Genomic DNA, 576,716 nt, shown 5'->3' with positions numbered 1-576,716 from the left:
TTCAACAAAACAGTTTTGAAACTGGTAAACAGAAGGTAAACGGACGTTGACTGCTCCAATCACAGAGGAGTTTGTGAAACAGGGGCGTCACTAGGCCCTTTTTAGGGGGGCTTCAGCCCCTAAACTTCTGCCCAGACCCCTTAAAAAATATTTGATTAATACATTTTTGATCGCTTCAGTCCCCTTTAAAAAAACTCATTTGAAACGGCGGCAAGCTGCGTCAAGTTTCGGCTCCTCCCCTTATCTGAGTCTGCTTGGATTTAGCGCATTTTTCAATCTTCTGTGGCGCCGAGCAGAGCGAACATCAGAGAGTACAAGGTGTGTCGTGAGTGCATTTATTGATAGATTGCTATGATATTACATCTGCATTGGTGCAGTTCTTTGTCATAAATGCATTGCAGTTTACATAATGTAATGTTACTGGAGCATTGGGAGCACACAGGACGGCTCGGTTTCTCATCCAATACCAATACGTTTCGCTGCGTTCACCTTCAGCCCTTGTGTGATAGTTGTTTTCTATTCCTACAAAAATGAAGTGATTAACACCCATGAAAACATGCTTTAGATTCAGAAAACAATCATGATTTATTTTGATTTACTTTTTAAAATTACAGACATATTATTATGTATTTTGACATTACATTTTGCAGCCGTGCACAGAAATGATTAAAGACACACATTGTCTGAAAGCACTAGATGGCCCAGAGAGAGAATGTGGAGTTATTTTGTTTTGTATTATTAAATATAGTTTTGTATTAAGTAATAATGAATCAGGAGGAGTGTCATTAGAGTAAACGTAGAGTAAAGGGATTTTTGATTTTCTTGATTTATACTATTTATACTAGATTTGTACTGATTTATAGAAGTGGCAAATTGATAATTCATGTTGTTATTTTTAATAAATAGAAATGAATAAAGAACAGATTAATCATATTGCCAATAGACAATTACATTAATACATGGTTTGTCTATATTCTTAATGAATATTAGCTGGTTAGTTAAAATACTTAAAATGACATCAATTTTCATGGGGTGACTTTATGAATATCCAACCGTATTGTTGATTATAAAGGCTAAAAAGCTAAAAAACTAAAATAATTTATATTTCATTGTAGATGGATATACAACATTTTTTCTTGTCGTGCGGGAGTAGGTCTGCAAATGAGCAACAGTCAGGTGAGAATAGAACGTAGACAGCCTCTCACACACACAATACCACTGTGTTCCCAAGATTCATTTCAGTCATTGAACCCTGACATTGTTTTAATTTGTCTGCCAATTTCCCTGTACATTTTATAAGAAAAAGCAGTGGTATCGTCAAAGGAAGAAATTCCTATCTGAGGTTTGTATGTGAGCATAGAAATGCAAACAGTAAAATGTTGTGTTTATACTGGAAACATGCGTGTGTTTGAACAGTGAATGAATCAGGAGGTCTTCATTGTAAAAAAATAAATAAATCAACATTCCCTATTTTCTAGTTGTCACATCCAATAATTATTTTTATTATTACAGTGTTGTATATGGCTCAATCAGTACTCCTACTCCCATATATGAAATACAGGGAATACAATGGAATAGTGGATTGCAGTAAGGTTAGTAGCATACCACCCTACCCTAATAGTCAAATAATATTTTTTTAATCATACCCTTATTGGGGGCTGAGCCCCCCTAAAATCTAAATCCTAGAATCGCCCCTGTTGTGAAATATGCCTGCACTAACATTGAAGCTCAAAGATATACACCATTCTAAAAGCCATTAAGTACTGGGACTAGATGAAGAAGCATCAAGTCCCAGGTAGCTGAGTCTGGGCAAAGTAAATATGCAAAGATTTAAGCAATACAAAATTTCCAGACCATTTAAGCTGTGTATCCTGCCGTTCACAGGCGATATAGGCAATGTTCTGTCCCCCACAGTGCTTAGAAGAGCTTTCCACTTATCTGTCGTACATTCACTGCAGTTTTACAGGATTGTATCTGCTCTAACTTCTGTCCTCTCACTGAAAGTGATTTGTGTCTAGGTAACTTATTCCACACTGCTCCATGTGATATACTTTCTTACCTCAAGGCTTCTTCTCCCACACAAACAGAGAAGTTGCTTAAGGAGGAATTTCAATATTGGTAAGATTGACTGAATGCGTGGTGACAATCTGATTTGCATGGATGTAACTTTTCTATGGAACATTAGTCTGTAAGTTAAGTACTGAATATAAAATTGTCTCACATACTTTTCATTGAGATGACATTTAAAACATTCAACTAAAATCAGTGAGGGTGTAAGCTGGCATTCAACGGAGACTTTAGTTAACATCATCTGGGCTCTGTCATGGTTGTGCCTGACACTTCTGAGACCCTCAACATGCCTTCAATGATATGCAAATATGACATATTGAGTTTATGCCTTCATTTTCTCTCATTTTTCTGGTGCGCTGTTTTGTGTTTATTTTGTATTATTAAAATGTTATTGGATTGTCCGCCGGTTCCCGCCTCCTTCTTCCCGATGATTACAAAGGTTGAATTGAAGGAGGGACGCGCTGCTGAAGATCCCTCGCCGCTGTGGTGAATCCGCGGTGCCACAGAGCAGGCGAGGAGGATGCCGTCATGGACGCTCGAGGCGGTGGGCTGGAGCGAGTTGCCGGGGACGGGCGTGAGGGAGCGGAGGAGTCGGCGCCGTTCGCCAGGGGGCCGGAGCCTGCTGCCTCCGTGAAGGAATCCGGAGGAGCAGGGAACGGGGGACTCCTGCCGGCTGTCCAAAACCGGAGGAGCCGTCGCCGTCGCCGTCCACCGGGCGGCGGAGGAGTGTCGTGCCGTCCGCCGAGGGCCGTCCAGTGCCACCGCCAGGCACCGCGGAGGAGATCGCCCATTTGGTGGAGGGCCGAGCAGCAGTGCGTCTGGGAACCGGAATTTTTTTTTTTTTTCCTCTCTCCCCTCTCTCATCTCTGTCGCTCCTCCTTCCATCTCCGTTTCTCTCGCCTCGTCTGTCCTACCCCCAGGTTCTTGCAGGTCCCCGTGAGCGGTCCCCCCCAGAGGGGGGGGGGGGGGAGTAGAGCGCAGTCTCGTGGGTACCCCCCGGCCTGTGAGGGGCGATGGGGTATGTGGCGAGTGGGGCGGGGCCGAGGGATGTGGGAACACGAGTGAGGCCGGTGGAGTGATTGGGAAATCCGCTACACCTGCGACCCACCACCGGTCTTGAGTCCCACAGAGGAGATGTAAGGATATAAAACTGGAGCGACGACAGTGAAGGACGAGAGAGGACCAGGCCTGGGCTTTTAGTTGTGTTTTGGTTTTTATTTGAGCGCACCAGTCGTCCGTGAGGGTTGAATTGAAGAGTTGAATTCAGGTTGAATTCATTACAGAATATTAATAAAGTAATAATTAATTTAAGAAATATTACATGAAAAAACAATAACTGAATAACTAAAATAAGCTTAAGCATTAAATGTATACTAACTAAACAGATATACAGGTATGTAAAACTGAAATAAAAATCAGAAGAATCAATTGAGTAAATTATTTGCTCACTCTCATATGGTCACGTTTTTTTTTCTAATGATTCTGTGTTTTTTAAATAATTTGAATATCACTGACTCACTCATTTAAACCTCTTAATGACCTGTTAAGTCCTCTATTTGAGTATATAATCTGCATAAGGAGAATAGTGAAACAGTGATAGTCTGAAAAAGTTTGAATTTCAGTCAAAGTGCTTTGAAGTGATTGTTTTACTTAGTCTGGCCAAAGCAATAATACAATACATATACAGAACAACAACAATTTTACAGTATACACTATAAAACATTCAAATTAATGTAAAAAATCACTAGGGGGGAGAAAACAGATCCTACTGTATGCATGGGAGCTTTTTAGATAAGAACATGAAATGTTGCTGACATGCTTTTTTTTGTGTGTTTATTTTTTAACCAGTCTGATGGGGGAAAAATGAGATGATGTTGTGTGGAAAGGCCTAATTACTGGCTGGACTCACATGCCTTCAATTTTAACCCTACAGCGAGGGTAAGAACAAATGTATGTGCTTATGCATCTGCTGTGAACCTTAACAGAGCGTTCTGGTGTAAAACTTTTGTCGTCAGTGCTTTTTTAGTTAAAACACTGGTACATGTGGATCACAAGGTTAGATCTGTACCATAGAAGAGAGAATTTAGGGATATCTCATTGCTCCCTGTATGTATTGCTTTAGTGGCCTTTGGAAAATCTATTAATGCAAAAGTGCTCCAAGGTTGAAGTGATATGGACCTATGGTCAGTACGCTTACCTTTTCTTATTCTTCTGTTTCTAAGGCAGGGTCACAAAACAAGGATGCACTGCTCCATATGCAACACATTGACTTTTGTTATCTATCTATCTATCTATCTATCTATCTATCTATCTATCTATCTATCTATCTATCTATCTATCTATCTATCTATCTATCTATCTATCTATCTATAATAAACATCTATTCTCTTTTGTGCTGCATACAGTTGTTCACCTGTGCCCTCATTTTCATACAGACTTTAACGCTTTGTCTTTTCCATTTCCTGTTCTCATCTTGACAATGTTGCCCTGGTGCTCTTCTTTGACTCCACCCTTGGCAGCAGACACATACAGATAATGAGAAAAAGAAGAGGTCTTGACATCCCTCCAGGATGATACCTGCCTCAATATTGTCTTCTCTTTAATGATACTGTAGGGTAGGTTTTCACCCTCAGGGTGGAAATAAAGAGTCAGCTAATGCATTATGTAACAGTCTCACAAAGCTGTGAATATATATACGACGAGAGATTAACTTGGATTCATTGAACTGGATTATGGTGGTATGTGATATCAATATATATATTTAAAAACCTTTCATCTCGAAGACAAACATCTTCTAGATTACTCATAGCTATTAGCTCAAAGTTGTACTTGCAATTTGAGTTTTTTTCCCCCTGTGGAATCATTGTGACCTTGAGAAAAAACACGCACATACACAAGCACAACACACCCGCACACATAATTATGAATTTTTTAATTAAGGTCTTTTCTAATTAGCATAAACTAGTGAGTTGAACGTGAATCAACTAGATGCAAAAACCTAATCAAGGAAAACAATCTTTGCACTGATTTAAGCGACACTCTTCAAAAACCAATTTCAAAATAGGGGAGCACATTAACTTTACCTTTAACTCTGTAGATTACTTCATCCTTTCCTACAGTTTTGGTGAACAATGAAAATCATCAAACTTCAAATTACATATTGCAGTTCAGTTTGCCATTTAAATGTCTGACATGGTTCTTGAAGGTAGAAAATTTGCTCAGTTATTACTGGCTGTGACTTTTTAAAATTGTCACCAGTGTTTTTTTAACTCAGTGGCTTGTTCCGGCATAATAAGTAAAATGTATATTCTCAGTTTGGCTGCATCTCTTTTCCTTTCATTATCTCTGTTTTTGACTTCCATACTCCACATTTATGGTTATTTCTTGAACTATGAACACTTTTGTCCCTGCTGGACCAAAATGGCCAACAATGTACATACACCCTGTTATTATTATTAGTGTATATATATATATATATATATATATATATATATATATATATATATATATATATATATGTATATGTATGTATGTATGCATGAATATATACTTTTTTTTTTCAACATCATGATATCTCAAATTAACTATTGTGTTTGTTGTAGCATTCTGTATAGTGGATATTACAGTGATTGTAAAAAACATTGGACTAAAGTGTCCGACTCTGATAAAACAAAAGGGTGTAAAATAACAGAATTTATGAGTAAATGTCCTTTGAAAAATAAATTGAAGACAATAATCAAGGCACAATAAATTATTTAAAGACAATCTAATGCGACCTTCATATAACACAAAAACTAAATGTTAAGTTTTATTAAACCATTGACAGGAACAAAGTGGTTTAATATCTTAAGCTGGAGCAAAATTCTCATTTCATTTGTTTTTTTCTTTCACTCTGACATCGTTCTGTTTCTTTTGTTTTATGTTTTGCAATCATGTAAAACCAAGAGGGTTCCCAGAGGACTTTAAGTGCAATTAAAGTTAATGGGTTTGGTTAGTCCACCACTTTAAATGAAGCGATGAGAAATTGCCCTTTTGTCCCTATATCTGCCACCAACCAATAACACCACAATTTGGCATCCCTCCAGCAAACAGCTATGCTTTACTATTCTATTAGCATATACTTAAAAAAAATTATAATAAATAAATAAATAAAGATATCCTGAGTAATTCTAATAATTACAAGGTCAAACTGAACTCCTGAAACAAAGCCTCCTTTCAAAATGCTTTTGTTCTCTAATGTCTAGCATAAATGCAATTTTCTTTTTTTTTTTTAAACCACTGAACATTTTTTCTTCTTCACACCATTAATGTCCTAGATGTGTGGGTAATTTTTGTGTTTAAGGGCAAGTTTTTCTAAGCTTGTGCCAGCACAAACCATCGTTTGGCATTAAAATAGTACTAGTAAATAGTAATAGTAGGATTTAATAAAGATTCACAGTGAAGAATTAGCGCTGAAAAGGCATGGACACAGTTATGTGCCTGACCTTATTGAATATGCATTTGTAGGAGTTTCCCTTTCAGAGGAGAGTAATAAAATAAATCATGCAACGTGGTTAACTAATGTTTGCGCTCATCGAATTACATAAAGGCATGTCCAAATCCAAAGTTAGCTTCACTTCTTGTCTCATGAGATACCTTCATCTGATCGATTTCTGAAAGCAACATAGATATATCCTTAACTGCCTTTGATTTCCCAGAATCCTTTGCGTTCCATTACGTGATGGTTGAGCTAAAAAAAAAATGCATTTGGTGGTCAGTTTGTGTGTTAATTATTGCTGTCAAATGATTAAACGCATCCACAATAAAAGTTTTTGTTTACATTGCTCTCTTTACATTGTGCTCTCTTTGCCCCGTTTAGTAAATCTGGCCCTAAATGCTCTAGCAAGAGTTTCTGCAGACACTGTCATTTTTAATAGCGGTTGTCAGAACTATGTGGGGGAGCTGGCCTCTTACAATCAATCGGCATTCTGTGCTTTTACAGTTCCTTGTGAAATTATAGAGGTGAAGTGTGTTATTTCTGTGCCACTAGCGCACTTCAGATTTGATGTGAACACTTAGCACAAGCGTACAGCCAAACTTGTAGCCTTTCAGATTATACCATCTATATGATAGCATGTGCAAAACACACGGTCACCACATGCTCAACAGAAAGTTTTATCCTTGTCCAGTGTCTGGACTATGGCTGCTTTTCAATATTCAAATTGGTGTGTCCTTGTTTCCTTACTCTTCCAGCCTGTGACTTGGAAACCAATCAGTTAGTCATCTTGACGGACATCTCAATTCATTGATTGCACCACAAGGAGACGAGGAACAAGGAATGAGGAAGTTTAGAGAGGGGCTATTGTGAGTTTGCACATGTGTATTCTCCTCCCCCTCACATCTGTCACAATTCTAATTTGTTTTACCTTTGCAGTTTAAATAAACCAAACATCTCCAATATTTCAACAGGGCATCTTGCTTTTAATAATATTCATGATGAATTCCTTTGCCAAACTTGAAAAACATAAGGGAAGATCTCTTGAGCACAACTGATAATGCTTGAAACATCAAGAATATTGTTTCAGGAATAAAGTTTATATGGAATTCTTTTTTTCACAGTTTGTCTCCCAAATATGACTTTTTCCTACAAATTATTATTGTTTTATTCACAATTATTCATTTGTTTGTTTGTTTACTTATTAATTCCATGATATCATTGATAAGTATGTTTGTTTGTTTATTAATTTATTTAGGGAAATCAATGTTTCATATTGAAGCTGTGCTTCCTGTGTCATTGATTAATGGAGCAAAGACTCAAATTCATTAGAGAATAATCTCTAAGTACAATTTTGGGTTCCACCCAGATGCCATAATCAACAGGGAGAAGCATTAGCACTAAAAATACAAATCAAGCCTAAAACATTGGAAAAATATATAAATATTTATTAAACTTTGGGCTTTCAATCAGTGCATGTCCTCTAAAAAGATTGATGGTTGCTGATTGGAGAGAATGACAGTGCACGAAATTTAAATAGTACTCAAGATGACAAAGATTTGAGTATTGTAGTTATCAATAGAACCTAAACTTGACAATTAGCTTTAGAGCAAACAGAGAGCGCCACTGTGGGAATTGGATCACCTTGTTGACAGTGCATAGAGGGTTTCTCTAACTGTACACACTAATGTCTGTGTTGCTTTTGCCTGCCAGTTCCACCATAACAACATCCCGGTGGAGCTTAACTGCTCTTGGCTGGAGCCTTACTAATTCAATGCCATAAATGCAAGTTTGGCACATTGACAAACAGGTTGTTAGTGGACTGAAAGGTCCAGAGTAGGTGACGTGTGCCATTATGTGGGAAAGCCATTGATTGGTGTGTATGTAATATTGGCCCACAAGTTAAATGAGCTCAGAGACCTGCACCCTGAACATCTTAGCAAGTAAAAGGTGTTAGTTTGCAAAAGCTGTGCAACCGAGCTTGGATGAACTTGAGTAGAGTTGGAACACAAATCTATTTCATGCTCTGTTTGAAAATTATATATTGTATATTCTTTTGCATCACAAAGCACTATTCAATAAGTAGAATAGGCCTTTTCAGAGTGCACTGACTGTGGAAGTGCTGTAATATTTGAGATATTCAGGATCATCTGAACCTATTGAATCTTTTAAGAGTCATAAACATGATTTATACCTTAATCTGGAAGGCTTTTCTCTTTTTCACTGTCCTTTCATCAGCAGCAAACAATATCAATTTCAAATTTGCTGTATTCTAAAACCCAACTGATGTAATAAAGGACAGTATTTAACCCTGCAAATGACTTTCAGAGTCATTTTTATATATAACACTTGATATATATATAATAAACATATATATATATATATATATATATATATATATATATATATATAAACAGTTCAACATCAAATTAAAGTAAAATCAACAAAGTTTTTTACAAATAGCAGTAAAAAATATTACACCATTATCGTGATTATCGTTATTTGTTTTTACAGTGTACAAATCAAAGACTATAGAATACCTATGAGCTCAACTGCTACTTCTGATCAAGGTTTAGAGAAGGTTTTGTGTTTCGTGTCTTTATTTTAAAATTCTGTTTCTCATGTTCTTGTTTTGTCTCTCCTCTTTGATTGTCTCTTCTCCTTCTCTTGATTGTAGCCAGGTGTTTTGTGTTTGTTAATTGCACCATGTTTATATGTAACCTTCTTGGGTGGCATGTTTGGCTCTTGATCATTGTAGGTTTTAACACAGAGTTCTATGGGTTACTGGTTTCTCTGAGTTTGTTAGGATTCTTAAGTTTTGGTTAGAGGTTGTATTTGGATTCTGACCACCGTTGTTGCATAAGCATGGGACAGTTTAAATGGTATTCATTAACTTTATTTTAACGGGTATTTGTTTATGCTGATTTTGATCAGACCAGCGTGTCTGTGGCCGTGAGAATCATTTAATAAGAAAGAAGAATCTAGATTGGCTGAAAAAAAAAAAAAAAAGTCTTAATGATCAAGAGTACGAGTCTTCAACATTATATAGAAAAATTCTGATATCTAAATTTAAGGATATTGTATATATATATATATATATATATATAAGGATCTTTGGATTGGAGTGCTAATGACACAATTATGAAGTCAAAATCACATACAGTTTATGTAAATTTAGAAATTGAAGAGATATGTTCCAGAAGCACTTACAAATAAACAGATGCAGAAACCTTCACCTGCTGGATTCTTGAGGGGAAATTGTTATTATTATTATATTTTTAAAGCAATAATCTGCTTATAGGATGTGAAAGCATCATTGATAAACAATCAATTATTTAGCAAACTAGTTATATTTATAAGCTTGGTGACATACGCTAAACTCCTGCATTATCAGAAAATAAGAAAATTCCACCCTAAGCACTGCATTAAAAGTGTGCTAAGATTTGTTATCATTCATAAGCCATATGGTGCTCCCTGTGCTTTCTGTGCTTCAGCTTTCATTATATTATCCCTATAGCTTCAGCTTTACTGGCACAAATATGGAGTTAAAAATGCTGAATCTTATATTTCTGATTCTTCGAAAGTCATGTCCGTTTGTCTAAAATTCACCTGTGCTTACTCTGGATATTCATGTAACTAAATTAATTTGCAGTGCATTCTGGGATCTAGTTTGCAAACTAATCGTTCTTCCAAACTGATTCTTTTTAGTGAACTGGTTAAACCAGTTATTGAATTGAATTATATATATTATTGAAGAGTTTGTAACATAACCGAAATGCATCAAAAACATAACAGAAACAATATTATATATGGAAAATTAAAGCAAAATATATGTTGTTGCCTCATTTTAAAACTTTACAACTCGTTATAGGACTTTAGCAGCTGTGAATGTGTCAGTTCAGTAAAGAGGAGCGTGAAGGGTCGAAGTCTCTGTTGCACAAAGGGAAATCAGGGCTGAATTCTTTGACTTATGAATTGTGGATACAGCAACTTTTTGAAAGGTCACTTCATCATATATTTTCTAGCTTATTTATGACAAGATTTTAAGTCATAATTATACAACTTTTTTATCATTTGTTCAGCACCTTGGGGACATTATGCAGACAATGAAAAAACAACAACAACAAAAACCATTATCATTCATAAATTAGGTTTTGCTATAGAGAAGCCATCAGCCTCATGATGACGTTTGTGCTGAACACTGGGACAAAACAGACTCTGATATGTTTAACATACTCAGAGGTATTCATCTGTGTTTGGGACAACCTACCTCTACCATTTACTCACAAAATGTTTTTGCATATCACTCAATTTAGGCCAACACCTTTAGTTAGATACCAACATTTGCTCTCATATCAAAGATTTATTATAAATATTGACAACAAACCTTTGTGTCTGGAGTTTGCAGATTCTCCCTGTACCTGTAGTTTCCCCCTGAAAATCCAAAGACATGCAGCATAGGTGAATTGAATGTTATAATTTGCCCATATATGTGAAAGTGTGTGTCTGTGTCTACTGTATGTGTGAGCCCTGTGCAGCACAGGGTGTCCCAAGCCCGAGATGCTGGGAGAGAAAATAGATGGATGGACTGACAAACCTAGCATTCACCTTTCAGAATGAATTGAGACTACAGGATGGTTACAAATTGATTTGCTCCATCTGTTGAAAAATAATTTTTATTCAGTTAAAGAAATATCCTTATTCTATATACACTGAACAAAAAAAAGGAAAACCAGTCAGTATCACGCAGTGCAACACACCTCCTTCGCATAGAGTTGATCAGGTCATTGACTGTGGCCTGTGTAATGTTGGTCCACTCCTCTTCAATGGCTGTGTGAAGTTGCTGGCTATTGGCAAGAACTGGAAAACACTGTCGTATACGTCGATCCAGAGCATCCCAAACATGCTCAATGAGTGTCATGTCTGGTGAGTATGCTGGCCATGCAGGAACTGGGATATTTTCAGTTTCCAGGAATTGTGTACAGACCCTTGTATTAGCCGTGCAGCCGTGCATTATCATACTGCAACATGAGGTGATGGTAGTGGATGAATGGCACAACAATGACCCTCAGGATCTCCTCACGGTATCTCTGTGCATTCAAAATGCCATCAATAAAATGCAAATGTGTTCATTGTCCATAACATATGGCTGCCCATACCATAACCCCTCCGCCACCATGGGCCACTCAATCCACAACGTTGACATCAGCAAACTACTCACCCACACAACTCCATACACGCTGTCTGCCATCTGCCCTGTACTGACAACCACGATTCATCCATTAAGAAAACACCTCTCCAAAGTGACAGATGCCATTGAATGTGAGCATTTGCCCACTCAAGTCGGTTACGATGATGAACTGCAGTCAGGTCGAGACCCAGATGAGGACGATGAGCATGCAGATGAGCTTCCCTGAGACGGTTTCTGACAAATTCTTTGGTTATGCAAACCGATTGTTGCAGCAGCTGTCTGGGTGGCTGGTCTCAGACAATCTTGGAGGTGAAGATGCTGGATGTAGAGTTCCTGGGCTGGTGTGGTAACACGTGGTCTGCGGTTGTGAGGCTGGTTGGATGTAGTGCCAAATTCTCTGAAATGCATTTGGAGACGGCTTATGGTAGAGAAATGAACATTCAGTTCACGGCCACAACTGTGGTGGACATTCCTGCAGTCAGCATGCCAATTGCACGCTCCCTCAAACCTTGCGACATCTGTGGCATTGTGCTGTGTGATAAAACTGCACATTTTAGAGTGGCCCTTTATTTATGGCCAGCCTAAGGCACACCTGTGTAATAATCATGCTGTCTAATCAGCATCTTGATATGCCACTCCCGTGAGGTGGATGAATTATCTTGCAAAGGAGAAGTGCTCACTAACACAGATTTAGACAGATTTGTGAACAATATTTGAGAGAAATAGGCCTTTTGTGTAGATAGAAAAAGTCTTACATCTTTGAGTTCATGAAAAATGGGGGCAAAAACAAAAGTGTTGTGTTTATAATTTTGTTCAGTATATGTATTAAATGCATTAATGTAAGTTATTAATTATTATGTGGAGGTGTGAAGAAGGACACGAGGGTGCAGGATGCAGGTAAGTTCCCCAAAGGGTGGATTTGAATATTTCACTATAGAAACAGACCCTAAGAAAAAGCGCCAAGCTGTTTCTTTCTTCTTCTTTTGTTCATTAGTTGTTTACATGCTTAGTGCATATCGCCACCTAACTGATGGCTGCACAATATTTTAAATTTTTTCCATTTAATCTTTAATCATTGAGAATGTGATTTATATTGTTTGTTTTATGCCAATTATATATTAAGTCATATCAGAAATGTATTTTGATTTAGAATTTAGACATTATAGAAAATGCCGCTCTATTTGTGAGATAATATAACATGCAATAAATAAAATAAATAAATATAAGTTAAACATTACCTTGTCATAGTGTTTTATAATTTATACAGATAGCTCTTATATATGCCAATAAAATAGATAATCATATTAGAATAATATATTACCTTATTTATTACTTATATTAGCGCTCCCTCATTAACATATCAATATATATATATATATATATATATATATATATATATATATATATATATATATATATATATATATATATATATATATATATATATATATATATATATATATATATATATATATTGAGGTTATCCGCTTACATACTCTTAAACATACCTGGGTATGTCACATAACCTGCTTTCTGGAATACCCCCCAGATCCTGCGTAATGATGTATAATATTTATGATGAACTCTGAATGGACTGATTTTCTAAATGGAAATCCTGCTGTTTTCAGATCTAATGGCAAGTTATGTTGTGTTACACATTTTGTCTCGTGTCAAAGATCAGTGATGTATTTTGATATTGAAACTGTCATTGAACTTTCAAATGAAATCATGCTTTGAATACCACTGTGTGTGTGCTATTTACTGTATTTTTACTTCATGTTGGTCTTTTGTGTGACCCATGCTGTCATTAAAGGATTTCTTTCTTATTATTACTGCCCTCATCTCTGATTCCCTAGAGGCTGTTGAGTGGACTGTGTGATCCCTTTCAAATGATGCTCCGTTCACTGGCTTCATCACAGATCGCCATGCATATGAGGCCATGAGCTGTAAGTCATCATGCTCCTAAATGTTAGCGCCATGGCAACCAAGAATGAAGGAGTTGAGAAATGGCTTTCATGTCTGTTTATGTCATGCTTCCCTTGCCCTCTTGTCTTCATGCTATTGGTTTCTCTTGTTCATTGTCATGTTTTCATTGGTTATTGCCTTGTCATGTGATTATCAGTTCTGCTTGTTCATTGGTTGCTCTAGTCATGTGTCTTGTTCCCCATTGGTTTGTCTTTTATCATGTGACCCTCATTGTTTGATATAAGTACCCATGTCTTTGCCATTGTCTCTTGTCATGTATTAATGTTGTAACCTGCTGTCGGTGAGTCTAGTCTGTTCATGCTATGTCAAGTCTGTTCTAGTCAAGTCTGTTTTTGTCAAGTCAAGTCTTTGTTTATTTTTGGATTATGTTTGGATTGTACCTTGTAAATAAACTGTACTTGGGTTCATCTATGCTCTCCTTCAGTGGACTCATTACATAAAATTTAAATTATTGCTTGATACAAAGCTGAAATTTCAGGATACTTACTCCAATCTTCACTTATATATATATAAATCTCACTTATATATAGATAGGTGTGTGTGTGTGTATCAGTGATGCGCGGGTCAATGTATAAACAACCCGCACCCGACCGACGTTTTCAACTAACCCACCCGCAACTCGGACCGCAAAAAAAGAAAATATTGTACCCGACCTGCTTCCTGACCCGCATTTTTTAAAAGTAGTAAATGCTCATTGTAGCGTCATTGGGCCATAGGCGTAGGAACTAACTAAATAAATAAATAAAAAATATATATATTCCGATCAGAGCTCGTGAGCTGAGAGGGCATTTCTGAATATTCCCCTCCATCACTCATTCCGTGGGGTCGCTCACTCAACCCAGAATGGCCTGCTGGTTCGAAAATATGTGGAATAAGGACTGCCTCCGACTAATTTTTTTTCTAGTTGACTAGTAGTTGTTCATTTAAGCCATTCGTGGCCAAATCACCCCTTTATGTTAATTTAATTACTTAAATAGGCTATAGCCTACAGGATAATAAGCGTTATGACCACACGCATAAAGCTTGCCACAAAGAACTGGTTAAAGTAATGATTATGAATGGGTCTAAATTAGCAAGGAGACATTTAATTGTTTAGTAATAAACTGGTGTTTTCTGTGTCGCTGCAAAGATGAAGTTGACGATGTGGACTCGCCATGAACGCCAGAGAGAAAATAAATTTTATAAAACAAAACTTAATGAAGTCGTCAAAATCATGTTTTACCAAAAACAGCGCCATTGCTCCCCAGTCTTCACCTTTTCTCTTGCCGCCTCCATCTCTACCTGCAGACTGAGCTCATGCTTCATCTTCGCGCCAGTTATTCAGCCAATAAAGTGTAGGCCTATGTAGTTCTACTACTGGGTATTTTCATGTATATTATGGGGGTTATTTCATATATATGATTATTATACGTGCAGCAGCATGTTGTATATATATATCGGCAGTAGCAAGTCTCAGTATGTGAACTGCTTAACAGATCTTTTCAACCAAGTCCTGTATCATGTACATTACCATGCTAAACTAGGTATGTCAATTCAAATGTATGTTTAAGTTAACGATCAATTAATTGATTAATCGTAAAAAAAATAAAAATAAAAATAAAACTTTCTCACCCGAATTAAAGGGGTTTTAGTCTGAATAAATTGCTAGTAGCAGGATTGTAAAATGAATAGGTGTGCTTATGATCATTTGATAAAATGAAGAGAACATGCCATTTGAGATCATTTTAATAAGTTGATTGTTTACTATTCCGTCACGGAGACCGCTGAGCGTGCCTCTTTAAATGGTTTCGTGGTGCTCGTTGTTATATTTTAAAACACAGTTGCGATGTTTTCAACTAACATTATGGCATTAAAAATAAAATGTTCCCATAAAATGTACCTGTGACATGTCTTACTTTTAGTCATTATTTTATTTGGGTAGCACACATATTCTGAATGTCTTTGGCAGAATTCAAATGAGCCCTTTGAATCTAGATTAACCTAGGTTAATTCCAAGATTACAGTGAGATTAATCTAGATTTAAAAAAAAATATCTGTGCCCACCATTAATATATACAGTACAGACCAAAAGTTTGGACACACCTTCTCATTCAAATTGTTTTCTTTATTTTCATGACTATGAAAATTGTAGATTCACACTGAAGGCATCAAAACTATGAATTAACACATATGGAATTATATATGGAATTATATACATAACAAAAAAGTGTGAAACAACTGAAAATGTCATATTCTAGGTTCTTCAAAGTAGCCACCTTTTGCTTTGATTACTGCTTTGCACACTCTTGGCATTCTCTTGATGAGCTTCAAGAGGTAGTCACCTGAAATGGTCTTCCAACAGTCTTGAAGGAGTTCCCAGAGAGATGCTTAGCACTTGGAGGCCCTTTTGCCTTCTGTCTGCGGTCCAGCTCACCCCTAAACCATCTCGATTGGGTTCAGGTCCGGTGACTGTGGAGGCCAGGTCATCTGGCGCAGCACCCCATCACTCTCCTTCTTGGTCAAATAGCCCTTGATGCCTTCAGTGTTACTCTACAATTTTCATAGTCATGAAAATAAAGAAAACTCTTTGAATGAGAAGGTGTGTCCAAACTTTTGGTCTGTACTGTATATATATACAGTATATATATATATATATATATATATATATATATATATATATATATACACACACACACATATATATAAAACATTAGAAACCATTGAGGGTGAGTAAATTAACAGCATATTCTCACTTTTGGTTAAACTATCCCTTTAAACTCCTGGGGTCGACGGTGGCGCCATTGACACCACTTGCAGATTTAATGATAACAGCGAAAATAGATTAAAATGCTCCATCTTATTTGATCATACGTGTAAGAGTAATATATCATTTAAATCTGTAAAGGGTCTACTTTTATTTATGTACACTCACAATGTTAACAAAACATGCTGTCAATAGCTTTCTCATTCTCGGCGCATATATGTTTGAAGCGCATCATTAAAATGAACTGAAACTCAGTGAACATTTGAGACACATACATGAAACATATATCTATAGAAAGCTTGCCATGTCTACTTTTCATTTCGAAAACAAATATTATATGATAAAGAAATCAGTATGAAACCAACGCAATGTCAAGTATTGCCAACTGCCAACATTATCTCTAATTAGATCACGCCCACAAGCTGAGCGCGCTCCACATCACAGCAAACAAAGCAGAGAGACTTTTCCTCAAGTTAATCTTGGCTACTGTTCGCTTCTTGAAGGAGACATGCTGAAAGGGGTATAAATAAATATGAATGAGACAGAATTTAGGCACTGAGAGGAACAAGCTTTGGATTTTCCTCAGAAGAACACGGCGGCTTAATATCCAGTGGAGGATATCATTTACATCAGCAAGTCTTTTTTTTTTAAATCTTTATTAGTCTACTTGCATTAGTTGTTATTATGTTACTGTGACATAACTTGTATATATTTTATTAGTTAGACTTTTTCCAAACCATGATTCCTGACTAAATGTATAATCAAGTGAAACATTATGAAGATTCATTCAGTGCATCTAATGTCTTACGATGCCAGGATGTTTTTATTATTATTATTTATTTTTTTTATGTTCTATAAAATAGACAGCAACGATATAAAAGTAATACAAATTATAATGTTAACAATGTTAGAGTAAGAATGTTTAGAATAAACTTTACTATAGGCTCTGTTCGCGAAGATTTTCATAACATGCATAACAATTATAATTTATTTTCCAAGATATAAAGTTTTTGTATTGTATAATAGGCCTACTTAGCATGCTTGTGTTTGTGAATACAACTAAGCTTCTGTTCGTGAATATCTGCTCTAATGTAAATGTTTTGAATGTGCTATAAGAGTGTAAGCTGTAAATAAGTGCACCATCTACAGACATATACGTGCACCCTTTCTAATCAGTGATGCAATTTATTATCAGTTATGCATGATGTGGTAACTGCTAATGTTGCAAGTCTCAGCTTTGGAGACCTGACAGCCAGCTCCTTGTATATTTCCTGACAAACATTCAATATTCAGCATTCACAAACAGTTGTTTTTCTTCAAAAGAAAACAAATAAAGCCTCTGTACTACTTTACATTGTTTGTCTCTTCCTTTCATCCGTTCTAGCAAGTGTCCTTTGCATTTAGTCTATTGTTAACATTCAAAAATTCCTCATTCATGCTCTTTCACACACAAACACAGTTAAATCAAGTATTAAGCACATACAGTATGTGCAAACTTCAGCCCTGTTTCACAGTTTAAAACATTTGTGACACTTATTTCACATTCAGTTTCCCATAAATGTGACATTGGACCACAAATCCAGTCTTAAATCGCTAGGGTATGTTTGTATTGATAGCCAAAAAACAAATTGTATGGGTCAAAATGATATTTAGTAATCTTTCTACCATAAATATTTTAAAACTTAATTTCTGGTTAGTAATGTGCTTTGCTAAGGACTTAATTTGGATAACTTTAAAGGCGATTTTCTCAGTATTTAGATGTTTTTTTTTTTTTTTTTGGAACCCTCAGATGCCAGGTTTTCCGATAGTTGTATCTCGGCCAAATATTGTCATATCCTTACAAACCATACATCAATGTAAAGCTTATTTATAAATCTCAATTTTGAAAAACTGACACTTAAGACAAGTTTTGTGGTCCAGGGTCACAAATGAAAATATAAAGCATTGATAGCTTTACGGGCTGCCATTACCCGCCTCTCTGCATGAGCTGATCATGTGAGCAGTAAGCGGGCCAAATAAGAGTCCAGAATGAGCCTTAATTGAGCATTTAACTTAACCGATTCAGTGTAAATTAATAAACATTTACCCCAGATCTACTAAATTACAGCATGTTAAACTCAAATAACAGAATTCTTAACAGAAGTGTATACAGCAATTTCACCATGACACAGCCTTCACAACGCATTAAAGGGATAGTCACCCAAAAATCTAAATTATGTCATTAATAACTCACCCTCATGTCGTTCAAAACCCCTGAGACCTCCGTTTATCTTCGGAACACAGTTTAAGATATTTTAGATTTGGTCCGAGAGCTCTCAGTCCCTCCATTGAAGCTGTGTGTACGGTCTACTGTCCATGTCCAGAAAGGTAAGAAAAACATCATCAAAGTAGTCCATGTGACATCAGAGGGTCAGTTAGAATTTTTTGAAGCATCGAAAATACATTTTGGTCCAAAAATAGCAAAAACGACGACTTTATTCAGCATTGTCTTCTCTTCCGTGTCTGTTGTGAGAGAGTTCAAAACAAAGCAGTTTGTCATATCCAGTTCGCGAACGAATCATTCGATGTAACCGAATCTTCTTGAACCAGTTCACCAAATCGAAGTGAATTGTTTTAAACAGTTTGCGTCTCCAATACGCATTCATCCACAAATGACTTAAGCTGTTAACTTTTTTAATGTGGCTGACACTCCCTCTGAGTTAAAACAAACCAATATCCCGGAGTAATTCATGTACTCACAGTACACTGACTGAACTGCTGTGAAGAGAGAACTGAAGATGAACACCGAGCCGAAGATAAACAGAGGTTTCACGGGTTTGGAACGACATGAGGGTGAGTTATTAATGACATAATTTAGATTTTTGGGTGAACTATCCCTTTAAGTGAATAAAGTGTGTGATTTTCATGACACACATGATTTACATCACACATGGATCTAACTATACATTGCAATTAAGCAGATGTTACCAAATTCAAACAATTTCCACAAAATGGTCATATTATTTATCTGTGAATAAAGGAAACAAATAAAATAGACGTGAATACAATCTCTTCTTCTTTTTCTCTGGAATTTTTGGCGTATTCCACACCATAGGCACATAACACCAACAACTGTTTCTATTCATACATGGGTGATAGTCCCATCTCTATTTATTTTATATTTATTTATTTATTTTATTGTTAATGTTATTTTGGGTTCACCCAAGCTGTCTCTTCTCTGCCAGCTCTTCTGTATGCGGCTACTCTTCAAATTATGCACGCTACACTCACACGCGCATTGGATTTCTTTAAGGGGAAGCATCAGGACAATACCGTATATAGATGTTTGTGTTTCTATGAGTTCTTAGTCACATGTAATACAATTAAACGTATTCAAACATTATGAAATGTCATTGTGACTAGTAGGGGGGGGGGGGTGGGGGGTGGGGTGGGGGGGGGGGGGGGGGGGGGGGCGAGAGATGTGGGAACAGGAGCGAGGCCGGTGGAGTGATTGGAAATGAGCGGCACCTGCTCAACCCACCGGTCTCGAGTCCCACGGAGGAGATGGAGGGATATAAAACCGGAGCGACGACAGTCATATTTATTATCTTTTCCTTGCTGTAATATTATGAATTTCAGCTATATTCGTGTATTTTTATATCCTCCTGAGACCCCCCCTTCTTCACCCCCCCCCAAAAAAAAGCTTTGTGAATTTAGTTTTTTCTTCATGTCATTACATTGTTTAGAGGATAATATAAAAAAATAAATAAAAAAATAACAATTTTGAAAAATTATATTTTATTCTATGTCCTCTGCAGAGGACAATAGGACTCCAAAAATAAATAGTAATCAATAGTATATTGATGAATAGTAATCAAAAAGGCAAAAAAATATTTTTTTTAAATCACCAATCATTTTTTAGTTTTCAGTATTTTTTATAACTTTAAGGATGATTTTCAACTATGTTTCAAAATTTATTACAAAATATTTGATATAACATTTTGTTTTATGCAATATGTGTAAAAATGTCCATAAACTGGTTTTCCCATTAATTCACATATTAATGTGTTGCTGTTGGGACAGCATTTTGAAAAAAAAAAAGAATTCTCATAATGGGAGTAAAAATTCGGACAGTGTGTCCCTCTTTCCTCCCAGGTTTCGGCACCAATGTAACAATGTACTGTTCCTAGTCATGGGAAGAAGGAGGCGGAAACCAGCGAACATTTCAATAAAATGTTAATAACAAAATAAACAAAAAAGAGAATAAACAGACAAACATAACCAAAACACAAAATAAAATCCAGGGCTAGTCCTCTCTCATCTTGCACTGCTGTCACTCCTCCTTTTATCCTTCCGGTGCTCCTCTGTGGGACTACAGACCGGTGAGTGGCGCAGGTGTCGCTCATTATGACTTTCACTCCACCGGCCTCGCTCTGTTCTCACGGCTCTTGGCCCCACCCCACTCGTCACAAGAACATTCTAGAGCAGGGGTAGGCAACTTTGGTCCTGGAGGGCCACTGTCCTGCAGAGTTTAGCTCCAACCCTAATTAAACACACCTGAACAAGGCAATCAGTGTTTTCGGGATTACTAGATAGATACAGGCAGGTGAGTTTTTATGAGGGCTGAAGCTAAACTCTGCAGGATAGTGGCCCTCTAGGACCGTAGTTGCCTATCCCTGTTCTAGAGTTTGATATGGATCTGATCTTTTCATCTACGCTCATTCACAATTTTACAATTAAACTTTGAGTTTAATTAAAGTTTGTCTATGATAGACAGTTGATGTCATTTAACTGTGGAATTTGTCATGAAAAGCTACATTATTCATGATGCTGTCCAGAATCAGAGAGCTGCAGCCAGCACATCACACCAAAAAAGCTCTGGAGAAATATACTGTAATCATGTCGATCTCTTTCTACACTCTCAAAATACTTATTATAAATATTTGTAATTGTATATAAACAAAATTTGCAGTAATCTTAAATATATTGTTTCTATTGATACAATTAAATACTTTAACTATGTAGTTTTATATTTCACCTTCTTTGTTATTTGCAATGCTTTATTGGATAGTATTTATTTCCCATATTAAAGCTATTAAATACACAGTATTATACCTTTTTACTTCAAATAAAGTTTATAATATTATAATTTACCTGGCTGGTTCATGGCTTATTATGGTTCATAATGCTTTATCAAAGATGTTTTAAAATCCCTATGGGAAAAATGTATGGAAAAGTGGAAAGGCACTAATGCACTCTATAAACACATTTAATGCAGATACTTGTTCCATGTACTTACATTGTTTTAAAATACACACCAGCGGATTCTCATACTGTACATCATCAGTCTGCTGTTCTTTGCAATGTAAACAAAATGGCGTGTTAACCGGCAACCTGTGTTGGTTATTGGTCATGTACGAAGCAGCACATGATGCAGCCTGGTGGGCTCCTCGTAAATTTCTAAACAGCACCATATTTCATTATTAAGAACTCCACACTCATAAAACTCTAAACATATTTCATTATTAAGAACTCCACAGTCATAAAACTGTAAACATGCTCGCCAGCGCTGCCAGCGCTCTATGGCAGCTGATCACGCTGACCTCAGAAATCTGACCTCAGATCATGACGTGCACAGATGCAAAACCAGACAGAAAAGATCCAGTTTGTCCCTGAAGGTTTTGGTGTGTGCTTACATACTGGTAGGGGAGTAAATTTGTGTATAAGCTTTTGCAGTTGGTAGCCGTTTTCTCTGATGCCGCTGGCATGACCATCCGCTTCCCGTTAAATTCTGTATACAATATGTTATGATGATCTATTTCAATCAGCATTTAGATTAGAGATTAAGCATCGGGGGAGGGATTTGTGTGGAGGAAGGAGGGGTGATTTGAACACACTAAATCACCAGATTTGCAAAACAGAGCGACAAATTAAAATCCCAACAGATGCAAGGCTTAAATCATGTAGATTGCCTGAGTTTCCTTGGTCTTTTTGTTTAACATCAGAGTCCAAAACACTGCTGTAGCTTGATTGCCTTAATTAGCCATTCCATTTATCTATTCTGCTTTTTAATTAAAAGTTTGATTATTTGATTACTTATTAGCATACTTCATATGTCAGTTTTGTTTTGTTTTTATACATAGTATACAAACATGTTTATGATGATGTTAGTATAGGTGACATCTTCAAATCTTCCATTACCGTGTCCAACAAGTATGTCAGATTGCATTTGTCACATTCATCCACTTTATATTTCCTTAAATTATGTATAAACACTACATTTGATCCAAATATCTCAAAGCAGCTGACTTTATCAGCACTCCATTTTTATCCCGGTTTACTTGCAGGTAACTAGTATTATTATGACTATATTCTTGTAAAAAAAAAATTTCATAATGTTCTAGTGATATAAATATTCAAAATGTATCTTCCATTTACAAACATATGAATATTTACAAGTGAAATATTTGGTTGTTGCCACTAATTTGCCACAGAATAAATAATAAACAAAAACAAACAAAAAATGTTATTTACAGCCTGTTAAATGTCCCATAAAATCTGGTTTTGCTTTTTTTTTTTTTTTTAAGGAAAAGCAAAGAACAAATGTGCAACAGTTAATGATGTACTGCATGTTTGCATGGAAAACAATGTCAAAATAGCAAATAAATGTTAAATAAAAGTTGCAGTTTGGTAATTTTTACTAATCCAAATACATAAACTGCACATTATGTTTAGGCAACATTTTCCTAGGACATTTTCAAAAGGCTGCACCAATTATAACCAAAATACACCATTATGAATATGAAAACATTTTGTGCTTGTGAGAATGTTTCATTCAAAGACTTCTTCAGGCATTTTATGGACAAAAAAAATAATAATGTCAGACAGACGGTTTATGTTAATATCATTCAGCTTTAATGTTGTATTTCACTAAGCCTCATGCTGAAGATTCAAAAGTAACTGGTTCACTTCCAAGTGGAAAGTCGCATCAGGTTATTACAGCAGTCTACAAACTAAACACTCACAGGGTAAAGTGCGCAGACGTGGTCCACTATCCTTCGGGAGCTGCCTTTGCAGTCAATAAAGAGTTCACCTCCAATTACAGATTCTCCACAAGCCTGGTAAGATTTAAGATACTTGAGACTGAGAGAAGAAAAGAGCAAAATGGGATTCTGAAGGAGGAAACCAGAGGGAGAAGAGACTGTACTCTCTGCTAATGAATGACGCACATGTCTCTTAGTGTCAGACTCTCTTGACTGCCTCTCTCTTGAAGAATCAGCATGTCTGGTCCAGCAGAGAAATGAAAGGCTGAGGGGAATGTCATGTCCATGGGCGAACTCATCTGTCACTTGGCATTGCTGATGGAGTTTCTCGCATGCTTCAGCTTCTCTCGTATTGTTGCACAGATGCGTATATGTTCATGACGCAACTGAAAGAGGTCGCAGGTGAATCTAATCGAATGAACTGAGACTCAGTGTGTTTTTAATCAGTGCACTAAGCAGCGTTTTAGGGCCAAGTGAGCAGATATGGCCCTGACATTATTAGTTTTTGGTGCTCTGAGAGCTGATGTTATGGCAGTGAGCACGGACTGCTTACTCTGGCCAAAATGAATGGAATTCTTTATGACGTTGAATGGAAATGAACAAATGCTCTTCATAATAAAGATATGATTAATAAGTAATTGCACGGAGAGACATCATGTCTCCATAGAGCTGTCTTCGTACCTGCTCAAGACTTTAATAATAGATGTTTCCTGTACCTCTTTACTTTTTCGAAACGGCCATGCAATCAGCATTTTTCCCCCACATTTTTCCTCTCAATCAGTGTCTGGCAGCACAGCTTAAGATATTCTGTTTTTAGAATACTATAGGATTCTGACATTCATTCAGATGACTTCATCTGTCATTTAATGCGTTTCACAGCACAGCCTCAACACATTCATTTGATCAAATTAACGTTAACCTGAACTTTGGCTCTTGAGCAGTTTTAGAGAACTGTGAAGGGAAAATGAAAATAAGTGTGTGTTCATGTATGCATGATTTATGAGGGCCAAATCTGTATTGTTGTTAAACCAGGCTTTACTGGTATAACAACATAAATCTGTTTTAAGAGGACATTTTCTGAATCCTGATAATTAAAATAGCTTTACAAATATACTAAACTATGTTTTATCAAAAATGTAAAAATGCAGAAAGTTTTTGTGAGGGATAGGTTTAGTTTAGGGGGATAGAATAGTTTGTTATGCCTATGGAGGGCCCCCTAAAACTTAAAGTGTGTGGGTGCCCGAGTCAGGTTTTTCCTGCATTGTTGGAACCAAATGTCCTCCCAAGAATAATAAAACCTGAAATTACCCACACTGTGGGGAACAATCAACAGTTCCCACAAGGAATACAGCTTTATAAACATACTAGACATTTAAAAAAATGTGTGAAATTTCTGTGAGGGTTAGGTTTAAGGGTAGAGAATAGAGAATAATTTTAGCTTTGTCTGAACAAAGGCCTCACCATGATAGAAAAACAAATGTGTATGTAAGAAACATAATGAAAGTCACAAACCAGTCAGAATAGAAGCTGGCAAATTACCTACATGGCATGCTTGAAATGATTTGCAGAATGTATTAAATTCTATAATTTCCAAAGACCCCATTCGTGTTGTACTAAATACCCTGTTCTATTTTATTAATGCCAATCACTACTAGTGTTTTGTGGAATTAAAGACTGCTCTTCTCTTATTTTAAATATTTTTTAAACGTTATTTTATTGATGTTGTTGTTGTTTATCTGCTTTCATTCACTGACCTCTACTGGCAAACCTATGCAGTGCAAGTATCCGCATTGAGCCAACAGTGTTTGCACATTCTGAGCCAGATCTATCTATCAGCTAATTTAGTTTATCATCTAACTTTAAACGTTAATTTTTCAATAAATGAATAAGGGCCAATTTACTAAATGGCACCCATTCGGTGAGATGTCCCTTATTCATTTGTTTATTGATTTCAATAAGTTAAATATGTATTACTAAATTCAGTGTTAAAAAAGCTAAAAAAAAAGTATATATATATATATATATATATATATATATATATATATATATATATATATATATATATAGTCTCCATAGAGTCTCTATAGAGTCTTTGTCATCAGTCACCAACAGTATACTCCATGTCCCAGAATCCTCCCCAGCTCAAACCTGTTTTCATCTACAGTCAACACAGTCATCATCACCAACATTTACAAGATCACAATCCCTCACCTCTTGTCACCTCCTGGTTCACTCCACAGTCTCTGTCAATAGAAACCCTTGTTGGACTCTATGTCTCCAAACGCGTGTTATTGACAGACCACAAGACAAAAATAAATAAATAAATAAATAAATAAAGAATAGATGACATTATAAAAAATAACCCCATTCAAATGTATGGAAATCCTTGGTTCTGAATACTGTGTATTTATTTATTTTTTTAAGGTGACTCAAACCTCAAGCTTATCAGTTTTCTATGATGCAATTTATTAAAACAATGGGATAAACGATGAACCAAACTTAATTTTAAAAACAGTGGTTTAATTTTATTTATTTTAAAGGGGACCTATTATACCCCTTTTTACAAAATACATTTTTTTTTTTCAAAATTACAAAATAAATGTATGTGAAGTTTTAGTTTAAAATACCCCAAGGATCATATTTTATAGCTTGTACTTTATAAATTGGCACTTTTAGGGAGCCAAAAGACACCGTTTTTGTCTTTGTCCCTTTAATAAAGATGCTCCAATAGCAGGGTAGTGCATCCTGACAAGCGCAATACAGCCATCAGGATGCACTACCATCTTAAACAATGAAGTCCAAGTCATGATTAATGTTGGGAATAATGTCAACAGCTTGTTAAGAGGCCAGTTTAATGCCTCATCTGAAGGATGCTCCTGTTTAAAAAGGGCGGTTTAAAGCTTCATCAAAATATATCTTCTTTTTGCAGTCTGAAATCTGCATCATTATAACAGGACTTTTGCACCATTACATGTCAGGAAATGAGCGCCACCTGCTGGCTGGAATAAAATTAAATGCAGCAGCAGCTAAACTTTTTTCGAAGAGTAGACCATACTCTGGCCTGCTTAGCTTTAGTGAAAAACCAGACTTGGGCAACTTCATTCAACCGAGCTCTGTGCCTTGATAAAGATGTGCTAGTAGAGGGGTAGCGCATCCTGACAAGCTCAATACGGCCATCAGTATTAGGGTAACCAGACGTCCCGTTTTCCGGGGACAGTCCTGGTTTTTGGTGTCCTGTCCTTGACTGAACTTGTCCCCGGAAATGTCTCCGTTTTACAGCATGTTCAAAACAACACACAAATACACTGGAAAAGCCTGACCAATTTTGCCAGCTGGCTATCGTATGATTGCAATTATTTTCACCAGCAGAGGGCGCTGCGATCCGATTACTTGGTCGCACGCCTCTACTGTAGCCGTGAAAAACTTGGACGTGAGCAGAACGCTATTATCATCAGTTATCAAAATAGACATATACATATTAAAACAAAGTAATACTGTTTGTCAAGTCACCTTTATTTATGTAGCCCTTTAAACAAAACAGATTGTGTCAAAGCAACTGAACAACATAACAGTGTGTCAATAATGCAAAATGACAGTTAAAGGCAGTTCATCATTGAATTCAGTTATGTCATCATCCAGCTCGGTTCAGTTTAAATAGTATCTGTGCATCATGTGCAATAAAGTCAACGATATCGCTGTAAATAAAGTGTTCCCAACTAAGCAAGCCAGAGGCGACAGCGGAAAGGAACCAAAACTCCTTCAGTGCCAGAATAGAGAAAAAACCTTGGGAGAAACCAGGCTCAGTCGGGGGGCCAGCTCTCCTCTGACCAGACGAAACCAGTAGTTCAATACCAGGCTGCAGCAAAGTCAGATTGTGAAGGAGAATCATCTGTTTCTTGTGGTCTTATCCCGGTGGTTGTCTGAGTCAAGGTCTTTACAGGGGATCTGTATCTGTGGCTCATCTAGTTGTCCTGGTCTCCTCTGTCTTTCAGGGATGTAGAGGTCCTCTCTAGGTACTTATCCACCATCTGGTCTGGATACATACTGGAACTGGTGGCTATGGTTACCTTGGAATAAGAGAGAAACAGAGTAATATTAGCGTAGATGCCATTCTTCTAATGATGTAGTAAGTACATCAGGTGTTATGGGAAGTGTTCCCAGTTCTGGTTTACCTAATTAATGCAGCCTAAAAGTCCTTTAAAGGATTTGCATATTACAACCCGAATTCCGGAAAAGTTGGGACGTTTTTTAAATTTTAATAAAATGAAAACTAAAAGACTTTCAAATCACATGAGCCAATATTTTATTCACAATAGAACATAGATAACGTAGCAAATGTTTAAACTGAGAAATTTTACACTTTTATCCACTTAATTAGCTCATTTAAAATTTAATGCCTGCTACAGGTCTCAAAAAAGTTGGCACGGGGGCAACAAATGGCTAAAAAAGCAAGCATTTTTGAAAATATTCAGCTGGGAGAACATCTAGTTAATTGATATCAGGTCTGTAACATGATTAGCTATAAAAGCTTTGTCTTAGAGAAGCAGAGTCTCTCAGAAGTAAAGATGGGCAGAGGCTCTCCAATCTGTGAAAGACTGCGTAAAAAAATTGTGGAAAACTTTAAAAACAATGTTCCTCAACGTCAAATTGCAAAGGCTTTGCAAATCTCATCATCTACAGTGCATAACATCATCAAAAGATTCAGAGAAACTGGAGAAATCTCTGTGCGTAAGGGACAAGGCCGGAGACCTTTATTGGATGCCCGTGGTCTTCGGGCTCTCAGATGACACTGCATCACTCATCGGCATGATTGTGTCAATGACATTACTAAATGGGCCCAGGAATACTTTCAGAAACCACTGTCGGTAAACACAATCCGCCGTGCCATCAGCAGATGCCAACTAAAGCTCTATCATGCAAAAAGGAGCCATATGTGAACATGGTCCAGAAGCGCCGTCGTGTCCTGTGGGCCAAGGCTCATTTAAAATGGACTATTTCAAAGTGGAATAGTGTTTTATGGTCAGACGAGTCCAAATTTGACATTCTTGTTGGAAATCACGGATGCGGTGTCCTCCGGGCTAAAAAGGAGGGAGACCTTCCAGCATGTTATCAGCGTTCAGTTCAAAAGCCAGCATCTCTGATGGTATGGGGGTGCATAAGTGCATACGGTATGGGCAGCTTGCATGTTTTGGAAGGCTCTGTGAATGCTGAAAGGTATATAAAGGTTTTAGAGCAACATATGCTTCCCTCCAAACAACGTCTATTTCAGGGAAGGCCTTGTTTATTTCAGCAGGACAATGCAAAACCACATACTGCAGCTATAACAACAGCATGGCTTCGTCGTAGAAGAGTCCGGGTGCTAACCTGGCCTGCCTGCAGTCCAGATCTTTCACCTATAGAGAACATTTGGCGCATCATTAAACGAAAAATACGTCAAAGACGACCACAAACTCTTCAGCAGCTGGAAATCTATATAAGGCAAGAATGGGACCAAATTCCAACAGCAAAACTCCAGCAACTCATAGCCTCAATGCCCAGACGTCTTCAAACTGTTTTGAAAAGAAAAGGAGATGCTACACCATGGTAAGCATGCCCCGTCCCAACTATTTTGAGACCTGTAGCAGAAATCAAAATTGAAATGAGCTCATTTTGTGCATAAAATTGTAAACTTTCTCAGTTTAAACATTTGCTATGTTATCTATGTTCTATTGTGAATAAAATATTGGCTCATGTGATTTGAAAGTCTTTTAGTTTTCATTTTATTAAAATTTAAAAAACGTCCCAACTTTTCCGGAATTCGGGTTGTAGAAGCATATTAGTGTGTTATGTGTAAGCCACGTTAAAGAGATGGGACTTTAATCTAAGCCCCTTTCACACTGCACGTTGGACCCGGAACATTGCCAGAACATTGCCTGGTCACCTTCTGTGTGAAAGCAAAAACGTCCTGGGATTGATTCCGGGATTGATCCCGGGTCGGGGACCTAGTAACATTGCCGGGTTCAGTCCCGAAATGAGCGGTGTGTGAACAAAAGCCAGAACTTATGCCGTGTCATAGCGATGACGCACATTATCGAGCGACTATTTTACCAGGTGTTTTGAAGGCAGATCAGCGTTTACGATGAAACAAATATGTGCAAACTGTAATGAAGCAGAGATCAGTTATCTCCTCACTATCTGCGCTGACACTGAGATCATTCGCCAGCTTAAGTGAAAGTTAATGTGCCTAGCATTTTTGACTCGTACATTACACGTCACGATCCTGATGTCATTACGGGACCTTTACGGGTTGTGTGTGAATGCACAATTGCGGGAACTATTGCCGGAACACATTACCCGTGTATTTTCCGGAATCGCAGTGTGAAAGGGGCTCTAGATTTAAACTGCAAGAGTGTGTCTGCCTTCCGAACAATGTTAGGTAGGTTATTCCAGAGTTTAGGCACTAAACAGGAAAAGGATCTGCCACCCGCAGTGTTATTTATCAAATTGCCAGAGTTTTGAGAACGCAGTGGATGTGGAGGACTATAATGTAACAAGAGCTTGTTCAAATACTGAGGTGCTAAACCATTCTGGGCTTAAGTAATAAGCAGGATTTTAAAATCTATACAATGTTTGTGTGCAGTGTATAACAAGACATGTAGGTTGCGGGATTGTTTTGCATACAATAGGCCTATTAAACATTCCTGAAACTTCGCTATGTAACAACGAAGCAGATTAGAATCCATTTGCTGAAGTTTATTAATAGAAGATTCGATAGACTGAAAGGTTAGACCAGGCAGAGAGTCAATACCACAATATCAGTGCAATCTTTCAACACACCCAAGGGAGATCCAAAAGGCAGAGACAAGTAAGCAGGCAAAAGGTCCAAACACAATCATCAGTCCAAATCAGGCTATCAGTCCAAAGGGGCAATTCAACAATCGTAAAACAAGAACTCAGGCAGAATCATACACAGATCAGGCAGGCAGAATGACAATGGAAACGCTTGGTAAGGCAGGTAAACTGGCAATGATTTGCAATGAGCAAACACACATGCTGTGTTCGAAATTCCATATTATTATACTACTCTTACTATTTCTGCAGTATCCAGTATGTATGCTGTGCATGGTGTGCAAATTTTCTGTATCCATCAAATATCCGGATGACCTACTATATTTACCAGAATCTGCTAAATATAGATCAAGTACACTGAAATCAGTACAGAAGCTGTGTTCGGAATGGCATTCTACAACAAAACTCCTACTATATTGCAGTTTTCTGCATGTATACTGTGAATAGTATGTGAATGTTTTGTGTGCATGGAATGCCCAGATTACCTGCTACATTTGCTGAATTTTGATGTATGCATCCGAAGACACTGCATAGGATACTGTTTCCCAGAACGCAACACGCTCCATGTAATGTCTCATCAGGAGTTAACTGGAGACAGGGAATGGTAATTATAAAACACTTTTATACATACATGTTACTGTAAACTACAAACTATTGCAAGGATATATAAAAACAATAATCGCAAGTAGGACATAAATTTATTTACTCTACAGTACGTTTCCGATCGAATCAAATTACGTCACCTTTATCTCTGTAGTGCTTCATACAGTACAGATTATTTCAAAGACATTGAATAATAAAAATATTGAAGTAATATAATATATAAATAACAATTTGATGTCAGAAACTATTTACATTAACTCTGCCCACCAATGCCTGGCTGCGATAAACAGCACTGCAAAAGATGCCCATGTGTTTCTAATATCAGTAGCACAGTGGGTAAAATACGTGTGATAAATGATTTTAACACTATCGACCCCAGATCGAGGCCACCCTTTACCAAGCTTGCTCTAGGCTACTCCTTTTCCCATCACATGTCAGATCAGAAAGGCATTGATTTTCAATAAAAATAAAGAAAACATTTGAAAATTTGAAATGAAACATCTCATTAATAATACAGTTATTAGGTGGTTAGCAGAACAGGTGTAGGGAGGTTTTTGTACCATTAACAATAACTGTAATTAACAATCCTTTGTAAAAAGAATGGTTAGTACATTTATTTGTGAGGTACTGAACTGAAGTTTGTGAGCTGAATTAATGTTTTGACATGTGACAACACTTTAGCACACTACTCTGAAACGTGTTGCTTATTGTATACTTTTTCACACTCTATTCTTCAAAAAATAGTAGGAAGTATACACTGTGTACTTGGCAGTAAGCAAGTTTGCCCTTTCGAACACAGCCACAGTCTCTTGTTAAATACTAATCAAACAGGAAATGAAAGTGGAGCAGAGGGAGCGGTACACTTTCAGTACTCAGGCGAGGGCTCCCTCTGCTGGTGCGCTGTTACAACTCAGAAGTTTGTGATATGAATAATATAAAAAAAAAACTATTAACTAATCAATTACACTTGCATAATTATATTTGCAGAAAGCAGATACTTTGTAGTCAATATGAGCCTAAAATGCAAAACATTAACCCTTATTAGGGCCAGGAAAAAAAAATTCCAGAAGCATATGTTTATAAACATAAATTTGAAAAGTTGTAGGCATATACACACAGTTGTGAAATGTTAAATACAGTTAGAAAATAACATAGTTGTTGTTTTATTTATCATCATATTTATTGTTTTATTTTAATGTGTTTTTAGTTTTGTTATAATACTGTAGCCTACAGTTTTGAGATGTTTTGAGCAATTTTACTTGATTACTGTACTTTAGTATTATTTTTGTGGTATTTGTACTTTATTCGTGTAAAATGTAAGCTGATTATTTGTACTTTTACTTGATTACATTTCTGAAGAAAAAATATATAATTTTTACTGCTTACAATTTTATTTCAACTTAAGAAGTAGGCTACTCATTAATTTATTATTATTATTATTACTATTATTATTATTATTATTATTATTATTATGCGTTTTTATTTTATCTCATGCACATTAAATATGGTAAACAGAAACTCAAAAGTGCTTTTGATATGCAAGAACCAATGAGATTTATTTTAACGCATCAAGTACACACATTTAAGCTTCAGTTACTTTAACCTTAACCTAGTTAATATTCTGGCATCAAAAGTTTGCTATCAAAATGAGGAAGCATTTATATATATTTGTTAGCTAGTATATTGGCTGAATGCAAAAAATGGCTGAGTAGAAATACTATCAGAGATGAGAATTTAAATACAATTCATGTTTTGATAGGGATGACAGCTTTTTTTAATTTAATGTTACAAATTTAAATGTGCAGTTACGTTAAATTAATTATAAATCATGTTTAGTGATGGTATTACCCAGGGAGTGGACTTTTTACACCCCTTGCTATTTGTAATATTTACTATTAACAATGTTTCAGTTCAATTGTATCAAAAAAAAAAAAAAAACTGAGTAAGTTTATAATAATAATAATAATAATAAATAATAATAATAATAAAGACATATTGTCCTTGTTTTTAAATTCGTAGATAATCACTATTGAGATTTCAGTGATATTTGGAACACTTTGTCAGTATGCGCTACCATCTAAGTCAATCATCCATAAATCGCCTGCAGATAGTCCAAAATGCTGCTGCTAGAGTTAGGGGGCCCCCGGTGAAGGTTGTACCAATGGGCCCTGTTTGAAATTGTTTAATTTGTATGTTAATAAATAAAAATACATTTTTGTTAATTTTTGCTATTTACACAATGTTTAAGTTTTTTCAAGTTTGTCCAGGTAGAGAAACCGAATAATTTGTCAAATATAATTTGTAAAATAGCACTGGATAGTCTTCAGTGTTACAATAAAATATACAATCAAATCAAAATTTATTCAGACACCTTCAAAATTTCTTACATTATTACAGTTTATTTGCTATCACTTGTAAAATGGTTGTACAATATGACAAGAACTTAGACTTAAACTGTGTCAGAACAAATTCATCTTGATAATGTCATAACTTTAATAGAAATGGATTACAATCAACCAAAACTACGGACAACTGTTAATATGACAATATTTACACAACTATCAATACTTTGTTGACCAATTACCAATGCTTAATTTGTTCAGACTATGGTGCGAAAAGGTTGCATTAGCAATTCAGAAAAAAAAACACACCCACACACATAAGCAATACATGCTGCTTTATAGGGTGCTGAATAATTTAATAATTTTAGGTCTCAATTATATATATATATATAATTCACTGTATGCACCGAACACAGCGCGCGAGTAGCTATTCAGCTTTCTGTTCAGCTTTTCCGCGTCTTGTGTATGGATGCTTTAATGTTTAAATCGACAAGTGGTTAGGCTTAAAAACACTTGAAAAAGATAAGCTTTCGTGACGATGCGCAGCAGTGATCTTACTTTCTGATCTACTGACACTTCACCAACCTACAAGAGCTCTTAGGTCTGCGAACTTAGACCTCTTAGTGGTTCCAAGATCAAAACTTAAAAATAGAGGAGCATTTTCTATTGCTGCTCCAAGACTGTGGAACAATCTCCCACCTATATATATATATATATATATATATATATATATATATATATATATATATAACGTATACATGTTTCTGTGGTTATAAGTTTAAGAGTATGATTATTTATTATATACAAAAGAACACAATATTAAATCTACCTCATTTACAGTATAATGGACTATATCATATCTTGACATTGTTTATTTAAGATCTGCACAGGATCTTACTACAGTGAGTGTTTAGATGTTGAGTGTTATTAGAGTGTTTCCTGTGGAGCTAATGTTAATTAATTGATGTGAGTTTAAAACCCCAACTGAAAAAAAATGCAATGTTTAATAATAATATGTTGATATACAGTACTTGCAAAGACCCTTATAGTCAGTTTATCTGTTGGTTGACCATCAAAATAAAGTGTTAGCATACATTACATTCAACAGCTGTCTAAAGGGTCCCATCAAAATAATCAAACTAATATTACGATAAAAATAGTTCCAAGCAAATGTGTCATATTACACATTCATCTGATCTGATATCTGATCTTATGGCTTTTTGAGATAATAATAATAATAATAATTATTATTATTTTTATTATTATTATTATTATTATTATTATTATTTATAAATGGTCTTTGACCGCTTTAAGTAAAGTAGCATAAGAGAAAAGGCAAGATATGAGACTTATAATACATTTTAACTATGAGAAATATAATCAATTGTAAAAATGGATGCAACATGTTCATTGTGTTAAAATCATCATACTCTTAAAAGCTATTATTATTATTATTATTATATATTAAAACTGTTCTTATGAATATTCATGAGATGATACAACATTTTATAAGGTTTTTATAATGCATTATGCATTCATTATAATACCTTAAGAATACTCTTATAATGTAATATAAATAAGGACTTCATAGAAATTGTTACTTAATATAATTTGTATTTTTATCTTCCTGCTATTTTCTGCTCTTATTGTATAGCTTTATTTGTCTTATTTTAAAATTATGTATCTCATTGTTCTATTATTTATTCTTATTTTTCTCTTGTCTTTGTCAAGCACTTATTTACCAAGAGAAATTCCTCGTACATGTACAGGTCCTTCTCAAAAAATTAGCATATTGTGATAAAGTTCATTATTTTCCATAATGTAATGATAAAAATTAAACTTTCATATATTTTAAATTCATTGCACACCAACTGAAATATTTCAGGTCTTTTATTGTTTTAATACTGATGATTTTGGCATACAGCTCATGAGAACCCAAAATTCCTATCTAAAAAAAATAGCATATTTCATCCGACCAATAAAAGAAAAGTGTTTTTAATACAAAAAAAGTCAACCTTCAAATAATTATGTTCAGTTATGCACTCAATACTTGGTCGGGAATCCTTTTGCAGAAATGACTGCTTCAATGCGGCGTGGCATGGAGGCAATCAGCCTGTGGCACTGCTGAGGTGTTATGGAGGCCCAGGATGCTTCGATAGCGGCCTTAAGCTCATCCAGAGTGTTGGGTCTTGCGTCTCTCAACTTTCTCTTCACAATATCCCACATATTCTCTATGGGGTTCAGGTCAGGAGAGTTGGCAGGCCAATTGAGCACAGTAATACCATGGTCAGTAAACCATTTACCAGTGGTTTTGGCACTGTGAGCAGGTGCCAGGTCGTGCTGAAAAATGAAATCTTCATCTCCATAAAGCTTTTCAAAAGATGGAAGCATGAAGTGCTCCAAAATCTCCTGATAGCTAGCTGCATTGACCCTGCCCTTGATAAAACACAGTGGACCAACACCATCAGCTGACATGGCACCCCAAACCATCACTGACTGTGGGTACTTGACACTGGACTTCAGGCATTTTGGCATTTCCTTCTCCCCAGTCTTCCTCCAGACTCTGGCACCTTGATTGCTGAATGACATGCAAAATTTGCTTTCATCCGAAAAGAGTACTTTGGACCACTGAGCAACAGTCCAGTGCTGCTTCTCTGTAGCCCAAAGTGGCTTGACCTGGGGAATGCGGCACCTGTAGCCCATTTCCTGCACACGCCTGTGCACGGTGGCTCTGGATGTTTCTACTCCAGACTCAGTCCACTGCTTCCGCAGGTCCCCCAAGGTCTGGAATCGGTCCTTCTCCACAATCTTCCTCAGGGTCCGGTCACCTCTTCTCGTTGTGCAGCGTTTTTTGCCACACTTTTTCCTTCCCACAGACTTCCCACTGAGGTGCCTTGATACAGCACTCTGGGAACAGCCTATTCGTTCAGAAATTTCTTTCTGTGTCTTACCCTCTCGCTTGAGGGTGTCAATGATGGCCTTCTGGACAGCAGTCAGGTCGGCAGTCTTACCCATGATTGCGGTTTTGAGTAATGAACCAGGCTGGGTGTTTTTAAAACCTCAGGAATCTTTTGCAGGTGTTTAGAGTTAATTAGTTGATTCAGATGATTAGGTTCATAGCTCGTTTAGAGACCTTTTCATGATATGCTAATTTTTTGAGACAGGAATTTTGGGTTTTCATGAGCTGTATGCCAAAATCATCATTATTAAAACAATAAAAGACCTGAAATATTTCAGTTGGTTTGCAATGAATCTAAAATATATGAAAGTTTAATTTGTATCATTACATTATGGAAAATAATGAACTTTATCACAATATGCAAATTTTTTGAGAAGGACCTGTACTGTCCGACTTTGACCATTTTTGGATTTTCTGTTCCTTTCCTCTGTGTTTCATTATTAGGTCATTAGGTTCCAGCAGTGTGTTATTAATTATCTTGTTTAGTCCTTCTATTTAAGCCCTGTGTTTCCCTGTCTCTAGTGTCAGCTGTTAAACAACTTCTGTCTTCTGTGAGTTCCTGTGTTTTCCCCCATTGTGATTATATTAAAATTCCATGTTGAAGAACTCTCCAGCATCTCCTGTGTCTCCTTGCTCCATGTGTAATGTGACACATACACTACTTTGCAATAAACGGGATTCTGATTCTGAGAGAAGGCCAAAATGTAGAGAAAAATATGCATTTTCATATTTATCTAAATTAATATGAATATAGCTTAATGTTTACATTAATAAATCAGAGTACACTACTCACTTCTGTTTCTGTTACTCAGTTACTATATTACATAGGGTATATAAGTAATATAACTGAAAGTAATACGATTGAGATTTTAAGATAAATATAGCAAATACTGTATATAATACAGCCACATGATAATGCTAATATTATGAGTATACTCAGAAATTATATTGATTTGCCATAGTTTTTTTTTTTAATAAGTAACATCAAAGAAATAATTTTGATAACAGTACTGTATGTTAATATTGACGCTCCCAGTCATCATTACAAAATCATCAAATATACAGAAAAGAAAACAAGAACACATGCTTTAGGTAATTTCATTGCCTTCAGAAGATTCAGAGGTTGCAATATCTAGTTGAAAATGTGTCTTGTGAAATTTTCCCAAATTTTCAGAGGGGGGAATGTGTTAGATTAACAGGACTGAGTGAAAATCAACCTGGGGACATGACAAAAAAAGTTATATTTCAGCACAAATATAATAGGTTTATTTTGAAATAGCCTAAATGTATTTAAAGCACAGATGGGATATGGGGGTACACAAAAATGCAAAATAAAAATTATTTCTGGAGGATTGTAAACATTATATTTCATGTTAAAATGTAGCCTTAGAGACTGGTAACACCGACCAAATGCAATTTTTCAGTGTTTATTATTATTATTTTTCATTAATGTTGTTATTATTATTATACATTTTTATATTTTTAAATAATATAGTTTATTTGCAGTTAGATAAATGTGCAGGACACTTTGTTAAATAATAAAAGAGTTAATTTACATGCATATTTGTACATATAATGTCCTGTGGACAGAAATGGCACCCATTCGGTGGAATGGACCATAAATAAAACGTGAAAGCTCAGTCTCGTCACTGAATCTGAGTCGAAGCACTAGGTGGTGCTGCCAGTGAAAACACCCAATACAGTGATTGTGCAGCAACTGCCAAGCCAGCAGATGGAGCTGCAGGCTGACCATTTGAAGCGTTGGACACTGCCAGAAAGGATAAATCCTCCTGTATTTTAGCATCATTTGTCCCCTATTAGTAAAATCTGTATATATAAGTTTTAATGGTTTGTCAGACTAAAACAAAAATGAAAGTAGGAATTAAAATCAAATATAAAAATTCAAAAACCTATTCACATATTGTAATTGTGGTGCTTAGAAAAAATAATGCTATGGTAGAAATATTTGTTCCTGTATCATTGCTATCATTCATTAATCCAGTCCAAACGTGTTATTTAATATTTTGTGCATTATAATAACTATTAGATATACATTTTGGCTGATATTTCCTATATATCCTACCTATATTGTTATTAATATCATCATCATCATGATCATCATTTGACCAGTTCTTTATAAATGTCACATCAACAGTAGGTGGAGCTCAATGACTATATGATTTCAGTTCCTGTCATTTATCAGAAAAACCTAAAATGAGATCTATCTATAGAGTGTCTATGATTTTTTGGATCAGTGTTGCAATATTTAGTCAAATTCTTCTCAGGAGTGTCTCTCACTCTCGGCAGCCTGCAGCTGCAAATTGAGTATAGCTGCAGTGATAAAATATTCAAATCATTGCAAATGATTTGGCAGAGACTGTGTTAATGGGGGAAGACAAAAAGAGTCTGCTGATTCCTCTTTTAGATGAAGAACCAATGAACATAGGGGAGTATGTGATGGAGACAGTAGGATCAAGCATTATCCTCTGAGATCAGAGCCAATCTGTGAATAAAGGTTACTGCACCACCACAGCTCACAAACCACTCAAGGTACAGAGCCATACACATGTATGAATATTCAGGATCATGCATGTTTCACAATACAGTGCCAGTTTACCTTGGAACATTGTCATTTCAAAATATCAAAACATATTTATATGTATATTACTATATAATTGTAACATTACATATTTGTAATTACAAATATCCTATATGCCAGTTTTGCAGCATTTAAAGAGGTTACAGCAGCAAATTTTAATAAAGATATGCTGATTTAGCTTTAGATCAACAGCTGTTGGTCACTTCAAGCCACAAAAATCACGGTCAGTCTCCCCCACTCACTTGCAGCTCTGTCAATTACTGCCTCACCAGGACAACCATGACTCATCTCGGCCAATGAGGAGGCTGCTTTCTTAACACACCCACCAAGATCACAGCTGGCACACAAATGCAAGGTCGGCATAAGGATGATGAACTGTGATTGGACACTTGGCTAATGCAATTGCATCAATCAGTTGCCACTAGGGTGTTGTGAGGTTGGGTCATATATCAGCATATTATAATATACAGATGTAGTTGTTCAAATCTCTTTTACTGCTGCAATAATGCAGCCAATAATTGTTTAAACACATTGGACTGGTCATAACACAACTGTAGACATAAATGATTCATGTTTGCAAGTGTAACAAACACAGAGAGAAGAAAATGGATGTGCCAAAAAATGCATCACTTAAAATGTTAAATTCCTCAACATGCTCAGGCAAACAACCCCAGGATCATTTTCATAGCAGGTGAATTTATACACACTTGGTCTGTTACTCTGTCATTTCAAATTATACTTCAAATTACGTTCATGTGGACTGATGTTACTCAGAGCATTATGGAAAACAGCACACAGGTCTGTCCGTATGAGTTTGTGTATGTGATGGAAAGAGTGATATAGAATGTGCAGTGAAGACTGACAGCTGGCAAACACGCTCTCCTCAGTTCCACAACTCAGTTACAGCAGACAGTTCAGTCCACACAGCACATTTTCACTGTGAAATAATGGTTTGATATATATATATATATATATATATATATATATATATATATATATATATATATATATTTACTTTGATTAAACTTACAGAAAAACAGTAATATTGTAAAATATTTGTACTATTTACAATTATTCTCCTGTTTTAATATAATTTAAAATGTAATTAATAAATAAATGAAATATATATTGCACAAAGGTGAGCTAAAAATGTCTAAAAATTGTCTTATCCATTAAGCTTTACTGAAACGAAATTTAAAATTCAGAAAATTAATGATGGTCCAGACAGAAATCCTAGCTCAAGAGGAACAGATGCGTTTGTCCAAAGCAGTGGAACATGCATCACAAGGTTACATGGGCAGAGTTATGGAGACTGGAGCCCTACTGCATCTCCTACCTGCTTTGCTCTGAGTATGAAACCCTTCTTTCACAGTCTCATCTGCACACATGGGGGTTGAGAGACGACCCATACTGCAAGCTCTGTGGTAAAAAAGGGGGCACCTGAATACATATTGTTGATACATAAAAAGTTTTTTGTATTAGTTGAAAATGGTGTCATGTAAAGCACATCAAACCTGCTCAGTGTTACATGATTATGTATTTTCTTTCAACAGGGCAATCAACTGGCATATGGTGACAAATATAAACATACAGGAGAAGAAGAACTGGACTGTTGCCCAGTGGTCCAAAGTCCTCTTTTCAGATGAGAGCAAGTTTTGTATTTCATTTGGAAACCAAGTTCCTAGAGTCTGGAGGAAGGGTGGAGAAGCTCATAGCCCAAGCTGCTTGAAGTCTAGTGTTACGTTTCCACAGTCTGTGTTGATTTGGGGTGCAATGTCATCTGCTAGTGTTCGTCCATTGTATTTTTTTATTTTTATTTTTTTGAAAACTAAAGTCACTGCACCTGTTTACCAAGACATTTTGGAGCACTTCATGCTTCCTTCTGCTGACCAGCTTTTTGAAGTGCTGATGCTGATTTCATTTCCCAGCAGGATTTGGCACCTGCCCACACTGCCAAAAAGCACCAAAATTTGGTTTATAAATTATAAATTTATTTTAAACAAAGCAGTTATCATTTGTGGTAGCGCTTTATAACATCAGTACATGAATAATCATGTGCTAATACCTAAATAAAATATTACCTGTATATGAACTAATGATGTTAAGTGTTATGAATTGTATGGAAAACTTGCCTCAAAATGTTCATCATTGCATTGATTACTGTAGAAAACATACTAACATATAGTCAAGGTGGTTGTTATACGTACATGAATTCATATGACACATGACATATTTGTGGTTGGTGCTTGATTTTGACATTCCTTAACCAATCATCAGTTCATATTAAAGTAATATTTATTTTAAGTATTAGTAAATTATTATTTATGGACTGTTATTGTAAAGTGTCACCTTGTTTGTGTGCCATTATATCTACTGTCTTTGCATGTATGTGCAGGTGCAAAAGCATTTGTGTGTGTGTGTTTATTGCTTTGTTTGTGTACATTTATTCTAAGTGACTTAATTAGGCGCATAGTAAAGGCAGTCTTGACACGCATGTGTGTTTATCTTGATTGCAATGTGGGGGACATCTGCAACTGCTCTGTGGTGTGGTGATTAAAAGCACAATATAGTACATGTAGTGGTCACACTGCCTCGCTGGGCATGGACTAATGAATTGCACCCCATTGAGCGCCATCCTATTACAGAGCTCTAATGTAACGCAAGCTTTGGGGCTAATGGGCATCTTTGAGATGTGATCATTGTGTTATGTTACACTGCAGTCACTGTGCTGTCAAACAGCTCTGACTGTTTACACCAGCCCACTCATCTGTCTGGCTATATTACCCTGGACACAAGTCCATCTGAGCATCCAGCCGATGAGTCCACAACCTGCCTCCAGTCACCATCACCACTTTCCTCTGAGAGAGCGTGCCTGCACTTGTGTGTTTTCTGCAGCGTTTGGTATCTTCTGGTATTCTGGCTAATTGCTGATGTCTCTCTGGTTTTTACTCTGTTGACCATTCATGCACAAGAAAAGATGTGTACTAACTAACCACAGGCTCAAGGATTGGCTGGTTAGCATGGTCCAGTTAGCTCCTGCTAGTAGATGTCATTTATACACCAATTTATGGCCAATTCAAAAATAGCTGTGCATTTTACTAGTGCTCAATTTTATTTATTTATTTATTTATTTTTGTTACATAGATCTTAAAAGCTTGATCGTTGACATTACATCAACAGTATATTTAAGATAGGATGTCTAGTATTTTATGTATAATATTTCCACTTTTTTATAATTAGACACAGGCAGGGGTGCTGCACAAGATCCCGATCCCAATGCATAGGCAGTCCAAATGGGCCCCCCTCCCCTTGAAAATATATATTCCAGACTTTTCAAGGGCCCTCTCTTCCTTTGGGGCCCTGGTAATCAGTACTGGTTTTACCCCCAGTCCAGCGCCCCTGGACACAGGACTTTTAGCATTTTAGTGGTAAATGGCATTACAGTGGTTCACCTCTTATTTAAAGGGTTGGACTTTTTCAGTAAATATCAGGTCATTCACTTCACCTTCTGTGCCCATTCGTTATGGTGTTCCTCAGGGTTCTATTCATGTTCCTTTATTGTTTTCACTCTACATGATTCCCCTAGGCTCCATTCTTTAGAAATATAATAATTAACTATAATTGCTACACAAATGACCTCCAACTTTACCTTTTTTTGCAACTAAACACTGACAAAACTGAGGTGCTTCTGCTAGGCCCCACTAAACTTAATACTTCTCTTACAAGAAGGTCAGATTGCCTAAGTGATAACTTAACCATGTTAACATAACAACACCATATAATAAAATCTAGGGGTCCATTATGATCCATTACTACAATCTGACAAGCAAAGAGTAGCTTCTTTCCCCTCAGATCTGTTACATTTTCTCTCTCGAAAAGATCTCGAAATTGTCATCCATGCAATAATCTCTTCCAGACTGGACTATTATAACTTGTATGTTGACCTTCCTCAAAGCACTCTATCTCGGCTTCAGATGGTTCAAAATTTGGCAGCAAGATGACAGGAACAAAAAAGAGGGAGCATATTATTCCTGTTCTTGCTTCATTACACTGGCTCCCTATCAAATTCAAAGTTGATTTTAAGATCCTTCTTTTTGTATACAAGGCATTGCAAAAGTCAGCCCCAGATTATATATGTGATCTTATCCAGCCATATACAACTTATGGGTTATTAAAATTTTGTAACCAGCTTCTTTTATCTGTCCCTCGCTCTCACTGTAAATCCAAAGGTGATGGAGCTTTCACTGTTGCTGCCCCTAAACTCTGGAACAGTTTACCCCTTACTGTCAAGGCTTCTCCATCGCTCAGTGTTTTTAAATCAAACTTAAAGATTTATTTTTACACCCTTGCATTCGAGTGATGCTGTGTACGATACTTTTGATGCATGATTTTTGGTATATATATATATATATATATATATGCAAGCTGCATCTCAATAAATAAGAATGTTGTGGAAAAGTTAATTTATTTCAGTAATTCAACTTAAATTGTGAAACTTGTGTATTAAATTAATTTAAATTTACACAGACTGAAGTAGTTTAAGTCTTTTGTTTCTTCTAATTGTGATGATTTTGGCTCACATTTAACAAAAACCCACCAATTCCCCATCTCAACAAATTAGAATACTTCATAAGACATCCTTAAAATAATTCAAAACAATTTTTTGTGATTTGTTGGCCTTCTAGAAAGCATGTTCATTTACTGTACATGTACTCAATAATTGGTAGGGGCTCCTTTTACTTTAATTACTGCCTCAATTCTGTGTAGCACTGCTGAGGTGGTATGGAAGCCCAGGTTTCTTTGACAGTGGCCTTCAACTCATCTGCATTTTTTGGTCTCTTGTTTCTCATTTTCCTCTTGAAAAATACCCCGTAGATTCTCTATGGGGTTCAGGTCTGGTGAGTTTGCTTGCCAGTCAAATACACCAACACCATGGTTATTAAATCAACTTTTGGTGCTTTTGGCAGTGTGGGCAGGTGCCAAATCCTGCTGGAAAATGAAATCAGCATCTTCAAAAAGCTGGTCAGCAGAAGGAAGCATGAAGTTCTCCAAAATTTCTTGGTAAATGGGTGCAGTGACTTTGGTTTTCAAAAAAACACAATGGACCAACACCAGCAGATGACATTGCACCCCAAATCATCACAGACTGTGGAAACTTAACACTGGACTTAAAGCAACTTGGGCTATGAGCTTCTCCACCCTTCTCCACCCAGACTCTAGGACCTTGGTTTCCAAATGAAATACAAAACTTGCTCTCATCTGAAAAGAGGACTTTGGACCACTGGGCAACACACTTCTTCTCCTTAGACCAGGTAAGATGCCTCTGATGTAGTCTGTGTTTCAGGAGTGGCTTAACAAGAGGAATATGACAACTGTAGCCAAATTCCTTGACACACCTGTATTCCTTGACCCCAGCTTCAGTCCATTCCTTGTGAAGTTTACTCAAATTCTTGAATCAATTTTGCTTGACAATCCTCATAAGGCTGCGGTTCTCTCGGTTGGTTGTGCATCTTTTTCTTCCACACTTTTTCCTTCCACTCAACTTTCTGTTAACATGCTTGGATACAGCACTCTCTGAACAGGGTGTCAATGATTGTCTTCTGGTCAACTGTCAGATCAGAAGTCTTCCCCATGATTGTGTAGCCTCGTGAACCAAACTGAGAGACCATTTTGAAGGCTCAGGAAACCTTTGTAGGTGTTTTGAGTTGATTAGCTGACTGGCATGTTAACATATTCTAATTTGTTGAGATAGTGAATTGGTGGGTTTTTGTTAAATCTGAGCCAAAATTTGAACCAAAGACTTAAACTACTTCAGTCTGTGTGCACTGAATTTATTTAATACACAATTTTCACAATTTGAGTTGAATTACTGAAATAAATTAACTTTTCCACGACATTCGAATTCATTGAGATGCACCTTTACATATATATATTTTTTGATTTTATTATATTTATTTATTTTTCCCCCATTTTTATTTTGATCTCTGTTGCTTCTTAAGTAACCTTTCATTGTAAAGCAATGTGGATCATTGATGGTTGTGTTAAAGTTGTGCTCTATAAATAAATTGACTTGACTATTCATACTACATTAAAATAATATTTCCATAAAATATTAGTTTTTGCATAATTTCACACAATTTCATCTTGATTTAAAATATTAATAAGTAATTTTGAAGTGAATTTACCAATTATATGCCCTAAATTATATATATATATAAAAAATAATAATAATAATAATAAAAATAAAAATAAGTGAAAATTCTGCAACAAATTAGGTATAGTTCTAAAAAATATAAAAAATTATTTTCACTGAATAAATACATTTAATAAATAATAAAATGTATTTCAAATAAATGTATTTAAGCCTTTATTTACATTTATGGGTTTTGATAGTTTATAAGGTTATAAGGTTATACAATTTAGTCACTTTAAAAGTTAGTAGTAAAAAATAAATGATGAAGACTGATTAAATCTGTTAGTTTTAATAAAAGTCAACCCCTGGGACATTTATGTGTCTGAAATTTAAGAAACAACCAAATATATCTGTTATATCTAAGTGGCCCATAGTCAATACATTACTGTCCAGTTATTTGCCACTATTTAGTGTTTCTTAATTACCAGTGGATGCTGGTATTTGTAATTAAAGGGTGTTTATTTATTATAATTCTAAAACATCAACAACAAAAATTTTATTGGATGAAAATCTATAACAGAGAGAGAGTAAACGGGAGTATAAGTGATCTAACGTTTAATTAATGAGAGGAAACCATATTTCTTTTCAGACTCGGCTGGTGAATTTTCCTGTTTTTCACGTCAATCATCACTACTAATCTGAGCACAAAGCAGGGGGCTTAATTAGCTGAACTTGATAATTGGACATATCTCTGACAGAGAGGGTTGCCCTGTGTGGGTCTTTGACTGTCTTGTGTAGTCTGTGTGTATGTGTGGGTGCCCTCTGTGGGCCCTGCCAGGGATAAATTAGGTGGAAATTGCTTTATGTCTTTAGTGGCAATTAGAGCTCCTCCTGTGAAGTGAAAGCAGACATTAACTAATAAAGGAAACATTTCCCTTGCAAATGAGCATCTCACTTTTTCTCCTCTTCAAGCCAATCAATAACTTTTCACATATCTAAATGTCATATTAATAGCATCAGAGTCTTTTTTTAGGTGGGTTGGGTTGATGATCAGCAATGAATGTACTTAATTAGAAAAATGTAAATTAAATCTTAAATTAAGTAAATAAATTAAATGTAAATTAAATTAAAATCAGAACTGTTCTTCTTTTGATACTAATGTATAAATACATACATACTGTACATACAGACTGTACATTATCCAAAAACACCATGGTAATGTCTAGTACAAAAGCAATATATATATTTATGTGTGTCTGTGTGTGTGTGTGTGTGTGTGTGTGTCGCAGTAACAGCCATGTTCTGTGCTCTGCAGGCGCTGATGAAACCAGTGTTCCTGAGGGTGATGAGATGGAATCATGGCTATCTGAGTGAGATGATTTGACCACAGTGTAATCACTGCTCTCTTCCCTGTGCTGCTGTGATTCTCCAGGGCTTCTCATGCATTACAGATGACGAAGCAGAGCAGCCTCTCGACAGCTGCAGTCCTTTTGGTTCCTGAACTGATCACATTCATTATCTCCCATAAGCCTGTTTACAAAAGATGCGATTGTGTCATGGTTCTTACTTTGTCATTCTGGTTGCACAAGCATATGAATGTTATAAATCGTCTCAGGTTATGCATATAACCATGGTTCCTTCAGGGAACAAGACGCTGCGCCGGAGGACGCTTTGGGAACGCCCTTCAGCGTGACCGGCTCTGAACCACGATTGTAATCAGAGTAATGGTTGGGCGAGACATCATAGGCGGGTGACATCAGAGACCAGGAAACTTCAAAAAGCACATGCGGTGAAGCTGACATTTAGCCTCTATGAATGAAGCAAGCGCTGGCAGGGATGCGGGAAGTATGGCCCAGAGACTCAGCGTCTCGTTCCCTCGAGGAACCATGGTTACATGTGTACCCTGAGACGTTCCTCTTTAGGAACTCAAGCTGCGTCGAAGGACGCTTTGGGAATGAGAATGCCCACGCCACCAGATTTTCAAATCTCTGCCTAGTAAGGAAGAGCACAACTAAAGCAAGAGAAGGAGCCAGGAACCAGAAAAGTAATCGGGGACATCCTGCACAATGGGCAAACTTCAGAAGGGGTGAGTCTTGACCCCCAAGAGAGGGAAGATCAGAGGACTTGATCTCAGCAACCTCGGTTGAGAGACCGGACGCTATGAGCTTCCAAGCTCCCTGCGGGTGCGCACCCTCCACCTGTGAGAGGAGATCTCTCCTGACGGGAACCTCCCATGGAGTGCTGTCAAAGAGAGAAATCAGGTCAGGGAACCATACTCTGCCTGGCCAGAACTCTTTCTTTTTCTTTTCAGAACTCCCGGGAGCAGAGCAATCAGGGGAAAGGTGTACAGACGAAGCCTGGCAGGGCAACCTGGTCTCACAGGATTCTGTGAAATGTCTACGGGCCCTTAACTCAAAATCCGTGAAGCCATCACGGAATTGCCCCAAATTCCGTGACGCGGCCACGGATATAACTCCAACGCAAGTCAATGACACTGACCTTCCGTGGTCAACACACGGATACCCGTTTCAATGATGGAGTACAGAACTCGCTCAACTGACGTGCTTTCTCATTTGGAAACGCAACATTTGAAGTATTTGTTTCTTTTCCAACATCATATGCCATAAAGATGTTAACCTCTCTGTTATTGTAGCTATTGCATAGTTCTGTCATCATAAAAATTCAGTTTGTTTCAGTTAGCCTAACCAAAGTCCCTTGATAGCACCACAGACCTCAACAACCTGACCTCACTCATTGGATGTTGTAATGTTGCTGGCTTGATTAGAAACTTAAAAGCTTCATGTCGACTGTGTTGCAATGGCATGTAATTAACTTGACATTTTGTCTTGTCCTGTCATCATAGAATCCAGTTTGACGCCGTTTTAAACACATATTGATTGCTTGGCTATAGTCAGAACTAAAAATCTGGGTTGTGCATGGTTCGTTATTTGGTCACGTAATTTAATCTATTTATTCATGGCAGGGACATGTTTATTTCGTTATTTTCGTGATTGCAGCACGTTTTTTAAACTAATGCATTTCAATTGGATGCATCTTTCATGCATCAGCACGATACTTTCTGATTAATTTATTAAATTTTTTTTCCACAGGACAACAGAAGAAACTCACTGAAACTTAAAAAAAAATCTGAGCTTAATTTACTGTAACAAAACTGAGCAACATACAGTACTGTATTGCTGGTGACAAAAACATATTAAAACTTGTTTTGCTGTAAAATGCTCAATGGTTCTTTTTTTTATTTTTTTTATTGATTTTTTTTTTTTTTAGGCCTAGATTTTTTTTTAATTACATAATTCAATATCAAGTCCTTTACACATAACTGTAACACATTTTCACATTTAGAAACAATATAGTTTAAATAAAAAGAACCAATAAATAAATAAATAAATAAATAAACTAGCAGAGATAGGCCTATAGATCTTTTTTTTTTTACTTTAGACTCTAAAGTTAAAAGTTTTTATTAAGGTTATTGTAAAGGCTGCTTAAAAATGCGATAGCCTATACTGTCGTTGATGAGCCGCTGATCGCTGTCAGATTCTGTGATATGAATGTCCGCGTTGGATTGTGGCTAATGGGCTTAGAATGAGCCCCGCTCGGCCAGTGTTCTGGTTTACTGTAATATTTCACCAGTAATAAGACCGAATGAGACGAATGAGAATCAGATGAGCGCCTTATGTTTACTCTCTGTATTATATCGGTCATCCGAGGCTTTCTTTGAGTTTCATTGTGTTTAACTGAATGAACACAGCTGCTAACTGGGCTGATTAAACTCTATCTGTCACATGACGTGCCATAGACCTGGGATCCGTTTTATATTCATTTCAGGTTCAAAGATGGAAGTTGTATTTGTAGTAAAATCATGGTAACCATGACACCTACAATAGTAGGTAAAACCCAGTAAACAAGACATTTACCATGTTTTTTTACCACAGTAACGGTAGTTTTACTATGGTATAGTAATAGCACAATAATCACCAAAATAACTATAGTTGTACCACTGTAATGGTAGTGTTTTAATGTGCTTTTATATGACATATTTCACAGTAATCACATTTACTGTACCATGCTTGTAATACCTTTTTAATGTAAATAAAAAAAAAATCCCATCTTGCAGTTCATTCATATTAGTTTATATCTTAAATATTTTGCTCACAGATCACTATTAACATTCTGTATATAATTCTGTTTTATTTTCTTTCCCCTTGTATTTATTTTTTAGCTGAAAAGACGTAAAGGAAGCAGTCACCCTAGTCGTTTTTGTGGAGAGGTATTCCTTCAGAAATGGAGAAGACAGAAAGCTGCAGAGGCAGGTTGGTCTCTGATAGTTTGTCCCTTTTATCAAACATTCCTGCTGTTATCATTTGCACAGCATTTTTTGTTTCTTAAACTGTTGTACGGTCCAAATACCCACACTTGCCATCTTTGCACATTTCCTTTATTTGGCCCAAGTGAGCATGAAGATCACAAGTGTGTATCGATCTTAACATGACAAAGTTCGTTTCAACTTTGCATTTTAAAATAAACTTCTAAATGTCTTTTCAATAGTCCTTATTAAAGATGGCAATTTAATTTGTGGTGCTTCTAATTAAGTGATAAAAAGCAGTTGCAAATGATGTACGAAATAAATATACTTTTCTGTGCACCAAGAAAACATGCAACACTTTGTTTTACTACTAAATTATTCTCAATATCTAATTATTATTATTAATATTTCACATACATTGGAAAGGTTTGCGTGACCTCTTGTGAGATCTCTGTGAAAAGTCTCACGATTAATTTCAAAACATGATGCATGATGGGATACACTAAACGTTCTATAGAGCTCCGTAGCAGTATTGGAGAGGTTTAGTGTGTGTTAAGGATGCTGCGCTTTGGCATTATTAAGACCGGGGACAGTCTTGTGCATGCACTGTCACGTACACAAGCTCTCAAGTGACTAAGACCTCAAGTGTGGGTATTTGGAAAGGGGAAAAGTCTTTAAAATGATCCCTAAATACAGTCGCACAGCGTTCATTGGCTTCTCATTAAATTACTTCAAATAAGCCCCATCAGTTCATGTTCCCACTATACGTGATCTCCATGAGTACAAATTGCTATTAATGACTTGCTTTTAATAATGGATGCATTTAACATTTAATTATACAGCATCTTTGCAGAGGATGCTTTCATGGTAAAAAAAAAAAAAAAAAAACACAGTAATGTTGCATGTAATGAAATTATATTTCCTTCCATTCTGTCTTACAGGATCGCTTGCAGACAACACTCTAGTTCTCCATCATGCACAAGGACTCACCTCTTTAACTCTTTATCCCCCCCCCCCCCCATCAGTGACTTTAGACTTTGCAGTGGTTTGATTTTTGCAGAAGAGGTAACTTTGTTTTAATTAAGCTTATAATGAATACATTGTGACCTTCCAGCAACCCATATACTGTACTGTATACAGAACCAGTGATGACAACAATAGTTAAAAATAGTATTTTCATATTGATAAAGCATTGTGTTCTCTTTTTCAAGCTTCATACAGTAAACTTTACTTCTGGTGCTCTTATCATAAAAAAAGCATCAGTTCTCTTTAGGAGTTTTAGTAAAGGACATATTCATGCACAGCCATCCCCTAGTTCCAGTCATGAAATGAATGATGTTATTGTTAAAGTTATATTTCTGCATTTTTATGTAGCAGGTGTTTGTTTTCCTGAACACTTTATCTTTCTTCCATTGTTCGGACAATCAGTGTTTATTTGATGCTGTGCTGATTGAGTTTTATAGATGATATTGCACACTTGACAAGCATGTCTTCATGATGTTATTTTGTGAGTTTGAAAGATTTACATCGTGTTGTATCACTTTTTGGTCAATAGAATTTTTAAAGAAAATGTATCTTTTTCCAGTGTTCTCTGAAAGACATATACTGTATTTATACTGTTTTGTTTTTTAATAAAAGTATTCGCATACTTAAAATAGTTAACGTTTACAACATAACTGCCTTTTTATTCTTAATAGTTTTATTCTTCAAAACCGAGCTTGGTGACAGTGCAGTAATATGCGCACTTTGTCTTTAAATGAGTTTGACATATCAATAAATACTGGAAAATTCTTACAAAATTATGTACTTTCATTATGCTTTATTTATGCTTTATAAGATGCAACTGTGCATTTCACATCACATGTGTAGTTGTACATACACATGTGCACATCAATATTGCCTAATTTTTGTCAAGCTGAATAACAATAATTTCTGTATTTGCATTATTGTTGGAAGAAGGTGTAGACGTTAATAAAACACTATCTAATAGGTGGCAAATTTAATTTACTGTTAACCAATCTATCCCTTTAGCCGAAAAACAGAAGACAGCACTCATGAATGACCATAAATGGTTAAGGAAGTGTGAAGACGCTGCTCAGCTTTGATGTCATTGGCTGTGAATGTCCCTTGTCACCGCAGGACTGTCTGTGGTTGTACTGTCTTTTAACCCATATTAAACAGGGCATCATGTTACAAAAGTATGTTTTGCTGCTATTATCACATTAGTAAATATATTAAGTCAACAATGAAGTGTTTCTATGTTGAGAAAAATCACCTTTTTAATGAGATCCTAACCCTAAGAATAACTTCAATGAACTACAAAAAACAGCGCCTAGTTTTCCCTTTCCATAGATAGAACGACGGAGGCTTATGGGTTTTAATTATATAGTTTTAAACGTTTTATTAACGAAATTAAATAATATATTTAATGGTAAACTGGACATATAAATATGTACACTGTGTAAACCACTATGATATATTTGAGAGGCATGATGAAATTTAGTATTTTAGAGTAAGCAATATTTAAAATGCCTTTATGCCACCTTTCCATTTATTTCTGAAAACTGTACCCAACATTATTTTATCAGCATAGCATAAGTAGTAATCCATCTGATTTTCACTTTGATACGTTAATTGGACTCTGATTTACAGCCATTTGAAATGTACAGTTTTTGGATCTTCCAGAGGGTGCTACTGGGCCCCTGGGGGTAGAAGGGCAGTAAAACCTACATGTATGTATTCTCCTTATTGAGTTATCCCTCAAGTTTGTAACAATAAAGCCCATGGCAACATCTTGTAATGCAAAATAATTAAACTTGTAACTCCCTTTCTTTCACAAAACAATTGGCATTTGTTACTAAATATAAACAATAATAACTTTCTGGTTTATTGATGTCCCAGATGTCATTCATCTGATCAAACATTTTTTATGTCTTAAGTAAAAAAGAATCCCGATAATTAATAATATGTAGTAGCCTACCTAGTAAAATGATGTGTTTACCAAGATTCTTCAGAACACAATATTCACCATATTCATTTTATTGAAGCATAGACTATAAAGATGATAAAGTAGCATCAAGACAAATAAGATTCAAAGAAAATAATTATTTATCATCAAAAATACATTAACCTCATATATTAATCAGTTCACACAGATGAGTGATGAAATGTCCTTAAAAGTCACACAATCCCATCCAGTCAACTGTGATACATATAAGACATTTGATACTGTTTCAGAAAATAATAATTCCTTATCATCACATCTAAACTGGTTTCATCTCCCCATCATGATCTTCTTCTCTCGTTTCTGGAAACAGTTTGTGGTTGATATCCAGCACTGATGTGGTGTAGCTTTTTCTCAGCCAGAGGATCTCTCTGTCCTAACATCCCATTTTCAGACAGTTCCCAGACCTGGTCAAAGTAAAACAAAAAACACAAACAATCCAGATGAAGTTGTTTAATGGACAGAGAGCTCAACTTATGTTCTGTGTGATTTTAGCAGGGTGAGCAACTATGACCCTTGTAGTACTGCACACTTACCATTCTTCAAGCTGTTTTGAGACCTTTTGAGAAGCTTTTTCTCTGAAAACAATTTACCACATCCTCTTCTTTCACTCCTTTCAAGAGCATCACTTGGACAAAACCCCTCATTTGGCTGATGAGATCATCTATACAAAGTAAAATTGTTAAAATACTGCAATAAACAATTTCATTATGCAAGAATTAAGAAAAAATTACATAGGCAAAAAGTCTTGCTCATGAGACTCCATTAGCATGTGTAGTTCTCAGAGAATTGATCTAATGTTGTAGTAAATGTGTTTTCTTCCTCTAGAACATTTCTCCAAAGTTCCTGACTTCTCTCACAAATGTGTTTTAGTCTGTGCAGTGTAAGGCCTGGCTTCAAACCAATCAACTATCAATTCACAATTTATAACACAACATTTACAAAACAATGAAATAATGTCAATTGGTGTTTATATCAATTAAACCACTTTTATGACACTTGTATGCTTTAAAAAAAAACAGGTGGTGTTTTTTAAAAACTTAAGATTAAAAATGTTCCAGTCACACTTTGCTAACATGCTATAATTATAATAGCTGTATGAAATAAAATAAAATAAATATAAAAACATTAGAAAGAATAATCACGGCTGACATGACCAGTCCTGTGAAAGATCATCATAAAGTGCTGTAACACATAACACAGCATTGCTTCAACACACACAAACCAGTGGACTTCTGTTCGTTTGAGCACAAGATGGCCATCTTCATTCCTTATCCTGAGCAAATCATTTCCTTGGTCTTCCTTCTCTTCTGTGAAACTGTCACGTACGGTGATACAGGAAACGAGGAGAGATCCAAGTGCAGGTATGAGACTTTATTAAAGGGCAAATCCAAAGGGTAAACAGTCCAGGCAGGGTCAAAACCAGAGAATCCAAACATAAACAAGAACAGACAAGAACACACAGCAAGGGCAAGACTACGGATTAACATGAACATTAGACAAGGACTCCGTGACACAGACGCAGACAGACCGGGTATAAATACACAGAAGGATGATGAGGGAACTGGAGACAGGTGGGGAACAATCAATTAACTCAAACAAGGAGGAAGGTGACCAAATGAGGGACCAGGAAGTGATAAGGTGACAGACACCGTGGGAAAGGAGGACACCTAGTGGAAACCCAGGGAACACAACCCAGACACTGTGACAGTACCCCCCCTCTACGGAGCGGCTCCCAGACGCTCCACGACAGACACAAAACAGAGACCAGGAGGGAGGCGGACAGGTGGAGGCTCAGGGGGAGGGACGGAGGGCCAGAAAAGAAAAACATGGGGAACAGGCATCAGAATGTAAACGCAAAACAGGGAGACCAGGAGGGAGGAGGACCGGAGGAGGTTCAGGGGGAGGGACGGAGGGCCAGACTAACAGAGGGGAACAGGGACCAGAGTGAACACACAACACAAAAAACAAACCACAACATGAAGCCCTCCCAGGGCAGAGCAGAAGACCACCATGTCCGTGTGGTGGAGACTGGAGTTCCCCAGGGCGGAGCAGAAGACCACCACAACCGTGAGGTCAGAGCGGAAGCACCCCAGGGCGGAGCAGAAGACCACCACGTCCTCGTGGTCGATGCCAGAGTCCCCCAGGGCGGAGCGGACGACCACCACAACCGTGTGGTCCGGGCGGAAGCCCCCCAGGGCGAAGCGGAAAACCACCACGTCCTTGTGGTCGAGGCCGGAGTCCCCCAGGGTGGAGCAGAAGACCACCACCACCGTGTGGTCAGGGCAGAAGGCCCCCAGGACGGGGCAGAAGACCACCACACCCCTGTGGTCAAGGCAGAAGCCCTCCAGGACGGAGCAGAAGCCCACCACTTCCGTGCGGCCGGATCAACGGGAGGACGAGACTCTGGTAATTCCATGGTGTCTCTACTGGACTCCAGAAGATCGGTGCTGACCTGGCTCTGCTCATGAAGATTATTGGTGACTTGCATCTGTTCATGAAGGTCCCCGGCGACTTGACTCAGTCCTTGAAGATCACCCGCGACTTGACTCAGTCCTTGAAAATCACCAGTGACCTGACCCGACTCTGAAAGGTCCACGATGACTAGCCTTGTCTCTGGGAAGTCCATGGTACCTAGCCCTGGCTCTGGAAGGTCAGCGGTGACTGGCCCTGCTCTGGAGGATCAGCGGTGACTGGCCCTGACTCTGGAGGGTCATCGGTGACTGGCCCTGACTCTGGAGGGTCATCGGTGACTGGCCCTGACTCTGGAGGGTCATCGGTGACTGGCCCTAACTCTGGAAGGTCATCGGTGACTGGCCCTGACTCTGGAGGGTCATCGGTGACTGGCCCTGACTCTGGAGGGTCATCGGTGACTAGCCCTGACTCTGGAGGGTCCCCGAACACCTGACTCGACTCTGGAAAGTCCACGTGCACCTGCCTCGACTCTGGAAGGTCAACCTCAACCGGAACCTGACTCAACTCTGGAGGGTCAATAGGAACCTGACTCGACTCTGGAGGGTCAATAGGAACCTGACTCGACTCTGGAGAGTTCACTGGAACCTGACTCGACTCTGGAGAGTTCACTGGAACCTGACTCGACCCTGGAAAGTCAACCGGAATCTGACTGGACTCCGGAGGGTCAACTGGAACCTGACTCGACTCTGGAGGGTCAATAGGAACCTGACTCGACTCCGGAGGGTCAGCTATGACTGTCATCCTGTGTAGCGGCGCTGGGCAAGCAGCCATCTTGGGCCATGACTCTGGACAGGCGGCCATTTTGTGCTACGGTGCTGTGCTGGTGACCATCTTGTGCTGTGGCGCTGGACCGGTGGCCAATTTGGGCATTGGCACTGGGTTAGCAGCCATCTTTGTGCTGTGGCGCTGGGCTGACAGCCATCTTGTGCTGTGGCGCTGGACTGGCGGCCATCTTGGGCCATGACTCTGGACGGGCGGCCATCTTGGACCGTGGCTCTGGACCAGTGGCCATCTTGGGCATTGGCGCTGGGTTAGCAGCCATCTTGTGCTGTGGTACTGGGCTGGCGACCACCTGCTGTTGTGGCGCTGGGCTGGCGGCCATCTTGGGTTGTGGCGCTGGACCGGTGGCCATCTTGGGCAGTGGCGCTGGACCGGTGGCCATCTGGGGCAGTGGCGCTGGACCGGCGGCCATCCTGGGCTGTGGCTCTGAGCTGGCGGCCATCTTGTCTCGTGCCGCTGGGCTGGCGGCCATCTTATACAACGGCGCTGGGCTGGAGGTCATCCTGGGCAATGGTGCTGAGCTGACGACCACCCCGCCGGAAGAGACAGGAGTGGCTGGGGCATCCCACGGAAGCCGATGCTGCAAGTAGCACACAAATTCCCAGAACTCGAATGCGTCTAACTGAGCCATCTCTTCCTGAGGAACCGGGTCATCCAGCCCGCTGTTAAAGTAATCCTTTAAGGCCGCATCATTATATCCCATGCCCTCAGCCAAGGACCAGAACACCTGTGCCATGGCACCGACCTCATTGCCCTCTTGGCGGAGAGCGGTCAACTTCAAATATTTCGCTCTCCGCTCCATCATCCGGGCTGGGGAACGGGAAACATCAACTGACATACCGCTGGATCTCGTGTTGACGGAGTCCTTCTGTTACGTACGGTGATACAGGAAACGAGGAGAGATCCAAGTGCAGGTATGAGACTTTATTAAAGGGCAAATCCAAAGGGTAAACAGTCCAGGCAGGGTCAAAACCAGAGAATCCAAACATAAACAAGAACAGACAAGAACACACAGCAAGGGCAAGACTACGGATTAACATGAACATTAGACAAGGACTCCATGACACAGACGCAGACAGACCGGGTATAAATACACAGAAGGATGATGAGGGAACTGGAGACTGGTGGGGAACAATCAATTAACTCAAACAAGGAGGAAGGTGACCAAATGAGGGAACAGGAAGTGATAAGGTGACAGACACCGTGGGAAAGGAGGACACCTAGTGGAAACCCAGGGAACACAACCCAGACACTGTGACAGAAACAAGATAATCTCTACTTACTCTGTGTGCAATTAATATTGCTCATTAAACATATAATTAAGTTAATTTAAAATAAGATTCAGACCAGAGCATTTGATGAGTAAATGTTGATTCAAAAATATTTTAACAAATGTACCTGGGAAGAGATGATCATGGCAAGATTCACTGAGACTCAGTAATAGCTCTTTTAGTTTTTAGGAAGGTGTGTGAGGGTTGGCTCACCAAAAACTTCTGAAAAAGAATTATTTGCATTATCTGCAAATAATCATGTAACACAAAATGAAAGGAAATATTATTTCATTACATGCAACTTATACATTACTATATACTTTAACTAATACATTACTTATACATTATTTTTTTGACCATGAAAGCATCCTCTGCAAAGATGCTGTATAATTAAATGTTAAATGCATCCATTATTAAAAGCAAGTCATTAATAGCAATATGTACTCATGGAGATCACGTATAGTGGGAACATGAACTGATGGGGCTTATTTGAAGTAATTTAATGAGAAGCCAATGAACAATATAAACTTTCTGACTGTGTGGGGCAACTGATTTTCCAATATTGTGATAGTGTCAGATGAGATTGTCCAGGGGCTTGTACAATATCATACAAGTGTTAAATTGATTTACTGAATTAAAAAGACGACTGTATTTAGGGATCATTTTAAAGACTTTTCCCCTTTCCAAATACCCACACTTGAGGTCTTAGTCACTTGAGAGCTTGTGTACGTGACAGTGCATGCACAAGACTGTCCCCGGTCTTAATAATGCCAAAGCGCAGCGTCCTTAACACACACTAAACCTCTCCAATACTGCTCCGGAGCGCTATACAACGCTTAGTGCATCTTTAATAAGGACTATTGAAAAGACATTTAGAAGTTTATTTTAAAATGCAAAGTTGAAACGAACTTTGTCATGTTAAGATCGACACACACTTGTGATCTTCATGCTCACTTGGGCCAAATAAAGGAAATGTGCAAAGATGGCAAGTGTGGGTATTTGGACCGTACAACAGTTTAAGAAACAACAAATGCTGTGCAAATGATAACAGCAGGAATATTTGATAAAAGGGACAAACTATCACAGACCAACCTGCCTCTGCAGCTTTCTGTCTTCTCCATTTCTGAAGGAATACCTCTCCACAAAAACGACTAGGGTGACTGCTTCCTTTACGCCTTTTCAGCTAAAAAATAAATACAAGGGGAAAGAAAATAAAACAGAATTATATACAGAATGTTAAGAGTGATCTGTGAGCAAAATATTTAAGATATAAACTAATATGAATAAACTGCAAGATGGGAAAAAACAGGCATTAAAAGAGCATATTTACTAATACTCACCCAACCTGCGGCTCTTGTAAACTGATGGCAAGTATTGCGATGTGTACTCAATGAGACTTCTTGAACGTGATTTGACCATGCTTCAGTTTTTGACGCTTTGGGAGTGAGAATGGGTTGACGCACAGCGCGTGATGCGCGTGGTGGGAGTGGCGGCACAGGATATTAATTATATATTATTATTATTTAGGTCTTTTTAGGTTATTATTTCGAAGCTGTGTTGATTTGCTGTTTATTAATATTTTAGAACTATATCTATCAACATTTATTTAGATGTTATCATTGTATTCATTCATTTCTTTATTTTAATTATATTATTTCGGTCTTATTACCGGTGAAATGTTACAGTAAGCCAGAACACGGGCCGAGCGGGGCTCATTCTAAGCCCATTAGCCACAATCCAACGCGGACATTCATATCACAGAATCTGACAGCGATCAGCGGCTCATCAACGACAGTATAGGCTATCGCATTTTTAAGCAGCCTTTACAATAACCTTAATAAAAACTTTTAACTTTAGAGTCTAAAGTAAAAAAAAATAAAAAATAAAAATGATCTATAGGCCTATCTCTGCTAGTTTATTTATTTATTTATTTTTTTGGTTCTTTTTATTTAAACTATATTGTTTCTAAATGTGAAAATGTGTTACAGTTATGTGTCAAGGACTTGATATTGAATTATGTAATTAAAAAAAAAATGTATGGCCTATAAATAAATAAAAAATCAATAAAAAAAGTAAAAAAAGAACCATTGCGCATTTTACAACAGAAAAAGTTTGAATATGTGTTTTTGTCACCAGCAATACAGTATGTTGCTCAGTTTTTGTTACAGTAAGTTAAGCTCTGATTTTTTTTAAGTTTCAGTGAGTTTCTTCTGTTGTCCTGTGGAAAGAAAAATTAATAAATTAATCAGAAAGTATCGTGCTGATGCATGAAAGATGCATCCAATTGAAATGCATTAGTTTAAAAAACGTGCTGCAATCACGAAAATAACGAAATAAACGTGTCCCTGCCACGAATAAATAGATTAAATTACGTGACCAAATCACGAACCATGCACAACCCAGATTTTAGTTCTGACTATAGCCAAGCAATCAATATGTGTTTAAAACGGCGTCAAACTGGATTCTATGATGACAGGACAAGACAAAATGTCAAGTTAATTACATGCCATTGCAACACATGTCGACATAAAGCTTTTACGTTTCTAATCAAGCCAGCAACATTACAACATCCAATGAGTGAGGTCAGGTTGTTGAGGTCTGTGGTGCTATCAAGGGACTTTGGTTAGGCTAACTGAAACAAACTGAATTTTTATGATGACAGGACTATGCAATAGCTACAATAACAGAGAGGTTAACGTATTTATGGCATATGATGTTGGAAAAGAAACAAATACTTCAAATGTTGCGTTTCCAAATGAGAAAGCACGTCAGGTGAGTGAGTTCTGTACTCCGTCATTGAAACGGGTATCCGTGTGTGGATCACGGAAGGTCAGTGTCATTGACTTGCGTTGGAGTTATGTCCGTGGCCGCGTCACGGAATTTGGGGCAATTCTGTGATGGCTTCACGGATTTTGAGTTAAGGGCCCGTGGACATTTCACGGAATCCTGTGAGACCAGGTTGGGCAGGTTGGCCATTCATGACTGCACCCCAAACGGTGAGGGAATCCCGCGTGATTGGAAACAAAATCACTATTAATCATGGGTTTGGGACGGGACAGGGAAAAATGTCACAGGTAGTGGTTGGGAACGGGAATCATAATAACACTTTCATCCCCAACTTATAATATAATAATTCTATAATTATTTGATCCCCTACCTTTTAAATAAATAAACTATAAACTATTGCCCTGTCTCTTTATGCTCTCCTCCTATTTGCTTTGGTGTGGCTGGTTAAGTGAATGACCTACGCGTGACTGACAGATCGTTAAAGACTGGTCTATGTGGTAATACAGTAGCCAACATCAGGCAGGACATCCAAAAGCCCACCTATTATTCATATACCTCAAATATATGTTTTCATCTAAAAGATGTATGTAGATGTATGTAGTAACAAGTTTACATGGCTGCTCAATCTAATGTTAACCTACAGAGATGTGCAGTATTGAAGTGTGAGTGGAAACTGAACAGCAGTATGCTCACAGCAGGACAGATGGAGGCACCGGTGCTGTCACTTGCTCTTAAAATACTCCGTAATTTTTAGTCATACAAATAAAAGTAATACATCTTTCAAATCCGTTTACGTTTCTTTGTGTGCCCTCAGACTAACAACGAAACGTTGTGCTTCTGTATCTGTAAAATAAATAAAGCAAACAAGTGGCGGTTTCTGCCGTCCTGGTCATGTGAATTTGAGCGAGAAACTTCAAAACTCTGTGTATGAAAAATAAATCTATAGAGAGTGAAATATCTACGTTCAAATGAAAAAACAAAAACAAATAGAAAACGTGAGTGTTAGCATGGGTGATTTACATTATATGTAATGTGTGTGCAATGCACAATGTGATGCACAAAAGATTTCAGTTCAATAAAATAAAAAAATAAAAATACATTATGATTATTTATTTCTTTTTCTAACTAAAGTGGGCATGCTGTGATCTGGAAGGTTTTTTATTTTATTTTATTATTATTATTTTTTACTGTAACTGACAGATTCCGGCCAAAAACAAATACAACACGGGAGTGGGAGGGAACGGGAGTCATTCTTCCGGGATTGAAACGGGACTGGATTTTCCCCCAGTTTTTTTGTGGGATTGGGACGGGATGGGAGAGATTTAAAAATCCACTCCCGTGTCACCCTCTAATGCTTAGCTTCATCGTGGTCGAATCTCACCCACACCATGCCCAGATAAGTAGAAGGGGTGGCACGGTTCAACTTTTTTATGGTTCAGTTTGTTTCACAGTTTTAGAATCACGTTTTTTGGTACAGTTTGGTATGTGCTACGTTTATGGAAAAACTACTTTCTAAAAAAAAAAAGAAAAAAAAAATAGATTCTATCCAACTACAAGCAACAGCACAAATAAATACAACAGAGTAAAGATACAAAAACTAAACAGTGATTTTCAGGGTTTTTTTAGGTACTGTAGGTCTAGCATTAGTTTTTAGGTACAGAAATTAAATAAAGTAATCAAATGTAAAACAGCATTGAATACTGGACTGTATAAATTAAAGAGTATTCTTTATTAGAGTTACAAAAGCTTTTTAATCATGAGCAGTAAGCGGTTTCTTTGTTGTTTCTTTGTTGTTCTTTGTTGTTTGTAAAAACTGTCACTTTAAGAGAATGCACTGATCCAGTGCACTGAAACAGTAGGCCTACATTCAGGCGGCTATGTCTGCTATAGGATACTTACCTTTTGACATAATTTTTGTCAGAGTTTGTCCATTTAAACACAATACTTCAAAGGGAACTTTATATTTGCACATGATCTGAGGCGCGGGTTTGCACGCTTTGGATGAGCACACGCGCAAGCTCGCATCCTCTTGGTCTTAACTGGCAAAGCTTAAATGCGTTTAGTTTAAAACGTGTGCGGTTCAGGTCTCATCTGTGTGCGCGCGCTATCAGCACCTGGGTGATGATGGAATAAATGACTGCTCATATTCCAGCATACTGCATTCGCATTGATCAAGAGTGCATGGTTTGTCCAGTGTGTTTTTTTATTATTATTATATATTTTTTTTTTTCCATCGCTGTTGTTGTAATGTCTGGGAAGCCAGAATGCGCATCCATCAACAGAAACACATATTAACTGAATCCTGTTTGTTTTACGTGTTATTTATAGCAAACCATATTAGGCCTACAGGTGCTTTGTCAGATTTAAGTTGAACGGCAGCCCCAGCGCGTGCCAAACCATGTGTGGTGAACCGCACGGTTCGTTTTTTTTTTTCCGCGACCCTTGCCACCCCTAATAAGTGGTTCTCTGTACTGGAGAAAGCACACTTTTCTTGGCATTAAGTCTTAACCCTCTGAGGTCTAAGGGACTTTTTTCAGTTGCTTATAAACATATACATGGCTAAAGTCTGAAGACACTGTATTCAGTACAAGCTGGGGTAAAATAATATGTAAATATCATGTATGTACATGATTGTGTTTTTGAGAAAAAAACGTTTAAGTGTGGTTAGTGAAAAACAAAACAATTAAAGTCACTGAAATCAGGCCATAAAACACATACAGAAGATTTGTTCACAAGACTGTCAAGGAGCATGTAGCCTAAAAGTTTTGCTTCAAAATGATGTGAAAATCATCTTGTTTACTCACTCACAGAAAACAATAGATTGATTTAAATTTTCGAAGACACTTTTGGTTTCGAAAGGGCATATGGGAGTAGGCGTGATTGACCATGAATATTATTGTGATTTACACTTGAAGACAAAGGCCCACATAATGAGCTGCGTAATGAGCCTTTCAGTCATGTGTGTGACTGAGAAGGAAGCGTTGTAAGAAAGAATGTGAGGACAAAATAAATGTACATATTTTTATGTTAGTATTTTATTTAGAATATATTTAATTATCCCACAAAATAACTTGAGATGCACTTGCAAGTGCAGTTAAACAGATTATTAAGAACAATCAAAGCTGACTTTCAAAGCTGAATTTTTAGCTTCATTACTCCAAACACACGATCCTTCAGAAATTCTTCTAATATTCTGATTTTCTCCAAAAAAAAAAAAAAAACATATATTGTTATTTTTATTATTATTATTACTGTTGAAAAGAGCTGAGAATATATTTTTCTATTTTATTTAGATAAATTAATAGAAAAAGGCATGGTTTGTAACATTTATCGTATAAATCGTTTTTATTTATCATCACGTGTGTGCTAAAAAGTTTTAATTTCTATATATACTGACTCCAAGCTTTTGAATGGTATAGTGTATATTGTTACACTTGGAGTAAGACTGGAGTAATGATGCTGAAAATTTAGTCTTGATCACAGGAATAAATTATATTGTAAAATATATTAAAAAATAAGTAAATAAATAGTTAAAATAGTAGAAATATTTCACAATATTACTTCTTTAGCAAACTGGTATTGACTGGTATTGGGTCATGTTGAAATTTATAAAGCAACATCACATAACTAGCATTTCCAACGTGTATATTGTTTATGTGCTCTCAAATAAACTAAATGATAAACTAGATTATTAACATTATTTTGATGGTCACTGATACAAGTAATACAGTAAAACATTTAGATAATGTGAATGAAACAGGGAGTTCTCCCTGCTTTGCCTCAAATTGCTTTGGTCCACTGCCTGCTCCCATTTTCATCTCACCTCACCACCGACATACACACAATCTTGTTCATTAGATTAGATTATCGCGGGTGCGCATTTAGATTTTCCCGCGTTCACTATGATTTAATATAGTCAATCTAATATAACATCACAATAAGAGTGCAGTTGTTCTCCAGATATTAGCATAACAAATGTGATTTAGATTTGTATAAAAATTTAATAAACAATAAGTTAATATTAAGTGCATTTTAGGCACCATATTGCCTGTTTTAGCTCTATTTCACCAACGAAAAAAGTTGAAAACTAATCTACAGCAGTAACAGCACTGATTTTGAGAAACACAATGAGGAGGTGTTTCCTAACTGAATGAATCCACTTTTTGAACAAATCAGTCATTGACGTAATAAATAAATATTTTTGTTTTCTCCCCTCTCTTTAACTTCTATACCAATCTCACTATACAGTTGTGTGAGGATGTAGCCTATGTCTAAGAGTGTGTATGCCTTCATTTTGCTAGGCATGGCAAATGTTTTTATATATGCATGTTTTAATTATAACTGTGAAACAACAACATTGCTATTAAATGTGCTATACAAATAAATAAAAGTTGAAGTTAAGTTCAAATTCCATTGTATTTTGGTGGCTTGATTTTGTAAACAACTTCAAAAACATTGCAAAAAAATAAAATGTTTTGCAGAATGTTTTGGTCAATTTAGTCAGCTTTTTCATTGAACCAGAAAGAAACTTTGAGAAGAAGGATAATGGAACGGTCTCCATGCAATAGTAAGGCTTTCCTCTCTGTACACATATCCTTAAGTACAATCCTGCCTGTTTTATTGGTGTCCCCTTCAAAACTTGCTCGTGAGAAATGTTATGTTTTTTGTCCCCCCCAACATTTAGATGAGATTTTCGCCCCTGTTGTGAGAAAGGAGGGGCACTGGATGAGCCAGGGCTGGCAGTGTGTGATGGGGCACACCTGACGGAAATGGAGCCTCATCACCGTTGCGGTTTAAAAGCCCAACGCGCCTCTCCTCGAGAGACCGGTCTCTACCCCGTGCATGCACACTGGTGTCCTCGTTGGTCCAGGAATGGTGCATTGAGGGATTCCCGCACCACCAGAGACGTGAGCTGCCGGACCCGCGATCTGGATGAGAACCACACCCTTTTACATGGCCGACGGGCAGGGATGCCAGGCCGTCCATCCCCTGTAAGCGCTGCGGCCGCTAGAAGAAGCCGCCACCCCTCACGCCCTGGACTGGAGAGGGGAGCATTTGTAGCCGCTGGACTCCGCCCCTTACCTGGACCCTTCTTTCATGAACACTGCCCGACCCACACGAACCCCGCAGCACAACCAAGACACCAGATCCCCTTTTTGTTTTAGACACTCTCCCCCTTTGGCAACTTTTATTCCCTCTTTTGGTTTTATTTTCTGTTAATATTTTCTCTCTCACACACCCTGACGCCATGCCCACTGTGTCTGTCTTTTGCTCCTCCCGCCACACTGGTGAAGAATGCGAGCAAGTGGAGCTTAGACAGCACAGTTGGGAAACACCTGATGACGTCACTCCCTCTCGCTCGCAAAAGTTGGCGCAAACCCGGACTGAGACGGAGGAACGACGGAGACGGCCTCCCAGCCACAAAAGGGGTAAGTGACTTCTCTTTTATTGTCATTTTACCCTGTGGTTGGTTGAGGCTGTCGACTAAAACCTGGTTTCTCTGTCCCTGTTCTGGTGCGGTGCGAGAGGGAGGACTGCCCGGAAAGGAATCCCCGCCCCGCCCACTCCGACCGTTTGGAGCCTGGTTAAGTAAGGTAGCACTCCCGTGTGGGAGGCGCCCTGATGACGGGGATGTCGCTTGGGGGGAGGGGGGTGTGACGAGTCAGCTGCCTCCTCCCTGATTATCATTGGCACCCTGTCCTAAATCCCCACCCTTCACCAGGCTCCCGACAGGAGTGGGTGTGTGAGAGAGGAGGGGCGCTGGATGAGCCAGGGCTGGTGGCGTGTGATGGGGCACACCTGATGGAAATGGAGCCTCATCACCGCTGCTGTTTAAAAGCCCAACACACCTCTCCTCAGGAGACCGGTCTCTTCCCCGTGCATGCACACTAGTGTCCTCGTTGGTCCAGGAAGGGTGCGTCGAGGGATTCCCGCACCACCAGAGATGTGAGGTGCCAGATCTGTGTTCTGGACGAGAACCGCAACTGTTTACACAGCCGTCGGGCCGAGCTTTCCAATATGCGCGCCACTGGGTGGCGTCTGTACTTCCCGGTCAGAGAGCACCTGTCCATCAAAAGCTCACTATCCAATCAGAGTAGATCACTGTTAAACCCGCCCCCACGAGAGGTTTGTGTCAAAACACCAAACGAAAAACTGGGAAACGTAAGCGAAATCTGTGGCAATGAATTTAGAATCCATGATTAGCGAAAAAGAAACTTTGAAAAACATTAACAAAGAATGAAGCATATTTGAAGAGCATGTTAAATTTGTGCGACTGAGTTCATTTTTTTCGTTTTCATAGTGTTTTTCTTCTTTTGTAATGGCATATTTTTGATAGTTTCTGAAAAAGTTACATTCAGTTTTAAAAAAATTGCATTCATTATTATTGAAATAAATGTAATTCCATATGAACCCAGCTCTTTCATGTGAGCGAGAACGACACCTCGATGCCGAACCGCCATCTTTTCTAATTGAGCTGATATCAACCAACAATGAGTGTTGAAAATGTGGGGTAAGAGTGCAAGGCCAGGGGAAGAACCGGTATTGGTAGGCTTTTGCCCCCAAAGGCAATCCTCAGGAATTTCCTATGGTGAGGAACGGTGAAGTACCGGCTGTAGGACCTGGACTCTGCAATGCGAGGAGGGTTATTTTATAAGCACTGTTTTTCTTAGAAGTCTCTGAAAATTGGAGCTGGAAACAACTGAATGAAACATTCATACACAGGGCCGTCGCAAGTGGGGTGAAAGGTGGTGATGATTATACAGGTCCTTCTCAAAAAATTTGCATATTGTGATAAAGTTAATTATTCTCCATAATGTAATGATAAAAATTAAACTTTCATATATTTTAGGTTCATTGCACACCAACTGAAATATTTCAGGTCTTTTATTGTTTTAATACTGATGATTTTGGCATACAGCTCATGAAAACCCAAAATTCCTATCTCAAAAAATTAGCATATTTCATCCGACCAATAAAAGAAAAATGTTTTTAATACAAAAAAAAGTCAACCTTCAAATAATTATGTTCAGTTATGCACTCAATACTTGGTCGGGAATCCTTTTGCAGAAATGACTGCTTCAATGCGGCGTGGCATGGAGGCAATCAGCCTGTGGCACTGCTGAGGTGTTATGGAGGCCCAGGATGCTTCGATAGCGGCCTTAAGCTCATCCAGAGTCTTGGGTCTTGCGTCTCTCAACTTTCTCTTCACAATATCCCACAGATTCTCTATGGGGTTCAGGTCAGGAGAGTTGGCAGGCCAATTGAGCACAGTAATACCATGGTCAGTAAACCATTTACCAGTGGTTTTGGCACTGTGAGCAGGTGCCAGGTCGTGCTGAAAAACGAAATCTTCATCTCCATAAAGCTTTTCAGCAGATGGAAGCATTGAGGGGCTCCAAAATCTCCTGATAACTAGCTGCATTGACCCTGCCCTTGATAAAACACAGTGGACAAACACCAGCAGCTGACATGGCACCCCAAACCATCACTGACTGTGGGTACTTGACACTGGACTTCAGGCATTTTGGCATTTCCTTCTCCCCAGTCTTCCTCCAGACTCTGGTACCTTGATTTCCGAATGACATGCAAAATTTGCTTTCATCCGAAAAAAGTACTTTGGACCACTGAGCAACAGTCCAGTGCTGCTTCTCTGTAGCCCAAAGTGGCTTGACCTGGGGAATGCAGCACCTTTAGCCCATTTCCTGCACATGCCTGTGCACGGTGGCTCTGGATGTTTCTACTCCAGACTCAGTCCACTGCTTCCACAGGTCCCCCAAGGTCAGGAATCGGTCCTTCTCCACAATCTTCCTCAGGGTCCGGTAACCTCTTCTCGTTGTGCAGCGTTTTTTGCCACACTTTTTCCTTCCCACAGACTTCCCACTGAGGTGCCTTGATACAGCACTCTGGGAACAGCCTATTCGTTCAGAAATTTCTTTCTGTGTCTTACCCTCTCGCTTGAGGGTGTCAATGATGGCCTTCTGGGCAGCAGTCAGGTCGGCAGTCTTACCCATGATTGCGGTTTTGAGTAATGAACCAGGCTGGGAGTTTTTAAAAGCCTCAGGAATCTTTTGCAGGTGTTTAGAGTTAATTAGTTGATTCAGATGATTAGGTTAATAGCTCGTTTAGAGAACCTTTTCATGATATGCTAATTTTTTTAGATTTTTTTGGGAATTTTGGGTTTTCATGAGCTGTATGCCAAAATCATCAGTATTAAAACAATAAAAGACCTGAAATATTTCAGTTGGTGTGCAATGAATCAAAAATATATGAAAGTTTAATTTTTATCATTACATTATGGAAAATAATGAACTTTATCACAATATGCTAATTTTTTGAGAAGGACCTGTAGGGGCCCACGGATAAGTGGGGGCCCCCGGCAATCTCAAACGTCTGGCTAAAGCTAGCCTAAAAGGACGATCAGGACAGTTGACAGGCCACTGCTGCGTGTCCTCACGAAAGCTTATCATTTTCATATGTTTTTAAGCCTGGCCACTTTCCAATTTAAACATTCAAAAGAGTTTAAATCATTCAAACACAAGACGCGGAAAAGCTGAACTGGTTACTCGTGTGCTGTGTTCGGTGCGCACGGATCTCACAGTCTCAGAGCCGCATCTCACAGACAGCGACATTGAACCGATCTCTCCTTTGTGAATTTCTCCTTTGTGAAAAAATCGGATGTTTATTATATTGGATGCATTCATTGTCTCTTAAAGTGACTGCACCTTATTTTGCTAATGGCTGCTGTAATGTTAATCCAAGAAAATTAAGTTAAGAAAATCACTCACTGCTCTTGACTGAATTACTCCGTAGTTTTAACAAGAATGAGTGCACAGTCAAACCAAAATTTATTCAGACACCATATATTCTAAAAAAAAAAAAAAAGTTTTATTAGTAGGTGCAGGACACTATAATTAATTTAGGTAAGTGAGTATAGCAAAATAAAGCGAACTGTGACATATTATATCCAAAGAAAACTTCATACAGTGGACAACTAGTGAAAATGGTAGAGAAAAAAATGGGACCAAAAATTATTCAGACACTATGACCTCATGTTTTGCTTATGTGTTTTTTTTTCTTTAATTGCTAATGCAACCTTTTCACACCACAGACTGAACAAAATTAAGCATTGCTTGGTAATTGTTCAACAAAGTATTGATAGTTGTGTAAATATTGCCGTACTAACAGTTGTCTGAAGTTTGGTTTGATTGTTATCCATTACATATCTTTCTATCAAAGTTATCTGATATTATCAAGATGAATTTTTTCTGACAGTTCAACTCTGATTTCTTATCATATTTTATTACCATTTTATAAACTAGAGCAAATAAACTGTGATAATTAAGAAATGTTGAAGGTGTCTGAATACATTTTGGTGTGACAGTTAATTTAATTTTTACAGTGAAGACTATACAGTGCTATTTTATATTTAATGCTTTTAAATTTATGCTTTTACTATCCAAATCCATTAAAGGATTTTTAGGCTGCATTAATTAGGTAAGCCGGAACCGGGAACACTTCCCATAACACCTGATGTACTTGCGACATCATTAGAAGAATGGCATCTACGCTAATATTAGTCTGTTTCTCTCTTATTCCGAGGTCACCGTAGCCACCAGATCCAGTCTGTATCCAGATCAGAGGGTCACTGCAGTCACCCGGATCCAGTACGCATCCAGACCAGATGGTGGATCAGCACCTAGAAAGGACCTCTACATCCCTGAAAGACAGCGGAGACAAGGACAACTAGAGCCCCAGATACAGATCCCCTGTAAAGACCTTGTCTCAGATGACCACCAGGATAAGACCACAGGAAACAGATGATTCTTCTGCACAATCTGACTTTGCTGCAGCCTGGAATTGAACTACTGGTTTTCGTCTGGTCAGAGGAGAACTGGCCCCCCGACTGAGCCTGGTTTCTCGCGAGGTTTTTTTCTCCATTCTGTCACAGATGGAGTTTTGGTCCCTTGCCGTTGTCGCCTCTGGCTTGCTTAGTTGGGGTCACTTCATCTACAGCGATATCATTGACTTTATTGCAAATAAATGCACAGACACTATTTAAACTGAACAGAGATGACATCACTGAAGTCAATGATGAACTGCCTTTAACTATCATTTTGCATTATTGACACACTGTTTTCCTAATGAATGTTGTTCAGTTGCTTTGACGCAATGTATTTGGTTTAAAGCGCCATATAAATAAAGGTGACTTGACTTGACTTAATTATTTGTTTTCTGTACCTGGACACCTACAAACATGTAACAACTTAAACATTGTGCAATTAGCACAAATAAATAAATAGAATGAACATATAAATTAAACAATTTCAAACAGGGCCCACTGGTACAACCTGCAATATATTTTTGATATATTTGTATAGCGGTTTTTACAATATATGTTGTTCCAGTGCATTTTTAATAAAGAACAATGCTTGATTATTGTAAGGATGGGTGCATTATTGGTTTTATTGCCTCTGTGGTTGCGGCAGTGGAGAAATACAGAAAGAGCTCCTGCGGGAGCGGGGACTGCTGCGGCAGTGGGGAAACATGGAAGAGCTCATGCAGTAGCGGGCACGGGCACTGCTGTGGCAGTGTGGGAATGATTGGTTTTATTGCCTCTGTAGCAACAGTAATATGTGACCCTGGACCACAAAACCAGTCTTAAGTTGCTGGGGTATATTTTTAGCAATAGCCCAAAAAAAAAACATTGTATGAGTCAAAACTATAGATTTTTCTTTTTTGCCAAAAATCATTAGGATATTAAGTAAAGATCAAGTTCCATGAAGATATTTAGTAAATTTCCTACCATACATATATCAAAACTTATGAATTATGAATTGCTTAGAATTCATTTGGACAACTTCAAAGGTGATTTTCTCAGTATTTAGATTTTTTTGCACCCTCAGATTCCAGAGTTTCAAATAGTTGTAACTCGGTCAAATATGGTCAGATCCTAATAAAACATACATCAACTGAAACTTATTTATTTAAAAAAAAAGACACTTAAGACTGGTTTTGTGATCCAGGGTGGAAGTGTTTCACGCGTTCACACTTACATATAATAAACTGAGTAAAGGTTATGCATATTATTTTGCGTGCTTTCCAGGGAGAAGGGTCCGAGCTCGGTTTTTAACCCTGACCCAGAGCACTCCCCCTGAGTGCTCCTCCCAATACTGGAATAGGAACGGGCTGAATGTGAGGAGTCAGGGTGGTGGAGGGATGCTAAAAGACTAGAGATAATGGAGTTAAGGCTGCTTTGATTATTTAAAAGGGTTCTATCCTGTGCTTGTTGGATAGATGGTGTAATTACTGATGATGGACTGGCCGTGATGGCTGATAAAGGTCTGGCCGTGTTAATTACCTGTGCGTCTTCCTCTCAAGGTTTTTAGCCCAGACCCAGAGCGCTCCCCCAAAGATGCAATTAGTATGGGACAGCAGCCAGGGAGAAGCCTTGATAACCCCTCAAAATGTGCAAAGCTAAAGATTGATGGGTTGATATTAGGTAAGGCTCCTGTGGGAGTGGGAACTGCTGCAGCAAGTGGGGAAATATAGAAAAGGCTCCTGAGGGAGCAGGGTGCTTCTGGGCCAGTGTTGAAATTAGGTAACTCTCCTGGCTTCAGGGGCTGAAAAAGAAGGGGGAATGAGAAGGGTAATGGTGGGTGTTGGGGCCTGTGCCATTAGCGGAAGTAAGCTCATGCTAAAAATAGATGGAGGGGGTGCGGAACATGGGTAGGAGAGAGGGTTGGGAGTGGGGTTTTAAGGAAAAGGCTGTGGATGGGTCTGAGGCAGGGTTGTGCTTGGGATGGCTCCGGAAGAGAACACTGAAAAAAAAGGGGGGGGGGGGGGGGGGAATGGCAGGTGAAAGGGCCTGCGCCATTAGCGGAAGTAAGCTCATGCTAAAAATAGATGGAGGGGATGCAGAACATGGGTAGGAGAGAGGGTTGGGAGTGGGGTTTTAAGGAAAAGGCTGTGGATGGGTCTGAACCACTACCGGAGGTAGCCTCACGTTAGCTTCTGCTATGGGAGCTGGGAGCCACTAAAAAGGAAACGGTTTAGAAGTAGCAGCGGGAAAGACTGAGTTGTGTTGCAAGCAGAGGCAGCCTTATAGGCTTGCTTCAGCTGCTGTAGCTGTAGGCCACAGGAAGGGAGTAGTGTTTGTGACATCCTGAAGAACCTATGTAGCTTGTACCGCTAGCGAAAGCAGTCTTAAGCTAGAGGTTACATGTAACAAAAGGTTACATGTCACAGGAGGGAAGACTAAGACGTGAGAGACAGTGTTGCAAGCAGAAGCAGCTTCACGCTTGCTTCAACTGCTGTAGCAGTTGGCCACAAGGGTTTGTGATATTCAGAGGAAAATGCTTGCGAACCTGTGTAGCCTACATTGGTAGTGGAGGCAGGCTCACACTAGTGTCTGCTACAGGAGCTGAGAGCCGTTGAAAAGGAAAAGAGATTAGAAGTAACAGGAGGGAAAACCGAGATGTGAGGGCCTGTGTTGCAAGGAGAAGCAGCTTCATGCTTGCTTCAGCTGCTGTAGCGCAGGGAGGTGGGAGGGTTATTGACTTTTGGTGGAGCAGGCTGGAATTCCTGGGTAGCCCACAGTGTTGCCAACTTAGCCGTTTTGTTGCTAGATTTGGAAATCCCTCAGGCCTTGTCCACAATTATATGTTTTGTTTGAAACGCATCTTTCTGTCCGTTTTGGCCTTCCAACCAAAACTGAGCTTTTTGAAAATGCTGTCCAAAGCAGATAAATTTGATGCTAAATTAAATGCTTTTTTCACATTGTAGTGTGGGCTGTGATAACGGAGGCTTTGAAAATGATGCATGCTTAGTCATGTGACACATATTGTACCAATAGACATCTATGATTTTACCTATAATGTTAACTGTGCAGATACGTGCTATTAATTTCCATGCTGTTGCTAAGATATTTACTTGCACACTCTTCATAATACAGTCCTAAAAGACGACAGAAAATTATTCACAATTGCTGTCCTTTTATTTGAAAAGAGAATGTGGCTTCTGCGGAAGCCGGCACTGCTGTAACAGTGGGAAGTGAAGATACGGGCTCCTGCGGTAGCGGGGCGGATATTAGCTGGTAGAGACTTGGAGAGGTGCTGGTTGCACTTGTTTGATAATAATAATTGTGTCTTTATAATACAACTTAGTTGTTTAGTTTGTACCTGTAATTGTTAATAATGTAATTACATAGTTGAACTTATTCCTCAAAAATCTTTTTTAATCTGTGTATCTGAGTAAAATGTGTAATTTAAAATACAGAAAACAAATGTCAGTGAAATTCAGTAAATCTAAGTAATTTCCTCGTGCAATCTACACAGTTATGCATCATGGTTACGGAATGACATCAACATCCTTTCATGTCACAACGTAGTTTAAAACTCTTTAGCAACAAATGACATGCCTTTTAGCAACTTAACCTAAACTTAACCCCCATTTATCATTTTCATTATGTTTTTCTTCATTTGCAATGGCATATTTTTGATAGTTTCTGAAAAAGTTATGTTCAGTTTTATAAAGTTTCATTCATTATTATTGAAACAAATGTAATTCCATACAAAATTTGTTAATAAAAAATTGCTAAAAGAGACAATATCAGAGATGTATAAAGTACTAGAGACCCAGACTTGAGTAAAAGTACAAGTGCTCTATCAAAAAAATGACTTGAGTAGAAGTTGAAGTGCTCTTTAAGCACCACACTTAAGTAGAAGTACTAAAGTATTCAACATTTTTTGTACTTAAGTATTGCAAGTAGTCTATTAGAAAATTTACTACTCAAGTACTGAAAGTAAAAGTAAAAGTATTGTGTTATGTAGTTATTAAAGAAAGTAGTCAAAAGTTTGAACATATTGTTTTTACTATTTCAAATGATTAACCTAAAGGACAATCACAATTCCTTTGACTGTAACTTTTTGTAAACAAAAAACAGATTAAAGGGTTAGTTCTCCCAATATGCTAAATTATGTCATTAATAACTTACCATCATGTTGTTTCAAACCCCTTAAGACCTCCATTTATTTTTGGAACACAGTTTAAGATATTTTAGATTTAGTCTGAGAGCTCTCAGTCCCTCCATTGAAACTGTGTGTACGGTATACTGTCCATGTCCAGAAAGGTAAGAAAAACATTATCAAAGTAGTCCATGTGACATCAGAGAGTCAGTTCGAATTTTTTGAAGCATTGAAAATAAATTTTGGTCCAAAAATAGCAAAAACTACGACTTTATTCAGCATTGTCTTCTCTTCCGTGTCTGTTGTACGACAGTTCAAAACAAAGCAGTTTGTGATATCCGGTTCGCGAACGAATCATTCGATGTAACCGGATCCTTTTGAAACAGTTCACCAAATCGAACTGAATCGTTTTAAACCGTTCGCGTCTCCAATAAGCATTAATCCACAAATGATTTATGCTGTTAACTTGTTTAATGTGGCTGACACTCCCTCTGAGTTCAAACAAACCAATATCCAGTAATTCATTTACTCAAACAGTACACTGACTAAAGAAAGAACTGAAGATGAACACGAGCCGAGCCAGATAATGAACAACAGACTGACTCGTTCACGAGTCAAGAACACTGATCTATATATATAACCAGTGTTGGGGAGTAACTAGTTACATGTAACGGCGTTACGTAATTTAATTACAAAATTATTGTAACTGTAATTAGTTACAGTTACTACGAAAAAATGAGTAATTAAATTACAGTTACTTATGAAATTTTTTATGATTACAAAGGGGATTACATTTGAATATTTACACACATCCACATACAGATTTAACTGATTTCTTTCCAAAATTGCACTGACTATTCTGAGACATACCGCCCTGATAATTTCCGGGATGCGGAAATACAGTCTGGTTCGTAGAATCCAGTCATAAAAACAAAATGCCTAACGCGGACAGAATATGCCACATTTTGGATGACTAAATCAAAAGTAGGTCAGTACACTTGAATCAAAACATGACATGGACTAGTGTCTGTGAATATTAAGCCCCAAAAATGCAATAGCCAATATGACTTGCACATTCTGCGTGTCTGTGGAAATCAGGCGCGGACTGGACACCGGGAGAACCGGGACAATTCCCGGTGGCCTGGAAGCCGATTTAGCCCCACTATTTAATATCATTATTGTATAATTGCCTGCCGAATGTACTAAAGCGATCATTTGCAAATCCGCAATTTGATAATTCAATCTCTAATAAGTCATGAAGTGTTAGTCATGACTCGCGCGCTCTCCGCGCCTCCGCCAAACGGTTTGGATCAGACTCAGAGTAATCAATGCGAGAGAGAGAGAGAGAGAGAGAGAGAGAGAGAGAGAGAGAGAGAATAGAGTGGACTACTGGAGCAGAGAAGCAGAACTCCTGTTCAGGATTTCAGGTCAGTTTCATCTGTAAAGATGCTTTTTTGTCTTTGTTTTTTTATTTATTTAATCAAGCAGCAGCACGTTGCTCATCAGTCATCACTCAAAATACTATATAAAGGACATCATTATTATCTGTTGTAATGTTACAGTAGGAATTTATCTGAAAAAAAATACGATTTTTTTTATAGGTTTAGGGGAAGCAATGACAGACAACAACACAACCCTTACGAAAATTTTAATTTTAATATTTAACTATAAATCCAGAGAAAATGGTTACTATTGTTTAAATGTGGTAACCAAAAATGTAAAATTATTTTACAAATGTATTTATTGAAAAATAAATACAAATCCATTTGCAAAAAAAAACAAAAAAAAACAAAACAAGGTTATCTTACTTTTATATAGGCTAATAAAAGCATGGTTAATTTTTGTAAGGGAAAAACATGACTCGTGTACACAGTATTAGGATTTTTCTATAAAGATATTGTAGTATTGTAGAGTATTGTATTGTAAAGTATAGTTTTGTTCAATCTTGAGTATTAAGGTCACGAGAGAGATGGATAACAGGGCAAAATAAAGAGACTGAAGAGAAAAATGGAAGTGAAGGTGCAGTTCAGGAGAGAAATTTTAATTATTTTGCATGTCCCCAAATTAAAGATTTAAACCTTTTTTATGTCAGGTCCATACAAAAAAATTTTTTGTATGAGTTTGAATTTTCCAGTCTGAAATTTTTTCCCAGTCCGCCCCTCCTGTAAATTAATGGCAAAGACATGGTTTCATTTACTACACATAGGCCTACTGAAGCTTGCGGTGTTTTCGACCTCTGCCATCTCAATATAGGAGTACACGAGCACATAAACATAATTTCTAGAACTGCTTTGTGTCACTTAATGTGCATTTTACTTATTTTGAGAAAACTATCATCATATACAAAGAGACAGCAGTTTAAAGAAAACACCAATGTTTCAGGAGTTTATTACACAGAATATGTCACGTGCTTATTAGATAACTGTATTTAAGTTGATGTATATGCTTTTATTTATTATTCTTTAATTTTCACAAATTTAGAAAAGTAATCAAAAAGTACTCAAAAGTAATTAGTTACATTCCTTTAATAAAGTAATTGAAAAAGTTACACTACTATTACATTTTAAACAGGGTAACTTGTAATCTGTAACCTATTACATTTCCAAAGTAACCTTCCCAACACTGTATATAACTTATATTATAGATCAGTGGTCAAGAACCGTTTCTGTCAGACGTGTCCGATTCGAGAACCGAGGAGCTGATGATACTGCGCATGTGTGATTCAGCGTGAAAGCAAACCGACACACAGAGTGTCTGAACCGAACTGATTCTATTGGTGATTGATTCTGAACTGATTCTGTGCAAGTGTTATGAGCGCGGGTAAACCGAAGGCTTTTAGTCAACGCCAATGACGCCATTACGTCGAGCGCAAAAGAACCGGTGAACCGTTTTCTTCAACTGGTTTATTGAATCGAACTGTCAGAAAGAACTACTGGTGAATCGAAAACCGATGCAACCGGTTCTTGACTCGTGAACGAGTCATTATCTGGCTCGGCTCGGTGTTCATCTCTCTCTTCACAGCAGTTCAGTCAGCACGCGCAGTCTTCTTAATCGCTTGATTCGCTCAATGATGTGCCAGCTTCATCAAACCTGCCATCTACAGTTCTGTTTGTAATGGAATGATTCGTAACATTTTTATAATTGTAACGAGTAACGATGCAGCACATAAAAGAATATTGGAGTAAAAGTATTAAACAATATGTACTGAAGTAAAAGTGGAAGTAGGAGAAAAAAATAATACTCTAGTAAAGTACAGATACCGCCTTTTAGTACTTAAGTACAGTAGTGAAGTAGTTCTACTTCGTTACTATACATCTCTGCATTTAGTAATAATAACAAACAACCAAATAATATAGCTGATTAATTTACTGACTGTTTGCAGTTGTCATTGTATCAACAGTGTATTAATATGGACTATGCATCATACAGTATGTGTGTATTTATCCTCCTTTTACAATGGCATCATCCAATCAGAGTCCCAACAATAAGGTTTATAATCAATTGTATCGAATATAATGATGGTGATCATGTTTGTGTGTGTGTTGTGTATATATTTATGAAAAGCACAAAGAAGGCTCCTCTTTACTGACTTGGCCCTTCTCCTGGATTTACAGAGTGAACTTCACAGTGAGGCTCCTTTACACGCTATGGATTACAGGGGAAAGCATATGTTAAAAGCAGCTTTGTGCGTTGTTTTATTGTATTAGTACAGTAGATTTGGTCAGAGTTAATGGATGCCCTAGAAGCAAGCTCTGGGAAAAGAAGGTGCCAGCTTGAAAATTTACCATTCTTGTGAAGGAAGGTTTCTTTCAATTGCTAAGTTTATATTTAGTAAAAATAAATGGATGAATGGATCAACACATAAGCAAATCAGACAGCAGATGTTTGCAAATGCCTCCAAACCAGCAGTGGGTTCTGATGAGCTGCAGATACAGTGTGCATTTAATAAATGCATGTTAAACTTCTACACAATTATTATTTTATGACAGTAGAAGGGCAAATGCAATGATAATAATGTTCACTAGTTTAGCCTAAAACTACTGAATAAATTAAGTTTAAATTAAGTTTGCTGTTTGATCTAACTCTAAAACTGTTATTTATTAACTCAATGATACTTTTACACTTTTAAACATGACAGCATCAATCATGATTGGACAAGCAAAAATCTCTAAAATCTTGTTCAGTTTAGTATTTTCGGTAGGGTGAATGGCTTGTAGTGCACAGTGTAGGTAATAAGGAGCAATTCAGACAGTGTAAATACACATTTGTTTGGTGCGAACGAGGTCTGGTTTCACATTGTTACACGCGAACCGCGACAGTACATGTAGTCTAATATGGAATTTGATCATGATCATGATTGTTTGAATTAAAGTTTCTTATTGAATCTAGGGTAATCTATTATACTGTGGCTTTACTGAGCTCAATGGCTCTGGCCCATGCATATATAAACAAAGGGCTATTGCCTATTTTATAAAGTCAGGGAACCTTTAAAGTCGGCATGAAACGGAAGTTGCAATTGTCCTTTTTCCTTGTTGTGATGTATATCCGAGTGAAACGGAAAATAAAATGTAGGGTGGGGCTTGACTTCGTCCTTTGGTAATCTATTGGATCATCGGAAGTTGGGCGTTGCTGACAAATGGATGCAGATTTGAATGCCTCGCGCACCGAAGCAAATTTCCCATTATTCCACCTTTTTCAAAGTGCAAGAATTGAAGCCAGCAGGCACACAGACTGGGTTTGTTTAAGAATATGGAAAAGGACTTGAGGAGGAGCGCAACCAAAAATGCACCTAACCACCATACTGCCAGTTGCTAATTGCTGCAATCTGTGTGCGCACAATCTGTGTTTGCTCAAAACATTTTTTGCCAATTTAAGAAAAAAACATTTTCAAAAAGTATTTGATTTTAATTTTACACTTTTTTTGACAACTTTACAACTATTTTGAATTTTGATATAGGCTAGTTTTGAAATATAAGAATGCCTATTATGGAGATTTAAAATAATAATTTAAAAGAATATACTTACATTTTAGGACATTTAATTAAATTAAATAAAAAAGTTATCTGGAAGTTATTTGCATTTTTTGATTTTTGCTAAATGCCCTTAGCTGAACTTTAGTATTTTTTAAAACCCACTTTAGTAGTAGTATGTTTTTATATGTAATTTCCTAAATATCATAAACTGAAATATATTTACATGTAGGCCTATTTTTAATGATGAATAATAGTGATGAAGTTCTATTTAGTACATTTAAAATATATTAACTTTATATGGACTATCACATTTAAAATAAAAATCAAGTACTTTACATGTGCTTAAGTTTCTTAGTCAACACATTAAAATAAATGTACTTCTTGATAATACATTACGGCTTAAAATGTACTGTACTGAATGTATTGAAGTTTATATATATATGTGGAGGCGGAGGCGTGGTTTGGCGAAGTCTGCAGCGGGAGAGAGAATTGGGAGACGAACGGTGAGTGAGTGGGCTGGACGGAAATAATCAACACCTGTCTCTTGTTTCAGTAATTGGCATGGAGAGAGTATTTAACGCCAGGAGAAACAGGAGTAGGTGAGAGAGAGATGGTCTGCTGACGACTGCCGGAGCCAGATGACGTGAGCCCGGAAAACGAAACCAAAGTCTATGTTACAGCGTTTTTCTTTATTTAATGAATAAAATTCGTCAGCAGACAAGCCGACCCCTCGTCTTCTTCCTTTCCACCCCCTGAACCTTTATACACGGGTGCCGAAACCCGAGAAGGAAGAAGGACCGTTGCCACCATGCAAAGCCCGTCCTCCACACCGCAGATGGACATCATCGCCTCCCTCGCGGTCCTGCACCGCAAACAACACCAGGCCCTGCTGGACTTGAGGAGCGACCAGGAAAGGCGGTTCCAGGCCATCGTCCAGGCCCAGCAGGAGGGCCGCGAGAGGTTCCGGAGCTGGATAAATCGGGAGGTTTGTGCCGAGGCCACCGGGCTGCCCGCAACCCCCATGCATCTGCCTATGCACAAGATGGGGCCCCAGGACGATCCGGAAGCGTTCCTCGAGCTGTTCCAGAAGTCGGCGGAGGCATGCGGGTGGCCCCGCGAACAGTGGCCGGAACGCCTCATTCCCCTGCTCTCGGGCGAAGCCCAGGTGGCCGCGCAAAAGCTCCCGGTGGGAAACCTCCTGATCTTCGATGACTTGAAGAGGGCCATCATCCAGCGGGTCGGCTGGTCGCCCTGCAGGTTCCAGAGCTTGATGACCGCTGGAGGCGACAGCGCTTCTGTTTCTCCGCTCTCTCCACGCCAATCATTCAGCCCACTCCCCGTCGCTGGGGCAAGGGGAAGGTCTGGGCTGGCCTATTGGCATTGCGGGGACCCAGACCATTTTGTGGACAGGTGTCCAATGATGGACTTGGGGACAATGATCCGGGTCCCGGACGCCCCGCAGGTCACCCCCGGTCAGGCCGACGAATACCAAATACCTGTGAGTATCAAGGGGGGTATTTATCCGGCCTTGGTGGATTCAGGATGTAACCAAACCTCGATCCATCAAAGCCTGATTGAACCGGGGGCATTGGATACAAGCCGCGTGGTTAAGGTGCGGTGTGTGCACGGGGATATAAGGGAATACCCGCTAATGCCCGTCGTTATCCAATTTCTTGTCCTGAATGCCAGTTGGTAAACCCACCGGCCACTCCAAAAGCGCCATTGCGCCCTCTTCCGTTAATGCAGGTCCCCTTCGAGAGAATTGGTATGGACCTCATCGCGCCATTAGAGCGATCTGCACGGGGACATCGTTTTGCATTAGTCATAGGCGATTATGCAACACGATATCCTGAAGGAGTGGTGCGGACGCCCTGTTTCGTTTAATCTCCCGTGTGGGGGTTCCAAGAAAAATCCTCACCGATAAAGGCACAGCGTTTATGTCACGTACGTTACGAGAACTTTATGAATTGTTGGGCATTAAATCGATTCGGACCAGCGTCTATCACCCACAGACCGATGGCCTGGTCAAACGCTTTAATCGCATGCTTAAATCAATGGTTCGTAAGTTCGTCCGGGAAGACACCAGTAATTGGGATAAGTGGTTAGAGCCCTTGTTGTTCGCCGTGCGAGAGGTCCCGCAAGCCTCCATGGGGTTTTCCCCCTTCGAGCTTCTCTACGGACGACAGCCCCGCGGGGGGGTTGGATGTCCTGAGAGAAACTTGGGAGGAGGGACCGTCTCAAAGCAAAAATGAAATTCAGTATGTCCTGGACTTGAGAATAAAACTCCACACTTTGGGGCCGCTATCAAGGGAGAATTTGTTACAAGCCCAGGACAAACAGAGCTGGCTATACAACAGGGGCACTAAGCTACGCAAATTTGCACCGGGAGAGAAAGTACTTGTATTGCTCCCAACGTCAAGCTCCAAATTAATGTCAAAGTGGCAGGGGCCGTTTGAGGTCGCACGACAAGTCGGAGAGCTCGATTATGAGGTTATATGGTCAGATAGGAACGGGGCACGTCAGATATACCACCTCAATCTCCTTAAAAAATGGAAGGAGGTGAAGCCAGTGATGTTGCGACGGTGATTAGTGGAGAAGATGATCTTGGGCCAGAGGCGAGTGTCAAAACGCAATCCCTCTCCCTGGCCCCTGGGGGAGATCACCTCTCGCCGTCCCAGCTCACTGACGTCACAAGATTGCAGGCTGAATTTGCCGACGTGTTTTCGCCCCTACCCGGCCGTACAAACCTAATTCAGCACCATATCGAGACGGAGCTGGGCGTGGTAGTTCGCAGCCGGCCGTATCGCTTGCCTGAGCATAAAAAAAGGTAGTTCAGGCTGAATTGGGTGCAATGCTTGAAATGGGGGTAATGGAAGAGTCCAACAGTAACTGGGCGAGCCCGATAGTTTTGGTTCCAAAGCCGGACGGCTCGGTCTGTTTCTGTGTGGACTACCGCAAAGTGTATGCTGTGTCGAAATTCGACACGAAATTCGACGCGTATCCAATGCTGCGGGTTGACGAGTTAGTGGATCGGCTAGGCACGGCTCGCTTTTATTCGACGTTGGACCTAACGAAGGGTTATTGGCAGATCCCCTTGTCTCCATTATCCAAAGAAAAGACAGCTTTTACAACGCTGTTTGGTTTACACCAATTTGTTACCCTTCCATTCGGGTTGTTCGGGGCTCCGGCCACCTTCCAGCGGCTCATGGACAAAATCCTGCGACCCCATGCTGCCTATGCCGCTGCTGATTTGGACGACATCATTATATTTAGTAATGATTGGCCGCAGCATATGCAGCATTTGAGTGCGGTCTTGAAGTCGCTGAGAGGGGCTGAACTCATGGCCAACCCAAAGAAGTGTGCGGTTGGGCGTGTGGAAGTAAGGTATCTGGGCTTCCACTTGGGGCATGGACAGGTGCGACCCCAAATTGATAAGACAGCCGCGGTTGCGACCTGTCCGCGTCCTAAGACCAAAAAGGAGGTGAGACAGTTCTTGGGGCTGGCGGGATATTATAGACGGTTTGTGCCTAATTATTCGGACCTCACCAGCCCCTTGACTGATCTTACTAAAAAGGAGGCACCTGATACAGTCCAGTGGACGGAGCCGTGCCAGCAGGCCTTTACCCAAGTGAAGGCTGCCTTATGTGGCGGGCCGTTGTTACACGCTCCTAATTTTTCTCTCCCTTTTCTGTTGCAGACGGACGCGTTGGACAGGGGGCTGGGTGCAGTCCTGTCTCAGGAGATCGAAGGAGAGGAATGGCCGGTGCTGTACATTAGTCGCAAGTTCTCTAAGAGAGAGACTAAGTACAGCACCATCGAAAAAGAGTGCCTTGCCATCAGGTGAGCCGTCCTCACCCTCCGCTACTATCTCCTGGGACGGGAGTTCACCCTCTGTTCGGACCACGCCCCCCTGCAATGGCTCCACCGCATGAAGGATACCAACGCGCGTATCACTCGGTGGTATCTGGCTCTACAGCCTTTTAAGGGGGGGGGGGGGGCTTGCAGGCCGGATGGAACCACCAACCTTCCGGTTTGTAGACAACCTACATGTACCACTGAGCCACTGACATGGCGTGGAGAGAGTATGTAATGCCAGGTGAAACAGGAGTAGGTGAGAGAGAGATGGTCTGCTGACGACTGCCGGAGCCCGGAAAACGAAACTAAAGTCTATGTTACAGAATTTTTCTTTATCTAATGAATAAAATTCGGCAGCAGACAAGCCGACCCCTCATCCTCTTCCTTTCCACCCCCTGAACCTTTCTACAATATATATATATATATATATATATATATATATATATATATATATATATATATTATGGCAAGCCGTTCAGGAAATAATTATATTTATAAAATGAAGTCTGAATATATATAGAATGAAAGTCTGAATATATAGAATGAAAATCTGAATATATAGAATGAAAGTCTATATAATAGAATGAAAGTCTGAATATATAGAATGAAAGTCTGAATATGTAGAATGAAAGTCTGAATATATAGAATGAAAATATAAAATGAAAGTCTGAATATATAGAAAGAAAGTCTGAATATATAGAATGAAAGTCTGAATATATGGAATGAAAGTCTGAATATATAGAATAAAAGTCTATATAATAGAATGAAAGTCTGTATATATAGAATGAAAGTCTGAATATGTAGAATGAAAGTCTGAATACGTAGAATGAAAGTCTGAATATGTACAAAGACTGAATATATAGAGTGAAATTCTGAATATATAGAGTGAAATTCTGAATATATAGAGTGAAATTCTGAATATATAGAGTGAATGTCTGAATATATATAAAATTAATGTCTAAATATGGAATGAAAGTCTGAATATATAGAATGAAAGTCTGAATATATAGAGTGAAATTCTGAATATAAAGAGTGAAATTCTGAATATATAAAATGATTGTCTGAATAAATGGAATGAACGTCTGAATATTTATAAAATGATTGTCTGAATAAATGGAATGAACATCTGAATATATATAAAATGAATGTCTAAATATATAGAATGAAAGTCTGAATATATAGAATGAAAGTCTAAATGTATGTGAACGTGTGAATATGTGAAAAGAAAGTGTACATTTAATAATTCTCACTGAAGAATATGTAGCTTGTTTTAGCCTTTTGAATTGTGATTCATTTAAAAATGTCATTCACTGAAATTTTCCAATATTTTCGTGAGCTACAAGACTTTTGCAACAGTGGGTCATACTCCAAACAACATAAAAAATTTGGAGTCTACATCACGTCATCTCGAGGATCATATTTCCATTCTTGCACCATTCTTAGCGGTTATGGGCAGTCATGTTCAACAAAATGTTGATGAAAGAACATTATGCATCATTCTCGAAGGAATTTATGAATCTCTTAGGGAAATGTTGGCTGAAATAGTCCTCCAGGTAGAAGCTGATACACAACTGCATGGTAGAAGTGCACTTTCTGCATCACAGAGAGGAAGGCGAGTGGGTGAGTGAAAATTTATTGTCTACTGCTGAGTGACTATTCTAATACAAAATTGTACTGTAAACAAGGCCTATTGACATTAAACCCTGACCATGACAATCCTGTATAAAAGGAATATGTACCTGTAGGTTGTGCTGGGTGCATTGGTTTGGGTGGGACTATGGGATGCCCCAGTGGTGTTGCTAGCAAAGAAGCATGGTGTGTGTCCAGTGCCACTGAAAGTGGGACCAATCGAAAAGCTGTGGGTGTAGCCACTAGAGATGGCAGATGTTTCACTAGACAAGGTAGGAGTCTCATCAATAGTAATGGCAGCAGCAACAGAAGACATGGTGAAGTTGTCAGCTGAGATGGGTGGTGCATTGGTGCAAATATCTTTAGTGTCAATACACCAAATAACTTAATCTCCACCAGAGATGGAAGGGGTATTGCTGGAGAGACAATGGACTTCAACAGTGGAGATGGCTGAAACAACTTCTTTGGAAATGTCAGGCACACTACCAATGACTGTTTAAACAAGGAAAAATAGTTGGTTATTTTTTTATTAGGATTTCACTTATATGAGAGTGTAAGCAACAGAACACATTTATATCTTCAACATTACATTATGTAGTAGATTTAAAATATATATATATAAAAGAATATGGATAAAAATAAAAGTATTTACCACATTTGTCAGGATCCGATGTTTCTTTGAAATTATTCTTGTTTGTGTTGCTACTGTCTTCATCAGAACATGACTGTCAATTGAAGCAAATAAATACATTTATAATAATAATTTTAGTAAATGTATGCTTCCAATACACTGCTAACAACAAAACAATTAATTTGTTTTAATTGTCACAACATACTAGTACCAAAGTAAAATACAGTATTGCCATTTTCACCTGTAATATACAGTACTGTGCAAAAGTCAAATATAGTACTTTCATTCCCCCCAAAAAATATGTATTTAATCTTAATTTTTTGCTTTTGTGAGTCTATAGGGAACATAATTTTATATAGGAAGTATTGTTTACATTTCTTTTGACATTAATTGTAATAATCTATTGTGATTTATGTATGCACAAGGAGTCTAACAACATCCGTTGCACCACAAAGAGATGTGATCTCACATCATCGAGTCCATGTGCGATTGGAGAAAAAGAAGAAACCAGAAGACTAAATCCAGAACTGTGGCAACATCTCCAATATGCTGGAAGAAAGATCTAACAAAAATGCTTTAAATTTTGGATGCTTGCAAAAATAATGAAAAGATGAAATTTAACAATTAACTACTATTAACTAAATCATATTAAAGTTTGTGTTTCAACAGCTTTTGTCCTTGGTACACTTGCAAGTAGTTTTGCAGATGAGTTTCTTCAAGCATCTTCAAGGTGTTGTCACAGTTCTCTTACGAGAGCTCTCTCGTACTGCGTCTTAGCTAAGACGCTACGGGAAAAGTCTCTTTTCACGAAATACTGAAGCAAAAAATTATCCTTAATTTTGTATTTTTGTAAAGCGCATTTGCAGCAGTACACAGCCATAGGCGAGACGGCTCGTTCGCTCATTGGCTTGTTCTGCGGCAACTGCACAGCCTATCGAGCGCAGGCTGATGCAACATCAGACCAATAAGGGCGATTCGCGCCCTTCTTGCCACTTCCCGCCGAAACGGGTGTGGCCCAACCTATAAAAGGAGCTCGAAAAGGCTGACTCACCTGATTTTTCATCTCTTCAGCGAAGCTCACGCATCGCTGGATCACGGAGGAAGCAAGCGCCGTCTGAGAAGCATATCAGCGGGACGAGCCATTCTGAAGCTGCTGGCCTCGCCGCCTTCCACTGCCATTCCTGCTGCGCTGTCCGGCGCCTATATCCTTTATATCCTTTGTATCCTTATATACCCTGTGTGTGTTCGCCCTGCGACGCACACTCACAAAAGAGCTGCGTCTTTTTAAAGATGCCCTCGTGCGGCTCGTGCAGAGCCCCGCTCAGCGAAGGAGATTGTAACGTCATCTGCGTCTCCTGTCTGGGTGAGAGTCTGAATATATAGAATCTCTCGCTGACGGCTCGCGCTCGCTGACGGCGGCTGCCCTCATTGCGAGCTACTGCCTATGGTGACTCTGAGGACTCGCCTGGCATCCTTCTCGAAGCCTGCATCATCCGCTGCGCCGCAGCGCCGTAAGAAGCGCCGCTCGTAGCGCCGCTCGCAGCGCCTACCGGAACCGCCTCCAGCTCGGCCGAGCTCGCCGGTTCCCTCCGCTTCGCCGGCCTCCCCTACATCGCTTCCCGATGTTCAGCGTCCGCTGTCTGCCGACGCGTCATCTGTGGAAGTGGATCTCAGGCCCGCGTCGGAGGAAGAGGACACGTGCTCTCTGCTTGCTTCGGGCAGTGAGGGTTGGGCGAGCTCCGTGGATCTCGCACCCTCTGCTCAGAGGCCCAGCAGACGGGGGGATATCGATAAGGAGCTGATGCGAGTGCTCGCGCTGGCCGCGGCGAGCCTCGGCCTCGAGTGGTCTGCACCAGCGCCCCCTTCACGTTCCCGGCTGGATGGTAGCTATCTCCCGGATGAGCGTTCTTCTTCAAGCTCAAAGCACGCCCCCTTTCTTCCTGAGCTTCACGAGGAAGTGGCGAAAGCTTGGAACACTCCATTTTCGGCGAGAATCCGTTCATCGGTTTCGCCAGCATTCTCCGCACTGGACGGTGCTAAAAACAGAGGCTACCTGTCACTTCCGCCGGTGGAACAGGCTATAGATGCGCACCTTTGCCCACCCTCTGCTGGACGGCGGACTAAGGCGGTGTTGCCATCCAAAGCCTGCCGCATGACGTCATCGCTGCTCGCACGGATCTTCTCTGCTGCTGGGCAGGCTGCGTCTGCGCTACACACCATGGCCATGCTGCAGATTTTCCAGGGCGATCTCCTCCGCAAGCTGGATGAGATGGGACCTGAAGCGATCTGTCTCGCGGATCTGAGGAGTGCTTCGGATCTCTCCCTCCGTGCTACTAAGTCCGCTGCACAGGCCATGGGACGGGTTATGGCTTCCGCTACGGTGGCTGAGAGGCATTTGTGGCTGACGCTTTCTGACATCAAGGAATCTGAGCGCGCTGCGTTCCTCGACGCGCCGCTGACTCCTGCTGGCCTCTTCGGATCATCTGTCAACGAGTTTGTGGAGGGATTCGGCGAGGCCCAGAAAGCTTCGCAGGCGTTCAAGCACTTCTTGCCGAAGCGCTCCGGTTCTGCAGCTAGCCGCTCTAGGCCGGCCCCACAGAGCTCTCAGTCACGCCCACCGCCTCCAACTGCGTCATCGCGACAGCGTCAGCAACGCAGCTCGGGACCCCGTTCTCGCTCTTCAAGCCGTCGCCCCGCGCCGCGGGAGCCGCGGCAGAGGATGGCTGTGAAGCCAGAAGCCCCGAAAACATCCTAGCACTGCTGGGAAAGCGCCGGTGTTCGAGTTCCACTGCGGCCGAGCTCTCACCAAAGCGCACCGCTGTTGCAGTTCCAAGAGTTGTGACTGCCTCAGTGTCTTCTGCAATGCGCAAGCCTGCACGAGTGCCCGCTTGCCTGCACACAAAAGCCGTTATCACGGCTACCCAGATGTTGCACGAAAAGAGTGTTTTTTCTGGTGTTCCGGCCACGGCCGATGGTGCTATAAATGTAAGGACGATGACCACTCCTCAGTGCCCATCTCCACATGTAAGCACAGCCCTGCACACAGGGCCTGCGCCCATAAAAGCGACTCAAGTCGATCGCGCACACTGCATAGTAAGCGTGCCCACCCCTCAGTGCCCACAATTACTATGTCTCACGCGTCATGTGGTTTCTGTAAAAACGAAACCCGTGCACGCTCGTCCGGCCATGGCCGATGGTGCTGTAAATGCAGTGACGATGCCCACTCCTCAGTGCCCATCTCCACATGTAAGCACAGCCCTGCACACAGGGCTCGCGCACATAAGATCGACACAGATCGGTCGAACGCGCCGCATAGTAAGCGTGCCCACCCCTCAGTGCCCACAATTACTATGTCACACGCGTCATGTGGTTTCTGTAAAAACGAAACCCGTGCACGCTCGTCCGGCCACGACCGATGGTGCTATAAATGCAGTGACGATGCCCACTCCTCAGTGCCCATCTCCATATGTAAGCACAGCCCTGCACACAGGGCTCAAGCTCAAAGCGAGGGGGGGCTGTACAGCAGATACTTTCTGGTGCCCAAGAGAGACGGGGGTCTCAGGCCCATACTGGACCTAAGACAGCTGAACAAGGCATTGATGAAACACAGTTTCAAAATGCTTATGACCAGGAAGCTCCTCGCGCAGATTCGCAGAGGGGACTGGTTCATGTCAATAGATCTGAAGGACGCGTATTTTCAAATACAGATAGCTTCAAACCACAGGCGATATTTGAGATTCGCCTTCGAGGGCCAGGCATACCAGTTTACAGTCCTGCCGTTCGGCTTGTCCGTGGCTCCTTGTACGTTTACGAGGTGCATGGATGCAGCGCTCGCTCCTCTCAGACTCAGAGGCATGCGAGTGCTGAATTATTTGGATGACTGGCCGGTTCTGGCCCGATCACGAGTGGAGCTCGTGGACCACAGGTCCGTTTTACTCGATCATCTCGAGAAGCTCGGCCTCAGTGTCAATTGGGCGAAGAGTTCGCTGAACCCCAGTCAGACGATTCTGTTTCTGGGTATAGTTCTGAACTCTTGTTCCATGACGGCGCAGCTGTCACCACAGCGCGTGATGGGCATTCAGCGCGCAACGAGTTCTTTCCACTGCGGCGCGACCGTGTCGCTCAAACACTATCAGAAGATGCTGGGCCTCATGGCCTCAGCATCTCCGGCTCTGCAGCTGGGCCTGCTCCGCATGCGCCCCCTGCAGTTCTGGCTGAAGGCGCGGGTGCCACGCAGAGCGTGGGCGTCTGGCCGGCTGCATCTCAAGGTCAATCAGAGCTGTGTCACAGCTCTGGCACCTTGGACAGCGAACGGCTGGTACCGATCAGGTGTAAGCCTGGAGACTTCCGCGAATGTGAAGATGGTGTCGACGGACGCCCCCACTTCGGGATGGGGAGCACTGCTCGAGGGCAGACCGTCCTTTGGCCAATGGTCAGAACGGGAAAAGCTCCATCATATCAACTGTCTGGAAATGCTGGCAGTGGAGAACGCGCTGATGCGCTTTTGTCCCCAAATCAAGGATCACCACGTCTTAGTCCGTTCGGACAAGATGTCTGTGGTGTCCTACATAAATCGCCAGGGCGGTCTCGGGTCCCGAAACCTGTACAGGCTAGCGGAACGACTCCTGGTTTGGGCTCAGCGCAACGTGCGTTCGCTGAGGGCAGTGCATGTGCCTGGGCTACAGAATCTGGGTCCAGACAGGCTGTCCAGAGGCAGTGTTCCTACGGGCGAATGGTCTCTACACCCGCAAACAGTCCGGCTGTTGTGGGAGAGATTTGGCAGGGCGGAGGTGGACCTCTTCGCGTCCCACGAAAACGCTCACTGCCCCGCATTCTTTTCCAAGAACGAAAGCGCGCTGTCACAGGAATGGCCGTGCTGCCCGCTTTATGCTTTCCCTCCCGTCTCCCTCCTTCCGCAGGTGATAGAACAGGTGAGAGAAACGAGATGTTCAATACTGCTTGTAGCACCTCTTTGGAAGAACCAACCATGGTTCCCAGATTTGATACGGTTAGCAGATGTCGCCCCGTGGCCGGTACCGTCGAGGAGGGACCTCCTCTCGCAGGCCAGGGGCTCGATTTGGCACCCTCAACCGGAGTTGTGGTCCCTCCATGTGTGGGCGCTCAACGGTTACCCGCTGATCTCGCAGTGGGAGTGCTAAATACCATCACTCAGGCTAGAGCTCCGTCGACACTACGTCTGTATGCCTCGAAGTGGTCGGTGTTCTCCAGCTGGTGCACAGCTTGAGGATATTCACCCCTTAGTTGTGAGGTGACGGAGGTTCTCTCCTTCCTACAGGAGCTGTTGGATAAGGGCAGAGCCCCATCCACTCTCAAAGTTTATGTGGCGGCCATCGCAGCGTTTTCTGAAACAGCGCTCGGTCAGTTAATAGGAAGGAATGATTTGGTCATCCGGTTCCTCAGAGGAGCTAGGAGGCTGAATCCTCCCAGACCTCCTTCAGTCCCTATGTGGGACCTCGCGGCGGTTTTGGAGGCCATGAAGGGTCCCCCTTTTGAGCCTATCCAATCGGTTAGCCTTCAGCATCGGTCGTTCAAGACAGTATTTTTGTTGGCTTTCGCTTCGGTGAAGCGTGTGGGTGATTTGCACGCACTCTCGGTGAGCCAGTCGTGCTTGGAGTTTGGGCCTAATGACTCAAGGGTCATACTCAAACCTGCCGAAACCCCTCAACACGCCATTCGGGCTCAGGTTATTGCCCTGTCTGCCCTGCCGGTGTCAGGAGAGGATAGAGACTCGAGTCTTCTTTGCCCTGTCAGGGTTTTAAGAGCTTAAGTGTCTCGCTCTGCTGCCTTTCGGCAGACGGAGCAGCTGTTTGTCTCGTTCGGTGGACGTTCCAAGGGAATGGCTGTTTCGAGGCAGACTCTATCCAGATGGATAGTTGACGCCATAGCGTTAGCTTACGCTTCCAGGAGCCTTCAGTGCCCGTTGGGCATCAGAGCACACTCCACAAGAGGCGTCGCCTCGTAGTGGGCGTGGTCTACTGGGGTCTCCTTGCAGGATATATGTATGGCGGCAGGTTGGGCCTCGCCGTCTACATTTATCAGGTTCTATAACCTGGAGGTTCCCGCCTTGCAAGCAAGGCTGCTGTCGGTATAGTTGAATCAGGGCCCTGAGGGGAATTCTGAGTTCATGAGCGCTATGCGCTGCCGACTGTTATATGGGCAGTATTGCGTAAGACCTGCATTGCCACATTGGTCAGGCCTTGCCTCGGCTGTGTGATGTCATATTGCCGCATCTACGGATGCTGCTAGATAAGGGACGGAGGGCTTTCCCCCTTTCTGTCCTGAACTCTCTGTGAGTCCCTCAGGTGACTGTGCACTGTAAATCCTGGGCGTTGCTTCAGGTTTATTGGTGTGTGATCCGGTACGACGCGGTACGAGAGAGCTCTCGTAAGAGAACGTACTCGGTTACTAAACGTAACCTCGGTTCTCTCTAGAAGAGCGAACGAGTACTGCGTTCTCTGCCGTGCGCACGATTCACTCTGGTTCGCTTCCGCGATGAAATAAATCAGGTGAGTCAGCCTTTTCGAGCTCCTTTTATAGGTTGGGCCACACCCGTTTCGGCGGGAAGTGGCAAGAAGGCTTATTGGTCTGATGTTGCATCAGCCTGCGCTCGATAGGCTGTGCAGTTGCCGCAGAACAAGCCAATGAGCGAACGAGCCGTCTCGCCTATGGCTGTGTACTGCTGCAAATGCGCTTTACAAAAATACAAAATTAAGGATAATTTTTTGCTTCAGTATTTCGTGAAAAGAGACTTTTCCCGTAGCGTCTTCCGGATTTAGTCTGTCTCAGTTCATTCATGTAATCACAGATGCACTTGATGATGGTGAGTTCAGATCTCTGTGTGGTGCAGACCAACTGCTGTCCTTGTGCAAACAAAAATCTAATTTGATTACTACACAATGTCAAAAGAAATGTTTTGAAATATGAATTGATGTTTCATATATACACACCACAGTAAAAAATATTAATAACTGGCTTATAGCAATTTTTGGAGGCTGAAAATACTAAAAATAAAATACTGAAAATACTTCTTAGTGCCTAAGAATTTTGACAATACTGTAATTTAAAATAATAATTAAAAAAATCTTCTGCACTACTTACAGATTCTTTCTCTTCACTTAAAATGACCTTGTCAGGCCTGACATAAATGGACTTCTGATGAAAAAGTTTTTTCAGAAGGTCTCCACCTAAAGTCTGTTTAGGAGTCAGGGATGGCTCCACTAATTTGTTGTGGCACGACTTCAAGATTTGTAATCTGACAAAATAAAAAGCACACTGTATATGAAACTTATTTTGAAGCTAGAAAACCACACAGCAGTGCATTGAAAGGTATGGTTTCAATACACCATTTGTCTACACATACAAATTTTTATACTGTCAGTATATCAGTTGGTCAGTTAAAAGAATTAGATATTTACAACCATAATGTATTGGCAAAATCCAATATTTTGTTAATTTTGTTACATAACACAACAAGGGATATTTATCAAAGCACAAACACTCCAAATTAACTTATCATATTACTAGTATTACTGCAAAAATATAAAATAAGTTATAAATGTGATTAAACACAGATAACATTTACCTGCATCCCTCCACAACTGGCTGGAAGGCTGATGTTATAGTCTGCATAACTTTGTCGGCGTCCCAGTCACACCCAAATTCTAAGGCAGATTTTTTATATGTCCATTTTCAAAAAGCCAAGCTTTCTTTGCATGCCTTGGCAAATGTGTAGATGTATGGTCTGGCAGGAGAATAACTTCTTTGGTGAAAGACTGAGCCACCGAACGTAAACTGCCTAGTGCCTGAAACCTTAACATTAAAGAAAATCAACATATTCAATTCAATTAAATATGTAGGCCTATGTACTTTATATTAAGTTATCTTTTCTGTTTATAAATTGGAAGCTGTGTTAAATTAATTTATTATAAAATGTAGTTGATATTAAGAAATCTATAAGAATTTTTTTTCTCTAGTTTATAGACAACATTTGTGCACAACCATATGTCATTACTACAACAGTGCAAAAACCCAAAACTACCAATTCCAAAGATTAACTACTTAAGCCTCATTAATGTATTTTAAATTTAAAAATGTACAATTGTCTACATTGACAAAAACACTTATCACCCACAATTAGTTTTGTTCTTACCTCTTATGTCTAGGGCCTTTTCGAGTGAACGGGCGAAGATTGTAGATAGCTGTGGGTGGTCCCTGTGAGGTAGAAGGCATGTTTCTTTCTGTAATGTTTGCTTGATAAGCAGGAACTTCCTGGGCTGTGAAGTTCACCGCATTCGCTCTTCCGTGGTGAAATAGCGAATAAATTTCTTCATCAGTAGAACGATGTTGAGTACGGATGCCAGTATTTTGGCCCGTACACGCATTCGACCAGGCTGTTAATTAGATGATTGTTACTTAAAATTGCTGCTACTAAATTTCGTGCGGAGTAGCTCATTGCTCAAAATGTGTAAAATAGTAGATGAATAACACAAGATGGCGCTGATAACATCAGATTTTCAGAAATTTGTTTTATATATTCAGACTTCCATTCTATATATTCAGACTTTCATTCTATATATTCAAACATTTGTTTTATATATTCAGACTTTCATTCTATATATTCAGACTTTCATTCCATATATTCAAACATTTGTTTTATATATTCAGACTTTCATTCCATATATTCAAACATTTGTTTTATATATTCAGACTTTCATTCTATATGTTCAGCTTTTCATTCTATATATTCAGACTTTCATTCTATATATTCAGATTTTCATTCTATATATTCAGCTTTTCATTCTATATATTCAGCTTTTCATTCTATATATTCAGACTTCATATTATAAATATAATTATTTCCTGAACGGCTTGCCATAGTATATGTGTATATTCGCAAAGTATTTGAAATTCAACAGCTGATTACATTAGGAGTGACCTTGTTTTGTCACGATATGCCACTTCCATTATAGCAGTGGTTTGACACAACCCTGTTTGGGTCGATCTTGACGTGTTTGACACGCCACTGGTTATTTTTATGTGCCACTTTTTCGATCTTGCCAGTGCTTGAAAATACTTGACAAAAAAACACTAGCATTAGCTCTGTGGAAATAGCAGCTCTGCAGAAAGCACTTTATTATTGCTTTCAACCCTGCTGCACTGTTACAAACAGGTAACTAGTACCAAACAGCACCAATGCAAATAGAGGCGGTGAAACTCTGAGAGAGTTTGTCAATCACTTTGTACTCATACTGGATCCAGTGTAAATTAGCGATGATAACGGTGCTCTGGCAGCTGCTGAAGTGCTAGTGGGGATGAAAAACAGCTCTGGCTGGAGGTCCAATTTCCTCATGTAAGGATATACCATCTGGATTGACCTTCTTCAACCTGGATTTATCGATCTTGTTTTTAGTATCACCCTCGGATCACGCACCTTGACAGGGCAGCTGCCTGTGGCGATGTGATGTGTGTGTGTGTGTGTGTGTGTGTGTGCGCGTGCAGCATTTGAAATCAGTGAAGGAATGGCTGTCCAGGCATGATGCTTATAAGTTGAAGGGTTTGGATGAAGTTAGTAAGAGGCATTGAGTGACACAACCTTTATCTGCTTCAAACTAGCTATCTCAACAAAACTGGCATGTCTTTTAGCATCAGACCATTTTTTTTCTATGGTTATTGTGAAAAACTACAAGTCCAAAAATCCTTCTAGGCACCTAGGGTTGAATTATCCTTCGTTTCTCACTGTTTCAGGTCTTCTTACACTTTCTTTTGTCTAGCTCATTCTTTGTCCCGTGACACGTCTTCTCTTCAGTCTCACTTTAATTTCCTTCACCCTTCCCTTTTTACCCCTCTATTGTTACTCTTTACATTTTGACCGTACGCTGACTGATGAATGCCAAGGTTTCTGCCATTCTGACAACTTGCTAGATTTCAGCCAGTAAAGGCATGGCCCTCCAGCCATTCCTTAAATCAAAGCCCAGCATCTGAATCCAAGTTCATAATGTTAGATCATCCTCTTCTGTTGATTTACGTTCTGTGGCTGTACACTGACATTCTAGAGCCCCTCACTATTTCTCTCCATTACTCTCTCTTCTCCCTTCTCCAGGCGACAGTCAAGTCAGAGATTTAAAAGGATGCAGTCAGTAGCTATGTTTCCAGCCAAAGATACAAATTCAACTTATGCGCAAAACTGGAATATCGCATAAAACATTTGCTAATAAAACACATCCATCCAACGAGTCAAAGAGAACAAAATAGTCACTTCCTGATGAACTGGCACTAAATATCTTTAAGAAAACTAGGAGAAGCCACTGAATATAATAATTTTCATATGTAATAATTTACTTGCGCTTCAGAGAGAGCAGATGTAACACATAAATGTGGTCATTGCTTTTAGAGGTGGATGCTGCTGTTTGGGAATGGCCGTGGGAACGGAGCGAGGTCCCACGCAGGAGCTCCGGAAGGATAAAAGGAGGAGTGACAATAGTGCAAGACTAGAGAGGACCATACCTAGATTGTATTTTGTGTTTTGTGTGCTGCAGTCATCTGCGAGGGGCTGCCACTTTACTTTCATTTTGTATTTGTTTATTTTATTAAAGTCTTTAAATGTTCGCCGATTCCTGCCTCCTTCTTCCCAAACTACAAACTTTGTTACATTGGTGCAACAACCCTGGAGGAAGGAGGAACACGCTGCCAGAGATCCCCCACCGCTGTGGTGAATCCGTGGTGCCATTGAGTATGGCGGAGCAGTCTGCCGTCATGGATGCTTGAGGCGGTGGGCTGAAGGCGGTGGCCCTGGTATGTGGAGGGACGGCTGCCGATCATGAGGGAGCAGAGGAGTCACTGCCGTTTGCCTGAGGCCAGAGCATTCATCCATCTACTCATTATCCAAACAAGCTTATCCTATAGGGCTGTGGACATTGGCAGGAAAAAAAAAAAACACTTTTTGAATGGTATATGTATTGACACTTGGAATATTGTTAACTTGACCTTTAAAAACCAGACAAGGGTCATGTGATAATTTCCCACAACCCACAAGGGTCATTTTGTCTCTTCAGCTGTCAACATCTAACCATTCCAAATCCACACCGGAAACTTGCATCTTGCAATCAATTGATTGCAACTTGCAATCAATCTGTCCTCATTTCAGCTCTTTTTACAATCCCTGATCCAACATCTCCCCTCTCTCTTTTTTCTAAACTTACCCACAATGCTTTGCAAAACACTCTATTCTCATTCTCACCTATTATTGACACTCTCGCTCCCGCTGCCTATCTTTACTCGTCTCCTCTAAATACCTTTCTCACACCACTTTTCTTTTTCACTTGGCAACCTGTCTTCTTCTTTTTTGCTTTTTGGCATTCCCAGATTTATTTATTTATTTATTTCCTCAGCAGTAGGAGTGCTGTTTATCTCTTTTGACATTAAGTTCTCCAAGCTTTACTCTGTCCAGGCTAAGTACCCAAAACACAGGAGAAAGGTAGAGAGGGACTGAGACACGTCATGTGTATAGAGAGAGGGATGAGGCTGTATCCTGTACCAGTGTTATTGTGGTGGTGGAATGAAATATAGCTTATCTGGTCTGAAGATCAAAGCCCAGTGCAGCGATGGCTGCAAACATACATGCTCGATCCCATGACCGATTCCTGTGTTCACAGCAAGAAAATGCTGTTTGATCAGCAATTAAATATTGATGTCTCACAATTTAATGGAACAGCTCATTCTTTGTTGTCCTTTTTTGGGATGTCCTCGCCATTGAGTTTATGGTTTTTTTCCAAAACCTAGTGAGCTGTCTGTTGTCTACATGGGCAGCTGGCTTATTGTAACCTCATAAGTGGAAAATTTTGAGCACTCTACAGCCATCTCCTTATGTCATACAAATTCTGCTTCTACACAGAGCACATGGGAGGCTTAACTCCCATTTGATTTCACTGGAGTTTTTCATTAGCATATTGCTAAATAGTGATGCTTAAAGCACACTTGCACACTAACAAAAAGATCAATGACAGATTTTAAGCATAAGGATTAAAGGTTGGCAGGACTAGTGTATTTTTCATAAATGTCTGATTCAGACATATTTATTGGGGCATATTTTATATGTTATAGATGTATAAAGTTTATGGGTTTTTATATTTTTGTCCAAATTAATGGTTTGATATTTATACATTTTATAAATGCATTACCTAATATATTTTCATAAATAGTTTTGTTAATAATAATAATAATAACAAAAATTCCTTGAAAAAACACCACCACCAGTGTGCAGCATCCACCTTGATGATGGGACAGCCATATTGCGCCAGAATGCCCACCACACACAAGCTTATTGAGAGGAGACAGAGTGATGAAGCCAATAAGTGTATTTGGATGGTTAGGAGGCCGTGGTGGTCAGAGGCCAATGGGCAAATTTGGTTACATCCCTACTCTTTTTCGGGGAACATACTGGGATTTTTTATGACCACAGAGAGTCAGGACCTCTGTTTAATGTCTCATCTGAAAGACTGTGCTTTTTGTCAGTATAGTGTCCCCATCACTATACTGGGGCGCTAGACTCCACACAGACCACAGGGTGAGGCCCGCTGCTGGTCTCACTAGCACCTCTTCCAGCGAGTAGTATGAAGCTGCAGACTCGGAGCCTGCTGCATTCTACAGTCCCGCAGCCAGAGTCCCACATTCTCAGACCCCTTGAAACCTGATCTCACAGCAATTCGTACATATTTAGGAGGTGGCTAATTCGTACGACCACACTCGTACAAATTCATACAATTTTGGCCAAATCGTACGTATTTTACGAGTTGCACAATTCGTATGAATTTGTACGAATGACCTACACCTAACCCCGCCCCTAAACCTAACCGACACAGGGGTTTAGACAAATCGACCAATTCGTACGTTTTTTTCGAGGTAAATTTTTTTTTATCTTTTTTTTTTTTAATATATTTATTATATTTATTTAATACACTCAGAAAAGTATATAATATAGAGCCCAGTGTACTGCATTAACATGGAGGAATTTTAGCTTTTTAACTTAATATATTGGCTCAAAATTCCTAATACCTTTTCCAATTTTTTTTTCTTTCTTAAAGTTATATTGTCCAAAGGGTGTTTCAAAACTAAAGATTTATTTTCTTGTTCATTAATGTACAGTTTGTGATGTTGATATATGAATGTTTAAGCAAAATATATTTTCAATCAGATTTTTTTTTGTATCAGTTTTACCTGATATAGTATGAGAATTAATTATATTTGCAGAATAACTGTGTATCAATCAATTTTAATAAAAAATTGGGTTTGTTTGGGTTGCAAGAGCTCTAATACACACTCACTCAAGTTTCTGTAGTTAAAGTAAAAAGCAGCTGCACAGTGAGCAGTTGACAATTGTGCCATTTGACCATACAGCATGTCACATTGAACCAACCCCCCAAGCCCACACACACAGTACCTGAGAGATTGTAACAGCTACGCTTCAATGATTAGTACTTTCTTTAAATTACTGTCTTCCCTATATGTAATTATGGTCATATTAATTGGAAAATTAGCAGTGATGTGCAAGGCATTGTGAGTATTGACAGGGCCAGCTGCATTTGTTACAGTGAGAGGGAATAATGGGCTGTTAGGAGTGAAGATTGTTGGTCACTCTGAAGTCTGTGGAGTGAAGAGATGACTGGTGCCTTTTCGGACAGGAGGTACTCTGGCCCTCTTCCAACTGAGACACAGAGACCTTACATGGACTCCCACTTACTTTTCATACTCGACAATACATTTTAATTGGATGAGGGGAGAATCCAAACATGGTCTGGCATTCCAAGCAGGACTTGAATGCAATCCCAGTTCTTCAAAGGAAGTGTGTGCATGTGTGTGTGTGTTTATATATCCATTTTTTAACAAAACTCCAAAAAACCATAGTTCTCTTACGAGAGCTCTCTCGTACTGCGTCTTAGCTAAGACGCTACGGGAAAAGTCTCTTTTCACGAAATACTGAAGCAAAAAATTATCCTTAATTTTGTATTTTTGTAAAGCGCATTTGCAGCAGTACACAGCCATAGGCGAGACGGCTCGTTCGCTCATTGGCTTGTTCTGCGGCAACTGCACAGCCTATCGAGCGCGGGCTGATGCAACATCAGACCAATAAGGGCGCTTCGCGCCCTTCTTGCCACTTCCCGCCGAAACGGGTGTGGCCCAACCTATAAAAGGAGCTCGAAAAGGCTGACTCACCTGATTTTTCATCTCTTCAGCGAAGCTCACGCATCGCTGGATCACGGAGGAAGCAAGCGCCGTCTGAGAAAGCACATCAGCAGGACGAGCCATTCTGAAGCTGCTGGCATCGCCGCCTTCCATTGCCGTTCCTGCTGCGCTATCCGGCGCCTATATCCTTTCAATCCTGTTATATACAAGCTGTTCTTTATGTGTGTGTGTGTGTTCGCCCTGCGACACACACTCGTAAAAGAGCTCGCGTCTTTTTTAAGATGCCTTCCTGCGGCTCGTCAGAGCCCCACTCAGCGAGGGAGACCGGTACGTCATCTGTGTCTCCTGCCTGGGTGAAGATCATGCAGCGCTCGCTCGCTGACGGCGGATGCCCCCACTGCGAGCTGTTGCCATGGTGACTCTGAGGACTCGCCTGGCCTTTTTCTCTGAGCCTGCATTCTCCGCTGTGCTGAGGCGCCGTAAAAGCATCGCTTCCAGCGGATTCCGGAACCGTCTTCAGCTCAACCGAGCTCGCCGGTTCGCCCTGCTTCACCGGCCCCCCCCTGCATCGCTTCCCGGTGGGCAGCGCCCGCTGTTTGCCGGCGCGTCGTCCGAGGAAGTCGATCTCAGGGCCGCGTCGGGGGAAGAGGACACTGGCTTCGGGCAGTGATGGCTGGGCGAGCTCCGAGGATCTCGCGCCTTCTGCTCAGAAGCCCAGCAGACGAGCTGACATCGAGAAGGAGCCGGGGCGAATGCTCGTGTTGGCCGCGATGTGTCTCGGCCGCGAGTGGTTTGCACCAGCGCCCCCCCTCTCGTTCCCGGCTGGATGGTATTTCCCTTTCGGATGAGCGTACTTCTCAAAGCCCGCCTCATTTCTTCCTGAGCTTCACGAAGAGGTGGCGAAGGCTTGGAACGCTCCATATTCAGCACGAACTCGTTCGTCTGTCTCACTAGCATTCTCCACACTGATGATGCTAAAAACAGGAACTACCACTCACTTCCGCCGGTGGAACAGGCGATAGCGACGCACCTTTGTCCGCCCTCTGCTGGACGGCGGCAAAAGCGGTGTTGCCATCTAAAGCCTCCTGTGTGACGCTGCGTCGGCACTACTAACGATGGCTGCTTCATCGAAGCGCAGGTGTACGAGTTCCGCTGTGGCCGAGCTCTCACCCAAGCGCGCCGCTGTTTCAGTTCCAGGAATTGTGACTGTCTCAGCGTTTTCTGCAATGCGCAAGCCTGCACAGTTGCCCGCTTGCCTGCACACAAAAGCCGTTATCACAACAGCTTCAGCAACGCAGCTCGAGACCCCCGTTCTCGCTCTACTGGCCGTCGCCCCGCGCCGCGGGGACCGCGGCAGAGGATTACGGTGAGGCCGGGAGCCCCGAAGCCATCCTGGGAAAGCCATCTACGCATGCTGCATGACGCTGCGTCGGCACTACACACGATGGCTGCTTCATCGAAGCGCCGGTGTACGAGTTCCGCTGCGGCCGGGCTGTCACCGAAGCGCGCCGCTGTTTCAGTTTCCAGAGATTGTGACTGTTTCAGCGTTGTTTGCAATGCGCAAGCCTGTACGGTTGCCCGCTTGCCTGCACACGAAAACCGTTATCACGGCTACCCAGATATTTCCCGAAAAAGGTGTAATTTCTGGTGTCCCGGCCACGGCCGATGGTGCTATAAATGTAGTGACGATGCCCACTGCTCAGTGCCCATCTCCGCATATAAGCACAGCCCTTCACACAGGGCTCGCGCCTATAAAAGCGACTCAAGTCGATCACGCGCACTACATAGTAGACGTGCCCACTCCTCAGTGCCCACAATCACTATGTCACACGCGTCATGTGGTTTCTGTAAAAACGAAACCCGTGCACGTTCGTCCGGCCACGGCCGATGGTGCTATAAATGTAGTGACGATGCCCACTCCTCAGTGCCCATCTCCACATGTAAGCATAGCCCTGCACACAGGGCCTGCGCCCATAATGTCGACTCAAGTCGGTCGCGCACACTGCATAGTAAACGTGCCCACCCCTCAGTGCCCACAATTACTATGTCACACACGTCATGTGGTTTCTGTAAAAACGAAACCCGTGCATGCTCGTCCGGCCACGGCCGATGGTGCTATAAATGCAGTGACGATGCCCACTACCCAGTGCCCATCTCCACATGTAAGCACAGCCCTGCACACAGGGCTAGCGCACATAAGATCGACACAGATCGGTCGAGCGCGCCGCATAGTAAACGTGCCCACTTCCCAGTGCCCACATACACTATGTCACATACGGCGCGGGGCTTCTGTAAAAATGAGACCCGTGCACGTACATTCTGCACAGGCAGACAGCGAGTTGAAAGTGGTAAAAGTGCACACATGCAGCCCACGGTTACTCGCAGATATATCGAGTCCCACGGGACCCGCTCAGCCTCCCTCCAGTCGGTTAAGCGCCGGAACGGGGTCGAGGAAGAGCGATCTGCCCGCTGTGATCAGCGCGCTCCCCGCCTCAGATGCGCAGCACACTCGAGCGCCGCCGTTGCCCAGTCAACAGAGCGCGTTTCGCATCCAGCCCTTAGCCATTCATGCAGATGCATGGTCAGTGCTTCCAGGGGTTTCGGATTGGGTGCTAGGCATTATAAAGAGAGGCTACTCGCTACAGTTTTCTCGACGCCCACCGTGCTTTTCAGCGCGCGTCGAAACTACGGTCAAAACAGAAGTAGAACATACTTCGGGCCGAAATATCAAAACTGTTGAGCAAAGGGGCTGTAGAGCCTGTGTCTCAAAGCGAGGGGGGGCTGTACAGCAGATACTTTCTGGTGCCCAAGAGAGACGGGGGTCTCCGGCCCATACTGGATCTAAGACAGCTGAACAGGCATTGATGAAACACAGTTTCAAAATGTTCACGACCAGGAAGCTCCTCGCGCAGATTCGCAGAGGGGACTGGTTCATGTCAATAGATCTGAAGGACGCGTATTTTCAAATACAGATAGCGTCAAACCACAGGCGATATTTGAGATTCGCCTTCGAGGGCCAGGCATACCAGTTTGCAGTCCTGCCATTCGGCTTGTCCGTAGCTCCTCGTACGCTTACGAGGTGCATGGATGCAGCGCTCGCTCCTCTTAGACTCAGAGGCACACGAGTGCTGAATTATTTGGACGACTGGCTGGTTCTGGCCCGATCATGAGCGGAGCTCATGGACCACAGAGCCGTTTTACTCGATCACCTCGAGAAGCTCGGCCTCAGTGTCAATTGGGTGAAGAGTTCGCTGAACCCCAGTCAGACGATCCTGTTTCTGGGTATAGTTCTGAACTCGTGTTCCATGACGGCGCGGCTGTCACCACAGCGCGCGATGGGCATTCAGCGTGCAGCGAGTTCTTTCCGCTGTGGCGCGACTGTGTCGCTCAAACACTGTCAAAAGATGCTGGGTTTCATGGCCTCAGCATCTCCGGTTCTGCGGCTGGGCCTGCTCCGCATGCGCCCCCTGCAGTTCTGGCTGAAGGCTCGAGTGCCGCGCAGAGCGTGGGCGTCTGGCCGGCTGCATTTCAAGGTCGATCAGAGCTGTGTTGCGGCTCTAGCACCTTGGACAGCGAACGGCTGGTACCGATCAGGTGTAAGCCTGGGGACTTCCCCGAGTGTGAAAATGGTGTCGACGGACGCCTCCACTTCGGGATGGGGAGCGCTGCTCGAAGGCAGACCGTCCTTTGGCCTATGGTCAGAACGGGAAAAGCTCCATCATATCAACTGCCTGGAAATGCTGGCAGTGGAGAATGCGCTGACGCGCTTTTGTCCCCATATCAAGGATCACCACGTCGTAGTCCGTTCGGACAACATGTCCGTGGTGTCCTACATAAATCGCCAGGGCGGTCTCGGGTCCCAAAACCTGTACAGGCTGACGGAACGCCTCCTGATTTGGGCTCAACGCAACGTGCGCTCGCTGAGAGCGGTGCATGTGCCTGGACTGCAGAATCTGGGTCCAGACAGGCTGTCCAGAGGCAATGTCCCTACGGGAGAATGGTCTCTACACCCGCAAACAGTTCGGCTGTTGTGGGAGAGATTTGGCATGGCGGAGGTGGACCTCTTTGCGTCCCACGGAAACGCTCACTGCCCCACATTCTTTTCCAAGAACGAAAGCGCGCTGTCACGGAAATGGCCGTGCTGCCCGCTTTATGCGTTCCCTCCCGTCTCCCTCCTTCCGCAGGTGATAGAACGGGTGAGAGAAACGAGATGTTCAATACTGCTTGTGGCACCTCTTTGGAAGAACCATCCATGGTTCCCAGATTTGATGCAATTAGCAGATGTCGCCCCATGGCCGGTACCGTTGAGGAGAGATCTCCTCTCGCAGGCCAGGGGCTCGATTTGGCACCCTCGACCGGAGTTGTGGTCCCTCCATGTATGGGCACTCAACGGTTACCCGCTGATCTCGCAGGGGGAGTGCTAAATACCATCACTCAGGCTAGAGCTCCGTCGACACGACGTCTGTATGCCTCGAAGTGGTCGGTGTTCTCCAGCTGGTGCACAGCTCGAGGTTATTCACCCCTTAGTTGTGAGGTGACGGAGGTCCTCTCCTTCCTACAGGAGCTGTTGGATAAGGGCAGAGCCCCATCCACGCTCAAAGTTTATGTGGCGGCCATCGCGGCGTTTTCTGAAACGGCGTCCGGTCAGTCAATAGGAAGGAACGATTTAGTCATCCGGTTCCTCAGAGGAGCTAGGAGGCTGAATCCTCCCAGACATCCGTCAGTCCCTATGTGGGACCTCGCGGCGGTTTTGGAGGCCTTGAAGGGTCCCCCTTTTGAGCCTATCCAATCGGTTAGCCTTCAGCATCTGTCGTTCAAGACAGTATTCTTGTTGGCTCTCGCTTCTGTGAAGCGTGTGGGTGATTTGCACGCGCTCTCGGTGAGCCAGTCGTGCTTGGAGTTTGGGCCCAATGACTCAAGGGTCATACTCAAACCTAGGCACGGTTATGTGCCGAAATCCCTCAACACACCGTTTCGGGCTCAGGTTATTGCCCTGTCTGCCCTGCCGGTGTCAGGGGAGGATGGAGACTCGAGTCTTCTTTGCCCTGTCAGGGTTTTAAGAGCTTATGTGTCTCGCTCTGCTGCCTCTCGGCAGACGGAGCAGCTATTTGTCTCGTTCGGTGGACGTTCCAAAGGAATGGCTGTTTCGAGACAGACTCTATCCAGATGGATAGTTGACGCCATAGCGTTAGCTTACGCTTCCAGGGGCCTTCAGTGCCCGTTGGGCGTCAGAGCACACTCCACAAGAGGCGTCGCCTCGTCGTGGGCGTGGTCTACTGGGATCTCCTTGCAGGATATATGTATGGCGGCGGGTTGGGCCTCGCCGTCTACATTTATCAGGTTCTATAACCTGGAGGTTCCCGCCTTGCAAGCAAGGCTGCTGTCGGTATAGAAGAATCAGGGCCCTGAGGGGAATTCTGAATTCATGAGCGCTAGGCGCTGCCGACTGTTATATGGGCAGTATTGCGTAAGACCCGCATTGCCACATTGGTCAGGCCTTGCCTCGGCTGTGTGATGTCATATTGCCGCATCTACGGATGCTGCTAGATATGGGACGGAGGGTTTTTCCCCCTTTTTTCTGTCCCGGACTCTCTGTGAGTCCCTCAGGTGACTGTGCACTGTAAATCCTGGGCGTTGCTTCAGGTTTATCGGTGTGTGATCCCTGCGCGCACGGCGTTTTACATCGGGTTCCCGTAGCGTCTTAGCTAAGACGCAGTACGAGAGAGCTCTCGTAAGAGAACGTACTCGGTTACTAAACGTAACCTCGGTTCTCTCTAGAAGAGCGAACGAGTACTGCGTTCTCTGCCGTGCGTACGATTCACTCTGGTTCGCTTCGGCGATGAAATAAATCAGGTGAGTCAGCCTTTTCGAGCTCCTTTTATAGGTTGGGCCACACCCGTTTCGGCGGGAAGTGGCAAGAAGGGCGCGAAGCGCCCTTATTGGTCTGATGTTGCATCAGCCCGCGCTCGATAGGCTGTGCAGTTGCCGCAGAACAAGCCAATGAGCGAACGAGCCGTCTCGCCTATGGCTGTGTACTGCTGCAAATGCGCTTTACAAAAATACAAAATTAAGGATAATTTTTTGCTTCAGTATTTCGTGAAAAGAGACTTTTCCCGTAGCGTCTTAGCTAAGACGCAGTACTCGTTCGCTCTTCTAGAGAGAACCGAGGTTACGTTTAGTAACCGAGTACGTTTTGTGGCAGTCTCAATTACTCATTTCAATCAGTTTTTATGTTGAATTTTAGCTAATAATGTTGTGCATTTTATGCATATACAACATCATGGAATCCATTTAATCTGTTAAAGTTTCACCAGATGGATTGATAAAGTGTTCCACAATTTTAGATGATCTACGTCATTGCAGAATGATTGCTCCATTCTCTGTGACCCAGAGCCACGCACATGTATTGGGCATGACTTATACAAATAAGAAAATTAGACAAATGTGGTACTCATTAACAGAATTCATGGACCCAATTCATATTAAGTGGCCTTAACTACTATGTACTTACATTTTAATTAATAATTTAGTACAATGTACTTATTGTGTACATACATGTTTAGTGTCACTTAAAGTGTCACTGATCCTATTAATAGTGTACACATTGACTTCATTTCAGGTTTTATGGTGCTCTGAACTGATTCGGTTCAGAAAGACACTTAATATATTCACATATAGTTTCAAGCACTACCTCATTAAAACATAATAACAGAATATGAGCCTCCATTGGTTAATCTGACAGTGATGAAAAAAAGTAAAGTAGGATTTTGCACTTCACAAAAAAAATCACATCCTTCTAGAAACTTGGCAAGTGCAAAATGTATTCACTCTTGCACAGTCTATGATCCTCTCTGGGTGGCACGCATTCGCGATTCCACATCTCCAGTGGAGGAGACAGGGTGAGCAAGGGATCTGGGCTAGGATCCAGGCCTCTTGAACGGGAATCTGAAACACACTCTCAGTCCCAGAACCCCTGGAGCTCCAGCCTTCTGCTGTTTATGCAAGAGCTTCTACTGGCTCCAACAGGGAACTGCTCCTTCCATCTGGCCAGGAACCAGAGACCTGACCCACCGCTAAGACTCCCCATGGCACCAGAGGATGATGCAGAGAGAAAATCAGGAGAGAAGGTGTGAGAAATGACAGAGCAATCATATCATGAGATGTAAGGAGTGAATGGATCATTAATTCAAGTCAACCTCCACAATTACAAGCACAGATATGGTGATCAGGTACATGAGAAAATCTTTCAGAGTTTTATTTGGTGATAAATTAAACATTTCTGCACATTGAGATTCCCTTTACGTTTGCACAAGCTTGTGTTTTTGCACTGAATGGTTTTGATTCACTAAGAAACAATAATTTGTTCAGAAATTGGACTATATATATTGCACTGTGTTGGTTTGATTCACTTATAAGAACGCAAACATATAGTCAAACATATAGTCAACAGTTTGTTTAGGTTTTTGATTGCCTAAAAAGTGGATACCAACACATTAGAGTTGTTTATTTGGGAATTGGACTTTACAGTTTGCGCTGTGTGATTTTGATTCACTAGAAGGAAAAAAAATACTACCAAGTAACTGCAGAACTGTACTACTGTAACGGGGCTGACGAGTTGTGAGATGTGTGGATCAATGTGCAAGCTTTTATTACACAGAGACGTGGTCGTAACAGGCATGGGTCAAACACTGGCAAACAGGTTTATAGAGGGCAATACAAAGAATATTCCTAGGGCAAGCGTGGGTCTTCAATGAGTGAACAATATCCAGAGGGTTAAGCAAGATGGATAATCCAGTATCCAGAGCAAAAGGGTCAAAATGCGGCAAGGCAAGAAAAAGACTAAACTATGAAAACTAGAAACAGAGAAAAGACTATGAAAACTACAAACATAGACAAGACTATGAAAACAAGGAACTGAAACAAGACTATGAAAACCAGAAACTAACACGGAAAGGCAGAAAGTATAAACTATGAAAACTAGAAACGGAAAGGCGTGCATATCGCCACTATCGCTAGGGGAGGGATGTGTGCAGAACAATACTCGGCAGTGTGTTAAAGGAAGTCTAATGCTTATAAAGCGTATCTGTTTTATTGTGATTTGTGTGTGTAATTGGTCTCAGGTGCATGTGTGATTGTTATCAGCTGACTGTGATTGGTGCAATGGAACAAGGGAAATGTAGTCCAGGGTGCACTGTGTAGAGTGAGAGTCTGTGTTGTGGATAATGACCTGTGGTGGTGAATTAACGGAAGTTCAGTGACCGGATCATGACAACTACTCTGTGGTCGTTGTATGCTTTACTTCTAAATACATTTGCATCTCTAAACACATCATTATTTAAGCTCTAAACAAAAAATAAGACATCAGTCTTTTTCACATATTTCCTAAGCTACATTGACTTCAAACTCTTTTTTGTGTTTTTTATAGTCTATTGCACATCAAAGTTGTTGGATGAACTCTTGCCAGAGGGCAGGTTTAATGCATTAGGAGAAAAGCATGATAGAATAATAAAACAGTCCATTGACATAGAATATCCTGCAAAATCATTAACACACACTGACAGTTCTCAGATACTAAGGTTACTGGAGATCAGAAGGCTGTAGATTCTCCACTCAGACCTAGGTAAATAACTATTTCAGACCTCCTCTGGGAACAACGGAGAGCTGTCAGCAGCAGCGTGGGCTCCCTGTTTGAAACCAGTCAGGGAGAAGAGGGTCCTGATTGGATTGTGGGAATCTAGGCCAAATCGTCAAGCTGCATCAGCGAGACAGACACCTGGTGCATTCAAGTGATGAGGAAGGCCACAAGAGGGGAGGAAATGCTTGAGGTTGAGAGTAATCTCTTCTTCTTCAGCCTTCATCGCTGTCCCCTCTTCTCATCAATCACAGCATCCTAAAGCCACACAACAGCCAACAGGGGATCCTCAGAGCCTAAAGTTGATTGCATGAGGTCGTAGGTATCCTGGCATGTGTGCATTGTGCTTCAGGGAGGCCACGAAATGCATTTGTTAAGTCTGTCAAAAAGACACATGCACCTACGCATACACAAATGTCCCTTGAAAATGTGTCCACACTTTAATCACTTTAAATACTTAAGAGATGAAGCCACTAATATTATGTGATTCACACAAATGGCTTCAAATCATCTATACACACTAAATTGGCATGACATATCGAGAGCTATTTGTGCTTGATCATTCATAACATCACTCAAAAATGTATACATTATAGACTTGTCAAGATCAGCGTGGCTTTTGACAATTTCTAAGCTATTAACACTAGAAATTATGCCCAGAGATTGTCAGGTAAATAAAGACCGTCCTGTACAACTGAATCATTCAGATTATCATGGTATCAAAAGCTTTTAAACATCAGAGACAAATCACCAACTTTTTTTTTTTGTTTGTTTTTTTTTCTCTTCAGAACATATATGGCAGTCCATATGTGGAATATTCTGTGTACTAAGGAATCAAAATTAAAGTATGAGTAACAAAATCATGTTGTGACAGGTGCATTTCCTCTGAGAGATGGAGACTGAGTCATCTCAAAGTGATGCAATGACATGTCTGCCCTGTGTGTCAAATAAAATAAAATAAAATAAAATAAAATAAAATAAAATAAAATAAAATAAAATAAAATAAAATAAAATAAAATGAATGAATAAATAAATAAATAAATAAATAAATAAATAAACTTGGATACATGGGTCTTAATGAATAGGTATGCCTTTTAAAAGCAAATAAATAAATACATTAATTAATTAAAAATTACAAATACAAAGTTCAGCTTTGCGTTAAGATTTCTTGAGAAAATGTAGTATGAATGTTGTAGTTTTTATTATTTTTTATATAGGCTACTGACTGTCATACTTTTTTATCTCTAAACAGAGAATTTTATTTCTCTATTTGTTTTTATTTTACACATTTTCTCACACAAAATGTGTGTGATAAAATATAATCAGCAAACTTTTTTAGCCTTTAAAGTTAAACAATAGCATTTGACTAAATATTATGTTATTTTATTCAATTATTGTAGTAAATATAGTAATATGTTTTGTATTGCTTCCAATAATAATAATAATTAAATAAATAAATAAATAAATAAAAAGAACAGGTGTCTGTATGGGGATCAGTGTGTCTCTTTGAACCTAAAAAAATGAATCTGAGAATCACATAAAATGTCAGAACGTACAGGTTCACTAAAATGAATGTGTGAAAGAGGACATTTTAGGCAAGTGGTTTTAATAATTGTGTATTTTCTCTTGTGTATAAAGTCAGATGTGAAGCATGAGAAAAAAAAATAATAAAAAAAACATTGATGTAGCAATGAGTTATGCTTAGTCGCTATTTGTTGTGAATTCTGAATGTTACTAGAAAAACTGCGCAGTTTTGGAAACAACCAAGCTACTTATGCTAGCGTCGCCAACACTATTCCATGTTTCTCATGATTGTAGGAACTTGTTCAGAGAAATTGATTCTGAAGAAATTGAACCTACTGAACTGACAAAAGACTAGATCTGTCTGTTTTATAGGTATATAGGATATTCATGCAGTTGTTTAGTCATGTCTGACAGATAGACTAATATTTGAACTTCTGAACAGAATTTGAATTTGAAAGGTTTATACTGACCCTCCCAATAATGCTGACATTTAACTGTTTATGGATGACTGTATGAGTGTATCTGAGGCCTCTGAAAACACACCACCACCATCCTACTCTATGTCCTTTCATGTTCCATCTCTGCTGCTGTAGATCAAGGTTGAGCTCATCTGGAGGTCGGCTCCATATCAAAGGCTCCGTGATCTAGTTACAGCATGCCCCGTCCACAACCAACAGGCCTGGGGTGAAAGCCAGTGTGGAGTAGGTGCCTCTCAGTCAAACATAAATCTGCAGTCACTGAAAATGATTCCTTGATCAAGTAAATAATGCTAAAAAAAAAAAGACCAAACATTTTTTTTTTTTTTTTTTGTAGCTTATAGTACTACAGTACTGCATTAATATTCAATATAGGCTCAAACAACATGCCTATACATGCAATTATTTTCAATCAGAAATCCACAAATTGTCTTCCTTTTCACACAAATTATGATTACATGGGTGGTTTATCAATTAATAAAGACTTAATTTCATGCAGTTCGTTGACATTTACATGACATATTTGCATATGTATATGGTTTTCTCGTGATCTTGAGATATATATATATATATATATATATATATATATATATATATATATATATATATATATATATATATATATATATAAATATATATATATAATTTTTTTTTTTTACAAAATATTTATTTTCTCATGATCACAACATAATTTGCAGTGTACAAAAAAAAAATTAAAAAAAAAACAATAATGATAACTTTCAAGGTCTGTTTCCATTTGGAAAGGTTACTGATAAGAATTAAATAATAGAAATATTTTAAATATTTTTTATATATATTTAGAGTTCATTGTACTAATGCGTTGTGAAAATACTGTTTAAGAAATAATAAAACAAATATTTTGTTTTGTCAAGATCAAGAGAAAGAAAAAACAAATAGCAATGCATGGCTTCTTAGGTCTTCTACACTCACTGCTCATTTGACTTTGAATGTTTTGCGATGTGTGCAAGAAGAAACATAAAAATCTGCCAAAAGTATAAAAATTACTTATTAAGATTTTGCACAATGTTGTCACAGGCATGTGTTTTTTTCCAATGTGCCTGATGGCACATTTTATTATCACTGTATAGTTTTATTTATTTATTTGTTTGTTTGTTTGTTTGTTTCCCACAGGGGAATCAGTGTGCGCAGTAGTTTAATGCATGTTTTAGTTAAACAGGTAAAACTCAATATTCATATTGTTCACTACCACTATCCCTTTAAAAGAAAATACTTAATATGGTTGTGTTGTTGTTGTTGTGTCTGCTTCTTAAAGTGTTTCTTGAGTTTTATTTATTTGTTTATTTATTTGACTAATAAGCATTCATGTTATAAGTGTTCATGTGATGTTGACTTCAACAGTTCAAGACCACAAGCACTTTGTTGTCCAGAATGAGGTGCATAATAAACAACAAGTCTCAGTAGACAGTTTTTCTGTCACTAAATCCAATTAAGTAATTTTTATACTTGTGGCAGATTTTACATCATGTTAACTTGTCTTCTTAAGTAAGTTATAGCCACTTGAACAATTTTTTAAAGTTCAACTTTTTCAGTGTAAGCCACTCATTCTAGAAAAGTATCTTGTATGGCAGGCATACTGTAAATGCACTGCATGAGTTGATACAAACATTATGGCTCTTCCCCTCCATCAGGCGTCTCAGCTTTACTCAGCTGCGTGTTTGCAAATCACTAATTCTCCTGGTGGGTCTGACTCATGTTTGTCGGAAAAGGCGAAAACTCCAGACTGCAGTGAGAAGCTCAGATGGGGGTCACGTGAACACGGGCACTTTCCCGCCATCACCTCACTGCCAGAAAGCAGCGGGTGGCTAATTAAAGAGATGCCTCTTTGGCTTTGGCACACCCCACACACATATGTTGTTGATTGGCCACCTTTCAGGTGTCGTGGGGTGTGAGTACGTGTGTGTTGATATTCATATGTAGTATGTTTATAACAGGGCGGGGAAGTGGAAGCAGAAATGGGCATGTGGGCAGTCGAGCTGGCTGGAGGCATATGTTCAAATTCACAAAGAGGAGGGAGGGGCTTGTGGGTGTGATTGACAGCGACATGACCCTGAGATGGAGATGGACAGAACCAATTGACATTAAATGCAGGGATAATACCTGGTCTAACAAGATAGACTTGGCATTGAAAAGAAAATGGATTTTCTTTTCAGAAAAATAAATATAGCTATAGGCAAATAAGGAGGAGAATAACAACATGCAGTACACAGTAAAACAGTTTGCACCACAAGCCAGCATGCTCATAATTAAGATAATACATTAAAATAATATAATAAGACACACCAACTTTCAATATCAAGCAGCAAAACAAATTGTTTTGTTTAGCTAAGAATAGCTGGACGGAGTGGACACAGATGAGATCAGAAGCCAGACCCATAGAATTTACAAATGGCCCATTTTTACGACAAGAAAATGGTGTATAGCAAATAATAATAATGTTCATCATTTATTTTCCTTACACCAGACTTTATTTTCAAAAAAGCCTTTCAATATTTTTTTTCAAAGTAAAAACTCTCTCTCTATTTTAGCAACTATCTAAAGAAGTTATTTTCAAATTATTTTCATTTATTTGTCAAAGTATTTCTTTTAATTATTTTTATTTTTATTTTTTTAAAAGGAAAGATAAAAGACTATGCAAATTTCCAAGGTTTACTTTCCAAGAATTGCATTTGTTTAATTATTTTCTTTCTTCATTAAAATATCAAGGCATTTCTGTCAACCTGACATTTTTGTCTTTATGGAAACATCAAAACATAATAATACCCCAATATCAGAAGTGAGTATCAATTGAGTAATCACAACCTTGTTCTTAATAGAAAAGTTTTATTCAAGCCACTGAATTGCATTGTTTAAATATTTTTTTATTTATTATTTCAGTTAAATAAGTGCTATGTCATTGATCTGAAATGCAGAGCTGCCTGAAAATTAAGGTCCCTGGCCATTACATTTAGTTGTCTAATGTTAGTCTATTCAAACATGTTTACAAAATTCTCTCTGACTCACTCACTCTGTGTACATCTGAAAGGAACTCAGCAGGTGCATAGCTTCTCTGTGAGAATTTTATGAACTGCAACCCAGGGTCAGGATGGTGTGCTCATGTACTTGTGATTTAGTTATTGAAAGCTGTGATGTGAGACACAGGGGAAGTTGTGTGATGATGCTGTGAGGGTGTGTTTGAAAGCTGTGAGGATGGCAGGTCAAAAGTCACACCTCAGATATTTCCCGCAGATCTCTAGAAGTAAATAGCTGAGCTTGAGCTTTCACAAGCTCTATTGGAATGCTCACTGTCTCCACCGACAAATTACTGCAGCACAGTTCACTGCACAGTTCATTTTGAGGCTCTGCCACCAGGAGGGCTGGCTAATGATCAGATGAACGTTGTTTTGTTGAGGCGTATACCTTTATGATTCTGCCACTGCACATTCAAAAGACTTTACATGTACTGTATGTACATTTCAAAAGTTTTAAATTAATGCTTTTATTCATCAGGGATGCATTCAATTGATCTAAAGTGACAGTAAAGACATACTTTTTTATATAAATTAAAACTGAACTAATAATTGAAATTGTTTAAAATGGTAATATTTCATAATGTTTCTGTTGTTACTGTGTTTTTGATTAAATGAATAGCCCTTGGCAAGCATAATCAACTTTTTTTCTAAAGTAAACAAACAAAACATATACATGCATACATGAATAAATAACCCGCAGTTTCATGTTTCAACCATGGTTGTCAGTAGAGAGCTCAGAATTCTGTATTGTACCTTCAAGTAGTATTTGTAAGTAAAATACTCCACATTTCAGAAGTAGCAGGGATAATTGGTGGGGGAAATGTTTAATGAATACAATTTTACAATGTAGCAAACTTTCACTGGTCTTACTGGGGTTTGGTTAGAAATTTAACCTGGATGTGTTTCATGAGAATCACCAATAAAGCAGATTTTTTATTTTATTTTTTTTTGTACCAATCGGAAGGTGCGTGTTTCATTTTAACCTTAAGCAATTAAATTAGTGATCTTAAACATTGAAGAATGTTATATACATGCATTTGTGTGTGTGTGTGTGTGTGTGTGTGTGTGTGTGTGTGTGTGTGTGTGTGTGTGTGTGTGTGTGTGTTTAAATGCATGTGACTCCACACCAATAATCATTATCTAAAAAACTGACAACTGAACCTGAAAACTGTTTCTGCCTAAAGAAACTGAGCATTTGTAAAGATTAACCTGATAGCTCACCTTGCATGTGGTTATTAACACATGGCTATGCCTGCATAGGAAAACTTCTGTCACAAAGCTGTAAAAAGGTCCTTTCAAATTGTTGTAGAGCAGGGAGGCTTGCTGTACATTCTGCATCATGGCAACACAAGCAACTTGTGCATGTGGCTTCAGACATTTCCCACAGGTAACTTGTCTCACCATGAACTCCAGTGCCATTTCTACACATAGGTGAGCAAGGTGGTCACATTTGGAAAGCTCATCAATGCCATTAGATCAATGGGCTCTCTCAATGCTTTGTCAAGTTATTTATTTATTTTATTGTTATGGCCATGAAATAAAGCTCAAAGGACAATTTAAATTATTGGTACAGTAAATAAAGTGCACAAAATCATTATTTTTTTTAGGCAGTATTTTTGGCAGTTGATAAATCATGTTGCGAGATTCGTCCAAAAGGTGTGTTTTTGCACGATTGTTACAGGATCAGTGTGTCATGTAATATTCCCATTTAAAGTAACAGCCAATAAAAAAAAAATAATATTGGTATATTAACATTTGGTAATTCATGAGAACAATACGTACATTATTAATTAAAATGCTTTGTTGAGTTTAATGCATCCTTACGGAGATGTTGAAATGCTGAATCAGTTAATTCACAACTTAATGGGAACAGCATCACTCACATAGAGGGCAGAGCTTCACATTATTTAAAGGGGAAGTTCACTTGTTAATGAGTAGAAAAGCATTAAGGAGCTGCATTGATTAATTTTATGCCATTGATCAGGCTTTTATATGTAGTTTGGGGTAACAAAGGGTTTTATAGGTTTGACTGAAATAATAATACAATAACTGACACTTTAAATCAATGTTTCACGCAACAACAACAAAACAATTGAACAAAAAACAGATAAATACAAAAAGTAGCCATTGATAATATTTTTTCACACATCGCTTGGCACTGGTCACCCGGGGGTCAATGAAACCCTCTCGTTGCTGAAGGAACGCTTCTGGTTGCCCAACATGGCCCTGGAAGTGTCAGGAGGTACGTGAATGGATGTACAAGCTGCGCCATATCCAAAAGCCCTCGCCATCTTCCATCAGGCAAGCTCCATCCTCTGCCCGTTCCCAATCGCCCGTGGTCACACCTAGGGGTGGACTTCATAACCGATATTCCTCCGCTTCCTCTGTACCTTCTGTCACGACCACCAGAAACTCCTGGAACCAGTTCCTTGGGTGGGCCGAGTACGCACAAAACTCCCTTCGTCAACCTACCACCGGACTCACTCCATTCCAGTGCGTACTCGGCTACCAACCACCTCTATTCCCCTGGTCAGTTGAACCCTCTGATGTCCCCGCTATCGACTACTGGTTCCGGGAGAGCGAGAGGGTCTGGGACGCGGCACACCACCAACTCCAGTGGGCTTTACGCAGACGTAGAATGACAGGCAACCTTAGCCGATCAGAGGCCCCAACGTACCAACCCGGTCAGAAGGTCTGGCTGTCCACCCGGGACATCCGCCTGCGTCTGCCCTGCCGCAAGCTAAGTCCCAGATTCATTGGCCCATTCACCATCATCCAGCAGATCAATCCGGTCACGTACAAACTCCAGTTATCCCCTGAATACCGGATTCACCCCACATTCCATGTGTCTCTCCTTAAACCTCACCATCCTTCTGTCTCTCCCTCCACAGAACCTGGGAAGCCCCACCTCCACTCCTCCTAGACGATGGTGCAGCCTATGCAGTGAGTGACATCCTGGAATCCCGGCGGCGTGGTGGACAACTGGAATATCTAGTGGACTTGGAAGGATACATTCCAGAGGAACGTTCCTGGGTCCCACACAATGACACCTTCCACTCCAATCATCCTGACTGACCAGCTCCCAGGGGAAGAGGACGTCCACCACATCGTCGGGGTCCTCGGCCCTCAGGAGGGGAGGGAGGGGGGTACTGTTACAAACACGCCAGGTTCCACCTCCACGCAATCACTACGCAAGCCCTCACCGGAATACTAAGCACATCCACCTGATCCTCATCACCACCCAATCACCTCAGCACCATAAAAACCACAAACACACACACACTCAATCGATGTCTAACTCTAAGGACTAACTCTTCTTCTACTTACCTCTCTCCAGCGATTCTCTGAAGATCCAGATCCCCAGTGTGCGTGTGTGTGGTTCACCTTCCTCCTCTGACGTCTTCACCCAGCCTGCACGGATCCATCCCTCACTCCACCCTACACTACCTGCTCCTCTGCTTGTGTCTGTTCAATAAACCAATCTGTCTGTTACTCCTCAGCCTCCCGAGTGATCCGTAACACCTTTTGTATTCAACAGAAAAAAAAGTCATACAGATCTGAAATGCCATGGATGTAAGTAAATTAAATTTTAGGGTTAACTAAATGAGACATGTTTTGGATAAACCCGCAAAGAAGGTGAAACCAATATCTGTATTATAAGCAGTCAAAGTCAGCATCCCTGTCCTGTCCCTATCCATGCTATTTTGCATTAATTTATCAACTCTGTGATCTGCTCATTCATTAAACACGGGCCTTGGGGGCGGTGCAAGGACCTTGAGACTCACAATGCATTTAATTACAGAACCTCTATGATACCCGGCTCCTTAATTGATTCAGGCTTCCTTTGTGCACTTCTCAACGGTGAGAGACACAAACATGATAAACGAAAGCCATGTGAACAAAACAAGATTCAGTCTCTGCTAGATCTGTACACATGTTGTTGTGTAATATCTCATCTTTTTTTTATTTTGCAGTACAGCGTGTAACAATACATTATCACAGGCTTCTCAGCCATTGCTTTCTCCATTAAAGGGACAGTGTACCGAAAAATAAATTCATAATTTACTTAAAATGTAAAAGATGCATCTTTATTTTCATTAATTGCATGGATCACATACCTGTAATATATGCACAGTGCTGAAAAAGACATTCCAGAATCAGAATAAGTTATATAAGTAAATAAAAATTTTGTCAAAATTCTGTCATTCCAAACTCTTTGGAACACAAATTAAAGTATATATTTTTGTGAAATCAGATACATTTTTAATGAATGAGCTTTATGATCCTGCATAGACTGCATAGATGCAACTAAAATGTTCAAGGTCCAGAAAGTTAGTAAGGACATTGTTAAAATAATCCATGTGACATCCGTGGTTCAGTCTTAATTTTATGAAGCTACTAAAATAATTTTTGTGCTCAAAGAGAACAAAAAATAATTCAGAAATAAAATAAAACTCAATAATTTATTATTTTCCGTGTCAGTCTTCTATTCGCATCACAACAGGACCATGATGCATGCATGTGGTGCTGCTGATGCAGGGGCCGCTATTCTGACATAGAGCCCAGATGCGCTGTTCCTTGTTTACAAGCAAAGGAATGCAGTTGGTTTAAGTTTTCTTAGGAAATGGTACTACTCAGAAAATGCTTTTGAAGAAATTATTTCAATGTGTTATTCTCTAACAAAATATCCAAGGAAGCTGAATAGCATTAAAACACCAACCAGCCATCTCACTCTCATTCATTTAATTCATTCCTCAACTGAAAATCCATGTAAACAATACTGTGACATTTTAAAACATCAAGTATTCTTGGGCTTTCATGTACCACATTTGATGTGGTCTATGTATGTGTGTTGATCAGTGTTTATATGTAAATAAAAGCCTGAATTAAATTAAATATTAAATTATACATCATATAAAGCGACTGTGTCTCTTCAGAAGATCTGAATTAAACCACTTGTCTTCCTTGAATAATGGCTTTTTGTACTAAGTGTCAATGTTTGGACTTTTGAGTGGAGAGCCAAAAATCTCTCAGTTTTCATAAAATATATCTTAATTTATGTGTTGAAGATTAAGAATAGTCTTATGCGTTTGGGTAAATGATGACACAATTTTGACAGAAACTATGGTTCCTTTTCAGGAACTCGAGCTGCGTCAAGTGCTTTGGGGAACGTCCCTGACGAGACAGACTCTGAATATCGTGTGCAATCTGTCCAACGGAAGGGCGTGACGTCACTGGCGGAGTGACGTAGCGACCAGGAAGCTATAAAAGCACGTGCCATGCAGCTGGCTTCAGCTTCGCATCTGTCAGCAAGCGCTCTGTGTGTGCATGTCAAAAGTCTGTCCCGTTGGTCCTATTTATTGTTGTCTGTCTCTTAGCCATTAAAAGATTGCTAAAACAGCTCAGTATGCCTAAAGTAAAAGCAAAGACCAAACATATTAAGGGCGATTCCAAGCCACGTTATAGATTGTGTGTTCCTCCCTGCCCTCGCTACATTACGAGTGGGGATACACACAGTTTATGCGTGGCTTGCTTGGGATCGATTCGATCCCGGAGGGCTCTCTTCGAGGAGGGAGCCTTCACCAGCTTTCCCCGCAGTGCTGGCCCCGGTTCTGCACGGTTCAGCTGCTGCACTCGTGGGGTTCGCAGGTGGATCTGTCAGAGGGAATGGAGATGGGCTAGTCCTTATCTCCTTCCTCATCTGCCAGATCCGGCGCCCAAACCCTGGGTTCGGAAGCACGCTCGTCGGTTTCTTCCCCCCAGGGTGAGGGATCAGCTTTGGCCAGGGAATCAACCTTATTCGACCCGCCTCTTTGGCCCCGATTCACTATATTATGGCAACGTGATGGGGCTGGGAGAGCGGGGTTATAAAGCGATGCCACGGGTCGAACAGACGCTTGCGGGCTATCTGTCGGCATCGTCTCTCCGACATTGCCCACCAAGCCTCTTAGAGTTACATCATCGCTGGTGGGCAAAGGTTATGTGGCAGCAGGTCAGGCTGGGGCTTGCCTTCACACCATGGCGGTCCTACAAGCTTATCAGGCCGACCTGCTGGGAGATATCGATGAGGGAGAGGGGATCAAGTCTGAAGATATTGAAGAGCTTAGAAAGACCACTGATCTCTCCCTCCGTGCCACTAAAGAGACCGCTCGCGCAATTGGGCGGTCTATGGCAGCCTTAGTGGCCGCGGAGAGGCATTTATGGCTGACCCTGTCAGAAATCAAAGAGAGAGACAGGGTCTGTCTCCTGGACGCCCCGCTTAAGCCTTCTGGCCTGTTTGGCGACACAGTCAATACTGTCGTCGACAGGATCCAGGAGGCACGGAAACAGGCGGCGGCATTCCAGAATTTCCTCCCTCGTCGCTCTCGTGGTGCATCTGGGCGGGAGATGACCATGCCACATACCGGCTCCTCATACAGGGAAGCGCAAAGACAGAGTGTCGCCGCTCGTGCTCCCCCACGACGGGACCGAGGGCCTCAGCGACGCTCTGAGTCGGGGACTTCCAAAGCTAAGCCTGATTTAAGAACTGTTATCGAGGCCCGGAAGTCCTCGACAAAAAGATCCTGACGGCAGTGGCTCAAGGATCCTGAGGGTAGCCCCTACGGGGGTAGAGCGCGGTCCACCTCATTATACGGTGCCCGCCTCACCTCAGTGTCCCCAGGAGGTCGGTCTGCCAACCCTGCCAGAGTTTCAGGGCGCAGCGGCCTCCAGCGAGTGCTGCTCCCAGTTATTTCCGCCCGCGACCGTAGCAGAGCTGGGATGCTCGCCGCCCCTTCGGGGGCCTCTTACACCAGAGGTCAGTTTCCAGAGACTGATTCCCTTAGTAGATTATTTAGCAGCATGGAAACTACTGCCAAATGTATCTCAGTGGGTCCTGTGTACAATAAAAAAAAAGGCTACTGCATTCAGTTCGGTCATCCACCGCCGAAATTCAACGGGGTTACACCGACAGTGGTCGGCACCCGGCAGGCTCTGGTTATGGAACAAGAAAGTAAATACCCTATTAAGGAAGGAGGCCATCGAGGTGGTCCCTCCTCTAGACAGGGAATCCGGGTTTTACAGCCGGTATTTCATAGTTCCAAAGAAGGATGGGGGGTTGCGTCCGATCTTAGACTTACGTCACCTGAACCCGCTCAGTTATGCCACTGAAGTTCAAAATGCTCACTGTCAAGCAGGTTGTAGCTCAAATCAGATCCTAGGACTGGTTTGTCACGACAGATCTCAAAAACGCATACTTCCACATATCCATCCTTCCACAACACAGGAAGTTTCTGAGGTTCACTTTCGGGGGCAAAGCTTATCAATATCGAGTACTTCCCTTTGGCCTCGCACTCTCACCCTGCACGTTCACGAAATGTGTAGATGCGGCTCTGGTATCCCTCCGTATGCAAGGCATCCACATTCTAAATTATATCGACGATTGGTTGGTTCTTGCTCAATCAGAGCAGATGGCGGTTCGACATCGAGATGTCGTTCTCACACATATGGGGGGCTGGGTTTGAGACTAAACGCCAAGAAGAGTGTACTTTCTCCAGTTCAGAGAACCACCTATCTAGGCGTAGTGGGGAACTCGACCACGATGCAGGCACGTCTGTCTCCTGCTCGGATCGAGTGGATCCTCACATCAGTCGAGAGAGTCAAAGAGGGCCAGTCACTCACTGTCAATTCAAGTTAAGTCAAGTCACTTTTATTTATATAGCGCTTTAAATAAAATAAATTGCGTCAAAGCAACTGAACAAGAGATACCGATCAGGACAGACCTACTCTCACAGGCGCAGGGCACGATAATTCACCCTGGCCTGGAGCTGTGGCAACTGTGGGTGTGGCCCCTGAGGGGGCACAGCTCATAGAATCCGGTCTCTCAACTGAGGTTGTTGAGACCCTCCTCCAATCCAGAGCTCCCTCTACGAGGAAACTGTACGCCCTGAAGCGGAAACTCTTCACTTCATGGTGCAGAGACCGCCAGCTTGAACCTGTTATCTGCCCAGTTGGTACAGTTCTGGAGTTTCAAAAAGCTAGGCTCTCTGCAGGATTAACCCACTCCACCTTAAAGGTGTACGTGGTGGCCATAGCTGCTTACCATGTCCTTTTCAATGATCAGTCAGTGGGTAGACACCCCCTAGTTACACGTTTCCTCCACGGTGCGCTGAGGCTGAGACCTCCAGTACGATCCCGTGTTCTCCCCTGGGATTTGGTTGTGGTTTTAGAGGCTCTTTGTAAAGCTCCATTCGAGCCAATACAAGATATCTCAGATAGACATCTGACACTTAAAACTGCCCTGTTACTGGCAATCACCTCACTAAAGAGAGTTGGAGATCTTCAGGCCCTTTCGGTGGCCCCTACTTATCTAGACTTTGCCCCTGGGATGGCCAAAGCATTCTTGTACCCTCGAGCGGGTTATGTTCCGAAGGTTCCCTCTGTTACACCACAACCTATCGTACTGCAGGCCTTCTGTCCTCCTCCCTTTCGGGAGCCAGACCAGGAAAAGCTAAATTGTATGTGTCCAGTGCGAGCACTGGGCGCATACGTCCACAGAGCTGCCCTGTGGGAAAATCCGACCAATTACTTGTTTGCCACGGTCCTCCTAAAAAGGGTTCTCCTGCCGCCAAGCAGACCTTCGAGGCTATCAATAGTCGAGGCTATCAACGTCTCCTATGAGTCCTCTGGTCTTCCCCTTCCATTGGGAGCCAAGGCTCACTCTACTCGGGGTATGGGGGCCTCTAAGGCCTTCTCAGCAGGTGTGTCCCTCTTAGACATCTGCAACGCTGCGGGGTGGTCCACTCCCTCTACATTTGTCAGATTTTATGACCTTGACATGCGAGCCACTCCGGGCTCTTCTGTTCTCTCGCATTAGCTGTGCTCTTTGGATACACACTAGGCAGGGATTTGGAAGTCTGGCAGCGTGGGCACATCGTTCCCCAAAGCGCTTGACGCAGCTCGAGTTCCTGAAAAGGAACGTCTCAAGTTTACGAATGTAACCCTGGTTCCTTGAAGGAACGAGACACTGCATCGCAGAGCCATACTCACCGTACCCCTGCCGGCGCTTGCTTCCCTACTTGAAGCTGAAGCCAGCTGCACGGCACGTGCTTTTATAGCTTCCTGGTCACTACGTCACCCCGCCCGTGATGTCACGCCCCTCCGTTGGACAGATTGCACACGATATTCAGAGTCGGTCTCGTTAGGGACGGTCCCCAAAGCACTTGACACAGCGTCTCGTTCCTTCAAGGAACCAGGGTTACATTCGTAACCTTGAGACGTTTTAAGAGAATTTCATTTTTGGTAAGCTATCCCTTTAAGGAAAACAGATCAATGCCTTTGCTGTGGTCTAGTAAGTTGTTAGAGATGCTTGGCCATATTTCATTCTCTTTGGGCAGGAATCAAGCTCTTGGCAGAGACTGCCTGCAGGTGAAGTCATCTCTTTCGCTTAATATCTCTGACTACCATTTATTCCACTACAAATGTCCCAAACACACAGTCCACAGGACTACAGGATCATTGGTTCTGTTTGACAAATGATAAAACTACTGTATATGTACCCTTAGGGTGTTCTGTCAGGTCTTATAGGTTACTCTGTTGCTATGACGATGGGAGGCGAACCTGAGGTCATCTGAAAAAAATAATAACAATAATGCAGCAAATGAATAGTTGCTTGAAAGAGGGGTGTTTCTTGGGATCATTACATTGATTTCCTATATTAAAGTTTGACAGGGAACGAGTAACTGGTGACAGATGGGTAAGGGGGAATGGCCCTCCCCCTTCCCAGCACGTCACCGTGTGGGATCCAGCAGTGAACCAGCCGGCTCTCTAGAGTATGTTTGTTTGAAGGGGGCTCATTGAGCTGTTATGTCATTAGATTTTACTGCCCACTGGACAGATAACATTGCCATAACTTATTGATTGGCTGACAGCAAGACCAAACCCTTGGTGTAATGATAAGTCCATAAACACCATCATAATGAAGATGAGCTCTACAGGTGCTACTCATCGTCTTGATTTTAATGCAGACACTGTGCTCAATTTTCACCCCGGTTCATCTCGCAATTCATAATTTAGATCTCTTAATGAGTGTACTGAAAGTTTTGTGCGAGAACACTGAAAATATTCTAGAAGACGAACAGGCAAATTTTCCACAGAATAGATGAGATTCTAGCCTTAGGGAGACACTAAAAATTTGGAAAACAAGGGACCACTAACTTGTGTTTTTATTTTATTTTTTGTCACAAGTGATGTATAATTAAAATATATTTACAGCAGAGATGTTCCTTCAAGGAAATGTCTATGTGTTCCTGTAGGCTGGGCCTTTTCATTCCTTTTCTGTCCATGAAATATTACGATGGGAGAGGTTGAGTTCTGTTCAGATCCGCAGCAGATGATCAGTCTTGGCACTGTTAATCCTCATTATTTCCATGTGAATCTTTGATTTCCTCTTGCTCTGCCATCTGATTTTCTCTAATGAGTGATAAGCACTTCCTCTAAAATCTTTAACCCGGGAAGGGTTCATCAGTAATATAATCTAGCCATTATGAGAGCTGTGATGACAATAGCAAGTGCAACAACATCCAAACAAATCTTTTTGTGTCTTCCCTAACTGCATTTATGTTCAATGGAGTACAATGGACCGAAAGGCTTCCAGGGGCTGTTTTTTTTTTCTCTCGATAAAAAAAACTAAATAGCAACAAAACCACCACAGCACTTTGCTCAACACATGTGCAGTGTGAAACTGATGTGAACCATGAGAATATCTAATAATTAAAATGTTGCAGATTGTAACTAATAAGAAATTAACGTATATCTTATATAATAACAGATATTTTCAAGATGCAGAGAGAGAGAGAGAGAGAGAGAGTATATTATATTTGCGTATTGCGGTTAATTGTTAAGCTAACGCAAGTCTAAAAATGTCTTTCTAAGAAAAGTTATTGCTGACAGAAAAGTCTGGAAAGCATCTGGTTAGAAAAATGTGATGTATAGGACCTTCTATTGACTCTACTGTATGTCAGTTGCCTCACAGCCTAATTTTTACTGATAGAAAGGCAAAACATGGTGTCTCCAGGCTAAAGTCTGTAACCCCGGGGGCTTTTGCCTCAGGCTTTGGGGTATTTTAACCTCATAGCTCTGTTATATTTACATTTATATATATATATATATATATATATATATATATATATATATATATATATATATATATATATAAAATCAAACTCCTTCTGACATTTTATTTTTCATTAATGTATGCTCCTCATTTAATAAAATATTTTATAGATGAAATCTGTTTTCAGGTATAATCTTGTGCTGTCCTTAGCGCAGTTATCCAAATGACAAATGATGCCCATATAAATAAAAAAATTTATATAAATAAATAAAAACACTTGACATTTCTGTGACATGTAAATCTATAATAAAGTGATAAATAATGATAACCTTATGGTAACCATAGAAACAGTACAGTACACTGCTGGAACATTTTAGAATCATCATTTTATAGAATGCTGACAAAACATTAATGCTTATCATGTATCACTTTATTTATTACACATTGATTTAGAATATTGGGGCATTAAGTTATTAAGGGGACATGCTCCAAAATTTGAACTCTTTTGCTTTATAAATATTAATTTATGTTAAATAATAATATGAGTTAATATTCTACTATATTTGTTAACTATATTAATAATACCAATGCAATCAAATAAACATTTTATTTTGGTATCAGGAAGTTTTGTCTATGGGGTGCAATTTTAAGGAAAGGACTACATACTTGGTAGGCTACTCCAAGCAATAGAATCTAACAGTGTTTTGGTGAGTTAAAGTGTGTAAATGGGGAAAAACACTTATTTACATGACAGCTTCTGCTCTTTCCTCACGTTCAGCACCCAAATACAGGCAGAAAAGTGGAAGCCAAGCGCGTGGTGATTGTGCAATGCGTGCACACTTTGTTTGCTTTCAAATGCAATCAAACCGGGCCATGCCGCACAATGTTGGACTGTTAGAGGACAAATATACAGTATCTGTCTCTCTCTCAGTCTCTCTTTCTCTCCCTCTCTCTCGTACACACACAGACACACTCTCTCCTCACGTTTCCGCGCTTGCTTTCCAACGTGCTGCTTTGACGCCCAGTTGTCTCTCCTGTGCCCGGCTCCTTACACACAGTTACACGCTGCATACTAATAAACTTCAGCCTGAACTGGATGAACGAGACATACAAATGTCGTTTCATCTCGTTTACGCAACATATTGTGGTGTCCTTTTCCTCCCGTCTTTGCGCATTTAAAGGACATTACGCACCGCCAAAACGCAGTTATTTAACGCCATTGCGTCTTTAAACGTCCACACTGCGTATTTTATTCTGCTCGGAGCTTGTAATACGGATTGCTTTTGACGGAAACGTGACTGGAACCTGAAGATGAGTGGACTATGAATGTGGACAAGAGGAAGGACAAGGGGGTGGACGGCTTTGAATTCTAAACACGTACTGGGAAATGTGCATTTATTATGGGTGATCTCTCATATTGACACGTCCAGTGAGTGTGTGAGTGCGTGTGCGCGCGCACGCGGATATCCATCTCCTGTAGTCTGTAGATCTGTGTTACTGCGCTAGGATGGAGATGACGCAAATGACCCAGCTCCCCAAAAAGTGTTTCAAGACGAACATGGCGGCAACTTAACACAGGACCCAAGATGATGATGATGAACAGCAGAAAAGATCGAAGGCAGTCCGCCCAGATAGGGAAAGAGCAGCTCGTTCAGCATCTCGCCTTCCCTTGAGGAGATACGGGAACAGAGGAGGCATGTTGTCACACAGAAAGCGCTTTTTCTCCGGCGAGCCATGCCAATAACGGAGATATGACCGCGCGTGGCTTCATCTAGCCCAGAGAGTCGGATACAGCTGCCGGGAGCGCTGTTGAACGGGAAGAAAACATTTCAAATCAATGCATTTTGTGGCAGAGGAGCCGTCACGGTGGAGTCGGCCAGTGCTGCTCTTTCCTGAAATATGACCAGGGGTGCTTGGACGTGTCGGCAGCAAGATGAAAGCTTAAAAATCTGCTTCGCACCCCGAGAGGACGAAAAGCCATTATTTACCGATTCGGAAAGGGCCCAGAGATGGCGACTGTCCTTAGCCTCTCTTTTGTTTATCACCGTTTTGCTCTCTGATCATCTGTGGTTCTGCGCCGAGGCGAAACTGACGAGGACGCGAGACAAACGGCTGGAGCACACGAACCATATACTTTCATCCAGCCATCAGAGAGAGCAGAGTCTTATTTTTATAGGCAATTCTACCAAACCTCTGTGGAGACTTGAAACTTGTCATCCTGACAGCTTCTCCAAAAACTGCTTGACTTTTGACGAGGCGGAAGCCGTATGCTCGGGCCTCTCCGAGTGGAACCTGAGCGATTTCTATCTTTCTTTTTGTAACTCCTACTCGCTTTTGGATTTGTTTCACGGGTTTACGAGTCCGGACAATTTGACATGTAGTCTGGACATGGCTAATGCGTCGGGATGCAGCCAGTGCGTCCAGGCTTACCAACGCTTCGACCGACGAGCTCAGGGGAAATACCGAGAGTTTGAGCTTTTGGTTCAGAAATATGAAACGGATGTATATTCGATGCGGACGTGTATGGAAGAGTGCACGGTAGGCGTACGCTGCCTTTCCTATGGTGTTGGTTTGTTTGTTGACGGCTTCTAACAGAAGCTCGTCAGGTATGCTGTCACATTTCTTTCACGTTAAGCATATGAAAAAAAGCTCTTACATGTGTACGGTCCGCTGTTTTGTCATCTGCGCGCGAGAACGTGCGCGGATACACTGTGCGCGCGCACTTGTGGATTAACTGGAGGCAGAGGCGCTGCACAAGATCCCGGGCCCTTGCCTGGATCTTGTTTTTAGGACTAGGCAGTCCTAATGCCCCCCCCCCCCTGAAAATATATATTCCAGACTTTTCAAGGGCCCTCTCTTCCTTTGGGGCCCTGGTAATCAGTACTGGTTTTACCCCCAGTCCGGCGCCCCTGACTGGAGGTGGATTTTTTTGGGCACCTTCAATGCACAAGTTTGGGGTAAATGGAAAGGAGCTTATTTGAACCTCCAGCAATATGTCTTTACCGTGGGGTGTGTTCAGATGATTCCTAAATATTATTCAAATCCACTAAAGCCTACCTATTCATGACACAAATGAGAATTGATGGGCAAGCTACACAAAAAGGCAGCTCGAAGAAAACATCTCAACTAAACTCAAAGCTCCCAGTTTAGCTAGATGTTTCAGCATTTTTATAAATATGCAAAATAAAAAAGTCAGATATTATTTGGTTAATTAATATATATAAAATCATCAGTTTGGTATACTATATTGCTAGTTATTGTGAGTGTGCACAAGTGACAGCACTAGCTGAAACAGGCAAATGTGGGAATACGTTGGTCAAGTATCAAATGGTAGTTCTGTGGTATCTTATATATAGTGACATCACTATATATAATGATAGCTTTATTCATTTGCTGTGAAGTGTCATGTAAATACAATGGTACTTAAAATAATAACATGGTGAATGTCCATGGTAATGTAGTGGTTCTTTTTGGTACCGTGCAGTTTAAAGTGTTTTGTGTGATGTTCTCTGCTAACTCAGAGTAGAATTGGGAATTGGTTTTAGGCACCTTTCAGATAGCAATGCAAAAAGACCTGCTTAAAGCAGCAAACCTTCTTAGGTTTGTTTAAGATGTTTTTATCCACAGGGACTCCTTTCAAAGATGGCAATTACCTCAGTGTGGAAGGATGAATCTGAGGGCATGTCCTCTTATTTGAAACAGTCTGAGATTTATGGTCCTAGGTGTCCTGCGATCTAGGAGGAGATAGGAAATCACAAAGATTGTGTGTGAGAGCGAGTGAGAGAGAGGTGGCGCAGTGCTTTATGGAATTTCAATAACGTTAATAGTGCAGCAGTGATTTTTCTGCGTAATCCCCGGAAGGCTATTCTGTTCCAGTCATTGTTCAGGTTTTTTCTCTATTCCTCTTCAGTCATGGTGATGAATCATGTTGCTGTTGCACATGCATGAAATAGGACTGTTGCTTTTAGTCTGTACCTTAACAGAGCATTAGACTACTGAGCAGCATATGAAACATGTGAACAGCATATGAAACATGCCATTCCCAAACAATAACATTTTTATATAGTTCACATAGTTCATATTTCTTGTGATGTGCGATGAGAAAACAAGGGCAAAATGTCCTGCCAAACGGACAGCAGGACACTTTGTAACATACATTACCCACTACTGTACAGGGTTTCAGTGGGTGTGCAGCAGATTGTTGCCTCTCTTTCGTTTTGTTTGTTTGTTTGTTTTCTCTCTGTCTCTCTTGCTTCCTATATGCATTTGTTTATCTTCAGGTTTACATTTGAGAGTGATTTGGTACCTGTCCATGGTGCTGAAACAAGCACAAAATACATACTGGTACTAGTATTTCCAGAATAAGACACACTGACAATGCAGAACAAAAACAATCCGTATTTCTGCTCATTTTCTCCCTATCAACAGTCTTAAATATATAATTAAAGCTGTATTCAGTTCTAGGTGTTGCAAAGTTCTATAACATTTTATTAACATTTTTTTTAAAAGTGATGTGACATACAGCCAGGTATGGTGACCCATACTCAGAATTAATTTGTCCTCCTCCTTTTCATCATCTAATCAGTGAGTGGAATGCAGACTAGAAAGTGTTGGAAGTATCACGCAGTCATAATGAAATAAAAAACTGAATTTGGGGGAGTTGGCAGCCTTTTAACATAATCTAAATTGCAAATCTATTCTTATGTTCGTGTGACCTTTGCACAAGCACTGCTCTTTGTGTTTGAATTGTGGAACATCAGTTTAATGACCCCTGTGCTTCATGAAGTGAAATTATATTTCGGGGGAAACAATCATGTCTCTCTTTGTCTCTTTTTTTCTCTTTTTAAAAACATCTTTCCCTCATCTTCTCCCTCTCCCTGTGTGTTTGCTCGCCTCCTCACCTTTGTGGCCTGCACATTGTTGCACACAAGTGGAGAGATAATGACATTTTTGGCGAGATGCTGCCCTCTTGACAGCACGACAGTGAGACTTTGTAAGGGCACTTTATTCACTGTCTAAGCCATGGTGACTGCAGAGGGAGCAGAATCCGGCCCTCTGCATCCTCTTCCCCGGAGCATTAAATATGTATGGGACTAAAGAGCCATGGACCTGCCGGATCTCTGTTTGAAAGGAAAATTAATGAGACGGAAAGACAGCGATTTCCACCGTGCTGCCCCGTGTTCACATCCGGGAACAGGCACTTTTGGCGCTGAATATCAGTGGTGATTAACATACAGAGGGCGGGTTCGCATCTTGTAGAGATCCATCATAGAAACATGAAGAGATCTTGAAGGTGAAGTGTGTCATTTCTGTGGTGCTTGCAACACTGAATGGAATGGTGAAATTGTGATTGTTTTCAAGCTGGTTTTCTGAACACTCTCCCGTCACCCACCACAATTATATAGTCCCACTTCAAATTGCAATTTTGCTTTGTGAGGCTGGTTGTGAAGATGAAATGAACGTAGTAAGGTTTTGACTGATGAGCTGTTTACATTTCAGGGGATTCAAACTACTTACAGTTGACTCTATTTATTATAGTGGGATATTAAAAGTCACTGAAAAAAAAAGGAGTTGGATTTACTTTGAAGCCGTTTTCACTTAGAAATTGCTGTAGTAAATTCACAAATAATAGCAAAGAAGAGGCAAGTAACACCTGCAATTAAATGTGAAATATTGAAGCAGAAAGGTAGTAAAATTTTATTTTCTTGTTAATTTTGCTTGTGTATGTAAACAGTAGCAATTTTTTTTTACCATTTATTTAAATTAAAACATATATTTCATTAACTGATATAATGTTAATGACAACCACCATAAAACCCTTCATAACTAATAAAAAAGAAGAAGAAACATAATTATTGACATAACAAAAAAATTAAATAACAAAAAATAAAATCTTAAAGGGAATTCTGGAAACTTGGTATTGCTTAGTATAAAAACCGGTAACATTTATCTACATATAAATTTGAATCTTTACACATTAATAAGATTACCCAGAGCATGTGAGTTTTGCATTCGTGTGGTTATACCCTTTTTCCTGCTAGATGCGAGATACATTTTATGAAAATGTGATGAAACATATTGATGAATCATGATTCGGGTCCTTTTTCATTGCAAATACATGGAACCAAGTCTTCAGATTGTCTGTTTTTATGTTTCACAGAAGAACAAAAGCTCTGGAAGGAAATAAGAAAAAAAAAGAGAAAAATAGAAAAACTATTTTCTCTTTTGGATTAACTATTCCAAACATGAGCAATTCATCCACAATCCACATGAGAAATCTCCTCTCCACTGTACAGGCACATTCAAGCATTATTACTATTATGGAAATGTTTCTTAACCTCACCTACCCATACACCAACTCGCCCACCCACACTAGATGAACCCGAAGTAGAGAAAGAAACTGGCAAGTGTGACTGTTTACTCTCCTCAGGTAGAGAATAATCCACCTGCATCTAGGCACGGAAGCCTAGCACATGGCCATAAACAACAGTAACCAGACCTTTCATTTAGCCCTGCCACTGCCAGAGCAGCAGGTACCTCTTTAATCCTTTCCAACTAGAACGGTCTCCAAATCGTTGAAATCAATGCTTCCTGCTCGAGTCCTCTTTAACCTTTCCTGGAAGGGCAGATGGTGAAAGGAGGGCTGGCGGGTGAGGCCTCTTTGGCTTAGAGGCTCATATGCCACTCCATGTCCCTGGAGTTGGCTTATCGTCCTCAGCCCTGGGGCCTTTTTGACATGGCACAGAGGCTCAGCGGAAAGCCAGAGGACAAAGCCAAGGATCACGACCCTATTCTACTGCCATTGCATGGGCCAGAGATGCGCTCGTGGCCTGTAGGGCACTCGTGTGATCATTGTTTTCCCATGTCTGGAACACTTGTAAAACCACAAGCAATTACTGTCAGCTCTGTGCACACATGGGCGTATTTACCAATGTGAATTCCCATTTAGAGACGAGACAGATATGAAATTGAAGATAAATGAAGTTGGATGTGGGAAGTGTCTTTCTCTGTTGGAGCGAATGGTCATAAAGCGAAGGCATTCGTTCTTGTTTCATAATGAGGAGCTCAATGAGGAAACAAGTTCAAATGTGTGTGAACTGCGGAGATATTAAACCAGTGGTTCTCAACCTTTTTGACTCCAAGGCCCCTCATTGTCCGAGACAATAATCAAAGGCCTGAATCTAGACTGTGATATTGGTACTTCTGGTGTAATGACAAAACTGCTGGTGGTCAAACCAGCGTGAAATTGTTTAAATAATGAAATAAACTCATTATAAACAATTAATTAAATTCCAAAATCCTTCGCTTAAAGAATAATTAATTTGTGTTTTTCAGCTGTGTATCATTTGTGATGTTAAGAAGTTTTTCTTTTAAATAGTTTTTATTCACAGTTAGCAATTTATGTTCACTATAGAAATGACTTCTTAAAATTTTATTAGCTGCCATGACTTTTCCAGGTCTAGAAATCACACTTTTAAAATTCCGTATCTAGGTTTTACAAGACAACAAGAAGCCTGGTTCTAAAATCATAATGATAGATTTAAGAGAATAAATTAAAGAGGTGGTTGATTGTGATTTCACTGAAGTTAGTTAGTGTGTAATATTGCTGTTTGAGCATAAAAAATATCTGCAAAGTTACAACAATATAACTTTGCAGGTATTGTTTATGCTCAAACAGCAATATTAAACACTAACTAGCTTCAGACAAAGATACTGTCTTTTAAAGTTATGGCAGTTTAATGCCTGCCTACAATGAGTTACTTCCCAGATCGGGGACATCACAAACCCTGAAATTTACATAAAGCCTACCCCAGGAAACAAGCAGCTAAGGGGGATTTACTACTTTAGAGAAGAGGAAGAGTTGTTGCCATGCCCTCAAATCTAGGGGTGTAGGAAAAAAAATCTATTCATATATGAATCGCGATTCTGTCTTCTAACAATTCTAATGGATTCACAAGTTTAAAAATCAATGTTCTAAAGCATTGGTTCTTAATCCTGTTCCTAGCATCCCCTGCTCTGCACACGCTCTGTTCTGCATCTCTCTCTCTCGTCAATTCGTCAATGAACTGTATTCCAGCTGTACACTTTGTGTATAGAAAGACAGATATTTTTCACATAGTTACAGGAAGTTTTAAAAATGTGCAATACTTGCTGGAGCACTGAAGATAGCAATGTGCTGAAACGTTTGCTGGTGTCCATTCTGTCTTTAACCCACATGCACTTTGCACTTTGCATTTGAAAAATAAAATATTTTTTTGTAGACTTCCAGTCTTGAGTGGATCAGTGTGCGGCTAGCCACTCCTCTTGTTCATTCCAATGCCATTGGCTCTACGCACCTGTAGTACAAGAACTTTTTTTATGTTTGGAGTGCTACATATTTTTTCTAGTTTTACATGATTTTTTTGTATGCTGCCCTTCCAATTGAAGATGTCGTCATTTGCTGAAATCAATTTAATCACAGACTCCAAGGCTACCACCTTCACCTACAACCCTGAAGATTTTGAGAATATCCTTTTTCCTAGAGCTGAAACCAATGTTTTGCATTCAGAGACAATTCAAAAATCTATGAAACATAACAAGTACCTTTTGGAGAAAGAGATCCGGTACACCTTACATGGTTCAACTTTAAGTGAATACTGGAGAGCAAGCAGAATTCCCAGAGGTCTCAGAATACAAAAGGCACCCACTATTGGTGGTGGAGATTCTGAGTTCTGCAAGAAATGGTGTGAGATCATGAACAAGGTTTCACTGGATCTCACTCTTCTTGTTGTTGAGTTCACACAGAGGGAACTAAAGAAGGTGAGAGAAGAAATTGAAGAAACCAAAGCCTCAATTATAGCATCTCACAGTGAAGTTAAATTTAACCAACAATTGGAATTACTGGACACTTCCTTGGTGGAACAAGGTATACAACAGAAGAAGATCCGTAAACTTCGCAGAGACACTTTAGATTATAAAGAAAGTAGAGTTTATCCCTGGCTTAATCGCAACAGCACGTTTTCAAGATCCCCAAGGAGGGTACGGTTTGAAGATGAGACTCGGCATACTTCTGCATCCAGTGGTGATAGTGAAGTGGATTTCTTAGACCATGCCAGCGAGACAGAAAAGCATCTAAGATCGCCACACAAATACCCACTTCGCAGAAGACCACCACCACCCATCTTGGGAGACGTGGGAGTAAGAGGAGTCACTCAACAACATTTCAAGATTGAAATGTTGGTACAAAAATGACAAAGCTGATCAATTGAATGTGTACAATCACAATGGTCGAGAGAAATTCAAGCCTAAAAGTACTTTTTGTCCACCTGTGTCTAATCCATCTATTGAAACTTATTTTAGGCTAGTGGAAAGGGATGTGACTAATTTATTAACAGACATCATTTAGGAACCATAAGTCAAATTTGACACATTCTGAAAAAGAAGCTCTTGATGAACTGTGTAGGAATAAAGACATTGTCATCAAACCTGCTGATAAAGGAGGTGGTTTGGTGATTATGCCTCGAGCACTCTACAATAATGAGGCTCTTCGTCAACTCAATAATACAAATTATTACCGAGTTTTGCCATCAGATCCTACGACTCGGTTTCAAGGTGAGGTCGAGAAATTTGTTCAGGAAGCACATGCTCATCAATTAATTTCTGATAAAGAGAAGCAATATCTGCTGAATCATTCTCCGACTAGACCTGTCTTTTACATCTTACCTAAGGTACATAAGAGTTTGGTCAATCCACCGGGACGACCTATAGTAGCAGGAAACAATAGTCTTACTGAACCTCTTTCAAATTTTGTTGATTCTGTTTTGAGACCTTTAGTCATTTCCCTTCCAAATTATTTGAGAGACACTGCTGATTTCCTGCAATGTCTAGCAACTCTGCAAAATCTTTGTTGTGATGCTATATTAGCAACCATGGATGTGACCTCGTTGTATACTAACATCCCATATCATGAGGGCCTACTGGCTTTAGAACATTTTCTCGATTTGCGCATTGATGATGAGGGTCTACCGACTAAATTTATCACTGAAATGGATGAAATGGTACTTACTAAAAACTATTTCCTATTTGAAAATCAATATTATTTGCAGGTTGAGGGCACCGCCATGGGGGCCACTATGGCTCCTGACTATGCCAATTTATATTTGGGTTTTCTAGAGGAACAATATGTTTTCAACAATACTTGCTGGCCGACACTTTTTACTGTTACAAAAATGCTACCATTCTGAACATACGTTCTGAAATGTCCTGTAAGAGCTGTGCTTGCACAGGTTGTGCTCGACCCTCTTCACTAATATTCTCTGGGTCTCTTTGGTCTCAGATTGATAAGCCATATTGACAATGTCATTGTTTACAATACAACTAGAGCATATGCCACTAAGCGTGAGAGGCGTGATATTTCACGATTGCACCAGGAAGTTTAGCCAATCACAACACACTGGGCCAGTTAACCAATATAAGCCTATTTATTGCGTATTTCTGAGGAAGGGGCTTCATAAATCATCAGAGCGTTCATAGGAGAAGGGACAGAGCAGTGTAGAATAAAGGTAAACTGTGTGTAATATAATGCATTTTTTAGCTTAGAACAAAAGCAGTCAACCACCCTTTTAAAAAAGAAAAAGATGTCAGTGTATGTGTAGATTTATAGCTATTTTAGCTTTTTTACAAGCTGGTTTTGTCTTCTTTAATGATTCTAAGCCATTTTGCAGCCCCCTTTGAGGCCTCCTGTTTCAGAACTGCTGCTTTAAGCACACTCTAACCTTACATTTGGGTTTACGGAAGAATAAGCTGGTGTGTTTTTTTCTTCTTCTTTTTTTCAATATACGGTATTGACTGTTATTTAGAGTGTATAGATTTTGTGTGATTTTTAGTGGTTGGCTCAGCACTGTCACTGTAATGAATGAATCCATTGTACATTACTGCCAAAAAATCAACGCTCAACATTAAGGATGGCACGCTGGCCCAGGACCAGTGTGAGAGTTTCAGACTGATTGACAGAACTTGACCTATTGGGTCAGATCTTACAGTGATCATGTGAATTAAATTTAAACATTTGGTTTTCTGTGTCATTTGGATTGTTGTCAGAACTGACTTGTGATAGTCAATCGCTATTTTTCAGGAAAGATGTTCATGAATTTTATTGCTGTATAATATTTAGCTGCAAATATTATTTATAAAGAAAACACCAAATATGATTTACAAATTATATTCTTATATAATATATATATTTTTTAATTAAACAATAAATACGTAATAAAAATGGTGCATTTATAGTGAGACATATTACATTTATAAATGCAAATGTAATTTTTAATTTCATAATAACAAATTTATGTTTGAGCCAGTGAAAATGTTAGCAGGGCATTTGAAGAAATCTGAACTGCTGGCAAGGCAAGAAAATCCTCACTGTCGTGCCAATTTGACAAATATTCAATAAATGGTACAGTCTTGTTATATTTCAGCAGCACTCCTTTATTTGTTTTCTAAACTGAAGGAAGTCACATGTATGAGCTGTGATTGGCTGGCTATGATGTAACACTGCAACAGAACACATCAATACAGCACACAGAGGCACACACGTCTTGCCCCACACACATTAAAGCAAACAAGCAGTAATTGTGTATCTTTGGAGTGCTGTTTCCTGCAGGTCCAGGCCTGGCCCTTTCTTCCGGTCTAATTCAATTTGTGACCTCCTGATTCTTTCTGCTGTATTTGATGTTAAAGGAGGGGACCGTCTCTCTCTGTGCACTTACGTGCCTCATCCACTGCTAGAGCCGAAGTCTTGTGTTACACTCTCTCTAGGAGAGGGGATTTAGTGTCCGATATTCACTCTCTATACACACGTACCAAAGGAATCTTTCTTTCCCCATCTATCCTTTACTGTCCATCTCACTTCCTCTGTCGCAGATCTGTATGTCGGATTGGCTCAGTATTTCTATTACAAGCTGTGTCCACACAGGCCCAGACAGACTCCCTGAGCTCCCTCAGGACTGCCTCTAGAACATGGCAGTTAAGACAAGCCTTTCTTCCTTCTGTCTTCCCAAGTCTCTCTTCTTCTCCTGAGTGGAGGATGGCCACATGCTCTGCCAGAGATCTGTTTTACCGAACTAATCCTTCCTGCAGGCTACATTCTGTTAGAGGACATGTACAAAACCTCTGAAATCAAGAAATCTGCACTCTTAAATACCATACAGTTCGTTCAGGTTGTGAATTACAATGTTAAGGTTATTTATAAGCAATGCAGTCTTGTAAGGGAAACATCACTGTAGAATTGTAGATATTATCACTTCTTTCTTTCTTTCTTTCTTTCTTTTTTTGAAAGAAGGAAAGAAGTTGATCCATCTTATCAACCCAGTCTATCCTGTTAGCTCATTGACAACCATTCAAAATTAGCCATGTACTTTGGCAAATTTCATCACAGATATTCAATTTAGAGTAGGTGTTTTACCAGTTTCCAACTGGAATGCTTTTAAAAACATGAAATGCAAAAACCCAATAATTTTTCACCGATCCAGCTTTAAAATATGTGACAGAGGTGTGAACTTTAGTGGCTAAAGTGTCTTTCTAGCATTTGGGGAGTCTTCTAATTGTCTGATGAATCTGTAATCGCAGGCACAAGACTGCAGGATGGTCCATAGGGACTGAGGTGGCTGTTTAGCTGGAGGTGCTGTGTAGGTAATTAAGATGAGTATGTGCTGGTTATTATAAATTAGAATAAAACAGAGCAACTCATTAAGACTCACTCCTGGGAGAACTATGAGCAAAAGGAACAGTATTTATTTATGTGACCCTGACAGGAAGACTTCAGTCAGATCTGACTAACAAATGTCACGGCAGTCCTGTATTGAGCCGAGTCAACCAGAGACCTCAAACACTCTTGAGGTCAGAGCCAATGATGAGGTCACCTTGCTTTCTCTCCCTCTTCATCGTTTCCTGTTGCATCTCTGAAGCTGATGTCTAATTTAATTAGTGTGTTGTTGGCAGTGTTGGGAAGGTTACTTTGGAAATGTAATAGGTTACAGATTACAAGTTACCCTGTTTAAAATGTAATAGAAGTGTAACTTTTTCAATTACTTTATTAAAGTAATGTAACTAATTACTTTTGAGTACTTTTTGATTACTTTTCTAAATTTGTGAAAATTAAAGAATAATAAATAAAAGCATATACATCAACTTAAATACAGTTATCTAATAAGCATGTGACATATTCTGTGTAATAAACTCCTGAAACATTGGTGTTTTTTTTAAACTGCTGTCTTTTTGTATATGATGATAGTTTTCTCAAAATAAGTAAAAAGCACATTAAGTGACACAAAGCAGTTCTAGAAATTATGTGCTCGTGTACTCCTATATTGAGATGGCAGAGGTTGAAAACACTGCAAGCTTCAGTAGGCCTATGTGTAGTAAATGAAACCATGTCTTTGCCATTAATTTACAGGAGGGGCGGACTGGGAAAAAAATTCAGACTGGAAAATTCAAACTCATACAAACAAATTCATGGACAAAACTATTTTTTGTATGGACCTGACATAAAAAAGGTTTAAATCTTTAATTTGGGGACATGCTAAATAATTAAAAGTTCTCTCCTGAACTGCACCTTCACTTCCATTTTTCTCTTCAGTCTCTTTATTTTGCCCTGTTATCCATCTCTTTCATGACTTTAATACTCAAGATTGAACAAAACTATACTTTACAATACAATACTCTACAATACTACAATATCTTTATAGAAAAATCCTAATACTGTACATGAGTCATGTTTTTCCCTTACAAAAATTAACCTTGCTTTTATTAGCCTATATAAAAGTAAAATAACCTTGTTTTGTTTTTGTTTTTTTGCAAATGGATTTGTATTTATTTTTAAATAAATACATTTGTAAAATAATTTTAAATTTTTGGTTACCACATTTAAACAATAGTAACCATTTTCTCTTGATTTATAGTTAAATATTAAAATGTAAATTTTCGTAAGGGTTGTGTTGTTGTCTGTCGTAGCTCCCCCTAAACCTATTTAAAAAAAATCGGATTTTTTTTCAGATAAATTCCTACTGTAACATTACAACTGATAATAATGATGTCCCTTATATAGTATTTTGAGTGATGACTGATGAGCAACGTGCTGCTGCTTGATTAAATAAATAAAAAAACAAAGACAAAAAAGCATCTTTACAGATTAAACTGACCTGAAACCCTGAACAGGAGTTCTGCTTCTCTGCTCCAGTAGTCCACTCTATTCTCTCTCTCTCTCTCTCTCTCTCTCTCTCTCTCTCTCTCTCTCTCGCATTGATTACTCTGAGTCTGATCCAAACCGTTTTGCGGAGGCGCGGAGAGCGCGCGAGTCATGACTAACACTCAATGACTTATTAGAGATTTAATTAACAAATGGCGGAATCGCAAATGATCGCTTTAGTACATTCGGCAGGCAATTATACAATAATGATATTAAATAGTGGGGCAAAATCGGATGGCAGTCCAGCGGGAATTGTCCCGGTTCTCCGCGGTGTCCAGTCCGCGCCTGATTTCCACACAGACACGCAGAATGTGCAAGTCCTATAGGCTATTGCATTTTTGGGGCTTAATATTCACAGACACTAGTTCATGTCATGTTTTGATTCAAGTGTACTGACCTACTTTTGATTTAGTCATCCAAAATGTGGGATATTCCGTCCGCGTTAGGCATTTCGTTTTTATGACTGGATTCTACGAACCAGACTGTATTTCCGCATCCCGGAAATTATTAGGGCGGTATGTCTCAGAATAGTCAGCGCAATTTGGGAAAGAAATCAGTTAAATCTGTATGTGGATGTGTGTAAATATTCAAATGTAATCCCCTTTGTAATCGTTAAAAATTTCACAAGTAACTGTAATTTAATTACTCATTTTTTCGTAGTAACCGTAACTAATTACAGTTACAATAATTTTGTAATTAAATTACGTAACGGTGTTACATGTAACTAGTTACTCCCCAACACTGGTTGTTGGTTTTTGGTTGTGCAAACAGCAGAACGGAAGGGAAACTTGATGTCACATGAAATGGTAGTGTTTATCCCACTCGAGAAATCACATGAGAAGTCACAATGTGATTGTGTTTTCCCTGCATGTGTGGGGGATTATGGCTTCCAGGAAGAGCTGTGCTGACTTTATGAGAAGCTTATTGATGAAGTCTCTCATTTCTTCTCTTCTATGATATGATTTCTTATTATTGCTGAGCTTTGCCTCCGATCCGTTTGATGGACATAGGAGTATCTTGCAACCAAACAATGTTTGTGCCATGCTTCATGACTTTACATTTTAGGTAAAAAGCAATGAAATGACTCTTGATCTTTTTATGCCTTGACAAAAATAAATTGATAAATACAAAAGAAGTTCATACTAATAAAGACTTCCTTTTCATTGGGGAAAAAAATGTGTTAAAACTGAACCGTAACAAAAAACAGCTTGTTTCAGAACTTCTTGACAGCAGACAGATGCCAGAAGTTTATTTATGAAAGCCTACTGGTGATGCAGAGTTGCAGTAGGTGCGATTCTTGCAGTTCAAGGATGTAGCAAGTTGATTTTATATATATATATATATATATATATATATATATATATATATATATATATATATATATATACATATATGAATGCAAATTTATATTCTTGACTGATGCTTGACTGAAGATGACTGTCAGTGCATGAGGCCACACCTTCTTATGAATAATATATGTGTTGAAATCTAGTGGTGCATTTGCATGATATTTCCGAAACCTTTTCAATATTTCAATAGTCATGGCAATAACAGTGCTGAATATATTGCTGAAACAAATACTAACCCCTAACCTTAACCTTATCGTAACATATGTTGATAAATAAAAGATTACTGTTTTTCCATATTGAAATTGTTGCCTTGGTTACCTGTGCATCTTAGAATTGATTTCAAAATTCTTCTCTATGTTTTTAAATTTATAAATAATCTGGCACCAAGCTATCTATCTGATCAACTTTATCCATACAATGGTACACGAAATCTAAGGTCTGCTGATCAAAGACTTCTCTCTGTCCCCAGATCACAGTTAAAGCATAGAGGGGAGCCTTTGCGGTTGCTGGCCCTGAGCTGTGGAGCAGCCTTTTAGCCTATATCAAATTGGCACAGTCTTTAAAGATTTTTAAATCATCTCTTATAAAGCCTTTTTTTTTCATTTGGCTTTTAATTTATTGTGAGTTTATGTTCTGAATTTGTGGGTTGCCGTGTGTTCTATGTCTTTGTTTGTTCAGCACTTTGCTTGCTGTTTTTAAATGTGCTATATAAATAAAACAAACTTGAATCTTATGTGTATTTTGCAGAGTATTTGAGACGTATAAACCAATATTTTGTGTGCTATGTATTTTTTATGGTTATTAGTGTTGCAACATTAACTTAGCAACATGCTAATGTCAAACTTTTATTAAATTAATTGCGAGTCAAGCTGTTTTGAGTATTACCATGGAGTACAGCTTTTATAAAGTTTGAGTATTGTAACATTAGCTTAGCAACATGTTATTGCCAAACTCAACTGAAATCAATTTTGATTTAAGCCATTGGGAGTATTTTCATTTAGTGTGCTATGTATTTTTATGTTTATTAGTGTCGCAATGTGCTAACACCAAACTCTGAAATCAGTTGTGAGTCAAGCTGTTGTGAGTGTTTTCCTGGAGTGAGGCTTTTATAAACCAATATTTTTGCGTACTAAGTATTTTTAAGTTTGATTATTGTAGCATTAGCTTAGCAACATGCTACTGGCAAAACCAATATTATGTGTGTTCTGTATTTTTGTTTATTAGAGTGTTGCAACATTAGCTTAGCAACATGCTAATATCGAACTTGGTTGAATTCAATTCTGAGTCAAGTATTTTCATAGGGTGAAGCTCATATAAACCAATGTTTGTTTGCTTCCAGAACATTTTAAATCAATCACCTATGACATTACATTTCAGTTAGGATGCTTAGAAGGGAGCTGCTTATGTAAGTTTTCACTAGGTTTTGGAACGGAGCCACTGAGCCCTTTTTTCACACAATCATGCCTTTATGTGTCCCCGCACATAATGTTGTGTGGATTGAATATGAGCGCTGACTTCTGATGTACAGCAAATACAGCTGCCATTTTTGCATGCAATTACCCATAATGCAGGTTGCTGACTGGATCATAAGCCCACAGCTGCTGCTTTATACCGTTGTGTTGGCGTGCAGCATTTACATACATTCGCCTTTCTGCTTACATAAAATGGCCTCATTACTGTCTGTCTTCAGTGCCGGTTCTGTTCTGCTGTTGCCTCCTGTTGACATAACGAGTAATCATGTCATTTCCTGTTGACGACTCCTCGCACGTGTCATTGGGTGCCAGTCTTTTCTCTGCAGCTCTCCTCTCCCCGTCTGAGGGCTGGAGACGGTGCTTTATCTTCCCAACATACTCTTCTCATTTGCGGCTGAATCTGCCGCTGGGCCGGCAAGTCAAATGTATTACAGAGCAGAATGAGATTAAGGAAAACAGCGTGACAGTGTGACCAGCCATTATGACTGTTTCAATACTAAATGCCTCTTTCTCCGAAGCCACTGCAGTGAGCTGGAGCGCACAGTTCCTGCCTTTATTGATGTCTACGCTGACGATGTGTAACGCGCACTTAATTTCTCACTGCCAAAAATGTCTATTTCATTAAATCGCCCTTATCCTCCCTCTCCAGTCGTAATCTGCGGTTTGTTTGCATGGGTGCCTGGGTGTCGGATTATCTTCAATTATTTCTTCTTTGCATAGAATATCATTTTGTTTCTAAAATGAATATCCACTCAAAATAATTTCCATAATGTTGTTCCAAACCTGTATGTAGTGGTTTGGTTTGTATGTGTATTTGAGTGAATGTGTTTGTTTCAGCTGTTTTTGGTGTGTGTGTGTGTGTGTGTGTGTGTGTGCTCTTGTAGTGCAAATCTATGATCAACAATGACCATGAGGGAGCAGGATCTCAGTGGATCCGCAGTATCTACAGACTGCTCCAGATAGCTGCTGTTGTGCTGTCATTAAAGACACTATCACCTGTGGGGTGCAGGCGGGAATCAGGAGACGCCTTATGGAATACTGTTCCTAATGTAAACCCAGCCTTTATTATCCCACAGATACCCACAGATCACTATCACTGTCAGAGAAAATAGAGTCAGCCACAAGAAGACCGAAGGGAACTAAGGAAGAAATGGGAAAGCTCATTGATAGCCAATACCCAGCTAGTGGGGAACATTCTCACAACTTCCACTAATGTTTTTTAAAAGTTATATAAATGTCAGGACAAAACATTCTTAAAGTAATGTGCGTGGGACATTCTTATAAAAGTTATAAGAACATTCCATAAATATTTCTTACAGAATGTTTTGTTTGTTTTCATAACCTTGAGGCAACGTTCTGAGATCAACATTATCAAGCTGTTCTCATGATGGATTTTTTTTTACTTTTGAAGGTTCTAAGAAATGTTTGTAACCTTTAAATAAACTGAAAACTTAAAATATTAAAAATAAATGTTCATTTACATTATATTTTGGGTGAACAAAGGCTAGTAAAGGACTGTGAGAAATGTTTTTTTAACCTTTATATAATGTTATAACCATGACAAGAGCACTGTAAAATTTCAGCATTTTAATAACATTTCAAAAAAAAAAAATATTCCCAAAATTTCACCTAAATGTGTTGCCTGTAGCTGCTAATGAGATGTCTGTATGGAATCGAACTGTTAGCACAAATTAATTAGTCTTGAGGTGAACCGTTAATTTCTAAAACAAATTTGTATTTTTTTGTCTTTGTCTGTAAATGTCTTCGTTTAATCAGAATATCCTTAAACTGTCAGTCGGTTGCGAGTTAGATATGGTGAGGGGATTGGCTAAAATCAAAGCCCTCTTTTTTGTCATTCAGTAGTTTCACATTTTGTTGCACATCCTCTCTATAAATCATCTGTCTAAATGTTATGCCCATGATGTTATGTGAGTGACAAATGTTTTGAGGGCTTTTAAAGTGTGAAATGGAGTGATATTTCCCCATCTGCTGTCTTTCACGTCACATTTCTGAAGTTGCTAGTGAAATGCCCATGAGCAAAGACGGCAACATGCAGTATACTGTATAATAGTAAATGTGCTGTTGGTACAGTGATAGTGGTACTTTTATATACTGTACCATGGAATGCTTAATATATTCATGCACCATTTTATTTTATTTGCAGCAGGAATATGGAAATATATGAAGATTGTTGTAATGACTCAAGTTGCAAAAGTGGCAATAGAGTACGCAGATATATATATATGCTGTCAAAGGATTAATCGCATCCAAAATAAAAGTTTTTGTTTACATAATATGTGTACGATATTTAAATACACATACATGCTTGTATTTAAGAAACGTTATATATATATATTAAATATATTTATATATACAAATTTTAATATACTGTATGTAAATATTTTCAAAGTAGCCTATATATCGTATGTGTGTGTATTTGTGTATAAATAATAAATATATACAGTAGACACGCATATGTAAACAAAAACTTTTATTTTGGATGTGATTAATCGTGATTAATCATTTGACAGCACTAATATATATATTAATATATTAATATATTAATATATTAATTTTCTTTTTATAAAATAAATTATTTATACACTAATGAAGGATTAAACTGATCAAATGTGATAAAGATTTCATTTCAAATAGACTAAATGCCATTTCTTTAACTTTCTATTGAAAAGCCATATTACAGTTTCAACAAAAATATTGAGCAGCACAACTGTTTTTAACAATGAAAATAATAAGAAATGTGTCTTTAGCAACAGGTCAGCACATTAGAATAATTTCTGAAGGATCATAAAAATTCCCAGCCCTACTTCAAAATACCCCATGGTATTAGCCTACCAGTAAACATGGCAAAACTATAGCACCTATTTATTTATTATTATTATTTTTAATGTATCCTTTCTAGCAGGAATAGTTTTTGATGTCATTGTGCAGTTTTGGTCATTACAGTACTCCATCCATCATTGCAAGACATGTCCTGTTACCCTTGCCCAGCTGCCCATGAAGAGCACACAGGCGGACCATGTGTCCCAGCATACACATGCTGTAAAGTGGTCAACAGTGAGTTTGAGTGCTGGTCTCTGTCACCCTCATGTCCCAGAGGGAACGCAACATGGTGCTAATGGAAGAGAGCTGTCTCAACAAACCCCCTAGCCTTGTTTTTCTCCATTCCTACCTCTTTTCCTTCCCTCTCTCTTTACAGTAGGGTATGAGAGAGTGTGAAGCATTCAGTAATGATAATTGGCCCAGATTCCCAGCTGGTTTTAGTGGCATTAAATATGAATAGCAGGCTCATGTAGACTTGTTTAGACGAGAGGAGTTACGAGCAGAGAAGCGTTTTTTCATGAAGCATCATCAGTGTGAATAAGAGCAGGCTAATGAAACAGGTCTAAATCAGTGATCACTGGAGTGCTGTTACACACACACATGTGGCTGATTGTAATCAGCCCACATCAACCAGGTGACAGAAAAAAAAATCCTTGTCATGTCGCCTGCGTGTGGGCCAAAAAGTTGCACTTAAACACACTGCAAGAACTATAGCAATTGGCCAACATACATTCTGCACCTGTGTGAGAGAAAATAACTCTCCATACTACTAGAAGGTGGCAGTAGCCTATATATTATTCATCATTCAAAAATGGAAAACAAAGAAGCTAGGACTGCTTATATACAAACTGCAAACAAAGCAAAACAATGAAAATCAATTAGTTGTTTGCTCTCTTTCTTCCCTTGCGTTTTCCATTCCCTGCAGTAGTTGAACAGCCAATCAGAGTGATCTTTTTCACCGACAGCCTCCGCCACCAATTCAACATGTTCAATCAGATGAAAAAGCCACTGAAAGAGATCAAACCGATACTAAACTCTAGGACGACAGGCACCTAATGACAGCCCAGCATTGGTTTATAGCCGACCGTTGGCTTGGTGTGTGACAGTTTTACAGTTAAAAGAGCCTGCATATTAATTAGACCAGGATCAAAAAATATGTTTTTAGCATGATTTGTACATGAGAAGTACAGTTTGTTACTACTGTTTTTAGACTTTATTCCTTTATTTATACACTTTTTTACAAACATTAACCCATTTAAATAGGTTGGAGCTGAATTACCTGACTTGCCTTGCAGGATACTTTGCCATGGTATAGTTTTTGGTACTGTAGCAAAATGTCTTTTTCATAAAAAGTACATAAATTTACTAAACCCATCACTATTTACCTGTCGCAGTTAACGTTGGATTAATATGACCAGCAAAATCCAGGAGATTTTAGTTAAAAAGAGTGCTTGTGTACATTTGCTGTTGTTCATGGCAGTAATTATTCATCCAATTGATGGATAGAGTGTTATAATCTAGTCTTTTTAGCACAGTGATGGATTGCAGCTGTAGAGTGCCTTTAAAGTATGGAATACTATAGTAAGCTGATGTGACTTCCACAGTCTAACACTCACAGCAAGATAGGGAACTGTGGATATTTTTGCGACAGCATTCGCACTGTTACCTCATTTGCATAATTCTCTTAGTAAATCAGGCTCTAAAGTAACACAGACAGCATATAAAAATAAACGATACGACAGTGAGCGCAAATCATTCTTGGTGAATCCTCCCAGAGAGAGACCAGCACCATTCAGACTGGATCCATCTGTTGTATGAGGACTGTGTCTGCTCAAACTAGGGCGAAACACTGCGAGAGCTCAGCTAACATATTTAAGCCTTTTTGAGGAGCACCAATCCAAACCACGACCTGTTTGCATGCAGCGTCTCTAATCCTGCCTGTATTTCTGGTTGTGAGGTTATGAAAAGCCTTCCTGCTTGTTCTTTCAGTAAAAGTCGAGTAACAGGATCTGCTTGTACATGTGGGGTGCAGCTTGTTTCTTTGTGGAGTCCAGGAAAAAATGGGTCTCTGGTACAGTGTAAATGCATATGTGTGTGTCTGAATGCAGAGCAAATGAATATATATTAAATAACTACACTTGCTGTGTTGTCTTAGGCTTGCATGGTAAGTTGGCATGTCAAAAGTGCCAAAATGCAAGAAAAAAATACAACGGAGCTACTAAATTTTTGGGCAAGTAGTATGTAGGGGTAGACAGTATGACCAAAATATTAAATCACATTATGAGGTATATGTCAATTTTTTTTTTACACATTGTTCAGGAAATTAAATGGGGAAAAAAGTTTATTTAATATTTATTTAATATGTTAAATTACATTTATAATACAATACTATAGTTGGTAGCCTTGTGGGAAGTCCTCATACAGCGCGGTTGTGCCAAGTTTGAATGCCGACTTGAGGACCATTCCTGATCCTGCCACAGTCTCTCTCCCACTTCGCTTCATTTCAGTTCTGATCTGCCCTGTCATAGTAAAGGCAAAAAAAAATATTTTTTTTTAAATTTTCTAATTATTTTTTGAAAGAAAATTAAGACTCTAATTCAGCAAAGATGCATACTGATCAAACGTGACAGTAAAGATATTGATAATGTTACAACGTACCTCTTTTTTCAACAAATGTTGTTATTTGGAACATTCTGTGTATCAAGGAATCCTAGAGGAAAATATATCACAGTTTTAACAAACAACTACAACAACAACAAAAAATCTAAATATTCTAAAAAGTTAAACCACTGTTATAAAAGGATAAATTCAGATTTAAAATGTAAAGCTGTTAAATAAGTTATTCCTTACTTTGACTGGTTTTGAACACGCCCTGCTCTGAACTTTCTGCATTTTACTTTCTTCATCAATCTCTTTAGTAAATAATGTAAAGCAATCCTCCTACTTATACGGTAGCAACAATGTATTCACTGAGGTAAAAACAGTATAGCAAAATATGTACCGGTTAACATATTCTATCTTTATATGAGACACATTGATGGTTTCAACCAATAAACAAAACAAAATATACTTTTAATAATGTGTTTATTGCATCATGTGTACCTAACAACTCTATTTTGACCAACTGCAAAAGATTTGAAGGTGATTTAGCAGTAGCCATGGAACCCAAAGGTGATCCAAACGCAACCTAGTCTATAATGTACAACACTACAGACATAAAATGTGCAAAATAATCTTCTTTTTAGTGCACTTAAGATAGCCCTGTTTTGCCTATGTACCGCAGCCCCTAATGAATCCAGCAGAACAGACTAAACAGCCAATGAGACACTTGGAATGCTGCAGTCAGCTTTAGAAATAGAGCTTCTGGCAGGCAGCTCGTGTCAATGAAGTGAGGTGGTCGGGCTCAGAGCAGGTACTACTGCAAGCGGACGCCCACATCCCTGGCGGAGGATAGAGAGAGAGAGAGAGAGCTGCTGCTTCTGCTGGAGGCTTTCGCTTTGCCACAATCTCACAGAAGAAGTAGTGCCAAACACATGACCTCTCCACTCTGCTTGAGACTGCATATGTGTGTTTGCATGTCAAAGAGACACCGAGAGCATCATTTAAAGAAAAAGTGAGCCACAGAACCGAGAGAAAGAGAGAAAAAAGGGAATATACCACCAATGCTCTGCAGACAGCGACATATATCTCTGTGGAATGGAGAGAAAAATCATTAGAGGGCAAACCCTCTCCACCTGTCCCATGATGCTTCCTCCATCCATCACCTCAGGCCACAAGTGGCCCTCCATAACCTCTATCTCTCCATCTCTATCTGCTCATCTCTCTTAGCCACAAATCGGCACCCTCCATCCTGTCAGGGACTCTTCCCTTCCTCGGTTTCATTTGCTCTGCAGTAATGTTATTACGGCCCACCTCAATTCAATTTAATGCAATTTAAATGGAAAGCTTTTCAAAAAATGCTGAAATTGGCATTGATAGCCATGTGTTTTGCCATAAGTAAACAATGCTTGTCCCTTAGGCATGTGATCACAGCTTGTGAAAATGCATTTGTTGTTCTTGTAAAACGCTTGTAAAACGTTCTTGTAAAACGTCTTCTCGTCATCTGCGTGTTTGGTTGTTCTGCTTCAGTCAAACCCAGTTGACTCATGCATTATTGACCCGCAATTTGAATTTTCTAGCAATAGTTGTGTATCCTTCAAACTAACTGTAACATTTTTTTTTTTTTACTATTCTACAATTAATTTATTAACACACACATACACACACACACACACACACACACACACACATATATATATATATATATATATATATATATATATATATATATATATAATTATCAATAATAATATTGGGAATCTAATCTAATTTAGTCTTCAGTTTCACATTATTCTATACAAATCATCATGCTGATTTGCTGAGGTGTAATTCTTAGGGGTTTCTGCTCGAGAGAGAATGTGAAGGTAAGATATGGTAAAGCAGTGGTGACCCCTCGCACTTGTTCTCTCTGTTTCTTCGCCTCTCAGTCTTTAATCCTCCCCCCTTTCCTGTCCTTTTCATACTCTACCTCTGAAAGGATTTGGAGATTTGCTCCTTTAACTATCCAGCCCTGCTAAACATTGTGTCCCTGCGGACTCTTTTGTCAGGAGATACGTAGACCTGCTCGGAGACACCTGACCATCATTCTTTTCCTGCTGCCAGAGCAGAGAGATGGGTTCAAGAGAGGATACTGGCAGAGGACGGAGGAGAGAAATGAAGGTAGAATGAAAATTTAGGGAGGTAATTTTAAGCTGCCTCATCCCGCACTGCCCTCAGGGAAACGCCTGGGTCTGGCACAATTGGGCTGCAGAAGAAGAATGGGCCAAATTTTAATAAAAGGGCAGGAACAGGGCAGTGTTTGAATAACTAAGAGTGTCAGTGAAAAGATATTTAAGACCAAAGATCTTCAATAATGCTTCAGTTCTATTCCAAAACCTTGTGAGCTGCCTACTTAGACAGCACTGGAGGTAGGCAGTTACAAATGGTAAGAAGCATAATTATGCCTTTGTTTTTGCCATATTATGGGGCAGCTTTGCAAGTATCCTTCACAGAAAAGGCAATCCAAAGAGCTACTGCAACAGTCTCAGTTAAATAAACAATATGGCTTTATTTAAGATGGTGAATAAAGCCAGTGATGTACAGTAATATCAAATAGTATAAATAAAAAAATATATATTTATTTTCTTTTTCTTCAAAATTCAAAATTTTTTGGTGTGACCTATATAGCCCATTTTGGATTTTTACGCTTATTTGAGTGTTATGGTGCATTAATGCCATGTCGTAATTACCATAATTACTACATGGCAACCTGCACATTTTCAGAGCTAGACACATCCTTGGACTCCTTGGAATTATGCATGTCTATAGCAACATTATTAACGACAAAATGAATCCATTGCATAATAAATAGACAATTCTCATAACAGTCATTATGTGGATGCCTTAAAAGGATAGTCCACCCAAATTTCTGTCAATTCACCCCCATTTCATTCCAAATCTATAAGATTTTAGTTAATCTTTAAAGATATTTTCAATGAAACCTGACAGGCCTTTGTCCCACCATTGCAAGTCCAAGTAACCTAAAGATCCAAAAAGTTTGTAATGGCACCATAAAATAAATCCATATGAATCAAGTGGTTTAATCCAATTCTTGTGAATAAATATGATTGCTTGTATAGAACAAAATTAATTTAGGCTTTTATAAACACACAAACATAGAGCACATCACATGGTAATCTCAGAATTTTGTGTGTGAATTTAACTTGTGCTTTATTGGCTCCATGCACTGTTGATCATTGTTTAGATGTCAATAAAAGCATAAACTAAACCAATCATTATATAAAGCAAACTTATTTCTTCACAAAAATTGGATTGAAATGCTTGATTACAAACCATACCTTTACCTGAGTATGGTTTTATAAACCTGTAATATTTTTATTTTTATTATGATTTATATTTTAGAGCTGTTGTAACGGATTTCATGGGTAATTGCATACAAATGTTGTTCACCTGTTCACCATTTTGAGTGTTTCCACCTGATGTTGTAGTGATCTAGTGGTACAAGTCAGAGCTTAATAAGTTTAAATGACAAATTCTACAAGGATATGAGCACTTTTTACAAGTCAAAACCTTATAAGTATGGTAATACTGACACATCTCGAACCCACCTTTACATAAATAGCTTAGCAGAATGCTAATGCTAAACACTAATGAATTTTGGCATTTGGAGTTTTGGATATTTGTACAATGACCCTAAATGTCAACTTATAAGGTTTAATTTCCATTTGGATGCTACACTAGAAAGTTGTAGCCTATGTAGACAGTAAATAGCACAGAGATTTGATATCTGTGGATGTGGTCTACATTTGGAGTGTTTTTGCATTAATTATACTGTATGACCTTAAGACGTGTTTACCACAATGGAAAATGTAAGGGAAGTTTTGTTTATGGCAAAATTCCAAGAACTGAATACCACTGTTTATCCAGCGGAGTAAAGAGAAGAAAAAGGAGGTTGATACAGAAGTGTTTGAGTGAGAGGAAAATGGAGTGGGTGTCAGGGTCACCTTCTGTGCCGAGGACATCAGGTCCAACAGATTCATCAGCAGATTTTCACCCTCTCTGTCTCTCTCTGTCTTACCAAGAATACAAAAATGAAGTTTTAATTTAATGCTGTAGTGCTGTATATCGTAAAGCTAGTGACTATCCCCATATATGTTTCAAGGTCACAAAATCATGCTATCTCCCAAGGTACCTAAAAGAATGGAAGCAAATCTGTATCCTTCATTGAAAATTCTTTATTCGGCCTTGGGTTTTTCCCATTTGTTGTTTCTAGGCCATGAACCCAACCAATCAACTCTCATATAATTCACAAAATGAATTATAAAAGCAATGGGGTTTTCATTGTGTGACCCTTACCAAAGCTGCTGGCTTGAAATCAGAGCATCTCAGATCACCTAGGAGCCCACCAACCCCGTAAGACATTGTTATTTGGTCATATAGAGGTTCTGAAGTTGGGTGACCAAAATTCTATTTCAGTACAACTTTTATTGACAGCTGAAGTCAATATATTGTTGTTTTTATGTTGTAATAATAAGTGACCAAAATTCAAGAGTCTTCCAAACATCTCATGCGAACATCATATTGATGTAAAACACAAGATATGGTAACCAAACCCAATGTTAAGCTATTACACATTGATATTTTGTTCATTTAAAGTTGTGCTATTAAGTATCCTAAATTCAATATCTGATTCTGCTGGCTTCAATCCAAGAATGGATTTTCACCGCAAAGAACAAATTTAATTGTCCAATGATCTGGTGCCCACTGGGCAGTTTTTTTAATGGAATATTTTCCATGTAGACTTCAGCTTGAAAAATCCAAAGAATTTTATGAATCTGCAAGAATACTTTTTGTGCACAAAGAAAATAAAAATAATTACTTTATTTAACAATTCTTCTCCCCCGCATGCACTGTGGTACTCTCAATAATGGCGGTAGACGGCAACACGTAAATTGTTGAATAAAGTGCTATTTGTTTTTTCTTTCTTGTGCACAAAAAGTATTATTGTAGCTTTATTCTCCTTTACAGTGTGCTCCCAGTGGAAGAAAACAAATATTAATAAATAATGTGTTTTTGTTGTCGTTGTTCTATAAATGCAAAAAGAGTTAGCCTATAGAAAACTAATAAGCTTTTTTTCCTTTTTGAATGAAAACAATAGAAATCTGTGCTATGTCCTCATTTAGATGCTAAATAAACATGTGTGTGTTCTGTTGTGTATGAACTCCTATGAGTAATCAACATATTAAACAGTCTCTTCTGAGGCAGTGGTGCCTGTTATTAAAACAGCAGAGGACTGCCAATGTCAGAATTGTTATGTGTGTGCTTGTGCACTTGTGGATTCAAATATGTTGTGCTTTGTGTCATTATGTATAAATAATTCTATATAAATATTCACATTTGTACTGTGTGTATTCATGTGAACCTCTTGCCAACAGGTGTGTGAGAGTGTGTATCTGTTGACAGTGGTTGAGTAGGAGTCCAGGGCTGCCGGAGGGGATCAGTCTGTTCTCCAGATGAGGACTGACAGTCAAAGAAAATGAAGAGAGGCAGGCCGTTCACCTAGACATTACCCTCCGCTGCCCAGGGCTATGAGTGAGTGGGAGTGAGGGTGTGTGTGTGTGTGTGTGTGTATGGTTGTAAGTGTCAAGTTTATTGTTTATTGTTTGTTGAAGTTCCCATTAGCTGTTGCCTAGTGACCACTATTCGGCTGCCCCTTGCATCTGCATGAGAAGTGTCTTTAGGGATCTCTCAATTCATCTGTGTGTGTGAGTGTTTGGCATGTTGCAGAATAATACAATGGTCTGTGAAATGCTGGAGGTGTATGCTACATTTTGGAAGTTGGTTACAGCAGCAAAATAGTAATTAAGAGTGTGTTTTCTAGTTGTAGTTTGGTTCTCTTTGTTCTTTTGGGCTGCATACTGTATATTTGGCTTGGTGTTTACACTCAAATTCTAATATTGAACATAGGATATGGTCTAAACGTGCCTGGACATCTTTTTTTGACATATTTAGCTTTTAGAGCTTATAAAATGTGTAAAGGAGTCAAGACAGTGGCAGGAATTTCTCAGTTGAGCACAAAGAGCTGTTGTAAGTAGACGGTGGTTCTGACGCCTCTACCAAACTGAAATGGGCAACATACGGTAGCTCCTGTGGCGAGAAGAACCTGGTATGCTTTTGCATTTTGTCCTTTTATGGTCACATCTTGTACATCACATCCTGTTTTTAGTTCATTTAGATGTCTTTAATCTGTGTTGCATTCATATATCAGTCAAACAGCAACAGAGTTTATTTGGAAGTGGACTGCATTCTAAAAATGGAGCATTCAAGTGCTCTAAAGTTATACAGTAGATTTGTGTAAATTATTTAAGGGATAGTTCACTCAAAAATGAAAATTCTCCCTTAGAAAATACTCGCCTTCTTTTCGTTCCAAACTCTTCGGAATGCAAATAAGGATGTTTTTGATGAAAATGTATCAAGAAACATTCAGAGAAGTCATTGACTAAAAAGTATAAGGCTTCATTCAGTGAAACACACATTGCTGTGTGAGGCCGTTTAAATAATAAAAAAGAGCTAAAATAATCAACCACCATTTTATTATTGCTTTTGATAATAACATAATATGTACTGTTACTGGCAAGTGAAAAATGTGTCATTGAAATCTAGAGCACCTCAAGTTTTCATTTTGTGCAGTGTAAAATGTAGATGTTTTACTACATTGGTTTTCCTTTATTCCTTCAATCCAGGCAAAGATGGAAGAAAGAATGAGAAAGAGAGAGAGAGATTGGGGGGGGGAGGGGGGGGTCGTTACTATAGTAACAGACCCCTGGCATGTGGCAACATTTCTGTCCATTGTCCTCTTCTCTTCGACTCTCTCTTTGAAGGATCCTCTCATTGTCATCATTATGTGTAAGTGAGTGTGTGAGGGTTTCTGGGTTTATGTGATTGTGTAACCCTCAAAGCTACTCCTCCTGGTGATCTAGTGGTTTGCTCCTTCTGCACGCACATGAGCGTGGGCTGTGCACATACGTGTATGCATGTCTATATGCTTAGCATATGTTTGATCAGGGCATGCGTGCTATCCCCCTCTCTCAGCCATCTGGTTTGCTGCCAAATTTAGAGGAGAGAGGGAGTACTGCATCATAAAACTAGCTAAGGAGGAATGAAAAGTGGCCATGACAGCGTCATAGACATTACTAATGAGTGTGGTGCAATCAAAATGAATTAAAGAGGGACTTCATGTTGTAACTTTACGTTTGTAACTATCAAATGACAGTTTTCATAAATCAGTTGATGTTGAAGGTGTTGGTATGTCCTGTAAAGGAATAGTTCACCCAAAAATGAAAATAAGACCACCGTTCATCTTCGGAATACAAATTATAAAAAAATAAGATATTTTTGATTTATTTTAATTTGTGTTGCATAGATGAACGAAGGCTTTACGGGTTTGGAATGACATGTTGGTGAGTAATTAATGACAGAATTTTAATTTTTAGGTGAACTAACCCTTTAAGGTATAGCTCAATATATTATTCTGGAAAAATATACATTACAGTCAATGAAATAAAAACTCATTGCATTTGTTTTATTTATATAATGGCCATTACACTAGAAAAAAAGCTAACAAAAGCCAGTTTGTGTGGTGAGCACTAAAAATGCACTAATATATAAATTCTGAATGATAACAGAAGATATTTTAGTATCATTTAAAGAATCATATAGTTTTTAATAATATTTTAAATCTATTTTTATTTTACTATTTTCATTAAAATTTCAGTAAATTTTTTATAATTAGATATTTTTGTCGTTTTTCAACTTTCTATTTGCAATATAATTTGAGGGCCCTATTATACAGCCGGCGCAATGCGGCGCAAGGACTGCATGTTAAATTAATCCAATAAATAATGCATGTTAAAAAAATCCAGTGTTAATTATACTTTAATACGTTAGCAGTCTTGTGGCATGAAGTCACATGTATTTAACATTTTTGTTTGTTTTTAAAAGGAACTATTACGTGAAAATTACTATATTGCGCATTTTAACATCAACTTAATCCACTGGGCAAAGTTACGTCCACTGGACGTCTTTTTATGTCTTTGCAGACGTTGAAAAGATGTCCACTGAGGAGTCAGAATGTTTTTATGACGTCTTTTTTAAAATGATTTTTATGTCTTCTGTACGTCCGATATAGACGTTCACAGATCCTCCTCACAAGATTCTGTGACTTTATTTCTGTCAGACATCTAGAGAAGCTGTTATTGAGAATTAACAGAGGTTTAAATGTTGATACTTGATTCATTTGAAGTCACCATTGTGGTGGAAAGTGTTTGGTTTGGTTGGGATCTTGGTCCAGTTACTTCTTGTGTTAGCTTGTCTCTTGCTGCTGCTGTAACGGTGTATTTTAAAATGCTGTTTTTGTGGCGAAGAAAGACAAATTTAAATGAGCACAGTTGTTATCAGCTCTTTGTTGGTGACTCGCTACAGTTTTTTCGACGCCCTCCGCGCTTTTCAGCGCGCGTTGAAACTACGGTCAAAACAGAAGTAGCACACATACTTCGGGCCGAAATATCAAAACTGTTGAGCAAAGGGACTGTAGAGCCTGTGTCTCAAGCTCAAAGTGAGGGGGGGCTGTACAGCAGATACTTTCTGGTGCCCAAAAGAGACGGGGGTCTCAGGCCCATACTGGATCTAAGACAGCTGAACAAGGCATTGATGAAACGCAGTTTCAAAATGCTTACGACCAGGAAACTCCTCGCGCAGATTCGCAGAGGGGACTGGTTCATGTCAATAGATCTGAGGGACGCGTATTTTCAAATACAGATAGTGTCAAACCACAGGCGATATTTGAGATTCGCCTTCGAGGGCCAGGCATACCAGTTTACAGTCCTCTGTGGCTCCTCGTACGTTTACGAGGCGCATGGATGCAGCGCTCGCTCCTCTCAGACTCAGAGGCATGATTATTTGGACGACTGACTGGTTCTGGCCCGATCACGAGCGGAGCTCGTGGACCACAGGGCCGTTTTACTCGATCACCTCGAGAAGCTCGGCCTCAGTGTCAATTGGGCGAAGAGTTCGCTGAACCCCAGTCAGACGATTCTGTTACTGGGTATAGTTCTGAACTCGTGTTCCATGACGGCGCGGCTGTCACCACAGCGCGTGATGGGCATTCAGCGCGCAGCGAGTTCTTTCCGCTGCGGCGCGACCGTGTCGCTCAAACACTGTCAGAAGATGCTGGGCCTCATGGCCTCAGCATCTCCGGCTCTGCAGCTGGGCCTGCTCCGCATGCGCCCCCTGCAGTTCTGGCTGAAGACGCGGGTGCCACGCAGAGCGTGGGCATCTGGCCGGCTGCATCTCAAGGTCAATCAGAGCTGTGTCACAGCTCTGGCACCTTGGACAGCGAACGGCTGGTACCGATCAGGTGTAAGCCTGGGGACTTCCCCGAATGTGAAGATGGTGTCGACGGACGCCTCCACTTCGGGATGGGGAGCGCTGCTCGAGGGCAGACCGTCCTTTGGCCTATGGTCAGAACGGGAATAGCTCCATCATATCAACTGTCTGGAAATGCTGGCAGTGGAGAACGCGCTGATGCGCTTTTGTCCCCAAATCAAGGATCACCACGTCTTAGTCCGTTCGGGCAACATGTCTGTGTTGTCCTACATAAATCGCCAGGGCGGTCTCGGGTCCTGAAACCTGTACAGGCTAGCGGAATGCCTCCTGGTTTGGGCTCAGCGCGACGTGCGTTCGCTGAGGTTAGTGCATGTGCCTGGGCTACAGAATCTGGGTCCAGACAGGCTGTCCAGAGGCAATGTTCCTGCGGGCGAATGGTCTCTACACCCGCAAACAGTCCGGCTGTTGTGGGAGAGATTTGGCAGGGCGGAGGTGGACCTCTTCGCATCCCACGAAAACGCTCACTGCCCTGCGTTCTTTTCCAAGAACGAAAGCGCGCTGTCACGGGAATGGCCGTGCTGCCTGCTTTATGCTTTCCCTCCCGTCTCCCTCCTTCCGCAGGTGATAGAACGGGTGAGAGAAACGAGATGTTCAATACTGCTTGGAGCATCTCTTTGGAAGAACCAACCATGGTTCCCAGATTTGATGCAGTTAGCAGATGTCGCCCCGTGGCCAGTACCGTTGAGGAGGGACCTCCTCTCGCAGGCCAGGGGCTCGATTTGGCACCCTCAACCAGAGTAGTGGTCCCTCCATGTGTGGGCGCTCAACGGTTACCCGCTGATCTCGCAGTGGGAGTGCTGAATACCATCACTCAGACTAGAGCTCCGTCGACACGACGTCTGTATGCCTCGAAGTGGTCGGTGCTCTCCAGCTGGTGCACAGCTCGAGGATATTCACCCCTTAGTTGTGAGGTGACGGAGGTTCTCTCCTTCCTACAGGAGCTGTTGGATAAGGGCAGTGCCCCATCCACGCTCAAAGTTTATGTGGCGGCCATCGCAGCGTTTTCTGAAACAGCGCTCGGTCAGTCTATAGGAAGGAATGATTTGGTCATCCGGTTCCTCAGAGGAGCTAGGAGGCTGAATCCTCCCAGACCTCCATCAGGAGAGGATAGAGACTTGAGTCTTCTTTGCCTTGTCAGGGTTTTAAGAGCTTATGTGTCTCGCTCTGCTGCCTTTCGGCAGACGGAGCAGCTGTTTGTCTCGTTCGGTGGACGTTCCAAGGGAATGGCTGTTTCGAGACAGATTCTATCCAGATGGATAGTTGACGCCATAGCGTTAGCTTACGCTTCCAGGGGCCTTCAGTGCCCGTTGGGCGTCAGAGCACACTCCACAAGAGGCGTCGCCTCGTCGTGGGCGTGGTCTACTGGGATCTCCTTGCAGGATATATGTATGGCGGCAGGTTGGGCCTCGCCGTCTACATTTATCAGGTTCTATAACCTGGAGGTTCCCGCCTTGCAAGCAAGGCTGCTGTCGGTATAGTTGAATCAGGGCCCTGAGGGGAATTCTGAGTTCATGAGCGCTATGCGCTGCCGACTGTTATATGGGCAGTATTGCGTAAGACCCGCATTGCCACATTGGTCAGGCTTTGCCTCGGCTGTGTGATGTCATATTGCCGCATCAACGGATGCTGCTAGATATGGGACGGAGGGCTTTCCCCCTTTTCTGTCCTGGACTCTCTGTGAGTCCCCCAGGTGACTGTGCACTGTAAATCCTGGGCGTTGCTTCAGGTTTATTGGTATGTGATCCCTGCGCGCACGGCGTTTTGCATTGGGTTCCCGTAGCGTCTTAGCTAAGACGAAGTACGAGAGAGCTCTCGTAAGAGAACGTACTCGGTTACTAAACGTAACCTCGGTTCTCTCTAGAAGAGCGAACGAGTACTGCGTTCTCTGCCGTGCGCACGATTCACTCTGGTTCGCTTCGGCGATTAAATAAATCAGGTGAGTCAGCCTTTTCGAGCTCCTTTTATAGGTTGGGCCACACCTGTTTCGGCGGGAAGTGGCAAGAAGGGCACGAAGCGCCCTTATTGGTCTGATGTTGCATCAGCCCGCGCTCGATAGGCTGTGCAGTTGCGGCAGAACAAGCCAATGAGCGAACGAGCCGTCCCGCCTATGGCTGTGTACTGCTGCAAATGCGCTTTACAAAAATACAAAATTAAGATTCATTTTTTGCTTCAGTATTTCGTGAAAAGAGACTTTTCCTGTAGCGTCTTAGCTAAGACGCAGTACTCGTTCGCTCTTCTAGAGAGAACCGAGGTTACGTTTAGTAACCGAGTACGTTTTCTAAAAGTAAGTACATTATTTTATCTACAAGGTTTCTATTCATAAAAATAAATCCATAGTCACAACATCTAAGCATCTTATTTTGCTATAATTTGTCACCATTACAAGCCAGATGTGTAGTGTACGCTTGATCGCAACTATCTCTGCTACAATAAGAGTGTTTTATAACAGACAGTTACAGCAGCAAGAGAGAACCTAACACAAGAATTGTCTGGACCAAGATCCCAACTAAACCAAACAATTTCCACCACAATGGTGACTTCAAATGAATCAAGTATCCACATTTAAACCTCGGTTAATTCTCAATAAGAGCTTCTCTAGATGTCTGACAGAAATAAAGTCACAGAACCTTGTAAGGAGGATCTGTGAACGTCTATATCGGACGTACAGTAGACATAAAAAACATTTGAAAAAAAGACATAAAAACATTCTGTCTCCTCAGTGGACGTCTTTTCAACGTCTGCAAAGACATAAAAAGACGTCCAATGGACGTAACTTTGCCCAGTGGGTTAGGTTAATGTTAAAATATGCAATATAGTAATTTTCACGTAATAGTTCCTTTAAAAACAAACAAAAATGTTAAATACATGTGACTTCATGCCACAAGACTGCTAACGTATGAAGGTATAATTAGCACTGGATTTATTTAACATGCATTATGTACCATGTGTTGAGTTCAGTCTAAAATGCAGAGTAAAGAAGTTAATATACAAGACTTGCTATGTCCTTGTGCTTTGGACACAAACTTTCAATAATAAAAAAAGTTATTTGACCCGTCTTATGGAATTATTTATTTTTTGAATACTATTTGAATAATATAAAAAAAATGTGTATCTCTGAGCAAGACACTTAACCTCTAGTTGCTCCAGAGGCTTGCGACCCTCTGACATATATAGCAATTGTAAGTCGCTTTGGATAAAAGCGTCAGATAAATGTAAATGTAGATAATAGGCCTTGTGTTCAATAAACAAAAAAATTTTGTTCTGATATTTTTTAGGTTAACATGACTATTTTGTTGTGACAACTTGTGATATTAAGTTATTATTTTAAGTTGGTTGGACTTTAGTCCCCGTTTGTTAAGTTTACTCAAAAAAGCGCTTGCGATAAGTTGCCTTTTTTTTTAAGTTGACGCAATTTTTTTTTTTTTTTTTTACAGTGTAATGACACATCATTTCAATATTTTCATGTCTGGGATAAAAATGGGATTAAACGGGTAAAAAATGAAAAAATGTTAGAAAACTGATGAATAATAAATACATTAAAAATGAAACACTAAAATATATTTTTTTAAATGTTGCATGTGAATATAGGCATCACAACTGAGATTTGCTAAGTATTACATTTAACAGTGTTATTAAATTATTAATATACAAAAATGTGAGCATTATATGATAGTAGGAAAAGTTATTGCACCAGCTTTTATGCCAAGCACTGCTGGTTATCATACGGCTTTAATTATTCCTATTAACACTTTGATATATTGCTTACTTGAATGTTTTGTTTGTTTGTTTGTTTTGTTTTGTTTTGTTTTTGTTTTTTTGTTTGTTTTTTTACGTGACAAGAATCTCTGAGTTGGAAATTAAATTAGTGCCATACCTGTTGAAAAAAACAGCATATGCTGGTAAAGTATGTTTTGAAGAATGGCAGCTGGTTTGAGCTGGTTTAAAATGGTCTTTAATTTGTCATGAGTTGGTTTAATCTGCTCCTTTGCTGGTTATGAGCTGGTTTAAGTTGGTCATTTGCAGCTTTTAGGCTGGTCCTAAGCAACTAGCTCCTCTCAGGACTACCTCATAACCAGCAAATGTCTTTTTTGTTTTTGTTTTTGTTTTGTTTTTTTAACAGGGATTACAGTGACTAAAATGTATTCCAAATGTGTTAATATACAAATTTGTGTATTGTTGCATCACGTCCTATTTAGAAGTCATTGGTAATAAAGGTGCCAAGATCATTTTAGCAAAGAAATTCAGAATTCTTTACTAACAGATGAAAATGACTCATTTTTAGGATTGGTTTGTAGTTGTTCTTCTGTAATGATTGATCTTGTGCTGCTGAAGGCTGAATCTCAGAGCGTTCATGCTGTGAAGGGGTTGAGGGTCAGTACTTTAATCCTACTTCCATCATGATAGCCTACATCTCAATTTTACATGATTCATTCTTGTTTTAAAAAGACAATGAGGTGTCCTTTTTATATAAAAATGGATTTCTCAACACTGTTAAGTAAAGGTTGGCAGTATGACCAAGATCTTATATCATAGTATGAGTAATTATATTGATATGTATAGTTTAATGTGATATATATTTATTTTCGCAAAGATGAAAGGTACGGTTGACAGTTTGTACCATCGGACACAACGGTTTTATATGCGTATGTCATTTTTTGTGTTGCTGTAAGAGTGAACATAGTCTGTGTGTTTGAGAGTTTGGTACAAGCCAGAAGGGAAAAGACGGGGACAGGATGGTGTTAAAACTGATTTATGAGCTATGTCACTGGTGCCCTTGCAGAAAGTGATCTTTTGATGGCTGCTCTGCATGAGTCGATGAGACGTCTCTTTGGAGAGTGTTTCCCTCTCTCTGGGAGGGCTGCAGCTGAGGTCCTAGGATCAGTGTCAGTGTGTGTATCAGGACAGGACTACAAGGCTTTGAGGCACAGAACAGGGTCAGAAGGTCACAGACTGCAGAACAAAGAGAGCCAGGATGGGACCATGACAGCTTTAGATGTTGAAAGTTTCTTATTTTCTATATCTACTGCAGTGGAGGGTACAACTTCAAGTGAACTTCCTCTAAAGGTCATGGATAGGCACATGCTGGATTAAGTAAGGAATAATTGACTCTGCTTCACGTCGTGGCCACATCACCACCTCGGGTGTGTATTATTTTTCTAATAATCCAATGGCCCAGAGTCAACTATTCCTCTTATACTACATTTACCACACCTAAAGACATTGATCAGATGATAGACCTAGCCTATATTTCAAGGCATTTGTCCGGTTTTTTGTATTTAAAACACCATTGTAAGTAGAATTAATTTCTTTCACATCTCATCCAATGCCTCCATTGCTAATTCCAAAATGTCATTTAATGGAGGCTTGAGCCATTGATAGCAGATAAATGCCACTAATAACTAAGTTATTAGAGAGCGAGAGAGCAAGAGAGAGAGAGAGAGAGAGAGAGAGAAAGAGAGAATTTCCTCTCTGAGTCTGTACATCTATCAACAGTGTTCAGCAGCAGGGTTAGTTCACCCAAAAAATTCTGTCATTAATTACTCACCCTCATGTCGTCCCAAACCCGTAAGACCTTCGTTCATCTTCAGAACACAAATTAAGATATTTTTGATGCAATCCGAGAGTTTTCTGACCCTCCATAGACAGCAAGGATATTACTACAATCATCGCACAGAAACGTAGCAAGGACATCAATAAAATAGTCCATGTGACATTAGGGGTTCAACCGTAATTCTACGAAGCTACGAGAATACTTTTTTGTGTGCAAAGAAAACAATAACAACATAATTTTTTCAACAATTCTTCTCCCCAAGTAACCATCTTCTGCCATTTTGGAGAGTATTCCAGAACGTAATTAAAGTAATCGGCACTGTTTAAGTTCAGCATGCGCATGCGGTCTACTGAACGTAAACAACGCTGATTACGTTCAGTGAAAGTGCACTCATGCTGACCATAAAAAATGCTGATTAAATTTTTATTTTATTTTTTATGTACAGTGCCATTGTTACCTCGAGTGTGAAAAATTTTATGTTGCTTTTAAGTTGCTATTTTACTGATATAATCGTCAGAGTAGTATTATTATGTTTCCATGTGTGTGTCTGTAAAGCCCCTTTCACACTGCGATTCCGGAAAATACACGGGTAAAGTGTTCCGGCAATTGTTCCCGGGTCGCTAGATTTTGCACTTTCACACTGCCAGTGATTACTCGGGATATGTGCGTGCTTTCACACACAACCTGTAAAGGTCCTGTAATGACACGTGACATCAGGGCGTGACGTGTAATGTATGAGTCGAAAACGTTAGGCACGTTATACTTTCACTAAAGCAAGCGAACGATCTCAGCATCAGCTCAGAAAGTGAGGAACTAACTGATCTCTGCTTCATTACAGTTTGCACATATTTTATTGTCGCGAACTTTGATCTTCCTTCAAAACAGCCGGTAAAAGAGTCGCGCGATAACGTGCGTCATCACTTGACACGGCTTTAGATCTGGCTTTTGTTCACACAGCGCTCGTCCCGGGATTGAACCCGGCAATGTTACTAGGTCCCCGACCCAAGTTCAATGCCGGAATCAATCTCGGGACGTGTTTGCTTTCACACAGAAGGCGACTCAGCAATGTCCGAACCCAAGTTCGATTTAATTATCGATTAGGTGAGTCATTGCATAGTGTACCATCACTGAAATCATGTTTCTGTGAGTGAGTGAGTGAGTGAGTGAGTGAGTGAGTGAGTGAGTGAGTGAGTGAGTGAGTGTGTGTGCGTGAATGTAAGGTGATCAAGACACTGACAGTTACAGAATATAAATAAATTACAATGATTTCCATACAGTAATGTGACACTGAAAATTGGAGTAATGATGCTCACAATTCAGATTTGCCATCACAGGAATAAATTACATTTTAAAATATATTTAAATAGAAAACAGTTATTTTAGATTGTATAAATATTGCACAATTTTAATGAATTTGTAATTTTTTTTCATCAAATAAATACAGCCTTGGTGAGCATAAGAAAATTCTTATCTTGTTATGTTTGATAAGAGTATCTGATATTTTCAGCAACAGTGCAGCATTGTTATTATCATTATTATAAGCATTTTGTCAATTAATATAATAACTGCAAATTCAGCCCTGTTTTCAAATGTTTGGAATGATTCTGTTATTAACTTAAAATCATAATTAAAACCCAAAATTAAAAATTCTGTAATTAATTACTCTGACCTCACATGAACTATTTTAATGATGTCCTTACTGCCTTTCTGGGCCTTGAATGTGGTAGTTGCATTGCTGTCTATGCAGGGTCAGAAAGCTCTCAGATTTAATCGAAAATACCTAATTTTGTGTTCTGAAGATGAACAAAGGACTTACAGATTTGGAATGACATGAGGGTTGTCATTTTTTTGTGCAGTGTTCCTTTAAGCTACAGCTCTAGTTAATAATGTTTATGCCAAGGAAAAAGCAGAAGATGCAACAGTCTAATTGTTGCTGTGTCCTTCCTCTGGGGATGGTGGACAGGCATGTGCTGTAGGTGGCACAGCGCTTTCTCCTCTTGGAACAAATTGCACTGTACCGACAGTTCTGGTTCACAGTGACTCTCTGTTGGGACGGCAGACACAGATTGCAACCATGACAAGGCACCTGGGTCACGCCAGACTTCATCCAGTTTCAGAGGACAAAGCTTTGTTTTTCTAACTTGCACTTTATAGTCTGTTGCTTCCTGCTGTCATATCTGTAGGTTTTTGTAAATGGTGAAACTAATTTATGCTCTGCTCTGTTTGATTTACTAACCTGATTACTGCGTCTACTTTAAGACAGATCATTAAAGCTAACTGTGGCGTTGATTCTGGAGCCCTACAGGGAGGCTCTTGGTGCTTGTGCCATCATGTAAAGCTTCAAAGGCCAGAGAAATGCATACAACTAATAACATCTAAGAAATCTAGTTGCTAGAAATCTGTTGACTTCATTAGACACTGGGAAAGCGACAGGGTGGAAAAAAAGAGAGACATGCTATATGCGGAATAATGGAATGCTACACTTATCATTTACTGTATATAAAATGTGTAGTATATAATGTGTATACTGTGCACAGTATGCATGGAATATCTGAATGACCTACTATATTTTCCAGTGTGTGTGAGCACATTGCATACAATTATCCTACAATGCAATGTTCTTGAATTGACCTTCCATTTCCAGTGCAATGTCTGACCAGGAAGTAATTATAGCCACGGTTTTAAAAGGTGAAGTATGCAATTTCTTCAACGCAGGCATCACCAAAACAAAAATAATGACTTCTTTAAAATAGGTTTTTCAACAGCGGCCATTGGTTGGATAAACAAATAGCACACAAAAAAAAAAAACAACAAAGGGAGAAAGTATTTAAACAAGAAAATATTACAAATTACCTCTTCATTATTATTATTATTTTTTAATAATAATAATACCTAGCGAGGACTAAATTACTTTAAAGTAATAATAAAGATGTGTATGATGTTTGAATTTCAATTTCAAATAAATGCTTTTGCTTTGTGTTTTTTGAATATAAGAAGTATAGCAAGCCATTCCAAACATAGCCATATAATTCCTCCCTTATTAATGACATTTTTCTGCACTTTTCTGTACATTTTCTTATTTTACCTTTGGAGTGGAGGAAAGAGGGGCAGGTGGGAAAGGAGATGTTTTCTGGGCAATCAGCAGCTCGGGACAGATGGTGGTGGTGATTCATTCGGCGGGATTCTGAAGACACATTGGAGTAGGGCACGGCTTGATATTCTACTGTTTGATGCAATGCGATGTGATTTATATGAAGCGATTACTGTCTGTGGCAGTCCCAACTGGTTAACAACATCTGCAGTTGTGGCACTGTGAAGTGCCGTTCTGCTGAAAGTCAGGTTGTGTGGAGTTTCTGATATCATGTGGAATGCAGCAGCATATTTTTCAAGGAGACTGATGTCTTCAAAGATGTGCAGAACCCTCCCCCTCCCAGACCCCACCCCCACTGCGTACACGCTCATGCTCAGAAGAAAGCTGAACAAACATGCCACCTTTGACTAGGGTTTCTGCAGTAAACCATGTGTGATATTTGATTTGTTGGTGTTGATGTTTTTTTTTTTTTAATCTGATAAGGTTGAACAGTCCACATGTTCCGTCCTTCAGAACAGCTGAGGATGTGCACGTAACTCGTGTGTAACATGCGTAGGTGATTCTAGAGCTTATTTGGAGGGACTTAAAGCCAAGTCTTTCATCTCGGCCCCCCTAGAAATTAGCGATTAACTCTCAGCGATTAGCTGCCAGCACAAAAATCAGTGATGGCCTCAGCCCTCTTAAATCTGTGATGATGTAATCCCTCTTAACTTTGCAGTTTGATATTTTAGGTTTATTAAGATTTCTTCTTCCCTTTTCCAGTCAAAAATGTTCGTACATTAAGTAATCTGTTTGTTTGTTTTTTTGTTTTGTTTTTTATATACCATAATACAGTACAAATTCTTCAACCAGCAGAAATTCTGCTTTACCATTTTTTACACAATGAAATATGTTTTGACTTGTGTGTCACAGCTACAGTGGGTTGTTTGTGGTTGCCAAAATATGTCTCAACATGTCAGAGGTGTGTGTATATATCAGCTATTTTATAACATTTTCAAATGTGATTCATCCAGACCATATTGATAATTTTTACTGCTGCGATGTAAACTCAAAAGTTACATAAAGTATGTGAAGATGCTATTAGCATTGAAGCCAGATTAATATTTAATTTGTTGAGGATAACTGAAAAAAAAAATAATATATATATATATATATATATATATATATATATATATATATATATATATATATATATATATATATATATATATTATTATTAAAATGAGGAAAAAATATTTTAAGTATTTGGAATACACTGTTTGTTTATTTTTGTATAACATTTTCAGCCAAAAAATTTAATTATGTTGTTACGCTGTTAAAGTTAGTAAATTACCATGTGTTATATGATTCTTACTACACACACAAAAGATGTGAGGACACTGAAATTAAAGCACCAAAAAAAAAAAAAAAAAAAAAAAAAAAATGTACTTACAACATAGTACAATGTGTCGACCAGTTCAGTCCTAATGACGTCCGGATTGTGCCTGATGAAGAACTAACTGCTGCAAACATTTTGCTTGGCTGGAATACATTTTCTGAATTTTTAATTTTAGTGGGCAGACCTCTACCTTTTGTGTGTTGTATTTTGTCCATCAACATGGGTCTATTCTTCTACTTGCCTCATTAATATAAAGGAAGTAGTGGTGCACTTGTGACTCAAGGGATCCAGCTTTGTGGACTCTGACTTCTCCAAAGTTGGCATTTGTGGTCAAAGCGAAGGCGAGACTGGCACTGTTCTCTAAACATTCGTCATTAGAAAGAGTTGCTTTCGGAGGACAGAGTTCTAAAGCTGTCCGTCAGAAAACGCTGACTTTCCAAACTTCCAAAGGAATTTTTTCAGACAGCAGCCTTTATACAGTACTTGAACCGCCCGCAGCTACAGCAACTCTTTAATTTCTCATAATAAAGTCCTCAACAGTGCAGAGCTAACAGCAGCCTAGCCAAGCTGAACATCTCCCACAGGATCACCAGATGTCTTCTGTGCACACACACACACACACACATGCTAGATGTGCTGATAGGAAGTCACATTGCTGGGATGATGCTAATGAGTGAATTCCTTTCTGCTTGGCAACCATGTTTGTGCTCTGAGTGAGGGGTCACCTTCCTAATGAGAACAACAACCACACAAAAACCACAACAAAACATATAAAAACACTATAAAGCCTATAAACATACTTTAGTTTTCATCAATCCACAACCAATCCTTTAAAGATGAATTATACAGTTTCTGTGCTACTATCACCCAGCAGAATAACAAAACTAATGCATGTTTTAAAACAGCCTTTGCAAACACGTTTACGATTATTCTTATCGTAAAAATATCAGACTATTTTATTAGGATGTGAAAGTAAAAAGGCTTAAAGGTGATTTATGTCATTATTATTGCTGACAAATGATTAATCATGATTAATTGCGTCCGAAATAAACATTTTTGTTTACTTAATATATTAAATTAAATTAAATTCAAGTTTATTTGTATAGTGCTTTTTACGATACAAATCATTGCAAAGCAACTTTACAGAAAATTTAGTACAAATACTATATTTAGTAGTAGCTTATCAGTGGTGACTATGAGTTTATGTGCATATGACAGAAAGTTTCAGAAGACGTAGTCAACCAGACGATGAACACTATCAACAGCAATTATTATATGATGCAATCACACTTGTAGCAATATTTGTGTGTATACTGTGTATATTTATGATGTATATATAAATACACACACGTATATATATAAAAAATACATTTATGTCATAAATATTTATATATATTATAAAGTATATGAATATAAATATATACATGTCAATGTTTTCAAAATATATACTATACAGTATATGTGTATTTATATATACATAAATATACACAGTACACATATATTCTATAAACAAAAACTTTTATTTTAAATGTGATTAATCATGATTAATCATTTAATATCAGTAATTTTTGGACTGTACTAAAGCATAAAAACACCATAATACAGCTGCAGATATTCAGCCAACATGCAAAGCTCGAATACTTGCTTCTCAGAAATCCAGTGCTACAGCCAGTTATTCTACTCTTAAAATGTGCTTTCCATGTCAGAATGTCTTTTTTTGTTTGTTTTGTTCCGTGTTTTTCTGTTCACTTACAATTTACCCAATAACATTTCAGCAGCCTGGGTTGCCAGTTTGCAGAAAACACATCAGACTGCAACCATGGAAGCCAATAAACAAAATGAGTCAAAAATTGCAGATTCTACCCGACCTAAAAAGCCTTGGCATCCATCTAAAAACCTCTGTAACCACAAAATTCAGATAAATCAACTCAACAGTTTACAGATTAAAGACTGCCAAGTAAATTACACTGTCAAGGTCAGTACTTTTCTGGACCTTGACAGTTTAATTTACTTGGCAGTCTATGGGACAGTCATTATGTAATTCGCTTTGGAATATAAGCCACAGCATGTATTAGACAATAACATCACAACTTATGTTCCAGGAAACACGTACTGTATGTTCTCCAGCTTTTTCAGTCTTTGTTACTCCCTTGAGAGATGCATGGAGGGTGTGAATGTGTGGTACATTGATCACAAGGACTTAGATCACAGTGAGTTACTGCACACTTCGTTTGCACAGACCCCCAGAGGTCAGTGTTTAAAACGTTGACCATCACTCTTCATGTGTTGAGGCACAGTAACCTTGAATGTGTGTTTGCTGTTAACGTGTTTCAAAACCAGGTCTGACCACATTAATCTGGAATGATCAGGTGGTAGCTGGTTTATTGCTGGACCAAGATGATGTACCAGCTTGCATTAGCAAATGACTAGCTCAGATCAGTAAGAAAATAGCTACCAGTAAAGAATTTTTATTTTTATTTATTTTTATTTTTTTTAAAGCAGGAGACTTACCTGGGATAAACTCAGAGGTGTTTTACAAGATAATAATACATTAAATATAAACCAATCCCCACACATTATTAATTAAAACTCACAGTTAAGACATGTACAATGTTACACAAGATTTCTATTTCAAATAAATACTTTTCTTTTGAACTTTTTATCAGAGAATCCTAAAAAAAAAAAAAATCATGTATCAGACTGAACAGAAATGTTAAGTAAACACTGATAATACTAGGAAATGTTTTTGAGCACCAGGTTAGCATATTAGAATAATTTCTGAAGGATCATGTGACGCACATAAATGCAGCCTTTGGTGAGCAAAACATTAACACTTTTCACTATTAACTAGTTGCTTATTAACATGGCTATTAGTAACATACGTACTGGCTGTTTATTAGCTTATAAAGCATAGATTCTGCATGACCATATTCTACATCCCTAAACAAACCCAATAACTAAACTTAATAACTACTTAACTATAAATAAGCAGCAAATTATAAGCATTTAAGGCAAAAGCTTAATAATTAATAGTTTGTTCATAGTGAGATTTGGATCTTAAAATAAAGTGTGACCAAAACTTATTTCAAAAACATTTAAAAGGTTGCATATGCATTGTTATTTCCAAGTAATTCAGTGTAAGAAAAAGTATTATAAATAATTACAAAATAAATTAAAAAAATCAATGATCAAGTGAATAACATACAACTGACTACAGCAGATCATGAATCATAACAAAGTCTCACATATTATATGCAAATACAGTATAATTAACATGTATCACCTGATTAAAAACAAGAACATTTTATAAAAGAGAAATTTGTAAAAGAGCTGTACTTTTAGTAAAGGTACATGCTACAGTAAGTTTTTTTTTTCTTTTTTTCTGTTAGGTAAGGAAGTGCTGAGTTAAGGTTCTGAATCCCAGGTCTTTAATAATTCACTGGTGCGTTGCCTGGTGTTAAGCACTGTTAATGACTCTAATCTTCACCCTGTGGATGCTGTAATTGCCTGTTACAGCCGGGCCAATATGTGTCCAGCACGGCAGATAGCCCCTACATCCACTGCCTCATTTCAAAAAGCACTGATGGGGAAATTATTTCTCTTCTTCTTATGTACCTGTAGATGTCAGTGAATTGGCAGGTTATATATGAACTACATTAGCCTCCATTCATCATTATGCAGTTTACATTATTCAGGCTATTCTATTGCATTTTTTATCTCTGCCTAATAATGACATTTCTGGCCAGTGGTTGACCAGTATGGGTTTTTCAGTGTCTTATCTGAATATCTAGACAACGGAGTGGCAGATACCTAATGCTAATAATCGCATAATAACTGTTATTGCATGGTTTATTTGGAGTAGCTGTTTCTGCAAAAACTATTATTTTATGGCCAATAATAGTGGCATGCTAATTGCATCAAGCAAATAGTGCTGGAGTCTAATTCTATAAATGCTATAAGTGCTGGAGTCAGCAAATTCTATAAATGAGCCTCATTTACAGCGAATGGGGTGTGTTTGCCAAAAATTAATGACACTTATTTAATTTAAATTCACATATGCCTGCAAATACTGCATAATAAGTTTCTGTAATTGTTTATAAATGGCCACACCCACTCTTTGGTTTAAAAAATAAGACGAATAATACTTGATGACGTTCACTTTATTTGAGATTTGTGTTTAAAAATGTACTAGTATCTAAACTGAATTCATTACAGCTTTACTAAAGGTGCGTTCACTTCATATCATAATTACCATAATTACAATATACCAACTTGTTAAAAGCATTCAACTCCTTGTAGAATTACAATTTGTGTAATGAGAGCTTTCTGAGAGCTACGACTTTTAACCCCAGATTGGTTAGGTGCTATGTTTAGGCATTGATAGTGCAATAGATCCAAGTCCGAGTCCAAGGGTGTGAACAACTCCAAGTAAAACTTTAAGTGTTGTCATCTAGAAATGACAATAATTATGATATGGCGTGAATGCAGCATAAAATCTCCTAGTGGCATTCTCAGTGCTGTCAAAACAAAAGTCACAACACTGTAAAAATTCCCACTTCCACTTATTGATTAAACAGAATTTTCTTTTTCACCGGTGTCAGTATTTAAAAAAGGTTACATTTAGATCTTGTTGATAACTATTTGTTAGTACTCTTTGTTAGTTACAACTTGCATGAATTTTCGTGTGAGGCTGGTTAATCTAGTCAAGAATCCACCAGTGTCCATTTCACCACATGCCAGACTTTTAACAGGGATGTAATTCCTTCAGTGGCTAAAGAACAAGATTCTAAAACACAAATTAGTTTGTTTGCATTTTAGCACATTGACTTGAAAGGTTATGGCAGACATCACAGGCTTGATGAAGTTTACAGATCAGGTCCGCTGGGTGAATTCAGATGAGAGAGTGACGCTGGCTGCTGACTTCCAATTCTGCTTCGAGGTGATAGTGCGTCAGAAGCTGTCAGCAAGGCTTCTTGCATGAGAGTTATTTATAAAATGCTGATAATGACTGTTATAACAGCTTCAGGTGTGCCCGAGCAAGAGCATCTCGTTTTGTGTAAATGAAAATGACGTTTTTACCTCCCCTTCTTCTGCATAGAGATCTTTCTGTACTGCTCGACAGTTTATTTGTTGTTCCTTTCCTATTCTTCCAAGCTGCTGTCAGCTTACTGCTCTAGGTTGTGTAACTTCTTACAGGCCGGCTGTCTCTCTCTTCCTTTCAGTCTCCTATGGGACTAAGTGTCCAGCGGTGGTGCTTTGAATTGTTTGTGCCATGGGTGACGGACAGAGCTCCACGGGACTTCCCCTGTTTACTGTCTGACAGTGGGGAGTCCCGCAGTCTGCTTTTGTCTGGCCCTCCTCCCACCCCTCCTCTGCCCTCCAGCTCCATACAGCGCCCCCGTTGGCCAGCCCGGGCACTGACAGGCACAAATATAGCAGCAGAAGAGATGAACGCGGCGTGAGTCCCCCCACCCTTCCAGCACCTGCAGCTCAGAGTTATTGACAAGCACTGCAAAGGCCTGTCAATCAGCCTCCAGCACCAGGGGATTGAGTGGCTGAGAAAGACTGTCATTTAACCAACTGCTCTGGGCATGCACCCTTTCATTTTGTGTGCATCCATGCGTGTGTGTTCAGTGATATTTCCATACAGCACTTTTCAAATGGCAGGATGGCTGACTAGTTGTTCAACCATATACTTTTTTGTTTTTAGCAATGTTTTAAAAAGTAGATTTAAAAGGACAGTTCCTGCAAAAATAAACATTGTATCATCATTTGAGGGAAGTCGTGGCCTAATGGTTAGAGAGTCGGACTCGCAATCGAAGGGTTATGAGTTCGAGTCTCGGGCCGGCAGGAATTGTAGGTGGGGGGAGTGCATGTACAGTTCTCTCTCCACCTTCAATACCACGACTTAGGTGCCCTTGAGCAAGGCATCGAACCCCCAACTGTTCCCTGGGCGCCGCAACATAAATAGCTGCCCACTGCTCCGGGTGTGTGTTCACAGTGTGTGTGTGTTCACTGCTCTGTGCGTGTGCACTTTGGATGGGTTAAATGCAGAGCACAAATTCTGAGTATGGGTCACCATACTTGGCTGAATGTCACTTCACACATTTGCTCATCCTAATGTTGTTGCGAACCTACAGTATATGACTGCCTTTCTTCTGATTACAAAACAACAATATTGAACCCCATTGACTTTCATTGTATGAAAAAAAAAACACTTTCGAGACATATCTCAAAATATCTTATTTTGTGTTCTACAGAAGAAACAATGTCAAGCAATTTTGGACAACACAGAAAAAAAAAAAAAAAACGTGAATATACATACAGTTCACTCTTAAACTGAAATGAACACAAGTGCCAGTTAAACACTAGATGTATTCATCTTCATACAAATTATGATTACAGGAGTGGATTATTTGCACAGTTTCTTGCATGATACTATGTGGTAAAAATGTTTTGAGGTATTAACAGTGCATGATTTGTAGACTAATACAGTTTCATGTTTGAGTCATATCATCTCAACGTGTATTAGTGAGTCACCAAAATGTTGTCAACCAAAAATATTTAGCTGAAACAGCCCAAAAATTATTTTTCAGTTGAAGTGATATCCATTTTGTGCACAACAAGTAAACATGTCGGCGGTGTGGATGTACCTCACTGAAACAAAAATGTTTCTAGAATAAGCAATATGTACAATTTGTATGGTTGAAATATTAAAAAGCATTGGTGAAGAACTTCAATGCCTTGTTTATGACTTGTAAACACAACACCCTGAACAGCATAAACATTTTTTTTATCTAATTACCCAAATTGAATTAATTACCCAAACTTCTGATTTTGGTGTTTCAGTAAAATGTCTGTGTAACTAATGTGTGTGGCTTTTCTGATGTATTAAATTTACATGGTAGCTCACCTGGTACATTTCAGTACAGAACGGACTGGTGTCTTACCTTAGATTATGTTTGTTTTTGAAGGAAATGTACCCCCCGAAACTGGGCATCCGACCACCCCTTTAAGAGTTTCTTTTGTTCACAATATTGGTTAGGTTAAGGGTTTAGTGAACTTATTTAGTGAACAATATGTAATTGTTTACAGAATTTTCATTTTGGAGTGAACTTTAAAAAGAGCTTTATCTTGTCACAGAGGGTTTTAGCTTGTGCAGAATCCGTCAGCCGCTCAAACCATCTCAGATATGTTAAGTCTTTAAATTCATCTGTTTTAAAGCACCACTGCTGCAGCCATTAAAGCTCTTCTTTCATAACAAATTCGCCTCATTCAACACTAAATTTCAAGATAATTACTGAGGCAACCGAGGAACAAATCGTCTGCTGTGAGCAATGTTCCCATTATTATATAATCCACAGGCCTCTGGTTTTTTTTTTAGAACTATATAGTTTTGTGCAGTGAAGGTTTACGGATATTTAGCATATTTATTTGCTGAATATATTTGCCCTCTTCTTGCATTGATTCTGGGCTTTTTTATTTTTTTTGTTGGATATGACTGTTGATATGAACACATACAGACAAATGTCCTTTGGCTATTCTGTTCATCGTGGTTTTTTTTAGGCATGGTCGCATTTTTAGGATAGGGTATTAAGTCAAAAATGTAACTGTTTTTTAAAAGTGTGCAGCTGTGTTTGAACACCAGAATGTGTTGTGAATATGAAATTGAATGTTTGATTTTGACCTTATGGGCTCTAATTATTCAGAGCATCCTTAAGTATGACTAATCGACTGGACAATCCAACAATCAATCCAAAAAAAAAAATGTAGTCTTGCACATTTCTACTTTTCATACACAACTGTGCGAATGTAACTCTAGCACTCTCCCCCTCCATCATTCTCATTAGATATTGGGCATTGGTTGAATTTTTTCATCACTCCGTCACAGCCCTGTGGGGAACTGATTGGATCAGTGTCGATTCAGCATCATTTGCCTGCTAAATTGAACGTTGAGAACCCAGCTTGATAATTTGGCAGAAATAGTGGCATGATGAACTTGGCTGTTTCATTGGGCCTCTCATTGTGATGTCACACAGTGAATACATGTTTAATCAAGTGATAATTAATGATCAGGCTTGGTTAATGTGGCAGCCTGGAAACACTGATGCTGATTCAGATGTGTTCCAGGAGCGAGGCTTTGTAAAGGGCCAGGGTGGCACTGGTCGATCCAGAATGATGATTGGTCTTCCCAGTCAAATTTGCACCAATTACAGTGTATGATGAATATTTATGCTTTAATGCCACTGTGTAGCAGCTGCACTACTGTGTGTGTGTGTCGCATTTACATCAGTGAAATATCAGAACTGAACCTGCTCATTACCGGGACAGCACTATATCAGTGTGTGTCATGACCTGTGGGATACAATTATATTAACCACGGAAGAGTGAAGTCATTCACATTTTGAGGAAAATGGGTGAGCAAGAACATCAGACAGTCATTGTTATTTTTGCATTATGACTTTCTCATCTACATACTTATAAACAGACATATTCGGCTTTCTGAGGACATGTGGATATGTGTGTGGCCATAGACAGGATGTTCGTAGATGTGTAGAAGAAGGACAAGGTGGAGATAAAGGACATAATATATGGCATAAAGGACAGACCAACCTCTGAGGCTCTACCATTAAGAAAGCATAACAGTCAATTTGGATCATGTGACTTGCCATCATGTTATTGCCTTGAAGTCACTGAATTGCTTTCTTAGTTTTATGACAGTCAGAAGGTATGTGGAAATATGGAAAGATGTCAGAATGCTCAATTTGTGTTACAATAAGGAAGAAAAGATGATCACAATGCCATAGCGACTTTAAACAGTGTTTTTTTTTTTTTAAAGTTAAACACTGTTAGAGAATGTAAAAGGTACCTTAAAAAAAAAAAAAAAAAAAAAATAAATTGAGGAAATGAGCATGGGCAAATAAATCGGAATATACTAATAAATGGGGAAAAAGCAGATATTGTGCACCCTTAATTATGATTCTGCAAATATGTGTCATACTGTGTGTCTTAAACAGCATGCATTCAAAAAAGTCTAAATGAGGTGATCTTATAGCTCAAACAATAGAACAACTCCAAGGCTATGGGTTTGATTCAGGGAAAGCATGACCTAATTAATTTCATGCCTTAAACGCAATGTTGTTTTGGATAAAAGTGTCTGCCAGACGCATAAACTTAAATGTCCTTGTAAATCAAATGTTTTATTCTTTCCAGCCCATCTCTGTGAAATCTACATAGTCCAAAATCCTGCTCCGCATAACTGTATATTAAACCTCAGATATGTTAAAATGTGCAATTCTGCAGCACCTAATTTCAGGTTACGACACGGTGCAAGAGGTAAGCAGGAACATAAGGTACAAAAAAGGTCTTTGTGAACGTTTAGGCTTCGATCTGTTCTAAATATTCCCAGCCATATGCAGCCTTTACTTAGAACAATGCCAGATGAGCATTTAATATTTCATAAGCTAATTAAAGCTCAGACTTCAGGGCACTGGAGAACATGTGAGTATGTGCGCTATATTAGAGATACGGTCCAGTGTCTCCAAGCATTCCCTGTTAGATGTCCTCATGGGTTTATGCCAATGAAATTCAGCCCTCAAGGAATCATGAAAATACCAAAGGATTATTTCAGTCCTTCTCTAGAGAGAGCGTGTGTATACGTAGATGTGTCAAGGGTTATTCCGGTCTGTCTCCAAAGGGCGTTCAGAGAGGAAAAAGAGAGATAGAAGCAGACAGACAGAGAGGGAGAGCGAGCGAGAGCATATGTCAGGTGGAGTGCAATCACTGCGGTATTATCATATGAAAGACCTCCCGTCTCTGTACGTGGATTGAGCTTCAGCGGGGTTGTATTAGGTAACTAGGCTTTTATAATCCCCCTGACATATTTTCATGCAGATCTGATGGGCATGAGTACCTGCGGATTGTGTGGCAGTTGTGGGTGCCATGTTTTTCACCGGCCGCTGAGACCTGACGGGAACCCCTGATACATGCTGGGGAGATATTCATAAAGCTGCCTGTAGAAGGAGCGTGTAAATATCACCGTGAATGTAGGGCCCCCCCACAGGGAGGAGAGCTATGAACTCAAAGCTGATTGCCAGGTAATCATAGATTTGCACACAATATATTTATATTCACTCGGATGTAAACAAGGCAGGTCATGACTCAGTGTTAGATTTAACTTGCAGCTGTTTGCCAGCAGGAAGATGTGTAACTACAGAAGCTTCTCGCTGAGTTGTTTGGGAGTAAAAATGTATGTTGTCCATAAATAATTTCATCCTTGCCTATTTCACAGCTTCCTCTGATCCACAGCAGAAATGATGCAGAGGTTTGTGAATCTACTGAAAATGATTCTATTTATTTTCTAATTTAACATATTTTTTATTTGCAAATTCTATTATCTGCGTAACAAATGCATTTAATTTCCTCTTCTTCTTTTTTAAACTTCAAAGGTACTGCAATCTATAGTACAAATGTATACCTATCTGCATTAAAACTGTTTAAGGGAGCAAGGGTTTTTATCCTTTGATAATATCTGATCTAAATGCTTTTGCTTCAAACAAAAAATTAGGATTTTTGAGTAAATTAATGAAACAATTCATTAGTTTCAGACTTGAACCAGTGAATTTACACTTAATGTTTTAAAATCATACTAAATTAAGCAAAGAAGTAACTGAAAGCATAGGACAGGGATTAAAAAAAGGGATTATAATCTGTTGATAGACTTTAATATTCACAATGGATTGATTCTTCATAATAAATGAGACTTTCCAACATTATGTATAAAACTGAGGACACTAAAAATAAATCAATATTTATAAGACCACATAAGAGGAAAAGAACCTTTAAGGATGAACTGATTCACCATAATACAATTCAAGTTGACTTCTATAGCCCTTTTCAATGTATGTATTGTTTCAAATGAATCAGACTTTTCGGTGCTTACAGTGCTAAGGACCAATGATGATTAACTGATTCACTAAATTGAATCAGTATTTATAAGACTACATCATAATTCAGAATATATAATGCAACCTAAAAGAGAGGACCATTTGTAATGAACCAATTCACTATAATGAAGCAGAATTACCAGCACTTGTATGAGCGTGTGGGCCATTTAGGATATACTGATTCACTACAAGCAATCATACAACATCACATATGAGATAGAGGATCATTTTGGATGTCCAAAATCAGCAGAATGAATCAGACTTTGCAATGCTAGACATGAGAGAAATTTCTGTGTGCAACTTGTAACGTTCACTACAGTCTATGAGACACATTGTCTGTTGGCTCAAATACACACTCTCAGACAAAAGCACTCTCTATGGTCGCCTTTGTGTTTTATGGTGCAGTTTAATTGTAATAAAGTAATAAAGCTCTTGTGAGGCAAGGAACATGAGGGATCAAGAAAAGAAATGCCTGAGATTCCCGAAGGGAGGAAGACTCCCAGAAAGGAAAACACACACAAACCATGTCCAGAGGACTGGGTGTGCAAATTAATTAGACGTCTTGCAGATAAACACAGTCCCAGTGGCTCTTTGGCCTCTTTTATTAATTACTTTTTATGCCGATTCCAGAAGTCTGAATCTCTTTCTCTCTCGCACTGATAAGGAACAAAGAGAGATGAAAGGAGCAGTGAACGTGCAGAGCAGGTGTTCACCATGTGACTCAAACATGCCTCACGTGCAGTAAACAACACGTTCACAACCCCTACAAAATCAACAAGACCTGCAGGTGTCAACATCCATCTGATTTACCAGACAATGTGCAGTATAGAAGCTAATGGCGGTGTAGCCTATAGAGGTTATCAGTATGGATTGATGTAGGTTGTAGGTTCAGACGCTGCAAAGGGTGATGTATGGACTCTCTCCATTGGCCCTTGAAAAAGGCGATTTGCTAAGCCTAGGCCTAATGGAAATACGTGCCTCTATATACATTTCTGCAAAACTGAAAAAACAACCTATAGAAAAAAAACTGAAATTCAGTAGGTTTGTATGGTAGCTCACGTGATATGGCATTGCAATTGAGAAAAGAAAAGCTCTGGTACAAACTCTGTGTACTATGGTTCCACAAAACAGCTAAAATTTAAAAATAGTTAAAATAGCACAATTGCATCACCAAATTAGTTTTTATAACGCTTTTGCAATTGTTAACACTGTCAGTTAGGTTTAGGGTAGGGTTTGGTGTAGGGGATATTTCCAACATGATAGAGCATTAACCTTTAGCGACACTCCCCGGGTATGTAATTCTGAACAGCCGCAATACATACCTCTATGTACCTCAAGTCAATAGGGTTACCCCAACACATTTAAAGACAAATTAAAATTTAGTTATACAGTGAAGGATACACTTAGAAAATGATCATATGGCTTTAGATGATTAAGTGTTGTGGACTACTTGTATGACACTTTTAGGGTTAGGGTTAGGGTTTGCAATGGCATTGTGTTCTTTTGAAAACTTGAAACTAAGTAATGACACTGTTTTCATTTTTTGGTGATACCATTCAAAAGCAAAAAGCTTTTGTAATGTTTCTGAAAAGTATTTTATGCTGACAAATCTCAAATATAATCTGAAGAAAATAAAGGATGGCTGTAGTCCTTCATCAAAGACTTTAGCATAACTGCAGACCAGCCACTCACATACTTGCACACAATCTCACACATCATAACACGAGCCACAGGTGAGCCTGGCGCTCTTGTTTTTGGCTTCTCACCTCCGTGTGTGAGCTGTTATTGTTACCATAGTGTGTCTGCCTCCTCCTGTGTGAGTCGTGTACTGAGCTAATGCTGTTTGGCTTACCAACAACGAAAAGCTTTTGTATGTGTGCTTATTCTAGAATAGCTCATAAGTGCTTTGAGATGTTATAACAATGTAGAAGGCAGGCAGAATCTAAAAAGATATGGCATGCTGCTGGTTCGTTTTCTATTTGTTGGCCATTAACAAATGTCTGTCTGTGTACATTATAATGTAAACATTTGATGGGCTTCAGATAAAGTGAATTTAGAAGCAATACTGTATATGTATTACATGCATGCAGAAAATTGTACATATATGCATAATAAATACTGCAGCAATTATCCTAGTACTTCTAGTTGTCTAAGTGGACAGGAAATGAAGGGAAAGAACATTTTGTTAGCTAGACTTACATCATGTTTCGGAGCATGTAAACGAACTGTTGTATCTGCAAACACAGCTTTTATTGGTCTCTAGTCTGTGTGCTCTTGCACTGCTGATGAATAATAACACAACAGAGTTCAGCATTGCACAATGTAAGGCCTGGAAACCAAGGCACAGAGATCTTCGTGATGCTGTAATTAGCTAAAGCAGGTTCCTCACACATCATGACTCAAGATCTTTTTATAGTCGGTGGCCATGGCACTAATTCATTTCCTCCCACCTGAGCTCTCCTCTGTCTTCCCACTCACTTACTGTAAAACACCTTTTATGACTGTTTTTACTGCACACAACGAGAACTAAATAAATAAATAAACAAATGCTGAGGAAAGGGTAAAGATAATAGTATTATTAGATTTGTATTACTAAAGGGTGTTAAGCAGAACACATAGCTGGGACTTTATTCACACTAGTGTTGTCACGGTACCAAAATTTCAGTATTCGGTACCGATACCAGTGAAAATCCACGGTTCTCGGTACCAATTTTTGTACCAAAGCAAAACACAAAAATATGCTAATTAAAAAAAATTCACTAAAAATAAAACCAATGCCATTCTTTATACTTACTTACAATTGTGTTTAAAGTTTTTCTACAAGTAATATAATTATGAAAAATAGTTTCACCCAATTTGTTTTGGTAAAAAAAAGGGGTTTTGCTATTAAAATTAAAACATGGAAGAAATATTGTGTGATTTATTTCTTAAAAAATAAAGTTTTATTATTTTTTTCAACAGTAGTAGCAGTATCACACACATTTTACTAAATAATAGTAATATTTCTAGCGCAATGCCTTTATGTAAAAATCTAAATGTAAAAAAACTTTTATTTTAATGGGCTACCATGAATACCTTTAAATTGAGACGTTATGTATTACATAACATTGGTGATGTTATGTATTTATGTCCTCATTGAGATGGCAGATGCCGAAATTACTGCAAGCGTCACGCGCTTCAGTCTATGTAGTAAACAAACCCACATGTCTCTGCCAATCATTCATTCACACAGAGATGCGCAGAACATGCTGGATTCATATTTCAACCAACTTTTGCAACTTAACATTTACAGATACTGGTCCATATGGAGATTTGATTTGATTAATTTATGCTAACTTTGACAAATTCCGTGGCTGTCCATATTAAAATGAAAGTTTCATTTTCATGACTGGATTTTGAGATTCCGTCCTCGTTTTCTGCTTCGCAGAAATAATAGCGCTGAATACGTCAAGAACCGGGTTGACCGGGTACTCGGTACCACCGGTAATTAATGCAACCTGGTACTGTGACATTTTCATTTTTTTAGTACCGACTTGGTACCGAAGTACCGGGTCTTTTGACAACACTAACTCTCACTATAGCACAGTCTGAAGAATCTAAATGATTTTATGAATGTGTTACTGCTATATGAATAATATATTATGTAAATATTGTTACTTCCTGACCAGTCTTATTTTACTATAATGCATATACTATTGTAGTATTAATTCTTTAGATTTTTTTATTTTCACTTTACTTATTTTAATAATTTTAACTGCATTCGTCATTATTTTCCCTTAATTACTTGAATGAAAGTGTTAATAAATGTGACCCTGGACCACAAAACCAGTCTTTTGTAGCACAGGTATGTTTGTAATTTACTTACCCTCATGTCATTCTGACTGGCTTTCTTCTGTGGAACATAAAAGAATGTGTTTTTAATAAAGTATTTTCCTATTAGACTGATTTTCCTCCATTTACCCCATTTTTAAATAATAATGAAACAGAAGATTCTGTGGGTCATGTGACTGCATCATGTGACGCTGTCGAATCCCTTGTCCACTGCAGCAGGGCTTCCTGACCTCTGTGAAGGACAATGAGCTCTGTTGCATGTCACTAAAACTCGGCTTGGGAAATGTAGTTTTTTGTGCGGGGGACAGATGATGGATGTTTATTGGGTCAAGCAGCCATTTATTGGGTGATTTGCAGCATGTTGGGGTCTGCAGCGGGGAGCATGTGAGCTGGGCTCAGCAGGAGAGAACACGGCAGGGTGCTGAGGTGGAACCAGAGAGAGAGACTGCTTAGCAACCGCAGGCAGCCCCCAATGTGTCACTCACCAAGAAAGCATGAATGAGTTACGATGAAGGTTGTGCGCACACACTTACACACACACCCACTCTCCCCCTTTCAATCTTCTGAACGTGCACAGTTTTTTTGCATGTTTATCAATTCATAAACACACAAATACATAGGCAGATACTTGTGACCTGATAGAAATGCTGAAAATTGCTTATGCTATAGATACAGCACTACTTGCATAATGTAATGTGTGAAGATGTACGAACACAAACCCACATCCATTTTGTAAGGCAAAAAATATAACAAAGCAGTGTTTCTGGTGGGCTGTGAACCAAAAATAGGTTGCATGTCTGGTAGGATCTTGGACAGTGGGCTAAGATACCGGTAGATAGATATTTTTCTGAATTTTCATCAGCCGTTACTCAAGTCTTCAGTGTCATGTTTTTTTTTTTTTGATGCCCCTGATGTGTGTGCAGTTCTATGACACACAAGCACACAAGCCCACGCAAACATTTTGTAGTGAAGAATTCTTCACATCTGTCCAAGGTCAATGAAGGCCTTGAGCAAAAGAGTCACATCTGAACCTCTGCTGTTATTCTGTTGCAACAAACATATCAGCAATAACAGGGCTCACAGTGATGTCATGTGGCTTGTGATCATCACTTCTTTGCTCATGAACAAACTCATCTGTGTGTTCAGAGCTTGCAGAAAGCTCCACAGATTTCCACAGAATTGGGACGCCCATCATTCAGAAAATTCAAACATTTTGGACAATTGAAAAGAGTACAGTACTGGATGTTTTCCCCCATATTGCCCATGTTTTGTTTCGGTAGACCCCTTCTTAAACACCATAAAAGTCAAAGCCAAATGTAACATAAAAAAAAACTCATTAGAATCATAAGGTTTTTGATTGTTTTAATGTAGTTGTTTGGCTATCCATTAGGATGTTCTTGGGTTCTATCTGCCAAGTTGTAAAAGCCTGACCTTGATTTTCCCTGACTCTGAGACAGAGTTGCCTTATGGTAGCCAGTGACATCATCAAAAAGGGGACACTAGTTGAACAGAGATTTGTCTGGTTCCTGTGATCATAAAAAATGATATGCTTAACATTTTTCAGCACATGACCTTTTTCTGCAAAAGGTCTGGTATTTAAAAGTCAGAAAGGCTAAGGAAGGAAGATAGAATACAGCATTACAACAATCTTTCAACAGCCTTAAAGAACAAAGTGTCAATGATGTAGAACATAAAGGATTACACAGACAATTAAGCCTCTCAATGATCATTAACGCGTAACCACACAGTTACTTTCTTAAATGCACACAAACATGTTCAGACGCGCATGCCTGCCTACAGAACAGGATTAGACTGTTGATTTAGCTTTGGATGGGGTGCGTTTCAAATGACTGTAGGTCTATCACATGAGCACTCTTATTGATGACCTGTAAGCACCTTAGGACTGCGGCAGCCGCTGCTGCTCAGGCTTGTCTCGCTGTGATGACCTCATCATCAGCTGCTCATGTATCTTCTGCTTTAAAACCTACTAAGCTGCTTACATAGACGGCTTTCAGAAATGTTTCTAATGCAAAGGCTGTCTCAAATTATTCAGATACCTTCTTAAGACAATCCCGCAAGCAACAAGCACAGTGACAAAGCTCTGTCCAAGTTGATTAATGGAGCTGAGGTATACAGTATATGAGGGTATTTTTATTCAGCTCTTAAAATTATTTATAGGAGGTTTTCTTTATATTTTTTGGATTATCATTTTGTGCATCATTGCATCATTGGTTTACCTAAGCCAATTTCAGAATCATCTCATAAAGAATTTTAGGTCACACTTTTATTTCAACTACGACTTTTGCCTTAATAAACTCCTAATTTGATGCTTATTAATAGTTAATAAATTTAGGTATTGGGTAGGATTAGGGATGCAGAATATGTGCTTTATAAATACTAATAAACAGCCAATATGGTAATAATAAATGTACATTTAGCAGACACTTTTATCCTAAGCGACTTACAGTGCATTCAGGCTATAATTTTTTTTTTACCATTATATGTGTTCCCTGGGAATTGAACTCATGACCTTTTGCGCTCTACCACTGAGCCACAGGAACATAATAGGCATGCTATAGTGAGAATTGTTCCCTTTAGTATATATGTCCCTATTCGGGGAAGTCGTGGCCTAATGGTTAGAGAGTTTGACTCCTAACCCTAAGGTTGTGGGTTTGAGTCTCGGGCCGGCAATACCATGACTGAGGTGACCTTGAGCAAAGCACTGAACCCCTGGGTGCTGTAGCATAAATGGTTGCCCACTGCTCCAGATGTGTGTGCACTTTGGATGGGTTAAATGGAGAGCACGAATTCAAGAACAAAGTGTCTTTGAGACTCTCCTAGTCTTGCTAGGAGAAACTGTATATGGCATCACAATGAAGACGGACTATACACTAAGTAGACATTCAAAAGGCCCTTTTTACTGCCGCGGGTACCGCCGCCGCAGCATTTGTAAAATGCATTTGCAGCTTTTGACCGCTGAGTGGCGCTTTAACCACAAGTTATCAAACAAGCGCATCAAAGCACATTTTCGCAAATAGACGTCAGTTTTGCCTCGCTGATGTGTTACATTTGACTGCTCCAGTCATGGAAAATGAAAGAAAAACACTATAGTTTAAATATTTATTATATATAATATTTAATATTCACAGATGAAAGTTTGGTATTTATGAAGTTATGTGCATTTCTTAGAACGAATTCAAGCAGGATAAATGTCAAGCCTGTGCCTGAGTCTGTGCTTATATTTTCTAAGCTACATGGTATTAAACAATATTTTAGATTTGACACATTTAAAAGGTGTGCAGTATTATTTATATTATATTAATAATGCATTATATTATTGCAAAGAAATTGTGGTTTACTTTGCATCGAAGCATTTAAAGTGGTAGCTTATTTTAGGGGGGTAGGCTACATTGATTTATATGCAAAATGTCAATATTTTCATATATTATGCTTATATTTTAATTTATATTTTAAATATAAATATATTTTTTCCTTTAATAAAACAACATGCATTTTGTTATTCGTTACCTGTCCTTTATTTTGACATAACTTATTGGGAAAAAGATATTTGTCTGTAAACTAATTAAGAAATTGTTGCATGTTTAAACGTGAAGCACTGTATAATTTGTTCCCATTATTTAGGCCTAATTTGCCTAAAACAAGAAACAAATAAAATTAAACCTGCACGATTAAATCTTTGAAACTCTAAAGAATGGATGGATTAATAAAACGTCCTCACGATTAAACTCAAGTTATCTCATTATGATCAACAAAATTCACACAATGTAAAAAATAGCTTTAGTAATTGACAACTTAAGTGATTTTAAAGGGATCTGTCACATACGGGAACACAGGAGACGGAAGATCCAAGTGCAGTGTGAGATTTAATAGGGTAATCCAAAATCAGAACTAAAACAAGCAGGGGTCATAACCAAACATCAGTCCAAATCAAACAAACAGGGAACAAGAAACTAGAACACAATGAACGCGAGGAAACTTGGTGACGGAAAGTAAGGACTCCATTAAAACAAATGGAAACAGACCGGATTATATAGGCAGGGTAATGACTATCAAGTGAAGACACCTGAGTGCAATTAATGGGAGTGCAATTACTGTGATGAAGGGACAAGGCTTTGTGGGAATTGTAGTGCCTGCGGTGAAGTGCCTATGGGGAAGTGAGACCACTAGTGGACACCCAGGGAAACAGAGACCAGACACCGTGACAGGAGCCTTCTTTACTTGCTTTTATAGTAGTGCAATAGCATATGGCCTAAAAAAAAAAATCCCAGATTTTTTTTTTTTATTTTAGAAAAAAAATCTGATTTATGATTTAAACTGAACTTTATTTATTTAAACTGATTTAAACTTTTTTTTTATCAATATTCAAATGACGAAGAAATTTTACAAAACAAGTTTTAATATAGTTCTTTATCATTCATTTAGCAGTCAAATTTATAACTGCAACAAGATGATTAAAAAAACAGTAGTTATTACCTTAATGCTGGAAAGACCTTTATTTTTATTTGTTTATTTATTTATTTATTTATTTTTTAATACTAGCCCATCATGCATCTAACCATCCACACAGCGTTAAGAGCTCTTAAGATTAAAACTGGCAGCTCAGCAGTGAGTCAATGTCATGGACGGAGGACCTGTTAATATATTTTCTAGTTTATATTTCCATCTCGTTATGCCGCTGGTTTAGTTTTTTTTTTTTTTCTTATAGAACTTATTTGTAAATGGAGCAGACACTTTCTGTGTGTCTACCAGACACGAGAGTTGTCATACGTGCCCCACAGCGAAAAGTGTGTCTAAACTTGATGACATCACACTATAATGTCAAATCATCTGAATGTAGTGTCAGAACATTTCGTTATAAACAGAACTAGCATCAGTTCACTGATGGGGATCGTGTCCAGTGTATCCATCACTGTGTTCTGTTGTCTTTTGTTGGATCGCTCCACTTGTGTCCGGTGTAGACCTCGCGAGTGTTTTTTTATTGTTTTATTTTACAGCCCTGCTTGTTTTAATGTTTTTATTAAATATCTGTATTGACTGCATGGTCATATTATCGAATTATTTACTGCCATGCAACCTACAAACGTAAAGCTTGGCGAGTCAATGAACGAGCATTGCTGCAGGTTGATTTTTGGCGGATGTTCTGTGCTTGTGCAGCCGCGGTCGTCTTCATTTCGTCGGGTGAAACGTCTCTCACTCGCGGCAGAGTCTGTGAGCAGAAACAACTTCCAGAATACCAGAAACACAGTCCGCCTTCACTGCGTGAATAAAGTATTTCAGTATGTTTGAAATGTTATGTTCATAAGGTAGCATATAAAATAATAATAATAATAATAAAAAAAAAATAACAGGAGAGTTTCAAAGTGGCTTAAGCTATTTTGTGTAAACTTTTTTCCCTATATCACATGCCAGACTAATAACATTGTAAGCATTAAATCTTTAATTGCTGCTTTCTGCTGTGAAAATTTTGTTTGTGATGAAAATAACAGTACGTTTTGGTCGGTTATTTTATCTAAACAGATCCATTAACTTCTTCAAGACTTCAAAATCAGATAGCATGCTGATAATGTAGTAGCACTGTAAGATTACATTTGTTTGAAAGCATTATTGCGAAAGCGATTGCGTGTGAATCTGTTTAAATCATGCTTTAACCCGAAAATAATCAGTAAAAGAAACAGACAAACTCTTAACATCCTGCTCGACTCTTGCAGTCATTGTAACCTTCTGATCAAGCTAAATATGTTTAACATGAATTCTTGCTGAATATGCAGTTATATTATGGGCTGTTGGCATGAATTGTACTCGTGATGGAGTGCTCTTGGAGCGAGTGAAAACCACGACGCTCATATTCAAGTGTTTGTGCAAAAATTATTAATGTGCATTAATGACAGCGAGGCGCCATCTCATCACTTTAATTTTTTCCTGATAATGAATTTATAATTTTTTAATTAACATAATATTGTGGTGTCTCTCACATTAAAAATATATCTACAGAAAGCTTGAAATGTTTTTTAAACGAAAACTAATTGTGTAATCTGTGAATGTTGCTTTTCTCTCATCAGAGAGAGCCAGCACTGTGAATTTCATCCTGCAGCTGACAAGAAAACATTTGTTTATTAATAAATAATTAAAATGTCTAATTTTTCACAATTATTAGGCTACTTCTGCATGTGCTTTTTTGCAAACTTAATGCATGTGCTTGAGCGCGGAATATATTAAGATTTGATTATGTAAACTTAATATAAACCTCTGATTAGTTGAATATAACAAACTAATGAATAGAACTAGAAAAATCTTACGTGGGGGCAGACCATTTTTTAGTCTATAACCAAAACAACAGTCCTATATAAACCGGTTCAGAAAGCCTCATAAGACACTGTCCATATGAAAGAGCAATTCACACCTTTATCTCGACCCCCACAAGCCATAAATAACTACCCCCAAAAACCCAACCCCCTCCAGCTGAACTGAATTTGGTCTGTTTTTTGGCTGTGAAGAACGGTGTTACTGGGCTGAAACATGCCTGCACTCAGCAGCACTACTCTTTGTATTCATTATTTTCTCGCTGCCCATATAATTATTTTCACAAGACCATAATGATAATAACAAATCATCAATTAATAATTAATCATTAATTTACGAAAATCATTGTTATTTGTGATTGTGGGTGTTTGCGTAAGGCTTTAAGACCAAGCGGAGTCCTCTGTTCCCGCTTCACAGCGCTAGACTCGCGCTCAGTGAAGCAGCTTCACTGTCTGCGGTTTGACTTTAATGAATCAGATTGAGGCGAATACAACTTATTGATCATGAGACCAACATTTAGCAAGCAGGAAAACATTAATTCTAACGGAAGGAAGACGTATTTCATTGAGCTAATGCTGTTATTTAGAGAGAGAGAGAGAGAGAGAGAGAGAGAGAAACTAGTCTAGGGCTATTCTTAAACTTGGAGCTCATTATATTGAAGCACAAATCCAAACACCATAAACGTTATGCATTTTATGAATAATGAAATGCTATGAAAAGTATGCATTTTATTTATTCACATGCTGTATGGTTGAAATAATATTTTAGTTCACGACTTTAAGTTCTGTTGTTTAAAAAAAATGCTTTATTGGCTAATGTTTCATAAACCTTCAGTTGTTATGCTCTAAAATCCATGCAATTAGTAATTTCACAGTATTTTCACCTCCTAAATCACTAACCTTTTAAAGTCACAATTCTATAATGGTCAAAATTACTCAGGCCAATTGTATTTTTTTATGACATTATTTTATTATTTTTATTTTTATTTTTTTTGAATAATTGTAGCCTACATAAATAGGTAAAGCAAAACAAATATTCGGATCGTCCCTTATTTTTTCCCTTATTTTCTTAAAGAATAAACACGTATTTTCTACAATAATAAACAAGATAACATATTATTAATTAATAAAAATAATTTAAGCAATTAAAAACTTTTTTTAAACTTGAATTTAAATACTATTAAACTAACTTTAAATTCTCAAAGAGTTTATAAGTAAAAAATGGTAAAATGTCACAGTGCATGTTAAATAGCCTAAATGAACTTGTGTTAACAATATAATTAGAACTAACAATATAATTCGATTTTTTTAAATGAACAATTCCTGTATAAAATGGGACAGCAACCTTTATAACAAACATTTAGAGGCTGATCTGCGCCAGAGCGCGGGAAGTGAATGTGATGAGCGAAGTCATTTTCAGATGCAATGAAAAAAACAAACAAACAAAAAAAAACCCTGGATAGCCAATATTAGGCCCAGGCTCTGTTCTGAAGTATAAAATAAAAAACCTTGGATAGCCAATATTAGGAACCAGCCTCTGTTCTGAGGTATAAAATAATTACTGTATAATTACTGTTAACCCAGAGTAACAAATTTTAATGGATAAATCACCTATTTTCATTTGCTGGATGTTTTCTTTATTTTTTATTTTTTAAAGACACTAAAAAATAAATTCAGTTTGTCAGAGGAAAAAAAATATATGAGTCGTGTATAGGTTTCATTTTAAGAGATTAATCACCTATTTTCGTTTGCTGCATGTTTTTTTTTTAAACACGCTAAAAAATAAATCAGAGTTATATATAGATATATATAATTCTAATGGATAAATATAATTGCAGTATATAGTAATATAGGCTTAGTAATAAAAAAAAATAAAAATAATAATAATAATTTAAAGCTAAGCATAAGGTAAGGTTGGGCTTTCTCATTCGGGAGAAATCCAAATGTTTCCATATTCGTGATGTTGCCCATTTGAAGCTTAAAGGGTTAGTTCACCCAGATAGCAAAATTATGTAATTAATAACATGTTGTTCCAAACCCGTAAGACCTCCGTTTATCTTTGGAACAGAGTTTAAGATATTTTAGATTTAGTCCGAGAGCTCTCAGTCCCTCCATTGAAGCTGTGTGTACGGTATACTGTCCATGTCCAGAAAGGTAAGAAAAACATCATCAAAGTAGTCCATGTGACATCAGAGGGTCAGTTAGAATTTTTTGAAGCCTCGAAAATACATTTTGGTCCAAAAATAGCAAAAACGACGACTTTATTCAGCATTGTCTTCTCTTCCATGTTTGTTGTGTCAGACATGCAGTCTGGATATCCGGTTCGTGAACGAATCATTCAGTTCACCAAAGCGAACTGAATCGTTTTAAACGGTTCGCTTCTCTAATACGCATTAATCCACAAATGATTTAAGCTGTTAACTTTTTTAATGTGGCTGACACTCCCTCTGAGTTCAAACAAACCAATATCCCGGAGTAATGCATGCACTCAAACAGTACACTGACTGAACTGCTATGAAGAGAGAACTGAAGATGAACATATATATATATACATAGGCCTTATATTTACTGTTTAATAAGAATAGCATGCATATGATCCTTTGTGTAATGGTCTTTTTTTAATTTTTGTTTAGTAGACTGTAGCCTAAGACTATCCTACATTTTGAAATTAACAAAATTGTACATTTTTAATGTTTTTTTCTTAAATGTTACAATGTTATATCATAATGTTATTGTTGTTTTACTTCCTTCTTTTATCTCATTTTACAATTACATTCATTTCGCAATCCGTCCCTTTGCACCACCTGGCGGTAGTTTCGCGAATGATTTTAACACGCGACTGAATTATATACCGCAGCAGCGGTACGCGCGGCGGTAAGGCCCAGATATGCTGTCCACCTACTGTATGTTTATACGTGAAATTCTGAAGGGAAGGATGGTGTGTCTATGTACTATAACATGTAAAACGGCAACATGAAAGCAATATTATAAAAGCAACTTATGTAAACACCTTAATCATAATATTGACTTATTTAGAATAAGGTAAATAAATACATTACTGATGTCCACGTAAAAGTGGTCATTGTTTTTGTTTCAGATCATAGTGAGATAACCTAAGTAGTATAAACTCAAAATTGCATTGCTCTTGCAACATTTTTATACTGTTTATTTAGACTCATACAAGTTCCAGGAACATTTGATGTTTCCCATCTAGACACAAACATATGTCAAGGAGCCTCGGGATGCATGTGAAGTTATTCTTATGGCAACCAGATACACTGCTAGCTAGACTGACAGAGTCTAACTGGAACATACCATAGTGTTTTTTTTTTAGTGAACTGTCAGAACAGTGACTTATGAAATTTATGGTTAGAACACTATCGCTGTTGACAGCTAGTAATCTCACTAGATTTTGTGATGTAGCCTTTGTGATCCCTTAATCCCTATTGACTGACCCTTTAGCACTGAGAGCTACTGCATGTTATTTTTGATTACTTGTGTGCATTCATTCATTCCTGTATCCACTCTTACACATGCCATGATTTATTAATATTGATTATTCTTTCTTCTCCTTCTTATTAGATGATATATGTGAGCCATGACAAACACGGATGCACAACTTTGTCAAAGCATACTAAACTTGTCAGCGACATCATTCATGTGAAATCAACAATGTGGCATGAAATTTTTATTGATTTCCATTTTGATTTCACAAATTAAATTCCCTATGGTTGATTTCATTTTGAGATTTTACATTGCAGCTTATTTTGGACCACATAGAAGAGACCTTCGGATTTTAATGGTTGACATGTGATGCATCTAGTCAGGGTTTGTTTTGGTTCTACTTCCCGTTTTAGGGTCTGTGTGTTTTTTTAAATCCTGTGTGCCCTTATTAGTTTTGTTTAATCAGATCAAAGCTTGCCTGATATCACTGTATGATGGATGATAACAGGCTGCGGGCATCTGGTGGGAGGTTTTTGTTTCTGACATTAAAACAAGAGACTGAACCTCGGGTGGAAATGACCTGATAATTACGCCAGTCAAACAGGGTTGGTTGTCCTTTTAATAAACCAGCCGAAACTTCTCTCTTATCAACATGCCCCAACACAATCCTCTCATATGCACCTCTCACAGTTGTTCTCCTCTTCTAACGGCCACTTACCAACGTTACTCCATAATGACCCCTATCAAAGCCGCACATCCACGATCCATTAATGGTCTGAGTCATTCTCTCATGTACAACTCTGAAAGCCTGAAATGACCCTCCCACCAGGAGGAAACACCAAACATTACGACGACCCCCCTGCATTCTTGTTTTTTTTTTTTTTTTTTTTTTTTTTTTTTTTTGTGAGTTAGTGATGGTGGGTGTGAAATGAGTATGCTGGTGCACAGATCAGATTGCGGCTTGTTTTAGACAAGGATCAGTAAGTTTGATAATGAATAGGTTGAAAGCCGGGATCAGACTTTGTGCTCTGATAATGAAAGATGTGATGTATCATACATCAGAATGCTTTATGGCTCTCTGAACAGCACACAGACTACTGCTGTATTCTGCTTCCATTGAGTAAAAGACAATGAGGAATTTAAATACTGGGATGAAAACAACAAAAAAGTGTAGAAAGAAAAAAGCCTCTAGAAAATGTAGGAAGACAAAGAGAGGTAGAAAGTAAAAGAGGGAAAGAAAACAGATTTATTTCACACCCACTCTCCCTCTCTGTACCTCCACACCATCAAATATTTACAGTGCCTGATACAGTCTAAATATCAACTAAAGAGCCAGCTGAAATGGAGCTGCAGCTGGCCTGATGTATAGCCTTGATCAATGCTGAAGCTGAATAATTTTTTTATCCTCTTCATTTCAGTAAAACCAAAATAATGATCGACATGAATAAATTATAAGCCCTCTGAGAAATGAACCTGTGACTATATCAAGGTACTGTTGCTAGCCTACAAGACGACCACTAGCACGGCCCCAACATACCTAAACTCACTGGTTAAATCTTATGTGCCCTCCTGAAGTTTGCGCTCTGCAAGTGAACGACGGGTGCCATCCCAACGAAGAAGAAAAAACCCCCACGGACCCTTTCCTGGACTGTGCCGAGCTGGTGGAATGACCTCCCAATCTCAATTCGTACATCTGAATATTTACTCATTTTCAAGAAAAATCTAAAGACTCCTCTTTTTCGACAGCACTTAACCAACTAATACTAGCACTTTTCCTTTTCTTGTCTTTTCATTTATAAAAAAAAAAAAAAAAAAAACCTGGCTATGCGTTCTATATTAGACTAACTGAGACTTGTCATGGCACTTGTACTGTTGTTGTTCTCTTGTTGACCTGACTGCTTCTATTGTTCTCATTTGTAAGTCACTTTGGATAAAAGCGTCTGCTAAATGATTAAATGTAATGTAAATGTAATAGGCACCATAAAATGTCTGTTCTGGGTGAGAGCTTAACCTGACAAAATGATGGTATTTCAGACTTTGTGTTTTTGTTGAAATTGAATTGTGATAAAGTGACTTTGTGGTCAGAAATGACAGGGAGAATGTGATTGGCTGATAGTGAAGGCTTTAATTGATTTAGGAAAAGAAGAATGTAGCGTAATCTATTTAGGAATTGAATACTGTAATCTAATTGATTTAGATGTGAGCAAGGCTTTTAAACTGCCTGTCTCTCTGTATGTTTGTGGGAAAAGATTTTTACAGAACACTGGTACAACATTAGAAATCAAAATAATTTTTCATATGGAAATTGTATTATTGAATTAGCTTTTAGTTTTATATTTTCAGTTTTCATTATACATTTAAGTTTTAGTAATGTCTTTCTTTTTCTTTTTCAGTTTTAATTTTAGTAATTGCACGCATTCCAAGGCAACTTTTGTGATTTTTTTTTTATTATTTTTAGTTTGGGGTTTACATCTAATATTTATATTTATATATATTTATTTCATCTTTATTAAAATTAAAAATGTTCATTTTATTTTATTTATTTTAAGTCATTTTGTTTAGAAAACAGCACAGATAGAAATGCAGTTTAGGTTAATGTAGTTTTTTGCTACATGCAACAAAACTCCAAAACACAATCGAACATGAAACACGAAATCAGATCAATTTAAAATCTCAACTGTTTAGCTTAAACAAAGCCAACAAACAATAAGATGGAGAACAAATTGAAAAATAAAGGGGGAAAAGCTGTAATCTTGCACATTTCTTGTAGAATTTCAGGACAGATAAATCGTTTCTGAATTGTCTTCACTGAAAGTCAATATGAACTCAGTATTTCTAAACAAATTTTACCCAAACCATATTTATCTACTGTTTAATAGCTCTACACTCTTACTGCACACCAACTTTGTGTAATTCTTTCCCAAAGAATTCTAGGAGAGGAATCAGTGATCAGTAGATCTGCTACACTACTGCGGCAGATCAAGTACCGAGAGTTGCTACCTCCAATAACACCCACAGACATGTGAGAAATACTGCTGCTCTACTTATAAAAAAGAAATTACCCCCATCTATATCATACATGAAATCGCCCCATAGCAGATCTATACAGGTGGAGCTGGGGAAGGTCGAGGGTTTCTGAAGTGCACTGCATCTGCTACAGCAAGCACTAGCCAAGTATTTGAATGTTGAGCAGCTGCTGATGTGAAAAGGAGCTGTGCCATGTAAATGATGATGTAATTATATCAGATTAACTTAGAACCTATTGGCGTGGTCCACCCAAATTTTAATGACAGAACTTTGTATATACATAAATAAAAATAAACAATGTAATTGTCAAATGGAAACTGAGACTTTAAAAAAAAATAATAATATGTGCATGTATGTGTCCTAGTGCATGTGTATATGTCCTTGTGAGTGAGTGTGTGTTGAGAAGGGTCATCTGCAAAAACACTGCAGAGCTCAGTCTCACCTGCAATGCACCAGCCCAGTGTACGCTTACTGTACCTGTACATCACTACATCAGCTCTATCTCTCTATCTCTCTTTCTCTCTCTCATTCTAGCATTTGCACACATACGGTTTATTTATTTTTTAATCTCAATAACTTTCTCTCCTCTCCTCCTCTGTAACAGCTGGGAGGTTTGGTCTCATTGGAATCATTCTTTTGGCCAGCAAGCCCAGAGCTGCAGATATATCAATCATGTTTAGGTTTTACGCCCCCTGGGGGAGAGGGTAGGAGAAAAGGAGGGAGAGGGGTCTCTGTGAACGTGACCTGGGGTCTGTGACCATTCATGAATAAGGCCAAAAATAAATGCATTGATGTCTTTCAGAAACAGGAAGCTTCCTGGCCATTTGAAGCGGGATGTAGAGTGAGGAAGGCTATGGGACATAGAAACATGTTGAGGCTGAGTAACGCTGTGGGATTTTATATAGGATGGCCCATGCTGAATCAGCTTCAGGTGGTACATAAATTAATGATAATTGACAGGTGAAGCGGCACTCTTTGATTGGACAAATAGACATGGCATGGCTCCATGGTCAACTCGACATGCCTGACTTTGCAGTTTCTCCCTCATGAATTTACAGTAATAATTTAAAAGTTTTACTTAACCTTCAGTCTTCAACTTTGACCTTCTATATAATGCCAGAGGCCTTTGTATAATTTGCATACTACCTTATACACTATACTATATACAGTATTTGTAAATATGTAGTATGAGAGATTATAAGATTAGTGTGCCCCAAGTCATATTGCATCAAAAACAGTTTACCAGAAGTGCCTCAAGTGGATTTATGAAGTATACTGTTTGGAGTGAAATACTTACTGAATATTGTGCGTTATACACTGTATAGGCCTAGTACATATATATATATATAGCCATTCAAAATCAAAAATTGAGTAAAAAAAGAGATGACATCTGATATTACTTATTAAGAGAGTCGTTTCCCATTCCATGATCAGTAAAATAATGTCAACTTAATGTTTAAACATGGTTCTTCTCGGAGTAGCGTGCCATGCGCTACGTCTTCTTCTTGATTGACAGTTGTCAGCAGTATGGTGCAATACTGCCACCCTGGGAGGTCAACCAGGTACTGGCACTGGAGTAGGCTTTTTGTGTGTCGTGTTATCATAAGTGTCCTGTTCATAGTAAATATTGAGGCTATTGTCAATACCGGTATATTGTCACACTCTAAATTAACACAATGTTGATATTTCATGATTTAAATATCACAGTTATCGTCAATACTGGTAGCTATATCCAGTGTTGGGCAGTAGCGTCGCTACAAGCAGCGAAGCTACTAGTTTACCTACATTCCTCAGTAGCGTGGTCGTAGCTTTGCTGCTTTCTGAATCAAATAGCTTTTCTGTAAGCTCTTTTTTTTTTAATCAAGTAGCGCGTTAGCTTCCACACAAGTTACATTTTCGCAAGTATTTCTGAAGCTCAAACTCAAATCGGGAAATACAACTGCTAAGATCACTGATCCTGGATCAGTAAGTGACGCGACGCCGCCACTTCATCTTGTTCTTGTTTAATCACATTTCAGATATATTGTAAACAAAGGGGAAAATAGCACATGCCCTCGTGCTAAATTAAGAATTTGTGAATTTAAAAACCCCATTAAAGTTTGATTTAAATCACTGATATGATTATATTATTTAATTATAATTTAAATGTAATCAAGATTATATTTTCACATAATGTTATTTAGGATGATTTAATGTAGAAAACAGTAAATCAGAAAATAAATCAATTTAGCTGGGTTTCCAAAGACATTCACATTGCATTTTGTTCTGCAAAGGCCTATATTAAGCATGCCCATGCAAACAGGTGCGTACACATACTTGTGTGTACATTATTACGTGAATTACATGTATTTTGATTGTTTTTGTTGCCAAATTGATAAGGAACACAATACACAATTGAACTAAACAATTACACCTGCCTATCTGTTTGACTGACAGTTTTGAGCACTGAGATAGCATTGACCTGTAATAAAACGTGTTCAACATAAAAATTGAATTTTAAAAGTAGTTTAGATGTAGCAAGCTACTGTTGATGTAGCTAAGCTTGCTACATTTCCCAGGGGGTAGCTTCAGTGTAGTGAAGCTTCATTTACTGTAGAGTAACTGGTAGCTTAGCTCACTACATTTTCCAAGTAGCTTGCCCAACACTGGCTATATCACGACACCCCTACTTCCAATTCATCCATCACATTGGAAATAAAAGGTTAAGTTGGGTGCATTGCATTGTGGAATAATGTATTTCATGCAAGAAGCTATTCTAAGCATGCCCTGTCTGCACATGCTACACATACTGTGAATAGTGTACTGTACACACTACATATTGCATCAGTGCTAAAGGTGCGTGCTGGAATTATCACAAGATTCTGGATTGTTAACTTCCTAGAACTCTTAATTCTATAATGGACAATTAATGTTTAATTCCTATATTTATTATTTTAATTGTATTTTTTTGGGTTTTGTGGTTTTTTTCTACTGATTGCGCAAATTAATTTCAGTATTAAAAAAAATTCATAATTCTGAGGATATGAACAACTCTGAGAAGAACATCCCATGTTGTCATCTGGTAATTACATTATTTACATCAAGGTGTGACTGTAGCACAAAAATAGTATTGTAAAATGTATGCATGCTTTTTGGCTAATATTGGTCACAGCCCCTTGTGTGCTGCATAAGTTTGTGATTTTCTCTTGCAAATTGGAAAAATAGTTGTAGGAAAAGTTTAATGAGGCTAGATGCTAAATGCCTAGAGTGGCCTTTTATTGTGCCCAGCCTAAGGCACACCTGTGCAAAAATCATGCTGTGTAATCATCCTTTTTGATATGCCACACATGTGAGGTGGATGGATTATCTTGACAAAGGAGAAGTGCTCACTAACACAGATTTAGACAGATTTGTGAACAATATTTGAGAGAAATGGGCCTTTTATGTACATAGAAAAAGTCTTAGATCTTAGAGTTCAAAAAGCTCATGAAAAAAGAGGGCAAAAACAAAAGTGTTGCGTTTATATTTTTGTTTAGTATGAAACTCTAGATGGCACAGACTGATGGGTCCTTAACCTAACTGATGGTATTCACAGCATTAAAGGACTTGGCACAAGCTGATTGGTTCATGTTGTACACACAGCCAATGAGCTTACTGCTTTACATTTAAATGGATGGTTAGCATTCACTTGAGCATTTTGCAGTGTGCTATCAGATCTATTCCGCCAAGACCAAATAGGTTATCATTGTCATATCCATACCATGCTAAAATCGTCAAGAGAGTTAAAATGATATAAATCTATTTAAGCAAGCTGCAACAAGCAAAGATTCTAAATTGCATGCTAGATGTTAAATCACATACAAAATTAGCTTTAGCTTTAGCAGAACAAATATCAAAGGGGTCTGTGAAGTCCTGGCTCAATTGTTTGATGTGGTAGTTTGTCCAATACTCAATGTACTTTTCCCTGTTTAGTAGCTATGGTGATGCAGCAAAGAAATTATTTAAGTACAGTTGCACAGTTATGAAAGAGCTTCTACAGTGATGAAGAACCTTTTGTTTTTAGAGAATTATTAAGGTCTAGTGTATTCATGTCTCTCACATGTATGTTTTGTGTGTTCTATACATGGAATCAAGATAACTGCCTTGCTAATACTTGTTCAAACACATATAGCATAGCATATTCCACTGTACACATGGGTTAGAAGGGCTAAGTGCATATCTTCAGTGGGTTTCAGGGGTCGATCCATGCATGTACGTCTTTAAATTAGACCGCAATGAGCAATCAAGCACAAACAAGAACAAATGATGACAAATGACAGGGGACGGCGCTGACAGTGGCTGGTGGGATAAAACCTCTGTCTATTGGCTGACCAACAATATGCTGAATGTAGATGGAAGTCCCATGTCTGTTAAAGTATTGATAATTTTTACAGGTAGATCTGTCTGGCAAAGACAGATGGCATCTTCAGCCTTCTCCCATGTGTCTTCATCACAAGCCATGCATATTATGATGCATACTAAATAGCAAGAGTGAAATACAACTAATGCCACGTTTCCACCGAAATTACCCGGAACATTTGTACCAGGAACTTTTTTCCCCCCAGACCTGCGTTTCCACCACGGTGTAAAGTACCGGGAAGATATAGACTGGTCACATAGGTATGCGCGTGTTTCTCAATACTATAGTACGCTGATTTTGGATGTGCATCCTCGGTAGTTCAGACTTTGCGCTTTCGACTCGGGAGTGTGATGTCTGCGACAACGCAAATCCGGTAAATCTGTAAACAGCAGCGTACTTGATAACTTCAGTCAGCTCGCCTTGGCTACTGCTATTTTCCTCACTGTCCTACATTTACAATAAAACGAAATAGGATATCAAATACCACTGCCTCCTTTCGTTTTCATTTAAACATAATAACAGCTGCAGAAATGTACTTAGTTCAGGGATATGTGTATATATACAGCCATTACAATGAAACGAAATATTATATAAATTTGCCTATTTATTTTCATTTTAACATATAGATAAATTGAATACAGACCAAAGACAACCTGTTAGATTTACCCAAAACAAATTATATCTTATGTTTAACCACTAAAGAGGCATCAGAGCCAGCAGCACATATCAGAAGGTCTAGCCGAGGTGAGGCTGCTCTCGGCGGATACATGAGGACTGAGCTCCCGCTGATCGCGTGGAGTTCACCGTCTCCGAGATCGGCGAAATTCTCGCCTGAAATACTTTTAAAATTACATTTCATGACACAATAACAGTAATATTTTGAAAATGATCCAAATAAATGATGGTTGAACTCAACCAATGCAGCATGAACTCAACCAATCAGGATGTTTAGCGCTCAAGTCCCGCCCCCGAAAGTTCCGGAACTTTGAAAAAGTACTACCTCACCAGCAGGGACTTTCTGAGGGGCATTTTTTTACCCGGAACTTTATTTAGTTCCTGGTTCCTGCGGTGGAAACAAATAGTGCATCCAACGGTTGCAGTGATTTTGCCAAGTAAGATATGTTCCTGGATCAACACTACTGTCCAAAAATATAGACTTAACACAACCCCTATCCCACCTAACTCTACCATAATTTATCCCTAAAATAAGTGGGAAATGATAGCTGAATAACAAGGGTGTAGAAGCACCTAACTCTGGTCGTAAGCCTAAAAGAGATATATCCTGAAAAGTTATCCCTCAATTTTGATTGGTTGATTGGAATGTTGTTCACCTGTATCCAACCACATACTGTACATGCAATACACTCACATACAAGAAAATAAGATAATATAAACTACACAGCAAATTGTTACTGCTTAATTGCTCATATCTGACTAAGAGTAATCTTCAGATCCAATTGTACATCTGAGACACTGTTTGCTGTTTGACTTAAGTGTACAATCATGTACATTTTCTGTAAAAGTGATTCCTTCCAAATACTGCCTCGTGTTTTGAGAGGGATAATTGTTCTGTTCTGTCATGCTGTTAGCACACTTTATTAATTATTGCTTGATTTAGGATGCGGTGAATGGTGTAATCATACCGAAACATGTGGTTTGAGTTATTGTGATTGAGCTGTCAGCGTCCTCATGCTACATGTCATTCTCAGACAGGAAAACTGCATATTTCAAGTGCAGTACAATCACTGACATTGTGGCTCAGGGGTTTATTTATGGGGCATATTTAGCTCTGATGTATGAGTGCGCCTTAGCCCATCTCCCCCAGGGCATGTTAGAGGCAATTGAGTGGGGGGGGGGGGGAAGCGAAGAAATTACTTTTCTTGTTTAGTGCTGAAAAGCAGAACGGGAAAAACAGAAGGGCACCAGCATACTGCATGACTGTAATATCAGCGTGATGATGACGCTTGACTGATCGTATTTATGAGGACAGGAGCATTCATAAAGAAAAAGTGGCTAAGAAAATCAAATGGAAGGGCACAAATGAATACTAAGAATGGCTGTTTCATTTAGGTATTGTTGGTGATGTTTAAAAGAGACATGCAAATAATAATTCAGTTCAAAATAGAATGAAGTGTTATTGTTATTTTCAGAACTTCTACACAGTCCAGAAGGATCATTTAATCACCTTCAAGTGTTTCTAATTCTGTATGACTTTAATTATTTGGTGTAACACACAAAAGCAATAGCCTGACCTCTTTTTTCATAACTGAATGAGGAAGCTCAAAAAGAAACACAATAAAGAAGTTATACAAGTGGTCTGTAGAATTTGTGTTAATGTCACGATTACCTTCAGTTTAGTTCAGTTCCTGTAATGTCTGTTATGAGCTCTCATTAGTTACCATGGTTTCTGATTAGTTAATCATTGTCCAGCTGTTCCTGCTTAGTTCTCTCATTTGCCATGTGTGTACTTATAGTCCTGATTGTGTTATATCCTTTGTCAGTTATTAGCGTATGTTATGAGTTGTACCAAGTCTGAAGACTCTATTTTGAATGATGTATCTTCATTTGCTGTTATCATTCCTCAACATCATGTGACAGAATAACCGACCGCATCAAAATAAACAGAAAGGATGGACTCACCAGTATTACATCTCCTCCTCTGGCCAGAAAGCCGTAGATGGCTGGAGTATATGGGGGTTGAATGCTCCAGAACGGTGGCCTCTCCCTCACAGTCAGCGAGCACGAGACACCAACAGGGCTTGTTCAGGAACCAGAACCAGAGTCCACCGAAGCCGTGGCGACTAAGCACGCTGATCAGTCCACCTTAAAGCCAGAAGCGGACATGGGCCTTATAGATCTGTGGTCCGCGGATCCAGTTCCCACCCAAGTACCCACCCTCAAACCTTTGTCTTCTTCGCCGGTCCCATATGGATTGTTAGAGGCTCTGGTCCCTTCCGAAGATCTTCCTCCTCCGATGTCCCAATCAGATTTCCTTATCCTATCTTCCCCACTGGTTTCATCCAGTCCCCTGGGCTCATCGGCCCTACTGGTGTCATCCAGCTCCTCGGCTCTGCATCTGCCGCTAGCTCTGTGCGGCTCATCAGCCTCGCCTCAGGCTTCCCCTCCACCAGCTCATTATTGCGCTGAGTCCCCGGCTGCACTTCGGCCCTCCATGCCCATGTCTCCACCTTGGCCTGTCAGCCTGCCAGCTCCGCTCCGGCTCTGCATTCCTTTGGCACCACCGAGGTCATCCACCCCTTCAGCTTCCCCCAGGCTCCTCCCTTCCTCTGGTTTCCCTGTCGTCCTCGCTCACTCCATTGTCGCCCTGGTTAGCCGAATCCTTGGCTCCGCCTCAGGCATGCGAGCCAGCCGCTCCACCTTGGGCTTCCAGGCCTTTGATGTCACCCTGGTCCGTTGATCTCTCTGCTCCGCTGGTTCCTCCATGTACCCTGGTTCCGTCTCCGTGGATCGGCTTTTGGGTGTCACCCATTCCTTCAGCCAAAGCTCCTCCCTGGTTCCTCCCTCCGTCTGCTCCGCCATGGTGCTGGGTTCCTCAAAATTCTCCAGATTCCAGTCCTTCACCAGCACCATGCCCTTCACCTAAGCCTCCACCCTCTTTTCTCTTTTCTGTCATCTACTGTTGTGGCATGAGGTCACACCTTCTGAGGGGTGTGTTAGTTACCTTGGTTTCTGATTAGTTAATCCTTGTTCAGCTGTTCATGCTTAGTTCTCTCATTTACCATATGTGTTCTTATAGTCCTGATTCTCTTCTATCCTTTGTTGGTTATGAGTTGTACCAAGTCTGAAGTCTCTGTAAAGTCTATTTTGAATGATGTATCTTCTGTAGCACTTTTTCATTTTTCTGTAGCATCTTTCATTTATATATATATATATATATATATATATATATATATATATATGGGCTGGTAAGCGATTACAATATATAATCAAATTAATTACATCATGTGGCGAGCAATTATTTCATCTAATTAATCACAAATCAAATTTGGCTGAGAAATTACTTCCAAAAGATAATTTAAAGTAGTGTATAGTATCAAACAGGTATTACAAAAAGTAGCTTCAGCAATAAATATTTAGTGTGATTCAACATAAATTTGATTACATATACAGAGTAAATGATGATTTTTTTTCTTTTTCATTTTTTCATTATTATTATTATTATTATGGAAATATTAAAATGTTTATTTAATTAAATTATACTGTAAATAATAAAATTAAACTGCCAGTAGGTGGTGGTAAATGTCTTAATGATTAAGTAAGAGAGTCGTTTATTCATTCGATTCATTCAATGGCTGATTCATTCAGGAGTGAAGTAAATAGTTCCCCATGAATGGTCCATTCGATCATTAGGCTTGTTATACTTGAAGCGGATTATCACCATTAGACCGATTGGTGTGTGACATCAAAGTACTGCGAGAGCTATTAGAAAGCAGACAACTCTGCAGGCTTTTGAAAAGCTCTCACAGCACTTTGATGTCATATACATACGGTCTGTGCAGCGCAGATTGGTATACTTCCCTACAAGGGCAAAAGACCTTAACTCGCTAGAGTGTGACACTGAGAAAAATAACTTTTTACATGTCCAGCAAAATTAATTATAGGTAGGACACTAGAAATTTAACAATTAGATGTTTTAGTAATGAAAATTATCTACCAGAATCAGAATCAGAATCAGAATGAGCTTTATTGCCAGGTATGTTCACACATACGAGGAATTTGTTTTCGTGACAGAGCTCCGCAGTGCAACATAACACCGACAGAACAAAAAACACAATAAGGAATAAAAAATACAAAAAAATACAAATAGGTGGGTAAGGATTGACAATATACAAATTGACAATGTATGGCAGGTATATTAAAATGAGCATTTATGTATGTACATGTATATTATGTGGAAAAGTTTTAACTGTATGCTAAGTATGTGTGTTGGATAAAAAGTGTAGTGTATATAAATATAAATAGTGTAGTGTGTCCCACAGTTATTATCAGCTGTTCATAAGATGGATTGCCTGAGAGAAGAAACTGTTCCTGTGTCTGGTCGTTCTGGCGCTCAGTGCTCTGTAGCGTCGACCAGATGGCAACAGTTCAAAGAGGGAGTGTGCTGGATGTGAGGGGTCCAGAGTGATTTTAACAGCCCTTTTGCTCACTCTGGATAAGTACAGTTCTTGAATAGATGGGAGGGTTGTACCGATAATTCGCTCAGCAGTCCGGACTACCCTCTGTAGTCTTCTGAGGTCCGATTTAGAAGCTGAGCTGAACCAGACAGTTACTGAAGTGCAGAGGATGGATTCGATGATGGTGGAGTAGAACTGTTTCAGCAGATCCTGTGGCAGGTTAAACTTCCTCAGCTGGCGAAGGAAGTACAACCTCTGCTGGGCCTTTTTCACAATGGAGTCAATGTGAATGTCCCACTTCAGGTCCTGAGAGATAGTGGTGCCCAGGAACCTGAATGACTCCACTGCAGTCACAGTGCTGTTCATGATGGTGAGTGGGGGGAGTGCAGGGGGGTTTCTCCTGAAGTCCACGATCATCTCCACTGTTTTGAGCGTGTTAAGCTCCAGGTTGTTGAGAGTGCACCAGACAGCCAGCTCTTTAACCTCCTGTCTGTAAGCAGACTCGTCACCGTCCTGAATGAGGCCGATGAGTGTGGTGTCATCTGCAAACTTCAGGAGCTTGACAGAGGGGTCCTTAGATGTGCAATCGTTAGTGTACAGGGAGAAGAGCAGTGGGGAGAGAACACAGCCCTGGGGAGCTCCGGTGCTGATTGTACGGGTGCTGGATGTGTATTTTCCTAGTCTCACTAGCTGCTGCCTGTCTGTCAGGAATCTGTTGATCCACTGACAGACGGAGGTGGGCACGGAGAGCTGAGTTAGTTTGGGCAAGAGGAGGTTTGGGATGATCGTGTTGAAGGCAGAGCTGAAGTCCACAAACAGGATCCTCACATAGGTCCCCGGTCTGTCTAGGTGTTGCAGAACATAATGCAGTCCGATGTTTACTGCATCGTCCACAGACCTGTTTGCTCTGTAGGCAAACTGAAGAGGATCTAGCAAGTGTCCAGTGATGTCTTTCAGGTGGGCCAGCACCAGTTTTTCAAATGACTTCATGACTACAGACGTTAGAGCCACAGGCCTGTAGTCATTTAGTCCTGTAATTTTGGATTTCTTTGGGATAGGGATGATGGTGGAGCGTTTGAAGCATGAAGGGACTTCGCACAGTTCCAGCGATCTGTTGAAGATCTGTGTGAAGATGGGGGCCAGCTGGTCAGCACAGGATTTCAGACAGGCTGGTGTAACGCAATCTGGGCCTGGTGCTTTTTTCCTTTTCTGCTTCCGGAAGACCTGGCGCACCGCATCCTCGCTGATCTGTATTGCAGGTGTGGGGGAGAGGGGGGATGCAGGAGGTGTGAATGGTGAGAGCGCTTGATTGGAGAGGTGTTCAGGGTGGGTTGCAGGAGTTGTGAGTGGTGTGAACAGTTGTTTGGAGAGGCATTCAGGGTTGGTTGCAGGAGTTGTGAATGGTGAGAGCGGTTGATTGGAGAGGTGTTCAGGGTGGGTTGCAGGAGTTGTGAATGGTGTGAACGGTTGTTTGGAGAGGCATTCAGGGTTGGTTGCAGGAGTTGTTATTGGTGTGAACGGTTGTGTGGAGAGGTGTTCAGGGCAGGTGATGGGTGTTCTTTCAAACCTGCAGTAAAACTCGTTCAGATCGTCTGCCAGTCGTTGATTCTCCACAGTGCTGGGGGGTGGTGTCTTGTAATTGGTGATCTTCTTTAGGCTTCTCCACACTGATGCGGAGTCGTTCAAAGTGAACTGAGTCCTTATTTTTTCAGAATAATTCCTCTTTGCCTCTTTGATCTCCTTTTCCAGTGTGTATTTAGCCTGTTTATACAAGACATTGTCCCCCTTCCTGTAAGCATCTTCTTTGGCCTGACGGAGCTGTCTGAGTTTTGCAGTGAACCACGGATTGTCATTGTTGTAATTTAGTTGAGTCTTGGTAGGAATACACATATCCTCACAGAAACTGATATATGATGTTACGGTCTCTGTGAGTTTGTCCAGATCGGTGGCAGCAGCTTCAAAAATACTCCAGTCAGTGAGGTCAAAACAAGATTGTAAATCCTGCTCTGCTTCTTCGCCGGTCCCATATGGATTGTTAGAGGCTCTGGTCCCTTCCGAAGATCTTCCTCCTCCGATGTCCCAATCAGATTTCCTTATCCTATCTTCCCCACTGGTTTCATCCAGTCCCCTGGGCTCATCGGCCCTACTGGTGTCATCCAGCTCCTCGGCTCTGCATCTGCCGCTAGCTCTGTGCGGCTCATCAGCCTCGCCTCAGGCTTCCCCTCCACCAGCTCATTATTGCGCTGAGTCCCCGGCTGCACTTCGGCCCTCCATGCCCATGTCTCCACCTTGGCCTGTCAGCCTGCCAGCTCCGCTCCGGCTCTGCATTCCTTTGGCACCACCGAGGTCATCCACCCCTTCAGCTTCCCCCAGGCTCCTCCCTTCCTCTGGTTTCCCTGTCGTCCTCGCTCACTCCATTGTCGCCCTGGTTAGCCGAATCCTTGGCTCCGCCTCAGGCATGCGAGCCAGCCGCTCCACCTTGGGCTTCCAGGCCTTTGATGTCACCCTGGTCCGTTGATCTCTCTGCTCCGCTGGTTCCTCCATGTACCCTGGTTCCGTCTCCGTGGATCGGCTTTTGGGTGTCACCCATTCCTTCAGCCAAAGCTCCTCCCTGGTTCCTCCCTCCGTCTGCTCCGCCATGGTGCTGGGTTCCTCAAAATTCTCCAGATTCCAGTCCTTCACCAGCACCATGCCCTTCACCTAAGCCTCCACCCTCTTTTCTCTTTTCTGTCATCTACTGTTGTGGCATGAGGTCACACCTTCTGAGGGGTGTGTTAGTTACCTTGGTTTCTGATTAGTTAATCCTTGTTCAGCTGTTCATGCTTAGTTCTCTCATTTACCATATGTGTTCTTATAGTCCTGATTCTCTTCTATCCTTTGTTGGTTATGAGTTGTACCAAGTCTGAAGTCTCTGTAAAGTCTATTTTGAATGATGTATCTTCTGTAGCACTTTTTCATTTTTCTGTAGCATCTTTCATTTATATATATATATATATATATATATATATATATATATATATATATATATGGGCTGGTAAGCGATTACAATATATAATCAAATTAATTACATCATGTGGCGAGCAATTATTTCATCTAATTAATCACAAATCAAATTTGGCTGAGAAATTACTTCCAAAAGATAATTTAAAGTAGTGTATAGTATCAAACAGGTATTACAAAAAGTAGCTTCAGCAATAAATATTTAGTGTGATTCAACATAAATTTGATTACATATACAGAGTAAATGATGATTTTTTTTCTTTTTCATTTTTTCATTATTATTATTATTATTATGGAAATATTAAAATGTTTATTTAATTAAATTATACTGTAAATAATAAAATTAAACTGCCAGTAGGTGGTGGTAAATGTCTTAATGATTAAGTAAGAGAGTCGTTTATTCATTCGATTCATTCAATGGCTGATTCATTCAGGAGTGAAGTAAATAGTTCCCCATGAATGGTCCATTCGATCATTAGGCTTGTTATACTTGAAGCGGATTATCACCATTAGACCGATTGGTGTGTGACATCAAAGTACTGCGAGAGCTATTAGAAAGCAGACAACTCTGCAGGCTTTTGAAAAGCTCTCACAGCACTTTGATGTCATATACATACGGTCTGTGCAGCGCAGATTGGTATACTTCCCTACAAGGGCAAAAGACCTTAACTCGCTAGAGTGTGACACTGAGAAAAATAACTTTTTACATGTCCAGCAAAATTAATTATAGGTAGGACACTAGAAATTTAACAATTAGATGTTTTAGTAATGAAAATTATCTACCAGAATCAGAATCAGAATCAGAATGAGCTTTATTGCCAGGTATGTTCACACATACGAGGAATTTGTTTTCGTGACAGAGCTCCGCAGTGCAACATAACACCGACAGAACAAAAAACACAATAAGGAATAAAAAATACAAAAAAATACAAATAGGTGGGTAAGGATTGACAATATACAAATTGACAATGTATGGCAGGTATATTAAAATGAGCATTTATGTATGTACATGTATATTATGTGGAAAAGTTTTAACTGTATGCTAAGTATGTGTGTTGGATAAAAAGTGTAGTGTATATAAATATAAATAGTGTAGTGTGTCCCACAGTTATTATCAGCTGTTCATAAGATGGATTGCCTGAGAGAAGAAACTGTTCCTGTGTCTGGTCGTTCTGGCGCTCAGTGCTCTGTAGCGTCGACCAGATGGCAACAGTTCAAAGAGGGAGTGTGCTGGATGTGAGGGGTCCAGAGTGATTTTAACAGCCCTTTTGCTCACTCTGGATAAGTACAGTTCTTGAATAGATGGGAGGGTTGTACCGATAATTCGCTCAGCAGTCCGGACTACCCTCTGTAGTCTTCTGAGGTCCGATTTAGAAGCTGAGCTGAACCAGACAGTTACTGAAGTGCAGAGGATGGATTCGATGATGGTGGAGTAGAACTGTTTCAGCAGATCCTGTGGCAGGTTAAACTTCCTCAGCTGGCGAAGGAAGTACAACCTCTGCTGGGCCTTTTTCACAATGGAGTCAATGTGAATGTCCCACTTCAGGTCCTGAGAGATAGTGGTGCCCAGGAACCTGAATGACTCCACTGCAGTCACAGTGCTGTTCATGATGGTGAGTGGGGGGAGTGCAGGGGGGTTTCTCCTGAAGTCCACGATCATCTCCACTGTTTTGAGCGTGTTAAGCTCCAGGTTGTTGAGAGTGCACCAGACAGCCAGCTCTTTAACCTCCTGTCTGTAAGCAGACTCGTCACCGTCCTGAATGAGGCCGATGAGTGTGGTGTCATCTGCAAACTTCAGGAGCTTGACAGAGGGGTCCTTAGATGTGCAATCGTTAGTGTACAGGGAGAAGAGCAGTGGGGAGAGAACACAGCCCTGGGGAGCTCCGGTGCTGATTGTACGGGTGCTGGATGTGTATTTTCCTAGTCTCACTAGCTGCTGCCTGTCTGTCAGGAATCTGTTGATCCACTGACAGACGGAGGTGGGCACGGAGAGCTGAGTTAGTTTGGGCAAGAGGAGGTTTGGGATGATCGTGTTGAAGGCAGAGCTGAAGTCCACAAACAGGATCCTCACATAGGTCCCCGGTCTGTCTAGGTGTTGCAGAACATAATGCAGTCCGATGTTTACTGCATCGTCCACAGACCTGTTTGCTCTGTAGGCAAACTGAAGAGGATCTAGCAAGTGTCCAGTGATGTCTTTCAGGTGGGCCAGCACCAGTTTTTCAAATGACTTCATGACTACAGACGTTAGAGCCACAGGCCTGTAGTCATTTAGTCCTGTAATTTTGGATTTCTTTGGGATAGGGATGATGGTGGAGCGTTTGAAGCATGAAGGGACTTCGCACAGTTCCAGCGATCTGTTGAAGATCTGTGTGAAGATGGGGGCCAGCTGGTCAGCACAGGATTTCAGACAGGCTGGTGTAACGCAATCTGGGCCTGGTGCTTTTTTCCTTTTCTGCTTCCGGAAGACCTGGCGCACCGCATCCTCGCTGATCTGTATTGCAGGTGTGGGGGAGAGGGGGGATGCAGGAGGTGTGAATGGTGAGAGCGCTTGATTGGAGAGGTGTTCAGGGTGGGTTGCAGGAGTTGTGAGTGGTGTGAACAGTTGTTTGGAGAGGCATTCAGGGTTGGTTGCAGGAGTTGTGAATGGTGAGAGCGGTTGATTGGAGAGGTGTTCAGGGTGGGTTGCAGGAGTTGTGAATGGTGTGAACGGTTGTTTGGAGAGGCATTCAGGGTTGGTTGCAGGAGTTGTTATTGGTGTGAACGGTTGTGTGGAGAGGTGTTCAGGGCAGGTGATGGGTGTTCTTTCAAACCTGCAGTAAAACTCGTTCAGATCGTCTGCCAGTCGTTGATTCTCCACAGTGCTGGGGGGTGGTGTCTTGTAATTGGTGATCTTCTTTAGGCTTCTCCACACTGATGCGGAGTCGTTCAAAGTGAACTGAGTCCTTATTTTTTCAGAATAATTCCTCTTTGCCTCTTTGATCTCCTTTTCCAGTGTGTATTTAGCCTGTTTATACAAGACATTGTCCCCCTTCCTGTAAGCATCTTCTTTGGCCTGACGGAGCTGTCTGAGTTTTGCAGTGAACCACGGATTGTCATTGTTGTAATTTAGTTGAGTCTTGGTAGGAATACACATATCCTCACAGAAACTGATATATGATGTTACGGTCTCTGTGAGTTTGTCCAGATCGGTGGCAGCAGCTTCAAAAATACTCCAGTCAGTGAGGTCAAAACAAGATTGTAAATCCTGCTCTGCTTCATTAGTCCATCTTTTTACAGTCCTTAATACAGGTTTAGCTGATTTTAGTTTCTGCCTGTAGGTCGGTATAAGATGAACCAGAAGGTGATCAGAACGTCCCAAAGCTGCTCGTGGAACAGAGTGAAATGCATCCTTTATTGTTGTGTAACAGTGATCCAATATATTACTGTCTCTTGTGGGACAAGTAACATGCTGTCTGTATTTTGGCAGTTCACGGGAGAGATTGGCTTTATTAAAGTCCCCAAGAATGATTAAAACAGAGTCTGGGTGTTGTTGTTCTGTCTCTGTGATCTGCTCAGCGAGTTTCTGTAAAGCTGAGCTCACATGCGCTTGAGGAGGGATGTAAACACTAACCAGAATGAACGAGTGAAACTCCCGCGGCGAATAGAACGGCTTGCAGTTAATGAAGAGCGTTTCGAGATTTGAGCAGCACGTCTTCTTTAACACAGTTACATCTGTACACCACCGTTCATTGATGTAAAAGCATGTCCCGCCGCCGCGCGATTTCCCCGTTGATTCTGCGTCGCGATCCGCTCTAAACAGCTGAAAGTCCGGCAGATGGAGCGCGCTGTCCGGTATGGTGTCATTCAGCCAAGTTTCCGTGAAACACAGAGCAGCAGAGTGGGAGAAATCTTTATTTGTCCGAGAGAGCAGAAGCAGTTCGTCCGTTTTATTGGGTAGAGAGCGGAGATTTGCCAGATGGATGCTAGGCAACGGCGTTCGAAATCCGCGTCTTCTGAGTCTCACGAGCGCGCCAGCTCTTTTTCCCCGTCTGCGCGTCCTCTTGAAGCGTGTGATCAGCGCAGCCGCTCCGCCGACAAGAATGTCCAGCAAAACATCAGAATAGTCGAAAACCGGTGAAATATCGGGAGATGTGTGTTGCCGAATATCCAGCAATTCGTCCCTGGTGAAACTGATTGCAGGAATATAACTAAAGACAGGACAAACTAACAAAAACACAAAAACAACTGCAGAGCACGTCACGGAGGCAGCCATCCTGTATCGGCGCCACTCGTTTCTACATTAAATATCTCAAATCAGTCCGATGACGTCGCCATTGATTGATTTTATCAGGTTACGAGAAAAGGTATGATATAGATTTATGTGCATGGAATGGTGCGCTGTGATTGGTTGTGCGGATATATTGCAGTCTGCAAAAATAGGAGACTGGAGTTTTTTTTGCATTTTGGAAAAAAAGGGAGAAAACATGACCTAACTCTGCGAATATCACATTTTGTGTAAAATTGACTTTTTTTTTTTTGATGTCGTTTATCGCATTTTGGAACCAAACTCTCAAGATGACGTAAGTAGTATTTTATTATTATTATTATTATTATTAAATTATATAAAAATATAAAGTATCTAGTATATAAAATTTCTAAATATATATATATAATTTACATTTAAAATTCAGTTTGCATCACCTAATTTCTTTGGAAATAAATTGATACGTTTATTCAGCAAGGATGCCTTAAATTTATCAAAACAGCAAAGACATAATGTCTTTCACAAAATGATATAAAAAAATTAGATTTTCAGTTCATCAAAGAAATAAGTGTATCACAGTTTCCACAAAAATATTAAGCAGCTCATCTGGAGACTGGAGTAATGGCATTGATCTTTGCCATGACAGTAATAAATTACATTTTAAAACATATTAAAACAGAAAATATTTCACAGTATTGCTGTATTTTGATCAAATAAGAGCCAACTTGATGAAAATACGGGAGCTCAAAAAGTTTTAACAGTATATACAGTGGGATAGAACTGTGGCTGTTTAAAAGAACTGATGTGCATAAATTATTCAGACTCCTCATCACCATTGTACTCAACTGCAAACTTGCAGCTTTATCACTCATTTTAAATGGGTGTTTACACAGGAGTCCTAAATCCACTGCAGGAAAAGGTGTGTTTGATTTGAAGGATCAAGAGAAAGTGGAACCAATGTGTATGATTGCATTTAATGTAAGGTCAAGTCTGTACAGACAGTTATTGGTTTAGTTAAGTGAAATAGAGTGTTGAGGTTTCACTGTGAACATTTTTTATATGCTGCAGACACAGTTTTGCTGTATGGAGGGCGTTTTATGAGAATATTACATGACCCGCATCTTCATCTGCTTCAGAAGCAGTTCCTCTTCATAAATGGTAATGTATGTAGAAAATGATGAAGTGCGCTCTTAATGAATGCAGATAGTGAAATGTAAACTCTTCACAGCTTTCATCAGACAGCTTCACGCCTGTGTTGTTGTGGGTGTGTTTGTTTGAAGCACAGTTAACTTTGTGAGGACACCTGCAGGTAAATGTAATCAGTTAAACCCAATACAGTAGAAGCAGATGCTTGTGAATGAGGTCTGAAATTGCAGCTATACAGCAGCGTTTACATGATCCGTAGTCTATCTGTGGTGATAAACTCCCGTCAATCATCATAAATCTGCATCAGTCAAAGTGAGCCTGCTGCCATCATCCACGTCTTCACCATGACATCCTGAGCTGTAAATGTGCTGGCTCACACTTCTAGTCTTATAAGGCATACACTCAGACGTATACACACAAAATCCCTCCAGCTCGCTGCCTGACCTGTTTAATCATGCTGTTCAGCACTCCAAAGACCCGTTTACATTCCCACCTCATCCTCTGCTCCATTGTGCATTCGGAGAGAGAGGAACTCAAGTCTCTTCCTCATTCTCCATGTCTTATCCCCAACCATGATTAGGATGGAGAAGACACTGCTGTACAATACAGCAACACAGTCAGACCAAAATACATTTATGACCTTCCTCAGCACACTTAATAATTTGTTTGGACGGTGCTTTAAAACGTACTAAAATACATTCTGTTTTATCAATTATTAAAAAAATAAATAAAAAGTCTGAGTCAAAATCTAAAGCAAATTAAGTACATTATGAGATGTGATGTAAAATCAAAAAGACTGGAATAGTTCCAAAAATGAAAATGTGAGAAATTTAGCATTGCATCACTTGCTCACCAACGGATCCTCTGCAGTAAATAGTTGCCATCAAAATGAGAGTCTAAACAGCTGATAAAAACATCACAATAATCCACAAGTAATCCACATGACTTAAATCCATTAGTTACCGTCTTGTGAAGTGAAATGCTGTATTGCATGAAGCAAATCCATGTTTTTTTTTTTATTATTACAAACAAGTCTTCTATCCCTTAATATTGCTTTCTCCAGTGAAAAAGTAATCTCATCTGATTCAGGATAGAAATATGCACAGACCAAAAATCATCCATTCTTAAAACAGTCCAAAACAGACCGTTCTGATTTTGATGTGAGAGGACAACGGAGGATGCCCTTTTTCACTTGGATCCTGGAGGAAGTGTTTTTTTTTATGGATTATTAACTTCTCTAATTCTGATGGAACCCATCCACTGTAGAGGATCCACTGTTGAGAAAGTAATGTAATGCTAGCTTTCTCCATATCTCTTCCGATGACGAAACAAACTCATCTACATCTTGGATGACCTGAGGGTAAATACATTTCTTATAAATTTTTGTGTGAATTATACCTTTCAATGTCACTTTGTCTTTTTGCTAATGTTTAAAATGTAATGCCAAAGTTTACCCCCCCCCCCCCCCCCCCCACTTACAATCCACAGGTGGAACAGTGGGACAAGGGATTAGCCCAGACAACTGTAAATGAGAATTAGGTCATACAATGATATACAGTATCAGCATCAGCATTTTTTTTTTTTATTTTTTTTATTTTTTTTTTATTTTATTTTATGAAATACACCTTTCAATATTATTGCAGATAAATATAAAAAGTAAACACTACCCTTTAAGTGGTTCTCAGCCATTGGCCAGGACCAAAGCCCAACCATGTTCCTTGAGGCACACCAGCACAACACATTTTCAAACTGTTCCTAATTAAACACAGCTGGTTCAACTCATCAGCTTGTTAGAGACTCCAAGACCCAAAATTAATGGGTCAGATAAGGGAGAAATATGTGTTGTTGCTGTGCTTTCAGGAACAAGATTAGGAAATACTGAACTAGGGTGCCTCAGCAATCTTCAAAGGGGTCTACATAAAATGACTTAAATTAATATATTTCAACAAATTTGTGGACAACTAGTTAATATGTGGCATATGTGAATGGAGAGTATATGCTGAGATTATCACCAGTGTCTAATAGAAAAGAGCTTTAATCGTCTTGATTGGGGAAACGCTGCCCCAAAGATAGATGAAGTGAGATCAGCTGCCTGATTACTGACAAAGATGTAAATCTTGGCATGAATCTTAATGAAAACAAGCTACTTTAGCTCTCTGTCAGTGGCAGATAATAATAGCTTAATTAACACTGAGCAGAGGCTGCAGTGGTTAGTCTCTGTCTGAAGGGAAGGTTACTACTTTCTTCTCAACACTTCTTGCTGCATGTTTTCAGTGCTCATTGTTTCATTTGTCACATGCTTGTTTTGAATTGCAGTAAAATATTTTGGTAACACTTTACATTAACCCTCTGAGGTCTAAGGGTATTTTTGGGGCCTGGAGAAGTTTTGTCATGCCCTGACATTTGTGCTTTTTTCAGTTGCTTATAAACATCTAAATGGCTAAAGTCTAATATCACTGTAATCAGCACAAACTGGGCTATAATAATATGTGAGCAGCATGTATGTACATTATTGTGTTTTTGAGAAAAAATAAATAAATATGCGTGGTTAGTGAAAAACTAAAAAAGTTAAATCACTTGAATAAGGCAATAAAACACATACAGAACATTGGTTCCCTGGACTTTTAAGAACCGGAGCTTGTAGCCTAGAATTTTTCTTTCTAAATTATATGAAAATCATTTTGTTTACTCACTCACAGAGTGAAAATATTGATTTAAATTTTCTAATACACTTTTTGTTTGTAAAAGTCATATGCGAGTAGGCGTCAACTATCATGAATATCATTGTGATTTACACCTGAGAAGACAAAGGCCCGCATAAGTTACAAGAAAGAATGTAAGGACAAAATAAATGTATATATTTTTATGTTTGTGGTTTATTTAGAATATATTTAATTATCCCACAAAATAATGTAATATTCACTTGTGAGTGCAGTTAAACAGTTTATTAGGAACAATCAAAGCTGACTTTCAAAGCTGAATTTTTAGCATCATTGCTCGTCACACACTGAAAAGAGCTGAGAATGTTTTTCAGTTGTTGTTTTTTTTTGATAAATTGAAAGAACAGCATTGTTTGTTACATTTGTTACAGTTACATTTATTTGTTACATTTATTTACATCAAGCTTTTGTATGGTATACTGTATATTGTTATTAAAACTTCATAATGTTTCACTTGATTATACATTTAGTCAGGAATTATAGTTTGAAAAAAGTCTAACTAGTAAACTGTTTACACATTATGTGAAACCTAATACAAGTATATAAATAAATAAAAAGAGACTTACTCATGTTTATGATCTCTGCTGAATAAAGTGCTTCATTCTTTTTTTCTGAGGAAATCCAAAACGCAAATCCTGAGGGTGAATTATGTCTCATTCCTCTCATCACGAAGCATACAGTAAAATAAAAAAACTTGAAGAACAGTCCCGCTGCTTTGTCTTTTGTTGTATGGGCGTATTAGAGAGTGGTGGTCGAATTAGATATAATGAAGGGAGACATGAAAAACGGACATCACGTTGTTTTCACATGGATTACTTTATCACAGAATATTTGTTTTTGGAAGCACTTGTTTAGTTTAAAAGTAGACATGTCAAGCTTTCCATATATGTATCAGTCATGTCTCTTCGTTGAGTATTCACTGAGTTACAGTTCATTTTATTGATCCATTTGTAAATGAAGATCACAGCAGACAAAGGCTGCAGACAGCACACTTTGTTTGTTATCTTTATTTTTTAAATGCACAAAGTTGTGTTGTTATTATGTCTGTATACAAAAAAAGTAGACCCTTTAGAGATTCGATTGATGTATTGCTCTAATCTGTATGATCAAAACTGAAAGTGTAACTTAAGTTCTTTATGGGGTTGTCAGGAGAAAATGCCTCATAACGCGTATACGCGTGAATCGACTCCAGAGGGTTAAGCTTCCCTTTATAAAGTGTTTATAAAGGTGTTCATAAATGACTAATAACTCATTTACAAATGCATTATGAATCATTAATAAGCAGTTATAAATGCATGAATAAAAAGGTGATTTTAATGCAATACCTGCCAAATAGCCATTTTTAACTCACATGTAATAAATGCTTAATAAATATATTTATTAATACTTATTCCACTCAAAAATAGATTCCTGATTTATTTCATGATGCAGCAAAAATATACATTTATAATGGGTCTGAAAGGTGTTACTTATATTAATTTCTTATTTATATCTCATAACTAATGAACCTTAATGTAAAGTGAACAGCTTTGAACCATTTATTAATGAGTTATAAACATTCATAAACTGGAAAATGAACATTAATGTAAAATGAACCCTGTGAACCATTTATTAATGCCTTAAAAACATTAATAACCTGTGAAAGTGAACCTTAAAGTGAGCAGCTTTCAATGATTTATTAATGAGTTATAAACATTATTCACCTGTGAAAAGCAACCTTAATGTAAAGTGAACACCTGTGAACATTTATTAATTATTTATAAACGCTAGTCACCTGTGAAAGTGAACCTTAATGCAAAGTGAAACCTGTGAACCATTTATTAATGAGTTAAAAACATTAGTAACCTGTGAAAATAACCGAGTAGACACACAAATCATTTACGTATTGATCATTATTGCACATACAGAAAAAGTTGGAATTTTTCTGGGGGAAATGTATTTTATTGTTGTTGCACTATATGAAACAAAAATATTATTATTTTCTTTTATAGAACATTGGAACATTACTGAGTATAACTTTACACACACACACAAAAAGCGGCTTATCCAAGTTAACTCATATTAAAACATAAAAAAAAAAAAAAATTCAAGTATTCCACCAAATTATTACTATGCATTACATCTACACATCTTAGTTATAATTTGGTGGAATACGTGATAGTTTTTTCTGAATTGTTTCATGTGTGTTTACTTGTATAAGCCACTTTCTGTGTACAGTTATGCTCAGGAATGTTGTTTCAAGTTGGTGTGTTTACTGATATAGTTCATCAACAATAAAATACATTTCACCAGGGAAAAAAAACATTCATTGTGTGCATTAATGATAAATAAATGATTATTGTATTCACTTTTGTCACATACCTGGACTCATTTTGTGTGTTTTTGCCCCTGTGACCCAGTTTCTGTTTTCCTAGTGTGGTTTGATTAGTTCCCAGGTGTGTCTATTCATTTCTCCATGTGTTCTATTTCCTGGTTAATTTAGTGATTCCATCCACCTGTGTTTCCCCATTATCCCTTGTACAAAAGCCTTGTCCTTTCAGTTCTGTTTTGTCGGGTCTACTTGCCACTTGCTACCAGTTACCAGTTACTTGCTACTTACCTGTGTCTTCCTCTGAGATCCATGTTTGGATTATGCCTATGTTGGATTTAATAAAGCCTTGTTTCGTTTATCCTTCGGCTCCGTGTTCCTTCCAGCAGCGTAAGCCGTGACAGAAGACCCGACCAAAAGTATAAAACTGCGTGTTTTCCCCTCCGTTTTGTTTTCCGGTTTTACCACAGTCTTTTCTTTCCGTAGTGTGTCATGGATCCCCTCTATAGGCCCGAATTCCTCCTCCTCATGCTGAGGCAGGAAGGACGTTCTCTCGAGGACCATACGAGACGGTTTTTACTGTTAGCTAATGCCACCCGTTACCCGGACGACGCGCTCTGCTGCTTCTATCACGCCAGCCTGAACTCCAAGTGCAGAGCGTTGTCGAACGAAGATGGTCCTCGGGAGGACTTTGCCGCGTTCGTAGAGTGGAATCTGGTGAGAAATGGGTCACCTCTCACGGTCTGCCCAATGGAGGATCTCGCCAGGTCCACTCTGGACCCAGAGCCCAGCCTACAATCTCCCCATGGTATGGGGCATAAGCCCGAGCCCACCGATGACGGAGAGCCAGAGACCAACCCGTCAGACCAGGTGCGAGAGCCGGCGACACTGCCCACCACGAGGGAGCAAAATGTGGGGCGCCAAATGGGTCAAAATGAAGGGGTTTTCAATTCACCTATGCCAGTTTCTCCGTTAAGCCCAGGACGGGCTCCTGATCCTCCGTTAAGCCCAGGACGGGCTCCTGATCCTCCGTTAAGTCCAGGACGGGCTCCTGATCCTCCGTTGAGCCCAGGACTGGCTCCTGATCCCCCGTTAAGCCCAGGACGGGCTCCTGATCCCCCGTTGAGCCCAGGACGGGCTCCTGATCCCCCGTTGAGCCCAGGACGGGCTCCTGATCCCCCGTTGAGCCCAGGACGGGCTCCTGAACCCCCGTTAAGCCCAGGACGGGCTCCTGATCCTCCGTTGAGCCCAGGACGGGCTCCTGATCCCCCGTTGAGCCCAGGACGGGCTCCTGGTCCTCCGTTGAGCCCAGGACGGGCTCCTGATCCTCCGTTGAGCCCAGGACGGGCTCCTGATCCCCCGTTGAGCCCAGGACAGGCTCCTGATCCCCCGTTAAGCCCAGGACGGGCTCCTGATCCCCCGTTAAGCCCAGGACGGGTTCCTGATCCCCCGTTAAGCCCAGGACGGGCTCCTGATCCTCCGTTAAGCCCAGGATGGGCTCCTGATCCTCCGTTAAGCCCAGGGCGGGCTCCTGATCCCCAGTTAAACCCAGGACGGGCTCCTGAACCCCAGTTAAGCCCAGGAAGGGCTCCAGCCCCAGTTAAACCCAGGACGGGCTCCTGAACCCCAGTTAAGCCCAGGAAGGGCTCCAGCCCCAGAGCTCACTCCAGTGCCTGCTCCTCCGAAATTCCCACCCTCCCACCCACTCATGCCTCCTCCTCTGCTGTCGTCTGGCTGCCCCTCTGCTCGCCCTCAGCCTACCATCATTGTGGTGCGAGCTCAGCGGGACCGCCATCCTCCAGCGCCGCCTTGGTCGGCGTCTCCCTCACCTCCGTCTCCAGCCTCTGAGGCCTGGACTCCGCCTCGGCCTGTTGACCCGTCGGCTCCACCATGGCTCCTAGCTCCTTCCTCTCCACCATGGCCCGGCAGCCCACATGCTCTGCCTGGCTCCCTCGTCCCTCCGGCTCCGCCTTGGTCTGGCGTCGTCCATCCTATGCCTCGGGACTCCACTCCTCCGGCTTCGCCTCATCCCTCCGTCCCTCCGGCTCCGTCAGGCTCCTTCATCCCTTCGGCTACACCTCAGTCCTCTGTCACTCTGGCCTCACTGCGGCCTTCCAGATCCACATCGCCGCGTCAGTCACCAGAGCCATCAGTTCCGCCTAGGACCTCCGGCTCCTCCCCGTCACCCTGGCTCTTCGGCTCTCCGTCTCCGCCTCGGGCTCCTCCTCCACTTGCTCCGTTGCCGTGGGTCGAGTCCCTGGAGTCGGCGACCATTCCTCCTCCATGGCTCCTTCCACCGTCGGCCCCACCTTGGGCCGTTATGGCTGTGGCCTGGGCCCTGCTGGGTGCCTCCTGCTCCAGATCCCTCCTGTCTCCTCCCTGGCTCCTCCCTCCGTCGTCTCCTCCCTGGCTCCTCCTTCCGTGGTCCCTGTCTGCTGGCCCATTCCTGGGAGGCTGTCCTCCACCGGAACCTCCTCCCAAGTTCCCACCCACGCCTCCCTTTGTTGTTTCTACGGTGCGAGGACGCACCTACCGGGAGGGGGGAGTACTGTCACATACCTGGACTCATTTTGTGTGTTTTTGCCCCTGTGACCCAGTTTCTGTCTTCCGTGTGTGGTTTGATTAGTTCCCAGGTGTGTCTATTTAGTGATTCCATCCACCCTTGTACAAAAGCCTTGTCCTTTCAGTTCTGTTTTGTCGGGTCTACTTGCCACTTGCTACCAGTTACCAGTTACTTGCTACTTACCTGTGTCTTCCTCTGAGATCCATGTTTGGATTATGCCTATGTTGGATTTAATAAAGCCTTGTTTCGTTTATCCTTCGGCTCCGTGTTCCTTCCAGCAGCGTATAAATAACCTTTCAAAATGTATATAAAATTGTAAGAATATTTCACAGTATTAATGTTTTTACTGTGTTTTTGATCAAATAAATACAGAAACATCAAAAAACCTTACTGACCCAAAAGATGTGATCATTAATGTACCTTATAAATAAAACCCAATAAATGTATTTTGCATATCTTTTTGCACATCTCTCTAAAGAAAATTTCAGTTTATTCAAGTTATTAAATATTTATCAGTTTATGTTTTTCTCTGGGAATTTGGAACCTATGGACTTGGACTTAATAGTACCAAGCTTTACTATAATTATTATTTTATTTTATTTATAACGTTTTCTATTGTTCATAAGTTCTGATGTGTGATAGCACACTCCCTGCATTTAATAAGTGTAAAAGGTGTCTGGTGGTGTGATGCTGCACAGTACAGTGTCATGGAATGCTCTAAAACAAGAAGGTTCAAATGCAGCATTTATTGAAGAGTCCAAAAACAAAGTAATCCAAGCTAGAGACCACCGGAGTCGGGACCACCAGAGTCAGGTCCTCCAGGATCACCAAACTCGAGACAACTAGAGTCGTGACCTCCAGGACCACCAGACTGAGAACCACCCGAATCACGTCCTCTAGAACCACCGGACTTGGTACCACCAGAGTCAGGTCCTGCAGGACCATTGGACTTGTGACTACCGGAGTCAGGTCCTCCAGGACCGCCTGACTTGACATCACTGAAGTCGGGTCCTCCTGGACCACCGGACTTGGGGCAGATTTGTAGACTGAAGTGGGTTCTGGTGGAGATTCTGGGACTGGAGTGGACACAATCCGATAAGCCCAGCCTTCTGTCATGAAATGCTCCAAAACAAAAACATACAAATGCAACATTTATTGAGGAATCCACATCAGGGCAAAAACAGAGCAACAGAAAACAAGTAACAGTAAACAATAAACCAGCAACCTAAGACGAAGAAAACTGGGCTTGAGTTGACATGACTTGGATGAGTCAACAAGTTAACTGAGACACAGCTGAATGTAATGAGACTTGATAGTCAAAGCAAAGGGTGATGGGAACTGAGATCCAGAGAAACAAACAAAACTAAGAAGCGTTCTCTATAGTGGCTATACATGGGCACACCAACTAGACACTGTGACAGTGAAGCATGTGAGATTATGTTAGTCTTCCACATCCTGCAAAACCTAATGCTCAAAACTGACCAGTAAAATGGGGAATTTGTATGTTTGTTGCCTAACTTGATTTGCATTGTACAACGCAAGAATTGTGTGAAAATACACAAAGTTAACTGCAGTTTATTCTGAATTTCCATACCTTCACAAAGCATTTTGTCTTTTTGACAAGCACATAGAACAGTAACTTCATTGTGAGCAGATTCTTAGCTGTATTTACTGTATGAAGGCAAACAGTGTCAAATGTAACTGTATAGGACATACTCTAAAGTGCTGTGTGTGAATATGAATGTGAGTTTTATAACCATGCTTTTTTCCTGGAAAATATTCAGACAGCCATGACGTGCATTAATTATCTCGCACTGTTGCTCACAAACTCAGAAAACACTCCTATGAACTCTCCCTGTCTCTCTCTAACTGAATATGTATGGGCACTATTCGGAGCAAAAGGTTATATACACGGAGCACTGCGTCAGCAGGGAAGGATACAAGGATGCCTTTCATCTCTGGGCATCTCTCTGGCTAATGGATCACTTTATGTGGAGATTTCACAGCATTTCATGTTTCTGTTTGATCAGTGGGCATCAATGGACTTGTTAGAGACATAAAAGTCTTGGGAATATTTTAAAAAGGGACTACCTCTTTTATTTTATCATATTTTTAGATTTACTTTACTGTTGCGCATTTAATATGGGTCAAGCTTGTTAAGACGCTAATCAAACGTTTTTTCTTGCTAGACAGAAAATAAGCATCACAGTTTTAAATGTTTGATCACAGAATAGTGATGTCTGAAGTAAAGGTCCAATGCAGAATTCTGGGTTGCTTTTTTAATCCAGTATTTGTGTACTGCATCTGTGGCCTTAATTATCTAAGACGGTTTTGATCTATCCTTCATTGTATAAAAACAGCTCATGTTTACAGTCTTACTGTTGAAGCTTATAGGAATACTTGACTCAAAAATAAAAAAAATTGCTTACCCAAACTTGACCTATGTCCTACTTTTTTATTTAAAATGTTTATTTTAGATAAATAGAAAAAGATATGTTTCAAATACATCCGCCTCAAAAATTATGTAAATATTAATGGAGTTGTTTTAAGGGCAGTAAAGTTGCAAGAAGTGTGGTTATTATTAACTAAAGCTAAACTATTAATAATAATAATAATAACATCTTGAAATAATGCTGAAATAAAATTTTATTTAATGTTAGTTTCAAAGGCAACATTTGAAGAGTAAAGATGCAAAAGCCCCTAAGTGAAATCTGAAATGTTCTTCTAAAATTAGTCTTTTTCTTAGGCTCCTATGTGTATGTTCAGTTAATTTATGTTGATATCATTGAAAAGAACCTATTCATTGCCATGAAAGTGAAATTATCAAACCTACACATGATTTAAAAAAAGCTTAATAAAAATGCTCATTTTAGAATAAAATTTTAAATGGCACTTAGAGGCTTTTGTGTAATAACATCAAGACCATCCATTCTTTAATGTAGACATCTCACAAAACATCTTTTTTCGGAGAAAGACAGCATTCCATGAGTCTGTGGTGTGTTTCTGAGATGATACTCCCAGCTTCTCTGAACTATTGTTGGAGCTGTGCTCTGAAATCGATTAAATGCTATTGACAGTGAGATGCACCCTGTGCTCCTCTGCTCTGACCCGGGGATGAAGCAGGTGGACTGCGGGCGGTCCGCAGCTCACTGCTTTTCTCAGAAAGCAGTGGAGGGGAAACATGAATGCTGTGGTTCTACTATCCTCAATAAAAGCTACATTCTGAGAGAGAGGAGAATCTATTTTAGAGTTTAGAGGAAACCAAATACTAAACAACTATAATGTGTTACTACTGACTAATTAATGTACACAGTATGCATATTAGTCATTTAAAAATATTGTTGAGGAACAATTAAATGTAATTATTTTTGTCTGCAAATGAGAGCACTTGTGACTTTTACAAAATAAACATTTAAATTATTTCAGATTCTCACTAGTTTAAAACTAAAACAAAACAAAAGATTCTATAAAAAACATATGAATTGTATAAATGCATAAATCTGATTCATTTACCATGGTGTTTCATATATTTTGTTAATAAAAGATAACTTAATCTATTACAAATGTGACCGAAATGCTACAGAGCTATGGAATTACATTTGGTTCAATAAAAATGAATGTAACTTTATAAAACTGAACGTAACTTTTTCAGAAACTATCAAACATATGCCATTACAAAAGAAGAAAAACACAATGAAAATGAAAAAAAATGAAATTTAACAGGCTCTTCAAATATGCTTCATTCTTTGTTAATGTTTTTCAAAGATTCATTTTCGCTAATCATGAATTCTGAATGCATTGCCACAGATTTCGCTTTTGCTTCGCAGTTTTTTGTTTGGTGTTTTGACACAAAACTCTCGTGGGGGCGGGCTTAACAGTGATCTACTCTGATTGGATAGTGAGCTTTTGTCACTCAGTGGCGCGCATATTGGAAAGTTCTCACGGTGATTAAATCTGGTCTCTACCGCAAAAATTATTTTTCACAGACAAAATGAAAAAAAATCATTTTAAGCTCATACACAGGTTCTACCCAGTAAAGAAGTTTATACAAAGATTTAAATCTGACATTGATCTTACACGCTCTTTTTGTTCGAATTCTGAAGAAACTGTACACTTATTTTGGTCATGTCAATACACTCAGAAACTTTGGGATGATATTGGTGTGTTTGTCAAGCGTAAGATTTTGCCAGGCTTCTCAGTACATGTGAAAAACATTATATTTGGGTATTATGACTCTGACCCCACAAACGAAAATATCAGTTTTGTTATTAATTTTATAATTTTTTTCCTAAACAAATTTCACATTCACAAATGCAAATTCTCCAACTGTAAACCTGTCTTCTCTGTTTTTCTAAAAGAAATGGAAAACTACTTGAATGTAATCTCAGTATCTACAAATAAGAAAGCTATAAGGAATGTTAGAATTTGCTCTGCCTTTGATCTTGTGTAATTTTGTTTAGATTTTGGCCCTCTTTCTTTAGTTCTATTTTATTCTTTATTGTTTTTTGTCGTTGATATTATGTGATGTATGTTTATACTTTTGTATGTGTTTGTTCTCTGCATCAATAAAAAAAAAAAAAAAAAAAAAGCTCTCACTGTGATTTGCATGCAACACGCCGTGCCTTGTATTACCAAATATGTAAATAATATTTGTCCTTCGATCGTCTCAGTCTGTAAAGATGAGCTTTCAGGAGACACGGAGCGGTCTTCCTCCTCCGCTTGTCCTTCAAGGCAGCTTGAAGTAAGCTTGTGTTACTGAAGTAACCAATAACATTGATACAAGTTTTTCATGTTACAGTGTGCAACAGTTTGTTGCGGGTAATTATTGTCATTCAGTAACACAAGCTTACTTCAAGCTGCTTTGAAGGACAAGAGCTCATCTTTACAGACTGAGACGATCGAATGTCAAATATTATTTACATATTTAGTAATACAAATCACCGCGAGAGCTTTCCAATATGTGCGCCACTGAGTGACGTCTGTACTTCCCGGTCAGAGAGCACCTGTCCATCAAAAGCTCACTATCCAATCAGAGTAGATCAATGTTAAGCCCGCCCCCACGAGAAGTTTGTGTCAAAACACCAAACGAAAAACTGCGAAGCGAAAGCGAAATCTGTGGCAATGAATTCAGAAACCACAATTAGCGAAAATGAATCTTTGAAAAACATTAACAAAGAATGAAGCATATTTGAAGAGTCTGTTAAATTTGTGCAACTGTGTTCATTTTTTTTCATTTTCATTGTGTTTCACTTTTTCTTCTTTTGTAATGGCATATTTTTGATTTTGATATTTTTTTTGAAGTTACTTTCAGTTTTATAAAGTTTCGTTCTTTTTTATTGAAGCAAATGTAATTCCATACAGAGCCCTGGTTTGCAGAAATATGAAACTCAAAAATAAGATTTAAAGGATTATGGAAAAGATCTGGCCTTTTCTAGCATGTAACTGTGTTTCAGTATGTTCTTTTTTATGTTTTAATAATTAAGAACACATTGAAAAATTGAAATATTTTATACATTCTCAGTGTCATCATTCTTTAGATTATTCAAAATCAGATGTCTTAGGTGAGATTCACACAGAATGTGACTGTTTTCTTTTTTGCAGTTTTTCGATGTAAACGTGCTACTGTAGTAGACAGCTCTGACTATTACAACATAATATTTCATTGTTTTGATTTAAATGCTTCTGGTTGTGAAGTCAAGTGCAATTGCAGAATGAATTGTTCATTTTTTTTAAATAATACTGAATGACTGGACTAAAACACTGAATCTTTTTAATTAATATTAATGTAGATACCAAATTCTAGTAGCAGTTTGTATTAAAACATTGATATTTGTGGTAACTTTATCACTTAAAACTTACCTTTGAGAAATATAATGACATATTTATATATTTTTTTCGGGAATATGCAATGATTATGTAAATTAGAATCCACCTCCACTCAGCACACCATCTCGGTCTACCTGTTTTTATTATAACACGTATTTGGTAACTGAAGAAAATAACACTAAACAATGGTAGTGACTATGGATGATGAATGATATATATTTTTGATTTGTCTGAAGGGTGATGCATTTTATGTATCGCTCTCTACAACATCATATATGGTAATTGATATAATTTGCCTTTGGCTTGACTATGTTATCAACGTAACACGTTACAGCTAATAATGTGTCGTTAATGTTACACAAACCTGTTCTCCTGCTTCTGTTCATCATCTTAGATTGCTTCCTTTTAAAATCAACATCATATGTAAAACACTTTATGTGATAGCAAATTGACTGAATTGGTTATGCATTTGTGACTGTCTTGAACCATGACTGTATTTGGTACACTGCAGTTTTAAAGGGAAATGCAATTGTGATGAATTTGTGCATGTCTTTAAAGCATGTTAAAAATGTCAGACATGTAAACAATGTGGTTTTCACATCTGGTTGTCTTTAATTTTTTCAAGTGTTGCAACTATCTCTGTGTGATTGAATAAAATTCAATAAAGCACACATATATTCTCTTACAGCAACAAATTGCAGTAGTCTGAAAAAATGTAATTGCCCCACTTATGTTAGACAAGCATTAAGCTGCTGTTTTTATAAAGCAAAAGGGCATGGCAGGGCATTCACTTCAATTAAAGTTAAGTCCAACACATTGTGCTTCTGAGCCAACATGTATTTAAAGGCATTGGCAGCCTTGAAAGACATAATGTTTATGGAAGAACTAATAGTGCTAATGAAACTCTCCCCTGTGCAGCCCATAGATCCTCTGGGTGCACTCCAGCTTTCTGTTTTACTCCACATGCTGATTTACAACCATGACGGTGTGAAGAAAGCCAGTGAGGAGTGAGGGAGATTGAGAGGGAGAAAATAAAACAGTATCTAACCGGGCTGTTTGCCCCCTGTGCAACGCCCAACCATTTGTGTGTTGTGTGATAACGTGGACTAATAACCCCTCTCTTGATGTCTTTCTTTTGCCATCTCCCCTGTGCACATGCCCGTTTAGTCATTCCACATCGATCCCAACCCTGAGAGACCTGGGCTCTCAGTGCCTGCATTACTAAGAAATGAATGGTTGAAGAGCTTTAATTTGGTGTATTAAGAGGGGAGCTAGAGTTCACAGAGGCGGGCTACATGAACAGGGTGCTGTTTCCAGTAGATAAAACACAGCAGAGAATTGTCAATGGGGATGGGAGGTTGACATGTCTAGGCTGCCATACATATATAAAAGGAAGTTAACTATAAATATTTATATTGACAATCAGATGGTGCACTGGTAAAGAACATTGCATAAATATTGCTCACACTTAAGTACTCTGTGTAGCACCTTACAACTCTCAGTGAATACCCGAAAACAAAGTCCCTGATCATTTCAATTGTATCATTACATAAATGTTTTTGTTTTGTTTCTGCATGGAGTGTTTTGTGCAGGTTTTCTCTACATAAAGTAAGTTTATTGAAGGATGGAGCAGTTAATTTCACAGTATATTAGACTCAACAACAAACCCACAGCCTATATCAGTGTAGCAACATGCTGTTACTCATTTTACATGTAAATATAACATTTATGAGGGGGTAGTTTGTCCAAAAATGAAAATTTATGGTTAAGGGGATAGTTCACCCAGAAATGAAAATGTGATGTTTATCTGCTTACCCCCAGGGCATCCAATATGAAGGTGACTTTGTTTCTTCAGTAGAACACAAACAGAGATTTTTAACTCAAACTGTTGCAGTCTGTCAGTCTAATAATGTAAATGAATGGGACTCATGGTTTAAAGAGTCATAAAACATACATAAACAAAACCAAATTAAACCCTGCAGCTAGTGATGATACTTAAAGACACAAAACGATTGGTCTGTGCAAGAAACTGAACAGTATTTATATAGTTTTTTTTTTTTTACCTCAGATTTTCACCATAATGTCTAAACTGTCCTGAGCGCATTTGTGTCTTCTTCTTCATGCTTTACGGCTGATCGCAGATTTATAAGTGCATTACCGCCACCTATCTCAAATGGACCATTGACACTCTATCTACAGTCTCAATTAGGAGAGTCATAGGTCCATTTTAAAGGTGGCAGTAATGCACTTGTAAGTCTGCGATCTGCCGTAAAGCAAGAAGAAGAAGATGCCTCACGCGCATGCTGAAGAAGAAGACTCGAAAGCGCTCAGGACTGTTCAGACATTGCAGAAGTAATAAATGATATAAATACTGTTCAGTTTCTTGCACAGACTGATAATTTTGTGTCTTTACACATCAGTTTATCATCACAAGCTGCAGGGTTTAATTTGGTTTTGTTTGTGTATGTTTTATGATTCTCAAAGCCGTGATTCACATCAGCTTACATTATAAGACTGATAGATTGCAACGGTTTGAATGAAAAATCCCCATTTGTGTTCTACTGAAGAAACAAAGTCACCTACATCTTGGATGCCCTGGGGGTAAGCAGATAAACATAAAATTTTCATTTTTGGGTGAACTATCCCTTTAATTTACTCACCCTTTGGCCATCCAAGATGTAAGTGACTTTATTTCTTTAGTAGAACAGTAAAGAACATTTTTATCTGAAACAATGGTGCTTGGTGTTTCATAAACAACAACTCAGCATGTACTGGCACTTGACAGTAAAAATAAAAAATCACAGCCCCTCACGATATATTGTGGTCGTATGAAGCAAAACATTCAGTATGCGCAAAAAAATATTTACAATATTAGAATGTGTCATAGTGGCAGGCAAAGGTATGGAGTGATGTCCGGTTCACATTGAATCATTCTTTTGAAAAAGTATTTTAGTGAACCAGTTCATCAAATCTGAACCATCTGAAACAGTTCACAGTTTCCACAGATCTCCACGTCACTCAAATATATGATCATATGATGATGGTTTTGCCAACTTATTCAGCGCTTCAGTTACTTCTGCAGTACACTGAACTTAGAAAACAGTTCAGACTCAGATCAAAGCGCTGATAAGCTGTTTGCGGGTTTTCATGGTTTATGTAGAAAGGTTAGTTGATTAAGACTAGTTTAATCACTTTATATGATTTTGATATTTAAACCATCCACATTTCATAGAAATTTGTCAGGGCAGTACAGTGGTATTTTGTTCTCTTTTTTCTCTTTCACCGCTAAAATATTATTAGCTTAACACTGAGTGTGAAAAAATCTGTTCCTGTGCTTGTATTAAATGATCTCTGCTAATGATGTGGAATGACAGATGGATTAATTGAGAGAGAGGACAGCTATTGATCCCAGTCAGCTATGTCTTTCTATGCACTGCATTGATTTTGTCATATGATGGGTAACTATGCATCATAATCTGGTTAACTGTCCATCTCCCTCTATTGTAAGATATGTTTTGTATTTGGGTGAGGGAAAATGGCTATATTGCTTGATGTGTAACAGCCCACCACTCTGTAGTAATCCTTTTTTTCCTCCGGCTGCCTTTTTGAGCAACCAAAGCACTTTCCTCTTCAAATGCTTGAGTTTGATTTTCAGCTGTGTTTACTTTCATCCTGCTCTCTGTAGTTACTGGACAAAAGAAAGAGGATGGGGAATTGGATCATATGATGGTTAATTCATTTGGACTGTGGGTTTTACTTTTAGTTGTTCTAAGATAAGAAACTATTAATTAGCTAAGTGTTAATGAGACGTCTAGACTCTTTCTTTTTGAACAACTGTATTGTTATGGTCTTATTTAAAATACTTTGTTTTTAGAGTCAAAAACTTCCTAAAGATCCTTTTACTAATGACCAGAATGTTATTCTAGTACCATTTTTGTTTTCAATTTTCATTTATCAGCTGAAATTTAATGGGTCATGCTCATTTCCCCTACCTCAACTTTGTCATAACACTCATGTTAACTCAAGTAAAAAAAACACGAATAATTTACTAATACTGTTCATATTATCTTCGGCGAATCTCAATATAAATATTGATTTTTCATGCATTATATTATAATGTGATGTATGAATTCACTTGAAGCATTTGATTTAGTTTTTTAAGTGTATATTCTATATATTTAGACACATTTTAAAATTGCCTATATAATAAAAATAAGCATTGCCTGAAGTGTATCAGACAAAAATGAGAGGTCTCAGGTGGACGGGACACTCTGTGAAAGGCAGCACCTGTGATTATTTCCTCATCTGAAACTCAGCGACATTTGCATTGACGCAAGCATTGCGTCATTTGTAGACATGCATGTGTCATTACAGTTTCATTAAGCACACATCATCAATATTCATATCTGTCATTGCCAACAGTTATGGACGTGTCAATACTAGGTCGATAAGAACTAGCAGACAGTGAAGTCCTGTGGAACAGTGTCTGTTTGGCTGTCAATTTGTCTTAAGGTTCTGCTTTCTTCTTATAAACTAAAACAATGGCACGCATGCCCAGACTTCAGTGCATTTGCATAATGAAATCGAATGGAATCATTTGGGATTAGTGACTGTGCAGATCTGCGCTCCAGTCTTTCTGTTTTATACAGCATATTGTCATTGCTGGATGAAAAGAAGCTGGGAATGCAAATATTTTTGCTGGTGTCTCATTTTGTGCTTTATTTTATTAATTACTTTGTTGTTGTTGTAGTTGTTTTTATATGAATGAGAGTAGAAACTGGTCCTTAGGTTAAACACTGTGACTACAATATGAATGACTAATTATTTTTTTGTAAAAAGTGTACCAGAGGTAGGTAATAGTGGAAATATATTTTTCCTGCACAACAATAATTAAATAATTAGATTAGATAATTAGATATAGACTCAATATGTGAAATGTACCTTTATTCCACTGTTTGATACAAAATCATGATCTGATGTTTCATAAAGGCATAAAGCAAATAGAAGTCTTTCTTTTGAAGTTATTAAAATATCAGGAGAGTTTTATGCTATTGAAGCAGTTAAAGATCTACTGTATCAATTTTAGATATAAAGACCGGAGTTGCTAAAGACCCAAATATATAATAATGATTTGTGAAACATTCGTGCATTGAAGGGTTAACCCCAGGGTTCTTCATGAAATATTAAAGGAGTCATAATGTATGTTAAGAGCTGGAAGTAAAGTTTCCTAATGGCCTTTTTTTTTTTGCTCCCGTTGTGACGATGGGGTGAAGGAAAGGCTAGAAACAAATGTGAGTTAACAGTTTTAATGAGAATAAACAAACAAACAAACACGAGGAAACAATGAGGGTGAGACGACGAAACTCCGAGATGGTGGTGAGGAGGTGAGGAATCCGGATGATGACCGTGAGAAGGTGAGGAATCCGGATGATGGTGGTGAGAGGGCAGCAGGAGAGGATGGCACAGGAACTGCGGGGAATAGAGCCGAAGGTAAGTGTTCGTGGCTGAGTGGAAGTGCGTAGAGTGGATGAGGTTCTGGGGAAACACAGACATCCAACGCAGACAACACTAAAGCCGACAAACAGGGTACACGACATTAAACAACAATCTCACAAACACAAGACGTGAGACAAGCCAATATATAGGGGATGAGTAATGAGTGACAGCTGTTGCTGATGACAATTAGTGGAGACGCCCACAAGCTAATCAGTGCAGACGCGAAACACACAGACTTCACCAAAAAGTGCAAACACCCCGAGATCACGGTTTACCAACCGTGACAGTACCCCCCCTCTAAGAACTCCTCTTGGAGTTCCCAGAAGGGCTCACCTGCTGATTGTAGTCATCCATAAGGGAGTGATCCAATATGTCACTAGCAGGTACCCAACTCCTCTCCTCCGGACCGTAACCTTCCCAGTCCACCAGGTACTGGAATCTTCGTCCCCTCCGTCTCGAGTCCAGAATACGATTGACCGAATAAGTCGGTTCCCCATCTACGAGACGCGGCGGCAGGGGAACCGGAGTAGGCGGATTAATACGTGCATAAAACACGGGTTTAATTTTGGACACATGAAAGGCGGGGTGTATCCTCTTGTACGCAGGAGGTAGTTTGAGGCGGACTGTCACCGGACTAATGATCTTGGTGATAGTAAACGGGCCGATAAATTTGGGAGCTAATTTATTAGAAACGGAACGCAGAGGAATGTTACTAGTAGAAAGCCACACCTTTTGACCCACAACGTAAACCGGAGGCTTTGACCGGTGGCGATCGGCCTTGGCCTTAGTGCACTCCCTCACCCGGAGCAGAGTCTCGCGGGCTCTGGTCCAGGTGTGGTGGCACCTCTGGACAAACGCGTGAGCGGAGGGGACCGCGACTTCAGATTCCAGGCTGGGAAAGACTGGTGGCTGGTACCCTACACTACACTGAAACGGAGAAAGGCCCGTAGCTGACACTGGCAATGAATTGTGGGCGTACTCCACCATGGAGAATTGTTGACTCCAGGACGAAGGATTCTTGGAGACCAAACATCACAACGTTCTCTCTAAATCTTGGTTGACTCGCTCAGATTGTCCATTACTTTGGAGATGATAACCCGAAGACAAGCTAACTGACGCTCCTAACAATTTGCAAAACTCTTTCCAAAATTTGGATATGAACTGAGATCCTGTGTCTACTGGGAGGCCATGAAGCCGAAAGACGTGATCTAGGACAGTGACCGCTGTCTCCTTGGCAGTAGGTAATTTCGGCAAGGGAATGAAATGTGCCGCCTTCGAGAACCGGTCCACTACGGTCAAAACGACCGTCATGCAATTAGAGGGCGGGAGGGCGGTAACAAAATCTAGAGCGATCTGGGACCAGGGTCTCGAAGGAACAGACAGCGGTTGAAGAAGCCCATCAGGGGGTCGGTTAGATGACTTACCACTGGCGCAAACTGAGCAAGCCAAAACAAAATCGCGGACGTCACGAGCCATATGTGGCCACCAGAATCGTTGTCTAACCAACCCATTAGTTCTACTTATCCCTGGGTGACAAGCTACATTAGAACAATGACCCCACTGGACAACCTCAGACCTTAACTCCTCCGGCACAAATAAACGGTTTGGTGGACAACCGGATGGAGGTGTTACCCCTTGTAAGGCCATCTTGACCTTCGACTCGACATCCCATACGAGTGCTGAGACCACTAACTTCTCAGGTAAAATACACTCGGGAGTCACAGGGCGGGCAGAGGGATCAAAAAGGCATGATAAAGAGTCGGGTTTGACATTTTTGGAACCCGGGCGGTACGATAAAGTAAACTCAAAATGACCGAAAAAAAGTGCCCACCGAGCCTGCCTGGAATTGAGTCTTTTGGCAGTTCTAATGTACTCTAAATTCTTATGATCGGTCCAAACAATAAAAGGAACCCCTGAACCTTCCAGCCAGTGACGCCACTCTTCTAATGCTAATTTGACGGCCAACAATTCTCTATTGCCAATGTCATAATTACGTTCGGCAGGAGATAGTCGATGAGAGAAAAACGCGCAAGGATGTACCTTATTGTCCGAAGCAGCACGTTGGGACAACACTGCTCCTACCCCTACCTCTGACGCGTCGACCTCCACCACGAACTGCCGTATGGGATCAGGGGCCACAAGGATGGGAGCCGAAACGAAGCGGCTCTTGAGGTTAGCCACCTGAACGGAGTACTGGGGGAGTTCAAGGCTGTCAGAGGTGAGGCTAGTTGGCTGAAATTGCGAATGAAACGCAGATAGAAATTGGCGAACCCCAGAAACCGCTGTAGGGCCTTACGAGAATCTGGAGATGGCCAATCTATCACAGCCTTAACTTTGTCAGGGTCCATACGTATTCCGAGATGATATACCCTAGGAAGGGAACAGACTGTGCATGGAATACGCATTTCTCCACCTTGACAAAAAGCCCATTCTCAAGTAACCTCTGGAGCACTCGTCTGACGTGTTGAACGTGTTCCTGGAGAGATGAAGAAAAAATCAGTATGTCATCCAGGTAAACATATATAAACTGATCTACCATATCTCTCAACACGTCATTAACGAGCGCTTGGAAAACCCCGGGTGAGTTGGAGAGCCTGAACGGCATCACCAAGTATTCAAAGTGCCCTCTAGGGGTATTAAAGGCGGTTTTCCATTCATCCCCCTTCCTGATGCGGACCAAATGATAAGCATTACGTAAATCCAGTTTTGTGAATATGGATGCTCCCTGCAACCTCTCGAAAGCTGAAGACATGAGTGGTAAAGGATAGGTGTTCTTTATCGTGATGTTGTTCAGCTCTCGGTAATCAATGCAAGGTCGCAGGGAACCATCCTTCTTACCCTCAAAAAAGAATCCCGCCCCCGCTGGAGAAGAGGAAGGACGGATGAACCCAGAGGCTAAGGAATTAGAAATGTATTTCTCTATGGCCTCCCTCTCAGGAATAGACAGAGAGTATAACTTGCCCTTAGGCGGAGACTTACCTGACACTAAATCTATGGCACAGTCGTAGGGACGATGCGGAGGAAGAGAAGCAGCATGGGACTTACAGAACACCTCCTTCAGGTCCAGATACTCTACGGGCACGTTTGGCAACACCATGTTCTCCTTCTGAAAGACAGAAACAGGGACAACAGGACAAGCAGAAACCAGACAAGACTCATGACAACTTTCACTCCACAATGTGACAGTGTTTGAACCCAATTCCACTCGTGGATTATGTTTGGTTAACCAGGGGTGACCTAACACAATGGGAGCAACAGGGGAGTCCATGAGAAAAAAGGATATGGTTTCGCGATGGTTTCCAGACGTGAGCAGTGTGATGGGTTCAGTATGGTGAGTGACGTGAGGCAGTTCCTGGCCGTTGAGTGCGGTGACATGGATGGGGAGAGACACAGGAAGGACAGGAATGTTCAAGTGATGTGCCAGTGAAGAATCAATGAAATTACCTTTGGCTCCAGAGTCCAGAAGGGCATGACATTCATGAGATTGATTCCTCCACCGCAGTTTCACCGGAAGGAGGGTCAATGATGTAGTTGAGGACTTCCTAGCGGAGATCCCACCCGATAGTAGCCTCAAGTTTACTACCGGGCTGGCTCTTTTAACCGGGCATGAGTCTATGTTATGAGCTGAGCCTCCGCAGTATAAGCACAGTCCTTGGGACCTCCGCCGTTCCCTCTCCCTCCGGGACAGCCGAGCTCTACCCACCTGCATGGGCTCGTGGTCGTCGACGGGACCAACCGCATTCTCTCGCCTCGAGCGCCCCCTGGCCGGAGAGGTGGTAGTGCATGTAGGACTGGGTTGGCGGCCCAGGCGGTTAATCCGTGCGTCTACTCGTAGAGCCAAATCTATGAGTCCGTTGAGTGTGGGGGGCAGCTCGAGGAGGTAGATTTCCTTCAGAACACGGTCGGATAACCCATGAAGGAATCGATCCCACTGCGCGGCCTCGTTCCACTGGCACAAGGCCGCCAGGGTGCGGAACTCGATGGAATAGTCAGTCACTGACTATTGACGGAGTTCAGAGAGTTGATGAGTGGCTTCCCTGCCGGCCGCGGCACGGTCGAATACCCTCTTCATCTCCTCTGAGAGGGCGTGGAACGAGGCACAACACGGATGTTGGTTCTCCCACACCGCCGTCCCCCATAGGGCAGCCTTGCCCGATAAAAATGTTGGGTTGAATGCCACCTTAGATTCCTCGGTGACGAAGGTGCGGGGCTGTAGAGCGAAATGTATTGAACACTTGGTTAAGAAAGTTCTGCAAAATGCTGGCTCACCAGAATAGTTTTCAGGCGCCGGAAGTCGCGGCTCTGGCCGGAAGTGGTCCTGGGAGTTCCCCCGGGGGACGGACGGCGCAGGCGGTGCGATGGGCGCAGTGGAAGATTTGAGCTGATGGATCCGCTGGGTGAGCTTGGACACCTGTGCCACCAGCGCTCGGATAGCGCGTCCGGTGTTAGAGATGCTCTCCTGCTGCTGATCCATGCGTTGGCCACTGTGGTGCATAAAGTCTGTTAGAGTGTTGGTGCTCGCTGCTTCCATATGGGTGAGATCGTTCTGTGACGGTGGGGTGAAGGACAGGCTGGAAACAAACGCGAGTTAACAGTTTTAATGAGAATAAACAAACAAACAAACACGAGGGAACAATAAGGGTGAGACGACGAAACTCCGAGATGGTGGTGAGGAGGTGAGGAATCCGGATGATGACCGTGAGAAGGTGAGGAATCCGGATGATGGTGGTGAGAGGGCAGCAGGAGAGGATGGCACAGGAACTGCGTGGAATAGAGCTGAAGGTAAGTGTCCGTGGCTGAGTGGAAGTGCGTAGAGTGGATGAGGTTCTGGGGAAACACAGACATCCAACGCAGACAACACTAAAGCCGACAAACAGGGTACACGACATTAAACAACGATCTCACCAACACAAGACGTGAGACAAGCCAATATATAGGGGATGAGTAATGAGTGACAGCTGTTGCTGATGACAATTAGCGGAGACGCCCACAAGCTAATCAGTGCAGACGCGAAACACACAGACTTCACCACAACGTGCAAACACCCCGAGATGCTGACACCCGTCTGCTGGCAGGGAGAAAGTTTTGATAATTTGTGATCAATAGAGAGTAATATTTTGCAAGGTTACATCGCCTAATAAGTTTTATCATAGATAATTGGAAATAACTTTTCATCTAGCTATGCAGTAATTTTTCTCCGTTGGCCTCATGGGTCTACACTAATGCAGACAGGCATCTTTACTAAAATACTGGTCTATCCAAACCCTCTTACTGTACTGAGTTTCAGTGCAATTATCTCAGAAGTAGATTTCTCTGGAAGTCCCTGAGGCTGAAATTATGAAAGCACTCGTTTAATGCAGAGATCATCGAAGAACATAAAAGTTCACCAGCCATCAGTTCAGGAAAAACATCTAATTTTTTCTTCTTTTTTTTTATAAGTATAGGTTGCCCTGTGGTTGCCCTAAATCTGTGTCCTATATAGGCTTTTTAATGGTCTGGAACTAAATCCTTAAATGGCTTAAATGACCCAAACATGTCGTTTCATGTTTGTCTGTGACTTTCTTCTGTGGAACATTTAGCATTTTTAAAGAATATACTGGAAGTGAATGAGGACTGGGCTTGCTAAATACAATATGTTAAACATGTATAATTTGGTGTTCCATGGGAAAACAGTTTAATTAGTGGTACAGTTTTATTACAGGATCTGATTGTGTTTGTATGTATACAGTATACAGGCTGTTTTTGATTTCCACATTACTCTAATTATACGTTCAGTGGCATGTGAGGCCATTTAGACTATTTAACCTCAGAATTAATTCATTAGTATTATAATTATATGAATATGAGGCATTTAATCTTCTAGAAGACAAACCAATATGCAAATAAATGGGATATAATTTATCAAGGACTGTAAGAAGCATGGCAAACTTGATTAGCATTTTCTGAAAGAAATACTTGTACTTACAAGGCAGAAAATTGTGTTGTGTCTTATGTAAATAATGAACACAAGGGGCTATAAATGGTTAAATATATACGAAGAAGACAACACCAATCATAATTTATAATGGAAAAATATATTGCTAGGAATTCTGGTTAGATTCTATGCATGTTTGTATGTACAGTATACGCTGTTTTGAACCTTGATAATAATACATGTTTCTTGAGCACCAGCAAATTATTACAATATTACTGAATTATTGTATGAAACAAATGCAGCCTTGGTGAGCAGAAGAGACTTCTTTCAAAAACATTACAACATTTTACTGACTCCAAATGTTTGAACGGTAGTTTATATATACATGCATGGACTGATGGCTCGATGGATTGTGAAGAATAAAGTATTTTGCATTTCTGGGCAGGTGTAAGTGATCATCAATCATCAGGCATGGTAGCTGTAACCGCTGCCTCTCTTCTCATTGTGGATAACAGTTTACACACAAATGTATTTATTAAGATGATGAACTGCAAAGAGAGAGTGAGAAACTTGGTGGCTCCTCAGTGGGAGAAACTGCATGCTCTCATGTGGAACAAATGAATGCAAGAGATGAATATGGAAGTGACTCCTCTGTGAGTGTGAAATTCAGATGATGTGTCCAGAGGAGGTATATTCATACTGTGAGAGTGTGTCAGAGCGCTCGCTCCACCCTCAAACTGCTTTGTGAAGTGTGTGAGTGTCACTGGGGAATATACCTATGCTAAATCACCACTTCAATTTTTTTCAAAAAACAAATTAAGGTCTGTTAATCTGAGGTCTTACCTCATACCTCAACTGCAGGTTTTATGCATCCGTGCTTGCCATTATCACCTCATCTTGTAGAGAAAGTGTCTGTTTTTAAAAGGGTAATGCCTGTGGTTTAGAATGTTCATGAACTGCAAACATTGTGTCTTCAGAATGTCATTTTTTGGGTTGTCCTTGAAAAGTGTAGGATAATGAACTACTAGAGTAACACAAAAGGAGAAATTCTTGTTGTCAGACAGCTCCGGTCTATGCAAGGTCAGAAGTACCTCTAACATGCAAGCACCAAATATTTGTGTATTGTTGAAGAAATATTAATAATTTGAGAAATAAGGGTTGATATTTATAAAAGTAGGCCTTCTCCATCAAAGCTATGTATTGATTGGGTTGGCCTATATGTCTTTTACTGTAGCACAGATTGAAATTCATTTAAATGCTTTTTAAATTAATGTAAATTAAATGTTTGTTGTATAAGGATATAGATTTGTGTATAGAATGTGCACTACAGTACAAAAAGTTTGGGGTCAATGAGAAATTAGTACTTTTAATCAGCCATGCATTAAATTAAATTATTTATGTCAAAATAAATGAAAGAAAGTAGTTCTCACCAAAATATGGTTTCACCAACAATTGTTTAAATGTTTATATTTCACAATATTACTGTTTTTTGCTGAATGAGGCTCATCGGCCTCATTCAGGACGGTGACGAGTCTGCTTACAGACAGGAGGTTAAAGAGCTGGCTGTCTGGTGCAGTCTCAACAACCTGGAGCTTAACACGCTCAAAACAGTGGAGATGATCGTGGACTTCAGGAGAAACCCCCCTGCACTCCCCCCACTCACCATCATGAACAGCACTGTGACTGCAGTGGAGTCATTCAGGTTCCTGGGCACCACTATCTCTCAGGACCTGAAGTGGGACATTCACATTGACTCCATTGTGAAAAAGGCCCAGCAGAGGTTGTACTTCCTTCGCCAGCTGAGGAAGTTTAACCTGCCACAGGATCTGCTGAAACAGTTCTACTCCACCATCATCGAATCCATCCTCTGCACTTCAGTAACTGTCTGGTTCAGCTCAGCTTCTAAATCGGACCTCAGAAGACTACAGAGGGTAGTCCGGACTGCTGAGCGAATTATCGGTACAACCCTCCCATCTATTCAAGAACTGTACTTATCCAGAGTGAGCAAAAGGGCTGTTAAAATCACTCTGGACCCCTCACATCCAGCACACTCCCTCTTTGAACTGTTGCCATCTGGTCGACGCTACAGAGCACTGAGCACCAGAACGACCAGACACAGGAACAGTTTCTTCCCTCAGGCAATCCATCTTATGAACAGCTGATAATAACTGTGGGACACACTACACTATTTATATTTATATACACTACACTTTTTATCCAACACACATACTTAGCGTACACGTAAATCTTTTGCACATAATATACATGTACATACATGGAACACACTATACTACTTATATTTATATTTATATACACATACACTTATTTATCCAAACACACATACTTAGCGTACAGTTACAATTTTTCCACATAATATACATGTACATACATAAATGCTCTTTTTAATATACCTGCCATACATTGTCAATTTGTATATTGTCAATCCTTACCCACCTATTTGTATTTTTTTGTATTTTTTATTCCTTATTGTGTTTTTTGTTCTGTCGCTGTTATGTTGCACTGCGGAGCTCTGTCACGAAAACAAATTCCTCGTATGTGTGAACATACCTGGCAATAAAGCTCATTCTGATTCTGATTCTGATTCTATTTTTAATCAAACAAACCGAGAGAGAGTATGTAAAATGGTTGTCATTTTTGTTATTGTTCCCCCCTCACAATTGGTCTATGTACTTAGAATAAAATTACAAAAAATCAAATTTAAAAATCTAAATTGAAATATCAATTGTATTTGTGACGATAAGATAAAAAAATGGCACATAACTGATTCCATCGACAACTGCAAACACCAGTGATTTTCACATAACTGATTGATGACAGAGAATGTTCATTTTTGGACTATCCCTTTAACCTTTAGTTTCTCTGGGTGAATCGTCCCTGTTATAATTGTATTGCACGTGTCTTCAGATAAAAGTGTCCCCTAAATTCTTGTGCACTAATACTACAAAACAGACTGCGAAATGTAAAAGGGGAAATGCCTGTTCCACTAGATCAGAGCGTTTGAGAAAGGAGGGGCCGAGGGTCTTAGAGGATGCCTGTCTCCATAAGCAATGACACTTCCGCACCCTATTAAAAAGATGCATTAGCCCCAGCGCACTAGGCACTAATGGCTCCAGAGTTTGGATGACTTTTTCTATTATTAATATGCCTGTGCGGTTACAGAGTTATTCGTCTGATAATTAAAGACAGAGTGTGCATTGATTTCCACTGAGTCCGTGAGCATGTGTGGAGCCATGTGTCCCCCGTGTTGGTGTTCACCGATAGAAGCAATCCGTCTTTTCCCAGATAGGTTCACAGGGGAGCTGGCATATTGAAAGCATACTTTCTGTCGTAACTCTGCATGGTCACAATTAAGCTGTTAAATGCTGATTCACTGCCATATTAGGGCTGACAAACCCAGTGTGGTAGCTCTACTCAACGCATTAAAGAGCATTAGTTTAAAATAACACCAGAAACATCACTGTAGTAAAATCTCTCTGTCTGACAGATATCCCTCAAATAGATGTTGTGTTCACAATTTTCAGGTGTTGATCTTAATAAAGATCATCATCACTGGCAAATGACAAGATGTATTTGGGGCTCATTTTCAGTGGATTTAGGTAAATGTTTGAATTTATCCACTGTTTATTTTCCAAACTAGTTTGATTGATTCATTGAATAGGACAGATGAGTGAATTATTCATCATTTGAGCTTCACAGTTCACAGATTTTAAACAAGCAACAGAAAGTCATGGTGCATGGTGCAGAAAGTTCAAAAGGTTATAGACCTTGAATGGGGAAGAACTTAAATCTCCAGAATTGTTATCACCAGAACTGCCATGCCATATTACCTTCAAACAGCCTGTAATGCATAATACAGTGGTCTTAGTAATTTTATGCTTATCCGTGTGATCGGCCTTTTGTGCTGTGTACATTTCATCAGTACATTTGTTTTGTTTTTTTCCAGAATGCTTAAATTTTCCTGTTCCTTAAATCAACCTTGTCACATAAAAATACGAACATCTGTGTACGTTTTGTGCAACACCATTTTTACGTACCTTGCAGCACGTTTTGCCAAAGTTTCAAAGAGAAATGTCCACTGAGTACATGCATCCTGGCACGTTTTAATTACGTTGATACACGTATGTATTGTTGTGTTTTTTATTACGTTGCTTCAGGTACATATTGTGACAGTTCAGAATTCAAATATCCGTGGGATGTAGCTTAAAGTTAATACTCTATCAAGTTGGAAATATGCCCTACACCAGACCAACCCTAAACCCACCAGATAGTGTTAACAAATGCAAAACTGATATAAAAACGCATTTGTTGATGCAACTGTGCCATTTCAATTTCCTTATATAGAGATTGTGACGAGTCAGCTGCCTCCCCCCTAATTATCATCGGGTATATCATTATTGGTATACGTATTTCGCATCTCTCTAAAAAGTGCCCCCAGGTACGTTTATACTATGAGACCAGGTAGCCATAAATTGTTTCTAGGCAGGCCAGGTCAGCAGCTTAAAAAAACTAAAAAACAATCCATGCAGAGCACTTCTGTTTACTGCCACTAGTGAAGTAGAAATTGCATATTTCCCCTTTAAAGCTTGCATGCTATAAGAATAAACATTTCAAAATGCAAAATGTGCTCTTAGTCTTTGAAAAAAAACATCCCATCAAACCAACAAATGGCTTGATTGATAAAATGTTTGATAATAGTGCAGCTACTGTATCATTTACTGTTTGTGATTCTAAGATTTTATGAGGTTATACTGAGTGTGATTAGTTAAGCACAGTGTGGGTAGAAGAACAAACCTGCTTTATAACCTTCTCTCTCTCTCTCTCTCTCTCTCTCTCTCTCTCTCTCTCTCTCTCTCTCACTCTCTATTTATTTGGCCATCTTGTTCCTGTCTCACTGAATATGCATGAGTCCACACCAATGCGAGTCCTGCACCATGGCTCATGTTCCTCATGAATAGTGTTCTGGCTGATCCATACATGGTATTAGCATCACGATAAACACAAATTGGAATGGAGTATGATTGCTTCCTGGTCCGCCTGTTTGAGCCAAAACTGTGCGTGTGGGATAAAGAGGCTGTGATCTTCTTCCTAAATCACGTTTTAATTAAACAGCGTGCCTGCCACACACTAAACGGCTTTGAAGAGAATTAACTTCCACCCGTGGCTTTGATTCAGCTCTGCTGTGGTGTGTTACAGACAGACTCACATCTGTCTATCTATCTATCTATCTATCTATCTATCTATCTATCTATCTATCTATCTATCTATCTATCTAACGTTTGTTCCTTCACTGTATCTTTTGATCTATTGTTCTGTCTGTTATTGTATCTGTTATTCTATCGTTCATTCTGTCAAGCTATCATTTTTTTTGTTCTATCATGCATACTATCATTCTGTTTGTTTGTTCCTTCTATTGTTAATTTGTTCTTTCATTCTGTTGTTTGTTCTATCATACTGTACTTTTTTTTCTGTGCCATGATCGTTGTTTAAATGAATTCATCTCACTAGCCATTTTCTCTCTGCCTGTGTCTCTTACTCATGTGATATTATTTTCAGTATATTGCATCTAATGAAAAAACAGCACCTGTTGAGACACTTCATAAGCAGATGGTAGCTCTATGTTCCCAATGTTTCTCTGTTTGGTTAATCGTCTGGATTCCATATTTTGGCTTACTTTATAGCACTGGCTATTCTGCCAAATGTCAGCTGCAGGGTGTGTATGTCTGTTTAAACAGATATAAGTGGTGTGAATCTGTATCAACACCCATCCTTTACCAGTTAACATGACTGAGTCCATCCTGATCACACAGTCACAGTGTCCATGTTCAGTTTAAACTAGCTAAATAACAGCCAAAATAAATGTAATGTGTGCAAACACCTTACAAAGACGTGTGAGAAAGTAACCATATTTCAAACATGTTGAATAAATCGACCTGTTTGTGGGTAACAAACTCATCTGATTACAGACTGTCTGATGTTTATGAATAGGAGTGTCTTTAGTCTATGCGTTGTCATGTTATTTTGGCTCTCCACTGTACAGTGTGTGTGTGTGTGTGTGTGTGTGTGTGTGTGTGTGTGTGTGTGTGTGTGTGTTTGTTGTAACCTTGCACCAGAGGCTGTGGTACCATTCTTGGCTCTTAGACCATTTGTCATGTGTCTGCTGCGGCTCACACTGCAGAGAGAGAGAGAGAGAGAGAGAGGCGGTAGCAGAAAAGAAATAGCTCTGCAGCACTAAATCTAATAAACATAATTTCTGTATTTTTCTTTCAGTCTTCCAATACCTGAGCTCTCCCTCAACTGTGACCCAGTCCTTTATCATTTTAAAGATGTCAGAAATCACCTATTAAAATATTTCCAACATTACAAATTGGCATTTTATGTGTCATACGGATGCACATATATCTTTCTATATGTCATTTTAACATTCTATCTGTATATTGTCTTTCTAAAACTAGCATGGTTTTGTCGGTTGTGGCCATGTTGCTTGTGATTGCAAAGGCACCTTGGATATAATCAATACTTTAAATTTAGAATTGCTTAAAGCAAGGTTACCTCCTTCTCGGCTTGATTTCTTTTTGGCAGTTTATTGAAAGATTGTATAAACATTGTGGGAAAGTGGGTTTGAAATGTCATCTGTAAATGCCAGAAAATGAAAATACAGCAAATTTTATGGGTACTGGACATTGACTCCAATGATGTGAATAGTGGAGTTTGTATATTTGACCTAAAGCTGCCCTTTCACTTTCACAATCTTGCCAAACAACAGACAGGAAGTCATTCGCTCTGAATTGAGAGTAGTACAGGAATTTTTCTGATTTGAACTTTCAGGCATTTATTTGAACCTTTTCAGCTAGACTGTGGGACCAGCAAAACAGATGTGAAGTATTTTAATGAAAACTGTGAGCATGAGGTGAGAATTGCCTGTATTTCTGCACTAAAATGTTAACCTTTGTACACCATTTCCGGAAAATATGCAGTTATGAGTAATTATGTCTGAAATAATTATTGAATAGTAGCTCTAGAAAAGTGGTTTTCTTTATTGCTGGTCAGTTGTTTTCTGTGGATGTATTCATACATACGTTCATTATTAATTCCTGTTACCATACATTATTAATTAAATTTTCATGCTTATGTGGTGAACGGGTGAGTGTAATGACTGCCACTAGGTGGCGAAATGAAAAAATGTATGCAAATGTAAGAATTTTGTAAACAAAAATTTATTGTATTGTGAACAATCAGTGAATGCAATTCCAAGAGATGTGTTATATTATGATTTTGCATCGAAATTAGCTTCAAAATTACAAATTACAGAATGAAAATAGATTGTGAATACCATTTCATGTTGACTTAGATTGTTTTCATGTATTCAAGAGAGAAGCTGCAGTAGAAAAAACTCATTTTTGTTCTCTGTGCATGAATTTGCTTTTCACAAGCCTTGCCTATGCTGAACTGAATGTCATGTTTAATATTTGATCATGCCGGTTCTTCTGGCTGCTCATGTGAAGTGCTACTGCCTTGTACAACACAATGGAACAGGCACTTCTTGTAAAAAACACAATAACAGCAAAAGTTCAGTTTATCACCTCATATCATTCCTTGATATTTGTTCTCCTCTCTCACTGTGTGCAGTAGTGCGAGAAACGTCATCACCTTCAGCTGTCGGGTGCATGACACTTTTTGTATTTTAGTTGATCCCTCACTAGGCCACAAATCCAACAACTCTGCCAAAACACAGATTATCTCCTTGTTTTTCCAAGTGTTTGATATGCCAGCTAATGGTCTCCTGTCCAAAGTTCATGCCCCTGTCCTACATCCTGCCCCCTGTAGCATGCTTCAGTGGGTAGTTTTTTTTTAAATGTTGTTGTCTTTCTATCTCTGTCATTGTCTTTCTTACCCACTCTCTCTTTTTAGTAGGCAGTAGCCTATTCATTCTGGTCCACACCTTCTCTCTGTGTTTTTCTCTTATCTTGTCACTCTGAAGGCTCTCAAGGTATTGATTCTCATTGTAAGGCAAGCCAAGGGGCTGACTGTAATCTTGACATAAAGTATTATAGCTTTATTGAGTGGGTTTGGGCCGAGGTGACACCCATCTGTGTTCAGCACGGCCAGTCCTGCCTCTAAATAAAAATGTAATCATGTAATCAAACAGACAGTTAAAACTATTAAAAGCAATGATGTTGCGTTCAAACTTATAACAATATTTTTGAGTTTTATATGTTGTCTGAGGTTTGGCATCATCTGAGATCTTCGGAGGGGTTGGCATCATCTCTTCTCAGGTGTTCGGTCATCTCAGGTCTTTGTAAGGGCTGGATCCAGATTGAAGTTTGTGTAATTCCTAACCATGGGATGCCAGAAACAGAAAAGGTAATAGAGAAAAATTTTGACAGTAGAGTAAGTAACAGTACACCCATAGATGCAAACTGTAATCTACAAGATTATGTGTACTACTTTTGGTCCAATAAGTAATATATCAGTTTTATCCGAATTTAATAGGAGAAAATGATTGGTCATCCAGTCTTTTACATTTTAACACACTCTGTTAGATTTGATAATTTAGAAGTTCCATCTCGTCTTGTTGAGATATACAGTTGAGTATCATCAGCATAACAATAGAAACTAATCCCATATTTTCTGATAATATTACCAAGGGGCAAAATATATAGTGAAAATAGCAGAGGGCCTAGGACAGGTCCTTGTGGCACTCCATACTTTACTGGATTTAATTGAGATGATTCCCCATTTAAATAGACAAAGTGATAGTGATTGGAAAGGTAGGATCTAAACCATCTTAAAGCCTGTCCTTAAATAAATGAATAGTTTTGTAATCAATCTGTGAGTATGATATGATCTATAGTGTCGAACACAGTACTAAGATCAAGTAAAACTAGGAATGAGATGCAGCCTTGGTCTGATGCAAGAAGCAAGTCATTTGTAAATTTAACAAGTGCAGTTTCTGTGCAATGAAGGGGCCTAAAACCCAAAATTCTTCATAGATATACATATATTTTGCAGGAAGAAGCACAATTCTTCCTGCAAAGGGAAGTCGTGGCCTAGTGGTTAGCGAATGGGACTCACAATCGAAGGGTTGTGAGTTCGAGTCTCGGGCTGGCATGTACAGTTCTCTCTCCACCCTCAATACCACGACTTAGGTGTCCCTGAGCAAGGCATCGAACCCCCAACTGCTCCTGGGCGCTGCAGCATAAATGGCTGCCAATTGCTCCGGGTGTGTGTTCACAGTGTGTGTGTGTGTGTGTGTTCACTGCTCTGTGTGTGTGCACTTTGGATGGGTTAAATGCAGAGCTCAAATTCTGAGTATGGGTCACCATACTTGGCTGAATGTCACGTCACTTTCAAGATACAACTTTAGTGTTTTGCGGGACTGGTACCCCTTTGCTTCGCATCACAAGTGCAGCACTGTACCAGGTGAGCTACCGAGCAAGTTTACTGTGTCAGAAAAGCCATATATATGAAACTGGTTATTTAATGCAAATATCAAAATGTACAGTATTAGTTTACAAATCATGCACTATGGTAAAGGTGTTTTGCAGTCTTAACATAGTATTGGGATCAATAGTCTGCCCCTAACCAATTTGTGGGGAAAGAAAGAAAAGTTGTGGGTGTTTTACTTCCATTTTACTGATATTTTATGCTGGAAACTGCAGTGAATTATAAATATAGGTTTTTGGAGTTTTTGCAAAAAATGCAAGTAGGGGTGCGTTTTTCAGTGAGCTTGTATGCCTATTGCTTTGCACTGTCTATGTCCTACAAGTCTATGTCCTGTATGACAGTTAGTAACCCCCTCTGTGCACTGGTGTGGAAGAAATCCACTCAATACAGCCCAAAACACCAAAGGTCAGCTGTGCCGTATAATATACAGCATGTTGGTTATTTTCAGAACATTTATGATTGCTAGTAAAGTCATCATACATATGCACAAATGGAAAAATGCACTTTTCTGAATGCCTAAATTGTGCATATGGTGTCGATTTTATACTACATTCACATTTAATATAATTTAGTGGACACTTTTACCTGGAGTGACTTTAAAAAGTGCTTTAGCCATGCATATGAGACCAGCAGAGATCAACAGATGGCGAGCATGTATTCTGGAACGAAGTGCTTCCTGTATGAACACAAACAAGTGCTACTAGTACAATAAACCTAATACAGATAACCTAGAGCAAACAAGCCAAGCAACCAGGAATGAATTGCAATTGAATATCGTTTTGTTAACCTAATCACAGCCTAGCTGCAATGAAAATATTCACACTACATTTGAATGACTGAGTGTTGTAATATGTAAAAATATGATTTAAGATCCACCATAAACCACAGCAATATCAGCATATTTTGAATCACTTGTTATAGGAGCGATTGGCTTTTCCATAGTTCTTTTTTCCCCTCTCCTCTCATTCCCATAAAGTTTTTTAGAGCATTTTTCTTATTTTTTTCACTTGCTCTGATCTCATGCTCTACTGTCAATCCCACAATATATGGTGTTAAAAGTGATTCATTTATGCAATTCATAACAGTGTTGCCATATCCTCTATTTTTAATTTTCGATAAAAAAAGGTTTTTTTTTGTTTTGTTTTTTTTGCCTAAAACCACGAGAAGCTATATATATATATATATATATATACATATATTTCTATAAAAACAATGGAGTCACTTTCTTTTATTAAACCAAGATGCTGGTTGTTCTTTTGAGATCTGGCAACGCAAGGATGTATAAATGAGTGTGTGAAATAAACGCTTATTTGTACTCCTGATTTTACTTTAAAGTGAAACTATCTCTCTTTCATTTGCTCTATCCAGTTCTCCCTTTTAGTAGTGTTAGCATACAGAGAGGTGCCCACTTCACTTAGCTCTGGCTGAATATGATTTGGTCTGAGTCGTGTTTTTAATATTTAATAAGCTGTGCAGTGTGTAATAAGGCCTGCCTGTTGATAATGATATTTACATGGCATGGGCATGCCATATCAAAATTCTTCATTTATTATCAGACAGACTGCGGGAAGCAGAAAGTGCTCGGCCATCTCGTGTCGTGTACTGCAGGTGAAGAACTGGCTTTGAGCGATTTCAGTCACTCTTCAAATCTCCATACCCCCTCCCAGTTCCCAGCTGACTATTATTGCTGTGCACTTGGAGGCCAACATGAAGCTAATCTTTCTCCTCTCACCTACTACCGTGTGCAGTTTGTTTAGGGCAGGGTGTTATCTGGGGCTGTAATGAGGAGCGAGGGTTGCCTAGCCAACCCCTGCGTCCACCCGCTTTGTTTAGTCTAAAATTACTGTTGCTTAGCACGCTGGTTCTGCTGGCTGAATAACAGCCATTATTAGCCTGTACATCTTTATCTGTTTTCACTCAACACACGTAGCGCACTTCACTAACTTCAGTTAGTGAAGACTTCAACAGAAGCTAATTTTTATGAGTACTAGAACTTTGTTTGTTTTGTTGGAATTGTATGTTTAAAAACATTGCGCTTGTGTTTTATTTCAGATTTCAGTTTGATGTTTTGGAAATGTACTTTGTGCTGTGAGCCCAAGTCGGATCCTAATTAGCTTGTGTTGTTTTGTGCATCTCCTGCGAAACTAGGCTTTGTTTATTTGGGCTGACATTGGTGATTTGTAATCTTATAACAGAACTAGGAGGATGAATGCGTGTTTAAACTGTAACAACTGTAGTGGTTGAATTGCTACATGCTTCATATTTCACAAATCGCAGGGGTTCCGTCTGCACAAGTTATAGCTCTGATGTCGCATGAGTGTCATTTACTTACACTCACATTGTTTCAAACCTGTATGACTTTCTTCTGTGGAACACACACACAAAAAAGGATGTTGCAAAAACTTTCTTTCTCTGCGTTTGTTGTCTTTGTATGAAAAAAGCCGTTGAACAGAATCAAAAAGTCATACAGATTTGGGAAAGAAATTAGGGTGAGTAAATGATGACGGAACATTAATTTTTGGGTGAACTATCCCTTTAGACTAGAGCAATTACAGATTGTATAGAAGCTTGTGTAGAAGGCATAATCATGACTTATTTATCTCACAAGTCAGAACTGTGAGATGTAAACTCATAATTTTGAATTATAAACTAAAATTAAAAAAAGTCAGGATTGTAAGATATTAAGATTTTTTAGTTAAGATTTTGCAATTTTGAGTTTATATTTCACAATTCCACTTTTTGTAGAATTTTTTTTTTCAGTGTTGGAATCACCCTTCTAAAGGATCGAGCATCTCTGAAAACTAAATTAATTAATAGAATAAATAATTAGGACTGCATCTTTTTTCAGTGTCTTATGCCATGAGCTTCACTTTTTTTTTCTCCTATTGCTAGTTCTAGTCTCCGAGTGATAGCAATGCAAGGTCATGGGTTCGATTCTCAGGGAATAGATGAACTGCTAAAAATTTATACTTTAGTTTATATGCATTGCATGTCACTTTAAAGGCACAAATTGCACAAATGATAGTACAGTTACACAAGTAAACATTTTAAAAAAAGCTTTAGAAATGGATTTTGATTTCTGAATCATGATTCATATGAAGCAAACTTCTCATTTTCATATGCTGAAATGATGTATTTGCACCACTCCCCCTCAGATGTGTCTCTCCTCCAACTCCTACTGATTAAACTGGCTCTGATTTTGTGTGTGGTTGAATGCAGGACTGAAGATTGCGGAGTGACCCGTGACCTGGGCCGTGTTGTAATGCACTCCTGCTGCAGTAAATGTGCAGACTGCTCTTTGACCTGCCTTGAATTTGTTCCCCCCTCAGTCACCGAATTAATCATTCAGTAAATCTCAGTAGTATAACCTGTGTCGTGTTGAAAAAGCCAGTAGTTTTTTGACATAACGTTTTGCTTTAACTGCAATGGTTTTGAACAGAGGTTGTCAGAAGAGGAAGTGTGTGAGAGTTTAACTCGAGGTTTGAGCAGTGTCTTCTAGTCAGGGCTTCAGAAGAAGAGGCAAATAAAACATCAAAGGCAAGGCACTGACAGGGCAATGGAGGCTTTTAAAAACCAATACTGAGGCTGCAGAAATAAAAGGCCTTTCGTCAATTACAATGTTATTATCCTACTCATAATGGAATAATGCAGTCCTCCAGGATAGTTTGGCTAATGCCCGAGAATGGAAAGTTAAACACACATTGTCAGATTGAAAGTGACAAGAGAAAAGGAAGAGTGATTAGGGAGAGGCAAAAAATAAAGAGAGAGGGCAAAAGAAAGAAATAAAAATGTATTTTTTACAGCAGTATAATTACTTTTTTATTCTATTTTAGTTGGGATTGTGGTTTTAATGGTATGATTATATACGTATTTTGAATTATGTTTTTTATATATATATATATAATTACACATTAAGCTTTAATTTTGGTTTGATTTAGTAATTTTGTAATATGTTCTTTTGTCATTTTCATTATTTGACTGTAACATTTCTATTTAGATCTAATTAAACGTAAACTTAAATTCAGTTAGTTGTCATGGCATTATTTAATTTTATATTTAATTTTAGTTTAAGTAATTTTATTATGTGCTTTTGCTTTTTTTATTTTTAATAATATTTAACTTTAATTTATTTTACAACTTCAACTTATTTATTTAGTTTTCATGTTTTTTTTATATTATTTAAATTAAGATATTGTAATATTTCTATTAAGTTTACGTCACTAAACTTTAATTATTTCTTTTAAGTGCCAAGGCAACAATTCTTTATACAGTTTTTATATTTATTTATAAATGTATAAAGTCTCAGACTTTTGTTCCCTTCTGTAGCGCAAGGTAAATATACTCCAGGGAAAGGAAAGTCAAAGTCTGCTTATGTAAGATGGAAATGTTCCCCTCTCAAGCTTCCTCACATGCTGTTCCGTCTGAGGCATCGTGGTCATTTATCATGTGAGCAGAAGCAGTGTTAGATGTAGCAGGTTTGGCCAGGTCCCTGTGCAGGCAGCTGAGGGTTTAGGTAAGTAGGGCAGAGACAGTATAGCAGCCGAATGATTCTCAGAGCTCCTCTGCCAACACTCCCTCCGCTCTTCATACTAATAAGATCACACCATCCTCTGTCTACTGCATCCTCAGAGCGAAAAAGTGATGAAGCCTGCATCAGAAACCTTGATTCCGTCTGCATGCCTGCCCTGTTTTCCCCCCATCATGCCTAGATTTAGAAGTGAGGTTTGCGCTTGCATTTTTAGAAGCTAATGATTGCATAACATGAATTGGATCTCCTGAATGAAGAATAAACCCTAGTGTTTAGAAAGAGATGCCTCATTAGTTTGTGAACAAACTATTATATCAATTATAATGACGCATACGCATACACTGACAAAAGGACATTATCTTTATAGCTTGATAGATTTCAAGCTTAGCAGCTGATAAAACAGAGGGAACATAATATATATTTGTTTCATTGCCAATAATTTAGAAAACAAAAAATTGGTGATTCAGGCAAGACACTGTAGGAGACAATTATTTTAAATTGTAATAATATATCACAATATTAAATTTTTTTCTGTATTTTTGATCAAATAAATGCAGGCTTGATGAGCAGAAGAAACTTCTTTCAAAAACATTAAAAATAGTAATGTTTCCAAACTTTTGGTCTGTACTGTATATAGATAGATAGATAGATACATAGATAGATAGATAGATAGATAGATAGATAGATAGATAGATAGATAGATAGATAGATAGATAGACTAAATAAGTTGACTAAATAATTCAATAACTATTTCATAACACAGAAAAGGCATGTACTCGCTGTTTGCGATCTACTGTTATAATGATTTAACCTGCAAAACGTCACCAAATGAATAAGTTAACAAATCTTTTTGGAGATCAGAGCTTTTGCAGCTCAAGGCTACAGTACACCATAAAGATTTTGGCTTCTGTACTACATCATTTTATCAATATTAGATGTCATTTAGGCTTTGATGCTTTGCTCAAAACAACCTGGCTGAAGACCTGAGTGTCAACAGACAGTGTATTTCAAATGCCCTACTTCTGGGTGGTTCTGAGTCTTTGTGACATTAAAATGAACAGGATTGCTAACAGATACTCTATCTTAAAGTGAATGAGATACTGCTGAGAGAGGGAATCCGCAATGGTTCACCGACCTAGCATGCTAGCTCCATCTGCTGGCTACGTCCTCCCACATCTGCAGTATATATGAATGAAAAAAATGGATGGATAGACAGAAACCTGAAGAAAATGATTACATATTATGCTGTCCGATAAATTATGTCTGTGACATCAGATTAATTGACTGATTACATTTTAAAAATACAGAATACATTAATGATATAAGCTATTCAGATAGCATTGAATTGAGGCAGGTTTTCGGGTCACAACTTTGCAAGTTTATAGAAGCCATCAGTGTAGATTTAACCAGCTATTAGAAGGATAAATGGCTCTTTCAATGGAAGGTCCTTCAGCAGCTTTCAGCAGAGACTGTACGTCACCCTGTCGCTCAGGTTGTGTTTACAGCGATAATGCATTTATACTCATCTGAAAGGACTCACCCCTCATCACATCTCTAATGGAGTGCTGGACAGCAGCAACTCACGCTGCATTAAAAAATATTCACCAGCCGTGAGAGGTTCTGGCAATGTTCTACACAACAATAGGATATGAAAGGTGTTGTCCCACAGAAAAAAAGTATTTTTTTTTATTATAATATTTTATGACATTTATTTGGTGCATTCGTTCAGTCTCCCCATAGAAAATGGAGGGGGGGGGGGGGTTAAGAGTTAAAAATCGAATTGAGTTTTTGACTTAAATTTAATTTTGTTTCTCTCATCTTTTTACTGATATATTTATAAAATTCTAACAATCAAAGTCTTTAGATGGGAACATCAACATCAAATTATTCTCAAATTTGAAAGAATCCATCCAATATGGGGCAAAATGAGAGAAATGTTTAATTATAAATATATTCCTTTCAGTAATGTATATAGATATTTTTTTTATATAGATTAAAGTGCTATGTATAGTATATTTATGCTAATTACTGTATTGCATAAGCTACAATATACCAAATATATGGGCTGTCATCTTAATGAAAAATGCAAAAAAAAAATATTTTTATACTTTTATTCAGCAACAATTCATTACATTGAAAAGTATCAGGAATTACATTTATAATATTGCAAAGGATTTATATAGCAAATTGGCATATTACAATGATTTCTGAAGGATTGTGTGACACTTTATCATAATGACTTCTGTAAATTTAGCTTTGCATCACAGGAATAAATTACATTTGAAAATCTATTAATATACAAAATGCTCATTTTTAATTGTAATACAAAAAAAAACAAAATAGACCATAGTTTATGTCCAAATATGAGTGGTAGGTTGTTTTGGATGGATTGATCCACCTTTAACAGGAAATATCAATGTTGATTGGACAAATTAAGAGTCCAGATAAAGGATTTGACATTCACATGTTGAAGGCTCAGTATATTTAGAACGCCCAGGAATTAGCTCATCTCCCTCTCTCTCTCTCTCTCTCTCTCTATCTCTGTCAGTCTGAGCAGGCCTGCCACACTGTAGCACTGCAAATGAGCCTCGGATTAATGTCATCATGTGCCAACTCCAAATGCCACCAGCACGTCGACACGCTAAGTCTCCAGGGCCCTGCTCATGTGTGCCATGTGTGCTAGAGCTGCAACTAACGATTATTTTTTCTGTCGACTAATCTAACGATTATTTTTTTCGATTAGTCGACTACTCTAACGATTATTTTTATTACAATAAATAATTAATCTAATGTTCTTTTTTTGATTAGCTAATGAATCCTTTGGATAACTTTACAAAAAAATATAAGTACAACTTCTAATATAATATTTCAACCTTTATTCATTTTCAACCAATGTAGTTGAAGTTTTTACAGTATACAAAAATAAAGAGGCAAAGATAATTAATTTTCTATGGTAAATATGAGTTTACGATAGCGCTTATAATTAAACCCAGTAGCCACAAATTTACAGTTGTCTAAGACGTCATGAAATGTTCTTTAGCATCACAAGCCATAAAATGTAGTCAAGGTAGAGGGCCAAAATCTAAACAAAATTACACATGATCAAAGGCGGAGCAAATTCTAACAGTCCTTATAACTTTCTTATTAGTAGATACTGAGATTACATTCAAATAGTTTTCCATTTCTTTTAGAAAAACAGAGAAGACAGGTTTACAGTTGGAGAATTTGCATTTGTGAATGTGAAATTTGTTTAGGAAATTTTTTTTAATTAATAACAAAACTGATATTTTCGTTTGTGGGGTCAGAGTCATAATACCCAAATATAATGTTTTTCATTTGTACTGAGAAGCCTGGCAAACTCTTGCACTTGACAAAACACCAATGTCATCCCAAAGTTTCTGAGTGCAGTGACATGACCAAAATAAGTGTACAGTTTAAAATAAATGTCTTTCACTTTGTCTGTGAAAAATAATTTTTGGGGTAGAGACCACTGCGAAGCAAAAGCGAAATCTGTGGCAATGCATTCAGAATCCACGATCAGCGAAAACGAATCTTTGAAAAACATTAACAAAAATGAAGCATATTTTAAGAGCCTGTTACATTTGTGCAACTGTTAATTTTTTTTTCATTTTCATTGTGTTTTTCTGCTTTTGTAATGGCATATGTTTGATAGTTTCTGAAAAAGTTACGTTCAGTTTTATAAAGTTACGTTCATTATTATTGAACTAAATGTAATTCCATATGATCATAGCTGTAGCCTATATGGATTGCCATTTTGAAATAAATTTAGTAGCAGAGCTACGGCAAGCGATTTTTAGTGCTGCAAATCCATTTATCCTTTGCTGAAATTTCCGCGTATTCATGGAGAGAGCACGTCATGGTTGCTTAGCAACGGCAGACATCCCAGGGGCGCAACTGCCCGAGCGCTTTGGAAAGAAGGAGAAAGCGGCGCGACTAGCGTTTTATATGCGTTTTTAGGCGTGATATGTGAACGGCCCCTAACGCGTGTTCGAAACCCGCGCCAACACAGACTTACTTTATTTTTTTATTTTACTTAAGCCACTACCGGTGATCATACCAATAACTTGTAATCTTTACAAGAATATCAGAATCATGCAATGAGCAAGTCTGCATTTATTAGACACTTAATAATATCACATCAGTTTGTACTTTTAGAATCGCTGAATCTGCTGCGGTCGTTCCATCACATCTGCAGCAGAGACCTGAACCAGGAAGTTAGTCACCAGATCACACGGTAACCAGTTAAACCGTAACACCGGAGAGCACCTCTGAGGTGCTCGTGCATCGCATTTGTGCTGCCGTGGTACACCATATCGGTTTTTCAAAGGGAACAAATGGCCATTTTATTTGGCCTCTGTTTGAAGTATTCCCATACTTTTGATAACAGTGGTCTCTGTTTTTGTGATAGAATGCAACTTTCTCCATTCCCAGTATGCCATTACGCGAGATGTAAACAATGTGAAGCGTTTGTAGTCGACGTAATCGATGGCGTCGATGCGTCGTTGCAGCACTACTGTGTGCCCATCTTAAGTGAGGTGTATGTGTTAAGCTATCATCATACTGCACTGCTCCACTTTTTCTTAAACTGTCTGTCACAGCACTTCACCCATCATTCAGCACTAAGGTTGTCAGGTTTGTCACCAATGTTGATACCACAGCAAAAACTAATATTCAACTGAACACTCTCCTTCATTCATCAAATGAATTTTAATGTTAATATGAATATTAACAAATTAAATTAAAACAATGGCATTCCTCAGATAATTAAACAGCTTTATTTCCCAATAATTATTTAAATACGGTATACAGTAATAATAAAAAAGAAATGTAGTGAATTAAGATTTATTGTATTGTATTATCTGCTACATTATAGCAATGCATCGTGGAGAATGCATACTAATACAGATTGGAGCAGACATTGTGCAGGATGTGAATTGAGTAGACATTTGTACACAATACTGCAGAAATTCTAGTGTCATTGTAGGAAGCTTCTGCCTTTTGCATTTCATGCAAGTTCGCAATTAACTTGGTAAAACACATTGATAAAAAATTACAGCATTTTATGGTGAAATTGTGATTATAAAAATGACCAAATGACGAGAAGTGGTGAATATAAAAGTAACCTATATGATAATTAAATAACAATAAGTATAGGGTACGACAGGTCTAGGAGCACCGGGGTAAAAGGCACATTTGACTTTATTTTCCTTTAAATCACTAGATGTGCAAATAAAACACCCTAAGCACGTAAAGGGGACATCATGAAATTCTGACTTTTCCGAGTTTTAAGTGTTAAGTATGGACTTTCTGTCCATATGCTTCAGATGTGTGCACTCAGAGCTTAAACTAATATATTTTAAAATGTGTAATTTCAGCCCGAGAAATATGATAATCAGACCCAAAACAGATGATAAAGCTGTAATGACTCGGCTCTATTCTGGAAAAGGGGGTGGGGAACAGCAGCACATTTGCATTTAAACAGGCGGGGATGAAAAATCACGAAAAAACGTGTTGCTGCTTCCACTCAAAATAGGCTTTTCAAAATAATATTATAAATTATCTGTGCGGTATTTTGAGCTGAAACTTTTCAGACACATTCTGGGGACACCAGAGACTAATATTACATAATGTCAAAAGGGGCATAATATGTCACCTTTAAAGGGGTCATTAACTGCCTTTTTTATTATTTTGTACTGTTCTCTGAGGTCCACTTATAATGTAATCAAGATTGTAACATAAATAAAAAATAAGTAATATTTTCTGTCCTGTTTTAACCCCCAATCAGAAGGCCCGTTTTTTATTTATTATTATTTTTTTATTTACCTTTCTTTGACCTGGAAATTAAGAACTTTTAAGATTTCAAATTTAATTTACAACAGGGTCAAGATAAGCAGCACATTTAGTTACACATAAAACAAAATAAATTTGTTTACATACACAAACATACACAAATCACTCAAAACATTTACAATCAGGTGACAAATAGATCATTTAAAATACATTTAAAATAATCTTTTAAGCATAACTTATCTTGTAGTTAATTCCAATCAAATGGAGCAGCATAACTAAAAGCCCATTGCCCCATATTAGTACGGACTTTAGGGATGCTTAAAAGATAATAGTCATGTGAGCGAAGCCCTTAATTCTTTTTTGAAAGATATTCTGCTTTAAGTACGAAGGAAGTAAACCTAAAATGATTTTATATATAAATAAGCGCCAATTCTTAAGTCTACGGGATGCCAATGCTGGTGAAATGTCTTTCCGGCCATTCTAAAGACTGCAAGTCTATCCCTCACAGCCTTGTTTTCATCCACATTAAAATTCTACATGGCGTCTAACCTGACTGTGGTTTACTATTTGTCAAATCTAATGCTGATTCGAGATCATCACAATGTCCTCAGATAACTCCTACAAAAGCTTATTTCCAGAAAAGCTGTTTTCCTTGCATGTCAATCAGGCCTGCATGAAATGTCCCAGGGAGAAGACAGGAGGCTGCAGTCGTAACCCTCTGTGTTCTGTCATCCTCCACGAACGTCTGCTTTACCTCTGTCTCAGGAGGCCTTCATTATGTGAACAGGCATTACCAAATGCCCTCTGAGAGGTTTGCTCTCTGCACATCTAATAAGCACCTACAGGCGAACCAAAGTGGTGGAGGATCAAGGCTGAGGAAGGAAATGTGCTTTTTAAGAGTTTACGCGAGTGACGCTACATAAATATTTCATTGGGGATGGCGGTGTGACATGATTTACAGCTGTGTGAAGGCAAGGCGCTGTGCTTAAGGCAAAGACAGTGATTCATTGCACTCATAATTGCCTGAGCTGTTGTTGTAGATGGAGTCGAGGACTTGCCTGCGCTCTTCTCCCTGCTGACAGCGACGAATTGCAGCTACAGGTCCATTGCGTGTTTGGAGAACAGTTTTAATATGCGATGTGGGAGAGAAGGTGTTTATGTTTGTTTTAACTTGTTTCACTGTGTTTTTGTCATTCTCTCTCTGAATAAAATTAATAAAAAATTGTTCCATTAGGCTCCTGATGGGAAAGAGGATATGTCATGTGCTGGCTCAACAGTAAATAATAGCTTCTGGAAAACTTGCCAGAGATTTTCCTCAGTTTTTCTATAGAAGCACAATTAATACATTACGGTCCATTCATTTAGTCTTTTAACAGTGATATGATATTATGTTGTACATTAAGGAAACTGTCAAGGCAATTGGTTTTGGATTGCTGTCTTTCTTCCTCTTGTTTGACTGTGCACATTTATGTTAGCTAGTTAAAAGGAGGTTTTGGTGTTAAACAAAACAAAACTGCTTGTTCACATGGTTATTTATCCAATTTAATGCCTGCTGTGCTGCTACAAATGCATAATGGGCCATAAACAGAGCCCTGTTGCACACCGTCTACAAAAGAGCTCTACATCATCCCAGAGGAATATTTTATTGTTTTCCTCTCAGTAATGTTTAATATAAAGCAGAAATTTATGTGCCAATGTCACTGAACATGTTCATAAAAATAATGTTTTCAAACATTGAAGTCTTCTATTGGTCAAGAAAAAAATAGTCCTGCCCCAAACTTACAATATTGGTTAAGCCAGTATTGCCTGTGTCAGGAATTTCCCAAAAGCATTGTTAGTCAACTAAGGAATGCAGGTTTCATTCTTAGCAACATATTTAAGTAATTCTGGTCTTCCCTTGAAAAAAAAGTTTTAATTAACATTCACAAACAAAATCACAAATTATGTCTAATAACTAACCACAAACTATGCTTCTAACTTCTATGTAAACTTAATAAAACATTTATATTAAAAGATAACTGAAGCAGTGGCATTTACAAATAACAGTGTATCTAAATGTATGAGACAACAACAAACAATAAAAATACCATTAAGAGTCGTGGTTGCACAGGTTCTGCGTGATCCTCTTCGCTAATATCCCCCCATCTTAATCGGGCTCAAATTGATAAGCAATATAGACGACGCCATTGTTTATAATACAACCAGAGCACATGCCGCTGAGGTGAGGGGTTAGAATAGGGTTTGGAATAATGGTAAATTATGTGAAAAAATAATGTAAAAAAAAAAGATTCATTAACACATGATTCATTAGATTGCACCCCATAAACACAATCCACAAACAAGTCAACCACCCCTTTAAACAAACACTTACTAACCCTATATTCTGGCATTAATTTGATCTTGAACTGATAAATTATCTATCTATCCATCCATCCATCCATCCGTCTGTCTGTCTGTCCGTCCATACACAAAGTGCATACAGTAAAAACAGTACATATATAGAATCAAATAGAATCAAGAGGAACCCAGCAAAACCTGATTTTACCAAGTGAGACATGTTACTGGGACAACATCTTTGTTGACCCTGGAACAACATTGTGATTAACCAATCAGATTTGAAAAATGGTAAATGGACTGCATTTATATAGCGCTTTCAACAGACCACATGGCCATCCAAAGCGCTTTACAATTTGCCTCACATTCACCCATTCACACACACACTGCGGTGTCTGCCATTCAAGGTGCCATCCAGCTCGTCGGGAGCAGCTGGGGTTAGGTGTCTTGCTCAAGGACACCTCAACACTTGGTCAGGTGGAGCCGGGGATCAAACCACCAACCTTCCGGTTTGTAGACAACCTACATGAACCACTGAGCCACTGCCGCCAATCTATAAACTTGAAGAACAAGTTTATAGATTTTGTGAAGTTTACGCTTACAATCATTGTTAGGTGCATGTACATCAGTGTCATTCATCTATCATTTCCTCTGATTTTAAGGATCACTCATGGTTAAGGTTAGGTTTAGGTGTAGGGATATGGTCAAGACTACATTTTTTGAGTAAAATGTTGTTCCAGGGTACAACAAAATTTGTTGACCTAGGAACACATCTAACTCAGCAATATCAGGACGAGCAGGCACCCACATAGCAAACGGACTTGGCCCACATGTGGCCTCAAGGTGGCACTGTTGACCTCCTGTCGGCAATGGCATGTACCCTTTCAGCCAGAGCTGGTCCATGTGTGGCAATGATGGCACGGCGGGGATCCGGCAAACAACTTGAGGGCCGATTGTTGATGGGAGGAGTGTGGCCCAGATCAGTCCAGTGATATGTGGCCCAAATCAGGCTAAGACCTGGCAGCATATTATGTGACCCATGATAAACAAGATAAATACAATATAGCATTATAATGGTTAAATGATCACATACATTTTAATGAAGTGTAGTATTGTTAAAATGTAGTCTTTGAAATGGCAAGTCAAAACAGAATGAAACATATCATTTAAAAATTAAGCAAATCCGTCAAGTGCATTAAACTGCACTTAATTATAATTTTATTAAATTTTATATTATTATTCTTTGTACAAATAATCTTAGAATCCTTACATGAAAAGAAAGACAAAGAGAGAGAATATTTAACCGTTATCATGTAATATTTATTTGGTTTACTATTGGACACATACTGATCTATAATAGAGAGTGGGGGCACATCATTTTTATTAGTGCTGTCATGCACAAGCATTAAATAAAATGATTATGAAAATATTTTATTTTTATTTAAATCCTGTATCCATTTGATAGTTGGTGTGAGGAACAGATCCAAATTCAAACCGCATTCATTGGCGAAATGTATCTCCTTCCTCTGTAGCTATAGTAACTATTTAAAAATGTGCCGTTGAGAAGTTTTACAACAAGTTTTACGGCATTGATATTCAAACGCTCATTGGCTCTCGTTGGTTTCGTCAGAGATTGCGACATGCCGTGTTTCCGGTGATGCGTGTTTTGAATAAGAAATGCGTGCCTTGAGGGAGTGGATCGGGATAGTATTTTCAGCGTTTAACAACTTAAATTATGCCCTGCTCCTCACACTACTATTATATTCTGCCAGAGTGGACTGCAACTGCAATGCATCATCATTTGGACTACTGTGGTACTGCTCTTTGTCACATCTGTAATAAATTATTATGATTAAGTTACATGTGTCTATCTCAGGGGTTGGCAACCTACGGCACGCGTGCCAACAGTGGCACGCAGAGGGATAATCGCTGGCACGCAAGCAATAAGGAAAACTGTATAATGACGTACAGTTTGATGTAATAACTTCTCATAGTCACACAGCCTGTTAGGAGCTACAAATACTATTAAAGTGTGAGAATTAACTTGCATGGATGCACGTGCAAACACTGCACATACTAGGTGCTTCAGATCAAAGCCTCGGTCTAACAGCACTCGTCAATGTCAAAATCACTGAGATGGCCAATCAGATCAAAGTAGGCGGGGTTTACTTTTCACAGAAGCAGAGCGCGAAGCGTCAGTTTAACGTTAAAGAGAGTGAGGTAAGATGAAGTTGCAAATCAATTAACATTAGTCAACTTTTAATAATATGTTTTACCATAGAAATGTTAAATGACCTAAAGCTATATCCAGTGATGAAAAATTTTCTGAAATATGGCCATTTTGAGAGAAAGAAAGTGGGGGGGGGGTAAATTGTCTGTCTCTGCAGACAATGAAGCGATTTTGCCCCTTTGCCCCACGATCTCAGATCTCTGTGTGCGAGTGGTGTGTGTTGTGTGTGTCTGTGTGTGCACGTTCATCAATTAAAGCAGTGCATTAACGTTGATTAAACGTTAAAAAAACATTTTTTTATCGTATAATAAAAAATTGTGTATGTACCGTTTAAATACAGAATTATATCGGGGTGTGGGGGGGGGGTGGGCTGTGCACACTTGGCACAGTGGTTAACCATAAAAATAAAAAATGGCACGTCATGCCGAAAAGGTTGCTGGTCCCTGGTCTATCTGTTACGTTTCTCTTATAGATTGTATACTTTATACACTATATTGGTTGATTTGTTCTTTATAAAAATAAATAGAAAAACCAATGCAATATGTTTTTTTTTATTGCACAGTTACGATGTGTGGGTTTTAAGTCTGATTTTCTATTCAGTTTAATGTACTTTATTGGCATAGTTTGTTGTCTACATTAAAGCATGTCACAAAATGAATACCGTAATTCCTCAAATAAAAGCCGGGGCCTGTAGAATTGTAGAATATAACAGGCTTTTATTTGAAGCATGCTTTTATTAGAGGCAGGCCTTTATTTCTAATTCCATCTGTTTTACAAGGAATTGTTTTAAATAACCTGTTTTAAATTAAAAGCGATTGCATTCCAGTGGACAGAGATCATAACATTAGCACAGAATCAGTTCAGAATCAATCACCAAAAGAATCAGGGCCTGGTTCCCCAAAACGTTCTTATCGCTAAGTAGTTCTTAACCTATTCCTTAACCTCTCTCTTAACCTTATGGCACGGTTCCCGACACGTTCGTACGCTAAGTATATCTTCTGTAAGTCACACTTTTGTAAGGTTGGTCTGGACCATTCGTAGCTCTCTCTTAGCGTTGTTTGAGATCATGATGCTACTGTACAGCAGTCTTAAGAAACCAGCGCAGCGAAGTACAAGTCAAACTATGGTATGTTGACCAACTATAGCAGCGATCCAACGTGTTCTTGTATTGAATCAAAGACGGAGCCAGACTCGGAGCCGTTTAGTCCATGTCAGTTTTTTTATTCGGCAAAACTTAAGCCCTTTTGACATTTTGCCTGACGTGGCTATATTAAAAAAAATCCCCTCCCAAGACAACTCACTCTGGAGCTGCTGGACCTTCCCAGACCTGCGCTGGCCAGGCTAACGCGGCGGAATCCTGCTTTAAGCCCTGAAGCCCAGCGCTACGTTTTTATTTTTTATTTTATTTTTTTTTTGCTACAGAGAGATTCATCGAGGTCGTGGGACAGGGCTACAGCCTAATCAAGACCTCTGTGTGGAAGTGCGTCCACACTGTCACCAACGTCCTTCTGCGCCATGCCGGGGATTGCATCCTGGTGGATGGCACTCATCCCTATCGCCAATCCATCAGTGAATGATCAGGCGTAGGCTACTTATCTCGAAAGGAAGACGCGCCCATAAATGTGCAGGTTATAGTGGACCATGTGATATCTGACCTGGTGGCAAGGTCCAGCAACACTTCAAGTTCCTCTGACGAGAGGCTTGGTGCCCTTTTTTACGTTGCTTCCCCAGCATATTTTGTATCTAATTCTCTCTCTCTCTGTTCTCTCTGTTATGTTAAAAACATAAACCAATTGCAATCAATACCGCATTAAACAGAAGTAACTGGCTGCAGCTGCTTGCCAATCAATTCTAATTGTAAAGTACCTTGCCATTAATATAAAAGTGTATTATATAATTTTTATAAGTCGTTAAACCCATGTCAAGAAGCGGCACAAGTGGCACAACGGGATGGATGATTAGCGAGGGATACCCGGTTTGTCTTACCGTCACAACATATCGTGTGAACATTACTGACCCTTTGATAATTTAATTCATAGTCTATATTTTACTGATAACTTAAACTATGTTAAAATAAATGTTACTGTAATAATTTGAGGAATGTTTCATTTGCATAGAACGTGTTGCACCTTCGCGTAAAGTGGAAAATCGATTCATGAGCAATCGATGCCAACTAATTCAGCACCCTGACTTTGGACAGCGCTCTTGTAACGTCGGACGTAAGAGGCAGCGTACTAAGAAGCTTCCTTAGGGACACTTCGGGGAACACACTTAGAAACATCAACAACTTTGGTAAGATATATCTTTCGATGTCTTCTTAGCGCACTCGGTTCCCCAAAACGTACTTATCGCTAAGTAGTTCTTAACCTATTCCTTAACCTCTCTCTTAACCTTATGGCACGGTTCCCGACACGTTCGTACGCTAAGTATATCTTCTGTAAGTCACACTTTCGTAAGGTTGGTCCGGACCATTCGTAGCTCTGTCTTAGCGTTGTTTGAGCTCATGACGCTACTGTACAGCAGTCTTTAGAAACCAGCGCAGCGAAGTACAAGTCAAACTATGGTACGTTGACAATTTTGTGGCTCAACAATGATTTTCTGTTATTTTTTAAGACTCATAATAAATTATGTTCGCAATGGATACAGGCCTATTTATGAAGTTGACTTTATGTGGTTACAGAACTAATAAGGTGGTAATTAGCCTAGGCTTTTTCGTAATGTAATTAAAGTGAATTGACAATCAATTTTTTGATAATTAAAATCTGGCAAACAATATGGCTCTAAATGGCTAAGATCTATAAATGGGTAATCATGGTGGTGTCCAGTAAGCGACCAACTATAGCAGCGATCCAACGTGTGCTTGTATTGAATCAAAGACGGAGCCGGACGCGGAGCCGTTTAGTCCATGTCAATTTTTTTTATTCGGCAAAACTTAAGCCCTTTTGACATTTTGCCTGATGTGGCTATATTAAAAAAAAAATCGCCTCCCAAGACAGCTCATTATGGAGCTGCTGGACCTTCTCAGACCTGCACTTGCCAGGCTAAAGCAGCGGAATTTTGCTTTAAGCCCTGAAGCCCAGCGTTACTTTTTTTTTTTTTTTTGCTACAGAGAGATTCATCGAGGTCATGGAAGAGGGCTACGGCCTAATCAAGACCTCGGTGTGGAGGTGCATCCACACTGTCTCCAACACCCTTCTGCGCCGTGCCGGGGATTGCATCCTGGTGGATGGCACTCATCCCTATCGCCAATCCATCAGTGATTGATCAGGCGTAGGCTACTCATCGCGAAAGGGAGACGCGGCCATAAACGTGCAGGTTATAGTGGACCATAAGGGTGTGATATCTGACCTGTTGGTCAGCAAAACTTCAAGTTCCTCTGACGAGAGGCTTGGTGCCCTTTTTTACGTTGCTTCCTCAGCATATTTTGTATCTAACTCTCTCTCTCTCTCTCTGTTCATTGTAGATAGGTTGCTTTTTATTAAAAACATAAACCAATTGCAATCAATACCGCATTAAACAGAAGTAACTGCAGCTGCTTGCCAATCAATTCTGATTGTAAAGTACCTTACCATTAATATAAAAGTGTATTATATAATTTTCATAAGTCGTTAAACCCATGTCAAAAAGCGGCACAACGGGATAAGGAGGGTGGATGATTAGCGAGGGATACCCGGTTCGTCTAACCCACACAACATATCATGTGAACATATTACTGACCATTTGATAATTTAATTTATAGTCTATATTCTACTGATAACTTAAACTATGTTAAAATAAATGTTACTGTAATAATTAACACACTTAGAAACATCAACAACTTTGGTAAGATATATCTTTCGATGTCTTCTTAGCGCGCTAAGAGTGAACGTTATCGGGGAACCGGGCCCAAATCGGTTCAGACGTGCTCTGTGTCAGTCTGCTTCACGCTGAATCACGCATGCGCAGTATCATGAGCTCCTCGGTTCTCAAATCGGACGTGTCCGACAGAAACGCATCTCGGTTCAGTGTACTGGTGATCCGAAAACCAATGCAACCGGTTCTTAACTCAAGAACGAGAAACGCTCCGGCAGTGGGCGTGTACGTTCGTTATCTGGCTCTGCTGCACAAACTTTCCCCCGGCCTTTATTTAAGACCGGCCTTTATTTGTCCGTGTTGACCACGCCCCCGGCCACTATCAGAGGCCCGGCGTTTATTTGACTACCGTTTTTATTTGAGGAATTACGGTAATTGCGAGCATAGTAATATACAAGGTTATAATATGAAATATTAAAATTCCCAGACAGCAATATAGTGTTGGAATCTGGGCCGACATTGCTTGCTGTCTGGGTTGGGTCCGGGCTATATAAGGCTCAGGTGTGGCTCAGATTTGGAGATTCTGGTTTACTTAAGACTGAGAATTGGCACCACTAATAAAACCTGTTTTGGCCCAGATCAGGGCCACCTAAGGCTGATTAGCTGGCTGAGATTCGGGCCGGTTATGGCCCGAGTCTTTAATACAGTTCTGGGCCACTTCCGGGCCGTCATTCTTTGCGGTACTTGGGCTAAGGGAAAAGTCATTGTGTTGCCCGGATATGGGCCAGAAGACATTTGCTATGTGGGCAGTTGTTGACATATAGCCTAGTACAGTAAGAGTATAGAGATTAAAAAAGCATTGTGGATAGCATTGGGCAATTCTTCTTTTTTTTTCGACCTATTATTACTGATAGACAGTGGTTTTGGCTACTTGGTGTTGGTGTGTACGAAAAATATACTTAATGTAACATAAAACAAACGTTTGACTGTGAGTGACAGAAAAAAATGATGAAGAGGAAGAAGGCTGCAGCGTTGCCAAGATACATAGGTGGGAGAGCTTAAGCGATGACCGCAGTACTGATGATGTAATCAATTGCAATGGACACCCAGACTGAAACACTTACAGCTCTCCTTCTGTACTTTTCTCTCTGCACAGACTGTCTACAAACATTGGCTTTGTGCCCAGTTCTTCCAAACCACACAGATGCACTGCAGCAACAGGATCCCCTGCAGGAAGTACTGCCTGGAGGTCCAGAAGAGGTGTCCCTTCATATTGCCTGACAATGATGAGCTCATCTATGGAGGAAGCCCCAGTTTTATATGCACAGGTGGGCACTTTGACCTTTACCCAAGCAAACTAATCACCAGTGGTTCCTCTTCTTTTGAGGACTGAATCATTAGGTGTGACCGAAACCAATGGCAACTGCTCCACTGCCTAGTCAGTTAATAAATTAAACAGATTTTTTTTTTTTATGTTATGAATATTTATAAAAGGTTTTTCTTTACTTTATAGATAATTTTCAAAACCAAGTCCATAAAAAATATGCTAGAAATATATAGAATAAAATAAACTATTAGAGAAAAATCACTGTTTAATATCACTGATATATCATTATAATTTTTGTTAATTTCAGTTTTAGTTGTTTGAATACTCCAACTTAAACTAAACAAAAAGGAGAAATGTTGCCTTGGCTTTTTTTTATTTTATTTTTTTTATTTTTTATGGTTTATTTGTCCATTAAGTCATTCATTAAATACTATTATATTAAATACTAACAATTATATATTATTTATATAAACTAAGCTTATTTCTAAGTAACAACTGAATAGTACATTTAAGGGGGGAAAAAAGACAATATTACATTTTTAAACTTCTACAGAATTGTGGGATGTGATAGACGGAGAATGATGTAACCAAATGAAGGCATCACAGTAGACAGGATGTTATGTAAACATTGGATTTGGGCCATTTATTTCCTGAGCAGGCAGCATTTTCCATTATTATTGATGATTTTTTTTCTTTCTTTTTTTTCACACTTGGTCTCTGTTGCCTCCTTATGGCTGAAAGAGGAAGTACAATCCCTCCCTCTTCTTTATGATTTTGAACTTTCATTGGATGAATGAGCATGATCATATCCTATTTGAGTTGACTCATTGGATTAATAAATACTTTATCGTTAAATTATCTTCCATTTGACTTGAATAATTATCCCGATCATGAGTATGAATACAAAGAGCATGAAATAGGCTTTCTCTGATCTGCATGTTAAGAATAGGGCTGGTGTACTCAAATGCCCTGAACAGTGTTTGTCAGGATATGCTCCTCTCCTAATCTCAGATGGTGCATGCTGAATGGTGCATGTGAATGAGTGCTTTGGCCTCCCAATGGCCTGCAGGCTTGTGCTATAATGAGACAGACTGATGATAAATGGGGAATTGAGAGCATAAGAGCACAGACCGGCTGAGTGGTCACACAGTAATTACCTGCCCTTTAATTGCTTTAAGTATCCCCACTTTACACAGACTGGTCTCGCAGCACTAAACTTTACATGACCATATGCTTCCATCATCATCACGACATGACCATAAACACCTGTCATCAATGATTTATGTGTGGTAAGGTCAAGTGGAAAAGTAAATTATATATTTGGCCATATCTGTCCATCCATCTTCATCTTTTACCAAAAATACTGAACTACTGATGAAAGGGATGCTTCACCCCTTGTCATTATTTACTCATCCTCAAGTCTTTTCAAACCTGTATGAGTTTCTTTCTTCTTTTGAACATAAAAAAATGAATTCAATTGGAAGTTAATGGAAGCTGAAGCTGTTTGGTTACAAACATTCTTCAGAATCTTTCTTTATGTTACACAGAAGGATGAAAGTCAGATGGGTTTGGAACAACATGATGGCTGAATTTTAAATTTGATTTCCCTTAATATCAATCGACAAAGTTAACACTAACATGCAGAATCATGAGAGAGTAATCAAAAAACATAAGCAATAATATCATAAAGGGGACCCCAGCATGATTGTGTCAAGATCAACAAGTCTCTTAAAACATCAGATAATTTGACCTTTCTATGACAAAACAAGTTATGTTCAGGCTGTAAAATGTCATGTGGTGCAACTAACATGATATTATATTTAAGAGAAGCCCTGCAGACCCTCATGACTGTGTCTCATAAAATATCAGACAATTTTACCTTTGTATGACAAGATAAGGTTAGATCAGAATGTAAAACGCCATGTCGTGAGACCTCTCAAACACTTAATAATATGTGTACATTAATAATTAATGAAAACACTTTTTAACTTGAAAATTAGATTTAAAGGTCACGTTTTTTGTGCTTTTTTGAAGCTTTGATTGTGTTTACAGTGTGCAAGATATCATGTGTTCATGTTTCGCATGTAAAAAAAAACAGTATTTTTTCACACAATTCACATATCTGTATACCGCTGTTTTCCCTGTCATAAAAACGAGCTGATGACTTCCTTGTTCTATAAAGTCCCTTCTTCAGAAATACGTAACGAGTTCTGATTGTGCCAGCGGTTCCTGTGTTGTGATTCGACAGCAGATGAGCGCAAGCTGCCCTCCTGGAAATGCGATTGGGCTAGTTTTGGACTAGTTTTGAGAAGCAAGTGGGCAGGAGCATGTGCTGGAGGTGTACTTATTATCACAGGAGCGTTTTTACTGACGAGATGCGCATGAAAATCGCATTTGATTCTTTTGCACAGCCCTAACATCTAGTTAACAAAGCTAAACAGCGTTGCCCTTTGTGTAAGAAGTTACAGAAACTGTTAAACGCACCAACTTAAATAATAAAATACACTTACCGGTTGTGGTCCATAAACAACGCCTTCTCCAGACAAAAAGGGAACTGCTCCATCTTTCAAGAATAATCTTTGTGTGAATCCGGCATTAAACTGATTGAGATTGAGGAATCTGTCCTCAGCAAAATGTGCTGCACATAGTTTTTTTCATGTGGATTATAATTTTCGGGAACCAAGTTAAACATAAATTGTAACCATTGATCCCTAAGTACTGCATCCCTGGGAAGGCCAAACAAAGATGATTGGACTCCGAGATGAAAATAACAGCGTTTCGACGACATGGCGACAAACACAAACGCAGCTCTTCCTCTTCTCCGTGCGAGCGCAACAAGACCACCCCCCCCCCCCCCCCACCCCCATTTAGAGTATTCATGTGGGCGGAGGTTAGTCAAAAAACTGTTTTAGTGACGTCATTACTGCAGGAACTAGAGGGATGTAGTCCAAACGGGTCGTTTTTTGTAGGCGAATTCTGTTAAATAAAATATCTCGGCATTGAACTTTGAGCTTTAGAATTTTACAGATATTATTTATACTCTAACAACAACATTACACACTAACTAAAGTTTAAAACATAGGATCACGAAGAACGGGACCTTTAAAGAATTTTTACAAAAACACACACTAATATGTGAACACCCACGATTAGTAATTCATGATTTGTGAAAATTTGTAAAAAGAAAAAGAAAGAAAGAACAAAATTTCTTGTTCTAAAAATATGTGTATATCTAAAAATTAGCGATTTGTGAAGAATACATTTAAGAATCATTTAAAAACATATTTCTTAGATTAATCGTTAATATGTGTACACTCACAATTAAGAATTCATGACTTCTGAAAATCATTTATTATTATATATTATTATAAAAAATATATATTTTTATAGAAAAATAATCATTAATATGTGTCCACTCACAATTGATAATTTATAATCCATAAAGAAAAATGACCTTGAAAAAGATTTAAATTTTTTCCTAAAAATAATCATTAAGATGTGAACTCACAATTACTACAACACAGCAATTCATGATATGGAATTTTTTTTTTATAAAATGGTAAAATAGATTTAAACCCTCGATGGTCACACATCTTCACATTATTTATCAATCAAATTAATAATACAAATCATAAACAAAGCAACATGAACAAAAATACATTTTTCAAGTATTCGATTTTGAAACGTTTTTTACTTAATGGTCAACATATGTCATCATCCTTAACTTTGTGTCTTTTGCCGGCCCAGGGCTCCAAGAGGACAACCCCTCAGATGCAGAGACAGAGTGCTGCGATGTCCGATGGGACAGCAAGGCAGACAACAGCTCCAAAGGCACTCTCAAAAGAACTCACCCGTCGTGTCAGCACGGGACATCCCTGACCTCGTCAGCGGCCTCTAGACTGTGCAACAGCAGACTCAAACTCTGCCTGCTGGTCCTCGTCCTCCTTCATACTGTTGCCACTCTCACAGCATCCCAAAATCCCACCGGGTTCAACCTCACCTCCAGCTCCTCCAACGAGGAATGACGGATTAGCCACTCGGTTACAGTGACGTGACGGACCGTGGGTAACTTGCTGGGACCTCTGGTACAGAGACTGTGGACATGCAATCAAAATGAACCAAGCAAACCGACAAAGCTAAACAAACACTGGAAGAATCCAATCAAGCAACAAGAACAAGGGACAACACAGTAGCCTTTGTTGAAAGAGGCTTCTAGGGGGCGGAGTTCTCTTGCACCATGTTTTTTACACAGTGTCTATGGTTTGGATTTCTGTTGCACTAGATGACTACAGGATCTAATTCTGTTTCATTTTCGTTTCATTTGAGTCTTTGTGCAGGAAGGATTGGAAGAGACGGATGAGTTAAATGTACAGAATCCAAGTGAATATTCAAGACTGAGCGCGTGTCTATGTGAGAGAATGGATGGGTGCGTGTGCATGTGTGCCTGTGCTTGCATCCATGTATCCACTTAGATGTTCTTCTTGTTTCTCTTCGTAATCACAAACCCTCTGAATGCTGCTCTGTTCATTACGAGGGTTTCTATTGCAGTTTATCCACTTTCAAATCTGCCTAGACAAATATAAGACACCCAACTCAGATTCTCCCATTAAGATCCTGTAACCTTCTTAAAGTAGCCTGAAATTTCTGTTGTTGGTATGAGGTCAGGTCAGTACCTTTGGGGTCTGGCTACATTAATGTCGCTTATTTGCTTAAGCGCTTGACTGAAAGGTCTAGGTATCCAGACGTCTGTTTGTTCCCTCAATCTGCAAAAAGATGTCCACAAAACTGTTTTTAACACTATTAGTGTTTTATATATTATAGTATTATAAGGTATTATATTCTCTACCCTATATTCTGTAATTGCATGTTAGAGCCAGAGTCTCGCTAAAGTTTTAAAGAAATAAACCCAAACGATCTGAAAACAAGAAGAGCTCGTACTCCGAGTACCATCCAAATTGCTATTTGGCAGCATGAACCCAGCCAATCAGAGCTCACGAGACAAATTACCCCAATCGCAGAGAGGATCCATCATTCTTTATTACAGTAAAGGGCTTACCCATCATCCACACGCATTCAAACACTCCTGCATGTAGAGATTCACGTGGCATGAATAACTCAGTGAAAATAATGTTCATTTGTTGCAAACCTTGAGATAGTCATGCCAACAGGAAGTTGAGGAGCTCAATCTCGAGGCTCCAGATAGAAGAACGGAGGCCCGACTCAGGTGGCTGGGCTAAGGAATCTGGTTCTTTGTGTGGAGGAGAGGCTAAGTTAAGGGCTGATATATTACTTTGTTTTTTTTTCTTTCTTCTTTTCTACAGGTATGCTCTAATGAGGATGTGTCACTGTGACACAAAACGAAGCATTGAGTTTATCGAAGTTCTCTAGACAGCCTCAGTGTGAACCTGTTGAAATAGCAGGCCTCACACCTGTGTTTCCATCTCATTGGATGACTAATAGTCGTTAATGTTAGATACACATTCATATGTCATATATCAGTCACAGCTAGCTTTAAGGCTAAGTATGCTAACTAAAAAGAAACACAAAGTGTTTTGCAGCCATATTTCAATTGTGTAAAGCAGGCTAACATAATGCATGCCATAGGAATAAAATGGTGCAATCTAATTTCATATCATTTTATTCCCTCCCTGTACATTTCTGTAGATTGTCTGCATTAATGTGCGGTCCGATTTACTTTGTACGGTGACATTCTGTGTAGTCAGTTAGCCTAATCTGGAATTTCGCATGAAGGGAAACTTTTTTTTCCCATGCAAAATTTGCATCTGAATCAGGTTTGGTCAAATTTGAGTGTAAATCTGTAGTGAATTTTGCATCGTGTTCAGATTACTTAAACTTTGAACGTTCAAACTAATTGCGAATTTCACATCGGATTCAACTTTGAACATGCAAATTCATCGCATTTTCCAACATTAAGCTGCTTAGTTTGGAAATGTTTTGCTAATGTTACCACACCTTTAGTATACTCTTAAAAAAGCTGATTTTCTCTTTTGTTTTACCATCACATGCAGTACCATTAAACACTGAATAATGACTCTGAGGCAAATTTAATAACTTGGATTTTAAGAGAACAAATCAATCCTTTTGCCCTTTTGCTGTTTAAACTACCATTAGCGGTGACTTTTTTATGCGTCAGAAGCACAAAGTGATTTTTTTTTTTTCTGAAATAGACTGCTAATGCAGTTCAGTTCAGATGATAAAAAAGCATTTAACCTGAATGGTCAAATGCTGGGAGAGTAGCTACTTTTATTACACTGTTTTTAAATTTCAGGATTTTCCACTAAATGTACTCAAACCACTAATTCTTGGCTGTTTGTGGAATTGGGCAAGCTTAGTTTTTTCAAACATATCTGATTATAATGACTTTTAATATCCTTACCCATACAGCTCTGACTTTAGGCCCATCTTTTCATTCTTCCTATCTCCTATTAATACATTACTCTGTTTCATATCAAACCAATATGTTACCAGAAATACCATAACTAGTAATATATGTACACAGTGCTATGCCACGCTTATTATGACAGCTTGACCAGCAAATCCTGACCATAATGACAAGGCACAACTGACCTATTTGAAATGTGTAAGGGCAGTCTGGCTTGCTCTGCTGAGAACTTCGCTAAATAATAATTAGAGAAAAGCACTAAGAGATACAGTATACCCTCTCGAGAGCTTATTAGTTAGTTTATAACCCTGGACATTCAGCTCGGACCACCTGCTCTGGAACCGAAATGATTCCCTCGGTTCATCTCCAAACAAAACTAATTCTGCCTCTCCAGCTGGGCCTGACGGTGAAGGAAGAGATAGTCAGAGAGAGGTGGGCTAATGACAGTGGCGTAGCACTATTATTCATTTGCTTTGAAGTTCTGGATGTTTGTTACAGCAAGACAAGCATGCACACACACCCCTAATACACACACATACATGCTTGTTCACTCTGGAATCCTTTGTATATATACTTGGCCGATGCTCTACAAGTCAGGAAGGATTCGAGTTCCGTCAGTTGCAACACTTATGTCAATATAATAATTTGGTTTGCCTCGTAAATATTTGTTCTAATGCAACATGTTGAATCGGTCACCAAACGTATTTCAGACAACACCATTCACAGCAAAGTGTTGACTAAAACATATTCTTAAACTGAGAGCGGCGTCGTGGTTGCTCAGATTTGTCAGGTTTAGAACATGTTTCTCTGTGTTTGTTGGGATTCAATCACCATACAGTTTGTCTGAGTGACCAACGAGATTGAATGTAACAGATGCCTGCTAATATCGCTAAACACCACCAAACCTACTATAAGATGTATTTTATGCTTGCACATGTTTTATGGTCATTTCCAAGTTGTGTAAGTAGGATTCCACACTGCATAATCACTTAGCAAGCAGAAATACTTTCTATTCTGAATCCTGTGGACCTATGCAGCCCTCGACCTCAGTTGTTTTTCTGTTGTAAATACGTTACGAGAATGCTAAACAATGTGTGTCTCTGTTTGATTTGGAGGTTTCCTTGTGTTCTGAGTTGGTGTCCTTTTTTAAATCCTCTTTTGTAAGTGTCAGAGATCATTGGGTGGTTTGTGCTAAGATGGATACTGAGAGCGGAGTGGTTTCATCACATGAACTGTCCTCTTGGTCACACCCTCGGCGCCTGCAGGCTGTGATGCTGTGTGTGATGGTATGTGCAAAGCAATGACTTTAAGAAAAAAGATAAAGGTTTAAAGGCATATAGAGATAATATTATGACTATGACTACTGAAAAAAAAATTATATACTACCGGTATATTGTAATATTATAGATGATTTAGTTCAGTAACCTATTTAATTTTTTTACAAGCAACTTTGATGAAATAATTTATAAAACAATCTCACAAGTTATGATCTTTTCGAAGGTATGATTATACTGCTAAAATGATTAAAGTTGTGTTCTGATGAAATAACAAATATCGTCTGTTCATTTGTGTCAGGATGTTCCTTCATTTGGAGTGTGTTGTCAATCAGATAAATTTTCTTTTAAGGTCAAAAGAGGTTACAAACCATTGTTTTGTGTGAAATTTAGGTTTTGGGTGTCATATGTAGCTGTATGTAAAATAATAACTATTTAAAACAACTGTATTTTGACATAATATAATGGAAGAATTTATACATAACACATCACTGAGTTCAAAATATCAAAAACTTTACACCACTTACACATTTTTCTTCCACAAAATAAGAATGAATATATTTTTTTTATTTTTATGTTTTAGTTTAATGACAAAAAGAAGAATTACAAATGTACAATTTAGTCTACATTATGTAAAAAGATTAAATCGAGATAAGGCATAAAACAATGTTTTCAGAATCGTTAATATATGTGAAAATTGGCTGAGAATTGAACAAATAGTTGTAACCTGACTCAGAGGAAGATATGAATCATGTGTTCATGGCAGTTTTCTTGTGTAGAAGAGATAATACAATAATTCTTCAGTGAGGTACAGTATGCATGTTTATCTGTCTGAAGTGACCTATTAGTTAAACAGGTTTACAGGTTGAACCTGATCAACCGGACTGACGCACCTGAGCTTTAACAGAAGTAACAAAGAGCAGTCATGATGAAGGGACAAAAGTAAAGCCAACAGTCCTACAAGCTGAAACAGAAGTGGACCTCACAGGTTATACCTTTTTGAACGTAGATTTGCCCTAAAATTATTAATGCAAATATCCAAGACTGGGCAGTTTTGAAAAGACTTACTGTAACAATAAAATATTTTCTTCAATGCAGTAGCAATTAAGTGAATAAGTGTCTTAGTTTCTCTTTAAATGAAAAAGCATTCATGAAAAGCTTATGTTAAACTTTCCTGCTATATCAGGTCACAGACTTGTGTTATTTGTGCATTCAAATTATCACTTTGACTACTATTTCATTGTGATTGTGCATGAGGAAAAATAAACATGCAAATTTTGAAAGATCAAATGAAAAATCATTGAATGCAAATGCATTTAATAAAATGTAGCTACTGTATATTTTATAGGCTATCTATTATTATAGTTTACAATAAAAAAATATTAAAGTGAGTAACCAGCTGAAATACATATAAGGAAATGCATTTTATTTTCCTTTTTGAACATATGCATAAATACAATACATCTTTTATATTTATGGGGTGGGGAGGGCAATAGCACAGTAACAGATTTCAGGTAAGATTCCAGTTACATTGATGTCACAGATGATAGACACTGCACTGAAGATTCTCTATGACACTGTTCGCTTTTCCACTGTGGCTGGTTCCAGAATCCATTTGGGAACTAGGCTGAGTGTTTCACTAAAAAAATAAATAATTAAAAAAAATATATATATATTTTTAATAATAACTCATTATTCCTAGGCCAGTGCCCAGATCCTGGTTCCAAACCATCATGAAACCTTGCTGGTCTTGATCAAGAGAACATCAGCTAGAGGAACTTCTAATTCATGCCGCAGTTTAAAAGGCACCATTTTTAAAAGCCATTGGAGTTTAGGTAAATTAACAACATTAGAAACTACAATTAAACGTGAGTTCAGCAGAAGAGACCACCGCTTTCCTTCTGCAAGAGATAACAAGCGATTCTGGCCATATGTTGGTGACATGGAGGTTTCTCGAGCACTAACTGCATAGAAAAAGCTATGATTCCCAAACCAGGGCCCTCAGATGACCTTTGTTTGCCATATTACAAGAGGAGGTTAAAATGGAAGAAAATGAAAAGAAAAAGTTAGTTTGAGTTTTATCATTACAGTGAAATGTACAAATAAAGCATTAGAAATAATAATAAAAAATCAAAACAACTTATTTAACTCAAATTAAACTTATTTAAATCGTTGTTTATTTTTTAATTTAATATTTTTAAGATAATATGTGACTCTGGACTACCTTAGTATAAGTCATAAGTAGCATGGGTATATCGGTAGTAATAGCCAACAATACATTGTATGGGTCAAAATTATTGATTTTTCTTCAATGCCAAAAATCATTAGCATGCTAAGTAAAGATATTATTAAATATATTTTGTAAATTTCCTATCGTAAATACAGTATATCAAAACTTAATTTTTGATATGCATTGCAAAGGAGTTTTTTTTTTTTTGTACAACTTGCTATTTTCTCAATATTAATATACTGTATTATTGCATTCTCATTCCAGATTTTCAAATAGGTTGTATCTCAGCCAAATATTGTCACATCATAAAAAACATACATCAATGTAAAGCTTATTTATTCAGTTTTCAGGTTATCTCTATTTCAAAAAATTTACCCTTATGACTGGTTTTGTGATCTAGGGTCACATATAGTTGTGTGTAACACATTTTAAATCACCACCTTAGTTCTCTCTTAAATTACATATTTATTTATTTTTATTTTTGTTCCCAAAAATAACAGACCATCTACTATCATCATGCTTTTTGCTTTTTAATAAGTAAACACAACAGACTAACAATCATTCACAGACGAGTCAGCTACTAAAAGCCTACTGAAAGGTATTTTTCATAAATATGGGGGCAAGTTGCCAGATTTTAATTTCCACGAGTTGTCGCATGTGTTTTAAATTTATAAATGTATACGATTTGTAAATAGCAAGGTTATTGGATACATATTTGTAACAATTACAAGAATAAACATTTATAAGCAGGGACGTTGAACTTGCAGCAGCATTACGTGTTGACCGTCAGCAGAAGGTTCCGCCCGGAACTTCCTTGGAGCGACACCAGTGTACAGCAGCAGTCTGGCTAGATTTGCTGCTAGCCACTGTGGATCAGCTGATATTTCAGGGGCTGTTCGTATAGATGACCGCTTCACCTGCTCGTCAATTCCTTTCTCTGAAGATGCACCGCTGAAGAATGCGATAGATGTGAGTAGTTTTGTATCAGACTGTAAGCAGATGTGTTGTAGACATAGCTAGCAGCAGTGTTAGCTGTGCAGTACATGCAGTCCAGAGGGAAAGAGCCGCTGTCAACATCAATCTGTCATCAGTGCGTTTATGATTCGTGTCAGCTGGGTTTGGACTTCAGGGTGTTTTCTCTCTCCCTATGTCAACAGCTGAATGGGAAAAAAAATGTGCGGGGTTTAGTGCGGATCTGTTGATAATTTTATATTGGTGTCAGATCATGGTAACGTTACAGCGTCTGTTTTATTGCACTCCATGGCAAAAGTAATGGTAATCTGGAAAAAAAAGCTCGATGTGTGAACTCTAAAATGTTTCTCTGTGCAGTATAGGTGAATGAGTGAATACGGATCCTCATCTGCATTCTAGTGTAATTGATTGGTCAAGACAGCACTAGAGACCGACCGATATGGATTTTTGGGGGCCGATGCCAATATTAATTCGAAAAGAGCCGATTTATAAGCCGATATTTTGATTTTAAAAATAATCTGGATATTAGATCCATTTCCTATAAACTGCACTTTCAATAGCAAAATATCTGCCTGTTCTATGTATGTGGGCTGTATAAACCTTTTTCCAGAATGGATTATGTTAAAAAAAAAAAAGCCTTAGATTACAGTCTCAATGACTAAACAATTGCACATCAAAAGTATATATTTTTTAATGATCAAAAAACAGTCTGGTTTTAAACATTTAACACTTTTACTTTCTTCCAGTTGAAGCTGGTTTTAACAGTCTGTGTGTGTACTGTAAATAAATTATAATACTAAAGTTAAAGTATTTGCAGAAGTAGTCCCACACTTTGCTGCTACAGCATTCACCTTTTCAGCCATCTGTAGGCAGAAAGAGAGACAGAGAAAGAATAAGCATGTGTATTAATAATATCACCATGTATCATTACTCATGTCATCATTAGAATTATAATAATAATAAACTGGGATCTCCTACATAGGCAAAAATGAGAAATATATATATTTTTTTTATTTGTCAAGCAATAGGTATTACCTACTTATATTTAACAATATTATTTCAAAATTTTCCTGTTATGTCTGTAAATGTGCTTTGAAACAATATGTAAAAAAAAAAAAGCGCTAGTTCAGCTCAGATTTATTTACATGTCCCCTCTGGTTTAATCATTTCTGACGCACCTACTGTAGTTACTGTAACTACACTATATTTGCTCTCACAGAACATCGTCTTGCCTACTATTACCGGAAGATTACGGAATCAATTTGAAGTTGAATGGTTAACGTTAGTGTCATGAACACACCGCTGTCAATTTTGAGAAGAACCACCTTCAAACAAGTTAATAGCAAGCATTTAAGGGGCCTGCTAAAAAGGAAGCTATTAGCGTTAGAGTAACGTAACCAGCCTGAATTCACCAAATTGTTCTCTGGACCTGAGGGTAGCCTCTTCTTCCTTGCTTCTCTCTTAATTCTCATCAGCAGGACTAGCGCTATCGCTCGCGTCTTACAACGGGACAGATACATGTTTGCTGCTGACCGAAAGGAGGAGGAACAGACTATGAAAGAGTTCCCGCTAAACGTTTTTAAAACTCCGCCTACGCCATAGCGCAGCGCAAATCACGTTGTATCTGAAGGGCAACGCTGAACCCAGCGGCAAGCGCCGTGCATACCGCGTCCTGTGTGAAAGGCCCAATTACGCGGTCATTATGTGGGAAACACACCGCAATAGAATAAGAATAAGTTAAACGTAGGGATGGGACGATAACCGGTTTTATTGATAACCGTGATAAAATGTGCTGAAGGTTAGTAATATCGTTTAAAAATGAATTATCATTAAAACCGTGTTTGATTATCGCGGTTTTAACTCACTATTAAATCATGTCCAGCCAGCAACAGTCTGACGCAAGCGCAGCGCACAATGTTTTTTTTGTTTTTTTTCGAGAAGGAATGGCGAAAGTCAGTGACTTTTCTATGCTTCTACACTTTTCATTGTAAGGAAGGAAATGCCACAGAATTTAATCTTTCTTTAAATTAAGTGCATAGAGTTGCTTGTTTTATTGGTTTTTTGTTGATTATTAAATATAAAACTTGCTGAAATGTTTTCAGTGTGAGCATCAACTATTTTTGAACACTTTCATCTCGTTTCAACAAAACCGTGATAATATTGATAATCGTGATAATTTTAGTCACTATAATCGTGATATTAAATTTTCATACCGTCCCATCCCTAGTTAAACGCTAACGTAATATTTTACCTCCTATTAACGTTCGCGCTCTTCCACTGATAAACATGGTATTAGCTTTGTGGCTAATCTAATATAGCAATGCATTAGCGGCTGTAAGTGATGTTACAGAATATTTAGAAGTGATAATGATAGGACCGTTAGCTAGAACTACCACACAGTTTTTATATACAGGGTATGAATCTACAATCATTTCACATGACGAACGACAGACTCACCGTCAAAACAGTAAGTTACATCTCCTTCATCTCCTTGGCTGATCGCTTTCTTCTGTAGTGGACTTCTGGCGCTGTTGTTAACTCTGGAGCTGCAGAGCTCCCTCTGGTGGGCACACTATGCAACACTCATAACATGAGTGAAGCATGATACTCTGTTTCTCATGTTTCATCGGCCGTTATAAATGCAGATGCCGATTTAAATGCAGTTAGCTTATATCGGCCGATAATATCGGCCGGCCGATATATCGGTCTGGCTCTAGACAGCACTGTGTTGTGTCATCGCATAATATTAAATAATTTATGTCTGTGTGTTTAGATGACTCACAATGTATATGTGCACCTACTCTCTGCTTCTGCAAAAAAAAAAAAAAAAACACAACCTGTGGTGCAGTGATGGTATCAGAACGTAATACCATGGTATTTAAGTAAAGGTCATTGTAATTGATTTTATATCAAGGCAACTGTGTAAATTACAATATAGTAAAAATATATTGTTTTTGGATTATCCAGTGAATTCAATTTTTATCTAATTTTATAATTTTCTCTTTCTGTTTGGAAATTTCCCTTAAGAAAATAAGGAAAATTTAAAGAGAGAGAAAAATTATTAAGACTAATGTTATAAAACAAATAATAATATTTTTTTTTCTGATTGGATGTGCCTGAATGGATGTGCCATAATTACAAGAAGTTGTCATAAAATAGTCAATTTATCCATGTTTTCTTTCTAAGAACTATATAATTATATTATAGTTGATATACTATAATTGAAAGCATGTACAAACAAAAATCTTAGGCAATTGGGTAATGTTATCCAACAGCCAAATAGCTGTTTAAGTTTCGTTTTAGTGGAGTTGAATAATCAGTCATAATCAGTCTTGCTCAATTTTTGTGATGCCCACATTTCATTGGCCAATCAATTCCCAATGGATAAATTAAATTCTACTCTACATTTCCTCTCGCTGAAGGAAGTGAAATACATTGTGATTGACTTCACAAATTGTTCCTCATTCTGAGGTCAAAATTGGCCTGTTATGACCATTGATTTGGCCCAACATGCCCAGTGTTGGGGTAGTTACTCAAAAAATGTAATTAGTTACTAGTTACTTCTGTAAATTGTAATGAGATTACTTTACTAGTTACTGCATTTGAAAAGTAACTTCACTACTTATTACTTTACTTTTTTAAATTTTTTAGGGAATTTTTTCCAAAATCTGTTTTCCGTTTTAATTTTTCTGGATTCCATTTTTTTTTTCTGTTTAATTTTTTTCTCAACTCCCTTTTTAATGGTTAAATTTAATTGTACTAATCAAAAAGCATGTCTGATTAATTTAAATCATAACACATACATTTTCACAGCAATTTATTAAAAGTTTTTTAAAAAGTACATGTTTAGGGCCCTATGAAATGTTTTATTTTTTCTTCACCATATGTTTGATTTTTTTTTTTTATCATGTGAAATCATTTAAAAGCATAAAAACAACTTATTTTATTAATTTTTTCTTACAATAGCCTTATGAAATGTTTTTTTTTTCCCTCAGAAATTATGTTGTGTATTTACATTTTTCTGGTTATCAAATGAATTCATAAAACATTCATTTAGATTTTCTTTTAAATATTGAAAATTAAACAAACTTTATTTTTTTGGTAAACAAAGGGTATTTACTATTAAAAATAAAACGGAAGAAATGTTAAGCAGGAGATGCTTTAAAGCGCGAGAAAAAGAGGTTTCCCCAGTAACAGCTGTAAACAAAGCAGTGCTGAGCTCACAAAATTCTTTATCAGGCATATAACATGCAAGTCTTCCTTCAGAAATACAGTGATATAAAAACACCTGTGTCTCGTATGATATTTAAACATATAAATGTAAGGAATTATTATTATTATTAAACGTGCAGTACGTGCTCATGTTTATTCAACAAAGCCTTTTGGAAAATCGTTTAGTTTTAAAATCTCCAGTCTCCAAGAGTCTCCAAAAATAAATAAATGTATGGGAAACACATCCCACATCACAACCACCTGAGCCCAACTTCAGTCTACTCATCACCTTAACTTTAACTGCATTTGTAGATGGCACCGCAGCCAGACCGATATACACAACACAGACCGGAAGTCAACTTAGGGCCAGGCGCGTGCGCCCGATGAAACCGTCTATAAGATGACATTTCAGCACTTGACAAACGGAGAGCGACTCCTACGTAGCACTTGAAGCACAGCTGTGCAATTGCTTTACGTTCAATGTTGGGAAACGCACGTCAAACAATAACAAACTATCGTGAAATTACTCGTAGAAAACACTCTTAAGCGCTAAGATCAATCGTTATCGGGAAACCCTGCCCAGAACTTTACACACAGGCAAACACGGCATGTGTAACCCAGGAAAACGCGTTCCTATAGTCTAGTAAAGTAATGCAGTTGCCAATATTATTAGTGTAATGCGTTACTTTACATCGTTACCCAAAAAAGTAATAGTTACTGTAATCCATTACTTTGTAACTCATTACCCCCAACACTGACCATGCCATACTATAAGTAGCAGGAAAATAGGAAGAAACACATGCCATTGAAGCATATCTAAATTGTAATATAGTTTAAAAATGCAAAAAAATATGTGCTATAGTCAAATATAATAATATCGCCCAGCCCTACAAACCTACCTTCTGTGTTTCCTCAGATTACGTCTGCAGTGAGTTTGGAGACTCTTGTCATCCCAGTGGTCATGGAGAAGCCATGGAGGTTATGGGGGGCATTGGAGGCGTGTTTGCTGACCATGTGCGCCTGGTCCTGGGCAGTCTGCCGTGTGTCCCTGCTGGCCCTCATTCTGACCTTCCACTTGTATGGAGGCTTCATTTTGCTGGGTCTCATCCTGGCCTCTGTGGCCGGCATCCTGTACAAGTTCCAGGACATTCTGCTCTACTTTCCCGACCAGCCCTCATCCTCGCGTCTTTACGTTCCAATGCCAACGGGAATCCCCCATGAGAACGTGTACATCCGCACCAAAGACGGTGTGCGGCTGAACCTCATCCTGCTCCGTTACACCGGCGAAAACCCCATCTCTGCTCCCACCATTTTATATTTCCACGGCAATGCAGGGAACATTGGCCACCGTGTCTCGAACGCGCTGCTGATGCTGGTCAATCTGAAGGCCAACGTGGTGCTGGTGGACTACAGAGGCTATGGAAAGAGCGAAGGAGAACCTAGTGAAGAGGGACTGTACCAGGACGCCGAGGCCACCTTGGATTACGTCATGACCCGGCCGGACATCGACAAGACCAAGGTGGTACTATTCGGCCGCTCATTGGGTGGCGCGGTGGCCATCCGTCTGGCATCATGCAACCCACATCGAGTGGCTGCCATCATGGTGGAGAACACTTTCCTGAGTATCCCACACATGGCGGCCACACTGTTTTCTTTCTTCCCCATGCGTTACCTACCGCTCTGGTGCTACAAGAACAAGTTTCTCTCCTATAGACACGTTGCACTGTGCCATATGCCATCTCTCTTCATTTCGGGCTTATCAGACCAACTCATCCCTCCGGTGATGATGAAACAGCTGTACGAACTGTCGCCGTCTCGGACTAAACGCCTCGGCATCTTTCCCGAGGGTACGCACAATGACACCTGGCAGTGCCAGGGTTATTTTGCCGCCCTAGAGCAGTTTTTGAAGGAGCTTCTTAAAAGCCATGCCCGAGAAGAGACGGCCCAGGGGACGACCAACGTTACCATAATTTAGAACATTAACTACTATTGACTGCTTTAAATCTGGAGCCTCTCAGATAGAATGTACAATTTATTCTCTCTTGTTATTATTATTTCTCTTTTCCCAAACTTCAGAAGCTCTTTCTTTCCATTGCTCACACACCAATAATTCATTAGTTAGATTTTGATTTATTTAATAGAGAAGGCTGAATTTTTTAAGACTTCAGAATATTTTATATTAAGTATGAATGCATCTGTCTCAAGAATTTAATGCCCTCTCAGTCCTTTTCTTTATTTGCTGACAATGTTTGCCCTCAAAAGTATACTTAAATCCCTACCACCTGCAAATGCAATTGGAAATAGTTATTTGCCTAATCACACTGGTCAGAACTACTTTCTGAGCTTAAACAGTTCAGTTTAGGTATCGGTTTTTAGAGGTTTTGGTTTAAAATTCACGAGTAACATCATAATGTCTGTGATTAACATTACTTCAGACTGTCACATTTGTTCTACCACTATATTTCATACATAAAGTTGGTAACAGCAAGCTTGAAGTTGCTAATAAAATATGACATTCTCACATTTGAAATTTTGTTTTACTCATGAATGACAAACTACTCAAAAAACTCCTAAGATTACTGAAATAAACAATTCTAACAAACTAAATAAGCTGAGAAGCTATATTCTTATTTATTTTGTTTATATTTAATATATATTCACACTTTTTTTATTAAATGGAACAGAGGGCTCATTAAAATATTTTTTGCCTTTTAAATTCTAGTGAATACAGGGGCAACTGATCCTAGTTCACTCATCTTTGTCTATGGCATTTCATGCATTCAATCTTCTGTACCCGGCTGTAATGTGTTGGAGCTTTATCTTATCACACTGCCTTCTTTTTTTACAGAAGGTTTAAAATCCACTCAGGAAATCGGCTCATTGTGGTTTGGTCCCATGTTTTGAATTTGCATATGGAGCTGTGTGTGAGAAGTATAGATTTCTATACTGATTTTCATGTGGGCCAGAGTTTACTGTGAGCACTGTATGAAAATACCAACACAACAAGCCTAAAGTATGTTTACTCTATCTCAGGCTTAGTGATCTTCTGAAAGTTAGAGTGAAATCGCACATAGCAGCTGCTTGACAGTGTTCCAAGCACAGTCCATTTGCACAACTTGTAAATAAGGTCTTTCCTTTCTTTTAATAAAGTCAAGTGCATAACATCAGATCTTTACCAATGACCCGTTTTGTTTGGATCATGTTGAAAAACCTGCCCATTGGTGACTGTTGCACTGTGTCTCATCATTTTCTTGTATTTTCCTTTAAAAAGCAGAAACATTCACAACAATGTAATGATTTATTAACACAAAAATGAAAATTGCCATCATTTACTCACCATTTATGCCTTTTCATACCTGTATGATTTTTTTTTTTTTTTTTGAAGAGTACATTAGTCACCCTTTTCCATGCAGTTGCAGGTAGAAGACTCAAGCTTCTTAAAAAAGACTCTTAAAAGTTGGTCATATGAATTGAAGTCACACAATGATAGACAGCTGAGAAGTTTTGCTTCAAGTTTTGAGTTGAATCTGTCAGAATTATGATATCTTTGTTGCATTCAGAAGGTTGTCTCATGAACTCATGATTATTCAGTGAAGAGAAATTTCAGTCTTTCCCTTATAGAAGCTATAATATGTCTATGGGAGATTTGGAATGTAGACCGGAAGTCATCTTGAAAGATTCTGTCCTCATTCATTGTAGTTGAAGAGCAACCAGCACCTTCTTTGAAATGTCTCCTTTCGTGTTCCACAGAAGACAGAAAATCATACCTGTTTGGAAGAGTAAATGCTGGCAAAATTTTCTTCTTTTTTTTTCAACAATTTAATGTATCGAATCAAGGACATGAGGTTTGTGTTTCTATAGTCTCACACTGATGGTTGACAGTCAAGCACCCATTAAAAGTGAACGGTGGACTTTGCAAACCTGGCCCATTATGTAGTGTTGGATCAATAAAGATCCAAGTCTGTAATTATTGCATGCTTTAGATGCTCAGCACATTTCGTTTAGCTCTGATGCACTTTTACGCTCACATCTGTTGTAATGCGTGAAAACTGCCTGTGAATTTTAAGATGACAGATTTCAAGGCAGAGTGATCCTATGTCAGTTTGCATGCAGATATTGCTATCTTCAAACCAGAGGTTATGTCAGGCTTCCAAAGTCCACCTTTCGGGATTTTACAGGCTCTTTTGGGCCCCGTCGTTCTCAAGAGATTGTATAGTATAGCACAGCTGAGCTCTAGATGTCTTCAGTTATGGCTAGTATTATTTAATGGTTATTAGTTATGTAGTAAAAAAGGACATTTGTAATTGAGTAAGAAGTGGAACCAGCCAATGCAAGAGAAAAAGTTCCCAAGACGTCAGTTTTTGGATGGTTTCAATACATTAGATACTTTTGTACATCAGTTTATTGACCTTTTCATTTTAAAAGAAATATTCCTAATGGTCAATATTGATCATATAAGCCTAATTCATAACTGCCTCTAAACCCTATAGGAAATAATTTCAAATGAAAATGTTTTGCAATGTGACATTTAGTTGAACTCAAAGTGATGTGCCATGATACCTTATTGAATGTCTGTGTGATTGAGTGTAAATACTACTTAAGAGTTTGCTAACACACCATTGGCATGTTCTGGCCATTCTCTGGGGCTAGTTTGTATGTTGAAATCTCATTTCATCTTGTTCATGAACTGAATATATGAAATAATATAAAATGCTGCTCATGTTTTATATTTGCTCTTTACAGTAAATAGCAGAGCAGAAAGATTCAGTTCTGAATGTGCAAGGAGGGTTTTCTTATTCTTTCAACATTTGTGTTTTGAGCTCTGGGTTTTCTATTTAAATCATTTGTTCATGTACATACAGTTGAATCACACTTTCTATTTTCTGTGTGGTGACATGCAATAAAGAAATCAAACCCTTCTGATAACTTGGCTGCATGAGTGTATTTGTACTTTGAAGTCACTGGTTCCTGTTTCTGGTTTTCACGGTGGAAACTCCACTTTAAAAAGAACGAAACTGCTCTTTTTTTTTAATGTTTGATTTTATACCAAGAATACCATTCCTTTTCCTTGTCACTGTTATTTATATAGTTTCTCATGTGCTATTAATTTATGGTCAACAAGTCCATGTCTGACATTTTCATTTATCTGCTATTTATCTTTGCACATTTGACGCAGTTTGTTGGAACAGCCACAAAGTAAGTGGTGACAAAGCAACTTTCGGTTGCAGTGCAGTGTTAAATACGGTGGGTGTGGACAGCTCGGCAGGAAAGGGACACAAAAACCAGACTGTTAGCTGGAGCACTGACATTTTTATTGAGTACAGTTGCGTTTGTCTTAGGAGTCTTAGTCTTGGGAGTTTTCCTCTATACCACATCAACAAATACCAGCTTGAAGAGGAAGGGTAGTTGTGTGTACGAGTCTGATCCAGGATTTTTCTTAAAGAAATGTATGCTAAGAGTTTCAGAGGAATATTCATGCCATTTGAGGGTGAATTGGATTCAGCAGGCATAACAAAAAACTCCAGTCAAGCTTCTTTCTGATTAGAAACCTCACAGTAAGGAGGATGTTTTGAGGTGGGTTAAGATCTTTAAAGAAATCGAGCTTCTTCAGGATCTATATTTGCTGTTCAGGCTGCACTTGTTCACTAATAACCATACTTTCTAGAAGTTTGTTTCCACCATGCCTGTTGAAGATGTTGGTCCAGGTCGGGGTGAAAGGAGAAGGTTGCCCTGGATGTTTCTAGTTCTGGTGATTGCTGCCATCACCTCCTCTTCCCTGTCTGTGATCTCCCTGTACCATATGCTGGCCCTGCGGGCCGAGGTGGAGGGTTTGAGAGCTGAGGTGGTCCGCAGGAGAGAGGAGCAAAGCGGGACACTAGAAGAAGTGGCAGGAAAACAAACCCATCAGCAGAAAGATGAAGAGAGCAAAGAGACAATTGAGGTTTGGACCACAATACATGTACATCAATATCCTATGGCTTGTTAGAGAACCCATGTCCTCTAAACCAGAAAATATTATAAAACGATGTCATTATTCAGTCAGTTCAATAATAATGTTGTAAAGTTCATTACAGTTAAATTACAGTTCATTCATTAAATGTATTAAGCCCAGTTTGGGAAAACCTGGTTTAATGTAATCCATTTTATGATGTTGAAAAAAAAAGGAATATAGTTTCTCTCTCATTGTTTTTTTTTATATCACAATGGTACATTCAATGGTATGTTTAAAAATCGATAATCTAAAAATAGTCTGAATATATTACCTACCCTAGGTTACATTAGTAACTACAGTTTTCATCATGTATAATAATGTGTAATAAAGTAATCTACCCAGCTCTGATCATCAGTTATGAAACAAGGTCCGTTCTACTATAAGCAGCTCAAAAGAAGGCAATAGTGTCATTGCCCAGCTCAGTAAAGTGCACTTTTCTGCTCTTTAATGAATTGCTGGTGGAATTATCTGGTGTCACAGTTACTGTTTCAGTTTTGCTTAAAAGTTATTTAATAGCCTGTTTAATAACAGGTTCCCATTTTGAATAAGTGAAAAGACATTAAGGTATGTCCCTGAAGATTTCTGAAATAAGAAATATTCACTAGAGTAAAATGTATGACAACTAGCTCCAGTCCCATCAACAGGTTTCAAACTAATTGTGAAGAAAAAAAATGGCTAAACTGGTTTAGCTAATGACCTACCTAAATGCAGATATATTTTGAGCACTTTCATGCTGGTCAAATTGTCCGTTATAATCTACAACACACAGTGACCAACTTTATGAGTTCTGTGCCAGTAACAGACCATCTTGAAATGTAATCTTGTAGAAGATGTCTGAGCTGTTCATATTCAGCAGGATTTCTGGTTGTCTGTGTACAGTATCTGCAGCAAACTGAGATGGATGATACCGTGACAGACCATACTGTCCTGTCAAAAAGGAGCCTGGGTCATACATCAAGCAAAGCAGGCAAGCGCACACTTCTGCTTATTCCATGATGCTTGTCTCGGCTTTTCTTTTTTGAGTGTTAACTGAGAAGAGCTGTGGTTTTTGTGTGTGTGTATACTGACAGGAATTGTGAGAAGCACAGATGGTGTAAGATTAAAACCATTTAATAAATTAAAACAAAACCAAAAACATGCACATGGTGCAAAAGTGCATCATTATACATTTGCATATCCTGTTGCTTTATGAGTCACTGAATGCAAAACCCTTATAATATCATTATTGAAGTTGCACCGCCATAATCATTCTTCCCCTAAAGACAATACTCTTAAGACATATTTAATAACAATGCATTTACGTTCAGTCATTTTTTTCCCCTATGAAAACATCTTTCCACAGAATCCCAGCCCTGTTTACAAATGATGGCAAACAACAGGAGAAAAACCTTCCAGAAAGGTACTAAAGGAGTTTGTAAAATTGTAGCATGTAAATGTATTGCTATATAAAAAAAATTTGCAATTTAAATTAAATTCAAGTGATCCTTTATATTAGTCATGACCTTGCTTTTTGCTAGAGTCAGGAAAGAGTTAATTGGACTATGAAAATACACTTTAACTTTCAGAACTCAAAAATTCACCGACAAATTAATCAACACGTCATCCATAACATCAGTGATGTCTGTCTAGAAACATGGTGAGGTAATAAGAGGAAAGCTGCAGAGGTGTAGCACCTACAACTCTGCATATCAATATAAGAAATCCCAGTGTTAAAATAGGGCACAGCATTTAATTCGGACAAAATCCCTGATTATTAAGTAAAAAAATGAGCATAAAGGCCTACTCCTTACTCAACCTCTACACATTACTGTCACTGGAGTGTGTGAGCAGATCATACAAAAACATGTAATTCGCTAAAACTTAAAATACCCATGAACTACCATGATATTGTGTTGGATCTTTACAGTTTGTGCGGCACATGCCAGCTCAGATTTTTTTTATGTTCCTATCATAATATTTAGACTATTATGGAAGGAAGAGGCATTTAAATTCTTTATCTGACCCAACAGCAAAAATGACTTTTTATTTATTGATTTATTTTGTCAGAGTTTGCTTTGGAAATATGCACAGCCATCCCATGGCAAGTCGGACTGAAGCGTGGCACAGCTCTGGAGGAAGAGCAGGGCACCATTTTAATCAAAGAGGAAGGATTCTTCTTCATCTATAGTCAGGTATATGCATTCTCAATGTATGACACATTCTTGAGTTTTTTGGCCTCTTTGAGACATCCCAACACCGTGCTCAGTGTGTGCTCAGCTCTCCTTTTCCCAGGTTTACTACACAGACTCTACGTTCGCTATGGGCCACATCGTGATTCGTATAAAGAAAAACGTCGTAGGAGACGAGAGTCAGCACGTTGTTCTGTTCCGCTGTATTCAGAGCATGAATCGAGTCAATCACTTCAACACATGCTACACTGGAGGTGAGCTACTTATCAGAGTTACAAAAGAGTGCAAATTCTCATTACTGTACTGTATCGGGACACTTTACTTGTAAATACTATTTATTTTCAAATTGTGTATTTAAATGTAATGTACTGCTGTGAATACTATTAATGTGATGTAAATGTTTTATAGAGAGGTATTATGCATATATTAATAAATATATAATGTACCTGTTATTACAAATGAATGTAACTGAGCATGTGATTTGCAGGCCTAGTGAAGTTGGACTCTGGGGACAGACTGGAGCTTCTGATACCTCGTACCAATGCAAATATCTCTCTGGATGGGGATTCCACCTTCTTGGGAGCAATAAAACTGGCCTGACAATGGAGAACGACTTAGGATCAGACACTTAATGAGACTGAATATGTTTTATTATAATTATTCATAAGGATAATTATTGACATTCCCTGGACTCCATGAATACCATACTTGCTTTATGTTGTGGAGTATTCCTAAAAATGTCTTCATCGAATTACTTTGTATCCAGCTACTTTGGTTCACACTTCAGTGGCATTTCATCACCCATGCAGAACATTAACATTATTGCCCATATTGAAGTTCCTCTATGTCATGATTCATCAGTCTTCATAATGTTTTATGAAATAGAGTTCCATGTACGCTTCAGAAATCACTTCCCTCTTTGTTTTTCACATCTCTAACAACTCGTTTCAGGTGTGTAAAAACCACTTTTTCACAATCCAGTCAGTTCCCGATGGATAAAATCATGTCCCGCTCAACATTTTTTATATGAGAAATTTTAAATAAACACTTTGTGCATAACACATTTTACTCTCAGATAGTTATAAATGCCATTTCTTGTTGGGTTGTGAACATGCACCTACACACATACATTTAATGTTTTATTATTTAGAACATCTGTTGCAGAATAACACCTCAGCATGTGCTTTGGTTTTAACAAAATATTTTGACCTTTATAACATTATATTAACCCATATATACCTTTAAAGTTAGCACTGAACATGTAGCCTCCATGATTCTACCAGCAGATGGAGACTGTATCACACTGTGGAAGAGCATTGGAAAGCACTTGCTTTGTGTTGAGTGCTTCACACAGCTTTCATAAAGACACATACTGTAGAAACAATCAACATAGTGTCACAGGCCTTGAGATGCTGGAATTATTTGATTTTGATTTTAGAGTGCGCGTATGCTAAAATCCATGACAATGTTCATATTTATAAAAATTGTCTTTTATGTGGAAAAGTAGCTGCCTTACAGCCACGCCAGGGTCTGAGCAGGCGTACGCACTTTTCCTTGTGGCAAAGTCGGAGTACTGCAGATATTTGAACATCTAAGCTGCAATAATAAAAGCGGTGTACGTGCAAGCACCACATTCATCTTAAACTACAAGGATGCGGTGTAAGAGATGAATTGTACAGTGTAGGTTTTTTATTTTTATTAATGGGGGTTGTGAGATTAAACTGACCTTTTTAGTAACCTAATGTTGAGAGTTCTTTACTCGCTTTCTGTACACATTCAATGTTGTTTTAATTATTTTATTTTTACAAAAGAACCTGCAAAGTCTTGATTTACCAATAATGCGTAAAATAAAAAACACAAAGATACATAAATCTGACTGTTTTGTCTGTATAGAATAGGCCTATGTCATGCAATAATGGTTTATTCTATTCTATTCAATAACATTGTTAACTGTTTTTATTTAGAACATCTGCTGCTTTGCTTCTGGGAAAATGAAGAGACATCAGCCTTTTAAACTTTGTTTTTGTCATTTGCAAGAATACTGTGATAGATAGATAGATAGATAGATAGATAGATAGATAGATAGATAGATAGATAGATAGATAGATAGATAGATAGATAGATAGATAGACAGACAGACAGACAGACAGACAGACAGACCACTACTGCTATTTTATTTTCGAGTAATGAAATAAAAAATACAGTTCCTATGTGTCTTTCAAAAAATGCTGAGGGACTTTTCTAACAATTAAATCTCTAACGGCCTTCATACAAATGTGCTTGCTTTGCTATTTCCAAGGCAGATCACTCCACTGTGGCGAAGCTGATAAAAAAGGGAGCAAGCCTAAGGAAGACAGAGAGAGAGAGAGATTTTATATGGTCTGTTGAGAGACATGCATAGAGTGTGGCGAAGTCTTGATGTAATATGACCCAATCCTTGAAAAATTCACCCACAGAGAGACTACACCTTTAAGCATGTCGCTTGGGGAGGCTGAGTAAGTGATGGGTACTTTAAGATTGTCTCTCAAGCTGAGGTGTTGACTCCTCTGCAGGGAAGGGACGACCCAAGATTCAGAGATCAGATCAGTCAAACACACTTGGACTCTATTGGGAGGCTGAATGAAGATCAATGAGCAGTGTTCAGCAATGCTTTTTGCTCCTTTTCTTTTGATTATTTTTCAAAAAGGAGATTGCTCAGCTGAGACTCTGGGTTTTTAAAAGCATGCTCTATTGATTTTGCTCTCAAAATTATGACTTTTCTTTTTAAAACAGACTGTCATTGCTGCAAACCTCACAGGGAGTCGTACTGATCATTTTGATGTTCACCTCTCCTGCTATTCAGCTGATCCCTGTGCATCGTAACACTCCAAACCAAGTCTCTTCACTCCCTCTCCCTATTTCTATACATGCATATATATATATATATATATATATATATATATATATATATATATATATATATATATATATGTGTGTGTGTGTGCGTGTGCGTGCGTGTGTGCGTGTGTGTGTGTGTGTATGTGTGTGTGTGTATGTGTGGGAAGTCGTGGCCTAATGGTTAGAGAGTCGGACTGGCAATCGAAAGGTTGTGAGTTTGAGTCTCGGGCTGGCAGGAATTGTAGGTGGGGGGAGTGCACGTACAGTTCTCTCTCCACCTTCAATACCATGACTTAGGTGCCCTTGAGCAAGGCACCGAACCCCCAACTGCTCCCTGGGTGCCGCAGCATAAATGGCTGCCCACTGCTCCGGGTGTGTGTGTTCACTGCTCTGTGTGTGTGTGTTCACTGCTCTGTGTGTGTGTGTGTGTGTGTGTGTGTGCGTGCACACTTCAGATGGGTTAAATGCAGAGCACAAATTCTGAGTATGGGTCACCATCATGTCACTTTCACTTATATATATATATATATATATATTAGGGCTGTCAAATTGGCTGAAAAACTCAATTAGAATTTTTTTACTAAAATATTATCAAAATTCTAATTATATTTGAATTTAAAATGCATAATTATTGCTAGTTCAACTTTGAAAAAACATAGCTCAAGACTTATGGCGGGGGGGTTTTCCCCATCCCACTGCAACTCATGTTTTTTAATGAAAAATGCATTCTATGTGGTTGGCTTTCGGCCCTTTGTATTAAACTATGCATACATACATGATGCTGTTTCATTTATAGTTGTTTAAGCAACTTAATTATAACTGGTTTATTAACATTATTTTAAACATTATGCCCTTTTTCATAGATAGTCATGTTTAATTATGCTTTGAATAAACGTGCATTAATAATATTTTGCTCTATGCGCCCTCTTGTGTCCTCAGGGGAAAAGCCAAAAGCTTTTCTTCACCCTAACTGAAATTCTACATGGCTTTCTAAAAATGCCACTCTTTTGTGCGAGACACGAGTGCAAATGGTGATAGATGTCCCTCTAGTAAATATGAGAAATATGCATTCTGTGTGAAAGGCTTGGTTTAAGTTTTGATGTAAACAAGATGATCTCCGCTTTGATGTGCTCTTTTCCCGCAATATGTGTCATTAACAACACAGCAACAGTATATCTAGTGGATTCATGCAACTGGATAGGCTAACATAAAAATGTAAATTCAATGACACTTACATCGTCATCGCATCTCATGCGCCACTGATAAGGCTGCCTCTTTAACGCACACCTAAAATTCGAATGCAATGTCTTGTAGGTGTGTGTTGTAGGACAGTATGTGGAATATGTATCCATAGGGAATCACTGTCAATAGCCCCGTTTACACTGAGATTACGGGTAATGTGTCCTGGCAAGTGTTCCTGGATTGTTAGATTTTGGTCCATTCACACTTCCAGTGATTTCCCGGAAACTGTGTGTGCATTCACACACAACCCGTAAAGGACCTGTAATGACACATGACATCAGGATGTGACGTGTAATGTACGAGTCGAAAACGCTAGGCACGTTAACTTTCACTTAAAGGTACAATTTGTAACATATTTGCAGTAAAATATCCAAAAACCACTAGGCTAGTGTTATATATTTTGTCCAGCTGATTACTAACAATATCTCTAATGTTTCCAACTATGAGAAAATTCCCATTTTAAACCGTGACACGGGGCAGTGCAGTCGCCTGTCAATGACCTTAGTTACCCTTTGTTACCGCCTTTACTGACGTAGAAACCACATGACAACAGTGTCATGGACAAATGCGGAAGTAGCTTCGCGACCAACTTCAACTAGAAAGAGATGCCGATCTCGCTTGTGTTTTACTCGACAGGTGAGTTGTTTTGATTCGTATCTTTACAGAAAACGTATGCTATTATAACGATCAACAAGATTAGTATTATGGAGCATACACGGCAAACGCGGGGCATTGCGTCTCTAGACCCGCGCGAGGAAGCCTCTGATCCATAGTCTGATCATGCTTTGCATTGACTTTGTGTGTAATCTACACGCGCAAATCGTTGAACTCGCGTTAAATCCGTGATTTATCTTTCCGTCTGATTGATGGCAGTCATCGCTTGGGTAGAAGACAACAAATCCCATTATTCCACGCTCCTTCTAAGCGTCATCAAACCACACGATTGTTATTGTTTTTATAGTGCGCCCTCTGGTGGCAGGTCTTACAACCTGTACCTTTAAGCTGGCGATTCAGCACGGATAGTGAGGAACTACCTGATCAAACTGCTTCGTTACAGTTTGCACATATTTTTTTTGTCACTAACGTTCATCCAGGTGGATGCTGTACACTGCTGGTGGATGAGGAGATACCCCCAACAATGTAAAGCACCTTGAGTGTTTAGAAAGGCGCCATATACAGTACATGTAAGGAATTATTATTATTATTATTATTATTATTATGAAAGCAGCACTCTTTTCTTTTTTTTCTTTTATATTTTTGTACCAAATTTAGTTAGTTTTTCCTAATGTGATAAACGGAAAGCAAGATAAGCAGAAGAGACAAGTGAACAGTGTGTTGAGCGTGAATTTGCACAGTTTGAGAAGCACAGTGAGAAAAACAATAGAAAGGGCCAGAGTGCTCTGGGGATGGCTGTGGTTCAAACTATAACGGACAGCAGAGAAAAGGCCGGGCCAACTGAAAGGCCAAACATGCAATCAGCCAATGTCTTCAAAGGCTTTACAAACAGAGCATCTGGCGGTGCAAATGTCTATTGAGCATGGGGTGAGGGGATTGGTCGGCCTCATGTCTGAATGTGTCAGCCAGGCAACGCCCCCCCCCCCCCCCCCTCCCAAAAATGTCTTTGTGTGCTGCCATGGCAACTGCTGGTGTGTTGGCGGAAGCTGATGTCATTGTGAATGTGCTTCTGAGGAGAAGGGAGGCGAATGGGCTGATGGAGAGAAAGCAGGAATGGCGGAGACATTTTTGTCCCACAGGAAATGAAACAAGCTGTGCACACACTGCGGCTGGCCAATCACTGATGAACTCATTCACACACTCACTTACATAAACACTCTCACACAAAAATCTGGCCTGCTTTCCATTTGTTTCCCCAAATCAGCATCCAAGTTGTTGTTTGCGCCCACATCTCCTCTATTTATTTTTTACTTTATTCTGTCTCTTCCTCTGTAATAACTGGAACAATAGGGGATTAATATCACTTTACGTTAGGAACAATTCCAGAACAGAAACTGGAAAAAAATATTGTTTTATATTTTTGACATATTTCATTTAAAGGGTTCTACAAAGGAGATTTTCGATTTCTCTTTTTATCAGTCCTCACACTTACAAAAAATGTTTTAATAAAATAAATAAAATGCATCTATCTATCTATCTATCTATCTATCTATCTATCTATCTATCTATCTAATCTAAAAGTCAAAAGTTGTACCACAAGTAACAAATATGTTTTGTATGGAGCCCTGCACATGACATTCAAGACAAAAAATAATAATCGTACGCACGATTTACTAATTTGTTACCTAGATGTACTAAAATGTGCGCACGATTTACTAATTCGTTCTCGCGATGTACTAAAACATGCACATGATTACTATTTTGTTCCCTCGATTTGCTAAATCATGCGCACAATTTACTAATTCGTTCTCTCTATTTATAAATCGTGTACACAATTTAGCAAATTGAGGGAACAAATTAGTAAATCGTGCACACGATTTAGCCTACTTTTTTTCCCGCGTGTTCATATTTTTTTAGATAACATAGTGTGGTAAGTTCTCTGTAATTTTTCTTGTTGAATCTGATGGCTCCTGTTTCTGTGTATAGTAAAATGCCCACTGGTCACACACTTCAGAATCTCAGCACATGCAATTTGTCATCCAGGTTGTGTCATGGCTACTGAGTATTCAGGCATGCTGTTCATTTGACATTAAATACTGTGTAGCAGTGTATGCAGAAGCAAGATATTTCCACATTATATGGTGGAAGTCAATGTAATATACCACAGCTTGGGCAATATATATATATATATATATATATATCATACCTCTTGTTCCCATCCCCATGAGTCTATCTTTGCACCTTTTCTATTGTTTAGTTCTTGTATTCTCTTGACTATGAGGCGGTCCTGAAACTGGTTTGTCCTTCATTCTACATCAGTCTTCTCCCACCAAAGTCCCCTGACACCAACCCTAATTTCTGTTCTACATAGCCCCACATCCTGTGCTGCATGCATTTACACCAACATCTATGCCACCTTTAATATGTCAGCTGCCTCATGTGTTCATATGAGATTTCTTAAAATAAATGTCATTGCTATATTGTTGTAGACATCCAGATTTTGGTCTTGCCAGCCAAACACAGTTTGGCTAGTTATGAATCCCAGAGTCAATCTTTACTCATTCTCCCATAAGTATTTTCATGCCAAGCATGTGTTTATCTCAAATGACCAACGGGGTCAGTGTTACATACCACAGTCTAGTATAATTCATCCATTAATAATCCATAAAAAATCGTTTAAACCAGAATATGCTTAAAATAATGTGAAACATAAATTCAGTGAAGCGAGTCCAAATTCATAACTGCAGCCGTTTTGAGACGTATGCTTGTAATGATTGGATAATAACATGCTGGCGAATGTAATGAAACGTTCATGTATGGTCCGTGTCTTTAAACTTTACATTTTGTTTGTATCTCTGCTGGTTGTTTATTCATGTGCTGTTTGTGGTTTTACATTTTCAACGCCGCCGCCAGAGCCGCTGAAATTGGATTTAATAATTCATGTGTCTGTGAGGAGGGGAAGTTAAAGCCTATTCATCAAACTCTCTGTCACAGGACAGAGCAATGAAAAAATCACTCTCTCGCCACACTTCCATTCAAGGCCTTTAGCTTGAAGGAAAGGATAGAAAGCAACAACACTGGGGAATGAATATAAAACAACAAAAATGGTTGCTTTGACAACTTTCTTCAGTTTCTCTTTCATAGCTGCTTGTAGATACTCTTGTCCAGGTCTGGCACTTTTTACTGACGCCCACGTATACTCTCCAAATCTAATTTCAAACAGACAAACAAATTATTAAATTAATTCATAAATAAATTTGGAAGCAAGTAGTTAAGCAACTTCTCATAAAACAATTAAAATTTGCACATTTATACCGTGTAATACCACTCCATAACATAAAAAAAAGTGTTTTAGCAGCATAATGAAATGCAATCAAATTCTCATAATTTGATGTCTTCCTGCCTCAGAGAGATTGTTGCTGCACACTTGAGAAACTTCCCTTACACCACTAAGGGAATGAAAGTCGTAAAAATAGATTTGTGTGAAGTGTTGGGGGAGAGGGGAATAGCATAGATCAAAGGATTTTTTTTTCTTTTTTTTTTCAGAAACTGAAATAACATGCTTTTAATCTTTGGTTTTTAATATTTGGTTTATTGTCCTTGTTTTGAAATGAGTTTATTTTTGTGCAATAAGCTTTAATACATTTGTATATCATATTACATATTTCATTATTATTATTTTTATTGTCTTATAATATCTTGTGCCCAGTATGCTGGATGTGCTCAACAAATCTGTTTCTTAAAGGGATTAATAATATATGAAAATAAATAATTATGTATTTCAAATAGTCAGAAAAGCAAAAGCAAACTCGCTTGTAACGATTGTCTAGGAAACCCACAGCTATAATAATGAGAATGAGTGGGTGATGAAAGAGAGCAAAGGTTATTTCACATAATGAATGCTCTAATAAGGTGGGAGTAGATGTACTCTTAGCTAAAAGTACAGCATGTAGTTACTCAGGTCATTATTGACCATGACCTGCTGAAATAATGAAGGTTATTCAGCAAACACAAAACACAATTGAGCATTTTAGAAATTACGTTTATTATATATATATATATATACATATATATATATATATATATATATATATATATATATATATATATAGTTCAGATGCCAAATCTGTCACGTGTTGATTTCTGTTTAGTTTCTGTCTGTCTTCATTTGGTTAATCTTCATTCATTTAGATCACTTGTTCCTGGTTTTTAGCTATTTTCATCACCTGTCTGCCCTTTGTTATCTCCCTTTTTGAGTTTGAGCCTGTTCTGTTCTCCCTTGTCCTTGATTGATGTTATTTTTAAATGGTCAAAGTGTATTTATTAAAAACTCCTTTATTCCTACTCCTTCTTTCTGTGCCTTTTACTGAAATCACAACTGCCTGACAGAATCAAGGACCCAAAAGAAAACAAACAATGATGATGGCTGAGAACAAGCTGTGGGGTTTGCAGGAGGCTGGTCGGAGGTTGGAGCGGTATGTGGAGGATTTCCTTGAGCTTGCTAACCAGCTGAGCTGGCACATAACGCTGCCCTTGTTGCGTGCTTTCAGCTAGGACTGGACAACGAGACGATCCACTGTGATCTTCAAGTAATTATCTCCTGAGTTTCTTTTGCCTCCGCTGGTCTCGTCCAGCCCTCCTTCGTCTCCTGAGTGCCCCCCCAGAGCCGACTCCTCAAAAGCACCTGACCCGGGTGCCCTCCAGCGCCTGCTCCTCCTGAGAGACCCAAATATTTCATATTTCTCACCCAGAAAATTGATCTGTCACGTTGATTTTTTTTTTCTTTTAGTTCCTGTCTGTCCTCATTTGGTTAATTTCCTGTTCTCAATCTTCGTTGTTTTAGATCACCTGTTACTGGTTTTTAGTTATCCTCATCACCTGTCTACACCTCGTTATCTGCCCTATTTGAGTTCAAGCCCGTTCTGTTCTCCCTTGTCCTTGATGTAATTTTTGCATGGTCAAAAAGTGTTTATTAAAAATTTGGTTTTAATAATGGTTTGAAAAGCACTTTTAAAATTGTTGATGAAATTTTTATAATTACTGAAGAAATTACACAGAGAGGTTTGATGTCATTGATGCTGTGTATATTGACTGATATCTGACTGATTTATTTTGAGGCTTATTATCTGCCCAGATGACATTATTATTTTTGCTGAGTGCCAAAGAGACTGACACATTTTATAGTCCATCATTTAGGAATTTAGTGTCGTATCTTCAGCCAAGTTGAACCAGGCAAAAAGCAAAGCTGTAGCAGCTGTAGATCTCTGGGAATGAGAAGGTAGCATCTGTGCTGCTTAAGCTTATCTTGGAATTTATTCAGAAATAATTTTTGAAAAGCGCAGTCAGATAGAGAAGTGGAAATGGTACATGTACTTTTATTCTGTATTCCTTTTTATAATTGTTTATGATCATACTGTCAGCAGCCAATTATTCTCCACACAACACAATATTTTGTCACAAATTAGTTTTTGTTGCAAGTGATTACACATTTTGATATACTCTTTCTCTATTTATTTGTTCGTTTGTGTGGTTTGTTGGCCATATTTTTCGGTTTTTAATTAAATTTATTTATTTGTATGTATGTATATTTGTTGTTTCTTTCTTTTTTGTGAACTCATTTATTTATGTACTGCATATGTATTTTATATACTTTTTGTTTGTTTGTTTATTTGATTGGTTGGTTGTTCATAGTTTTCTCTGTCTAAATATATATTTTTATTGATAATAGTTTTCTTACTGTGCATTTATTTTTTTTGTTGTTGTTCATAATTTTATTTTTTTTGTGAACGTATTTGTATATTTTTCATACTTTTGGTTATTTAATATTGTTATTCATTTATTTGTTTGTTTATTGTTCATAGTTTTATTTTTGTATTTGATTTATTTATAGCCTGGTCTTATTCAACTAGTTCAGAGGTTAGAAATTGGTGAGGTTCTTTCTTAAGAAATAATTGTTAAAAAATGGGGTCCCTCAGGGAAGTGTTTTAAGTCCTCTTTTGTTTCTTTTGTACATAACTGACATGCAAGCAGTTTGTGATTGCAGTTTGTTTTATATGCTGATAATTCTGCTTTATTAATTTCAGACAAGGATGTTGGTCGTTGGGATACAACTGAATTTAGGTAAGGAGCTTTGTAAGGTAAGAGACTTGCATTCTTAAAACAAACAGATGTTCCATTTAGGTAAAATGGAATCCATATTATTTGGGTCTAGAAAGAATTTGAATACGGTTTCTAAGATGTCTATTAAGGTAGGGGATTGTTTAATATCAGACAGAACTATAGTTAATTATCTCAGATACACTGTATGTCCTTGATTTAAGTGGTGTAACTGTGGTTAATTGTCACGGTTGGTAAACCGTGATCTCTGGGTTTTGCACTTTGTGGGTGAAGTCTGTGTGTTACGTGTCAGCACTGATTAGTTTGTGGGTGTCTCCGTTAATTGTAATCAGCAACAGCTGTCACTCATTACTCATCCCTATATATTGGCTTGTCTAGCGTCTTGTGTTCGTGAGAGCGTTGTTTCATGTTTGTAACCTATGCCTTGCTTTCTTGTGTGTTTCTGCGTTGGATGTCCATGTCTCCCGGAACCCCGTCCACTCTACGCAACCCACCACCAAGCAACACCACTTACCTTCGGCTCGCTTCCCCGCAGTTCCTGTGTTACCCTCTCCTGCTGCCAACTCACCTCCGCCTTCCGGATTCATCATTCCTCACCACCATTTTGGACTGTGCATTCCTCCAAGCGTTATTTGTGTCTCAGTTTTGTATTGTCTCATTGTCTTCATTAAATCTCATTAATCTCGCACTTGCTTCCTGCCACTCCTTCACTCAGTCGTTACAGAATGCTCTCACCAAACATGGAAGCAGCGAGCACCTCCTTACTGTCTGAATTCATTCACCACAGCATCAACCGCATGGATCAGCAGCAGGAGAGCATCGTGAACACCGGACGCGCTATCCAAGCGCTGGTGACACAGGTGTCCGAGCTCACCCAGCGGATTCATCAACTCACCTCTCCCACTGCGCCCATCGCACCACTTGCGCCGCCCGTCCCCCGGGAGACCTCCCAGGACCACTTCCGGCCAGAGCCGCGACTTCCGGCACCAGAGAGTTACTCCGGTGAGCCAAATTTTTGCAAGACTTTCCTTAACAAATGTTCCATGCATTTTGCATTGCAGCCCTGCACCTTCGCGACAGAGGACTCCAAGGTTGCGTTTGCTCTTACCCTACTCTCTGGCAGTGAGTGGCAGGCGGTGTGGGAGAATCAACATCCGTGTTGCGCCTCGTTCCACGCCCTCTCCGAAGAGATGAATTGGGTGTTCGATTGAGCCGCAGTCAGGAGGGAGGCCGCTCACCAGCTCTCAGACCTCAAACAAGGAGAATCATCGGTGGCGGACTATTCCATTCAGTTCCGCACCCTGGCGTCCGCGTACCAGTGGAACGAGGCGGTGCAGTGGGATTGATTCCTGCATGGGCTGGTGACCGTGTTCAGAACGAGATCTTCCTCCTCGAGCTGCCCCCAACATTCAACGTCCTAATCGACCTGGCACTCCAGGTGGATGCTCAGATTAACTGCCTTGGTAGACAAGCCAGTCCTACATGCCATTACGCCTCTCCGGAAAGGGGCCGCTCGAGTCGAGAGAACATGGTCGTCCCGTCGACTATCACGAACCCATGCAGGTGGGTAGAGCTCGGCTTTCCCAGAGGGAGAGAGAGCGGCGGAGGTCCCAAGGACTATGCTTATATTGCGGTGGCTCGGAGCATTCTATCAATTCCTTCCCGGTAAAAAGAGCCAACCCGGTAGTAAGTTCGAGGCTACTATCGGGTGGGATCTCTGCCGGGAATTTCTCAACCACATCATAGACTCTCCTTCCGGTGTAACTGCGGTGGGAGAACCACACTCACGACTGTCACGCCCTTCTGGACTCTGGGGCCGAAGGTAATTTCATTGACTCTCTCCTTGCACGTCACTTGAACCTTTCAGTTCTTCCTATGTCTCATCCCATCCATGTCACCGCACTCAATGGCCAGGAACTGCCACATGTCACCCACTACACTGAACCCATAACTCTGCTCACCTCAGGCAACCACAGTGAAACCATATCCTTTTACCTCATGGACTCCCCTGTAGCTCCCATTGTTTTAGGTCACCCCTGGTTAATCAAACATAATCCACGAGTGGATTGGGGTTCCAACACAGTCACCTTGTGGAGTGAAAGTTGTCATGAGTCTTGTCTGGTTTCTGCTTGTCCTGTTGTGCCTGTTTCTGTCTTTCAGAAAGAGACCATGGTGTTATCAAACGTGCCCGCAGAGTACTTGGACCTGAAGGAGGTGTTCAGTAAGTCCCGTGCTACTTCTCTTCCTCCGCATCGTCCCTACGACTGTGCTATAGATTTAGTGCCAAGTAAGTCTCTGCCTAAAGGCAAGCTTTACTCTCTTTCTATTCCGGAGAGGGAGGCCATGGAGAAATACATTTCTGATTCCTTGGCATCGAGGTTCATCCGCCCTTCCTCTTCTCCAGCGGGGGTGGGATTCTTTTTTGTGGGTAAGAAGGATGGTTCTCCGCAACCTTGTATTGACTACTGAGAGCTGAACAACATCACGATAAAGAACCCCTATCCGTTACCGTTGATGTCTTCAGCTTTAGAGAGGTTACAGGGAGCATCCGTATTCACAAAATTGGATTTACGTAACGCTTATCATTTGGTCCGCATCAGGAAGGGGGATGAATGGAAAACCGCCTTTAACACCCCTAGAGGGCACTTTAAATATATTTGGTGATGCCGTTCGGGCTCTCTAACTCGCCAGGGGTTTTCCAAACACTAGTTAATGACGTGTTGAGAGACATGGTAGATCAGTTTATATATGTTTACCTGGATGACATACTGATTTTTTCTTCATCTCTCCAGGAACATGTTCAACACGTCAAACGAGTGCTCCAGAGGTTACTCGAGAATGGGCTTTTTGTCAAGGCGGAGAAATGCGTATTCCATGCACAGTCTGTCCCCTTCCTAGGGTATATCGTCTCGTCTGAGGGAATACGTATGGATCCTGACAAGGTTAAGGCTGTGATAGATTGGCCATCTCCAGATTCCCGTAAGGCCCTACATCAGTTTCTGGGGTTCGCCAATTTTTATCGACGTTTCATTCTTAATTTCAGCCAACTCATCTCACCTCTGACGGCCTTGACCTCCCCCAGTACTCCGTTCAGGTGGTCGGATGCAGCCGAAACTGCATTTACCAACCTCAAGAGCCGCTTCGTTTCTGCTCCCATCCTTGTAGCCCCTGATCCCACACGGCAGTTTGTGGTGTAGGTCGACGCATCAGAGGTGGGGGTAGGAGCAGTTCTTTCCCAACGGGCTGCCTCGGACAATAAGATGCATCCCTCCGCGTTTTTCTCTCATCGTTTATCTCCTGCTGAACGCAATTATGACATTGGTAACAGAGAATTGTTGGCCGTCAAATTAGCTTTAGAGGAGTGGCGTCACTGGTTGGAAGGGTCAGGGGTACCTTTCATTGTTTGGACCGATCACAAGAATTTAGAGTACATTAGAACTGCCAAAAGACTCAATTCCAGGCAGGCTCGGTGGGCACTTTTTTTTCGGTAGTTTTGATTTTACTCTGTCGTACCGCCCGGGTTCCAAAAAAAGTCAACCCCGATTCTTTGTCATGTCTTTTTGATCCCGCCGCCCGCCCGGTGACTCCCGAGTGTATTTTACCTGAGAAAATAGTCGTCTCAGCACTCGAATGGGAGGTTGAATCGAAGGTCAAGATGGCCTTAGAAGGGGTAACGCCTCCACCCGGTTGCCCACCGAATCATTTATTTGTGCCGGAAGAGTTACGTTCCGAAGTTATTCAGGGGGGTCACTGCTCTAACGTTGCTTGTCATCCGGGGATAAGCCGAACCAAGGGGTTAGTTAAACAACGATTCTGGTGGCCACTTATGGCTCGTGACGTCCACAATTTTGTTTTGGCTTGCTCAGTTTGCGCCAGTGGTAAGTCATCTAACCGGCCTCCTGATGGGCTTCTTCAACCGGTGTCTGTCCCTTAGAGACCCTGGTCACATATCGCACTAGATTTTGCTACCGCCCTCCCACCCTCTAATGGCATGATGGTCATTTTGACTGTAGTGGACCGGTTCTCGAAGGCGGCACATTTCATTCCCTTGCCCAAATTACCTACAGCCAAGCAGACAGCGGTCACTGTCCTAGATCACGTCTTTCGGTTACATGGCCTCCCGGTAGACTTGGTTTCTGACAGGGGATCCCAATTCATATCCAAATTTGGGAAGGAATTTTGTAAATTGCTAGGAGCGACATTTAGTCTGTCTTCGGGTTATCGTCCCCAGAGTAACGGGCAGTCTGAGCGAGCCAACCAAGATTTAGAGAGAACGTTGCGATGTTTGGTCTCCAAGAATCCTTCTTCCTGGAGCCAACAACTCTCTATGGTGGAGTACACTCACAATTCGTTACCAGTGTCAGCCACGGGCCTCTCTCCGTTTCAGTGCAGCATAGGTTACCAGCCACCAGCTTTTCCTAGTCTGGAATCTGAAGTCGCAGTCCCCTCCGCTCACGCATTTGTCCAGAAGTGCCACCACACCTGGACCAGAGCCCGCGAGACTCTGCTCCGGATGAGGGAGCGCACTAAGGCCAAGGCCGATCGCCACCGGTCAAAGCCTCCCGTTTACGTTGTGGGTCAAAAAGTGTGGCTTTCTACTAACAATATTCCTCTCCGTTCCGTTTCTAACAAATTAGCTCCCAAATTCATTGGCCGTTTACTGTCACCAAGATCATTAGTCCGGTGACAGTCCGCCTCAAACTGCCTCCAGCGTACAGGAGAATACATCCCACCTTCCATGTGTCCAAAATTAAACACGTGTTTTATTCACGTATTAATCCGCCTACCCTGGATCCCCCGCCGTCGCGTCTCGTAGATGGGGAACCGACCTATTCGGTAAATCGTATTCTGGACTCGAGACGGAGGGGACGAGGATTCCAGTACTCGGTGGACTGGGAAGGTTACGGTCCAGAGGAGAGGAGTTGGGTACCTGCTAGGGACATACTGGATCACTCCCTTATTGATGATTACAATCAGCAGGTAGGCCCTTCTGGGAACTCCAGGAGGCGTTCTTAGAGGGGGGGTACTGGGTTTGCACTTTGTGGGTGAAGTCTGTGTGTTACGCGTTAGCACTGATTAGTTTGTGGGTGTCTCCATTAATTGTCATCAGCAACAGCTGTCACTCATTACTCATCCCTATATATTGTCTAGCGTCTTGTGTTTGTGAGAGCGTTGTTTCATGTTTGTAACCTATGCCTTGCTTTCTTGTGTGTTTCTGCGTTGGATGTCCATGTCTCCCCGGAACCTCGTCCACTCTACGCAACCCACCACCAAGCAACACCACTTACCTTCGGCTCGCTTCCCCGCAGTTCCTGTGTCACCCTCTCCTGCTGCCAACTCACCTCCGCCTTCCGGATTCGTCATTCCTCACCACCATCTTGGACTGTGCCATCCTCCCAGCGTTATTTGTGTCTCAGTTTTGTATTGTCTCATTGTCTTCATTAAATCTCATTAATCTCGCACTTGCTTCCTGCCACTCCTTCACCCAGTCGTTACATTAAGAAAGTTCTGGGTAAGGTTAATGCAAGAACAACATTTCTTGCCAGACATTTTCTCGATAAACAGAATATAAAAATGTTTAGTGTTATGTCATTTTTTATTATTTTATTATTTTAGAGGGCAGATAGATGCAGAGATTGAGAATAAGAGCTGTATGGACAACTTATGTAGTAACCTGCAACCCAACTACATTAATTAATTCATTAATTCAATCATTAATTCATTCATTCCATAGCTTTATCTTGTGAATTGATTGTACACAATTTTCTTTTTGTAATTCTTTTTATTTCTTGTTCAGAACTGTCTTTTTGTACCTTTCTTTCTTTTTTCTTTCTTTCTTTCTTTCTTATTTACTTCATCGGTTGGTTGGTCGACTGAAGTTTTGTGGGAATTCAAAACTTTCTTGCTCATTCTCATCACTTTTCCATCTTCTTGTCAGTGTAGGAGGGCGAAGTGTCTTTGTTATGCAGATGGTGACCAGCAACAGTCCTGTGAACGTTAAAGAGTGACTGCTATACCAGTTTACAGCTAATCTCTCCTGTCCTGCACTGTATGTTTGCTAACTGAATTACATATTGTGTGTATACAGTATGTTTGTACGTTAGACATTTCAGCAGCCCTCGTCCCTCGTCCCTCGTCCCTCCCCCCCCCCCCCTCCCCCCCTTCCCTGCTACAGTTTCATGGCCAGCAGAAGTCCTGTGTCACTGTTTTAGAGCAGCTGCTCTTTGTTAAGCAGATGTAATCAGAGATTTGGAGTGCCTGTCAATCTCAGTTCGTCTGTAGTCTAGCACAGGGGTTTTCAAACTGTGGGTCGCGACCCACTCGTGGGTCACGGAATGGAACAAGGTGGGTCGCACAAAGTCACTTGGCTGCAGCTAATTTTGCGTTTCAATGACACACAGACACTAACACAGTTCAGTCTAGGGCTGCACGAATGTGACGAGTGGGGCGGGGCCTAGTGCCATGGGAACAGAGCTAGGCCGGTGGAGTGATTGGGAAATGAGCAACACTCACCGGTCTCAAGAACCACGGAGGAGATCGGAAAGATACAAAAGAGGAGCGATGACAGTGAAGGACGAGAGAGGACCAGGCCTGGGTTTTATTTTGTGTTTGTTTTTTATTTGTGCACGGCAGTCATCCGAGAGGGGCTGTCGCGCTGTTTTGTGTTTATTTGGTTATTAAAACTTTGTTTGATTGTCCGCCGGTTCCCACCTCTTTCCACGAAGGAGTCATCGAGGCGGTGGGCTGGAGTGAGTTCGCCCCCCCCCCCCCCCCCCCGGCAACTCACTCCAGCCCACCACATCGAGCACCCTCGGCGGCAGACTCCTTCGCCCTGCTCGATGGCACTGCGGATTCACCCCAGCGGCGAAGGATCTTCGGCAGCGCGCCCCTCCTTCCTCCCTGGCTTCGGCACCAGTGTAAAACATTAAAATCTTCACAATCACAGGAAGAAGGAGGCGGGAACTGGGAACCCACTCATCACAACGATATAGCCCACCAACATTAATAATGAACTGCAATATCCTTAGTGTGATTTTCAAATTGCAATTAAGTCCGTGTGCGTTGCGTGTTTTGAAGGTCTCAGAGCAATGTCATTAAAAGGTTCAATCGGTCTTTTTTTACCTATTTCACAATTATTTTAATCTCCAAACTGTTTTAGATAGTTCTGCTTTGCTTCTTATGCTTTTCTAAAAAAGTGTTGGATTGTGCTCCGTTCTCGCCGACACACACGGAAGGATCATGAATGCAACAAAACACAGCAGCGCAGATCACACTTCACTGGAGTGAGCCTGCTTCACGTTTTTATGGACACTACATATTTTAACGCCAGTAAACAAAAATTAAAACTTGTAAATTTGTAGTGAAATTTTCAGTTGTACTCTAAAATAAAATGGTTATTTTTCTTAAATACTTAATTTCTGTCATAAAAATTTTAAGTAAGATTAGGTTTAAAGTAATTTCACTCGTTGTTTTTTTTTTTTTTTAATATTTTGGTGGGTCGTGAAATATATTACACTTGTCTAGGTGGGTCGTGGAATGGAAAAGTTTGGGAACCACTGGTCTAGCACACAGCTCTGTTACGATCAATGTGCCCTTCTTTTTTTAATACAGACTCATTCTTATCAAATTGGATTCCATTGTGACTCCTCCCCCTCTCCTCTCTCTCTCTCTTTTTCTGATACGGCTCACTCAGTGGGATGAGTAAGTTGTGGAAGACACCAGCCCATGGGAGCTGTGTGGAGTGGAAGCAGCTTATTAAATCACAGAGCTCTCTGTGCATGTGACATACAAAGAGTTGAAGTGTCTCAAGCAGTGCAGAAGATCTCTGGATTATAAACTACACAAGAAGAAGAGATCAGGATTAAGAGGTAAGTGTGAGTTTTACTGTATTTATGTGACTATACTTTGGGAACAAAACTATCCACACTCACAAGGTTTAGGGAACAAAATTGCAATGTGATTCATAATTAAAATGGTTTATGGTTATACACCATTAAGATTAGGGTTAGCGTTAGATCTAAGGTAGGTCTATTACTCAGGGTGATAATTATGACTAATTATGACATTTTGATGTTAGTTAATCCTTGATAGTGAATATAAAATTGTAAAAAGTTTGGGGTTTGCTAAGAATTTTTTTGTTTGTTTGATTGTTTGTTCTTCAGGATATCTTGAAATATAAATATTTTGTAATATTAATAAGGTCTTTACTGTTAAGTTTGCTCAATTTCCTTACTGAATAAAAGTTCATAAAAAAAAAAAAAAAAAAAAAATATATATATATATATATATATATATATATATATAGACGGTTTCATGTGTTGTGTATATCAGTATGGCTGCGGTGCCTTCTACAAACTCAGTTAAGTCAAGGTGATGAGTAGACTGAAGTTGGGCTCAGGTGGTTGTGCTGCGGGATGTGTTTCCCATACATTTATTTATTTTTGGAGACTCGCCACAATTTTAAAACTGATCGATTTTCAAAAAGGCTTCATTGAATAAACATGAGTAATGTTATGTACTGCACGTTTAATAATAATAATTCCTTACATTTATATGTTTAAATATCAAAACGAGGCACAGGTGTTTATATATCGCTGTATTTCTGAAGGAAGACTTGCATCATGTTATATGCCTGATAAAGCAGTGTGTGAGCGTACCAGCTCTGCTTTGTTTACAGCTGTTACTGGGGAAACCTCTATTTCTCGCGCTTTATGTCTATGCTTTAAAACATCTCCTGCTGGCAAAGAATGAATTTGCATTTTCATTAAGTCCGCCTGATCCACGCAGCAAACATATTTTGTTTGTCATCAAAAAAATCTACTCTAGAGGGACTTGGTTGTTGTTATTGATTCTATTTGGAAGTCTACCGGAAGTTAAGTTAGGTCCACAAAAGAGCGCATGCGCAGTAACTTTTGTTTATGTTGTTGCCGTTGAAACCGTCTATACCCTCCTGGCTATATAAATAAAAAAAAAAAATGTGAATATATAAAAAGTAAATACATTTTTTTTTATTATTATTGAAAAAAAATGTATGTTAGGGTAATGTTTGGGTTATAATATTTGTATGCTATATATTTTAGTTTAGATTGTCCTCATTTAGATATAGATATATTTATATATATTCACCACCCCAAAATCACCCTCATGTCCTTCCAAACCTGTATAAATTCTTATGTTGAACATAAATGAAGATATTTTATTGATCAGACAGTTGATGTTCCCAACTGACTTCCACAGTATTTCTTTCCCTACTATGGAAGTCAATGGGGGACCAACAGCAGTTTGTTTCTTCAAAATTCTTTGAAATATATTTTGTGTTCAACATAAGAAAGAAAGTGAATGATGACAAAATGTTCATTTTGGGTAAACTATTCCTTAAATAAGCATGTGTATATGATAACTTTTCTTGGAGGCTGAATCCAGACCATAGGTAAACTTAGCTCAACACAGGAGGAGGTCCCTCTATCTGCACTGCTGTGTTTCTGCTCTTATTGAATTGTATGTTTATTTGCTTGTTCAAATGAATTTTGCAGAAGTAGACTATTTTTTGTCCTGTCTGCAGGGTCCTCAAGCCCCCCACCATATGCTCACAGTGTCCAAAGATATAATAACTGAATAATGGCAGAGCTTAGCAGCCCTAAATATCCTTAGTTGGTTAGGCATGGTTATATGAATAGTACTTCTCGTATTTAATTTTCTCTGTGCATTTTCAGTTGAATCCATATGGCTGTTGAGTAACATTATTAAGATTTTTGTCCGGTCTTGACTGCTGCAGCAGATTGAAAGTGTTGACATGGTACCTGTTATTTTTCTCAGCACTGGTCAGGCCGCACCAATCACAGTGGATTTTGATTACTGGAGCTCACTTTATATGAGTTTCTATGTTTTGAATTAATTATGAGCAGCCATGATGTGTTCATGTCTAGCAGTTGTTATTAAATTGGTGTCAACAGAGGCATTTTGTGTTTTGTTTAAGCACATTAAGGTGCTGCGTCTTAACAGTGTTCTCTCTCTGGAGTGTAATGTTGCAGCACTGATGGGAGACACGGAGAGATAAAGTATCAAAATTTGCAAATGAGTCAAGACATTCTTCTGTTTTTATTACTGTCTTGCACCTTATGACTTACGGAAAGTCAGTATGTAATTGAAACTGCTATCACTGCATTAACAAGTAGTAGTTCAATTTATGACTGTAATTTTTTGGAATCAAATTGTGTTTGGTAACCTAATTTCTGAATATAATAAACAGAACTGGGTTTGAGTACTGATAAGCACATTCAGCAGCAGTGTGTACCTGGTTTAAGAGTATGTCACTAAATATTCAGCCTTAACACAGAAGAAATGCAGAATGCAGCATTCTGGTGTACTAAAGTAGGTCAGGAGTAACTGTGCGTGTGCTATCACGGCTGGTGGTGGTGGTAGAAAGGCAATATCAGTGAGTGATGGTTTCTACAGATGCCTTCAAACTCAAAATCTGGAGGGCCTGGAACAAATCCACCACATTAACCTGATTTAGAGGGTCGCTTGCAACTAATGCGACCCCTTTTTTTTTAGGTTTCACACTCCCTCACTTGCTTTCCTCATTGTCACATAAACAGTGTGTGTGCTGTCAAACAGTTCATCATCATGATCCTGAAACACTATCTTACTTTGAGTGGAACATCTCAATAGGGTCAGTGGATATTCACTATTGCATACTACAACCAAAAGTGTACACTGCTTACAAGGAAGATGAAACAGTATAAGCAGTTTAGTGAAAAAGACAAGGCACATGTTCACCGTTTTCCTTGCCATATATTTATTTATTTATTTATTTTAAATTGTGTCATTTAGTATATTGATCATTAAGTATATTTTGATTTAGTATATTGGTGTTTTAGTATATTGATTTACATGTTGTGGTCATTTTTTTTTTTTTCTTTTCTTTATCACTTTATATTTTGATTTGGTGTAATTTAATATGTTGATTTCTTTTCTTATATCTTTATATTGTGCAATTTAGTATATTGATGAATTATTTGGTGTTTTTTGTTTTTTTTTGGATTTGTGCTTGTTCTGATTGATCATGTGATTTCTTAAATCAAGATGCTTCTTCTTCCAACATTGTTAGCTTGGCATTGAAAGTGGTGAACATGTGACATCTGCCTTGTTTCCTTGTCTTTTTCAATAAATAGCTTACATCTCTCTTGTGACTTTTTGATTTTTGAGTATGCAGAGTATGACTTTTTCTCCTATTATTTTACATCACAGTGTGCAAACAGTTTCTTTTGGACAGATACAATCATGTTATTAATATTTTCCCCCTCTTTCACACTACTTTTTGTCCTCCATCTCATTCTGTATCAGCTAAGGCATCTGAGACGCCATGACAGTCTAATCGAATTCTCTCCCTCTTCCCTGCGATTGCCTGTGAGGAATATGTTTCTCTGAAGTTATCAGAAGACTGATATCTTCCTTTCTTTCTTCAAGCCATATTCTTCACATCTTTCCTCAGTTATCCATCAACAGTGGCTGTTTGGAGACCTGATGTTAGTTTAGACTTTAACTCATGTTTACAGTCTATGCTGGTTTTCTCCAGTCAGCTGTTGACCTCTTTTTTTGATAATGGTATTATTTGTAATGACATAATTCGAGCAGAGAGCTCAAAATAGGTCTCAGCCTTCTCTCTTTCTTTCTGAAATGGACAGAAAGTAGAGAGTGGGTGATGGATGGCTACTTGAGAGAAATGTGGGAATTTTCTGACAGATTATGCTAGTGCTGAAGGAGGGAAATGTGCGGCTTAATTGCTCTGAATTAGAGTTTTGTAGCTGAGAACTTGGTTTAAACTGATAGTGTTAACGCTTCAGGAGTTTGGCCATTTGTTACATTCCTGACATGGCACACAGACACTTTTTTGGGCTTGGGCTGCTTTCTATTATTGGGCTTGAGTGGATCGGCTTACTGTGTTTCCTGCTGGGCTTCTTACATACTGTAAATATTGTATGATTTGGTCAAGATCAGGCACTTCAAATTAATTCACTATAGCATGATTATTTACACTTGAACAGAATAAAAAAAAGCGATAAAGATAGCCACTGACTGTTTTATAATATAATTATGTTCTCTCATAATTTTTCTGTTGTGTTTCAAACAAAAATATAATTCTACTTGCTGGAAAATGTTTTCATTAAAGGGATAGTGCATAACTTATTTTCAATGGTCATGAAAACTGTTTGGTTGCCAATATTCTTCTGAATATCTTATTTTGTGTTCCACAGAAGAAGGAAAGTAATACACGTTTGGAATAACATGAGGATAGGATGAGTGAATCATGAAATATTGCTACAAACTGTGAGTTTCAAATGTATCCAATATTGTTATTATCTATATGGAGATACATATAGATGCCTTTAGGCATTAATCTTCCATGCCCATTCAATCAAGGCCAACTTTTATTTTTAAAGGTCTCCTATTATGCTTTTTTACTTTTTGAATTTTAGTCAGTGTGTAGTGTGCATGTTTGGGCATGACAAATCCAAAAGTTCACTCCAAAGGGAGTTAAAGAATTAAAAAAACAAAATCCCTTTTCAAGAACTACAACAAACGGCTTGTTTGGACTACAGCATTGTTTTCCGGGTTTTGCGATCACAAAGCGGCCAATTAGAATATCATTGAATGGTTGGGGGGTGGGGAGGGGCGAGGTCATGAGTTTAGTGCATCAGACAAGACGACGATGAAGAAGAAGTGCTAATGTAGTGTCAAGTTTTTGCAAGTTATTACACATGCATCTGAATAATTATATATATATATAATGTTTTTATAGTTTTTATATCACTCTATTTCTGAAGGAAACTGACTGTCTTCAATTGTCTTCATGTTATAATGTTAGAATTAAAGAACAATAAACATAATAGATATTACTGTTGCACTGTATGTAGTAAATGCAGTTATTTTTAAGCAGTTGTTGTTGACATCATATCTCAAACGTGATTTACCAACTCTCTTGCAATATCCTTGCATGCAAAGGTTCTGCACGATCCCCATGTTCAATATTCTCGGGGTTTTAATCCGGCTAAAATTGATATGGCAATTGTAAGGGAAACAGGTCAATTTAGCTCAAAGGGATTCATTTAAGATTTTAAAGGTAACTTGGACAGAATCACTGTTTTACGCCTGATCACTAAGACGCCCTGCGATTCATTGAACGAGCCGTATAACATCAACTCATATCCAAAGTATAGTGAAAACACTATCAATTAGCACAGTAACAAGATCGGCAGTTAAAGACATTAACTTGTAAGCAGAAAACACAAGATACATCTCTTTTCAATATGAATAAGGCTTTATTAGATAAATCTAAGACACATGAGCAAATCTAACACATAAGCACATGAACTCACACATTCACACAAGTTGCAGGAACAAAGAAAGTGAGGAAAGAATGAGTTTAAGAGAATGAAAATGTGAAAATGTGAAAGTTTACAGCAATATGTGAAATTGCATAGACATTAACAACCATCAATCACTTAATTAACCCTCGCATTGAGTTCCTCAATGAGGTTAAAATTATATTAGACACACCAGTGCAGCTCAGAGTCTGGAGGTAAGTTTGGGTAAAAGGGGTTCCCTTTGTTGTTGTCGAAAAGGGGGTTTCCAGAGGTTGCTGATTGGCTGGAATTTCAGTAGTAGTTGAAGTGATGTCTTGGGAAGCCATAGTTGGGAGTTGTCTGAAGATGCAGAGTTGGGGCCTGGTTGTGGTTTTAGGCGGGCACTCGAGGTCCGACTCAGAGACACAGTGTTACAAAACTTAACTCAGAATACGAAACTCTCAGCGGAAAATAAAATAAAATAAAGTAAAAGAACAGAACAGAACAGAAGTAAAGTTTGACGAGCCTATGTGGTGTTTCTTCTCGTCGTGGCTAAGTAGCAGCAGTCGTGCATGCCGAAGCACACTGGAACCATGCTCAAAGAACATAAAAAGTAATGGCAAAAAGCATGGCTGAAAGTGATGACTAAAGCAAAAGCTAAGAGCATAATTTGATGGTGTCCTGAGTATTTAAACACCTCAAATGTTGTCTTGACCAATTAGATATTGTCTTTGCTCAGGGTGTTGCGATGTTTCTCCACCCCTATAGATAAATCAAATGTTATCTTATCAATCATGTGGTCCGAATTTTCCCGCTCTTACAGGGTATAATTTTGGACTTGATTCCTATAACAAGAATATGATACATTTGACAAATAATTGATTGTCAGAAACGTTTCAAGCAAGAAGATTCAAACACACATACTAAACATGAATATGAATTCTTAAGCTATTCAATAGTTATTAAAAATGCATTCACAATAAGTGATTAGAAACATGATAGTCAAATGTGTGGGTTGCATATAAATGAATATGGATTAAGCAATGGACTTATATTCCTTTAGAAGTCTTTTTGAGTTCATTTTGGTGCATCTACATCTGTAAAAGACACTTTTCTGTGCCATTCTTTGACATAAGGACGTTCTGTGTAGACCAGAGGTTAAAAGGTCCCCTTAGGAATTTCAGTCTGGTTCTTTTCTTCTGGGTGGGGGGAAGTCAATCCAAAGAGCTTGTGATCATGATTACTATCATGGATTTACATGTGATGGTCATGCTGTGCATCTCTTTGACCATCAATCTTGATTACTTGCCCCAAATTTGACAATCTCCTTTCTGAATTGGAATTGTTAATGATTGTTTTGTTCTAATATTGAAAGCTGTTCAAGCTGCTATTTAGTGGACTTGCTTCCGACTTGTGGTGCTAGGAATTGATTTACAACATCCTGTTGTCTTGAGCCTTTCTGTGGAATTTGGCTCCTCATGTTTCAACCATGTTCCCGATCAAATCTTTAATTTGTCTGGTTCGGGTCTGATACCCTACACAATATTTACGCCATCCTTAACTATACCAGATCAGACGGAACTTGCTGCTTTGGCAAAGGGTGGGGCAGTACTGAAACACTGTCTAATCTGTTTGTCAATCACAATGCACTGAGACAGCTAACCAATCACAAAATGTTTTGTTTTTCGGAAAGCGGGCCTTCATCAAACCAGAAACCAATTGAGCCATTTATGCCAGACTGGGGAGAAAAGTATTGAAATAATGTAAATTATGAGCATGAGAGCATGTTCTAGTACACCCCCAAAACAAAATCAAGACTTTGTAAAAGAGCATAATAGGACCCCTTTAAAAGGATACTCTACCCAAATATGGACATAGTCATTTACACTTCTTATGCATTTCATGGAGATATTTTGAAATGTTTTGCCCACACAATGGCAGCCATTGGGCTCTAATGTTTGGTCTCCAAAATTCTTCAAAATGTCTTTTTTTGTGAAGAAATAAAAGCCTACCGGTTTGAACTGATGTGTGGGTGAGTAAACGATGACCGAATTTTCATTTTTTATTTTATTGTTTTTATGTGAAAAATAATTTCAAGTGAATAAAATTTAGATTCTGAAAGCAAATATTCTAAAGGAGGCAGAGATATGCGTACAAAAGCAGATTTTAGCTCCTGCAGAAGGTATGAGAGAATAGTCTCATGGTTCACCTGTTCCTGGCAAGTAATAGGTGGCCTCGCTAACTCTGTTTCCCATTCCAGGCTAAAATTGGTGACTGTCTTGGCTGCGTAACAGTGTCAGGGCTGACGTCTGGGCCCGTCTGGACATGCAGAGAGACTGAGAGAGGGTCATGTTTGTTATTGAGTGTTACATTAGGAGATACTTTTATCCACAGTGATGTACATTACAAAGAAATTCTAATTTAGCTGAATATATGACTCATTTCTGAGACTGGCCTAATGGAGGAATCAGTTTTTGACTGTTGACATAACATCCAAGCATTGGTATGGTCCATCCTGCTACTGCTACTAAGTTGTTGTTTTTTTCGTTTTTTTTTTTTTTGGGGGGTGGGGGGGGTGGTTTTTACAAAATTTGTTGTGATTTGGATGGAGCTGTTTGAAAAGGTCTGGGTGCCAACAGGAGTGGTGTGTACAGTATGTGTGTGTGTGTGTGTGTGTAGAGGGGCTCTGGGAGCAGCTGGCAGCCTCTCGGGACTTTGGAATGGTATGTAACTACGGGCAGGTGCGTGGAGCAGATTGGCAGAGTATCCTGCATCATTGATCGTACACAGACTGTCCACAGAGCAGACGGCCCACACACACACCCACATGTACACAGTTAAAGCAACCTCCTTTGTTTACACTTCTAGCATAGAACTGTGTAAAATCTGTAAAACAATAACTCTAATATACACTACTGTTTAAAAGTTTGGGCTCTGTAACTTTAGGACGACCATACGTCCTCCTTTTTCTGGACATGTCCTGGCTGAGATTTTAAGGTCCAGTTCTCACTGTTAACAAACTACTAACTGCTTATTAGGTTAGTAAGATAGTTGTAAAGGTTTAGGTATTGGGTATGAATGAGGAATATGTGCTTTGTAAGTACTAATAAACAGCCAAAATGCTATGCATGTTAATAAACAACTAAATGTTCCCTATACTAAAGTGTTACCACTTACCAGATTTATAAATTGCCTAAAATTACCAGGTTTTGGCTTTGTTTTTCTTAATGACATGCTCATCTCTATCCTTAGGCATTATATGTACAGTATATTACGGTCTATTTATTTTGGTGTGACTGATCCCTGTAGATCCTACCTACTTACATGCAATGATTGGAAGATTAGATCAAATGCCTGCTTGCTATTGATTAAACTACTTGAAAACAATACCGAAAGCTTTTTGGACACTTTTGAAATCCTGGCCAGAACATGTCCAGAAAAAAAGAGGATGTATGTTAACCCTAAGATTTTTAAATGTTTTAGAAAAAGTCTTGAAAGAAGGCCCTGTCCCAATATGCAAAACTACTACTTTCAAACAGTTTTTTCTAACACTCCCCCATCTGCCTTTGATCAGTCAAACATAGCCCTGCCCCCAAAAGCTTTCCATTGGTTAAACAAATGTGTATGCGTTGATCTGATTGAGATGTTCAGAGAGACATATTTATTTTAATGATTTTTGTAAAGAATGGCTTAATTATAAAGGTCTGTGGAATATAAGTATTTTAACTTAAAAAAATACATGCTTGAGCTTTAAATTAATCGTAATAGAGTATGCTATTAAGTCTCATGAGTGATGCAAGAGTAACCTCTGAGCATCACATCTTTTCTCTGGGTACTTGTTTCAGGCTTGAATCAGTTTAATTTTTAAGATAACAAGGTACATATTCCAGCTCTCAGCGGCGTCTCTCTTGAGTTTAGTGATGGTTGGAGGAACGATGGGGATGGACAGAAAAAAGAGAGAATGCCAGATGATGGCGGAATGAGAGGATAGCAGAGCTCTGGAAATGAGCTGAAGATGGAATATGAAATGAGAGGAACTAAGTGAAAGAAGATGAAGAGAAAAGCTCGCGTCAGCTCTCAGAACTCACAACAATGTGGGTGACAGAGAAATATGAGGAACAAAGTCATGAAGAATATGTTTGTGTGTGTGTGTGTGTGTGTGTGTGTGTGTGTGTGTGTGTGTGTGTGTGTGTGTGTGTGTGTGTGTGTGTGTGTGTGTGTGTGTGTGTGTGTGTGTGCATGAAACAGATGGGTAGAGAGCAGAAGAGGCATATTTGACTGGATAAAGGAGGGATCAGGAGATTTGGGATGCGTCTGTCTTCTTTACATGTTCATTGCATGTTGTGATCTGGCCACTCAAGCCCAACACACATGCAGAGCAATGAACATTCACCTCTATGAAAGAACAGACAGTTGGGGGAACATAGTCACACAAAAGGCACAATCATATTCATATATTGTTTCTAGAGTCTTGCTCTCTCGGTCTCTTTATCTGTTTCTCCTTCTCTATTACACTCTCCATGTGAGTGACATGTTAAATGGAGTAGTTCACCCACAAATGAAACAAAAGTCATTATTTACTCACCCTCGGGTCATTGTAAACCTGTATGTGGTTATTTAATTTCAATTACTCACTCCCAATGCACCAAATAATGCATTTTGTGTGTTTAACTAATGTGTATTTTAATGCTTTCAGTGAGAAACCTTGAGCATCTATATAGACTGAATTGAAGAGCATCAACATTCTTATGATCATAAACCCAGTTTCTCAACATATCTAGATCATTTTGATAGCTAAAATTTACCCATTCTTGGTAAATAAATACATAAACAAACAAATAAATAAAAATTAAGTATTAGATATTATTTTCATTAGCATTTCTTGTGTCTGGAAATTAAACTATGCATTATGATGATATTATAATCTAGAGTAATTTTTTTTTAGAACCTAAATGACCCTAAATATATAAAATAAATAAACCTCAACAACATAAAAACACATAATAAACAATAAATATTTTTAAAAAATATTGTGGCTTTATTTTTATCTTCATTTTATGTTTTATATTACTGAGAGGTTTTTAGGTTTAGGGCTAAGGATCAGGTTAGGTGTTTAAAAATATCTAAATTACAGTGTAATGCGACTGAAAATATTGTGGCTGTTCAAACCGATCCATACAACATATCTAGTCATAAAGTTATACCTCAGCATATAAATTCATGATAATAATATTCCCATGTCCTTCGTGTCGTAATTCCAAAGATTTTCCAATGATTAACTATTTATAATTCAGTTTGCTGCTTTATTCCTTACATAGAGCTATTATATGTCTTCAAAACACATATATAGAGCATAAGTTGAACTGACTACATTTATACTTTTATGGTTCATTATTTTATATTTGTGTTCTATATGAAGAAGGAGCTCTGTGAATAAAACATCCTATTCCTGTAGAACAGCTTTACCCTCAGAAAATGAGTTTCAGTGTGACAGATCTTTTACTTTTCTCTTGTCATCTTATTCACAGGGATTTTGAAGAAATTGTAAGAATTTGTCCATGATCGCCCTCTCAGTCTTGCAGTTTTCCTCCGAAGTACTCTAGCTAAGTTTCTAATCTTCTTGATGTGAAATGAATTCCTCTCAGCCTGTAGTGACATTTAATCTCATTGGTCAGTGAACTATCTGGTGATATAAAATGCATTAGCACGCTTGGAGAAAATCTGTCATGATATGATGGAATATCCTTTTAGATCTGATACAATAACAGGGATCTACGCTCACCTTTTCCAGCACCGTCCCATGCGGCGCCATAACAAAAACAGCAGAGAAATCAATCCTGTCACATAACAGCAGGGCAAGAGCATTTACATGGGAGGGAGCGTGTCACTGCAACAAATCAAAACACAAACCCTTATCACACAGCAGACACTGACAAGGAACATGAGACACTTGGAATTATGGGATAAATGTGCTAATTAGATTTTATTGAGCAGCATTTCACATACACTTGCATTTCATGTACAGTATGTGGCATTCACACATATTTTATGATATCAGGGCAGCTGTATCATCCTGACATATGATTCAAGCCACTGAAAATCACAAACTCTTTTTGAAATAATCGACTTTTGGTTGCTGTGTCTTTGTTTTAGAGCTGACACCAGCCGGAAATATTTGTGTTCATTACAAACCTAGAGCTTGTCCAATCATAGTGCCTTAAAGGCTTCATCTTCTCATTAAAACGCTGACAGCAAGCCAATGTTCCCTCAGTCATATATCAGCGTTCTGGTGTTAAATGACAGAAATGGGTTTTTGATTGGTGATGCAGTGCTTTGCAGACTACTGATGCAGCAAAACAGCTTGCTGCAGAATTTCTGCTTGAAATGAATGAGTGAACTGGGAGTTTTCATCTGCCCATTTACCCACTTCAATACCCATCTACAAAATAGGCTATCATAAATAATCATGAATTCATCATTGATTACTGACTGTGGAGCACCTGTGTAAACAAACAAAGGCTTAGAAAATTATTTTTTTTTCTATTCTTTCTTTTTTTCTTTTTTTTAAGGTTTGTGTGTGTGTGTGTGTGTGTGTGTGTGTGTGTGTGTGTGTGTGTGTGTGTGTGTGTGTGTGTGTGTGTGTGTGTGTCACTGGACCACAAAACCAATCACAACGGACAATTGTTTTTTTTTTTATAACTTTTTTTATTGAGATATATATCATCTGAAAGCTGAATAAATTAGCTTTCCATTGATGTATGGTTATGTTAGAATAAGATAATATTTGGCCAAGATACAACTATTTAAATATCTGGATTTTGGGCGTGCAAATAAATCAAAATATTGGCAAAAGTGCCTTTAATGTTGTCCAAATTAAGTTCTTAGCAATGCATATTATTAATCAAAAAATTTACTTTTGATATAATTAAGATAGGGAATTTACAAAATATCTTCATAGAAAATGATCTTTACTTAATATCCTCGTGGTGATTTTTGGCATAAAAGAGAAATCGATAATTTTGACACATACAATCTATTTTTGGCTATTGCTACAAAAAGCTATACCCGTGCTGCTTATGACTGGTTTTGTGCTCCAGGGTCACATATGTTAACTGTGCATATACACTAGTTTTATACAGTAAATGAGGAAATATTCCTGTTACAAATTCACCAGTTCCTGTCTGTGGGGACTTTCTTAGGAGTTTACATTCCAAACTGTTGCAAATCCTGGATGCAGGAAGAGCCATTATCAATTTAATACTTAGGTTGTGCTTACAGGACAACTAAAAACAGAAATGTTTTTCATTTGCATTTTTGTAAATTTTCACGTGCAGACAAGAATGTTGTAAAATGACCCCTGTTCACGCAGATTTGTGATAACCACTAAAAACATTGTGTTATGCATGCTAGACCAGTAATTGGTGATGTCACCGAGTAAAGAAACACTACGCATCTGTGCCAATACAGTACCTATACACTGAACACATAATATGTATGCGCATGTCATCACCATTTTCACAAAAGTCACATTTTTTGTATTTCACACACAGACAATGGTGCTGTTTTCAAAAACATGCACTTTAAAACACATTTTCAAAAGTTTGTATTTTCAGTCCCCTGTTGTCGTGTAAATGAATGGTCAAAGCCCATTAAAAGTTTTCAGGTTTTAGTTGAAAACTGTGTAGTGTAAGCGGTCCCCTTAATGAGCACCGAACCCAGATGAACCCAGTAGCGTTTCATTTTCTTTAACTCAACAAGTGCTTATGAACAAGAGTCCCAGGAATGTGAACCCTTGAGAATTTAGGATCCAGGGAATTATCTGCATAGGAAATATTCTCTCTGGTCTTGTTTAGCTGGTAGAATCTGAAGCTCAAAGCGACTGATCAGCATCAATTCATAAATCATTCACATCTCTGAGCTTTAGCTCCTGCTCTCCTACAATCCGTTGTTATTTGATGTCTTTTTACTCTGCTGTGGGTTGGTTGGGATGTGTATCTGACCTACTTTTGTTCCGTTATATCTCTTCTCACCATTTTGTAGTGTTTTCCCCCTCAAGAAGTGCTTTGTCTGTAGCTTTCATAAAATACATTGTTCCATTCCCACTGAGGTTCAGATTTATGGACATCAATTTCATAAACACTGTCCTGGGAGGACATTATCTCACTATGAAAAACACTGAATCTAATTTAGCCAGCCAATTTATTATATAACTATTCATTCATGCGCGACTGAGAAACATAATCTGTTGTATTATTGGTATCAAAGGCACAGCACTGGTACACTAGATGAGAATTGATGGACAAATGAGCTTTGTTTACATGTCATGTAAAAGGTCTAAACGACCCATCAGGCTTTGTTACTGCTTGGTGGGATCGTCTTGCAGTTTTCTTGCAAAACTGTCAAGTAACTTCACAGTTTCGCAGTTCGCTCAGTCTAGTGGCAGAGAAAACACGAGGGGATTCTTGCTGAAGGTAATTGTACCCTGGCTTGTTTGTGACAGAAATATTTCTGACAAGCACACATGGCATTGAAGGTCATGAATAAATCTCTTGTCTTGAATATAAATAGCCTTTTAGTGATTGTATACTCACTAAAGACTGTATACCAAGGTTTACTCTTATTACTATGAATATGAGAGTGTAAAAAACACAGTGTTGTGGAATAAGTCCTGCCCTCTAAATAAACAAGCCAATCATCAACTGGTGAACTCATGAGATGCCAGTTCAAAGAGAAACAATCAGTGTGCTCAATGCACACTTGGGACTGCACTGTGTGTACCAACTTGAAAATGCATGCTTTGTAATGCTATTTGGGCATAAGAAACAACATTTATGGATACATTTATGAGATTTCAGTACTTTCCTATTCCCCAGTAGACAGGAGTTGGACTTGACTGAAATAGCTTTTCAGTTTCATTGCAAATAGAGCTTAAAACTTGCTTTACTTAAAAAAGACTTTGATTACAGCGTGATTCATCTTGTAAAAAATCTTTCATTCCTTTATTATTAGGCAAAGTAAAACCCCAAAATACATCTGAGAGCTTTTTACCCTTATCACACTTCGAAGAAAGGCAAAGTTTGAGTTCTACAGTACTTTTCTCTAAAATAGAGCATGTTCATATACTTGATGTAGACTTCTGTTTCTTTATGCCAAGTTCAAACTAATAGACTAAAGCTTGTCACCCTGTGCAGAGACACTGAGTTTTTTGTTTGATGTCATGTCAATGCACACTTTACACAACTTATCACAGGTTTAGCGTGTCAGTTACAAGATCATTTTCATCCTGACTGTAGTTATGATCATGTAATACGTTCTCACATGAACTCCTACACAAATCAAACATGTGAATTGATGCTTGACCAAATATATGGTCAATCGTAGGCTACTAAACACACGTAAACCATTTTTTGACAGATTGATTATGACATAAGAAAACCAGTAGAGGGCCAGTGGAGTCAGAATGACCACAACGTTGGAAAATTTATGAAAAATAAAAAGGAAACGTAATGCTTTGTTTTAAATCCTTTTGTCTGGCTGCCTCACACCATTTGTTTTTGCATGCTCTGTCATCCATGCATTGCTATTTAGTTTTGGTCACAGCGTGATAAAGAGCTGTGATTGATTTCCTTTCTGCAAGTGAGACTTTCTCTTACAAAACAAAAGTATTTTGGAATTTACTGGAAAATACATTCAATAATGCATACATAATAATAATGCATGATTATATTCTAATATAATACTTATACTATACTTACTATACATTATATTATATATAATTATATAAACAAATATGTATTATTCAATATATTATTAATATATTCTGTGGCGCAGATGGTAGAGTGCCAAGTGGTTGTTTTAGCGGGTTTCCGTAGTGTAGTGGTTATCACGTTCGCCTCACACGCGAAAGGTCCCCAGTTCGAAAACTAGGAAGGATCACTGAATCTCTTAGGGGAAGTTGTGGCCTAGTAGTTAGAGAGTTTGACGCCTAACCCTAGGGTTGTGGGTTCGAATCTCGGGCTGGCAATACTACGACTGAGGTGACCTTGAGCAAGGCATTGAACCCCAAACTGCTCCCCGGGCGGGTTAACATTGGATGGGTTAAATGCAGAGCACGAATTCTGAGTATGGGTCACCGTACTTGGCTGAATGCCACTTCACTTCACTTAAAAAAAAATATATATATAAAAATATATATATATTATACTATATTAATGCAATATGTTGTTAGTACTTAAGGAAATGTGGTATTCTTTGCAAAAGATTTCCTCTGTCAGACAGCTGAGGTCAAAGGTGGTTTTTGGTCAGCTTCACCAAGGTAGCAAGAAAGCAGAAGGTATAAATAGTTTCACAGTGAAAATGACATCTTTGTAAGCTTAAAAAGGTCCTTGCGACTGCTTTGATTCTTCTTCTTCTTCAAAAAAGGAGTGATTCAGATGACAGCTTGCCAAGGGATGAGACCGTATTAAAAATAAATAAAACAATAAAGGAAATATAAATCATTAAAAAATAAATTATGATGCATTTAAGATCTATTCATAAAGTTGTAAAATTGTATAACTTTGTATGTTATTATTGCATATTTCTACCAAATGATTAGAGGTACTGTAAAATGAGATTTAATAATCCAACAGGCTAACCGTATCCTAAGCTAGTTTGAAAAAAAATTTTTTTTCAAAAAAATTAATTTTTTTTTCTTTTTTTTTAAATCTATAACTTGGTATTTACTATTATACATTACATATAATCTAAAACATTAATAGTAATACATACAGTAGTTAAGCAGACATACAGTATTTCATTCTATATATGGCTCACTTACTCTCTGTAATATGAATATGTGTAGTATGAACGTGGAAGTTTTGACATTCTACATTTTAAGTAAAACTTTATTATAGGGACCAATTCTTACTATTAAAGGGATAGTTCACCCAAAAATGATAATTCTGTAATTACTCACCCTTGTGTCATTCAAAACCCGTTAGACCTTCGTTCGTCTTCGGAACACAAATTAAGATATATTTGATTAAATCTGAGAGCTTTCTGACCCTCCATCAACAGCAAGGGAAAACGTAGCATGGACATCTGTAAAATAGTCAATGTGACATCAGGGGTTCAAACATAAGTTTACGAGTAATGAATGAAATAATTGTTGTTTTTTGGGTGAACTAACTAGTTGCTTATTATTAGCATGCCTATAACAAACTGGCTGCTTGTTATTACCTATGTGTTAATGCTTGACGGAGGGCGTTTCTGAAGCTTGGTGCTGACGCGACCGTCATAGTGACAACAGCCACTCACATAATGTTTTTGGTTTTGCATAAATAGTGATTGGCTATCGTCAACGCTAGGGCATTTGCATAAGGCGATCTGATTGGCTGATGCCAGTGTTGGCGCTTGAAAAGTTTAAAAGTTTTCAACTTCTGCCGCGAGCAACGGACCCACAATTCATTTCACCATTGCTTGACATCACTCCATTAAAAGTAAACAGAGAGAGTTAAATACAGAGCACAAATTCTGAGTATGGGTCGTGATATATGGCCACACGTCACTTCACTTTAAAAAAAAGTGTGACTACGTTCGTCATTGTCATGTGACCTAAGCATCAGCTGCGTTGCTACATGGTCATTCACTAATCCTCCCCCATGGCCTCATGGGATAGTAAAGCGTCTCATTGGAAATAGTTCGACATCCAGGTACTTTTTGTTTTATAAATACTTTGAATCTGGTCATACTGTTTTTCACCTACTATAAAGTAGGGAAGTAAGAATATTTAGATGCAGCCATTGTGGTTAAAAGGTCTGGGTCAAATAAGAGCAAACGGTTCATACTTCATTAATACTTCAAATGAACGTCTCTTCACAATGCTCGACTGGCATGCAATGTGAATAAGTCTTCACTGTTCACAACCAGGTCTTTTTAGATAAAGAATAGAAAAATGTCATCCAGTTATTTTTTTAACAAGGTCAATGCTATCCACATTATATTATATTACCGTAATGTAGGACCAGTGAGGAAATATGGCCTTATGGTTACAGAATCAATTTTCTTTATTCCACAAGAAAATGTAATTTACTCTTCTGCTTGGAATTATTCAGACTGATGATATTCTGGTCCAGACAGTAATAAGTGGGTGGGAGGTGGTTCCTGGTGAGTCTCTTATCTTTTTTACAGACTATGATTAATATGAGGAAGTACAGGGTCTGTATGAAGATGTAGATCCCCCAAGGTCAGACTCGAGACTATCAGAGAGTGCACCATAATGAAGGGGGGCAGTCCCATTAACTATTCATTACAGGAGACTTGGTCGAGAATGTCGGAGCTTAACCTGAGCACCCCGACATGGCTGTAGGGGGGCTTTGTGGTCTATTTGTGGGTGACTGAAAAAACCGGAGTAATCAATAAGGTGGGGTCAGAATGAGGAGTTTATTTGTGTGTGTATGGGTTTTTGAGGTAAGGGATAATGAGACTCGACCCTGGATGAGGAATGTAGGGGGTCTCGATTAGTGGTTGGATAAAACACACCGTCTTTGAGTGCCTCGGGGGTTTTACCCCTTAAGAGTCCAGCTTTTGAACAAGGATACCCCCTACATGCCTCCCCCCAACATACAGAACACACGTGCTGACAAAGGATTGGGGGGCGACTACACTACACCTTATGCAGAGGGAGGGTCAGATATGCTCAAGGATAACAAACAGTCTCACAGAACGGCCAAACCAAAACCACGCCATCCAGGGTTTCCATGGCAACGCCAAACTGATGAATGAATGACATCATGATGACTGGGAGGTGAGAGAGTGTGAAATTGATTTGGTGGAGCAGAGCGGAGGCGTACACAGGCAGGCACGTTTTTCTCAGTCTCCCTACCTTTTCTCTTCCGTTCACTCTTTCCTCTAGCACTGGACAGGATTGCCGGTAGGAAGCGTTCTTTGCTGTGTACTTCTGTGTTTGGTGTGCTTGTTTGTAAAACTCTACTGCTTTTTTCCTTCCTGAAAACATGAAGGTAGAAGAGTAAATGGGTGCATGTGGAAAAAGGGGTGAGTGAGTGCAAGAGAATCTATCCGGTGGGTCAGGCTGAGTTTGAGGACTGATTTGAAGTGCAGTTGGTTCGGCTCTAAATATATCATGTGTAACGTGAGGGGTGGCGTGTGTGTGGGGATGAGATCACTGTGGGGACTTTAGACCCCAAAAATACCATTGGACTGTGTTGATGTCATATCGCCATCTAATTGCTCCAAGGTCATGAATATTAGTGGATATTTATTAGTCTGTGCACTTAGATTTGTAGTGCTCCAAGATAGTGAATGTATTGTATGCGTCTCTGGATGTGTGTACTGTAAGCGTGTAAACACCATGTGCACACTGTACGAGCCACCATTTCCCCATACATTCTTCCTTGCCAGCATATAAAAGGTCTGTCAATGTCATGTGGGGCTGTGGGAGGTGTGTGTGATGTATGTTTACGATGTCTGCTTTCTGCGTTTTTTATGCTTCTCCCTATTGCACTAGTGCTTCGTGGGAAAAGGCGCTTGTTCCCAGCCATTATAATGTGTTACAAGCTACTCGCTCGTGATTGATGACAAGCATCGACCTCAGTAGCAGGAGTGTCCATAGCAGGATTGCCAATCAGCAAGGGTTAAAGGTCATGGCTAAACCAATCAAGATGCTTGATCTGGTTACTCTTCTGCTAAATTTTTTTGCACAACACAAAAGTGTGATGTTTGTTTAGGTGCACTTTGGTTACTTGTGTATGTATTTGTGTATGACACAAGCAGAACAAATTCCTGTGTAAACTGTTCATGCAACCATTCATATGCAAATTGCTGCATTGAATCGAGTGTTTTACGAGCATTTTACACAAATTCATTCCGCTCGTGTTTCATGAGCAAGGCTCTATTTGTGCAAATGTACGTGTATTATTACTGAGAATGTCAGAGTTGGGAAAATGTTCTGGTACATTTGTTCATTGGAGCTACGGTATGATCAGCGTTTTTCACTTCATCTTTTCAATTATTCATTCTGCTCATTATGCATGAGGGTTCATTTAGCAGCTTCATTTGAATCTTTACAGCGACTCTGAAGACAGTAGAGTAGGGAAATATTCAGCTCTAGGAGAGCCTTTGTTAGAGACATTAGTTAGAGACATTAATTTTCATATTTTTACTTTGCCTAGTTTTTGAAAGTGCTTGAGGTTTGCTAAACTAGTGCCTGCAGTTTTTTTAAACTATATTTTTTTTGTTTTGTTTTTTGGTGGCCTTTTTACACCATATTATATATTTGTTAACAATGGGTTTGTTTGTATAGCAAAAATGTTTGTAAGCAGTGACAGGGTCGAGTGAGTGATTTCCTAACATTCCTCAGTCTGGATATATATAGTCCAAACTGTAGCAATGTGGGTCTATGGATGATGTATGAACACTGCCACCCCCAGGCTGTGAGAGGAAGTGCAATGCTACTCTTTCAAAATATATATTAAAGCTATCTGTTAGCACTTGCTTAGTTAGAAGTAGGATGAAATCTGTCATATTTGCTCTGCTCATGTAGATAGTAGTTCTTCATACAAGCAGGAGATGTGCTTGTCTAGTAGTTTTGATTTTGTTTAGTACATAGCCTAAGGGAGGCAAATCCTGAACTGACTGTATAATTGAAATGGAACTTTATAGAAAATAATTTATTTTGTGTTCCACAGACAACAGTTCACAAGTTGAGGGTGTTAGAAGATGACAGAATTGTCCATTTAAAGCAAACAATGCACCACTTGAGTTGTTGTGCTAAAACTTGAGCTGTGTTTCAAATAATGTAGGCCTACTATAGACAGTGTAGTTATCCATATAGTTGTATAAATCTTTATTTGATTTATTTTTTAACTACACACATTTTTGGTTTAAGTTTTAGTCATCAAAGTGTTTGAAGAATGTCAATTTACAGCTAGGTGCTGCTAACTTTAGCATGTTAGCTAACCCAAGTTAGCATGATAATATCATTATGGCATGATAGTGTGTCCTAAATCTTACCTACTCTTCTGCTACACACTCAAAAGTGTGCATGTACTTTTTCTTCACAAAATGAGCACATAATTTTAGAACATAGAAAAAGTGGTGAATTGGGATAGAATAATTCTCTGTCATTATGGTTACAGGCATTACTTGTGGGTTACAAAAATGAATCGACTTTGGTCACATGGTTACTGACATTATATGATCTGCTTGGGTCACACCTAATAGAAAATAAAGCTGCCAATCCCAAATAAACATAGCCTATGCGCTTCTCCCAGTGTTTGCTTTAACACTTGTACTCTAACTACACTGTTATACAAGACAGGCTGTTGCTTAGCAACATGACAATTTTGTTTACACCACCACAGAGGAGTGAGCAAGTGAGTGAGTGTGTGTGGATCATCTGCTGTGCATGGCTGCAGTCAGATCCCTCTTGCCTCACTCTGCTCCCGTCTCTGGGGACATATTCCCTGCCACCACATTTCTCCTAAGAGCTGTCTTCTGAGAGATTCCTGTGTCTCTGTCTGTTTGTCCCTGAGCAGGAAAATGCAAAGAGTGTGTGGTAAGGAAAATACTGCACATGTTTGGGTGCTCCTCCAGCTTAAAGCTCTAATGTAGGTCTGGAGAGCAAATCGGACATCCTGGCATGAGTCCTGGTATTAGTCACTCAGAATCTCATCCAGTCAGGGTCAGACTCCTCCCTTCATCCCTCTCGCGCTCTCTTTTTTAGGTCTAGTTTTCTGTTAGGCTCTGTTGTCAAACAGCTGTGGCTTGAGGGACAGGTGGAAGTTTGAGAATGTTGAATGACTTCAGAGGGAGCAGCTGTCAAACTGGCTTCACAGCATAACAGGAGGTGTCTCAATAGAGTAGAAGGGACCCTGAGCGAGGAAAAAGAAAAGAAAGAAGAAAAGAAAAACGTGAGCGAGGCAAGGTCAACCAGTGTGATGCTCACAGTACGACTGACAGATAATGGGGAGGGTAAGATGAAGACGTGAGACTTTACCTTTGACCTTTCATTCTTTCTTTCTTGCATTCTTTTTTTCTAAATGAACATTGAGGGTAAGACTTTTTTCTCTCTCTCTTTCTCCCTCTCCTTCTCTCCCCTGGCAGTGGCAGTTAATGGGCCAAATTAATCATGGATCTTTCAGGGCTTGTCTCCCAGCAGCTTGTGTTTGTGAGTGAGAGAGATGGAGAGAAAGAAAATAAATATAGATGATTATACTGACTGCAAATATGGAGAGCACGAATAAAACTTTAAAGGGATAGTTCACCCAAAAATGAAAATGACCCCATGATTTACTCGTTATTAAAATGCAGATAATGTAGGCATAGTGTAAGCTCTGGTGAGAATATGCTAATCCTGCGAGAACCACATTTTGTTTACAGCAAAGGAAAACATTTCCTCCTCTTGGCTTAAATCGAAATCCTCCAAAAAAAAATTCTTTACAAATCCATGTATCCTAAGGTTATTTCTGGTGGACATTTACTAAATTCAGCATATGTTGCATTATTGGTTGGATGTATTTTTCAATAATTTAGTAGAAGTAAACATTACACAAAGAGTAAAATATCAAGTGAAATGATTCACTGATGGAAAATGGTGGCAATTGGAAAAGAAAACAGAGTAATTGATTTTCAGGAGTTCAGTTTTGAGTCTGTTGTGCTGATGTTCTCCTAAAGGTATTTCAGTATGAGAGCAGTGAACAATCAATAGAAACTATCTGGATCATGCTTGTTTTGAAGCACTTTTTGAACTCTTTGACTGGATATGCCTGAGTAGAAACAAAAAATCTCAATAAATTTGAATGTCGTGGAAAAGTTAATTTATTTTAGTAATTCAACTCAGATTTTGAAACTTGTGTATTAAATAACTTCAATGCACACAGATTGAAGTAGTTCAAGTCTTAGTTTCTTTAATTGTGATGATTATGGCCCACATTCATCTCAACAAGTTAGAATATGGTGACATGCCAATCAGCCAACTCAAAACACCTGCTAATGTTTCCTGAGCCTTCAAAATCAGTTTGGTTCACTAGGTTACACAATCATGGGGAAGACTGCTGATCTGACAGTTGTCCAGAAGACAATCAGTGACACCCTTCACAAGGAGGGTAAGACACAAACATTCATTGCCAAAGAAGCTGGCTGTTCACAGAGTGCTGTATCCAAGCATGTCAACAGAAAGTTGAGTGGAAGGGAAAAGTGTGGAAGAAAAAAGATGCACAACCAACCGAGAGAACCACAGCCTTATGAGGATTGTCAAGCAAAATCAATTCAAGAATTTGAGTGAACTTCACAAGGAATGGGCTGAGGCTGGGGTCAAGGCATCAAGAACCACTACACACAGACGTGTCAAGGAATTTGCTGAACCACAGACAATGTCAGAGGTGTCTTACCTGGGCTAAGGAGAAGAAGAACTGGACTGTTGCCCAGTGGTCCAAAGTCCTCTTTTCAGATGAGAGCAAGTTTTGTACTTCATTTGGAAACTAAGGTCCTAGAGTCTGGAGGAAGGTTGGAGAAGTCCAGTGTTAAGTTTCCACAGTCTGTGATGATTTGGGTAGCAATGTCATCTGCTGGTGTTGGTTCATTGTGTTTTTTGAAATCCAAAGTCACTGCACCCGTTTACCAAGAAATTTTGGAGCAATTCATTCTTCTTTCTGCTGACAAGCTTTTTGAAGACGCTAATATCATTTTCCAGTAGGATTTGGCACCTGCCCACACTGCCAAAAGCACCAAAACATAGTTAAATGACCATGGTGTTGGTGTGATTGACTGGCCAGTAAACTCACCAGACCTAAACCCCATAGAGAATCTATGGGCTATTGTCAAGAGGAAAATGAGAAACAAGAGACCAAAAAATGCAGTTGAGCTGAAGGCCACTGTCAAAGAAATCTGGGCTTCCACACCACCTCAGCACTGCCACACACTGATCACCTCCATGCCACGCCTTATTGAGGCAGTAATTACAGCAAAAGGATCCCCTACCAAGTATTGAGTACATGTACAGTAAATGAACATAGTTTACACAAGACCAACAATTCATAACATTTTTTATATTTTTGGTCTTATGAAGTATTCTAATTTGTTGAGATGAATTGGTGGGTTTTTGTTAAATGTGAGCCAAAATCATCACAATTAAAGAAATAAAGACTTAAAATATTTCAGTCTGTGTGCACTAAATTTATTTAATACACAAGTTTCACAATTTGGTATGATGGTAAATGATTCAAAATTCATCTTTATACTGAGACAAAATTAAACTTATGATTCCATCTCTATAAAGTTGTGACTTTAATATTGTATCCAATATATTATGTTAACTGTCTAATTGGAATGATTCAAAATTTTAACTGGCAGACAAAAATCCTCTCTGTAGCTTATTCTGGCTCTTATTCTAATCACTTTCACTCTGTCGCTTTCAGTGTCTTCCTCACATTCCGTAGCTTGTCCAATCAGTCTAGGCTGTTCATTGCTGTTCTGTCAGGTGACTGTGGTTGTAGATGTGACTGAAGGGTGGTTCAGATTCCTGCACTTTGGGTGCAATGAGAGGCAGAGAGTGTGTGTACTGCTCAATTAAACATTCAGAGACGGCTCTACCCATACTGACTGCAGGATTGCTGCCTTCACTATGGAAGACAAAGTCATCTTAATTGGTACCACAGACGATCCTCTTGGGTCTTTGCTTTAAAAAAAAGTTTTTGTCTTCAATAAAGTGTCTTAGTTTAGTTGGGACAACAGAGTTTTAAGAGAGGCTAATTACTCACAGTCAGCCACAGTGACAGTGACTGACTCAATCCGCTTGATGCTGCTGAATATTGAGCTGCTTTTAGGGGGGATAAAGGATTAAAACATTTAATATTGCTTGCATCTGAGATTAGGATAGATATAGGGGTATTGTGAGGGAATGTACCAGATTTCAGGCATTACAGTGTATATGTGCAGATTAACGTTTATTTGGTCTATACATTTGATTTTACTGTGTGTGTGGTCATATCATGCACTTTTTATTGTTAACAAAAGCAATGCACTTTAAACGGTTCATTAACCATTACCTGGTTTTTAATCAAGCAACCAAATTACTAGACTGATATGATGTGTATCTATGTATATATATAATTTTCTGGATTTGTCAGGTTAATTGTATCAGATCTTTTAAAGATAAAAGACAAAAACATTCTCTGTAGCACTTAGAAGTAGATATCCACAAGCAGGATTGTACAGTATATTCTGCTTTGTTTTTGAGCTATCTGAAATAATCTGTACTTACTGATTTTGTATAGATAGACATTCTAATAATATCTCTTAATCTTTCTCATAGTTTTTCAGTGTTCGCTGTGGAACCATTTTCTGAGACTGACACCCCATTATTTATTTATTTCTCACACCAGTGTATGTTCCATTTCAGATCAACCCACCACTTAAAATGGTGCTATAATGGGTTATTTGCAGTCTTGATGTGTGGTTTTAGGGCAGGATAAACTCAATTGTTGGATTAGACTTTATGCCACAAATCAGATGTCTGGCTCTGTGAAACTAAAAGCTCACATATCTCTCTTTACTCCTTCACTCCTGATCCACTGCAGCAGACTAGCCTCTATTGACTCTGAGTCTCTCAGTCTCAGTCGCGACATTACTTCATCACATTTCTCAAAATGGGCATTGAACCAGTCAAGCTCATTTGAAGAACCAGCCATTTAATCCAATAAGAGCGCTTCGGCTCCAATCATTAAAGTAGGACAGTCAACAGTCACATTAGCGCAACCTCCATTCCTGACTCTTAACACTCTACTTATGTACAGACAATTTGTCCTGCTCTGATGTGGGTGCTAAAGAATTAAATGGATTTTGAAATCTTTCATGCTTCAAACTGGAAAACAAGAGCCTACAACCAAAATGTTCAGTAGAGTATAGACTTTTGTTGTTGTTGTTATCACAAAAAACAGGTATATTGTTTTAAAGCTGCACATATCTGTCAAAATTGTAAACGCTTGTTTTAACCCAGTGGATGATGATCACATTTCTGACTGTTCATGTGATCCAATATCAAAAGTTTTGGACCCCCTTGTAATTGGGTCACCCAAGATAAACATATGTAAACACAGCCTAAGTTTGGACACTAAACTGGAAGCATCCAAGGACATCAGGGAGTGTTAAGACATAAAATGAAAAAAAAATGAAAGAAAAAAAGAGAGCAAACCACATATTTGTGGATGAAGGGGTAAGTAAGAAGACAGAGACAGATAAAGGGCTTAAGGAGTTAGAGCGAGGAAAGGAAGAGATAAACGTATTAATCCACAGCTTAATGGACCACTAGATTATAAATCTACTGTACCGTTAGTGTGACCTGTAGGTCCAGTAAAACATCTTTGAAGATTTCATAAAATATTTTATAATCGGATGTGAATTAAGCATTGCGCTTGATAGCCAAATGGTGTGTATCAATACAGAGTTTACTGAGGATAACGTTTTAGGAGATTTCCATTTGCCAGTTTACTGGTTGGGAAAATGAACCCTAGAATTATGCTAATAGAATTCAGCAGTGAAATTTTGGGGGAAAGAAATATTTAGCAGTGTAAATACAACACAGGGGTTGAATAATTAATGTCATGTAGAGATTGCATCACATGTTTAATTCATTCCTTAAACCTGGCCCTTCCTGAGGCGCTTGCCATCCCCAGGCCATGAATGCTGCCGTAATTGAAAGTGCTGGTTCAATATGGCTGAACTGATTCATTAGTGTTTGTGAGAACCTTGTCGCAAGCTGCTTTAATTAGTGAAAAGAGCTTCCTCAGGGTATCATCAACAGCTTTTACAGCTGTGGTGTGTGAATATGAAAGCAGGATAGCGAGGTAAGATACACTTGCTATTTTAAATAGGCACTATGAAATGGCACTATGCTATGCTTTTTAGATGAACGTTTGATAGTCATTACAAAGGTTTTGCCTGAGCTCTAACGTTCACGCTAGGACCTCAAACCAAGACCAAAATAAGTCTTGTTTTATTTGTCATGAAAAAAAAAATAAAATAAATATATATATATATATATATATATATATATATATATATAAATTATATATAGAAATGCTACTCTCTCCTTGTGACAGATGCTTGATACATTTCATCATGTTGGGTTTTATTATGGGATGCAGACATGTAATTAAATAATGCAAGCAAAGATAATTTTGATGAATGACTGGCACTCTCTCATAACACATTCCAGTGATACATTGATATTGCTAAAGAACAGTGTTTTCCCTCTTATATAAAAATTTATATTTAATCAAATTTAAATGACAACTTACAATTGTCTGATATATGCATGAGTTTATCACATTTCAAAAAACTTGTCTTGTTTTTAGGAAAAAGTTTTTAGGACTTCTTTCTCTCTCTCTTTTACAGCAAGTCTTCAGGAGCCATACATTTTGTGTTAGAAACAGGGATAAATTTAAGGTACTTAATGATTTACATATGCATTTGGGAGATGCATTTACAACAAACTAACTTTAACTGCATTCAATGTTTGAGCTACAGGAGTTCTAATGATAATTTTGCTTTAATTTGTTGAAATTATGATGAAAGTACACCTACTGTACCACTTTGATGAGTGGGGCAGAGAGCTGTGGGAGCGGATATGAGCAACACATGTGCGTCCCCACTCATCACAACCACATATTACACACTTTAGTGTGTTCTGTACACATTTGTCACAGATTTAGAAGTCTTGAAATATAGCTTTAAGGTTGTAGGCAGTGTTTTCTAGTGCTGTATTGTCTTCTTTGACTTTTCACATTTGATTTCTTTAATAATGGTACAGAGCAGCTTTGACATTTTGCTTAATAACTCATTTTGTGTTTCACTGAAGGAGGGAATCATGCAGTTTGGGAATGACATGAGGGTGAGTAAAGGATTACAGCATTTGCAAAAAAACAAAAACAAAAGAAAAACTTGGAGTGGAAATTCTACTCATCCATTTACTAAAGAGTAGACACATGATGGCTTTAGGTACTTCCATTCAGATATGAATTGCTATAGATAACCCAATTATATTTATTGAGCTTAGAGCTGCATTTCAATGCGATTCCTTGAGAAAACAGGGTCTTAAATGACTCCTGTCGGGCTTGTGAAACAATGTGCCACTGAGGATACTGATCAGCAAATGACAAAATGATATTTTATAGTATTTCACTCATCCTTATTTGAATTTTGTGATATATTTCTTTAACTGTATTCAGTTTCAACTTTAGACTTTGCCCTTTTGCTCAGTTTTGCAATTATTTATATTGACTTGCAGCACACAGCTGTGCTCTCAGAGGTTTTGATGTAGTGATGGCATGTCCTTCATACTCATGATTAGTGTTCGTTTTATTACTGTAGTGTCCTCTTCGCCCAATGACAGCGAAAGGTATAAGGGTGTTTTTCCATGCTAGTCCTGACAGCTTAATACATACACCAAGACTCATACCACATCTCATCATCGGGAAATAGGGTAATTTCTTTCTCTCATATGCTTTCTCTTGCTCATCTCTGTTCCTCCCTCTTGACATTTACCTCAAATGACACTCCTCTCTCCGATCCTTTATTGGTCTGACAGAGGAGAGCCGTTTTCCTCCCTCCGCTTGGCTTTCTCTCATCTCCAGCTTGAAGGTCTGACATTTCTCATAGCGCACAGATGGAGGGAAACATCACTTCACATTTCTCTGGGTCCTGACTCATTGGCATAGACACAGTACTCTTTTGTGACCTTTGACCAAGGTGGACTCAAGTGCACTGACTAGCAACTTGCTCATCTTTCTTTTGTCATATGTGAACTTTTTTATTTTTTGTTAAAAATAAAAGGAGAAATTGTAATGATGCATACAGTCATGCTCATAAATTTACTTGTCCTTCTTTTTTCATAGGTTTACATACTCCATGCAAAATCTGTAAGATGTTTAGAAGTTTTTGAGAGATAAAATCATAAAAAAAGGAATGAACAGCCCTGAAAAAACTCCATACATTCAAGACAAAATAATCACTAAATTTACACAAATTATTCCATTCACAAGGACTCATGCACAACTGTCACAAAAGCTACAGTCACTGATGCTTGAGGTAGCGACACACAACATTAAAAATCAAATGGATGTAAACTTTTGAGCCGGAAAAAATTAGTTTCGTAATGTTTTGTATGTGTGGAAGGGCCCTTCTCAAATTCTTTGCTCTCCATCTACTAGGTGATTCTGGCTGGTGAGAGAAAATGGGGTTAAGGGTCTTTTGACCCCTCAAGTGATGTATTATCTCTATTGCTCATCCATGAAACGTGACCTTCTCTGAGATCACATCCATGGGGGAAGATGTCTACCACCCCTCCTCTGAGCATTTTCAATCTTTTACGTTTTTCTTTCTGTTAAGTAAATGTAAATCTCTATTGTTTGTTAGATTAGACTTCCTTATCTAATTTAAAAAAATACTATTTCACGCAATATTTGTGTGTGCTTTTTATTTTTATGCATTGTAAAGTCACCATGAAATAGAAGTAGTGACAGAAGTCTTCTATTGTGATGTACAGAGTAGATTATTGATAAAAAGAAAATAAAAAAATGCAGGGTGGTGACTTAGTTCCATCAGTCGGTTGTTGATTGGATTCTGAGATGCAGCCGTTTCTCAAAAATGAATGCGAGCTTGTAAGTAAAGTGCAGGGTTTAAGTGCACTTACTTTTTACTGGAATTTTATGACATTTTGATTAAAAATGATTGGAAAATGGAACATACATAGATGAACCATTAACAATAAGATATATGACATGCATTTACAAAATAGAATGAATTTTCATGACAACTTGCATTAGCTTAGCAACATGCAAAGGTCAAACTTTATCGAATTAAATTAAAAGTCCTATGCACTTTCTCTGAGGATATTATTTATATGACACAAAGATTTGCCTCCTTATGTAGACTGTTCCAACACACTGCACTTCCATAATGTAGCCTACTTAAAGTGCTCTATTTTCATGCACCAATTTTGAAAATTTATTCTTTACTTATTAAGATAAACTTGAGGACATCTGGGGGACACCATGGGTATGAATTAAATGTACTTTTAACATAATGTATTTTACAAATGTATTTAGTTACCACTTGTAGTACACTTGAGAGTATTGGTGTATGAACAATGGGTTCAAGTGTACTACAAGTGGTAACTATATATTTTTAAAATACAGAGACAGTTAAAAGCACATTTAGTTCATATCAGTGGCATCCCAAAATAGCACAGTTTAGTAAATTTCTTGTTATCTTTATCTTAGTGAGTTTATCTTAAGTACTAATAAACAATAATTTTTAGTATATATAAAATAAAGCACATTATGAAAGTGCACTTTTTTTCACCTGGAGGAGTAGACACCAAGACTACACACACCAAGTTATGAAAGGCCCAAGTTTTTTCCCACATACTTACAATTAATTTTTTCCCAACTCATTTTATTTTGTTTATGTTTTTGTAAGATCACCTTTGTCGCCAGTGTCTCTAGTCAGAAAAAAAGTGAATATATTAAAATCAAATGCTGCATTAAATATTCCTCCAGTCCATTCCTCACCCCACTCGTTCGTCTTTTGCCTTCATATCTCTATCTGTCACCCACCCTTCCATCTGTCTTTCCCCCATACTGCTTCTTTTTCATTCCTTCTGCTCAAGGGCACTGGGTGAGCGCATCTGCTTCAAATGATAGCAGCGAGAAAGACGCATCCTTTCAAATGCGTCCCCTAACCATAAGAATTATTTATCAAGTTTTTTTGATTTAGGAATGTGGTCATAGTGATAGAACTGCTTCCACACCATCTACCATCACTCTGACATGTTATTTTGAAGCCTACTGTGTATGGTCCAAGAGAATAAGTTAATTAACCGTGTAAATGATGTAAATATGGATTAGAGTCTTGTGGATTAATGGGATTTGGGTTTTATGATGCTTTGAATCATTTAAGACTCCCCCAGTTAGACCATTGTTGCAATATCCAGCGTATGAATTTTACTGCAAATGAATCCCGGCACTCCGAGCAGATGCAGTAAGAGGAGGGTTAAATCTGTGACCTGGATACACATGACAGGCTTTATTTTTGGTCTCTTTCTCCATTTCTCTCGCTCTCACTGTTTTTTTTTTTTTTTGTTTCGTTTCAAAATGTGGCGTTTATGTGTGGGTTCCTGTGGAGGTGTTTGGCAGGAAGACAAACATATGCAGACATTCATGTATAGTCATAACCGCATACACTCCAACACACACTGAACCAGATTCACTGGTCAAAATGGTGGTGAAAATGCAATGTAATCAGTCTGATGTGCTTTACACGACCAAATTTGCAGACCTTGCATGTTGGTAATTTCCTGTGCATGCATGAAGGTGTTAACTCAGTGCAGAAGGAAGATGAAACTTGTCATAAGTAATTTGTGGCCAGTTAAACACTATTGCTGCGCAGTTAAGCTGTCAGGACTCCATCAACACTGACAGCGAGCAATGAGACAATATGCCCTTTATCATAAATTACACTGCATAGGGTGTTTTTTTTACCTGCATTCTGTCAGTGCTGTTTATTTAAATTGTTGGTTTGTGTACAATATATGTCTCAGACAGATTTCTCACTGTGTATTCTGCGTTTCACGAGGTTGATATCATGTTAAAAGTAGTTTCTTATTTGTTTCCCATTGAAGTATAGACGTCTCATTGCTCATATCAGAAGTGTTGCTGTGTAGACAGGTGCAGAGGTCATTTATAGTTAAGTTCTACACAGTTTGATAATGTCTTCAACTACCAATTACATTAGGTCTGAACAAAAATGGCAAATGCTCTATCAGATCCCAAATGCAAACAAAACAAGTGCTAATATACACTCCCAGTGTGCTGCAGTAGTACTGAAAATGAAGTCATTCAAATGTTCTCCATACTGATATCTCTGTTGGCTAGACAGTGATTCATCTTTTCTGAACCATTGAAATGTTGGTGTCTGGACACCATGAGCCTAGAGACTGTAGAGCACACTGTAAGTTTTTTAAAGCTTTGCTTAAAGTTGTAAAGTAAATAGTGCTCTTAAACGATTTGTTGAGATGGTATTCACTCCTGCAGTAGACACTTGCACACTAGGGCAAGTCCCTATGAGCCAATTGACTTTGTCTGGCTTTAACCAATTGGCAAGATTTTGCAAGTTACCACTGTCTCAAGTCAGACTAAATTAACATATTTGACATTAACATATACTACAAAAAAAACAATAAATTGGGGGTATATATGCTTTTATTGCTAAACATGGCTATAACATGGCGACTACACTTAAAATACTTTTACTGTTTTAAAAACACAGATTTGTGAGCATTGTTGGAATTCAATTTTTAGAATAAGCAAGCAACACAAGTGGTGCTTGTCATCACCAATGACAATAAAGTGTGTCGTCATCAAGGTTTTCGCAACCGATTTTGAGCAACTGCAGTGCCTGACCTAGGCGTCTGGTCTCGTTTTGCTCTTGCGGTACTTTGATGGCACCTGTGATCGTAAGGTGACTTCTGTGCCAATCAAAGTAGGACAAATTTTCGAACCAGAATGCATTGCTTTTGAAAGGCGGCAGTCGATCTTTACGGCGCTGCATGAAGTCGAACAAGCCTACTGATGTTATGACGTCATTTTCGCATGGAGTCATTACACATGTGACATTTTAAAAAAATGTCAATTAAACACACATTTAAATAAAGGCTGAAAAAATGAGTGACCATTGTTTCCAATACTTCCACAGCATCAAGCAAACTATTACAACTGAGATGATTGGAAAGTGTTCCTATAATGTAGATTTCTCCAGATATCTTTGCGCATTCATGATGCGAAGATGTTAGTTAAGAAAACATATTCTGTGTGATTGTGTATTCTTCATTTAGACAACAAACTATTTTTAATTCGCAGCCTAATTGTCATAATTGTCACCATACAGCTAATCATAACATGCTTTCATTGAAATGTGTTAACCGTTCGATATTTTCCCGCGTCGCATCTCTAGCGGATCTCTGTCAGAGAGCCGCACTGCAGCAACTTACCTCAGCCTCTCTCTCCCTCAGTCAAAACACAAATTTTATCCACTCCCCTCCCCTCTTCCCTCTCTCCTTCCCCAAACCTCCTACCTCCTCTCATCACTATCTCCTCCACTCTCTCGTTGAGGCGAAAGAGCGCGTGTTTCTGTGTGCGAGGGGTGTGTGCAGTGGTGGGCGGGGTTAAGGACGCGTCAATCAAAGGCGCTACAATAGCACGTGTGGCGGTCATGGTCATAGAGCGGCACGGCGGAGTCGACGCGACTGCAGGCTGCTGATAGGAGAGAGAGCGAGCCGTTACCGTCACCTTATCCATCCAGCGCTCCTCCTTCACTACAACCACAACCGCCTCTGCAACCCGATCGCCCTTTAATAATGCACGGGGAGGTGAAGCAAATATCAGTGGCCGGGCTCTGATGTATCGCACCGGTTATTACAGCATCGCACCGGAGAGACCGAACCTGTAGTTGTGTGATCCGCGGAGAAAATGTCACACTATCATTTCATCAAATGCTGTGAGTAACGAGCCGCGAGAGAGGCGTCTTTCCTTACATGCATCTGCCCATGATGTCATTTCGCCAATGATGTCATTTGCCAATAATGCAATTTTGCTGTAGAGTGATTGAGAGAAAGGAGGAAGATGTGTGTGTGATGTAGGGTGTGTATCTGCATGCAGGTCAAGGCAGAAGATATTTATCAGAATTCGTGGGTGCTTATTGCATGCATTAAGTGCATTAAAACACTAAATGCATGTACTGTAAGCATCCAGTGCATTGAGAGCAGATGATGAGCTGTCAGGATGATGTGTTGGCTTTGGTGACTTCTGTGTATGTGGGAAGTTGCAGCAGGATGCGGCAGCAGTGTAAAAGTTGATGGTGGCTGCTGGATCTGGTGCTGCAGGTGTGTAGGAACCTCCTGAGGGAGTCTGCTCGCTTTCAGACAGACAGCCGGTGGGTGACAGTCTGACAGCCTCTGCAGGATCCCTCTCTAGTGTGTGTAGCTTTGTATTTGTGGTGGGTGTGTGGTCATGAACACGCCTGTACAAGAGAAAGTGTCAGGTAGGATAATGGAGAGAGGGAAAGGGAGTATTTTAGACTGAAACGGATGTAGTGATGGTGGCTGGGAGGATGGAGATGCTGATGTGGGAGAAGGTGGTAATCAGGAAGCATTTGTGTTGCCAGCTGCAGATGAAAGGCAGTTGTTAAACTCGTCCCTTCACCACCCCTCTCTTTTCATCTTTATTCAGATAGTCTAATTGTCCTTCATCTCTAATGTTTTTTATCTGTATATGTTTTGCTCATTTGAACGCACACCCACACACCCCTCTGTTGCTTTTAATGGATTATATTATGCTTTTGCTCCATTTAATTATTTTTTTTTGTTTGTTTGTTTATGACACTTTTCATGGATGCAGCACAAACTGGGTCCAGAAAAATTATTTTGCATAACCTATACAAAAAATGTTGTCAACCTCAGGAGGTCAAATAAATATTGATAAGCAATTTTTCCCAGTTAATTTATGAAGTTTGCAACCCTGTTAATATTTGGGGCATGTCTAAGTAACCAGTTGCAGACTGAATTGATAAATTTAGATGTGACTGCTTTCTAGTTTGGATCAAATGGTTTGCAGACTGATAATCTTATATTTCCCTTTTATTTAAGACAAATGTTAACTTATTTGGGATAACAAGATGGCGTTTGATAAATTGCCAACACAATTTTTTTTGTGGAACAATTGAATTACTTGTCACACTGTACAATGTTTCCAAATTATGTTATTTTCTATGTTAATTGAGCTGTAATGCTTATTAAAATGAGTTCAATGTTAAATTAGTTATTTAGTGAACTGAATATTAGTTTAAAGTATTGTAAAATTTGTTTGATGCAGTTGAGAAGGCAGGACAGTTCAGTCTTTAATTAGAGAAGTAGGGATGCAGATATTTGATGCAATTACTTTAGCTTTTTTGCACTAGATAAAAGTTGACAATGCACCAACATTGAAATGACAAAATAATTTGGCCATTATATTTTTAGGAAAGTCAAAAACTGACGGTATGTTTCGACTGTCTCATGCACACAAACATGAATTAAAACTGTGACTAAAAATGATGCTATGATGTCGAGAGGTTGCTTATTTCTGATTAACTTTACTACAGCTAGTTTACAACTTGTTCATTTCCCAAATTTCATTAACAAAACTCTTTTTAGCTAAAATAAAAAAGTGAAATTTAGATTTTTGTGTTCCAGTAAAACGTCCAATTAGATCTAATGGTTCTCACTGAAAAGAATATAGATTTGTGCCTATAATAATTGAAAAGAGTGATAGAGCAAAGCGTATTGTATTCATGGAAAGTGCCTTGTGCTATCACTGACTCCTCCCTCTCCTCCCCTCACCTCACCTTTACTCTTCCTTCCTGTGTGTTTGAGTGGACGGAGACTCAGCAGTGGCCAGTGCCAGAGGCAAACAGTGAGAGAATGCGCAAGGTCGCACACTCAGGTGCAAAGCCAGCAGAACACTGTGTGTGCGTGTGTGTGTGCGTGTGTGTGTGCGCGTGTGTGCTTGTGTGTGTGTGTGTGTTCATGCGTGTGACTAGTGCACGACTCAGATCCCCCTCAAGGTTTGAGATGTAGTACAGGAGACAAGTGCACGCTTACGGAAGTTTTTCACATTTGGGTTTTGTATGATCCCATCAGTCTTGTGTGAGGAAAGAATTTTTTTTTTTTTTTTACAGTCAGTGCATCCTCTGTTCACGAAGTTGAGTATGTTTATGTTTGAAAGACAAAGAGTGAGAGTGCTCTCTTTCTAATTTATGCTTCCCTATTCCCCTGCCTCTTATATTAACTGAAGCTTGTATGGTACTCTAGTGTAAATCAATACCTGACAGCCTGGAAGCGGAGACAGAGAAGCAACCAAGAGAAAGAAGGAAACCTCACAGATCTCCCTCTCTATCCCATCATACCTGCCATTCACTGCCTTTCTCCATGACTTCAGTCACACATGAGCAGTAATGCGCTGCAGACATGTCCAGTGTAAATAAGGGCTTATCGAAGCATTAATGGCACTGAAATCCGCTTTTACTTAAGAGTGGCCACATACGTGAGGTTCTTGGAGATTACGTCAGGATCATGTGATTTTTACATATTCCAGGTGACCTTTAAATGCGACAAAACTGTATTCATTGCAGTTTTGCGAAATATTGCTTTTTCAAATTGCCTTAAAACCACCTCATGTGAGCGTAAATACTTGGAGTTTTTGTGAAATTAATGTGTTTCCATTGGGCCTATTTTCATTTAGCAATTTCAGTTCAGCTTATGTAAACATACGGGTATTTGATCATTGTTTTTGTGTCCGTTTAGCATAACATTGCATTCTAATAAATAATGTAACGCTCTAGTGAAAAGTCCAACTTTTAAAAAACGCATTGTTTTTACATGCAAAAATTAATATCACAAAAATTTAATTCACTTTATAATGCAGGGTCCAATCTTTAGGATACAAGTGTTTTTTTTTTATACAAGTTTTTCCTGCCAAAGCTGAATGTTCTATAGGCTTTTACTGTTTCTACCACCCATTTTAATTTAATAGTTTCAAATGGTATCTACTAATTCATCTATTTAAAAATCGATTTTGATTAATTAGATAAAATTAGATAAAAGTAACTGAGCACAATACAAAGCCGACAATCAATGACCAATGTTTTGCACCGGTCTGTATCAGCAGGTGGTCAAAAAAAAACAAAAAAACTTTTGTTGGATGATGTAAAATATTGTAACATGTTGGCTTGGTGTGTCATGGCCTTTTTTACTGTACCTACTGTAGATGGCAGGAGTGGTGGGACCAACTCCACACATCTGAAGACAGGCAGCATCTATCAAAATATCTGCCTTAGAAAAACTTTGAATGTTTGTGTAAGCACGTACAGACATGTCTGCTTGGTAAGCCGGTCACACACTGTGGAATTGGATATGCGTGATTAGACGTAGATCAAATATCCTTAAATCGCACACATCTCTGATTTAGAACCACAAGTGGCTCAGATTGGATGCTTGAATAACTGATCTTGTGCATTTTTTTAATGTATGCAACAATATCCAGTCTGGGTCAGATAGGAGTAAAAAATGTGTAAACGGAGCACTGTTTACTTTCTTAATGCACTTTCATAGTCTATATTCTCATGGCCCATTCATGGACAACCCTGGACTTTTGAGGTAATGCTTATCAATAGCCAACCTGCTGTTTGGCCATTGTTGTAGGCAATCCAGACTTTCTAAATCCTGTTTTTAAGTCTAGCTAGTCTAGCCAGTGGTTAAAGGTGTTGTAAGTTATTTTTCTGTTACTCTCCATAATAGATTAAATAATATTCCCTTGATGGTAAAATGTCCCAGTCAACATTTAGCTCTCACTGATTTCTTGTATGTAACACCCACTTCTCACAATCAATTGCAGATGGGTAAAACCAAACCTGCCCTTGTTTCTTTCCTGTCCTTTTCCATTTCAAAATGCATCGCATTACAAAAAGTAGCAAATGCTGTTTCAGCAAAGGTCTGTGTCTGTAACAAATTTTGGTGTGTGGGTGTGTGTGGGTGGAGGCTGTGTTTGACTTAATGCAGTCCTCTATAAAACGGTTATGGGCTCTCTCAGTGTAGGCCGTAAAGAAGCCAGTAAGAAATAGACAGCAGTGAATGAGGTCAAGAAGAATCCGCTGGAAATGTTGGTGATTGAATGGTTGAATATAAAACGGGTGGATGGGACTGTAAGGAGGCTGTTAAAAGGGAACGAAAAAGGCTGATGGCTTTATTAGACAGAAAGAGAGTTGAAAGGAAAGACTGCAATGGAGAATAGCTGAAGAAAATGAAACTGAGACAGGATTCAGAGAAATACAGGAGTTCATTCCTGGTTCACTCAGTCTCATGCTGGGACTAGCAGTAGAGCAGGATCTCATTTCGGCCTTTTGGCGTATGCAACTGTTCTACTAATGTCCAAAGCCAAACTGCTTTCTGTTCCTCACCACTGGAAATTTATTTGACTAATTATGCAGATAAGCAGTCATACGCTTGGTTTGCACTACTACTATTTTATGTTGAAGGAATAGTTCACCAACAAATTTAAATTTCGTCATTTCTTTCTTCTGAGGAGCAGATATTTTGCAGAATGTCCTGCCTCCTGTTTTTCCTAATAATTAAATTAAAAGTGAAGGGGGGCTGTCAAGATCAAAAATAAATGTCATGAAAACAGTACACATGGCTTATGTGGATAGTGTTCCAAATCTTGATGCCAAATTACAAGTAAGGATTTTAGACCCAGTTGGGCCAGTAGTTCAGATTGCAACCTGTTCTCTGGCCCTAATAGTCAAGTCAAGTCAAGTCACCTTTATTTATATATAGCGCTTTAAACAAAATACATTGCGTCAAAGCAACTGAACAACATTCATTAGGAAAAAAGTGTGTCAATAATGCAAAATGATAGTTAAAGGCAGTTCATCATTGAATTCAGTGATGTCATCTATGTTCAGTTAAATAGTGTCTGTGCATTTATTTGCAATCAAGTCAACGATATCGCTGTAGATGAAGTGACCCCAACTAAGCAAGCCAGAGGCGACAGCGGCAAGGAACCGAAACTCCATCGGTGACAGAATGGAGAAAAAAACCTTGGGAGAAACCAGGCTCAGTTGGGGGGCCAGTTCTCCTCTGACCAGACGAAACCAGTAGTTCAATTCCAGGCTGCAGCAAAGTCAGATTGTGCAGAAGAATCATCTGTTTCCTGTGGTCTTGTCCTGGTGCTCCTCTGAGACAAGGTCTTTACAGGGGATCTGTATCTGGGGCTCTAGTTGTCCTGGTCTCCGCTGTCTTTCAGGGCAGTAGAGGTCCTTTCTAGGTGCTGATCCACCATCTGGTCTGGATACGTACTGGATCCGGGTGACTGCAGTGACCCTCTGATCTGGATAAAGACTGGATCTGGTGGCTACGGTGACCTCGGAATAAGAGAGAAACAGACTAATATTAGCGTAGATGCCATTCTTCTAATGATGTAGCAAGTACATAGGGTGTTATGGGAAGTGTTCCCGGTTCCGGTTTACCTAATTAATGCAGCCTAAAAATCCTTTAACGGATTTGGATATTAAAAGCATATTAGTATGTTATGTGTAAGCCAGGTTAAAGAGATGGGTCTTTAATCTAGATTTAAACTGCAAGAGTGTGTCTGCCTCCCGAACAATGTTGATTTGATTTTGATATTCTAGGTATTATCAAATTGCCTAAGTTTTGAGAATGTAGCGGACGTAGAGGATTATAATGTAAAAGGAGCTCATTCAAATACTGAGGTGCTAAACCATTCAGGGCTTTATAAGTAATAAGCAATATTTTAAAATCTATACGATGTTTCATAGGGAGCCAGTGCAGTGTTGACAGGACCGGGCTAATATGCTCATACTTCCTGGTTCTAGTAAGAACTCTTGCTGCTGCATTCTGGACTAGCTCTAGTTTGTTTACTAAGCATGCAGAACAACCACCCAATAAAGCATTACAATAATATAACCTTGAGGTCATAAATGCATGGATTAACATTTCTGCATTTGACATTGAAAGCATAGGCCCTAATTTAGATATATATATAGAGATTTATCTTTTAGGAGCTTAGATGGTATAGGGTCTAACATACATGTTGTTGGTTTAGATGATTTAACAAGTTTATACAATTTTTCCTCTCCTATAGTAGAGAATGAGTGGAACTGTTCCTCAGGGGGTCTATAGTGCACTGTCTGATGCGATACTGTTGCTGACGGCTGAATGGTTGCAATTTTATATCTAATAGTATCGATTTTAGAAGTAAAGTAGTTCATAAAGTCATTACTGCTGTGGTGTTGGGAAATGTCAACACTTGTTGAGGCTTTATTTTTCGTTAATTTAGCCACTGTATTAAATAAATACCTGGGGTTATGTTTGTTTTCTTCTAAAAGAGAAGAAAAATATTCGGATCTAGCAGTTTTTAATGCTTTTCTGTAGGATAGGTTACTTTCCCGCCAAGCAATACGAAATACCTCTAGTTTTATTTTCCTCCAGCTGCGCTCCATTTTTTGGGCTGCTCTCTTTAGGGGGGGGGGGGTGTGCTCATTATACCATGGTGTCAAACTGTTTTCCTTAACCTTCCTTAAGCGTAAAGGAGCAACTGTATTTAAAGTGCTAGAAAAGAAAGAGTCCATAGTTTTTGTTACATCATCAAGTTGTTCTGAGGTTTTGGATATGCTAAGGAATTTGGATACATAAGGAAGATAACTTAAAAAGCAGTCTTTTGTGGTAGAAGTGATGGTTCTACCATACTTGTAACAAGAAATAGAATTTACAATTTTGGCTATATGAAGTTTGCACAAAACTAAATAATGATCTGAGATATCATCACTTGGCTGCATAATTTCAACACCATCAACATCAATTCCATGTGACAGTATTAAATCTAGAGTATGATTTCGACAATGAGTAGGTCCTGAAACGTGTTGTCTAACCCCAATAGAGTTCAGAATGTCTATAAATGCTGATCCCAATGCATCTTTTTCATTATCAACATGGATATTAAAATCACCAACTATTAAAACTTTATCTGCAGCCAGAACTAACTCGGATGTAAAATCACCAAACTCTTTAATAAAGTCTGTATGGTGCCCTGGTAGCCTGTATACAGTAGCCAGTACAAACATAACAGGGGATTTATCATTAACATTTGTTTCTCTGGATAATGTTATATGAAGCACCATTACTTCGAACGAGTTATACTTGAAGCCTGCCCTCTGAGAAATCCTGAAAACGTTGTTATAAATTGAAGCAACACCTCCCCCTTTGCCTTTTAGACGTGGCTCATGTTTATAACAGTAATCTTGGGGGGGGGGGTGGACTCATTTAAAATAATGTAATCATCAGGTTTTAGCCAGGTTTCTGTCAAACAGAGCACATCTATATCATGATCAGTGATCATATTATTTTCAAAAAATGTTTTCGTAGAAAGGGATCTGATATTCAATAAGCCAAGCTTTATCTATTGTTTATCCATATTGCATCTGTTTTTTATTTGTTGAACCTCAATTAAATTGTTAATCTTAACTTGGTTTGGACGTTTTTTGTATTTTCTAGTTCGGGGAACAGACACAGTCTCTATAGTGTGATATCTAGGTGAAAGAGTCTCTATGTGCTGAGAATTAACTGACCTCTGTGACGTGAGGCAGCTAGCAGACGGTCGGTTTAGCCAGTCTGTCTGCTTCCTGACCTCGGCCCCAGTTAGTCAAGTATAAACACTAAGACTATTTGCCATATTTCTAGAGAGAAGAGTGGCGCCACCCCAGGAGGGATGAAGACCATCTCTTTTCAACAGGGCAGGTATGCCCCAACAGCTCATCCAATTGTCTATGAAACCTATGTTATTCTGTGGGCACTAGGGATGGCCGTTTTCCACAAATATCACATTCGAATATTTGAGCTCACAAAAAAACGAATATTCGAATATTCGTTTATTTAAATTAAGTTTAATGAGTCAGACGTTATTTTTCAGCAACATTTGTTTTCGTCATTTTGAATTTTTAACAATGCGTGCAAACAAACAAAAGTACAGATTAAAAGCAAAAAAAAAAAAAAAAGTGAACAAAGAAAAAACGTACAGAATGTAGCTTACACTTAACTTTTAAACTGTCAGCAAATCTTTTTTTTCTTTTTTTCTATTGTTTCAAATGTTCTTGTTAAGAAATACGGACATGTAAACATGATTGGGGGAAAGTCGGCTCCTTAGTCTGTTAACAATAAGGCCGGCCGTGGAGAAAACGCGCTCTGACGGCACAGACGTTGGCGGGACTAACAAATAACGGTGTGCTAAGCGAATATGTTTTGTGAAGCGCTTCGTGTTTTCGTTTCACCACTGAATGGGATCCTCATCTGGTGGAATACATGGCTCCAGCAAGAACTGTTCCCACTCGTCTCGGCTGGACTCTCTGTAATCATCGCTGGAGAACTGGCTCAGCCTTTTCTGACGAGTGGGCATTGCATCTTCTTCATCGTGGCGACTGCATCCGCACCACTCGCATCAAGGAAAATGTTCTTTTTTTTTTCTAACTTCTCTCATGTTTTCATCGAGAAACCTGAGATGTTTGTGCCGAGGGTCTAGGGCAGACGCGAGAAGAGGAGTTTTCACTGCATTCTCCAAGTTAGCGGTGTTTATTCGTTGCTTGAGAGATGCTGCAACAATGTTCTTGGATCATTTTCTGTGATTCTTCACGGCATATTTGAAGTACTAGAAGACCGCAGTTCTTTTAGGGGGTGTTCACATATCGTGTCTTTTGCATGCTCAAGTTCGTTATTTCCAATGTAGGCACGCGGTATGCGCGCTCATAATGGAAGCGACGCGATCGCGATGCGCACGCGGTGCGACGCGGTCCAGTTTTTTCCAGGCACGTCCGCACAGCATCGAGTTAAAAACACCTCTACTTTTCAGAATGCCGCAAGCAAACCGCGGGTCATGTGACAAGAACTAAACATTCAGCTTCATCCTTTCCTGTAACAAGGTTGAAAGCTCAGCCAAGATGAAGGAACAGCTGATCATAGCTGTATATGGATTGCCATTTTGAAATAAGTTTAGTAGCAGAGCTACTGAAAGCAATTTTTTTTTGTGCTGCAAATCCATTTATCCTTTGCTGAAATTTCCGCGTCTTCATGGAGAGAACGCGTCGCCTCAGGAGCGCTTCTGCCCGAGCGCTTTGGAAAGAAGGAGAAAGCGGCGCGCATAGCCTTTTCCACGCCTTATTAGGCGCGACATGTGAATGGCCCCTTAATCATTCATTAATTATTTTTTGCTTGCATACACCTTCAAATATGCCGTGGAGAATCACAGAAAGTGACCAAATTAGGTTTTATTGTGAACTTTTTTTTTTTTTTTTTTTTTTTGCGAAATTCGAATATCATTTTTATTTATCAAATAATTAGAGCAGAACGAATTTTCGAATGTTCGACTATCCGTGCACATCCCTAGTGGGCACCACTTAGACATCCAGCCATTGAGTGATGACAATCTGCTATGCATCTAGTCACCACGGTAAGCAGGGAGGGGACCAGAGCATATTACAGTGTCTGACATCGTGCTTGCAAGTTATACAAAAATGCATAGCCTAAATGTATTTTTTTTTAAATGTATTTTTAAAATGAGCTTACATTTTATATTATTTACTTTATTTTCCTGATTTTATTTTAATAAAAAAAAATCATGTTTAAAATTAGTTCAAAATGTATACAATTTAAATAATTTATTTGATATTTAATATTTAAATTAATGTATTTTTTATTTTTTATTTTTATTTTTTACAAATTACTTTTCAATCTGCTCATAATTAAATTATTATTATTATTATTATTATTATTATTATTATTATTATTATTATCATTATTATTATTATTATTATTATTATTATTATTCGCTTTAAATGACTTAAACACTTTTGTGCTTTCCCCCATCAAATATTACTCTAAATTTTTGCCATAATACCTGTAAGTTATTACCTTCATAAACACATTAGTTGAAAATTTTTGGGGCACATGGCAAAAAATTTTGTTTGCTCCCATTACAATTAATTTGTGCAGTTTTTACAACTTATTTTTGCTAGCCATCTCATTTTACCTACAGTATAGCTAATAAATAAACATGCACACATAATGAATGATAAAAAATGTCACCTTTGAGTGAACCATTCCTTAAACTCTGCCTTTAGCCTTGTAGAACCACAGACAGAGCATTTTACCAGACTTTTTCAGTGTACTTGGCATGCAACATGCAACATACAACAACATATTGTTGTGCTCATATTGCGGCCACCAAAATGATTCATAATGCCTTCCATGTCTTGAGCTACATTTAAAATTCTTGCTTCTAACCAATAGCCAGATGTGTTCAATTCAGGCACTCCAATTTATTTCTCAATTTTATCCTACTTTGTGAGACAACCATCAGCTCCTAATCTTCCTTCATAATTTCTCTTAATGGAACTGTAAGCCATTACCATTGCCAGGCAGAATGGAGACTATATTCTCCTTACAAATTTAATCCACATGATCTTCACTCTTGGCTGAGTTTGGATCATGCTTGTTTGATTCCATGACTAAGAAATGGTGTCTCTGAGAAATATAGCTTCATATGAGCTCTGAGCCTGTACTATACAGTCCTGTGATTATACTGTATGTGCTGCCATGCTACTGTGTCACTGTCCCACTGTCCCACAAATCTGTGGCTCACTGATAGCAAGCTAAGGGGGAGATGAAAGCTCATGGCTAATTCTTTTTGTTAATGGAATTGCATTCATGCTTCCTCTCCATGTGTGTTGGGGTGTTTTCTGGGAATGGTACACTGACTTCAGCTTATGGTTGAGTCTTGTGGATTCTGTTTAAGGCTTTAAATGTTTTTTAAAGCCATGTTGAGAGGAGCTGTGGAAATCCCTATTTCTCTTAGTGTGTCTGACATTGCTAAGCATTTTGAAGGGCAAATGTTAACAACATTTGCAGCAGTTATAGCACTTAAAATTAATCTTTTTATTGATAAAAAAGTGGTCTTTTGTAAAAAAAAAACGTAGAAGTCTTATTTTTTTGAGTAAATGCTGTTTGTTTTTGTCACACGGGGGAGATGGAAGGATATAAAACAGGAGCGACAACAGTGACGGACGAGAGAGGACCAGGCCTGGATTTTAATTTGTGTTTTGCTTTTGTTTTGTTTGTTTGCTGTTTTGTTTATTTTATTATTAAATCTTATTTAATTGTCTGCCGGTTCCCGCCTCCTTCTTCCCGATGATTGTGAATTTTGTACATTGTTACACATATGTCTGTTTTTGTTTTTATGTTTCTCTTTTATACTTTCTGTATAGCACTTTGGTTCCACTTGTGGTGTTGAAAGTGCTTTATAAATAAAGTTGAGTTGAGTTGAGTTGAGTTGAGCATGCCATGGGGTTTCACTCAGGGCCTTCAGTAAGCAACTGTAAACTACATACCCTTACATATCTATCTTACACACATTTCTGTAACAGCTAACTCAGCCATATGCATATAATTTGCATATTATGCCGCACACAGGCTCTCAACGACAATGACAGCTGATCAACAAATTCAACAGTAGACTAGATGGGGGTGGGTTACATTCTGAGTAAATTTCCCTACATGGGTCAGTAAAAGTAATCCACAAATACATGATTCACTACGATCATTCACGTCACTCTAAAATGACGATGCGCTCACATCAGCAGAACTGTACAGATGCTGGACATCCACACACCATACCACAGTATTATCAAACAACACGTACACATCCATAACAAATGTGCATGAATCAATACTCGTCAAATAATAAAGCACTCATCTGACATTTTTAAATAAAGTCTGTGCGTCTGTCATTCCACGTCCCTTTCCTCGTATAAAAAAAAATAAACATGGCCAAATAACTTGTGCTAGCTGTTAGCCACTCATAGATGCAATTGCTCTTTGAAATGGTGCACAAAACCGCACAAAAGCGAATTCAGGTTAAGTAGTTTATCCTTCAGTTATTCCTCCTTTTGTTTGCAAAAGTGTGCCTTGAAAAAGGCAGATCGGCAATAAGATCTGGTGTAGAGGCGCCGCTGACAGCGGCTTGGAAATACCCAACTGAACTCTGAACACATTGTTGTCAAATTGGGCTACTTTAACAATGATGCCGTGGGTTGTTTTTCATGTCTGCTGGTTAAAGCAACCTCAGTGACATGATATTTAGCCCCTGGAATGTGAATTTTACCAGGAGAACCCCGGCAAAAATGTGTATTTTACTCCTGGGACGCAATTTTTAACGGGGGACACCTCGAAACGCGATTGGGTGTTTTTTGTCAAGAAAACCTGGCAACCCTAGTTGGGGGAAGCACTGGGCACGTAGTTGGTCCCAGAGGGCGTGCTGTCATGGAATGTCAAAATTTGATTGGCTGATGGTTCTGTCACTAATGCTCATTACAAATCTGATTCGACGTCTTTGAACTAAAGGCAAGCTCTATCTGTAGTGCAGGCCCTGTATTTATAGTCTATGTGCTGGCAACATACTTTTTTTATGTAGGATATATCCTAAATGTATACATGTGTGGGTGTGTGTGTGTGTGTGCGTGTGTGTGTTTATCTTAAATGTATACGTGTGTGTGTATGTGTGTATACAGCTGCGACTCAAAAAATTAGAATATCGTGAAAGTTAAGTTTTTTTGTAACTTATTTAGAAACATGAAACTGTCATATATTCTAGATTCATTACATTTAAAGCATTTAAAAATTTTATTTTTTTATTTTGATGATTAGAGCTTGCAGCTCATGAAAGTAAAAAATCCAGTATCTCAAAATTACAATATTTACATTTGAGTTTCATTAAATTACCATCCCTACAGTATGAATTCCGGGGTATCTCTTGTTCTTTGAAGCCACAATAATGGGGAAGACTGCTGACTTGGCAGTGGTCCAGAAGAAGATCATTCACACCCTCCACAAAGAGGGTAAGTTACAGAAGGTCATTACTACAAGGGGTGGCTGTTCACAGAGTGCTGTATCAAAGCATATTAAATGCAAAGTTGACTGGAAGGAAGAAATTCGGTAAGAAAAGGTGCACAAGCAGCAGGGATGACCGCAACTTGAGAATACTATCAAGCAAACTGGATACAAACACTTGGGAGAGCTTGACAAGGAGTGGACTGAAGCTGGAGTCAGTGCATCAAGAGTCACCACACTCAGACATCTTCAGGAAAAAGGCTACCAAGCCACTTCTGAAACAGAAACAACGTCAGAAGCATCTTAAACGGGCTTATGAAGAAAAATAACTGGGCTGTAACTCAGTGGTCCAAAGTCCTCTTTTCAGATAAAAGTAAATTTTGCTTTTCATTTGGAAATCAAGCTCTGGAGTCTGGAGGAAGACTGGAGAGGCACAGAATCCAAGCTGCTTGAAGTCTAGTGTGAAGTGTAACGATTAAAACTCCATGATCACGGGAAGAAGGAGGTGGGAACCGGCGGACAATCAAATATAAACTTTAATAATCAAAATAAATACAAAACAGCGCGTCAGCCCCTCACGGACGACTGACGCGCACAAATAAAAAGCAAACACAAACTAAAACCCAGGCCTGGTCCTCTCTCATCCGTCACTGTCGTCGCTCCGGTTTTATATCCCTCCATCTCCTCCGTGGGACTCGAGACCGGTGGGTCGAGCAGGTGTCGCTCATTTCCAATCACTCCACCGGCCTCGCTCCTGTTCCCACGTCTCTCGGCCCTGCCCCACTCGTCACATGAAGTTTCTGAAGTCACTGATAATTTGAATTGCTGTGACGTCTGCTTGTGTTAGTCATTGTGTTTTATCAAGTCCAAAGTCAATGCAGCCGTCTACCAGGAGATTTTGGTCAACTTTATGCTTCCATCTGCTGACAAGCTTTATGGAGATGCTGATTTCCTTTTCTAGCAGGACTTTAGCACCTGCCCACAGAACCAAAAACACTTCCAAAATGTTTGCTGACCATGATATTTCTGTGTTTGATTGGCCAGCCAACTTGCATGACCTGAACCCCATATGAAATATATGGGATTTTTTCAAGAGAAAGATGAAAAGCAGTCGATCCAACAGTACAGATGAGATGAAGGCTCAATAGTGCCTCAGCAGTGCCACAGGCTGATCGCTTCCATGCCACACATCACTGATGCCAGAGTTTGTGCTAAAGGAGCCCTGACCAAGTATTGATTGCTTAAATTAACATACATTTTTTATTGATCTTAGGAAATATTATAATATTTTGAGATACTGGATGTTTGACTTCCATGAGCTGTAAGCTCAAATCATCCAAAAAAAAAAAAAAAACCTTTTGAAATGTTTTACATGTAATAATCTAGAATATATGAAAGTTTCACTTTTTGAAACCAGGTACAGAAAAAGCTCTTTTTAATATATATATCATAACCATTAAAACAGTTATATTTCATTCAGAATCCTCCTTCACATTGGCATGTTCTTGTTTGCCTTAAGTCAGTTGTGGTTTGGGATCAACAGTTTGTCTTTCAGTCACATTCTCTGTTTTTATCTTTTGTCCTGAGGCTGTTTTAACTTATAAACTGCCCTTCTGAAGTTCATGCGTTCCATACGCCTTTTAGCTTCTTACTCCTCCCTTTACAAAGCCTATATACCCCTCAGTGTAATACACAGTAAAGCAGACTATATTCAAATCTCCTCCCTGAATGATGGCATATGTGTTCTTTAGTGTCCGTTTGTAACAGGTGTGATGCTGTAAGCACATAGTTATCTCTCCCGGAGCAGATTGAAAGCATCAGTCATGCTCTCTTTCTCTCTTCAGCCGGTGTCTCATTATCATCACAGCTCAGAGAACAGAGTAGGCTACAGATCCTCTCAACGCACAAAAATAAAAAAATAAAAAGCATTTTCTTTATATGTACTTTTGTCTCGATTTTCAAGAAAACTCCTAAACATCCGTTAAACAAGATAAATTTACTTACACAGTACTTGAAACACCTAGCCTTGGCTTAACTTGACTTAACCAGCTCAGCTAGCCAGTATTGACTAGTTTCAGAGAGCTGTTTTCCCTCAAGGTCTTTTGACATATGACTGTGGAAATATAATATATTGGACTTAAAAAGTTAATAGAAAAAGTTTCAGCTGTTTGGCTTTTTGTGCTTTTGGGTCTCTGAAAAAAGATTACAGTCATTATCTTTGAAGTTTAAGTAATGTTAATGCATTTTCTTCACGACTTGACCTAGAGATCAAGCAGAGCTCAGCAGTGGGGTTCCATTTTTATGGTTTAGGACTCAAATTAGGTTACTGAAACGCTACTTTCACTCACCGCTATAAAAGGTCCCCATAGTCTATTACATCAAATTGCCTTTTTAAATGCTATGTGCCTGACCTCTTATGTCCTCATGGACAAGGACTGGGAGAGTAGAGGAGCAGTTTGGACAGGTTTTGAATATGTATTTTGTCTAACAGAATTATAATTTCCATTGGTAGCATCACATTCCATGTTCCATCTTTCAAGGCAGTGTTTTTCAACCATGTTTCAGGAGGTACACCAACAGCCCATAATTTGAATGACTAATTTATCTGACCCATCTATTTTATCATAGAGTCTCTACTAAAGTAACAAACTGATTAGTTTAACCAGGTGTGTTTGATTAGGAGGATTTCAAAAAAATTGGAAATACTGTTGGTGTGCCTCCAGGAACAAGGTTGGAAAACACTCAAAGTTCTATTAAATGGATTTTTTTACTTTTATATGCGTTGATTTTATTAGTAGAATGGATTAACTTTGTGTCATCGTAAGTTCTGTTGAATGAATTTAACAGAATAGAATATAGGCCTATATTACTGTCTTCATCAGATGATGGTCTGTGAATTGTTGACAGGAATTATCTATTCTAATATATTCAAAGGTTCTGTTGAATCAGTAAATGCAACAGACAATAATATATCTTTTTGTCACCATCATAAGTTGTTGCATGAAGAGAACTGATGATTTTTGCACAGACTCTGTTGAAAGAATAAAAAAGAAGGGTCTTTCTTCATTGGAAGCAGTTTTTTTTATATATTTAAAACACACTATATAGTTTTAATGATGCTACAGTTTACAAGTTTACCATAGATCGTTACAATTCTTAAACTGTAATACTATCTCACAATAGTACTGTCTCACTCTCTACTATTTTGATCAAATGAATGAAACCTTATGAGCATAAGAGACTTCATTCAAAAACATTGAAAAATCTTATCGACCCGAACATATTGAATGGCAATGGAAAGAACAGAATTAATGCTTCTGTCAACATAATATATGTAGTTCAAATAATAGATTAGATCCAACTATTTCCATCATGACAGGTTCGGTTGACTGAATAGAACTGATCATTCTGTCTACAACAGAAGCAGTTTCATTTATAGAATAGAATAGAATATGATGGATTGCATTATGACCCTGGGAAAGGCTCAGTATTGTCATTGGGGTTTCTGGCTTTGTTTAACAGGCATGTGAGGAGGACATTTTGACACATAGAGTATGTGTGTGTAAATAGAAGAGAGTATACAGAAAGAGCTCCCACTTTAATTTGTCTACAAAGTCAGAGTTTCAAACTTTATTTCCCTGGCTGAAGGGCTTCTAGTGACCTGAATCATCTGAGTAATTACAGATTTACAGAACGCCGTGTCTAAGAGGAAGAGAGAGAAGCCTTTCTTCCCGCTGTCATTCCTAAAACACAGCCTTGAGGGAGAGGACTGATGTGCTTGTGATTGCTGTGATAGAAGCGGCCGCATCAGCAAGGTCAAATAAACTCCCCGTAATTCATCCAAACTTTTTAATTCTTGTTTGAGCACTCGCATACTCAGCCTCTCTTCAAATGTAAGCTCATTTTCTCTGTGGATATTTCTTATTCATCTCTCTCCGGGTGAGATGGGTGGTGAGTGGCTTCATAATGCATGATGTGTGCGGCTGGTGCCAGATGGAAGGAACGTGTGAAAGAATGACTGAGCAGCTCTGTGATTGCAGCAAATGAACCTTGAGGAGAAGGGCCGCCAGTTTGACTCAAACGTTTCAAACCTTAAATTATTTATCAGCATTAAAATTTCCTTTTAAATGTAAATGGTGATCCTTCCACTTGTGTTTGTGAGTGGAATGGAGATGTGTCCAGGGCATCTTAAAGTAAATGAAATAAAAGTCATGGTCTAATAGTAAGCGGAGAGATTTCATAAGTGATGCAAGTTGTCATATCAGTGCCTGACCGATATGGCTTTTTTGGATGATTGATGTCAATAAGAGGGTAATTAAAGATAGTAAATAATGCATGCTATAAAGAAATGTGTATTTTTTTTAATGTAATATTTTTGTTTTCTAAAATTAGAAGTAAACAAACAAAAAGATAGAAACTGAAATTAAAGATTTTTCAATTTGTATTTATTTATTTTTTAAAGTACACCAACTGTAACCGACAGTGCACTGTTAGTGATGATAGAAAGACAAACAGTTATTTTTCATATGCCATTTACCACTTGTTTTTAATAATAATTTATTAGGAAGAGTTGGTAAAGAAAGACACTATTGAAGACCGATAATAAGAGCTGTCAAAATAAAAGTCCAGCTTCATGCAGCGAAACAGATCTCGGCCCATTCTGATATTAAAAACGTAGTGAATATTGGCTGATATATCAATTGGTCACTAATAGGCTTGCCAAGATAGAGAGTGCTGACGGTAAAACCATTGTTAAGACACAACACCAGTTACACCACTTGCCAACTGCGGCATCGACCCCCTACTGTCATTTTTTTTTTTATAGTATAGTCATAATTTAGTTCAGTAAAAGAACAGACATGACAATTATAAACTGAACACGGCAGCTCAATTCAGCATGCCAAACGACAGTCGCATCACAGATCAGATTTCATATGTCCAGTGAGGAGAGTGAGTCGAGCTGACTGACAAGAAGAGTGAGGCGAGACAGACAAGACGATAGCAGATGACGGATTTAGAAAAGAAATGCAAAAGTGCCTGTTTGGAAATATTTTGGAAAACCTGTTGACTTTTGGTGTTTATCTAAGGTGATTCTGGACATTTTTTACTTTATTTAAACTTTGTGTCATTTATTTATTTTATTTGACATGAAGGTGTAGGCCATGCCGTGCCTCCAAGCTTTTTTACTCATTTTGCTAATAAACATTCTACGTTTCTTATTTATTTTGTTATATATTACACGTTAACTTAGCTTATTTCCAGTTTTGTATACCTTTTAAAACTTTATGTAAGTTATTTGTTATTTTATATTAGGCATAGACTGCCGTATAGCATGGTGTATTTTTATTTGTTTTGTTTATAAAAGTTTAAAGTTTTATATATAGTCTAAAGTGAGTTTGACATTGTATTTTGTTGTTGCATTCAAGCAATTGACACCGAATTGCCACCAATTTGAATATAAAATATGCATGGTGCTTTTAAGCTGTTTAAAAGCAAATTATATCGAGGAAAAGAGGGAAAATTAAAATGAACTATAAACAAACAATTGCTTTACGCCAAATTTGAAAGTGAAAGTAATATGCCCATGCCGCTTTTACAAGCTATTTAAAAGCAAAGGAAAGCGTGAACGCCCCACCCACACGGTGATACCAATTTTACTTTGTTGTCACAGGTCGATTAACAGGTGGGAAAATTTCCTCACCGTCACAACCCTAGTCACTAATATAAATGACGTGATTATTTAAATAATTAGATTTGCTAACTTTATTTTTCAACCTTATCACTTAAAAACCATTACTGTCAGGGTGCAAGATGGTTAAAAAAAGTGAGATGTCATAAAAGCTATTCATTAAGACCAGTTCTCCATAAACAGATCATTGCTGGTAATTCTGGATACACAAGTTTGAACTTCAGAGCACATTTACCCTTTCCTTAATAACTACCCTCTCTACTGTATAACAATAAAAAAAGTTAAACTCAGCTGAATAGATGAAGAATTTATGAAGATGCATTAGAGTTGTTGTGGAAGAAGAGCACAGGTTGAGACACTTTTACTGAGGATTCACTGATGGTTCAGTTTGTTTAGGGGTTGCAGCATCAATGCATTTGCTTGATATATTGTTCTGTGTGAATAAGGGGTAAAGTTTAATAGTCCCACAATGTTTGTTATTCAATATTTCCATAATTTAACCAATTATTTAATTGCATTCTCTTGGAAGTTCATGCCAGTGATTATTTAATAATTGCCTCACAATAACCTACAGTATATGTCTCTCAGTGGGTGCAGTTTTCTCCTTTATTTGCAGATCCTAGAGCGTTCAGCAGTTCTTTACAGTGTGAGTAGAGGGATGGCATTGGCTTTGTTCCATGCTACTGCAGGAGAAATGCTGAGTCATGAAAATACAGTCTCTAGTGCCCTATGTAGAGAGAGTCTCGGCTCTCTCAAGGTTAAATGGACACACCACTCAGATGTGTGTGCCAGATAAGGTTTGAATGGACCGAGCTTTGAAAAATACACAGAGCTATCTGTCTGGCATCGACCTTCTTCTTGTTCTGGTTAAGTAGAGGAGATAAAGACTGCATACTAATTCACATATTGCCTGTACTATAATAGCATCCAAGACTAGAATTAGTGCATCCCAAATATAATATGATGAAAACGGTACGCCAAAGGTGTCAAATTGACTTCTTTAAAAAGAAGAATAAGATCAAATTCCATTTTAAGGCTAGCAAGTTTACACTGGAATTTTTTTTGGCAAGATTATTTATCAGTAACATTTCAAGTTACAATAAACTCTGACACTAAAAATCATAAATGAAGCTTAAATCAGCTTAAATGTGATGACGTTTGTGAAATAACGCACATCCTCCCCTTCTTTCTCTCTGTGTAGGTTGTTTTCAGCTATGTAACGTGTTCAGGCAGAACATGGAGATAGACCAGTGTCTGCTGGAGTCTCTGCCATTGGGCCAGCGTCAGAGGCTGGTCAGACGCATGCGTTGCGAGCAGCTGCGGGTCTACTATGAGCGCGAGCGGACACAACAGAAGCAGAGCTTCCCCAAGCCCCGATCCACAAACCGCAAAAAACAAAGAATCAGCTTCACACTTTCAGACGTCATCCAGGACGCCATCATCCGACACGATGACAAAGAAGGTAGGAAACTTATGTTTGTTCATCAGTTATGTTATTTTGATTTCATGTAAACTATACTGTAAAAAAAAAAGTCTGAAGTCTGTTTTAAGAAAATGAAATGAATGAATGAAAATCATTTCTACACCAATTTTTTTTTTTCACTGTATAAGCAAGTTATTCATATACAGATCAAAGGCCAATAAGTTGTCAATAAAATTTCCATAGGGGATGTTCTTAAGTTGAAGAGCATAACGAAATTGAACACAAGGTTTGTTTACAGGCATATTAATTCCAAGTCAAGTCACCTTTATTCAGGGTTTCTGCGGGTCTTTTAAGGGTCTGTGACAAATCAAGACCTTAAAAAGTCAAATCAGTGCAGAAACTCTTTCTTAAAGAGAAATGAATTAAATGTTGCATGCGTTACAAAAAAATTATATCTTACTCTGTAGTTTTTTCCAGTCTTGTTTTCCAGTACAAATATCTAAACATCCTTAAACCAAGTAGTCTGAAAAATTTAACCAAATTAAGTTTTTATGCTTATAGACATCAACAACAACAACAACAACAACAAAACATATATGCATCAGTCAGAAAAATAAACTTATTTTCCCTTGTGTATTTTTGTATTAATGTATTTTTCCCGACCCTGCTGGCAGTTATTTGTGCTTGTTTTAGTGATAAACTCACTTAATTTTTATTGTTTAATTTCTTTATGTCCCCTTACATTTAGTCGGCCTTAAAGAAGTTGTAAAAAGTCGGAAATTTACCCTCAATAAACCTGCAGAATCCCTGTTTATTTCTGTAGCGCTTTATGCAGTACAGATCAAAGCAGCTTCACAGAGATAAACAGGAAAATAGCAGAATACATTATGGAAACTCAAGTATGGAGTTCAGATTCTGCTGTAAAGCAGCTTTAAAAATCAATAGTGTCATTTATTTAGCTACATCCAGTTCAGTTTTGGTACCTTACTAATGTACACAGTCACTACACTTTATTTTGAACTGCATTGTACATGAAGAACGGCCCCCCACTGCCCTCAATCAAGTTTTTGGCTCTTCATAGTAAAAAGTGTAGACACTTCCTATCTAAATAATGACACTATTTAAAGAATAGCATTCTAAAGGAATGGGCTGTCTGTTTGTGTGTGAGTGTGTTTGTGTTGCAGAGAGAGAGAGACAGAGAGAGAGAGAGAGAGAGAGATAGATTGATAGGAGTGGCTTAGTCAGAGGGGCAAGCCGGTGAAAAAGGCCAAATTAATTTCCAGAAAGGCGAGCCGTCACAGGAGTTGCCATTAGCTGCTGAGTATTAGATCATTCCTCAAGCTTATTATGGGCCAGTCAAAAAGCTAATATTCAGAGTGTGCCGCGCCATTCCTGCGGGACAGGCAAAAATAATCTAATCAAGAGCGTGTGTGAGACAGGGTGACAATCACAGAGTGGCCACCTTCTGCATCATGAGCAATGGCGGAGGCTAAATGAATTCAACCCAAGCTATTTCTGTCTGTGACTTTGCGGTTGGGAGTGGCAGAGCTGTTCTCATTCTGCTTATGCAAGATAAAGGTGAGAGGCCTCTCGTTTTTTAATGTAGTGCCATCCATCTGAAGGCGACATAAAACTTTATTACCAAGCAGAGCTTAAAGTACTGCATTTTAAAGTCAAACCGATTCATTTCCCAGATGATACAGATTAGGGGTGAACAGTCAGGAACACTGCAAAAAAACATTATTTATTAAAAATACCTGCTGTTTGATCTATTATATAATTAGTTTCATACAAGGAATGAGGATTCTCTCTTTTTAATTGGCCGTGATGGCTGTATTCTTTGATTCTGGAGTCTCTCTGTTCCACAGTTTGTTCAATTTTATGGCTCGATTGGTCTTTGATTACACATTTAAAACTATAAATGCGTGGTTAATTTGGATATTACTCCGTAATTCCTCAGGTAATTAACGGTGTCATATGAACAACCAGTCGACAGTGATGCTGATTTTAAGTTTCATGAATCTTGAGTACATACAGTAATATTTGCTTCATTTTAAAACAGACATCGCAGAAAGTAATAACTTCTGATTGATTTGCTGAGTTTGTTCACTGAAGGATTCGTCATACTCCAACCTGTAACTTCTAAATTCCCAAGTCTATTTGAACTTGTGGAATAAACAAGCTCAGAAAAGGGTGGTCACATTTCCCATTGTTTACCCATTTACTTTTAAAGGGTGAAATCCAGCCATTTGAATCAAATTGGTGACTTGGATTCACTGTGTTCACCAAAAACGTGACTTCTGTGTGAGTTGTACTTCATACCAAACTACACTATTGGCTCTAGGCAATGGATTTAACATGACTGCAGAGGTCATTTGTTTGGGATTTGTTACACTGCTAGTGCTGTGTAGTTTTTTTGCAGCTCACTTGGATAATAAAAGATGTATCTTGTTGTCAGTATTTTAAATTTTAATTCAGGCTGCAAATTTGCAACTTTAATACAAAAATTGGCCCTATTTTATATTAGGTGTCTATATTATATTACGTAACTACTATGTACTTATTTTTTAAATTCATCATTTTATACAGTGTAATTATTGAGTGAAAAATACTACCTGCATGTAATATCATCTATAACTAATTTCTGTTATAGAATACTTAAAATTACACTGTTGAATCCGTCCCTTACACCTTGACCCACACTTAAACCTACCCATACCACCAAATCTATATCTCACCTCAAAAGCAGCAAAAGTGTTTTGCAATACAATATGAAAACAATAAGTACATTATAAGTACATAGTAGTTAAGGCCATTTAATACAAATATATAAAATAAAATAAAAAATACAGACAATAAAAACAATTCTCAAATTATGGTTGGCAAGGTTCTGCCTAGTATGTTTCATTTGGTATGTCTCACACCCATATTATAGATATAATGACAAACTGAAGTATGACATTATATATCTGAATAAGTTGAATTCATCGATTAGATATGGAAAATATCTCAATATGGAAGTTAAATGAATGATTTTTGGACAGAGGTGTCTAATCAGAATCTTCCAGGCTGGTGAGTTGGGACATCTTGGAGGTAAACTCTGCAGGACTTTGGCCCTCCAGGAATAGGTTTGGACACCCTAGTTTTACAGGGAATAATTATAAGTGGTTAGCAAAGGGTGGTCAGTTTTGATTGGTGCTCATGAAGTCTGGTGCCGGTATGTGGTGATGTTTTACTACCTCCTGTATGTCATCCATCTGTTCCTTTGTCTTCCTCTGTGCAGCTTTCCATTTTCATATCTTTCCCTCTCTCAGTCCCTGCCAACCATTTTCCCAGCTGTCTTGGTAAATCGGTGTCTGATATCCCAGCAGCCTTTGCAGGTCACAGTGTGCGTCTGTTTTATTGGCTGTAAGCCGGGTTCAGCTGGTCCGGTGCACCAGCTGGTGTTCCTGTGGCAACGCCTGTTGGAAACATGGCACCTTTGGCTAAGGATGAATGGCAACTTTAGCCCACCTACTAAACACTAATTACCAAACTGGCAATGGCTTTGGCTTTTGTTCTGATCGCTCATCTAAACGTGATCAGCGTCCTGCACAAATGCCTTTTGACCAGTCAGTGACTCAGAATATTGATTTCTCATGGCTCCGTGCCTGTGTTTTGGTTTAAGGAGTCAGTGTTGCTTGGCTACAGATTACAGTGAAAGCTGATGTCCGACACAGTGTCTGGTTCGTTCAGTGAAATGAGAGAATGCATGTGCACAGACAAATTCACTTATTAAATAAGGAAAAAGATAATGTGACAATTTTTCAAGAACATTATAGAAATTTCATTATCAATAAAAAAATTAGTTACTGCTCCAGAAGGATTTGTTTTTAGCCAGACTTTTTACTATCAACATGAAGTATTTTGTCCAAATTGCAGAATGTTCTGGCTAAGAATCACCCACAGGTCTATTTATTTATTTTTATGTCAATGTGAAAAAAAAAAATAATAATCCAAATAATATTACAGCTGTCTCAGAATGGTGCAAAAGTATATAGTACTGATTACTTTACAGACATAAATTAAAAAGCAGAATAGAAAGTGCTTCAGTGCACTTCTGGTTCCATCATCTCAAAGTCAATGAGTTGTTTGAATAGATTAAGTGGGACTACAAAAGTTTTCAGAGACTTTAAACATTATCATGCTGAGAAATGAAAATGTACTAGTCCACTTTTATAGCCTTGTGTTTAGAATTGCACTCTTGTCAACCATTCAAACTCAAAAAAACTCAGCTTTTACTTCTGGAAAGTTCTGGGCTGGTTTTGTGTACAATATGTGTGCTTTTAACCGAGTTCTGTGCCTGTCACCAGTTTTAGAGATTAGGAATTTAGCTGATGCTTGTACTTAAGAAACTAGCAATGCACTTTTTATTAGGTCATTCCTGTCTTAGAGGAAGGTTAAATGCTTTCCTCAGTGACACAGTCATGATGGTCCATTGATTTGCCCTTTCTGGGACTTGAACTACAATGTCCTAGATGTTTAACCACTAAGATACATCACCAACAGTGTCACAGTGTCACTCTGCACATGTACAGTAACACTTGCAGATGCTCTCCATTTTTGGTTGTATATTTCACAATGACAGGCAGCCTATATGTCTAATAACATCAGAATGCTAGATTTAAATTTTAGCCTCAGGCTGAAGATATCCCAGAGGAACCCTGGGAACTGTCTGCAATGTTCTTCATCTCCCCCATCTTTAATCAATTGAAAAGTCGGCCAAAATGTGTTAATACTACATAATCAGGAGTTTAGGGTTGTTCTGGAGGTCAGAGTGGAAAGGGGCACATTTGGAATTTGCATTACACCCCTGTGATCGAAATAAAGAATGAAGATTTAGAAGGGATTTAATTGGTTTTCTTTTTCACTTCTAGGGAAAATGTTTTCATCGAATGATGTCATTGATTTGTCTTGCGTGTATTGTCTGTGTTATCATTGCATTGTTCACAAATGAAGGTTGATAGACTGTGTCCATACATTTTACTCGGTCAGATCTGAGCCCCAGAGACAAATCAGATCAAGCATACATGAAAAAGCATTGAGACATAGCATCATTGAGCTACCTCCTCAGTTGCAGAAGTGATACTGTGCAGGGGCATGAGAGGGATGGGGATCACACATCCATGATACCGAGGCACAATTAGATTACGCACTCTGCCTCTCAGTCGCTATTCCCTTATACTGTTCATACGGCTTCTCAGAGGTGAACTGAAGCAACGCATATTTGTGACATCAGCTAACGGTTAGACGTTAATGAATCTCTAATAGAAATGCAGACCCACAGCCTTTTCTCTTTTATCATATGGGTCTGTGTGTGTTTATTCCTGTTTAAAAAGTGTTGCTTCTTCCTTAAGTCATGGACTTGCATGCAATACTCGCTCAGACTTTTATTACATTTATTTTCATACTTTGGTTAGAAGTCTGTTCAGATATTTTATGTTAGACACCTAAAATAGTGTAGTTTGTTGCGGAGAGGAGTGCTGTTGCTTTTCTGAGTGATTATATTTACAGTTTATTTTATTTGTTTATTTTTTGGACAATATAGGCTTACTTTGAGGGAGGCACTTGAGTTATGTCTTCAAACCAGAATGTCAAAGAGACTTGATGATGGTGTTGGAAGTCAGAAGGAAGTGAAGACCAGGAGACGTTGGAATATCATTCACACAAAAGTTACTCTTTATTGAGGACTCGCTGTGCGTCGCTGTAGTCATCAAAGTCTAACCAAAGCGGTGATACTTTGGGTTGCTTTACTTGATCATCTCAGAATGTCATTATCTTAACCTCAAAATGTCAAAACACAATGTACATACAGTACAGACCAAAAGTTTGAAAACATTACTATTTTTTAATGTTTTTGAAAGAAGTTTCTTCTGCTCATCAAGCCTGCATTTATTTGATCAAAAATACAGAAAAAAAATTAATATTGTAATATTATTATTACAATTTAAAATAATTGATAGTTTTTAAATATATTATACTTTAAATTATCATTTATTTCTGTGATGCAAAGCTGAATTTTTAGGATCATTATCACATGATCCTTTAGAAATCATTCTAATATGATGATTCATTATCAAAGTTGGAAACAGTTCTGCAGCTTAATATTTTTTCAGAACATGTGATACTTTTTTAGGATACTTTGAATAAAAAGTAAAAAAAAAAAAAAAAAAGAAGCTATGTTTTTAAAATATAAATATTTTGTAATAACAATATACACTACTGGTCAGTAATTTGGGGTCAGTAATTTTTTTTTTTTTTTTTTTAAATAAAATCAATACTTTTATTCAGCAAGGATGTGTTAAATTGATAAAAAAGTGATAAAGAAAATATATTATTATATATATTCTTAGAATTTTTATTTTTATTTTGAATAAATGGAGTTCTTTTTAACCTTTTATTCATCAAATATATTAGACAGCAGAACTGTTTCCAACACTCATAATAAATCAGAATATTAGAATGATTTCTAAATGATCATGTGATAGACTGGATGTTACATGTGACACTGAAGGCTGGAGTAATGATGCTGAAAATTCAGCTTTGCATCACAGGAATAAATTATTTTTTAAAGTATATTCAAATAGAAAACTATTATTTTAAGTTGTAATAATATTTCACAATATTACTGTTTTTTCTGTATTTTTGATCAAATAAATGCAGGCTTGATGAGCAGAAGAAACTTCTTTCAAAAACATTAAAAATAGTAATGTTTCCAAACTTTTGGTCTGTACTGTACTATTACATTGGAACCTAGATCTAACATTTTATAAATGTTTAATCCCACGGTGGGCTCTTGGATCAGTATCTAAATTATGTAATAAAGGGCACCAATAAACATTTGGCTTCCAGTAGGTGCTGGTTACAATATCAGTTTGAATTCTAAATATAATCTTCATGCACCTGTGGATTTGTGTTTCTTATTAGAGGTCCTCCAAGCTCATTGTCTTAACGCGATCAGGCCAGTATGAGAGTGGGTGCAGGAGCATATGGTGCTCTCAGAATACAGAAAGATGAAATCAATTCCAGTTGGATTGGTTTTTGTGCTGTTTCTGAATGCTGATGGAAGCTGTGCTCGCAGCAGGTCTTCGCCTGTTATTAGGCTGGTATTGAATGTTATTCTCAGTGTCAGTTTGATAAATATTATGAGAATTGCACATTAAAGGCTAGAATGTTTTTATTTCCTCCGGAATCCTTGAGTAAAGGCTTGCAAGATACATTGTCCATTTTAACCAAAATTTGGCATCAATTCTATAAAACCTGCAACTTTGGTAGGTGTCAGAAACCGAATCCTTTAATATGACATGGATACATTAAAACATTTCCTTTGTTATCCTGTCTTTTATTCCGGTTATACCAAAAATAAAGTGCTTATAACAATGGGGTAATAGAGATAAAGTGTTTATTGGGCTACATATACTAAATCGGAGTTGTTTAACTTACAAAATACTAAGAAAAAAGGATTTGCTTTCAGACCCAAGATCTGTTCTAATAAGAATCTTATCTTTCTTATTTAAGTATATTCATACCAAGGTTGCTCCATATACAGGATGGTCTGAATCTGCTTTGCTTTGGTATGTTCTATCAACATTACTACCTATAAGGTTTATTTAATAACATTGGCATGATAATGCTTTGTCTTATAAGTCTTTACTATTCTACTTGTTTCCCATCACAGCTGTCCAAGAGTGGCATGACACACTCAGTTTATTGTATTTATATTATACATCTACCAAAAAACAAATCTTATGCGTGACCAAGGTCTCAAAAGAAATGAAAAAAATCTCTAGGAATGTCCATCGATATCTATGGTCTAAGGCAGGGATGTAAATATCAGGCACAAGGACAACTGGAGAAATCTTTACCAGTAAAAATATATATATATATTACTCAGCAGTACTTTAAAGACCTTATGGGCGGGCATCGTTCCTTCCAGCACACTGTGCCTCAGGGTCCCAGTAAATCATCATTTCATCTCTGCGACGCAAATTAAAGATGACCACAAACTACAGTGCCCATTATTCTGAAAGACCAAGAGGTCAGAATCATCTAATCAGTAATGCCCCATGGGAATGATTCTCTGAACCTCAAGAGACTCGGTAGATGCTTTACACAAGATTAAGATTGAAGTGCCGTGTCCTACTTCTGAAAGTCTGTGGAATGGGTCATGTATTTTGGCAGGTGGTTTGTGGAGGAAACATAAAATGGCTGTCAGGATAAAGGAATAATGACAGAGCTCTGGTAGTGAGCGAATGAGAGCGTTTACAAGCCCCTCACAGCCCACTGTTATGCAGTGCTACTGGCATTTCTGCAATGCGCCATTCGCTCTGTGAGACAGGATGGAAATTAGCAAGAACTAACAGATGGAGGAATAACATTCAATTTCATTACTGAGAGTGAACATGTTGAGCCATGTACAATTTGAACTGTTTGAGTTATCTTGCACCAGCTTTTTATACTTGTTTTTTTACTGAAAAAAATTCTTATTGGTCAATCTTTAACAACTTTCACAGTTGTATCATTGCAGATGGTGTTGTGTGTCCTTGTAAAATCAATCAGAATTAAACCTTGCCTAAATTTCACCATAACGTTACATATGATCCCTAAAGTACATTATTGAAGGATGTTGTATTAACAAAACAACTATTTAGGTCAGAAATAAATGATGGGACCTTGTTAAAAGGGAGATATAAACTTCAGCCTTTTATTTCTAATGACTGCATTCTTCAAGGAATGCAGAGATGCAGGTGCTACACACAGTCAGGTAGGTTTGTATAACTTCATGTATGTTCATTATAATTGACAAGCTGAACTTCTGAACAGTTAATATGGCTTTGACAAGCAAATAAGGGCATTGATATGTTAATACCGATGTTATATACCCAATTCCTGAATGAGATTCTTTGCAGTGTATTTTCAATAGATGGTCTTTTAGGCTTGGATGTTCATTTTAACTCATTATGACATGATCCCTTTTAAAACCTCGGTAAGAAAATAATTGTGACAGGTTTTGTATCCCCAATTGAAAAGATCAAATAAAATTAAACCCAACATTAATAAATGATTCATAGGGTGGTGATTTCAAGAAATACTGTATGTCCACTTCTCTGCTGCTGAAGCTGAAATCTAGGTCAAAAGCTGGTGGTTTGTTAGCTGATTTGAAGCAGCCAATCTAACTTGTTTTTCTTGGGTGCCAAATTGGCTTGTGTTCACTGATCCAAAACAGTTTTGCCAGGCATAGGATTGGATGGGATACAATGACATGTTGTCAATTGTCACTTCAGCTCTCTCTGGGTCAAAAGCTTTCTGTTAGGAATATAAATGGGATAAAAGTACTGACTACGCATGATGAGTTTTCATACTTTTTTTGTTATTAATATTACTTTCAATGAGCTGGAACGATTTTTTTTACCACCCCAGTGAGCCCATTTTAACCTCAACATTGTCCCCAAATCCTCCTCCTTTTTATACTGAACTTTTCCCTGATCAGGAAAACATAGCCAGGCCTCCAAAAGCCCATTTCAAAAACATGAAGCGTCTATGCTTGACTGGAACTCCCAATGGATTTCTCTCAGGTCTATACACTCTGAGTGGCGCCGATACAGGATCTGCGCCACTGCCGGACTTTCAGCTGTTTAGAGCGGATCGCGACGCAGAATCAACGGGGAAATCGCGCGGCGGCGGGACATGCTTTTACATCAATGAACGGTGGTGTACAGATGTAACTGTGTTAAAGAAGACGTGCTGCTCAAATCTCGAAACGCTCTTCATTAACTGCAAGCCGTTCTATTCGCCGCGGGAGTTTCATTCGTTCATTCTGGTTAGTGTTTACATCCCTCCTCAAGCGCACGTGAGCTCTGCTTTACAGAAACTCGCTGAGCAGATCACAGAGACAGAACAACAACACCCAGACTCTGTTTTAATCATTCTTGGGGACTTTAATAAAGCCAATCTCTCCCGTGAACTGCCAAAATACAGACAGCATGTTACTTGTCCCACAAGAGACGGTAATATATTGGATCACTGTTACACAACAATAAAGGATGCATTTCACTCTGTTCCACGAGCAGCTTTGGGACATTCTGATCACCTTCTGGTTCATCTTATACCGACCTACAGGCAGAAACTAAAATCAGCTAAACCTGTATTAAGGACTGTAAAAAGATGGACTAATGAAGCAGAGCAGGATTTACAATCTTGTTTTGACCTCACTGATTGGAGTGTTTTTGAAGCTGCTGCCACCGATCTGGACGAACTCACAGAGACCGTAACATCATATATCAGTTTCTGTGAGGATATGTGTATTCCTACCAAGACTCAACTAAATTACAACAATGACAAACCGTGGTTCACTGCAAAACTCAGACAGCTCCGTCAGGCCAAAGAAGATGCTTACGTGAAGGGGGACAATGTCTTGTATAAACAGGCTAAATACACACTGGAAAAGGAGATCAAAGTGGCAAAGAGGAATTATTCTGAAAAAATAAGGACTCAGTTCACTTCGAACGACTCCGCATCAGTGTGGAAAAGCCTAAAGAAGATCACCAATTACAAGACACCACCCCCCAGCACTGTGGAAAATCAACGACTGGCAGACGATCTGAACGAGTTTTACTGCAGGTTTGAAAGAACACCCATCACCTGCCCTGAACACCTCTCCACACAACCGTTCACACCAATAACAACTCCTGCAACCAACCCTGAATGCCTCTCCAAACAAACGTTCACACCATTCACAGCTCCTGCAACCAACCCTGAATGCCTCTCCACACAACCGTTCACACCATTAACAGCTCCTGCAACCCACCCTGATCACCTCTCCAATCAACCGCTCTCACCATTCACAACTCCTGCAACCAACCCTGAATGCCTCTCCAAACAACTGTTCACACCACTCACAACTCCTGCAACCCATCCTGAACACCTCTCCAATCAAGCGCTCTCACCATTCACACCTCCTGCATCCCCCCTCTCCCCCACACCTGCAATACAGATCAGCGAGGATGCGGTGCGCCAGGTCTTCAGGAAGCAGAAAAGGAAAAAAGCACCAGGCCCAGATTGTGTTACACCAGCCTGTCTGAAATCCTGTGCTGACCAGCTGGCCCCCATCTTCACAAAGATCTTCAACAGATCGCTGGAGCTGTGCGAAGTCCCTTCATGCTTCAAACGCTCCACCATCATCCCCATCCCAAAGAAATCCAAAATTACAGGACTAAATGACTACAGGCCTGTGGCTCTAACGTCTGTAGTCATGAAGTCATTTGAAAAACTGGTGCTGGCCCACCTGAAGGACATCACTGGACCCTTGCTGGATCCTCTTCAGTTTGCCTACAGAGCAAACAGGTCTGTGGACGATGCAGTAAACATCGGACTGCATTATGTTCTGCAACACCTAGACAGACCGGGGACCTATGTGAGGATCCTGTTTGTGGACTTCAGCTCTGCCTTCAACACGATCATCCCAAACCTCCTCCTGCCCAAACTAACTCCGCTCTCCGTGCCCACCTCCGCCTGTCAGTGGATCAACAGCTTCCTGACAGACAGGCAGCAGCTAGTGAGGCTGGGAAAATACACATCCAGCACCCGTACAATCAGCACCGGAGCTCCCCAGGGCTGTGTTCTCTCCCCACTGCTCTTCTCCCTGTACACTAATGACTGCACATCTAAGGACCCCTCTGTCAAGCTCCTGAAGTTTGCAGATGACACCACACTCATCGGCCTCATTCAGGACGGTGACGAGTCTGCTTACAGACAGGAGGTTAAAGAGCTGGCTGTCTGGTGCAGTCTCAACAACCTGGAGCTTAACACGCTCAAAACAGTGGAGATGATCGTGGACTTCAGGAGAAACCCCCCTGCACTCCCCCCACTCACCATCATGAACAGCACTGTGACTGCAGTGGAGTCATTCAGGTTCCTGGGCACCACTATCTCTCAGGACCTGAAGTGGGACATTCACATTGACTCCATTGTGAAAAAGGCCCAGCAGAGGTTGTACTTCCTTCGCCAGCTGAGGAAGTTTAACCTGCCACAGGATCTGCTGAAACAGTTCTACTCCACCATCATCGAATCCATCCTCCGCACTTCAGTAACTGTCTGGTTCAGCTCAGCTTCTAAATCGGACCTCAGAAGACTACAGAGGGTAGTCCGGACTGCTGAGCGAATTATCGGTACAACCCTCCCATCTATTCAAGAACTGTACTTATCCAGAGTGAGCAAAAGGGCTGTTAAAATCACTCTGGACCCCTCACATCCAGCACACTCCCTCTTTGAACTGTTGCCATCTGGTCGACGCTACAGAGCACTGAGCACCAGAACGACCAGACACAGGGACAGTTTCTTCCCTCAGGCAATCCATCTTATGAACAGCTGATAATAACTGTGGGACACACTACACTATTTATATTTATATACACTACACTTTTTATCCAACACACATACTTAGCGTACACGTAAATCTTTTGCACATAATATACATGTACATACATGGAACACACTATACTACTTATATTTATATTTATATACACATACACTTATTTATCCAAACACACATACTTAGCGTACAGTTACAATTTTTCCACATAATATACATGTACATACATAAATGCTCTTTTTAATATACCTGCCATACATTGTCAATTTGTATATTGTCAATCCTTACCCACCTATTTGTATTTTTTTGTATTTTTTATTCCTTATTGTGTTTTTCGTTCTGTCGCTGTTATGTTGCACTGCGGAGCTCTGTCACGAAAACAAATTCCTCGTATGTGTGAACATACCTGGCAATAAAGCTCATTCTGATTCTGATTCTGAGATAAAGAGAAACTTGCCTAGCTGTTTTCTGAAGGAGAAGACGATTCATTTCAGAGATAAAAGCTGAAGTCTCTTGTCATTGATGGTGGAACATGGAGCAACATGGGGGTTCAATTGAAGAAAGGATGGAGAGATGGAATAGATGTGAACTTGAAGGAGAATCCATTTAAAGAGCATGGAAGCTCACTGAGGTGATTTCTGTGGAAAATAAAATCTAAATGGCAGATGAGGTGAGGGAAATTTAGGCCTAATTACATTTTGTTTATCGTTTTAAGAGTTCAGCTGATCAGAAGTTCAACTATTTTCGTTACTGTTTATGATATTTCCATGCTTGGCGTACTGAGCTGTTAGCCTAACAACAAGCTAACACCACACTCAGTTGAAATTGAGTTTCACATGAGCAGGTCTGCTTGAGTGTGTAGACTGTTTTCTATCTAGAAATTAGACGGCAGTGCAGCTCGCTAGGTTTTGGCACTGAGCTAATGTGTTTCCAATGGTTGTACAGTATACACATCTGAATAACTCAATTTGTCTGTTTGTGGTGCCACTGATTGAATTCAAACATCTGGAGCACATCAATTTGTTGTGTGCTCTTACCATACACTCTGTTTTCCCATTAGTGTTTTACATTAACATGGTCTAAGCCCATCCACATTGCCTAGACGACCGGCTCCTTTTGCCATTATATTTGGGCTAATGGATGACACCTGTATCCTTCTCCAGAACATAATGCACTATTGTAGTGTATTATGCAAGATACACTCATGCACTTCATTACAGTTCAGCAATGGATTTGATTTAACTCAAGAGATCGAAGAACTATAGAGGGTTTGTATATCTGGCACAATATCCTTAGCGACAAAGTCCTCCATATCTCTAGCTCGCAGCCATACACAGACCAACAGCCCCCACATACATGAGGCAACTGGAACCATACTAGTCTAATAATCGCCCCTTACTCTGTCCTATTCCCTCTTTGTCCTTTGTCGGGTGATTTTTAAAAAAAAATCAGATTTTAAAAGAATAAGAATAAATGTACCAAATTTCTTTCTTTTTTTTTGGTATAAAAAAACTTTATTCAGCCAGGATGCATTAAATTTATAAAAAATGACATTAAACATTTACTGCAAAAATTATCTATTAGTTCTTAATAAATGCTTTTTTTTTACTTTCTATTCAAAGAATCCTTTAAAAATGTATTCAAGGTTTCCACAAAAATATTAAGTAGCACAACTGTTATATATATAATATATGGGATATATATAATATTTTAAGTAATATTTCACTGTGTTACTGATTTTACATAAAAAAATCTTACTAACCTGAAACTTTTGAACAATTGTGTGTGTTTGTATATATAATATATATATATATATATATATATATATATATATATATATAAATATATATATATATATATATATATATATATATATATATATATATATATATATATATATATATATATATATATATATATATATATATATAATTTTTTTTTTTTTGCAGTTTAAATAAGTATTTTTGTGTGAAAATAAATATACCATAACTGTCTATATATTTAGGGAATCCTTCAGAATATTATTGAGCAGTCTGTGGCATCTAAAAGTAAAGAGAGCATTTCCGTGTTGCCCATATTCCTTATCTTTTAATTTCTCATCTCCTACTATCTTCCTTTTTCCTCTCTCGTCCTCTCATTTCCACATGCCTGGTTTCCATGGAAACGCCACATATGGTTTCAACAGCTGTTTTCCCATTTTCCCGTGACAGGTTGAATTTCGCCCACTCTTGCACCCAACATCAAGTCATAGTAAATGCAGGAGATTATCAACCACGCAGAGGAAAACACATATTAGCTTTATCATATGAGTGCCAACAGAGCACATTCCAATAAACCGGAGCTTCCAAATTTTCGGTTTCATCCAGGAGTTGCTGATGTGAATATTAGAGTGTCTGTGTCTGCTCCATTTGAGTCTTGTAAATGGCCAGTTATGATAACAGCGTGTTAGGCCTAATGGTTCATTTGACCCAAATGAGTTGAACTTGGTTCCACCAGTAATGCTCATTGACTTGAGCAGAATCAATAACTCAGCATGATTCTGACCACTGTGCAAAGGCACCTTATGGGCTGAGTGTGTCTGCTGACTTCTGTTATCTTGCGGTCTGTAAAGAGGCCTAACTCACTGGTGGGTGGTCTCTGGTGCTTCCTCTAATGCCTGCAGCCGGACCATCTAACAGATGTGCTCATCAGGCTCTGTAGCTCCATGCTAACATGCACAGGTTGTTTTCTCTCTTTACAGTCAGCAGAAAATCTGTACTCTAATGACAACACAGAGTTAACCCATTTTCTCCAAGGTTAAGTGGACCATTTAGTAAATTATAGTCTTGTGCTCATGCAAACATTAAGCACTGTTATTGCTAAATGTATCATTCCAGGTCAGTTGCTGAACAGTTTTCTGAAGGGAAGATTCACCCAAAAATGAAAAAATCTGTGATCATCTCCTTTTGAAACAGTTTTTTTTTTTTTTTTTTTTGGTGTGTAGAGCACCAAATGACTTATTTAGAGCCGGTTATCAAATATAGTCAGTGGTGACCAATGGCTATCCAAGCAGGATTTTAAGTGAATGATGACTTTAAATTTTGGCCTGTTCCTCACATACATCTACTGTATGACTTCAGAATATGGTATTCATGTTGTATGGACCATTGTTATGATACTTTTATGAGGCCTTTTTTAAGCTAATAGTTCCTGGTGACCATTCACGTTTACTGAATGGAAAAGAGTAGCCTGGACATTCTGGTGAACTTCTGATTTTGTGTTCCACAGAAAAATATTAAAATAATAAAATCACTAGACCCTCTTTACTGGGGCACACGCTCTGTCTCGGTAAAATATTACTGATAAATCCATGTCTGAAAATGGCATGTGTACTTTTTCTCTGATAATATTTCAGCAGTCATGGAATGCATGTTTCTTAGCTGTTTAAAACTATAACTATTGACGCCATATTTGCAGATGAGCACTACTGAGCTCATCAGGTAAATGAGTTTGCAAAAAGCTCTAAACGTATTTGTGATTCAGTTTGATCCATTCAGAAAGTTCACTCATGTGCTGAATAATTTGCAGTGGTATGTCACAACAAAATGGAAACAGGATTTTATAAGAAAGTAATGAAAATGTGCTGAATGAGGTAGATATTTACCTCATTTACCTAATAAAAAAAGATAAAAAGTATCAAAATGTGCCTTTAAAAAGTATCAAAACTTTAATGTCTGGGTGACCTATCCGTTTTAATACTGGAACACATTCTAATTTCCAGAAAGCAGGTGTAATGTTGCCCAATCTATGGTGAGATAATGAAATTGTTGCATTAATATGTTGATTGGGTTTTTCTCAAAGGGAGGCCATTTCAGTCCCATCAGCAACTCAAACTGCACTGAACCTACGGAAAGTGAAATCGTTGTTCACCCTAAGGGAATGGAAACATGCTGAAGAATTTGCCCTGGGTATGCGAAATACTTTTCTGGTACTCATTAGAGCAAAGAGACTTGGGAAATTAATTAAGCTAACTGACTGCTAATGACTGCAGATCGGACATTTAATTAATAATAGGTCTGAGCATCGGATTCTATGTGAACAGCATTGATTGAAGTTGATTGGACTCATGTTTCTGTGTTAGAAGCAAATAAAAAAAAAAAGTTTCCATTAAGTATACGTTTTGGATGTTATTATATTCAGTAGCACATTGTGTGAGGATGTTTGATATTTTTATTGGATTCTTGTTGTGAAAAGCTTAATGGAGGTCGCATGGATGTTTACAGCATTCAGCATTTGGGTTTAACAAACGAGCCAGCCACGCATATCGCTGAGTCAGATCGCTATAACAACACCTCATAAATATGTATGAGTGTAGACTGTATTATTAGCATGAACTGCTTTACCTCACCACAGCTACTCAAACTGGGCATGTTCTCATGTGTAAATACTGTACGTATACAGCCTGAATAACAGACTGTGGAACTGTGGGCCGACTACTTAACCTCTCATTCCAGCTGTGTTGAAGCACATCTGTTTGAAGTGGTAACCACTCCTGTGAGGGTCATAATATTAAAGCTTGGGTAGGGCTTTATAACCAACTTGATCATATGATACCACTGTAATTAACCTTCATTGTGTCCTGGAAAAATAATGAATCGAGCACGTGTGTCATGTGCAAAAATCATTCAGGTACATTCTAGATTTATTACCTAGTTTAAGACCTATTGATCTGTTGGAGCTCATCTTTGCAAAGACCTGGTAAGACTTGGTAGGTGTGTGCAATTAGCATTGATTACATGTTTTGCAATGGCTTTGCAAAGATACACAGCCACCATTGTGTTGTGAAGATCAACAAAAAATGGTCATTTGATGCATCAAGCTAATCTGGCACAATGCATAGCAACCCTTTTTTCACTGAATAGCCCTTGATTGCTTTGGCGTACATCAGACAGTGTCCTTTACAAGCTTTACACCCTCCCTCATTTCCTCTTTGGGATCTTCATTCATTTTTATTCTCCTGGGTTGGCAGTTCTGTATGAACCAAACCAGTGTTCAATTTCCTGATGGGGATTGCTGAGTGATCTCGGAGATTCACCCATTCAGCTTCCAAGCCATCCATCACACTGACGTGTGGGAACACACATGCCACAGCCAGTGTACTTGTACCAAAGCTACAGCTGTCAATGAAATGGAGAACTGAAGGGACAAGTCACCCAAAAATAAAAATGCTACATGTACTTACTGTAGTATTAACAGTGCATAATGACCAGTGTTGGGAAAGTTACTTTGGAAAATAAATGTTACAGATTACAAGTTACCCTATTTAAAATGTAATAAATAGTGTAACTATTTCAATTACTTTATTAATGTAATAGATTACTTTTTGATTACTTTTCTAAATTTATAATTTTTGCAACCTTTAATAACTTTCAAACATGTAAATCAGGCAAGGTTAACCTTACAGTACTCCTCAACACTGATTACTGTCAGACTTTCAAAATCCTTCATTACTTGAATTACAGTTATAATAATCACATTTTTAAAGCACATCTACCACAAAAGCAGACTTACTTTGAAATAATTCTGAGGGTAAATACAGATTTAAAACCTTAACAATAAATAAATAATGCATATAAAGCAATAATGCATCACCCCATACATAAACCCAAATAGGAAACTAAACAGTTATTAAATAAGCATGTGTAATATTCCGTATACCAAACAGCTGAATCATTGGTGTCTTATACACTGAACAAAATTATAAACGCAAAAATTTAGTTTTTGCCCCCATTTTTCATGAGCTGATCTCAAAGATCTAAGACTTTTTCTATGTACATAAAAGGCCTATTTCTCTCAAATATTGTTAACAAATCTTTCTAAATCTGTGTTAGTCAGCACTTCTTTGCTGAGATAAACCATCAACAAACCAGATTCGACTCGGCCAGTGTGGAGCTACGAGAAGTAGACTTACTCCCTCCTGGTGGACTCTCTCCAGAACTCCTGGGAGCAGAGCAACAGGGGGAAAAGCGTACAGACGTAGCCTCGGCCACGTCTGTACCATAGCGTCCAACCCCAGGGGGGCTGGATGAGTAAGGTAGAAACATAGTGGACAGTGCGTCATGTACTGAGACGCAAACAGATCCACTTCTGCTTGGCCATAAGATTCCCATATGAGCTCCACCACCTCGGGGTGAAGCCTCCATTCCCCTGACCTCAGCACCTGCCTCGACAGGGTGTCTGCTCCAATATTCTGAGTCCCTTATATGTACATTGCCCTCAGAGAGCGTAATTTCCCCAGGGACCACAGGAGGTATTGTCTGTGCGGACCAGCACATGATGGTCCCTCAGGTCTGGCAGGAAGTGCCTCAAAGCTTTGAAGACCGCCATCAACTCCAGGCAGTTGATGTGCCAAGAGTGATGATGGCTCTCCCACAGACCCTGAGCTGAGCGGCCTTCCATTACCGCTCCCCAGCCGGTAAGGGAAGCATCTGTCGAGATGGTAACCCGATGACAAAGAGCTTCCAATACCGGACCCTGGGACAGGAACCAGTGTTCTCTCCATATGACCAAGGCGCGGAGACACCGTCGCGTGATCTTGATCGTACGAAGTGGGTTTCCCCTCGGGGAGAACCCTCTGGTCCTGAGCCACCACTGTAAAGGTCTCATGCCCAGCAGGCCAAAGGGGATCACATTGGACGCTGCTGCCATGAGACCCAACAATCTCTTGAACTGTTTTACAGTGCGTGACTGGCCTAGCTTTAGCTCTGATGTGGCTGTGAGGATGTTGGCTACACGAGCGGGCGAAAGAGCGGCTCGCATCGTGACCGAATCCCATACCACCCCAAGAAAAGTGGTCCTCTGTAATGGAGATAGCACACTCTTCTTGGTATTGAGCCTAAAAACCCAACTTCTGCATATGAGCGAGGACGACATCTCGATGCCGAACCGCCAACTGTTCTGATTCCGCTAAAATCAACCAGTCATCCAATTAATTCAGAATACGTATGCCCTGCAGCCTGAGCGGGACCAGAGCTGCATCTACGCATTTCGTGAATGTGCGGGGTGAGAGCGCTAGACCGAAGGGAAGTACCCCGATACTGGTATTCTTTGCCCCCGAAAGAAAACCTTAGGAACTTCCTGTGTTGAGGGAGGATGGAGATATGGAAGTACGCATCTTTTAGGTCTATCGTGACGAACCAGTCCTCGGATCTGATTTGAGTCACGATCTGTTTGAGTGTCAGCATCTTGAATTTTAATTTCTGAACTGTATGATTCAACAGACAAAGATCTAAAATGGGACGCAGCCCTCCATCCTTTTTTGGAACAATGAAATAACGGCTGTAAAAACCCGATGCCCTGTCGGGAGGATACACCTGCTCTATAGCATTTTTCGCTAAAAGAGATTTCACTTCTTGCTCCATGACCAGAGCCTGCTCGGGATGCACTACTGTGAGCAACACCCCGTTGTAGCGAGGGGGACGAGAACCGAACTGGATTCTGTAACCCTTCTCTACTATCTGCAGGACCCATTGAGATATATTCGGCAGACTTTTCCATTCTGTCAGACATTCTACTAAGGGAACCAGCCTCTCGAGGCTGGCCTCTGGTGTAATTTGAACAGCTAGTGCGGGGACCTGAAGCCGAAATGCAGGAAACACCCGAGCTAACTGCTCTTGAACCCCCCTCAGAGGGAGCGAGCCCGACGCAGCGTCTGAGAGACACAGCGCCAGAGACCCGCTGGAGACCGCTGCGCCCCGAGGCACCAAGGGTGGCGGGGTTGGCAGGACGGCCCCGTGAGAGCACCGAGACCGGATGGGCACCGTATACTGAGGTGTACACCGCACGTCTCGATTGGGGCTGCCCTCACAGGTCTGACCCATTTGGCGTCAGGACCTTTTCTTCTGAGCCGAAGCTTTCTTAGCGAGAAGAACGGTCCTCAGATCCGGCTTCTGCTTAGATTGCTTTGGCTGTGAGTGCTGGCTCGGTCCCCGTGATTTTTGAGGAGGAGCGCGAGACGCAACACTCTCTTTTTGAAAAACACGATATGAGGAGCATGAAGGCTGGGGCTGCCTTGCACGCCCAGCAGCATCAGGATTAGATCGACGAGGGAGAAACCTTTTAAAAGCTTCAGATTGCTTTTTATTTTCTTGAAATCTTTCAACCACTTAATTCACAGCATCAACAAACAGACCTTCATGAGAAATGGGAGCGTCTAAAAGAAAAGATCTATCTTTATCTTTAATATCTGAAAGATTAAGCCAAAGGTGTCTTTCTGTAGAAACCAAAGCAGCCATAGATCTACCAATAGCACGTGCCGTTTCTTTAGTCGCCCTGAGAGATAAATCCATAGCCCGACGAAGTTCGCGAATTTCGTCACGGCTGACTCCCTCACTGTTATCTAACTACCCCAGCAGCTCAGCCTGATAAGCCTGAAGCAAAGCCATCGAGTGAAAGCAAGCTCCAGCCTGACCTGCTGCTGTGTAAGCTTTACCCACTAAATTAGATGTGTTCTTTAAAGGCTTCGTGGGCAAAGTCGGGTTCTTAATAGATGACGCTGAACCAGGGGAAAGATAGCTCGCGAGCGTCTGTTCCGCCCGGGGCATCGCTTCATAACCATTTTCTTTCAGCCCTCTTATATCAGAATAAATGCGCACTTGAGGGCTGAAAAGACGTGATGAATATGGCTTATTCCACGATCTAGACAGCTCGCTGTGAAGATCAGGGAAAAAAGGGAGACCCCGTGATGTAGGAGATGTTTTAGAAGACAGAAAACGCTCGTCTAATTTGCTTTTAGGACGAGCGCTCTGTTTATCAGATGGCCAAGATATATGGAACTTATCTACAGCTCGTGTTAATACATCAACCAAGTCCTCATATGCTGGGGAAAGAGGTGGCGAATCCTCTTCCCCCCTGATTGTGTCACCTTCACTGCCCGTTACATCTAACTCCTCGGAACTAGAGCAACGAAGCAATGAGCTCTCCCCCCGGGCGGAAAAAGCCGCGGGGCGGGCTTCCGACACCGGAGTTTGAGCTGTGGATCTCCCAGGTAAGGGAGGAGAAAGAGCCCTCGGACCAGTCTCCAACCCCGCTGAGAGATCCATTTGCGAACCCCAGGAATGCATTCTCCGTTCTGCCTCGGCAGAAGCAGGTCCTGCACCCTGAGGAGCGCGAGGCTCGCCGCTCTTCTCATAAAAGAGTGACAAGCGGGAGCGGAGCATGGGAAGCGAAAGCTTCTCACAATGTGGGCAATCAGTCTCCTCGAAGGCTGATAACGCATGCTCCACTCCCAAACAAACTACACAAAGCTCGTGTGTATCCCCACCCATTAAATAACGCGGGCAGGGAGAAGCACACGGTTTGAATAGTTGCTTCGCCATGATATATAAACTTTGAACAAGACAACAGTAAATATGACAGACAGGTTTGACACAGATCGCTTGCTGAGGCACAGAAAGCTAACAACGGTAGCTCCGGTTGGGGTTTTTATCAATTCCTGGTCGTAACGTCACTCCTGACGCTCACTCTCGCCATTGGACTAGTTGACATGGATGCTTCAGACGCACTCACGCAGAATGCGTTCCCAAAGCGTTATCGACGCATCGTCTCTCCCTCGATGGGGAACTGGGATGTTTTCAGCTTCCAGGAATTGTGTATAAATCCTTGAAACATGGGGGCGTGCATTATCATGCTGCAACATGAGGTGATAGTGGATATGGTGAATGAATGGAACAAAAATGGGTCTCAGGATCTCATCATGGTATTTCTGTGCATTCAAAATGCCATCAATAAAATTCACTTGTGTTCATTGCCCATTACATACGCCTGCCCATACCATAACCCCTCTACCACCATGGGCCACTTGATCACGTTGACATCACCCACACGACGCCATACACACTGTCTGCCATCTGCCCTGTACAGTGTAAACCAGGATTTATCAGTGAAGAGAACACATCTCCAAAGTGCCAGATGCCATTGAATGTGAGAATTTTCCCACTCAAGCTGATTACAAAGACGAACTGCAGTCAGGTCGAGACCCAGATGAGGACGATGAGCATGCAGATGAGCTTCCCTAAAATGGTTTCTGACAAATTCTTTGATTATGCAAACCGATTGTTGCAGCAGCTGTCCAGGTGGCTGGTCTCAGGCGATCTTGGAAGTGAAGATGCTGGATGTGGAGGTCCTGGGCTGGTGTGGTTACAAGTGGTCTGCAGTTGTGAGGCTGGTTGGATTTACTGCCAAATTCTCTGAAACGCCTTTGTTGATGACTTATGGTAGAGAAATGAATATTCTGCAGTCAGCATGCCAATTGCACAATCCCTCAAAACTTGCGATATCTGTGGCATTGTGCTGTGTGATAAAACGGCACATTTTAGAGTGGCCCTTTATTGTGGCCAGCCAAAGGCACACCTGTGTAATAATCATGCTGTCTAATCAGCAACATGATATGCCACTCCTGCGAGGTTGATGGATTACCTCGGCAAAGGAGAAGTGCTCACTAACACAGATTTAGACAGATTTGTGAACAATATTTGATAGAAATAGGCCTTTTGTGTACATAAAAAAATATCTTTGAGTTCAGCTCATGAAAAATGGGGGCAAAAACAAAAGTGTTGCGTTTATAATTTTGTCAGTGTACTTTAGAGCAGTCAATGCAATTTATGATAGAAATCAATAAAAAACTGTATGTGGAGAAAAATCTAGATGTAACCGACTTTGTAACCATTAAAATTTTCATAAGTAACTGTAATTTAAATACACATTTTTCTCATTAACTGTAACTAATTTACATAATTTAGTTACACATGACTAATTACTTCCCAACACTGAGAGTACCTCCACCTCAGAGTATAGAGGATTGGTATTGGAATCTCTTACAGAATTTTCTTTTTTTCCAGCTGATGAAAAATGAAGACATTTGATAGTCAGAATCCTCCTGGCTTTAAAAAGTTTAAGCCTGTTGTAACTTTAAGCATGTTATGGGTGTGGATGCTTAAATAGTTTTAAATAGTTTTATTATCATCTTTATAGTAACCTTTATAGTAATCCTTCTGTGAACCTGCCTTTACATTACATTTCTATCCTCTTCCCTTTGTGCATTTGTTTAAAAATGTTCCTTTCTGGTTTAGTGATCCGCTGAATGGAGATATTCCTTTCGATATGCCTGACTGGTTGCCATATATAGCCTTAGAAGGCTAACCTGCTGATGCTAACATTTTTGTTATTGTTTTTGTGTGCACATCTGTCTTTTTTTCACTCTTTAGTGATTTAGTGATCTCTGCTGAGATCATATGGGCCTCTGCCATGCATCTTTCATTTCTCTATGTAAGCAGATTTGTTCCCCACCTTGCGTGTTTGAGACACAATTCCAGACCAGTATGTTGTCATGCTATGTAGCTGAAAAATCCCTCAGCAATTTACCAACATTTGTGTAAATGCCTGTATGCGCATTCTTTCTCCCTTGGTTATTTGGGATCAACGTTGATTCCCTTTCCTTCATTACTGGGCTAGGAGGAGTGCTCTTTATGCTACATTTTGGTGGGGATCAGTATTAAGTGTCTGATAGGTTCTTCAGTAATTAAAGTCAGTGGGCTTTGCCATGTGTGTTGTAGTGCACTTGAAGTTTTGCCCGTATGGAAAGATGTATGAGAATGCACTAGACACTGTCACAGAGATTGAGTTAAGGACTGTCAACAGTCTGATGGTTAAGAATAGCAACAAAGGCTGTAAGTTTGATCCTTGTTTATAAAGTAAACACCGGGATAGTAGTCTGAGAAACCTTGTTTTGGCTGAATTTGAAGACAACATTGTATGTATCTTTTGTGGAGAATGAGAAATTTGTCCAAGATTGCGAACACTGTGATTTTTATGTTTTTATTTTTTGACTAGTTTGACAAGATATGTTTGTTAGCTTAGCAACATACTAACACCAAACTCCTGCACTCCATTTAAAGTACATTAGCACTGTTTGTTTCTGTGTATGTAGAGTGTTATAACAACTTACAGTTTTTTTCAATAGCTAACATCCTTTTGTCCAATCTGTAGTCACATTTTCAAAGAACTATAATTAGCTCAACATCACTCCATGTGACCATACCTTTAACACAATTCATGTAATTTTCACACAATATTCAGTAAATTAACACATTTCTAAAATGCTTAAATTTTATTTTAACACAAGCTTACCCCATACCAAAATCATAGACCTTTCTTATCTTTTTTACAAATGCCCAAACACAGCATGACAGAAATAAAGACCTAATGTTCCAAACTTTAAATATAGTGTAAAACCTCTACTTCTGCAACAACAGCAGCTCAAAAGTATTGAAAACTATCTCTATATAAAATATTGTAACAACTGATAAGCATTTTTAAGTAACAGATCACTAAAATATTTAGAAATAGCCGATTCCAGTCTCAGTTGGAGGAATAGTCAAGTGTTGATGCTCTTTACATCACATCAGCATAGAGTAAAAAAGACCTCTTTGAATTGGATTTGTGGATGCAGAACAACACAAAGAATCAGAGAGAGAAAACAACAATGCCTGGGAGAGGAAGAGGAATAGTTGGAGGTGGGAGAGGAGTGTGTCCATTACCTATATATCAGAAGAAGATAGGTACTGGAGAAGAAGAAGTAAGGGAGGTTGTATGAATGTGTGCTGGACTGTATATTTTTTATGTTTGTATGTTTGTTTGTTTTTCCCTCTTACACATGTGAAACCTATGGAAGCTTATTTCTGCCATGGAATATAAAGGGTAAAGGGTAATTGTGACTTTGTTTCATCTCACAGTTCTGACTTCTATTTCTTGCAATTGTGAATCTGATAAAATTAGAATTGCAAGATGTAAACTCGCAATTCCTAAAACAGAAGTCAAAATTGTGAGATAAAAAGTTCACAATTACCTTTTTTACTTTTTTTTTTTTATCCTGTGACAGAAACAAGCTTGCATAGTAACCAAAGGCCATGTATGTTGTAATTTTTGTTGATCTCTGGCATCATCTACCATCCACATCCAATCGCCACCCACTGGAGAGCAATTTCAATCAAGGTTCCACTTGAATTTCTGCATAGAGGACCCCGTTTTTTTCTATAGTACATTCTATAAAGTAATGACTCATTCAGTTTTAAACAGTATGTTGCCAAGAATGAACACATTTAACACTTAACAATTTTAAATGTTCTATGATTGACTATATGTTCCTATTGGATAGAAAAGTAGTGCTAATGTTGTGTCCAAATTACTCTATTCAGCATTTTGAAATGTAGAGTTTGTATTTATTTAACAAAATGTGGTTTTGGCTAACTATTTGGCTAAGTGTGTGTTATAGTTGTGTTGCTGTGTTAAGGGTTTAGAAAAAGTATTGGCAAACGCTTGTTAGCAATTGAAAAAAACTGTAACTTGTGAGGTTCCATAAGAATGTAGCCTTATAAGGTTGGTGCCTGTGTAGGCTGTAGACGGCTAGGCAGCACACTAGGTTTTGGGACTGAGCCAGTATGTGGCTCCAGTGTCTGTTGAGAGTCTACCAATTCATAGTATTTCCTCACTATGTATCTGTATACATAGAGGGTTGCTGAGATTTGATGAAGTGTTCATTTTGCAAATATATTCATCCCCCCATGCTCTCCTTTTGTTCCAGTGCTGAGGCTGTTGAAGGAGGGAGCTGACCTGAACACAGTGATTTCCTCAGGAGGATCTCTGCTCCATCTGGTAAGAACATAAGGACAAGCTCTGACAAATTCAGTTACATGCGTCTGTCTCTTGAGCCGTCATACACTGTGGCTGTAATGTCCTCAGCAGAATATCTAACTGTCCCTGTTTGAAATCAGTGTTCCAAAACTCAGTTCCTTTACCTCTGAGGTCTTATACAATATACAGGTGCATCTCAGTATATTAGAATGTTGTGGAAAAGTTAATTTATTTCAGTTATTAAACTCAAATTGTGAAACTCGTGTATAAAAATAAATTCAGTGCACATACTGTAGACTGAAGTAGTTTAAGTCTTTGGTTCTTTTTTGATGATTTTGGCTCACATTGATCAAAAACCCACCAATTCACTATCTCAACAAATTAGAATATGGTGACATGCCAATCACCTAATCAACTCAAAACAGCTGCAAAGATTTCCTAAGCCTTCAAAATGGTATCTCAGTTTGGTTCACTAGGCTACACAATCATGGGGAAGACTGCTGATCTGACAGTTGTCCAGAAGACATACATTGACCCCCTTCACAAGGAGGGTAAGCCACAAAACATTCATTGCCAAAGAAGCTGGCTGTTCAAAGAATGTTATATCCAAGCATGTTAACAGAAAGTTGAGTAGAAGAAAAAGATGCACAACCAACCGAGAGAACTGCAGCGTTCTGAGGATTGTCAAGCAAAATCAATTCACGAATTTGAGTGAAATTCACAAGGAATGGGCTGAGGCTGGGGTCAAGGCATCAAGAGCCACCACACACAGACGTGTCAAGGAATTTGCTGAACCACAGACAACATCAGAGGCCTCTTAGCTGGGCTAAGGAGAAGAAGAACTGGACTGTTGCCCAGTGGTCCAAAGTCCTCTTTTCAGATGAGAGCAAATTTTGTATTTCATTTGGAAACTAAGGTCCTAGAGTCTGGAGGAAGGGTGGAGAAGCTGCTTGAAGCACAAGTTGCTTGAAGTCTAGTGTTACGTTTCCACAGTCTGTGATGATTTGGGGTGCAATGACATCTGCTGGTGTTGGTTCATTGTGTTTTTTGAAAACCAAAGTCATTGCACCCGTTTACCAAGACATTTTGGAGCACTTCATGCTTCCTTCTGCTGACCAGCTTTTTGAAGATGCTGATTTCATTTTCCAGCAGGATTTGGCACCTGCCCACACTGCCAAAAGCACCAAAACATAGTTAAATGACCATGGTTTTGGTGTGCTTGACTGGACAGCAAACTCACCTGAGACCCCATAGAGAATCTATGGGCTATTGTCAAGGCGAAAATGAGAAACAAGAGACCAAACAATGCAGATGAGCCGAAGGCCACTGTCAAAGAAATCTGGGCTTCCATACCACCTCAGCAGTGCCACAAACTGATCACCTCCACGCCACGCCGAATTGAGACCGTAATTTAAGCAAAAGGAGCCCCTACCAAGTATTGAGTACATGTACAGTAAATGAACATACTTTCAAGAAGGCCAACAATTCACAATTTTTTGTTTTTGTTTTTTTGTCTCATGAAGTATTCTAATTTATTGAGATCGCGAATTGGTGGATTTTTTATAAAAGTGAGCCAAAATCATCACAATTAAAAGAACCAAAGACTTAAACTACTTCAGTCTGTGTGCACTGAACTGATTTAATACACAAGTTTCACAATTTGAGTTGAATTACTGAAATAAATTAACTTTTACATGACATTCAAATTTATTGAGATGCACCTGTATTTAGACTTATTTTAAAGGAATATTATAAAATGTTCTGACTTTTACATTTCTATTCGACAAACCACACCTGGGACACATGTTCTGTATTCATGTAACATGTTCTGTAAACCTTATAAGCTGTTAAGCCATTTCTTTTATAGAAAAAATGGCATCCTAAATTTGACTGTGAGCATTGTGGCAAAAATGAAGCTTCAGAATGATTAAATATATACCAAACATACCAAATAATAGTCTGATAATATCTATATATATATATATATATATATATATATATATATATATATATATATATATATATATATATATATATATATATATGTATGTATGTTAGTATGTATGTATTTGTGTGTGTCTTTTTTTGGTAAGCTTAAGAGGGTTGAAGCCGTAATTAATTCATTTTCCTTTATTTGACAATGCCTGGTTATTTATGACACCGATATGTTCTGTTCAGTGCCTGTTTGCCAACTGAATGGTGGGCATCCATTACACTACCTTTAGTTGGTTCATTGTAACTCAGGGAAACATTTGACACTATTCTGTGACACTGACTTTAATAGACCCAGTCCGGTGTGTGAGCACTACACTCAAGCAAGATGGATGACTCAATTTTTTGTTAGTTAATTTTGTGACCATAGAGAGGTAAATAAATTTAAAGGGTTCACCAGGGTATAGTACAGCTAAACAGAAACAAATCCAATTTCAGCAGTAATTGGATAGTTTAATTAAGTCTTGGCACTGTCTAGGAGTCAGAGATGCTCAGACAGAAAACAATACATTTTTTATGGCGCTGCATATGAAATCAACCATTCATATCCAATGCAATACATGAAATTATTTTTTAATTACAGTTTTGATTATTGCACCTCTAACAGAAATCAACCTGTGCTTCAGTGCAATTAATGCAATTATCTAATGTGAAAAGAGCTAAATCTTTTTCATTAATTTAAATGTCTCATTTAAATGCACATTAGATTAAGCTAAATAATGTCTGAATAAAGTTATTGCATTCATTCATTAAAGCACTCTGAAAGTTTGTTACTGGGCAAAATGATTTACGTTTGAGGCCGTTGACATATTCAATGAAATGTCTTTCCTGAAATAACAGTGGGTGCAAAAAGTATGAAGCTACATAAATATATGGATTTAATATTAAATATAAAAAGCCTTACCATGTGTGTTTGATGATTTTTGTAATGACTTTTAATCAGTACTGTCAATTTTTTATTTTTTGGTTTTTCGACAGCCATTACTTCAGGCTTTAGTGTCAAATGATTTGTGAATACATCATTGTTTTTCAGTGCAGTGTATAATATTTATTTATATAATGCTAAATATATTTTTTTGTGGAACCATGACAATATTTATTTATTTTTTGGGGGGGGATTGAGATTTCTGTAAGATGATACGTGACATCCTCTTGCTCCTCTGTGACTGTGAGAATGCTAGATTGCTTTTGCTTTTGTCTCTGCAGTGCGCCCGCCATGACGATGTGTTCGCAGCAGAGATTTTGATAGAGAAAGGACTGAATGTCAACCTGCAGGATGAAGACCTCTGGACTGCCCTGCATGTGGCCTGTGCCTGCGATCATGCAGATATGGTGTTGCTGCTGCTACTGGTGAGAAATACACTACAAAACACAGACACCAAATCAAAATGTTAGTTTTGTATCTTTTAGTACATTAGGTTTGAGATCATCTGTACTTAATAACTGACAAATTTCACTTCTAGTATAGCAGTCTCTCTTCTGGAAAACTGTGGCAAAAATATTAATGATTTAAATTGCAATTAGGGAAATATAAAATCAAAAATATGCTGTAGCTAACAGGTTTCTCTAAGTATTGCAAACGTTTTGGGCCAACACTTAAATGAAGCCTGCACTTGTCAAGCTTTTTTATGGGGTTTTCAGGAGAAGTCTTGTTATTTCTTTTCAAATATGTCATCTGTGACAACTCTCTTTAATACGTTTAAAAGGTTTGTGTGCTGAAGAATGAAGGAAAAAAATAAAATGGAAGAGATGAAAAAACATGACTGCTTGCCTCCCTGCACTCTTCCTTTAGGGTATTGAGAATTTAATGAGCTCCTTGAGTTGACACACCACACCCCTGACCAGCCTTGATAGGTGTGTGTGTTTCCCATTGCATTTGAGTAACACATAGATGTAGGGGAGGGAAGACATGTCCATCGTTCCTGACAGCCGTTGTGACTGGCAAGCACATCACCAATGAACATGTGGAATAGAATGGCAATGATATTCTTAAAAGTTTGTTGCTCCTATGAAAGAAAAGCTACTTTCTCTTTGACACAGTCACATATGGTTTCTTGACCTGTTACGTTTGGGACATGCATTTTTTCTGTAACTCTGCTTCGAAACAATATGTATTATAAAAAGTGTTATAGAAATAAATGTGAATTGAATTGAACATGCACGTCTCTCCTGCAGGAGGGAATCTGACTAAGACAGCTTAGAGTAAAGTTTTGTCATATGTCGGACATGCCGGATCAGTTGAGCGTAATCCTCTGCAGTGCTGCCAGATTCAGGCAGGATCAGGATTTCTCTACGTCTTTAGACAGGCGGTGTTCAGTCAGCATGCAGTCATATCAGTTCACTGTCTTTACCACAAACAAACACAGCAAATCCTCCAACTCACCCTGATAGAATGTCTTGAGTATTCCTGCAACAGAAGGATTTTTAAAATGGATAAATATTCATTGTTTCTTAAAGGGTTAGTTTAATTAAATTGTTGTCTCTGTCATTAATTACTCACCTCATGTTGTTCCAAACCCGTAAGACCTTCGTTTTTGATGAAAATTTGTGATACTGATAAAACAGATGTGTAGTCTGAATGCACTGTAAGTCGCTTTGGATAAAATTGTCTGATAAAAAATGCATAAAATGTAAATGTAAATCCGAGAGCATTCTGACCCTGCATAGACAGCAAGGGATCTACCACGATCCCTTCACGTGAAATCAAAGCACACATTGTTTGCAAAGAAGACATCTTATGAAAAGACACATTTCAATTTTATTGTTAAAAGCAAGTTTCCAAAAAAAAAAAAAAAAAATCAATGATTAATGCCATGTCAAAAGTAGAATATAACCAGCATCTCTTGCAAACAAAATGCATTTTAAATACTGTTATGCAAAAAGTATAAAATAACTTGTATCTCTTCTAAATTAATATAATATTAAATAATGCAATGCAACAAGTAGGAAATAAATAATAACTTGCATCTCCTGTAAACAAATGTTTTAAATAATGAATATAAATAGAACACTGCTGATTTAGGAGAAAAAGCAAGACACCATCTCAGTGATCTTGTCCCATCATGCTATATGCGCAAGTACTTACTCTAGGTTCTTACTGGCCATTCACATAAATCATGTTTTTTGTGTCTTAAGCCGCAAGTAAAAAAAAAAAAAAAGCACAGTACAGAATGACTTCTCTTCAAAAGTTGGCGTGCAAACCTGCTACTGTAAATCACAGCCGGCTTTGCTGTAAACAAAATCATGTACCGCTTGCTCCGCCTGGAACTGACATTGATGAGCAGTGCTGCATGTAAAAGTTTAAATTCTATCTTTTAGCATGGCACTTATGTGTGAGACACTGCAAAAGACGCAAATGCAACACTCATATTGCATCGACTGCACACGTGGTAGTAAAAAAAAATGTAATAACCGACATGGGAAAATCACATCGGTTAGAGGTTCTGAATTTCGGTTTCGATTTCTTTTTAATTAATCATCCAGCCCTAGTTATAAGTGACATGCAAACATTGAGTTTTTGTGGAGTAACATCTAGCATAAACCAAGCTGCTTTGAAACTCTGCTGTATTGTGCTTTAGATTTTATTTTGATATATTGCGCAGCCTTAACCAGAACACTCACTGACTCCCGCTTGGATTCACAGACACCAAGCCACAAGCATGTCACTGTTGTTCTTCACACTGTTGTGTCAGGCAAAAGCTCACTCTGTGTGCATGTCAGTGGAAACTCAAAGTAACAGAGATATCTGGGTTATTTTTAGCACTGTGACTTCAAAGAGCATCTTTCCTAAGGAGAATTTCTTCTCCAAATGTTAGTGGAGAGAAGAAGCTCAAGATTATTTCTGCTCATTGGCTCCAGTGCGGCATGCAGATGTATCCTGTTTGCTACGGGCACTGATAGGCCATGCATGTTTGAGTCATATTTATTAAATTTAACTTGGAAGAGTGAGACCGAAAGCTTGTGATATTTCTCACAAACTTTGTCACAAATGTGGCGCCCAACGTAGGGCTCCCTCTGTTTACCATAAGACCACCACACCTGGTTGAAATCATTATAAATTATGTTTGTGATACGTGGCTTTGCATTTGAGAGGAAAAAGTTTCACTGTCAGCGATGATATCAAATTTGTTGGATATTTTTGTAGAGTTGGAAAGGCCATTAAATCAGCAGGCTGTTGAATCGTGCATCGCCTCAGATTCCCCAACGATAATTTAATTGAAGCATATGATTGAAATCGGCTTTAAACACTGCTATGATGCACTGCAGGAAAACAGAGCAACTTAATAGAATCTAAAACTGACTTCGAGAAATAGTGGGGAAAAGGAGCTTCATGCCATTAATTTAATTTGTCATTCAGTAGCATATCCTCCACAAATTAGGGGCCTTAGGGTGTAAACAGACTATGAATCAGTGAGTTTATCTACAACCCGAATTCCGGAAAAGTTGGGACGTTTTTTAAATTTTAATAAAATGAAAACTAAAGGAATTTCAAATCACATGAGCCAATATTTTATTCACAATAGAACATAGATAACGTAGCAAATGTTTAAACTGAGAAATTTTACACTTTTATCCACTTAATTAGCTCATTTAAAATTTAATGCCTGCTACAGGTCTCAAAAAAGTTGGCACGGGGGCAACAAATGGCTAAAAAAGCAAGCAGTTTTGAAAAGATTCAGCTGGGAGAACATCTAGTGATTAATTAAGTTAATTGATATCAGGTCTGTAACATGATTAGCTATAAAAGCTTTGTCTTAGAGAAGCAGAGTCTCTCAGAAGTAAAGATGGGCAGAGGCTCTCCAATCTGTGAAAGACTGCGTAAAAAAATTGTGGAAAACTTTAAAAACAATGTTCCTCAACGTCAAATTGCAAAGGCTTTGCAAATCTCATCATCTACAGTGCATAACATCATCAAAAGATTCAGAGAAACTGGAGAAATCTCTGTGCGTAAGGGACAAGGCCGGAGACCTTTATTGGATGCCCGTGGTCTTCGGGCTCTCAGACGACACTGCATCACTCATCGCCATGATTGTGTCAATGACATTACTAAATGGGCCCAGGAATACTTTCAGAAACCACTGTCGGTAAACACAATCCGCCGTGCCATCAGCAGATGCCAACTAAAGCTCTATCATGCAAAAAGGAAGCCATATGTGAACATGGTCCAGAAGCGCCGTCGTGTCCTGTGGGCCAAGGCTCATTTAAAATTGACTATTTCAAAGTGGAATAGTGTTTTATGGTCAGACGAGTCCAAATTTGACATTCTTGTTGGAAATCACGTACGCCGTGTCCTCCGGGCTAAAGAGGAGGGAGACCTTCCAGCATGTTATCAGCGTTCAGTTCAAAAGCCAGCATCTCTGATGGTATGGGGGTGCATAAGTGCATACGGTATGGGCAGCTTGCATGTTTTGGAAGGCTCTGTGAATGCTGAAAGGTATATAAAGGTTTTAGAGCAACATATGCTTCCCTCCAAACAACGTCTATTTCAGGGAAGGCCTTGTTTATTTCAGCAGGACAATGCAAAACCACATACTGCAGCTATAACAACAGCATGGCTTCGTCGTAGAAGAGTCCGGGTGCTAACCTGGCCTGCCTGCAGTCCAGATCTTTCACCTATAGAGAACAATTGGCGCATCATTAAGCGAAAAATACGTCAAAGACGACCATGAACTCTTCAGCAGCTGGAAATCTATATAAGGCAAGAATGGGACCAAATTCCAACAGCAAAACTCCAGCAACTCATAGCCTCAATGCCCAGACGTCTTCAAACTGTTTTGAAAAGAAAAGGAGATGCTACACCATGGTAAACATGCCCCGTCCCAACTATTTTGAGACCTGTAGCAGAAATCAAAATTGAAATGAGCTCATTTTGTGCATAAAATTGTAAACTTTCTCAGTTTAAACATTTGCTATGTTATCTATGTTCTATTGTGAATAAAATATTGGCTCATGTGATTTGAAAGTCTTTTAGTTTTCATTTTATTAAAATTTAAAAAACGTCCCAACTTTTCCGGAATTCGGGTTGTATAAAGAGAATCTAAAAGCAACGCACCAGGGAAAGATATTCGCCCCCTTCAATGCAAATCCATTTACAATGATTCCTACAAAAGCTGTTCCTCATCCAGTGAGCTCCTTCATATTGATGACTGAATCATTTCATTATTATCAAAAGAAAATGAAATCTATGCCAGCTCAAGCATCACACATGCCACGTTTCCTGCTTGTAGACCTCAGGTGAAAGTACAGATCACAATCTTCGTATCTCCATGAAAAGAAAAAAAAACGCTCTGATATCTCGAAGAAAACCGTTGTCTCAATATTGATATTCTGAACGTGTGCCACGAAGACACCAGCTTTGCCTGCTCTACTTTTCAGTGCGTTTCTGACTCCAGACCACTTTCGACCTGATTTTCACTAGAGCGTGAAGCAGAAAACCATGTGCTCCTGCCAGCTTACTTCAATCACATAACCCCTTTAGGAATACTGGCCAAAAATACACTTACTGCTACTACTACTACTACTGGTACTGTACATCCATAATAACATCCAGACTTGATGCAGAGATCTAGTTCAGTCTGTATCACAACTGAAATATTATCTGTAATGCCATTGTTTAACCTTCTCTGCAGTGCAATATGGTGAGGTTAATCCACCCACCTGAGCATCTTTATTCAGATCATGTATAGGCTCAAACCCCATCTGTCACCATTTGTTCACATCACCAGCCATAATAATTGTAACAAATGTAACATTAAATGTAACAAAGTAAAAAACTGCTTCGGTATGAGGTGGCAGCAGTTAAACGGACAGTTCTGTCATAATTTACTCAATGTCAAATTTGTCTAGCTTGTTTTGAAGAATATATATGTGTTTTGTACATGCAATGAAAGACAATGGGACCCAATGATGTTTGGACCCAACTGACTCCCAGAATATCTTCTTTAGTGTTTCACAGAAGAAAGTACTTCATTCAGGATTGGAATACATCCACACCAGTAGGTGTCAGTGTGATGCCCAAGATCACTCCAAAGAAAAACAAGTGAGGCGTAAACAAAATATACTGTTCAAAATATTGTAACACTACAAAGTTCAAACTTGGCAGAGATTTTCAAAGTAGAACCACTTGGCGAGGTCGTGCAAAAAATAAAAATAAATAAATAATAATATAAATAAATAAAATATGTAAAATGTCTTATAGGTTATTCAACAGAACACACCTGAATGTCACATTTTTTAGGATGTTAGCACATGTTTGCATAGAAAAACAATGGAAAAGCATCATAGGGAAATGAAAAATCTCATTCTTTGTGAACGGCCCCTTAAAATATTAATATTTAGGCATGTGTATTTGTATACAGTTTGGCAGAAGAGGAAAGTGTGCAATATTCTTTTAAATTGAGGTCAACATTACTGCAGTAAATCCAGCTACATCATCTCCCAGTTTGTTTCTGTGTTTTTGTGTGAAAGTGTTGGAGCATCTGCATGTGAACTGTGCCACTGCGCTTTGAAGCATTCTGTTTGATAGTACTCACAACAGCTTTAATGTGTTTGTGTGTGCGTGTATGTGAACCACTGTTATGTGCTGTATGAATGACTATTTCTAAAAGTAGGTCTCATCTGCATAAAAGTATGCAAGTCAGTCTGCGCAGAACTCTCGTATGGCAGAGATAACGTAAAGACTTAATTAACTGCATGAAGACGTGATCCTCTGACTCTGAAGATTCCTTAATAGTGACCACGCCCTCACCTCTTTTTAAAGAAAAATAACAATCTAAATTCAGTGTACCACAACCTCTTTTCCTGTCTGATGCACAAGCCCTCTGTTTACTGAAAGAGCATAGTATTTATCTTTTAGATAAATAGTATCTATCTTTGAGAAATACAACATGAGCGAGTGTACAGGAATGTTTGTACTCTTAGCATTCTAGTATATTGCATTATTTCTGCAGTATACTGTAAATACTGCAGTATGCATATGCTACATTTGACAATGAGCAGTAATCATCAGTTCTGTTGTACTGCCAATGCTAGGGATGTTCATTGTAATGACCGTTAAGAGTTTTGATCAATTAATACAATCAGTAAAACGGTTAAAAAATTCATTTATTTATTTGTTTTCAGGAATTTATCAAAATATTTAAAGTTTGCTGCATGGTTAAAATAAGCCTATGCTACGCATATATATAAAAAAAGTGTTTAAAAAAAAAAAAACACAGGTCGCGTTTTATTATTTCATTCAGAAATAGGCCTAATGCCAACGCGAATTTTTTTTACAAACATTATAATAAACACTGTAAACATAGCTAGGCTATTTTAGTTCCCCTCACTCCACAACAATCCTTTCAATTAACTGTAGGCTATTTAGAAAGTATGCAAAATGATAAATACAAAATGTTTTGCATAACATCACGTACTGTGATAACACTTAACGGCACAGATTTTACGACATATTTAAACTGCGCAGGTTTTTTTTTTTTTTTTTTTCATGTTTGGCTGACTTTATTTTATTATGAGAATGAACAGGCTGATTGTCAAAGTAACTGTGTGTGTATGTGCGTGCTGTGCCAGCACAATCGCTTGATTTTTTTTAATTTATTTTTTCCCCAGTGGAACTGTGGAAGCAACTACTTCTTTTAGTCAAAAAGATAATCGGAAATGTAAATTTCGTTCATTTAAATGTGTGCATTTTTCAGCATTGATTTTAATACTTCAAATTTAAAAAAATGAAGGTAAAAGGTGGATTTTTTTTATTGCAATAATTTTATTTTGCTTTATTTTAGTTTTAATTTCCCTGATATATAAAACACATGCCAGTTTGACCATTTTTTTCGCTAAAGACAAACGCAGAAATAATATCAGATGGGATTTTTAAAAACACTGTGAAATCAAAATTGTTGTTTTTTTCTGCTTTGAGTCCATATGTGTTCTTGACTTTTACATTTTGCCAATGATTAATTGTTTGGAAGTTTCAGTGATTACCATTTCAACTATTCAAATACACTTCATGCCTCATTACATATATAGGTACTTGTATAGTACTCAAATTTTGAGTAAAAATGTAGTCGTCAGTAAGCAGCATGTGTCTGCACAGTTATAGCTTGATTGACAACCTTAAGCCTGACTGACATCTCATTATTTGGTTAGCCGTGTGTCAGAAATTGAGTGTGTCAGAAATTGAGAATTAACGCAGCTCTCTGTTTGGCTCTGGAATTTTATTGATATAAAAAACAAAAAAACAAAAACAAGGCTTCCTCTTCAAGCAAGCCCCTTTAACCTCTTTTCTTTGCCTCTGCCTGCGGGTGAGTCACCCCGCTGAAGAAAGGGGTCGTCTCCGTTGCTATGGTTACAAATTTTCAAATTTTCATTACTTTTCACCAGTCTTGCTGTGTCTTTTGTTCCATTTAATGTCAGTTGCAGTACCTGCAGTCGTGTCTTCCACAAGTCAGTCATTTGCAAGAATATCTCTCAATGTATTTCCAGTTATTTGGCTCACAAATACATGTCAATGTTTCAACCCAAAATCAATAATAATAATAATAAATTCTGTTTTTTAAAAGAAAATTAAGACTGTCTTTAGGACAATTAACATTTGTTGCATCATGACAATTATTTCATTATTAAATCTTTATCTATCTGTCTGACTAATAAAGTTTCATATCCTTATAGTAATACCCTTATACATCTTTAGAAATGTTGCATATATTATATATATATATATATATATATGATTATGGTAACACTTTAGAATAGGGAACACTCATTCACTCTTAACTCAATAAACCTCTGATTTGCTGCTTATTAATATTTAATAAAGAAGTTGTTAAGTTTAGGTATGGGGTCGGATTAAGGGATCTAGAATAAAGTCATGCAGAATAAGGCATTAATATGTGCTTTATAAGTACTAATAAATATCCAATATGCTAGTAATATGGATGCTAATAAGCAACTAGTTAATGGTGAGAATAGGTTATTAAAATAAAGTATTACAATAATTATTAACCTAAAATAATAAATAAATCCATCTTTCATGAAAGTAATGTCACGTTGTAAAAAAAACACAATAATAATAATAATAATAATAATAATAATAATAATTCATTTTCATTACGCAAAATATAGTAAGTTTTTTTTCTTTTGACTTTTGGGGTGTGTTCTTGTCAGGTATCTGAAACCTGACAGCACATTTCCTTCACTAATATGCTGGTTTTATAGTGCAAACTGTTTTATATTTGTTTTTTTGTCTCATGTTGTGCTGTGTTGTCTCTGCTGTTAATGCTCTTATCTCTGCTGTGCAATATCCAGTGCTTTAGGTCAGAATCTCCCACACACACTCAGACTTCAGGGTAGAAGTATCTCTCTCTGTCTCCCTCTTTTCCTTCCTCCATTATTTACTGCATCCTGCTTCCAAAAGTGGACCATAAAGACCTATTTTTTTTTTTTTTTTGGATTAGTCAGGATTTAGAAAGTACTATGTTAGGCTGCCAATCACAGACTCGTCTTTATTTCATTTAGGTAAGAAATGCATTAGGTAAGGGTTCATTAGCTTAGTCATTTCCTATGAGGATTACTTCCTGAAGAAACAAACCTATATTAAATTGACATCATGGGGAAAAAAGGATTTTCTTTGCTGCTTTTCCAACTAAACAGACATGGCAAATAGTATTTTATTTACCTGCAGTATTTGGTAAAATACCTTAGTATGGGTAGTTTTCCATCAGTTACCTCTTTATTTGTGTTTGATGTAGATTTTCTGGATGTCACACCTCACACAAGACGTGCTTTTAATCAACTATAGTTGTAGTTTATGTTCAGTCGTGATTTAATTGTAGGGCCCTATGATTTCTGTGATGCAGAAAACACGGACAGAATCATGGAATCCAGTCCAGTATAATATGGAATGCCTTCACAACAACCTGTCAAAATGAAAGTTTGGTTTAATATGAAGAAACTGTGACAGAAATATACTATAGTTATGTAATGATAGAATTCCAACTAATAATCAAATTATTGCTATTTATAAATATTTACAAGAAAATAATTTACCAGAAAAATGTAAATACACAGTATTTCTGATAAAAAGACCATAATAATAATAATAATAATAATAATAATAATAATATTTTTTTAATAAAATCAATTAACTAGAGGTGCTTTAGATTCAAATTTAATGAAACCATTAAAATGGAATCCAGAAAATTAATGGAAAGCACTGAATTTGGTAAAAGTAAAACTGAATTTGAAGGAACGTAAAAATATGTTTCATAGGGCCGGGAAAAAAGTAATTTTTGTTTTATAAATTGCTGATAAATTGAACAATTACAATGGAAATGTAATGGAAAATCCAGAAAAAAAAAATGGAAATTTGAGAGAAAAAAAAGATAAGATTAAATAAGATTTCGGGAAAAAATATAACAGATTTTATGGGGCCCTACAATTGCTCTTCCCCCAGTCTATTTAAACAATCAACACGAACTACGATGCTAAAAAGTTTTCAAGTCAGAAAGCTTAATGGTGTTGACATCACATTAACATATCAGTGTTCACGTTTTCATATCAACATCAAGTCATTTCACAGGCTAACGTTGTTAAATCTTAAGGGAATTAATTTGCTTGTTTCCTGTGTATATGGGTTGTAAGGGTCAGTGAGAGGGTAAAAAGTTATCAGAATTAAGCTGGAAAGTTGTCACAATACCTGTTTACAATGCAAGAGTCCTTGAGTAGTTTTAAAAAGGTGTTGAATGCTGAATCCACCTCCGTGAACCATGCCGATGTTCTGAAGTTTGCCATATTAGTTAGAAAGTCTCATTTACTTTCATTGCTATTAGCCTATTATCATAACAGATTAAATTTAACGAAGGCAATTAAGCCTGAGCTCAAAGCCCTGTAATGGGATGCAGGCAGCCATCATCATGTAGATTAGATGTAATTATGTTACGTGATTGTCCTTGTTTCCTGGTGCAGTCAGAGGAACGAGTCACTTTTGTTTTTCACTTTACTCTGGAGGATGTTTCATCTGTTTCTCCTTTGTTGACATGATTCGGCGTTTCTGTCTCTGCAGTCCTCTGTACTGTCAGGTTCAGTTACTGTGGCCTTTGAAGCAGACCTGAGCTGAATTCTACTAACTGTGTGTGTGTGTGTGTGTGTGTGTGTAGATTCCTTGGCTTCTCCTTGTGACCTTGCTTGCACCACACTATCTCTAAATGAAAGTGAATGAAAAAGGATGTGAGGTGGAGAAAGGATCAATAGGCATCACTGCGAAAGTCGAACACACGTTAAAGTGACTGCTAATAATTTGAAAGCTTTTCTGTCAGGGTAAATGAATAACTATTGTTATTCATCATAATACAAGATTGGTTGAAAGAGTCCTGGAGGTCAGCCTGTTAACCCCTTGTACTGCCATCAAATGAGTGTGCTGAAAAGGCATGACACAATTGATTGTGTTTTACACACTATTTATGACACAATTTATGGTTGCTGTCTAACCTATGATGATCAATCTTTTAATTACTGCTGTTACTCCCAGCAGGCGTGGAATTAACACATAGGCTTGCGTAGGATGCAGCCTATAGGCCCCACGTGTGCAGGGCCCCGGATTCGCCAGACTAGTTTATCATTTACTGTCGTAGATGGCATAGCGGCAAAATGTCTGAATGAAAGTACAATAGCGGAACACAAAAGTGGAAAATACAAAGTTTAAAAGAACGACATGACCAAGATATACTGAAAAATGGATTAACTTGATAAAGCAAGTTCCCTTTTCCATATTTTGTTTGCGCACGCAAGACATACATCATGAAAATCATTTTTGTGTGTTTATTGTAGTGCAAAGAAACCATGTTCAAATACTGATCTTATATTAGTGCTGTCAAAATTAGCACGTTAACGCAGGCAAATTTTTTTTTTGATCAACTTTATATATATATTTTTTTACATATAACAAATAACCACATAACATCCATTCAGAATAAAATGCAAGAACAACAACAGCCGACATATATTCAATTTAAATATTAAATAAAGATTTTTTTTTTTTATATAATCCTGTATTAAAAAAAAAAAAAACTTCCAAACATCAATTGTGCTAGGTTTGACCTTATTAATTCATGCTTTTGTACATTCACAGGCAACTATTTTAAGAAGACGTTTTCCCACACATGTGTGGTGTGAACCAGTTCTCTTACGAGAGTTCTCTCGTACTGCGTCTTAGCTAAGACGCTACGGGAAAAGTCTCTTTTCACGAAATACTGAAGCAAAAAATTATCCTTAATTTTGAATTTTTGTAAAGCGCATTTGCAGCCGTACACAGCCATAGGCGAGACGGCTCGCTCGCTCATTGGCTGCTTCTGCAGCAAGTGCACAGCCTATCGAGTGCAGGCTGATGCCATATCAGACCAATAACGAAACGGGTGTGGCCCAACCTTATAAAAGGAGCTCGAAAAGGCTGACTCACCTGATTTTTCATCTCTTCAGCGAAGCTCACGCATCACTGGATCACGGAGGAAGCAAGCGCCGTCTGAGAGGCATATCAGCGGGACGAGCCATTCTGAAGCTGCTGGCCTACGCCGCCTTCCACTGCCGTTCCTGCTGCGCTGTCCGGTGCCTGTATCCTTTTCAATTCTGTTATATCCAGCTGTTCTTTATGCGTGTGTGTGTGTTCGCCCTGCGACTCACACTCGTAAAAGAGCTTGCGTCTTTTTTAAGATGCCTTCCTGCAGCTCGTCAGAGCCCCACTCAGCGAGGGAGACCGGTACGTCATCTGTGTCTCCTGCCTGGGTGAAGATCATGCAGCGCTCGCTCTCGCTGACGGCGGATGCCCTCACTGCGAGCTGTTGCCATGGTGACTCTGAGGACTCGCCTGGCCTTTTTCTCCGAGCCTGCACTCTCCGCTGCGCTGAAGGCGCCGTAAAAGCGCCGTTTCCAGCGGATTCCGAAACCGTCTTCAGCTCAACCGAGCTCGCTGGTTCGCCCTGCTTCACCGGCCTCCCCTGCATCGCTTCCCAATGGGCAGCGCCCGCTATTTGCCGCCGCGTCGTCCGAGGAAGTTGATCTCAGGGCCGCGTCGGGGGAAGAGGACACGCGCTCTCTGCTAGCTTCGGACAGTGAGGGCTGGGCGAGCTCCGAGGATCTCGCACCTTCTGCTCAGAAGCCCAGCAGACGAGCTGACATCGAGAAGGAGCCGGGGAGAGTGCTCGCGTTGGCCGCGATGAGTCTCGGCCTCGAGTGGTCTGCACCAGCGCCCCCCTCTCGTTCCCGGCTGGATGGTATGTTCCTTTCAGATGAGCGTACTTCTCAAAGCCCGCCTCATTTCTTCCTGAGCTTCACGAAGAGGTGGCAAAGGCTTGGAACGCTCCATATTCAGCGCGAACTCGTTCGTCTGTCTCACTAGCATTCTCCACACTGGATGATGCTACAAACAGGAACTACCAGTCACTTCCGCCCGTGGAAAAGGCGATAGCGACGCACCTTTGTCCGCCCTCTGCTGGACGGCGGATGAAAGCGGTGTTGCCATCTAAAGCCTGCTGCATGACGCTAAGTCTGCACTACTCACGATGGCTGCTTCATCGAAGCGCAGGTGTACGAGTTCCGCTGTGCCCGAGCTCTCACTCAAGCGCGCCGCTGTTTCAGTTCCAGGAATTGTGACTGTCTCAGCGTTTTCTGCAACGCGCAAGCCTGCACAGTTGCCCGCTTGCCTGCACACAAAAGCCGTTATCACAACAGCTTCAGCAACGCAGCTCGAGACCCCCGTTCGCGCTCTACCGGCTGTCGCCCCGCGCCGCGGGGTCCGCGGCAGAGGATTACGGTGAGGCCAGGAGCCCCGAAGCCATCCTAGGAAAGCGCCGGTGTACGAGTCGCCGCGGCCGAACTCTCACCTAAGTGCGCCGCTGTTTTCAGTTCCAGGGATTGTGACTGTTTCAGCGTCTTTTGCAATGCGCAAGCCTGTACAGTTGCCCGCTTGCCTGCACACAGAAACCGTTATCATGGCTACCCAGATATTTCCCGAAAAGGTGTAATTTCTGGTGTCCAGGCCACGGCCGATGGTGCTATAAATGTAGTGACGATGCCCACTGCTCAGTGCCCATCTCCACATGTAAGCACAGCCCTTCACACAGGGCTCGCGCCCATAAAAGCGATTCAAGGCGATCGCGCGCACTACATAGTAAACGTGCCCACTCCTCAGTGCCCACGATCACTGTTACACGTGTCATGTGGTTTCTGTAAAAACGAAACCCGTGCGCGTTCGTCTGGCCACAGCCGGTAGTGCTATAAATGTAGTGATGATGCCCACTGCTCAGTGTCCATCTCCACATGTGAGCACAGCCCTGCACACAGGGCTCGCGTACATAAGATCGACTCAGATCAGTCACGCGCGCCACATAGTAAACGTGTCCACTCCTCAGTGCCCACATACACTATGTCACACACAGCGCGTGGTTTCTGTAAAAACGAAACCCATGCATGTACGCTCTGCCCAGGCAGACAGCGAGTCGAAAGTGGTAAATGTGCATTGCAGCCCACAGTTACTCGCAGACATCACGAGTCCCACGGGACCCGCTCAGCCCTCCCCCAATCGGTTAAGCACCGGGATGGGGTCGAGGACGAGCGATCTGCCCGCTGTGATCAGCGCGCTCCCCGCCTCAGATGCCACAGGCGTAACGCCCATGGTGCAGTGCACCCAAGCGCCGCCGTTGCCCAGTCAACAGAGCGCGATTCGCATCCAGCCCTTAGCCATTCATGCAGATGCATGGTCAGCGCTTCCAGGGGTTTCGGATTGGGTGCTAGGCATTATAAAGGCCCATACTGGATCTAAGACAGCTGAACAAGGCATTGATGAAACGCAGTTTCAAAATGCTTACGACCAGGAATCTCCTCGCGCAGATTCGCAGAGGGGACTGGTTCATGTCAATAGATCTGAAGGACGCGTATTTTCAAATACAGATAGCGTCAAATCACAGGCGATATTTGAGATTCGCCTTCGAGGGCCAGGCATACCAGTTTACAGTCCTGCCGTTCGGCTTGTCCGTGGCTCCTCGTACGTCTACGAGGTGCATGTATGCAGCGCTCGCTCCTCTCAGACTCAGAGGCATGCGAGTGCTGAATAATTTGGACGACTGGCTGGCTCTGGCTCGATCACGAGCGGAGCTCGTGGAGCACAGGGCCGTTTTACTCGATCACATCGAGAAGCTCGGTCTCAGTGTCAATTGGGCGAAGAGTTCGCTGAACCCCAGTCAGACGATTCTGTTTTTGGGTATAGTTCTGAACTCGTGTTCCATGACGGCGCGGCTGTCACCACAGCGCGCGTTGGGCATTCAGCGCGCAGCGAGTTCTTTCCACTGCGGCGCGACCATTTCGCTCAAACACTGTCAGAAGGTGCTGGGCCTCATGGCCTCAGCATCTCCAGTTCTGCAGCTGGGCCTGCTCCGCATGCGCCCCCTGCAGCTCTGGTTGAAGGCGCGGGTGCCGCGCAGAGCGTGGGTGTCTGGCCGACTGCGTCTCAAGGTCAATCAGAGCTGTGCCACAGCCCTGAAACCCTGGACAGTAAACGGCTGGTACCAATCAGGTGTAAGCCTGGGGACTTCCCCGAATGTGAAGATGGTGTCGACGGACGCCTCCACTTCGGGATGGGGAGCGCTGCTCTAGGGCAGACCGTCCTTTGGCCTGTGGTCAGAACGGGAAAAGCTCCATCATATCAACTGTCTGGAAATGCTGGCAGTGGAGAACGCGCTGATGCACTTTTGTCCCCAAATCAAGGACCACCACGTCTTAGTCCGTTCGGACAACATGTCAAAGGCTTTTTCTGCATCAAGTGAAAAAACTGCACATGGGCTCTGAAAATCAACCTCCTTGCTCCTTCATACAACCAGTTTGATCCTCCTTGGATCAATCCCAAGATTGTATCTAGTAAATGAAGAAAAACATTAGCAGTTCCATCGTGTAAATGACATGTAAACGCTGATATGTACTCTATATTCCAAACCATCTAAATGAATAATCCTTTTAAAAATAAAATAAATAAACTTGACTTGCCATCTTGGTGTACAAAAAATGAGACTACATTGCAGATCGGAGTTAACGTTTCTTTTTCTTCTGTCATAAACGCGATAAGCGTGATCAATCTCAGTGTCACAGCCTTTCAGTGCAGGAATCCACCATGGTAAGATTAGCTCCAGAAAGCCGGCTGCACCAGAGCCCTCCTCCCCTCTACTAATCCCACAAGCCATACGTTGTTTCTCTTGCTTCTGTCCTCAGTGTCCGTCATTTTATTGGTAAGTTGTTCTAGCTGTTTTCTAAAGTTTGCGACAGTCCTCCTATCCTCAAGTGCAGCTGGATGGAATCTACCCGGTTGCATGTCTGTTTTTTCATGCTAGCTAACTTTTCAAGCTCTGTTCTTAGGTCTTTAACAGAATTGTTGGTCGCTTTTATGTCCATATGTAGGTCACTCAATGCTTTGGGTCCTTACAGAGTCTATCGCATCTCTTACTGTTGAGGCCACAACCGAATCCAAAGTACTCTGTTGTTCTTTAAGTGCAAGCTTGATACTGTTAGCAATGTTAGCGCCTTCAAGGTCCTCTCAGGAGATGGTGGAATCTTTGATTTTTTTCTTTATTGGTGATTGCTCATTCTCTCTTTTCTGACTGTCATTGACCATTGAAGTACTCATGATGGGTCAGATCAGATCAGAGAGTTTATTAGCCTATAATTGTAATATAACCCTATTTTGTTAGCCTATTATTGTAATATTATTATAATATATTTAAAAATGTATTGCAATCGAATTTTTTTTTTTAACAATTTCACAATATTACTTTTTTATTATTTATTTATTTATTTATATTTTTTCATTGTCAAATAAATGCAACTTTGATGAGCACAAGGCACCTCTTAAAAAAAAAAATCTTACTGCTACCAAAATTTTCTTTTGATTGGTTATTATATTACATTATATTATATTATATTATATTATATTATATTATATTATATTATATTATATTATATTATATTATATTATATTATATTATAGTAACAATAAAACTCCATGATCACTGGAAGAAGGAGGCGGGAACCGGGGGACAATCAAAACCACAACTTTAATAACAAATTAAACACAAAACAGCGCGACAGCCCCTCGTGGACGGCTGCCGCACACAAACAAAAGCAAACACAAAATAAATCCAGGGCTGGTCCGTTCTCGTCTGTCACTGTCGTCGCTCCTGTTTTATATCCTTTCATCTCCTCAGTGGGACTCGAGACCGGTGGGTCAAGCAGGTGTCGCTCATTTCCAATCATTCCACCGGCCTCGCTCCTGTTCCCACGTCTCTCGGCCCCGCCCCAGTCTGTACTGTATATATATATATATATATACAGTACAGACCAAAAGTTTGGACACACCTTCTCATTCTAAGAGTTTTCTTTATTTTCCTGACTATGAAAATAGTAGAGTCACACTGAAGGCATCAAGGGCTATTTGACCAAGAAGGAGAGTGATGGGGTGCTGCGCCAGATGACCTGGCCTCCACAGTCACCGGACCTGAACCCAATCGAGATGGTTTAGGGGTGAGCTGGACGGCAGACTGAAGGCAAAGGGCCAACAAGTGCTAAGCATCTCTCGGGGAACTCCTTCAAGACTGTTGGAAGACCATTTCAGGTGACTACCTCTTGAAGCTCATCAAGAGAATGCCAAGAGTGTGCAAAGCAGTAATCAAAGCAAAAGGTGGCTACTTTGAAGAACCTAGAATATGACATATTTTCAGTTTTTTCTCACTTTTTTGTTATGTACGTTAGTCGTGGCCAAAAGTTTTGAGAATTACATAAATATTAGTTTTCAAAAAGTTTGCTGCTAAACTGCGTTTAGATCTTTGTTTCAGTTGTTTCTGTGATGTACTGAAATATAATTACAAGCACTTCATACGTTTCAAAGGCTTTTATCGACAATTACATGACATTTATGCAAAGAGTCAGTATTTGCAGTGTTGGCCCTTCTTTTTCAGGACATCTGCAATTCGACTGGGCATGCTCTCAATCAACTTCTGGGCCAAATCCTGACTGATAGCAACCCATTCTTTCATAATCACTTCTTGGAGTTTGTCAGAATTAGTGGGTTTTTTTTGTCCACCCGCCTCTTGAGGATTGACCACAAGTTCTCAATGGGATTAAGATCTGGGGAGTTTCCAGGCCATGGACCCAAAATTTCAACATTCTGGTCCCCGAGCCACTTAGTTATCACTTTTGCCTTATGGCACGGTGCTCCATCGTGCTGGAAAATGCATTGTTCTTCACCAAACTGTTGTTGGATTGTTGGAAGAAGTTGCTGTTGGAGAGTGTTTTGGTACCATTCTTTATTCATGGCTGTGTTTTTGGGCAGAATTGTGAGTGAGCCCACTCCCTTGGATGAGAAGCAACCCCACACATGAATGGTGTCAGGATGCTTTACTGTTGGCATGACACAGGACTGATGGTAGTGCTCACCTTTTCTTCTCCGGACAAGCCTTTTTCCAGATGCCCCAAACAATCTATTCCAACCCAATCCATTCTAACCCAATCAGCCTGACATAATGATCTCCAGCCTTGTGCTCGTCAACATTCTCACCTGAGTTAACAAGACGATTACTGAAATGATCTCAGCAGGTCCTTTAATGACAGCAATGAAATGCAGTGGAAAGGTTTTTTTGGGATTAAGTTAATTTTCATGGCAAAGAAGGACTATTCAATTCATCTGATCACTCTTCATAACATTCTGGAGTATATGCAAATTGCTATTATAAAAACTTAAGCAGCAACTTTTCCAATTTCCAATATTTATGTAATTCTCAAAACTTTTGGCCACGACTGGATATAATTCCATATATAATTCCACATGTGTTAATTCATAGTTTTGATGCCTTGAGTGTGAATCTACAATTTTCATAGTCATGCAAATAAAGAAAACTCTTTGAATGAGAAGGTGTGTCCAGACTTTTGGTCTGTACTGTATATATGCATATTAGTTGTTGTTGTTTTTGTTGTTGTTTATACTCCTTATTATTAGTGTTATATTTTTGTTACCTTCAATTATATGTATGTCTGGACTTTTTTTTTTTTTTTTTTTGCAGTGGAAGCCAAGACAAATTCAAATCCAAGGCAAATTCCTTATATGTGTAAACATACTTCGCAAATTCTGATTCTGATTTATATTAATTTAGTTCTCACATGTTGAGAATTTAGTGTGTAATAGCGGGGGTAAAGAGCAAGCTTGCACATATGTGTGTGTGTGTTGGTTGTTTAGTATTCAGGAGTCTCAAAGTGTCACAGAGGACACGGTGCAGTTTGTTGATCAAAGGAGGTGATGCTGACATCTTCATCAGCTCTTTTCTCAGTGCAAGAGGTCCTTATCAGACCAACATCTCCTTCACACTGACCCCACCTAATCAATTTGCACACACAATAACAGTTCAACTCCAGATGGATCAATGGATCTCCACCAATACAAACACTCACACACACACACACACACACACACACACACACACACACACACACACACAACACATGTCCTCATGTGTCCCCAGTGAGTTGGGAGACTGTGGTGTATTGCCTCAGCACTGTTGTGATTCCTGCGGCATGAGATCTCAGGGAGGAGGTCATGACACGCCCCTGTGGCACACTGTCAGATCCATCAGCACTCTCTGGAGCTTTGAGTGTGTGCGCGTGTGTTTTGTGGGGGTGTGTCCCAAAAACTCATCGCTCATAAATTCAGACAAAGGAGCTGCTGATTGTTAATGTTAATTAATACATTCATTAACCTACCGCTAACCTCAGTGCGTGATTGACACAACCTCCACAGTCTGAATGTGCTGATGGCTGGATTTAAAACGCATGGGAAAAGAAACAATAAGCTGCAGATTTGTCACAATGCCTTTGTGCTCCAGCCAGTCAGATGGAGACGTGCCATTTGCAGCTTTAATTACACGCAGGCCATAGTGAGAGATAGTTGTAAATTTCATGCAGTGATTTGCTGAAGTTTGGTTTTGTATTTTAAATGTCACAACTTCCTCCTCTGTCTTAATTTAGCACATTAATAAGGTCTTTGGAATTAATTAATTTATTGCACACTGCTAATAAAGCATGTCTTAGCTTTTACCTGCATTAGTGACACTTACATTTCTGTACTTTAGACATTTAACAGATCTGTGGTTAAAAAAGTCTAGTGCTTCAAACCCGTAACCAGGCAAAATTTCTAACCAGTATGTCTTTGTGTCTGTCTGTCTGCTTGTCTGTCTGTCTGCCTGTCTGTCTGCTTGTCTGTGTCTGTCTGTCTGTCTGTCTGCCTGCTTGTCTGTCTGTCTATTTATCTGTCTGTCTGCTTGTCTGTGTCTGTCTGTCTGTCTGCTTGTCTGTCTGTGTCTGCTTGTCTGTCTGTCTGTCTGTCTGTCTGTCTGTCTGCCTGTCTGTCTATCTGTCTGACAGTCTGTCTGCCTGTGTCTGTCTGCTTTTCTGTGTCTGTCTGTCTTTCTGTCTGTCTGTCTGTCTGTGTCTGTCTTTCTGCCTGTCTGTCTTTCTGTCTGTGTCTGTCTTTCTGCCTGCCTCTGTCTATCTGTCTGACAGTCTGTCTGCCTGTGTCTGTCTGCTTGTCTGTCTGTCTGTGTCTGTCTTTCTGCCTGTGTCTGTCTTTCTGCCTGTGTCTGTCTGTCTTTCTGTCTGTGTCTGTCTGTCTGTCTGTCTGAGTCTGCCTGTCTGTGTCTGACTGACTGTCTGTCTGTCAGTGTCTGTCTTTCTGCCTGTCTCTGACTGTCTGTCTGTCTTTCTGTCTCTGTCTTTAAATTTTGCAATGCAATGTGGTCTGGACACGTTTTGTGCGATTCCCTTATGTTAAGTATAACAACTGTTACAGTATCTGAGTGGTACAGTGGTTCTGTTTCTTGCCATTTTTTTGTCTTATACGTCATCTAGTTTATATGATTGCCCCTGTCTAGTTTTTCTGATTGTGTTCATGTAATGAAGTAGTTATTCATGTGTAACCCTGCGTCATGCTTTTCTGCTTATCCAGAGTCTTATCACAGTCTGGAGTCTCTAGAGACCAGATGCTCATAAATCACATCACCCACTGCCACCCAAACACTCGACACCGAACTGGAGACCCTATTAACCTGCTCCTATCTTAATGAGTTAGTTAACGCACTATTTTCTGTTAATGTAGCTCATTCTTGAGCCCGGGTGCCTGGGGAATGCTGGGAAAGTGTGATAATTGGCTGTAGTTTTTCATCGATTGCAGCCTGATGAATGGGGCAAGAGGGACTCCATTTGTTTATGTCTTGTTTTGCTTTATCTCATTGCCATCTTCCCCTCCCCCTCACCTCTCCATCTTACCTCGCCTGAAGGCTGGAGTCAATGTGCTCCTGCAGGATGTGAATGGGAACATTCCACTCGACTACGCCACAGAGGGGACGGAAACCAGCTACATCCTCATCAAACACCTGGAGGAGAATGGTAGGATCCTTCATTCATTTGGTTCTTTATTTGTCAGTTTTATTTGACTACATAAAAAAGTATACTTCCATTTACAAGTCTGGTGTCGATTGTGATTGATTTGATTGATTTCACCATAGCTGCATTTATTTAATAAGAAAATGCAGTACAAACTGTAATATTGTGAAATATTAATACAATTTAAAATAATTAAAATATTTTTATTTTAATATATTTTAAAACACAATGTATTCCTGTGACGCAAAGCTGAATTTTCAGCATCATTACTCCAGTGTTTAGTGTCACATGGTCCTTCAGAAATTATTATATTATGATTATTTGCTGTTTAGGACATATTTTAGATGGTAGAACTCTTCTGTTCTGTCTGATTTTTTTTTTTTTGTAAAATAGACTGAAACTGCAGCATCTCTTTTTCATCTTTTCTGGTGTAGGGCACATTCTGGTTAGATTTTTGTGTGACACCATGTTTCCTATTGCTCACACCTGTAAACAACAAAGCTGTCCTGAGAACTGATAACTGCTCAAATATATTTCTACCGTCTGAATTGTATATACAGCCTACCATTCAGCCGCGTCGTTGTTAACATGCATCCGTTCTGTCAGCTCACATGCTGGATTCAGTTAGAGTTACTTTAGCCTGAGAATCAATCAGTGAGATCCAGCGAAACAGACACACTTCTCTGGGCTGCTGTCACTAAGCTCGTTTATCATTAGAGTCAAGCCTCCAACTACCTCTGTACAGCTCCTCATCTTCTGTTATGCTGCTCTGATCTGCTTTGTCTAATAGAGCACTATTTGCAAGAGGAGATGATTTATTGCCTCAGATATTTGAAACACATCCTCCAATTGAGACAAAATGAGGACACCGAGAGAGATCCCATCTTGTCTGGTCCCGTACATAATAGCTCGGTCATGTGACTTCTGTCCTGAACTCCTCCTGTCCATCATCTGCTTCTCACTTCTTCACCTGTCTTTGTGTATGTCAGGAGTGGACATGAGTTCTATGCACCAGATGAAGACCCAGCTCTCATCCACCATGCTGTCTGACGTGAGGCAGCTGGTCAGCAGCGGGGGCAGTGTCAATCAAAAAAATGATGACGGGGTCACGCTGGTGAGAAAATACATCCATCCCGAAATGTGTTACGGTTGGCTGATCTCTAAATATAGCACAGTCTGTGTAATGTGTACAGATGGTGATTTGAATCGGAAGGCTTTTGGAATCGGAAGGCTCAAAGCATGTGACGTGTGCATCTGTGTTTGCAGCTACACATCGCCAGTGCCAGTGGTTATAAGGAGGTGGTGTCTGTGCTGCTGGAGAACGGGGCAGAAGTCCAGGTGTCTGACAACAGCTTCTGGACACCATTACATCTGGCTGCCAAATACGGGCAGGTACATTAAATGGCATTACATATAATTTCAGGATGGACACTGACTCAAAATCACAGTTAAATACACTGTAAAAAGTGATTCTCTATATTTATTCAATAAAATTGTGTCAAAAATTTACAAGCAATATTATTAATTAAATTTAACAAATTTTAATTAAGTAGAAATAATCCTTCAAAATGAGTAGAATAACATGAAAAAATTAAAATATTGATTTCATTGGACAAAAAACAAAAAAAACACTATGCTAAAGAATACTATGTTATGCATGCCAGGCAATGTAGTTGGCGATCATGAAACATTATATGCATGCACATTACATCAGCCTTTTTACAAATTCACATTTTTGTTGCTTACATAAATATGATACAGGCATCATGTTCAAAAGGCTGTGTCTTAACCCTCTGGAGTCTAAGGGTATTTTTGGGGCCTGGAGAAGTTTTGTCATGCCCTGACATTTGTGCTTTTTTCAGTTTCTTATAAATATCTAAATGGGTAAAGTCTAATCTCACTGTAATCAGCACAAACTGGGCTATAATAATATAAGAAATGCATGTATGTACATGATTGTGTTTTTGAGAAAACACAATAGATATCTCCCCCATGTATTTTCGTTGAGTATTCACGGAGTTACAGTTCATTTTAATGACTTGTTTGTAAATGAAGATAAGCGCAGACAAAGGCTACAGACAGCACACCTTGTTTGTTATCTTTATTTTATAAGTGCACAAAGTTTTGTTGTTATTATGTCTGTATCCAAAAAAAAGTAGACCCTTTACAGATTCGATTGATGTATTGCTCTTATCTGTACGATTAAAACTGAAAGTGTAATTTAAGGTCTTTTCGGGGTTATCAGGAGAAAATGACTCAAAACGCGTATCCACGTTAATCGACTCGAAAGGGTTAAGGCCCCCAAAACAGAGTTATTGAAGACACCTAAAGTTCACAAACAGAATCAAAGGGTAAATTATTGGTTACCATTATAGTGGTCAGTGTTTGCTTTAGTTGTGTGACCCTTGATGTTTTAATATTACATTTTGTATTGCTGTTGTAACTCAGTTGTAACAGCTAGACAAACTAAGAATAAAGATGATCAGGTAGTGTTGGTTATGCTATTACATAATCTTTGTTCTACCTGAATATCTGAACTCATTCAGAGTCTGATCTCTGAGACGAAATAACATTCATTATAGCAGCCCTGTGATTCAACCAAAAAAAACTGGAATTTTCAGTGTAATCCAGAGTTTAAGAACTCTGTTTAAAACAGAGAGAGGGGAACTTTCTTTCACACAGTGAGATCAAGAACCAGCGTATGAATCTCAAGAATGGTGACAAACAGCATATTCAGACCAACTGTAAAAATCACAAAACAAGCTACTATAGAATTGTTGCTCATAATTTATTCATGCCGCAAAGCATGATGGGAGCCATAAATGAGTTTTGATTGGTGGCACCCAGAATAAAGTGTAACATGCAGCTTTTTGATGGTCACCATAGTTGAGGTTCTCAGGCTGATTCTTGATGTCTGTGTGCCTAAATGAAAACACTTTTCTTTTTTAACAAGGTTTTGATCAGAGGTGCTTCTAAGAATTTCTCTGATAATGCTGAAAACACCAAAGCTTATATTGTTCAACCACAGGACACATGTTATTGATAAGACACACCCAACTCAGACCAAATGATGATATAAAAACAAATAACACCACCTGGTCGCATTTCCTTCTTGGCTTATCTACCTGCTGCATCACAACTAGCAACCAAAATAAATCTGTTTAAAATTTTAAGGGTCAAGAGTCCAACTAAAGCAAACACTGACCACTACAATGGTAAGCAAATTATTATTTTTTTTCCTTCAGTGATTCTGTTCGTGAACTTTAGGTGTCTTCAATAACTCTGTTTTGGGGGCCTTACAACCTTGTGAACATGATTCCTTTATCATATCTATGTAATCAACAAAAATGTGAATTTGTAAAAAGGTTGACGTCATGTGATGTATATAATGTTTTCGAAGGGTGTTTCATGATCGCCAACTACTGGCCTGGCATGCATAACATAGTATTATTTAGCATAGTGTTTGTTTGTTTGTTTGTTTGTTTGTTTTTTGTCCAATGAAATCAATATTTTTATGTAAATTTTACTTAATTTTTTCATGTTATTCTACTCATTTTGAATGATTATTTCTACTTAATTAAAATGTGTTAAATTTAATTAATAATATTGCTTGTAAATTTTTGACACAATTTTACTGAATAAATATAGAAAAAACACTTTTTACAGTGTATGGACTAAACCAGGGCTTTGCAACTTTAGGCACATGATTGATAGAATAATATATGTACTTGTTTTCTTCAGATATTTTAGAAATGTATTTTGTATAACATGCCAAACCTCCCTGTGTTAATTAAATTAAATTTATTAATTTAATTAAATTTAATTTAAAGTGCTATGCAATTACCAAAAAAAAAAAACACACAGCTAGAAATTAAATTAAAAATAAATTAATTTAATTTAAGATTAATATAGCACTACATATTAAATGCAAATAAGTAAATTAAAATATTTTTACGTTAATTTAAAGTATTTACATGCCAAGCTAAAGATAGAAGTTAAGTAAAATAAATACATATTACGTTAATCCATAGTGTTATACAAATAAACAAATGTATACTATAAAAGTTGTTTATTTATTTATGTGTTTGTTTTTTTACTTCTGTAGCACTTGGTGTCAAAAAGGCTGCTGAATTGGACAAAACAAATGATCTGGCTAATTTGAATTCGCATGAGTGTAATATGCTATATTTCATTTGCCTTTGCATTTAGCCATTTTATCAAATTTCTGGTCACGGTCAGTGGAACGTATTGATATTAGTTATCGTAGACCAAATACAGTTAATTAATTCACCCACCCTTCCTGTTTCTGATTAATGACGCTTCATCATTGCATTGATCTTACCAATTCTCAGCCAGATTGACTCTCGCTTGGAGGATCATATGAAGTACTAATGTGTTTTATAGTTGAATAACAGCGCTTACGCTAGAGGAGATTGATTTCTAGAGGAAAGGATGAACCTGCTGACATGGTCAAATATTTGATAGTGTTTCAGGTTGCTGATGAAGAGAATTTTTCTTCTTCTCCTTTGTTCTTTTTGTCCCTCAGGATACTCCTGCCTACTTACACACCTTTCTGTTTTCGTTTTTCCTCCCCTCTTTCTTTTCTGAGGTTCAGGTTTTTAGTTTGCATTTGCAGCCAAGTATATGGTTTAGTTTTTCTTTTCATTATCCATGTTCTACTAACATGGTGCTGGTGCTGGAGCCAAAACTTCAGAGCCTTAATGGGACATGGTGACTTATAAAAATATGACAAAAAAAAAAATCGTAGTGACCCTAAACTGTATTGAAAGCTAAATCTGTGACATGTTGTTTTGGTGGCAGATTACAGTTTTTATTATTCTAGTCATTTTGGTGGAAAAGGTCTACAGGACCTCTAGAGATTCAAGAGAGAGAGTGCAAGACAACACTCTGCTGACAGTTACACAAACTCCTGTGACTGTGGTAGATTTGACATTATAGTAATCATAAATGCAGTATCATGGTACTTACGATTCCTATCTTCAGTATATCATTCAATATTCTCAAGGAACCTCAAACTGTACAATGATATTATCATGAAAAAGGATTGTATTAAAATACCAAATGTAAATATAGCTGCAAGCAGCAATTATGGGGCCAAGCACTACAGAAGCAAGCTTCAGACGAATGGCAGGAATCAGTAATTAAAACCGTTTTAAGATTATTTGAGGCAAAATGGCTTGAAAACAATAAACACAACAACTAGTAATAGGATTTATTGGCTTATCACGTTTGACCAATAGGTGGCGCTGTTCCCTAATTAGTGTGGAATGGTCAGTGTGAGGTGACTATTGCACATACAAAGCTTGGTGTCATTATGTCAAAGCTTTGAAGAGGTATAGTCTTAGAATCATTTTGACACAGTGCTTATAGTTTATAGCGGCGCTGTACGAAAACGGTTGTGTCTGTCGACACGAAATCCTTAATCAAAGAATCAAAGACATGAATCAAAATTGGCGACAGAAAGTTCAGCTTATTATGATATAATTCATATGTATGTTGTTTGCATGACCCAAGGAATATTTTGAGACCAGTTTCATGACAATAAGTCAGTGCAATCAAAAGGTATGTAATTTTCAAAAATGCGAATAATTAAGAATTAATTAATTTTTATTAGCCCATACCAGTAGGTGGCGCTGTAATCAAACTGATGTGGCATGGTCAGTGTGAGGAGATAATGGCACATGCAAAGTTTGGTGTAAATATGTCAAAGCTGTGCAGAGATACAGGCTGAAGTGTCATTTTGGTATGATGCCTCAAATTCGTCGCGGTGGTATGCGAAAACGGTTTTGTATATCGATACAAAATCCATAACATTTCGTCAGCACAGTCTATAGATCATCTGTTTCAATGTTGGTGAAAATCGGACAAATGGTTCATGAGGAGTTTGAAAAAGTAGGTTTTCAACATAAATCAGAATGGTGGACAGGAAGTTCAGCTTACTCTGGCATATTAGGTATCTATGTTATCGGCATAAGCCAAGGAATATTTTGAGACCAGTTTCATTGCAATAGGCTAGAGCAATAAAAAGCTATTAGCATTTTAAAAAATGTTAATATTCACCGTTAATGAATGTTTTATTATTATTGATTAATAGGTGGCGCTGTTACCAAATTTATGTGGCATGGTCAGAGTGAGGTGATGATGACACATACAAAGTTTGGTGCAAATATGTCAAAGCTTTGCAGAGATACAGCCGCATTTTGGCACCCGTCCAGAAAATTCGTTGATGCGCTAAATGAGAACCGTTTCGTATATCGACACGAATTCCATAACTTTTTGCCAGCATTGTCTGAAGATTATCCACATCAAATTTGGTGTAAATCGGACTAACGGTCTAGGTGGAGTTCAAAAAAGTAGGTTTTCAACTTTAATCAAAATGGCGGACAGGAAGTATGGCCAATTTTGGCATAATTGGTATCGATGTTCTCAGCAAGAATGACAGAATATAGGGAGACACATTTCATTTCAATAGTCTAATTTATTCAAAAGTTATAAGCATTTTTTTCATTATAACTTTTGACCACAAGGTGGCCACCAAATTTTTTGAGTGCCTTCAGGGCATGGAGCTGAATATTTTTTAATCATTTTCGTAATGATACGATAATGCGTTACAGCATTACAGCATTTTTAAACAATTCAAAATGGCCGACGCCAAATTATACAACTTTCCCGAAATCGGTTCTATGGGCTGCCATAGACTTGTGGCGGAAGTGGAATAATAATAATAATAATAGGAATCCTAACGCATACAATAGGTGCCTAAACACCTTCGGTGCTTGGCCCCTAATTAGTATTTGTTAGTGGAGGGTGGGCTGAGATTGCAGTGACTAGTGTTTGATCTGTAGTCTCAGACACCCACACACACACTCGCAAATAATAAACACACTCATTGAGATGTTTTCTCTGCCCACATCTATAATTAATTGCAGCAGGGCAGAATCAAACACACAGACAGACACATTGAGTCAGTCATTAGCACTGCAGATGGTTGTGTGACTCAGCAGAACTGCCATGCTGCAGTCACAGAGTTTCACTTCAGACATACACCATCTGAACCGCTGGAAACATTGAACAGTACATGCAGTAAACACTGGAGAGCCCTGCAAACAGGGTGGGAATACAGTATTACACCCACCACCTATCACATACACATTTATTTGGCAGCGGTGAGTAAATATGTGATGTGTACAAGCCACTATGGTGTTTTAAAAGCCTCTCCGAGACAATTACACACTCTTGTTGAAGTAAAACCTTTGATTATATTATGAGAATCAGACTAGATAAAAGCTGGCAAAGCATGTGTCTGGTTGACTTTGTCCTGATCTTCAGGCTTTTCTGCATCTCATACAAGCAGCAGTTTCTTTCACGGCTTCATGCATGTCAGAGGGTTTTCAGACTGCAGGGTTTTCTCTCTCTCTCTCTCTCTCTCTCTCTCTCTCTCTCTGATATTAACTTTAGCCATTAAGAGCTTCACAAAAAATGAAGCAACCTAGGTTTGCTTCTTGACATTTCACTTTTATATTATATTTATTTTTCATGGATGGATGGATGGATGGATACAAAATAAATGAACAAATGAATACAAATGAAACCCTTAATAATTAAATAATTAAAAACAAATACAAATTAAACCTGTAAAATTGATTGAATGGTGGAACCAACAAATAAATAAATAAATAAATAAATAATATTTTTAGCTATTAAAAAAAAAAAAAACCTTGGTCTTTGCTGACATTTCGGAAACTAATAAACTACTCAAAAGTTATAGTTAGGTCTGTAAGATGATATACATATTTAACATTAAATTACACACTTAAGTTTAACCTTGTACTATTGCCATTTCTAATGAATTCAGCCATCTGACAATTTATTCTGTTGTATTTACTTCCTAGAGCTGTTTTGAGTTAATTTGGACACACGCACATACATAATACATCAAAACATGCTTTCACTTCAGACATAGTATGCAGACACAGTCACGCACACTCCTGCTGCACAAATCCAGTCTGAAACAGTGATATAGTGCCTGTCTGTGTATGTGTGTGTGTGTGTGTGTCTGTGTAAAGCAAGCAGATGCACACTAACAGAATTAAAAAGATAAGTAAACAAGTAAGAAATAATTGACTTCGGGGACGTTGAATTATTTGAAAAATAATGCACACCCGAGGTGGTAATTTTTCTAATAATTCAACAGGCCGGAGCCAATTATTCCACTTACAGTATACTACATTTACCACACCTCAAGACATCGATCAGATGATATATTTAAAGGGGTTCGTCCGGAATATTTCTTCCGCATATCATCCAACGCCTCTTTTACTAGTTCCAAAATCTCATTTTAAAGCTGTTAATGGAGGCTTGAGCAGTTGATTGCATTCTAATGAAGTTATTAATAAAGCTATTAGAAAGAGAGCGAGAGAGACAGAGACACAAAGAGAAAGAGAGAGATAGCTTGTGTGAATTAGGCTAACGTTACCTTTTGCATGTCTAATCTGCACTGTGATTACCTTGCTAGTGAGAAATGTCATGTGTGGCCTTTAAGTTGCTACACTATATAGGCTTACTGATAAAATGGTCAGGGCAGCACTGACAACACCTTTTTGTGCAAACTGCGTGACCATTATTAAGGTTTTACTGTGCAAAGTGATATGGAACTAACTGTAATGTGGTCAAGAGAGCTGCCTGGAACTACTTTCGCCTTGCGTTTCCCAGAAAATAATTGCACACCTCAGAAAATTTGTCAGTCAACCAGAATCAATCATTCAACATCCCCCATAGTATAAATGTAGATAAATATGTGTGTATCTGTGTGTAGGCTGTGTGAATGTGAGGTGTGAGCATATGTTTGGTGCTGGAAGCAGGAGCGGTGCCGAAGTTTTAGATTAGACTCCGAGCTGATGGATGCAGACGTCTTTAAGATGTGACCTACATCTTTTAGCATTCTCTTTGAGTTCCTCTCAAGATGTGTGTGCATGTGTTTGTGTCCCTACAGACCCACATAGTGAGCCAGCTGCTGAAGCACAAGGCAGACCCTACTCTCCTGAACTGCAGCCAGGACAAGCCCTCAGGTACAAACACACACAAAAACTGCAATAGTGGTCAACCAATTGAAACGTTTTGAGTGACTGATGTTGATATCTAGGAGGAGCTGGTTATGTTTCACCACAAAGTGTTGAAAAAAGAGAGAGAAATAAATAAAGAAATAAATCAAATAAACTTTTGTTTTCCCCATAAATTACTTTGAAAAAAAAAATAAAAATCTCATTGTTTTTTTTTTTTTACACTTTAATAATATTAATATATTGTAAATTGTATAATATATTGTAAATGTAATAATAATAAAAATCATAATATTATATTGAAAAAAAAAGAAATATTTTGAGAAATATATAAAACTATAATAAAAAGACATTTGGATCCCCCGTTTTTTACTTTTTGTATTAAAACTGATAAAAATCTAATTTCTTTTTTTTATTATTAGTAGTAGAAGTATTATATTATATATATATATATATATATATATATATATATATATATATATATATATATATATATATATATATATATACAGTACAGACCAAAAGTTTGGAAACATTACTATTTTTAATGTTTTTGAAAGAAGTTTCTTATGCTCATGAAGCCTGCATTTATTGTCACGTACGGTGTTACAGATACCACAGGAGAGGGAACCAATTGCAGGTAAGTCCTTTATTTGAAGGGTAATCCAAAGGGGTAAACAGTCCAGGCAGGGTCAAAACCAGAATATCCAAACATAACATAAACCAAACAAGAAGACAAGGCAAGGGCAAGAACTGACGGACATGAATTAACATTCAACAAGGAACATTAAACAAGGACTCCGTAACACAGACTCAGACAGACCGGGTATAAATACACAGAAGGATAATGAGGGAACAGGAGACAGGTGGGGAACAATCAATTACTAAACAGGAGGAAGGTGACCAAATAAGGGAACAGGAAGTGATAAGGAGACAGACACCGTGAGAAAGGAGGACACCTAGTGGAAACCCAGGGAACACAACCCAGACACTGTGACATTTATTTGATCAAAAATACAGAAAAAAATGTAATATTGTGAAATATTATTACAACTTAAAATGATAGTTTTCTATTTGAATATACTTTTAAAAAATAATTTATTCCTGTGATGCAAAGCTGAATTTTCAGCATCATTACTCCAGCCTTCAGTGTCACATGTAACATCCAGTCTATCACATGATCTTTTAGAAATCATTCTAATATTCTGATTTATTATGAGTGTTGGAAACAGTTCTGCTGTTTAATATATTTGATGAATAAAATGTTAAAAAGAACTGCATTTATTAAAAAATAAATTAATAATATATATTCTAATAATATATATTCTAATAATATATTTTCTTTACTATCACTTTTTATCAATTTAACACATCCTTGCTGAATAAAAGTATTGATTTTATTTAAAAAGAAGAAAGAAAAAAATACTGACCCCAAATTACTGACCAGTAGTGTATATTGTTATTACAAAATATTTATATTTTAAAAACATAGCTTCTTTTTTTTTTACTTTTTATTCAAAGTATCCTAAAAAAGTATCACATGTTCTGAAAAAATATTAAGCAGCAGAACTGTTTCCAACTTTGATAATGAATCATCATATTAGAATGATTTCTAAAGGATCATGTGATAATTATCCTAAAAATTCAGCTTTGCATCACAGAAATAAATGATAATTTAAAGTATAATACATTTAAAATCAATTATTTTAAATTGTAATAATATATCACAATATTACATTTTTTTCTGTATTTTTGATCAAATAAATGCAGGCTTGATGAGCAGAAGAAACTTCTTTCAAAAACATTAAAAATAGTAATGTTTCCAAACTTTTGGTCTGTACTGTGTGTGTATGTATATATGTATATATGTATATATATATGTACATATATATATATATATATATATATATATATATATATACATTTTTTTTTTTATTATTTTTTTTTTTTTACAAAGTATTATTATTAGAGATGTAACGATGTATACATGTATAACATGTATTCGTCCCGAACTGTCACGGTACGGACATCTCGGTTTTGGTGCATTAGGCCTTACAATTTATGCATTTCAACAAATCAACCTAAAACACTCATTTGTTGTCTTATTAATAATACTTCACTGTAAAATGTCTACTTTTTGTTTATGTGGCATTACTATCATTCGTTTATATTAGTATTCATAATTTTAGAGCAAAAGTGTATATGAATGGTGAGATGTGTATCAATTATCCTCAAAAGACTTCAATATTAATATTTTTTGCTACATCAACCCATGTGACGTTAAATCTACCAAACAGCTGCAAAATCTGCTCACATTCCTAATTTTACAGAATATATAGTACATCTCTGTGACTTTCACACAGAATATAGCTGAAACCAAAGTTGTCTGGGATGTGCTACACATTTGTGCCCCTGAGTTTGAGAGTGTTAGACTGTTCTTCCTCTCTAGAGCTTTCTGTTGGATGTGAATATTTCATAGCTGGGCAGATCAGTCTTTCTCTGTTCGCTTCTCTGCTGATGTCTGTGAAACTGCTTCCACTCTCCTGTGGCTCTGGATGGCAAACGAATCAACTGCTGTCACAGTTAACTGAAACCAAGAGATTTAAAGAGAAATATAAAGAGAAACAAGATTTTGCTCTAAAAGAAAAGTTTTGATATGGTATGACAACATTTCAGCACACAAGTGTCTTACTGTATGTACATGGTGCACAGAGAAAAACAAAACATCATCTGCAAGGTAACAAACACACACACACACACACACACACACACACACACACACACACACACACACATAAAATAACATAAAATCAAGCATGGGAATGTCTTTTGACTGGTTAATCATATATTAACTGGTAATTCATAGTATGAAACTCCTCCTGAGGAATTTTCCAGTCTTTCTCTAGTATTCGCAAATTAATGAGATGTTTTTTGACTGATATTCTTTCAGGGCTCCTATCTGTTTGCAAGCAAAAAAAAAAAATTGCTATAAGCATAAACCTTAATATAATAATAATAATAATAATAATAATAATTCTGCAAGAATAAAACTGCCAGTGGAATAAGAAAAAAATCTTTATTTAGTCTTTGTATCTGCAATTTTGCTTCTAGTGACTTAAGGATGTTTATTTTATTTTATTTTTTTAAACTGGAAAGCAAAAGTATTGATTAAGAAAATAATGTAAGATTTCATTCTGTCCCTGTGCTGCTTGGCTTGCAGGAGCATCAGAGACACTCGTGCACCTCATGCTAAATCTCCAGCGAAGTGTTTGTTCTCCTGACTCTACAGACTCGCTCTCCTTTCCCCAGCGCTCCGCATCTCAGACTCCAATCAATAGCTCATTCTAAGACTCTGGCTCAACTCAAGGATGTCTGGGTTGAAACGTAGAGCTTAGAGAGGATGAAAAGTGAATCCTTTCTTTTCACTTAAAGTCTCTTTAGAGAGCAGTGTATATATCTGACTTTCGAAGAGAATGTGTGTGACTGGAGGATCATTCTCTTGGGTGTCACTCTTTCTTGGTAGGAAAGACAAAAGGCTGGTCCCTTACAGTTCCTTTCTTGGGGGACGGATTATCCACCTCCCCGTCCCCCAGTCGGAGCACAGATGGATCAATCTGCAGCAGGGCTCAATGCCCATCACAATACGGCCACATCAATGTGAGAGACAGCAGAGGCTGAGCTACAGAGGGGATGAGGGAGAAAATCGATTAGGGAAACTCGTGGCCCAAAATGATATTATAAATGCTATGTTTAGTCTCTAATAAATCTCATATTTTGTAGAGATGGAACTGTTTGCCTTCTCTATGAAAAGAAATAGCCAAATAGCCAAAAATGGAAGTTTAGTTATCTTTCTAACCTATTTCTTTCCGTCATCAAAAAAATGTATAATTCTCTTTTAACCTTATGCTACAACTGAACAATCACTTCTGACTTGAAGTAAGATGATTAATACATTGACCCACATTATTCTTTTTTTTTTTTTTTTTTTTTACAGTCATAGCTGCTACTGAGCAGATTGCAGAGATGCTGATGAGAGCAGAGGAATTCTGGGTACAGAAACAGACAGACCCCTCAGCTCTGCCTCCACAGTCAGAAGAGCACTACACAGAGACTAACCAGGACAGCAGCCTGCCTGTAAAGAAACTGTATGTGCAGTATTTACAGACTTTATTTATGATTCAGTAAAAAAAATGATATTTGGGGAAAGATGGTAAAAAAAATAACAACCCATAATTATAACATGTTATAAATGTACATAATCTGTTCTCATACTGGGGCATTAAAATTCAAGATAATGCCCCAGTATGAGAACATATTCTGTACATTTATAACATGTTATAATTATGTGTTGTTATTTTTTTTACCATCTTTCCCCAAATTTCAGCAGAGTGCATCATTTATATATATTCATAAAATGATATTCAAAAAATTTAATGTTAATGAGCTTCGAGAAACACACTAATGTTTCTTCACTGAATGAATCTGCGATTTTGAGCAAATCATTTGAGTAAATTATTCAGTGACCCATTCATGAAGTCAGTTACATCAGTTCATTCCTGAATGAATCAGCCGTTTGAACAAATCACTTAAATAAATGATTCAGTTACATTGTTCTGTTTGAATATTTAAAGTACCATTTTACTTTAAATATTTTGCAGCATTATATAGGCCATTGTAATTATAGCATAAATGCATTCATGCCACCTCTGAGCTGCATTAAACATTAGGTGTGTACATACTGTATGCCTAAATGCTACTTTAGATGCAGGTTGTGTGCCACCATGGCAGTGCAAAGATGGGTTTTGTTGATATTGACTGATTTCTTTCTTTTTTTAAATTCTTTCTTCAGGGCTACTATGGCTCTACCCATCTCTAGGAGGGACAGTTTGTTGGAGAAGGAGGCCATGTTCAGGGACTCAGGAGGAGCTCTGACACAGCAGCCTTCACTTGATAGCGGGCTGGACGGACCGTATCCCAGCGCTACAGGAAAACTGGAGCAGGTCAGAGAAGAATTGGGAACTTCTCTGGGGAAAACTGTCCTTCAGAGACAGTTAAAAGTTTCTAGAGTACATATTATGGTCATTCTTCTGAAACAAAGCACTAAAGATCATCTAACTATGTTCCAAAACACAGTGACATACTTATATGTAGAGCACGACGTTTAATGCACAAGGATCTATAAACTGAAATGATCCCATACATTCACTTCTACAAAGCAATTGTATTATTTACTGGTCTTGCACATTCAGAGTGATTTTTTTTCTTGTTCCTAAAGAGTAATAAAGAGAAATGAGTAACATCTAATACACTTAAATCCTGTCTCACCACGACAGGTTTTGGATTAATGCATTTGAGAGAGTCCTGTGTTATTGGAGAGCAGCAAGTAGAATCAGTCATAGTTTGTATGTAGAGAGCCTTCTAATCTATCCCACTGTACACACTGACCCCACTCACCCTGAAAGTGACCTCTGACCTCTAAAGAAACAGGGAAAATCAGTTACATTACTCTCATGCCTGCAGTGCTGTGTGAGCTTATATTTAAACGTGTATGTTAGGAATAAGATGATTTTACAGGTCATTTTATGGGATTTTTTGGGTCAGTATGTTGTTGTTTTTTTAACTAAATTAATACTTTTATTCAGCAAAACTGCATTAAATTATTAAAAAGTGACCATAAGTACCTTTATAATGTTATACACAAAAATTATATTTCAAACAAATGCTATAAAATACATTAAAATCCATAAAAATGTATCATGATTTCCACAAAAATATTAAGTGGCACAACTGTTTTGATATTAAAATACAGTAGAAAATTGTTATTTTATTGTATCTTAAATATATATATATATATTTAGTGTATTTTAAATCAAATAAATGCAGCATTGGAGCACTTAAGATACTTGAATATAAATAAGTAAATAAAAATCTTTTGGTGTAACTTTCGTAATGTGACATTTACTGTACAATTAAAACCAAATTATTTTAGCAGGTAATTACGTTTTGGACAGAGCTCGATTTTATCAGGATTTTATTGGCCGTAAATATGCTGAGCTATATGTATTATCAGGCAATATCATATTGATTACTTCAACCAAAATAAGTTTAAGATTTTTACGATTCTTAAAACTATCCTTTTCTTAAACCTCGAGGCATCCTACAGTAGGTGTACTGTATATTACTTTATTCTTTAAGACGAATCCAATCAGAGTAATATAAAATATTATCCTGGCTCTTCTAAGCTATATCTTTGCAGTGGGTGGGTGTTTCATTTTAAAGTCTGAAAGACGTCAAATAAAGTGCACGCATCTATAATAAAACGTGCCTCGCACTGCTCCGGGGGGTGAATGAGGGCCTACTGTAGTGAATCCATGCGTTTTTGTAAGAAAAAATATCCGTATTTCAAATGTAATAAAAACTTTTTTCTCACTTCCGATATCTGTCATATGCAGAAGTCACTCCGGTAGATGTCGTAGTACGTAGGAGTCATGCTAGATATGCTAGTGTCACGAGTTTGTTTACAGGTGCAAAGGAAGCAAAGTTTCCTTACTTTAGCAAAGGAAAACCAGTCTCCTCTTGGCGTATATTGAAATCCTCCAACATTTTTCTTTACAAATCCTTGTTTTGTATTTCTAATTCATGACCGGAGTTTTGTTTTGTTCTCTCTCTGCATTCGTCACTAATCACACAACGCTTCAGCACATGACAGTTAAATGAAGTGAGGGAGCAGTGTTTATTAACGTTTGAAATATGGATATTTCTCTTTAAAAAAAATCACTACAGGAGGCCTTTATTCATGCCCTGGAGCCATGTGAGGAATGTTTTATTATGGATGCGTGCACTTTATTTGACATCTTTTGGACTGTTGAACAGAAATTTCCAAACACTACAAAGACAGAGCTTAGTAAAGCAAGGACAGTTTTTAATATTACTCTGATTGGATTCGTCTGAAAGAAGTAAGTCATATACACCTAAGATGCCTCAAAGGTGAGCAACTCACAGGCAAATTTTCATTTTTGGGTGAAATAACCCTTTAAGAATAACATGTTCTGATAAATCATATACAATGAAACCGGGACATTTATTAAAGTAGGCTTAACAATTCCCAAAAGTTAACATATTATATATTTACTTGTGTTGATCCAAATACAAATCCTGTTAATTTGTTTATGTGCAATACAAAAGAGAATTTCATATTGCCTTTAAAATGCATCCGAATATATGAATCATTTGAGTATTTCCGATTTCATAAGGAATGTGTTTTGTGTTCCAGGTGAAGCTAATGCCTCCTGCTCCTAATGATGACCTCGCATCCCTCAGTGAACTCACAGACAGCAGCCTGCTCTACGAGATGCAGAAGCGCTTTGCTAACGACCAGATATATGTACGTAAATACTCAAACACACAAACAATCATTGAGGCTATAATGAAGCATGCAGTTGGTTACTCAGAGTTGTGTATTAACCATTTCACTTCCTAAATCCTCAAATTGCGAATAAATACACAGTTAGAAACCCAACCCTCAGTCAGCCCGTTCAGGAACAGTCTTTCATTCTTTGTCTTAACCCACTCTGAAGGAGTCGACGTCCGGATTCTGGCCTCTATCATACACTGTGATAGATGTGGTCTTTCACCAATCCATCTGGTCCAGTGTGCCTTTCTCATACACACACACACACACACACACACTGCTGCTGTATCTCTTGTCTTGAGGTCTTGGAGAGTGGCCAAGGCCTCTGTTTGTAGCGTGGCCGAGGGTCTGGTGTTTGGATTGCAGCCCTCTAGGTCTCACTGTATTCAGGCCAAAGACTCGAGCCAGCCCTGGGGAGATGAAAAGACATTCTTACATTGACTCTCTGTTAACGGCTGCTGTCATTACTGCTACTGTTACCACAATAGCTCTTGCTACTATAAATCTTTAAACATGTATTATATGTCTTAACGGTACTATAATCCTACAGCTGTAATAACTCAGTTATTCTTGATTCTATCTCTACCAAAACGGATACTGTCAAAACCATTACTGCTATTTATATTTAAAGGGCCATTTCTCCAAAGACTGGTAGTTTAGTTTTATAGGACAGTTTTTTTTTTTTAATCTTTTTCTGACTTTCAATATTTTCTATTTTGCTCTGTGATTTCAATGTGGTTTGTAATTTGGACCTAACGACACTAGACTTGTTCATTATTAATATATATATATATTTTTTTAAATATATGCAAATCTGTTACTTAGGTCTTGTCCACACGAACAGGGTTATTTATAAAACAAAAGCTTTTTCTACGTGGTTTGGCCGTTCGTCCACACACAAACGCAGCACCAGGTCACTGAAACCAAACATTTTTGAAAATGCCTGCCTGCCAGGGTGAAGATTTTCAAAAACTCTGGTGCTATTGTGTAGACAGCGAAACTGAAACTGGTTTTTGGTTTGTGATGTCAGAGTCTACACTGTTAACTCCGCCTACAGGAATTTTTTTCAGGCTTCTGATTGGCCAACATGGCTTTATGGTTTGAGATTATAGCGCCACCTGTTGGTTTGGCATGCTCTTGACAGTGCTTCATAGCATGTGTTTGAGTTTTCATGTGGACTGAGATTTTTTTTTTAAACGGAAAAAGATAAAACTCAGTTTATAAAAATAACCGTGTATGTTGGACATGGCCTTAGAATTGAATCTCGACTATTTTAACTCTCAACTATTTATTTATTTATGTCATCATTCAAACATTCACAGAAGTCTTCAGTTGACTATATCAATATATATTGACAATGACTGTTGCACTAATAAACTCCTAATTTATTTATATTATTTAGTATATATTATTATTACCTAATTTATTTATGTTAATTTATTATAACTCCTAATTAGCAAATTATGTGATTTTTATGGAAAACTCAGTCACCGTCCTTCTGCTATAATGTCTCCACCAATGTCAAAAGCAAACCTACACCCTTGATTAAAATTATAATCAAATTGATTTATATGAATGCTTTTATGTCAGAAGAACAATCCTCAGCATGGACAATTCCATAGAGGATCCATTCTTACATGTATACACCCTCACTTCATGTCTGTTATTCCATCTTTTTGGAGAGTTATCTTTTTTTGTGAATCGATGGGGATATGATTGAAGGAATAAATCCATAAATCCTCTGTATCCATCTCCCTCCTCAACATGGATCGTTTGAGCAGGCCTGCGGTCTATGTCTGCATGCGGGCAGTAATGCCTGGCAGTCGACTACACACTGTGCCCGTTCATGACCGGAGCCAAATCTATGCTTAATGGCTGCTGCTATTCCCACACTTTACAATGGGGCAAAATGAAGTCTCCCTACTGAGACCGATATGGAGGGAGAGAGCAGAAATGGGGTCTTTTGTGTAACACTGTAATGGGGTCTAATGATGTCTGTCATTATGGCGATGATGGATCGAGATGATGATGGTTACTGATCGTTTAGCGAGAGATGGAAAGAGTGAGAAATGCCAGACACACACTTTAAATTGATCCATGTTTCCCTCAGAAGATGAGAAGTCCAGTCTTATGATGTTAGTTTAGTTCATTCACCTCTAGATATTCTCTAGTAGCTCTAAAGAGTGCTCTCTCATCTCCGTTTTTGTAAGTCTTGTCATGATAGATGGATAAAGCATGTTCACAAATCTCTGAGAACAGGTTCAGGTTTGCCCATACGTCAATATTCATCAGATGTTCTGAGAAAGATTTGTGAAACTGACACTAAAAGGTTACTGACCTTCAGGGTGTTATTGAGAGCACACTAGTATAACACAACAGCAGCCTAGTCCTCTATTCCCAGCAGGCATTGCTGTCGTCTTCATGATAACAGGGCTTGTAATAGAGTAATCTAACCAGGAGCGAGAGTTAAGGCTGGTGCAGCTGACCCTCTTGAGAGATAAATTAGCAGTTGGCCTGTAGTGATACCCTCAGGACTCACGAGAGCAATTGTACTCCAGCTGCAGGAGGAATTATTATGCAGTGTTTAAGGGCGAGTTTATCTGAAATAGCCAATGCCACAATAATTGTCATGGAAAACGAACTAGCAGAGACAGGCTTTGTAATCAGAACTTCTTCCTTCTTCTATCAGAAATACACTACTGTTGAAAAGATTCGGTTCTTAGTATTTCAAATAAGGGTTTCTTTTTTTCTTTAGTAATTTGTAAATGTATAAAAAAGATAAACAACCTTTTTTCAGCATTGATAGTATGAAGTGTTTCTTGCACCAAATCAGAATATTAAGCCCCTTTTACATTGAGATTCCGGATAATACACGGGTAATGTGTCCCGGCTATTGTTCCTGGATCGTTAGATTTTGGTTCATTCACACTGTCAGTGATTTCAAGGAATATGTGCGTGCGTGCGTTCACACACAACCCATGAAGGGCCCGTAATGACACGAAACATCAGGATGTGACGTGTAATGTAGGAGTCGAAAACGATTGGCATTTTAACTTCCACTTAAACTGGTGAATGATCTCAGCTTTAGCGGGTAGTGAGGAATTACCTGATCTCTGCTTCATTACAGTTTGCACATATTTTTTTTGTCGCGAACGTTGATCTGCCTTCAAAACACCTAGTAAAAGAGTTGCACGATAACATGCGTCATCACTACGACACACTTTATGGCATTGGTTCTAGTTTTTTTTCACACAGAGCTTGTTCCGGGATTGAACCCGGCAAATATTACTAGGTCCCCAACCCAGGATCAATCCCGGAATCAATCCCAGGATGTGTTTGCGTTCACACAGAAGGCACTCCGGCAATTTTCCAAGACCAACGTGCAGTATGAGGGGCTTTAGAATGATTTCTGAAGGATCATCTGACAGTGAATCTGGAGTAATGATGCTGAAAATGGAGCTTTCCCATCACAGGAAGAAATGTAATTTAAATTAAATTAAAATAGCAAACAGGTATTTTACATTGTAATAATATTTCACAATATTACCGTTTTTTTTTCTACCAAATATATAAACATGAGTTTTAACATTTAAGAAATTTTACCAGCACCAAACTTCTGAAGGGGGTTTAGCTTAAAACAAATACACAGTTCTGCTTGTGGACAGTAGCATAGCAGATGGGGACACAGGACGCGCACTGTTGGGTGGCCCCACGAAAACTTATCATCGCATGTGTCAACTATAGCAAGATATATTGTCAAAAGCATCAAGTATTTGCAATATTAAGAGGATTTAGCATTTCTAATAAATGCAGGTCTGTTACATTCTTCTTATTAGGCCTGTCGTTATTAGCTTACTTTTATGACTTTGCACTACTGTACGTCACTGCTTGTGGATATCTAAATTTCTAGCTACAACATGTCTCAAACAAAACTAAGATTAGATGCTATTAATCTTGCAAACTGTCTTAAAAGGAGTATTGAACACAAAAAGAAGAAATTGTAAAGAATGGTAATCGAACAGTCGCTGGTAGCCATTGACCTACTTTGTTTCATATTATGTAAGTCAGTGACTACTTGCAACTATTTGGTTATAATTTCTATTTTTGTGTTCAACAGAAAAAAATACACTTATTCAGGTTTGTTACATCCTAACTGGCATTTCTGGGTGAACTATCCCTTTTAAAAACTGTGATTATGTCATCTCTCATTTTAGTGTAGCACAAACCAATTTGAATGAAACTGTTGGTTTCAGCCGGTTCTTGCCATTAGACTGTGGGCATGTCGAGGTTAATCCTTTTTTATTTTTTATTCTGTTTTTTTTTTTCAGACTTACATTGGGCACATTCTTCTCCTCATTAACCCTTACAAGGACCTACCAATTTACTCTAATCTGGTAAGTACAGAGTCACACATTCTTTGTTTTATTTATTTATTTCATTCCATTTAAATAAAAGTTTAATTCATCCACATGGTTTAGAGCATTCATCTGTCTGTCTAGTCATTTTAAGCTGTTCTCTAGTTCACACTCTAAGCACAGTGCAGCACTTTCAGTTCAAACAAGACTTGATCTCATGATAAATTATTCATAGGCTTCCTGACAGTGATTGTCTACTCAACATAATGCTCCCACTTCCTGTGCCCTCTTCATCTCCCCATCAGATCTCCACTCCTCCTTCCTCTATTTATTTTTGTATCTTCCTTCGACTTGTTAGAGGTTCTCAAGTTTAGCGTCCATCCAGCCCCGACTGCTCTGATATACAGTAGCTGGCAGTCCACAGAAAGGCAGAGTTGATGAGAGCACACTCTTCAGGGACACACAGTGTGTGCCACCCGCCGCAAAGAGAAATAAAAGATGACAAGCTGACCATCTGTCCGCCGTAACGCTTTACTGGCACGTGAAGGGGAGCAGAGGAGTAGATGAAGCACACACCACACACACTTTACAAATTATATGCAGTGGGTCCATCATGATGTCTGTCCCCTGTTGGCCCCCTGCGTCAGAGACTAATTTCAGGCATGATTTCTCTAGTGTCCCCCAGACTGGGGCTCAAGAATCAGAATAGCCGCATTTCCACTGTCGGGCCAGTGCGAGCCAGGGCTTAAACCGGGCCGGGCGGGGCTCATAGCCTCGGGCCAGTAGCACCGTGGCCAGAATAGCGCAGGGTTTCCACAGTCAGGGCCTGAAGCTCCCCTGCGCACCACTAAAACATGCCCTTTACACACCTCTCAGAACAACGTCATGCAACCTCATCATTTCACCAACAAAGAGAAGTTATCTGAAAACTAAGAAGTCACTGGAATATGCGCGATCACAAAACGAACATGATAAAAGCGGCCGTTTGTTTGCATGCTTTGTTATATATTCAAATTAAAAAAGCATCGATGTTTTAACTATAGAATAAGTGATACATTGATCATATTGATTTAATTTATCAGGACTCAAAATTAATCACACATAAATACACTTATTTCTATTTTATTTATTTATTTTTAACGCTTATGAAATAGCCTGCTTATTAGGTCGAGTCTGTTTCTGTTTATTTGTAGCCACAGTAGCCTATGTCACATTTAGAATGAATGATAATATCTCTATTTTTGTAAAAGCTCCCGAACAAAAAACATTATTATATTTTTTTTTTATGGTAGGCAACGTGAGTTAAACTCTCGAGACGAGGCTTGTGACAGATAATATAAGTTACTAAATAAATACACGATTGTGATAGAGAATAAGAAGCTGACGTCTGATTTCTCCAAGCGGTCATATTTACCATGTTTACTATGGTAACATGTTTAGCGTGCATATCTTTTACATCGCTTATAAATATTTCTGCCTTGTTTACGTGATTATAATCCAGACTGGATCAAGTTATTTCAAACATTCGCTGCTGACTGAAAGTGAGTTTTGAGCTTGACTTATTTAAAAAAAGTGATTTAATACCGGTGTTAAAGCTGTTATCTTTCTGAAATGATCCGCAGCACTGAGCTCTCTAGACGCGGAGAAACTCCGCCTTTGTTCATAACCCCTCCTCTAGCCCCAGCTGGCCCGCTATGGCCCAAGGTTTTCGTCGGGCCAAAAAAACCTGTCCGTTGGCCCCGAGGAAGCCCCGGCGAGGCACGATCAAGCCCCGGAAGTGACAGTGGAAACGCGACTGGCCCTGGCACGCACTAGCACGCCCGGTTTAAGCTCGATAGTGGAAACACGGCTAATGACACACTGAGAAAGAAGGACCTATGTACCAACATCTGTGATGGACTCAGACCACCATCATTCTCAAGTCACATCAGCTGTTGTAAAAATTGTACAAATACAAACGTTCTCTGTCCTTCAGTACAAAACCTACATCTTGTCCTTCTAAGTTTCAGGTTTCCCATCAGTCATTGTTTTTCTGTTTTTTATTTGTTTTGTTAGTTTTAAATGTTTATTTGTGTTTTTTGGTTTGGTTCTTTTTCTGTCTTTTTTTATATTTATTTATTTCATTTCATTTCTTTGTGTGTACTTGTTTATGCTACATTGTGGGTACCAAATGTCCCCAAAAGGATAGTAAAACCTGAAATTTTGTGAAAACATCGTGGGGACTGCAGGCCAGGAATTTGTTTTAATATTAAAAATAGTAAATTATATTTATTTGAAAGTGTAACAATGCAAACAGGTTTTCTGTAAGGTTTAGGGTTGGTTTAGAGGATTCACGCAATTCACAGAAACAACCGTGTGTGTGTGTGTTTTGATTAGCTTTTTGTTTGGTTTGGATTTGTGTTTTTCAAATTTAAAATTGCTTTGTATATATATATATATATATTTATATATATACATTATTGCCAAAGCTTGGAATACTGCATGTGTGTAGAAATATAATAATAACAATGAAAAGAACAAAATGATAGAGGGAAACATAATAATTTACATTTAAATAAACAGTGTAACAATTAAATTTTTTTTTTTTTTTTTAAGTTTTGTATTTTTCCTCTGTTTTTTTGTTTTGTTTTCGTTTCTGTTTTTTTTTCCGGTTGTGTGTTTTGTTTGGGCATTCGTTTTTTGGTTTTCTTTTTGTAGTATGTTTTGTTTCTTTTTCTTTTAAATGCTTGTTTTTTCATTTGTGTTTTGTTTGAATTCTGTTTATTTGTTCAGTTTTTGGTTTTATTGCAGTATTGTTGTTTTGTTTTCTTTTGTTTTCTTTGTTTCTTTTATTTATTTATTTATTGTTTTGGTTTATTTATTTGCTTGTTCTGTTTGAATGTTTTTGGCACATATGGCACATACATTATGCCTGTTAAGGCTGCAATTTTTGTGATTCATTCACAGCTTGTCTCGCTCATTCTTCCTCTGTCCTTCCTTTGTCCTCTACGGCTGTCATACAGCTTATGTGTACAGTATGTGTGCTGTGTCTCACTGGTAAAGGATAATGAGATCTCAGCATTAGCTTTTTTTCTCCTCAAATTGGGCTAAAATTTAGCTTACTCTGCATGTCACACACATACTAACACACATAACCTTTCACCTAGAAATATAGCCAGATACTAAATCTGGAGTGTTGCATGAATTTTATTCTTGCTGTATGAAGATATATTTTATGTTTAAGGCTAGATCTAAATATGGCATCTCTCTTATTACTGAAGACTCTGTGCTTGGCCTCCTAGCTTATTTCACTTTTTGCTAGTCTGTGTTTAGATTAGCATTTCCTGCAAAAGATACTCGTGTCTGCATGCCAGCAAAGAACAATATTTGAGTTGAGTTCAGGTGTTTGTTTTTGGTTTTGTTTTAAATAAATTTGCATGAAAGCCACTTTGCTCAGCATGTTGTTTTCAGTCACCTGGACAATAATCGAATTTCTTTGCAGAAAGTAGATATAAATGCTTAAATAAATGCAACTAAGTCAAGAACAATCACAGCATGCAAATAAATGTAAGAATAAAGACTAAACAGTGATACTCATATCACAATGGCATCATTGCTGTTGATTGCATTCTGAATTTTTAGTTTTAACATTACATTTCTTTAATTGCTTGAGTTGAACATTTGCAAAAGGTAGCACAGCTACGATGTAAGACCTGAAGTTGTCTAAAATAAAGTTTGAAATGTCTAAAGAGTGTTTAAAGAGGATTTACGTTAATTGCTTCGGGCTTAATTAACTTCAGGAGCTTAATGCATGGGGGTTTAAAACTAATCCTGACCAGAGCGTTCAAAGAATATCAACACAAACAGTGTAATGAAGTGCACAGGGCATGGGAAATGAGCAGTGTTATGTAAATGTGTAATGTCTGTCTTTCTGTCTCTCAGGTCAGTCAGTTGTATCTGAGCTCCAGTGGTCGTCTGTGTTCCTCTCTCCCACCTCATATCTACTCTTCAGCTGAGCGTGCCTATCACATGATGCTGCAGGAGCGACGCCCACAGTGTTTCATCATCAGGTGCGTCCAATGACATGCATAACACTGCCACGTCAGTCTTCACATTTTCATGTTTTATTTGCACAGTCTGTAGCTTTTATGATTCAGTAAGCACTATAGTTGTATTGTGTGTATTCTTACATTAGATTCATCAGTAGGATGGTGGATATTTCCCTTGAGGCGGATGTATGCTCTAAATTACAATGACTAAAAAAATGCATGTCCTAAAACTGTTGGCCTTAAACTGTGGTGTGGCTCTAAAATAGGTGATATTCACTTAGGTGGCTTCATCACTGCTGCAGCCTGACATTTCTGGCCCAGTTCACAACAGTGTTGACCTTCACTGTGTGATACTTGATGTGCTGAGTTAGGAAGTCAAAAGCAATGGGAATCTCCAATCCTGTACAATAGATGAAGCTGCCTGGATGAGTGGGCGAAGCATCTCAAATAACGGAGTTAAACTTTGGGGCATCTGAAAATGGAGATAACTGAAAACAGAAAAAATTGCATTTCATAAAAGCTTCATCAGATATAAATACTCACCAGGGGAATCTCTGGGTGTTTTAAAATTTTAGGCATAGAGAAATTAATTAGAGAAAGAAATTAACAGAGTGTTGGCTTTTTAAGGGTTACATGTTTAACAAGCTTTTATTTAATTTTATTACAATTTTATGGTATTTTAAATGTTTTGTTAAGGCTTACATGTTTAATAAAATTAAAATATAAAATTTAAATAAATAAAATAAAATAATACTTATTGTATTGTGAACAATTTACTGTAAGGTCCAACATTTATTAATTGACTTACAATGAACCACACATATGTTACAGTATTTAATAATTTTTTACTAACGCTAATTAATAAAAATAAAACTGTTCTTTTTTTTGTTCATGTTAACTTTAGGCTGTTATATAAAAAATGTTGGTTTAAACAATGTATTAGTAAATATAAAAAAAATTACATAATCTGAGATTTAATAAATGATTTAGAATTATTTTTTCATTGTTAATGGTAACGTCTCTAGGTTACGTATGTAACCCTAGTTCCTCGAGGGAACGAGACGCTGCGTCGAAGCGCTTTGGGGAATATCGTGTAAATACGGAAATACGCGACTCTGAATATCGTGTGTAATCAGTCCAATGGAAGGGCGTGACGTCACCGACGTGGTGACGTAAGCGACCAGGAAGCTATAAAAGCACGTGCCACGCAGCTGGCGTCAGCTTCGAGTACCAGCAAGCGCCGGCAGGGGTGCCGGGGGTATGGCTCCGAGACGCAGCGTCTCGTTCCCTCGAGGAACTAGGGTTACATACGTACGATGGGTTACATACGTACGAACTCGAGCTGCGTCGAAGCGCTTTGGGGAACGAGTCCTAACGCCGCCAGACTACCAAACCCCTGCCTGGTGTGTATCCGAAGAGCACAGCTCAGGACAGGAGGACAGAAGCGCCTGGAGTGACTGGCATATCTAGGCCATAGAACCTAACAAATGTAGAGGGCGTGGACCACCCCGCAGCGTTGCAGATGTCCAGCATGGATACACCTGCTAAGAAGGCCTTAGAGGCCGCCATACCCCGAGTAGAGTGAGCCTTGGCTCCCGACAGCGGGGGACGACCAGAGGACTCATAGGTGACGTTGATAGCCTCGACTATCCAACGACTAATAGTCTGCTTAGAAGCAGGAGAACCCCTCTTGGGGGGACCGTAGCACACAAGCAATTGGTCAGTTTTTTTTTTTTCTCAAAGCCGAAGTTGTTCTTAGTGGCTTTGAGGGCAATGCCGGGGCCTTCAGAGACAATGCCGCGCCAGGGGACAGATAGCTCGCAAGCGTCTGTTCCACCCGGGGCATCGCTCTATAACCGTGCTCTCCCATCCCCACTACATTTCCGTAGTAATCAGACGAGGGGATGTAGAGGCGGGCCGAGAATGGACGTAACCACCTCTAAGAGCTCCTCATACTGTAGCGAGTGGGGTGGCGAATCCCTATCGAGCGACTCCACATCGACCTCCTCGGAGGAAGAGAGGCGGAGCGTCGATCCCTCACCCTGAGTGGAAGGAACCGCTGTGCGTGCTTCCGACTCTAGGGATTGGGTGCCGGATCTGGCAGAAGTGGGAGGAGATAGGGACTGGCCCGTCTCCATTCCCTCTACCAGATCGACTTGCGAACCCCACGAGTGCAGCCGCCGTTCTGCCTCGACAGAAGCGGGACCAGCACCGCGGGGAACGCTGGCGAAGGCCCCCTCCTCGAAGAGGGCCCTCCGGGAACGAAGCAGCTGCACCGACATTCGCTCACAGTGCGGGCAGTCGGCCCCCTCGAGAGCCGACTCAGCGTGCTTCGAACCCAAGCAAACCACGCACAGGTTGTGTGTATCCCCACCCGTTATATATCTCGGGCAGGGAGGAACACACAGCCTATAACGCGATCTGAGTGCTTAACTTTCGCCTTGCTTTTTGGCATGTCTAGGAGCTCTTTTAACTGGACAGACAACAGTAAATAAGACTCACAAGACGGACAAATGACATTCACACACAGAGCGCTTGCTGAAAAACGCGAAGCTGACGCCAGCTGCGTGGCACGTGCTTTTATAGCTTCCTGGTCGCTTACGTCACCACGTCGGTGACGTCACGCCCTTCCATTGGACTGATTACACACGATATTCAGAGTCGCGTACGCTGAACGCGTTCCCCAAAGCGCTTCGACGCAGCTCGAGTTCCTGAAGAGGAACTAATGTAGTTTACTAATGTTAACAAATGGAACATTTTATTTTATTTTATTTTATACCTTCCCTTATCATGTAATCACAAATTACTGAACATATATCTTTAAATAAAATAATAAATAATAATAATAATAATAATAATGTACATTCATTGGTTGAAAGGTAAATAAACCACATCACGTCATGATGGTCCCGAATACATTCCACTGGAGATGAACTAAATTCTGTCATTGATGCACCAGCTTGGAGTTGTGTAAAGCTGTCCTCTGCTCAGTTAAGTGATCCTGTGCTGATTGAGAGGTTCAGATAAGATTGCGTTAAAGATGCTTGCTCCCATGTTTGGGAGACTCCTGCATCACCCCAGCAGTTCTCGCTAAACGCTGTCACGGAGACAAATGTGCTAGGGATGGTGTAAAAACCTGTTAAAAGCTCTCGAGGAGATTAATGGATGCAGGGGCAGCGGTGTAGCCCATGCTGTGTCCCGCTTTGCACTCTGGTCATCTCTGATTGCAATTAAGTCCTGTTTCACATTCTGGAGCTCCTCCACTGGCCCGATCCTGGTTTTGCTGAGCTAGAGAGGATCTGACAGCTACTTTAATGCCCTCTCTGCGTGGGCTATCCATCTCACACACACACACACACCCTACAGGTGAGAGCAGATCGCTGCCGCCATGCTCTAGTAACTACAGAACCATAGAAACAAAAGTGGTGGAATGCTGGTTCACAAACACACACACAGACACCTACTCGCTACTGGAATGCATTGCGCCCTTGAGTTCAATTCCAATCCAGAATGGATTTCCAAAAATAAATTGAAAAAACGGGAAGAAAAAGCATCAGAAACCCTCCAGAAAATGATTAGTGGGAGGCCAAATGACCTTTAAAAACCATCTGCTCAGACTGCTTTTCTTCCATTCACCCTCTCTCGCGGGTCTCCGCTAGCATCCAGGCTCTTAGCACCGCATGGGGCGGCTGTAGTTATCACTGTGAGCCGTTTGACTGTGCTTTATGGCTCATTTTAAGAGGTCGTAACATTGAACAGTGGAGTAATTAATAAAGTTACTGTATGTTGTCAAGAATATGAAGTGGGATGTATGGCAGTAACGAGACAAGATATATGTCTACCAAAGCCCTTGTTAGATGTTGAATCGTAGTGTGGATTGACACCCTGTAAATATACTGCTGGAAGACATAGTTTAGAAAAAAATATAGTGCAAATAATTCAAAGCTTTAAAAAAAGCAGTTGTAGCTTGCTAGCCCTTTTCTAAAACCTGCATATAACCTAGACAGCATTTAAAGCATCAAAAATGTGCATGTAATTTAATTTAATTTAATTTAATTTAATTTAATTTAATTTAATTTAATTTAATTTAATTTAATTTAAACAAACAGTCACAACATTGACAAACTCTTTCAACTCAACAAACTTACAATTATAATTGTGACCCTGGACCAGCTTAAAGCTGCAGAAGGTAACTTTAGTAAAAATTTATTTTTTACATATTTGTGAAACCTGTCATTATGTGCTGACAGTAGAATATGAGACCCATAATCTGTGAAAAAATCAAGCTCCTCTGGCTCCTCCCAGTGGTCCTATTGCCATTTGCAGAAATGCCCCGTTCCCGGTAAGAAACAACCAATCAGAGCTGCGGTCCTAACTTTTTTTGTGTTCAAGATTTATAAAATATATATAATAAGCGAGTACACCATGAATCCATTTTTCAAACCGTGTTTTTAGCCTGTCCTGAATCACTTATATTCTGACTATTTTAGATTGCTTCAGGGGTACCGCGGCGGAGTAACCCAGTACCTTTGTGATTCTTCATAGACAGAAACAGAGAGAAGTAGCTCCGGCTACAATGTTCTTCCGAAACATGCAAGCAGTTATGTTTATTAACCGCTAGAGCGTCAAAAGTTACCAACTGCAGCTTTAAGTGTAAATTTTTCAAAATTGAGCTTTACATTGGTGTATGGTTTGGACAATATTTGGCCGAGATACAACTATTTAAATGTCTGGAATCTGAGGGTGAAAAAAAGATAAAAATCTAAATACTGAGAAAATCACCTTTAAAGTTGACCAAATGAATTCTTAGCAATGCACATTACTAATCAAAAATTATAAAATTTGATATATTTATGGTAAGAAATTTACAAAATATCCTAATGGAACATGATCTTTACTTAATAACCTAATGATTTTTGGCATAAAAGAAAAATCTATATATTTTGACCCATACATTTTTTATTTTTTTTTTGGCTATTGATACCCCAGTGACTTAAGACTTAATGTACTTATGTAACTAAATAAACGTACACCAGCTTTTAAAAATGTGGACTTTATTTCTTATTTGTTTGTTTGATATACATTATATAAAAAAACTGTAATATTGGTAAATATTAGTAAAATGTAAAATTAATGTGCTTTTTTATGTTTTAAAATGTAATTTATTTCTGTGATGCAAAGATGAATACATCATTACTTCAGCCTTAAGTGTCACGTAATCCTTCAGAAATCAGTCTAATATGCTGATTTGGTACCACATAATATTATTAACAATAATGATGATTATTATTATTATTATTATTATTATTATTATTAATGATATATGAAGAATATCATTTTATTGGCTTGTAAATCATATTTGTAACTTTAAATTGAATTTTATGTCACTTTTGATTAATTTAATCCATCTTTGCTAAATATTAATATGTTCTTTCATTCCCAAAAAAGTAGTATATACTTAAGATGATGCACCGTGGTAGAGAGAGAGAGAGAAAATGTTGATAACAATGTACTGTTTCACCCAATATCTGTGAGTCTTTAGCTTAGCAACTTTCCAGTGTTAAACTCTGTTGGAGTCGGGTGCAATATGAATAGTTGCAATAGAATTGATGTAATAGTGTAGCTTTCCAGATCAGCCAGGATGATGTAGGTGGTTGGAGGACAAAAAATAGCCATAGTAGATTTGAGAAAAGTTGGCTTTACATTTGTTTAGAGTTGAGAGAGAGAATAAACTGCGAAAAAAAAGAACAGAACAGAAGCATGGAGGCAGTATCTGGCATAGATATTGTGGAGAACCGTGTCTTATGAGCAAGTGGTTTGAACAGATCCTTTAGTAGAGCATTGGGATACGTGAAGGTGTGTCAAAGATGTCCTCTGGATGACTCTGGTCAGATACCTGCCCTCAGGCCAGGCAGAGGAGAGGGATCTGAGGCTCTTGATGGTATATTGCTGTAGGCTAACCGTGTCATCTCATACGATGGAGTGATGTGGAGAGGAGTGAAACAGCTCTCTGACCTACTGTAAGATCTCCCATTGCTAAACATAAATCAGGCTGACAGGAGCACACACTCACAGGAGACGCTCGCCCAGGGGTCTTTGAAAAAGCTGCTCTCTTGATTTGTTTTGTGTCTTTACATTGACAGAAAAACTTTCAGGCAGTCTGGAGAGTTTTCAGCTGCTCTCTCTCTCAGTCTTAAACCTCCCCATGGTCCATTTCACACAACTGTTATCAACACTGATAATCAGAAAATCGGAATATCACAATCATTTCTGAGAAAGGATCATGTGACACTGATGACTGTAATCTTAATATTTTCTTTCGGAAAAACAGACAAAATCACTGTAATTTCTAGTAATTAAGTACTTTTATGTCATGGTAACATGTTGTTCTGTCTTTAGCATATGCCTTTTTTTATTTCTTTTTCTGTTAAACTGAGAACCACAACTTTATTTTCTCACGCTTTACATTTTCTCTCTGTGTAGTGGAGAAAGTGGTTCTGGGAAGTCTGTGGCCTTTAAGCACATCCTCAAACACCTGGCTGCTCGCTCGAGTCCCAAAGGCTTCGCTTTAGAGCCACGGATGAAGCATGTAAGTGTTCATCACACACAACATGCATCTGCTACCTGACAGTAACACACACCTGAAAGCACATTTGACGTGAAATACTTGTAATCAAAATCATTTAATCCCCTTATATACAAATACACTCTACACACAAACAGAAAAAAATCAAATAAAAAAATAAGTTTTACATCTACAAATAATTAAACATTTTTAAAAACAAGAAATTTATCGAGCAACTCTTATAAGAAGAAATCATCTCAATTTGATTTATAATGAATAATAAATCTAATATCATATTGGTTTATGCTTCAAATATTAGTTTAAATGTCTAGTTGTTGAGCGGTTCCTATGCAGTGTTATGTAGTGATTGTTTCATGCACTCATTGTGTTGAACGTTTAGTGTTTTGGCTGTGGTTTTTCTCATCTGTTCTGTTTTCCGAACCCCTGGAGGTGTTTCTGTGCTTTCAGTTACTCTAGTGATCCTTCAGAGTCATGATAGCCTCAAACAGCTGTTATTCTCTCATTCATGAGAGAATTAGATGCTTTGAATGACTATCCAAAAGCCTGAGGCAGGCGGATTGTGCTTATGGTTGAATCTCAAGGAAAGAGCCATTTCTTGTTAGCTAAAGACATATCCACATACAGAAACCACTAGAGCTGTTAAATGGCCGGGAGCAACGGGTGAATACATCTCTCTCCCTCTCTTTCTCTGTGGCTGATGTGTGTGTACTGCTTCCTTTAGTGTTGAGAGCACACACACATCAGCCTCTCTTTCTTGGCTCTTAATGAGCTCATTTTTATCAAAGGTGGCTTATCGCCACCTGGTGGAGAAAATGCCAAATGCCCTGAGTAGTTGTGCTCTGGTGTAGTGCGCTGCCTGCTGTTTAAATGAGCAGCTGCATTCTAAGAGTGTATTTGTTTGGTTAAGTACTAGCGGTACATGGATTGAAAGATTTACAGTTTTTATTTATAAAAAATAATAATAAATAAATTTGTATTATAAATGTTATTACAATGTAAAATATATTTTACATTATTTAAATAAAATATAATTTATATAAATAGAATGTATGCAATTTATTTTTGTGATGGTTAAGCTAAATTGTCAGTATAATTACTACGGACTTCATTGTTACACGATCCTTCAGAAACCATTCTAATATGCTGATTTGCAACTCAGTTATTGTTAACTATTGACAATGGCTCTTATCGATGTTGAAAACGGTTTTTGCTGCTTAATAATAGTAAAATAGCAACTGCAATACATGTTTACAGAGATTCTTTGAACATTTATTTATTTATTTATTTATTTATGCATGTACTGCATTTGGGACTAGTCACAGCACATATAAATTGTTGTTCTTTTGTTTGTTTGATTGCTTCTATTGCCCTCATTTGTAAATTACTTTGGATAAAAGTGTCTGCTAAGTAATTAAATGTGAATGTAAAAATATTTACTTACTTATTTACTTATATACATCTTAATATTATATCATAGTTAAAAAAATCCTGTACAGACCTGCGACTTTACCTGCACGACTTCACCAAGCAACGAAACAGGCAACCCACTTAAGTACTATGTATTATCTTCCCTTTATTCATTTTCTTTTCCTGTCCTCTCTTTTTAACCTCTGTCATGCATTTCCAAACCATTCCTGTCTGGAAAATGCTCTGATGTTAAACACGGACGATAACGCAATGTTGCAAACCTGCATCTTATCTCAACATTCTCTGCTGAACCTCTTTCTTTTTCTGTGGGTCTCTTGAATTGTCAGTTAGCTGTCAACAAAGCAGACTTCATTTCTGCTTTTTACTTAAGCTCCACACTCAGCATCTTGGCCTTGACTGAGACCTGGATTTGTCTAGAATACTCGGCAGCCCCAGCTGCTCTCTCTAACAATTTCTCTCCCTCTCACAGCCCCCCGTCAGGTTGGCCGGGGTGGGGGCACTGGTCTTCTAATTTCTAACAATTGGAAATACTCTCCCCTATGCAATTATAACTCATTTGAATCTCATGTGATCACTGTAACAGCTCCTATAAAACTCCAGGTTGTGGTAATATTGCCTCCTGGGCTCCTCTAGGTACCTTCCTAGAGGAGCTGGATGGCCTGCTGTCCTCATTCCCGGAGGACGGGAGTCCACTTTTAGTCTTTGGCGACTTCAGCATTCATCTGGACAAACCTTATGCTACAGACACTTTCATTCACTCCTTGCTTCATTTGATCTCAAATGACTTACCACTACAAGCACGCACAAATCAGGCAACCATCTTGACTTAATTAACACACGCGATTGTATTGTAGACAACATTCTGGTAAAACCCCTGAATATCTCTGACCATTTCTTCATTACATTTAAACTACATTTTGGTACCTGTGTGCCCCCACCCCCCATACCTGTTACTTTTAGACAAAACCTTAGTTCTCTTTCCCCCTCCAATCTTTCCACCATAGTATCCTCCTTTCTTCCCTCACCTACCCATTTCACATCTCTGGATGTGAATGAAGCAACTGACACTTTATGCTCTACTTTAACCTCTTGTCTAGACAATATCTGTCCTCTCTCCTCCAGGCCAACACGGGCTGCCCCTTCTAATCCCTGGTTATCCGATGTTCTTTGTGAGCACCAGACCAAAACTCAGGGCAGCAGAGAGAAAATGATGGTGCAAATCAAAAGATCCGTCAGACCTGAGGATGTATCAGTTTTTGCTTTTGTCTTTCTCTGCTGAAGTCAATACTGCAAAATCTTCATACTTCCACAACAAGATTAACAGCGCTCCAGACACATGTAATCTCTTCAAAACATTCAATTCTCTCCTCTGTCCCCCTCCACCACCTCCCACCTCTGATGATTTTGCCACATTCTTCACAGACAAAACCAGAACGATAAGTAGTCAGTTCTCAGTCCAACATACACTGGACTTCAAACCAACCACACCCACTGCTAAAACTCCCATCTTCTCCTTCTGTCCCCTCACTGAGGCAGAAATATCAGAACTTCTCCTACCCAGCCATCCTACAACATGCCCTCTAGACCCAATCCCCTCACACCTCCTCCAAGCAGTCTCTCCTACACATCTCAACACATCTCTACTCACAGACACCTTCCCCACTGCATTCAAGCAGCCTCGGTCTACAGAATGGTCTCTCTCCTTCCATTTACAACGAAAACTCTCAAAAGAGTTGTTTTCAACCAGATATAATTGTTTCTTTCACAGAACAACAAACTGGATGCTAAGCAGTCAGGTTTCAGGAGTGGCATTCAAATGGAGACTGTGCTACTGTCAGTCACGGAAGCCCTCTGGATTGCAAAAGCTGATTCCAAATCATCAGTTCTTATTCTGCTGGATCTATCTGCTGCTTTTAACTTTTGACTTTCAATTATCAGATCCTTCTGTCTGCCCTCTCATCACTGGGCATCACAGGGATTCCACTTTGCTGGTTTGAATCCTATATCACTGGTAGGTCTTTCAGGGTGGCTTGGGGTATCCAGAGCACATCAACTGGTCACCGGTCATTGTGTATTTGTGGATCTAGAGAAAGCGTACGACAGAGTGCCAAGAGAGGAGCTGTGGTATTGTATGAGGAAGTCAGGTGTGTCAGAGAAGTATGTGAGGGTGGTGCAGGACAAGTATGAGGACAGTGTGACTGCAGTGAAGTGTGCAGTAGGAACGACAGACTGGTTCAAGGTGAAGGTTGGACTGCATCAAGGATCGGCCCTGAGCCCTTTCCTGTTTGCAGTGGTGATGGACAGGTTGACGGACGAGGTCAGACAAGAGTCTCCCTGGACTATGATGTTTGCGGATGATATTGTGATTTGTGGTGAGAGTAGTGAGCAGGTTGAGAAGAGCCTGGAGAGGTGGAGGTACGTGCTGGAGAGGAGGGGAATGAAAGTCAGTAGGAGTAAGACAGAGTACATGTGCGTAAATGAGAGGGAGGGCAGTGGAGTGGTGCGGTTACAGGGTGAAGAGGTGAAGAAGGTGGAGGAGTTCAGGTACCTGGGGTCAACAGTGCAAAGTAATGGAGAGTTTGTTAGGGAAGTGAAGAAAAGAGTGCAGGCAGGGTGGAGTGGGTGGAGAAGAGTGACAGGAGTGATTTGTGATAGTAAAGTATCTGCAAGAATGAAAGGAAAAGTTTATAGGACTGTGGTGAGACCTGCGATGTTGTATGGGTTAGAAACAGTGGCATTGAGTAAAAGGCAGGAGGCGCAGCTGGAGGTAGCAGAGCTGAAGATGTTAAGGTTTTCGTTGGGAGTGACGAGGATGGACAAGATTAGAAATGAGTTTATTAGAGGGACAGCGCATGTTGGACGTTTTGGTGACAAGGTGAGGGAGGCGAGATTGAGATGGTTTGGACATGTGCAGAGGAGGGACATGAATTATATTGGTAGGAGAATGCTGAGGATGGAGCCACCAGGAAGGAGGAAAAGAGGAAGACCAAGGAGGAGGTTCATGGATGTGGTGAGGGAAGACATGCAGGTAGTTGGTGTAAAAGAGGCAGATGTAGAGGACAAGGTGGTATGGAGACGGATGATCCGCTGTGGCGACCCCTAATGGGAGCAGCCGAAAGAAAAAGAAGAAGAAGAAGATCAACTGGTCACCGGGGCTCCTCAGGGATCAGTTCTTGGACCCCTCCTCTTTTCCATAGACACAACATCACTGGGTCCCATCGTACAGGCACATGGCTTCACCTACCATTACTATGCTGATGACACACAGCGCTATCTTTCATTTCAACCAGATGATCCGACGGTAGCTGCATGGATCTCAGGCTGCCTGGTGGACATCTCGGCATGGATGAAAGAATATCACTTACAGCTCAACCTGGCACAGACTGAGATTCTTGTCTTCTCTGCCACTCCAACTCTACAGCATGATTTCTCCATCCAGCTAGGCTCTTCTACCATTTACCCCAACTTCGGTCAGAAATCTAAGTGTAACCTTTGATGACCAGCTGACCTTCAAAGGCCACATTGCAAAGACTTCTTGATCTTGCAGGTTTGCATTGCACAACATCAGAAAGATCAGGCCCTTTCTAACGGAGTATGCTGCACAACTTCTTGTCCAGGCCCTTGTAATTTCTAGGCTGGACTACTGCAATGCACTTCTGGCTGGACTTCCATCAAGCACAGTCAAACATCTGCAAATGATTCAGAAAGCAGCAGCACAACTGGTTTTCAGTGAACCCAAAAGATTCCATGTTACATCTCTCTTTATCTCTTTGCACTGGCTACCGGGTGCGGCTCGCATCAAGTTTAAGACATTGATGCTTGCATATACAACAGCCATATCCTCAGCACCCGCCTTTCTCTTTATTTATTCCTTCTTTTTCTAGCTTGTACTTATTTGAACAAGGTCTAAATGTTGTATTTTATGTTACAAGCACTTCCTGTGTCTGTTTGCCTCTTTAAGAAGAATCGCTTTAAGTATCCCCAATTTGTAAGTCGCTTTGGATAAAAGCATCTGCAAAATGACTAAATGTAATATATATTACATTTAGTCATTTTGCAGACGTATAAAATAAATGTATAAATATACAAGATTTAGACATTGTTCAAATATATGTATGTGTATGCCTGTGTATATATGTATATACAGTATATATATAAAATGCTGTCTAGGTTGCCTGCTTACTAGGGTACACACTCACTACGGAGAAAGAGTCCAAATGGGAATCTCTGTCACTGTTTTGTAATCACTTCTTCATTCTTAGTTTTGTCATGTTTGCAGGTGAATGTGATCTTGGAAGCTTTCGGTCATGCTGAGACTCAGATGAACTCCTCAGCAAGCCGCTTCATCAACCTGATCTCCCTGCAGTACTGTGAGAAGAGAAAGACTCTACTCAGAGGTAGTTACACTTTGATTATTCATAGTGTTGCTTTAAAGAGCAGGTCATATGGTATTTTAAAGTGTTCTAATATTGTGTTGGAGTCCCCTACAACAGGTTTAAATGTGTCTCAATTTAGAAAACATTGTCATTTTCTCAAAATATACATTTAATATTAGAGTCATTTGCCAATGCCTACTCTGCATTTGCCATTTGCCAATGCCTTCCATAAGCCTACTCTGCTCTGATTGGTCAGCTGGCAAAGCCTGTTGTGATTGGCACAGAGAGCAGTCCTTGAGCCATTTAGCCAGCGCTACCATTTACAAAGCACCTTAACATAAAACAATAATATAGTGCACCAATCCGTTCTTTTAATAATGACAAAATAGAAAAACACGTATGCAAGCGAACCGTGTCCACAGCTAAAGTTTAGCTGCTAAACTGTGAACACTTAAAACAATAATGATGGGTATGTTAGCCGAGTGCTAACGTGGCTAACTGATGAAACAATACAGTTTGTAAACCATAATATGTATACTTTAAAGTTTGAATAATAACATACAAAAGGTGCTCTGTCTTAACTTTTAATTAGAACGCAGAACAGTTGTATCTCCCGCATTATATCTGCCTGTGTAGCAAAATAAATAGCAGTTTCACAATGATTATAAAGTCTGTGTGCTACACTACATTCTTTATTATTAAACAAAGTAATTAGAAAAATACAATAATCGACACATTCTTAGGAAATAGTGGGTTCACAGCGAATTATCAGAACTACTTCAGTAAGACAGTAATATGATTTACCTGGAAACCTAAAGCTGCACTAGGTATAGCCTACATCACATATTAGCATTATTAGCACAAAAATAATGATATTTTGAGCACTGAATGGAAATTTTACACATAACGTATCAATCGTACTACTTAATGGTCATGGTTCGGAGAGTTTGTTAGTCATTGATAAAATGACATGCACAAAACAAAAGGTTTGCACTGTATTTCTGTGGTATCCTTGAGCATAGCGTTCTCAATATGATGTATGTATATGACACACTAATAGCAGAAGTGTTTGTGGGCAGGTCAGACTCTGTTCATATTTCACAGGCAGGCGGAGATTATGCAAATGTGTTACCCAGTGATGTATACCGGTAACAGGCAAAAGATTTGAAAATATGTGGACAAGTTTAAGGCGATTCAGGACCAACACTCGCTTTTGAGAGACAATATCTTTATTTATCATGCACTTTTTTGATTAACAACTTTGCAGATTGTTTCCATTTAAAGATAGCTACATTATAAACTGCAAAAGAGATATTTTTCAAAAACCCATATGACCTGCTCTTTAATATACTGCATGTGTAGAAATAGAGAATGTGCTAATGCATTCATTCTGTCAGGTCTCAGCAGAGGACTTCTGCTCTAGCATCCTTCACCTATAGAGGGAGACATTGCTCTACTTATTCCTCTACAACTCTTCTCTTACTGTGTTTGTGTTTTAGGTCGTCTGTACACTTACATGCTGGAGAAGTCGAGGGTCATCTGCACCCCACCGCATCAGCAGAACTTTAACATCTTCTACTTGATGGCCGAGGGGCTTTCAGCAGAGGAGAAGAGTAATCTATATCTAAACAATGTCCTAGCCCACAGGTAACATGCAATGTTGATAGGCATGTTAAATCATTCTGTAGACCACCTATTTTCAAATACCTCCCTTATAAAGTTATAGCCTGTATTCATAAATAAAAACATATGTACGTGTGTGTTACTTTATTTTGTTTAGTTCACAAACATTAGCATATATATATATATATATATATATATATATATATATAAAAATAAACCTTTCAATTTGCACAAAATAAAATAAAACATAATGGATTTACCAAGCTTAGAAAACCAAAGCAGGTTGTCATTAGTCTTTCAGGGTTTTTTATTTTTTTTATTTTTATATTTATCATATATGATGTACACTGTAGTAAAGGGTACTCTATGGGACATGAACACTATGAGAAAGACATTTTAATTGTCTGGTGATTTATTAAGTTCAGAATTTAATGCATTGAAGTTTCATTGTCAGATTGATGCAGTTTAAGCCTTTAACATCCATCAGGTTTTCCAAAATAGGAAAAAAAAAAAAAAATATTGGATGATGTCAGATGGCAGTTTTAAACTTGTTTTACCCTGAACTCTCTGTGACCCCAAGTGTATTCCGCAAATCTTGCATGGGGTAAATGGAAGGTTGTCATTAAAAATTTAACATTCACCTTTCTTTGACTTGAATTTGTGATTATGTCAGTGACATTTAGAACATCTTAAACTATACTTAGAACTCTTAAAGGCCCAGACCAAATACTCACATCCAGAATCCACTGGCAACGTAAAGTCTAAATCGCATATATCTAATCTTAAATCGCACTAATCATGTCTCTTCTGTGTTTGTCTGTGTTTTGTTTTCAGGTGTATGAACACAGTGGCTCCTGGTGAAACTCCTGCAGTAGCTACAGCGTGTCCTCAGAGCAGAGAGAAGCTCTCGGCCCTTAAACAGGCTCTGCGTGCCCTCGGCCTCAACAGACTGGTACACACATGTTCAATAACACAGGCATTTTCACGCACATACACGACGATGCAACTACACATGCAAACTTAGGTTTTATTTAGTTCTGTGCGAAAGAGTGTGTGAGAGAGAGAAATACAATGAAGTCTAAAAATCAGAGACCACATTGAGAATCTAGGATTTAAAGTTGAGCTTAAACCTGGAAATAAAACAAACAATAACACAAATAAATAAATGTGTAAATGTATATGCATTTCAAGTTTTACAAATTTCAAAACGGTCCAAAATGTTCAAAAATCATGTTTATTTATTTATTTATTTATTTATTTATTTATTTATTATTATCCTGCATTCTAATTAATAACAATCAAACAGCAGTTGGGTTTTTGGATTTAGTAATAATAATAAAAAATAAAATAAAATACAGCTAACTAACACAATAAAAATATAACATACAAAAAAAAAACACGATTTATGAAAATGTATAAAAACGGAGTCATCGTTTTTTGCAAATAAACTATTCATTTATAATTCAAGTTTATGTTTATTTCATTGCAGACAACGCAAATACTTTTTTAAAGCTTTAGTTTTAGATACAGTTAACTATAACATCCCTGATTCAGGCATTAATTTATAGCCTCAGTAGAATCTGAGCAGTCTTGTTTAAAGAAAGCTAAGACGTTCTGGTTTTAAGTGACTCACATGTACAGAGACAGAGAGCTGGTATGCCTGTGGCTTTGGCAGGCGCTTCAGACGTGTTGTTCTGATTTATGTATGTTTACACATTCTAACTCATTACAGTATGTCTCGAGACTATAAAACACACTACCCAGACCTGAGGCCACACTAACCCTTCAACCTGTGTGTGTTATGCTGTTATGGTTAGGTAAAGACTTGAAGAGTATGTATCATATATATATGTTCGCACAAACCCATGCACACCCTTATGGTAATACATGGACATTTTGTTACAGTAGAGGGTGTAATATCAGAGTTAACACTGTGTTCTAAGTCATGCGTTTGTTTGTTTGGTTCAAACACACACATTTGCGCACTCTCACACACCTGACCTCCAGCCAGACACTGTGTTCTAATCCTACCAGGAACCTGTAAATCTGCTTCATTAAAGGAGGATTGTTCTCTCATCCCATCAGTGCAGCATGACCCTCAGTGACCCTCACACACATCAACACAACACACCGTCTCTCAGACTGCCTCATGTGTATCTGTCTCTGGCTCTGCCTTTTACTTTGACTTGGATTCTTTTAGCCTTTTACTTTAAATTATTTCATGTCTGTCTGTGTTAGTGCTGTCAAACAATTAATCTTGATTTATTGCATCCAAAATAAAAGTTTTTATGTAATATATATATATATATATATATATATGTGTGTGTGTGTGTGTATTATACATTTACATGTATATATTTATATAATTTCTATTATATATACATATATTTAGTATTTTAGTATTTAATTTTCTTAAATAAATACATGCTTGTGTGTATTTATAAATACATAATACATACACACAGTACATAAGTATTATGTGAACAAAAACGTTTACTTTGGAGGTGATTAATCGCGATTAATCGTTTGACAGCACTAATATACACACACACTCACACACATATATATAGATATAGATATATACATAGTTAAGTCATATTTTATCCTGTTAATTTAAATAAAGCTGAAATAAAAAAAATGGACATAATAATGCATATATTAATACAAATTTATAAAAATTACAAAAACACATAGTTACTGCAAATTAAACACCAAATTAATTGCAATTAGTTTAATAACTCAAAATGTATGTAATGCTATTATTAAATTATTTTATTAATTTATTAAATTAAAATAAAGAATAAAAGCAAATTCAGCATATTAATAAATACTAATCCATTTGTTTTGTTAATTGAAATTGAGTTGAAATAAAATGTAAGTATTAAATAAAACTAGTATGAAAAAAGAAAAAAAAATAATTTCGCTAGCAAGTAACCAAAATAAAATAAGTACGGAAACAATTTAAACTGTAAAATAAAAACACAAATTACTACAGCTTGGACTAAAAATAAAATGAAAACTGAAATTCTAAATGAATAAGCTATTTCAAAATTTGAAATACTGTTATAGTGTATAAATAAAGACTAAACAGACGAATAGTGATCAAAGTTATTCAAAATGGTTGGATAATAATGGATACTTCTTGCTGCACATTCTACTGATGAGGTGAATTGAGCAAAACATAACTAATTAGAAATATTTTTGTATGTACACCCATGTTATAATTTATTATTATAAAAATAAAAAAATAAAATCTGGTAAAAAAAAATTGATTTTGTTCCTTGTATTTTTGTTTCAGTCACTTATAGTTGCTGTAAGCAATGTTAGATGTTCTGGAACTTTCACCAAACTTATGCATCCCTTTTCTACAACCCATATTCTACAACTAATTTCTATACATAGAAATACAGAATAGAACAGGAGAGCAGCAGCATGTCATCTCAGTGTTGTCAAAATTGGTTAAAATGTAGCAAAATAGCACTCCAAACAAACACAATTAAAATTGAATTTGATTCTGTAACTGTGGACCCAGCCCTCAAATGTATCTGTGCTGAGCTGTGAAATCGACCCTGTTTTTCGCAAGGTTTTCTGCCTTTGTAAGTCTGCAATCCAGCCTGACTCTCAGCACTTTTTTTCTCTCGCAGGAGGTGGAGAATTTGTTTGTGCTCCTCTCTGCGCTGCTGCACTTAGGAGATGTGCGCTTCACCGCCCTGACAGACGCTGACACTGCGTTTGTGTCCGACTTGCAGCTGCTGGATAGAGGTCAGTCGTGCAGCTGCACCACGAGGCCAGCAGAGGCCGATCTGCTCCACCGGGAGGCCTGAAAGATAGACGGGGACTAGAACTGTGTCACACACCATCCTGGGTTGTTTACATCAGTTCTACCGTGGCCTAACAGCAGAATCAGTCAGCACGCAATGGAAAATGCTCTCTGCCACTCTAATAAACACACATAGACACTCTGCCATACCATTTTGTACTAATTGCTCTTTTTAGCCACACACATGCTCAGGGTCACCTGTTTCCTTAAGCCCTGCAGAGCAGCAGGGCGGAACAGAACGGCCACTCACTGCCCTCCACGTTACATAATGACACACATAACACTGAGCCTGGGTAAACAAGTGACGTCAGCATGCGCAAATACACAAACCAATACATTCACATCCGTATGAGGTTCCCGTCGTTGTGGATACGTGAGATCACATATAAACAAGCCCTATAAAACACTAATGGGTACACTCCACCCAAACACACTCGTACACAGAAATGACAGTACACTAGGTACCAAATGCAAACAGTAATATAAGTGCATAATAGGAAGTAAACGGGAGGCCTGGAGTTGAAATGCTGGACTGTGGATGCGTTACAACATGTTATGTTGACTCTGACATCTGATTGGATGAGCCACGTTCAAAGCCGTTGATCAGTGTGCTATTTGTGATTGTAATTATTTATAAGAAACAATATACAGCACCAATAAAATATTTGGGGTCTTTTTTTTTTTTTGACAGAGAGGTTTTTGAATGAAGTCTTGTATAATTGTATAATATTACAAATTTAAATAACAGTTTTCTGTTTGAGTATATTGTAAAATATATTTTCTTCCTGTATTGTACAGCTGTTTTTTCATGAGGCATTACTCTGTTCAAGAAGCAAATATTTTATTATTATATATACACAATATATTTGTGTAAACAGTGATTATGTTTTACAAAATTACTGATTTTTTTTTTTTTTTTCAATGGTAGTGTAATAATCGTGAATGAAAAATACACAGTAAAATATAATTGATTGTTATATCATTTAATTAAAATAAAAGGGAAGAAATTGCTATAATGTGAAGGTAATGCCTGCCATAAATTAAAACCATAAGATAAAGTTAAATAATATCTGTTGGATTCAGTGCATAATTCAGATTTCAAAAGGCATTTATTTATTTATTTTTTTTAAATGGCAGACCAGACGGGGGTGCTTCTGAGCTGATTTTTATTTAAATACGTGCATATTTTATTTTATTTTTTATGACTTCAAATGTGGCTAATCCAATCAGAATTTAGATTTGTAACTGGTTGTAATCATAAAAATGTGTCTGAATTATTATTATTTTTTTCTCCTGTAGTGGCTGGGATGTTGCAGGTGAGCTCTGAGGATCTCGGCTCCGCCCTCACCTCTGATGTGCAGTGTTTCAAAGGTACAACCTTCTGTTTGCACGTACGCCACGTATCAGCATCAATCAACACACTGACCAAATTACTATCAATTAAAGTCATCTTGTGTAGCATAGCACCGTACATGGAGTAAATCTCACTGCCAGGAGGCCTGCTGACACCAATCACTGAGATGTACTGGTCCAGTCACAAAATCATCAATGAAAGCAGCCTCAAGCGTTCGGCTTGGATCATGTTACTGGCGAGTCCAGTTTGGCTCAATTTGACTCAATTGGATAACTGCCTTCTCATTCAAAATACACAGACATAAACACGTAAACAAGTCTAGACTGTGTGCATGTTGTGCCATATATAACAAGTGTGGAGTGTGTATGAATCACATGATGTCTGGATGTTAATCTAACTAGCCGTCGAGGACACACCGACCTATTGCTGAAAATTACAAGCACACTTGTCATTGTCTTGTGTCTCTCTGTTATTTCTTTCTATCTCCCTCCGTCTCCTTCGCTTTGTCATGCAGCCATGCCTCTCTTTTAAAGGGACAGTTGACCCAAAAATCTAAACTTTGTCATCATTTACTGTCTGAAAAAAAAAATATAATATATATATATATATATATATTTTTATATATATAATATATATATATATATATATATATATATATGTTAGCTTTGAATGATGAAAATATCAATATTTTAATGCTATTCAAAATAAGTCCTATCTATTTCCATTCCGATCTTTTTGGTGAATTGATAGGTCTGATTTATAAAAGCAGTCTATTATGATTGGTTCTTAAATCTGCATGATCCGGTTTACGACTCATTGATCTGAAGGGAAGAATAGCAGTGGATAAAACATAATTTTTGCTTTCATCATACTTTCTGAAACTTGAAAACTTAAACCCTTTCAGAATTTTACAAAAAAGAGCAAGCAGTATGGTCCTTCTTCAAGGGAACACAAAAGTCATTTCAGTTAAGTTATACAGCTTTAGGAAGACATGAAGGAGAATCAATGTTATGTTTTAACTTTTGGATGAGCTAGTCTTGTGATGATTTTTTGTTTTGATTATTGTATTTCATAAACAAGTAAACAATTCAGAAAGAACTGTCATTCTTACAATGCCACACTTGTGTAGTGTAATATATGAAGAGGATGAATTAAACTGATGTGCGACAATCACAGGGCCCTGATCGAGGGTCAGACTTTGGCAGTGTGTGCATCTGGATGTTGACGCACTGTGGCCAGCCATGAATGGCATAGCAAAAGTGGTGATTCAGTGTCTGACGTCATCAGGGTCCAGGCGCTGTGTGTGTCCTCCACATTAGCATGTGCTGTGTCCCTTCAGCCAGCACCACCAACAATGGGCCGCTTGTTTTTCAGCCTCCTAGTGCGGCGTATATCAATCAAAATGTGACACACTGTCTCCAGTTTGTTTTGCTCTGTGCCCCTGTTGATTTGAGCAGTCACTTTTTACTGAAAGGATCAACTAGCATTTAGTTGCTGATCCTGCTATGGTTCCTGGTTAATTCTGGTTCAGTGACGGTTTATTGATGGGACAGCTTAACAGCCAGCATGCTCTTTATGGTTGAGCTGGGTGTCCTTGCTAGGTAAAGTAATAATTTACCTCAAAACCTTCTTTTGATGAAATCAATCTAGTATGACTTTCACAGAGTTCTTTAGGAGAGTATTCATTCTGCTCTATCCGTATCCCAAAATGGATTGTGACCATGGCTGCTGAGCTTTAAAAATTCAAAAGCTATTATATAATATTAGAATAATCAAATAGACAGACACATACATGCATGTATACTAGGGATGCAATGATACTACATTTCTCCAATGATACTGATTAGATTCGATATTGATTAATCAAACATCTGCTGATGTGGATAGTAAATCTTTCAATTAATGCTGTAAAGTATACAGAGTACATTACTATAAATATTAGAGGGTCAAATTAACAACACAGCTCAAACTGTTATACTCAGTCTGAAATAAAAACAGACGGTTGTATTCAGCTCAGTTTTGCACAAGGTAATTTTCATAAGAACCTGTCTTCGTGTCAGATTGATTCAAACATGCATGTATAACTAACAGTAATCCAGCTCTCTTCTAGTGTTATTTTATCGGTCTAACAAACTGTGAACACTGAAAATAGCTTTCCTGAGGTAAATGTTAAGCGACATTGTTCACATGCTATTTTACTGACCAGTTATATTAGTGCTACCACTTAAGTTACATCGATCTGTCACACCACAAAGTGACATTTATTGTTTGAATTTTGACATTTGCCTTCTGCTTTAGGTGATGTCATAACAAGGCGCCACACAGTTGAAATGTCCAACCATCACAGAGACCTCTTGGCCAAAGCTTTATACGGACGACTCTTCAGCTTCCTGGTCAATAGCATTAACTTTTACCTCCAGGGTCATGAAGATAGCACGGGGTAAGATGCAGACGTGTGTGAGTGTGAACGTGAGCTTAGATTCATGCTTTTATGTGGACATGTTTCCCTTTGTCTCAGTGTGAATGAGAGACCTGAATGAAGAAGATTGTTATTGGAAGAACCTGGTTCAAACATTGTTCCTTCGTTATTCTGAAGTACATACATCATATGTCAGTGATGGTTACCAGCTATTGATCTGTATGGATTGGGTGTCTCAGCTGCTCACAGAACATATTGGTAGAAACAAGCGCCAAGTCCTTCTCAGAGACCTTCTGTGATGAACATCAGTCAAAACACTGTGAAGTTTTGGAATAGTTTAAATATTGTATGTGAGACATCTGCTGTAGAGCACCTAACGGTAAGTGACAGAGCCAGTAGTGTATGAGCAGGAAGACACACCTCCTTTGCTGTTATTGCATTATGAGAAGGGTATCTCGCGGCTAAAACTGTAATTTCCATGGAACTCCAAGTATGTGTGCATTCACACATAAACAGTCACAGTGACTCATCATTCCACACGATTTCACATGCCTCTCTATCCTCCAAAAAACACATTGTGAGCATATATTCACTTTTACAGACATAAGAATGTGCCCTTTGACCAAACGATTAGAAACTCACAGATTCACTAACGGCTGTATGCAGGACCCCATATATATGGGTATATAATATATAATGTGTGTGTTAACCTGGACCGCAAAACCAGTCTTAAGTCACTGGGGTATATTTGTAGCAATAGTCAAAAATACATTGTATGGGTAAAAATGATCGATTTTTCTTTTATATCAAAAATCTTCAGGCTGTTTAAGTAAAGATCATGTTCCATGAAGATGTTTAGTATATTTCCTAGCATAGATATATATAAACTTAATTTTTGATTAGTAATATGCATTGCAATTTGTTACATTTTAAAAAAATATGAAATAGATTTATTTTGAATTGTTCCACAGTTTTACTGTTTATACCTTATTAAAAAAAAACAAGTTGAGGTTTTAGAAATTTACAGAAATTTCCAAGAAACTCTAATTATGTTTGTATTCACACATGAACAGTCCCAGTGACTCATCATTCAACATGATTTCACATGCCTTCAAAAAAAAAAAAAAAACATAAGAATGTGCCCTTTGACAAACAATTAGAAACTCGCAGCTCCTTGAATGTAAATTTTCACAATATTGCTGTTTTTACTGCAATATTGATATGTAATCTGACTAACTCCAAACGTTTGAATGGCTGTGTGCATATACTTGATACATTCGTAATGCACGTATCATAATATTTTGGCAATTCATAAAAACTTATAGCTCTCATCAGGTCCTAAAAGAGTAGTTCACCTTCAGTTGCTGGTCCCTTTCGACTTAGTGCCTTGACAAAGTGTTTTTCTCTCATACTGTGGAAGTCAGTGGGGACCTGCAACTGAAAGTGGATTAACTAAGCTTTAATTTTGAGCACTAACTATATGGATTCAACTAAAGGAATAAGAAGACATCCACACAATCAAAACCATTGTCATCTGTTTACAAAAGGTTTACTGTTGTAAAGAAATGAAGGTCTGATGTGTGATCAATAACTGGCCAAAGCAGGCTTGACCTGTGTCCTGGTCAGCAGTTCAATGCAATAGGCTAATGTTTATTGATGTGTAAATGAGAATGTTTATTACGGGGCTTTGAGGGCATGATCACACCAGCACACACTATTATAAAACACAGTCGCTTATTGAGACTTAAAACTGAGCTTTGGCATATATTGTGTAGTTTTCTGTCATAATTTTGCTTACAAATAATGTGTATTTTTCACTATGAATCTTTTAAGGTGAAATAATTAAAAAGTAAAAAAATATATATAGATATTTTGACAGCTGATTGGACCGTGTTAGAGAATGTTCTGACATGTCAGACAGCTCCAGTGATGTTGGGTGTTACTGTTGTAGACATGGTGTAACAGTGAATTTTGACAGAATTGTCTTGACATAACCTTTTGTTTCTTAGAAATACCTGCATGTAATTTTTTTTTTTCTTGTCAGTGACCTTTAAATATTGTTGTTGTTGTTTTTTCTCTGCTTTTTACACTAGAAAAACTTGAACTTAAGCTATGGTTCAGCACATATTGTTGGCTTCAGATCACTAACCATAGTTTATAGTACTCCTAATCCTCTACAATCCTGAGATATGTTCCTGTCTGTTTTGACAGCGATCCTGCCCTTGAGATAAGCATCCTGGACATCTTTGGCTTCGAGGAATTCCAGCGCAATGGTTATGAACAGGTAAGGGGAGACAGCACAGATATAAAGAGGACAATGATAATTACACTTTTAACATCTGATTGTGACCTTTTGAAAGGGTCTTTCCTATCACTGTAACATCACACTGAGGCTAACATTTATAGACGCCTTTCTAAGTGCAGACTGTTCAGCTTTTCATCTGGCTCTGGAGAACACAAACTGCTCTTCACCTTCTCATTGTGGATTGTGGGCCTCCTAAACCTAGTCTGCTCTGCACTAGGTTTGATGTGGATATGCCACAGAGCCACAGACTTGTGGGAAATTAAGGCATTGTGCTCATGATCCTGTTTCCCGTACAGGGGAAAGCACTGACCTATTCCCCAGTATGTTCCTGCCGAGGGCCATGACTTTTTTAGACTTAACGACACATGGGATGTTCTTACGCTGGGTTTTTCCACCACAAAGGCATTTCATTCTAAGCAGGACAGGTGTTTTTCTGACTCTGCTCATGCTGACTTTATAGCTCTGTTCCAAAACTGAGTGAGCTGGCTGTGTAAACTGTTTTTTTTTTTTTTAAGGCATCATAAATGTGCTTCCGATGTGTAGGCTGTTCTAAAACTTAGCCAAGAATACATTGCATCAAAATAAAACAATTCAAAGCAGCAGACAATAGAGTGCTGCCAGGATGGCATAATTTTGCATGTCAATCCAGACGTTAGCATCCCTATGGTTTCCTCAGCAATTACCCAATAGGATTTTTCCACTGGCTTTTGGATAACTTCTGAAAAGAAGCTTGTGACAAACAGAAGTCTTTCTAAAACACGCTGATTTCTATGAAGCCCCTTCTTTGGGAAAGCTCACTGTGCTCTGATTGGCCAGCTGACCCAGTGCATTGTGATTGGCCGAACTGTGTGTCGGAAACGTAACACTCCTTCACATTAACATAATGCAGTTATAACGACAGTTAATAATGTAGTTGGTTTCACCATATCAGTTCGAGCCCGAGTCACATTTTAAAAATATAGATGACCAAGCCAGTCGATCTGAACCGACTTGAGCAGAATGCATCGGAGTGGTAAGCTGCATTACTATTTTTTTTTACTTAATTTTTTTTCTATACTCTGTTTTAATGGTTAAATTACATTTTTATTCTACAAAAAAATACGTCTAATTAATTGAAATCCTGAAACTTCCAATATTAAACAGCAGTGTATTTTTTTATTTAAATATATGTTTTTTTTTTTACTTATATTTAGATTTTTTTTTTTTTTTTCAAATTCTGTTTTCCATTATTTTACTTTATTCCATTGTAAAGGTTCCAGAAAATATTATTATTATTATTATTATTTTTAAATATTGTGTTGTGTGTTTACATCTTTCTGATAAATAAATTCTGATAAATACTTTTTTCTTCTGTAAAATGTTGCTTTAAATAATGTTTTAATAATAATTTAATCATTAGTAGTAGTACTTTCATTACAATAAATAATATTTCTGTAATGGTTTCTTCAAGTTAAACTGAACTTTTATTTTGACGGGTTGCTGTGAAGACCTTTAAGTTTCTGTTTGTAAATTATATGATGATAGTTTTACTCAAAACAATAGTACAATGCTCACAAGTGACTCTCAGAGCAGCTCTGGAGATTGTTCATGTACTCATATATTGAGGTGGCAGAGACTGAAAACACTGCTTCAGTATGTGTGTAGTAAACGAAGCCACACATCTGCACCATTCATTCACACAGAGACACGCAGATCATGCAGGATTTATATCTAAATGGTATTTCTGCTGCTTAATATTCACTTTCTGTGTCATGTTTTGATTTAAGTGGATGGACTTACTTTTCATTTATTCATCCAAAATTTGGCCAATTACGTGACTTCCAGTGTTACACAGAAAATTAAGTTTTTATGACTGGATTCCACATTTCCGTTCACATTTTCCACATTGTGGAAATCATACATACTCGCAAACTCTGGTTCAGAAGTGCCAAATTATCCTAGCAAAGTTGGCAAGATGACATTTAACATCCCTTGGCATGGGTGGGATATTACTGATGTCGTAGAAATCTGAAAATATCTTATGTTAACCGAAGACCTTATTTCGGGCATTAACCCATTCAATATAACCGTTGACTTCAGGAGGATTCTAAAATTAAATCTGATTCACAGGTTTTAGGATGGATTACTGCAGCACTGTATGTATACTGTCTTTAGATTATAAAAAATACTTAATACTTAATTATCTCTCTGAGTAATAGTTTAAAACTGACTGTTAAAGCAGCTTTTAGTACTAACGTATGAGGTTTCATTTCAATTGGGATACCTCCTTAGAAGACAGTCCAAATTGCAGTTTTCTAGGTTTTTGTACAAAACTCATATGTTTGACTCCAGATTAGAACTGAAGATCTTTGTCTGGACCCGACGGGCTCGCGGGCTCGGGCCTGGCTCAGGCTTGTGCTCCGGTTTGGGAGGTAAATGAGCGGTCATGTGATGTGTTTCGATTAGCGCGAGAAAGATGAGAAAATGGATGCTGAGTAAGTGTAACGGAGGCTTGCCTCTGGCGATTACGTTTTGGTTGCACCAGCAACTAAAGCAAAGTCTGAAGTGTGGAAAAGTTCCATGTTTATAATGAGAATAATGAGTGAATAATGACGCACCATCAGTGAGCGTAGGAACACGCTGAAGCCACTTACAGTGGATGCAATCATTTTCATCCACAAAAACATGTAGGCTTAGCCTAATCTCTGTGAGTAAAGGTTTTTCAAATGATAACTAAATATTCATTGAGTCTTAAATGCATAATGTGGACAGAGTATTTAAGCTAATGTTGGCATTGTTCGTTTATTAAAATGTCAGCTGCTAGTGGCGAAGCAAATCCAGCGAAGCCTTTATCATTTCTTTATTGCCAAATTAATTTTTTCTTAATTTGTTAAAAAAAACTTGTTTTTATTGGTGCGTTGGTCTATTTATAGGCTAAATGAGCCTATGCCTATTTAGAGTGCTGATATGTTAAGATGTTACAGAGTACTTATTTTATTTCTTTATTCCAACTTCCAAGTGGCCTAGTCTACGTTAGTTATGAATAAATTGTTAAAACATGTATAAATGACTCATTCTTGACACAAAGAAAAAGAGATGTGTGTGCGCACATTTGAATAATGTCGGGCTGTAAACGGGTTCGGGCTTTTAAAAAGCTGTCAATCAAAATGTACTTGTCGGGCTCGGGTCCTGTCGGGCCTAACTTTTAAGGCCCGATTACAGCTCTACTCCAGATACACCCCAGAGAGGTTGGCTGAGGCTAAACTGGGTGACAATTCAACCTTAAGTTGTTGTGAAAGCATTAGTGCATTCTTCAGAGTAGCCTGGAGCCAGAGCAAGATGTATAGCTGAACCACGTACATTATATACATTAATATCCCCCCCAACCCTCCCAAAGTCTGAAGTAGCATGAAATAAAGCAGCTGCTGTCGAGACCCCAAGTTGTGTTATTTTAGTGCTTACGAGAGAGACAAATGTCCGTCTAAAGGCTAAGACGCCACATGTGTGCACCGCCGCCCCCTACCCAGAATCCTCAGTAGCCATATACTGTGCAAGCTTTGTTTTTGTACAGGACTAGATGAGGTTGACATGTTTGTTTGTTTTTTTTTGGGGGGGGGGGGGGGGGGGGGTTTCTCCTCAGATGAACCCTTGGCACCAGACACAAAGATTCTCTGTGCAGAGTCAGGTTTGACCCATGAACCATTAGGCTGGATTTGGCTTAAACCAGCCTGAGTTGATTTGCTGGTTCTGTCTGGTTTTGCTTGATGGCCAGCTGGTCATGACTAGCAAACCAGCGTAGGCCATAACAGCTCCATTTGACCAAAAGCCCACAATCTTATTGGTTCATCAGATTTACGCACAGTGCTGAACAGGCACATTAACAGCACGTCTTTCACATCAAATTTTCAGACTGAACATTCGTCTTGATGTGAACATACCTTTAAACCAGTGTTTATGTTAATAGCCAATAAAAATCCAAGCTGAATATGGCAGACATTTTGTACAAGAATATTTTTAAAGGTCTGTCCCCATCAGTCAAGATGAGGGCCTTTATTTGTGCGTGGACCTGTTCGTTCTGTGGCAGATAGTCATGTGGACAACAAGGTAGGCGGGTGGGAGTGTGTGTCTGTGTCTGTATGTGTGCAATTCCTGGATGTCTTTCTTAACAGTGTTGGATAAGGTGTAAATCAGGATTGGTGCTATAAGAGATAAGTGGATACCCACTGTCCTCTGGGAGATCTCCTTTTGATGGTGTATGAGACTGATTGGGAAATGCTTACGAGATACAGACACACCTTTAATCGACATGTGAAAGAAGATTTACGGTCCTTGACCTTTCAAGGTCACAAGAATGAGAAAAAATAAAATGAATAAAAAATTAGGGGCGAGTGACTAATAACGAAGCTTGAATGAGGTATTTAATGCCCACTTGGGGTGTACCGATGATATTATAAGTATTAAGTATCAAAATCGAGTGTGATTAAAACCTGTAAATCTACAAATAATCTTCAGTAGTTTCTTTAGGGTTTTTCATATATCCAGTTAGAGAAACTAATGAACCACTATTCTGTTTTTTTCCCCATACTAGGGTTGTGACAATAATGGAATTGGCTATAAGTAATTGACAAGAAGGCAATAAATATTTGGTTGACACATTTCAACATAGAAGTTTGCAGTATTGCAGCTTAAAAAAAATGTAAAAGACACTATTTGTACCTACTACTCCTGAGTAAAATCTTACCAGATCAGACGACAGGCGAAAGCGAGATGCTCTGTGTGCACCCATGAAAAGTTAACTTGCCATTTTTGATTGTGGTCTCCAAAAACTCCCATACTCGTGTGCGAAATTTTCTCAGTTGCAAGTAGAGCATGATATGTTAGGGGCGGTTCACACAGAATGTGTTTTCCATTCCAATGCACTGATTTTCCATTGTTTTTCTATGTAAACACTTTAGATGGATGTGAATGACTGTTGTGCTTGCATTTCGCGTCTTTTGCACCATCTCGCACATGAGACGCGCATTTTTAAACCACTGTGTCAAATAAAAGAAAAAAAATAACTTTTCTATGCAGTGCTGCTTACCAATGTCGGTTCCAAAACACTGGACCAATCAGAAGACCCTGGAGCCGGGGCAAGTGTTGCAAGCTTTTGTTTACCGTAGCAAATTTCATTGCAGCTGCTTTATTTTGATGCCAACATGGTGGAGGCAGCACTCATAAGATTTTTCTTTTGCAAATTTAAAATCCAGTGCGATATCTTTTGTTTTTTTGTTTTTTCATGTTAAAATAGTAACTATCTGTTATTTTCTGTTATTTCCACTATTACATCACGTCTCAAAATAGATTCTCACCATTCCTGAGTGCTGCGTCTCACGATTTTAGACACAGAAAAGCATTATGTTTGAACAACAACTTAGACACCCCAATATGCAGAAAATGGTGATTAACATGAAGTTTTTTTTGTTTTTTTTGTATGCTTTTATATAGTTAATTTTTCAAACTCTCCACCTCCCTACACTTATGTGATTTATAAAGACAATGTTGTATCATCTAAGTATTTAAGTGTTGTCTTGCATTGTTGGCTCCAAAAAGTACCACACTTGAAATATTTTCCCCATGGATGAACTTTTTTTTCCTCAGTGCTCTGGAATTCCCCCTCTTTTTTCTCCAAGCTCTTCATCTCAGCTCTGATCTTTTTCTCTCATGATGTGTGCTGAATTGTGTCAGCGCTTGGGCAATCTTCCTTATGACTTCCTGAAGTGCTGTGAAACCTCATGCTGAGAAATTGATGAGGTGCACCCGGCTTTTCTAATATGCTTGTTTTCTTTCCTCTCCATTGCGACCACTGTTGCCGTCTGTACTTCATCCAGTGTGTGTTCCCACATTAAACTCGGAAACCCTTATATTGATTCAAACGTGCTGTATACTTCCTTCCGATGGTCTTAGCTTTTGATCGGCAGTATCAAAACAGCTTCATCATATACTGTATGACCTAAGAGCTTCTGAGAAACCAACAACTAGATGGTGTGAAACTTAATTATTTTGTTTGGGAAAAAGCCATTTACTCTTTCTAGTCCATCAGTAATTGTACATGTTGTCCACATAGAAAGGCTTCTGTGGTCTCTTGTGTAATGTTAAAGAGATAGTTCACCCACAAATTAAAAATTTATGTTTATCTGCTTACCCCCAGGGCATCCAAGATTTAGGTGACTTTGTTTCTTCAGTAGAACACAAACATATATTTTTAACTCAAACCGTTGCAGTCTGTCAGTCATGTAATTGTAAGTGGATGGGAATCATGGCTTTAAGTGCATTACCGCCACCTATCTCTAAAATGGACCACTGACCCTCCTAATTGAGATTGTACATAGAGTGTCAATGGTCCATTTGAGAGATAGGTGGTGACCTGGTAAAGCAAGAAGAAGAAGAAGACTCCTCACGTGCAGGCTGAAGAAGAACTTGCTCAGTACAGTTCAGACATTGCGGTGAAAACCAGAGGTAGAAAACAATTAAAAACATTAGGGTTCCTTGTTTTTAACTTTCAGCTTGGCTGGATTAAGGTGATAAATGATTTAAATGATTCCAGGAACTGCACTGCTACACTGAATTCCTGGAATAAACCTGCTCACTGAAGCATGTGGATTAGTGAGTGAATATGTTGGAGGGGTTAACGTTGAATGCTTAGTCCAGCCATGTTCATTAAAAGGTAATTAACATACATGCCAGCTCTTTGTGTGCAGATAAAGCTGCCTGTCATATAGCTATTGTTTTGGAAAATATGTGAATTGCTGAAACATACCTCATAAGTGTATGCTTTATTTTGTCTGATTAAACACATGCTTGCTTCCTGAAAAGTCATATGCAGCCCTATAAATATTGTACATAATCCTACCCTTTTTGATACAATTATTGTTATAGATGCACATGTATGTAATATATACTGTACATCTTAATATATATATATATATATATATATATATCTTTTTGTAAAATGAAGATCACATTAAAACCGGAAACTCTTTTTCCCCCTGTGCATTCATCAGTAATATTTTTTTCTGCTTTTCAGATGTTTTAACTGTATAGGTGTTTAAGTTTGACTCTGTTCCCAGACCCAGATCTTAAAGGTGCAATGTATAATATTTACAATGATCTATTTACAAATGCAATTTAATACACATATATAAAACTATGTTTTCAGAGGTGTATAAAGACCTTTCTTAATGAACCGTTATGTTTTTATTACCTTAGATTGAGCTATTTATATCTACAAACACCGCAGGTCCCCTTAAATGGAAGTTGCCATCATGTTTGTACAGTAGCTCTAAACGGACAAACTGCTCTATAGAGCGCATTTAGTCACTTTGATGTTTCTTGTGAATAAAAAAATGACACAATGATGAACAAGTACATTAACATTCGCAATAACATTGATTTATTAAATAATTAAGTAAATATAGTTCCTTGATTTACCTTTGTAAAGAAATCTCATTGCTCTCTGCTGTTTTTACTGACGACATCTTTACCTGTGTCGGCCACCATAGCTTCTCTAAAGGGACGGGTGAGCGGGGGACCGTTAGTTGCAATTGGCAACCTTACCGCTAGATGCCACTAAAAATTACACAGTGCACCTTTAAATAAAAACAGAGAATAGGAGCTATTATCATCCACTGTGTCACAACATATCTGATAACTGCTTATCTCTCAGTATGAAAAAACGTCTGTTTTCTGTCTTTTAGTTTAAAACACACTGAATCGCAGCACAGTCTGGGTTTGCAAGCGTCATTACAGCGTAAACTGATGGACATATAGACATACAGAATCATACTGAAACAGAAGACTAATAAATACTGTAATATTCCCTTCTTACTTCGGAAACTGTGGGCTTCCACACAGACGCACACACACATCAACATAACTCCGCAAGAGAAGCGTTTATGAGAGGGTGATTTTGCAGAAATAAATAATACACAGAACAGTTTTTAACGCTATATTATTAGCCCCTTTCACACTGCATGTTGGTCCCAGAAAATTGCCGAATTGCCTTCTGTGTGAACGCAAACACATCCCGGGATTGATTCCAGCATCAATCCCGGGTTGGGGACCTAGTAACATTGCCGGGGTCTGTCCCGGACCGGGCTCTGTGTGAACAGAAGCCAGAAGCAATGCCTTAAAGGTTGTGTTGTAGTGATGATGCACGTTATTGTGTGACTCTTTTACCAGGTGTTTTGCAGGCAGATCAACAGTTGAGACTAAAAAATATGTGCAAACTGTAATGAAGCAGAGGTCAGGTAGCTCTTCACTATGCACCATTCTATCATGACATTGTTCGCCAGTTTAAGTGATAGTTAAAGGTGCAATAGGTGATTGTTTTCAGAAAAATGTTTTGTTATACTGGTTGAAAGTCTCCTCACATCCCTATAGCAATCATTAAGTTAATGGGTTTAAATTTATCTATCTGTATTTATATATTCTGTGGAAGGTGTAGGACCAAGAAATGTACGTCCAATCAAAACGCTCAGTTCGAGCTTTTTAAATAGATTTCCTACCTGCCTGTCAACGTATATGTATCTGCATACCTCTGCGCACCCTGTTCGCGCAGACAGAATACGTCATTAGCTCATTCATGCATGCTGTGCAGACAGAGCTATAAGGTTCCCAATTCCATTGCTCAGGCACATAGTTTACATGTCTCGCTTAGTTAACACTCCCAATTCAGATGACCAACTCGAGTTATGTGAATGAACTGTGTTTCAGTCGATACTCCTTGTTCATTGCTCCCTACTCCCTGAGCAGGGGTTTAATTCACTTCGGAACATGGACTGGTATTGGGAACCGCATATGTAGCCTAATGTAGTAATGTTGTCTCTGGTATTCTGGTCTGTGAGCATAAATGCGTTCAGGAGGCGTGGCTTTGGACGGCGATTGCAGGGAGGGTGGTACGTTCGCTTTCAGTTAGTGCTGGGCGGTTTGACCAAAAATATATATACCGTTTTTTTTCAAAATTATACCGGTTCTCTTACGAGAGTTCTCTCGTACTGCGTCTTAGCTAAGACGCTATGGGAAAAGTCTCTTTTCACGAAATACTGAAGCAAAAAATTATCCTTAATTTTGAATTTTTGTAAAGCGCATTTGCAGCAGTACACAGCAATAGGCGAGACGGCTCGCTCGCTCATTGGCTGCTCTACAGCAAGTGCACAGCCTATCGAGCGCAGGCCGACTCACCTGATTTTTCATCTCTTCAGCGAAGCTCACGCATCGCTGGATCACAGAGGAAGCAAGCGCCGCCTGAGAAGCATATCAGCGGGACGAGCCATTCTGAAGCTGCTGGCCTTCGCCGCCTTCCACTGCCGTTCCTGCTGCGCTGGCTGGCGCCTATATCCTTTATATCCTTGTGTGTGTTCGCCCTGCGACGCACACTCATGAAAGAGCTGCGTCTTTTTAAAGATGCCCTCGTGTGGCTCGTGCAGACCCCCGCTCAGCGAAGGAGATCGTCACGTCTTCTGCGTCTCCTGCCTGGGTGAGGACCATGCAGCGCTCGCGCTCGCTGACGGCGGCTGCCCTCACTGTGAGCTAATGCCTATGGTGACTCTGAGGACTCGCCGGGCGTGCTTCTCGAAGCCTGCATCATCCGCAGCGCCGTAAAAAGCGCCGCTCGCAGCGTCTACCGGAACCGCATCCAGCTCTGCCGAGCTCGCCGGTTCCCTCCGCTTCACCGGCCTTCCCTGCATCGCTTCCCGATGGTCAGCGTCCGCTGTCTGCCGCCGCGTCATCTGAGGAAGTGGATCTCAGGGCCGCGTCGGAGGAAGAGGACACGTGCTCTTCTTGCTTCGGGCAGTGAGGGTTGGGCGAGCTCCGTGGATCTCGCGCCTTCTGCTCAGAGGCCCAGCAGACGAGCGGATATCGATAAAGAGCTGATGCGAGTGCTCACGCTGGCCGCGGCGAGCCTCGGCCTCGAGTGGTCTGCACCAGCCCCCCTTCTCGTTCCCGGCTGGATGGTAGCTTTCTCCCGGATGAGCGTTTTTCTCCCAGCTCAAAGCACGCCCCCTTTCTTCCTGAGCTTCATGAAGAAGTGGCGAAAGCTCGGAACGCTCCACTCTTGGCGAGAGTTCGTTCATCTGTTTCACCAGCATTCTCCACACTGGACGATGCTAAAAACAGAGGCTACCTGTCACTTCCGCCGGTGGAACAGGCTATAGCAGCGCACCTTTGCCCGCCATCTGCTGGACGGTGGACTAAGGCGGCGTTGCCATCCAAAGCCTGCCGCATGACGTCATCGCTGCTCGCACGGATCTTCTCTGCTGCTGGGCAGGCTGCGTCTGCGCTGCACACCATGGCCACGCTGCAGATTTTCCAGGGTGATCTCCTCCGCAAGCTGGATGAGATGGGACCTGAAGCGATCTGTCTCGCGGATCTGAGGAGTGCTTCGGATCTCTCCCTCCGCGCTACTAAGTCCGCTGCACAGGCCATGGGACGGGTTATGGCTTCCGCTACGATGGCTGAGAGTGGCTGATGGCTGAGTTCTCGGTCTTCCAGCCGTCGCCCCGCGCCGCGGGAGCCACGGCAGAGGATCACGGTGAAGCCAGAAGCCCCGAAAACATCCTAACACTGCTAGGAAAGCGCCGGTGTACGAGTTCCGCTGCAGCCGAGCTCTCACCCAAGCGCGCCGCTGTTGCAGTTCCAAGAATTGTGACTGTCTCAGTGTCTTCTGCAATGCGCAAGCCTGCACGAGTGCCCGCTTGCCTGCACACAAAAGCCGTTATCACGGCTACCCAGATATTTCCCGAAAAGAGTGTTATTTCTGGTGTTCCGGCCACAGCCGATGGTGCTATAAATGTAGTGACGATGCCCACTCCTCAGTGCCCATCTCCACATGTAAGCACAGCCCTGCACACAGGGCTCGCGCCTATAAGATCGACTCAGATCGGTCACGCGCACCACATAGTAAACGTGCCCACTCCTCAGTGCCCACAAACACTGTCACACACGGCGCGTGGTTTCTGTAAAAACGAAACCCGTGCGCGTACGCTCTGCCCAGGCAGACAGCGAGTCAGAAGCAGTAAATGTGCACATTTGCAGCCCACAGTTACTCGCAGACATCACGAGTCCCATGGGACCCGCTTAGCCCTCCCTCGATCAGTTAAGCGCCGGAACGGGGTCGAGGAGGAGCGATCTGCCCGCTGTGATCAGCGCGCTCCCCGCCTCAAATGCCACAGGCGTGACGCCCTAAGTTACAGCACACCAAAGCGCCGCCGTTGCCCAGGCAACAGAGCGCGCTTCGCCTCCAGCCCTTAGCCATTCATGCAGATGCATGGTCAGCGCTTACAGGGGTTTCGGATTGGGTGCCAGGCATTATAAAGAGAGGCTACTCGCTACAGTTTTCTCGATGCCCTCCGCGCTTTTTAGCGCGCGTCGAAACCACGGTAAAAACAGAAGTAGCACACCTACTTCGGGCCGAAATATCAAAACTGTTGAGCAAAGAGGCTGTAGAGCCCGTGTCTCAAGCTCAAAGCGAGGGGGGGCTGTACAGCAGATATTTTCTGGTGCCCAAGAGAGACGGGGGTTTCAGGCCCATACTGGATCTAAGACAGCTGAACAAGGCATTGGTGAAACGCAGTTTCAGAATGCTTACGACCAGGAAGCTCCTCGTGCATATTCGCAGAGGAGACTGGTTCATGTCAATAGATCTGCGTCTCAAGGTCAATCAAGGCTGCGTTACAGCCCTGAAACCCTGGACAGCAAACGACTGGTACCAATCAGGTGTAAGCCTGGGGACTTCTTCGAAAGTGAAGATGGTGTCGACGGACGCCTCCACTTCGGGATGGGGAGCGCTGCTCGAGGGCAGACCGTCCTTTGGCCTGTGGTCAGAACGGGAAAAGCTCCAACATATCAACTGTCTGGAAATGCTGGCAGTGGAGAACGCGCTGACGCGCTTTTGTCCCCGAATCAAGGGCCACCACGTCTTAGTCCGTTCGGACAACATGTCTTTGGTGTCCTACATAAATCGCCAGGGCGGTCTCGGGTCCCCAAACCTGTACAGGCTGACGGAACGCCTCCTGGTTTGGGCTCAGTGCAACTTGCGCTCGCTGAGGGCAGTTCATGTGCCTGGGCTACAGAATCTGGGTCCAGACAGGCTGTCCAGAAACAACATTCCCACGGGCGAATGGTCTCTACACCCGCAAACAGTCCGGCTGTTGTGGGAGAGATTTGACAGGGCGGAGGTGGACCTCTTCGCGTCCCACGAAAACGCTCACTGCCCCTCGTTCTTTTCCAAAAACGAAAGCGCGCTGTCACGGAGATGGCCGTGCTGCCCGCTTTATGTTTTCCCTCCCGTCTCCCTCCTTCCGCAGGTGATAGAACGGGTGAGAGAAACGAGATGTTCAATACTGCTTGTAGCACCTTTTTGGAAGAACCAACCATGGTTCCCAGATTTGATGCGGTTAGCAGACATCGCCCCGTGGCCAGTGCCGTGGAGGAGGGACCTCCTCTCGCAGGCCAGGGGCTCGATTTGGCACCCTCAACTGGAGTTGTGGTCCCTCCATGTGTGGGCGCTCAACGGTTACCCACGGATCTCTTAGTGGGAGTGCTAAATACCATCACTCAGGCTAGGGCTCCGTCGACGCGACGGCTGTATGCCTCGAAGTGGTCGGTGTTCTCCAGCTGGTGTACAGCTCGGGGATGTTCACCCCTTAGTTGTGAGGTGACGGAGGTTCTCTCCTTCCTGCAAGAGCTGTTGGATAAGGGCAGAGCTCCATCAACGCTCAAAGTTTATGTGGCGGCCATCGCAGCGTTTTCTGAAACATCGCTCGGTCAGTCAATAGGAAGGAACGATTTGGTCATCCGCTTCCTTAGAGGAGCTAGGAGGCTGAATCCTCCCAGATCTCCGTCAGTCCCTAAATGGGACCTCGCGACGGTTTTGGAGGCCATGAAGGGTCCCCCTTTTGAGCCTATCCAATCGATTAGCCTCCAGCATCTGTCGTTCAAGACGGTATTCTTGTTGGCTCTCGCTTCAGTGAAGCGTGTGGGTGACCTGCACGCGCTCTCGGTGAGCCAGTCGTGCTTGGAGTTTGGGCCTAATGACTCAAGGGTCATACTCAAACCTAGGCACGGTTATGTGCCAAAATCCCTCAACACGCCGTTTCGGGCTCAGGTTATTGCCCTGTCTGCCCTGTCGGTGTCAGGAGAGGATGGAGACTCGAGTTTTCCTTGCCCTGTTAGGGTTTTAAGAGCTTATGTGTCTCGCTCCGCTGTCTTTCGACAGACTGAGCAGCTGTTTGTCTCGTTCAGTGGACGTTCCAAGGGAATGGCTGTTTCGAGACAGACTCTATCCAGATGGATAGTTGACGCCATAGCGTTAGCTTACGCTTCCAAGGGCCTTCAGTGCCCACTGGTTGTCAGAGCACACTCCACAAGAGGCGTCGCCTCGTCGTGGGCGTGGTCTACTGGGATCTCCTTGCAGGATATATGTATGGTGGCAGGTTGGGCCTCGCCGTCTACATTTATCAGGTTTTATAACCTGGAGGTTCCCACCTTGCAAGCGAGGCTGCTGTCGGTATAGCCGAATCAGGGCCCTGATGGGAATTCTGAGAATTCTGAGTATTACGTAAGACCCGCATTGCCACATTGGTCAGGCCTTGCCTCGACTGTGTGATGATTGTATTGCCGCATCTACGGGTGCTGCTAGATATGGGACGGAGGGCTTCCCCCCTCTCCTGTCCTGGGCACTCTGTGAGTCCCTCGGGTGACTGTGCACTGTAAATCCTGGGCGTTGCTTCAGGTTTATTGGTGTGTGATCCCTGCGCGCACGGCGTTTTACATGGGGTTCCCGTAGCGTCTTAGCTAAGACGCAGTACGAGAGAACTCTCGTAAGAGAACGTACTCGGTTACTAACGTAACCTCGGTTCTCTCTAGAAGAGGGAACAAGTACTGCGTTCTCTGCCGTGGGTACGATTCACTCTGGTTCGCTTCAGCGATGAAATAAATCAGGTGAGTCAGCCTTTTCGAGCTCCTTTTATAGGGTTGGGCTACACCCATTTCGGCGGGAAGTGGCGTGATGGGCGCGAAGCGTCCTAATTGGTCTGATATTGCATCAGCCTGCGCTCGATAGGCTGTGCACTTGCTGCAGAGCAGCCAATGAGCGAGCGAGCCGTCTCGCCTATTGCTGTGTACTGCTGTAAATGCACTTTACAAAAATTCAAAATTAAGGATAATTTTTTGCTTCATTATTTCGTGAAAAGAGACTTTTCCCGTAGCGTCTTAGCTAAGACGCAGTACTCGTTCCCTCTTCTAGAGAGAACCGAGGTTACGTTAGTAACCGAGTACGTTTTCCGGTTTATGACGTTTTTATTTTTTTTGTTTCATGCATAATCAGGTGTACAATGCATTTTCTGCTGGTTGATATTCCAAGACGTGCTTGCGGCTAAGGTGCTGGAGAAAATTGCTCGTGTTGCCGCCTTTGGCGTCAATTTTAGCCCGACAGCACTTGCATAAAATGGATATTATATATGCATAATCTGCCTGCACTGCATATGCAGTCCGCTGCACGGACCCATTGTGCTTTCAATTCACACAGGCCGTGTTTGCAGTCCGCTACTGATCCGCATCTGTTTAGTCCACAAACACAACATTTGTTCATTGTTTTGATTTCATATCATACAAAAAAAATTATAATTATATATATATATATATATATATATATATATATATATATATATTTATGTGAATTGTGTGAATTGATATATATATATATATATATATATATATATATATATATATATATATATATATATATATATATATATATATATATATATATGGCTGTCTGGTGCACTCTCAACAACCTGGAGCTTACCACGCTCAAAACATTGGAGATGATCATGGACTTCAGGAGAAACCCCCCTGCACTCCCCCCACTCACCATCATGAACAGCACTGTGGCTGCAGTGGAGTCATTCAGGTTCCTGGGCACCACTATCTCTCAGGACCTGAAGTGGGACATTCACATTGACTCCATTGTGAAAAAGGCCCAGCAGTCGCCAGCTGAGGAAGTTTAACCTGCCACAGGAAACAGTTCTACTCCACCATCATCGAATCCATCCTCTGCACTTCAGTAACTGTCTGGTTCAGCTCAGCTTCTAAATCTGACTTCAGAAGACTACAGAGGGTAGTCTCTGAACACCAGAACAACCAGACACAGGAACAGTTTCTTCCCTCAGGCAATCCATCTTATGAACAGCTGATAATAACTGTGGAACACACTACACTATTTATATTTATATAAACATACACTTATTTATCTAACACACATACTTAGCGTACACTTAAATGTTTTGCACATAATATACCTGTACATACATAACTGCTCATTGTAATATACCTGCCATACATTGTCAATTTGTATATTGTCATTCCTTACCTACCTATTTGTATTTTTTGTATTTTTTATTCCTTATTGTGTTTTTTGTTCTGTCGCTGTCATTATGTTGCACTGCGGAGCTTCTGTCACTAAAACAAATTCCTTGTATATGTGAACATACCTGGCAATAAACCTCATTCTGATTCTGATTCTGATCTGATTAAAGTGTGCAGAGTGGGCCGTCGCCATCTTGGCAGCGCGTCACCGTGTGATTCTCCTGAACAATCGAAAATGGGCAAAAAGGCGGGAGCAGGTTGCTGGACGGCGGTGACAGCAGCGGCAATCCACCTGTCACTCAAGTGGCCACTCCCTTAATTATGCAGAAATTGAAGCCTTAATATAATTTAAATGGATGAGTTATAAAAAAATTCACCCCCCTCACAGTTCTCATGACGGGCAAAATTCACTATATAGACCAAATTAATTGTTTGCACCCGGCTGTAAACATGTTTTTTTCTGTTGTAAAGTTGGGCATTTTAACATGGGGAGTCTATTGGACTGACTTCCTTTTGCAGCCAGCCTCAAGCGGCCAGTTAATGAATTGCAGTTTTAGTCACTTCCTTATTGGCTTCACGTGAGAGAGCGGGAGGTTGCCGCTCGGTGTGAACGCAAACACATATTCCGGGAAATCACTGACAGTGTGAATGAACCAAAATTTAACAATCCAGGAACAATAGCTGGGACACATTACCTGTGTTTTATCCGGAATCTCAGTGTGAATGGGCTATTGATTGTTTAAGTTGCTAAGGGTGTTGCTCAGTGATACACAGAACTGTTGGGTAAAGCGGTCATAGCTGTGCTGTATCGTGAATAAAACACAGCTGCTGACCAATAAGAATTGAGGAAAAATAAACCGTTTTATATATATATATATATATATTTTTTTTTTTATTATTCATATAAGCTTGATAGTATAGAGTAACTTGCCCAATATGGCTGAATCAACTATTTATGAGTTTAATGAGAATTATTATTCTTGACCAAAGGTCAACAAAGATGTACGAATGTGAAAAATGAACTGATTGCTCAGTGGGTCAGTGAAAGAGTACTCTGTTAATAAGTAAGATGGACATCTTAATGCTGTGCTGTGGCTTAACAAAGGCTTTTGTGTTTTTGTGTCTGTAGCTGTGCGTGAACATTGTGAATGAGCGGATCAGGCAGTTCACCGCAGACGTGCTCTTCCAGCAGGAGCAGCAGGAATGTCTGCAGGAGGGGGTTGCCATGGAGACGTTACGCTCCCTCGGCAACCAGACATCAGTGCTGGACTTCTTCTTCCAGGTATGCAGTTGGAGCGGATTTCCAAGAGCTGTGGCGGGAGCGAGGGAGAGGAAAGAAGTTGGAAAGCTTTTTTCCTGACCCTGAAGCTGTTGACCCTGTACAAGAGCCCCTCTGTTAGCTCTTTAATTGCCGTCTCTTCATTTACTGACTCAATAACGGATGTCCTCACTGACTGTTTTATAAAGAATTCCCTTAGGTGTCACAAAGATGTGATAAAGCCCATCTTTTAGACTATGACTCTATTAGCCGTTTGTCAGATGTGACCATTTTATGAGTCACGAAATGACTTCTCCATTTGGTCAAGACCAAGTGACACAGCATTGTACACACAGAGGCATGTTTTCCCGTGCCACACACACATTTGTGGTGGACTTCACTACATGTATTATTCTGTGCACATTTGAATGTGTTTTATGACCTTCACACATCCTTTATAAACAGCCCCACCAAGTCTGCTGCATTTTATTTTTTATTTTTTTTGGCATACCAGTGCAATGTTGAATGTTCTTTCATAATAAAATATTAAATACTACACAACATGCTATAATAGCGAATCATACTCATAATGTCATGCCACATGGATGTGTCAAGGGATAGTGCACCCGGAAATGAAAATTCTGTCATTAACTACACACTCTGGGAAGTCGTGGCCTAATGGTTAGAGAGTCGGACTCCCAATTGAAAGGTTGTGAGTTCGAGTCCCGGGCTGGCAGGAATTGTGGGTGGGGGGAGTGCATGTACAGTTCTCTCTCCACCTTCAATACCACGACTTAGGTGCCCTTGAGCAAGGCATCGAACCCCCAACTGCTCCCCGGGCGCCGCAGCATAAATGGCTGCCCACTGCTCCGGGTGTGTGCTCACAGTGTGTGTGTGTGTGTGTTCACTGCTCTGTGTGTGTGCATTTCGGATGGGTTAAATGCAGAGCACAAATTCTGAGTATGGGTCACCATACTTGGCTGAATGTCACTTCACTTCACTTCACTCATGTCGTTATAAACCTGTAAAACCTTTGTTCATCTTCAGAACACAAATTAAGATATTTTTTATGAGCTTTCTTACCCTGCATACTAGACAGGAACATGAAAGAGAAGAAATAGTTGAATAAAGTTATTTTTGTTTTCTTTGCACACCAAAAGTATTCTCGTAGATTCATAAAATTACAGTTTTACTATAGTTTTTAAATTACTAAAATTACTATTTTAACAATTTTCTTACTAGCTTTCTGGGCCTTGAACATGTCAGTTGCGTTACTGTTTATGCAGAGTCAGAAAGCTCTCGGATTTCATCAAAAATATCTTCATTTGTGTTCTGAAGATGAATGAAGGTCTTATGGGTTTGGAACGACATGATGATTTAATTGATTGATTGATTGATTGATTGATTGATTGAATGTTGTCCAACAGGTTTCCTACATAGCTGTGTTAGTTTCAAGTCTTTTCTCACATAATAGAATAATTTTATGCTATAAAATGTACACTTATCTGGTTATTATCATAAAAAACCCCACTTCTAACTAAAACAATGGGCTAGTTTGCCCAGTTTAATTTGTGGAATTGACTATCTTACTGTACATTATTCCTTCCTTATTTTGCAGCTAAAGCCTTCAGTGTAACTGTGTGTGTGTTACAGAAGCCTCAGGGTGTGCTGTGTATCATTGATGAGGAGAGTCAGTCCCTCAGGCCATGTGAAGTCAACCTTTATAAGCGACTGCAGATACAGCTGGATTCTTCCAGTTTGGACGTCATCTCCCTCACGACCAAGGATGGCAATGGGAACCCCCCACCCAAAGACCAGGGGCCATCGTTTACCGTCACTCACTACGCTGGCAAGGTGGGTTATGGGAAATTGCGAGTTTGCACATGCACATGCTGAGTTCACGGTCATGTGCTCAGCAGGAGGCTCACTCACAAACACGAGCCCTGGTCACAGGTTTCCGAGAAGCCCTCTGGAGAGTCAACGTACTGTCATGCTGAGAGTGAGGGCTATTATTAGCGCTGAACTCATGTGTGTTTGTGTGTCCTTATTGCAGGTGACCTATGACCTGACCGGCTCACTGGACAAGAACAAGGATGTTCTCCCCCAAAACATCTTGTTTGTTATGAAAAGTAAGGATTGGGAGTTGTGTGTTCTAGTCATTCTCTATATGGGCAAAAAACTCACCATGGTAACAGTAGTTCCCATTAAAATAGCTTAGTTACTATAGTTATTGTTACTGTAATAAAAGAAAAGGAAATTACAGGAGATCACTTATTCATTCACTACCATACAAAGATTGGGGTTTGCATTTCTGACACCAGAATGCTGCCAAAAGCCTGCCTTTAAAATTCTTCCTTATCATGTATTCTTTGCAGTAAATGCATTCCCACAATACATTGGCTTGAGTGAATAATATCCACCCAAGATGTTGAACAATTTGAGAAATGTTGAGTAATAGAACACGTTGTAACACTAAAAGTACTGTTAAACATAATTTAGTGTAATTACAAATGGATTATGTTATCCAATATTTGTTTGTGCACCACTTATTAGTATATTAGTTTATAGTTTCCCAACATTCTTACTCTATACTGTTAAAATCAGTGAGTCAAATCTTTTGTGCGCTTCATATAAAAAGCGTTGTATGTGGGACAAAATGTATAATGTTCAAATAAAATTTTTACTTATGTGGTTCGTTAGCAGTGTTGCTACTGAAATAGTTTCTCCCCAGTGTTGGACATGTGAACTCTGATCTTAGCATTTGTACCTGCTGCAGTGCATTTCATATACGTTTAGCGTTCCTCTATACAGCTCCTCTTCTCCCCACATTAAGCAGGTCAGAGGTTAACATGGGGCAGGAGCGTGTGCACATGGAGAGATTTGAATGGGGGCTGTTATGTTGTTTGTGAGAGTGTCCGTGGGGGGTGGTGTAAATGAAGGGAGACAATTAGCTCTGGCGCCTGCCGTTATTAAGCTCCAAACGGGGGTAGCCTTGTGTTTATTTTTCTGTCTCCATTTTTTCTCCCCCCCCCTGAGCAGCAAGTGAGAACGTGCTCATCCATCAAATGTTCCAGTGTAAGCTGACTCAGACGGGCTCATTGGTTCCCCACCACCAGCGACTGAAGCTCCGTGGGCCCAAAGGCACTTTGCTTAACAAGAGCACTACGCTTAATCCTGCCAGAGACGCCAAGAAATATGTGGAACTGAACAAGGTATCTAAACAGTGGAACCTCCACAGCCTTTTGGCACTAATTACATTTTTAACAACTTTATTGTAATAAAATTTGTATTTGTTTGTTTGATTTAAATACATATCTTTTTATATAAAAATTTTATATATATATATATATATATATATATATATTACACACACATTTTATATACATTTGATGTATTTTATATTTTATATAATTTTTCTCATTTTTATTAGTGTTTTTTTCATTGTGTTTTGTATTTAAAGCACAATAAAATTGTGTGTATTTTTTGCTAATAAACTTTAATTATAAATTATTTTTATTTATATTTAAGCAACTTTTTCATAACTTGTTTTTAATAATATGTTTATATAATACGATTTAATACAATGTAGAAAATGTATTTAGTAAAAACAACAAAAAAATAAGTAATTCATATTTATTTAATTATTTGTTTGTTTGCTTGCTTATTTCTTAGTTTTTCTTTTATTATGACAATATTTTTTTAAGCAACAAAAATAGTAATGCACCTGAGGAACCTAATTTTAAAGGCCTATATATATATATATATATATATATATATATATATATATATATATATATATATATATATATATATATATATATATATATATATATATATATATATGTGCGTGTGTGTGTGTGTGTATATGTGTGTGTGTAAAAAAAAAAAAAAACAACATATATATATATATATATATATATTATAGTAAGCAGCAACAATAACAAAAAAAAAGAAAAAATATTTTTATTAAACTATTTATTTAATGTATTAATTTTTTGTGAAAAAATGTACATACCAAAAAACAACTTACATTCATTATAAAAAAAAAAAAATCAGCATTGGATTTAATATGACGTGTTTGATTATAACAAACATTCAAGAATGCTTGGAACATTCAACAGTAGAAATAAACAATCATTTTGAATGCGTTGTTTGGTCATGTGTTTGTGTTTGTGTGTAATAAATAGTCTTGCATGTGTCACATCCAATCATACTGTATTGTGTAGAAAAAAAAAAGAGCTGTCCAAATGATTTGCTTGTTTAGGGAAAAAAAACTCATGCATACGTGGTTCAGTAACTTTCTTTGTTTAATTACCTTATTAATTTCTGGCCACGTTTTATTAATTCAGTCCCATGTTTTAAGGTCAGTCATTACATTTATCCACCACTTTCTTCCATTCTGTCTTTCTTTCAGTTGCTTTCTCTGTCTTTTATTCATATATGCCATCTCTCCTTTCCTTCTCCTCAGGTCAGTGCTGTGGTGTGTGGGTGTGTGGGGGGTTGGCTCAGTCTTATGTAAGACACCCAGTTCATGAGCCGCTGGCACCCCTAGTTACCCACATACCCTCTTACATAAGCAGTGGTTCAGTTCCCATTGAGTGACTGGGACAGTAATATGAAGTAACATGATGAGATCCTGCTGTGGCCTGAAACAGAAAATTACAAATGAGTGGTTTGGTTAGTCTGGTTTGCCCTTTGATGAGTGAAATTAGATGAAAATGTAGCACCAGATTTTATTTTTCTTTCTTTTGTTGTGTGTCCAGAGAATGAGTAGATTTGGTGTAGTGGTGGCGTTTTCTGGGAATCAGGACGCCCTGAAGAGGTTTTGATTTAAAGCAGCAGTTTGCTGTGAAATATAATCATTTTCTTTCCTACTGAGCAGCTAAATGACTGAGTTGTGTCATCAGCGTCTGCCCCTTTTTTCCACCAGAACAGCTGTTTGACTAAGAAAAAACAAATTGTCCCTTTTTACACTGCACAGTTTGAACTGTGTTTGTTTTAAAACAATATTATATCACCTTTAATTGCTTTAATATGACACTTGGGAAAATATTTTGATTATGACACCAGCTGTACTGAAAACAACACTCACCCCAACATAGTTACACTCTCTGTCTCTCTAATTGCTCTGATTATTGTCATTGTTGTTGTTATGGTTATTATTACTATGATTTTGATTATGATTCATTACTGTACAGTACAGTGCAAAAGTATTTTTTTCTAGTATTTTCACCAACATCACCAACAGATTTTAGTTTGCACAAGGAGTCTGACAACAGTCAGTGCTCCACACAGAGATCTGATCTGATCATCATCAGTCTGTCTGGAATAACATGAAGAAACAGAACAAACTGAGACGGACTCAATCCAGAACAACTGTAGCAATGTCTCCAAAACACTTCAAGAAACCTGCAAAGCTACAGTACTGTGCAAAGTTTTAGGCACTTGTGTTAAAATGCTATAAAGTGAGGATGCCGTCAAAAATAATAATAATAAATAGATTTTCTTAATTCACTTCTATTAACTAAATTAAAACAGCATTTGGTGTGACAATGCGTTAAAAAAAGCTTTGTTGTGTCTATTTACACTAAGTGCAAATAGCCCGCCTTGTTGGCTGAAGCTATTTACACTAACTCCACCCACCAACGTGTGATTCAGCTAATCAACACTACAAAAGACAGCCAATAGTTCTGAGCTCCAGTGGGCGCAGATGGTAAAATGTGTGATGGTCATTTTGACGCGGTAGACCTGGGTTCCAATATGCCTTTTGGCAAACTTTTTTCTCCCATTTCAAATTTCAAATCACATCAGAAAAGCATTTATTTTCAATGAAAATGAAGAATCTAATCATAGAGTTGAAAATAAAGTATCGGGTAGGGTCAGAATAGGTTTAGGGAGGGCTTTATTGTCCCAATAAGGTGGCATACATTTATTCATTTGACTTAAAAAATTACAATTTACACTCAGTAAGTTAATTTCGCGTACTGTTTTACAATGTAATACAACACTGAGGTACAGATAATGGCCACTATTTGCAATAAGTATTACAATTTTAAGAGTGTAAATATAATCTATATAGTTATTTGCACTTATTGTAAAAAGCCTCTATTGCTATTTACACTTAGTGCAAATAGCCGCTGCCAAAAAGCTTTTGTCTTAGGTGCACTTGCGCATAGTTTTTTTTAATGGTATTTTTGCAGGCAGGTTTCTTGAAGTGTTTTAGAGACATTGCTACAGTTGTTCTGGATTGAGTCTGACTCAGTTTGTTCTGTTTCTTCATGTTATTCCAGACAGACTGATGATGATGAGATCAGATCACTGTGTAGAGCACTGGCTGCTGTCAGACTCGCACAGATTAAACAACAGGTATTCCAACTTGTAATTATTTAAATAATGAAAAAGATAAAACTAAAAATAATAAAATAAAAAAGTGGTCTTACTAAATTGTATTAAATTTTCAATGATTACCTTATTGTAGCCAAAGTGTGGTAAATATTAAGAATTAAAATCAAATTTTATTTATTTTATTTTTTTCAGGCTGCACTGTGATCCTTAAATAGAGCCTTTTAATGGCATTTAACAATTCTTGTTCTAAATATGCCTTACAAGATTTCTTAGTATGTGAACTAATGTTAAACTGAATGATATTTTAGTGGGTATTTTCTATAAATAATGGTAAAAATGTATGAGTCATTTTTTTTTTCTTAGAAAATAAATAAATAAACTGGACTGTAATGATAAAACCTTCATATTCATCCGGAAGAAGGAGGCGGGAACCGGCGGACAATCAAAAACATTTTAATAACAAAATAAACACAAAACAGCGCACCAGCCCCTCACGGACGACTGGTGCGCATAAAATAAAACCCAAAACACAACTAAAAGCCCAGGCCTGGTCCTCTCTCGTCCTTCACTGTCGTCGCTCCAGTTTTATATCCTTCCATCTCCTCCATGGGCCTCGAGACCGGTGGGACGAACAGGTGCAGTTCATCTCCAATCACTCCCCCGGCCTCGCTCCCATGTCCCTCGGCCCCGCCCCACTCGTCACATACCCCCATCGCCCCTCGCAGGCCGGGGGGTACTCCCGAGACTGCGCTCTACTCCCCCCCCCCCTCCCTCCGGGGGGGCCGCTCCCGGGGACCTGCGGGAACCTGGGGGTAGGACAGGCGAGGCGAGAGAAAAGGAGATGGAAGGAGGAGCGACAGAGACGAGAGAGGGGAGAGAGGAAAAAAAAAAAAAAAAAAAATTCCGGTTCCCAGACGCACCGCTGCTCGGCCCTCCACCAGCTGGGTGATCTCCTCCGCGGTGCCTGGCGGTGGCACTGGACGGCCCTCGGCGGACGGCACGACACTCCTCCGCCGCCCGGTGGACGGCGACGGCTCCTCCGGTTTTGGGCAGCCGGCAGGAGTCCCCCGTTCCCTGCTCCTCCCCGTTCCGGCGGAGGCAGCAGGCTCCGGCCACCTGGCGAACGGCGCCGACTCCTCCGCTCCCTCACGGACGGCAGCCGTCTCTCCACATCGTGGGCGGCCGGTAGCGAGCTCGCCCGTCCCCGGCAACTCGCTCCAGTCCACCGCCTCGAGCGTCCATGGCGGCACACTCCTCGCCAGCTCGATGGCACCGCGGATTCACCACAGCGGCGAGGGATCTTCAGCAGCGCGTCCCTCCTTCTCCCGGGCTTCGGCACCACTGTAATGATATCAACCTTCATATTCATCCGGAAGAAGGAGGCGGGAACCGGCGGACAATCAAAAACATTTTAATAACAAAATAAACACAAAACAGCGCACCAGCCCCTCACGGACGACTGGTGCGCATAAAATAAAACCCAAAACACAACTAAAAGCCCAGGCCTGGTCCTCTCTCGTCCTTCACTGTCGTCGCTCCAGTTTTATATCCTTCCATCTCCTCCATGGGCCTCGAGACCGGTGGGACGAACAGGTGTAGTTCATCTCCAATCACTCCCCCGGCCTCGCTCCCATGTCCCTCGGCCCCGCCCCACTCGTCACATGGACATATTCTAATGTACAAGAGGGACAACATAAGCTGCATCAAACCTATAATGTTGTTTTTTGTCTTTGATCCATATACAAATAATTTCTAATTAAAGTAAAGGCTGTTCTTTTGAACACTTTGTTCATGAAAAAAAAAAAAAAACGGACTAAAACAGAGAATGAAAGCTGCATGAGTCAAACGAATCAAGACAAGAAATCAGACATGCAATCATAGGCAAACTATCATTAAATCACCACCTCAATCTAGAATGATTTACTGTGTGTTATTTCCCAGAACAGACCCCCTCCAGGGTTAAAAGGACACAATGATCATATTGAAGAACTACGATGTCTGCAACTTTCCAGTTCCTGAATCACCTTTTGTTCAAATTAAATTTGATGCTTTTATAGTAGTGACTTACATCCATTAGAGCATTTGAACTTATTTTCCATCAGTGACTTAAATACAATCCATGTAGAGATTCAAGGAGGGGGAAGTACTGCATCAGGGTTATCAGGATGACCTGTTGACAAAGGAAAAGCATAAACACAGTAAACCTTTAGCTGAAATATTGTTGGTCAGTATTTCCTATTTGGGTGAAAAAAATCTGAAATCTGTGTGTAGATCACTGTGTATTTGTGTTTTTGTTTGTTTACACTTGCATGATCCATTCATAGCTCTCGTACAACTCTGTTGCCATGCCAACATCATCTTAAAAGGGCATGAAGATGAACAGTCACATCTAAAGCACATCTCCTCCTTCCCCTCTCCACTCTCTCCTGATATACAGTAGCCTCACTAACACTAAAGCCATGAGGCTTTGAAATTTTAGTTTGATGCCAGGGGGCGGAACAGTAAAAATATTGAAATAAAAAGATACAAAATGTACACATTTATTTATGTATTTATTTCTTTAATTAACAATCCTAACAATGTACTTTCCCACCACTCTGCAGCTCCTGAAGAAGAAGGGAGGGACGTCTTTCCTGCAGAGACTGGAGCGTTGTGGACCGGTCACTGTGGCAGTGCAGCTCAGGGTAAGTCCACTTAAAAACCACTGTCAGCTCCCAAACCTGACCTGAGCCAACCCGGCCCATCCAGATGCTCATTGTGCTCGTTGTGCTCTGTGGATTCAACTTCCTGTTTCCAGATGTGTTGGATCTCCCAAAAAAGCCTGCAGGCTCACCGAAAACCCAAAAGTTGTCTGACATCTAAACATTACAGATTTGCAAGGAAGACGTCTTAAAAACATCTGTATGTGTGGTTTGTACAACAGGCTTTATAAGAAGTGTTGTAGTGTTGTGTCAGTCTCATAGGCCCAGTGGTTAGTGGGGAGGAAGGATTTTGGGGTGTTAATGTTTTAGTGATTAGTTTGGGTAATTGTGGATGGTTGTGGATGCTGAATGAATAAACAGAAGACTCACTGTTACTGTGAGAGAGAACAGCTCACTGCCGGATTCAACACACCATTATCTGACATCTAGAGATGCCAGTTTAGTTTATTAAGATTTTTTTAAATGAATGTGAATATATATATAGTATTGTTCTAAAGTTTGGGTTGAGTATTAATATACATTAATGTTTTAACATACGTTTGTGTGTGTGTGTGTGTGTGTGTGTGTGTGTTTGTATGTGTATATATATATGTGTGTATGTGTGTGTGTGTGTGTGTGTGTGTGTGTGTGTGTGTATTATTATAATATTAGAATGATTTCTGAAGGATCATGTGACACTGAAGACTGGAGTAATGATGCTGTAAATTTAGCTCAGAATAAATGAGATGTTAAAATGAATTAAAATAGAACACAGTTTAGTTGTTTGTTAATCATTTTATTGTATTTCTTTATTTTTTACTGTTTAATGCAACACTGGTGAGCATAAGGGACTGAGGGACCACACACACGCACACATGGTACCACTTTAGTGACTGTATCAATTTTCACTATTAACTAGTTGCTTATTAGCATGTCTATTAATAACATATTGGTTGTTTATTACTACATATAAATAGGGCTGAGCGATATATCGAATATTAGCGATAATATCGGAATAATTTTGACGACGATGTAAAATAAGAAAATTTCTAATTCAAGCATACTTTCCCAAAAGAACTCGCCAAACGTGCAAAAAATGGAACATGTTCCTTCCAACTGGTCTACACTCCTCTACTACGCAAACTCTCATGAGTGCGGTTGCCAGATTTCAAGAGTTCAAGAGATATTAAATCCCTGAATCAGAGCTTTGCTATTACATAGACACAGGTAGGATAAAATGTCAGGACACCGGTCTGTGTTCTGTCATGAGATCTCGACTGTATTGTTGACGATTGTGATGGCTGTATAAATGCTCTAACTCATTAGCTGATGTGTGAATAGAGAAACATATATATATATATATATATAAAAGAAATACCTATGTGCTTCAACAAATATCTCCCCTTCTGAAAGGGTTTTTAGTGGCAGTGGGAACATAGTTTCATGCCAGAGACAGTAGACTGACTTGTATTCTTAGCTAAAAAAAAATAAAATAAAATTCCTTATCCCAGTTTATTTCAAATTTTGTATCATTGTTATTTAAAATCACTTAGCCCTACATATAAAGCACATATTCTGCATGACCACATTCTACATCCCTAAACCTACCCAATACCTAAAATTAACAACTACCTTACTAACTATTAATAAGAAGCAAATTAGTAGTTTGAGGCAAAAGTTAAAAGTTAATGATGAGAATTGGACCTTAACATCAAGTGTGACCAGATATCACACACATATAGCATATTTACCTGTCCACATTGAGTGAAGAATACAGAAGCTTACAGAAAATCATTCATTTCCCATCGATTCACATCCCTACACTCACACACTGCTCCTTTTCCACCACTGCCATTGGCTCTTTGTAACAAACCCATCTATTAAAGTAATGTCACATTCTTGCACACATGCAGGTGTCATCTCGCTTGCGTCCTGACCTCATTCTCATGCTAGTGGTATGCAGGTACTTATATGTACAGAATGTGCTTATGTTCACACGTTCTACACTGCATGACCTGATTTCTGCACCACGATATGTACGGGGTTGTGCAGGGGTTTATGAGAAGAGCACACAGTGTTCCTCTCTAATCTGTCCTCTCTGTTCAGGGCTGATTACATCATAAAGCACATTCAATACATGCCGCTCAGACAAACACAGACGTTATTTATCCACGCCTCAATAGCTCACAGACGAGAGCAGTAGAAGAGATATGAAATCCTTCAACAATAATAAATAACATCTAGTCTAATGTGTTTTTCATTAGCATTCGCCCTCACGGAAAGATGGAATGGTTGTAATTGGCAGCTGTTTTTGTTTATTCCTTTGAATGAGTGGTTGTATGTATTACGGCCTGCGGCGCCGTCTTTCCCCATCTCTTTTCTGTGGGATAAGATAATGTCACATGATGATGTCAGGCTCATTGCGGGCCGTACTGACTCAGCACAGGCTCCTTGGCCTATGACATCATCATTCAGAGCCAGCTTTTTTCGGTTTGTGCCTCGTAAGTACAGTGCACACATGGAGTCTGCATGTGCAGGGCCCCGCAGAAAGGTATGCAGATTTCCATCAGTCATTTAAAATACTTCCCTTGCATTTTGGCTTATTAAAAATGTCAGCTTTTATACTTATGCTATGGTATTTGTACAGTGCATGCTACATAATTTTATGCTCCGCTTGTACGTATATGAGTCTTAAATTTATTTTGCTGCTTCATCGAAGCGCAGGTGTACGAGTTCCGCTGTGGCCGAGCTCTCACCCAAGCACGCCGCTGTTTCAGTTCCAGGAATTGTGACTGTCTCAGCGTTTTCTGCAACGTGCAAGCCTGCACAGTTGCCCGCTTGCCTGCACACAAAAGCCGTTATCACAACAGCTTCAGCAACGCAGCTCGAGACCCCCGTCTCGCTCTACCGGCCGTCGCCCCGCGCCGCGGAGACTGCGGCAGAGGATTACGGTGAGGCCGGGAGCCCCGAAGCCATCCTAGGAAAGCCATCTATGCATGCTGCATGACGCTGCGTCTGCACTACACACGATGGCTGCTTCATCGAAGCGCCGGTGTACGAGTTCCGCTGTGGCCGGGCTCTCACCTAAGCGCGCCGCTGTTTCAGTTCCAGAGATTGTGACTGTTTCAGCGTCTTTTGCAATGCGCAAGCCTGTACGGTTGCCCGCTTGCCTGCACACAAAAACCGTTATCACGGCTACCCAGATATTTCCCAAAAAAGGTGTAATTTCTGGTGTCCCGGCCACGGCCGATGGTGCTATAAATGTAGTGACGATGCCCACTGCTCAGTGCTCATCTCCACATATAAGCACAGCCCTTCACACAGGGCTCGCACCCATAAAAGCGACTCAAGTCGATCACGCGCACTACATAGTAGACGTGCCCACTCCTTAGTGCCCACGTTCACTATGTCACACGCGTCATGTGGTTTCTGTAAAAACGAAACCCGTGACCGTTCGTCCGGCCACGGCCGATGGTGCTATAAATGTAGTGACGATGCCCACTCCTCAGTGCCCATCTCCACATGTAAGCACAGCCCTGCACGCAGGACCCGCGCCAATAAAAGCGACTCAAGTCGATCACGCGCACTACATAGTAAACGTGCCCACTCCTCAGTGCCCACAATCACTATGTCACACGCGTCATGTGGTTTCTGTAAAAACGAAACCCGTGCACATTCGTCCGGCCATGGCCGATGGTGCTATAAATGTAGTGACGATGCCCACTCCTCAGTGCCCATCTCCACATGTAAGCACAGCCCTGCACACAGGGCCTGCGCCCATAAATGCGACTCAAGTCGATCGCGCACACTGCATAGTAAGCGTGCCCATCCCTCAGTGCCCACAATTACTATGTCACATGCGTCATGTGGTTTCTGTAAAAACGAAACCCGTGCACGCTCGTCCGGCCACGGCCAATGGTGCTATAAATGCAGTGACGATGCCCACTCCTCAGTGCCCATCTCCACATGTAAGCACAGTCCTGCACACAGGGCTCGCGCACATAAGATCGACACAAATCGGTCGAGCGCGCCGCATAGTAAACGTGCCCACTTCCCAGTGCCCACATACACTATGTCACATACGGCGCGGGGCTTCTGTAAAAACGAGGCCCGTGCACGTACGCTCTGCACAGGCAGACAGCGAGTTGAAAGTGGTAAATGTGCACACATGCAGCCCACAGTTACTCGCAGACATATCGAGTCCCACGGGACCTGCTCAGCCTTCCCCCAGTCGGTTAAGCGCCAGGACGGGGTCGAGGAGGAGCGATCTACCCGCTGTGATCACCGCGCTCCCCACCTCAAATGCGCAGCACACCCGAGCGCCGCCGTTGCCCAGTCAACAGAGCGCGCATCGCATCCAGCCCTTAGCCATTCATGCAGATGCATGGTCAGCGCTTCCAGGGGTTTTGGATTGGGTGCTAGGCATTATAAAGAGAGGCTACTCGCTACAGTTTTCTCAACGCCCTCCGCGCTTTTCAGCGCGCGTCGAAACTACGGTCAAAACAGAAGTAGCACACATACTTCGGGCCGAAATATCAAAACTGTTGAGCAAAGGGGCTGTAGAGCCTGTGTCTCAAGCTCAAAGCGAGGGGGGGGCTGTACAGCAGATACTTTCTGGTGCCCAAGAGAGACGGGGGTCTCAGGCCCATACTGGATCTAAGACAGCTGAACAAGGCATTGATGAAACGCAGTTTCAAAATGCTTACGACCAGGAAACTCCTCGCGCAGATTCGCAGAGGGGACTGGTTCATGTCAATAGATCTGAAGGACGCGTATTTTCAAATACAGATAGCGTCAAACCACAGGCGATAATTGAGATTCACCTTCAAGGGCCAGGCATACCAGTTTACAGTCCTGCCGTTCGGCTTGTCCGTAGCTCCTCGTACGTTTACGAGGTGCATGGATGCAGCGCTCGCTCCTCTCAGACTCAGTGGCATGCAAGTGCTGAATTATTTGGATGACTGGCTGGTTCTGGCCCGATCACGAGCGGAGCTCGTGGACCACAGGGCCGTTTTACTCGATCACCTCGAGAAGCTCGGCCTCAGTGTCAATTGGGCGAAGAGTTCGCTGAACCCCAGTCAGACGATTCTGTTTCTGGGTATAGTTCTGAACTCGTGTTCCATGACGGCGCGGCTGTCACCACAGCGCGTGATGGGCATTCAGCGCGCAGCGAGTTCTTTCCGCTGCGGCGCGACCGTGTCGCTCAAACACTGTCAAAAGATGCTGGGCCTCATGGGCCCCCTGCAGTTCTGGCTGAAGGCGCGGGTGCCGCGCAGAGCGTGGGCGTCTGGCCGGCTGCATTTCAAGGTCAATCAGAGCTGTGTTACAGCTCTGGCACCTTGGACAGCGAACGGCTGGTACCGATCAGGTGTAAGCCTGGGGACTTCCCCGAATGTGAAGATGGTGTCGACGGACGCCTCCACTTCGGGATGGGGAGTGCTGCTCGAGGGCAGACCGTCCTTTGGCCTATGGTCAGAACGGGAAAAGCTCCATCATATCAACTGTCTGGAAATGCTGGCAGTGGAGAACGCGCTGATGCGCTTTTGTCCCCAAATCAAGGATTACCACGTCTTAGTCCGTTCGGACAACATGTCTGTGGTGTCCTACATAAATCGCCAGGGCGGTCTCGGGTCCCGAAACCTGTACAGGCTGGCGATACGCCTCCTGGTTTGGGCTCAGCGCAACGTGCGTTCGCTGAGGGCAGTGCATGTGCCTGGGCTACAGAATCTGGGTCCAGACAGACTGTCCAGAGGCAATGTTCCTACGGGCGAATGGTCTCTACACCCGCAAACAGTCCGGCTGTTGTGGGAGAGATTTGGCAGGGCGGAGGTGGACCTCTTCGCGTCCCACGAAAACGCTCACTGCCCCGCGTTCTTTTCCAAGAACGAAAGCGCGCTGTCACGGGAATGGCCGTGCTGCCCGCTTTATGCTTTCCCTCCCGTCTCCCTCCTTCCGCAGGTGATAGAACGGGTGAGAGAAACGAGATGTTCATTACTGCTTGTAGCACCTCTTTGGAAGACCCAACCATGGTTCCCAGATTTGATGCAGTTAGCAGATGTCGCCCCGTGGCCAGTACCGTTGAGGAGGGACCTCCTCTCGCAGGCCAGGGGCTCGATTTGGCACCCTCAACCGGAGTTGTGGTCCCTCCATGTGTGGGCGCTCAACGGTTACCCGCTGATCTCGCAGTGGGAGTGCTAAATACCATCACTCAGGCTAGAGCTCCGTCGACACGACGTCTGTATGCCTCGAAGTGGTCGGTGTTCTCCAGCTGGTGCACAGCTCGAGGTTATTCAACCCTTAGTTGTGAGGTGACGGAGGTTCTCTCCTTCCTACAGGAGTTGTTGGATAAGGGCAGAGCCCCATCCATGCTCAAAGTTTATGTGGCGGCCATCGCAGCATTTTCTGAAACAGCGCTCGTTCAGTCAATAGGAAGGAATGATTTGGTCATCCGGTTCCTCAGAGGAGCTAGGAGGCTGAATCCTCCCAGACCTCCGTCAGTCCCTATGTGGGACCTCGCGGCGGTTTTGGAGGCCATGAAGGGTCCCCCTTTTGAGCCTATCCAATCGGTTAGCCTTCAGCATCTGTCGTTCAAGACAGTATTCTTGTTGGCTCTCGCTTCGGTGAAGCGTGTGGGTGATTTGCACACACTCTCTGTGAGCCAGTCGTGCTTGGAGTTTGGGCCTAATGACTCAAGGGTCATACTCAAACCTAGGCACGGTTATGTGCCAAAATCCCTCAACACACCGTTTCGGGCTCAGGTTATTGCCCTGTCTGCCCTGCCGGTGTCAGGAGAGGATAGAGACTCGAGTCTTCTTTGCCCTGTCAGGGTTTTAAGAGCTTATGTGTCTCGCTCTGCTGCCTTTCGTGCAGACGGAGCAGTTGTTTGTCTCGTTCGGTGGACGTTCCAAGGGAATGGCTGTTTCGAGACAGACTCTATCCAGATGGATAGTTGACGCCATAGCGTTATCTTACGCTTCCAGGGGCCTTCAGTGCCCGTTGGGCGTCAGAGCACACTCCACAAGAGGCGTTGCCTCGTCGTGGGCGTGGTCTACTGGGATCTCCTTGCAGGATATATGTATGGCGGCAGGTTGGGCCTCGCCGTCTACATTTATCAGGTTCTATAACCTGGAGGTTCCCGCCTTGCAAGCAAGGCTGCTGTCGGTATAGTCGAATCAGGGCCCTGAGGGGAATTCTGAGTTCACGAGCGCTATGCGCTGCCGACTGTTATATGGGCAGTATTGTGTAAGACCCGCATTGCCACATTGGTCAGGCCTTGCCTCGGCTGTGGGATGTCATATTGCCGCATCTACGGATGCTGCTAGATATGGGACGGAGGGCTTTCCCCCCTTTCTGTCCTGGACTCTCTGTGAGTCCCTCAGGTGACTGTGCACTGTAAATCCTGGGCGTTGCTTCAGGTTTATTGGTGTGATCCCTGCGCGCACGGCGTTTTACATTGGGTTCCTGTAGCGTCTTAGCTAATACGCAGTATGAGAGAGCTCTCGTAAGAGAACGTACTCGGTTACTAAACGTAACCTCGGTTCTCTCTAGAAGAGCGAACGAGTACTGCGTTCTCTGCCGTGCGTACGATTCACTCTGGTTCGCTTCGGCGATGAAATAAATCAGGTGAGTCAGCCTTTTCGAGCTCCTTTTATAGGTTGGGCCACACCAGTTTCGGCGGGAAGTGGCAAGAAAGGCGCAAAGCGCCCTTAGTGGTCTGATGTTGCATCAGCCTGCGCTCGATAGGCTGTGCAGTTGCCGCAGAACAAGCCAATGAGCGAACGAGCCGTCTCGCCTATGGCTGTGTACTGCTGCAAATGCACTTTACAAAAATACAAAATTAAGGATAATTTTTTGCTTCAGTATTTCGTGAAAAGAGACTTTTCCCGTAGCGTCTTAGCTAAGACGCAGTACGAGAGAGATCTCGTAAGAGAACTACTTATAAATAGCATTTGTATTGTTTTTCACTCGCAAAATTCTGTCATCATTTAATTACCCTCCATTTCAAGTCCTGTGTCAATTTCTATCTTCTGCTTAACTAGATTAGATACTGGTATCCAGACAGTTTCTGGTCTTCATGAAAAGAAAAGTGTAAGTGAAAGTGACGTGACATTCAGCCAAGTATGGTGACCCATACTCAGAATTTGTGCTCTGCATTTAACCCATCCAAAGTGCACACACACAGAGCAGTGAACACACACACACACTGTGAGCACACACCCGGAGCAGTGGGCAGCCATTTATGCTGCGGCGCCCGGGGAGCAGTTGGGGGTTCGATGCCTTGCTCAAGGGCACCTAAGTCGTGGTATTGAAGGTGGAGAGAGAACATTGTATTTCATTGTATTTAATCAACATATACATTTAGCAGAAGTTTTATCCAAAGCTATACAGTGCATTCAGGCTAGACATTTATTTTTATTTTTTTACCAGAATGTGTGTTCCCTGGGAGTTGAACTCACAACCTTTTGCACTGCTAATGCAATGCTCTGCCACTGAGCCACAGGAACAGTCAGTATTTTACTAATAGACATGCTTATAAGCAACTAGTTAATAGTGAGAATTGGTCCCTATACTAAAGTGTTACCATTGAAACTATATGTGAATCTATATATATGTAGTTATATTGAAACTACACACTATATGAAACTATATATATATATATATATATATATATATATATATATAGTTGCAGTTAACATGCAATTAAGTTGAATACATGTTGTATAAATCAGAAATCAGAGCTGCAAAACAAATATTTAAAATATTATCCTTTTGTCTTCCACATACAAAACAAACAAACATAGTCTGAAACAGCATGATGACATATTTCAACATTCATGACATATTTTGGGGGGGGGGGGGGGGGGGTTAAAGTTTCTGTCGCACTAGTCTTGTCCAATGGTGTTACGTTTGGGAACCCAGAGAAATACAGGAGACGAGAGATCCAAACGCAGTGTGGTTTTTAATGGGTAATCCAAATCAGAATCCAACAAGCAGGGGGTCAAAACCAAAAATCAATCAAAAAACAAACAAACAAACAGGGAAAGGAACAGGAACAGGAATTGGGACTAGAAACTCGGAAGGCGAGGAAACGGGGTGACGGAGGGAAAGGACTACATGAAAACAAACAGAAACAGACCGGTTAATAAAGGCAGGGTAATGACTATCAAGTGAAGACACCTGAGTGCAATTAACAGGAGTGCAATTAATGTGATGAAGGGACAAGGCTTTGTGGGAATTGTAGTGCCTGCGGTGAGGTGCCTATGGGGAAGTGAGACCACTAGTGGAGACTCAGGGAAAAAGAGACCAGACAGTGTGACAACTGGTTTGTACAGTTTTCTAAAGCAAGAGCATAAAATAAGACATTCAGGCTTTAGATGAAACACTTATGATCTCTGGATGGGAATATAATGGTTTCGGTTATAGTGTCCTCTTCTACATTAGACATAATGTGATTGCCATGAGCGGCATGACCATCATTGATGAAAAATCAGGTGAGTCAGCCTTATCGAGCTCCTTTTATAGGTTGGGCCACACCCGTTTCGGCGGGAAGTGGCAAGAAGGGCGCGAAGCCCTTATTGGTCTGATGTTGCATCAGCCTGCGCTCGATAGGCTGTGCAGTTGCCGCAGAACAAGCCAATGAGCGAACGAGCCCTCTCGCCTATGGCTGTGTACTGCTGCAGATGCGCTTTACAAAAATACAAAATTAAGGATAATGTTTTGCTTCAGTATTTCGTGAAAAGAGACTTTTCCCGTAGCGTCTTAGCTAAGACGCAGTACTCGTTCGCTCTTCTAGAGAGAACCGAGGTTACGTTTAGTAACCGAGTGCGTTTTACTGACGAGATACGCATGAAAATCGCATTTGATTTTTTTGCACAGCCCTAACATCTAGTTAACAAAGCTAAACAGCGTTGCCCTTTGTGTAATAAGTTACAGAAACTGTTAAACGCACCAACTTAAATAATAAAATACACTTACCGGTTGTGGTTGTGGTCCATAAACAACGCCTTCTCCAGACAAAGAGGGAACTGCTCCATCTTTCAAGAATAATCTTTGTGCGAATCCGGCATTTAACTGATCGAGATTGAGGAAGCTGTCCTCAGCAAAATGTGCTGCACATAGTTTTACATGTGGATTATAATTTTCGGGAACCGAGTTAAACATAAATTGTAACCATTGATCTCTAAGTACAGCGTCCCTGGGAAGGCCAAACAAAGGTGATTGGACTCCGAGATGAAAATAACAGCGTTTCGACGACATGGCGACAAACACAAACGCAACTCTTCCTCTTCTCCGTCGGAGCGCAACAAGGCCACGCCCCCTTTTTTGTGTATTCCTGTGCGCGGAGGTTAGTCAAAAAACTGTTTTAGTGATGTCATTACTGCAGGAACTAGAGGGATGTAGTCCAAAAGGGTCGTTTTTTTGTAGGCGAATTCTGTTAAATAAAATATCTCACTTGCCATTGAACTTTGAGATTTAGAATTTTACAGATATTATTTTTACTCTAACAACAACATTATACACTAACTAAAGTTTAAAACATGGGATCACGAAGAACGGGACCTTTAACATTTAATCACTATCTTTTTCTAAACCTGGCACTAGAAATGCAAGGGTCATGTGTTCAGCACCCAACAAATGCATAAACTGATTTAGAAAAGAAAATAAAAATAAAAAAGTGTACCTTGGAGGTAGTGTTCAGAGCTTTGGGTAGAAGCATCTTCCAAATACGTAAGTGACTTGGTGACACAAATTGAGAAATTTTGAGGTCTACTATTCATTCTTCTTCATTTTAAACTGGTTCTTAATGGGAAGTTGGGGCTTTTAAAACTGACAAAAAAGCGGAAGGAGACACAAGCGCTGAGTCCGAAATCGCATACTGCAAGGAGTCAGCAGTGTTCCCAATTTAGCAATTTTGTCGCTAGATTTAGCAACTTTCCAGACTACACTAGCAACTTTTTTTTCCAAAAAGCACCTAGCAACAAATTTAGCTATTTTTTACATTTATTTGGCAACTTTTAGCAACTTTTGGAAAGTGATTCTAATCAAAACAGCACACTTACAAGCTAGCTAAATAGACTGAGCGGTTGATTCATAATTCCTTAAGATCGCTGTGGAAATAGCTGTAAAAACCAGAAGACAAAAGACAACGAGTGGGGGCGGGGCTACACAAGTCAGGCACGAGGCTGCCGCCTGTAGCGAAAATTATTTGTTGAGTGCACCAGCAGTAGCACGCACGCATTTCACATTTTTGGCAAAATAATTTTAAACCCATAAAGTTCAGAGTACAATTGTTTGGTTAACAATTCAAATTATTTTTAAAAAAGGAAAAATTTATTATTTCCTACACATGTACCATTAGCACATCAAAAAGGGCTAATGCATGCTAGTTCACTCACTGCTCTCAAAACTTTAGTGAATTAAGTATTTTTTTTTTGTTTTTTTTTTAACTTACTTAATACATTTAAATAGTTCAACAACCAGTTCAAATCCAGTGAATATAGCTGTTATTAAATGTTTGATTAGAAACTACATCTATCAACATGTCTCAATCAAAACTGTACAGCCAGAAGTACAGAAAAGAGTGGGACTCTTTACCTGAATTTAAAGGTTGACTGAAGCCAGTAGTTGGGGATGACTGTCGAGCATACTGTGCGTATTGCAAATCAGATATGCTTGCTAAAATGTATGACATCAAAAAACAATGTGGTACAGCAAAGCATATAAATAAATCAAAAGCATATGTTTAACTGTTGATCATTTAGGTAGCATATTAACTACCACAGGGCTTTAATTGTTCAGTTCATGTGTAGTTTCACTGGTTAAAAGAAAAATAGCCTACATAAAATGTAATTGTTCCAAACTGTTTAACTGTTCAATATCAATATTGTATTTAAAAATAAAAATAAATCTGTTCATGAAAAAGTGTTGTTTGTATTCATTTTAAAAATGATGCATGTGTATTTATTTTACAAACAAATCTAAATTAGCATAATAATAATATCTATGTAGTTTTGCGTTGCGATTACGTAATGACGTCATGGCGCAATTACGTCACAATGTCATTTAGCAACTTTTAGCAACAAAACGATCTGCCTTTAGCAACTTCCCCTGAAAATTAGTTGGCAACACTGGGAGTCAGCAGTGTTTTGATTTGAGGGTGCGGGCAAACGTAAAGAGAACGTTGTGGCGTGTGTCCATTGCAAGATAGAGCTGGCATACCACAATTAGGGCCCTATGATTTTGCGATGCAGAAAACGCGGAGGGAATTGCGGAATCCAGTCATAAAAACGGAATTTACAGTTTAACGCGGAATGGCACGGAATTTGCCAATTTTGAATGAATTAATCAGAAATAGGTCATTGCACTTACATCAAATCACGATATGGACTAATATGTGTAAATATTAAGCCGGAACAATCCGTTTAAATATAAATCCTGCATGTTCTGCTTGTCTCTGTTAATGAATGGAGCAGAAGCGCGTCTTCCTTTATCACACACACTGAAGCGCGCGTGATGCTCCGGTGATTTCAGCGTCTGCTGTCTCACTAAATAAGGACGTGAACACATGAACAACATCTCCAGAACTGCTCTGACAGTCCCTTCATGAGCATTTGACCGTTTGATTTGAGTAAAACTAGCGTCACATCACATACACAGAACTGTAAAGGTACGTCAACTCGTCAAAATAAAAGTCCGGTTAAAGACTATTGTTCAGCAGAATGTATTTTTGTATGTTTTTATAGTAAATCCCCTTTGTTTACCAAAAAGTTAAGTTAATTTTCAATAATTAAAAGATGAATTAAATTAATGTTTTATGTGTTTAATGTTTAATGTGCATCTCAGAAAATGCTTAATTTAAAACCCCAACTGAATGGCACTTAAATGCACTTAATTTATCTGTCAACTTTGTCATTGTTCACAATACAAGAACAGACAGAGAAACAATGGGTAATAATTAAATGTTTATTTTTGAAGTATGCACTGCATTATATGCATTTAAAAAATAAAAATATATTTTTTTCTAAAAAAGGAAACTTAGTTGTTCATTTTAAGAGACCCAGGAGTCTTATTTTCTCTTGCATAATTAATATTACACTTTAATTAAGCAAAAACACATTTTATCTGATTACTCGATTACTCAATGGAATTTTTGGTAGAATACTCGATTACTAAAATATTCGATAGCTACAGCCCTAGTGTGAATGATGACAGAGTTTTATATTTTGTCTGAACTGTTTCTTTAAATCCATTGTACAAAAAAAAAAGGTTCTGTCTGGGCTTTCTTGTAAGTGGTGACAGATGGTGAGAGGAGGATGTACCATGACTCATGTTGCTGCAAAAAATGGAAGCAAATGGGAGTCATTGAGATAAATCTGAATGTAACATTACATAAACAACAGCCTCACCTGTCTTTTCCTGCTGCTCTCTCTCATTCCAGAACTCTCTGTGTGAGATCACCAGTAAGCTGCAGGTGTGTACACCTCACTTTGTGCAGTGCGTCAGGCCCAACAATGCTGGAACGCCTGATGTGTTCGACAGCTTCCACGTGTCCTCACAGCTCCAGTACGTGGGGGTTCTGGAGATGGTCCGCATGATCCGCTATGGATACCCAGTCCGCCTGTCTTTCACCAGCTTCCTGAGCAGGTGAGATCCTCAACCCTTCAACTGGGCACTGATGTGGTTGTAAGGCACTTTCTACGGCAAGATAGAGTACAGATATGTGCCCCGTTACTGTCTGTAAGCGGTAAATCACACGTTCTTTAAATAAGAACTTTTGCATGTTAAATAAACACAAAATGTTTTACCCCAAACTTTTGAACAGTAAAGTAAAATATATATATATATATATATATATATATATATACAGTACAGACCAAAAGTTTGGACACACCTTCTCATTCAAAGAGTTTTCTTTATTTTCATGACTATGAAAATTGTAGATTCACACTGAAGGCATCAAAACTATGAATTAACACATGTGGAATTATATATTGAATTATATACATAACAAAAAAGTGTGAAACAACTGAAAATGTCATATTCTAGGTTCTTCAAAGTAGCCACCTTTTGCTTTGATTACTGCTTTGCACACTCTTGGCATTCTCTTGATGAGCTTCAAGAGGTAGTCACCTGAAATGGTCTTCCAACAGTCTTGAAGAAGTTCCCCGAGAGATGCTTAGCACTTGTTGGCCCTTTTGCCTTCAGTGTGCGGTCCAGCTCACCCCTAAACCATCTCGATTGGGTTCAGGTCCGGTGACTGTGGAGGCCAGGTCATCTGGCGCAGCACCCCATCACTCTCCTTCTTGGTCAAATAGCCCTTGATGCCTTCAGTGTGACTCTACTATTTTCATAGTCATGAAAATAAAGAAAACTCTTTGAATGAGAAGGTGTGTCCAAACTTTTGGTCTGTACTGTACATATATTATATTATATTATATTATATTATATTATATTATATTATATTATATTATATTATATTATATTATATTATATTATATTATATTATATTATATTATATTATATTATATTATATTAGTTATTTTACATCCGTGCTTGTTTACATGAGTGTGCATGCGTCTGTGACGCAGCATACTGCGGTGTTGTGCATTGTGACCAGTTGATGGGAAAAGTATTGCCCTTGAGCTTTTCCTCATTGCTGCCATTTTCTCTTGAGTGTCTTTCTCACTGTTTTATCATTTCAGATTTACTTAAAATAAATTATATTATATTATATTATATTAGTTATTTTAAAAATAAATATAAATAATAATCAATAATTAACAATATTATAGTTGTATTGTTTTTTTAAATAAACTAATCAATTCAATTGAGATACAATAGAATATAATATTTTTGACATTAGTGCTCAGCAGAATAATCAACTCATTGTAGAATAAAACATTATATTGTATTATGCAATGTTATATGATATGTAACATATGTAAAATAATAATAATAATGACTAACTTAATAACTAAATAATTAAGTATTTATTTATTTACTTAAAGCAGTATAAGTGTAATGTGTTGAAAATGCAGCGGGTTTAAATTTTTCTGTTGTCTGTTTTTAAATCAAGCATATTCTAGCATGTTCCCATGAGAACACATATATATAAACAGACCAAAAGTTTGGAAACATTACTATTTTTAATGTTTTTGAAAGAAGTTTCTTCTGCTCATCAAGCCTGCATTTATTTGATCAAAAATACAGAAAAAACTGTAATATTGTGAAATATTATTACAACTTAAAATAATAGTTTACTATTTCAATATACTTTACTCATTACTCATTACAGCATCATTACTCCAGCCTTCAGTGTCACATGTAACATCCAGTCTATCACATGATCATTTAAAAATCATTCTAATATTCTGATTTATTATGAGTGTTGGAAACAGTTCTGCTGTCTAATATATTTGATGAATAAAAGGTTAAAAAGAACTGCATTTATTCGAGAAAAAAAAATTCTAATAATATATTTTCTTTACTATCACTTTTTGTCAATTTAACACATTAATTGCTGAATAAAAATATTGATTTTATTTAAAAAAAAAAGAAAGAAAAAAAAAATACTGACCCCAAATTACTGACCAGTAGTGTATATTGTTATTACAAAATATTTATATTTTAAAACATAGCTTCTTTTTTTTTACTTTTTATTCAAAGTATCCTAAAAAAGTATCACATGTTCTGAAAAAATATTAAGTAGCAGAACTGTTTCCAACTTTGATAATGAATCATCATATTAGAATGATTTCTAAAGGATCATGTGATAATTATCCTAAAAATTCAGCTTTGCATCACAGAAATAAATGTTAATTTAAAGTATAATAAAATTAAAAAAAAATATTTTAAATTGTAATAATATATCACAATATAACATTTTTTTCTGTATTTTTTCTTTATTTTTTCAAATAAATGCAGGCTTGATGAGCAGAAGAAACTTCTTTCAAAAACATAAAAAATAGTAATGTTTCCAAACGTTTGGTCTGTACTGTGTGTATATATATATATATATATATACAACCCGAATTCCGGAAAAGTTGGGACGTTTTTTAAATTTTAATAAAATGAAAACTAAAAGACTTTCAAATCACATGAGCCAATATTTTATTCACAATAGAACATAGATAACATAGCAAATGTTTAAACTGAGAAAGTTTACAATTTTATGCACAAAATGAGCTCATTTCAATTTTGATTTCTGCTACAGGTCTCAAAATAGTTGGGACGGGGCATGTTTACCATGGTGTAGCATCTCCTTTTCTTTTCAAAACAGTTTGAAGACGTCTGGGCATTGAGGCTATGAGTTGCTGGAGTTTTGCTGTTGGAATTTGGTCCCATTCTTGCCTTATATTGATTTCCAGCTGCTGAAGAGTTCGTGGTCGTCTTTGACGTATTTTTCGTTTAATGATGCGCCAAATGTTCTCTATAGGTGAAAGATCTGGACTGCAGGCAGGCCAGGTTTGCACCCGGACTCTTCTACGACGAAGCCATGCTGTTGTTATAGCTGCAGTATGTGGTTTTGCATTGTCCTGCTGAAATAAACAAGGCCTTCCCTGAAATAGACGTTGTTTGGAGGGAATCATATGTTGCTCTAAAACCTTTATATACCTTTCAGCATTCACAGAGCCTTCCAAAACATGCAAGCTGCCCATACCGTATGCACTTATGCACCCCCATACCATCAGAGATGCTGGCTTTTGAACTGAACGCTGATAACATGCTGGAAGGTCTCCCTCCTCTTTAGCCCGGAGGACACGGCGTCCGTGATTTCCAACAAGAATGTCAAATTTGGACTCGTCTGACCATAAAACACTATTCCACTTTGAAATAGTCCATTTTAAATGGGCCTTGGCCCACAGGACACGACGGCGCTTCTGGACCATGTTCACATATGGCTTCCTTTTTGCATGATAGAGCTTTAGTTGGCATCTGCTGATGGCACGGTGGATTGTGTTTACCGACAGTGGTTTCTGAAAGTATTCCTGGGCCCATTTAGTAATGTCATTGACACAATCATGCCGATGAGTGATGCAGTGTCGTCTGAGAGCCCGAAGACCACGGGCATCCAATAAAGGTCTCCGGCCTTGTCCCTTACGCACAGAGATTTCTCCAGTTTCTCTGAATCTTTTGATGATGTTATGCACTGTAGATGATGAGATTTGCAAAGCCTTTGCAATTTCACGTTGAGGAACATTGTTTTTAAAGTTTTCCACAATTTTTTTACGCAGTCTTTCACAGATTGGAGAGCCTCTGCCCATCTTTACTTCTGAGAGACTCTGCTTCTCTAAGACAAAGCTTTTATAGCTAATCATGTTACAGACCTGATATCAATTAACTTAATTAATCACTAGATGTTCTCCCAGCTGAATCTTTTCAAAACTGCTTGCTTTTTTAGCCATTTGTTGCCCAAGTGCCAACTTTTTTGAGACCTGTAGCAGGCATTAAATTTTAAATGAGCTAATTAAGTGGATAAAAGTGTAAAATTTCTCAATTTAAACATTTGCTACGTTATCTATGTTCTATTGTGAATAAAATATTGGCTCATGTGATTTGAAATTCCTTTAGTTTTCATTTTATTAAAATTTAAAAAACGTCCCAACTTTTCCGGAATTCGGGTTGTATATATATATATATATATATATATATATATATACTTACTGAGGTCAAGACATCTTTTAAACTCTATTTCTGTGGACATATATTTATGTTTCTATACGCTCAGCACAAGAGGCTTTTCAATTCATTTCTGCTGCCAGCATTCCTGCTGGGAATATATCGTAAGTGCACTTTCTCAGATGCTGATATGTGTCTTCCTGTCTCAAGCTGTCTGCGTTATATGCTCGAGATGGACTTTCAGTTCAGCTGAGGTTAGGCAGAAAGTATATACCGTGTGTGTATGCTGAGAGCAGCGTCTAGATTGTGGCACTGGATTCACGCCATGATTAATGCTCATAGGCCTCAGTAGGTTTTTTTTTTTTTTTTTTTTTTGAGTGGCCATTTTTCTGATGGGGTGATAATGGGTCAGTTTCAAAGAGGATGAACTGATCTCGGAGGGGTCACCCTGATCTCAGCTCAACTTCACATGACTGGAAGAGAGAGAAATGGGATAAAGCATCAAAGAGAAAGACAGAAAATTGGATTGAAAAAAGGAGATTGTAATTTAAAGAAATCTTCTCCGCACTTTTCAGAATGGGAAGAAGATGAAAGAGGAGCAGGCTGTTCCTTCTGTCAAGCAAGGGTTCAGTGTGACTCTGGCTTCATCTTCCTCGGGAACACAGTGCCTCATCTTCATGTCACACTGACACCCATAGAATAGACTGTTCCCGCTCTTTGCACAAACCAGACTTTATTTTAGTGCTGGAGAGTCTCGTAAAGTTCCCACTCTATCTTTGACATTTTTTCTCTCATTTCATTCACCTTTCAAACTTAACTTTTGATATAGGTTCACAAAAGGGTTATTGGTTTATTTTTTTATTTTTTTACCTCAGTTATCAGTGTAGCTTTAGTTATTTTCAGCAACACTTATTTTATTGATACATTAAATTTTTTTATGCATTTTAGTTTTAGTTTTGGTAATTATAATGAAGTAACTTTTGAGACAAGCGTTTCCAGTGTTTATGTATTTTCTATGGAAATCGGAAGATTAGAGAGGATTTTTTTTGTTTAGTTTTTTTTTAATTATCACATTTTCATGTTGCAATTAATTGCTAATGCTTTTATCACAGTATATGCTATTATCACAATATTAAAATTTGTTGCAAAATGTGGTAATAATGCCGAACACTGAAGAATCAAAACATTTTCAAACAATATCTAGGGCATATTGTAGTCCAGATTAAAATGAATAAATAAATAGCAAGTTAAGTCTAAATGTATAAGTATTTGACACTGTGATGAACATCACTGTGAATACATAAATCTGAATGGCTATTTAAATCATTCAAACATGTTTCAGAAAGTGGCACAGCTGTTTTGTTTCCGGTGTAACAGCTGCATTTCTGCTGCTTAGCGCCATCTGCTGTCAGAGAGTGAATGTGCTTACATCCAGAGCGTCTATCGCACGCTCCGCCATGCGTTTCTCATCCATGCTTGTTTACATGAGTGTGAATGCGTCTGTGACGCAGCATACTGCGGTGTTGTGCATTGTGACCAGTTGATGGGAAAAGTATTGCCCTTGAGCTTTTCCTCATTGCTGCCATTTTCTCTTGAGTGTCTTTCTCACTGTTTTATCATTTCAGATTTACTTAAGTGTCTAATTTTCCAAACTCCTTCCCCACTGTTTTTCTGAGCAGCGTTGTGTGCTTTCATTAGATCACATGCTGCTTTTTTTTCTCTCGCTCGGTAAAGGATAAAAGGATTACGGTAACATTCCAGTGCGATAATGAATCGGGATGCTGCTTGTCACATGCCACTGTAAGTTTCCACTACCTGGCTGTAAACATCATGAATCTTTCAGAAAGAGAGAGAGGGACAGAAGGACTATGGACACTTTATCCTCAGAACATTTTAGCTCCTAGACAGCAGCTCGTGTTGACTCTGGATTAAATGACCCAGACATTTGTGACATTTGTGTTTAGACTGGGGATAAAATAGATCAAATTCGCCCGTGATTGTAAATATTGTTTTGACTACATGAAATTAAGCAGATATTCTTCTGATAGGAATAACATTGCTGTTTTTGAGAGCAGTTTCCCTTTAACAAGAGCAAGATGGATCTACTGTGTGCCAGTGTCTCACCTGCTCATTAGCATGAAGGGTAACTTCCTCTGTCGCAGCAAATGGTCTCTGTGAGACATATGCTTTCCCATTATTTCAGTCAGTCTGTGGTGTCCATTCTTGGGCTTTTCGAGGTAGAGGTTGTCTGACACAGAGGTCAATTGTCATGGAATTTCAATTTGGGGAGCTCTGTTAGCCTTGTGTGTGTTTGCTTTATGATATTCAAGCTTTTTGTATATGTCTTTGTGTGTGTGGCAAGAGCTGTACAAACCTGTTTATTTGTGTTTTTGAGTGATCTTATTTGATGATGTTTATCTATATCTAAATATGTGGGCTTGCTCAGCAGCCACTGTGGCTAGTGGTTTTGCAAATTTACCAGCCAATCAGCATTTTCACTGGCCACAATTTTGTTGTTGGGAAATTGTTTTATACAACTTAATACTGCATACAAAAATTTTATTTAATTTTAATTTCCAGGTAATTTTTGGCCTATTTAAATGACATTTTTCCTGATCATATTAAATGCATGCATCACCTTTCATATCAATTTCTTACATTTTATTAATAATTTCACTTACCGGTAATATAATAAGACAATATAGGTCTGTTACCAATCAAATGAAATCGGTATCTTCAAAACTGATATTTCCACTGCAGATGAAACAGAAGATGCATTTACACCGATAGTTCAACGTAGATTAAATTAAGCACCAATGCATTCACACTGTAAAATTGTAATAGCATGAATAGTCTTGTGAGCGTGGTGTTTATATATATATATATATATATATATATATATATATATATATATATATATATATATATATATATATATATATATATATATATACACAACCTGAATTCCGGAAAAGTTGGGACGTTTTTTACATTTTAATAAAATGAAAACTAAAAGACTTTCAAATCACATGAGCCAATATTTTATTCACAATAGAACATAGATAACATAGCAAATGTTTAAACTGAGAAAGTTTACAATTTTATGCACAAAATGAGCTCATTTCAATTTTGATTTCTGCTACAGGTCTCAAAATAGTTGGGATGGGGCATGTTTACCATGGTGTAGCATCTCCTTTTCTTTTCAAAACAGTTTGAAGACGTCTGGGCATTGAGGCTATGAGTTGCTGGAGTTTTGCTGTTGGAATTTGGTCCCATTCTTGCCTTATATAGATTTCCAGCTGCTGAAGAGTTCGTGGTCGTCTTTGACGTATTTTTCGTTTAATGATGTGCCAAATGTTCTCTATAGGTGAAAGATCTGGACTGCAGGCAGGCCAGGTTAGCACCCAGACTCTTCTACGACGAAGCCATGCTGTTGTTATAGCTGCAGTATGTGGTTTTGCATTGTCCTGCTGAAATAAACAAGGCCTTCCCTGAAATAGACGTTGTTTGGAGGGAAACATATGTTGCTCTAAAACCGGCAGCCATATCACCCTGGAGCCCAAGACCGGTTTCCCACTGAAGCTAAGCAGGGCTGAGCCTGGTCAGTACCTGGATGGGAGACCTCCTGAGAAAACTAGGTTGCTGCTGGAAGAGGTGCTAGTGAGGCCAGCAGGGGGTGCTCACCCTGTGGTCTGTGTGGGTCCTAGCGCCCCAGTGTAGTGATGGGGACACTATACTGTCAACAAGCAGCGTCCTTCGGATGAGACGTTAAACTGAGGTCCTGACTCTCTGTGGTCATTAAAAATCCCAGGAAGTCTTTCGAAAAGAGTAGAGGTGTGACCACGGCATCCTGGCTAAATTCGCCCATTGGCCTCTGACCATCATGGCCTCCTAACAATCCCCATATCTACTGATTGGCTTCATCACTCTGTCTCCTCTCCACCAGTAAGCTGGTGTGTGGTGGGCGTTCTGGCGCACTATGGCTGCCGTCGCATCATCCAGGTGGATGCTGCACGCTGGTGGTGGATGAGGAGATACCCCCTGACAATGTAAGCGCTTTGAGTGCCTAGAAAAGCGCTATATAAATGTAATGAATTATTATTATTATTATTATTATTATTAAAACCTTTATATACCTTTCAGCATTCACAGAGCCTTCCAAAACATGCAAGCTGCCCATACCGTATGCACTTATGCACCCCCATACCATCAGAGATGCTGGCTTTTGAACTGAACGCTGATAACATGCTGGAAGGTCTCCCTCCTCCTTAGCCCGGAGGACACGGTGTCCGTGATTTCCAACAAGAATGTCAAATTTGGACTCGTCTGACCATAAAACACTATTCCACTTTGAAATAGTCCATTTTAAATGAGCCTTGGCCCACAGGACACGACGGCGCTTCTGGACCATGTTCACATATGGCTTCCTTTTTGCATGATAGAGCTTTAGTTGGCATCTGCTGATGGCACGGTGGATTGTGTTTACCGACAGTGGTTTCTGAAAGTATTCCTGGGCCCATTTAGTAATGTCATTGACACAATCATGCCGATGAGTGATGCAGTGTCGTCTGAGAGCCCGAAGACCACGGGCATCCAATAAAGGTCTCCGGCCTTGTCCCTTACGCACAGAGATTTCTCCAGTTTCTCTGAATCTTTTGATGATGTTATGCACTGTAGATGATGAGATTTGCAAAGCCTTTGCAATTTGACGTTGAGGAACATTGTTTTTAAAGTTTTCCACAATTTTTTTACGCAGTCTTTCACAGATTGGAGAGCCTCTGCCCATCTTTACTTCTGAGAGACTCTGCTTCTCTAATACAAAGCTTTTATAGCTAATCATGTTACAGACCTGATATCAATTAACTTAATTAATCACTAGATGTTCTCCCAGCTGAATCTTTTCAAAACTGCTTGCTTTTTTAGCCATTTGTTGCCCCCGTGCCATCATTTTTGCATTATTGACACTGTTTTCCTAATGAATGTTGTTCAGTTGCTTTGACGCAATGTATTTTGTTTAAAGCGCTATATAAATAAAGGTGACATTGACATTGACAATAAAATATTGGCTCATGTGATTTGAAATTCCTTTAGTTTTCATTTTATTAAAATTTAAAAACCGTCCCAACTTTTCCGGAATTCGGGTTGTATATATATATATATATATATATATATATATATATATATATGTATGTATGCATGTATGTATGTATGTATGTATGTATGTATATGAAACTATGAAAGTAATCCACCAGAAGGTGCCAGCAAGTGACTGTCTTAATTAATGAGTCATTGAAGCGTGCCTTCAAACTTTTGTTCAGACAGCTGATTTATTCAAGAATTAAGCAAGTACCTGTCTTTATGAAAGGAATACTGAATCATTAACTCAAATGATTCAAAATTCAAAAACGTGAATCATTCAGTAATAAAACTCCGCAGTGTGTTGCTCAAAAACTGTTCTTCTGTGGTCTTTGCTTGGAGCTATTTTCATTAACCAAATCGAGCAAAAAACGTTGACTACAGTATTTATCCTTTCAATAAATTAAAATTCAAATATGCAACTAAAATGTATATTAACTACTATGTTTAACTCTTGTATGATAGGCTTGTCCCTTCAAAACAATCCACTTGTTCCGAACATGCATTAATGTCAAGCTCTGTTACTGTATATTAAATTCAACCTGCCACTGCTGAAATATATATATATATATATATCAGGGCTCCAAACTGCGACTAAAACGGTCGCATTTGCGACCATAAATATTAAAATGCGAGTGAAGTTTTTGCTGAGGTCGCCACTGGCGACTAGGCCTATGTGTTTACATGCTATCTCTTAAAAAATTGCATACAATGCCTTTTTTTCCTGATTGTTTTGCATTCACATCTTTTGTTATGTTCGCGCATTGAGAGAATGCGCATCGAAGTTTTAGTGGGAAAAGAGTTTTAAACAGTCCTCATCTGCCGCGCAGCAGCGCTGACACACACCTGATAAACGCGCGAGAGAGAAACGATGGAGACTTATAGAGAAAGTGCAGAAAAACAGCGTCTATTTCGTTCATAACTTGAACAAACTACAACAGGTAAAGGTGTCATCTGTGTGGATATTGGCAATATCGTTAACCGTTCTCGTTTATAATCATAAGGCTTCTTCTTAACAAGATCTTAGTCCATGCTGTGTTCTGTTAATGCATGAACTTCATTATTTGAAGTGCAATTGCCGTCCAGTAATCGCAAAAAGCTTTGTGCTTTGTTGAAGACGCGTAAATTTCAGCAAAGGATAAATGGATTTGCAGCACTAAAAATTGCTTGCAGTAGCTCGGTTACTAAATTTATTTAAAAATGGCTATTCATATACAGCTATGATCAGCTGTTCCTTCATCTTGGCTGAGCTTTCAACGTTACTGGAAAGGATGAAGCTGATTGGTTGGTTCTTGTCACATGACCTGCGGTGCGCTTGCGGGATTCTGAAAAGTTTAGATGTTTTTAACTCGATGCGGTGCGGGCGCGCCTGGAAAAAAACGAGTGCGTCGCTTCCATTATGAGCACGCACGCACGCATACCGCGCGCCTACATTTGAAATAACGAACTTGAGCGCGCAAAAGACGCGACGTGAACGGCCCCTATGCGGCAGGCGCGATCGCGAGTAGTGCCTCAGTTCAAGCAGCACGTGAACCTATCATACCTTGCTCTTTACTACTAGAGTACATAATGAACATGAATTAACATCAAAAGGTAGGCTATTTTATAAGAGATTCTACAGTACAACACTTTCAAACTTCGGAAAACGTGTAAAGCTTGTAAACATTGCAACGTAATATTAACCTCAGTAACCTTTCGGTGTCCATAAGCTCATCAGTCAGCTAGAAAAATAACTATAAAGAGGAGCATTTTGCTATATTTATGAACTATTGAATTTTAATATTTTTACTTAACCTGTTGTCTACATGATTCAACTCCTCCTATAACATTTAATTTTACTAATTAAGAAAAACAGACTGAAAGTGTGAAAGACATGCACTCTTAAAAATAAAGGAGCTTAAAAGGTTCTTCACAGAACAATTTTGGTTCCACAAAGAACCATTCAGTCAAAGGCTCTTTGAAGAACAATCTCTTTCTGACCTTTTCATAATCTGTTATTGTCTTCAAATGTTAAAGGTTCTTTATGAAACCATTTAGACAGGAAAAAAGGTTCTTCTATGGTATCATGAAGCACCTTTATTTTTAAGAGAGTATGAGAACATTTACAGGATGCATTGAGGAGGACCCCAAACTATACTCAGGGGCCAAGTGATGCTTATGGTCCAAGATATTGGTACAGATTTTCTGTAATAAACAACGCATGACTGTACGTTTCAAGTTGGAAAAGACATTTAGCTCCCACTTTAAGTGAACCTTCATTCCTAGGTCATCTACAAGATGGATTAAAATGCTGATAAAGTCAAGAAAAGATGACACATAAACACGTCAGTATGATTAAAAAGTTAATAATTTAAATAAAACGCATAAAACATGTTTATTCTGTGGCACCTAAAAAAATCATTTGGCACCTAAGTTTTTTTCTTATAGGAGCCAATGGCTCCTTACTCGATTTTTTTGTTTGGAGCCCTGTATATATATATATATATATATATATATATATATATATATATATATATATATATATATACAGTACTGTGCAAATAGTATTTTCACCAACAAAATACATGTTTTAAGTCAGTTATTTCTATGTTTTGCTGTAGTGTGTCAGTAGGAAATATCAGTTTACATTTCCAAACATTATTTTTGCCATTAATTGTAATAATTCAGCAAGATTTTTGTTTGCACAAGGAGTCTGACAACAGTCAGTGCTCCACACAGAGATCTGATCTGATCATCATCATTCTGTCTGGAATAACATGAAGAAACAGAACAAACTGAGACAGACTCGATCCAGAACAACTGTAGCAATGTCTCCAAGACACTCAAAAAACCTGCAAAGCTACAGTACTGTGCAAAGTTTTAGGCTCTTGTGTTAAAATTATATAAAGTGAGGATGCTGTCAAAATGCCATAAATAATTAATAATTAATATTTTATTAATTAACTTATATGAACTTAACTAAATAAAATCAACATTTGGTGTGACCACACTGCGTGAAAAAAAAAAGGTGTCTTGGAGACATTGCTACAGTTGTTCTGGATTGAGTCCGTCTCAGTTTGTTCTGTTTCTTCATGTTATTCCAGACAGACTGATGATGATCAGATCAGATCTCTGTGTGGAGCACTGACTGTTGTCAGACTCCTTGTGCAAACTAAAATCTTGCTGAATTAATACAATTAATTGAAATAATAATGTTTAGTAATGTAAATTGATATTTCTTACTGACACACTACAAGAAAACAAAGAAATAACTGACTTAAAACCAATTTTTTGTTGGTGAAAAATTGTAGTCTTTTGCACAGTACTGTGTGTGTGTGATATATATATATATATATATGTATGTATGTGTATATATATATATATATGTATGTATGTATGTATGTATATATATATATATATATATATATATATATATATATATATATATATATAATATACATTTTCATATGCATATAGTTAATTTAATTGTGCTATTTTGTTTTGTCAGAAAAAAAAACTAAAAAAAAAAAACTTAAATTGTGTATTATTCATATCTGACATATTGACCACCTCTCTCAGGCATTCACTTATCATTTCTGTTTGCACTGCCCAGAGCGAACAGCTCACAAATCGCTACAATTTTCCCTTTTCTTGCGCCATGTGCCAGTCTTTGTCCGAGCACACGTGTGTGTTGATTTTCTGTTGACTTGTGGGTAAATAAAGAAGTGAAGCCTTGGATAAATGCAGCTTTGTGTTTGCTTATGATATGGAGTCCTGTGTACCCTCCATCCAGCACGTCTCTTCCAAAGACGCCTTGACTACCCGAGGCAGAAAAGAGGCTGTGAGTCACAAAGAGCCCATTCACAACCTCCCGCCCCTCCATCAAGCCATTCATGAGCGTGTGTGAGGGTGAAGGGAAAGTTATTATAGTTTTGAATGGATGTTGGTTTTTATATATGTGTGACGTGCAATTGAGAAGTTCTTGGATGATTTGATTCTTTGAGTAGAGTATTTTTTCTCTGTCTTCATGGTCTTTATGAATGGAGTGGGGTGTGTAGCCTGAGGTGAGTAGTAGTCTCTGGCCCAGCACTAATGAATATGACAGGCTTATTTATCACTGTTAAGCTCAAACCTCAGGACAAACTATTCATCCACCTTTAAATGCAGTGCAGCATCCTCACTGTATCATGCACCATAGCACACACAGACTCAGAAGCAAATGCGTGGATCTGAGTCAGAGTCCACAGTTTAATTTGATGTGAATGAAAATGAGGCAGTGAGGGATTGAAGTATCCATTACCATGTTCTTAAAGGGATAGTTTACCCCAAAATAAACATTCTGTCATCAGTTGCTCATCCTCATGACTTTTCTTTTTTTTGTTCAAACCTAAAAGATTTTCTTTATTTTTGGGAACAAAAGATTTTTTGAAGGATGTTGTTTTCGTCAATGTTTGTCCAAGGCAGTGGGATCCAAAATTACACTGAATGACCCGATAACTATAGGGTGACGAAAACTAAATTATACAAAATTATCTTATTTTGTTTTCCAAGAAGAAACATGTTTATGAAAGAAGTCAGAAATCTTATGCTCACCAAGGGTGCATTTATTTGATCGAAATATTATTACAATTTAAAATAACTGCTTTTTATTTCAATGCATTTTAAAACATAATTTATTATTGTGACAGAAAAGCAGAATTTTCAGCATCATTTCTTCAGTTTTTAGTGTCATATGGCTGTTTCTTTCAGAAATCATTCTAATATGCTTTTTATTATAATCATTATTATATGTTTATTTTCTTATCAATGATAAAAGCAGTTGTGCTTCTTAATAAAGTTGTACAAACAGTAATACGTGTTGTTCATGATTTTTTTAATGAAAAGAAGGTTCAGAGGAACAGTTTTTTACAAAAAGAAAACAATATTTTATTTAAAAAAAATTAGAATACACAAAAATATATTTATTTTCATGAATACCTACAGTAGCCATCATTATGCAAAATGCATACATCAGATATCACATTGCAGCTTGCATGTGCAAACTTTTTTCTCAATCTGAAAAGATCCTCATAACATGAACCACCCGCTGGCTCTGCAATACTCCTTTCATCTGGTTAATTTGTTTTACACAAACAATCGTGTGAGATATATATATATATATATATATATATATATATATATATATATATATATATATATTTATATATATATATATATATATATATATATATATATATATATATATATATATATATATATACATATAGCATGCTCAGCTCCAATACTTTGAAAGGCATAGCAATTTGATTTATACATTATACATGCTCATACATGAGTCCTCTTTTTTCCTGACAGCAGAAATGCCGTCAGTGGTTCTTATAACCATAATGATGCTCAGAATAAGAGATGATGGTCTTGTTGTCCTCGTTGTTTTATTGTGGCTATTTGCTGTGAGTATTGAGGTAAATCTCCCCCTCCCATAATCCCAATTCAGAGTTTAACTGCCAGGCAGTAGACCCTGTTGAGTTCATATGACTCAATCCCCAAAGGCCCTACAAACTGTGAGGGCATCGATAATTTTCATATTCATGTACAAGAGGTCTTTGGTTTCCCCTGGCTCCCTTCATGGTTGATGACTCCTGTGGGAAGCCGTGGGTCTTGGTCATAGAAGAAGGGTTAGGGGAAGTTCAGAAGCACCAGGCTGCTGTAAATCACATTGAAAGGGAGACGCTGGGTTAATTTGGCTTAAGGTTTAAGCAAGTGTTTGACTGAGCGCATGGAAAAAACCCCCAATACACTACATCCCTGCAATCCCACCCTCCCATCTGTTCACCATGTGCTACTTGACCAAAGCATGTGAGCTGTGTGCTCAGTTGAAACGGTGAGGGTATTGTGTAAATTATTTATTCATTTTTGTTGAAAGTCGGGATGTCAGTTTTCACTCTCACATTAAGATTTCTTGCATCACGAATCACCGGCATGACATTTTAATGGCCCATAATGCAGCTGCGTATGAGGAAGTATGCACCATGTTTAATTGTGTTAATAGGAAGGCAGAATAAAGGATCTATTTTGTGAAGTATTATTGAAAAGTCATTAAAAATACAGAATGTTTTGGGAATGAGATGGGTAGATGCATATATGGGGCAACAAAGATTTGCTGTGAAATGTAAAAACATATGAACAGAAGATTTCTGTTCACATATTAAAAATGTGTTGGTTATCATGTCTAAAATAATTCCCAGTAATGATATATCTATAGAATTATTATATATATATTTTTTTTTGTTGTAGTAGTAGTTGTGAGTCCACTGATCTATAATATTCCGCCGTCATATTGGTAATCCCTAGTGTACGTAAACATTCTATTGAATTAATAGGAAATTGTATGATTTTAATGAGAAAACATCACCTAACAAGTCAGCGTTTTTAAATCCGCAGTATCTCATTACATTACATTCTTACAATGCAAACACCCTAGGAATGTAAACGGTTATTTTTTTATTTCGGGAATTTCCCCTACTTATTAAAAAGCTGCGTTCATTACAGTAGCGAACATCATGAACGTGATAAACATCAGACGGACACGACCCCCACATATATTTAACACATGACAAAGTGCTCGTTCTGAAATCTGAAAAAAGATTTATGCTTTGTATACACGGATACCTTTATTCGCCTTGTACAGTTATTCATTGTTTATATAATTTAGTTATTGTGTTTTTATTTGTACAGTAGCTAACTGCAAATATTGCAACAATGATTTTGTTAACAGCATTCTTTTTGAAGCAGCTAATGATTTAAATGGTTAAATTATTAATTTAGTATACAACATTTACATGGAAACGGTAATAAAAATATTTGTGCAATCTTGGAGAATCTGAAATAGATGATGCTCAATCAGGTCAGTAAAAATATACACATCGTAATTTATTCAGAGAAATAATTGACTATATACAGTACGGATTTAAAGACACAAAGCTTTATTTCCAAGATGGTATGTTAAGCTCTTCATTTCATTATAGAGCAATATTAACTCATTGTAATATATTCAAATCCTTTTCTGATACTAATACGTTCATGTTTAATAATAAATAATTATGAGTAATTATGTTCATAAAGAAATAAGGTATATGTTTGTGTTGGATCTGTTACCTGTGTCGGCAGTGTGCACCAGACACACCCACCTAAACGTTTTAAATCTATCGCTTATCCTGCCCAAAAAGACCATAAACATTGCAGATAGCATCTGAAGTAAAAGTTAATTTACATACACATAACAAAAACGAATCCCATTTGACTGATTTGCTTCAAATCGGGTGATTTTACAGTAGGTCAGCGGTTTGCATGCGACTCAATGGTGCTCTCTGCTGGTAGGAATTAGTAAGATGGCGGATAGAACACTTCCGGTGGCTTCACTGCCTGTTGGCAGTTTACAGCGCGATTAGCGATCCTGTCATATATAGATCAGTGCGTGAGTCTCGTTTTCATCTTCCATTTCTGACAAGATGATTTTATGTAGCAGTTGCAGCATTGTCTTTTTTTTTTTTTTTTTTTCTTGACAGGGGGCAGTTGATCACATTCATAAAATTTAGGCAAAGTTTTTCAAGCAGAATATTTAAATGAATGGACTTCTTACCTGCAAAATTTTGCAGAGCAACAGTAAATGTGATTTAAAAATATATAATAATAATTAGCATGGATCACGCATGCTCGAATTTTTTTTTTGTCTCATTGATTATTAAACACTATTCCCTTTGCAGCAGATGTTCATAAAGCATAATCCAAATGCACAAACACACACACGTGTTTGAGGGGTGTGTCAACAGTTCACCCTCTCACACCACAGATGCTTGATCCCTCTACTCCACAACAATGCAGCAAAGCTCTCCAAGTTTGACCCTTCTCTGTGAATGGTTGTCTTGCCAACAGCCAGCGCAGCAGATGCTGAGAAGTCTACCAGACTCTGAAACCCTTTGACCCTCTCTGTGGGTTTTCCCACCAAGGGAGTGAAGCTGATTAAGCATTGTCTTTTGTAGCTTAACCTCAGAAGTACTAGATGGTTATTGCATTTGAAAATCACAGCCCTGTTAAACAAGACCAACAGGAAGTGGGTAGTCCTTATGATACAGCCAGCCATTAGTGACCAATGTGCTATAACGTAGTAGTAATGGGCTCATAGAGTTCATATGCAGTTGAGTATGTGGGTGACAGTGATGTTCTGTGGGTTTGTGGTGCAGATACAGAGAGCTGGTGGACACCATCTTCACCGACAGGAAGAAAGCATCAGCAGAGGAGAAGTGCCGGCACATTCTGCAGCATTGCAAACTCCAGGGCTGGCAGGTGAGTTACCAAAGATGTCTACAGAGCTTTAGGGAAACACTCATAAGGGGCAGAGATGCTCTGTTCTGAAACTAGTGAGCATGGATTAGAGAGACAGGATTTTAAGGCATCACAGTCAAAGGTAGGTGTTCTAAGTTACTTCGTTTTTTTTCCAAATTATAAACCAGCATCACATTCTAGAATGTATTATGACAATATAATTAAAATCCAAGTGGCAGATGAGTGATTTTGATTCTTGATCTTAATTTTAATCTCATATTCCTTTGAATACTACTAAGATATTTAAAGATATACTATTTTACACAACATATACAGTATGTGTGCTTCGTATTTGTGCCATTAGCATCATGCTATCATCAAACTCTGTTGAACTCAATTGTAAGTTGAGACCGAGCGGCGGTCTTCCGGTCTCTCTCGTGAAACCACCACGGAATTGACTAAAACTGCAATTCATCGATTGGCTCCAAAAGGGAGTCAGTCCCATAGACTCCCCATGTTAAAATGCCCAACTTTACACCAGTTCTATATAGGTGATTTTCGATTTTCTGGGAGTGACGCTCGGTGATGCGCTGCCAAGATGGCGTTTGCCCACTCTGCCCACTTTGAGCTTCAAAAACGCTCTTCAGAAATCTAAGGGTGACGTCACAAACACTAAGTCCATGTTTTTATAGAGTCTATGGTTGAGACTCATGTGATGTACTGTTATTTGGTAATTATGTTACATATCAATTATGATACTGTCTTAGCAGTCATTTTGAGAATCAATTTACTCCATTTTTCTTTTGCATGTTTCTGCTAAAGAAAAGATTTCAGATAAAGGTCACACATGGAATTAAGTCAAATGCATTTTAACCTGGTTAAGTAAAATGAACATTTTGAGTAAATACTTTTTAAAATTTATCTTAAAATTATACATAAATGTTTACTTGCCACAGCAGTGACATTAACTGTAACGTTCATCGAATGAACCTGCAAACTCCACAATCTTAATACAACATAATACAATCTAACCACAATCTCCACAAAAAGAAAAATGTCCCAAATAAGTGAACATTAAACACAAACATGTCTTTCCTTTTACTCAAAAATTCATAAAATAACATGTAGTTTTATTATTTTCTACCCAATTCAGAAATATGTAAATGTATTTGCTGTGAACTAAAAATCTATCCATGTAGTTTCAGTCAATGCGATGATTCAACAACAAAGTGGATTAAGTAAACTTTAATTTGACATATTTAAGTGGGCTGTACAAAATTTAATTATGTTGTGATCATATGTTCAGCAATTGTGTTGCTTTACCTGATTTCAAGTAAATTGGACAAGCAGCAAAAATCTTTTTTCCCATGTATATATGTAGTAGGCAGCAAACTTGATTTTGGAACAGAGTTAATGTGATTACCTATCTCTCTTCCTCTTTTCTTCTCTTGTTCAGATGGGGAACAGTAAGGTTTTCTTGAGATACTGGCAGGCCGATCACCTTAATGACCGCTGCCATCAACTGCACAGGAAGATTATTGTCTGTCAGAAAGGTAAATTGATCGGCAGAGACTGTGTGGTCATACTGTATGATCTGTCACTAGGCTCATATTTTTACTTAATCTTGTGTGTGTGTGTGTGTGTGTGATTCAGTGGTGCGTGGCTGGTTGGCCAGACAATGTGCACGTCGCAGGCTCACATCTCGGCAGAAGGAGCAGTGTAACATCCAACGGTTCCTGCAAGGAGCAGAGGACTTGGGCATGCGTGCTTACGACAGCCTGGTCATCCAAAACGCAGCAGATATTGCACGAGAGAACGACCGCCTCCGTGGTCACATCAGTGCTCCTCCACTGGGCGAAAGACCAGAACCTGTGGGGAAAGAAGAAGACTCGCCCAAGAGGTGAAACTTATAGCAGAGAATGTGTTACTTTTTAACTACCCATGAAATGTCTTTTTACAATACACAAATCTCAATTTAAAGTTATTCTCAATTATTAAAATAGCGCTCCTGTCTCTATTTTTTTTTTTTTATTAGTTCTAAAAAATAAAATACATATCAAGGAAATAATAATATTCATATTGGTGTCACTTAGAGGATCTAATAATATTCATATTGGTGTCACTTAGAGGATCTCTAACATGAAATCTTGTTTTGTCTGCTGAAATTCAATCAGATGTGGCATTTCAGATGCATCTTATAGGATTATATTAGACACCCTAATTTTTTAAATTATATTGAAGTATCTGATTAAATCCAAAACGGGCCTTTTCCACTTGGGTTTGAGGAATCTATAAAAATTCATGGGAGGTTTTATTGGTTCTCCTTGTTCTCCCTTTGCAAACAAAATGGGAACAGAATGCGCCTTAGTTTGCCACTGATGTCAGAATTACTGGCAATTTTTTAGATGTTAGTGGGAATTTAGCAAAAAGGAAGCCTGATCTCAGGTTAGTTGTAGATACTATTAACGGTGGAACATACAGTACGTACTACCATCTCCATCTGAAAAAATCTGCAAACTGCAAGGTTAGATCTGCCTATTCAATTGATATTCAGTACCCAAAACTGATTCCAAAGGCAAAAAAAATAATATATATATATATATATATATATATATATATATATATATATATATATATATATATATATATATATATATTTATGTAGAAATTAGGCACAAGCAACTGTCTGACACAATGCAACAGTTGCCAAGGAAGTGCTGATCAGTATCATTGGAAGGGAATATATTCACACAAGCATAAACACAGGTGTATTTGGGTGGCCATTGTCATCAACAGTACCTCAGTCATTCTGCAATGACCATCTGCTATTATGAAAGGGATGGGCTTCTTGTTCTTTAAAACACGCACACACATTTATCACATACATTCACTTTTAGCATCACAAATGATGGAGGTGCAGGCGATTGAGTGATTAGGGTTTCATAGCTAATCTAGATGTGGTAAACGTAAACAGTGAGGAGCTCCATACTGCTAATCAGAGAGAGATAAGACCCACCCCACTCTGGGTTGCTGAAATCTCCTTAGGCTTTTAAGTCACTGTAACCCCTCACCTCCCCCTGTTCCCCAAATACCATCCACCCCAATACTCAATCGCCTTTCCTGCGAGAACAACAGATGGCACGCCCAGATTATAGGGGAAATATCAAACAAGAGTGTGCTTGTCACATTAGAGTATAACAGGAATCAGCTTAGATCAGCAATGTAAATAATCTTTTCAGGCTTTCTGTATATCATAGAGTTTAGAATCATAATGCGATGCTAATTTGTTGCTATCGTTTACTGGTATCAAGGAAAAAAATTAAAATGAGTAGTCTCTGTGTCTTTACTACTAATGGTTTACGAATAGTTAATACAAAGTGGTTAGCTCTTGTGTATGTATATATAATTGTTTAACCATGTCACTATGCCCCCAGACTACCATGAGGTACCACTTTATGTGTATCAATTTGATCTGCATATCATGTAATTATTAAAGGTTGCATTTTACTCAATTGATAAGCCTAGTAATTTATTTTATCTTATTGTTAAGGAAACACCCATTCCAGTTAGTGTAGTGTAATGAAATCTTAGCCCAGAAATGAATGGACAGCCTGACATTGGTGTATTGATTTTATGAAGGTTGAGGCTGATCCTCCCACAAATGGCTGCTTAGGACCTTCACTACCCATCATACATTGAGACAGGACATATGCTTCTAGTCTGATAGTGAGTTAATGATTGAAATCATGAACATATGAATGAATAATGATTTGCTAGATTGGTGAGTGGGGGGGGGGGGTACCAGGGTAATAACAGTCATGACTAATTACAGAAATGGCACTAGAAATCTTATTTCCACCAGCAGTTGTACCATTTGAATATGCTGAATTATTCATCCCATCCTTTTGTTTAGGGCTGTTGAAAAAAGTGGGAGGGTTAATGATGTGGCGGGCCGTGGGGGGAACAGACCACTCCGGCATTTCCGTTCCAGCTCTGTGCCTCTACCCCTGGTTATGGACAGCTTGGTACACTCCAGCATTGGGACATTAATCAAAGCAGCCCTTCAGCCTGCTCCACACTCCACTGAGGAGGGAAATGGAGGGAGCCTCTCCTCCCCACGAAAACAACCTCCTCCCAAACCCAAACGAGACCCTAATACACGTCTGAGTGCATCTTATGAGGCAGTGAGTGCAGGGCTGAGTATTGCACCCAAAGACAGCCCTGCTGAGGGTCACACCTCTCCATCTGGAAGCCCACCAAAAACCCAGCTCTCTCCTTCTGATCGTACGTATAAATATGAAATCAAACATTCACTGCATGTCCAAAAGTATGTGGACACCCTCTTCTATTATACATGATGTATTGACCTGAACAAAGCCTAAACCTGAATCCCGCTGATTTACCTTCGTAAGACAGACCGCACATGCAACATTAAGGTTTATCCTCACTGATGCACTTGTGTCAGAATGAGTGCAATACTTGCATCCCTATTTCAGCATCTAGTGTTAAAACCTTTCCTGAAGAGTGCAAGGAGAATTAATGACAGTGGTTTCAATATAATAAATGTAGATTAAATATTAATTAATTGTAAATACAATGTAGGTGTGGTATTCAGATGTCCACATACTTTTGGGCATATACGTTTCATGCAACACAGAACTAAATGTTTTGATCTGCTTCAATATTGAGAATTGTTCATGGCATTCCGGTAAAAAGCTTTTCCCTTTCCTTCCAAAACCATCTATCATCCCACTACACCACCAGCTCTTTCTAAACCTCGCCCTCACAGTGATGACTACAGTACCATGAAGAAAATCCCACCCCCCAAGCCCAAGCGCAGCCCTAATACTAAACTGACAGGCTCCTATGAGGAGATCTCTGTACCTTCTCCTGCTCGGCCCACGGACATGAAACTTATGAGCCTGTTACGAGGTGGCTACTGCTTGGGCCTCATCCAGCGGGCAGCATCTGCAGATGGCCCCCATTCTTCTGTGCTAAGCCTATACCCCTGCCAGGATGAGGAGGATGTGTATATTGAGATGGTGGGGGCCTCAAGAGCCCTAAGCCTGGCAGACTCCCACAGTCCAGAACTGGGAGAGGCGGTATACGAGGAAATGAAGTACTTCCCACCTGATGAGGTGGGTTCAGTTCCAGTGGTTAAGCCTGAAGCTGTCAATCTCACTACCACTATCCTACCTGCCCCAGTGCTGGAAATCAAAAGGCCTGTGACTTTGATGGAACACTCTGGCACACTCGCGGGAAAGCAGCAAGGCAAAGATGGGACAGCATGTGACATTCCAGCTCCATTCCCCAACCTCCTTCCACATCGTCCCCCACTTCTAGTCTTCCCTCCATCTCCTGTCACCTGCTCTCCTGCCTCGGATGAGTCCCCCCTTACACCTTTGGAGGTGAAGAAGCTGCCAGTGTTCGAGACCAATCTCAATTACACCAGCCAGGATGGGGGCAGCCCACTCTCACCACAGTATACACGACAAAGAGCTGACTCCTCACCGAGTCTTTCCGTTTTAATGCCAGACAAATCTACACCACCCTTGACTCCTCCTCCCCCTCCAGCAGCACTTCCACCTCCTTACCGTCCCCCATCCCACTTCCCCTTCCCCCCTGAACCAAACGTCTTGGCCCTGACCCGTGCAGCTTCTGTGGCCACCACCGATTCCCCCAAAGTCTCCCATAAAATAGGACACAGTCTGGCAGAGACACCCCCAAGCAATTCCAAACCTCCCTTCTCCCCAGTAAAGACCTCGAGGCCAGAGCCCCGCAGAGCTCACTCCTGCTCCTCCTCACCTCTGCTTTTCAACCCTGCCAATGGAAGACCCCTCACCAGCCCTCTAGATGAGCTCAACACAATTTTTAGCTCAGGGCGCAGCCTTCTTCGCAAGTCCACCACTGGAAGAAAGATCCGTGACAGCGGTGAGTGAGGGTGTGTGCATGTGTTTGGGTACATGTGTTCTGAAGGTGTTGTTAGTAATTCCAGTGCCATTTTTGGCACCAAAAGGAGTTGCATACATGAATGGCCATGCAGGTCTCTCAAGCACTTTGTCTATAGTTGTGCCAGTGTTGGACCACGTCAGGGCTCAACAAAATCAATGATGAAAGTGCCACAGAGTGACAGTATTTCAACCTTTTGCTGAAATCTTTTGTGTTTCACAGTAGAAACAAAGTCATACAGATTTGAAATGAGGGTGAGTAAATAGCTTTATCAATTTAAGTCTAGTTTCAATCAGTTAGAAAAAAGTTTCTATCACAGATTTGCACAAAACCTTTGCAATATTTTATAAATGTCAATAAAAAACTTTGGTGAAATGATGATGTTTCCATTAACCAATGTAATACAAAAAATTGTTTTAGGGTTACGTATATTGCTTTTGCGAGCACAGACGTGTTGCAGCATGGCTGGTATAAACACAAGCATTGGCTAGAGTGGCCACATCTGAGCCGTAATGTGCCACAGACGTGTGCAGCGTAAATAAGTGGTTATCGACGCATTAATGGCAATAAAATCTGCTTATTCTTGAGAGCGGCCTCATATGAGGTGTTTCTTGGAGGTTATAGTACATTAAAGAATGCTTGTGATTTTTATTTACACCAGCTGACCTGTAAATGTGGAAAAACTGTTTATATTGCAGTTTTGCAAAATATTCCTTTTTCATTTTGCCTGAAAAACCACCTTATGTGAGCTCATTTTTTATTTTTTTATTTTTTTATATATATAGGAGTTTTTGTGAAATTTACGTTACCATTGGACGAATTTTCAATTTTCACAGTTTGAAGGGTAATAGAAACATTTCTGTGTGAACTATCCTTTTAAACTGTTGTATTGCATGCTCCAGAGACATGAATCACAGATTTGTCTTGAATCACAGATTTTTATAGCTCATCAAAAGGAGTTTAGCTCACCAGCACACATGGTCATGCTTAATTTGCTGGAGGAGCATAAAAATAGTCTGGTCAAATTATAGAAACTTTCCCAGCACTCTTCTGGTTAAATGTAATCTCATATAAGTGGTTACTGAAAGGCATGTCCTGTTTAGTAGGTTTTTTTTTTTGACAATGAGGTCAGTACTGATAAAACAGACATTTTCCATAAAACCTCAGTGTTCTCTCTCAGAAACCCATTCTGATGCAGGCAGAGTGTTTATGTATGATGGACGTTTAGGCTGTATTTTGCATCTGCTCTGGATCACTTTTACAGATTGACAAAATCTTTATGCAACAACTACCCTTAAATGCTTCTACACTATGGGCCCGAATCTGGAATGGTGTTCTGGCATCTTTATTTATTTTTATTGTGAACTAATATATAATGCACATTAAAGACATTTCCATTTTAGGAAAAGAGCATTAAATGTCACATTAAAATAAGATAATTTGATTAGAAAGCATTCTTAGGAAGGATGTTGGGTGTACGTGCCAGTTTAGTTCACATGCTATGTCTAACACGGTTTCCCTCGCCTCGTCCTCTTAACCTTTGTATTTAATTAAAGATGGTTTATCTACTCCCATCATGAATTTATGAGCATGGATCCTATATGACCCTGACCCACATGTGCTTGTGTGCAAAATAAGTGTAATAAGACCTACAATGTTGCTTCACAAATGTGCAAATGACAAGTTTAATCTAAATATCTTAGTCCATGATTGGTTACATCTAAAGGACACCATGGACAGGCATGTGCACACGTAGACGTCAAAGGGGGCTTGAGCACCTGCCCTTTTTCTTCCCCAAGTGAAAGTGCCCTTTTTTTCTGGGAAGTGTTTTTTTATTTTTTTTTAATAAATGAATATAAATGTGTGTGTGTGTGTTGCTGTTTGCTCACAGCTTTCTTTGTCAAACAAATAAAATAAAAAAATCATAATATCAGGTCAGGTCAGGAAATGTTGAGACAATGTCGATGCCTTTATCCCTCCACGTTTCCGTGTCTCCGCAGCACAGCAGTGTAGCACACACGGATCAGCACATGCACATCACTGACATGCAGAGAGCCGCAGAAGTAAAGCGGATATAAAAAAAAAATATTGAGATATATTTTGTCAGTATCGTACACCACTAATATTTTAAACGTTTTGTTTAAGAAAAAATGTAATATGAGAAGTGTATTTTATCCACGTAAGTCTGTGCCCCTCAGCATGTCTGTGCACATCCCTGACCATGGAGGCCAGTATTTGTTTTACTTTTTTTTTTTGAGAATCAGTTGTATGCAATCTGTTTATATGCATCACCAAGATCACGAAAGATCAATACAATAAACTTAGCAACCACTATGACTAATTGCATCAATCAGAAGCAGATATTTTTAAACTATATATGGGTCTAAAGCAAAGATTATTTTAACAATGTGGACTCTCCTTTGATTGCAATGAATGATTGAGATATCTAGTTTGTTCATTTCATGTGTAACAATATTTTCTGGGATGTTATGGAGACATAATCAATGAGCTTTAATTACTGGGTAACTTTTTTTCTGTCTCTCTCTGTCTTGATTCAGTTTAGTGTAAAGGGCACAGGGTGTATTAGCTCCAGTCACATAAATATTACATGGAAAAGAGATGATGTAGCTATGAAATATTAAATATCAAAGTCTTCCGCTCTGCTGACGGATGTGAAACCCTGCAATGTGTGTGAATCCCCATATTACAATGTGTGTGTGTGTGTGTGTGTGTGTGTGTGTGTGTGTGTGTGTGTTTGCACGTCTTAGGACACACTCAGTGTCAAATTACTTCTCGCATTAATGTACGTTCATGACTGTGTGTGAAATGAACAAACATTAATCTGTCATAATGTTTGTGTTAGTGTCATGCTTGAGAAATATTTCAAAGCATGTCTGCAATACAACATTTCTGCATGCTACATTGCACCTTTTAAGATTAGGTGTTATAAAGCCCTTATATTTTGATTTATAATAAAAAAAAATTATATATATATATATATATATATATATATATATATATATATATATATATATATATATATATATATATATATATATATATATATATATTAGTGCTGTCAACGTTAACGCGTTAACGCATGCGATTAGTTTTTGTCTGGTTTAACGTGTCAAAATATTTAACGCAATTAACGCAGCATCCGTATTCTCTGCCATCCGTTGGCTAGCTTTACATTATATGATCACGCTCTTATTCATTTAAATGCTTTTAAACATTTCAAGCGCGGCAAGACAAAAGAGAATGCGCTGTCTGTGAATGCCCTTATGTGACACATACACACGTACACACACACACACACACACACACACAATGCATAGACAGGGCGCCAGAATTCAGTTCTCTTAAGCGCTTGAACTAACAATAAACATCCCAAAGTGCCAGTTTTGTCGATTATCCTCATAAGAGCAATCTTAAATGATTTATATAAAGTCTAAAATGAACAAAAAGAGTTGTGAGAGAATGAGGCGAGATCCATAGACAGTATATAAACGGTGAGATCCGCGTGTCTGTCTGCTCTTAAAGGGACAGCAGCCAATAAAGCTTCCTGTCAGTAAAGTTAAAGAACAAAGGGAACAGAGAAAATGACTCGCTGCTCTTGACTAAATAACTTTTGTAGCTTTAATAAGGATTAACTATTTAATTTATAGTTTATGCAGTGCAGACTGCATATAACTTTGATAACTTTATTAAATTTCTGTATATTTCCTAACTGTTAAGACAGGAAGGGCAGGAGTAAACATGACATTTATTGTGGGTTTATGTTAGCATTGTTTTAAGTTTACTTAAATTAATAACTGTTATATTTTTGAAGCCTAATAATAAATGTAAAAAACAAAAAAAAAAAATCAGTAGCTGTATTAATATCAGTAATACTGGCCTTCATTCATAAAAAGATGCCATTTAAACACACGTCTTTATGTTGTTTCTACATTAATTTGATTAACTGTGAAATTATTACATTAAAAAATATATTAAAAACGTACAAAAACATTCCTTTTTTTATTGCGATTAATTGCGATTAATCACAGAAAAAATGTGTGATTCATCTAGTTAAAGTTTTTAATCGATTGACAGCACTTATATATATATATATATATATATATATATATATATATATATATATATATTATTTAATCTTGTCTAGTTATCTTTCTCTGTTGTTGTTGTTGTTGTTCTTTAATGCTTTAATTTATATGCCCATTAATATATTAAATACATCAATACTTTTCACATTGCAGTAAAGAAATGTATAAGATTCTAAAAAAAAAAAAAAAAAGATTATATTTCAAATGAATGCTGTTCTTTTAAACTTTATATTTGTCAAAGAACCCAGAAAAAAATTGTATCATGATTTTCATAGAAAAATTAAGCAGCACAACTGAGTCAAAAGTGTTTCTTGATCACCAACTCAATAATTATATCTGAAACATCATTCGACACTGAAGAATGGAGCAAAGATGCTGAAAATTCAGCTTTGCATTTCAGGACAGGAGTAAATTTTTAAAATATATTACAATAGAAAAGTTATTTTGTACTGTAGATATAAAAGTTTGATTTAATTATTCCTAATCTTTAAAACAAATATTTATTATTTATGATGGAGGGGAAAAATAAGAATTTCACTTAGCTATTATGTTGATAGTTATGGAAGCATATGGGTAGCTAAATTAATTTTGAAATGTAATATGCAAAATGACAATGCAATATGTAAAATGGCAATGTATTTCTTTATTTAAATTAAAATTTCCCCCTACATATGTGCATTTAGTGTAAAATAAAAATGAAAATTCAATTTAATAATGTGCATTTGCCATTTCCTACACTTGTTTTATTATGTAAATAAAAAACATATTTTAATGCTTTTAAGTTGCAAAATTAAAATTAAAATTGTATTACCCAAATTGATTAGATATGTTTAACATGTCCAAGCAAAAACTACCGCAAAATTATTAACTTTTATTTTTCTTAAATGCATTGACACTTATACTTAAAAGGTCTGAATTGCATTTCCATTAAATACCCTGCGATCAGTGTAGACTAGTCAATGCGGATAAAAAAAAAAAAATTCATCCCGAGCCGATCAACCTGTCAATCATTACATCAAGGCGAGGTGAGGCAACGACGCACATTAGGTCAATATTCCCCATTAACTAAACTCTTTTCACCTACCTTGACATCTCTCACTGTTTTACACTCCGGTTGATGCACATAAGAAAACAGACAGTGCAGTTCTACACTTATTTACTTGCCACCTTACACTGTGGCTACATCGGACATGAGAGTTGTCATGTCGCATCGCGCTGCATCCAGTGAAGATAGCATCGTTGATTATAATGGGTTCAATACTTTTGTTTCTCGTGCTGCTTGCATCTGGTGTAGATATAGTTTTGCCTTCCAACTTAATTTGAAATAAAATATTTTTAAAGACATATCATTTATACATCAGTGCTCGTATACATTACGTGGTCATAATTGCCAACCTCAAGTGTAAAGCAATGGGACTGTTTTCCTCATGTGAATATATAAGGTAGTGTCAGTAGGGGTCCCAGACACAAAGCTGCAGTTAATGAATCTCTGATAACCCCAGACGCTGGCTGTAAAGTTAGATGCTCATGACATGAGTGAGAGCATGCTGTAATGGAAACAGGGCTTTAAAGGGGCAGCTGACCCCTGTGCTATATCCATCCCTGTGGCGGTCAGATCCAAGCAGGCACACATGCCATAAGGCTTAAACACCCCCCTCCGTTCTTCCGTTCTCCCTGCTGTCAACGTCATTGCTAGACTCAATCATTCCCGTAATTCCTGGCCAGAGCAGCTGCAGATGCCCCTCCAGAAACTTTAGTGACTCAAGGTGGCAGGTGTTAACTTGCATGTCACTTCCTCACCTTTTTTGTCATAAACTGGGAACACATAGATCGATGGTTGTGGTTAGATGGTCTGTGGGACCTCATGCTGTGCTGAAGCATAGGTTAGACTGGCGAATCAGTATACTGTACTTATTAAATGTTTTTCTTCATTTTTTTTTCATAGGACTTTCAAATTCCAATATTAACCTGCCAGGTCGAGAGGATCAAGGACCCATCTCTCCGTCAGCACAGTTGCAGGACAAAAACGCCAACAACCACACCTCTCCCAACTCTTCGAACCCTGCACCCATTGAGAATGGCAACCAGATCTCTAATGGTAATGGCACACAAGAGGTTAAGGGTGATGAAGCTTGTAAAGACTGCACACCAAACACTGGATCTCATTTGTTAATATACATGTTTTACAAATCATTTGCAATTGCATGTTTCAAAGCATTCAAACCAACAAAGATCACACGTACTAAAATATATATATATTTTTTTTTTTTATTTATTTTTTTTTTTTTTTTGATTGATTGATTGATTGATTGATTCACAAAAATAACTGGTTTGTATTCCAAATCACTTGTTTGTGAATCCGACAACATTGCTTATTACTTTGTGTATTATATATATTTACCTAATTTATAATAATAATCAACATGTTCTTCAACATTAAATGAGGGTAGGAATAAATATTGAAAATTTGTTCTAATGTAAATCTGACTGAGGTTCTCAAGAACATTGTCTGGCCACGTAAATAAGACTTGTATGCACTTATTCGTGATGAGACCCATTATCACTCGGGTGAAAATGTTAGATCACATAGTCTTTCTCTACATGACTTTATAAATGTGATCAAGAGCAGAGGAGGCTAACCCCACAGCACCCCACAATCCCATGTTACATTAAGCCATTGTACGTCTTAATGTGGATCCATCCAATTATTCAAAGCTCTATTGCATGTCATTGGCCTGCCCAGTCTTCCTTCAAGGTTTGTTTACCACAGAGACAGCTCCAATGACTGCATAACCTTTGGCCAGCTGAGCATGACATACACCACAGAGGCACAGCGCTTTACATGCATGAGGAAACATTGGAGATAAAGTGAGAGAATAAGAGAAAATGAAAGTATGGCAGATTTAGAGCAGTTAGTGGAATAAGGGATTGGAGACATGGACAAGGTAAGATGGAGCGAGATGACCCAGAAGCACTGGGGCAGGCCGTGGTTAAAGTGAAAGGCCCTGGACTTGATAAAGTGCTCTCCTAAAGAGCCATCAGATGGCTTAGGGTGTCTATCTCCCTTCCATAAACACATGTACTCATTGTCTTGGCCTTTTGTCCTCTCAGTGAGGCTAATATCTGCGTGTGGGCGGATCTTCCATATTCCACGATGGGATGTAGTGGGCGGAGGTTTTAAACAGCCATCAGTGACCTATACACTATGCCATTAAATGTGTGCATCTTCAAGATAATGGTATATGAATTAATGTGCATTTCCAAAAGGAAATACCAGTGCTTGCAAGACAGCAGAATAATAGTGTTAAAGTTTTAGGGTGCTCAGGTTTTAGGCATTTCTGTTGTACAGGTTTTTAGTGACTGTGATGGTTTTCAGAATTGAAGATGTTTCTTAATATAATACTAGAGCCTGGTAATTTTTTTATGAACATGTCTGTAGTATTGTACACACTGCGAAAGGCCCCGCGATAACCTAGCCTTGCTTGGTTGCGTTGAAAGATGATGATCTTGTATCGACGATAGCCAGAGATATTGTCAGAAACATCAATTACTGGCAATATTAAGATATTTGGCATTTCCAATGAATGTTACATTCTTATTTTTGTTAAGCCTATTATTATTATGAAGTTGCTTTTATTATTAAAATATAATTACAATTAATTTTCCCCGCAATAATGACCAAACAACTGACATGCTGTGAGGCTATATATTTACTCCTCAATTAAAATGTAAAAAAAAAAAACGGTATTTTAAAACAGTTCTATTATACAATGAATTATAAGCCTATGATTAAAATATTAACACTTCAGTCATCTATAAAAATCAATGACATAAAAAGCTTTTATTTCAAGCACCTACTTACAAAAACAACCCGTTTAACACGAAATGTGTTTCTTCTATTTATTTATTTTTTCACGATATATTAGAAATATTAAGGGAATGAATGAAAACCGTTAGCTGTAGATTCATCTCTCATTGTCTCTTGAGAGAATATGCGGCATCAGATGGTGAAAGCTCCGTCATCTTTCTGCATAGTGAATTGACTGAGATTAAGACGTTTACCGGCGTAACTCTTGCACAAAGTTTGCACATTGCTTGGGTGATATCCACTGGCTCGTCTTCATGGTTTAAAACAGAAATATTTCCAAAATTTCAACGTAACCAATTACTCCAATTAATTAATTACAATTAATCATATCACTTTTATGTATTAATCATTATAGAGGCTGCGTCCACACAAAGCCAGAGCTTTCCCTATCCAATCTTTTTTTTTATCATTTAAAGAAATATCTGCGTCTACAATGAAACCACAAAACAATGTAGTATACATGCCAGACCAGTATGTGACACTGTAATTCTGCCACAGAGATACACAAAAAATGAAGAAGAAGACTTTGATTATGCATATAAACCTTGCGCGCAGTATACAAACGAACATAGAACAGTACATTTATTAATATGTGTTAATGCTAATTAATAAAAAGTGTTTGTTCATGTTTTTGTTTCTGTTACGTGACATATCGGTGTCTGACTAGGGGCGAGACGTGGGCTGATGACATTAGATTTGCTGTCCAGACAAAAACGCAAGGGCAGCATTTTCAGATTTATCCACTCCTGGACCCGGTCTCAAAAATGATCGGTTTCACTCTCCCAAAATGCCGGATCCTTTTGAATGAATTGCCTATATGATACAAAATGTATGCGTGTCCAGCGAAACGCATCTCACTGTGGACGGGGCCTTAGTATTTTTAATAACAATTATTTTTAATTCATTAATTTATACCCTTGTTCTCATAATGAAATTTTTAAAGATTTAATAATAAAAAACTTAATATTACAAAAATGATTAGCAAATAAACCAGTTTTCATTCCAATTGTTCAGTCACTATGACTTTTGTGATGCATTTCAGGGATTTGATACAAATTTCATGCACGTCTTGCATAGATTTTTCTCATAAATTAAAATAATTTTAATTATTATTTAAGTATTTTAATTATTAAAGAATTGTAATTCTTGGAATGCAGTCAAAGCACTGAATCTGATGGTGAATTTAACAAACACATCATAAAACTGAAATTGTATACAAGAAAAACAATATACATGTTGTGTATTGTTGTGTCAAGCTAAATAACAGAAATTTAAAGAGAGAAACTGAAGAATTTCTATGTAGTGTTCGCATTATGTGATTACAATTAGGGGAATACATTAGAGCAACATAATCCAGAACATGCATGAAGAATGTTGCATTTAACGTCCAGCTATTTCTCTTTCAATAGGGATGTTGGAAGACGAGGGACATCCAAAGTCTAATGTGTCCAGCACCTCTGCGTTACACAGGCACATGGACAGCCACCACACTCAGGTGAAGCATATACACAAACCCACACTCGCATGCACATGCTCTTTTGTGGCATCTGTCATCCACTCTTCCGTGGGGAGAAGGTCTCCAGTGACCCCAAATGGCAGATGTAATCATGGGTAATGAAAGTGAGAGCAGATCCCATGTCATCCCAGACTCAGCACTCTGCCAAATGAAAAGAGTCGAGGCTTATCTGGAGATCGTATTCAGATGTGCAAAAGAGGAGAGGCGTGGTGCTCCAGCCCTGTTCTCCTCCACAGGAACATGCCGAAAAGATCACTGTGTGCCCTCTGTGCTTCTAAGCATCCCACTCTGTGTCCTGAAAGCAGGGTTACCCTCACAAAACATTAAAACTTAATGAGAGTTCTCTGAGAGCTTTCTAATTCAATAACGTTAACTGTCTCTGTTCTTTGTGTCGCTCTCTAAACATTACGGCATTATGTCAGTCTTTCATTTATTTTTCATTCTCCAATAATCTTTCCAAACATGACTTCAATATTTCAAATCAGGCAACTGGTGTTAAAGTAAGATTGATGCATGTGTGGTTTGTGATAGGCTTTTTTTCCAATAAACACAGGACACATCAATGGTCCTATCTTTACATAATCTTGCATTAAATACTAAATATGACCTTGGCTGTAAATAATACGTGGATGATCGCCACCGACTGCTAGATAAAAAGCTTCAATGAATCAAGACTGAATCTTCCTAAATGTCTAGCTTTCAGATAGCTTTGGCCGTGACATTCTGAGCATGGCATGAGCAGTATACAATGTACGCGACTGTCAGTAACTAACAGGAAGACCTGTATTCCAAATGGGATATATCGCCCTCCAAAGGGCACTTTGGAGTAAAAAACTATCATGGCTGACATATTGAAGGGTTGTTCCAAACCGAAGTGCCCAAACCTGGCCACTTTGGGCACCCATGATCCTTTGTGCTGATTCTTTTCATGATGCCTATGCCTCCGTGTGGGCACAGGATAGGGCTTTCCAATTAATCACATGCGATTGTCTTGTGCATCTCGTTAGTAAAGCCGGTCCTGCAATTAGTACTAAAATAAAACTAGTTTACTGACATGCTAAGCAATATCGCGTTCAAAATCAAATGTGATTCATCTGCGATTATGAACGCGATATTGCCTAATTGTCAGTGAACTAGGGCTCTGTGTATGTCGCTCAATCTGAAAGCAGGTGATGGAGATTTACTACTAATCATGGAACCGGCTTCACTGACAAGGTGTGCATGACAATCGCATGCGATTAATTGCACAGCCCTAGCACGGGATGATGATGCAGAAGGGCACTGCAAGAAACAGTTGTTTGGTCCCTTACACCCTTCAACCCTTCAAAGCTCTCACTGGAGGGTAAACCCTTTGAAGTGATTATGGCTTTTGTATGAGCCCTTCCAAGTGGAACGCAGGGCATATAAGAAATAAGGAAGCTGTATCCAAACACACAGGGTGTGATGTTGCTAGTTATTGAAAAGACAATACGAATGCATCACAAAGCTAGAGCACACACCATCTGTTAGGATGATGGGATTGGGGACAGATATATGGCACTGTCATCTGCTGACAGCAAAGAGAGAATACTTTGATTTATGGCAGTCAAATGCTCATTTTATAAGTGCATATGCTTTGTAGAAAGATCCACAGCAGACTGCACCATCTCGCATAACTGTAGCATCCTCTCAATGACTGTGGCTCTGTTCCAAAACCTAGTGAGATGCTTATGTAGACAACATAGCCCGCCAAAGAATAAAAGTTAAACATCAACTAACATCAAAATGAGTGGTTATTGATTTATTGAAGGTTATTCATTCGTTCATTCATTCATTTTATTTTACATGCAAAATTGGGAAGGCAGTCCCAAAATGCATTGGCTCAGGGGACAAAATGAATACAAAATGACAGACAAAATTGTAAATAATAAAATAAAACATCATAAAATTAATTGAACTAAATAAAAATTAATACAATTGAATACATAGAATAGTCATTTAATAAATTAACTCGACATTTTTTATTTACTATTGTATATGCTATGTTTTTTTATGCTTATGAGTACATTTAGCAAAGCAACATACTAACAGCACACTGCACTGAAATCAATTATAAGTTGCCTCTCAGCCACATGTGAAGTTCCATTTAAGTTTCTTAGAAACGGCTTGTTAAGACGGAAAGGCAGCTTACTAGGTTTTGGGCCCGAGATTGAATGTTTTCCCGTTTCATAATTGTTCCACGTCTGCATAATCTTCCTGATTTACTTACCAAGTCGTATGTGAGTTACAGTAATGGAAATGTGCTTTCATAATAATTGAAAGCGAGAGACCACCACAGTGCACCTGTCACTATAGGTAATTTGTGGCCCCCTGCTGAGGGCCCCACATTATGAAACTTCTGCTGGCCTGTAATGCTTTATGAATATGTAAACTATATGTATAACTCTGGCCCTGAGGTGCTCTTCCATAAAGTGGAACACGCACTTGTCGTAAACCTGTGTGGGCTGGTTGTTATTAAATGCAAAACAGCTAGCCGCTGTCATTCAACCTAACCGGAGCAGTGTAAGGTTCCTGAGTGGAGCGCTGGGGTCCTCACTCTCTCGCTCTCTCTGACTCAGCTGTGTTGTCATATTGCCCAGTGCTGAGTGCTGTGGATTGTTTGTCTATTAAAAAGGGAGCGTCCTAGTTTCTCTGTAATGGCCTCAGTGCCTGTGTTTCCAATCCAGTTTATTCTAGCTCAGGGAAAGAATGACAGAAGCCTGGCATTATTCTAATGAGCATACAAACAGCGTAAGCAGTCTGTCCTGCACTGGTCCAGGACCTACAAAAAGACATTTTAGTTTACCTGTGAGACACACTGGAGAAAACCCACAACCGTATTTTCCAAAGATCTTATATGACTCAAAATACTGCAAAAAAAATCATTATTCAAATCATTTTAGTAGTTATCTTTAAGACCTTTCCACATAATAGATGGCTTGCATACAGACTGATAGAAAGATGCTTTGACAGTGATAATCAGATCATGCAGCAGGACTGAAATCGTACCCTTTGTATAGCACACACAGTGACCAACAGATGATATTACAGAATGATATCATTATGAAAAAAGCAAGCTGTCCCGCTGGCTTGGATGACACCTCTTCTGACACCAAAAGAGAGCTGGTTCTTGTGTCCATGCATGAGAGCCAAACAGTGACACAATGGACTGTTACTACATAACCTGCCTACAAATACATATGTAATGTCATGTCTACTCCAATTATAGACCTAATATTTTTTTAGAACACAATTTAACATATATTTCAGCATTATGACATCACAAGCTGCTTTTAAATGGGTCATCGGGTGCAAAATTCACATTTACGTTATTTGAACATAAATGTGTGTTGGCAGTGTTTGCACACATCCACCCTATTATAATAAAAATTCACCCAGGTTTTTTTTTTCTTTTTTAATACATAAATGTAATATCCCCTTTCTTAAATCAAAAAGTTCTCACCTTCTTGGCTGTGTGACATCACACAGGCCCAGACCCCTCCCACGATTGTTGATTGACACTAACGTTTTAGCACAGACCCGCCCTGAGTGAGCTGTCAACAGTCCACCATTGTTTCAATGCTGGAGCAGAATGTCTAAGGCTACGTTCACACTGCAGGCTGAAATGACCCAATTCCGATTTTTTTGCCCCTATGCGACCTGTATCTGATCTTTTCATGACAGTCTGAACGACACAGATCCGATCTTTTCAAATGTGACCCAGGCCACTTGGGTATGTGGTCCTGAAGCCGATACGTATCCAATCTTTTGAAATGTGACCTCCGTCTGAACGGCCAGGCCACATGTATCCGACCCGTACGTCATTGATACGCTACAAACGTCATAATTCTGCATTGAAGTAGGCGGGAACGAGAAGATAAACAACGTCAATCGTCTGTATTAGTGAAGCCACTCACATCAGTATCCCACCACTCCTGGCTGCGACTCCGCACCCACACGTTTCTCTGTACCGACGTTGCTAACACTGTTCCACAAAACGCCATGGCCAAAAACCTTGCTCTCCTCCTTTTTAATTTTCTTCTTAAAACGAGAAGATTGTAATTGTGCCGGCTCCGTTGGGAAAATAACTTTAATATTGCAAAAAGAGCTCCGCTGTTTACTACACTGTTGTTGACATCCATGTTTAACGTTAGATACTTCCGCAAACAACGAGTGACGTCGTTGACCGTTGAGTACTCTTTCTGCGCATGCGGGTCACTTCTGGGTCATTTCACGTTCACACAGGAGATCACAAAATGTCGCATTTAATTGGAAATGTGACCGGCCTTGCAAAAAAATCGAATTTTTAAAAAAAATCGGAATTGAGCATTAAGCCCTGCAGTGTGAACGTAGCCTAAGTGTGACGTGACAAACAGCCAAGTATGGTGACCCATACTCAGAATTTGTGCTCTGCATTTAACCCATCCAAAGTGCACACACACAGTAGTGAACACATACACACTGTGAACACACACCCGGAGCAGTGGGCAGCCATTTATGCTGCGGCGCCCGGGGGCAGTTGGGGGTTCAGTGCCTTGCTCAAGGGCACCTCAGTCGTGGTATTGCCGGCCCGAGACTCGAACCCACAACCTTAGGTTTAGGAGTTAAGTGATTGAGATGTTTTGTTGTTGGATGTAATAATAAACATAGCAGTTGTTTATCTGAGCCACTGAAGACACAGTGGATTACGTTTGTTTTTGAAGGGATACGCCTTCTTTTGATAGAGGACTTTATGCTCATCAAGATTGCATTTATTTAATCACAAATACAGTAAAACAGGAATTATTACTACATTTATTACTACAATTTAAAAATAATTGTTTTCTCTTTTAATATATTTGAATTGCATTTATTACCCTGCAGTTACAATCAAACAGTCAATTCATCAATCAATAATAAATACAACATTACTATTTATTAAAATGTATAATTTTGTTATTGTTAATATTATAAAAATATTATTTAAAAATACAGATTCTAAATATTTTAATAATGTTTATTTTTTTTTATACGAGTTGATTATTCTACTGAACACTGATTGTCAGAAGTATATTATATTGAAGTTTGAAATTACTTGAAAGAGTTTCAAAAATATTATGAAACAGTGATATTATAACATATAATTACAATTAAAATGTAATTTATTCCTGTAATGCAAAGCTGAATTTTCAGCATCATTACTCCAGTCTTCAGTGTCACATGATCCTTCAGAAATAATTCAAAAATGCTGATTTGCTGCTCAAAACAAAAAAAACAACATTTCTTATTATTATAAATTTTTGATAGTTGTGTTGCTTAATATTTTTGTGAAAACATGCTTATTTTAAGTTTCGAAGAAAAGGGTTTTTTTTTTTTTTTTTTTTTTTTTTTTTTACCAATCTTTTGTAAATGTATTTATTATACAGTGCAATTCTTTCTAGAAAAAAAATCTTCCTGATCAAAATTTCTATTACACTGTAGTGTATATATGATATTTGTAAATAAAATTACTTATCAATAGACAGAGAAAGTAGCTGGAGTTGTGTACAGCACAACATGCTGTATACATAGAAACAAGATGTCTGTTGCGTCACATCAGGCATTTCCAACGCAGACATCTTCATTGATTTTAATGCAGACGATCTCATTTTGTTTCATGTCAGTCTAGCCAGACTGAGCTGTCACATTATTCCGCCCTGAAGTCTCGAGCATGTATCTAAATGTTGGGTTGTATTTTAGAAAGGTAACAGGGTAGAAGCATTCTGAATTTCACTAGTGACACCCGAGATGCTTTGTACCTCAAGAAGCACTGAATGCCACAGGCTCTCTGGTTACCAGATCCCATTCTATCCTCGGCTTCCTGCCTGTGTCACATAATAGGGGTCAAGGTCACCAGACCACATGTAAACCAGGAAGTGGATGCAGAAAAGACATATAGATGTCTAAAATATATTGTACAATTGCCTGGCCGCCTTCTACACCGTAAATAAAATGAATTATTCAAATAGATAATGAAATATTTAGAACGACAGAATAGCCCCCTACAGAGGGAAGTGAATTATAAGCTACTGCTCTCTGAAACTGGACACTAACCTTTTTAAACCACATCAACTAGAGTATATACACACTCACTACCAATATTCAGCACCAAGTTTCAGATTTGCCATGCAGTGCCAGATACGCGCTCATAACAAAACACTGAATACTAAAATATCATGTGCACCATTTCAGTCTTAATGTATTTATCGATGTGGCGTCAAACAACACAAGGGCTGTTTTGTGCCAGTAAATCCCAGTCCTTTTATCTAAGGTCTGACGTGAAGAAAAACAGATGGCAGTGAAGATGTGCTTCCATCACTCAAATGTAACCCCACCAGAGGTCTTCCTCAAAGGGACGCTCTACCTCTTAATGTCCTTATGGCACTCGGAAGCAGGAAACGGCCTTTTAATGCCCCTTAACATGTATTAGCACACGCCTGGTTCATATTTCCCCATCTCTACTCTCTGTATCTCGCTCTTCCTGCCGTCTGGTCCATCCGCTCTTTATTGATCCACATCACAATGTCTCATAACATGCGGAAGATCATGATGTTTAATTATTGATCAGCTTGGTTTCGCCGGAGACTGCGATTGAGAGCGAGAATGAGACAAGGGCAGTTCGGCCTTATCAGCATTCAGATCCAACGGGTGCGGAAGATTGCTTAGAAAATGACAGCAGGAGGAATGAAGTGTTCCCGGACTGGCACTCTGGTAATGGAGTATTCTTGCTCCATGTCTGTATGCGATAAGGTCTGAAGAGGCTATCTCTTCTGACAGGGCTGCTGTGTATCACGCAGTCCTGGAGATGCTGACTGACATGTGGGATCAGATGCACAACTGATGATCCCATATATTTGGACACTTAAGCAAGACTTTCAAATGTATGTTTACCATTACATTAATTAAATTGCAAAACAAAGTAGCATCTATTGTAAAGAAAGATTGCAAAAACACATAATCAAAGCATTTATTGAATTTCAACCCACAAAAAAAAAAAAAAAAACTTAATATTGCAAAATATTATTGCAGTTAAAATAATTTTTTTTCTAGCTGAATCTATTTTAAAAAAGTAATTGATTACTGTGATGACAAAGCTGAATTTCCAGCATCATTACTCCAGTTTTTAGCGTCATTTGATCCTTGAGAAATCATTGTAATGTGCTGATTTGCTTAAGAAACATGTTCTATTATTACCAGTGTTGCACAGAGTGGTGTTGATTAATATTTTTAGGAAATACTAAAGGACACTTGAATTTGAATAATAAAGCTGAATCTAATCTAGTCTAATTTTAAACATCATCTGAAAGCTGATTAAATAAGATTTCCATTCATGTATGGTTTGTTAGACATCTATTTTAAAATCTGGAATCTGAGGGTGCAAAAAAATCGAAATATAGAGAAAATCGGCTTAAAGTTGTCCAAATTAAGTTCCTTGCAATGTATATTACTAATCAAAAATGAAGTTTTGATATATTTACAGTAGGTAAATTTTACTTAGTACTCTAATGATTTTTTCCATGAAAGGAAAAAAAAAAAGTCGATGTCATTTTGACCCAAAGAGTGTATTTTTTGGCTATTGCTACAGTTATACCCATGCTACTTTTGACTGGTTTTGTGTTCCAGGGTCACAATAAACATGATGCATCAACCAATCTATGTATAGGAATGTAATGTGACTTAAGTGACTAAATACGTTATTGACCACTATATAACAAATAAATAAAATAAAAAACCTCGAAGCAAAGTATGCCTACTGAATCAAATTATACCATACAGTCTCTTTATGCAAGTCTCCTTGACTTTCAATAACATCTGCGCATCTGCTTCAGGTAATCACATGTATTGAGCACATGATTTCATGTTGTGAGAAGAATACAAGAAATGCTGTATTTGTGTTTTGAATGTTCTCTCTCTGTGTGTCTTTCTCTCCTCTCTTCCAGAGGGGTCACCTCAACTTCTCGCCCTTCGGTGCGGGGGCAGCGCTGTAGGCTGGGGGCTGATTGAGCCCTCAGGCCTGTGTAGGGATGGGGTGAGTCTGGTCTATAGCACAGTACCTCACTGACTGCCCTTCACCTTGCAATTCCCGCCTTTTACGTTTCCCTTTTTTGCTTTCCATGCTATTGAAGGAAACTGCAGCTCTGCAACATCTAGGACCCGAAGTGGTAGGGAAATAATGTAGGATAATGCGGTTGTGGTAATCAGTTTTCAAGAAATAGTTCATCTAAAACTGAAGACTTTCATCAGTTATTCATTGATTTATGTTGTTTAAAACCTGACTTTCTTCTGAGGAATGAAAAATAAGAAATTTTGAAGAATGTTCAGGCAGCTGCATTCCTGTCAAGCTCCAAAAATAAAAAGTATCTAAAAGCATCATAAAATTTGTCCAAACGTATGTGTTTAATAGAAGAAATAACAGCATACAAGTTTAAATCGACATGCCGATGAGTAAATGGTGGCAGAACTTTAATTTGAGGGTGAACTATTCCTGTAAATGTTATATTATTTAGGATTAAGTGTATTGAAACGATCTATCGTACAGCATGTAATGAAGTTTGTCCACACATGCTTCCTTCTGACTGTCAAACTGCAGACAGTCACTGCTTTAAAGTCCAGTCTCTGTTTAATTGAAAATGAGCTGCAGTTTTTGTTAAAAAATTTCTCCATTCCTCACAGCTGGTTCTTCATTCGTTGCTGCGAACATTTCGACCCTGCTCTTTCCTTGATCCTTCATTCAGTCCTTTCCCCTTTATGTTCTCTCCTTTGCTAAGTTTTGCTTATTGATTTTGCTCTGAGACAGAGGCTCTTTATGGAGTTTGTCCTCATGCTGAGATGCTCATTGTTACCTGCTGAATCATGCCTTACAGAGAGTGTGGAGCAGAGCCATGTCTCTGCACTGAATCAATGGCTCTTGCACTTATGTTTCAGCCACAAACAAATGTTCACATGTGCCACACATTCAGCCAGAGGAAACTGTGTAAATAATGCAGATAAATACCAGGGCCACAAGTACTTAGTTATTAAACAGAATAACCATTTCCAATTAAAATACAGTGATAACTATACGCTAATGGCCCTGTCCTGAATGGCACCCTAAACCCTCGTGGTCTTCCTCTGAGTCTGTACTTTCATAACGTAATGCCGCTTTGACTGTCGTGTAGAAGTCTGGTGCGGAGCTCGCCCCAGTGTGGGCTCGGTGTATAACGGCCACAAAGGGGATGCTCGCGAGCACCCTTCTGAATGCTAAAATGACAATTGGGACACCCTACAGTCTCGTAGACTTAACGGACATGCACACGCGGTGGCCATTGTACGTCTTTAGTACCGTAAGTGCACATGAAGTGTTCCATTTGGGACAGGGCCAATGTGCACAAAGGAACTTTTCAGTTATGTACAGTGTTGGGGAAAGTTACATCTAAAAGTAATGCATTACAATATTGCATTACTCTGTAAAAATTTTACATAATAATTATAGTAATTAATAATGTTGTTACGTAGTTACTTTTTATGGAAAATAATTCATTACTTTCTTTTGCGTTACTTTCTGTCCCTAGGCTGAGCTTGCTTATTTGTGTGTAATAAAAAAAAAACAAAGGATATATATTTTGGTAACTGTAAATCATTTTTGCACTAAAAGTAAAATTAATAAGCCAGGCTGAAGGAAGTTCCTTTGCCTCTGCACTTAACTCCCAATTTCTTTCAACATGGGGGCAGGAGAGATGTCAGTGAATAAATGGGAAAACTAACTTGCATTATTTATTTAATAAAGTAACTCCGATATATTTGCTGTATATTTAAAAGTAATGTATTACTTTACTAGTTACTTGAAAAAAGTAATCTGATTACATGTCTCGTGTTACTTGTAATGCGTTACACGCAACACTGATTACATTATCAAAATTCATTTTCAGTGTTTTCAAAAACAGATGCAAAGTGACTCTTTTCAAATATATATTTTACAAAAAGAAGTTAGATATTAAATTATAAAATACTACAGCCACTTTACACATAAAATACTGCATGTGTATATAGGCCAACAATAAAAAAGTGGTGCAGATGTATATTGGGATTATCCTTCTGTACTCAAGTAAACCAAATGCCAATCCTTAATCTAGTAAAATAATAATAATATATATATATTATACTACAGAGCTCAAGGACTGTTGTCCTTGAGCTCTGTAGCTCACCTTAACTCAGACGTCATTTAACTTCATGCCTGTAAGTTTAGGAGTCAGGTAGGGTGTCAGATCATCCTGTAAAACCTTTAAATTATCAGGATTCTCTAGATTTGTCCTGCCTCAACCTGGTTTGATATGCCTTTCGAGGTTTCATGGCTGTTTGCTGTCCTCAAATAGTCTAAAGGCTTTTCAGGAACTTGAAGAGAAACAGCTGAGGAGCGTTCGTTAGAGGATTATGGTTAACCATGGGTCTAGCCTTTTTAATTATCTGTCCTTATGCACTTGTAGGAGTTCAGTTAAGATAAAGAGCACGTACTTGATGCGCCCAAGCCTGGTGATCATATGGTTGCGTTTATTTGTGAGAGAGCGCAATGTCACTTAAGACATGCTTAAGAGTTTCTCAGAAGATGCTGAAGTACATTGAAGGATAGCTTCAATCTGATACCGGCAGGACTTCTGAAATCTGTTTCCTTACCATGTGAAGGTTGACCATTCTCCTTAAGACATCACATGAACATTGATTTATTTTATTGGGTGCTGTGTATTCTGCATCTTTTGTGAGTGCACACAATCAGGTTCTGTGGCATCTGATCAAAACAAACTGGCTGATGAAGGTCTGTTTTCTCTTCTTTCAGTGGTTGTAATCAGATCAGACTAACTGTGCACACGACCCTCTCCCAGTACTTCTCGATTCTCTGCTACTGCTTGCCAATTGAACCGTAGCACTTGCCCAACTTCTCTTTTGCTTTTGGATAGGCTAATCTCCAATGAGCACAGTTTGCTCGTTGGTTTAATGGAAGACTTTCAGGCCAAGGATTTCCATCAGCTTTGAAAATTAAGGCGTAATGAGATGGCTCTGGGTTCCTCAGAGAGAACTTCAACAGCTGTATTCCCAGTCTTGCTTATCATGTTCCGCTATGAGGTTAACATCACAACAGTTTGAAGAAGAGAAGCAAAATGACTGAAGCCAAAACAGTTTGAGAAGAACTAGCGTTATGTTTAATTGTTAGTGAAAATACAATGAATAATCAGGCCATGAAACGCCACAGAATCTTCAGAACTGTAACATCTGCAATTCTTAGAATTATACACTAGACACTTCCTAAAGACTGAATTTTACGGCTAATCTCATAATACATTCAGATATCAGTAAGACTTTAGTGTATTCTGTTCCAATTAACACATTTTACATATTTAAATCCATTTGTCATATTTTCAAAATATACAAAAATGTCCTTTGATTCCATCTGGGTACTTTTTGGTAATATTTTGTAGTCATTAACCATTCTTGGACATGGTACCTCATTAATACTATGGTATTACATTTTGGATACAATGCAAAGGAGTTAATAGACTCTCACAAAAAGGTACTACTATATAGTACAGTACTTACAAAGTATGGTACTGTAATGGTATTATATTGTTATACAATGGAACTTCAATATGAACCTGAAAGATTACCATTTACACTACCCTTCAAATGTTTGGGGACAGACTGACTGACTGATTGGTTGGTAAAAAATATTTGTTTTAATTATTAATACTATTCAGCAATTGTGCATTAAACTGATGAAAAGTGACAGTAAATAGGGCTGTACAATTAATCTAAATTAAATTGCAAAGGCAATAAATTGCATTTAGGCAGAAGCTACGATTGTCATGCAGTGAAGCACAGATCTGTGATCAGTAGTAAATCTCCATCCAAAGGCCAGAGGGCGCTCTCATGCTGATGAACCAAATATTCCCTGAAGAAGAAATCCAGGAAATGTCTATTGCTGCAGCTGAATAAACATGCTTTTTTAACATTAACTGCTTTCATTGATTAAACGTGACTAATAAACTATGGCAATATATGGTTTATCTGAGTTTATCTTTATTTTCATCATAATAAAGTATATCTATAATGAAGTGCTTATCGACATAGCCACCATTAGAATGTAATGAAATATTGTGTGCCTTAATTAATCTGTGTAAGAAGTAGGGCTGGTCCGAATAACATTTTTGAGTTTGAAAACGTAAAGATAAAAATTAAAAATGAATATTCAAGTCTTTGAAGGGAGATGAATGTCATTTAATGTATTCTTATCATATGTATATGTATTCATATCTTATATGCAAGTAGTGTTGACAGAATTTGTTTCTTATCTCTGTTTTGTTCAGTTTTGATTGATTTGTATTGATTTTTATAAAAAAAAAAATCTAATAAAAAGTAAATTAAATAAAAAGAGAAAGAATAAACTTTTAATAAACTACAGAACAGAGCGAGCCGGAAGCGGTGCACCTTGTGCAGGCAGAGCTTATATGCTCTGAGAACCGACACTGCACTAGTGATAGACAAAGGTCTGTTAAGAGTAGAGGTTGACCGATGTGTCTGTTTTGCCGATTAATCGGCACCGCTAGTTGATTGCTGGAACAATCGGTTAACGGCAAAAATCCATGCCGATAGTTTTCTGGGTTGCGTCCATTGCTGTAGCGGCTGCGAAGTCTGTTTTCATTATACAGTGCGAGAGCGGCCTCTAGTGGTTGAAATCACTGAAGCACATGCTCTGTCTTTCTGTGGCTTTAATAAAGTCTGTATGCTTCATTTATAGAGCTATAATATAGATCGCTCTTTCCGTTTGCTCCGTTTTTTTAAAACCCTGAACTTCTAACTTATCTATGCCTCATTGTTCATTCTTGAAGTAATCTTGTGTCTGTTTCGTGAATAAATAAACAGTTTTGGACCGCTGCTCGAGTTGAATGCGTTGTGTCCGGAGTGTGTGTGATACAGGAGTTCTCCTAGACTCAGCGCTGCTCTTTTATTTTGTGTTATTTAAGTGTTCCAAGGATAGAAGCAGGTAAAGTGTGAGAGTATACATTGTGCTGGTATAATTGTAAGGCCCTATGTTTTTCACGATACGGAAAACGCGGATGGAATCACAGAATCCATTAATAAAAACGGAATTCACAGTTTAGCGCGTGTGACTCTCGCGGTGATTTCAGTGACTGCCATCTCACTAAATGAGGACAAAAACACATGAAGAATATCTCCAGAACTGCTCTGAGAGTCACTTCATGAGCATCTGACCATTTGATTTGAGCAAAAGCATCATATCACATGCACAGAATTGTAAAGGTATTCACAGCAACCCGTCAAAATAAAAGTCTGATTTTGAAGTCTTTTTTTCAGTAGATTGTACATAGCCTACTACTTACAGTATACTAAAATGAAATAAACATTTTTTAAGGATTAATCACACAACATGTCTTCCATGTTTGAATTGTATTAGTAAAAAAGTTTGCTTAATTTTCAGTGATTAAAAGATAAATTAAATTTATGTTTCATGCCTTGGTTTGATAACAATAAAAATTTAAATACACACAGAAATTCTGAGAGGAAAAATTTGGCTTCTCTAAGAAAAAAAAAATAAAGTAAGTTGTTTTATGCATTCAAATAATTATACATGCTAAACACAGAATTTGGTAACAGTAAAAAAATGTGGTGATAAAAAATAAAACATTTCATAGGACCCTAAACGTAATTTTTGTTAAACTTTTATTAAATTGATGTGAAAATGTATGTTTCATGAATTTAATTAATAACACTTGCTTTATGATTAATAAACTTCAATTTAACTATTAAAAAGGTGTAGAGAAAAATTATAATAGAAAAAACAGAATTCAGAAAAACTAAAACAAAAATAACAGAATTTAGAAAAAAATCTAATGGGATTTAGCAGAGTTGACTCGACATGACTTGACTCGAGTCTGACTCGAGTCACAATTTTCAGGACTTGCGAATTGCTTGACTAAAGTATGAAAATGACTTGCATAATAAAAACTCTCCTACAGTCCAGTCAGTCACCATCAGTTGCAACTCCCGCGCATTTATTTAAAGTTTACGTCACTAAAGCCCCTTTCACACTGCCGTTCTGGCAAATACACGGGTAAAGTGTTCCGGCAATTGTTCCCGGGTCGCTAGATTTTGCACTTTCACGCTGCCAGTGATTACCCGGGATATGTGTGTGCTTTCAAACACAACCCGTAAAGATCCCGTAACGACACGTGACATCAGGGCGTGATGTGTAATGTACGAGTTGAAAACATTAGGCACGTTATACTTTCACTGAAGCAAGCAAACGATCTCGGAGTCAGCGGGGAAAGTGAGGAACAAACTGATCTCTGCTTCATTACAGTTTGCACATATTTTTCCCTCGCGAATGTTGATCTTCCTTCAAAACAGCCGGTAAAAGAGTTGCGCGATAACGCGCGTCATCTCTTCGACACAGCATTAGATTTGGCTTTTGTTCACACAGCGCTCATCCCGGGTTGAATCCGGCAATGTTACTAGGTCCCCGACCCGGGTTCCTGGGACGTGGTTGCTTTCACACGGAAGGCGACCCGGCAACGTTCCGGCAATATGCCGGGTCCGACGTGCAGTGTGAAAGGGGCTTCACTGACGACGTTTTCCTAACCAGAAAAAAAAAAAAAGATTGCCCTGCTCTGCCTCTGATTGGCTAGTACTCGTTGCCATCTGGGTCAGAGCCAATTAGAAGCAGGATGTGGGTGGGAAAAAACTCTGCTGTCTCCTGTGTGTATGGGGAAAAGGGAGGGACAGAGAGAACAGGCTAGAACTTCTACGTTTAAATAACATATAGAAAATATCTGCTTGATAACTTATTATGGAGCTGGGAACAAGCCCAAATAAGCAACTACACTTTAGAAACAAGTCCAAAAAAATGCGACCCGCGACAAGCCCAAAGTCGCGTATAATAAGCGCACTTGGCAACACTGTTCACCAGTTCTTTTGCGCTCAACGTAATGACGTCATTGGTGATGACTGCCCTTCATTCAAGCCTTCGGTTTACCCGCGCTCATAACATTAGCACAGAATCAGTTCAGCATCAATCACCAAAAGAACCAGTTGGCTTCAGATGCTCTGTGTATCAGTCTGCTTCACACTGAATCACACATGCGCAGTATCATCAGCTCCTCGGTTCTCAAATCGGACGCGTCCGAAGGAAACGGTTCTCGGTTCAGTGTACCGGTGATCCGAAAACCGATGCAACCGGTTCTTGTCTTGAGAACGAATCAATCTTTCATTCGTTATCTGGTAAAAAAAAACTATATTCAAGCACGAATGAAGACCGTTTCACAGGGGATGCCAGGTGTAAAAAAAAAAGATTATTAGAATCAAAAAATTTAAAATCGAATGCCAACTCACCGAATGAATATTCAAATAATCGAATATTATGGTCCAACCCTAGTAGGAAGCCACATCATCTCACAGCAGGATTTATTTCAAACACTCGACTGACATTGTGAAGTGAGTTTGGAGTAAAAACATGTTATTAAATGTGTTTTCTTTTTTTGCAGCAGCAGCTGCATTTACTACACAGAGCCGTAGTTCATCGAGAAGATACACAAACAGCTGTCATTATTGCAAACAATTTTGTTGATTTCCTAATCCTACGATTATATCGTTTGCGATTATGAACTTGAATTTGCATAGCTTGTCAGAGAACTATGGCTCTATGTAGTAAATGCTGCTCCACCTGAAAGCAGGTGATGGAGATTTACTACTAATCACAGAACCGGCTTTACTGACAAAATGTACATGACAATCGTGGTTAATCACATTTGATTAAAGGTACAATTTGTAAGAAATTTGCAGTAAAATATCCAAAAGCGGTGTTATATATTATAGTGTTATATATTTTGTCCAGCTGATTACTAACAATATCTCTAATGTTTTCAACTACTTGTAAATCATGAGAAAATTCCCATTCTAAACCCGGAGCAGTGCAGTCTGTCAACAAGGACAGCTCCCGTAAACGTAAGTGTATAGGCCAACCAAACGACCCAAAAGAGTTTGGGACAAGAGGAGAGAAAGAGCGAGGTTCAATATCGGTGTTGCATTTTCTAGATGGAGAGAGCTTCGCGACAAACTTCAACTAGAAAGAGATACTGATCTCGCTTGTGTCTTACTTGACAGGTGAATTTTTTTGATTTGTATCTTTACAGAAAACGTATGCTATTATAACGATCAACAAGATTAGTATTATGGGGCATACATGCCAAACGCGGGGCATCGCGTCTCTAGACCCACGCGAGGAAGCCTCTTATCCATAGTCTGATCGCGTCTTTGCATTGACTTTGTATGTAATCTACTTGCACAAATCGTTGAACTCGCGTTTGCTATGTATGCCCAATTATTGTGTTTGAATGTACACGAGTGTATATTGTTGAACAAGTGGTAATCGTTTTCATATCATCTGACTAAACGGTAATCAATTAATTTGATAATTTACTGTCAAACTATATTTGCTGTATTGTTGGGTAGAAGACAACAAATCCCATCATTCCACGCTCCTTTTTAGCATCATCAAACCACGTGATTGTTATTATTTTGGTAGTGCACCCTCTGGTGGCAGGTCCTACAACCTGTACCTTTAATTCTGCAGCCCTAACAGTAAAGACATTTAAAATGTTACAAAAGATTTTTGAATGAATGCTGTTCTTTTGAACTTTTCAGTTATATAAAAAAAAGTTACATGTTTCTTAAGCAGCAAATCAGCATATTATGATGATTCTGGTTAATCATGTGACACTGAAGACATGTTACATTTTAAAATACTTAATATTTAACCATTTAAAAAAAATATAATATTTTATGATCAATTAAAGAAAAAGAGACTTCTTTCAAAAACATTAACATTTCAAATTCTTCTGTAATGGAGAGTTGAAGGCCCCACACACATATGTACATGACTGGCCACTGTTAGGCAATCCCATGGGATTATGGTTCTTGTAGAGGGGCGGGACAAGATAAGGGAGGAGGAGAGCTTTATAATCTTCTTAAAGGGTTTATTGATAAAAACCACTGTTGGAGAATCCCAACTGCACATCTGCATGGCCTGGATAGAGAGTTACACACATCTCTCTATAGACCACAATTTGTACAGTATATACTCCCTATTACAGCATATTCTCTGAAAACGTGTCTATATATAGCACAGTGGTTTTATTTTACAACCCAGATTTTAAACTGGGCATCCTATGGCTTTTAAGTTTTTTTCATTTAGAAGTAAAAATGGTTTTAAAATCAAACAGTAAACTACATAGACCAAAATTCTGAATTGTTAAACAAGCTGAATAGGACATTTGACAATTTTAGTTTCTTGAATCTCTACAATTTCATGCTCTCAGCAGTCAGTAATTCATACAACAAAGCACACTGTGGCCGACAATTACTTTTCATTGGAATTTTTTTCCCTTCCTTTTAAAATTTAATAAGCCTGTTGATTTCACCACCTCAAGTTATTATATGGTGAGATCACTTTGATTGTTTTTTTTTTTTTTTTTTGCTTCTTATGATCCTATCAGAAAAGACCTGCAACACAAATTTTTAGGTTGTGAGCCACCAGTTGAAAACTGCTGTCTGTAGCAGACGCTAAAGACATTTTGAGAAACATATAAAGCATATAAGCAATGTAAAGCCATTTTATCTGTTGTCGTTACTGCACCTTAGTGTTGCTGCATACAGAACAGATAAACATAGTCTAGATATTCTCTCATATAAAGGACAATAGAGAGAACATTAAAGGTGGAGAGAGCAAGTTATATGTTGGGCCGAATGCCCCAGCAGAGTAAAAATCCTATAATATGCGTGTTAATAATGATTCCCTGACCTTTGCCCCTTGTATCAAGATTGCTTTAGTAGGTGGTGGGGCTAATGCAGTGCAGACGCCTCATGGATGATAAGACCGTGATGAGCCTCATGTGTCCCCGCTGATCTTTCACTGCGCTGACATTCAGGCATGACCTGTATTGAGTTCCAGCTCTATATCTCATGAAGGGGTTAGCCGGGCTGAATGTCAGGCCACGGGCCGCCCCCTCTCCCCAGGGACAGGATATTTCCATGTGGCCTCCCCTTCTTCCGAACCTACTGACCAGCTGCCCTTATTTACATGCACACTTTTAAAATTACAGCCCTTTGGTTTGGCACATGCTTTTGCTGTGTTGTTTTAGGATTTTCAGCTTGCATGCAGTTGAAATGAGAGTTATAAAAGAAAAAGAAAAAATCTTAATCAGTATTTTGGCCTTGTTTTGCAGTAAACACGTCATTAAAAATGTCATCATAAAAGAGTTTTTTTTTTTTTAGATTGATTCATATGTACTTATTTTTAGATTTGGTTTTATTTACTTTAATTACTTTTGCTTAAAATCAAAGGTACAGTATGTAAAAAATATTGTAATATCATTTTTAAAATGTTGTAAGCTGAACGACTCGTTTTTAGAGAAAAAAGAAACTAAAGCATTAATTATAAATTGTATATGACAAATAATACTTCATTTCAGATAATATGTCTTCGGAATGTGCAATGGCATATTAATGCTTATAATATTCCAATGATATAATAAAGTTTTGTTTTGTTTTCCTTTGAAAATATATATTGACACTATAAATATATCTTGATTTATATATATATATATATATATATATATATATATATATATATATATATATATATATATATATATATTAGTTATATATAAATATAAGTTAATGCTTAAAACAAGATTCAAATTTCAGAGGTAAAATAAAGATAGTAAAAATACCTAAACACATTTAAAACAAATGTGTTATATGTTTCCTCAGAAAATATATATTGACATTATAAATATATAAATATATCTTGTTTTTTTCTCAGCCTTTTTTTAACCATATTGGAAAATGAATGCTTAAACAATATACAAATTTCAAAGCTAAAATAAAGATAGCAAACATATCTAAACTAATTCATCAAGGGAAAAGATAAAAAAAATACTTATTTTGAGAATACAGTATATTTAGATTTTTTTTTATCATACTGACAAATATTATGCTTAAAACAAGTTGAAATGCTGCAAAAAAAATTAATCTTATTTCAAGATATATATTCTCTTATATATGCATATATATTTGCTTCTGAAATCATTTGGATTTTTTGAAGGGTTTTTACTGACTTTGTTATCTAGGTGCTTTACATGGATTTGAACACTAGCAGTAATAGGGGCCGTTTCTTGTTTGGAAATCCCTAGAGACCCGATCTCATCTGAATTGCAAAGCCTGAATCACTGAATATTCTGTCAACTGAATGTCAAAGAACTGGATGTCCCCGATGGTTTGAGAGGCTGGGCTAAATTTGGAGTACAAGTGGTCATGTAGCCCGCCTGTCTGTATCCACATCTCTAAGTGTGCATGTGTGCCCTTTGATGAAGCCCATAAATAATGCAAGGTTAAACATAATGGTTTCTGTGCTTGATTATGAATAGCTGTATGTGATCCAGGTGCTTTGTTTGTGTCTTTGTGCAGCGTCCAGATAGCATTACAGGTGTGAATGCAGTGATTGACACAGATGTCGTTCTTGGTCTTAATGGGTGTGTGTGATTGGCTGACTGTGTGTGCTCACGATTTGTTCGGGTTCAGTACACTGTGTGCCATCGCTGTGTCTCTGCTCTGCTAGTGCAGTGATGTCAGAACTGAGAGGCGACAGATAGGTGTAAATTATGGATCAGTACTTTCGAGCAGTACGTGGGTGTGTGGAGCTCTGTAGATGGCCTGGATTAATACAATACGCTTCTACTGTACTGTAGCATCACCATTGCACTCACACACTCTCATGATGTTTCCGGATGAGTTCCCTCGCAGAGTGAACCGGTAAATTAGGCCAGGGCATCCCGTTACGTCATTCCAGATAGTCTACCAACACTCTGTACTGCATGATCGGCTCCTGTATCTTCCTAAACGCTCTCTTAGTGCAGAGATAGATAGATTAACAGTGATAATCAGATTTAATTCTTAAGGCTCAAGCACTGTACACTTCCTTAAACCTTAGCAAACATTTTTTCCCATAGTAATGAAATGAGGGGTTTAACAGAGTGCAGGTTTTTTTTTTTTTTTTTACACAATCAATGACGTATTATATTAGTTTTTATTAATAGTTAGATTTTTCCCCCTGTTTTTATTTGATTTATTACATATTATTATTATTATTATTATTTACTTTTGAAGTTTATTTTAGTTATAGTTCCCTTGGGTACCAGCTGAAATAAAATTTCAAAGTTTACTTTTTTTCATTTCAATTAACATAGTCTAGAAATTTATGTTATAGTTACTTAATGAACCATAGGGAGCATCATAAAAATCTGATCTCATGATTTATTAATTACATTCTTTAAGTTTATTTTTCTTATCATTCTGGCAAATATTACATTTAAAACAAGAAAGAAAAAAAAACTGGGACTTAAGAAAATGAGCTTTCAAGATATATTATTTGAAAATGCATCTATATATTTGACTTTTAAATAATTGGATATTTGCACGGTTGGATTCTTATCCAGTTGCTTTAGATGGATTTGAACACTAACCCATAATTGGGGCCATTTCTTGTTTGGAAACCTCTAGAGATCTCAACGCATTTGAATTGCATAGCCTGAATTGCAGTATATTCTGTCAATGTATTGTTAAAGAACTGAATGTCTCAGATAGGTTGTTTACCCACCCAATTCTGCTGTTCAGATATAATTGTTATATTATTTAGCAGTAATGGGACAGTTATGGGTTCAGGGTTTGATCCAGTTCAACACCCCAGATTTGTACTTCTTGAAGGGTTAGTTCACCAAAAAATGTAAATTATATCATTAATAACTCACCCTCATGTCGTTCCAAACCATAAGACCTCCATCCATCTTCGGAACACAGTTTAAGATATGTTAGATTTAGTCCGAGAGCTTTCTGTCCCTCCATTGAAGCTGTGTGTACGGTATACTGTCCATGTTCAGAAAGGTAATAAAAACATCTTCAAAGTAGTCCATGTGACATCAGAGGGTCAGTTAGAATTTTTTGAAGCATTGAAAATACATTTTGGTCCAAAAATAGCAAAAACTACAACTTTATTCATCATTGTCTTCTCTTCCGGGTCTGTTGTGAGAGAGTTCAAAACACTGCAGTTTGTGATATCCGGTTCGTGAACCAATCACTCGATGTAACCGGATCTTCTTGAACCAGTTCACCAAATCGAACTGAATCGTTTGAAACGGTTCGTGTCTCCAATACGCATTAATCCACAAATGACTGTTACATTTTTCAATGTGGCTGACACTCCCTCTGAGTTAAAATAAACCAATATCCCGGAGTAATTCATTTACTCAAACAGTACACTGACTGTTAAGTTAACAGCTTAAGTCATTTGTGGATTAATGCGTATTGGAGATGTGAACCGTTTTCATACGATTCAGTTTGATTTGGTGAACTGGTTCAAGAAGATCCGGTTACATCGAAGGATTCATTCGCGAACCGGATATCACTAAACTGCAGTGCTGTGAATGTGCTCACAACAGACACGGAAGAGAAGACAATGCTGAATAAAGTCGTAGTTTTTGTTATTTTTGGACCAAAATGTATTTTCGATGCTTCAAAAAATTCTAACTGACCCTCTGATGTCACATGGACTACTTTGATGATGGTTTTATTACCTTTCTGGACATGGACAGTATACCGTACATACGTTTTCAATGGAGGAACAGAAAGCTCTTGGACTAAATCTAAATATCTTAAACTGTGTTCCGAAGATGAACGGAGGTCTTACGGGTTTGGAAGGACATGAGGGTGAGTCATTAATGAAATAATTTAAATTTTTGGGTGAACTAACCCTTTAAGCTCCATCTTTATGTCCAAAAGATTGTTTGTAAGGATTCTGTAAGCTTCACTTATTAACTTCAACAGTAATAAAAAATGTCAGTATCTTGGTGCCATCAGACTCAGCTGGGCGTAGTATTAGATAGAGAGAACAAATGGACAGGGGATTTCTCTTTGACCAAACTAAAGCCATGTGACTTTCCTTCAACCCTGCATCCGTCATGAATGGATCAGATGCACAGCAGGAGGTCCTGTTCCATTAGTGGCATTTACCAGCTGCAGATGATTGGGTTGGATTGATTTATCTGTTTATTGATTACGCTTGTATGATGGATGAGAGACGCCCATGGGTTGGTTTTGTGTATGCGTGTATAGCAGTTATGCTGGTTGCATCCAGCAGCAGCTGTTAGTAGAGGGTTTTACACATTAATAGGCCCTTTGGTAACACTTGAGTTCTGGGAACACATTCACTATTAACCAAGAGTTTTCCCTCAGTAAAATCCCAAATTACGACTTATTAATGGAGTAAGCAATGTAGTTGTTAGTATTAGCGATGTTTAGGTAAAGGGTAGGGTTAAGGAATTGCAGAATAAGACATTAATATGTGCTTTAGAAGTACTAATAAACAGCCAATATGCTAGTAATATGCATGCTAATAAGCAACTAGTTAAGAATTAATAGTGTTCCCTAATCTAAAGTGTTACTGGTTCTGCTTATCCAAGTATTTGCACTCATTTACCTTTCTCTTTCACCCAGTAAGTGTACAAAAAAGGTCACTATTAATTTAATTAAATAAAACTCAATTTGTCCATATAATGACTTATACCTCAATATGCGTCTGCTTGGTTTTACTGTTTATTGTTTTACTGTATAGAATTGTATGATCATTGCAAATAATTATGGATTCATCGTAACAAAGTTAGTTCAGGTTCAGAATGTCATGTAGTGCAACTCCTCAAAATCCTAATGATATTTATGGATTAATAATTTGTGATATTTGTAAAGAATACTTTATACCTTAAAAAATGCATTTTAGAACAGTTTAAGTTGTGTGCATTCACATGTATCAAGGTACAGTATACGGAAGATATTTTAAAACCATTGATTGTATTTACCTTTACAATTAAACCAACATAAATACAAGGACTACATTTTTAAGAACATAGCACATGTTTTAACTTTCTTTTTAATAGAATGTTCATCCTCTTTATTTATGACCTAATTCCTTCACTGGTCACATTTCATTTCCTGATGCTTTGTGCATTACCTATATATTATTTTGCAATCTAAATTATATTGGAAGTCAATGGTATTATGTTAATTGGTGGTAAGTAGTGTACATCGGGGGTAACAAACCCTGCTCCTGGAGGACTACCATTCTGCAGAGTCCAACCCTAATCAAACACACCTGAACCAGCCAGGGTTGGACCTGAAGTGTGGAGAAAGGAAGCCTTTCAGAAGCAGGGGTTTGGGATACATCCATTACGCACCATACTAAAAATGAACTTTCTGTTATTTTCTCAGGTGCTTCAGAGGTCACGTGCATGTGGGGATCAGCGGGCCACTCTGCAGGAACTGTTGCGCTGGCGGAGGAGTGTTTGGGATGGTCGACCGGACTGGCAGAATGCTTGGCTCCACACAAACACCTCACCCACTCTAACAGTGAAGACCAAAAGTCCCAGAAAGAAATCATCGCCCTAGAGATTGTGGTCTTCCTGAGTTATACCTCAGTTAAACCCCACTCCTTAGGCCTGATGGCCCTTTCTTATGATTTGCCCTTCACATAGGGGTGGAGTCCTCTAAACAGAGACAGACTCTGAACTCAGTAGAGTAGGGCATCTACACTTCTCTTGATATAATAAAAGGTTCCTTGGAAAATTGTTCCACACTGTCTCTCCAACTAATGGCCACCTGAGTCCAAATAACATACCAAGTTCAACTTTCAAAATATAAAGTCATTGTCAGACTTTTATGAATCCCATTCGCAGTGTCCTAAACATCACTCTGTTTTGGAAGATAACATTGCCTTGATTGCAACTCATTGACGCTATCTTAGGGCTGTGCAAATGCATCTGAACTGTGTGCTATAGTCTACATTGTGGGCCATATTTTAGTTTTAAACCCTGGTGCTGGTCGCTCCACATGTGCTTATCGTTGACTTGGTTGGGTAAAAAGTGCCATTTCTGTCCCAACTCGAGACACATGGATGCGACAGACCTTAAAGTTTACAAGACTTGTGTTGACCTCCTAGGACTAGCTTTGCGAACAAAGTCCTCCTTCAGGTTCAGAGAAGCAGCTACACCTCACGCTTTTTCAGGTGCTTTGGTTACCCTCCATCAGAGGTGGCAACCATCACACACAGGTTGTGACCTTACGAAGAGGTCAGGGTTCAGGGAAATCACCAGTAACATCACAGGTCCACAGCATTTCCACCAGCTTCTGGATTACATTCATCGTTCATTCTAGGCTAATGTGCGCACACTTCCGCAACACAAAACTGAAAGGTTTCACAAGATGTACTGTCGACAAATTTGAAGACGCCTGATTTATATCGAAAGGTTAAAGAGCACAATTTTCCAAATACACCTTAAGATGCAACAGTCATCAATAGTGATCGATATTACTGCCGATGTGACCCTAAAAAGCTCCTATAACCGTTTTTGGACTTTTCCTCAAAGGTGCTTCTGTACGAAAGCTGGGTTGTATGGTGTCATGTCCGTACCTTAGTAGACAACCTGTACAAACAGCACATGACCTTTAGTCTCACTGAAGTTTCAAACTATTTATCTTTCTAGTTGTTCCTAATTTGTGAAGGGACGCAGATGCCTCCAAACAGAGGCATTGAGGCATTTGGTTTATCCAGACAGTGTGCACATACAGATTTATTACCTGAAAGACCTTGGGTAAATATTTTTGGACCTTGAACAATGGGTTTGCAGCAGGAGACCCACCATAAGCACAGCCATGTACGTGAAGTGCAGGCGCTTTTCTGAGAATAAACAGAACTTGACCTTCTGGTTGACTTTGGTATGACTGACTAGATAGATTATGTACAGATTGCGAGTGTTTATTGGCGAATTATTGTCTTTATAATGGAAACATATTTCTGAATGTTCAAGGATGCAATGACAGAAGGACTAAGGTGGTGGGTTTTATAGTGTGAATATCGTTTTAGTACATAATGATTGTTTATTCATGGTGAACTATTTCGTCGCTGTCCATCTCCAACAGGACTTCGGCCAATCCTCGAAATGTATAAAGATATTTAATGTATTGTACAGAATATTTGTGTTTGTGCAAGTATGTTTAGGTTGCACTTTGCTGCTGTGTTTCATTTAGGCTTCATTACTTCATGCCTGTGTCCGTATCCTGAAGGCGGCGTCCTGAAAAACAAGTTCTCCAAAAGTAACACTTAAAAAAAAAAAAAAGAGCCAATTCCTCCCCTTTTGACACAATGATCCATGTCAAGGTCTTCGGTCTCAATATTTGAATGTATATACATCTAAGAAAACAGTGACTTCTTATGTATGGTTTATACAACCAGTTGATTTTTAATGATTGTATTGAAACAGTAATTTATTTTTTGTGTGAAACATGATCTAAAATTCATTCAAATTAACATATTGCGGAGACATTTAAGGCCCAGTTTTGTGAGTCATTCTTTCTGGTTCTATAAATCATTACGGACAACTCTAAAATGGGCTGCTAAGGCTTGTGAATCTCATATCTTCTTCTATCTCTTCTCTTCCCAACTAATGTGAATATTCCCTTTTCCCATTCCATTGGACGGTGGTTTAAAAGCATCTTTCACTACTGTGCAGTACTGCAGATCAGAGACGCATATTAAAATCGCTGTGCAGGCCAGTGCAGACGGAGACCAGAACTCACTTCATGGGTTTGATCCACAGCTGCTTTGCATTACTGCTTAACATGGTTATGATACTATTATTTGAAACATTTATTTATTGAAATGAAAAAAAAAGAAAATGCTATTTTATAATGTCTAGTACTGACTTGCCATCAATACTATAAAGCAAAAAGAGAATGAAAAGAGCTGTACAGTATGAGCCCATTTTTCTACTATGTTGTTGAAAAGGGGACATATGTTAACGCATGAGATCTCTTATGTACATGCCCCGTCTGTCTGTTTTTCTGTGCTTAGTATGATACATTGTGAAGATATAGACATCATTGGATCATGCCCTTTGTCTTAACTGGTGCTGTGGAACCATTCAAACATGATGTTATGAACTTCCTCTCACCCCACTACATCCTGGATTTAATGGACCTCTTGTTTTGATGGCAAACTAATGGCCATAGATGGTTTGGCCATGATCAGTATGTAGAGAACATCTTCTAGTGTTGTAGTCCAGAACAGTTTATTTGATCCTGAGTCAAAACCGTGTCCAGAATGGGGTTGAGCTCAAATCAAGAAAACCAAATCCAAAACCATATTTCCTGTTTTGATCTCTACTCAGACTCGACTGTCTTCTGGTCTCGGCCTTCACTCAGTCGACTGATCAGTTCTCTACTCTACTACAACACTGACATATTTATCTCAAGATGGTGAAATCAAACTCATTCAGATTCATGTGCTTGCTCAGATCAACAAAATATGAATCATGACTGTTGCAGCCTTTTTTAGTCAATGTGTTTTCTTATTTTTCTTTTTTTCTTCTGTAAATTCTATATAAATAGGCTTATTACTTCAAATCATGTTTGTGGGCAAAGGGGAAAAAATAATGTCTTGGTACATATTTTGTTTCAAAATGTTTCATAAAATTCCTGTATAGCAATAAAGCACAGTGTCAAGTCAACTGGCACAAAAAAAAAAAAAAATAGTTTTTTTTGACTATTTATTTTTAAATAATTCTTATATTTCCTTGGGGGTGGGAGGTTAACTATATGGAGGCACTTTATAAAATGATAAAACATCATGGACACCTCTCTATGTGTGTGTGTTATAAAAGTCTTATTGTCACCTTTGATCAATTCAATAGATCATTACTTAATCAAAGTATGAATGTTTCCACATAAAAAAAAAAATCATAAACACTTAACTTAACAATAAACACGCAAATGGTATTATGTTAAACACACATATGATTTTTGTATTATTATTTTTCGCTACATGTCCCAGCCCTTCAGAAGGTTTGCATGGACTGTTACCTTGTTATTTTTCATTTCAACATCATGATGTTCTGCAAACTGAACAGTAAATGTAGATTACAATCTCGCAAACAGACAGAAATAGAGGCCTTCCTCCCGCCTGACCAAAACAGCAAACATCCGGAGCTGTTGCCCAGCACACAGAGTATGTAACCGGTGCTTATGTGAGCGTGTAATATTGCATAATGTGTAGATTTGAATGAGGTGTGTGTTTGTGTGTGTGTTTACTGTTGGACAGTGCTGGGCTGGGAGCAGTGCTTGTAAGCTGATTACACTCTTATAACTCACTGGCCTATAAAGACAAGCAAAGACTCGTAAATCAGACCACACAGAACAACACACACACACCACCTGAGTCACATGTTCAAAACAACACTACATGCTAAATGACAGTAAGATGAATCTGAACACATTAGCAGATCTATTCAATATAACATTGACAAAGCTTACACCTACACACTAACTGACGCCCTCATCCTTTGATTAGCAGTTTCAGATAAATCATTAATATCAGCAAGTTTATCTGTTCCATAGAAAGAGCAAATAATGGAGGAAGGGTTTTGTAGATCTCACAGGCCTTTCATTTATATGGAAATTTACCGACTGTATTGATTATAGATTCAGACATAGCATTCTTCCCCCCATGCTTCCCATAAAAAGAGAGTTTGAAATGATATTGTTTAAATTATAATGAATATTATTAGCAGCAGCTGATTTTATGTGATCTGGGCCTGACAGGTTCATCATACACACTTGTACGCTCTTTTAAAGCACACAGGATGGTCTGGAAAACGGGACGTCTATTACAAAGGTAAGAGGAAGACTTTGTCTCGTCTTCTCAGGCCATCTGCTAGTGTTGACACATTTCATATGGTGAGGAGGAAAAGCATTTCTCTTCCATTCTGGTTAGGAGCAGGATTTCCAGGGATTTTCTTCCAATCAATTGGAGCTCATGGCTAAAGGAAGGAGTAAAGATGGCGACAGCAATCAAAGCCACAGATGACACTCGCTACAAAATTGTGCAAATTGTCTGTTTGTGGCATAAAATCTGTCGAAAAATATTTCTGGTTTAGCTTATTTTAATTGTTTTGCTTTGTTCTGCCATTTTGCCACCATTAACCATATACTCTCTTTCCAATGTCTGTCCTCTGCAGACAAGTATGCTAGTCTAAAGGTGCAAAAGATTCACAGACCTAGAGGCTGCATCCGAATTAGCCTATTTTCCTACAACATAGTAAGTGAAAAAAACAGTATGCGAAAAGAGTAGTATGTCCAAGTTCACGGTATTCATAAAACAGTAGACGGAAAGTCCCCATAAGACCTACTATTTCTGGTGAAATTTTGAAGTGCAGATATGATGGACACTTCACTATCCCATTAGGTCTCAGAGAGGAGCTGTGATTGACAGTGAAGTGACACAACTGATGCTGGTAGGTCACATGACATTGACAAGATGATGAATGCAGTATTTTTCACTTACGTTGATATAGCATATGGTTGCGTAGTAAGTACTTATTCAAAAGAAGCAACTTTGGACGTAGCCAGAGTGTTTTTGACAATTGACTCAAACATGGGCCACTCCCATTACTTTTTTTTTTTAAGACTATGGGACACACTTACGCGACACACTTAAAATCTATGGGGGAAATGTATGCGATTTGGCCATTCATTTATATGACCACAGTATTTTTGTGGCCTGAAAACATAAACATTTAAAAATATGGTTCAAAGTGCATTTTTTGCACAGATATGGTTATCACCTCCAATTCTGTAAATTGCAAATTTGTGAAAACGATTGTCATGCACATGCATATTACATGTTTTGGAGTGCAATGTCTCTTTTAAGGATGTCAATATTTAGATCAATCAATCAATTAATCATTTACCGTAATAGTGCAAAATGTGTATATTGCAGTGACATATAGCTTGTCGCTGGCATGAGGATGTGCAAATGTTTTTAGAACATCATAGTGTAAAAGTACCCTATAACATTTCTTTTTTTTAATATATATATTCCTACCAAATAAAAGATGAGTATTAGAAATGTACAGTTTCATGTTTCATGTACAGTTTATATTTATAACTATGCATGATTATAAAGTTAATATGATTTTATAATGCATATTTTGCTGTTTGTTGTTTTATTATTTGCATTCAGAATTGCTTAACCTGTTCGTAAGTGCAAAACTTGCATTTGGAATCAAATGCAACCTCTGCTTTTTTTCAGATCAAGATAACTGCAGCAGTTGAGCATTGACTGTTTGCAGAAAAGGACACTGAAAGAAAGCACTTAAGTCAGTCAGAAGCATTATTTTGTCAGCAGTAGTGAGGGGAATTTGCTCTTCCACAGCAGAATAACCCTTGCATTTCTCATGTGGTGGCAAACACTAGAACTGAGCCTGAAGCAACCCTTCAGCTCACAAGTCTGCTAGTTCCCATGAGAAAGCGGTTTAGTTAAATCAGATAGGATACTGTGAGCTAGTGAGTGTAGTTTACATCTGAGAATACCCCTGTGCTATATGCATGCTTAGGGCAACACACCAATGCAAACACATTCACACGTTAATAATGCAAAACATCACTGAAGTGACTTAATGCATACACATATTGGATGGATGACCACAGATCAGATTATATTTAAATTGATAACTTTCCCACAATCCACCCATTCCAGTAGACAGCATGCATTGGCCAAATAAACACTCCCACTGATCGCAGACATAAATAACATGCACAGACACGGCAGGAAGCTTCCACTGATGTGCTTCCCCTGAGACTTAAGGATTGTGGGCGGCTTTAGACGTGCGGTTAGCTGCCCTTGATGTCTTTTGGTCCTGACTTAGGTAACAGCTGGATAAAGACAGTTAACCCATCACCCATTCTTACAACCAGTCATTATCCATATGCCAGTGACCTTCTCTGAGGGGGCATCCTGCCTACAGGTCAAAGGTCATTAGAAATAGAGTCATAAATGAAGCATGCAGGTGTTATGGATGAAAATGATATGGCCCTGTGTCATTTGACAGTCTGCTCCTCTGCTGTTAATGAGCAGTTAGTCTGTATGGCTTAATGACTCACACTGTTACACACCATGGGACAATAAAAAAGATATAGCACACAGGAAGTAGAGAAACATCATTAGAAAGACCGCATGCATGAGAGGAGTTGAGGGGTCAAGGGTTGGTCATGCTTCGGTCAGAAGAGGGTTGGGGTGGTGGTGGGGGGGTTCAATGTTAAATGCAAAAAGCAACCATTTAATAATCTATATGTTTTTAATTATTATGTAAATAGGCTTATAAAGATAAAGATGAGGAGAAAATACTACCTACACTGTAAATGCTACCTACACTTTTTTTTTTAATTTTCCTATTAAATCTTTTTTAGTGTAAAATTAAGTTCATAAAAATATTAATTTTCATGTTTTTGTACAAAACATTTTTGCCCAATCAACTATTTTGGTACTGTATTGGGCCATACTCATGTCCAATGTAAAATCCAGGTCCTGAAACAAAACAGTTGAAAAGCATATTGATGGAGAAACAAAAATGATAATTATTAAAGAGTTTTACTAGAATGATGTAGGTAGATAAAAAGATACTCAGGGTCTCCCTAAATGATGAAACCTACTATGATGAAACATCATGTCGTGTTCATACAACTGCATTGCAGGGAATGTAAGCAAACAGAAAAATTAATAAGCAATGGGATTTATTCATACATTGTTTTCTTAAGGCATAGCCCTGTATGTGCTTGTAGGTTTGTATGTTTTTTTGTTTGTGTTTTAAATCCTTTTAACCTGTCCAGGACTGAGCTCCCTCGTGTCTGGGGTTGAATACTTCTCGGAATGTCACGGGTTTACTTTAGAATACGATTAGAAATACTGGTGTCTCCAGAATGCTGTGGGTTTGGTTATTGTGGTATTTCCTGAATGCAGCTGCTAATGTGTTAAGCTGAAAGTTGTAAGCTAACACCCATGACATTTCCTCCTGTGTTTTTTAATTGTGTCAAGAGGTATCAACTTTTCCTTGATCTTTGAATTATTCATTGTACTATGAAAATACTGTCTTTCAGAACTCAACCACACATGTATATATTTACAAGTCAATGATGTCTATTTATTGCTCAGAAAAATGCACAACTCTGTCAGAATAAGGTAATGTGGAGAATACACAATTTTGATCCCAACATGGAATAAGTGGCTGAAATTATCTTCAGTGGATTCATTTACTCCTAATCTAATCACAGGCGTTTCTTCAGTAGACTCTTGTTTTGGGACGCACTAGCCTTCTTCTTCTATGCCTGTTGAGCCTTAATAAATGGCACGTCAAGTTTAGTAGTTATGTGAGGTGGGGGAAGGGTAATGTCTGGGAGGATTTTGAATGCACTTTCAAGAGCGAAGCTTTGGTTCTGAATTAAATCTTAAGAATGGAATACACTACATGATTTTTGCCCCGTTTTTACATCAATTTGCAGCTTGGAGAAGTTGACGCTAGTTGCTGAAAATCAAAGCCAGTCTGCAGATTTGAGTGGACAGATTCCATAGAAAATCACATAGTGTATGATGGTCACAGACTCAGATTTTATAGCTTCAGACTCTAAATCCACACAGTCGGAAGATATCAAACATGTTTGATATTTTCAGCCGATTTTAGAACACTTGTTGTTTTGTTTGTTAATCATCTCCTGGCAACAAGACGTACGTTTCTGCGTAAGTTTGTTGTGATAGGAACGACTTCAAAGTTTACATATCACCCTCTGTCATATAGTGTTTGATGACCAGTTTTCCTCCATCACTGTTTGAAAGTCAGTAAGTACATGATGCGTAGGGTTTAAAAATATGTTTCTGATTTTAAAAGGTGTTCCAGACTGGCTGCTATGGTCATGGTTTTCAGTGGAGACTTTAAAGATTCTTCATGCTGCTGTTTTGCACACATTTTTTGTTGAATGCTTAATTCTGATTGGTTAATGAGCCTTCTAAGGTGTGTAATTTGTTTTCCAGTAAACTATGAAGAAGTTTAGGTCTGTCAACTATATACAAATTACTTTGCCAATTTATTTCAATTATTTCTTTACAGCCTACAACACCAACTGAACTCAAACCCAGAAAAATACTGACCAAGCAAACAAATATTACCAACAATATGATTAAAATAACAAGCAATTTTTATGTTTTTCTCACTAAATTGCCTTTTATTATCCATGGAAAGCACACTTTCTTCCATTACTAGCTCTAAAAGGACATTTTGGAAGTAGCAACACTTGGTATGAAATGTATAAAATTAGTTATACATACAAGAACGTTTTACAAACAAAAACCTGACAAGCGTCTTGAATTCAAACATCTAAACAACATCTTTAGGTGTAATAAATAGAATAATTTGCTCCGGTTAGTTGAATTATTGAAAATTCAATGCATCACACAACCTTAGATGTGTCAGTTATTCCTTACATCCCACTATACAGAAATCTAGGGTGGAGATTTCTTGAGTTTAACTTTTTTATTTATTTATTTTGTGGATAATACTGTAATTGAATACATATAATTTTTCTATTTAATTTGCTAGGCTTATAGGGGAGCTTCATAGAGCAATATACAGCATAATGCAGAGTAACATAAGGAAAACACTGATGCAAAATTACATCAGATATGAAAACACATCGATTCCCTTAACAGCAACAATATCAGACTTGCAGAAATATACTCTGCAGCTCAGGCCCTGAGGATCACGGGTACAGCTGTCCTCTCCAATTGTCTTATATGCATTAGGGTTTAAAAAATATAGGAGGAGCTATAAAAGCAAACTTGTTCACATATGGAGGTTAAAAAACAAGATAAATTGAGAGAATGTTTTTCTTCCATGTTACCATTCTTTGTTGTTTTTCCATTTTACTTGTGGTGTGTGAACAGATACAGTGAAAATCGTGTGTATGTGTGTATCTGAGTGTGTGGTAAGAGGACACATGCAGGACATGTAAAAATTCTGCAGATCAAAAGAGAATTTCTTGATGTTTGTTTCATGACTTTTTGTTTATTTCAAGCAGAACGACAATGACTCTGAATCTTCGGCCTGGCATTTTACCCAGGACAGCGGTCAGATCACACGTACAAATGATGATTGCTTGGATCAGTCATGGACTTTGTGTACAAAAGCTTTTGCAATGCAATTGACTGTGATGTCAGTATAATGTTTTTAAGATTGTGTAACGCAAGTATGAATGTCTGTCACGTAGTGGGGATGGGAGAGCACGGCTATAGAGCGATGTTTCGGGTGGAACAGACGTTTGCAAGCTATCTGTCCCCCGGTGCTACATCGTCTCTGAAGGCCCTGGCATTGCCCTCCAAGTCGCTCAGAACAACGTCGGCTTTGGTGGGCAAAGGGTATGCGGCTGCAGGTCAGGCTGGTGCGTGTCTGCACACCATGGCGGTGTTACAGGCGTACCAAGCCGACCTGCTGAAAGAGCTAGACGAGGGACAGGAGATCAAGTCCCACGATATATCAGAACTTAGAAGGACCGCTGATCTCTCTCTCCGCGCCACCAAGGAGACCGCCCGAGCGATTGGGCGGTCCATGGCAGCGATGGTGGCTGCGGAGAGGCACTTTTGGTTGACCCTGTCCGAGATGAAAGAGCAGGACAGGGTCTGCCTCATGGATGCCCCAATTCAGCCTTCTGGCCTGTTTGGCGATTCTGCCAGTTCTGTCGTCGACAGGTTTCAGGAGGACCGCAAAAAAGCGGCGACGTTCCATAAGTTCCTACCTCGTCGCTCTCTCAGGGCATCTGGGCGGGAGATGCCCCAGCCGCACCCTAGCTCCTCATACCGCGAGGCCCAAAAAGACTCTCAGCCGAGCTCTTCTAAGCCCAAGCAAGATCTGAGGGCAGTTATTGAAGCTAAGAAGTCCTCTGCCAAGAAGCCCTGATGCCAGAAGCTCAGGGTTTCAGAGGGCAGCCTCTGCTGGGGTAGAGCTGTGCACACCGCAGGACACGGTGCCTGTCTCGCCTCAGCGCCCTCAGGGGGCCGACCTGCCAACACTGCCAGTGTTCCAGGGTGCAGCGGTTCCCAGAGAGCATCATTCTCAGTTTCTTCTGCCCATGCGCGTAGCGGGGCTGAGACGATCACCGCCCCTGCGGGGGCCTCTTACACCAGAGGTCAGTCTCGAGAGACTGATTCCCTTGGTAGATTATTTTGCATCGTGGAAACTACTGCCAAATGTATCTCAATGGGTCCTGCACACAGTAGAAAAAGACTACCGTATTCAGTTTGGCTCTGCACCGCCAATATTCAACGTGGTCATCCCGACGATAGTCGGCCCCAGGCAGGGTCTGGTTATGGAACAGGAAGTTAAAACCCTATTAGAGAAGGAGGCCATCGAGCTGGTCCCTCCTCAAGACAGGGAGTCCGGGTTCTACAGCCAGTATTTCATAGTTCCAAAGAAGGATGGGGGGTTGTGTCCGATTATAAACTTGAGGGTCTTAAATCGTTCAGTTATGAGATTGAAGTTCAAAATGCTCACGATCAAGCATGTTGTAGCTCAGATCAGGTCCGAGGACTGGTTTGTCACAATAGATCTCAAAGATGCATCCTTCCACATATCCATCCTTCCACAAACAGAAAGTTTCTGATGTTCCCTTTCGGGGGCGAAGCCTACCAATATCGAGTACTTCCCTTCGGCCTTGCACTCTCACCCCACACGTTCACAAAATGTGTAGACGCGGCTCTGGTTCCCCTGCGCATGCAGGGCATCCGCATTCTCAACTATATCGACGATTGGTTGATTTTAGCTCAATCAGAGCAGGTTGCGGCTCGGTATCAAGATGTCGTTCTCGCACATATGGGGGAGCTGGGTTTGAGACTGAATGTCAAGGAGAGTGTACTTTCTCCAGTTCAGAAAACGACCTATCTATGCGTAGTATGGGATTCGACCGCGATGCAGGCACGATTGTCCCCTGCTCGTATCGAGTCAATCCTCATCTCAGTCGAGAGAGTCAGAGAAGGCCAATCAATTTCAAAGATTGTTGGGTCTGATGGCAGCTTTGTCCAATGTGATACCTCTTGGCCTGCTGTACATGAGACCCCTACAGTGGCTCAAGACCAAGGGATTTTCCCCGAGGGGCAATCCACTTCGAACTATCAAGGTCACGCGGCGCTGCCTCCGTGCCTTATACATGTGGAAGAAACCTTGGTTCTTGAATCAGGGCCTGGTGCTGGGAGCTCCTTGTCGCCGTGTGATACTAGCGGCGGATGCATCCCTCACTGGCTGGGGTGCAGCCATGAGTGGCCACCCTGCCCGTGGTCTGTGGAGCGGTCGCCATCTGACATGGCATATTAATTGTCTAGAAATGCTAGCAGTTTATCGTGCACTGAAGCACTTCCTCCCAGACCTAAGGGGTCACCATGTGTTGGTGCGCACCGACAACACATTGGTGGTCTCTTACATCAACCACCAGGGAGGTCTGCGTTCGTGCCCCTTGTACAAGCTGGCGCACCAGATCCTTGTGTGGTCCTACAGCAAACTCCTCTCGTTTAGAGCAGTATATATTCCTGGGAAATTAAATATGGGAGCAGACATACTGTCGAGGCAGGGGCCGAGGCCCGGGGAATGGAGGCTTCACCCCGAGGTGGTGAAGCAGATATGGAGAGTTTTTGGCAGGGCTCAAGTAGACCTTTTTTTGTGACTCAAGAGACATCACAATGTCCCCTTTGGTTCTCTCTAGTTCATCCAACTCCTCTGGGACTGGACGCTATGGTACAGACCTGCTCGAGGCTTCGTCTGTACGCCTTTCCCCCTATTGCTCTGCTCCCGGGAGTTCTGGACGAGAGTACGTCGGGACGGGGTCCGTCTGTTATTAGTAGCCCCGCTCTGGCCGGGCCGAGTATGGTTCGCAGACCTGGTCTCGCTCCTCGACGGCTCTCCATGGGGGATACCTATCAGGACAGACCTACTCTCACAGGCGCAGGGCACGATAATTCACCCTCGCCCGGAGTTGTGGAAGCTGTGGGTGTGGCCCCTGAGGGGGCACAACTATTAGCAGCTGGTCTCTCAACCGAGGTTGTTGAGACCCTCCTCCAATCCAGAGCTCCCTCAACGAGGAAACTGTATGCCTTGAGGTGGAAACTCTTCACCTCATGGTGCAGAGACCGCGAGCTAGACCCAGCAAACTGCCCAGTTGGTACAGTTCTGGAGTTCCTACAGGCCAGGCTCTCTGCAGGGTTGACCCACTCCACGCTGAAGGTTTACGTGGCGGCCCAGGTTTACGTATTCCCCCGTGGGACTTGGTTGTGGTGTTAGAGGCAATATGCAAACCCCCGTTCGAACCTATGCAAGATATTTCAGACAGACTTTCTGTCTTTCTGTTAGCTATTACCTCTCTGAGGAGAGTAGGAGATCTGCAGGCCCTTTCAGTGGCCCCTACTTATCTTGATTTTGCACCTGGCATGACCAAAGCGTTCATATACCCTCGAGCGGGATATGTTCCTAAGGTTCCCTCTGTCACACCACGACCGGTAGTGCTGCAGGCCTTCTGTCCTCCTCCCTTTCGGGAGCCCGACCAAGCGAAGCTAAACTGTATGTGTCCAGTTCGGGCGCTGGACGCATACGTCCACAGAGATGCCCTGTGGAGAAAAACAGACCAATTGCTTGTATGCTACGGTCCCCCAAAGAGGGGTTTTCCTGCTTCTAAGCAGACTATTAGTCATTGGATAGTCGAGGCTATCAATGCCACCTATGAGTCCTCTAGTCGTCCCCCGCTGTCGGGAGCCAAGGCTCACTTGGGGTAAGGTGGCCTCTAAGGCCTTCCTAGCAGGTGTATCCATGCTGGACATCTGCAATGCTGCGGGGTGGTCCACGCCCTCTACGTTTGTAAAATTCTATGACTTAGACATGCCAGTCACTCTAGGCGCTTCTGTTCTCTCGTCCTAAGCTGTGCTCTTCGGATACACACTAGGCAGGGGTTTGGTAGTCTGGCGGTGTTGGTACTCGTTCCCCAAGGCGTTGTTCAACCCAGCTCGAGTTCCTGAAGAGGAACGACTCTAGGTTACGTATGTAACCCTAGTTCCTCGAGGGAACGAGACGCTGCGTCTCGGAGCCATACCCCCGGCACCCCTGCTGGTGCTTGCTGGTACTTGAACCTGACACCACCTGCGCGGCACGTCATTTTATAGCTTCCTGGTCGCTTACGTCACCCCGCCTGTGATGTCACGCTCTTCCATTGGACTGATTACACGCGATATTCAGAGTCGCTCACACTAAGCGCATTCCCCAAAGCATTGTTCGACGCAGCGTCTCGTTCCCTCGAGGAACTAGGGTTACATACGTAACCTAGAGACGATCATTTTGTCCAATTTAATGTATTTTTGGCTATTGCTACAAATATACCCCAGCGACTTAAGACTGGTATTGTGGTCCAGGGTCACACATATATATATATATATATGAAAGGCGACCAAACACATCTGAACAAACCAAAAAACAGGATGTGATGTTACAAGATGCAACAATAAAAAAAAGACAAAATGCTCAATCATACCTGGTTCTTCTCTTCATAGGAGCTACTGTAAGATCTTTTTGTACCGGAGGAATACCTGGCAGTGTTCTGACTCCAAGAATTTTATAAACTCTTTTTGAGTTATCTACTTGTAAAAATACCACCATATGTTCACATACAACAAGTGCATTTAGCCCTGAATGCTAAGTTAAAAACTACTAAATGTATTATTTCCTATAAATAAAAAAAATAAATAAAAAAAAACACCTTCTGAGGCTTTGGGATAGGCTCTCTAGCATCCTATTGACCCTACAGGACGTGATTTGCAGAATGGGTGGATTAATTAATGTAATTTTATCAAGAGTTCCTTTGGCTCTGTTTATTTCCGACCTGCATGGCTATTGGTGTACAGGGTAAACACGCATCACAAGCTGTGTGTGTACATATACACCTGTCATGCTGCCAGTGTTTTTCTTTGTTTTGAAGCTTTCCTAAAGAAATACGTTTTATGACTCTCTGCTGTCATAAGGGCATGCACAGTTTCCTGTGGAACATACACAATGCTATGGGTGATTAAGCATGCTTTGTGTGTGTTTGCTATGGATGAAAAAGCATGCATTGTGTGTGTTTGTGTTCTCTTTTGCTCTCTTTATATATATAACACTTTATTATTTCAATTTAGCATTGTATGTGGTGGTACTTGCATGTGAAAAAGATTAGGAATAGTTTACCCAAAATGAAAACTTTCTGAAAATGTTTTCAGACTTTCTCACCCTCAGAACATCCAAGACTAGGATGAGTTTGTTTCTTCATATGGACAGATTTGAAAAACATCTGGATCCTCTGTAGTGTATGGGTACCATCAGAATTAGAGTTCAAAGAGCTGATAAAAAGATCATAATACTTCACATGACTCTACTAGTCCAGGTTTTGAAAAGCTGAATGTTTGTAAAAAAAAAAAAAAAAAAAAAAAAAATTCATCATTAAGATGTTTTTAACTTCAATCCATTGCTTCAGACTAAAATTTGAGTCCTCTATCTATAATATTGCTTTCAAGATTGAAAAAGTCATCTGATCTGTATCAGGAGAGAAATATGTGTAAATCAAGTGAAAACAGTCCAGAATAGTTCTTAACAAATATGTCAGTGGATTTTGAAGTGAGGACAACAGAGTCGTGTGTGTGTGTTTGTTTGTGTGTGTGTTTTTCTCTGGGGGAACAGTTATTATGGATCATGGATGCATTGATAGGCTTGTTTATAACAAAGACACAGCTTTTAATTTCACAAGACATTAACTGATGGACTGGAGTCATGTGGATTTGTTATGGATTATTGTGATGTTTTTATCAGCTGTTCCAACTCTCATTCTGACAGCACCCGTTCACTTTTTCAAAGGTTTTTTAGATAATATAGAAAAGTTAAAATATGACAATTACAACCGAGCATTTATGTGAACACACACACACACAGCAGTGGATGCATCTCTATTTACAGGAGTATGATGACCCTTAAACACGGCTGTTCTTATGTACCTCACTTACTGCTGTTAGGAGGCCTGTAAACACCACTGACCCTCATCCACCACTCACTATCAAGCACACGGCTGCACACACTTCAGCTTATTCATATACGGCCTGTTAAATTCATTTATACTGCTGTTAGAGTTCAGTTTATGTCCTTACGCATGAAAACACAGCAACACCAGTTTCAATAAATATCCAGCCTTAGAATTTTAATAAACCTCCTTGTATTTGCTGACAGAAATGTATTGCTTTTCCAGCATCGCCAACACTCTCTGCTAGTGTGATAACTAGTGCAGCTCTTTTGATTTTCTTTCTTCATTTTGTTCCTATCAGTCTATGAGTAATTTTTCCATCTTACTTTCTTTGCAGTTGAATGGCTCGGACATTGTGATGGCACATAAGCTTTTAATTGGATTATCACTTAAAACACATCCAAGAACAAGGAGACTGCTGGTCATGATAAGATGTTGGAAAATTTGTGAAAGCAGCTATGTCAGAGTTGAGCAACAAAGAAAATATGAATCTTAAAGCCTTTGGGTGAAAAGGGATTCTGATGGCATGTTTCTTTCATTAAAGTTGTTTGCTGATTTGAAAGCTGCCTGCGTGATAACTGCATGTTTGTGTGTGATGAGCCAGGCTGAGATGAATGCCAAATACAGAGTAGCAGCAACCTCATTGAGGTTTATCCTTGGATAGTAAGATGTTGATTGGTTAAGTCTGGAAATAAACATCATGACTTTTGCACAGATTTTTGTTCCAATTTTAGTCAAGTCAACAAACTTTTAAGTTGTTAGTCAGAAAGATTAAATGTCTGGTAGTGTATGATCCTAGTTGTTTAGTGTATGATTCCCAGTTTTACTCTGTAACCACTTACAAAGTCATCAATTGTGTGTGTTGCCTATAGTGTTTTAAAATCTCTTCAGACTTTAAAAGTTGTGTGTAAAATTATGATGACTCATATTCCATCAAGATAAAAGTAAGCTTATAAAATTATTTCCAAAGCCACTCAAATTTGCTTGCATTTTGCCCTTGGTGAGTTCATTTGGACCCTCATTGTACTATTTCCAGTTTAATTCAATGCACTTGTGTACAGTACATCTCTCAGGATGGTGCTTTGACTTTTGAATGCAGCTAAGGGGCATCCGGTGTGTGACTAGCTGTGAGACCCCAGCAGTGGCCCAAGTGACATTTCAGGACTGACAGTGAAGTGGATGCAATGCACATGACGGACAATGACTGGAAGACCAGTCGTCATTTTCCACTTGAGGGAAGTGTTGGAGATGGATATGCATATGTGTACTCAAGAGTGAAATATGTCTGAGTGCTTTGTTTACGTCCTTCGATCTTGTGAATGACTGTTATGCTTAGAGGAATGAAAATGAAAGAGTTTGTATCTGTTTACGCCACATGAAGACAGCAGCAAAACAACTCCACCCCCGTCCAGTTCATTTGAGTTCAGTTCAGTGAGCACAGCCAGTACAGCTAATTGTGCAGACAAACACCTGAATATAAAAAGATGACTAAAAACTAATCTTATAAAAGAGCACTAAATAATTGGATTTGACGAGTTAATGAAGTATAGTTACTTGCCAATGGGCCTGTGAATCTATTAGGAACTGGGACATTATGTGGTAAAAGTGGAAATGCACGAGCAATAGTCTGACCCTCACTGATGCAAGCTTTTTAAACCAAACACCCAAACATTTTTACTAAAGAAAACATTTGTTTTGCGAAAACTGATGTAATCCTTTTCCAGTTTGATGCCTCCTCTATTCAGAAAGCTGTGCTGCAGATGCCATCTGACACGTTCACATCTTTGATCTGCTCTCACAAGTATTTCCTTGTTTTCTTCAGTTCTTTCTCAAGTTTCCATTCGATTCACATGAACAAAGTGGGATGATTTGCATTTAAGTGGCTAAATGTAAACCTCATGAAAAATGTTTACAACAGGGTTTCTATGATGAGAAGATTAGGTTTTCCTCTTGAGAACAGACTGATGTCATGGGAAAATCAAAACCACACCTGCAGACATTAATGGAATGCTACAACCGTAAAGAGGAGCTTGTACTTTGGGCAGAAATCTTTAAAAAGGTGTCAGTTAAAGGAAATGGGAAATATACAAGGGATGCAGTAATGCAAATTATGATGCAGTTATTTCCATGTTGATGAAGAGGGTTGGTCTTTTTTTTATTATGATTATTAGTCTTGCTATTATTGTTCATACTTAACAATAAGCCACATTCATGAAAGTTTCGCCAGGAAAAGAGATCTGTTGCCCAGTACTGTACTTCAGTACTGTAGTGATGCATGAAGCACTATTTACTTTCAAACCAAGCAGCTTTCTGTGTTCAACAAGGCAAATTTGGGTAAAAAACTTGAACCTGATGCAAAATTTTCATGGGGAATTTTTCATGCCCTTACACAAAATTGCATTATTCAAATTGAAATTGAAACTAGATTTTACCTGTGAAATTTCATCAAGCAACAGTAACAATGGACATGCAATGGACCATTAGTGTCAAGGATGTGAACAAACACCTAACTATTTAACTTTAGAAGATATAGGATTGTTTACACCGAGACAAATGTTCAGTTTGAAAATTTGTTGAAAATGTTTTTTTTTAATACAAATTCAATTTGATTGAACAGCTGTTAGTGCATCTTTTCAGAGTAGACTGACATTAACATTCACATGCCATTTTTTTCACATTGATCTTAGGCCCAAGCATGTGCTTCACTCACCTGCTCTGATCATTTTCATTTCTTATCTAAACACCATCATGCTGGGAGGAAGTCTCCTGAGTGTCACCAGCAATTAAGGTTCCCAGCTGTTTACGGACTCATTTATTTACAAGTACTTTTGCATGTCCTCTGGGAACTAATAGACTGTCCATACAGCCTATACTTAAATGGCATAGACATTATAGCAAGTACACCCTTACACATGCACACTTAATGTACAGTATGAAGTACAGTTTATGTCACCACTGATGTGTGTTGTGGATGTGTAAACATGACTGAATTATTCTGAGATTATTCCAGTAGGCTAAGGATTCTGTGCTTTGGAAATGTATGTAATGTCTGGCATGTTATTAGTAGTGCATTGTTAATCTTGCAAGCCCTGCATGATGAAATCGTTTTTGCTTGGATTATTAACATATTCTGTGCCTGTATAATATATGGACTAGTTCTGTTCAAGCTGATCTCAGTGGGAGGTTTTTCATCTTGCAGCATTCTGCATGAGAGATCAGCTGTATCAAAGTAGAAACTTAATTTACTGCAGTGTAAAGCTATTGGAAACTGACCTTAAAATTAGAAAGGGCATGAAATTTAAATGTATTCATTTAGCAGACACTTTTGTCCAATGCATCATAGAAGAAAGGTATATTTCTGAATTGATTTATGATAAGGAAGCATTTATTATTAAGTTATTACACTGTTCTACTATGATTGGTCACATTGTTCTTTCTTTGAACGTTTCATGCCCATCCATGTATTTATTTGGTAAGTACTTTAGTTGTTCCACAAAAAATAAAGATGTTGATTTTTCTTTCTTTTTTTTATGCACCATATTTCATGTTCATATTTTCACATTTTAACTGGATCATTGTTACTGGGGAAAAAATAGCACTGTATAACTTTTTGGGTAATAATCATTGTATTTTATACATTTTATTTAGCTTGGCTTCCATACAAAAAAAAATGTAACCAGATGATTTTAAATCTGAACAGAAGCCACTTTAACCTTTGCAGTAAGCTGAATGAATACACAGTTGCTTCCTCCTCCCCTTCAAATCAGCTAGCACTGTACAAACGTTACATAGACTAAATTAATATTCAAGCTAATAAGGTTTATAAAATCTCCCTCACACACCCATTTTAAGATAGCTGGGTCTGTGTCCCTGGTAAAGTGCGATACGCAGGGAATGCTGCATTTGATGGATGGCACATAACGACAATTGAGAAAAGTGGAAAAGGGGGGACTTTACAAACAGGAAATCCTGAGGAAAAAATCAATACAATCGCTCAAGGCCACCATTAGATACCCAGGCGAAGAGCAGGCTGGGTGGAGCCTTTGAGGTAGACACAGAGAGAAAAAGCATGTTAAACCCACCGCTAATACCACACTGACCTGTGGTTAGCCTTTCCCCTACACCTGACCGCTATATCGTTCTATATCACAAACACTATACTAAAACCCTCACCCTTCACACTTACAGCTTTGTGGGATAATACGTTTAGAACATAAGCAGCAAAACAGACAAAGGGTTAAAGCGGTGGCCAAAGTGGCTGTGCTGACACATAGACCCTGTGACTTAAAGCTAATTTACACCAGGACTGAAAATCCATCCAGCTAGCCATTCATTGTGCAAACAGCTTATCCGATTTCCAGTTTTCACCTAAAGCTCATTTTCTCTCATATAGTAAAAAGTTTGATTCATTCTAGTGGATTGCTTCATCCTAAATGGCTCTCTCTGTTATGAGTACGATTAGAAACCATGATTCATTTGAACCTTTTAGACAGTTAATGTAAATGAAATTATTCTAAAAATGTTTTAGTGACGTGACATACAGCCAAGTATGGTGACCCATACTCAGAATCTGTGCTCTGGATTTAACCCATCCAAAGTGCACACACACACACACACACACACACACACACACACACACACACACACACACACACACACACACAAAAGCCATTTTTGCTGTGGCATCCAGGGAGCAGTTGGGGGTTCAGTGCCTTGCTTCAAGTGCACCTCAGTCGTGGTATTGCCAGCCCTAGATTCGAACCCACAACCTTAGGGTTAGGAGTCAAACTCTCTAACCATTAGGCAATGCCTTCCCCACTAAAATTGAGTCTAAATTACTAAATTGAGTTGCAGTGAGGAATTTCAAGCTGGCTTCCAGTGCATGTGGGAAGCTCAAACTTCCAAGGGTGTGTTTCCCAAAAGCAATTATATGGTCGCAAGTTCCTTCATTATCAATATTGTTCAATAGAACTAAATGCCATAGTTAGCTAGCAATGCTTTTGGGAAATGCACTCCAAGTTGGCTTGTGTAGCAGACAAGAATGGCTATAGTTGAGCTGCCTTACATGAGCTGTAGCTTAGCTATCTACAGTTTAGAAATTTACTGTTGAGAAATCACATTGGCTCCATTTAAGTTTCTTTGTGTGTGTGTGTGTGTGTGTGTGTGTTTGTGTGTGTCTTCCTTGACTTACCATTGTTTTTTAGGAGTCATGACCCTTTGATGCCCACTTCGTAACTGTATGAAACACCTTCTCAGATAATTGTCAACAACTGCCTTTATGAGAGCACAGATTTCAGCTTGAGAGGCAAGCAATCGTTGAAACTGTCAACTTGTAATCTTGCAAAAGCTGCAAAAGACCAGAATCAACAACATTTTGACACTGCGAGTCAGCAATTACAGCACACAACAGCCATTCGTTCAGAACATGCAGCAAACATGTAAGATCATTTAAGAGATGTCAGTCACTTCACGGGTTTGATTAGTTCTCCCTGCAGCCTTTAGGCCAATATATCCCAATCACACACTCAGAAACCAACTGACAGCCTCACGAAATTAATCGCGATGCCCCCCAACGCACCATCTCCCCACCATGTCCAATATGTGACCAGTCAAATTTATCAATCCATCTCGGTTCAACATTCTCCAATTATCCCCTGCAATCCCAAACACACGCACACATGCGCACACTGTATCGGGCCGCTAGCACTGGTGCGG

General features: G+C 39.1%; 4 protein-coding genes across 8 annotated transcripts; all 4 read left to right on the top strand.

The window, feature by feature from the left end:
• Positions 1–124,029: 124,029 nt before the first annotated feature.
• Positions 124,030–273,286, top strand: LOC132094985 (NALCN channel auxiliary factor 1-like). Its single transcript, XM_059499693.1, has 3 exons — positions 124,030–126,154; positions 265,178–265,349; positions 269,096–273,286. The coding sequence occupies exons 1-3, from the start codon at positions 125,516–125,518 to the stop codon at positions 269,371–269,373; spliced, it is 1,089 nt and encodes a 362-aa protein (XP_059355676.1). The 5' UTR covers positions 124,030–125,515; the 3' UTR covers positions 269,374–273,286.
• A 2,772-nt stretch (positions 273,287–276,058) lies between these two features.
• Positions 276,059–283,752, top strand: abhd13 (abhydrolase domain containing 13). The gene is made up of 2 exons (XM_059499692.1): positions 276,059–276,224; positions 281,356–283,752. Exon 2 carries the CDS (start codon positions 281,401–281,403, stop codon positions 282,412–282,414), a length of 1,014 nt encoding a protein of 337 aa, XP_059355675.1. The 5' UTR covers positions 276,059–276,224; positions 281,356–281,400; the 3' UTR covers positions 282,415–283,752.
• Positions 283,753–284,413: 661 nt separating this feature from the next.
• On the top strand, positions 284,414–289,430 carry LOC132094982 (tumor necrosis factor ligand superfamily member 13B-like). Of its 2 annotated transcripts, none has more exons than XM_059499691.1 (7): positions 284,414–286,013; positions 286,105–286,380; positions 287,311–287,398; positions 287,774–287,830; positions 288,478–288,602; positions 288,703–288,853; positions 289,087–289,430. In XM_059499691.1, exons 2-7 carry the CDS (start codon positions 286,120–286,122, stop codon positions 289,197–289,199), a joined length of 795 nt encoding a protein of 264 aa, XP_059355674.1. In that variant the 5' UTR covers positions 284,414–286,013; positions 286,105–286,119; the 3' UTR covers positions 289,200–289,430. The 2 variants fall into 2 exon arrangements, with proteins under 2 accessions (XP_059355674.1, XP_059355673.1); XM_059499690.1 differs by having other exon boundaries at positions 288,688–288,853.
• Positions 289,431–307,168: 17,738 nt separating this feature from the next.
• LOC132094980 (unconventional myosin-XVI-like) lies at positions 307,169–557,841 on the top strand. 4 transcript variants are annotated; one of them, XM_059499689.1, is made up of 36 exons: positions 340,062–340,348; positions 360,224–360,484; positions 386,473–386,543; positions 389,721–389,864; positions 410,867–410,975; positions 411,962–412,086; positions 412,239–412,364; positions 419,986–420,061; positions 424,047–424,197; positions 424,902–425,052; positions 427,326–427,436; positions 431,792–431,857; positions 435,740–435,867; positions 442,330–442,435; positions 448,140–448,257; positions 449,736–449,883; positions 450,694–450,811; positions 453,504–453,621; positions 454,979–455,050; positions 457,332–457,473; positions 459,664–459,736; positions 476,274–476,426; positions 478,056–478,256; positions 478,456–478,531; positions 479,442–479,614; positions 485,351–485,431; positions 498,867–499,072; positions 516,403–516,505; positions 517,941–518,037; positions 518,138–518,384; positions 520,398–520,768; positions 521,249–522,415; positions 528,485–528,637; positions 531,817–531,902; positions 539,900–539,988; positions 555,321–555,457. In XM_059499689.1, exons 1-35 carry the CDS (start codon positions 340,321–340,323, stop codon positions 539,945–539,947), a joined length of 5,604 nt encoding a protein of 1,867 aa, XP_059355672.1. In that variant the 5' UTR covers positions 340,062–340,320; the 3' UTR covers positions 539,948–539,988; positions 555,321–555,457. The 4 variants fall into 4 exon arrangements, with proteins under 4 accessions (XP_059355670.1, XP_059355671.1, XP_059355672.1 ...); XM_059499687.1 differs by lacking the exons at positions 340,062–340,348; positions 539,900–539,988 and adding an exon at positions 307,169–307,318 and having other exon boundaries at positions 555,321–557,841; XM_059499688.1 differs by lacking the exons at positions 340,062–340,348; positions 539,900–539,988 and adding an exon at positions 325,604–325,709 and having other exon boundaries at positions 555,321–557,841.
• The last annotated feature ends 18,875 nt before the right edge of the window (positions 557,842–576,716 follow it).

The sequence above is a fragment of the Carassius carassius genome, chromosome 19 (genome assembly GCF_963082965.1).
Source record: "Carassius carassius chromosome 19, fCarCar2.1, whole genome shotgun sequence".
NCBI lineage: Eukaryota > Metazoa > Chordata > Actinopteri > Cypriniformes > Cyprinidae > Carassius > Carassius carassius.
This window is presented reverse-complemented; position numbering and strand designations above follow the sequence as displayed.

Coding starts and splice junctions, on each gene's coding strand:
- LOC132094982 (XM_059499690.1), top strand. CDS start 286,120: ATGCCTGTTGAAGATGTTGGTCCAGGTCGGGGTGAAAGGAGAAGGTTG. Junction 286,381..287,310: donor AGAGCAAAGAGACAATTGAG/GTTTGGACCACA, acceptor GTCTGTGTACAG/TATCTGCAGCAAACTGAGAT. Junction 288,854..289,086: donor CAACACATGCTACACTGGAG/GTGAGCTACTTA, acceptor TGTGATTTGCAG/GCCTAGTGAAGTTGGACTCT.
- LOC132094980 (XM_059499686.1), top strand. CDS start 340,321: ATGTCACACTATCATTTCATCAAATGCT. Junction 448,258..449,735: donor GAGAAAGACTCTACTCAGAG/GTAGTTACACTT, acceptor TTTGTGTTTTAG/GTCGTCTGTACACTTACATG. Junction 485,432..498,866: donor CTGTGGCAGTGCAGCTCAGG/GTAAGTCCACTT, acceptor CTCTCATTCCAG/AACTCTCTGTGTGAGATCAC.
- abhd13 (XM_059499692.1), top strand. CDS start 281,401: ATGGAGAAGCCATGGAGGTTATGGGGGGCATTGGAGGCGTGTTTGCTG.
- LOC132094985 (XM_059499693.1), top strand. CDS start 125,516: ATGACCAGGGGTGCTTGGACGTGTCGGCAGCAAGATGAAAGCTTAAAA. Junction 126,155..265,177: donor CGTGTATGGAAGAGTGCACG/GTAGGCGTACGC, acceptor CTCTCTGCACAG/ACTGTCTACAAACATTGGCT. Junction 265,350..269,095: donor CCCCAGTTTTATATGCACAG/GTGGGCACTTTG, acceptor TTGCCGGCCCAG/GGCTCCAAGAGGACAACCCC.